General features: G+C 39.4%; 4 protein-coding genes and 1 long non-coding RNA gene across 18 annotated transcripts in view; 4 read left to right on the top strand and 1 right to left on the bottom strand.

Annotated features, from left to right (window-relative positions):
* The window catches only part of CLDN34 (claudin 34), a 9,731-nt gene extending 1,216 nt beyond the window's left edge, over positions 1-8,515 (top strand). The window contains 2 exon segments of the mRNA XM_065073613.1: positions 535-674; positions 2,042-8,515. Coding sequence (XP_064929685.1) covers positions 535-674; positions 2,042-2,740 — 839 coding nt within the window. The 3' untranslated portion in view covers positions 2,741-8,515.
* A 28,107-nt stretch (positions 8,516-36,622) lies between these two features.
* WWC3 (WWC family member 3) lies at positions 36,623-138,174 on the top strand. Of its 7 annotated transcripts, none has more exons than XM_065073481.1 (23): positions 36,623-37,140; positions 74,850-74,959; positions 80,519-80,722; positions 83,959-84,035; positions 86,429-86,508; positions 92,426-92,555; positions 98,207-98,356; positions 99,206-99,279; positions 108,447-108,689; positions 111,919-112,008; positions 113,115-113,689; positions 119,857-119,977; positions 120,746-120,820; positions 121,819-121,905; positions 124,365-124,557; positions 128,492-128,659; positions 129,363-129,514; positions 131,523-131,682; positions 132,840-133,004; positions 134,345-134,437; positions 135,463-135,693; positions 136,426-136,553; positions 137,953-138,174. In XM_065073481.1, the coding sequence occupies exons 1-23, from the start codon at positions 36,932-36,934 to the stop codon at positions 138,017-138,019; spliced, it is 3,582 nt and encodes a 1,193-aa protein (XP_064929553.1). In that variant the 5' UTR covers positions 36,623-36,931; the 3' UTR covers positions 138,020-138,174. The 7 variants fall into 7 exon arrangements, with proteins under 7 accessions (XP_064929553.1, XP_064929586.1, XP_064929577.1 ...); XM_065073514.1 differs by having other exon boundaries at positions 36,778-37,140; positions 119,857-119,905; positions 128,492-128,641; XM_065073505.1 differs by having other exon boundaries at positions 36,778-37,140; positions 119,857-119,905; positions 135,466-135,693.
* Positions 138,175-141,177: 3,003 nt separating this feature from the next.
* On the top strand, positions 141,178-192,021 carry CLCN4 (chloride voltage-gated channel 4). Of its 3 annotated transcripts, none has more exons than XM_065073531.1 (12): positions 141,178-141,197; positions 157,192-157,343; positions 157,678-157,777; positions 163,679-163,866; positions 169,244-169,366; positions 170,970-171,176; positions 171,269-171,349; positions 171,910-172,455; positions 174,743-174,929; positions 177,372-177,770; positions 186,191-186,407; positions 187,702-192,021. In XM_065073531.1, exons 1-12 carry the CDS (start codon positions 141,194-141,196, stop codon positions 187,790-187,792), a joined length of 2,295 nt encoding a protein of 764 aa, XP_064929603.1. In that variant the 5' UTR covers positions 141,178-141,193; the 3' UTR covers positions 187,793-192,021. The 3 variants fall into 3 exon arrangements, with proteins under 3 accessions (XP_064929603.1, XP_064929610.1, XP_021147938.2); XM_065073538.1 differs by lacking the exon at positions 141,178-141,197 and adding an exon at positions 144,517-144,641; XM_021292263.2 differs by lacking the exon at positions 141,178-141,197 and adding an exon at positions 156,731-156,751.
* An 82,582-nt stretch (positions 192,022-274,603) lies between these two features.
* On the bottom strand, positions 274,604-527,992 carry MID1 (midline 1). 6 transcript variants are annotated; one of them, XM_065073473.1, is made up of 11 exons: positions 429,944-430,214; positions 383,392-384,107; positions 352,497-352,580; positions 329,906-330,001; positions 316,989-317,096; positions 313,812-313,960; positions 309,974-310,101; positions 300,572-300,715; positions 291,323-291,484; positions 288,917-289,124; positions 274,604-287,405 (listed from the first exon to the last, which is right to left on the bottom strand). In XM_065073473.1, the coding sequence occupies exons 2-11, from the start codon at positions 384,049-384,051 to the stop codon at positions 287,057-287,059; spliced, it is 2,088 nt and encodes a 695-aa protein (XP_064929545.1). In that variant the 5' UTR covers positions 384,052-384,107; positions 429,944-430,214; the 3' UTR covers positions 274,604-287,056. The 6 variants fall into 6 exon arrangements, with proteins under 6 accessions (XP_064929545.1, XP_064929528.1, XP_021147939.1 ...); XM_065073456.1 differs by lacking the exons at positions 352,497-352,580; positions 429,944-430,214 and adding an exon at positions 527,719-527,992; XM_021292264.2 differs by lacking the exons at positions 352,497-352,580; positions 429,944-430,214 and adding an exon at positions 461,717-461,921.
* LOC110361193 (uncharacterized) lies at positions 384,104-397,147 on the top strand. The gene is made up of 3 exons (XR_010474581.1): positions 384,104-384,257; positions 386,272-386,394; positions 395,737-397,147. It is a non-coding gene; the product is annotated as an uncharacterized LOC110361193 (long non-coding RNA).
* Positions 527,993-545,135: the final 17,143 nt, after the last annotated feature.

Genomic DNA, 545,135 nt, shown 5'->3' with positions numbered 1-545,135 from the left:
CCATGAAGACATCACACTCTGAACAGCTCTCAATGACACAGATCGCCTGCTTGCCTGTCTTTTATGACTTTGATATCAACAAGTTGTTTAAATGAATGTTTATGATGTATGTGAAAAGTGTTACAGAAATACGGGCTCTGCACAAAATGGTATTTTAATATGGTTCATGTCTGGCCTCTGTGTGCTCAACTGATTTGAACAGAAGCAGAAGGGACTCAGCGCAGGAATCCTCACATCTCACTCTTTTCTGTCTTGCTTCTTCCAGTCATCACACACATACAGAAATGACGCTATTTTGATGTGGAACTGGGACAGAAAGAAAACCATTCACAACGTCCTGCAGGGCTGCTATGCTGGCAACAACTGCTAATTAGATAGCTGGTTTATAAATAACATAGCAGCTTGAGATAGCATTTACAAATTGGTTTCGTTTTAAGTAGATAAAAACACAGGAGGCTATTCCAGAGCAATTTCCTCCATTCAAGAAAGAATTAAATGTACATTTGCAATAATGGAGATTAACGTGTCCCACAGGAAATCAGTTCTATCAGAGACACACAGATGAACTGGGAGGTCGAAATGATAAGGTTGCAGATGTTGCCGTGTTTCGCTGGCGTAAAAAAAGACTGTGTCCCATCCTCTTGGCACTGGCATCAGCTTCGGGACTGAAGTAAGTATATAGTGGGCACTGGTATGAGAAAATGGACAGTGGTTGCTTAGGGCCATATTGTTATGAAGATATTTTTAATTTAAGATTTACACAGGTGGATGTTTGCAACTAGATTGTATCACCAATTGAATATGTTAGTTTAAGATAAGTGAATTTAAAAATATTGCTTTAGTAACAAAACATAATTGCAGATCTATCTTATTATCAGAGTGAACTTGGTACAGTATTTCTTCGGTCTTGAATGGAATGGGAGCAGGAGAAAAGATAACTCATAAAATACAAAAATCCCTAGGACCTTTCAGATCTACATAATAAATTCAAGGCCACATCTTCCTCCAATCACAGAATATTCCTATAATTGATCAGAAGATTGTATGAAAGATGTGGGGAATTAACAGATTTTTTTAATTATTATTATTAGAACAACCCCCTAATTTGCACTCAGAATGTACAGTTGGCAAACAAAACCTAAAATCTTTTGCTTGGCTAAATGACTGAAATATTTTCCACAACAGCATTAGGATGATTTGAGCTGGAGAAGTTGGGCAGGTTACGAATGACTATGGTTTGCAAAGGTAAAACACCAAAGAAAACTTGGTTAAAGTTTGAGTCTGGGAAAGTAATGGCAGCACATCCAGGCTCCAGCCCCTGCACAGAGAGTTATATTTCTATTAATTCAAGTATTTCTGCTAATGCATTCATGGTTAAATAGTCTTAAAATGGTAAAAGTTCAGTGCTTGTTGTTAGACTTTGTGGCGTGGATGTGCTCACGTCTGAACTATGACATTTTCTGTCTAACACTGGTCTCAGTAAGGGCAGCACAAAGGCTGAAGTCTCTTCAGGTTGGGCCGCTGTGCCAAAAACGCAGCTGCCAGGAGAGGAATGCAGCTTCTGCGGCTGCTCTGCAGGACCTCTGCAACAGCCAGGATCCTGAGGATTTTGTCAGTTTTAGTTTCTAGGAGCCAGTAGCCCTAAGGCTCTCGGTTATGCATAGTGTGTACAAGGACCTTTGAGCATAAGGGTTAATTGCTAAGGAAGAAAATAACTTGGAAAAAGGTGTGAATTTCCCTTTTGGGAATGTAAAATTGGTATTGTAATGGGAGCTCATTAGAGACCCTTTCTTCTCCTTGTGATACAATGAAATGTACAGAACTAAAACCCAAACATTTTTTGTCTATGGGCATTAAACTTCAACAAATCACTACAGCTGGAGGAAGATGACTACCATCTTCCCACTGTACACATGTTCTCTTTTTCTTCATCCTCCCATCTTCCCACTGTACACGTTCTCTTTTTCTTTTTCACTAATAGGTTCACCTATTCACCCAATTAATAATGGCCTTTGTAATTTTATACTCTATTTCTTTCCAGTGTGTCTCTTCACATGGCAACAGTATCAGCAACAGAGTAGAGCATCTCGAGAGGATGAGCTCCTTGGCCAGTACCTCGCACCTCCAGCTGGCCACCTTTGCTCTGGGTACGGTAGGCTGGATCCTGTGCACCGTGTCGATGGGAATTGTGGAATGGAGAGTGTGGCACGTGGCCAACACCACCATCATCTCCTCTGGCATTGCCTGGGTGGGGATTTGGAAAGTCTGCTTCATCAGTTACCTGCATGTCTCGCCTGGCTATAAAGAACTGTTCTGCCGTAAATTCAGTGGTTACGACTCCTCCATCCCCCAGGAAATTTATGCTGCTCAGGGTCTCCTCTTGATCGCCATGTTCATGGGCTTGCTGGGACTCACTGCCACAATATTTGCTCTGAGGAATGTTTACATGGGAATCACTCACAAAACTCTCATTACCCGTTTCTTCCTGGTGGGTGGCTTCTTCTACATATTCGCTGGTCTCTGTGTCCTGATTCCTGTGAGCTGGAACTTCTATTCTGTAACACATAACCAGAGTATTGCTTTTCCTCCTTCTTACTACATGCCCTCCAGCCCAGCAGCGCAGGAGCCTGGTGCTGCCATTCCTATTGGGATTATAGCTGTCATCCTCCTACTGCTAAGTGGGACTTTTTCTCTCTCGTACAGATTTCTGGTGACCACAAACACTGTCACGAAATTCTGACAGGATAATTCCCCCCCTGTGCTGTTGCAGAACAAGAGCATAGTCAAGAGATAAGGATGGCAGCACACGTGATATTATAGTCAAGGAATTGCATAATTTAGTTCTAGTCTACAGTAGCAACACTATTTTTTATGTGAATGGACAGAACTAACATTTTAATTGTCATGTATGACTAGAGGTTCATCTTAGAGATAATTGCTGTTGAGCAGCAACTGTGATTTAGTTTTACCCATTGTTCTTTTCTGTATATACAAAAGCTATTGATTAATTTATTTTTTGTGTGTGTAAGATATTTACCATGCTCAAAGAGCTGACTCTGAATTAACAGTTCCATAAGAAAAATGTGAAATTACACTTGTTAAATGTGAATTTTTTTCCTTTTAGGTACTGAACTATTTTGTTCATTAATTAACTGCATCTGTAGCAAAGTATGTTTTGTGACAAGTCAAGACTTTTAATACCAATAATATGAGTGTCATCATGGTTGTGTCAAATGAGTCTTCCATGAATTGTCTTACAAAGAGCTTGCCAGTTTCCCCTCTTCCTCCAGGGCACATAAAGAGCTGTGTCTTCAATGCTTCTTATTTTCTTTCAAGCTATTTGCATTTTATGTTGCAACACATTTGCCTGTGGGCAAGGTGTGCTCTTGGTGCCTCACTGAGGCAGAGCCAAAAAGTCTGCTAATGTTTGCTTCCTCATCAGACACCTCACGGAATCCAAAGGTATTGCAAAAGACGGAAACAACTTCTACAAGTTGTTACAAAACTGTTGTCAAAATCAGCACTCTTAGTAACCAAGAATATTCAGTAAATCCTTCAGGGTGTGATTCATCTGACCTGATGTAGACATCTGTACCTAAACCGGTCACTTCAGGCTCCTTTTATAGTCAGTGCAGAGGCAATCTGTATTTGTCTCTTTCTAAAATAGATGCCTGGAATGGCTGGAGGAAGACACGCTGCCTAAAAACCTGTTTCTCTTAAACCACTGTAATAACTACAGTTGCTAATCCTGGCATATAATATACAACCAAACTTAACGTAACCTCAACAAAGCTATGTGAAATTAATTTGTCATTTAAGGAGCACTTCATATGCCAATGCCATTAAAAAAAAAAAAAAAAAAAAGGAAAAAGAAAAAGAAAGAAAAAATAAAAAGGAAAAGAGACAAAAAAAAAGTCCCAAATGCAGCAATAGGGGTAATAAAAAAAATAAGATGTTGGGAGGAATAAGTAAAGAATGCTGACAAACAGATGATCTCTTGAAAACAGGTTCTTCAAAAAGCTGTTACACTTTCAAATAAATGCTTCAGGATTCTAAGTAATTTAGTTTTACTCTTTTAATTGTCCTCCATTTTCTAAAATGCTCATGGATTCAGAGAAAGAAGAAAATGTAATAAAAATGTAATAATTCTTGTACATTACAAGAAAAGGTACAATGCCAGCAAACTAGGTCCTATTGCTTCTGGCTGTTACTACCTGAACTTGTCCTAGCAGTCTAGTTTTTCCTCCACAGCTTCCACACAGTCTTGACTTTGCTATACTGACTGTCTATACAGAATCCCTATAGCACCTTCATTTTCTCTCTGGTCTTCCAGTCTCTTCTGAAACAGCAGCTTATCTCATCATTGCTAATTTTTCATCTGCTGCAAGGGTTTATCTTTTGACTGTTTACAATGCTGTGATGCACTTTCAAGTGGTGTTTCAATGAAAGCAAGTGATTTAATAGCTTGTTTATTCTATATTGTTTCTAATTTGATTTCTACTATACATCCTTTACAATGTTGGTAGGTTTCATTTTTAAATGTGCGAGTCAATAGAACTTATCTCTTCCCACAGCACCTACAATAATATTAGATTTTATCTTATTGTAAGGAAAACAAAAAAAATGTATCCATGTGGTTATGCCAGTATTTTCCTAAACTAATAAACCAACCATATTCCCTGGCAAGGAATTTAAACTTTGCCAGAAAATTATTGACTCTTCAACTTTTTTTTGAGTTCATGTAAGCACAGAAATGTCAATAACTCTAACTGTAATTCTCAACTATATTCACTAAATGATTTGGTTTGGTTTACATTTATTCTTCTGGGCTAAGAGAAAAAGCAACAAACAACGTCAGACACATGCCAAGTTTCTGCATTCCTGCCACAGCTGTTTCCACCATGGATTCTCTTGATCTGTCCTGACATGTGGCTACAAAACACTGGTGGTGTGTCAGATGTAGGCTAGATAGTGAGGACAAAGATAAGAGTGGGGTCCTGCACCTGGGGAGGAATAACCCCATGCACCAGTACATGTTAGGGGTTGACCTGCTGGAAAGCAGCTTTACAGAGAAGGACTTGGGAGTCCTGGTGGACAAAAGGTTGACTATGAGCCAACAGCTTGCCCTTGGGGCGGAAAAGGCCAATGGTATCCTGGGGTCCATAAGGAAAAGCGTGAGCAGTAGGCTGAGGGAGGTTCTCCTCCCCCTCCACTCTGCCCCGGTGAGCCTGCATCTGGAGTCCTGTGTACAGGTCTGCAATCCCCAGTTTAAGAAGGACAAGAAACTACTGGAGAGCATCCAACAGTGGGCTACAAAGATGATAAGGGGTCTGAAGCTTCATTTCTATGAGGACAGACTGAGGAAGCTGGGTCTGTTCAGCCTGGAGAAGAGAAGGCTGAGAGGGGATCTTACCAATGCTTCTAAATATCTCAAGGACGGGTGTCAAGAGGATGGGACCAGACTCTTCTTGGTGGCGTCCACCCATGGGATGAGGGGCAGCGGGCACAGACTGAAGCACAGGAGGTTCCATCTAAACATGATGTCCTTTACTTGGAGGGTGACCAAGCACTGGAACAAGCTGTCCAGAGAAGTTGTGGAGTCTCCTCTGGAGACACTGAAGACCCACTTGGACACATTCCTGTGTGATCTGCTCTGGGTGACCCTGCTTTAGCAGATGGGTTGGACTGGATGATCTCCAGAGGTCCCTTCCAACCCCAACCATCCTGTGATTCTGTGAAACTGCCCAGCTAAACACTGGAATAGATTACCTAAGGAGATGTGTTGGTTTTTTTAAATAATATTTTGTCAAATATAAGTTTAAACAAATAGTGCCATGAAGACTGTCTGTATGAGTGAGCCTGTTTCAGGACAGACGGATGATCTAGATGAAGCTTTTGTAATCCTTTCCCACTGTACTTCTGAATTCTCTAATACAGGAGTCTATCAACAGTCACATGGTCCAGATTGTATGTTGACACATGATAAAACATAGTCTATAGTCAAATACCAGGCTATCTAAAACTCCCAGTCCTACCCTGAAAAAAAAAAAGAGGAAAAAAATACCTTATCTCAGAACAAAGGAGAGCAAAGATTCCATTGATGTCAATGGGACTGAGTCTGTCTAATCTTGATCCTTCAAGGCTGCAGGTCTCATTGAATTTTAGTGAATGTTTGTGTTCATTAATGTTTTGATATTGGAGGGAAGTAAAACTCCTGTGCTTTTACTTCACCAGCCAGGAGGCATAGTTTCTTCATGCATATTTTCGTGACACATTTGTTTCAGAATTTGAGAAGCTAAGTTACCTTTCAGTAGGTCAGTTTGTAACCACATCAGTTGTGTTTGTACAGCTATTTTTAGGGTTGTCTGCAAAATCAGGCAGCTGAAATTATTTCAATTTAAAACTCAAAAATGCAAAACTTTTCTGGAAGGCTATTTTTAACCTAGATTACTTGAGCGAGCTATGCTATAGCCTGGCCCAGCAACCATTTGTAGTAGCAGAGCTGAGGATGGGCAGTGAGCTGTAGTGCAAAGACAAGAGTGAGTTGTTGGGGCCTTGAGCTAGAGAGATAAGGGGTAAGAACCTCTTGAGCAAATTTCACCACTGGAGAGATCATATTGCGCAGCTCCGTCTCCAGCTCCAGTGCAGACTGGGACCTGCTGCCTCCCCAGTGACAGCACCGCTCGCCTGGTGGGCTCCACCCTGTCTAGGAATGTCTCCACACTGGCCTCAGTCTACACATAAACCAGTCTTGCTTTATTTTTTTTTCTGAGTTGACAATAAACAAGTATCTTGTGACTCACTCACATGTCTGAATTCACTGCTGGGGGAATGATCTGAATACCAAGGCTCCCTTTGAGTTCTGGGTATCTAGGCATAATGATAAAGCACCCATCTTTGACCTCTGTAACATACTCTTTGGCATTAATCTACCACATGATGTGTTTTGTTAACCTTATTCACACGTACCATCTGCCCCACCATCCATTCAGAGCTGCAGACCAAACTGTGTATGAATATATTTTCAATATTCCTCTCAAAGATGGATACTCGAAAGTGGATGGAGCTGAAAAGTGCCTAATAATTGTAAAACAAGCCGATGGCACAAAGTCAACCGAGATTTTCCCCCCAGGTGAATACGCAAATCTGACCAACATCATTTGTGTTCAGGTAAAGGAAGAGGGAGGAACTGGAGACATTGTACTGCAGAGTAGATCATCAAATTAGTCAAGGCAAGTCAGTAAGCAAAATTTTTATTCAAGTCAGCAGTTTTACATGAAGACACTCTTACTGGCCAATATATTTGACTAAAAACAATGCTGGAGACAGAAAGAAGGGTCTTTGTTGTCACATGGCTTATGGTATAGTACAATGATGAACGGGAGGGTGTTTTTCAGGAGAGAGCTATTTTTAGACCTTGGACTATTTTTCCCTTAGAATGGAAAAACTGAAATGTCACAGGCAATTTCCTGCTTTTTAGGTCATTAAAATACTTCAGGACAAAGAGTTTTTGCTTAAAAAATGTAAGTCTGACTGTATAATGTTTAACAGCAAATTGTTTTCTTAAAATAGGAAACCAATGTATGTTAAATTAAAGGTTCCCAGAAGAGATACGTTCTCTGTGAAAATATACCTTTTTTGAAACTGAACTGGGATTCATTTCTTTCTTGCCAACACCTCTATTGTCAGATCCAGTATTGGCTCATAAAAACATATTTTTCAACCAACATATTCCTTTTCTGCTACTCAATTTACACTGTTTCCCTTGTTTGAGAGAGGTGAGATTTTTCAATAATTAGCACAATGTTTTGGAGTGTATTGGTTCTCCATTGTTTTGTCAAAACCAACTATATGCCAGTCAAGAAAATGTAAGTGAATTTCAACAACAGGCAGAAGGTCTGAGTAAAAAGTGATGGGTCAAGTGTTGAAAAAAAAGATGAACAAGAAAGTAGGAATCACATTTCAAAGAGAAGTGAAAATGAACTGAAGGAAAGGAGGAGATAGATGATACCAAAGGCAACACTGCAAAAGAGCAGGGACGGAGCCCACCATCCTCCCATCTAATTGCTCTGGCTTTGGCAAAGTCCTCCTTGATGGCAGTCCCTCAGGTGGGAACCATGTCCTTTTGCAGCACTGAGGACAGCAGGGACCCGAACGACCGAGCACAAGCAGCAGCTGCGTGTGCTGAAGCCCTGTGTGCTGCAGCCCTCTGTTGCCAGGCAGCAAGACAAAGTACTGCACCTATTTTTCCCCCCAATGCATCCATCCTGGGCTGTCGCAGTTGGCAGAGGTTTCTGGGCCATGCCTTGTTGGGCATCACGTTCAGCTGGTCAGCATCAGGCATGCTGGGCTGGATGCTGGGCATCAGCTTCTGAGTAGTGCCCAGCATGGCGTACTGTCACCTCCGTCATCTCCACCAGCACTGCTCAGGTGGGAACTGGGAAACTGAGGAAACTGCAGAGTCTCCAGGGACTTCTGAATAAAGTTCTGTCACAGGGTGTGACCATGAGTCAGTGAAGACATTACCCCCTAGAAACTTTGGTTGCTCAGATGCTCATACCAGGTGCTACGATCCAGGGAGCACTAGGAAAAACCCACAAGCTTTGCTCTAAGAAATATTTATAAGGGCTATGTTCAAAATCCATGTATCAGCTTCTTCCTAGCTGGGAGGATGTTCAAAATGTTTGCTAGTGTATGTCTGGTTATGCCTGCAAGCTGCTATTTCTCTTCTGCAGCGTGCAGCCACCGTGCCTCACTTCCCCTTCTCCACACACCAGCCTGTGGCACAGGAAGCTGGAGCTGCTGCTCCAACCGGGATTACAGCCCTTGTCCTGCCGCCCGCGAGCAGGACCCTTTCTCTGTAACATAAACATGCTATTGTGCTGGATGCCAAGGTTCCTTCTGATAACACAGGCTTCAGATGCCTGTGAGAAATGTGAGGCAGGGCTGCAGGATAAACATAGCAACCCAGTGACTTCATCTGCTCAAGGAGCTCCCTGGGTTCAGCCGTGACTCTTCAGTAGCATTCATAATTTGCTGTTTGAATTCAGGGGAACAGAAATAAGCTATGCAACACGGTATTTTAACCTGAAGAATTATTTCTTATTAACCAACTCTGAAACACCGCTATGTCTTGGTCTGGTAGCTGAGTTCACTTCAGTGTTGCTGATGAGTGTCATTTCTATGTCTTCCGCATAGATGGACTTTGTTTTGTTATTTTCAGAAGTATGTGAATTCAGCATATATTTAACTGGATTTTGCCTACTGCAATCAAATGCTGTATCAATGGAATCTTTACCAAGAGGTACATAAAGGATGCTTTTTAAAATAACATCATTTTAGAGCTGACCTGCACTAGTTCACACAGAGATCATGGCCTACGCTATGCAGGAGGACAGACATGATATTTGCCATGCTTAAGGGTAGCTTTAAATATTATAACCTGTGGTAGGAATAAAATGGGATTATTGAAGTGACTGTACTTTTTAATGTAAGAGTTTCAAACTAATGGGTGTAATACCCTTCTGGCAGGAAGGCACTAAGCACGTGCCAGTTCATCCTGTCTTTCTGTGAGCGCAGACCATGAAAGCATACCCCATAAACCTATCAATGTGATTAGTTGCAAGAGCATTAATGCCTTATCTCCTTGATGCTATTTCTTAGAAATGTTTGTGTCTGCCAGAACATCTCTCTATAAATAGCTTCATTTCTAGTGATAACTCAGGAATTCTGAGACTTACATTTTGCAGCTGTCCATAGTAGACATTGCTTGGTTTGTTAATAGTCCAGAATTCCCAAATGGTCCTGGTGGTATTCCAAGCTGATGCAGACAGTCAATGAAGTTGGTGGCAGCTTTCAGTGCCTCCAAAGTCCTTCTAGCTGCCATGCTCAGTCCAGGCCTTCAAAATTGCTGCTGTGTGCTACTCTCTCTTTTGAAAGGCTGGTCATCAACTCAGCTGAAAAAAATTTGACATCACCTCTATGTACCCTATGCCAGGAGGAGTTTTGTCCACAAATTTCACAAGCTGTGACATGGACATTTAAACAGCAGTCATATGAAGATCATTATTATCGGTCAGAAAAACTTGCTTCCAAGAAAAGTATTGCTTGGTTCTCAGGGACCTAGCACTGCTTTAGATAATCTGTTTTGTTAGTGAAACTTTGTATTTGCTTCAGCAAATGCAAAGTACTCTGGACTAGGTATAACCAAAATGAACCTGAGTGTGAAAAGATAGTTCAGGCTTTTAGCCTGAAATGTGCATCTGACAGGAGTGTGATCATGGAAGTCAAAGGGAATTTAGGGCAGTACTCAGACTCTGGCCTGATTGCTCTTTAATTTTAGTCTAAAAAGGCTAACCTCTGATATGCAGTGTAACTGCCTAAAGACATGCTGTCAAAACTTCTTGGTTCAAGCTAAAGAAAAACTAGAGTTTGAAGAAACTATCAGAAGTCCATACCTACTAAATTACCCCACTATTCTGTTTGCAAATCATGTCGTTTCTATAAAATCTGACAAGGAAATCAAATTCTTTTAAAATGACCTAAATTAAACCCACCCTTGTCATAATGGCTACTCCAACACCTTAAGAAATTGAAAAGATCTTCTTCTTGTCTAAACAACCAATGCGAACTGAAGATCAAGATCAAGACAGAAGAATACATGAGCAGTGAAGGACAAACCATGGGGGAGATAGGAAAAGAGCAACACTGAACAGAAGAACTGTAGAAAAAGGTTGTGAGTGGTAAAGGGGAAGAAAACTGAGCGAATCACTGAGGACAAAACTGTGAGTGAGAGAAACAGGAAAATGTGAATGCAGAAGAGACAAGCAGAAAAGGAAAGCGGGAGGAAGGTGATTTAACAAAGATGGGGAAGAGTAGAGGATAAAATCTGGTTGGAGGTTCAGAAAATACAGGTTTTGTCTGCATAATTCAGTCTTCTACTGAGAACGTGAGAATGGATGGCTTTACTTTATTCTTTACACAAAGAATAACTTACACAAAGAGATAACTCAGCTGGCCTGTGATTTCACGGTTGACTGGGGGCCTAGCAGTCAAACCTGGAAAGCTTAGAGTTGTTACATCTGACAGTGGGGAATACAAATGTCTGCAGATTTATATAACAAATATAAAATATTTTGCGGTGTACATGAGTCTTGGCAGTTCCTGTCCTCATACCAGTATTCATCTGCCTAAGCCTTTCTCAGAAATTAATTTTTGGAGTTATAGGCCTTTGTAAATGCATGCCCAACATCTTATTTAGGCTGACCGACATCTTCATCCTGAGAGGACATATCCATGTTAGTTTCAACTAATAGGTTTCTCTGTCCATTTGCTGCAGTCTGATGAATTATGCTGTAATAGGAAGTTTTAAGCCCAAAGGTGGTTTAACCCATTGTTTACACAAAATCTTAGAAACTGTGCTTAAACACTAGACAGCCAGCAGAAGGAAGGCCAAGGTAATACAGCTTTTTATAAATGCTCTCTCTGATTAATTCAGTGCTGGTGAGTAAACAACAAAAGCAAGAAGTCCCAATGAAAAAGACCTGTTTGTCTTTTAAAGCAGAAACAGTCTACAGCAGAGTGGGTAAACTTGGTGAGACTAGCTTGTGCTTTCAAGCTTTTAGAAATGACAAAAATTTTTATCAGTCCACTTCAGCACATTGGTGACCAATGTCTGGATTAGGAACCACAAAAATGCCATTATCCAGCCCCTGTGGCAAATGACCTAATCACTGTGTGATGGCTTAGACACACAACTGTTAGGAGATGCATTCATGTCTGTGAATTACTCAGAAAATTGTTTGCATTGCTCAGACAACACCTGGATGGCTGAACTAAGGATCAGTGATACAATACTATTCAGAGTGAGCAGTAAGCACGTAGCTGCAGATACCAGCTTGGGTTTAGGACAGGCTGCCTTTTTGCCAAATCATCACTGGGAAAAAAATTATCAGCTGGCATCATAAAATGGAACCAGTTAACATTAGCTCAGAAACTGGGACTAGTCCTATAATAGACATACATCAAGATTAAATATGCTTAAAAACTCTACTAACCTTAGTTCAGCCTCTCAGAGTAACCATCTGGCAATGGGATTTTGAAAAGAAAAATCAACCCACATGTAATTATTGATGTCTGTGCTAATTATTTGAATCTGCTTTTCTGATCACTTGTCAAATTATTTTGCATGGATTATTTTTCCTGTTCTTTTGTTATAGGTATTTCTGATGGGTGATAAATCGCCTATAATTTTTTAAATAATCCAATTGGAATTGCTTTCCATTTGTTAGGGAGGGGTTTGTGTATAGCATTAACACTTCCTGCAGAATGGAAACTGTGGTATATAGAGGATTCTACTTTCAGCTCATCTGTGGTTGTTTTATGGTTACAGACCCTGGAAAGTCCCACATTATTTGAAATAACTCTTCTAACAGTTTTTCCCAATTATGTTATAATCCTCCTGCCTCCACAGAAATCACTGCCAACGAAGACTGCCCTATGCCAACTGCTGCCATGGAGATAGCGCTGATATGCTTGGGCCTCTTTGCTCTGTGGAATATCTCCAACAAAGGGCTTAAAAAATATATTGCATTTTGTCTTGTGGGAGGAATCCTAAACAACATTCCCAGCAATGCTGGTTCGATGCCAGTAATCTTGAGTTCAATTAGTATTTAAAAATCACTGCATTACTTTTTTATCCTGAATTCAAATTCTCCTCCAACATAGGAGGAGGGTTCTTCCTCAGGAAGCTGGGGATGCTGTTTCTCTGGGTTTCACTTTTGCCATTACGCCATGCTTAAGTGAGGTCTTAATGATCTTTGGCAGATATTTTTGTATCAGGTACATCCTACCAATAAAACAAAACAGTCCAAATTTGGGCTTTTGCAAACAACAGAAGAAAACTCTTCCTGTTGACTCAGAACAAACCTGTCCTTGTAGATCTAGGTTATCAACTGATTCATGGTGCTCAAATGAAGTATTTGTTACCAATAGCTGCTCTGGGACTGTTTGTGTGAAATACCTTGCATTATTAAAATAACTTTTGCGACAAAAATCTGAGACCAACCTCTCTCACCTTGCTGCTGGATATCCTCCATGGCAAAACTGAACATATCTAAGGGCTAGCATGGTTCATTCAGCAATTTGTGGGAAAATCTTTATGTTTAGTTTGTCTAGCCAGTTGACGTGTCTAGCTAGCATCTTTAAAACAAACATTTCATAAAAATCTCTCAAAACCGAATAAAAAAGAGAAGGGTATCTGTGCTTGGCAGAAGATGGAAAGGCACCTCATGTTATGCTGTTTTCAGGCTTTAATAAGCTTTGGCCTCTTACCTGTCGTTTTCATTAAAGTTATTTACATTACTCACTTAAATATATGATATCTACAGTGTGGGTAGGCAAATTCTGTCACTTGTCACACAGGTGTCGCACCTGTATAATTGGGAAGAGAAACCAGCTCTGGGTGTCCTCTAGTAAGTGCTGTCTCCCACTGCCTCCTGCAGGATTTTATCCCCTACAGAGGCCACATGTTGGCCTGACCTCACCAAATTCCAGTCTGATACCGGCAGGCATATACAAACACCAAAAGACTGAATTCCTTTATGTTGTTTAAGTTAATGGACGGTGATATTTTTCATTTTGGACTCAGCATCTCACTACATTGTCTTTGAAAATAATTATTAATGTTGATTGACAAAGTTATAAGCTATAGCGATGTGAGGAATTGTTTAGCTATACAGCTGGTATCTACTTTCAGCTGCCGCCTTCTCTGTCAAGTTGTGCCTTTATTAAAATTAAAAAGGTCTTAAAAATGAAAGAAAGAGTAGCTGTTTGTTTTCTTTATAAACGTCTTGTTCATGTGCACGCTTTCTACTTCTTAATGTCCTAGGAAGCAAATGTCCTTTGGGAAGCAATACTTGATGCATAAACTTGTTGTGGCCCTACATAAAAGCAAGTAAATCCTACATTTAAAAGCACAAGAAATTTATAGGGAGTGCTCTTTACAAGAAAGGAGTGCAAATGCAGGAAATGTCCTCAAATGGGCAAATTTGACAAGACTGGGTTGGGGACGTATTGTTCACAATGACCATATCAAATATTTGCAGGTTTTTAGGCTAGCTTTACTTTCCATGGCTTAACTCATGCATATGTCCACAGTCATAACTTTGTGTTTATTTTCACTTTTCAGAATGTATGAAAATTAGAAAAATTAGAATAATCTTTGTCTCTCTGGAAAGGGATTGTGGTTTTGTGCATTGTCACTAAGATCATGTGGTTTCTTCAGGGCTGCCCTGAATGCATAGAATCATAGAATGTTAGGGATTGGAAGGGACCTCGAAAGATCATCCAGTTCAGTCCCCCTGCCGGAGCAGGAACACCTGGATGAGGCTACACAGGAATGTGTCAAGGCGGGTTTTGAATGTCTCCAGAGTAGGAGACTCCACAACCTCCCTGGGCAGCCTGTTCCAGTGCTCTGTCACCCTCACTGAGAAGAAGTTTCTTCTCAAGTTTAAGTGGAACCTCTTATGTTCCAGTTTGTACCCATTACCCCTTGTCCTACCATTGTTTGTCACCGAGAAGAGCCTGGCTCCATCCTCGTGACACTCACCCTTTGTATATTTATAAACATTAATAAGGTCACCCCTCAGTCTCCTCCAAACTAAAGAGCCCCAGCTCCCTCAGTCTTTCCTCATAAGGGATATGCTCCACTTCCTTAATCATCTTCGTTGCCCTACGCTGGACTCTCCTCAGCAGTTCCCTGTCCTTCTTGAACTGAGGGGCCCAGAACTGGACACAATATTCCAGGTGTGGTCTCACCAGGGCAGAGTAGAGGGGAAGGAGAACCTCTCTCGACCTACTAACCACTCCCCTTGTAATACACCCCAGGATGCCATTGGCCCTCTTGGCCACAAGGGCACATGGTCATCCTGCTGTCCACCAGGATCCCCAGGTCCCTTTCCCCTACACTGCTCTCTAATAGGTCATTCCCCAACTTATACTGGAACCTGGAGTTGTTTCTGCCCAGATGCAAGACTCTACATTTGCCCTTGTTATATTTCATTAAGTTTTTTCCCGCCCAACTCTCCAGCCTGTCCAGGTCTCACTGGATGGCAGCACAGACTTCTGGTGTGTCAGCCACTCCTCCCAGCTTAGTGTCATCAGCAAACTTGCTGATAGTACACTTTAGTCCCTCATCCAAGTCATTGATGAATATATTGAATAGTACTGGCCCCAGCACCGACCCTTGAGGCACTGCACTAGATACAGGCCTCCAACCAGACTCTGCCCCATTTACCACGACTAATGCATGTGCAAGGGGGCTGCAGAAGAGGGCACAAGGAACCTTAGGCAGCATGGTTGTGAGCCCATTGTACCTGCCTTGCTTGTTTTTGCAGCAAAGTCACAACCCTGGTCTTCATAATAAATGAAAAGGGGGTAGGTTTAGGACTTCCCTTTTCTTTCCTTTAACTGAACTTGCAAGGCGAGGTACACAGCTGCCAACACTTCACTAAGAAAACCAGCTGGGAGTTCAGTAGGTGGGCATGAGGATGCACGTATAATTACCCTGACATACCCAGAACATGGCAAACTTTGTTGTAAATGTGCAGATCAATGAAAAGTAACACACGTTGCATATGACTAGCACCATTGTTTTGTACTGTAGAGAGGTTTCGGTAAGTGTTAACTTGCTGCAGTTTTGAGAAAGCTAAATCAGAAGAGTCACACTAAATATGCACTAGATGAGACACCCAGTGTTTTCAGAGGGTCAGTGGGTATGGCCATTCTGTTGGTGAGGGCTCTTATGCCTTTAAAAGGGATTCATTCTCATGGGCAGCCATGGAAAGTAAGTGTCATGATCTTATCAGGATCTCCCACTCCCCTTATCTGAATGCAGAGCATTTGGAGTTTGGTTTTACAATCACAGCTTTGCCTGCACTGACCCGCTGTGCTGGTAGACATTGGGGCTTGCAGTTCTCCACAGGCCACAACTGCACTTCAGAGCTCCCATGAGGCCCATCAACATCTCACTTCACTGACCAGGATGTTGTGACTCCAGCTGACGGCCAGCAGTCTCAGCCATGCACTTCTGCATCTAAAAGTTTTGCACCTACTCCTGGTTATCCTGACATACCCTGGGGGAAAGCAGTTTCCCAAAAGTCATTATCTGGGCCTTCCTTCTCAGAAAAAAGAAGACCCAGGAGGGTCAGTTCATTTGGGATGTCCCTCCAGGGTTTGCCTGGGAGCTGATGGTGACAGTAAGCCCACAGTTCCTTCCCTGGGGCATTTCTGTTTTGAACAAAAAACAGACTCAGGGTCATGAAAAAGGAGTGGACAGCCTGCAATGCTCACTTGTGAATGAGACAAAGCAGAAGCAAGGCAGGAGTATCTGCAGAGACGGAATTAAAGGTTGCTATCATATGCAAGGCTTTATATTATGGAAGCAATGGTGTCAGGGGCAGTGAGCCAGTAACATTGCTTGTGAAAGGCAGACACAAGGACTACATGGGGCATGCTATGGTGGCCTGCTGAGGGGTCTGCAGTTGAGAAAGCAAAGTTTTCCTCGAAATAGAATCAGGTTAGAATAGTTTTGGCTGGAAGGGGCCTTCAAAGGTCATCTAGTCCAACCCCCCTGCAATGAGCAGGGACATCTTCAACTAGATCAGGTTGCTCAGAGCCCCGTCCAGCCTGGCCTGGAATGTTTCCAGCCATATATACGATTAATAATTGGGATGTTCAGCCCAGGAAAAATAGACAGGTCTGAGAGAAATACCTACGGAAAGGATGTAGTGTAAATCTTAGGGGCCCCTGGCGTCCTCAGCACCCTCAGCTTTGATTGACCGCTCTCCCATCGAGCGCCGTGCCGTGATAGGCTCAGAACTGCAGCACTGCCGAGCTCGCTGGAGGACCGACATGGCTTCTTGCCCCCTCCACTACCCACCCCCCCAAAACAAACCAAACCAAAACTAAACAAGAAAAATATACTGAAAATTGTCAGGCGTCTGCCGGAGAACTGAGGGCAGCACAACCTGCCGGCGTGCCCGGAGCAGCCCGGGGGGGACGAACGGCCCTCCGTGCCGCGCTGCCGGCAGGCGGCAGGGGGCGCCCGGGTGCAGCGGCGGGGCGGGACGGCCGCTGCCGGGGTGGGAAGCGGCTGCCGCAGCCGCCGAACGCCTGTGTTCCGGCTGGGGCACGGCGGTGCTGCCTGTGCCCGCCACTCACAGCCCGGCGCCGAAGCCCGCCTGGAGAAGCTACGGTTCAGAGAAGGGCGACGAAGCTGGTGAGGGGTCTGAAGCACAAGCCTGATGAGGAGCGGCTGAGGGAACTGGGGCTGTTCAGCCTGGAGAAAAGGAGGCTGAGGGGAGACCTGATTGCTGTCTACAACTACATGAAAGGAGGTTGTAGCATGGAGGGGGTTGGTCTCTTCTCCCAAGTAGCAAGTGATAGGACAAGAGGAAATGGCCTCACGTTGCACCAGGGGAGGTTCAGATTTGATATTACGAAAGATTTCTTCATTAAAATGGTTCTCAGGCATTGGAACAGGCTGCCCAGGGTAGAGTCACCATCCCTAGTGATGTTTAAAAGATGTGTAGATGAGGTTCTTAAGGAAATGGTTTAGTGCTGGTGTTGGGTTAACAGTTGGACTCGATGGTCTTGTGAGTTTCTTCCAACCAGAAATGACTCTATGATTCTAAGAAGGGAAGTGGATTTAACCATTGATATCCATGCCTGTGGTGGGCATTGTAACAAAGCACTACACTGGCAGCACGCACCACGAAGAGCAAATAAATTACTTTGTGGTGGTTTTGTTCTCCCTGTTCAGGCCTGGCAGACCAGTACAGTCCACATGGGAAGGAAAGACATGAGGACATTCATGGAGAAGACATGGAAAGACATGAAGACATTCGGGCTAGACATGAAGAAGAAATTTTTCACAATGAGGGTGGTAAAACACTGGCCCAGGTTGCCCAGAGAGTTGGTAGATGCACCATCCCTGGAGACATTCCAGGCCAGGCTGGATGGGACTCTGAGCAACCTGATCTAGTTGACGATGTCCCTGCTCATTGCAGGGAGGTTGGACTAGATGCCCTTTGAAGGTCCCTTCCAACCCAAACTATTCCATAATTCTATGAAAGTAGCTCTTTCTTTGGCCCAGATGGAGAATGATGGAGATGTGCTTCCAACCAGCTTCTACTTCCTGGGCTACCTCTGGGTAACAAGAGGCAGACCTGATTCATTCCTGGAGAGCTTCGGCTGGAAGTCCTGCTCCAAATACTCTCCCTCAGAAGGCTGCCTCTCCCCACTGTCTGCAAACAGAACAGGGGGAGCGCAGAGTGCTCGTCCAGACAGAGGATGTTTTCAAGGTGACTTATTGTAACCCCCCACCACACATCCCTGGAGAAGACAAGGCAGCATGTGAGCGTGCATCAATGGAGGTGTCCAAGAGTGACTGTCAGGAATGTTTCTCAGGAGATGCATGGCCAAGGCGCTGGAGAGCTGGTTTTGATGCAGGACAGATGAGATAATCCCTCTGCATGCGTGTAGCCCTTTTTCTCATAATTCCAGTAGTTTAATTAATACCTTCCATATTTTCTTTTTTCTTTTTTTTTTCCCCCCATTCCTTGTATTGTTTCATTGAATTTTTGTAGCATATAATGCAAGGTGTATTAGTTGTATTCACGCAATAAAGTTTTTTTTCCTATCATACATAGTTTAATAAACTTGAACTGTATATTTTTTTCCTTTGAACACAGTGACATTTTTTACTATTGATGTTCACAAAGTGTCTCTTGAGGCCAACTTTAGAATCTGCAGGAAGGGAATAACGATGCCCCTGCTTCCTTAACTTTTTTTTTTTTCTGACATAGCAATACATTTTGTCCTGCTCCACTGACTTAGAAGTTCTAGCACTTCTAGAAAATCAGTTTCAGAAATTCATCTGACTCCAGTTATACAGGACTGATCCCATGAAGCGTGTTGAACCATGCGATATTGGCATGCTGTATTCAGCTGGAGCCCTCCTAGGGTGCTTGCTCTGTTCCCACACTGCACGATGCTGCTGTGGTATGGTAAAAGGATGTTAGTGTTACTTGAAAAACATATGTTCCCATACTACAAGAGAAGATACTGCTATGTGTATATCACAGGCAGAATTAAATTTACATGTAAGGTTTCCAAAGTTCTACTTAGTTACTTTGAGAATGAAGCTTAGAGGAATGGGTCAAGTTCAGGACCAGCACCATGCCATAGTGGTGTTTTAGTTTTCCTGGAAACTGCAGTTGAGTACAGCAACATGGTAGGACACTCTGTCTGCTGCAGCCTGGGCTGACTGTCACTTTTGTGATAATTCATTGATATAGCTACAAAGGATATGTTTACCTTAGAGCAACTCTTTTTTTTTTTTTAGTGACTAAATTATATTACCGTGGCAATAATGATGATGATTGTGAAAGACTTTTTTTCTTTCTCAGTTTTTAAGGCAGAAACACAATCTTAATCTTCTGAAGAGCTTAGTTTCCTACTGATTAAGAGGTTTTTCTCATTTCTCTGTAGTTTTCCTGGTGCTTGGCATTGTTTGGTAATATCTGCTCCATGGTGCTGCCACATCTCTGACAGTTCAGGGAAGCAGACATTAAAAAAAAAGTGTGCTAAGAAACACACTGTGTATGCCATGCCAAACTCTTACGAATGTTTCAGGTTGTTCGCATTTTAATCTGGCTGATGAAGTCAATCTGGAGGAGGGCCTGGACAGGCAGTGATGAGATGTTTGGATTCAGTTTCAAGGCAAACCAGCAAATTACCCTTCTTATACCAGTAAAAGGAAACCGACCTGAGGAGCCTTCTGGTAAAGGCTTCCTTCCTTTGCAGAATTTATAGAAAGAAGAAAAAATAGCTTTTTATGTAAAAATAACTTGTGGTTCTCTCACAGATGCAACTATAATAGAAAGAGCCTTGACCAGGTAGGAAACACCTGATTTTTAATATTGTCTCTACTTTGAAATCTGTCATTCAAGTATGTGGGTAGCAGAATAGGACATCCACTTTAAAAATGATGATAAACATTCAGAAATATTTATATAATCGGATCTTACAGAACTAAGATAACACAACAGTGCAGAAATCTTAGAACTACCAAAGGCAGCTAATAAGTTGCTCTTTGCTCTACCATTTAATCACAGGCTACTTGAGCTGGTGTAATTCCACACTGATTTAAGGAAGCTGGGAGGAGAGGCCAGCGGTATAGTGAGCTGCACTCATGCTGTGCTGGGATTTTTCAAAAGATTTAAGGGTGATTGGTGCTTTACTGCTTCTGACCAGAAGCTTTTCTTTTTCTTTGACTGAAAGTCAGTATTTGACACCTAAATCTTTACATTCCCTTCCATTTCAGCTTTCCGGTTTTTATTTAAACAAAAAACTGCAAATTCAACTGGGGTGGAAAAAGGAAACTCCTTAGCAGGTAATATTGGTAGGTAACATGAGACAGAACGCAAAAACTAGCTATGCAAGACTTATGCTGCTCCAAAAATGAATGGTGCTACACCTAATTAAACTCGGATGCTGTCATGACAACTCTCATTTGGATAAGCATTACTCATAAATTGACTTTCTAATAAAGATCTACAAAGCTGGAAAGAAATTGCAATGCTGTGCAGCAAGAGGGAGTATTTGCATGTATGTAAGTATGTGTTGTGCCCTGCCTAGTAGCATAAACATTTTTTCTGGCTGAAAATTTTCAGGCTTGGGCTGGGTTCCAAAATAGATTGAGATGGAAAGAAGGAATTTAAAGTAACATTCATTCTGGGAAAAGATTTTAGACCTCTATATAGGCAGCTTTCAGTAAATACAATTTTATGAAAGATGACACAACATGTAATATGAAATACTGAATAAAAACAACAGACAGAATCAGGAAAAAGGTAGAACTTGTATTTTTTGCTCATAATTTTAAAAAATGGGTTGGTCACCAAAATGCAAATGCCCTGTGAGTGAGCAGCTCCATGGATATGAACATGTAAAGTTCCTACTGAACAAGTTGCAGGACTGTGACCAACATTGCAAACACATGCAGATTTTATTCTCTTACAACCAGGAAATAAAACCCCACAATCAGTTTTAGTAATTAAATTGGTTTACTTTGAATTGGGCTGTTTATTATGATAATAATTAATGCATTGGTATTTACTTCAGTGCTGCTGTAAGAATCAGTTTGTCAGTTTAGCTTTTATAACGACTTCTGAATGTTTCCTTGTAATACAAGTTATTTCCTTTGAAAAGATAGCTGGTTTCTCTTCATGGTTACCATGGTGGCTTTTAACCTGCAGTACCATGGGCAAGCAAACTGGAGGCTGTGGTGTGTGAATCAGACTTCTGTCTCTGCCTCTGGCATCGTTTGGGTAGGAATAAGGAAAACCTGTTTCCCTCCCAACTAGAAGTGTCTGTTGAATATTAGGCAGTGTGCTGTCTTGATTTTCATGTCAATGAAATATTCTTCCCTCTAGAAATGTGTCTTGTTCAGATGCTCGTGTTCTGCGCATGTTTCACAGGAAGATTAGGAATGCTTTTCACCTTCTGCTCATAGAAGATATTTATGGAAACATTTCTCAAAGACCAGTTGGAGGTGAACACGTGAGGCAGGAGGAATGTCATTACGTCTTTTCAGGCCTCTGCCTCTCGGTCTCTGCGAGCTGGAATTTCTATTCTGTGGTAAACAATGGAAGTATCTCCTTTCCTCCTCCTTTCCGCCTGCCCTTCATCCCAGCCAGGCAGGAAACCGGGTTTGCTCCACCTCTCGGGACACTGCACGGCTTTGTGCTGCTTGCACAGGGGATCTTTCTTCTCTTTCTCCAATAACCTGCGGAGTCTTCTGTCGAGAGAAATACTGTGATTGCGCCACCTTAGCTGTCAATCAATGGGGCATACTCGGTGCCAGCAAGAAGCTCTTTGGCTTGGAATCACATATGTATGGCTAATATTTGAGTTAGCTGCGAACAAATAAAGCTGATGGTTGGAAGTCACAGAAAGAAAACTGTTGTTTTTGTTAACTGGCTAAAATTTGCAAGGATTTGGCAATGTGATTGCCAGCTGCTCCAGCCTGCAATTGAGGTGACCTTCTCTTTGTATATAAACATTAGTCATTTACTAAAGAATGTAAAAAACAGGTGTTCAGTGTTCACTGGTAATGTGTTCTTTTAACGGGTTGCTGTAAGACAGCACCTGACATAGAACAATTCCTTATATTCCTGTTGTTATTAACATAAACACACTGGTACTGTTACTTATGCAGTGCCATTGGTATGCATCATACTGAAAAGATAAACAAAATGACAGATGCCTAAGCCAGATGAAATTACAATTAACCTAATGACAGATAAAAATAAAGAAAGTGTGGCAGGAGAATGTGAAAGAACACAAAAATCACTGCAAGCTACATTTGCATTTTGTGTGTGTGTGTGTTTGGTTTTGTTTGTTTTGTTTTGTTTTGTTTTAAGAAGGCAGTTCTGCATTTTGTGGTGAATAGGGGAAGTGAAGGTTGAAGCTGCAAACTAATGGAGGGAAATTTGGCTTCAGACATGACTCTTTATAGAAAGAGTTTGATATGCAGGAGTGCTTTATTGCACAGGGTAAGAGAAGATATTGAAAACAAGAAATTTGCATGGAAAAAATCACAGTGATTTGTGGAAGAAGTGCATTAAGCTGTCTTCTGAAGGTGTGCCCTCTGGAGAGATTTAAACTTAAACTTCCTACCAGCTCTAAAACATAGCAGGACTTCTGATACTGTGGCCCTGTCTACACTCAAACCTACCCATTTTGTTTAAACAACCAGGAACAGATTTCATCAGATCATTTCAAATTTATGGCTAGACAAGTCCAAATTAAGAAAGCAGTTAAATAAAACACTGCTTTAAATAAATAAAAAGGAGAATGTATTATATTAATAATAGGTACACTTTTTTCTACAGAAGGTTTTAAATTTTTTTTAGATGGGGAACACAGAGTCATTTGCATGTAGCTGCCTTGGCAGACAAAAGGCTTTCTAAATCAAAATCAGACCTTCCTGCCTTTCAACCCACCAAGTACCCGCCAAGACTGAGATTCACCCAGCTGGCTGCCGCCTGGTGCTGCCCTGCAGCCAGACTGCTGGGTCATGAAATCATAAAACAGCTTGGGTTGGAAGGGACTTTCAAGGGTCGTCTAGTCCACCACCCCTGCAATGAGCAGGGACATCTTCAACTAGATCAGGTTGTTCAGAGGCCGGTCCAGCCTGGCCTGGAATGTCTCCAGGGATGGGGCATCTACCACCTCTCTGGGCAACCTGGGCCAGTGTTTCACCACCATCATCGTAAAAAACTTCTTCCTCATGTCTAGCCCGAATCTCCCCTCTTTTAACTTAAAGCCATTACCCCTGGTCCTATAGCAACAGGCCCTGCTAAAAAGTCTGTCCCCATCTCTCTTATAAGACCCCTTTAGGAACTGAAAGGCCACATTAAGGTCTCCCTGGAGCCAGGTCATGACTTGCAGCTCAGGTCCTGCTCTCACATCCCCGATGGAGCTTTTTTGTTCCCCACCTTGCTCCTGGGGGCACAAGGCAAAGGAATGGGGGATACACAGCAGCGGGGAACATCACCTTTCTGCATGGTGCAGGGAGCAGGCTCTTGCTCACAGGCGCTTCATTCAGTGGGATATCACTGGAGCTGGGCCTATTCGCATTGGTTAGCATGTAACAGCTGCATTGAGGAATGATTTGTTCAAGTCACACCTTCACGTGATGTGAGACATGCACGTTTCATGTATGTTGACTATACCGCGACAACAGACTGTCCTTTCTCATGGCAGTCGCAATGGGATGATGTGATTTCTGTCACACTTGGAAAACACAGCATAGCTCTAAACTGAAGACAGTGGACTTTTTTTTCTCCCAGGTATAAGGAGGATGCTAAAACTGAGAATGAAGAAACTGTGGTTGCTAATTATGCTAATTATGGGCTAGCGTTTAAGAATGGTAGGATCCGGTTCTGCTGAAGAAGGAGCTTGAAAAGTCAGGATAGACACGCATAAGGAAAGTGCGAAACAGTATTAGTCAGTGTAATACACAGTAATGCGCACTGGCAGTCCAACTGCAGTCAGATTGTGTGCAGATATCATCTAATTGTGTTTGGAGGATTAGTGGGGTAGCTTTGAAGATATTACCAAAGCACTCCTCCTCTTCAAGGTAAGTTACATGGGAATGACACACATTCAAAAAAACAATGATCCAAAGAAAAAGTAATTTGCATACATGTATAGTAGTCACAACTACATTTTTAATGGAGGAGACAGACAACGACCTAAAAGTGGCAAATTTTTTAAAAGCTTAAGTTCTTCCAAAAGAGTGTGAACGGCTCAGCTGGGGGTGAGCCATCAAGCAGCATCCTAGCACAGCTAAAACATTATTCTGCCCTTGTGACAGTTTAATTTTCTTTTTGTCACAAATTGTCATAGCATCCCAGCCAAAATAATTGGAATTTTTTCCATTGTGCATGAAGCATTTTTACACAATAATTCCATCTATTCTTAGCAAGATGATCTTTGGTGTGAATTCTGTCTATTGTTAGAAAGTGTTTTTGAGAAAATGTGATTCTAATCTTGTGGCTTTTTGCCTTGATATGAAGAGAGTTACTACCAAATATGCAGTCATATCTTTTGTTAATAAAAAAGTTACAGGATCTATTAATAGAAGAGTAATAAATAATGGTGGGGGGGAGGGGGAGGATTATATGTCATTTTACTTCTAGTAAAAAGATACTCCCAAAGGGTAATGACATTAGGAAAATTAGCTGCTATTAACCTAGTTCATATACAGTCTGTCTCGTAGAAAAAAAAAATGCATTGGAATAACCTCTGTGGAAAGGAAAATGTCATTTACAAGTTTTTTCCAGGCAAAAGAAAAATTCTACTAAGCCCTAAAGCAAACCACTAACGTATGCTTCAAGGGGCATATTTTGTACAATGTGGTCCTAAAACACTGTTGTAATGTTGACAGCCACAGCAAAGAGAAACCACAATCAGAAATCTCGCATTGGAAAAGAGAATGCCACCTGAAGTGGTCATGGCTCATTTTCTAAACTTTCTTTTATTCTCACAGCAGAACACAGGACATCCTATATATGCTGACCAAGACTTAGGCAGAGCTAGTGGTCACAGAAAAGCGCATTCTAATAATGTATGCCAGCTGGATGGCAACAGGAAGGTCCGATGGATTACTATAGCTTTCATGCACACAGTTATCATGTTCTGAATAGCATTGTACATTAATGCTTTCTTTTTCTTTCCTTTTTTCTTTTTTTTCCTCTCTTTTTTTTTTTTTTTTCCTCTGTATGACCTCCCTCTTTTTCTATCAAATCTGATAATGAGATTAAATCAGTATAATCCATAATCTTCAGTTTAGGTATAGACTTAAATTCTGTCTCTCCAGACTTATGGCATATCACACACACCGGTTTTGGGTTGGGTTGGGTTGGTTTGGGTTTTGTGTTGATTCAATTCCATGTAACACTTAATGGCCTGCAGATTTATTTTCTCCCAGTCACATCAGCAAAAGTGGTGTCTGAGATCTACAAACAAAGGAACAGTTCAGTAGGCAGCTCACCTCTTCAGGACAGCCAGGCTTGGAAGCTGTGGGCAGGGCAGCCCCCTTTCCATCTTTCGACTGGATGTCTGCAGGATTCTGGCAACTGCTGAAAGGAAAAAGCAGCAGTCCCTCAACTTTCCCCCATGGAAATTTCCCTCTGGCAATCCCCACATCAGAGCTTGTGAAGGAAACACAGGCCCTTGGACCTGCAGAGCTGAAAGTCAGTGGCACTCGTCAGTGCCATGCTGGTCATCCAGGACTGTCTCCTCAGCTTCATACTCAGTGTCGTTTTAAACCTTTTAGCTTTGGTTTTGACAGAACCTTGCATTTTTCGTTTTTGTGTCCCAAAAGCTGGAAGTGTTTAGTGAAAGAGGCAAGACACTGTGCAAAGAGAAAGTCTGGTGATTAAATCAGCTGCCTCCGGCTCCGGAGAACTGGGTTGTAGCCCTGACATTACCACAAAATTCTTCATTCTTGGTGATGATGGGCAGCTGCTTCAGGCAATTCAAAGTGTGTAACTTGGATGTAAAAATCCAGAGCTTCCAAAGCGAGATGCCCACGTTGCTTGTATACAGAGGAAAATACATTCACTTTTCTAGAGGGGCATAGAAAAGAAGCTCGCTCTGCTTGGAGCCAGATCAAATCTTCAGCGTTACGTTGACATGACACGAGGATTAACTCAGCACAGATCTCACCAGCACCAAACTGGTCTGAGGGTACTCACCTGGACATAAGGATTTTTCTGTGCAGAAGAGGCATTGGATCAAGTAATCAATTAAAAACTAGATTTTTAACTCTGTGCCAGATGGCTCTGTTTAGTGACAGAAGCTCACTGCTGGATGCTGCTCTTAACACAGTGAGCTCAGCAGATACTTTGCCTTAGGTTGTATCATTGCTATACCAAGTATAGCAATATGGTTTTTACAGTACTAGGCGTTACAGAAACTTACAGATTTTCCTGTAGGAAAGGTAAAATAAAGGAAAAGAGCCTTGATTTTACAAGTCAGATTTTAAAAGGCTGAGAGATTTCAGAATTACATTTTAAAAGCCAATTACAGGGTTTTAAACAATGGAAAAAATTCCAATCAGCCAAAAGAATAATTTAAACTTTCCTTAACATTGTATGTGATCCACTGAGAATATTAATCCTTCCACATTTAAAAAATAATCTCTGGGGTCAGTTTAAATGTAAACATTCATGTAAACTTGAAAAGAACTTGAGGATATCTCCATTTTAAAATCTCTCAGAGTACAAGGAAGTCTTTTGTCTAGGTAATTTGCCTAGCTAGCTTTGGTGAGATGACGTTCACTAAGGGATGATGGAGGACAAAACTACAAAGGACAATCATCAAACTAATTTTGCTTATTTTTATTTCGCTGTTTTAAACATTAGAAATTCTTTGCATATATCCTGCATCTAGCAATGATCTGTTACACCACTATAAAATATTGACTTGATTTCTGAGGGCATAATTGCCTTAAAAGAACAATATCCATCCATCTGGGTTGGCAGTGCTGTCCAGAATAAATGAAAAAGAAAACAGAAAAACCCAAAACCCAACAAAAAAGAAAGAAGAAAAAAATCCCTGAATAATATCAGTGATTGCTGTATGAGAGGAACTATTCTGTTTATGAATGTAATACTCCTATAACATTAATGTAATAGTAGTGTTTTTCTGATATGGGTATGCTGGGGAATTCTGTAAAGAATTCTGCTTTGCTGGTATAGCCTCTGGGGGTTCTGAGATTCAGTACTTTCACAGACATCCACCACACATGCAACATGCACTGAAGGCTAAAATAAACCATTGAATTGTATTTTTTCCTTTGTTTCAGAAAGAACAGACTACTGTGGACTATTCTGCGGCCCTGTTTTCTAATTTCTTGGTCCGTCATCATGGTGAGTGAGGGGCAATAATCACTTCAGTCCAAGCTGAAGGAAGAAGAGATTTCTTCCTCCATAAAGCTGGGAATATCACAGAAAACACATCATGGCAAGAATGGAGGGGGGATATGATGCATCTGCATGGAGAAAACAGAAAAACATCAGAGTTTCCTTTAGCACAACAGATTGGAGGCATCAACTGGTGACAGCACAAAGGTTCAAAACAAAAGGTAATACTTCTCAAAGTGCATAGATAAAGATCTTTGCTATATATATTGTGGATGCTAAAACAATCTGATGAATTCAATAAAGAAAAGCTCTTGGGAGCTGATGAGTACAAGGATTACAGCTCTGGGCCAGAACATTCTGAGCTGGAATTCACTGGAGATTGGAAGACGGTTCTTGAAAAATATCACTATATGTCTGATTTGTCCTCATACTATTCTGGGCAGCTGGTAACGGCCACCATTAGAAACACAGTACTGGGCTGGATGGACTCTAGTTTGACCTGATACAATTATTCTCATGTTACAGAGGTTTTACAGCATGTTTCCAGTATCCAAATCACAACAAGTGTTATTCTCATATTACTGAACTGGAATGTATACTTACTAGAACACATGTGAACTGATATGTTTCTTCAGATGGGAAAAAAAAAAACGTTGCGGGGGGTTGTTTTGTGTTATTTCTTTCCCTAAGAGCATGCAATGCCACAGACAATACATCTTTGGATGAAAATGAAAAATGAACTGCAATAATGTGCTTTTGTAAAGCAAAATTGGGCATATTCTGCACAGCAAACATCTTGTGTTGGAATAAATATCTCTCTGATGATGTCAATGTGAGAACAAGCACTACAGTGTTGGAGTAATTGGGAGTCATGGAGCGAACGTGCTGGGGAATCCTGCAGAAAGCCTATAAATGGTAATTTATCTAGGAAGTTCTCTCTCTTTTTTTTTTTTTTAAAAAAAAAAAGCTTTATGCAGGAGAGTGAATATATTTACCATCTTTCAAATGCACACACGAGACATTCAGGCCTCCAGGCCATCCACTCTGTCCCAGGGGTACTCCTTGCTGTGGGGTGGCACAGCACCTGCTGGCTCTGAGGCCAGGAGGCAGAAAACTGTGTCCTCTTGGGGATGAAATATGGTAGGCTGTGGTCACTGGGTAGATAAAACCATGCCAGCATGACAGGTTTATTTGAAAAATCTAACAGGACAAATAACTTTCCTTTAAGTATAAAGTGAAACAAAACTCTGGAAGATAATTTTTTTCCCTCCAAGTTAAATTAACTAGCATTTGAAAACATCAAGCTAACGTCAACTGATTATTTTTTTAGAGAAGTTGCCTTACAGCAACTTGTAACAAGTAACACAAAATTTCCATTGCAGTCACTGAAGTTAGTATAATATGTGGTAAATACAGTACAAAAAGCAAATTATAATCTGGCAGTTGAAATTTATTTTTGTGTGCTGGAGTTCACAGTTCTCTCTGTTCACATCTCCACAGGTTCTCCCACCATCTTGTCCTCCAGCCTTTGGGTCAGTTCCACCCTCTTTTCCACCACACCGTTTCACTTTGGGCACAGGACAAATCTGAGCTGAGACTGAATATGTTTCTTAACAGTCTTTTTAAAATAAAAGTTAACAGCAGTGTGAACAGTGAGGCAAAATGAATAATAACATGCCAGTACACAGTCATACTGCAAATGGTTTGAATCATTAAAGTGTTCTTGGTCCTCTGTGGCCAATTGCTAAGACCTGGATCGAGAAGGAAAAAACAATTGTATTCTGCCAGGAGAAGCTGTTAAATTCCTGTGAGTGGATGTGGTCCTGACTTAATTACCACTTCCAGAAGCCTATTTATAGTTGTCTGGGAAAGCACTTAAGTGAAATAGGCTTAAGTTTGCAAATAGAATAAGTGGGTGAGTATTCACTGTGAAGACAGAGATGAGAGAGAGGTGACTGTCACGTAACCACCCCCTACCCTTTCAAGCCCTGTGGTGGGATGTTAGAGCAGGAGGTTTTTATTGACTGAATTATCTTGATGACTCATTAGATCCCTACAGAGAATTTAAAAAGTCTAAAATTTTAAATGTTGTGCAATTTATACACAGGACTTCACAAAGAGCTTCAGACTTGAAAGCTGACTGGGACAGAACGTACCACAGGAAGGCAAATGAAAAATCTCTTGTGTCTCTGTGAGAATTTATTTAAAAAACTTTTCATAATTATAAACAACCTACATTTTTTGATAGACAAAATGCTGAATCTGGGCATTTGAATGGCTGGCAAGCTGGGGTGTAGCATAAAGAATGGGATTTGTCCAGGGGAACGTGGTCAGTGGGACTTCCTGAGTATGAGCACTTACACTGTTCTAAGCAAATACTGCTGACAGCTGATAAATAAGTAGAGTGAAATGTTATATTAGGAATGATAAAGAGAAATTCACATTGCTTTTTCACAGGCCTTTTAGAGACAAATGAGTAGGTGCCATGCAATGAAGGATTAGAAAGGGATGTGGAAGTTGGATGTAAGCAGGCGTGAGCACTCAGAGGAATTGATCTATATTTAAATCTGTTGCTAGTTATTTAATATGTAACTTCAGTATATTTCGTAACTTTTCTGTTTGTAGCTAGCATAGTCTTATTAAGCTGTGAAGCCTAGACGAGTATCATAGCTTACTGTTTCTACATAATTTGGTTTCTTTAAAATTTTCTGTTCAATAATTCCACCTATATACTGTGTATTAAATTAATGTCATAAATGAAGAATTATTGCATGCGACGGAATGTCAAATGGGCATTATAAAAGCACATTTGGCACATATTTCAGCATTTTATGGGTATAATTATATGAGAAAAATTAATTGTGTATACATTTCACTGCACTGAGTATCTAAGTGATTGATTTGCATTCATTTAAAGGCTAAATACACCCTTAACACTTGAACTAAAAATACTGTAAGGCACTATACTTTTCATGTGCCCAGATGTACTGTCCTCTTTGTGATCTACCTCACGTGTCATCTATGCATACTATGCACTATGGCAATGCAAGTCATTATGGTATTTCCCTACAAGGAAGTGAAGCATCAAACAATAGCTTGTTATTATTTATCTGCTTGGCTGGATGCAGACTGCTGACCCATAAGACTGTAACTACAGACCTTCCATGGTCCATTTAATTGGACTTACTATGAAGAAAAGAAGCAGTGGGAAAAATATCAGTTATTGCAACAGGCTTGTAGGACTACTTCTCTTTTTCTCAGATGGACTTGTTGCTGCAGAAAACATATAAAAGACTCCAGATAAAATGCCCTTATTTGTGAAATCTTTCAGTTACACTTCATGTTAGATTCAGACTTACTCTCTGGGGATTTTCTGTTCATTTGTTTGAGTTTTTAAATGTTTGTTTTGTGTGTGTGTATGTTTTGTTTGTTTCTTTCTTTTTCCCCACTGATATGGGATTTTTAGTCTATTTTCTACGTGGAAATACCCTGCCTCGAGAAAAGTATCTTATCAGACCTTCTCAGTGTGTAGAGGGAAAGACTTTCTTCTTTCATGTGTACACAAACACAACTCCCTGCTCTGTCTCCCATTCTGAAAGCCCTCAGCAATTTTAAATTTCTGCTTTGTTTCCTGGCACCCTTCATACCTCTAGCTGAACCAGAGAATGATCATCAAGAAACCCTTTATTCCTGGAGCCCTGGTCTTGGCTGCTGACAGCAAGTGAGGGTTGAGGGTTTACTGCTTTTCAGTTCCCCTGAAGTGGATGACTGTTGATCACCCTTCCTACTACACACTATATCTCTCTGTGTCATCTAGTATGTCATCGCTGAACCCCTATGTAAGCCACAGGGATTGGTGCTTGTCCAGTTCCCCTTCCATACCATCTCAATTGCTACCCCTACGGAATAGACAACGTCCCACCTTGTTCCACCTACTTAAACCCAAGTGTCAGACCTCTCCTTTGCCCAGCTACCCTCTGCAAGAACCTGACGCCACACCAGCTTGTGGTTGCAAAGGCAGGACAGCCAGTATGGTTTCCACCATGCTGGAGGATGCTTAAATCTCTGTACAGCAGCCCAAGGAGGGCCTTTCTCTGAGACAGATTTCTCAGCAGTAAAGCAATTCAAACAGCTAACAGGCTGTCATATGCACTGTGCACATTTATTTGGTTTGGAGAGATGGGCCTTACGAGATAACCTTCTGGGTGTGTGTGTGTATACATGTGTATGTGTGTACATATCTTCAGGTCCTCTCTACCAACTCTATCTATCGCTATCGCTGTCTCTATCTCTATCTCTATCTCTATCTCTATCTCTATCTCTATCTCTATCTCTATCTCTATCTCTATCTCTATCTATCTCTATCTCTATCTCTATCTCTATCTCTATCTCTACCTCTATCTCTACCTCTATCTCTATCTCATCTCAAATTTATCTTTACATTTATATTTTTGCATACATGTGTATATGTGGTGAACAGAAGAGACCTGAAGGGAGAGAGCTAATGAGAAAAGATGTCCCAATCTCTTACGGTGTTATTCTGTTGGATATGGGAGAAGTAGCAAGCCCTAGCTTGCAGGCTGAATGTGATAGCTGGCCATCAGGACAATGATGATGAAGGAGCCTTTGCTCTGCCATTCCAGAAGACATCTATGATCACAGAGAAGCGACAATTTCTAGTTAGGTGTGAATAAAATATAAAGGTCCCACACGGGCTCAAAGATCTGAGAAATGGGAAATAAATAGCAAATAAGTGCTTGCAACTTGAAGATGAAGATGGAGTTGTTATTATACACAGTAAGATAACAGTTCTGACTGGCTGACATTTTCTAGAAATCGTGACAAAGAAGTGGAGTGCCAAAATGAGGTTGAGATTTTTATGCAGAATTAAGGGCTTTTCCTGTGGAAAGTAGGAAAGTTGGAACTTGTTATCTACAACTTACAGTGGAAATGTTATCTACATTTTCTATGGAAAATGCTGTGATATCAATTATGGCCCTTGGTATAAAAGCATGTGTAACAGTGAAGAGGTGTAGGTGGAATTTGTGTTTATAAACACTGAAGATGACAAGGAAGGGTACGTGAAGACAAGCTGCTTATGTAATTTTGAGTTAATGGGAATAGGTGTGCCTGAGGAATGAGTGAATGTGTGAGCAATGTTTGTGGGTGGAAAAAAATTGAAGGAAAACAGGTGTGGAATGAAGGTGTGTGAAATACATAAGAATTGAGATGTGTGTTATGTATATATGGAGAAGATAAATGTGAGAAAAGGGACTGATGTAAATTCATGCAGATATACCTTTATATAAAATACATCGTCATTCATGAAGATTGATTAAAATATGCACCACAAGCATTTAATTTCCTGTGGCAGACTTCAATCTCTTCTAAGCCAAAATCTTCCACGTTGTTATTTGTTCTATACTATGCAGGTTGTCTTTGTTTGGCAGAGGGGTTTCTTTCTGCAACCCAAAATGGAAATATGCTGTGTTGCACCAGGTTCTCCATCCCTCTCTTTCCATTTGCCCTCTTGAAGCATGACAGACATTGAAGAGGAGGGAAAATAAAAGGGAGAGAGCAGTGACGCAGACTTGGGAGGGTATGGGTGGCACAAAACGCACTCCAAATTAGTGGTTTGGCATGAAAACCACAGTGAATTTTTCAGGTTCTTCTCTTCTTACCTTTTCAGGTTACTCAAAAATAATCCTTCGCTCCCAAATGCTTTGTTCATTTCCTCCCAAGCAACAGGCAGAAGGATGAGGTAACATCCAAGGAAGGGTACCATTCCGGCCTGAAAAATAATTGGGAGTTCCTGTCTGGCATCTTGGCATGAGTGTGCTGCAGACAGAAGGAGCTGCTGTTTTTGTGAGGCAACTGCTAGACTTATCATTTCCTACTGGTTAGTGCAGGCAGCTCTCTGCACAGCTGGCTGGACTCTTTTTCAACACCTTTATTCATGAATGTCAAAGAAGCTTCAGCTCCCAACTGAAGCTAACAATTTTCCTAGATACAGCCAGCCTAAAAGTTAGATCTGAAGTCTAGGACATGTTCTCATGTTTAGCCTGCAAACTTTGACCAGAGAGAATATAAGGATTTTTTTGTCTGTTTGTTCAAGACATAGAGAGCTGTAACCTCTCATTTGCAGAAGCAACTACAGTGCACCTGAAAATCTTGGACTTGTCCTTTACATAGTAGCGTATGCATCCTCAGCTGCATTTACAATGAATCTGTGAGATCCAGGCCGCACTAGAAATACAGCTCATGTTTTACACAGAACATGTGCATCATAATTTTGCCTGAGAAACCACAGCCCAGCCAAGTCATTTTCTGGCTCTAAGCTGGAGCAATTTGCCAAAGTTAAGACAAGAATTTAGTTGAAGGGGTATGAGCTAAATGAAATGTTCCACATTCAGTCCCGTCATTTCTCCTCTTGCCCACTGCTGTGTTGAGCTCCCCACCTCCATTTGAAATCTTTTTGCTTCCTCCATGGTCAGTCCCACACTGCTTCTGCAACCTCTGTCCATAGGTTTCTTTATTTTTCTTCACTCTCTTTTGGGACTCTGGGGACCGATAAGGAAGAACCAGCCCATGTTGGAAGGCAATGCAGCACGTATCCACAGCAGGGCTAATTAGTCTTGATGCATTATTATAGCAACTTGGCTCTTCTGCTTCCAGGTATTATGAACTAGTCCAGTGTCTTGGTGTGGTGCTGTGCTGTACAGACGTGCTAAGGTAATTGCTGCAAGGACATTAAAAGCAATGAAGGGACAGTTGAGCTGTGGTGCGCAGAGGACAGGTGGTTTTGTTTGTTTGTTTGTTTTTTTAAACCAAACCAAACCAAAAAACAAACCAACCAACCAAGAGAATCCAATGTCCCAAAACATTGTTAATGTAGACCTGGGCCATTTGAGAATGTCTACCTCTGCTAAATCAAACCTCTGAAGATCTGGGAGACATACTCAAAATAATAGAAACCGCAACCACTGGAAAACAAAGGGTTCGTACCATGCCTTAGCTCTGCCCTCTTCGAAATATGCCTCAAAACCATCTGTAACACACAAGTGGCACCTTGTGCCTGGAGATACTGCTGAGCTCCTGGGACCACACAAGACAGTCTAACGTCCAGTGTCTGCTGAAGCAAGACCTCTGTTGAGATGAGCTGATCCAAATGTAAGCTGTTGTGCTTTTGAAGATCAGATCTACGACCTCCCATTTGCTAAGTTTTACACCTTTAACACATCTTTAATCTACTTCACCATTGCCTTCAGAGCATCATACACTGCTTTGCTTTCATCACTAAACCCACATGTTAGTCTTCTATGACACCTCACTTCTGACAACAGCCTTGGGAAGAAGACTCCAGTCTGTTATGAAACACAGGTAAAACGCCTGATTTGTCCTATTATCTGTACTGCCTCTCCTCATGCACTGCTCTGTCCTTTGATAACTAATGGTTTGGGGAAAGGGGGGGAATAAAAGAGAGAGAAACACCTAAGAAGTCAGGAGCAAAAGTCCTCTAATTACCTGCATTTATAACCACACTGCAGCAATTAATGTTCATGGAGCTATACCTATAAACCATGGATGCAATTGGAACATAATTGTAATTGCAATATAATCCCTGACAGGGTATTGCCAATTTTAGGGGGCTGAGTTAGGGTTGTTTGAGAATATATTGTTAACTTCATTTCTGGTTTTCAGAAGCTTGGCCTGCATTACCTTAACTATTTACAGATTTTCAAAGGTTTAGCTGAAGTAAGCGTCCTGGGGAGGCATGGCGTACCACAGGCTACCTTTAAGTTTTGGGGAATTTAATTCTAGGTGATGGCTGGAACTCTATATCACAGTGTCCAGCAGACTCAAGTCAAATCAGACACAGCTTCTTCCACCTCTACAGGATGAAGTTAAGGGATCAGGTTGAGTTATCAAGCGAGTTGGGTGTATAATTTTCTACCATCCATTATTCAAGCATCGACAGAGCATGATCGCTCCAACTTGTGTTATCATCAACACCTCTCTTCCACCATCATTCCTGGTTCTCCAGCAGACCTCTGTCCCTTCCCCACACGCCTATGCACATCCAGACCACCCAGCACCCCTGAGGCTTTTCAGATTGGCACCGTGGGACATATGACCCAGAGATGGCCAGGCATGGCTCTCCTTTTCCTCCACAGAATCACAGGATGTTAGGGATTGGGAGGGACCTCGAAAGATCATCTAGTCCAATCCCCCTGACAGAGCAGGAACGCTTAGATGAGGTTACACAGGAACGTGTCCAGGCGGGTTTTGAATGTCTCCAGAGTAGGAGACTCCACAACCTCCCTGGGCAGCCTGTTCCAGTGCTCTGTCACCCTCACTGTGGAGAAGTTTCCTCTCATATTTAAGTGGAACCTTTTGTGTTCCAGTTTGTACGCATTACCCCTTGTCCTACCATTGTTTGTCACTGAGAAGAGCCTGGCTCCATCCTTGTGACACTCACCCTTTATCTATTTATAAACATTAAAGAGGTCGCCCCTCAGTCTCCTCTTCTCCAAGCTAAAGAGACCCAGCTCCCTCAGCCTTTCTTCATAAGGGAGATGCTTCACGCCATCACCTTTGTGGCTCTGCACTGGACTCTTTCAAGCAGTCCCCTGTCCTTCTTGAACTGAGGGGCCTAGAACTGGACACATTATGCTCTCCGGCCCGCAACAGGCCGTGGCAAAGCACAGGCCCCAGGGCGGGACTGGACAGGTCCCGGTGGCGCCTCCGCCACCTTTCCCCGGCCCGGGCCCAGGCCGGGCGGCTGCCGCTCTCTCTGCGCAGCCGACGTGTCTGGGTTTGGGCCCGGCTTCCGCGGCACGGGGTGCGGCCGCCCGGCCGGGCCCCGCCGGTTCCCTCCACCCCCACAGGCCGAGCTGGGCCGGGAGAAGGGGCGGGGGGCTCCTCCTGCCCCAGTCCCTTTCCTCGGCCCGGCGCGGCCCGGCCCAGCCCTCCGCGGCGTGGGAACAGTCGGGCGGGGCGGAGGCGGGGGCCGGGCCCTGGCGGAGGGAGGGAGAGAAGATGGCCGGGGCAGGCGCCGGGCGGGAGCGGTGGGAGGCGACGGCGGGGCGCTGCTGAGCGGCGGGGCGGGGGCGCTCGGGCCGGCGGGCCGAGCTCGGGGGCTGGGAGCCGCGGCGGCGCGGGGCAGGTCCCGGGCGGGGTTAGGAAGCGCGGCGGGGCTGGTCCCGGCGCGGAGCGGGGCTGGCGCGGGGGAGGATGAGCCCGGCGCGGCGCAGCCGGAGCCACCCGAGTCCCGCTCCCTGCGGGGCCGCCTGTTAGTGCTGGAGGAGGAGGAAGAGGAGGAGGCGGCGGGCGGCCGCAGCCCGGGCGGGACGGGAGCTGCCGCGGCGGCGGCAGCGGGCGGGGAGCGGGTTTCGGCCGGAGCTGGGCGGCGGCCCGGCGGCGGAGCGGCCATGCCGTGGTTGAGCGGCGGTCGTCGTCGTCGGCAGCAGCAAGTGGCGGCGGGACAGGGCGGCGGGCCGCCGGCGGGCGGGCAGCGGGGCCGGGAGAGCTCGGAGCTACCGCTGCCCGCCGGCTGGGAGGAAGCGAGGGACTTCGACGGGCGAGTCTTTTACATCGACCATAACACCCGGCAGACCTCGTGGATCGATCCCCGGGACAGGTAAGGGGCGGGAGCCGCCGGCGGACGCGGGAGATCCTCCGGGGAAGGAGGGCCCGAGCACGGTTCCCGGCTGCCGAGGGGGAGAGGGCGCGGGGAGAAGGGGACAGGGAGGCCTCTCCGTCCCCCTCGGCGGCCGGGCCGGGCCCGTCGGCGACATTTTCCCTCCTCCGTCCGTGCCGCGGGCAGGGTGTGGACGGCGGTGCCGCTGTCGGCGGGGCGCTCCGCTCCGTCTCGCCTCGCTTGGCCCCGGGGGCGGGAAGACGGGCCGGGGGGCCTTGTCACACCGGCCCTCCTCGGCTGGTGCGTGTGGAGACCTGGGGAGCAGCCCCTACCCTAGCGGCGGATGAGTTTTCACGCCGGTGTTAATGTTAAATTAGATCAAAAAAACCCAGGGAATTAAGGCGCCTTTTTTTCTTTTCCCCGTGGTGGGTGCTCAAACCAAGCGTTGTCTCGGTGTGGGAGGAAGATGCGGCGCACAGGACCATAGTGCCTCTGTTTGTGCTCCTCGAACGCTGTTCTAGCCCTGCTGCAGCCGGCTGGCTTGGCCATCCTGATTTATTAGCCGGGCTGAACTAATTGGCAGCAGCAGGCTGGAGGCATGCTGGAGTAATTTGGTAGATTACCTCCTCATAAAAGATAACGCTGCGTGGAGGTAAGCAAACCGGTAAATTCCTGCAGTTAATTTGACAAATATGCGGTCTGCTACAAATTACTTGTCTGCTGCGTTGTTTCGGGATCGCGTTTTCACGTCTCGGGCCTGGCGGTGCGTGGTAAGATTGGATTAGGCCTTTTCGTTTTAATTAGAGTAAATAAATAGAGACAGGGTTTACATATTTCAGTGGACTGGCGTTATAAGCAATATTTAAGCATTGTAGCTTAAAACTGGTGGGAACGTGGACTAGTTGCAGCGGGTGCTGCCTGGTAAATGAGCCTCACTTGGAAGCGTTCGCCTAAAAATTTCCATGCGGAGTTAGCGAACACAAGTGTCAGTATTGTAGGTGTCTGCAAAATAAGAAACATATGTCTCGCTGTATACTTTTCTATGTTAAACAATGTTTTTATAGTAAGTGAAAGTTGGACAAGGACAGTTTGAACCTCAGCCAGAGCTACCTTGCCAGAAGTATGCCTGGAATGTTAAGCAGGCCACAGAAACATTTAAGCATAGTCTGGGTTAAAGACTGTAGTAATTTGAGCGATTCCTGCAGTCTTGCACAAAGATACATAACTGTTTAAATAGCCTAAATATTTGCCTACCAGATCAGGATCTTTTTGTCCCATTATTTAGATGTAAGTATGCATGCATGTATTTTTTTGCTGAGGCATCAAATATTTGTTAGTATCCTTTAGCACATTTTTTTACAGCATGTATATGCACTTTAATGTTCGCTTAGGTTTTAAATGTAACCAATAGCATAACGTGTCTGTGGCTTCTCTGCATGTCATCCTTTCCATTAAATTTCAGAGGGTATGTGGCTTTCTCTTCTGAAATATCTTTCATACAAACAATGATGGAAAAGATTTAGCCATTTACTGCAGTGTTTAAATTTGGTTACAACTCATATAGTTTTACTAAAGTTATTATTTCATGTTTTGAAGAAAGAATGGAAGTGCCACGTGATGCTTGAAAATTTGTCTAAATGTTACACACCAGTATTTAAACTTAGTTTTATGTTTTGGATTGGGTAAGAACAGGCTGTAGAGCAGAGACTGAGGCATTTACATTGGGGCAGATAGAAAAGATGTGATGTTTTCATGAGCATGTATCAGTACTTGCTACAGAATTCAAGTAGCAGGAGCTGGTTTTATGATTGCAGAGTTAACCTCTGGTTGAGAAATAACTGCTGCTACTTTAGTGGGATGTCTGTGTTCTTCTGCATAGCAGAAAATGACCAGACTTTTTGTTTCTCCTTGCAGCTATTCACATTCCCGTGGGCAGCAGCGAAGTAGGAAGGGATCAGATTAGTTGTGTTCTGCCAAAGTTTGGGAAAGGAAGGTCAGAGCACGAGGGAAATGCTACTGAAGCTGCATTTTTGCAAACAGAAGTTGAAAAAGTGAAGGGCGGAATATCTTGTATTACTTGTACCACATGTACCTCAGCATTTTGAGTTTGGCATACACCAACAGAGATCAGCCCCCCCTTTTCTGTGTTTGAGTGGTTTTGTTTCTATCCGGGAGGAACTGGACAAAACTACAGGACTTCAGGCCATGTTGCACTTGATCAGGGCTCTGAGAATCAGCACCTCCAAGCTCTCCTATGGGCAGTAGTCTCATAAGCGTCCCCACAAGCTCCTCTTTCCCTGTAGCAGGCACGTAGTAGTTTGTTTTTCTTTTCAGCATTCCCCTTGAGATTTCTGAGCCTTTTGTATAGTTTGGTTAATGAATTTAATTTGAAGCAGTTATTTGATTTTTAAAAAACAAAAACACCCCCTCCTCCCCCCAAATTTCCTGCACTGCCCCCTCCCACCCATTTTTCCCTTTGAAGCCAAGAAGAGACGGGAGTATTAATTGGAGAAGTTGAGAAAGGAGAAATGTGTTCTATGGAGGATTTTGGCGTTTGGGAAAGAGAAGGCGATGAGGGCAAGTGAGGTTAGTCAAAATAATACAGATTGAGAGGGGAAAAAGGATTCAGAATTGGATACCTTGTGATTTCTATGGTAAGAAAAAGTGGAACAAATTAAGAAAAAAGGGAGAAGAGTGACAAAATGAGCAGATTTGAGAAGCATCTTTGGTGTCAAATCAGTGGATAGGCTGGGGAAGATACCGTGTTGATCTATGTGAATTGTGTGTGATGAATAGATTGCGGACACTTGCCTAGCAAATCCTGTAGATCTCAGAATGCAGTCACTCAGTGCACATTTTCATCTTGCAGCAGTAGCTGTCTTTTATCTTAATAGACTAATTTCTTCAAGGCAGTGAACTGCCTTTTTATCTTGTGTTTGCACAGTACCTGTTACATTGAGATTCTGGTCAATACCTGGGGATTGTAAATGATCTTATAAAAGTTTGACTATGTTTGTGGTTGACATTGATGATCCTCATGGCACCAAGGATCTTACTACTGTTGCGATTTGTTACGATACTGTGTTTTCAAGTGATTAGAGCTTAACCTAAACTGTTTGAGTTTGGCAAAAGATTTCCAAGCTGGTGTGTCTTGTTAGAGTTGTTGTATGTGGAAGCTTCAACTAAAATAGAGGGTTGTGTTTTTGAACAACTCTAGAGGACAGGGAATACTTCCTTCAGCTTCTTAATGTGAGTTGTCTTGTTTGTTTGAGGTTTTAAGTCATCTTGTTTTGGAGTGGGAGGATTTTAAACTTTCAAGGTGTAGTGGTTTTGCATGGAGAAATCATCCATTTGGGTCAATTTGAGAGGTTTTGAAAAATCAGTATGGGCTGGGTAAAGACTTAGATTTTAACAGCTGTATTTGCAAAAACTTCCCTGCAAGCTGAACTGCTGGTACATTAATTGAAATCGGGGAGTTTTCCTGTCCTGTGTCCTCATCAGCATCTTATTTCTGAGACCTAAAAGCTGCTTAATTTAAGCATAGGAGAAAAACCTTGGCCTTGTACAGAAGGTGTGTTGGAACAAGTGGGGTTGGTATTGGCAGTTGACAGAGGGGGGCAAATTTCGGTAATTTGTGGAAAGCAAAGCAATTGGAGTTTGGGGGCAGGGAGAAAGAGGATGGCACCTGAAGCCTGGGAAGAAAAAAGTAGGGGAACTGGACTGAAAACCAGTAGGGCAGGGAAAAACAGGTAAGAAGAAACCAGTCTGGTGAGGGTTCAGGTTGTGAGGATGTCAGCTCTTTTCTTGGCTGTACAGGGAACCCTGAGGGAAAAGAAGGAGCGCTGAGTTCGGATGAGGAGTCTTCAGAGTCGGAAAACATGCATGCAAGGCAGCATGGACAGTTTAGGTGAAGAAGGGAAGATAGTTGGAAGGTGAAATATAAGAATGGTGTGTGAAATATGAGGATGGGGGGCAGAAAGTGTAAGATGTGCTGGGAAAGGAGACGGATGAAAAATCAGAATTTTAGCCATTGGAAAGAAGCAGGAAAGGCTAATGGATTTGGAACAAGGAGTCAGTCTGAGAAAGTCATTGAACAAATATCAGTGTTGTTAGGGGTGCAGAGTTGAAATGCTTGAGTGAATAATGGGCAGAAAAGTCCAGAAGTGGTAGGGTATTTTTGCTGAACTGTTTCAGGACTCCTGATTCTCGTAATTTATTTGCTTTTAGCAAATGTCTGTAATTACACAGTTTTCCTCTTCTCTCTGTGGGGCAGGACAAAGACAGTCCATTACTACTATTGTTTCCTCTGTTACAGCAAGTGGCCGAGTGACATGTTCAAATCCACATGCCGGTGTGATACTGCGCAATATGATTTTTCTTTCCCCACTTAGGTTTTATAAAGGAATAGAAGACTGCAAGTAAGAAGCTTAAATCAAAAGAATATTCATGTCAGATATTCAAAGCTAGAAGATTCCAGACTTAAGTTGCTTAACTAGTTCTTGTTTTGTATTAAGAGAGCATTTTTGTGACAAATAACTTTTTCATGTGTTTTTTTGCCTTATTTCGTACATGGAGAGGAGCATCTGTGAGGCTAGATCAGAGGGCTGTGAAGTGGATGAGAATTACTTCTGAAGTTTTTTGCTGAAATTGGAATATGTTCCTCTCTCTAGTGAGGGAAAGGATCTTTTGGCAGACGAGTGCATGAAATGGTTGGAAAGGTAGTAGTCTTCTTCGCCAAGATAAGATAATATCTCCTGGAGTGTTGGAATGTATCTGTCCAGAAGACAATCAGAAGCAGCATTTAAGTTTTTTCACAAATGTAATTTTTCTGGGCCTAGCATAAACCCCTGCCCAGAGAGTCACGGTGTCACTGAGTATTAGAATTCAAAATGCTTGTATTCCAAAGCATCAGAAAGATGAAGGCAACAGAATAGTTAGTACCAGTGTAGTTTTTGAAAGTTTGCTTCAAGCTCCTATGTGTTTTCTGACTCTTCACATCTACTGCCTTTTTGTTGTATTTAGATTATCAACTGTGTTAACACACAATTATGTTTTGAACTAATTATTTTTGTGGAATGGGAAAACAAAGTGATTGCTGATCATTTTTTTTTTTTTAATATTCCCTCTGAAAACATTGCGACAGCTGGACAGATTTAAATCACATACTTTAGTTAACTGTGATGCAGACTATTAATGTAAAACATAAAATGTAACCTATAGGGTACAGAAATGTGTTTTTTGAAGTGATGCTTTGAAAATGTTTAAGGAGGAGCAAAACTGCTGAAGTACTATTTGGTTGTGATTTTCTAAGTTGGCTTTGTAGGCTGTCAGTGCCAAGCTCGCAAGAGAAGGAGAAAAATCAGTGAGTATGAGTCTAGAATATATGCTCGCTTACGCAAGCGAAAGAGCTGAATTTATTCAGTCCAAGAGGTGTTTGAGTACTGCTCATTTAGAGATGATATCAGAGACTATAGAGCTTTTTTGTGTAGTAGATTTCCAGTATCTGATAGTCAGAAGTTGAAACTAGAAATATGTTTTTAATGTGAGTGATATTAAATGTTGGAGTAGTTTTTGCACTCCTTTAGCTCTCAAGATAAATTATCTAATTTTTATTTTCCTGATTTAAATCAGCTAGTGCTTTAAGTCCAATTGTGTATGACCATCTATTTTTACTGGCTCCATTGCTTGATGCATCACTTGACCCACACATAATATATATGTATAGCTGAATATATCTACTAAGAATTGGCAGAGTAGCCATCCTTTCATTAGGAAGTGAACAACTTCTCTGTCTGGTTGTTTCTCTTAACAGAACAAGGAAAAAATCCAATTTATCCCATCACTTGAGGCATCTGGGTCCTTGCAGTTGGATCATTTGTTCACCTGAAGTGAGCAGTAAATACCGTGGACTTGATAGAACTTATATTGAAAACATTGCGTATAAAGTGGGACCTGAGGTCCAGATGTTTTGCATTTTCTGTGCGAATGTCAAGCCTGGATGCAGCCACAGCGTGGATGGGAAAGCTGTGCAGCTGTGTGACTGCTGTCCTGGCATGTGACTGGGAATACATGCTGTAGCACATGGGCTTGAGAAAGGGCTGTGGTGTCCTAAGCCTTCCTGAGCAATCTGCACAGATTTATACTTCAGTTCTTGTTCAGAATAATTCAGTAACAATTATAAAGGCATGCTGTAGGTGACATTTGTTTTTGAAGTTTCACATATCTATATGTGCCATCATAAATCTACTTCTCTGCCTTTCAGAAGGAACGTACATTCTTTTTTTTTTTTGCTTCTCTTTGCTCCATCCTGACTGGTAGGTCTTCAAACAGACAGATATTTAACTTTATATTGTGTCCAAATTCCATTAAAGTGTTTATGATTAAAAATGAATGTAGGCACAGACATCCTGGAATTAATGTTACTTGGTATTAGGTATATTTTGTGAGCTGAGTCTTTTGATTGATAGATTGTGATAACAAGTAAATGTTAAACATCTCATTCATGGTAAATAATTTGAATTTATTGATTTTTTTTTTATTTTTTTTTTTTTTTTTTTTGCGCCTTGATCTCAACTCTCTGATGTAAATGTTTTTTAAAAAGTAGCTTTTAATTTCTTGACAGATTTATGTTGCCTGGAAAAAAGCAATGCCTGTAGGAAGGGAGCATTCACATTTTCATGTAATTCAACATTGTTAAAAATGAGTGCTACATCTACAGTCATTGAGGATTATAAATGCTTTTAGTATTTTTTCCAGTGTCTCAAAAAATAGAGGTGGGAGGTTTTCCTTATAGTACAATGACAGTGAATTATGGTTTATGTAATTGTTTTTTACTGGTTAAAATACATATCCTTTGAAAATCTAACTTAGGTAGCATTAAACTGCAAGACCTAATGCATGTGTGCTAAAGCATCAAAACAAGTATTGAGCCACAGTAACCTCATCAACAAAACCCGTTAAGCTTCTTAACATTTTGTTAAAGTGTTTTTTTTGTGTGTGCGTGTGTAGTTTTCATCTTGAAATGGAAGTATTTTCAGCAATTAGATGAGGAATGCAGACACCTGCCCTGTTGTATTTGTGTGCATGCTAGAAAGGACTAAATCAGCACGTGTGACTTCAGCAGGTTACAGAAATGCGATGGCTGATGTTATGAGGGCTTTTTCTTGAAGGGTTCTGTGAAATGGTATTGGCTGCCTCACATATGAGTTGGATCTTATAAACTGAGAAACTGCGATCTGTTGGGTGTTATCAGTGCTCAAAACGGTTGGAGAAGGTAATTTTCTATTCATTGTTTGTATAAATCAATGTATATCTGAGTCAGTATAGGCCTGATGGTTGTGTTTATTGTCATTAACAGCATCAAGCACTGTTAAAAGAATATTGGGCATTTGCATTAACATATTTTCTAAAGGTTGTTGGGGGAGAAGTGTCTCATCTATTATCTGCATGTGTGAGAATGCAAGATTGGAAATGTCACAAGGCTAGGGCTGGGTGTTAAGTTCTGTTGTGTGGAGAAAAAAAATCCTATTTAAGCTTGAATTCTAGTGATAAGTTTAGTTTGACAGTGACATCACCATGCAAAAAAATGACTTGTAGGCAATAAAGAAGAAAAAAATAGAAACTTATCTATAGCAAAGTCCTGTTAATAAGCTTCCCAGCGGTGCCTGCTGAGTGTAATGTTGGTTTATATTTTTGTGTTGTTTACCAAAAGGTAGAGCTTTGTAAAATTGTATGTGAGGCCAAACAGAAGTATTTAGTTGATATTTTTGTGAAACAAAGTAAGATTAATGCTTTTTCTGCCTACAGTTAAAAATAGAACTTCCTGCATGTCTTATCGGCTGCAGATGTGACAGTTCACATTCACCAGCAAAGCCAGCCAGTATTGCAGCTTTTAACTAATCTTCAACTGGTTTCTGGTTCAAATAAGCTAGCTAAAGATGACATGCTCTAGGTACTTGATAGACTGAGAGAGTTGAGGTTGTTCAGCCTGGGGAAGAGAAGGCTCTGGGGAGACCGTATTGTGGCCTTTCAGCACTTAAAAGGGGCCTATAAGAAAGATGGGGACAGACTTTTTAGCAGGGCCTGTCATAACAGGACAAGGGGTAATGGTTTTGAACTATAGGAAGGGAGATTCAGGCTAGATGTGAGGAAGAAATTTTTTACACTGAGGGTGGTGAAACACTGGCCCAGGTTGCCCAGAGAGGTGGAGGATGCCCCATCCCTGGAGACATTCCAGGCCAGGCTGAATGGGGCTCTGAGCAACCTGATCTAGTTGAAGATGTCCCTGCTCATTGCAGGGGTTGGACTAGATGAGCTTTGAAGGTCCCTTCCAACCCAAATTATTTCATGGTTCTACTTTTCCTACTTCCATGGCTGCCATGGCAGGGCAGTATGCATGCTCAGTGAGGTTTTGCAGTGCAGCATCCTTGAGTTACTGGTGACCTGCTGCCAAAAGCATCAGTGTCCTCCATGCCAGCCACGTGGTTTCACCCCTCTCTTGCACCGGTGCTGGTGCTTATCTGACTTGACAGTAAGATGGACTAGCAAAAAAACTTTGTGCAGTGTTTCATTTGTTTCTTTTTGGGGAGGGTAGTTTTCAACCGGTTTAGTTCCCTAAGCTGATTTAACCTTCAGGGCAGATGTCAATTAAGTGGCTTATGTCAATTAAGTTTAATAGAATAAGGAATTGGCTTAGGCAAAAGTGATGAGTCAGTTTAAAACCTTCTCTGAGTAAAGCCTCTTTGTGGACCGCAGTCCTGACTACTGATTTTTAAAATACCCCCAGAGTAAACCAACATATCTCTAAACAGGCTTCAACATAAGTTTAAAATGAAGGATTCACTTTTCAGATTTAAGATGGATGTGTAAAAGCCAACTGAAGTCAATAATATAGGTGTCAGAGTTAGTCTTTCAGTCAATAGCAGCACTGAAGTGGCTGTTAAGAAGTGAGAGGGCTACAAGCAACAGAACTGATAATGGGGACTGAGTTTGGGGTACCAGCAGCAGCTTGGGAACGCTCATGAAAGGTTTGGGGAAGTCAGTGATGAGCGTTGCCGTTGCTGGCGGGGAGCAAAGCTGGTGCATAAGGGGACTGGATGTAGGAGCAGACCAATTTCTTGAGAGTGTGTCGGCAGCACGGTACCTCAGAGCTGTGTGTGAGAGGGAACTGGGTATAACATCAGCTAGATGTGAGGAAGATCCTGACAGCAGAGCACCTCTGAGGAGGATCTTGGTGAGGTGTAGAAGCTTACTTCTTACTTGGAAAATGGCTTTGTCTCCAGTGTTTGGAGCTATAACTCATCAAAAGATTGTGGTAGTGTGACTGAGGAATTTTTTTAAGGGACCTGAATGGGTTAAGGTTGAAATTGCCATGTCGAAGAGGAGGAGGCTGTAATACTTAAATTAGATGAACAAGATTCTTGTCTGCTTATGGAAGGAGCAAAGAGTTTGGTGTTGCATTTTTGCTTTGCTGCCAATCCTAGCCCTATTTCATGGAGATAAATCTCTCAGTTCTTAACTAGTCATTAATGGCAAGGGAATGGAGGTATAGGCTTTGTTCTGCCATGCTACAAGGGTCTTGATAATTTCTTGATTCTGTTCCAGATAGGGAAATTAATTTGGACTTTGTGCAATTAGGGTGTGCTAAAAGCATGGCGAGACATGATCTGTCACTTTTAATGGCCCGTTGAGTCGTTTGAGTCAGCCATTTAATACAGCTAGCCTCCGAGCCAGGCTTGCTCTAGATATGTTGCATGATCAAACAAGCTGGAGTATTTCTCAGTTTGTTTCTCTGCCTGTCTTTTTGTGGGTGTTTGCTAGAGTAGGAAAGGCTCTTGCATCCAGTGATGAGCTTGGTGGTCTCTCTGTGGTTTGCAGGATGGAGGTGATTCTGTGCTGTGTTGTTAGCTCATTTGCTCTTTTGGCTGAAGGAGCTGATTACCATCAAGAGCTGAATTATTAAATATCAAAAACTGAGGGACTAGGTGTTGGTGTTTTTTTTTTTTTAATTTTTGTCTTCAAAGACTTCTATTTCAGTATGTGTAATTGGCAGTGGGACAAAAATAAAGTACAGTGATATCAACACCCTTGAACCAGCAACAGAGAATCAAAGCCTATCTGTCATAGCTTTCTGAAAGAGTTATTTTCAAGATGAAATATCTATGGAGAATCTTGTTGAAACTGTTTTGATTTGTATTATACTTAGGCTGAAGCTCTTTCACACACACAGTGGTTAGGATTCTTTATGGCAAAATGCAGAGTTTGGTACTAAAGCTGAAAACGCATAATATTTCAAAATTGATTTATTTAATTTTGCATTACAGTTTAAACAGCCAAAAATAAGACTTTTAAGAACTTTAATACACAACACATTATTAGAAAGAGTTGCTTATCTACGTTTGGGAAGGCTGCTGAAGTTCTACATAATTATCTAATACTGTAACATAAACAGTTTGTGACACTCTTGTCAAAGGAGAATACAGTCCAAAGTTACTTGACTTGAACAGCAATTCCATGCATGCTTGAAAGGGAATTTCAGAATAAAAAGTAAACTTTTTTTTTTTTTTTGGCAATGTAGGGTAATTATTAGATGGAGAAAGCATTGCATGTATTTGGAAATTACTGTTTAAACACTTGTGTGTCTTCTGCTTCCCCCAGATTACATCTTTTGGAGGAGAATAAGATTCACAGTATGAAAGATATGATATGGCACATAGGTAAAAATCCCCAAACCCCAAACTTCAGAAGAAGTTAACCACAAAACCTAAGAAAAATGGATGTAATGGCCATCATGGCTGTTGGATCATAGATCAATTTTAATAGCATCTGAATAGTCTCTAGCACTATAATTGTTGACTAACACAAATTATTGATGGTCATCAGGTTATGAGCTAGAGAAAGCATTACTAACCTCGCCTTTATATAATGAAAAAAAAAAAAATTGGAAATGCATGTTAAGACTGGAAATGCAATAGATAATTTGTCAAAATTCAATTAAAGAACATGCATATTTGTATTGCATATTCATATATGTATTTCCAACTGTATGTGTTGCACTGAGTGATGATATTAAAAAAAAAAAGGCATACGCTACCTTGTGTTGGTTTGCATTGTCTTATCTTTGCTTTTCTAGCAGCTCATAGTTTATTCAAGGGAAAACCTAGTGGTGCTCTGGTGGTTGTGGTGTACTGAGATTTGTGATAAATAGGCACCATGTGCTCAAGGCTCTGCACAGGCATTTGAATTTCACTTCTGTGTCTAATGTAGCTGTTTAGTTGGGCCAATTAAATTAAAGAATTATTTGTTTAGAAAAAAGTTAGTAGTACCAGCTTGCAGAACAGATGGTTAAAAATGCTGTCTTTTGAAATGATGGTATAATTTCTCCCGTGTCTCGAGATTCCTTTGAGTAATCAAATACAGTCCTTCCCTAAATACACTTACATGTGTGAGCTTCCAGTTTCTTCCTTTGACAATGCTTCAGTGAATTCTTCTTTTAGGAGTACTGTGATAATTGATTGTAACCTACTTTTTAACTGCAGTTTGATTTTGATGCTTCTGTCTTGTCTGTATGGCAAAAGACATACTTTTGAGTAAATCTCCATGTTTCACAGAGGCTTTAAAAAGTGATTTTCCTGAAAAGGAAAGCAAAAGCATTTTAGTTAAAAATGGTCAATTGTTTTTGGATTGGCTTTATTTTGCATCTGAACTGGTTAGCCATAAATTTGTGTTGGCTTTAGGGGAACTTTGGGAGTAAAACTCGTGTCATCAAGAAGAAGAACTGTTGTGAAATGTTTTTGATTTCACACAGTTCTCAGCCCTTGGAGACTGCAGCTTAATGCACACATGGTACAGTATTTTAATGTACTTGTTTATAGTCAGGACCTCAGAAAGAAGCCACTCTCTTGTTAACGTGTGTTAATAAAAAGTAGCTACAACAAATTTATATAGGAGTCAAAGAAATAATAGATTTCTTAAGCCTTTTGCCTTAGTGGAGGGGAGTGTGGACACAGGCAGAATGAGAGATTTTAGGGCTTGGCCTGATCCTTCCTTTCATGTCGTTTGTATTTAGTTTTCTCTGCACTTTGAGAGTCTTGTGTACTGATTCAGCTGAACTACTACTTGATTTCTTGTAACACCATGTAATGCACTGAATTTAAGAAGCATTTTCTTTGATCTTAATGAATGGGTAGTTTCAGCTAAGTTCCTCTGAATTGATCTCCAGTGTGGAGTACGGTAACTGTTCTTGAAGTGTGTTAGTTAAGTGCCTTCTATTGAGGAAGAAGATGACGTTGAGGGAAAAAATTAACTGGTAAACCCTTCATGCTTAAGTAATATCAGAGTTGTAGGTTGGGATTTTATTGTTTTGTGTTTTTTAATAGGGTATAGCTACATTTTTTCCCCCAAGTAATAGCAAAATAAGCCCTTTATTTTTTGCTTTAAAAAGAAAAACTTTAGCTTATGTGTGGAGTAAAATGTCAAGATGTTAATGACGAGTCTGACTCTTGGATTCTGATTGGTGGGACTACCAAGATACTGTAGTTTCAGTTCCAGGATTTTTTTTTCTTATTGTGAAGTAAGCTGATTTGTGAATTCCTGTTTGTCTTTTTTTAAGTAGTTTCTATATGTGCTTATATGAAGTTTTAGAGAAGTGTTACAAATTTCTTCAGTTAAACATGACATAAGTCTTTCAGGCAAAAAGTCCTTTTAGTCCACGACCAGGTATCCAAACACAAACATATAGGAAGGAATATCTGAATGTTTTGTACAATGTCATTTAATCATCTGGTATTTCAGCCAACTTACCATCTACAAGATTTCTTACACCTATAGCCTCAGTGCTTCTGTTGGTAAACATTATTCTGACTTTACAGTCTGGAAAGCTGGAGTTGAGAAATGCTTGCAGGTAATGATCTGTGGAAGATTTGCTGAACCATGATCAGTTGTGTTGTGTTTTACTGTTGTATTTTTTTATTTTTTTATTAAAAAAAGGAAAAAAAAAAGCACAATAGTGTTTCCTATCCTTTGCTGTGAATGTCAGCCAGAACCTCCTGATTATTTATACTAAATCTGTTCTCAGGCATTCAGGGGCATCCTAGGGAATCATCAGCTACCTTAATTTTTAATACATTTTCAGAAACAACTTGTGGGAATCTTGGCGCAAATTCTGATATCCCAACTTTTTCTCTTCTAGGAGTGTGTCATGTGTTTAGGAAAAAAAAAAAAGTCTTAAGCTTTCCCAGAAAGCCATCTAAAAAAAACTTGAACATTTTGTTGAGCTTAGGTATAAACCTGTTTTTATGCTAAGCCAGGTCACAGGATGTTTTTCTATGACCCAATAAAAGGCAATTCACCAGATGGTTTATATGATACAGATATATATATTTTAAACAAACAGTCATAAATTTTTTCACAGTATTTTGGGAATACGACTGACTAGATAAAGTTCCAGTGATTATGGAAAACAGTCAATTTTTGTAAACTTCTCCATTCCACTCAAGTATCAAGCACCTTGTATGTAGAGCTTGTTATAGGTACAGAGTGAACTCTTTTTCACCAGAGTATGCTGTAATATTGTGTTAGGTAATTGCTGGGAGTAATCTTGTAGATCTGTCCATGCCTGTTCAGAGCTTCTGTTCGGTAATAGGATGATGTAGCTGATCTTGTTCTCTGGACATCTGCCTGCTAGAAGTGAGCTGCGTCCACTCTTAGTTTCACAGTACCTGCTAAACAACTCTTAAGCTGATAATACACTTTCATTACTGTTGACTGGGACTCAGTTTGGATCCTTGAGTTGAAGACTTTCTCCTTTGTTGGTTTCTGACTTGTATGAAGCTTTTTGGCCATTACCCAATTCTTTCAGAAATAGCATCTGAAAGAGAATATTGCTAGTGTTTTTTCTTGTAATGGTTTACATGTAAGGGGTTTAGATTTTTTTTTTTTAAATCAATTATTTATTTATTTAAATACATCTGCATCATTTGATCCTTAAAACTTACTGCAATAAATTTCTGGAATATCTTCTGAATGCAATTATGTATTGCATGTGAACATCTGGGGTTTTTGAAGTCTTGCACATACGACTGTTTGCCTACCCTGTTCTTCAGGTACTTGTTTTAATCTTTCTGAAGTCAGTTGATAAATAATTTTTTTTTTTTTTTTTTTTACCTTAATCACAACCATAAGTTTATTTTCTTTACATTTACAATCTATTGAACATTTATAAAAGGCTTTTCTGTCCTCTTTAAAAAATAAATTACGCTGTGTCTAAAACTTCGGTTCCATTAGGAACACCCCAAAACTGTGGAGAGTTTCCTGGCTGTGGAAATTTTCTCTCTGCCTTTCAGTCCATGAATGGTGTGCTGTAAAAAGCAAGTCTTTTGAGATCATGTGTTAATTTTTCTGTCACTGGCCTTTTATGTATGTGCTCTAAAGCTTGTTTTTCAAAGTGGATGAAGATTTTAATACCTGTATCCAGACATTTTTAGGATGTTTCCTGTAAATTAAAAAAAAAAAAAAAAGTTTTTCTGAGATGTTCTAGAGATTAATATCCTCTTTACTGTGGTGGCTGTCTCAAATTAGGAATACATAGGTTTTTTTTCTCCCCATTACTGAAGATGGTCAGATGTCCAGAATTTTTCAGGAATAAATTCCAAATAGTTGATAGGGCACTTTGGTTAAAGAATTTCTGAGCATTTTAAGATACTATACCTGGTAGGATTTAAAGTACTTGAGTTCTGGTGGGGTTTAGGTTTTGAAGCTTTTTTAGCCTTTTTTTTTTAGGTGAGGGAAATCTGTGTTATGAATAGAAGGAGATTTTCCTTGAGTCCACATTCTACTCATTTTATATAGTGTCTGTTTGCTGGCAGAGGCATGCTTTTTTTTTTTTTTTACGGTAAAAATAGCTTGCAGCTTATTGAAAAACAAGGCAGACCTGTGCCTCAAAATCCGAATGAAACTGCTGCTTAGATGAGGCTCTAAAGAGGGCATTTATATGTTGTGGAATGAATGGCATGCCTGCGCTAACTCCTGCAGGCCGGCTATTTCCAAGGTATCAGCCAGAGCTGTATGTGCCGGTTGCTTCCCCCTTCAGACACGAAGGTTTCTTTCTTGGCGAGCTCCTGGCCCCAGTGGGTAAAACGGGGTGGAGGGGGGCAAGAAAAAAACGAGCGAGATAACTACATGTGTGTGTTTGCTTTTTATTTTCCACCCAAACTGTGATAGTTCATGGGCTCCTTGTGCTTCGTGAGCTGGCGTTGTTTTTCTAATCATTGTTCTTTGAACAGTGTAGTTAGGAATTTCCTGTTCACGTTTTACTACAATGGTTTGTTTAAAATGATAGACCACAGTCTTTTTCCTGACCTAAAACTAGATTAGCCTTGAATGTCGAAGAGAAGCTGGACAAATAAAGAGGAGAGACTGTATTTGCTTATGTCATGGAGAGAGGCCTTTTAACCATGGTCTCAGTTATATCAAATACCACAAGTCACGTTTCTTAAATATTTATTAAGAAAAATAAACATAGTAATTGTATGAACTGGCATGTCTCCAAATTCCTATCTCTTTGATTCTCATGAGTGAGTTGCTTTTAATCAGGAGAAATATTTTTAATCAAGACTCTGGTATCTACTGAACTACTAAATTCAGTGTTACCTCAGTTTTCTCCTCTCCCCTCCACCCCCCTGTTGTTACATTTATAAAATGCAACAAAATTAACCTCAGCAAAGTTCAAGTTATGAAAAACTATGAGGAAATACTCAAATTGGGAATTAAACTGCCTTTTCTCAAGGCATCTGGTGCCTGTGCTAAGGAAAAAGTTCCATGGTCTTCAGATGTATTGCCATGTTTGCTTTCAGATTTTGGGAAAAAAATATCTCCCAAGCCCAGCAGTCTTAGATGCACAAGGAACTGCAGCGTCCCTCTCATACAAGTTATGTTTATTTAGGACATGTTCGTTGTATAACACTGCTAATCTGTGTATGTAATGCATATCTGTATTGATCTGTACAGGTCTATCTGTACAGGTAATAAAGCAATTGATTTTTATCTGGGAAGAGATAAAATTTCAGTATTTAAACACAATATATGACCTCCTCTTTGGGTTTTTATTTTACAGAAAAATTCCTCTAACATGTATTGCTTTATGGTGTGGCGTGAAAGCTTTATCCAATTTTGGAGGGATGGCTTATTGACCTGCCAGAGTTGGCTACTGAGATCGTTACTGACAAGTGTCAAACACTTTATACCATGCTCTTGGGTATTTTTAATGCAAGAATGTATGTGAGAATGTGCATGTGAAATTCTGATAAACCTGCTAAATTGATTTTTCAGCCTGGGAGATGTCAGGTTTGTAAGATTGTGGAGTCTATAGCTGATATGATGCACAGGCATGTCATTACAAGGGTGTTGCCAGTTAAAATACTCAGCTGTTATGGTATTTCCAGCTTAGCATCGAACTTTGTTCCACCCAGCAAATAGTCACATAAATAGGACTAGCTGTGGATTTTTAAAGGAAATATTTAATGTATTTTTAAAGAAAATAACATTTGGAAGAGAAAATATTTGGGTAGCTTGCACGTGAATGTCTAGGGTAGGGCAGGGAGATGCCTTGCAGGGTACTGAGCCTGACGTCCTGAAGAAGCTCGCAGTAGATGTTATGTGGAAAATGTTACCATTTATAGAGATCAGGTATTTCCGTGAGTACCAGAACTAATGAAGACTGGTTTCCTGTGGGTTTGTGTCTTATGGCTGATTGACTTCGGTGTCTGGGAAGGTGAAAGTTCTGGTGGATGCTTTTTACCTTGCATTTGGGGTATTTGCATCTACTTGCCTCCTAAGCAGATTTTCTGATACCTCATTAGGTGTAAACATGGCCTTCTTGGTTTCTACTAGGCTTCCTACTTGTATAAACTTTCATAGGTATTTTAATTATCTAGGGGATTTCCCTAAAATTTGAGACTTAACAGTGGAATGAAAACCAAATAGATTTAGGTCTATTAATGTTGTTATTAATAGAAATCACATATCCACATTTTTATAGGAGATGGGACTAGAAGCCCTCTTTTTTAGGCCCCCGTTGTCTGCTAGCTTTTAGTAGCCAGTTAATTGAAACAGCCCAAAAACAAGTGATGCTTTTACCTAATAAGTAATAGAAATACATTTTGAGATTAATGTGCCAGATGTTATGGTACAGACTTGAACTATAATATATATATATATATATATATGTGTGTGTATATATATATATGTACGAAATATATATATCGTTCTGTGGTGTGTGTGCAATGGATCCACTATTCCCCCACAAATGGAACACAGCATTAGACAGACAGAAGTTTGCAGTGTAGCTGTGGTACCCTGCCAGGCTTTTAGGTTTCATTTTCTCTGTGTGTCAACAGACAGTGCAACTTTCAGTAGAGATCCAGAGTCCTGCAGAAGGTTTATCAGTGAGTTCCCTGCTATTAATGTGCCTCTTAGAGCTGATAGTGGTCATTTTTTATTTGTAAGGATGAGAGATGTGTCTTGTGAAATACCGTCAAGGGTGGTAGATGCCATTGGTTTTGCTGTCAGCAAAGATTGTTCACTTTGGTTTTGACCATCATTAAGCACGTATTTTTTTCTACTTGAAAAAGCTGGAGTTCAGTAAGCTTGGGTGTGAATAAACAGGGCTTTCAGTCTTCCATGTGAGTGCTTTTCATGTAGCAATATGGGTGAGTAGTTTATTCCACTAGATGAAGTAAGTGAGGTGAATAAGGTGAGTAAGCAATTTCATTATGAGACGCTCTCAGTTGTGTCTAAATGCTATGTTGCGAATTTGGCTCATGCTTTGAGCTGGTTGGGAGCCAGGTGGCTGTGGTTAATTCATCACCGAACCTGAGCTAACAAGCCATGTGTAGGTCAGGTTGTATTAGATAGAGCTTCGTGTCACACTGGAGTAGCTGGAAGCTGTAGGATGGGACAGAACTGCTTTGGGTCTGCTTGAAACATCCCATGTAGAAAAACTGTACCAGTGTTTGTGTGGAGAAATTAAACTGACTATACGAATTTACTGTAATGTTGCTTTCTTTGCAGAGATGAGTTAATGTTCTTTTTGTGCAAGTTGTAGGCGATAGTTATTTCTTGTAAGGTTGTATTTATGAAGCATACATAAAATGTGTAGTATCATAGGATGCTTCACCAGTGTTCGTTAAATGGATTCACAACTTTCTTACCTGTTGATTTGCAGTAGCATAGCATTTTGTATGTAATAAAGCTATCTTAACCAAAGATCTTTCAAATAAAGCTATGACTTCAGGAAGATTTCTAATATAATCCAACACAATGGCTACTTGAAAGGATAAGTCAAATCTTCAAAGTAGACAGTTAAATTTCTCTTTTCAAATACTTGATAGAAACAGAGAAGTGCCTTTAAGTTTTTCTTCGCAGTCCTCCAAAATCCTGCTTTAGATTCTTTGCCCTATCTCCCAGCTGTATTACTGCAATGCGTTTTCTGACCTTTTCTACTTGTTGTGAAATATCAGTCCTAAAATGTCGTTTGTCTATTGTAATCATGCCTCTTCAAAGTGAGAGAGAGTAGTTCAGTGGTACTAGTTTGCAATTTGGGATATTAGGGTTCAGTTCACTGCCACATATTTTTTTTTTGTGTACTGTTGGTTTTAAACTCCTAGTATCTGGTGGTCAGCTGAGTACTAATTATGGTATTTCTTAACTTTACAGTGGTGTTCTGATTACAAATGAATAATGTGATTGTACAAATACAAATAAAACAAGAGTGATGTAAAGATTCAGTTATCTTTTTTTTGGCCTTGTTTGCTAACGTTTGTGCTTTTCCATTGTGAAACACTTCCTAAAATCAGTGATACTTGAATACTTTCAGTTACAGCCTTCCAAAGGCAGAAAACCTCAGTTTCCTGCGTATTTTATTACTTATATATTTGAAATAAAGTTTTGCTGATGACATCAGGAAGAAACGTAGCAGTAAGCAAGTTTGATCTGAGGACAGGATGGTGTGGTCTCTCCCTCCCTCTTCTCCCCTCTCCTTTCTACTTTGTTATCAAAGGCAGCAGGTATAATTTTTTTAAAGAAGCATTAAAAATTGTTGGTTTATTGATCTTCGTATTACATTGTGCTTGCCAAGCACAATACGGTAAATGCAGATATGTCCCATTTTCTGCAAGTGTGCTTTCATGTGTTAAGCTGTGTCTTTTAGCTGTGTAACTTGAGTTGAAAATTTTATTTGTATTAGGTTGATGTGGGCAAGTAACAGGTGTCTGCCACAGTACAAAATGGTTGGTGGCTTAACCTGTAGTGGTTTTATTTGGTGAAAGCAGTAGCCATAAGGTCATCAGCATACTTTGGGAATTAATAAGATGTGTGTGACTATTGACAGCTTGCAATAGGAAAAACGGTAGCTGTAAATGAGTGTCAAGTAGCCCTCCAGTTTCTCCTATGTGACACCGCATGGTAAAGCTGGCCGTGTATGTTGCTCCCATGCCAGTCCCTGAGGTGGGACCTATGCCAGGAGCTGGAGCACCATGGTGACCAATGACAAAACCTGAGGGAATGGCAGGAGGATGTGCTGGGGAAGTTTAGGTTGAACGTTAAGAAAAGTTCTTCATGCAGAGGGTGGTGGAGCACTGGAACAGGCTCCCCAGGGAGGTGTCATGGCCCCAAGCCTGACAGTGTTCAAGAAGAAGCTGAAAAATGCCCTCAGACATGGACTTGATGATCCTTGTGGGTCCCTTCCAACTCAGGACATTCTATGATTCTATGATGGGGCTGGGGGGCAGCTGGCAGCATGTAGGAATCGGCTGCCATCAGCTCAGAAGGGTTGGGGTGGTGCCAGAGCTGTGAGAACGCCTTTGTGTGATTCCAGGGAAGAAAGATGGAGACAGGGCTAAGAAAGGAGTGTTTTTGTTTTTCAGATGGCTAAGGATTTTGTGCAGTCAAAACTTACACACATAAAAGTGTGTGCTTAACAGCAATGTAATGGGAACAGAGTAATCTGTGCTGTTAATGGCTATGTGTATGGGAAAGCACATGTCTGACCTAGAAGGTGTGTTTGAGAATGCTTTTGTAGTTCTCTTGGAAATGGGAGATCAAAGACCTGGAGGTTCAAAACAATGGAAGAATGTGCTGGGATTAATTGTACAAAGTACACAAGAATGAGCTATTTGTTGAGGACAAGGTGAGTTCATTTTCATGGCGGCTTTTGAAGGAAGCAAGAAATAAAAATAAAATTAATTTAGGGTCTCTGATGGCAATATTCTTTTTTCTTCTGAACATTAAAGTTTGATGGATGTTAAAAATTGCCAGAAGAACTTGTTCATGATTAGAGTATCTCATGACATCTTTAATACCTCTTAAATTTAACCGCATGTTAGACAAGCTGCTATTGAAAATGGCATTTGTGTGATTTGTTTTACTTTTAAAAGCAATTAGAGTCTATATACAAGAGCTCTTTAAACATTCTTGTTTACTTTTTTGCTGTTCTTGGGTCACATAAAATGTTACATTGTGAAATCATTTTGGCTCAGTTGTCAATAAATTCTGTGTCATCCTTTTAAGTATTCTAGATTTATATTATGGCAACAACGATGCCATCCTGTCCTTTCCTTCTGTCAGCATTCATTTTCTGGGAAGAAGTAAATGCTGAATAGTGTCCCTTTTATGTGTTTGCTGGAATTTTGAGAAGTGCAGATTATTTAATTGGTAGAAATGTGCTTGCGTCCCTGGGTGTCTGCCCTTAGCATTGCTGTAGTGTCACCTCAGAAAGCAGTGTGGTTTAGAGATATCTTGGATCATTGATTTGCTGCTTTGCATGTTGTGCTTTGTTTTAGAGAGTTTAGGTGTTGTGGGTTTTTTTTGTTTCGTGTTTGTTTGTTTGTTTTTTGACGGGGAAGTGACTGATGTTCTTCCCCACATCAGCATTCCACTTGAGACTTGACTGGTGTCTTAAATTAGTGTATTTATTACTGCTTCTTTGTTGAGAGCAGTTAGGGGAAATTAATTGTCTCCATAAAACTATCTTTTTCAGGAATTAGAAGCATTGACTCATTGCGAGTAAGATGCATTGCTCAATATACGGCCAGAGGGAAGGTGGGGGTCCAGACCAGTCATATCTGTAAAACTTAGGCTTCCATTAAAATGTAGCACAGCAACACAGTTTAACCAGGTGTGTAGTTAGGTTCCTTGCATCAGAAGACTGTTCTGAAAAGAGCTTGAAAATGATCAGAGAGGCTGAAAAGCAGTGCTGCTGAATGGTGATTAAAAATACTTTGTTAATTTGGTTGAGGGAGAGTAGATATAATGCAATATGGTAGCAATTTATTCAGCTGGTGGTATCTTTATTGTAGTCTAATTAGAATTTGAGGGCAAAATTGTCAAGGAACTTCTTGAGGATGTTAAAAATTTAGGATCAAACTTTCAACTGTGATGATAAGTAGGAAAGGGATAGACTGGAGACCTTTGTTCTTCTAACAGGTTCAATCCTCAATAATTCCTTGTTGTTGTGCTGTAGCAGAATTAAATCAGAAAATACAAATCCCATGAAAAAGAATCCTGTGGATTTAATACTAGGAAGAATGCAGAGTAGGGATGTATGTAAACATCTGAGTTCACTTGTGGGGAAGTAAGACCTGCAAAAGGAAGCTGGATGAAGGGTGATGGCAGAAGACAGGCTTCCCTGGCAGCAGCAGCAGTAGTCTAGGAAATGGTGAGAAAAAACTCTTCTTCAAATTAGTTGTTCAGTTGTACAGGATGGGGGAGGAAAGAGGGAGTACTCCTGTTTCTTTTTCCATGGCTGTCTTATGAAAGGCTGTGTTCTTGCTTAATGGGTAACCATAAAAAGTTTTTAGAAAGTGATACAACATGAAAATGTGTGGAGCAGAGTAAGTGCGTAAGAGTCATTACCACATTTTTCTGGGAATTTCCTGTCATGCTTGTACGCTCTCCTGCCTTCCCGTGCACCATCATTTCCCTTTCAGTTCACTTGGGTTTCCTAATAGCCTTTGAGGGGTGGTGGTGAGTTTCTGAAGTCCTGGTCTCTTAAAAAGACTTTAGTCACAAAGTTTTCAGTACACATAAGGCATCCGCTGTCTGGAATAGTAATCGTGGCTCAGTCTGCCTCATGCCTTTCTTTTACTGGATCTCCTGAAGCATTGCTCATCAACCCAACTAAGCAGGCAGGCTTACAGCACTTCTGAAATCTGTGGATATTTTTCTCTTTCAAGCTACTCAGAGATTGAATCATTAAATCTGTCAGTAATTGGAAATAGCCGCTTGTTGGGAAGACTTTGCCATCTATCTCAAATTTTTGCTGATCAACTCCTATGTCCAGGAGACAGTTCTACAGTAGCTCCCAGTGTGTGTGGGGCTTTTTAAACCAGTCTTAACAGATAAATGGATTAATTGGTGTTTTCCAAACATGTTATCCGTGACAAGTTCCTATCTCATTAGGTCTTAACCTTTCACGAGTAATGGAAGAAGTGCTCACATTGGGGATTACTGCTCCTGCAGGCAACAGTACCACTGCCCAGCAGTGGATGTTCAAAGGTGTGAGCCTTAATGTACCCTTAGGACACTGCGAGTTGGATTAACAGCTTTTTATGAATAGTAGACCTTGCTCACCTCCTACCTCCTCTACAGTGGCTTTTTTTTCTTGTCTGATACAAAGTAAACTGATTCCATTCAGTAATTGTGGAAAAAAAAACCAACCCAAAACACTACTTTCCCCTTCCCTGCTTTTTTGTTTGTTTGTTTTTTGTGGGTTGTTTTTTTTTTTTTTTTTGTTTGTTTTTTTTTCTCCCTTCTCCAGTTTTAGTGAGTTGAAGCCTACCTACTGCTAGCTTACTGAGTGACCGGATCAGTGTCAGAAGTGGTAGTGCTATGGAATGATGGGATTGTGCCATTTAGGGCAGCAGAGGGGGATGCATTTGAAGACAACAGAAATATCTCTGGTTTGATTGTACCAAGCTGTTAATCTAGCTTCCATACAAAGCCACAGGTTGAGTTTATGGTATAGCTGGTGTGGAGTGCACAGAAGGGGGATAGAGCTCCGTTCCGAGTTTCGGAGCAGAGGGATGTAAAGGACAGCATCATCGGCTGGTCCCATCTTTTCCCATCCTGTTGATTAGACTGTGTCCTGTTCACACTATTACCAGCCAGGCCCTTCTGCTCCAGCTCCACTGTTAGTCCTTCTCCCTGTGCTTCTCCTTCTCTGTCTCTGCCTCCTCGCATCATTTATTGTTTTGTGATTGCCACCTTCTCTTCTTCCAGCACCTGTTTCCCGTGCTCCTCATCCTTCTTTATCAAAGTGTGCCCGCTTCCTTCTTTTCCTCCATGGCATTTGGGTGCTAACAGGGATTGCATTGACACTGGAGGGAGAATCTGGCTTCCTAATCTCTGTTCCCCAAATACGAGGAGCAGGGAGCAGGTTGTATTGGAAAATGTTTTCCTGGGGCTGCTCCATGCAGCTGGAGCAAACCTCCCGGTGCCCTGGCACACTGGGATTAGGTGGGTGTGTAGCCAGGATAGGTCTTGGGAAGCTGGTGCATGTTCAGTTAATTAATTAATCTGCAAAGAACAGGGCTTCCATACTTCAGAGTAACGGTGAGCGCGTGCAACAATATTCCCCCTCTTCAACTCCCATGTGCCTTCACCAAACTTGAATATTTTATCATGGGGATAGTCAGAGACCTAAAAAATTCAGGTCCTGATGTTAGTAGTGCTGAGATTATCTGGCAAGGCTGCTGTAGGAATTCTGGCATAGGGGTGGGGAGGGACAGTGTTTTTTCCTCTGCTTCATTGTTTCAAATGGGTGAGCTGTTTTAAACGAAAGTTCTCATAAGAGATGAGAATGGGGCACACCCTCAGGAGGGAGAATTTCAGCCAGAAGCACTTCAATCAAGCAAAATTAGAAGCAATCAAAAAAATTGCCTAATGAGGCAATGTCTAATGAATCATATTAGACTTCCTAATGAATGGGTGGCACTGCATTATAGTAATGTGTAGATGATACAGCTTTGTACTACAACAGTATTTGGATACCTGCTACTTTTTGTTTGTTGATATGCAATACTTCAAGATAAACAGTTCAGATACTTATTCTGCAATGTACATCTTTTTCAATACAAACAAACACCGTTCTTACCACTATGGAAAATATGCTCTTGGTCAACCACGAGATGTTGGGCAAGGTTGCAAGAATGACCAGCTGAAGTTTTGTGGCCTATATTATGCAGGAGGTCAATTAGATGATGACAGTGATTCCTTCTGACCTTAAAATATGGACCAGGACATCTGGGGCCACTCTGTGCTGCCGTGGTGGAAGTTAGAGGCTTCCTGCAGCTCCGGCTTCCTCGAAGGTTCAGGGCCGGGAGGGAGGGAGCTGAAACTGGCTTTTGTGGCTTTTAAACTCTCCTTCCTAGTACTGGAGCTGTTCTTGGATATGGAGGATTGCAGGCTGTGCACTGAAAATATCTGCGTTTACTAACTGCAAAGGAATGTGTAAATATAGAAAAATATGTAAGTGCAGAAGATTACCCCCCAAATATGTTACTGTGTGGTGCAAGGGTCCTTTGAATGAGCAATATCTGAAGGGAACCTTTGGAAGAGACACCTACAACTTCTAGAGGGACTTGTCATTTACAAATAATAATAGTACAAACCACAGAACTTGGTTTCCTGAGTTGCTGTAAATGGAAGTGTGTTGTTAACACTCCTTTTCTAACACAAATGTAGGAAGCTGGCAAAGTAGTTAATTTCAGTGCCCTAGAAAAGTTTAAAGCGAAATAATCTAAGGAAACGGAAGCCTCTATTTTTAACCTTCTCAGTCATGGGAGATAGGGAGGAAGAAGAGGAGGCCATCTACTGTTGAAGTCTCTTTATTATGTTACTGCATGCATTTAATCAAATTTCCTCTGCTGTTTCAGTGAAGAGGCACTTGTTACTTGTGGATATTCAGTTATGTTCAAATTAAGGTTAGAGTAGGTTTGATGTCATGGTGTATCTTCTAAATTTGTTTTATTTTGGGTTTGAGCAAGTTAAGATTCTTCACCCCCCCCCCTTATTATGCTGTTACTATTCATAAAAAGTACATTATCTGGCTGGACTACTTTGGATTTTTCACAAAATATTTTTTATTGATGTATTTTAACAAAAGCACGACAGTGAAATTATGAGTAATTCATCATATTACTTACTTGGAAGTACCTCATTGGTCTAGCTTGAAGCTTAAATATAGTATCTTGGACAACTACTGGCAACCGTAGAAGTTATAGTATCAAACTCAATAACTGCAACCACTTACAAAAATTTCAGATGAACATAAATCTGTAGAACTGTCTTTTGCTTTAGGATATGTTACTAAATCACTAATATCGGTTGGGGAATACAGTGCATTAGTTTGCAAGGTCAGCATTAAGGAGGACTGTATGAGGCAAGTGTATTTGGGAATGGTAATAATACTGTGATAATGAAACTTTTAGGAAAACTTAGCCCATTTTCCCAAAGTTTGAAAACTACTGGTTGACAAGAGGGTTGACCTGAGTGTGGAAGCAGTTGTAAGATTTTAAGTATGTATTTTAAAGAATCTTCTTGCCAACACCTTCACTAATATTAAATATTTGTAGCTTATGTGGATTTGTATTTGTGACTGTTAGGTTGAGAATCAAAAGCTTAGAAATGATATAAACTAATGCGTCATAAAGAAAATAATTTGGCAACTGTATGTGTGATTTTAAAGCAAAAACAAAGAATGAGCTGTGAAGAAAATGTACAAGGTGGCAAATCGTTGCAGAACCATGGCTTTTTTTCTTTAGGTAATTACTGGGCTCTAAATAAATTATTTTACTTAGTAGGGTAGTTGTTGCTTCAGTGGTATGAAAGAAGCAAAGATTTTAGACATACAATTTCTTCTGTTAGATCTGATAGGTTTGGAAATAAAAGACATATTTCAAGCACAGATTTTTTTAATAGGTTTATTTTTAGACTACTTTTAATACCTTAAAGGTAACCAATAACTGTTTTTTGTAATACCAGTAAAATATGGAGCTTTTAAATAAGTAGGTAGATTGAGGATGTCTGTATGTGTATGCTAATATATACAGTATTCACTAATGACTTGTCCATCACCATTCTGGGCAGCTGAAAAGTGTGCCCGTATGTGCTTGACTAAGGGTCTCTAACTCCTGGAAGGGCAGAAAAAACTTAAATAATGAGGTGACTGCCATAGATCACTGCTTGCAAGAAATGGAGTCTGAAACCAAAAGCATCAAAGATCCTGTCAACATATTTCCACTTCAGTTACTTAGAGCTAAGTCGAGCTTAGTAGCTCCTCAGTCAAGTGATTGAATTGATGCCCTTGGACCACATGTGTGTGTCACATTAGTTGCGCTCTTTCGCTCCCACGTGAAGTATTGCTTTGTTAACATAGTTCAGAAACTTTAAAAGAGAAGCAGTCTGGAAAGTCTGCCTTACAGATCTGCGGCATAGTTTGGGCAGGGGTCTGCTGGAGCACAGTGTAATGCCCTCTCTGGTCACAGGCTTCCCTCTGGGCTCACAGGTGCCCACACCATTGAGGGGGGTTTGAGGCCAGGGCTGTGGCCTTTTAAGAGGCAAAATTTCTCTGCTGTACAGGCAAAGTCAGTGCGTGACAGCCCAGTAGCGCCTTAGAAGACGTTACACAGAAATGGGGCACGAGTCCATCAAAATTCCAGGAATGTGATAATTTAACATGTCTGAGAAGTGCCATACACGGTACTTTTAGGAAAAACACAGAACTAGTAATAACACTGTTTTCAAGTGGGCTGGAGGAGGAGAAGGGGGAGCAAAACTATTCTGAAAGGTTAAATGAGAAACTCTTGTATTGAATTTCTAATATTAGCTGGTAGTGTAGACTTTTCTGGGTGTGAGGCATTTGTTTACTGTTTTACCTCACAATTTGTTTTTAATAGGATGTATGTGAAGTCATGGGTATGTATATTCTTTTGGCACTTACCTACACATTGCTTTGTTCTGAGACTTGAAAAGAATGGTTTATTGAATATATATTTTTCCAACCATTGTTTTGTGCTCAGTCCAGTTGTAGTTACTTTTTCCTCCCATTGTTTGTCATTTTCTGCTTCATTTCTCTAGAAACTGTTTCTGGTAACTTTTAACATGTGTTTTCTCTTTTACTAGTATCATTGAGTAATACTTATTTGTGGAAATAGTTTCATTAAATTATTTCAGTAAAATGTAATTGAATATACTCCAAGTATAGTAAGTTTTTGCAGGATTAGGGGGGCTTAAAATATTTTAAAACGTTGAATTACTGAAATGTTCACCAGTAGTTGTGCAGAGGTTGTTTCTGCACATAGACATGAGGTGTCTGTTCCTAATCTCATTAATCTTCAGTTTACCTCTAGGGGAATGCTAGTAAAATACAGTTTTGTTATAGCTTATTCTAAAACATTGCTTCTCTTAGACCACGGAAGTGTAAAATCCCTGTAGCATGATGTTCATTGGGATGTTTTCTAGCATAAGGAGCCTTCTCTGTATATGAGAAGCATTTTCCTCAGTTAGTAACCAGTTGTAGACCACATCAGGATGTAATTGTGTGTATACCTCAAGATTCTGGGGTTAATCTCTGTGCATCTTCAACTACTTGCCTTCTAGTTGGCCCAAAGATTACCACTTAACCTAGGATTCTCAGTTTTGCTGACTGAGGCTTGTCTGAAGTGATTTAAAGCTATAATGTGTTCACAGAAGTGTTTTACAGTGCTTTCTTTATTGAAGAATGTTTAATTTAAGCCTCTTCCATTTGACACTTGAGTGGTATTTGGACAGATCAATAAATTGACCGTGTGTGTGTGTATAGATATATATATATATATATATCTATACACACACATATACATATGTAGATATATATAATTATTTCCAATCCATCTAGTTGGTCAAGAAGAATGATAAATTTAAGGTGGGGGGGCCTTTAGCAGTGCAGAGCCAACCGTTACAAACGTACAGAAACTTGAATTACCAAAGGCTGTTAGAACCTTTTAGAAAAATCTCTGTCATGATGTTATAATCACAGACTTCAAAATTTTGAATAAAAGTTTAGTCTAACAAGTTCAGACTTAGGGATAACAAGCTATTCAGCAAATGGCGAGGTGAGGTTAGCAACAGAACATAACAAATGGAAATAGAGTTCTGAAGTACTTTACCATTTTGCTTCTGTACCACTCTAGAGATAGCCAAGATACCTTAATAAACTAGAAATGAAATGTAATAGTGAAGAGGCAATGTAATAGTGAAGGTGTGCTAATTTTTTTTTGATACAAAGTTTAAGTGATCCTGCCAAGAGTCTGCAGGAAGCATTCCATTACGTGGTAGTGTCTTGCCGCATTTAAGACCATTTTAGTTACTGGTTATTGAGATGTAAAACTTCTTTGGATGCCTCCTTCCAACGTGGAACTTAACAGACTTGAGTTTGGAGTTTTATGTCCTGTTTTTCTTCCTCCTTGTCTGCTGGGAATGCCCCTTTTCCTGCCTGCTTAATTTTCTTCCTGTTTTGAGCTCCTCCCATTATTCTGGTTCATGTGTGAAGGGCTTATTACTAAGAACTTGCTGGTAAAGGTTCACAGATGCACCTTTTCACCATTACTCAGCTGGCTTCCATTAGGAAAGTACAGGTGTTTCCTCCTGATGTAGCAGTTGCATACAGAAAGTGTGACCAGTGCTTAGAAGAGAACAATTTTGTGTGTATATACAGACCCTTACGCACAAGCGCGTCACAGAATCACAGAATGGCTGGGGTTGGAAGGGACCTCTGGAGATCATCTAGTCCAAGCCACCTGCTAAAGCAGGTTCACCCAGAGCAGATCACACAGGAACGTGTCCAGGTGGGTCTTCAATGGGCAGCCTGTTCCAGTGTTCTGGCACCCTCAAGGTAAAGAAGGTTTTCCTCATATTCAGATGGAACCTCCTGTGCTTCAGCCCGTGCCTGTTGCCCTATCATTGGGCACCACTGAAAAGAGTCTGGTCCCATCCTCTTGACATGCACCCCTGAGATATTTATAAACATTGATGAGATCCCCTCTCAGCCTTTTCTTCTCCAGGCTGAACAGACCCAGCTCTCTCAGTCTCTCCTCACAAGAAAGGTGCTCTCGGCCCCTAATCATCTTGGACACTGCCCTCTGTGTAACAGTGTAGCAACTCATCACCTCTCCTAGTGTCTCTTATAGGATGGTTTAGTTAACTGGTGGGCAGGATTGTGCCATAGTAAGCCAGTCAGAATTTTGAGTACTCAGACCAGAGGAGGAATTGTAAAACTAAGGACACAACTGCCAAGCCGTTTATTAGACAAAACTGAGCCTAGAAATAGACTTTAGTATGTACTGAGGACATAGAAATCTGAGAGCTCTGTGACTTGCTCTTCTCTAGTAGAAGGCTACAGAGTTGTGGTTTGCAGGATGGAAGAAATAGAGAGATAATCTTCAGGGCTGGCCTGTACTAGCAAGGACCTCAGTTACAATAGCATGTCGTTAGAAAACAGTTTTATTCACAGGAACTGATGAAAAAACATTGATTTCTGATTCAGTGACACTAGAAAACTAGAACATTGCTTCATGTGCCTGCTCCAAAGCTGTGCTGTGTCTGAATAGGTGTAGTGTAGTGTTAGGCTTCTGACACAGGGGGAAGAATTAAGTTTGCTTCTCAGATTCGGAAGTTCCCCATTAAATTGTCTTTATCTTTCAATTTGGGCTTTTGATTTTTATCTGGTGTGTGGTTTTGTTTTTTTTTTCTTTCTTTTTTTAGTCTCTCCCAATATGCAAGTCCTTAAGAAGATCATGTAAATATTTAGAGATTTTGAGTAACAAAGACAGCTTTATTAAGATTGGCAAAAGAAAAGTCCTAAATATCTTTCATGTAACTCTTTCTAGCTAAAAGCATTTTCAATAAAAAGGTCCAATTTGACATCAGTTTAGAACTGGAGTCTCCTGATTTCTCCCTCTTAACTGTCTTATCTGATGCATATTCCTGCTCTCCTTCTCTTATGGCTTATTCCAGGCCACCGTATGTTATTTTTGTCTGCTTTCTGGTCTAGATGTCAAGTCACCTGCTGCCCAGACTGCCTTCCCTCAGCCAGCCCCTCCAGCGGCGGCCTCTGCCCTGCCGCTAATCTCAGGTTCTGGCCGGTGGCTTTGTACAGGTGCCTGTAACTTGGGGCTATCTGTGCATACACAAAGAAAACATATTTTCAAGCACTCATGTACAGTCTTACTTAACCCCTCTGCCCTCATTTTTTAAATTGTCCTCTGTAAAAAAATAGTAAGTAGTAGAAGCAAAAGCAGATTTCTTAAAAGCACTAACATTTAACCTAGCTATGATATTTGAAGGAGGAATTTTAGGCATCTTGATGAAATGTGGTTATATTTTCAGCAATAATATTTGTGTCCTGAATTTGGCTATGGATCATAGCTGCTATTAAGAAATGGATAGCTGCTTGGAAGACTTGGCTGCTCATGTGGAACTGTTTCAGCAGTTCCTGAGCAGCCAGACAAGTTATACGAGAGCTACAGTTGGACATAGCATTTTATTTTATGTTTCAACATACTAAGCCAATATTTCGTAGTTGTTTTTTTAAGAGTATGATAAAGGAAAAAACAGAAGTATATTATTTCTCTCTTGCTTGTTAGTAAGTGTTTGTTATTTCTAGAATAGTGAAAGGAGGCTAGAGGGTGTCCTCAGGTACATTTCTTGTAGGTATTTGCAGGCAGCATGAACTTCTCTTACTTGTAAGTCAACAAATGGTGTAGGTTGTCTCTTACCCACGTAGCTTCACATACATTTTGCATCACAAAATCTGATTGTTCAGGATTTTCATGGGCACCTGGCCGGTTAGCATGACATGTAGCAGTGAATATGTTACATATGATGAACGGTTTTCATATAATAGTGTATAATACCCTGTCCCTCAGAAAAGTGTTAGTGAGATTAAGAAAAAAAGTAAAGGAACTGCCTAGCATGAAGGAGTGAATTCTTTTTGTCTGAGAAGTGAATTCATTTTGCCTGAGAGGGGATCTTATCAGTGCTTATAAATATACCAGGGGTGGGAGTCAAGAGGATGGGATCAGACTCTTTTACAGTGGTGCCCAATGACAGACTGAGGGACAGTGGGCACAGACTGAAGCACAGGAGTATGAGGAAAACCTTCTTTACCTTGAGGGTGCCAGAGCCCTGGAACAGGCTGCCCAGAGAGGTTGTGCAGTCTCCTTCTCTGGAGACATTCAGACCCACCTGGACACATTCCTATGCGACCTGCTCTGGTGAACCTGCTTTATCAGGTGGGTTGGACTAGATGATCTCCAGAGGTCCCTTCCAACCCCAGCCGTTCTGTGATTGTGTGGTGCACAACACAGGACATGATGATCTGAAATGCTGTAGGACACATCATTCAGGTTTTGCTTGCCAAAATAGAGTGCCTCTGCATTTTCGTCGATACATTGAGCTTTCATAACACTGTTTCCATTTTTCCTGAATGTTTTTCTTCAGCAGGCGGTCATGAGAGAGGTAGTAGCTGATGACACTTATTTTCTTTATCCACATGAGCTCAGCTGTCTGTGAAACAAGGGCATTTATGGGCTGAGGAATAAGGTGGCCGATAAAGTTGCCATCCACGCTGCCCTGTTGCACAGATGTTAAAGCTGGTTTTTAACCAGCTCCTGAAGCAGCGCAGCTTACAGAATGGGATTAAATGGAGCTGCTGCCAGCTTGTTTGCCACGCTTTGAACAGTGGCAAGCCATGGCTCAGGAGGTCGTGGTTGAGGAGTAACTCAAATATTTGTGGGAATGACATGCTTGTCAGCTGTGTCAGCATAGGTTGTCTAGGTATGTATTACCATGGGGTTAGGGCAGTTAAGACTTGTTTCAAATTAAAATAAAAGTTGTCCAATTAATGAACACACATTTTTGTTGACACAAAGATGTTGATTCATTATTGTAGCTGGATAGTGTCATCCTGTGCCTTCTGTTTTGCACACTGATGTATGCTGTGTTGACTTATGTTACTGTAAAATTAATTGAATCAAATACACTGATTTGATGCTGTTAGCACTCTTTCATGTGCTTATTTGTTGTTGTTTTAATAAAAGACTGAAAATTACTGCAAAATACAATGTGGTCTTAAAAGGCTCAATTTCAAGTGACCTTTAGAAGAGCTGGTGCTGTTATTTCCTTGCTGTAGGGTAGCATTTTAATTCTAAGGGAAATGTACCCCAGTGATGACTTTGAATACAAGTTACCTCCTGTAAGTCAGTGTCCTGAGGACAGAATCTCATTTGTACAAATTTCTGTCCGGCCATCTGTATTGTGGATTTATTTTAATGAAGGATTGAGTAGATGTCCCGTAAGTTACTTTATTTAGAACTCAAAGTTAAATTGTGTAGTGAAATGAAGATATATCGTTTGGGTTAAGAAGAAAGTAATGGGGAATTTTTTTATCTTGAGACTATACACATATAGTTTGGTGAACTTTGTTGTACTTTTGACTGAGCAGTCAGCATATCATTTGCCGAACCTTATTTCAAGATCTGCCTGACATGTCCCTGCCCTCCTTGCTGGGGTGGGAAGCAGAGGCTGCTCAGGAAGGAGGTGGGGGCAACCAGGGCAACCTGCTCGGAAGGGCCAAGGTCGGGGCTGCTTGGGAGGTCATGGCCCAGCTGGGTGGCCACAGCAAAGGTCCTGCCTGCTCAGAGCATGCTGCTGCTCAGGCCTGAGCTACCGTGGTGGAGGATATCCATCAAGTGCCTCCAGGACTGCAGTGTGACTTTAAAAATCAAAATAACAACACCCTCCCCTCCATCTTCCCTCTGTGTGAAGAGCTTTTCCTGCCCATCTTTGCAAAACAACAAAATATCATCTTCCATTCCTGGTCAGTTTCTTAGGTTTTCTTTTTTGCTGTGCGGTTGCAGGGAGTAAGAGCCACACCACAAGATGAGAGGATTAGTTGAATTTTATAACAATGGCTATAATGTAAATTCATATTTGAAAGGAAGTAAGAAAAAAATGTCTGGCCAAAAAGCTTTTAAGTGTGAGCATCTTTTGTCATTTTTGCCTTCTCTCTTTCTTGCCTTGTAGACTTCAGTAATATACTCACCATAATACTTTACTTGGATAAACTGTTGCTAGATTTATCAGAATATTTATGCTTTTCTAGTTATACTATTACTCATTTTTAAATTGCCTGGTATCTTTCTGATCTGTAATATGAATTAATGCAGTTTCTTAGCCTATAATTTTCATTTGTCAGGCAAAACCATCTATCCCATTAGATGTCTATTCAGACTGAGATCAAATTTAAGAGAATATCTCTCCTAATTGTTTGTTGAGGAGTATCAAGTGTTATTAAACAGTTTCTCTTTTTGCTTTTGGACCTGACCAAAATCAGGAACAAGAATAAAAGCACTGTTGGCTGTTGCTGTTCTTGCATCCTTCCTTCTGTGTCCCTTACATATGGTGGCCTTTCTTCAAAACTTGTTGGTTCTTTTTCATAATTAGCCCTTGTGGTTAGTGCTTTCCTCTTAATTCAGGCCAACTTTGGAAGGTAAAGTAACCCTGGATGTAATTTAGGCATCTACATGTTGTCTGAGAGATGGCAGCTAGTTTGCAGCAGCGTTTCTGCTTTGGAAACACGTTTTTGATTTCCTGTTCAAGATCTTCCAAAACCAGGCTCTGTTTGTCTTAATTTAATTCCATGCAGGAGAAGTTTTGCTCAATTAGACCTAGGGATTTCAAGCAGCCAGGGCCCTCTGATGTGGCATCAGGGCCATGGGAGGACTATGGATCTTATCTAATGTTTCCTGATGCCTTGTGTTTTTAGTGATCTAGTTTTGTTTTTGAAAATCCTAGACAATGGAATTGCTGCCACAAGCTAACATTCCAGCTGTGTTTTGGAGAGTTGAAGTATCCTTTTTCTTTGAACACAGAAGTGTTCCTGTACTATTTAAAGGTTGATATTTTCTGTGTTATTTTGGAGGGTTGAATTTAGAGTCTGTTAATGAAGTGTACTAAAGCTGAGAAGTTTTGCAGTAATTTATCTGAAGTGATATTTAGCCATTGACTTTTGCTGTCTTCCTTCCGACTGACTCCCCGCAATGAACTGATGCATTCAAGAAATACCTGTTGCTGCTACATATACATTACTACAGCTTTCTGAGTTCTAGAATCCTCCTGTGTATGGGTAATGAATAAAGATATGAAATAAGGAGGAGGAAAAACACCTCTTAGTCAGAAACAGTCATTTCTTCTTAACGTAAACATTTAATTTGGGCAGAGTTAGAGGTGGCAGATCCAAGGCACATGACAATGCTCAAAGATTTTTCTCTTAGCTTGATTTGCAGAATTTGGGTTATGGAAGATTTCTTACGTGTTTCTGTACTTGCTTTTAGAGGGTTTCAGGGTTGCAAAGATTAGGTGTATAATGACTGAAGAGCATCATTACTTTTGGAAAGGGTAAACATTTCAAGATAATGAAGAATCAGCAAATCAGTTAATCTGAAGTTATGGTTGGCTCTTTGATAAATGCAAAATTAGCCCCTGTGGATGACTGTCACTTGTACCTGGGCTGTAGATCCGGTGTTCACAACCAGTTAATGATGTAAACTGTTCCCAGAGGAATTCTGTCTTCAGCTGGAAGTTCAGAACCTTCTTATTTGTGTCTTTCCATTGTCATGGAAGGGACAGGAGATGATCACTAGTGACAGATAAAATGACTTAGTTTGTTTCTTTGCTACTGTGAATAGTGTAGTTTAGGGCAGCCCTGGTTAGTTTTTTATTTAAAGATGCAGCATTTTTTTTCTGTCTTTGTCTTTATAATACTTCAAAAAGTTTTTGTCTCTATTTTCATACTTTGTGATGTTTTAACAGAGGTACCTTGCACAATTCTTTATATAGAAGCAGAAAAGACCTGTCCTGTTTTCTAGTGCTTAAGCTACATTTAAAAAAAAAAGTAAAGCAGTATTTCCAGAAGATACTTGATTTCAGCGGTCTACTGCTGTAATTTAGGGCTGACCTCCAATATCCATATCTGCATCTATTCCGTTTGTTCTTCTGGAAGCCCTTAATTTTCCTAACTGGAAAGAAAACAAATTATCTTGTCTCAGAGTTGTGCTGGTTAAACCAGAAATGTATTTTTTCACTTGGCTTAGTTAAACCAGTACAGAACACAGGGCCAATCTTCCAATTCTTAGTTTTAGCTTTGCGTATTTTGACCTAGGTGAATTGAATGAAGAAGGTTCAGGCTACGTAGATATATGTGACTGAATCGAGAATCAATGTGATGTTACTCCCTGTCTGAAGGGAATCCAATTTGGAGCAACTCTGAATATAGTTTAAAATGCGCAACATCAGGTTGTAAATGGTCTGAATATCTGGAAGAAAGATTTCTATGTGTTCTTTTTCTGACAAGCTTTCTTTCAAAACTCTTAATTAAAACTGTTCATGCATGCTTTATACTATTGGAATGAAAACCAGTTAGACCAGATGCATCAGCTTTCTTCAGTCTCCCTTTCCCAGAAAGTGAACGTTGTCCTTGTCCTGGAAGTCTAAGCCCTGGTGGGATCATGGAGAGCATTGAATTAAAGTTCTTGTAATGTGAAAGGTTAGGGTATCATGTGTGGGTTTTATTTATGAGTAAAGAGTGAGGGTGTGTTTGTATAACAGGCAAGCATGTCTCATAACTCATTCCAAAGAAAATCTTGTCTATAGTGTGGTAATGTAGGAGCCGATGTCTAGACTACTTCGAGAAATTGTAAACATGATGTCTTCAGAAAAAAAACATGAGAGTTTAAGAAAAAAATGATGCATGTTATATTTTTAATATTTGACTGAATTCCAAGGAGATCAGAAGTATTTTGGCAATATTTGGTCTGCTTGACTGCTAGATGAATTACTGAAAGAATGCATATGCCAGTCCATAGTAACATTTTCTTTCTTGAATATAGCAGCTTTGGATTTGCATGATTACATGATGTAAACTATGCATTTGTCAGGAATGGAAAATTTTTACTTTAAATAGTTCTGCACCAGTTTGTCTTCATCTTATTAAACTGTTTATACATGTTTGAGAATCCATACCATATGATCAAGCTCTTTATTATTTGACCTAAATAACTTGATCTTTCTGATGTTGTACAGAGCTGTTCAAATGTTACATTTAAGCTAGTTAGGACTTTTCTTTGAAATTCTATTGCAGTTAATTTATTTCAAGAATACTAAAATAATTTTAGGAGGCAGGTAAATGCATTTATCTGGTTTGCTGTGCGTAAAGTTATGTGCTTTTTGTTAGCGTTTGAATGGTGTGCCTACTGGGCCATTGGAATAGCTAGAAGGTAGCTGTAGTAGTATTTCCATCATTTGAAGTCTTTCCATAGGATTCTTCTGGTTGGTTTTGTTTTGGGGTGGGGAAGGACTTCTAGTTCAAGGACAGGTGTGTTTTAGGTCAGATGAAGTTATTGTTTTCTGCAGGTATTATCAGATGAAGCATAATTACCCCTCCCAGTGATCTCTCAATTCTGCAGTGTATTTGTAAGCATAGTCCAAATCTGCTGTCAGGAAACCTTGATTGGGCATTATAACATACGAACAGAATTTCCATTTTATGCCAAACACTGTTACGCTACAGGTTATGCTGAATGTAAGTCAGTCCCTAAATTAATGCATGTATTTAATATTTGCAAAACTGTCTTTGTTCTAGTTATTAGAAATGTCTTAATAAATGTTGAAGGTGTTGGATGTATATCCCATGTATAATTGAAATAGCTTTTCTGTAAAGAAATTTTACGGCCGCATTTAGAGGAAAATATTATCTTAGGGGTTAAGTAATGAATAAAATAATGATTTGGGAAATACATGTGATTCAGAAAATGTTAAGGATTTTTTTTTCTTTGCATCTGTTCTTCCTATGTTTTTTGTACCCTGATTTTTCTACAACAGTGTTGGTTTAGAGTCTTTCTGAAGAGTTTGTAACCCAGTATTTTCAACGTTCCTGTCAATATGGAAATTGTTCTTTCGGTTTTCTGTTACCCATTGGTCTATCAAGAGTTTGCTTAGTAAGGGGTGTGATAGTTTAAGCTGCTAGATAGTAATGCTGGTACGTACTGGTTACTGTTTCTGCTCTAAAAGCTTCAGAATTATTTTGAGATGTTAGTCTCTGCTTTTTGAGAGAGAGGAAGTAATTTGGATTAGTCTGGACCAAGAAAAATCTAATTAATAGTTGGAAATGTATAACTGAAAAGGGGAGAAATCTATCATGTAGTGCTTTCTTAATTTTTTTTTCCTCTTTTTTTAAAGAACAAACAATTAAACTGCTTTGACACCTTAAAGTAGTTAAAGCCTATAAAGCTTCTAATAATTTTTAGCAGTTGTGAACTCCCGCTTCATGTTTGTGTTCTTTGCAATATGGGAGAAAAACTGGCAGGACTGCATGCCATTGTAATTGAACTGTTAAACATAGAAACTTGCAAGGAGAAGCTTGTCTTACCTGTTCAGAGAGTATCTGTCAGCATATTTAAATGAAATTTTATTTTGAAACTGTATGTTTGTAATCATTAGCACATTCCTAAGCAGCGTGACTTGTTTGTGATCAAATGTTGGACGCATCTTCAAAACATGTAATAATATTCATTGCACTGTAAACTATGCACCATTTGTATGTATTTGTTTTATTTTTACAGGATTACAAAGCCATTGACATTTGCTGACTGTGTCGGTGATGAGCTTCCTTTAGGATGGGAAACTGTTTACGATCAACAGATTGGAGTTTATTATATGGACCACATAAATCGTGAGTAGATGTATGATTGTTTTGAGAAATCCTAGCAAACTGGTGTTAACTGATGGCACTAACTTTGTTTCTGATACCATTTATGCACCTTATGCTACAGTGAGAAAGTGTATGCAAGTAGGTTCTTGCAGTGTCTGTTTTCTCATCTTTCAAATAGGGGCACAATCGTTCCATTTGTAAAGAATTTAACAACCTATCATTGAGGTATAGTGTATAAAAGTATTTTGGTTTGCTTTATTATACTGTGGAGTATCAATAATTTTGTTGTTGCTTTTTGTCAACTTAATCAACTTGTCATATGTCAACTTAAAAGATTTTCATGCTATACTCGTGTATTTGCTATTGTTCCAGTCATGTGTAGCTCACTCTTCTGTATCGAAAACCAACATAAATTAAGAGAAAAGTGACGATTTTTAATTAGAAGCAGTATGAAACAAAATAATCTCATCCTCTCCTAAGCCGTGTATATTTTATGCTTTAATACAGTATGAAGTGCAGTCAAAAAGACAATAAATGTCCCTTTTGGAAACCAAGAGGGGGAAATTTCCAGTGTTTTCCCTTTTGGAATATTGTTGAGCTTGGTATTGCCAGTGTCTGGCATGTTTGCCAGTTCTATTTAAAAAAATTGTCTTATCTTTACAGCTTTGTACTACTGCTGCTGTTACTGTTGTGTTGCTATCATTAAGCTTCTTATCACCAAGGAGTGAATGCTTTCGATATTGTGTGAACTGGCACTTGGCAGGGAGGGGGAAAAGAAGAAAGTGGCTATATAGGCTATCACAACAATGGTAAATAGTGTCATCTGCAAAAACAACCTCAGTACTATCTACTTGAAATCAAGTCAATTAAAAAATAAAAGTGTAGAAATAGTTTTTGGCTTCCTGCCATTATTGGAATTGTGTATTGTGGTTTCACAATTACTTCTTGAAACAAAACAAACACCCCCCCCCCCTAAACCCCCCCCCCCAAAAAAAAAAAAAAAAGCAACAACCAACCTGGACAGGCTGGAGAGTTGGGCGGGGAATAACCTGATGAAATTTAACAAGGGAAAGTGTAGAGTCCTGCATCTGGGCAGGAACAACCCCAGGTTCCAGTATAGGCTGGGAAATTACATATTAAAGAGTAGTGTAGGGGAAAGGGACCTGGGGGTCCTGGTGGACAACAGGATGACCATGAGCCAGCACTGTGCCCTTGTGGCCAGGAAGGCCAATGGCATCCTGGGGTGTATTAGAAGGGGGGTGGCTAGTAGATCGAGAGAGGTTCTCCTTCCCCTCTACTCTGCCCTGGTGAGACCACACCTGGAATATTGTGTCCAGTTCTGGGCCCCTCAGTTCAAGAAGGACAGGGAACTGCTGGAGAGAGTCCAGCGTAGGGCAACCAAGATGATTAAGGGAGTGGAGCATCTCCCTTATGAAGAAAGGCTGAGGGAGCTGGGGCTCTTTAGTTTGGAGAAGAAGAGACTAAGGGGGGACCTCATTAATGTTTATAAATATATAAAGGGTGAGTGCCATGAGGATGGAGCCAGGCTCTTCTCAGTGGCCAACAATGATAGGACAAGGGGTAATGGGATCAAGCTGGAACACAAGAGGTTCCACTTAAATTTGAGAAAAAACTTCTTCTCAGTGAGGGTGACAGAGCACTGGAACAGGCTGCCCAGGGAGGCTGTGGAGTCTCCTTCTCTGGAGACATTCAAAACCCGCCTGGATATGTTCCTGTGTGACCTCATCTAGGTGTTCCTGCTCCAGCAGGGGAATTGGACTAGATGATCTTTTGAGGTCCCTTCCAATCCCAAACATACTGTGATACTGTGAACCAAAACAAAACGGACCACAAAAAAAAAAACACAAACAAACCCCCAAAACCCCAAACAACAGAGCAACAAATGTTCCCATGATATTGTTTGACCCACACAGGCACTTATTTGTTGTGAAATTAACAAAGGTAATGAATTAAATAATAAACTTTAAAGAGCTGTTAATGCACTGATTGCAAGGATAGATAGGCGAGGCAATTGAAAGGCAATAAATACAGACGGTTAGATAATTCTTACAGTAACTCAGTTTAAAAGAAGTAATAGCTTAGTGATTGCTGTTTAAACTGTCATTAAACTTTAATTAATACCGAAGTTAAATAAAAAGTGCGGTTTACATTGGAGTATGGTAATGGAGTGTACTTGCACCAACTTAGATATGTGTGTGTGAATATACACATTAAAAAAAAAGAAAAAGGCAAGGATATTGGCAGGTTTTGACCTTTGTAAAAGGTTTTAGTAGTCCATATATGTGAGTAGAACCTGAACTCCCAGTGCAATGCTGTGACTAAAAAAAGCTATTGAAGCATCCTACTGATAGGCATCTTTGATAGGAATAACAATCACCATCACATGCAGAAGCAGTCACTCTCTTTTGCTTTTTAGGCCTTGTTATTAGCTGTTTAACCACAGACATCCAGTTTGAACTTACAGAAAGGTTATTAATCACTGTAGTCATGTTAGATCTGGCTTGCAAAAGAGTCTTTGCAGAGAGAAATTGAGTTCCCAAATGCTCAGTGGGAAGGCACAGAAAGAGAAGATTCATATAAATGGGTCTGGGAAAGTAAAGCTAATCAAATTAGGAATTAAATAAAGGTAATATATGAATAGAGGAATAGAAACTTCATAGGGCCAGTGCTGAACTGAGTGGAGGGAGTCATTCTGCAATTAACAAGGTTGCAATATTTGTCTCTTTTATGATAACTAATTACTTGCAGGCCACAGATATTATCCTAAATAGTAATTCAACTGTCACAACAAAATGGGTTTGTCACCCTTAGGCTAATACAGTGCTTGTATATACAAGCAAGATTTATATTAAGAGGGAAGACAGAGCTGATATTACAGCTGGATAGACATTATTGAAAAATCAGTAGGATATTTGGTCCAGTTTTAAACCGTGGACAACAAAGGTACCAATCAGGACTGCGTTAACCTCCTTTGTAGAAGCGAGATCTAAAGAGTAGACAATTGTGTGTCATGAGATGGTGGCAGACAGGTGGCAGAGATGGTGTAGGAACTGAATAATGTTTTTCTGAAAGGAGTCCCTCTACATTGCATTCTGAACTATGTCTAAAATATTCGAAACAGCGACTTCCACACAAAAACATTTAGACTGCCTTTTCTAGCTGACCAGGTTAAATGCTTTATACAGCGTTGCAGTTCTGTGTTAACTGACAAAACAGAAGTGCTTCGGTTTCAAGAAATACTGTGAGAAAATTCAAGGGATAGTTCAAAGAGGGTCTTTCTAAAGTTACGCTGACCAGGGACCTCTTGTGCTTTGTGCACTGTCCCAAGCTTTTCACCTTTAGATCGTTTAAAATAAAAAAGTAATACATCTGATTTTTTCCAAGCCTCTTTTGCTATGTTTGGGTACCCAGAAAGTAATAAAAAAGATTTCTAGGCAATAACTTTCCATACATATTGAAAAACCCCAGGAACAGAGGAATCTTCTGTAAATCTTAATGGTACTTCCAACCTTGATCTCCATCTTGTTCTCTAAATTCAGTACTTTGTTGACACCCTCACTAAGCTGCTCTTGGCTTTTGTCCAACCATTGCTTAAAAACCTTGGCAGCTGCCAGCCGCAGAATTCCTTTCCCTCCTCCTCTGAGTCTTGGGAGCCTTTGAAGTCTCCTTTAGCCAGCTGGGCATTCCCCAGCGAGGGAATAATATATTCTCTGCATTTTTCTGGGGCTGTTCTTGAATTTTTTTAATTGGTTATGAAGAAATGAAGGAAGTTCATTTTATCATACAATGTAGCTTTAGTTTTGTTGTTACATGGCAAACTTGTGTAGAAATCCAGGGCAAAGTGAAGCCTCTGTACTTCATAGAACGGAAGAGAATATCAGTACCGTACTGAAGAAGTTTTCTGCCTTGGATAAATGCTTCTAGCTTTTGAGAATTCTTCTGAAATAATTTGGTAAGAGATGCAATGTCCTGTAGTGTAGGACCTCAGAAACCTAATGTGTGATACACCACAACATTTGGCTGTTGATTGAGATTAGACCTATTAATATCCTATTCAAAAAGAGACACTTACTAGGATCCAGCTTTTCTGTCTCACAAATATTTATTAATTTCTGCATAGTTTTCCAAAGGGGATTACCAGTTTTAAGAATATTAAGTTTGCACAGATTTCAGGAATACTTATAGACAGGTGAGACAGCATTGCAAATTGCCAGGCCCTCAATAAAGGATGGGCTGCAGCATCACCTCTGTTTTCTTCCGTTTGCCCTGCATGCAGAGCAGGAGGGAGAAATTGCAGAAGTGTAGGCACAATCTTTATACTGCTGCAATGTGAGGAGTTGTGGGGAGAGAAAAATCACAGCTGTACAGAGAAAAGATTTTTAGAAACCTAATACAGAAATCCGTTGCAAGTACTGCTCACAGATGAGCTTTGTGTGTGTGTTTATGTCCTTTTCAGATGGCTCTCAAATGGTGGAGCTGCTGGCATGGCCTTCACACCATTAGAATTCTTTAAGTGTTGGGCTCAATCTTTCTTTTATACTTTGTTGTTTCATCACTGACACTGAATATACTGAATTATGTACGGAAGATTAATACAAAACATAACTGGCTTTCGTCTCTTGTGAGAAACAAAGTTTGGGAAGAGTGACTGGGTGCTCACCTCCTGACTGTGCTGCAGGTTCTGTCACTACTTTGAACACTGACATGATTTCTTACCGATAGAGCCTCAGTCATCAGAAATTAACATTCACTTAAACACCAGACTCTACATGGACATCCTCATGTGAAACACGTTTGCTAGCTTGAGAATGACCACAAAAAAAACCCAAACATATGAACCAGTATTTTTTTAGGATTTTAATACATGTGTCCTCATCAAATGTCTTTGCAACTGCAAAGAGGTGCTATGTGGTAATTACATACAGGAAAGATTTTATTTTTTTACTGGAAACCTGATTTTGATTTGTGTTTGAACACAAACTGTTCTAAACTCTGGAAAGGGAAAACATGAGTGTGCTCTTTCTTAAGAAAAAAAAAAAAGAAGCCATTTCAATGCTTATATGGATTTGAGATTAAAATGCTAACTTTTCTGTTGCATGACCTTATTCTTCTTAATTATGTGGGTATAGTCACTGACCTTTTAGGTTATTATACTTGTGCAGTTATATGTAGTATCTTAAGGTTGTTCCAACTGTTTATAGAGTTATGGGTTAAGCATTGGGATACCTTTTGCTCTCCTATGTGGTTCTGAGTTTTTAGGTAGTTTTCAGAATTTTCAAGCTGGCTTCAAGGGGGGGTTAGAGCCAAAAGACTCTTTTTTTTTTTTGGGTTTGCTCTCGTTTGTAAAGAAAAGAATCAAATTTAAATGCCTGTTATATTCAAAAGGGCTTTTCCTGTTCTTCCAGTCTGCATCCTTCCTTCTTCTTGTCCAGGCTGGAATGATTTTGAGCACTGCCCTGTTAGGTGTAATAGTTGAGAACAGACCTTAACAAAATAATTTGTGCTTTGTGGGATAGTGCCTTACAATTGTTCTATTATTTTTTATGCTTTTGTCTTTAGAGCTCACACAAATTGAGGACCCACGGGAGCAATGGAGAAGGGAGCAGGAACGCATGCTGAAGGAATATTTAATAGTTGCCCAGGAGGCACTCAATGCCAAGAAAGAAATTTACCAAATAAAGCAGCAGCGTTTTGAACTAGCCCAAGAAGAATATCAACAATTGCACAAGATGTGTGAGGATGACAGCCGTTCTTACGCCAGCTGTGAGTTTACTAGTCTTTTCGTGATTTATTCAGCTGCCTCTCTCAATGTGTGGTGTAAAAAATTGTGTGAAGTGTTTCCCTCACCCGGTTCTCCTCTGAATGCAGGTCCTGACTATAAATAAAGTGAGGTGCTGTCCTTTGACTCTACTATTCAGGGACTTCTGTTTCCTGTTAGGTCTATTGGAATATGCTTTTTTTACCATTAAACAGGGATATGTCCCAGCTGGCATCTCTAGCTGTAGTGATACTTTGTGCAAGGCAACAAAGACAAGACTGAATGTTGCTAGACCAGCCACCTACTTGCACTCCTAAATTCATAGATTGTTCCACCCTCGACATGTGGGGGAACCATCGGCTTAGGAGAAGCCTTCTGTGGATCCATGGCCAGTTCACTGACTTCACAAAGAGGTGGGGACAAGGTGGTGTGGTCAAGAGTACCTCTGACCACAAAAGTAGGGAGCGGTGTTTCATTAGTACACTTCACTCTTGGATACCACCTCTGATCCTAATGCTGGTGGTGTAGGTCACAGAGCTTTGATTTCCTCTGGTAGCTTGAAGTAGGTGATAACACTTTTCCTGAAATCTTAAGTTGGTGCACTGCTGTCATGGCTGGTGCAACAGGAAAAGGTGTCTTTGCTGAAGAGACAAAACAGTCTTGTCCAAAGAAGTGTATTCAATGGATACACCCACCAGCTGCATGGAAACAGAGTGGAGTTCCACTGTGCTGGTGGCTTTCCAGGGGCCGTGTGTGCAGCCATTGTTTAACTGCAGGGTTTGCTGGTAGATGCCAAGTACTTGATAAGTACAGGAAGCTCTGCTTACCCTTTCTGAAAATGTTCAAGAAACCTAACTGTGGCTTGGGGTTTAAAGCAGGCAACTGGATAGAAGGGTTAAGCTATCGATCCAGTGGTATTTATTAGTCCCAGGCAATTCATATGTATGCCAAAATCCTGAATAAAAGATGTTCTATAGGGCTGAGGTGTCCCAGATGGTCTTGACCCAGTGTTCTTTTACTGTTGAACTGGGATTATCTTTTTGTTTATTTTTAAACATAAGTATTCTGTGATTTAGTTTGTGACATAACTGAACAGTCGTGGCTAGTTGTCCCTGTTATGTTCAAGTTTCTTAAGAATTATTACAAAAGATTAATATTCTTATTAAAAAAGAGATTTTAAAAAAGAAATTATTGTTTAAAGATTGTTTATGGTTTAAAGACTTGGAATAGGGTGATAGTGTCATTAGTATTTCTTTAGATTATGAAATCTAAATATACATTTATTACATTACTTTTCTAGGAACTTGGCCTTTTCTTAAATTCGCAGCAGTTTTGTGGGATATTTTGTTGAATTCAGGGGAATATACAGGAAGAAACTTCTGTTGAAGATGATAATATACCAGAAAACATCACCAGTTTTTCATATTTTTAAACCTCTTGGAAAAACAGTTTATTGAAACAGCAATAAAATATGACTGAAAGTGACAAAATTGTAGCCTGAATGCAGATGCTATGTCAGTTCACTTTTTCTGATAGCTTTTTAGGTGTATCTCTGAAATTGATAATGAAATCCTGTGAAATCATTTAAACCTTTCACTTGTTTTGAGGTGAAAAAAAATCTTAATTTTCTACAGAAGTGTTAATATATTTGATATTAGTTTACGGTCATGTGCATCTGTTTTGAGAAAATGAGATGGGCTGATGAGTTAGATGATACTTTAAAAAAAAAATCCCTTTGGGGATTAATCATGCTCTCTACTCAAGGTTCCCAAAGGTTTCTCCACTTGTTTTTCTTATTTCAACTCCTCCACTCTGGGATGCTCGCTTAGGCTCCCAGTTCAAGTGCAATTTGATGGCCAAAGTTGGGTGCTTGGGCTGTGGATATTCCTGCTTCCGCCACCACTTGTTTCAATCAATTTTGTTAAAAGAGCTAAAACTTCACATGCTGTTTTCCTTCTATCTGCTTGTGGGCGCTGCCATTGACTCGGTGTCCTGTGCAGGTGAGTGGGAGGTGGCGTGGGCTCAGTGGCTGTGGGCTGGCTGGGAGGTGCCCGTGCAGCAGCTTTGTGACTCAGTCCTGATCAGCACTGTTTAAAAAAAAAAAATCCATAGAAAATCCTGGATTTAGAGAATTAGTCCAGGCATGACTACTCACTTTGGCAAGTTCCTGCACGCTTGACATGACCTTCGTGTTGCATGTTTCTTTGCAGAGTCAAAAGGCTCAGTGCAGACGCAGATAGAGGTTTCAAAGCAGCAGCCTTCAGCTCCACAAAAGGGTGGTGGGTCTGATGACACAACCCCATCTGCTGGCATACCAGGCATTTTTCAGTGGGCCAGTGCTGCTGTGAACCACTCACTAAATAAATCATGGTTGATCTTGTCCAGCCTGGCCTCTGGGACATTTACTTCATCTCTCTGGGCTTTAGCTTGTAACTCCACAGCGTGAAATCATTGCCCAACTCTGAATACGCTGTGTGCAGAGCTCCCTTGCCAGAGGTTGATCTGTGTGTTGGTTCCCTGTGCTGTTGCTTTGGGAGGTGACTGGTTTCACAGAAACACAGGATGTTAGGGATTGGAAGGGACATCAAAAGATCATCTAGTCCAATCCCGCCACTGGAGCAGGAACACCTGGATGAAGTTACACAGGAAGGTGTCCAAGTGGGTTTTGAATGTCTCCAGAGAAGGAGACTCCACAATCCCCCTGGGCAGCCTGTTCCAGTGCTCTGTCACCCTCACTGAGAAGAAGTTTCTTCTCAAATTTAGGTGGAACCTCTTGTGTTCCAGTTTGAACCCATTACCTTGTCCTACCATTGGTTGTCATTGAGAAGAGCCTGACTTCTCTCTGTAGCTGATGGAATTTTGTTCTGGCAATAGTATTTTTTTAAATTTTGTTCCCTATCATACTGTTAATCCAACACACCTAGGAAGCAATTAGCAATTGTTGCACAAATTCCATCAGTGAATGTCACCATCCTGTCATGGAAGCTAGTTGCTTCTAGACAACATGCAGTGCTGTTGTGTACAATTTTTATTGTTGTTGAGGACAAAAAAAAACCACAACAACTTCAGGCAGGCTAAAGGTGATTCTTCAGTCATACTTTAGCACAGAGTATTATTTTAACACTTAATGACTTGTGACACGAAGAATGAATGCAATAGTCTATTAAATAATGCCACATCTTAACAAGTGTATTAAAGAAGAAAAAAAATTAATATAAAATGCTGTGTTCCATCTGTTTAGCATTCTCTGGATTTTCAACTAATACCAAGTATGACCCATATCAGATTAAAGCAGAAATAGCCAGCCGTCGTGACAGAGTGAGTAATCTTTTTTTTCATTTTGTGAAAATACAAATTAGGCATGGGGAAGGGAGAGGAACTATGTTTTGTTTTGTTTCTTTTTGTTTGTTTGTTCTTTTTACCTTAGTATTTACATAGGATGTTGCACGCATTTTTAGAAATATAGTATTAAACGCTTTTCTACACTGACCTATTGTTCTGTTAAAAATAGTCTATATTTACTGCATTTCAGTGACTTGCACAGTAATGCTTTTTCCATGTTACAAGCGTAAAGACTTTTGTCATGGATGTCAGAGGCAAACTCAGCCAGGATTTCAGACGTTGCTCTCTCTCTGTGAACTGCCATAAGTAGTAAAAACTCTGTCTCCAAATTCTTCCTTAAGTACATTTTGGACCCACTGTCTTAATATTTTCCCATTTATCCATTTTCAGTGGGGTTCCATGGATGTCATTGAACTCTAGATTTAGCCATTTATTTGGAAATCTGTTCAGAATTCAGTAGACGAGTTTGCCAAATAGACCTTTTTAGCTGATTGGGCCAGAGCTCCTCTGTGAGGGGGAGGGGAGCTTAAGCATTCTAACAGTGATAGGCAGTTCTGTAATTAAAATGATAAATTTTTAGGATTTGATTTATTTTTTTTTCTTTTTTTTTGAAGGGAAATACTGCTTTAGCAAAGAGTTAAAATCTGCATGTTGGTTTCAAGCTAACTGATATAGCAGTTGTAAACAGTTACAAAAAGCAGTTTATAATATTAAGCTCTAGAACCTATTTCTAAATTGTACGTTTCTTTTTATTAAGGGATAAAATGGGACTTAGCATTTCAGGCACTCGCTCACAAAATAAACAAAAAATACTTATCTTTGCAGGCGAGCATTCCATTTTTGTTGTAGTGACCGCTTTTCACATGAGTGCCTCTGAAAATAAATCCCGTCGCCACCCTTCAAAGGCATTTGTTCTATCTGTATATGTTTACTACGTGCTGACTAGTGTTTGCTTGTTTTATGTACTCTAAATGTCAGAGTATTCTAAACAAGAGAATAAGCCTTATTTATTTAAATAATATTTAAACAAAATAAAAAAAGGTCTTCACTTACATGACTAATTATATCTCTTCCTGCATCTTAAAATTACCTATTAAGTGAATAGGATAACCTGTTCAACTGAATGTGTCCATAGGCATTGTTTCAGGTAATAAAATAAAATATACACTATAAAGCATTTGTGTACATTATATTACTAATACATTTTTTCCTTTTGGTGAGTGTTAAAGGAGTTGAAAAGGGCATAGTTTTTTTTGGGGGGTTTAGTGCAGTGAGTTTTGAGGAAAGCGCAGGAATGCCCATAGGAGGGAGGACCATGTAGGATAGTGGGATTCTGGCAGTCCTGGTTTGCATTCCTGGAACTGCTGTGAGGCCCCTTACTCCTGGAGGAGAGCTGATAAAATTAATCTATGCCTGGGTATGTAGGAATTTTCTTTTACTCTCTTCTAGTAATAGTTTTGTCATTTATTGACGTGCGTGTGAGAAATCAAGAGCTCTCTGGGTGAACTTTAGAAAAAGTACCAGGTTTGATAGCTTGAGAAAAGAGGTTTTTTTTCTTCCATCCCTGCCCCTCTTAGGCTCTTGGTTAATCCTTACACCTCACCACCACACACTGAAAAACCTTAGATCCCCCCATTTGTCTGTAGTCCCTTGAACCTTCCTCCCCCAGTTGCCCTCAGGTATCTGTCAGCTTTGGAGGGCAAGAAGCTGTTTCTTTGCAGGCCATTCTTGGAGCTGATAGTGCCCTTCTAAGGTGTGCCTAACCTACTCAGGAGACTGATTTCACAAAACAACAAAAAATGTTTTTGGGACATTGCTGCTTTGTCACTTTTGATTTATGTGTACTAGGTGGATCCAGGTGGTTGGTTGGTGGGGGCATTGGGAGGACAGGACAATATGAAAATAACTGTAGAAAATCATGCTGCCATTTCTAGGAGAGAGGCCAGTTCTGTTGCCAGTGGTATTGTTTTCCCAGATTGAAAAATTAACAGCATTGAATGTTCAGTCTTGTTTTAGGTTGACTAAAGAGCTGGAGGCAGTTAAGAGGTGTCTGTCTGCTCCAAGGGGAGAAAAATGATATGGATTGGAACTTGCTGTCTGTTAGCATAAGCTATTGGAGATAGAAAACCTATAGAGTAGATGAGGAAATGAATATTTTGAAAGCTGAATGTTATGACCACTGTTTGATTGGATTTTGTGATTATTTCAGGGTGTCTTCTGTTATTTTAATGTAATTTTTAAAGCAAAAAAAGAACATAGATTATCACTTTCAATTTTTTAAAAGTAACTTTAGTTTTTCTGTTTGAAAACCTATTGTTTTTATTATGAAAGTTTCTGTTACATACTATACTTTCTTTTGTTATATTCAGCTTTCTAGGCTTAAACGGGAATTGGCACAAATGAAGCAGGAGCTGCAATATAAGGAAAAAGGAGTGGAAACTCTTCAAGAGTAAGTTAAGAGCCTGTGGGAGGGTTATTTTTTTCTTTATTCTCCTTGGAATGACTTTCTTAGAAAACTGTTGCCAAAAAAATAAAGGTTGAAGCCTCATAATTTCTTTGTTTCAGAGTTTCTGCTGTGATAGTGACGTGGGGTGAGAACAGTGTGAAATGGTGGAAGAAAGGTTAGATAGAATTGGTTGGAATGGTGATTTCATAGATTCACATGTAGAAACAGTTTTACAGGCCCTGTTTTTCAGCTCTTCCTGAAAATGTTGAGGTGGAATTACATTTTAAAAACGTTTTCCAAACATTTTCTGGAGCTACCTTCTGTCTGGAGCACAGCCAGAAGGACCATGCAGTGGAGTAGTTTTCCTGTGACCAGGATGGAGGCTTTCTGGCTGGGCACAGTACGCCTGGGGAGAGGGTTGTACCCCACAACACTCCTCCTTCCTTTTACCTGATGGTTGGGCCATTTCATTCTGCGCGGTATAGCTGATTTGTGTGTGTACTGTAAATCTGATGGTCTGTGAGACCTTGGACTTTGTTCTCTGTTTGCGGAATGAGTGCGTGTAAACGTGACTCCTCGTCTCCTCCATGTGAGGAAGGGTAGCTCAGGGCAATTTGCCACTGCTCCATGGGCTGCTAGGCAGCCTGTGCTCTCTTCCCTTTGTGCTCAGTGGTAGCAAAGGTTGTGAACTGTTGTGACCCTCTCCCCGCCACTGTTCCTGCAGCCATCAGATGGGAACTGAGTGACTTCCATCTGTACGTTGCTCGGTCACCTACATATGTAGCACACATGCGGGGTGCCCAGGGGGAGAGGTTGCCAGGCCATGGAGAAGGTGGCAGGTAAATACAGGTTGTTGTGACTTCCAGATCTGTTCAATGAGGCCAGAGGCTCAACCACATGTTTAACAGCTCTTGGATTTGCCTTGGACGTGTGGCCATGTGCTTATAAGCCTTGGCTGTTTTTCCCACATGCATGTGAATGAACTGCCTAACACAGGTGCTTCCAGAAAATGTTGAAACTCTTCCACACCTAATGCGTTTTGCAGCATAAGTACGGTATCTGTGGAAATATTATGAGACTTTGGATTTATTGCGTTGGTGTTACGAAGCATGGGGTGTACTTTATCGCTTGAGGAATCCTGGCAAAGTTTCAGGGATCCAGGAGCAATTAGGTTACTTGTTTTCCAGATTTTCTTTTGATTGGTATTACGTTAACAAAATGATACAAAGGGAGATACTCCGATTTGACTTTTGAAGGAGTGGGAGTAGCCCATGCACTTCATATTGGTTTGTTTGGGGTTTTTTAAAGCTTACAAGGTTCTTTTGTTTTATAATGAGTTTTAAAAGCTTCAGAGAATAAAACTTGTTCAACCAAAATTTGCAGATATAAAGTAAACATTTTCAAGCATAAATATGTTTTTATTGACTACATGAAGCACTTACAGGTAGTTAGGAGAATGGTTATATATGATATTATCTGAAAATTGGTAAAATAAAGCACTCAGTATATTGAAAGAGCAAATATTTTAAGTGATAATTTAAGTTTAGTCAGTGTTTTAGGATGGTGGCCTTGATACGTAAGCAGTAACAGAACAAAAAAAACTTTGTCCTAAGATTCTTAATCATAATTTCTTCAAGTGAGTAAGAATTGCCTTGCCTTTTCTACTTTCTTTATTTGTTTTCCTTCTCCTGATTATTGGGTTTTTTTAAGGGCATGGGTTCAATTGTTTCATAAAAGGACTAACCACTTGACTAGGATGATGAAAGTATTTGAAGGCCATTTGAAACTCAAGATTGTTTTAATTAATATAATTCATTTAAAATAGCCCAGCAAAGTAGTGCAACTTTTCAAAAAGTCAAGTCTGTGGATGGTTAGGAATACAAATGTTAGTCTTGGGTTTTAGCCCAAGTGAAGTTGCCCGTATTCCAGGGTGGGAATGTCAGAGAGACTTTCAGGAGAGCATTTTAAAGCATATCTGATTAGTCAGTGGTCACTCTAACCATCTCATCTAAAAGTTTAGGCATGACAACTCAGTGCCCTAGTGCTGCTCATTGCTGCTGTTGCTACAGTCCCTCTCTGTCCCCTTGGTGTGCTGAGTGGCATTTGCAGTTGCTTGCTGAAGCTGGGGAGAACGTTTTGCCCCCGTGCGTTATCTGGGGTTGCAGTGCAGTTGTCAGTGTTTGTTGCTTGCTGAGCTCTGCTCTCTGCAGTGACTTCTTCAACCATGACCACGAGCCTTATGGGTTTTGTTTTGTGTTTTTTAAATAATTTTTTAATTGCCTTTCTGGTAAGATACGTGCTTTCCTTTAAGTATTTTGCTTTTAGTATGAAGTGAGCCAATGTGGAGAGTACTTGCACTAACAACTGAGGAGATAAGTTTCTCTAGACTCCTCCTATAGTCACTGGAAAAATCAGGGTAAGAGCCTGGTTATGCTCTAGGTTGTCCCTGGGCAGTCTCTCCCCTACTCTGTGTATTTCTCGAGAGAAAAGGGTCATTAGACTCAAGGACCAAGGCTGAAGTACTTCACTTTTTGCATATCCATGAAGTAAGTGTACTGTCTGAAAAGCAACTCAGTGCTTTTTCTTTAAAACAAAAATTCTGGGATTTGCCCCTGCCCATTTCAAAAAAAAAAAAAAAAAAAAAAAAAAAAGAAAAAGAAGTTGCTTATATCTCAGTTGTTTCTCCTTTTTCTTTTTTTTACCTTTTCTAAATTTTTGCTCTACATAATTTTTCTTCCTTGTGCTAGGTCAAATCTTAAGTAACTGCCAAACCGAGAATGGCATGAATCCTGTTCAGCTGTTTTAAAGCCGTGTTCTTCGCTTTGTTTCAAGTATAAGCCAAGAACAATAGTGGGAGCTGTCACACTTTGGGCTTTACATCTGTCTGAATGTTTGCTTTGCAAGTCTGACCAGAATCATATTATGAGCAGGTATCAAAACCTGCTGCTCTGCAACTCCCTTTGCAACTTTTGCTGGGTATAACTCTCAGAGAAGAGATAGATTTTATGGTTATGTTGCTTAGTACTTCCATCATTTTATGGCACTCTCTGATGATGCTTTTCGTAGATGTAAATTTCTTGCATTGACATTTTCCACGTACAATATCAACCTTGGGCTGTTGTTTTTAATTGTAGTAAAATGGCTTAGCCATCTTTGAGGAGAGGAAGAGAAAACAAAACACAAAAAACCCACAACAAAACAAAACAACAAAAAAGCACCCCAAGGCACACACACATGCACGCAACCTTCCCCCAAACAACTAGAGAAAGTGGGGTTTTATGAGGGGAGGGAGGATTGAGGTTTGGTTTTTTGTTGTTGCTTGTTTTAAATAGCTCTACAGATCCAATACAGTCAACATTTCATATTTTGTAGTGCTCCAGCTTTTTGTTAGGGCTGTATTTTCTACAGTTTCATCCAAAGCTGCAGTTGCTGTGACAAGCCTTAGGACATCACGTTCTGCCTCTGCCCACTGGAGACATCCCTGTTCAAAGCCTGCGGAGATCCCACCCTGTCCCAGGTTGTTCCTTGGCCTCCACAGGCACCTTTGCCCCAGGTGTGGCTGATCCTTTCACAGTCCAGAGGTTAAAGATGAACCTTTCCTGGAACAGACTCCTTCCTCTGACCGAGGAAGGAGGAGCAGTTCTTCCTCCCCTGTGTTTTCAGTGACCCTTCTGCTCGCAGGCAGGAATTTTGGAGGAAGAAGGCGTTTAAAGCAGCAAAGGAAATGAAAACTCGGCCAGTTGGCCGGGGGAGCGAAGTGAATGCTGAGAGAAGTTGGGAGAGACAGGGAATTAGGACTGACTAAACAATTTGCAGCTACAGACTAGTTTAGAGGATATGAGATTTGACAAAAGCTTTAAAATGAGGTTTTAACTGGACTACAGACCTGTGCTTTGATGAGGATGGGGGAAGTCTTGTGTATTTGAACACACATGGAGGAAAGAACAGAACACAAAAACTGCCCTGTAGGGCTGAAACTATTGCAAGTATATTAATAGTGTGTGTATTCTAGGAACATCTTCCTCAGACAAATGTATACTTTATTCATAGTTTTCTGTTAGTTGAATGTTATTTCTATTCATACGGAGGCCTAATCTTTTATATTATGCTGGTTTCCATTAATAAAATGGAAGATTCTTGTTAATTTTGTGGCTTTCAAAACTAGTGCTTTATGGAACAAGGGAAAAAAATAACAGGCAATATATAACAAGTGATTTTTTTAAGGTGCGTAAGTCAGTTGGGCTTGAAAGCGATACTGATTTAAGCTCAAATATTTCTGGCAGTAGAAACTTCTATGGTTCTTTCCTTAAACAAATATCAATTCATAAGTTGGGCTCCAAAGTGACGTCCAGGAACATGGATATGTGGGTAACTGGACAAAAATCTGGTTGAAATTAAATAATTTCCTTTTCCTGAAATGCCACCTTGGACCTGGCAAATGGTATAATGAGCAGTTGTGTAGGAGGCATTTTCTGGTCTAATATTTGGGTGGAATCTGTGTTCTTAACATTAATGTAACCTTCAGATAAAACCACGTTATCTTTTCATGAAAGTTTTAGTGAATTGAATTAGTTGTTTTCCCATGGTTTTATCTAATATTTTCAGGATTTTAACTAAAAATTAGGGAAGACCTGAATAAACATCTTAAAAGGAGAACAAAACCAAGCAAACAAAAATCCTCACCTTTAATCCACATGATGTTCAAGTCCTTTCTGGTTCTTGAACCAAAAATCATAAAGGCTTATATATTTTCTTGTACGACACGGGGAAAGTTGTGTTTAAGTAGAAATCTGAGGTTCCGATTTACTTCGTTTTTTCTCCACAGCAGGAACTGTCAGAAAAACCCAAACCAACCAAAACCGTAGATACCCAACCTGCGTGGGGTATTTTTGTAAATATTGTGAGCTGCACAATAAAATGACAGGATTTTGATTCAAGCCTTTTGAATTTTCATTTTAATATTTTAATTTTAAGTCAAGTAATCTGCTGCAAGTGGAATTTTACTGGTGTTTTTTTTGTTTAACTGGCAGAACATGCTGAGTAAGTGTTGTTGACATACTTATAATAGCTTAATGTAATAACTACTTTGAAATTTGTACTTATTCTCAATATTTTAAATAGTTTGAGCACTCTTGTCTTGTTCTTTATCTACAAAAGAAAGCAAATGATCAAGGTGATACACTGGACTAGGCTTCTGCACCCTGATCTGTTATCCATTGCTATTGCGAAGCTCTCGAGAAAAAGTTGAGAGCTCGGGCAGTGGATGTCCCACTTCAGAGAAGATGAGAGATTTTTGTGTCAAGATGGAAATGTTAGGAGTACTTCAGCCTCGTGTAGTGGGTAGTGCTCTTGCTCCTTGCTGAGTTTGCATTTGAAATCTTCTGGGACAGTCTAGTAGGGGATGATGATGTTTTCTAGAAAAGATACTCAAAGATGTCCATAATGGCAGAAAGGCACTTCCAATAAAAACTTAGGAATTAAAAATTTCTTCCCAAGAAAATGTAATGCTTTTGTTAGAAACTTCTAAAACAAGATCACATAGAAAGTCCTGTAAGAGATGTTGCAATGTGTAGTGCTGCCTGGGAATGTGACAGCTAGACCACTAATACCTTTATCTTTTGAGGTTTTACTGTGTAGATTAGTTTTGGATTGATTTTATTTTTGTTGTGGGAAATATTCCACGAATGTTGCCTGTAAGCAAGCTCTGTATTAAGACATTAAAACCAGAAAATGTGTTGATTCTGCAGAACCTGGCTAGATAACTGCATTGCCTTGTGGTTAGAATGTACTAGATGATGAGGGCTCTGTTAATTCCAAGTAGAGTATAATTTTAAGCCTGGAAACAAAGTGGTACATGAATAATCAAGAGGTCTTAAAACATCTGTGCTCTTTCTAATTATGTGAAAATTCTTTTCAACAGGATTGATCGTAAGATGTCAAGTGCTCATACAAATTATAGACTGGATGAAGCACAGGCTATAATGAGTGAGCTTCGAACCATAAAGAAAGCTATATGCACAGGTGAAAAAGAAAGGCAGGACCTTATGCAGGTAAAATATACGCTACTTAACAAAGAGCTGCTGAAAAGTAATAACCTACCTCTATTTTCTTCTTCTGGCACTGGGGTTACCAAGTCTAAGTAAGTAAGTGGGGTGGCCTAAAGTGATTTTTCTGTTTCATAATTGCTCGAAAGATGTAAGTAGTCATTGTCTATGCTGTGAACATGAGACTTGATATGTGTTTCATATTCTTGTCTTAGATAGTGTGCTATCTTTACATTGAGATCAATATCTTTACTGAAGATCGCTTTCCATTGCTGTTGACCGTATTGAAGACTGCTATGGAATAACCGTGTTGCATTTTGAAAAAATATCTTTTAAGTTTTACGGTATTTGTTTTTTCATTTTGTTTGTCTCCTTATAATGAAGTAGGACTGAGAATTCATGTGCTAAAATGTTTATCAGTTTATCTACCTTTTTTTTTTTTTATAAGCAGTTCACAAAACTGGATCTGTTGCAACAGTTTGACAGTTCTCTTCCCCCCCCCCCCGCCCCTCTAAACTCTCCCTTAAATACCCATATCAAGACATGCATTAATTTCAGATGTTCTCACAAAACCCACAAAGACTATGATTAAATACAATATATACCTAAACAAGCAACCTTTAGATTATTTTATGGATTGGAGCATGCAATACATGCACAAGTAATGATCTCACTTTTGAATGGATTCTGCATCCTGCTATGAGCTCTCAGTTGCTGTATTTGTGTTATTAGCAAGATGGGAGCTTGATCAAAGAGCCACAAGCCTCTGCCACCACAGGGATTTCAGTATAGACTTGCCCAAATATGCTGCAGATATAGAGGGGTGGCAAGGACAAGTCTCTTCACCTAGTCTTCAAGCTGCTATTACCTACGTTTTTGGTATGGTACTAAATTAATGTTGCCATTAAAACATTATTTCAGCTTTCTCTGCTATAGTGTTTCACTAGTATTTTTCTTTTATTGTAAAATGATATGGGTAGCTTGTAATCTGCATACAATAAATTTCAATAGTTATACAATTATTCAGTCTCTAAAGCATTACCCAAAGGTCAGCTGATGGACCACAAATCCATGTTCAAGGAGACAAAACACTTAAGTCACTACAAAAAGTTTCTGCCTTGGCTACTTTTAGCATATTTGATATTTTGCGTTGGCCAAGTTTTAATGTGATTTTTCAGTTTTCCACATGCTTGGCTAGTAGGAAATGATTAGAAAGGCAGTTCTTCATGAAGGCAGTGACACATGTTTTAGGAGACTAACTGGTAACTTAAAGACTTGTGTGTGAGAACTTGGAGCAGCTTAGCTACTGGCCTTGTTTTGACTCACCCACTAGATTTTTTTTTTTTTCCCTTTTTCTTACATTTTTCAGTCCTCAGTGGCACTAAATCCAGCTGTAAACAGTGAGATGCCTTGAAAATCGTATCTGTTAAACCAACTTCAAGTGCACTTGCGGTTTCTTTAATTACAGTATTGAGAAGCTAGAAGTCTAGGATGAAGCTTAGCCTCAAGGTTCGGGCAGTGCTGGCAGCACCAAGACGTAGAGGCTGTACAAGACAGAAGTGAAAATGAAAAGTGTTGCTATCCCTCTTCATGGGTGTCTACCTGACATACGTGAAATATCAGTCTAGGAGGTATCATTTTTGTAACTGATGACAATCTGTTGTGGTACCACCTAGTAATAAACATATAGTCCAGGAGAATCTAGAATATAGTTGTTCCATACAAGCCTGGTATGCAAAACAGTTCTGCGTGTTTTGTTGCAATTGTAATAAGGGATTAAATGCCTTAGTTTGCAACATCTGTGGTTGTAAAAATTGTGTATTTCTGCCAACTTATTGTGCTCTGCAAAAATATTCATCTTTCTCCTTGATATTTTTTTAAAATTTTGACCCCCAAAATAAGTTGTTTTTGTTGTCACCAAACATTTCTGTGCTTTGCCTTTTCATAATTAGTTGAAGACTGTTGTGATGAATTTCTTTAGCTTTGTCAAACAAGTGCAAGTCTATTTTAATTGTCTTCCTAATTAATTCAGAATTTGATTTTTAATTTCTTATCAATTTTGAGATTGATTTCTCCTTGAAAATGCTATATTTAAAAGCTATTGTTGGTAAGACAAGCTCTCTTATGAAAACTTTTGTTTTGAAATCTGTTCTTAGAGGAGTTGAAAGTATTGTGTAAACAGCTGGGGATTTGTTTCAGAGAAAGGAAATAGACAATTTCTTACTATTTCTTAGTTTAAATCTGGCCAGTATAAGCAACAGAACTAAACATAGTAGAAGTGACTCAGTCTTGTGTAGGTGCTTGGAAAATTGTAGCTGTCAGAAATATGGTAATTGGATTGAGTAGTGTGGGAGAGGAGGCTGATGAGTGAAGGAGAGGGTGGTCAGATTTAAACAGGGCACTGTGGTTACAAATAAAGCCACAAATGCAGTGTCACTGCTCCAAGAAGGTGGGCAAACTTCTTATATAACGCTGAGTGATCAAGGTGCGTAGTTATATTTCTGAAAGCAGCATCTATATCCATTTCCTCCCTCCCCATCCCTTTCCTACTTTTGTTTCTGTTCCAGTATGTCCATATGCTTTTAAAATGTTGTCCTTTATCCTTAGGAAGTATTGGAGTTTGGTGGTGGTGTGTGTTTGTTTGTTTTGTTTTGTTTTTTGGTGTGTGTGTGTGTGTGTTTTTTTGTTGTTGTTTGTTTGTTTGTTTTTTCTCCTTTTCTGAACAATTAAATAGGCTAAATAGATAGGAACTGCACTGAAATTGGATGTGGTAGAGAGCTCCCAAATAAGATAGTAACAGAGCAATGACGAAATGGCAGTGCTCATGTTTTTGAGTAGCTTTGGGCTGCTGTGCCTAGGACTTCAGATCCATATGGTAGGCTCGTCTGGCAGTTTCTGTGCGTTTGCCATCAACAATCCATGAACCCCAGATTAATGATTGATTCTTTCATGTAGCTGTGCAGGATATTGCTCCCAGCAGTTTATGTAAATTGTTTCTATCTACATGTATGCTAACTCAGGTTGTCTTTTTCTATGTTAGAATTGCTGGAGGCTGTGCTTTCACTCATCCAAATAGGACTCAAAGGATATGTTTAATCTAGAGCATAGTCACCTCTGCATGTAGATATAAGTTAAGGTGATGCTACATGGTGGTTGCTACCAGCCAATTACTATGTAATTTTTAAGTAGTATTGAGGTTTCAGCAGCTGTGCCCAGCTAGGAAGCATGGCCAGCAGCCAGGCAGCCCTTCACTGCCTGCCAGGGAGATGCTGGAGGGTGGTGGGAGCACACTAGGAGTGCATAAAGTAGCTGAAATACGAGCAAAAGTTTAGATATAAGTTCTGGCATCAGGATCTTTGGTGTCGTGTATGTCTGTAACATAATACGTGTTAGCTAAAGGTGCCAGATGGGACAGAGCTTATTTAGGAGGAACCTCAGGCTTTCTGAATCCTCAGTTTTTGTTCATGTTCGTGTGACTGGCTCTGATTTACTGGGAAGAGGACAAGTTAGATGTTTGATGTTTGTTTGGCTGTGATTGGAAATCATTATTGCCTGTTATGAAACCATTAGAGATCCATCTTGATCCTCCATACAGCAGGAGACTGACAGGACTGGATGATTTCCAGTGAGTTTTGAAGAAGAAAGTTAGACAGTCTGCAGTTTTCATAAAGGGGAAAACATTCCAGTTTTCTTTTTTGCCATGTTGTGGAGCAGTTCGTTTTGCAGCAAGTCTTGGAGGATAAAGGAACACTAGCTAGGGGCTTCTCAGCAAAATAACTTGAAATTGAATTCTGCTGTCTCAGAACTGAGAAGAAGCTGTTTTGTTTGTCCTTCATACTAAGATGGCACAGTTCAGTTGGGACATGGCAGAAGAATTGTTGTCTTTTGGGGAGCCAAGACAAATCAAGCTCCTGGAGGCAAGCAGAGATATATGTGATATATGCATAGTGAGGCAAGCAGCGATAGCTTTGTCCCACTGCTGGCATGTTTGGCGTTTCTCTGCACTGTCCTCTGTCCCTGCCAGTGCTGAGCACAAAATCCCAGCCCTACTCAGACCTTGTAGTTGTACCAGCAGACGGAGGCTGAAGAGGGAGCAGCGTGTGCTCTCCAACATGTGGGGTGTACCTGCTTCTCCCCCTGCCTTTTACCTAATAGGATCAACAACGTGTTTGTGGTTGTGGGGGTGACAGGGAGGAGCACAGGGCCCCTGGTCTTGTGGCTTGGGAACCTACTTGTTTGTCCATCCTGCCCCAGGCTGGGTGTTTTCCCTCTTTTAATGTCTAGTGGAGGGGAGCATGAGGGCGGGTTTTGCTGGCTGGTTTCAGGCCTGCTGCAATTCCTACAGGTGCTCCCAGGCTTTGAAACCACAGCTTTTGTCTTCATGGTGGCCTTGCTGTTCCTGTGAGCCGCAGCCAGTGGCTGTTACACAGGTTCATCTTCTTGACTACATTAGCTGAATTTATTGTAAGAAAAGACAGCATTGATGTGTCCTTTTGAAACTGGATGTTGAAGACTTGAGAAATCTGGCAGTTGGATATGGACAGTAACTGGGGCTTATTGCAAATCAGCAGTTGTCAGAGCCACTGAGATTGCTGAGAGGGTCAATCTTTTCTCAGTGCAGTGTTTCTGATTCTGTAGGTTAGACTCTGGAGTAGGCAGTTTTCAGAGTTTTTGTGTGTATTTTTAGAACCAAACGGTTTGATTATGTTATGGTTTTAAAAATTGATATAGCTCTTCAAATTTCTGGGCTTTTTTGTTTGGTGGGTTTTTTCCCCGCATACTTTGATTGCCCCTTATCTTTTAGTGAGGGGAAAGTTTTTAATATCTTGTTTTAAAAAGTTCTTTTGATGCATAATGCTTAAGGTCTCTGTCATAAATGACAGCACTGCATAGTGGTTTTGTTCTTGATAATACATTATCTGTAATTTTTGAAAGAGAGAGAATGCCAGTCAGAAAATAAAAGCAGTGTTAACTTAAAGGATTTTTAAGAGCTGCCAAGCAAGCTTGTGTTGTCAACACAAGTTATTGTTATAATTTTGTATAATATGTTTCTGTTGTACTCCCCATTCCCCTTACAGACTGCTTGAGGTCTCTGCTTTATCCTCCCAGTTTGTGTCATTGTCTAGTCATCTCAGAGATGTCCATTGCTTAACCCAAGGTGCAAAATATCTCTTAACTATGTGAACCTTGGGTAAGGGAGCACAAGGGTGGAATCAACTGTCATAGAAATACAACACAAGGTATTCATCAAGTTGGATGTGATAGCAGTAGTGGCTAAGAAATGTGCCCTGTGCTGAACATGGCAAAAGGGCAGGTGAATCACATTTGTCTTCCATATCACCTAGTCTGAAAGCTGACTGCTGCTAGATATAAAGAACTGTAAGCCATACAAAAGCTAAAAAATTTATAGATCTAAATCAAGTAATTTAAAATCTGTTTATGGTTAGATGCATCTTTTAAAAAGAAGAGTTGGTTTCAAAGCAAAGCTTGTGCATGTTAGTAACACTACAATGAATTTTACTTTTTGTAAATAGCTCTTTATAGGCAAGCTACCTGTCGTATTTTTAAAATATTTTTGTTAGTTTTCCATTAATAAATAATTCTAAAAATCAGGGATTTATTTATTTTTTTTCTTTTTTAAATCTCTTCTCCCGTAGAGCCTGGCCAAGTTAACAGATGGATTCAGGAATAGCTGTTGTATTACAGATTCCCTGCAGGATGCCCAGCACAATTCTAGTTCGCTCAGCGACTCCTGTTTACCTCAACAACACTGCGATGCTTGTTCTCAGACTGACATCACTGGGGAGGTATGTGTTCCTACGTGAGCCGCTTGCTGTAGAAAATAAGCTGCTATTGTACTGTAGTGATGCATCGTTATTCCCTGGTTTAATTTAAGAGGTGTTGGCTGTAGGAGAACAAAAAATCCAAAGCGATATTGGTGGCAAGGGAGTTGTTTGCTTATTGTTTCCAGAGCGTGTGAGTGGCGCTCATGAGTGGTGGTGGGCTTTGTGATTCTGCTACCAGAGCATGGCACAGGGACATGATGATGTGGTTGGGGGTCACTGACAGGTAAAATCAGCTCCTGGACTCAGCCAGCCCAGCTGAGCGCTTCTTGTGTCATCACTTTGGTGATTGCAAGTTCATCTCAGAGTAACAGCCCATGCCGAGGTGTCCACGTACCTCTTCTTCAGATTATGTTTAGAATAGTGTTTAGAATGTACTATGATCTAAGTACTGGGTTGACACATCACAGTACAGGGAATGTAAACTGAATTACTTCTAAATAAACTATACATAAAATAGTATCAAGTAGTAAAATATTTCAATTAAAAATACTTTTGTGTTTTAGGCTTGGATGAAGTTGAAAAGCCTTACTGTTCATCAGTGCTTCTGTTTCCTAACCCTTGATTTCAAGGATCTTAAACTTATTGAAAGGGCTCATTTATCTTCAGTATTTTTAGCAATACACCAGTTTTATATTTCTGAAGCATAGAATTTATTTTGATTATGTTCTTGCTTAAAGCATTGAGTTTTTTTTTTAATTGACTTCCGTAAGGAAGACTAATTTATCCCTTCCTTTATTACAAGAGTGTTTTTAAAATCTCATTTCTCCTTCTTTTCCTCTCCTTTCTCCTTGTTCCCCAACTCTACAAAAGTTTGGGTTCGATGACAAAACAAGACTTGTAGACAGAGTAAGACTGAACTGGCAATATGAAGAGGCCAAGAAAAGGTAATTAAAGACTTTGTTTATTGTTATTTTTTTCAGTTTTTATTCTTGTGATTAAAGTTTTTAAAGCAGAGCTGGAGCCAGCCTCCCAGCTGAACTGTCTTTAGGAAGACTGATTTACTTACTGTTGAGTAGTTCAGAGATAATAAAAACTTAGGTAAACATAAGACTTTATCATAAGATTATTATGTTTGTTTGCAGAGATAAAGCTAAATGTCAGCCCTGTTCTACACTTGTGTAAACTTAATATTGTAGTAGTTTAATTGAACTGTTTTACATTTTCCCCCCTTCTTTTCAAACCTCAATATAAACAGTCTTTGAATTTACACTTGGTTTATATCAGCCTGGCTCTGTCAGTACATTCGGAGCTTTGCATACCTGTGTTCTAAGTTCATTATACTGAAGTAATGAACTCAGTGTGAAGAAAGAATGCAGAAATTCCTGTAACATAAATGAAGATGTTCAGAACAGAACATAAGAGTACATGAAAATAAATGTTGAGATTGAAAAAGAAAATCTGACAAAGCTTTAAAAAAAAAAAAAAAAAAGTTGAAACAGAGAAACCCTTCACCAAGTCCTTCAATCTAATTGCTTATCGTAAGTATTTCTTTTGTGAAGGTCAGTCTTGCAGTGTTTTTCATGGCTTTGTAAAAATAATCTATCCTTATTTTGTACTATTTTAGAAATATTATCTACTATTATAGTTTAGCAGGTCCTCATTTAACCTCATTGTTTTCAAACCATTTGCCACATATTCAGGAAAATAGCATAGATATAGATAATGGCTTGAACACAGTAATTTTATGCACAGACTATTTTAATTTGTGCTGATGTAACATTCTCTTATTAAAATTGACTGACATTTAGAAGGATTCTATACAGTTAACTTTTAAAACCTTAGTGGTGTCTTTTTTAAGTTTGGTTTTTTTTTTAGGATTTTTATTTTTGCTTTTTAATTTTTTATACTATTTTGACAGTATTTGTCTCTCAGAACAGGGGTTAAAAAAAGTTCAATACTTTTTGCCTCTTTTTTTCGTATTATGGTGACTATTTGGGGGAAATTGTAATGCTGTCATGTGTCTTGGCAGGGATTGGAAGCTTTATAGGCAATTCGCCATTTTGTTGTTCTTGGAAAATTTACCCACATTTGGATGCAATTCAGGCTTTAAAAAAAACCATGCAAGCATGTTAGAGATACACAGCTAAATCTTCAGGATTTGTAACTGGAATAAAAGTTTGCATTGTAAAACATGGCATGTGAATATCAGTTACTATTACCTAAAAAGGTTAAATAATTGGGGGGAAAAAAAAGGCAAACCAAAAACCTGTCAGTGTCCTGTTTGGTCAGGTGCTTAACCCTGAGCAATTAATAGTCCAGTGATAGTAATTTAGGTGTTCATCACAGTTGCTGATAGAAAGAGGAGAGAATTTAGTTCTTTGCTGTTTAGTTTAGCAGAGCCACTGGTGCTGTGAGGATCGTATTAAATGTTTTCTGACATACCTTTTCTATGTGCTTTTCCAAAACAGTTCTCTTTTTTTTGGTGTTACTGCAAGGAAGAGATATAGTGGTGAGGTGGTTGGTTGGTTGGTTTGTTTGTTTTTGGTAGCAGAAGCATTTCTCATCTGGAAATGCCGAACATTTGTTTGTACCTGGAATGCAGTATTTCTGAACATCAGACGTGAGCTGGGGTTTGGTGTGCAGAAAATCCGGGTAACTAGCCTTCCAACTAGAGGATAGTAATTGCAGTAAGGGTAGTTTTGCTGTCCCGGGGTAGCATCTCTGACAGTGGTCTGTTATTTAGCGAAAGCATGTTAGTTACTTTAAAATAGTGGCCTTATTCTGCTCGGTATGTTGCACGGAAGTAATCAGCTTTTGGCTTTTGAGTGGAACTGCACAAAGCTCGTTGCCCCTACCGGTTATCTCTGTGGTTGCATTCTTCATTTATCATGCATTCCTTCCCCTTAGCTTGCTGGCATTTCTGTAGGGCTTTTGTCTCTACTAAATATCTTTGTGTTCGTTCTCCCTTGGCTGGTGAAATATCTACTGTTAGTGCCCAGTGTGGGTGATGGAATGTGCTGCAATGGATTAAAATCTACAAAGTAGAAAATTAAAATGCTACAGTATGTCACAACTGTAAAGCAGTATATTATGACTACTTGCTTGTCAAACAGGGTGTGGAAACATATAGCAAATAAGCACAACAGACAGACTGTTTTGTTTCCACGTTTTAATGGGAGACTTTTAAAATGTACTATAGGAGAAAAGTATGTATTTTCCCATAAAGGAAAGCAGGACAGAAAGCCTCAGAAACTGAAGGGGAGTGTGTTGCATTTTAGTCACTCTTGTGAATCTTGCTAGATCATAGAGATCTAGATATAAGCAGAATATTTGCCATATGTTGTAAAGAAGTTTTTAAAAATATGTTCTCTGTATGTGGTGTCTTAGCAAGTAAATGCAGTATTGGGATTTCTGAATGAACTGTCTTGAGGAATTCAGCAGATGAGACCCAGTGATAGTAGAAAATTTGGCTTATATTCCCCAAATATTTCTCCTCCCTCATAAAATATAATGTGATTTTAATTCCTCCTTCAGAAATCTGACTACTGAGTGGTTTGGCCTTCGCCTAAATTAAGGCATTCACAGAGCTTTTTTCTTTTTTCCCCTTTGGTTTCCCACTGGAAGGAAGTTGGATAATTTGCAATTTAATTTTTCCCATGGGTGTATCTTCAGATGTTGTGAGCTGTGGGTTCCAACATCTTCAGCACGCTGGGGGAGAGGCCCCTGTTTCCAGTGTTTGGTCCAGACTCTGGGAGGAGGCATGGAAATTCTACCTTTTAACCCGCCAGTCATGCTTAAGAGACGCTCAGTCACTTTTCTTCTGCTCTTTACTCTTCTCTTCCCCCCATTATTCTTAAATAAACTGTACCTTATTTCCATGAAATTTCTTCTCTCTGATCTATCAGTGTGGCCTTCCAGAGAAGCAGGAGGGAGGGAGGATGGTCTTTTTGAACAAACCAGCCCCAAGCTGCCTGGATAAATACCGTTTTCAGTTTCAGTTGCTATTTTGGTGGGACCACCTCTCATGAAAGCATTTGCACACTGGAAAGCGTACCCCTCAAGCACAAGTTGTGCAGTTCAGTGTAACAAGTACATGAGTTGTATTAGCAAAGGATCAAGAAATGTCATTGCTGTAGTGCCTCGTAAGTGTATTAATCAATAGATGAAAAATTATCCCTCCAATAAAAGGCACTAAAATTGTTAACTGTGATTTTTTTTTTTTATGATGATCCAGTCTTGATGGTAGCTGACTTTAATGAACAAATATATCCAATCATCTTCAACTAGTTTACCTAATTTGAGTGCAGAAGCAGCAATTTGTTTATACCTTCTGTAAATTTGAATTCGGATATGTTATTTTTCTATTCAATTGTTTAAATCACACAGTGGCTGTCAACAGATTTATTTTAGCCTTGAAAAAAGCTGCCTCCTCAACTGTGCTTAATATTTCTACATTCCCTTTAAGAATGTTACTTCTTTCTTTTCAGTATAGTTGCTGAATAGTTACTTTGTTGCAAATTTGTTGTCTCATTACCCACATTAATTTTTAGTTCCGCTTTTAAAAGCACTAGCACAAGCAGAAGTGTGTCAGTGCACTGTGTGCCTGTACTGACAAAATACATGTTGGTTGGATATTGATAGTAACATTCCAGTACTGGTACAATAACGTGGTCAAGTATTTTCCTGGTAAAATTCATCTTGTGTAGGCAGGTTTCAAAGTGAAATTCAGGGGATTTGTATGATTTATTCTCCTAAAGTAATCTGAAAATGTGATGTAGGAATGAAGTAATTTGGCTGATACCACATAAATACCTGGCACAGGCATGTCAGCCTAAATCTCCTACTGTCAGCTTTTAAACATAAAGCTTTTTCTTTGGGTTATAAAGAGAGATGAGCCATGCTCTTGAACGTCATTAAAGGTTTTGTTATATGAGTTTACCTGTGAATTGGGGAAAAAAAAACTAATTTCTCTCCTCCTTTGCTTTTAGCAGGCTTTGCAGTTTTCCTCAAGGTGAATACATAATTTTCTCTGCAAAATGCCAGTGTACTCTAAAGGTTTCACGAGTGTCCTAAGCCAATTTAAGACCTCCTCATTATTGAATGAGGCTGCCAGGAAGGCTGGATATTCTACAGAGCGCACTCGAGTTGTCCGCCCAAGCCACAGTGGCACATACTTGCAGGAGCAGCCAAAGTAGACACAGAGGAGAAATTTTGTGAGCATTTGGCTGAGTTCCCGAGCTTCTTGTACTTTCCATCTCTTTCTTCCCCTTTCTCTAGCCTTCACCCTCTTCGGATATAAATCATAATCCACTCTAAAGAGGGTCCGTAAATACCAGAAATTACGGAGTTCTTGCGCCTTTCATTATGTGTCTTCAGTCCCACAGCCACCTTCTCTGAGGACTGCATGTGGGAGAAGTTCCCTGTTACCTGAAGTGGCAGAGAACAGGGCCCCATTATAAGCCTAAGAAAAAAGAGTAAGGTGGGCTGATTTATGTTGATCATCTCTGTATTTTTGTCTGATCTTAGCCACCATTCTCCTCTAAATCATAACTGGATTTTTTTTTTTTTCGTTATCCCCACTGATCTTCCTATTCTACAGGTAACAAAGGCCTCAGCTGTAGAGTGGTCTGATATGTCACCTAAAAGTCTAGGCATGTAAATGTAAGGAGGCATTGTTTTTTTTCGTTTTGTTTCTTTTTTGGTTTGTTGTTGTTGTTGTTGTTTTGTTTTGTTTTCCTTGGAAAATTCAAATACAGTAAGTTTGAAGAACTTGTTTAAGCTAGGAAGACCAGAACTTGTAGTTTAGAAAGTGCCAGCTGTAGGATACCCATAATTTGTCCCTTTAATGAGCATGAGTTAGGACCTTTCTATTCCTTCAGAGTATTTTTCTGCCCAAGACACGCATCTTGTTCATAATCTGAATAAGAGACTGGACAACGCCCTCAGACACATGGTGTGAACTGTGGGGTTGTCCTGTGCAGGGACAGGAGTTGGACTCAATGACCCTTGTTGGTCCCTTCCAACTCAGGACATTTCTATGATTTTAATGGTCTAAACTTCGGGTTCATTGTAATTGTAAATCAGACATTTTGTGTCACAAAAAAGTGGGTTTTACTTTCATCGCACTTCTCATGCTATGTATTTAATAAATAACATCTTCTAAGCTGAAATGTTCTTGAGCTCAGCAGTGTAATTTCATTAGTGCTGGGTTCAGGTAGCGGTCTTGAAGATGAGGTTTTAGACACTAACAAAACCTTTTGGGTTCCTCAGATGTTTAGAATGACGAAAGGGTTGCCCTGTTTTGTCTAAGGGTGGGGTTGTATAGAGATATAACAATTCAGACACACTATAAATTCTCAAAATACATGCTTTTTTTCCCCCATGAGGTAGTTTGCGTAGTAGTGTCTGTACTGATCTCCACCCTCATGCTGTGCCTACATTATCCTGGGCTGGGCATCATTCTAGTATGTAAGTATGGCTGTTTCAGGGCAAGTTTGCCATTTCAAATTGGTGTTTACTTAAGATCATCAGGTTAAACCTTTGTCATCCCATCTGTGTCCCTCTTGCTTTTCTGCTTGACAGGAGCTATTATATTCATCTATTTGAAATTTTTCAATACTGAAATAAGCAGCGAGTCGGTCTGCCTACCTAGGAAACCAGTCATTTGATACCACCTACTCGAGGGTGGAATGCAAGCTCCTCAGTGCTTGTTATGCAAGGATGGGAATGGGCAAAATGCCTGGAATGTTGATGGCTCAAAATTAACTGTTTTTTTCCCCTGGCATATGTTAAATTGCTATATCAGTAAGGACCTCAGTGTCTGACATCAGGCCAGTTAAAAGTATTCTTTTGTGGTGACTACACTTTAGAAGTTGTATCTTCTAAAATACCCAGTAGAAAGGGAAAATGTGTTTAAGAAACAGAAGCTTTGTAAAAGATGCTAAATATTTTTTTTTTTTTTTCCCCTTTAAATTGCAACCTCTGTCAAGTCATTGATTTATTTAAGTGAGTTTTTAAGCTAGGTGAATATATTCGCTGATTCTCAAAACTCAGAACAGACACTCTTTTGTAACATGAGCAATGAGAATGGCTGGTATAGTACGGGTATAAAATATGGCATGGGCCAGCACAGTGAAATTGCTTCTTTATGCATTTATTGTGTTTGAAGGAAAGCTTGTGTTGGGAGAATCCAAACTGCAATTATGGAACATGGTTAAGAGGATTTTTATTATGTTTTTAGCAGAACGGAGCACAACTCCTCAGATATTTTCTTAGGTTTGAGTGAGTAAGACCATAAAAGCCTTAGGGATGTTTTCTAGCCATGGAGATAAAACTTTTAAAAGTTTATCACTGGCAGCTTTTTGGAACAACTTGCCATACAGAGGAAGTCCTCCAGGGAAAGCGAGCACCAAAATTCCTCCAAAAGTTTGGTTCGTTTGCAGGAAATGCAGGTTGTAGAACACTGGCCTACTGGATTCCTGCATTATGTAGTGTTTTGCAAATGCGTTTTCTTTGCTTAAAGAGAAAACATAGAGACAAGAAGAGCTAGCTGAAATGCTAAGAGTGTCAAAGGAATCAAAGTAAATACCTAATCACATTTTGAAACTCTTCAGTGATACAAACCTTTTCCACAGCTGTACTTTTCCTTTTAATAACAGTATAATCGAGTTACTTAATGAGAACTTCCTACTTTCAAAGCATCATCATAACAAATTGAGGGGAAAAAAACCAAACTTCAAACTGGGGTCTCATACACAAAGGGAGTTATGTGCTCTCAGCAAGCTCAAGAGTCTAAATTAAAACCTCCTGTATTGAGGGTTGTGTTTTACTCTAGGCTGAGCTGATTTGGGTTATCTGGTGCTGAAAGGGGGAATCTGACCTTCCCCTCTTGCCTCCATTAGCACTTATTTGCTCCTATGGTCAGCTTCTTCACCAGCTCACTCTACCTTAGAAAAAAAGTTGGCAAAGCAATTGTGTTAAAATGAAGAAGAGGGTGAGTGCTTCAGCCGTCTTATAAAACAACCTGGAGACTTCACCAGGCACATCTCCTCTCCTTTCATCCGTGAGCTGTATAGGAGCTTGTGAACACCATCTCTCAAACACATCGCCAGGCCTCATCTGATTCACACTCGCTTGCCAAGCTGTGATAACCCAGTTGTACTTGAATTCTGTAAATTTGCTGGAAGGACCTTGAGTCCCATTTGTTTCATTTGGCACTGAACACTTGAAAATCAAGCTGTATATGCCTTCAGGAGTGTTTACTGAATATTTAGCAGCCTGGGTAGGAGAGAGGAGGGATCCTGACTCTGCTCGCTCTTCCTGGCCCTGAGGTTTGGTGGATGGGGAGAGGTGTTCTTCAGGAAGCTGCATCTGGAATTCATACACAATAGTTGAGGCATGAAATATGTCGACTGTACATATCGATTCACAATGGCGCTTTCAGTAGCTACTGGCAGGAAGTTGTTTATTAATGCAAGGAGGAGGAAATGGTATCGAAGGATTTGATAAAGTATTCTGCTTTAGACTAAAATGTAATGTAATATCCAAGGTCTTTACTTGCTGTAAATGTAATCTAAGGGGAAAAAAAATCTATTTGACAAAATTAACAGTAAAATTCCTATTCATATATGAATTCATTCATTGCAAAATGACTTATATTCACATTTTATTTCCCTTCCCCTGATAATAAGATAGCTAAATACTTTCCAGATGTCAGGATGCAATAAACATTGCATGAAGTTTTGTTTTCAGATGGGGAAAACTTGTGTCGTATCTATGCCTTTTCTTTTATTCTTAAACACGTGTTAGCACACTGTGGGTCTTCTGTTTGCTTGTTATGTGCTTTTTACCTTGCGTTGTTTGTTATGATCTTTTTTTTTCCTTAACAGGTATTTTGGAAAAAAGATTACTTAAACTAGCTTGCCAAAAGAATGAATGCCTTTCCCAGTTTTATGGCTGGCTTTAAATGTGATTTTATTTATTTATTTGAAGGTTGATAATCTTTTATGGTGCACCAAACTTTGAATGCTGCTGTTTCAAAGTGAAGATGAAACTGAGGTGTACAACTGCATAACTGTTCTACAGTTCTTTAGTTTGGAGTGTTCAGAAATCAGAAAGCTAGACTTTTTCCTGTATTTGCTTTTCATTTTAACTGTAACTTAAGTGTCTAAATTGCCCATTGTAAGACAAGCATAAATACTTAGCAGTAGCAGTGTTCTCCCTGTTATGCTCATATACCTTTTGATTTTGCCAAAAGAAACATTTATGAAATATATAGCTTTAGCATTCTTTGTAGTATTTATAAGAGTTTGAAATTTGTTTTTAGCAGAACATTTTCTTAAAATGTCAACTGCGGACTTATTCTCACAACTGTTGTTTGTTTTGAGAGATAGGAAAATATTTTTGGCTATAAAGCCTACTACGAATCAAGTTAAGTTATTTAATTGCTTGATTTGATGATGGACCCATCGAAAGCCACCTGTATTTCGTAACCAGTAAATGTTTTCCAGATGTATGTGTTTGTTTTACTGACAGCTTATTTTTTCTTAAAATTCTGTTGTCAGTCAGGACTGCCTTGTATTTTCAGCCCCTTAAACCATTCTTCTACTGAGGTGGGACATGAATATACAGACCTATTATCACTTGATAAGCATCTCCCCTTCATGCCCTTTAACTTCTCACTGTACTTTTGAAATCCCAAGTTAAGATCTGAGAGTGGAAGAATGAGGAATGAAAGGATGTTCAACTTTAATAAGCTGTACAGGCAGCAGACGCAAGAGCTCTAAAATATGAATTGATTTATTACATAATGAGAAAGCTGTGAAGATAGGTTTTGTCCATGTGATAGATAAAGATGCTGTAGTTTTTAAACAACTGCACGCTTAGGAGCACTTGCAGTTCTTTAGTGTTTTAAAAATACACAAACAAAAAAACCCACCCCAAAAACCAGAAAAAAATAATCCTTCCGAGCTTCTCTGAATTTTCTTGTTTTGAAATTTAGAGGAAAAAAGTCAGAGAAGTCAACAGGCTTTCACCTTTTGGTGTGTTTCCTCTTAACTGTCCTCATCTTTGTCACTTCTGAGTTTTGAAATATATTTATCCTCTTTTAAAGAGTTTCGAATATACAACAGCAGCTGGCCTTGCTAGACAATGAATCCTGGCCAGGAATGGCTGAAGCGGACAGGGACCGTCTTCAGCTCATCAAAGAGAAGGAGGCTCTTCTTCAGGAGCTGCAGCTCATCAGCCAGCAGAGACGATCCCCAGAAGACATCGCACGTTTGGAGGAAGAAAAAAGGCGCTTGGAGGATGAAATTCAGCGGGCTCGAGCAACCTCTGCTCATGGGGCCACTGAAAGGTTTGGGAACTCTAATTTTGTTATCTGCTGCAAGATCCATATAGGTAGTTTCAAAAGGAAAAGTAAGGAATTCCACTCTGTTTAAGAAACAACAAAAAAAGTACATCAGTAAATCGCATTCAGAAAAGGAAGAGACTGCTCCTGACTGCCATTATTTAATTATATTTTGAAGTTTTCTGAAGGAGAGTTAAAGTGATGTTGATTTGTTAGTTCTCCTTTCATTTATCTCAAAAGTCTGAATAAGAAGAAGAGATCAAAATAGTGATAAAAACTGGTTGGAAAAAGTCTGAGTTATATTGTCTGATGATAGAGACCTGAGTAACAGTACCTGGAGTGTGAAAGATTTTCCTTTTATTTTGCAGTGGAGTAATAGTTGTCTCCAACAGCAGCAGAACAAAGATCCTTTCCTATATTTGGTTTCTGCCTTATAACAGAAAGGTTAAATTAATAAGTTTTTACTACCTTTTGTATACAATTTTTCCTTTTAATTTGCAATCCAGCAGTGGGAGCACATCCCAACTCTGACATTTGGGGAAACATAGTAAATAGAGTCATTCTTGAAAACTTAAATATCAAGTTATATGTAAAAACAAAAAAAAAACCCCAAAAGATATTAATGGAAACACTGTGTTTATTTCAACGTTGCCCAGTTTTTCCTGTAGCCAAATAAATGGACAAAACCTCTTAACCTCTTCTTGTTACCATAGACTGCTTCCAGTGACAGCAAGAAAGTACTTGCTGTTGTTTCCCAGACCCACTTCTTTTAAATAGTGGTAAAATGCCAGATTTGACACTAGAGGAAAACTACATGAACCGGCTTTAATGTGATCTGTGTAAAGCTTAATATTTACATAATTGAGACACTTTTAAAATATTTGGAAGTGCCTTCCATATAAAAATTTCGAGAACTTAATTTCCTTTGAAAAGGCTTACTTCAGACAGTAAATTCAGGCAATAAAGAGAAAGTTCTCAGGCAATAAATAGAAAATTCACAGCCAACCAACAGTGCTGTGTTATATATTTTGCAATTTTTGCAATATTGTTACATTGGCTTTCCAGCTTAAACTGACAGAAAAGGGAGTTCACTTTACACGGCAGTGTAGTAAGTTTTATTTGTTGGTTTTGGGCTCTAATGTTAGGTAGTTCATACTATATTGGCAAGAAGGCCAAGCTATTTTCCGTGTAGTTCATGCTGTGGAAACCAGCGTTCCAATGTGATACTTGATATTTCAAATGCTAGCAAAAAGTTGAGTAGAAGTTAGAATAATATTGAAGGGCACTCTCTTTTTGTATAACAAATTGGAGGAAAGCTTAACTATTAGTAGCCCTCATTTGTTTTGGGCTCAGGAATAATCAAAATAATTCCTAGTTTTGCTTTTTTCTTCCACTTAATCGTGAAATACAAAGAAGTTTCCTCTTTAAGTAATTGCCAGTTCTGTTCTGTTTCTGAGTTTTAAAGGCAGTGAGTTATGTGCAGATCAGAACTAACTTAAAATCTGTGTGACAAAGGTGGTGTGGTTGTGGTTTTGTGGGGTTTTCTCTGTGTGGGGTTTTTTTTTTTTTTGGTGTAATTTTTTTTTTTAAAGGTTGACTGGCAGCCTTAGTTGAAGGCATCTCTTGCCCTTTAGTGCTGGTACCTACCTTACAGTGTTGATGACTGCAGAGTGTAGGTTCCTAAGTTTGTTTTTTAAAGCAGACTGTGTGGATACCCCTTCTTTCCCCTGCAAGCTTTTGAATCAGTTAAGTTTCTTGCATCTGCTTGTCTTTTTCTTTTGGTTCCTGCGTGCGGTGCCTGTATAAAGTACGTTTTCATAGCTGAGCTGCAGCCTTCCCTGCACCGCTTGGTTGACCTGGTCTGGCATCCACGCAAGCAGGAGAAAAGCTTCAGGGTTGCACCAGCTCAGCTGCGTGGCGTCTGCCCTAAGGGTATGATAAACGGAGCCCCCCCAGAGGGCAGTGGGGTTGCTGGAGCTCAGCACTACACCCCCTTGCCAGCATATGAATTTACGGAGTTGGAAGCCAAGAAGTTGAGAGATTTATGTTTTTACTGCTAACAAAGACATATTTTTTTTCATATCTTAACCATCCAAATTTTATTGAAACAAATGCTGCCATTTTATTTTATAGAGAAAGACTCCCTTTTTGTTGATGTATTTTTTTTTTATCTTCCCCATCAACATGTTGGATTCTAACAGCTGTTGTTGCACTTGAGGAAGGTCTGAAGCACTCAAATAAATTTGATCTCATGTCTCCAAACTGTCTGTCAGAATCCCAGTTTCTAGCCAACTTGTGGAACACGGGGCTAGAATAGTAACTTTCTTGGACATACAAATATACAACACAAAACAGATTACCGCTCAGATTTTATTTTGTAGTTCAGTGGTTAGGCTTGGAAAAACAAACCGCTGAGAATACTTATCGTTCTGGTTTCAGGAAAAGAATAAATGTGATATCAATAGATAAAATATGTTCTTAGAAGTTTTAATAATCTCAAAATACAGAATTTAAGACAGTCTATAGGTGTATGAGACTGACAGCATTACAGGTACATTCCATTTGTGTTCAGGCAGTGGCACTGAGTAATTCAGCTGCTTGTTACTAGAACAGGTAAAAAGTAAGTTGTGCTGAGAGGTTTTTGTCATAACTTAGTATTCAAAATGCTGTATCACCTGCTTCAATATAATATCCAAATGTACTTGAAACACCTAGAATTAGAGCTTGAAGCTGAGTTTTATGGTTACTGCCTGACAGAAGTCCTCCAAAAAATTTATCTTTGAAATTTGACACTAATTAGCTTGGATAATAGGGGTATTTGGAATACTTTTTTCCTGACAAGGCGACAAATGTAGTAGCTCTCTCTATTTTACTGGCACAATCAGGCTGATGCAAGGGAAAAAATATCTTGTAGAGTCTGATGTTTTTACCTAGGACTTTTTATGACTTTGCTAATTGCTGTAATGTATTTTCAACATCACGACTCTTACATTGCACTTCAGTTACTTTTCTTGTCTGGGAATTCTGCTGGAGTCTTGGTTCTTGTGTTCTTGCTGGAATTTCCATTGCTGCAAATGAGCTGTGTGAATTAAAACTTTTCATTTAACAGTGAAACTTCTTTTTATGTTCCAAACTGCAGTGCCATGATATTTTTTCTGTACTTGGAAAGTCCCTAGCACTTCTTGAGCACTGCTGTAATGAAGAAAAATAGTAATATGTATCTGTTTAATTACAGGATACTGTTACAGGAAAAGAGAAATTGTTTGCTTATGCAACTAGAAGAAGCTACACGCTTAACCTCATATTTACACTCCCAGTTAAAAAGGTGAGTTATGTAAAACAAGCAGGTTTTGAAGTTTAACTGCAGCAGAGAATAATATTAATAATCTATAAAGTTCATCTTTAATATTTTTATGTATGTGTGCCAAGTAAATTTATTTTGTACTAAACTTATATAATTTGGTCTGTGGAGTGTGATGATTTGTATGGAGTTTTATAGATCATATTAGTGATGGCTATTTAGAGTAGATTATTATCTATATTCAGGAATTTTATATCTTACTTTCTGGAAATAAGAGACATAAAACCCATTGTAATATTACTACAGTTTTACTAATATGACGATAACATTCTTTTAAGTTCTGATACCTTCTCCAAAGGAGTGGTTTTTGATCCCTGGTGAGATGACAAAATTTTGCCGTTTAAATATGAGAATGTGCTAAGACCCACACAGAAGCCCAGAATGTTTTGCATATTCACACTTGCAGCTGCCTTTTTAGATGCAGCTCTTGGGGATTCCTCAGCTCAACACCACTCCAACATCAAAAGCTCAGTTCCTGCTGTTTCTCACTTCATCTCCCTCTGTCACTTATATTCTTCTCTCCCGAACTGTGTGAGAGTGCTAAAAGGAACTGGAATGGGATTCATCCTAAACTCTTTTTTGTTTTGCACTGGAAAAACCTGTGAGGGTGAGGCTTACACAGCAGACTTTCCAAATCCCGTCTCACTTCCTCTCCCTGATATGTTTATGACCTGTCATTAACGTAAATTCAAGCTGGATCATGGTAATATACCCTTCCTGGCTTTACGTTGAGTGCACTGGTCCAAATCCTGTGCTGGCGTCCTTTCTGCCAAATTATGGCTACATACACATTGGAGGAAAGAGTAGGCTTGTTCTCTTGGACCCTTTGTCTCAGGCACGTGGTCCTCATTCGGTTGTCACTTGCACTGTTCCAGTCATGGTTGTGCTTGAGGCCAGGACAGGAGACAGGAGCTAGACCTTAAAATGCCAAATCATCTCTGTGCATCACTGTACTGAATACACGTAAAATTGCTCGTGTAACCTGGATTGACGTTTTTATGTCTGTGCTGGTGTTCCTGATTATATTTGAAAGGGCCTTTTTTTGTTTTCTCTTTCTTTCCCTGCTGCAGTCTGTCAGCTAGCACCCTCACAATGTCCTCTGGCAGCAGCAGGGGATCCCTGGCCTCCAGTCGAGGATCCTTGGCCTCCAGCAGAGGCTCTCTGAGCTCAGTCAGCTTTACCGACATCTATGGCCTTCCGCAGTACGACAAATCAGACGGCGTTACAGACTACGGGCAGCACTTACGCTTCGACATAATCCCCTTTGAGTCTCTCACGAAGGATGTGCCCTATGCTGATCCCATTGGACACTCGAATTTCAATAAGCAGCGGAGGTCTCTGGATACCCCGCAGTCTCTGGCGTCCCTGTCATCGCGGTCCTCCTTGTCATCATTGTCCCCTCCAAGCTCACCCCTGGACACCCCGTTTCTCTCTGCATCTCGAGATTCTCCTTTGGCTCAGATGTCAGAAGGTTTTGAGGAGATGGCAAGCATAGGAGCCCTGGAAATGCTGAGGGCTCAGACCACAGTGTTGGGTGATGATGATACACAAGGGATGAGCTCATCTCAGACGTCCACTTACCCTGTGGACAACGAAGGGCTGCGAGAAATGGGACCACAGCTGATGGCTGTCCAGACTGGTGGAGGTGAGTTTCTGGATGTTACTGTTTTCTCATATTATCACAGAAAATGTCACACAAACCTAAATATACTAGTTTGTAAAGATGGTTCCTCAATTTTGCTGTTTCTGCTTCCATCAGTTAAAAATTACACCAAACAACCAAACAAAAACCTGCAAAACCTCAGGCTTTAGACTTAGGGCAAAGAGGTGAAATAGTAGAGAAATCCTTGTAAATTGATTTTAAAATAGTGCTGAATTGGGTAGAAGAAAGGGAATGGAATATGGACTTTCTTTGGTGTGTAGCATGTCAAAGTATTTTGGTCTTGAATTGAGAATTAGTAAGAATGTGTGGTTTAGTTAAGCCTGAGGCCGCTGGTTGTGCCCAGGTTGCCATTATTCTGATAACTTAAAGCCACACAAGCCGAGGGGAGACGGAAAAAAAATTTAAAAAACCCCAAACGAAAAACCAGGCGTGAGGTGATGCTGCTGGCTCTGCTTGAAGGCTGGCTGACTCCAGACTGAACTCGGACCTACCCTAGACCAGGTGTTCCTGTCCAAGTTCTGTGATGGAGCAGAAGCCCCAGTGGCATAGCAGTGTTGAGTGTGCATGGTGCACTGTGCTCAGCAGAGAGCTTTGTCAGGCAAGGAACATGTTTTGTTGGGGGCATATGAGAAGTGTCCACTTGAGTTGGTTGTCTCAGAGAACCTGCAATCTGTGATCGCAGAGGAGCGATATGTCCAGTTCTTTCATGATGGTCATAGAATCATAGAAGAGTGTGGGTTGGAAGGGACCTTCAAAGGTCATTTAGTGCACCCCCCACCCTGCAATGAGCAGGGACGTCTTCAAGCCTTCAGATGAGGTTGTTCAGAGCCCCATCCAGCCTGGCCTGGAATATCTCCAGGGATGGGGCATCTACCACCTCTCTGGGCAACCTGAGCCAGTGTTTTACCACCCTCAGTGTAAAAAATTTCTTCCCTGTGACTAAGCTGAATCTCCCCTCCTTTATTTGAAAACCATTTCTCCTGGTCCTATCACAAGAGGCCCTGCTAAAAAGTCTGTCCCCATCTTCTTATTTTTAAGTACCAAAAGGCTGCAACAAGGTCTCCTCAGAGGCTTCTCTTCTCCAGGCTGAGCAACCCAAAGTCTCTCAGCCTCTCGTCCTAGCAGAGATACTGTTTTGTGTTGGCTTGTTTGTATTGCTAATAAAACCATACCAGTAGAGAAGGGCTTTTAGAGAATATTTTTAATATTAAGGATTGTAATTCCCATTCCATTTCTAAATCCAGAATTCTTTGTTAGCAATTGCATAGAATGTGTCATTCAGAACTTAAGACATCAAGTGTACTTTCAAATATAACCAGAAAATGTATCATGTTATCCTACCAAAATCTTATTTGTCAGCTGACAATGAGAAGGGCCATTGACAGTGTGTAAGGAAAAGGTTTCAGCTTTTTATTTTTAAAAGAAAATGTCACCACTGTGCTAAAAAGCCTGTATTGTTCAAACAGCATTTGAGTATAGACTTACCTATTTTCCTTAACACAATGAGCACTGCCAGAAGATACTGATGTAGAATTTACATCTACTAGATGTAAACATTTCCAGTGCCTACATTGTGGCTTTCAGATCAAAATAAACAGAATTCCAGGCACTAGCATGTAAGCTTGTTCTTAAATTTGTGCCATGAAGAGGCTTCCTGAGGCTTTCTTTAAACCTCAGATCAGACCGCAGCATGTCTTCACCCATTGTGTTAAATGAAACTGTGTTAGTAGTTCATTTATAGCTCGTATGTGTTTTCTAAAAGTGAAGGCTTGGTCTGAGGGCCTAGGGAGCAATAGGATGAGGCTCAAGTTCTTGCTTTGGTTTTTCTTTTCTCCCTTCTCTGCCATGTTTCTGCACAGTTCAGGTTTCTCTGAAAACCTCAGGCAGAACATACCTGTGCTACCCGCTGTTGCTGCTACAGTGTCCAGCTCCTAGTCCAGGGGTTCCAGCTTTTCCCTGTGTACAACAAGAGTGCCTTGTGTTGCTTTTTGAGGAAGAAGGTGTGGTGAAAAAGTAGCCAGGCTGTCTTGATATTTTTCTTTTTATGTTTGAGTTTTAAAACAATTGCTCAAGAAAAATTTATCCTTTCTGATTTTTGCTGGAGTAATGACTGCCTTGAGTTCCACACTCAGTAGCTGGTGGATTTGCAATTGTAATGCAGTTGTTTGCAAGTAGCAGTTGGAAGCGTCAATGTAATTGTGGTTTTATACTATCTTCTTGAAGAATTTGATGGAGCATCAAGGTTCTGTATCATGCTTTGGAAACCCCCAGATGTTGTGGGGCTTGGTTTTCGCTAAGGTACTACGCAGTGTGCTTTGCTGCTGCCACCCAATGGTCTGGTAGTGTAATGCGACACTGGAAAAGCCATGAGTATCAACTCAGGCAAATCTTGTGCCTGTTCCTTCACTACACAAAATATGAGGTAATTTTTGCAAATTCCGGGACCGGATGGTTTAACGCTAAATAAACTGCACATACTTTGCACCGAAGCAGCACTTGAGCAAGTTCAAGGAGTTATTCAGGAACTGCAGTTTTCATGTTCAGTTGCTGATCTACTGTTTTTTGGTTGGTTTTTTTTTTTTTTTTTTTTTTTTTTTGTTCTGCATCTGTTTCAGGGACATTCTATGAAGTGTCTTAGCATGTGTGTATGGAGGGGAATATGCATGAGAGGTTATATCTGTCCTATTTATAAAGCTGGGAGTGGGAGGAAACATGTTAATAAAATATTGGGCTTTTGTATCTTTCTTCTTCTCTGTCCTAAAAATAATCTTTTAAGTGCTAAGTTTCCTTTAATGCCTAAATAATACCTTGTTTGCAAAATATTGTCATAGATCTGAAGGATGATTTATTATTGTGTGCTTTTCATTTTGTCTTGTTTCTCATGCGGCACAACAGAGAAATTCAGTGTAAGTGAACCTGAAATTACTTATTCTGCTGGTTTTGCCTGTGATACCCAGTGTGTTGTTCTGTGTGAAGTGTTGGGTTTTTTTGGTTTTGTTTTTCTTTTTTTGAGTTGCATGTGAAGAAACAGGAGATTTTGCTATGTTTGGTTTTGTTTGATATTGTGCTGTATCTGTTTAATCGTTATGGCATACTTAATTCTTTGCTATATCAACTAAACAATATATTCCTGGCTGTAGTTAAATTCCTGGAAAAAGTATTCTGCAAACTTCTGCTTTATTATGTTATAGTAATGCCTGACAGGATCATGGTAGGTAAGGTCTGTTTGTGTGTCTGATTGAGTTTTTATCGGAGTGTCTGACTCTCTTATTAGTGCTTTTTGAGCTGGTGTGTGGTATTTGTAGTCTCCTAAGCTTCTGAAACATGACGTAGATTTATTTATGTATTTTTTAGCTTGTGAAATCTTGGACACCAGAATTGCCTTTGAAGTTCACTTTTTCAACTAGTGACACCTGAGAATATTCTTTTAATCAGGGCTGGTTTATGTTTATCAAGCTTTGGCACCCAGTAGTTCTGGAAATTCATATATATTCACTGATTTTTGTTATTTGAATATGAAAATGGAAGTTAATTGTCTATCTTGGAGACTTTATTTTTAAACAATTCTTTAGCTTCCAGTGTTGGAAGGTCTGCAACTTGTTCTATTTAAGCCAAAATCTGATGAGTCTTTCTTCTTGACCAATTTTTTCCTCTCTCTCTGTCTTTTCTTATGTTTTTCATTTTTTTTTTCTAGCTAAAGGCATGTTTTGGTGTTTGCATTTCTCCCAAATTCTCTGGGATTGTCCACATGTTATCAGTTGCTTCCATGGCCTGCAGGCAGCGGGCAAGTAATTGAGAAGTTTCAGCATTGTTGTAACATGTCAGTTTTTCATGACAATATATTGGTGCTTCGGATCAGTTTTTCCTTGCAGACAAATTGGGAACATGAACCTCCAAAGGAGAGAGCTCATGAGATCTTTCATCTCCCACATCTATGCAAAGTGTTCACTTAGAAGGGTGAGCCAAAGGCTTATTTACAAAAAGAAATCTTCCTAGTGTAACTTGTTGAAATTAGTACAGAAACTATTGAAGCCGTTTTGTTAAGTTCATCCTTTTCCAGTGATGTGAAATTATTGGGATATTTTGATACCAGAAAATGTCCCTACAGGCTGCTAGTTTTGATTCTGTGTAACTGCCTAGTGACAGCACTTACGGAGGTGGGCTCACTAAAGTAAAAGTTCTTAAAAACAGGACAAAATGAAACAAACCCACCACTTTATACAAGCCGTGCAAAAGGGCACGTGATTCAACCACATTTACTTTGCTTTCTGTGAGCTAGCTAGAATTCTGTAATCATTTGCAGGGAGGGTGAAATGAGTTATACTGCACCATGATGTGTGATGGACAGTAAACATGAGAGGATGTAATTTGAGGGCACCTTTCTCCAGGCACAAACAGAAATGCAGATTGGGATGGCCCTCGTCAGTAGATAAATTTGCTGCGTAGCTGAAGGTGCTTAAATCCTTCATTGATTTTTGTAGAGGAGCTCTGTAGGGCTACTTATGGATCCAAAAGGACAGAGAACTTTTTTGCAGTTTGGGACATTCTGGGCCAGAACCAGGGAATTTTATGTCCAAACAGGACCCTGTGATTTATGGAACATCTTTTGGGATTTTGATCTCTTTGTGCCCTGATAAAAGGAATGTACTTTGGGCTACTGGATTCAGCACATCCTGTTTGCCAGTCCTGCAGCAGGTTAAAGCCAACCTTAGCCAGACACTGTGGCCGACAGCAGCAGCGTGGTTGTGGTCATTTGTGGGATTCTTAATCAAGCTTCAACTCCTGATGTCTTGTCCTGGTGGTGCTTGGGCAGGAGGTGAGATGGGTCCACACAGGGGGTGGCTCACGTGTGTCTGTATGTAAGCTGGGCTCTGCAGGTGAAGCTCAGGCTGTGGGCTGGTGCTCTGCTGAAGGAGACGTACTGATTAGGTACCAGCATTTTATTTTTGGTGTCTTAAGATAACATGTAACAGAGATACCTAAGCAAGTTGGCACTTGATTTGGGGTAAGGCATATTTCATCCTTAGGGGCAGTAAGCAGTAAACATCAGCTGGCGCTTGCCTCCCATGTGATGTGCACTGTGCTGCTGTCACTCCAAATGCTGTCTGCTGAAACTGGGAATGCTTTTGTGCTGTCCGAGTTTCTGGGCATGGGCAGGATATTTTCCCCCCTTTTTGGAGTGGCACCGCTTTGCTGTTGGTTTTCTGCTTTGAGGACAGTCATTGAGCCTTAAGCAAAAGAGGGGAAAGTTGGCAAAAGTTCTTCACTGCACAGTGAAGAAACTGCACTCCACAGGTCTGTTCAATGGTTCCCTCTAGGATGCTAAAGAAAACTTCAAGATAAGTGCTGTCATTGAAGTGTCGAAACTTTACCTATACAATTCTTGAGCATGACTATTTGTGCACTTACCTTAAAGGACTGGTAGCTCCTGTACCTTATTGCCTCTGGTATATAAGATATTTTTTGTTGATATAACATGAAAATGATTGCAGAGTTGCTATTTATGGTGTTGCTGGTGATTTGTGGAAGGATGGAAGAGGGGGTTAAATATTGCTTCCTCCTCCCACAGTCAGTTTTCAGAGTCATTCACCAAGAATTTGAAAAAACAGTGGTCTGAATGAGTTGGAAGGTGCTGTTTCTTTTTGATAATGCCTGAAACTGTAAATGAAAGCTACCATTATGCAGTGGTATAAACAGTATGCGTTGAGACTTTATATTAGGAAACAAGTGAGAACAAAACCTCACATTGTGTTATCTGATAACGTCTTAAAGTAATTAGTCCCTGTGTTTGTTTTCAAACTATTGTGTATTCAGTAGGTAAATCTTAAAAGTTTAGGTTATCATGTGTACATATGCGGAATGAATGTAAGTCTTCTTCCAGGAGGGATTATTCTACCAGAAAAGCACTGTAATAACAATGCAATTGGTTTATACTTAGTCTTGTAATAGAGAAATTAGCCACAAACTTCCTTCCTTAGTTCTCCCACAAAAAATCTCCTATTGATTGTATTCTAGGTTTTTAAGTTAGATGAAAGAGCAGTGAACTGCATTGGTGCCAACTGTTCTGCTGCTAGTTTTGATACAATAAATGTTTCTTGTTTAAGAGATTGCCTTCAGCTGATGTTGTCTTTACTTTTTCTCCCTGACAGCTGTGACTCTGCGAGGAGACAGCGGGAGAAGATCGGAGAGGAGAGCCAGGCGAGTTTCAGCATGTCTCTCAGATCATTCACTGGCTAGTGACAGTGGCGTGTTTGAAGCTTTAAGCAAAAGGTCAGGTGTACAAGTGCATAGTAAGCTGGAAATATTCCTGTTCTACCACACAGTCCAAAAGAATTAATTATAATTTTCTAAATACACTTCCAAAATTGCTAATTCTTATGCAACCTAATACTCTTACATTGATGTTTTAAAGAAAAAGCTTTTTACATCCAGTTCCACTGTCGTCTTCAAAAGTGCCAAGTCCCTTTTGCTTTCTTGTCTCTTTAGCATTTTAACACCATATACTTTGTTCGTGAAATATAGTGTTTTCAGCTCATTAGTTTTATATCAGGAATTCTATTTCAACCATCTATAGCAATAAAATTATACAGAGTGTGACTTAGAATTCTAAGAAGCATATAATAAAAGTACAACTGCAAGAAAGAAATATATGAGCTGCTTAAAAATCTACAACTGTGTAGGTTGACCTAGTGATGGAAGGATGGGTAAAGGTGTGTTATTTTATGTGATTGTTTTAACACAAACAGTAACTGGGAAGAAGCTAAGATTTTCAGGATGCTAAAGAGAAATGAAAGACAGACTAAACAGTAAAGTACAATGGATATCTTGAAAGAGGTATTCTAAAAACTAATTTTAAAAAATTGTGAATAATTATTTCTCTGTGTTTTTAAATAAATACCTCAATCTCTTCTGTATTACCAGTCCCTCCTAAATTACCAAACAATTGCTTATATCCATAATCACAAAATAAATGTTTATTTCATTATGTTTTGATAGATTAGGTCAGTATGTAGTTTACAGTACTTTCTGTTTCTGCAGGAATGAAGATCTGGAAGAGCCTGTATATGGTGATGCTGCCAATAGTGAAGAACCACAAATATATGTTGGTTTTCTGTGAGTAGTTTTACTCTTCTTTCTCCCTGTCAACTCAGCAGGAATTGCTCACTAGTTTTCTTGATTTGGGTTTATAACTTTTTAATAAACTTAACTGCAGTGGATAGTTCTTAGAAGTTTCTGAACTGAAAGCCAAAGTTTAGTGGATGTACAGAGTAGTCATCACATGCCACTTTCTGCTGGGGACGTGCCTTAACCACAGTTCATTCAGTCCTTTCAATAACAGCTGATAAAAAGGCCTTTGTTACTTCTTTCAGCAGCATTTTCATTGTCTGGGCCTTTAGTGAGTGCGTGGATATGAGGATACATCTTTGTGTGTGAGAGGAGCAGGATGACCTTAAGAAAGTCACAGGTGAAAAGACACAAAACAAAAACACATCTCCCAAATATGGCTTTGAAATCCTGTGCCTAGGGCATGCTGTTGTTGTTAGTGGAGCAGCAGGGGGAAGGGCAGATTATAGCAGCGCAAGGCAGGATGTCATGTCATAACCCTCCAGAAGTGCCTCTGCCCCTTGGAAAACTAATTCCCAAGGTTGGGAGTTTTCAAATCTCAACCAGGTTTGTTAGTTCCATTTCAAAATTCGTACTGATGTGAAAGAGCGGGATTTTTTCAGACTGATTTGTCTGATGTAACTGATGTGTTACACATGCGTGAATGCACATGCACCTATATTTGCGGTGTAACTGTTTAAACCAAGGAGTGGATTTTATAAAACCTGTTCATTATTAAGAGTCGCAGTAGGGACTATTATTCTTTTCAAGTTGAAAAAATGTTTAATTCTCTTAGTTCTGTTAAATTTGATACTGTAGCTAATATTATCAATAACGTTCTGTTATCTGTGTGATACCTGTAATTGCTTTTGATTTGAACTGGTTTGAGAGTTTTGTTTAACAGCAAAAGGTGCTTTCACATTCTTAAAATCTTTGTAGTCTTTCATCTCTATCTTTTAAGCAAAGTCTTGATGCTTGGTTACTAATACAGAAAATTTATTTTCCAGGCATGACAGTGGAAGTGAGTGTCTGTTAGTCCACGTATTACAGCTGAAGAACTTTACTAGTCTAGTTGTTAAGGAAAACTGCAAAATGTAAGCTTACATGTCACCCAAAGTCTGATAATTGCTTATTGTGTGGCACAATCGAAATATCATTGATGTGTTTGTTTTCATGCAAAATGAAGCCATTTCTGGAGAAGATGGTATGTCTTAGCCTACATGAGTAAAGGGTTAATTCTATGGACATAGAGTCCCTTTTTATAGAACCTCTGTCATAATGGTCAGCTAACAAGCATAGTCTTCTAATGATCCCTGTTATTACATGTCCATTATGCACATGAAAGTTTGTTCAAAAGTATTGAAGTCATGCTTCTGTCACCCCCATGCCTTCTGGCCGTCTACAATATTTGCAGTATTTGAGAAATATTATTTTCTGTACAACTTCTCTACAGCTTATCTGTGATATATCCTAGAAATAAGCTTACTGTAATTTTCTCAAATTCCTACTGTCACGTGTATAGTCATCAGTAAGAGAGATACCTTGCCCTTTATCTTAACCAAAAAAATATGAATAAACCAAAAGCTGGACATTTACAGGCTTTTGTGACCGTGACAGCTCTCCTTGAAAGCCTGTGAAACACCTTTCAAAGATAATTTTAACGCAACTGCTAGCTGAGAATCAATACGAACAAGTGAATTTTTTTAAAGCTCTGGTGGCCTGTGCTGCTTTTTCAAATCCCATATTGCATTATATAGAACATTGAAGAAACATTTATTAGAGTAAACTAAGCAATAATGGCCATGTTAACATAAAACGCAGTCTCATCTAGTGATACGTATCTTAACATATTTTAAAGAAATTTGACCTGTGAAAATTATTGATCTTTATCTCTGAGAGAGGTTGTTTGAAAACTGTGTAAAATGGAGGTGTGATGATGTTGTAATGTAGAATAAGTTGTTCCATGGGAGCTGTTAAATTGACATGCATCTCACTGAGTTGATCCTTGTTGAGAACACTTGATCTTGCTAACCCTGCAAACCTCTAGTGGAAATTCTTCATATCGGTGGGTGCATCAGTGTCAGTCTTTTGCTTTGTTTTCAGTGTTAGTGCAAGGACATGCCGTAGGGGAAAAAAAAATGTGAGTATCAAGTAGTATTCAGCCATATTGCCTTGTGATTAGAAAAAGAAGTAAGTGTTGTCTAGAGAAAGTCAAGTAAACTCAACAAGGTAAAAAAAGTCTCCAGAGGGTTTGTTGGACATTGGCGTCAAGGCAATCAGGTGTCGTAAGCAGCACCCAAAAAAGCACTTTTGTTCCCCGTCCTTCTCTGTTAGCCATTTGTGCTGGAATCAATCAGTTGCATGGCTACAGGGTAAATCAGTTGGTTTGGTCGAAAAAGGAAGTTTATCTTGCTAAAACCAGAAGAAGCTTTTAGCCAGTTTGATGCATACATTCATTGAATCAGAGTTACTGGGGACAGCGGTGGTGAACTTACCTGTGGCAGCTGATGAAGGGAAGGGTGGATCGCTGACTTCACAGCACGTAAAGCTGTTGAGCCATCTGACGCTCCATACGGCAGCGCTGCAGTTCCACTATGATGAGCTCTTCCAGGTGTCCTCTAACCATTTATTTGCCTGTCAGTGTCAGCCCTTCTCTGGTGGTGGCATAAGAGTTCATGCAGCTGTGTAGTCAACTACATTGAGCCTCTGAGATGGATTTTTCTAATCCTTAAGCCTTATTTTTGCTGGGTTAGCTTTTTAACCTAGTTAGTTTTCTAGTCTGGTTCACAGCACGGTTGCATGAAGCTGTTCGCTGGCACAAGGGAAATATTGGCAAGAAATAGGATATTGCAGGGTCTGGGCAAGCAGTCAGGACAGAGAGTACACAGAGACACTTCTCTAAGTAGCTCTGCTGCCTTCCATCAGGTTAAAATGGTCATAGATTTTGATTTTGGTGTGGAGTCTCAAATGAGATGGTACCGAATATTTAAATTTGTGTTTTAAGATGGCAGGTGGATGCAATGACTGTAGGCTTCTTTTTCTGTCCTTTTGTGCCGAGTTTTTAAGGGGGTTGGAGGGAAAGCCGTGCTTAGTGGGTGGAAGGAAGAAATGGCTCAATGACACGGGGCAATTCAATCACCTAAACATAGGCATGTTTCCATTTGAAATATCACAGTATAGCACCTGGCCTTCAGCTGCCGCTGCTCAGGAAGGCTGTAGTTCTCCCATAGATACTATATCATATTTGCTAGCTCCATGGAGATGCCTCAGATACCTCAGGGCATCTCAATTCCAAACTCCATTGGTGACTCTGCTTAAGCACTAAGTTAAAAAAAGAATCAAATCAGTTGTAGTTAGAAAAAGATGAGTTTCCAAATTAGCTTTGCAGTTCTTCAGTGTTAAGAACACAAAGTAAATTCCTGTAACAAAGAGGTACCAAAGCAGCCTCTTCATGTAGAAGTTACACTGATGTTTTTGCTTTGCTTGACTTTGAGAAATGCGAAATAGCTTGCTTTGTCTCAGCTGTGCTATTTGTCTGTTTTGCTGTTCCCAGTCATGTGAGAGTTTATTTGCCACCGCTTGAGTCAGGCACACCAACCACTTACTGCTCTAGAGCTTTGGAATTCCAAACTCCATTAATATTTAATGAAGTTTTCCGAATCCCCGTGCATTCAAGTGTTTTGAAATTAAAATCACTACAGCTGTATATCTGTTCAGTTGATCATCAGCAGCAAGAAGAACTATTGGTAAGTGGTCATTTTTTTAAAAAGCCATGTGATAGAGGAAACTACAGTTACTTGGGGAATGATTTTTAAGATTAAAAAGAGAAAGTGAAGACTTTATTTTTCCATAAGAAGTACTGATAGAGTTACATGTTAATGTCTCTGTCCACATACACAAATATGGTTCTGTTAATAAAAAAGGTGGGGTTTTTAAAAAGTTGAAATATGTGCATTTTAGGTTACATAAAGTCTTGGAAATAATTAGCAAAATTAGCAGAGGTTGAGAATTAGAGCATTTTAGACAGTGTTGAAAGTAATGTTGTTTGTACTACTATTTAAATATTACATTGCAGAGGCATGTTGAAAACTGATATAAGGTTTACATTAATTACTATGGCATTTAGTAGATAAAGAGTTAATTTTTTGTTTATTAAATGCTTTTTGCACAAATGTCTGCTTTGGGGAAAGCTGAAAAACCTGCCATTGCTAATTTTTGGTGTAAGAGGGGAAGCATTGTGTAAAACAGAAGAAAGAAAAGAAAAAAGAAATCCCTGAAGAGTTCATCTGACAGCTTTTAAACTACGGTATCATCAAGACTTCTGTTTCCTCATGGCACTGTAACATGTGCGTGGTGAATCAGTATCATTAAAATATACCAAATACAACCCCCTTATTTCTATATAACAGTGATGGAAGAAAGCTATTGTTATCTCGATCTTAACGTTGTTGCAGGATTATAGTGATCCTGGCTGGTTTCAGTTACATCAGTCTTTTATGTTAAACTGATTGAGAAATCTGATGTAGATGCATTCAAAGAAATGTAGCCATTGTTTAGATAGGTTACATGTGTGAACTTTAGATGTGTTAAACGTTAACTTCATTTAGCTGTTGTCAAATATAAATAAGCTTAAATAAATCTGCCTTGGGGCTGATGCCCTTGCTGTTTTGAAGTGATTGGCCTGGCATTTCAGTGAGGGGGTTGAATGGGTTAGTGACATTTTTCTTTGAGCCTGTCAAAGTATTTAAGAGGTACGGGTATCTCACTGTTGCACTGGACTATGGATAAGAGGTGTTCATGTGAGCAAATCTGGTGAAGAATGCATGTTTGTTAGTCCACATTTAAAACTAGGTAGCGGTCTTAATGTTGACAGGAGTGGACCCAAGGTCTTGTCTGCCACAGTAAGTTTTGTCATTTTTGCACTTGAACATGAAGAAAAAGAAAGCATCTCAAGAGCAGGCTGAGTATATTGGTGTAAAACGCTTTACACTGAAATGACTGTTTAGCTTCCCAGAAGAATAGGCTATTTCAGTGTAAAGCATCTTTATATTCACACAAGTGCATGTAAGTTTAGGGTGCTTTTATTTTAACTGCTACTAATGAATTCGCAACAAAGAGACAGGTCTCCAGGTTATGTTGTTAGGAATTTTTTTCACTTTCATAGTCTTATTGTAGTTTGTCAGAAATATCTTTGTCTACAGTAGCTGGTAACATACTTTAGGGTAAGTTAACAGTACTACTCAAAAAGAGAGAGAAACAATGCCGTAGTTTCTGTCACAGTTTCTTAAGGCAGGTGCATTAAAGTACACATTTAAACATCATGATTGTTGCCATCTTTTTCTGTAAATTGAAAATGACTTCTCAATTTGAGAAAATGCTTATTTGCTACTTTTCTTTGGAGCTACCTGTGATGGCCTCTACTATAGTCTTTCAAAATCTCTTCCACTGAGATTACAGTTTTTTCTGTCTATTTAAGCATCCATATATTTCTGAAGTTCTTGATAACTGCTTTCTTTTCGATTAGGTTGTGTCAGTTTAGTGTTTTCCTAAATGTAGAAGCCAGGCTGGTGTTTATGCTAAGTTACACAAATATTTGTACATAACAGGGAATGAAGAAAAAAAAAAGGGGGGGGGAAGAAAGAAATGTTCTGGCAAATAGTTCTAAACTTCATTTTTAAAGAGAAGTAAATCTACTGAAGTTGTGGGATGGTCTTTCCACTCCCTCAACCTTTTACTCATTTGCCCTGCCTTGCTGAAGGATCTTTTTCTGCTTTCTGAAACTATGCTTCTTTAAATTGATTTATTTCTTCCCTGGTGGCCCCATCAATGTTGAGACAAGGGGGTTGTTATTTTCCATGAGTAGCATATATGGCTCAAATTAAAACATCAAAGAAATGCGATTGCCTTTCTTACAGTCACATGACATTGCTGTTTCACTCCCAGTTCCTGATCTTTTGCAGCCCTGACCAACCAATTATTCCCCGTGTCTTAATTTATTTGCATTATTCTTCTTGAGTATAAACATTTGGTTTTTTGCATTTCATGGTTTTATTTCAGAACATCCATCCCATTTTTTAACATCATTTTAAGCGTTGATCCTTTTCTCATACATTTTAAAATCCCTCTGCTTCACAACACTGGGAGATACATAAATGCTTTCAATGTTCTGCCATCCAAGTTGTTAACAAATGCATCGGAACAGCCCACTAGCAGACCTACCTTGGTCCTGTCAGTACTGAGAATTATTAATTGCATTTGATGGTGATTTTCTAGCCAGTTAGCCAATTCGTGTCTTTGGGCTGCCTTCTTAGCTGCTTCATACATCTTAAGAGTCAACATATGTTTTTTCCAATATTGGTGATTGGAAAACAGCTTTCCTCTCTAACCCTGAAACCAAACCCAGCATGTCTTAAACATTTTCCAACTCTGATGCAAAAGTGTGATTTTTTTTTTTTAACATGTTTCTTCCTTACATTGTGTCAGAACAAGTGTAACAGATAATTAGAAGACATCTCTGTTTCATATATGAAAGAAAAGGCATATCTGTTTGTAGCATTCAGTATACGGACCTAAAATGACTGTCTCAGTAACATGTTGTATCCTGATATGACATTATTTTGTTAGCCTCAAAAACTTTCTCCATCAGCTTTTGTACACCTGTTCAAACAGAGCCCCAGGGAACATTCATCTTGGAAAAACAATAAATTTATTTTTTTCTTTAACTATTATTTTCTAATTAACTCTTTCTTTACCTGCTTAAAGTTGAATACAGTTTCTATGTTTCCTACTGCCTTTCCATGTTTGTGAGAGATGAACGCAATTTTTACATTATTTTTCCAGTGGCCTAATAAAAACATTCTTAGCAGGTCCACGAGCATAAAAATTAACAGGTTGTAGAGATAGCTGGATAAAGCCAAAACCAGTAACAGGCTAGCTGTTATAAAGTCATTGCTAGGTCCAGTATGTGAACTGATTTAAAACGGCTGGTTTTGGTTTAGGTCAACACCACTCAGAAATTTCTTACATGAGCACTGTCTGATGGAGTAGGGCTACTTTAAAGCTGGGAAGACTTTCAGTGGGAAGCCTCCATTAAACCTATTTTCACCTGAATCTGGGAGATGTAAAGATGGCTTGGAAAGTGGAAAAATGGCTTTATGGCCCATTTGACTGACATATATTATAAACAGGCAGAAAAAAATAGAATTGGTTTACGCAACATTTTTTTCCCCCTGTGGAAGATGCCTCTGAGGATCAGAGAACAGAAGGGTATCCCAGAATATAGTTCTCTCAAATGGAAGCAGGTTAAAGCAATATTGTTAAAGTAATAATAATTTAAGCAAATGTAGAAATTGAATATGTCATTGAGAGCATTTATTGAACATAATATTAAAAGCTGACATCTGTAACTATCATATCTACATCAGTCATGGAAATTATTTTTTTCAACTTAAAAAAAATTAATATCAACTATGACTCTTCTGGGTAGTGAGCAAGAGGCAAGAAATTCAGTATCTTAAATGTCATAACGCAACAGAGCAAAACTGTCTCTTCTTAAGTTACGCTATCAGTATTTTATAAAGTAGTGGTGTTTTTTACATTATAAGTAAAATACTCTTTAAATGAGAATATGTCTGTTCTGCAGTGTATTATATTGTGGTCTATGCTTTTTACTGTTTACAGGGCATTGCGCAGATAAACCTGACTGATGCAGAGAGTTCGGGTGAGATGCAGCTTCACTGGTATTCTGTTCAGATCTTCACGGGTTCAGATCCCCAGAGAGCAAAGAACAAAAACCAATGTGAAGAAAGTGTTCCCCGGTCTTCTGGAAATGTAACTACAGTTAAAACAGTATGGCTCTGAAAGAGTGATTTGTTTACTTTCTTTGGCTTGCTGTGCTGGGTGGTTGGTGGTGGTCTTATCACAGGTGCGGTTTGTTTTTGAGGTGCACAGAAGGCAATACCTTAATTTAGCTCTTGTGGCAAAAGCTGGATTTCAAAAGAGTAATTAAAAGCTAAATTGTGTCTGGACAGGGACTTGAAATAGTTCTCTGTCTATATTGTATGCACACTTCCAGTTCAACTAACAAAAACTCATTTAAAATTTCTGCCATTGCACTTCAAGAGATTGTCAAGGAAGGTTGTACAATTTCTATGCTTGGAGATATTTTGGCCCTTGACTGGGCCTTGAGCAACCTGATGTGGCTATGAAGCTGTCCCTGTTTTGGGCAGGACATGGGATTAGGTAACCTCCAGAGGTCTTTTCTCACCTAACTTACTGGATGATGCTCCACAGTAAGGTAAAGCCTGTTTCTGTGAGAAGTTGCGTTAGTGGAACAGTGTGTACTTTTTCATCACTAAGATTCAGGACAGACGTTTTGAGTGGGTTTGTTTTGTTTGTTTATTTGTGTTTTGTTTCTTTTTTTTTTTTTCCTGTTGTTGTTGGTTTTGTTTTGGGTTTTTTTGGGGAACATATTTTGTTTTCTTTGAGTAATATACATTAAATATGATAGCTTGTTTGAATGGTTTTATCTGAGATCTAGTTTACCTTTCAGGATGCGGTGACAGCCCTGTTAGCAAGGACCACTGCCCAGCTGGAGGCTGTTGAGAGAGAGCTGGCAGAAGAGCGGGTGAAACTGGAGTACACAGAGGAGGAAATCCTGGAGTTGGAAAGAAAGGAAGATCAAGCAGAAGCCATATCAGAAAGGTACAAATAGTAGTTTAAATATCTGATCAAACAGCCGAGTGCTATTTAAACTATGGGTATAGTCTGAAATGCAGCAGGAGAAACAGCAGGTTCTTATTCCAAGATCTATTCCCTGTTTGTGTTATGAGTATCAAATTATGTTAGTATATGGTGACGTGCAAACAGGAGCAAACCTTATTTGAATAGCTGGGTGAGTTTAGAGGACTTGGAATTTGGGGAGCGGGAAGACATTCTGTCAGTCGTGCTTGACCAAACTCATAGCCTTTTATGAGGATATAACAAGGTGATTAGATGACGGCAGAACAGTAGATGTGGTCTGCCTTGGCTTCAGTAAAGCATTTGACACAGTCTCCCACAGCATCCTTACAGCTAAACTGAGGGAGTGCGGAGTGGATGATCGGGTAGTGAGGTGGACTGTGAACTGGCTGAAGGGAAGAAGCCAGAGGGTTGTGGTCAATGGGGCAGAGTCCAGTTGGAGGCCTGTATCTAGTGAGTGCCTCAAGGGTTGGTGCTGGCACCAGTACTATTCAATATATTCATCAATGACTTGGACGAGGGAATAGAGTGTACTATCAGCAAGTTTGCTGATGACACCAATCTGGGAGGAGTGGCTGACACGCCAGAAGGCTGTGCTGCCATCCAGCGGGACCTGGACAGGCTGGAGAGTTGGGTGGCGAAAACATTAATGAAATGTAACAAGGGCAAGTGTAGAGTCCTGCATCTGGGTAGGAACAGCCCCAGGTTCCAGTATAGGCTGGGAAACAACATGTTGGAGAGCAGTGTAGGGGAAAGGGACCTGGGGATCCTGGTGGACAGCAGGATGACCATGAGCCAGCACTGTGCCCTTGTGGCCAGGAAAGCCAATGGCATCCTGGGGTGTATTGGAATGGGGGTGGTTAGTAGGTCGAGAGAGGTTCTCCTTCCCCTCTACTCCACCCTGGTGAGACTGCATCTGGAATATTGTGTCCAGTTCTGGGCCCCTCAGTTCCAGAAGGACAGGGAACTGCTGGAGAGGGTCCAGCGTAGGGCAACCAAGATGATTAAGGGAGCGGAGCACCTTCCTTATGAGGAAAGGCTGAGGGAGCTGGGTCTCTTTAGTTTGCAGGAGACTGAGGGGTGACCTTATTAATGTTTATAAATATACGAAGGGTAAGTGTCACGAGGATGGAGCCAGGCTCTTCTCGGTGACAACCAATACAGGACAAGGGGTAATGGGTACAAACTGGAACATAAGAGGTTCCACTTAAATATGAGAAGAAACTTCTTCTCAGTGAGGGTGACAGAGCACTGGAACAGGCTGCCCAGGGAGGTTGTGGAGTGTCCTACTCTGGAGACATTCAAAACCCGCCTGGACACATTCCTGTGTAACCTCATCTAGGTGTTCCTGCTCCGTCAGGGGCGTTGGACTAGATGATCTTTCGAGGTCCCTTCCAATCCCTGACATTCTGTGATTCTGTGATCAGAAACTTTGCCAGGGAGGCAACTGTGATGGGTTTGTAATGGCACTGTACTAAAAAAAACATTGTTGTGACATGAGAAAATGTCAAAGAAAGAAATACATTGCAATGCTTATGGAGTGAACATGCAGCACAGCTCTTATTGTTTCAGGGTTAACTAGATGCTATTTCATAATTAATAATACTCCCAGTTTGTTATGTGAGTTGTGTTTTTCTTTTTGTTTCTGTTTTGGTAGTATTGCTATAAAGACCAGAACATGAGCTTTAAGAAAATTAGGGAAGGTGATTTTTTAAAATTTTATTTTTATTTTATTTTTATTTTATTTTATTATTTTTTTGACATTAAGTGTATTTGCTTGTCTGTGCATTTGCAGAAATGCAAGTGGGATATATTATGCCTTTCAACATTCTGTATTTTTATTGGAGAAGTAGTACTCTAAAATGATAAATTGACCTGGGTAATGAAATACATAAATGTGATGCATAGTTGCATGTGCTTTTTGTTTTGTTTTTTTAATACCTACAAAATTCTTGTGATATTCTGATTTCAGGAGTTGGCAAGCGGAATCTGTTGACAGTGGCTGCAGTAACTGCACCCAGACCAGCCCTCCTTATCCAGAGCCGTTTTGCGGGGATGCGTTAGCAGGACATGTATTCGCAGCTCCAGCCGGCCAGTACAGCTCTGCGAACGTGCAGCCTCCGCCACTAAAGGTAACAAGTGAGAGAAGACGCTGCAGCATGGGAACTGCCGCCCTGCCTGGTACACAGAGTGTGTTACTGAGGCCTGTTGGGTCTGAGTTGGAGTTGATCAGGAGAGAAGATAATCAGAGGTCACAGTAACAACTTTTTATGAGCACCACCTTCATGACAGCATGTGCCTTTGAGTTTTTAAAAATGCCTTCTCTAGGGCTGTGTTTTTTTGTTTGCTTTCTATTTATTTCTGGACAGAATTAGCTTATTTTATCAAAAGGCAAGCTACTTTTATTGTGGCCTTTATCTAATGTGTAAGTATGTACTCGTATCAGTTTTTGTGTTGACCCAAAATTGTAACATGATAAAATTCCAGTGCTCTTAGAAGTAAGAATTTTTGAAGGAATTGCAAAGAAAGAAGCTTAAAGTGTTAAGACTTGCATTGCTGTTTCAGTGTTACAATAAATACAGCTCAAACACTCAGAACAATTGTGCTGAAACTGATGTATTTAAAATCTTCTGTATTCAAGATATGAGACATTGAAAATAATCCTGAACAAACCAAAATCAGCACAGTTCCATTGAAGCAGAGGAGCGCAGACTGCTTGTGTTGTCTTTAGGGAAGGTAACACCTCCTGTTGGGGAGTGAGTGATCTCCAAGTTTGGAAGCTTTGCTAGAGCAGCATATTTTCTGTATTTCCAAATATTTGAGTGTTCTTGTATAATTGTTTCATCAGTGTTTCACTTCCCTTTTGTTGAGTTTCTTCTCTTCATTTGACTCCTTCCAGCTTTAAAGTGGCTGCTTCAGAGTCACCTTGCTTGTTGACAGGTGACAGAGTTTTCTTCTGTTGAGGCTGGAGATCGGGTGGTAGCTTGGTTAATGCCCAATTGCCAATGCTGAATGCAGTCTTTGTGCTCTGCTGCTATGATTCATGTTATAACGTAATTCTTACTGTTCCAGAGAACACTTCTGAAAGGTAATCTTATGATTTCAAATGACCTAGTTTTAAAACTTTAAAAAATGAGATGATTCATCCTCTGTTCTCAGTGCTCATTAAAACTTAAACAATTTGCGCCGCCAGCTAGGTTCACTTCTGATATTGTTTGAATGTCTGATTGTTTCTGGTAAGAGAGAAAATAAGGAAAAAATAAAAATTTTTCCTTCATTGAAATTTTAGGTGGATAAGGAAACTAACACTGAGGATCTATTTCCTGAAGAAGTTGCTATTCTTCCAAAAGAGAGAACTAGCCGCCGGCCACGGGGTTCTGCTTTTGTTCGCAGTAGCACTATTGTTCGTTCCCAGACCTTCTCGCCTGGAGCACGAAGTCAATATGTTTGCAGAGTGAGTAAGGTTTAAAGAGAAGGGAAGGGAGGGGCCCCCACACAAGAATTTTGTACGTTTTTGATCATTTCTTCCGAAGACTTTATTGCATTTTTAAGAAACATATACCACTTTTTAATACTAATGAACAATCTGTCATTGAATTTAATCAGTGCAGTGGGGAAGAGTTCCCCTGATTCTTTTTGTTTTTAGGAGCTTAAACCTGAATTTATTTCATTTAAAATTTAAGAATCTACAATAAATTAGATATTAAGCTCTCTTTCCTGGCAGCCTTAGAATTTAGGCTAGGGTGATTGATTTTGCAGAGGTACAGCACTGTCTAATGAGGCATATAAATAGCTTAGAAGTCAAGTTTAACTTTCAGGTACTTAAAGTTTGGGAAAGGGGACTGAGTGCATAATGTTATGTTTATTGCATAAATATTCTCAGGACTCTGATTGCTGTCAAGCGTGTAAGTTGTAGGATGCCCATTACAGTGGAACCTGGGATTCCTGGGTGCACTGGTGCAAATAACTGAGGATCGGCAAACAGCATTCAAGTGCATGTGAGGCGGCTGCCCTGCTCAGCACCAAAAGGCTTATAAGCAGTTGGCTGACGCTATTGCAGATCTATACATCGGTATTGATTTTGCAATATTGGTAGAACACGCGTAGCTTTAATTGTACTTTTTCATAAGCTTGGCTTTGAAAATGCAGTGACGATTTTTTTAACTTTTATGCTTTTTCCTAAACCAAGGATCTTTTGATTTTTGCTCTTATTTACATTGCACTCAATACGTCTGTGGACCAACTTGAATTCTTCAGTTTGATTTCTGGATTCCATATCTGTTTATGTTGCAGGGAATGCAGTAAAACATGCTCACACGCCAAAACCAAGATAGTGCAAAAAGGAAGAGATGGTTAAACACCCTCACTTAATCTGTGTTTACTTAAAATCAGAGGGGGACAAAAAGGGGGAGAATGTATTGCTTGTGCCCATGACAGTAAATGGTTAAGGAAGAAATATTATTGCCTTTAGCTCCCCGCTCCCCCTTTTTAGGTTTGAATATTTAGGTTTGGATATTTTTTTAGGTTTGGATATTTAGTAGAATGCTTGATGAAATGTAGCTGTAAAACGTTGATAATTTTTAAGCTTTCTTAAGTTATTGTATCTGTACAGTGTGAGTATTATTATATACAAATCTTTATAAATAACTAAAGCTGAAAAAAAGCAGTTGCTTAAGACAGGTTCAGTACAGTTTTAAAACTGAATCTGAAGTGCAAAAGAAAAAAAATAATCCAGATTTCTTAATGTAGAAGACCGTGTAAGCAACCTGTATTTTCAATATCTTTTCTGATCAGCTGTATCGCAGTGACAGTGACAGTTCTACTCTGCCAAGGAAGTCACCTTTTGTCCGGAATACATTGGAGAGGCGTACTCTACGGTATAAACAGGTATTCCTACGAAACCAATTTTTACTTTTCACTAAGTTGCTAGGACACTTGTACTTTTATTCTTAAGCTTTAGATGTCTACACGTACATTCTCATGTTTTTAGGAAATGTATGAGGCTTCGGTAATGTAGGGGGTAGTGGGTGCGGTATGTACGTGTTTTAGGTGTGGTTTGGGTTTTTTTTCAGCTAAAAGGTAGATATAAAGAAGTGAAATATAGTTGTGAAGAATTACTTAGGAGAAAAAATAGTGTAGCAGACAAAAGTTAGTTTAATGGGGACTGAATTTGTGTTGATTTAGATGTAGACTTTGTTAAATCTTTAAAATCTAGTTTATGATTCAGGGTGCAGGGCTGGAGAAGTGTGTGTGAATGTAGCAGTGAAGCGTCCAGCTCCCCTCCTATGCAGCCTAGAGCAAGGTAGTGTTTGAGGCCCAAATACTCGGGAACTAATAGGTTATAAACTCTCCTTTCACTCTTTTGCCACCCCACAGAACGGGTGGGCAGAGAAGGGCAGATAAGTCATTTAATGCCGTGTGTATAAATGGCTTATGGTTTAACCTGGTCAGCAGGAGTTAATCTATTGATAGTGTCGGCAAGTAGAGACGCACACATCCCATTTTGAATCAGAATGTATCTTAAAACCAATATAGAATAAAAACCCTTTCAGGGGAATCTTACTCGGTACAGTATTTTCTGATGTCATGACTCAGGTATGAGTTTTTCATATTGCATCCTTTTATTATCAGTATAATATGAAAGTTTAGTCTGTAAACTTGAATTAGTTTTTATAAGCCAGAAGGAGTCTGTAAAAGGGGACAGTAGAAAGCATTAATTTAAAAAGTTGATATATGGTACAGAAGACCCGTACAGCTAGTTAGCCTTTCACTGTGGGATGATAAGTAATCTCTCCAAAACTTTGTGTGTAAATAAAGTATGGAAAAGATATGCTCTATATAGCTAATATTTGGCCAGTGTACCATGTCGAGAGTAATATATTGTGTGTTTTACTTGAATCCGAATAACTCAGCAGTCCTGCAGATCGCCTTTGGCTGAGCTTATGGCGAGGACATCCTTAGACCTGGAGCTGGATCTCCAGGCATCCAGAACTAGACAGAGACAGCTGAACGAGGAGATATGTGTTTTAAGGGAGCTGAGACAGCGTCTGGAAGATGCCCAACTCCGAGGGCAGACAGATCTACCCCACTGGGTCCTTCGAGATGAGCGATTCCGGAACCTGTTGAAGGAAGCAGAGAGGCAGGTATGGGAACAGGAGACAAGCGATGATCAACTTGTTCAGAAACTTCTGGTTTCAAAATTTCTTGATTGTGACAAGATGTCTAAAGAGCTGTTTTTACAAAACTTCAAACAATTGAATGCTTCTTCAATATTCTTGAAGTTAGTGCAATAGAAATGATTGGATTATTACCAAACTGTGTATTTATTTGAAGACAATTAATGGAGAATGGCACTATTTGCCAGTAGCACTTTTTTGGTTTGGTGTGGTTTTTTAGTAGATATTTATTGCTGGAACTTTAATTCCCTTACTTCTGATCTTTGAAAGAAATTTTGCTGATTGGATATTTCATTTTTTGCAAGTGTTTGTCAGGTTCTGTAAATATATGATTTTTCCTTTTCTTGGAAAAAAGAAGTTCTAGGCAAAAAGTGGGAAAAAATGCGTAACAAACAAAATTGCCATTGGATTATTGGAAATGAAGAGTGAGCCTAAATTTATTTTAAGGTCTTGTTTGACAGATCTGTTTGCAGTGAATTTCATTAATTTAGTACGTATCTGTCTGGAGTTCATTATGAAATGAAACAATACTGTGTTTTGAATTCATAGTTCTTAAATGATCAGCTATTTCAGACAGTGTACTTCTGTGTTTTTACTGCGATGAGTGGGGAAAAAAAAAAAAGTCATTATTTTAACCTAGGTATTCTTGTGTTTTATTTATGCACATGACCATTTAAAGCAGTATATTCTTGTTTTCAGACCAGACAGACCAAATTTGAACATCACCAAGAGCAAGCAGCTGAAAAGATGCTAAAGAAAGCATCAAAAGAAATATACCAGTTGCGTGGGCAAAATCAGAAGGAGCCTATTCAGGTGCAGACTTTTAGGTAAGTGGTGATGTGTACTGCAATAGCATGGCAACAGTTCACTAGAGAAGTTAAAGCACTCTAAAGCACTTAGCTTAAATTCAGTGTGTCTTTTGCATAGCCAATAATTTTTAACTATATCTAGAGATTTGGATACATGAGTTTTCTTTGATTTATTTGTAGTGCAGAGAGCCAAAACTAAGGTAAAATTGCAGTCTTGCAATTCTAAAACATGTGAAATAAAAAAAAAAGAAGTCTTCAAGCACACACATACCTGAGATGATTCTTTCAACTTAGCCTACTTACTATTAAGTTCACATGATGTGTCAGTTCTTCAGTGCAAGCCTGTGGGCATAAATAGTTCGTTTAATGTAATACATACACATTACTAGTAACACTCTCTCACTAAAAATTACTCAGTAACATTCCAGCTTTCCTTCATTAAGCCTTTGCTTTGGACTACTTTTCCAGTTTCAGCTGCATTCACATGGTATGTGTCCTCTCTTAGCTTCAGATTTTTTTCTGACCCTTGATTTTGTGTACAAGTGGCATTGATAAAGAATGTGAGTTTCACAGGCAGGCTTTATTACTTTAGTGTTACATCTTTTTAAAATGTTTATTAAGAGAGTAACATTAGGAGTTAAGTAAGAAAATAAGTAAGAAAATGTTAGTGCAACGTAGCTGTGGAGGACAGCTCAGCTACCATGTTGTGTTATACTCTTTCATCCAGTGTTTAGATTTTTAGAACTTTTTTACAGACAATACTTAAGTGAAATAGAAAATCTGTCCTGGGAAGGAAGTAAGAGGAATAGCAATTTTAGGGTTGCTTTTACATCTTATGTTTCTGGTAGTAAGAGGAGGAGTTTTATGTCTTGTCTACTGAGATGTCAAAAAGATCTGGAGAAGTGGATAAAATGAGATGTAGAAAATGAAACAAAAGCTGTCTTCCTTGTTGAAATTCTTGCCATTTATATTCACGCATTCATTTTTTTATGACACTTAGTTTACTGCATGTACTGTTTGCTCAATAAAGAAGCAAAAAGATGACTCTGAAAGCTGTCTCTTTTCTTTTTCTCTCCCCCTTTTTTTTTGTTGTAGACATTATTGCAGTGTACAAGTGTATTGGGAGTTGCAGAAGTGACTTATGCAGGGCTTGTCCTGTGAAACCTTTTTACAGTGAATTATGATGTTCAATAAGTTGTATAAAGCAAAACAAACAGTAATTATGTCCAAGGAAGCATTGGCAAAAGTATACAGTGAGGTTTAATAACTTTTTTTGTAAGTTTTGTGTACTCCAATAAACCAGTATGTGAGTAACAAATGCTAAGCACTAACCAGAGTAAAGCAACCATGTTCTTGGGGGGAAAAAAATGTAGGCATATATCTGATTGACTTCCTTTTTATCTTGTTTTGACCACAGAGAGAAGATAGCTTTTTTTACAAGACCAAGGATTAACATACCTCCTCTGCCAGCTGATGATGTATGACATGTTGCATTGTAAACATGAAGTATTTATCGCTTTTATTTTAATAAAGTTATTAGATTAGCCAAGTTTCTTTAAAAAGTGCAAAAGCTAATATACACGTTTTGTAAAAAATAAAAAAAGTAAAAAAAGTAAAAGTAAACAAAAACATATATAAATATATATACATATATATTTTATAATAGCGACTGCAACAAGGCTTGGTTTTTCCTTGTTGTGAAACTGACATCTCTGAAGACAACTTATTTTATAAAAGATCGACTATCCTGTTAAGAGCGTGTACAGTTTTTATGCTGTTTTATTTGACTTAAAGGCTGGAAGACAGAAACAAAGTGAGTTCAGGCAAATTCACTGTAGTGTAATTTATTTATAGTGCCTTTTTTCCTTGAAGGAAAATACCTACTTTAAGATGTATTTTAAGACTGAAATTTTGTTCTTCAGTATTTGTCATACAGTAGAATGGAACCATTGAGCTGGTTTTGTTTCTGATACCTGAAATGAAAATACTATGTTCTGAAATTGTCACTTTTTTCAGCTTTATTATCTGTAGCTTATTATGTACATTGTATCCTTTAGCACTGTCCGTGTTATAGCAAAATATTATCACCTGCAATGTGTTTAACACTGATTAGAAGTGATGTTAAACATTGCAGAACCCATTTGCATGTTCTTACTGTGCACTAATAGATTGTTCTCATTTCAGTTGTGTCTAAAGTATCTTTGTATTCTTAACTAGTTTCTCAGTTTTAACGGAGGAAGGAAAAGGGTGACAGGTCTTTGTTTTGCTGTGTAATAAAAGGAGACTTAAAAGAGCAATGTGAGCTAGCTGTGTGAGAACGCTGAAGAATATTATAGTAATTTCTACAGTTCTAAACATTCAGATCTGATGCAGGAAACAGCGTATGTGCTGATTTCGGAAAGCAGCTGCGTTAGATAAGGACGCTCAAACACGTGTTCATCCTGAAGCGTGTGCTTTGAGGTTACTGCATGCAGGTTGTGTTGAACAGCGGCGCTTTCCAGGAGGAAGGTGTATAGTTCTGGAAGGTACAGTTTATTTGGTTGCTAGCTGTACCAGCTCAAACCCAGTAAGAAATAATTTTACTTGTGACCATTCATTTTCATGAAAGACTGTCACCCTGAATTCCCGAGAATGCCAGTTTTGTGTCCTTGCATCCTGCAAGTATGTAAAAATACTTCTTTACTAAGCTACTATAATAGTTTCTCATATTTTTCTAATTATACATTACCTACAAAGAGAGGTGCCCAACACAAGACTGACTTAGCAAATTGCTGGAATCACCTAGAAGGAAGATCATGCTGTCTCTTAATTAAAGGTCAAATTGGCTCCAGACTTTTACATGTCAGGAAATCAAAACAACAGCCAAAACCGAAATAGGCTCATCAGAGCCAATCTGAATATTTTCCAATATCTTGTGAGTGAGTGTTCTTTGTGAATTTCGAGAGCTTGTACTCTTGTTACCTTGTCAAAGATCAGGAAAACCTGAAAGCAAAACTGAATTGCCTTTACTTGTCCAAGCTGAGGCAAAAAGTAATGACAAAAAAAGATTTTAAACCTAAATCGTTAGTCAATGAGGATGATCAACACAGATATTTAACTTTAAGGTAGCATTCCCTATTGCCCAATTACAGTCATCAAGTGTTTGATTGTATAGCATTATATGTGAAATTAAAGTTTATTTAGCATTTTATCCTGAAGTCTGTGTTTGCCAGGAAGCTTTGGTGGGCATATATTGAGTTTCAATATACATAGTCAGAAGCCATGCAGATAAAAAAACCAAATTATGCAAGAAAATTTTAGTGTTTGAGAAAAAGTCTAGGGACAGCAAGCTTTGCAGTGCTCATTGCTTGAAAAGACCAGTTAGTCAGAATTTCGTGTCTCATTTTCAGTGTAGTACACAGGGTAGTGTTCTAACAAAAGTTCCCATGCAGTGACACCAGAAGTACTTGCTGTGCATGCGTAGAACAGACACCACCGTGTTCCCATGAGGGTGGTCACGTACTGGAAGCAGCAGAGAGGTGGAGCTCTTGGTCCATGGAGGGGCTGAGGACTTGACATGGCCCGGAACGGCCTGGTTGCGTTAGTCTTGCTTTGAACAGGAGTTGGGGTAGGGACCTCCCTTCCACCCTGGATTGTTCTGTGACTCTATAGCAAAGGGGCAGTGTCTGGTGGCCTCTGTGTCAGGGAGTTCATTGGCGCTTTTAAACACAGGCTGCTGGGAGACATCCTTGATAAGTCTGGTGGGTCCGTGATTCTGACTGCTGTAATGAGTTCTGTCTTGATGTGGTAATGAGTTACCATATTCAGTATTCATCTCTCTTGTTTTTGTCACAGTTCTGTATGATTGTGTCATTTTTTGTATTATTTTAAAGTATTTCTTCTATAAAATAAAATAATTTGCCATAAACAGAAACAGAGTTTTGTTATGTATCGCAGTATAAGACGTTGTTTGGATGGTTCATGTTTGCCACATTCACAATGCTTTCATAAAGAAATTTTGTATTTTGAATAACAGTGTCATTTAGGCGAATGTAATGGATTTTCAAATAAAGGTAAGAGAGGAAATCTGTGAGATGAGAGATCCTAGAGAGGCTACACTGAAGACCTGAGAGGGATGCGGAGTGTGAGCAATGGCAGGTGTATGCGCCTACATGCTTACTGCTCACAATAAGCTGACAGGTGTATCAGAGGCTCGTAGTTGAATATTCCTCGAATTCATGGGCAGCTCCATTTATGACACATCTAACCGCCTTTTTTTTCTAACAGAAGTTTGTACCTTGTAGCTCTGTTTTGGAAGTAAGTTGACATTATTAGTTCTGTAATATCTTACTTAGGACAAATTCCAAGGTGGAAGTCACTCAGAAGAATACAGGTTAAGCTTTTTTAGGCTGAACTTTACTGCTGCTTTCACGAAGGAAAACTTAAACCTGCATACTTGTAGAAAGGCTGTTTCTCAGTTTCTTTCTCCGATCCTAAGCTTCATGAACGCAGGCAGAACTGTGGTACTGACATATGACTCCTGCCTCTGTCCAGTGTTTGCAAGGCGTTACGGGTATGACGGAGTTTAGGTTATTTTTAAACAGTCTGCCAGAAATAGTCATTTGGAAAACCGACTGTGACTGTCTCCGCTGCCATCAGGAACAACAACAAAAGCTATAATGGGTATGTCGGTATGGATTTTCTGTTATGAGAATGAAGTCTTATATGTATTTCTTGCCACAGTTCTTGTAAGCACTTCGAAAGACTTAAAGGTAAGTGCTGTGTAAAAAAGCAAATTTTGTTTTAGGAATTAGGTGAACTATGGTGTGGTTTTGTTGTTTTTTGTTTGTTTGGGGGGTTTTGTGTTGTGTGGTGTGTTTTTTTTTTTTGTTTGTTTGTTTGTTTGTTTGGGGTCCTTTTTCAGTGGATGTAAAACTGAAGTTTGAATTATGTTTTTTAGGGAAGAAGGTGCTTTACAACTTGCTTTGAATGCATTCTCCTTTTTAACTACAGAGTCATACATCTCTGAGGGGAGGAAATGGTATTTATAGGGAGACTTGAGAAAGTGCAGGCTAGTAAAAGCAAGACCAGTCTTCTAAAACATCACATGAAGAGTATCTGCTTTTTCCTGAAACCACACAATTGACTGATTATCATTGGAAGAAAATACCGTAAAGTTGATTTGGTTTTGGAATCTGTACATATCAATTAAGTGATTTACTTGCGCCTTGGAAAATCTCAGTATTCCTGGAGTTAAAAGCTTCTTAGGAGCTGTTTCTGGTTTCTTATGATTTCTAATAGTCTCTTAAATTCGAACATGCATTATCTAAGTTATAGAATCACTTTTTCTATAGTGTGTTTACAGTTAGACCATCCAATTAAATATAAACATTCAGGAGGAGACTCAGTGAGCTCATCTGTGGCGATAGAGACAAGAAGACTTGAAAGTGAATTTTGGAAAGTGACCAGGAGAAAATGAGGGATGGAGACCCTCGCACTCATTTGGTTAGTGCACAAAATTACTGTTCTGTGTTCAGGACATTGTGTCTGTGTCACAGTGTGTGCCTTGTGGCACAGAAGCTGTCAGGGGGAGATGTTTGTGTCTGAGCAACTGAATGCTGTTTTCCGTATTTCCCTTTCATAAACTGATTAAGGAAAGTTGCAGATACATTATCCAGAAAATAATGAAGTGCTCAGTGCTTGTTTAACTTCCTCCAGAGAATTCAGTTGGCCTTTTAATACTGATTTTAATGGGTATGCAGAGCAGATGCTGGCAGGAAGGCAGGGCTTACATCGCTTCTCCACACCTCACTGACATGTTTGGAAAAGGCCTGGGCCTGTTGCTGATCTATGAGTGGTAGGGAACGGTGACCTGCAGTGCTGTGTGTGAAGGGCAGAAGCAAATCTCTTCTCTAAAGCTGTGTTCCATGCTCCAGAAGGATGTGAGAGCTTCAGGTGAAGTGAGCAAAGTGTTCACGTTTCAGAGTGAAATCCAAAATGTGGCTTCTGTGTGGAGAGTCCCTGTGAGAAATAAGAAGTACAGGGATTTTCTTCAGTTTGTAGACAAGACTTGGAGGAGCCATGCAGCCATTCTGAAAGAAGGTTTTGTACACCCTGTGCTAACTAACTGGCTTGGCTGGACCGGACTGCCCGCTTCACACATCCCTAAACATCTTCCTAGATACATGGGGACAAAAAAAGTCTTCCAGACTTGAGTACCTTGGCCTTTATCATAGAATCGTAGAGTTGTTTTGGATGGTAGAGACCCTCAGGATCATCAGGTCCAAGCATAACCAAACTTTGGCACTAAACCATGTCCCTAAGAACCTCGTCTAAATGCCTTTTAAATCCCTCCAAGGATGGTAACTCCACCACTTCCCTGGTCAGCCCGTTCCAATGCCTGACAACCCTTTCTGTGAATAAATGTTTCCTAATATCCAATCTGAACCTTTCCTGGTGCAACTTGAGGTCATTTCCTCTTGTCCTATCACTTGCTACCTGGGAGAAGAGACCAACACCCTCCATACTACAACCTCCTGTCAGGTAGCTGTAAACAACAATAGTGTCTCCCCTCAGCCTCCTTTTCTCCAGGCTGAACAGCCCCAGTTCCCTCAGCTGCTCCTCATCAGACTTGTGCTCCAGACCCCTCACCAGCTTTGTCACCCTTCTCTGCACTCTCTCCAGCACCTCAGTGTCTTTCCTGTAGTGAGTGGCATAAAACTGAACACAGGATTCAAGGTGTGGCCTCACCAGGGCCAAGTACAGGGGGACAATCACTTCTCTAGTCCTGCTGGCCACACTAGTCCTGATGCACACTATCCTGATGCACACACATGCCTTCAGCCACCCCTGGATGTTTTCATGTATTATGCCTGTGCAAGATCTCCCTCTACCTGGCTTGCATCTCCTTGGTAATACAGAGCACATCCCTCAGTACCCTGAGGGATGAAGTCAATCTTCCCAATATTCAAATATGGGAAAATGAGCAGTAAGGTGAATGTCCTGAAATAAAACACTGTGCATGTGGTCAAGCACGTACACGATCTTCACAAAGAACAGCTACAACTTCTGCCTTGCGGAATGTGATCCCAGTGGCTTGTACGAGGTTTGTACAACCAGAACTTTGGAAGTTATTATTTTGTTGTAGAATTCAAATACATTGTAGAGTATGATAAAATTTTATATATACATATATATACATATATATACAACAAAAAACAAACCAAACAAAACCTGCAAAATTCCCCCAAAATGTGGTTCTGAGATGTAATACTCAGTTAACCAAAATATGAAAGTTTGGATTTTTTTTTTTTTTTAATAAGATGTTTTAGGATGTTCTAGTTTTAAAATATTTGATGGGAAAAATGTATGAAGAAGTTTTGAAAAGGGGACCTGGCTGGCACACAGGAGAAAATCTCTCAAGCAGTGACAGTTTTACAGAAGAAAAGGCAGAAGGCTGCAAGTGAAATGAGGAAGGGATGGATGTATGGTGGGGAGAATGAAGAAGTGAAGGTAGCGTGGTGAAACCCTTGAGGTAGGCTTGCAAAGCTTTAATGTGACGTGGAACGTGGAGGGAAGTCAGTCTGGAAAAGCTTGAAATGGAGCACAGGGAGAAGGAAAAATGCAAGGGATGGTGAAATTGTGGTTTGTCTCATTTCCAAGCTGCTGTGATTACACATTTCATGGAGATGAAAGAAAATACGACACCTGGGTGTTGCTGCAGAGTCGACAGGGATATTTTTTGGTTTGCACACAGCATACTTAGTGCACTTTTTCCATGTGCAAGATGGGATTGTTGCTGCTGTTGCAAAAAAAATCCACAAACCCTTTTAATAATAATTAGCTCAGGTTGGTGGGGGCGTGGGCGGGAGGAGGGGGCAAAGCAGCTCATGTTCTAATGGTGACCTAATAGGCAGGGCAGAGTAAAGAAGCTTGCGGTTTAATCCTGCGGGATTACAGACGGGTCCGTCTCCCTCTGCCTCCTATCAGATATGCTATAGAGGGAGGATGCAGTCACATGGTTGTTACTGCTTCCTCCCCATGACATCACTGCTTTTGCAGCCATACCACCCAAGAAAGGATGCTATTAAAATCTTTGGGACTGGGCTAAATGATGTTGCACTGCAGGTAAGCAACACAATTCCTCGAAAAATCGATTTGCCGGTTGCTGTCGTGCTGCTGTCCTGGAGCTCCAGCTCCCATGGGCAGAGTTGCTGCTGGAAAACGAAGCAGCAGCGTTTCTCTGCGAGCAGCCGCTTCGCAGGTGCAGGGGCTGCCCGCTGGCCCCGAGCTGGAATTCCAGCTGACATCGCCAGCAGAAACGCTGCCAGACGCAGCTTTGAAGCTGAAGAAGGCCCTTTGTCCCTGTGTTTTGCTATGTGGCTCCTGCGGGTGTCCGCTGAATTCTGTATTTATATAAGCAGCCATCACCACCCAGTCACGCAGAGGGAGAGCAGCAATACTGTTTTGCTTGCATTCCCTGCTTGGGTTTTTTGTGTGTGTGTGTGTGTGTTTTTTTCTGGGTGCCTGAAGGAAGTTGCTGTTGTACAGATGGATGTGTTTAAGCTTATAAAGGAATGAGGATTAACTTGCCTAGGGGGTTAGTAAGTGTATTTGGGGAAAGAAGCTTTTCCTTCACTGTTAATTTTTGCTGACGTGGTTTGAAACTACCTAGTCCAGCAGGTTCCCTGCAGAATTTGCTGGAGCGTAAGGTAGGTTTTGCTTGTTGTCCAACATAAGCGTGAAAAATTGTTTTCCAGAATGGACATACGAGATGGCAAGCAGATTGTTATTCCTTACACAAAATGCCAGTCGCCAAAAGGCTGTGAAGAATCCCTGCTAAACTGCTTTTTTCGACTGTTGGTATTTACATAAGCAAAGTCCAGAGACTGTTTTCTTTTCTTGCTGTGGTTGTTTGATTATGCGCTCTTTACAAATATATAAAGATGTATATTTGTGGAGAAAATATGGTGACTCTTCTTTGGTGTTTTTTTTGTTTTTTTCTGGATTGTTTTTAAAATATATTTTCGATTTATATCTTATTACTTTTTATTATTTTAGTAGAAATGCTAGAACGCAAGAAGCTACACTTATTTTTGAGCTTATACTAGTCAGCAAATTAATATTATACTTTTGAGTTTCCTTTCTTAAGAATTCTGATAAATAATTCTGTGCCTTTTGCCAGAGAAGGGAGGATGACTCAGCCGCAGCTTCATCAGGCAGAGAATCGGGTGACTTTTCACTCCTAGTCTGCAGGAAGTTTTCTTATTCCTAAAAAATCCTGTTCTTTGTTCAAATATTTTTTTCCCACTATTGGAAAAAACTGATAATTTGGCATGATTAGGGTCTGTGTGCTCACCCATTCACGTGTGGGAGACATTGTGGATCTCCTGTGCTGAAGTAGGTTGTATGTTCTAGTGAAAGATTCTGGTTTCCAGGGATGAGGTATGCAGTGATGTCAGGATCAGAAAATAAAGGAGGGGAAAGCATATAGTGAATCATTGAAATGAAGTAAGGAAGGTCAACTGTTCTTCAAAACTGAAAAGAAAAATCTGGATTTTATTCTTCTCCAACAGAACCTTTTTATTTTTTGTCTGTTTGTTTGGTTTTTGGTTTGGTTTGGTTTGTCCTCCCCAAGACTGAGCCTCAAAAGCAATAGAAACCTGTCGCTGTGTGGGGTAGCAGGGGGTTGCATCCTGGTGGTGCCTGTGCTGGGTTTGTTCTCCTGACCCCCTCAGAAGCCAAGGCTGGGTCAATTCTCTCCAGCACCAGGTGTGAGTCAAGTCGTGCTCTTGCTCACCAGATGCACGGAGGCTTCAGTCTTTGCCCACGCAAGCGCACAGCAGGGCTGCCACACACAGGTTTTACAATGCAATGCGTTTTTTTCCCCCCAACCCCAGATGGTATTTGAATGCTCTGTGGAAATACACGTCGGGCGGTGGTTCTCCTGGTATCCCCATTTGAATGAGGCCTCTTTTGTGCAACGGAAGACAAGGTGCCAACCTAAATGTATGCTAGGACAGCTCAGAAATGAAGGAAATAAGTCCTTTAACAGTTATTTAGTACAAAAGGGTGACCGTGGGAGCATCCCCAGATGGAGGCCTCTTGGCTCAGCAGCACCAGGGCACTGTGCCCTGGCTCCAAGATGTGGCTGCATGGGGGCTCAGCTCCTGCAGCTGTCAGGGTCTGCCTTGTGAAGGTGGTGCCTTTTCAAACATAGTGGCTTTTAAACAAGGACTGGAGAACATTCAAGGAGACCTTATTGCAGCCTTTCGGTACTTAAAAGGGGCCTACAAGAAAGGTGGGGACAGAATTTTCAACAGGGCCTGTTGCAATAGGACAAAGGGTAATGGTTTTAAACTAGAAGAGGGGAGAGCAACCTGATCTAGTTGAAGATGTCCCTGCTCATTGCAGGGGGGTTGGACTAGACGACCTTTCAAGGTCCCTTCCAACCCAAACTATGGAGGAGGAGAAGGGGATGGTGTTGGAGGGGAATGTTTACCCCAGGATTGGGTCTGCCTAGAGTGAAGGGCATCTCTGGAGTGCTGTAACCTCCCCGGTCTGTGAGCTGCTTCACAATGAAGCTGCTGTTTGTTGGGCTGGAGGGGAAAGTGAGCAGGATCATGGCTGCAGCCCAGTGCTTGTGCAGGAGGAAGGGGGAGGCTCCCACCCCCTTGCTTCACCCATGGTTCAGGGCCATCTCGCTTCTGATGGTGTCAGCGTTGTGTCACTTGAGCTCTGACCTGCTCAGCATGGTGCCCACCCTCAAACAGCGATACAGTGCCCGTAGCTACCAGTCCTTTTCCAGTTTGCTTTTGCCATCAGGCTGAGGATTTCAGGGTGCCCAAGGTGTGTGTGTGTATTGATTCTTCCATTTAGTGGAGTGGAATCAGGTTGTAGAGTAGGAGTCTAATTTTTTTGTGTGTGCATATGCGTACGTATACATCAGGTATCAGGTTTTCTCAGACTTCTTCTTCCCTAGTCCAGCAGAACCAAAAAAATCACACGCAATAGTTAATGCCAAAAGATAAACTCTGGCAGGGTTACAGTAGGCTGCTATTACTAAACCACTTTTAACACATTGCTGTCAAACATGGCCCCAAGGAAAAGGTTTCTCCATCTTGCAGGTGGAGGAGCTTCCTCTCGGCACTAAGAAGTCACTCGTCTGTAACTGTGCAGCCCATTGGCATCTAAGGCAGCAGTAACAATCAGCACCATGCCAACAGGACAGTGTCACCCCCCATCTCTGTGGAAATGACTCGCTGCCTCCACTCACGTCATGAGAAGTGACGCGGCAGAACAGATAAATGGCCTTTCTTGTGCAGGTTTATCAGCTTTATTTCAAGCTGAAGGCTTAAGAAGGTTTTCAGCAAGAGGTGCGCTTAATGCCATTAATCACCCCATTTAAGGGGGGAGCTTTTTAGGAGTAACTATATATCAGGGCATTTCCCTTCTGACAGTGCAACTCTATTCTCTCTGAATGTATTTGCCTATTTTACAGTCCGAGAACCATTCTTCCCACCCCCGTTTTAATCCCATCATTTTCTGAGTGAGGAGATGAGCAGCACTGGAAATTCAAACCTGGGGCTGGAAAGCTGGGCCTTGTGTGTCATGGAGAGGAGAACTCTGCAGCACCCTCAGCCTTTCAGCCCTGGCTGTGAGCTCTGTGGCAGTAAAAGCAGCTGCTCCAGGAGGAAAATTCCCCCTCTCTTTTTGTGAGGAAGGGGACTAGAGGGAAATAAATAGAAACTATACATATTGCTACACAGGTAGCCTGATTTCCAGTCTGTCCTGCCTTCTGAAGTTTAGTTTCTTACCCCAGATGTTGAAGAGTTTCTGAATTTTACCTAATCAAACCTCGTCTCCTTCAAGAAGCAAGGGCATATGGGGTTTATACAGGCCCTTGGGACTCATCTGCCCAAGATAAAGGGCTGTTAGCAGAGGAGCATCCTTTAATAGAGATGTTTTAACTCAGTCTGAAAAATGTAGATGGATGTTGCAGAGGCCACAATGCTTCACTCCCGCCACTTCCACAGCCCCAACATCTGTGCTAACAACTAAATTTATTGGAGGGACCTTTAAGACTTGCTGGAAACAGAAGTGAGTTTAGCATTTTTGACTTATGAGAGTGCAAAAATTCCACTTGGAGCTTGCGGGGAAAGAGCTGGGATTTTTTCCCCTTCCCTTTCTGACAGAACTCAGCAGCTGAACTAACTTTGCTCAGGCTTTCCAAGAAAATTCAAGCAGAGACCAGACACATGATGTTTCATACCAGAATAAGTTGGTTTCTACAGGGAGTATCATCCCGGGAAGGAGTGGGGTGCAGAATGCTGGGGTGAGGTTTGACCTTCATGGGAAAAAAAGCATAGAATGGTTTTGGTTGGAAAAGACCTTTACGGTTGGACTCGATGATGTTTAAGTGTGGTGACCCAGGGCCCACCCAGGAGGAGAAAAAGCAAAGAGGAAGTCAGGCTGTTGCAGAAGGGCTGGGAAGCCCTGATGGTGGGTTACCATCTCTTGGGGTGTGCTGGTACCTCCTGTGCTTCCCCAAACCCCTGGTACCTCCCTTTGCTGTGCTCACGGGCAGCCTTGTTGTCTCCTCTGTGCTTGCCCCGTGGGCACGTGTGGTGGTTGAGCAGGGGCAGTCAGGGGCTGTGGTTCACTCTGGAGGAGCCTTGTTGCGCATCAGTTTTCCACCATTTATCCCAAATGTTCCCTCCTGCCTTTCCCTTCTCTCCCAGGCCCTTTCCCCTGTGATCTGGTGCCCTGTGTTTTTTGAGCGCTGCTGTGGCTTCATAGTTTTTTCCACAGAGGTTACTCAGGGTAAAGCTGCACATCAGGGGTGTGACTGTATTTAGCTTGCCCGCACTATCATAGCAGGAACCTCCTTAATATGTGGTGATTGGGCCATACAGTAAAATGCTGCAATATTTTACAGTGATGTTTCTGACACTGCAGCCTGCCTGCGCTTGTGTAGTGGGAAACTGAGGGTTTGCTGTGCTATTTATTCATATATAGAGGCTGCACAGTTAGTCCTTGAATTGTAAGAAAGGCATTTGCCAGTTTTAATATCCTGTCTTCCCTCTGTGTTTTCCCAATTTAACTGTTCTCTGCTTTTTATGTGCCATATTATTTTTTTTTTAAAAAGGCCTGCAATTGGGTTCAGCATTTTCTTATTTTTCCAGGAGTCTGAACCTTGCTCTGATCCGAGGCCATTTTAACATTTTTTAGCACAGCATCGTTAAGACAGAAGTTCAGTAAATCATTCGGCCCGTTCAGTCTGAGGCTTCTAAGGTGAACAGTCTTAAATTGACCATGGATCTTTTTCAAATTGCAGAAAACTGCACGTTTAACTTGCCAGTGACTCAGCCTGCTTGCTTTTGCTGAAGATATCTTCCTTGTGAAATCGTCACCCAACGGCATCTTCTTGTTTAGAGGAATGTTTCACAACTGTGTACCTGAAGCCTATATCCTGTAGGGTGCAAGGTCACATCGCCTTTTCTAGATCATCCTCTTTTACGAGGTGTGGCAGGTGATGGAACGGGAATTACATCAACCCCCCTTGGCTCCAGGCTAAATAGACCTCCTCCTCTGACCCCTCCCCAGAAGGTGTATTGCTCCCTGTACTTTTCATTCACCTCTTTTCTTGCTGATGTCCTGCACTTCAGACCCATTTTCTCTGGCCAGGTGATACTGAAGGCCTGTGGTGTAAATGTGCTCACCTCTGCGAACTTTCTCCTTCAGCCTGATCCTCTTCTGGCTCTTTCTGAATGCCAGCTTCTTCAGATCTCCATGGGCAGCACTGACCTCCTAATTTACCCGGATTGGAGGACTAGGTGGAGAGTGGTGTACGTCTATCTCTGTGACTAGGTCTAAATCCCCTGGGATGGGGAGTGGATGGATGCTGGCAGAACACCCAGCTCCCAATGCAAGGAGCCTTTGCTCAGCAGATCATGTTGAGCAGTTAATGGCCATAAGGCTGGAGCACCATGCTGGGCTATTTTGAGAATAAGGTGCTAGGAAGACCCAATGTAAGTATTAAGAGTACAGAGAGTGGCAAATCATCCATCAGCATGAAGGAATCTTGTGACAGGTGCCGTTACTAAACCAGTAAGACTGCATTGTTCATTATTGGGTACTATGGAAAACAAATCTCATGGATGTCCACAGGCCGCCTACTCTTTAGTTTGTGTGGTACTTGATGTCGTGTCATACCATATGCGCACAGCTAATCTGACCAGCCATCCAGATCGGTGGCATGATCAGCTCTAATGGAGTCATAATTTAAATGATCATGAATCACTTCAAAAGCACTGAGTCTGGAGTAGGATCTCCCTGTTTTATTGTTGTATGTATATTGGTACCAGACAAGCCCTGAGATGCACTGTATTCTGCTTTTGTGTGTCACCTAACTCACGTCACATTTGGAAGAGATGAAACAGGTGATGCTTTGAATGCCCTAGAAAAGTCACTCCAAACAAATGTGAATTGGGGAACTGGCAACAAGCCTTCAGGATTTTGCTTTCTTCTCCCAGACTCTGGTCAGGTTCACTTCTTCCTTATGCTATAGCAGTGGAGTCACTGAAGAGAGGTATGTTTTGCTGCCTGCACACTGTTATATTTCTCATAGCAGCAGCACCCCCTCTGCTCCATCTTCAAGGAAAACAGCATAAAGATGAAAGTGTGTGGGTGAGCATTCATCTGCTAGAAACATTTGAAGTGTTAAAGTAATTCAGTAACTGTGATCTGTTGAAAGTAACTTGAAACTTGTTGGAAGTGCATTAAAAACATACTGCCTGCCCCAGTGCAATGGGTCCAATTAAAACAGAAAACAGGATGAGGAGAACGTAGCATGGAACTAGCATGTCTAGTAGCAACAGGCCAGGGCCAAGACTTTTCCTTTGATGACTGTTCAGCTAGTTGTTTCCCATCAGTATACTTTTCAGTTTCTTTGAACCATGGGATGTTTTGGTCTGCATTTGCCATGTCAAATACATTTCAGATCCGATCAGTCGGTTAACATAACACCTAGAATGTCAGTTCACCAATAGAGCTCTTCTAGCTGTGGCTTTTACATTTGTACATGCTGTAAAAGTGCTATAAAGCTGAGACGTTGTCAGTATTTGCATTGTAAATGTAATTTATCACTGTTCTATAAAACTTAATTTCAAGCTGCAGTGTATCATACAGCCGGGCTGAATCACATGATGAGTTTACTTACTGTGAGACCTGCAGAAAAAAAATCACCTTGAATATGATGATAATACTACCTTTTGGTTCTTCAAAAAAACCACAAGTGAGTAAATGTAGCAGAAGAGACCTGCAGGCCATGGGATACCTGCTCTGCTTGTTGGTGTGTCCAAGCCCATCAGGCAGCTCCCTGTGTTCTCACACTGGCTTCTGCATTGATCTCTTTGCTTTCTTTACACAGGACGCTTCAGTGATTACTCGCTTAAAATTTATCTGTCTTCTTGCAGGCCTGACACGCTCATTTTTGGAGTGATGCTTTTGATCCTTACCCTTTGCTGTTCTAGAGTTACATGGCAGCCAGGAGAGCCTCTATCAAGAGGCACAATCACCAGTCTGGCACTGTGATCTTTCTCGATTTGCAAGTTGATCCCTGTCAAGAATTTGTACAATCTACAGGACCGTAGTGGTCTGACATGGGTCTAAATCCAGAGAGATCTGCTAATTAGAACCCTCTGAGTTCAAGAAATACATAGTTCAGTCAGATTTATTTGGTTTGGATGTTTGTTTTGGTGTTGTTGTTTTTTTGTTTTTTTTTTTTTTTTTTTATCATTCAGTTTTCAGAACCTGTTTACAATTATTAAAAGCAGAGTGTTGACAAAAATGTTCAGTTGTAGATATACTAAGCTGGTCAGTAAAAATGAGAACTCACTGTGAAGAACTGAAAGTGAGTCCGTACTGAATTGCCAGAAATTAAATGGCAGATATAATTCAAAATCAATAACGGCAAAGCATTCTGGAAAATGATCCGAAGAGGCTATAGAATGATGGACCCCAAACTGGCTGCTACCTCTCGTGGCGGATAGCCTGGAGTCATAGCAGACTGCTCAGTGAAAATGTTTGATGTTCACCCTAGGAAAAGCTGGTGTAATGCCAGGTATTATTAGGAAAATAGCAAGGGACTAAGTAGGAAATATTTTCCCTAACACAAATTATTTTGCATCGGCATTGGGAAAAGTAGCAGAAGGAACAGCAGAGACGTCGAAGACATAGAACAACAAAGGGACAAAATACATGTATCAAACAGTTACTCAGAAAGATTCAACACCTTTCAGGGTGTACAAGCTCTGTCAGAACATGCAGAGCTGCTAGATGCACAGGTGTTACAGATGGCTGTGAGTTGCATTTGTTACCGATTCTGCATGTAATTGTATTGCCATGTTTTCTGTTGAATAGGTAGCGTGAGACTCATTCGATGAGATCTGGATGTCTGACGTCTCTTCGTAGTCAGTAAAGAGAAATTAGCCCTTCTGGGAAACAATTTATCTCATTCTCATGTACATATCTAAAATACATCAGATAAATTGCATCTGAATAGAGTTTACTTCCCATCACCAGCTATCAAAGGAGCCTAGATGTTAGTGTCCAGAGTCTAGCACAGATTTTTTGTGCTAGGTGAGACAACTCGCACCGTGAATGCTCATACTTTTGACGTCATCAGAGTGGGTTGCTACAGTACACCTGGCTAAAATTCACATCTGGATAAGGTTAATTTGCCCTTAACCTATTTATTTTAAATTAAAATATCCATAACTGAGTTGATTGTGTAAGGCTCTCTGAAAGTATCTCTAAGATGGCAAGTTAGCTCATCCTGAAATAAACTTTGGAGATTATTTCAGATGTCCAAGTAAGGTGAGATAAATAAACACAAAATAAAGAGACTGAAAGTGATACTTAGGGTACTTAGTGCAAGAACATAAGATAGGAACTTGGTAGTACTCAGTTCAGAAGTGCTGTAGCCAGGCTTTATATACTAAAATTTGGGTTTGCATAATCTGATATCAAATCTCTGCTTTCAAAAGTGTAGTACCTGAAGTGAACTTTGAGGCTGATAATCAGCCAGCTGGCTGCAATTTCCAGATATTGGTATGCTACCTGGAGTTCAAAGATTGTTTGTTTTCTTAGTCTTCCATGGCCCTCTGGTCTCTAGCACATTTTTCTCTCCCTGGACTTGTTGTGTAGCACGTATTTTGGGGGTAGATTCAAGCTGAGATTGTAATTATCCTGCATAGTTGTGGTCTGGCCTGGTAAAATCCGTCCCAATACTGTCATGTGCTGGGCATTGACTGCATACTTGAAAAGCTACCTTTTGCGTGATATGACTAGCATGTTGGTTAATTTTCTGGTACTATTAAGGAAAACTTGCCAATACTTTTAGCACAAGAATTACCAGAAGTTTCTTTATATAGCAGAGGGGGCTGCTTCGTGCTGACAAGCGGTCTGAACTGCAGGTTCTTTACAGGTCCTTTCCACTGTACATAAAAAAAATAGGTCGAAGTAAATAATCTGCAGAATATCACAGTGTTACAAAATAATGGGATCATCTAATCCTTTTCCCTCATTTCAGCTCCCCATTCCATTCCTTGATCATGGTTTTTAAGCCACTGAACTCAAGGTCCACTTGCAACCTCAGCTCCCTGGTGTCAGCCACGACCTCCCACCTCCAGACTCTCATTTTCTTTAGCAAATCTAGGAGCGTGCTCTCATCTGTTTGGCCAGCTGTTGCTATTCTCCAGTGTAACTCCTCTTAACTGCTGCTTTTTAAATAGCCTCAATCCTGTGGCTGCTTATTTGTGCTCAGCAGCCTTTGGTTTCCTTCTCCTGGATGTAACTCTCTTGCTTGATTCTCTTTCAAACATGCCACGGTGCTTGGAGATTACTTCATTTCTGCATTTAAAAGTGCTTCTATGGAACTATAGAATTATAATGGTGATGTAATTGTTGCCTATAAAAATCATGCTTTTCTCAACTGCTCGTGCTGAGCACATTGTCTGTGTCTGCCAAAAGGTGCTACCTGGTGGAGTGCAAAAAGCAGACACTGACAAAGCTGAGTATTCACTCTTGTTACATCCTTGAAGTCAGCACCAGGGAAAAAGATTAAATGGAGAAGACTCAAGTAAAACAGTTGAAAATGGAGAGAGGGGGAGAAAAAAGGCAGTAAATAAAGGAATCTGAGAAGAGCAGCAGAGTGTATGGACAGTTGGTAGCTTGCCTGCCATGGATTTGCCTGTCTCAATTACAGAATTGGGAAATTTCCTCACAGATTCAAGGGTCCAAATTCTGTACTCATGAAATCCCTGTTTCTGGACCTGAAGGAGGAAAGTGGGTAGCAGTTGTTAGTATCATGCTGGCCTCACCAGTGACCTGCAAAAGTTATCTTGTGTCTGTCAAGGACCTACAGGGTCTGCAGGGCCAGCTCTATAAGACCCCCAAAGTCTGTATCTTTCCCCATTTTTTCTTGTGTTTTTTCATGTGTGGTTTGGTTTTGTTTCTGGTGGGGTTTTTTTGCCTTTTTTTTTGTGTGTGTATGGCTTTTTTGTTTTTGTTCTTGTAACCCTGTTACCTGTTTTGCTGTTGTTGTTTTGGTTTATTTCCTTTGTTGTTTTTGTTGTCTTTGTTTTGGTTTATTTCCTTTGTTGTTTTTGTTGTCTTTGTTTTGGTTTGTTTTCTTTGTTGTTTTTGTTTGGTGTTGTTTGGTTGTTGTTGTATTTTAAGGCTTGCCATTTCAGATTACAAACCCTCTGGACCTTGTTTCCTAGGCACCTATTTCAGGATGGATGGGATTAATCACTCTTCAGAGCAACACTTTGTTAAGTGATGAAGAAGCGTATGGCTGCCTCCTCCAGCTGCCATGGCCCAGGACCCTCCTGCCCATAGATCTGGGGTCTCTGCCCATGCTGGTGGACATGGCTGCCACTTCCCATGTGCAGGTTCAACCAGTAGCAAAGCTGAAGTATCCACACACACAGTTAATAGCTCCTCAATCTGTGTGAGTGGTGGAGTTTTTTTCTTGTCATGATCTCCATGTCTGCTTTGTCAGGTCTGTGTTTCCATGTATTCTGTTTCTGGTTTGCTCTCTTTTTCCCATAGTTTCTCAATTGACAAGGTCCCTGGTCAGGCAACCTTGCTGGAACAGACTTTGCACACTCCTGTGTGCCCTCATCAGTGAGTGTGACTGACCTGGTTTGGTTCTCATCACTGCCTCCCTTATAATTTGTGTCAAGTTTATGTCTCTATATGTTCTTGTTCAGGCTTCCTCCCTTGCTTATTAACGCCTCTTGCAATTAAAAAGGTCCTTGACCTGATAGCTTTAAAGGAGCAGGCACCCTGCCGCACACCCTTACACACATCTTTCACCGTCTCTAGAGCCAGTGTAGGTCATTCTCACAGTCCAGACACCAAACTTTCAGGTGGCTGAAGTTGGATTAATCCAACCCTGTGAGCCTAGACTACTTGATTTAGTAGGTTCTCATGGTACTAAAGGCTCCTCTCACTGGGAATGATGTCAGCCATTTCTGGAGCTTATCGTATTAGTGACTACTTTGGGACCCCGATCTTTAAAGGACATAACAGTCATTTTTACACCTAGCCAGATGTTGCTGAGCTCTCTGTGGGAAAGAGAGTTACAGTGGTTATGAGGTAACTTCTTCCTGCTTTGCTTATGTGGATTGCATGAACAAGGTTTAGTTTCCAGGGCTTCACAGCAATGGGCATGGATGTTTCTTTGCTTTCATATCTGTAGTCTGTAAAACCAAAGAGCATGTCCCCAAAAACTGGGCTGAAAATGTCCACTCAGCCTGTGTGCCACACTCTGGAGTGTGTGTTCTTCCACAGCCTACTTTCATCTCCATTTTAACTACCAAATGCCTCTCATAACTGCTTGTTACAGTTTGGAGATGGGTATTTCCTCTTGTGGGTATTTCCTCTAGCAGGACATGTGGTGACTGTTTCTTCCCCTGCTCTCTTAAAAGCAAACTTGAAAAGTTTGTATATTGGACAGAAGGTAACCACTCGAGTTCTCCCAGGAACAGTTCTGCTCTGAGCCCTTCAGAACCAAACTTGAAGAAATCACTGCATTTCTAGACCTGATGCAGAGTTAACATACTATGATCTCAAGATTTGCCTTCTGACCAGTGAAAGGAAAGTGGATCAATGCAGGGAGCTTTGGGCATGCAAAACTAGACCACAATGCAGCATTATGACTACTAATGGTACGTTATAAAATCTGCAGTTCATGATGAATGGTAAATTCTAGTGTATTATAATTTGGTTTCTGAGCTGGTGACCCTGCCTAAGCAATGATCTCCCTGCCGGCAGGGCACTCCAGCCGATGTGTGATCAGGATGTGTCACTGCAGAAGAAGCCCAGAACCATCCTGAGTTGTGGGTCTCTGTTTTCAGGAAAGCTGCTATTTCTGCACTTGGACACTGTGCTTTTTGTATATGCTTTTTAGGGTTTGCTAAGCTGTTGAAGTAGTCTTCAGCAAAATACTTTTTGTAGTGGCAACACAAAGATTTCAGTGAGTGCCCACAAGGACTGCCGTTTCATGGTCTCTTGACTTTGTGGCTTGTGGAGGTATTTTGGAAAATTCTGAAATGTCTGGCAAAGCTGCACGAATTCATTGACATACTTGTTTTTCCTTTACATACAGACCCTAATATGGTTAATGCAGGGGACATGAATGGTTCTGGCAACCTGATGGATTTTCTGGACGAACCTTTCCCTGATGTTGGAACTTACGAAGATTTCCACACCATCGACTGGCTGCGGGAGAAATCACGCGACACTGACCGTCATAGAAAGGTAAAGCTGTCCGGCTTTGATGCATCACAGTCTCTGTCTTAGAGCCATCCTGGTCGTGAGTTTTCTGAAGTTATTGCTTCATACCTTGTTGTATGACTTGAGGAGGACTTCTGAAAATATGGATGTTGCATGCCTTGAGTTCATGCACATGAAAGGGCTTCTGGCAACTTGATCAGCAGAGCATCTCTAAAAAATGATTGGGACTCGGGGGAACAGAGAGTAGAGAATTTGTATTCACCTTCTAGGAGGGTAAATGTTTTTTGTTTTAAACATTGTATGCTAACATTGTGTCAGACTGAATCAGCAACATGTCTCTATATATGTTTAATTTCAGATAACAAGCAGAAGTAAGGAATCCATATGGGAGTTCATAAAGAGTTTGCTGGATGCCTGGTCAGGATGGGTTGTTATGCTTCTCATAGGACTAATGGCAGGTATGTGTGTCTTAGCGTTACACTTATGCCCCAAAACATCTCACCCAAGTCTGCTGCAGTGCCATCTGCTTATCTTTTTACTTCATTGTCTCTCCACTGATGTTTCAAGCTAATAAGACAGCTATGCATCCATGCAGTTATAATCCATAGTAAAAATATCCACTTGGAAAGTCTCCTGCTGAGTGCTGACCTAGAAAAAAAATTATTCACCAGTAGAGGGATTTTTCTATTGCTTTTGGAAATATGCATCTGAGCGCCTTAGACTCAATGGTCTGCTTTGATTTTCTGAATCTTTGATTCACATAAGTAAATTTTATTGGAAGGATTTTTTTATCTTGTCTTCACTTAATTCTGCAAGAAGATGTGCTGAAAATGTTGATGGTGACCACTCAAAGGGGAGCTTTGTAAATTGCTGTGTCCACTGGCTTATATTCGTTATATATGCATGAAGGGAAAACACAGTTTCAGACTCAGTTTCAGATCTTCTTCCAGGCCAGACAGACATATTTAACAGCCTGCTCAAACTCAGATGGCAAATTCATTGATTTCTCAAATTGCTCCTGTCTTCTGCTCAGTTCAGCACATCTTCCCACTTGGAAAGCTGCACTTCTCTTACCAAATTGAAACAGCTGCCATTTTTTTTGCTCTTTCAGTGATGTCAGGGTGCTCTTGTATCATGCATGCATGACATAAAGTTTCACAACTTCCAAGTGGTGTGAAATTCCTGCTTACCAACTGTAAAGTTAAAATGTTTATTACAGTTTTACAGGAGCCTCAGAAGTACTGGGGAAGTTCTTGAGAAAACATTGCTGAAGTAGACAGTTTTGGCAAATTACGGTATTTTGTAGAGATATGCTTGTTTGCACAAAAGCTTTGGTGGGAAGGTGAGATGGGAAAAGAGTCTGACAGACTGTGTACTACCAGGGCTGACAAACCCTGCCTGAACGCTAGGGTTGGACTCATCTGGAGAATTCTGCTTGCAAATAAAGTTAGAGCAAGACCTGAAGGGCTCTAGTGACCTCCCACAATCTGGTCAGTAATGCCTTCAATCACAGAATGTGGTGTACTCTCACACACTCCCATTTTAACAAAAAGATCCCAGAAGATTCGTTTCAATTCCAGCTTGCAATGAAACCTCGTTCGATGATCCTGAGGATCTCTTCCAACTGGAATGATTCTGTGATTCTGTTCTGTGACTCTATGAAATCCTCAAGGCTGTCAAAAGCCAGAGCTTCTGACCTCTGATAAACTAATTCTGGCATGTCCAGCGTGGGAAGAGAGGTCAAGGGTAAGCTGCAACTGAGATGTGTTAGCTTTTGCAGCCTTTTCGATGACAAGGATGCAGAGCAACGTGTTTTACCTGACAGAATCAAATCAGTCTGTTTTTAAACTGGGACAATGACTTGTGAATTAGCTAGAGAAGAAAAATTACCTGCATGCTCCTGATCTGGGCTGAGCTCTGTAGAGTTATTTTGCCTCCTGTTGAAATGACACATGTGCTCTGTGCCTTCAGCATTTCTCGGACAGGGCAAAGGTGGAGAGTCATCATCTCAACCACAGTGAAGGGTCAACACCCCTTTGATTGAGTAAGGGGCATTACTGATGCATGGATGATGTTTCTTAGCTAGGTTTGGGGAAGGAGGAGGTGAGGTTGGTCATGCAGTCAAGAGATACTTCATGTCGTTTCCCTCTCTACTTGAAATATTGCCTGCTCAGAGAAAGTGGCCTGCTACAAGGGCACCTGTGTGATCACACAGGGTTGTGTGGACCAGCGTGGCTCCTTCGTGGTCCCTCTTCTCCTTCTGAGCTGGGAAAAGCTACCGCTGCTCCAAGGGGAGCAGCCTGGGTCAGCCACAGGTGCTGGGTGAGCTCTTGGGCAGCTGGGTCCCAGCATTTCCAGAGGCAAGAAGAGGAGAGGGAGATGAAGGGCAAAGCAGCAGCAGCAGTACCCAGGGTGTGAGGGTCTTGTGAAGCACCCTGCCCCTGCTGCACCCTTGCTGGGGATGGAGGGCAGCAAGGTGGGACTCCTAGGGAAGGGAATGGCAGGGGCCTTCACGTGTTTCCAAAGGCACTTGGATAATTTAGCCAGGCCCAGGAGTTTAAAGTGAGCTTAACTGATTTAGAAGCCTAAATCCCACTAATCTGGTCAACTGAATCTTTCAGATTTTGCAACACTCCAAAGGCTGCACCTCCACAGTCAACACAAGCTGATGTGGCCAAAAGGAACAATCCTCCCCCTCTGGTGTCCTCTGCTATCAGGCTCTGTTGCCTTCTGCATGTGCAGCTACACAGGGCAGGTGAAACTGGGAACTGACTTTGTGGGAAAGAATGGGTTTTGGCCAGATTAGTTTTCAGTTGACAGTGGGCTCAGCAGGGCTGGCCACCACAGAACCACAAGCAATCAAAATATTGCTGATGGGAAGTAGCTGAAGGAAGGAGGAAGGAAAGGACCATCTCATTTGGCAGCACGACTCAGGCAATTTTTGGAGTGTCATTGAACCTGCATCTTTCAGATGCTGTGTGGAGGGAGGAGATGGTGTATGATACTGTCAAGTGGCTGGAAAGACAGTTAGGAGCTTCTGGAAATGAGGTCTTGGGAGCCAGAGCCTGCTCATTTTGGGAAGGGGGAAGGAGCAGCAACACCAACAAATGCTGTTTGGTGTGGAGATCAGATGCAACATGCTCACATGATGCTCCAGAAAAAGGCACTGAGCACTACCTGGGCCTGTCTCAGTCAGAAAGTTTGCAGACTTTCTGGAGAAATACAAAGCAATGTACAGGGAAATGAGCCTAAAAAATCATCACCCACACCGAAAATTTTTAGGCACTCATTTTTAAGTAATTCTGAGTTTTTACTGTGCCTATCCTGCCTGTAGGTCTGTGGCTATCCCTCAACCTAGCCATTACTACTAGCCGACTGAATGTACATGCTATCAGCAAAAGAGTCTGTGTTTTCTAAAGCTATGTGACAAAAGAGTACAATCATACTAATGCTAAAATGCTCTGGTTCTGGCACTGGATGTGCAAAAAATCACCTCTGTAATTCAGTGCTCTGCTACTTGGGTGATGCTGTTTTCTGGCACAGGTGCATCAGGAAAATGGTGTTTTCAATGCAAATTTTTAGCATTGTCATAAGCGCATTGTAAACGATGAGTATTGGCCATCGTCAAAGAAAGGAAAAGGAGAGAAATAACAGGCTACTATCTTAAATGTAATTCAGCATTTCCTGGCTTTGGAGTGCTTTTTTATTTTTCATTTCGGGCAAGAGGTTACATAGAAGGGGGAACAAGTTCTCTTCCTTTGGTGGGAGAAGTAGGGAGATAAACTTAGCTCTATTACAGCCTAGACGGCCATGGTAAGTACAAGAAATTAAAGGCTTGGCTTTTTGAGATGCTGAACAATCTGCAACTTTCATTTATTTTACTTAAAGTTGCAAAGATTCAGAATTTGGAAAACTTTAAGCTCTGGTCACATGTCTTGTGAAGCATTCTCTATTGCACTACTATCCTGCATGTGCTGGCTCTCTCTTCTCATAATTTTCATCTCTGTAAAGCATGCATAGTAAATTGCATAAACTGTTTTCCTCCTTATGTGGATCCCAAAGCATTTTGAAAAAGGGATTAGATCAGCTGCATAATTAAGCACATTTTCTTAGAGGTACTGGGGTGCATGTGAGCTTGTTATATTAGAGAACTGAGTGCTTGTTCCTCATACTGTTTATTAACTTTATGAGGGAAAAACATGCAAAAGGCTCTCTTCCTTTGCATCTTCTACTAGGTAGCATTAATACTCAATTGCCTGGTTAAGTATGTTGTGAGCTTTGAAGACTGAGGTGGCTACAGAGGATGATAAAGGTACATCAAGAGAAACAAGAGGCACAGTATTCTGTGCTCATGTCCAAGGGATAAGGATTCTTTGTACAGTTCCCTGAAACTTTCAGAAAATTGGAGGAGAATTTAGAATTTACTGCAAAACTGAGCAAGCTATGCTTGCTGATGTTACTAGCAACACAGTGATTTATCATCATTTAAGAATATGGTTCTTTGTTTCCATAGGAACTTGGGAAAGTGGAAAAGAGTAAGCAAGAGAAACGCGAGGGCTTCATGAAAGAAAAGAATTGGTACACACATCATTACATCCTTCTGCAGCCTTTTTTTTTTTTTTTTTTGTTGCTGTTGTGATCTTGTCTAGCATATCTGTATAGCTATTCAGATTATTCCTATACAACAAAAATTATTCACTGCCACTGCAGCCACATCGCTTGTCAGTGTAGGGACAAGAACATTTGTTAAGGGAGTGAGAAGATATGTGTGAGGATCTCTGAACGTTGGTGTTTTTTTTCTGTTCTGTGGAACAAAAAGCAGGTTACATATGCCTGAATTATTTTCTTTTTTTCTTTTTTTCTCCTTTTTCAGATAAATGAAAAGCAGAACACTTTAGTTCCAGGTCAAATAAACTGGATTTTGAACCCAACTATGTGTCCTGGCTGCTAGGGGAAAGGGGAGCAGCCCCTACTCTTGCTTCATGTAATTGCATACTCAGCAAGAGCCACAGAGCTAGAAGCTTTGGAATATAAAACCAAACCATTTTGCATTTTCCAAAATATTTTTTCAGTGTTTTAGTCCTGCTGAAATGTACCGGTAAATTCTGTTCAAATTCATTATGGCTTTTCTGAAATCTCATTAATGATTACTGGTAGAAACGTTGTTGACTTCTACTTTCCACCGTATATGAGACTGGTTTGGAAAACGCTAAATGACTTTTCTGTCATTTGGTGGTTTAATGCTTTCCAGAAACTATGCACTAGGGACTGAAGGCAGGTCTGCAGGTTCTGTCTTCTGGATGCTCCCAGCCTCCCCATTCCTGATGGTGTTGCATTTGTGAGGGCACACCTGCTCCGAGGGTGTTGCTGCTGGGGCAGGCTATTGTCACTGATGAAAAAATGCATAAGAAAAGTAGGCTTTACTTTTTGTGTGTGTCTGGCCACATCAAGTTTGTGGGGTAATCATCAGGATAATAGTTTTAAACTAAAAGAGGGGAGATCCAGGCCAGACATGAGGAAGAAATTTTTTACAATGAGGGTGATGAAACACTGGCCCAGGTTGCCCAGAGAGGTGGTAGATGCCCCATCCCTGGAGACATTCCAGGCCAGGCTGGACGGGGCTCTGAGCAACCTGATCTAGTTGAAGATGTCCCTTCTAACACAAACTATTTTATGATTCAAGGATTCTGTGAGTTTACCCGTGTCTGTGGTCGGTGGCCACAGGGTGTCGCTGTAGGCCTGTGTAATTACTGGGAAAAAACTGAAATAAGGGTTGACTTGGTACAGAGAGGATTCGAAGGATAATTCTATTGTGCGTGTTGGATTGCTAATGAATGTACACACCGAGAGTCTGACTCCGTTAAGTTCATAAGTCAGAATTTGGTATCCGTGTTGTTTCTGTACTGAAATCATCCATCTAAAAGGTTGTCGTGCTGTAGGAAAACATAAGTATCCTCCTCCTCCCCTACCCCGAAATACACAGTGCGGTTTAAGACCTGCAGCCCAGTGTGTGTACAGAGACCCAGCGTGAAGCCCTGCTGACCTCAGGCAAGGGGTGCACCTGGAATGGACTGCAGGATCAGGCTGTACCTTAGCTGTGCCTTCCTTGTTTGGCATTAGTCAGTATGAAAACCACAATATTTAAAATAAAAGCTTTCTGAGGGAACACTGAAGGTCAGGCAACAAGTTGGTTGTTTCTTTGCAAACTCACTGTTACCCCCAGTTTGGTATATACATGCTTACATTACAGCTGCTTCCTCATTCCATGGGCTCTTGCTGTTATTATAATTAGATTTATTTTCCTTGCAATCTGATATTTTTTAACACCACAGTTGCTTTTTCTGCATTTCTTTTCCCAGGCACGTTAGCCGGAGTGATAGATTTAGCTGTGGACTGGATGACAGACCTGAAAGAGGGTGTCTGCCTGTCTGCCTTCTGGTACAGCCATGAGCAGTGCTGCTGGACGTCTAATGAAACTACCTTCGATGACAGGGACAAATGTCCTCAGTGGCAGAAATGGTCTGAACTTCTTGTAGGCCAGTCTGAGGTATGGGAGACCTGATGAGGTTGGGGTCACAGCAGGCCAGGGAATGCCCTTTTTTCATACTTGCTGGTATTCCCCCCAGAGAGTTCCTCTGAAATTCATGAACTGAGGGTGTTGCAAAATATAAAAAAAAAAAAATTAGTAATATCTGCTTAACTTGGGGAAGATCCCACTGTTTCAGTGTCATGTGTGATGGAAATTTGAGAACTGCAGTATTCTAACAGTATTAAACCAAAAGTGTTTCATAACTCTCATAATCACCAGACTAGAGCTGCTATCCTTTTTATTAAAAAAAATAATTTATTTTCTAAAAATTTTTATTTTAAGCACAGTTTTATGGGCCAAAAGAGGTGGTCCCTGACAAACACATTTAGGAGGAAACTGTCGGGATTGCAGACAGATTTTATGTATTCAAATGCCGTGAGTAGTAGTGGGAGCTGCACAAGAACTGCTCATTGTGCCCTTGCAATCAATTTCTCTATCAGATAGCGAAATATTTAGCTAAGTGCCGAAAGCTGGGCAAATAATGAGCTCCCTGAGAGATGACCAAAGTGAAAAATTTGCAGGGAGAAAGGACAGGAAGGGAAAAAGCTGATCTGAATTTACATAAAAATTTTATTTTAAGAACTTTTGAAAAAAATCATGGTAATTTTAAATACAAGGAATGTTGCTTCAAAGCAAAACAGATGAAAGTCTTGTTTTGAAGAAATGAGAAGAAACCTTTCTATACTCCTTTTAGTGGATGATATATTTTTTTTTAAATATGAAAAGGACATTTTATTTTCAAATTAATCTCTTCAATGTATTGAATAATATTGATTCCTTCAGAACTCTAATTTTGGGGCAGAATTATTGTCTTGGATTCCTGCCCCCCTGTTTCTACAGGAGACAAAAATGGAATATGACGTGGAGGTAGGATGAGTGTGGCTTTGAAGAGAACTGGCTGAAGTATGACTTTAAAAAAAAATAACTGGAAATGCAGTTTGGTCTATAATAGGAGAAGAAAAAACATACTTCAATAGAAGAAATCATCTTCAGTCAGGCAATTAAAAAATGGGTGACTTAGAGAGATTGTCTTGGATCTTCCCCCAGTGTGGAGGAGGTCTGGTCCTGCAGAAAGCGTTTGAGGGCACCTTCAGGGCCATATGGGTTTCTCATTCATGTTCCCTTCTGTGCTGCTTCAGCTTTACAGTACAAGGAGTGCTAGATAAGAACATCTGTGAATGTGTATAGCCCAATTTTCCATAATCCTAAGTAACCATAGTGAAAGTAGTGGGATGCTCACTGAATATTCCCACTATTTGATCACAGGCAGAAATCTCTCTGTACAGTTTCCAGTCCACAGTGCCAAGCTCCTCTTTGCCAGAGGTTTGGTAGGTTCACTCTGGTTTTCATCAACAGATGGTTTGGGTGGTTGTGTCTTTGTAACAGTGGAGAAATATTACGCTGGTATAAAGTTGCAGGACTGGGGATGATATTGTAATTTAAGAGAATGAAAAAATGTGGGAAGGGGAAAAAAGAGGAGAATGTTACAATTGTTATGGGATTTGGAAATTCTGTGCATGTGTTTGACAGGCTGTTACTCTGAAAGGCTTGGATAGATGAACAGAGCATATCCTTGAGAAAGTATATTGTTTTCACCTGCTACTCGAAATCAGCAGTCATGACTGTTTTTATGCTGGGGCTGATAAGCAAGTTATCAGCTAGGTGAGCACTGTGAAACTTTACTCACTTTGTCTTCAAATTGGGCTTCTCACGCCCTAGTATACTGTCGCAATGGAAAAAAAAGGTTAATCTTGGCTTAGTTATAGGCTCTTTCTCAAAACAAATGGGCTTCTAGGATCTGTGGGTTTTCTGGCTGCCACAGCCCAATGGATGCTATAAATATTAATAATATAGCTGCCAATTACTGTTACATTGGAGTCCCAGGCAAAGCCCAATAAAAATGTGAATACAGAAAGTTAAAATTCTGTTTTGCTTACAATATAGGCAAGTTTTGCCTGATTCCTGTAGCTGTAGAAGACTCCAAGAGGGATCAAAATACACTGAATTTGACTGCATTTCAGGATAGTATAATACTTTTTAAAATGTTATTTCATTTTGTGTCTGATATTTGGGTAGTTGCCCTATAAAATGCATGGTGCACAAAAGGACTAATTTGGAGCACCTTTTGAACAGAAAGTACTTGGAACAGTTCCCATAAAGGTACTCTGGTCAGATATGTCTTCTTTTTGATGCATGACTGTGACTCTTTCTTATCATGGACAAGTAAATTTGACATTTTGAGGATCAGTTCTTCCTTGTCCTTTTGCCAATTTATGGCTGTGATAAACCTCATACATATGTTCTCACTGTGAACTGTGCCTTTTCCTCTTGAAAAATGTTTTCAGTCTCATCCCCCTATAAAATTAACCCAAAGCAGAATCTTGATATAAATTATTACGGAAAACATGAAAGCGCATCTGTAACATACCAAGCTGTGTTTTCTTCCCTAATCACTGTTTTGTAGGCCAATGATAACCTTCACCCCTCTGGTCCTGAGCTGCTTCCAAATAGCTAGTGAAGAGTTTTTTTGATGCAAGAAACTTTCTAAACCTCAGATTCACCAGAGGAGTGGGTGGGTTAAAGCACATCAGATGCCATCCACTACAGCTACATCTCTAGCCAGTATCTGGTGACCCGGAGCTTCCCTATTCTGCAGATCCTGCTTAGAACTAACCTCAACTTCACTGAGGCTGAGGACCCCGTTTCTGGAGCATCACATCTATACAAAGCAGAGGAAAGGGTCCTGTGTCTTCCATGATTTATGACACTGGATCCAGCAGTGGGCTGGCTTCTAGATGTCCTGTCATGAAGCTGAGACCTGCAAGACAAGGAAACCCCTCTACGCCTGGAACATACTTCCCAATTTGTAATGTCCACTGGAGCGAGGCTGCAAGCTGTGAGATCCCAAGTCAAGTCAGAGTAGAACTCTCAGCCTCTGGAGAGCGCAAGCGTTGGTCAGCCATGGATGGCATCCTGAGAGATGTGTTTTATCTTAGTATGCTGGGTTTGTGAGGGTTGTTTTCAGTTGTGCTCCATTTGTACCTAAATTGGACTGACACCAGATCTGAAATACTGCTAGGTCTTGCAAACTAAAATACAAAGTTTTACTCAGTTACCCTGCAATCTTCATTACCGTTGCTGTCAGGGTGAGTCCTGTTAGGCACTAGTGGGAAAAGTCTTAGCAGAATCATCTCTGCTGATGAGCAGTTTTGGTCTCTGATTCCTGTGTATGTGCTTAAGACTTCTGCTCCATGCCTTAGTAATGGCATGGAATGAATGAGAAATGAACCATACTGAGTTACTACTACTTCACTTCCCAAACGTTATGTTAGTATTAATCATGAGAAACACCTGCAACTGGACCTGCAGAATGCCAGGTATCTGGAAAATGTAACAGTGAGAGCTGTCCCAAGGGGCAAGACTGACCTGGCCATATAGACTCTTCTGGGGTCCTGCCGCAGTGCTGCAGGTGTATATGTGATTGCAGTAATGAGCTGACATGGTTTTCATGTAACTTCTGAGATGTGAAACTAGAGGAAGTAAAAAGAAACAAATCTAATTTTACTCCAGTGGATTTAGAAGCAAAACTGCAGCTTTCGCTTAACACAGTAGGGCCAAATTGCTGTAACGGTATTAGTCTTCTTTGGAGTCACTGCCTGTGCATACTCACATAAGAATTTTGCCCCAGGGCAACACATCCAGAGTTTTCTCTAGAGTGAGAGTAAATATTGCCATAGCTGTTTGTAATTGAAAGCGCCAGGAGAAGACATTTGTTAGGAAATGAGGCCATCTTCAGCTGTAGCAACAAAGGTCCATGGTTACTACAGATGGATGTCAATCACTGTAACTGCATGATCCATGACTGCTTAGTTTCTGGGCATTGGGGGATGGTATCAAATTGCTCTGCTGCTGTTATCAGCAAAGCCATCTCTAACTTCAGCAAACATAAGGACCTTAAGAAGTTCATTAATAAGGACAAGGGCAGTGGTTCCCTTACTGTCTTTTCAATGGGACAGAGACCAACAAAATGAGGCAAGTAAGCATTTGTGCTATTAAAGGTTGATTCCTTGCAGGCTTGCAAAAAAGAATTCTACTCAGCTCTAGGTTTTTTGTGACTGGGAACAGGGCCTGACCAGCTCTGTTAACTGAAGACATGATACAACTGATTAATGCCTGTTTTCCGACTTGATTTATCATAATGTTGGTATCCAGGCTGCTGTCCTGCAGAGCAAAGACAGGGCCCCCGATGTTCTTGAGCAGCCGGGATTGCATCTGGTAGGAAGAGTTCACTTAGAGGTGAAGGATTCTTACCAATTCATGCACTGAGGTTTATCTTGGTTTTTGTTCTGTAGTGTCATGTTGCTAGAGGGGATTGTTTGAAGGCTTAAGCTCCTTGTATCAATTCGATGCCTCTCACGGGATTATCTTTTGTCTGTGCAGGTGGGGTTTTTGAAATTAATCTAAAAAAATATGCTTGTGAAGAGCGAGAGGTATTGTAAGGCAGATTATAACAACAGTTTTGACTTGACCATTGGAGACAGGTAGAAAGCTTGAAGGTCACTACTGACTATGCTTTCACTGTGGCACTGCACAATCAACCATGACTAATGATCATTAGCATTTCCATTTTGTCAGTAAAGTTATTCAGCTTGAAGATAGGTTTTATTATTAACTGGAATGCTTTAGAATATCAGGACAAAAATGATTGAAATGAGTCTGAGTGGGATCTCTCAAGCTATTGTGTTTTCAAATGCCTTTCAACCCTCTAATAGATAGCGTCATATAGAAGGAAAGAATTTATTTATGGTTTTACCCTTCCAGTTTGTGAACTGAAATGGCTGCTGATATGCACAGGGATGCCGTTTGAAAAGATCGGCATCTGCATGGAAAGCTGACCTTTGAATACCAGCCCTCAGGAAAAGATGTATCAGCATCTCATCCCCTGTCACCCACTATGGGATGAAACAGCAGGTTCCTTCATTAGGTGCTTTTTTATCACCAATTACGTTTGCCCTTATGACAGATTTGTTTGACATTTTGGAAATTTTTTTTGGTTGGCTTCATTTTTACTGCTTGAAAGATGCTCTGTTTAAGGTGTGTGGGTCCCTTGCAAATAGACTGTACGGACTGCATTAGGTATATATTAGTATGCTGCTTCCTTCCATGAGTAATAAAATTGTTGTAGTATATAAAACCATTTGTTCTTCCTGAGGAAAAACAGCATCTAGCATGTAAATGAAAAGTTGAGGCTCCATGCCAGCATGTTCCCTAGTAGAAGCATGAGATTTACCAATATGCATTTGTCTAACAATGTTTGTTACTGTTATTTTTCTAGGGTGCAAGTGCTTACATTCTAAACTATTTTCTATACATTATGTGGGCTCTATGTTTTGCTTTCCTGGCAGTCTCCCTGGTCAGAGTGTTTGCTCCCTATGCCTGTGGCTCTGGAATCCCAGAGGTGAGTTTCTCGCTGTGGATGAATAACCAAAAAACAAACAAAAGAAAGAAAATATCATTTGCCACCTCTTCCCATTACAGAACTGTATTGTGAGATAGCATTGGAACAAGAAGATTGTCTTTCCACCTCACCTGCCTTCATTCCTTTACCTAACATGCCTTTATGGTGCTCATCTACATTTTCCATAGTAGAAAATGTTCACATGTTACTGTGACAGGCTAATGTACATGCTTGTTCACTGCCAGAGCTTAAATTCAAAATCAATGTCTCCCAGTCATCACTTGATGTACTCCAACTTATCGTGGCTGGGGCCCATAGCCACTAGAAGATTATATAGAATTTTTCTTGGATGAAATTACTTGGGTCACTTACAAAACCAGTAATTTTCTAGGCTAAGCTTTAAATAAAACCTAAATAAAATAAAGAGGGAGAGCTACAAAGCTAAGGTTTCCTAAGCTGCTGAAGATGCAAGATACTCATCATTTGGGACGCGTAAAGAGTGTCTGGCTGTCCATCTTCTGCAAATTTTGTCCTTGTACATCGTGTCATGTGGGCATGATGTCCTTATGGCACCCAAAATCTCTGCCTGGTTTTCAGTATTTTACATGTTGGGCCTCTGTCCCTATTTAAGCTGTTAAAATGAGGAAGCCTATAATTCAAGCAGCATAGCTACTCAAAATTTTTAAATCAGGGCAGTCTTTTGCTATAAGTGCTATAGGACTACTGAGATTATTACTTAGGAATCTGTCAGACAGAATAAACAGCCCAAATTTTAGAAATCTTGGCATACTTTTTTTTCTTCATCTCCCGAAGCATCCAAATGTTTCATAGCCAATCAGGAAAAAAAACCCACCACAAATAATTTGAAATACTTAAATCACTTCCATGTTTCAAAGTAGTCACATGTGTGTTTGTTACATGTTTATACATCTGTGTTTTAGGATTTTTTCATAGTTAACTGTAAATCTAGTTTCCAAGTGGTAAATCTCTCATCTGAGGTGATGCTCAGCTCCAGTCCATTTCCAGGGCCGGAATCCAAATTGAAGTCCCACCCTACAGCTTATGTGTCACACACGTGTACTTGCTTTATTCTAGCCACTCACATACAAAATTAAGAATAAATGTGTAAAATAAGATCTCTTGGGCTTTCCAATTTCATAATACTTTCATTCTTTTATGGTACGGCCATTCCAAATATTTAGAACTCTTTTTTTCTTGTTTTAGCTGGAAAAAGTATGTGGTTGTTTATTTGCTTTTTTTCCACTTTGTCAAAGTTGGGTTTAGTTTAACTCTGATCCTGTAAGCCAAGGAATTATGTAGCAGTTTCGTATTTCTATTGATCTCTCTAAGACTCCTTACCAACACAGAGGACCACCCATAAGAACAGTAAAAGTGTGGTCTGCTTAACCCCTGCTCAGTTCTCACTGTGGGAAAGTTACCCTACCTGTGGTTTCTTTCCTTTCATCACTGTCTCTTTTCAGTCAGTCTGCAATTTACGTATATATTTATCTATTTTAATATTTGCTGGAGTTTTAACTCCATTTGTAAGTTCAGAGTAGCAAAGGTTTCTTCAGCTCTTCAACATGTTCTTCCTACTTTCCAGATAAAAACCATCTTGAGTGGGTTCATTATTAGGGGCTACCTGGGAAAGTGGACACTTTTAATCAAAACAGTCACCTTGGTTCTGGTGGTATCTTCAGGCCTCAGCCTTGGGAAAGAGGGCCCGCTAGTCCACGTGGCCTGTTGCTGTGGAAACTTCTTCAGCAGCCTTTTCTCAAAGTACAGCAAGAACGAAGGAAAGAGGAGAGAGGTGAGGTTGGCTCAAATTGTCTCAGTTTTCCCTGTCCAGATACTTGGTGTTTCAAAGGACTCATACCTTGTACATAAATATTTGCTTTGTAGGTGCTCTCGGCTGCAGCCGCCGCAGGAGTTTCTGTTGCCTTTGGGGCTCCGATTGGAGGTGTACTTTTCAGTCTGGAAGAGGTGAGACCTGGCAGTTCACTTGCTTCAACAAATATATTTTCACTTGATGCCTTTTTATAATATTCCTTTTTATTTTTCAAATATTTATATGCTTATTTTTCTTCTAAAGCAAAAATAATATTTGATTTCTAGTAATAAGAAATAACCAGGTATTTTAGCATAATTTGAATTAAAGAAGAGCACTGGTTTTCTGAAAACTAAATTATTTAAACTGGAAATGTATCACTGTGCTGAACTTTCTCCAGCTTTCAGCTTGCTGCTGCATGGGTCGAGCTGCTCATCACCCATCTTATCATCTCTAGCCAGCAACTTAGATTTAGATTTATTGAGTTTTCAGTGTTTGCTTCTAATTTTCTGAAATCTGAAAACGCCTTTTCTGATACCTTTGTGAGCAAGTTCTGTTTGTGGTAAGGACTGGTATTCCCAGCAAAGCCAGATGCAGAATCACAGATGAAACACACTGTGATGGCTTACTGTGTGCAGTGCTCCAGTGAACGGTTAAAGCAAACACCCTCTGTCACACTCAGTGTGAAGTGTATATGGTCTCTGCTTGGTTTTAGGTCAGCTACTACTTTCCTCTAAAAACCCTCTGGAGGTCATTTTTTGCTGCTCTTGTGGCTGCCTTCACACTGAGGTCCATCAATCCTTTTGGAAACAGCCGGCTGGTCCTGTTCTATGTGGAGTACCACACACCCTGGTACATGGCCGAGCTCTTTCCCTTCATCCTGCTTGGAGTCTTCGGTGGCCTCTGGGGAACCCTCTTTATCCGATGCAACATCGCCTGGTGCAGGAGGCGCAAAACCACCAGATTGGGGAAATACCCGGTCCTGGAGGTTATAGCGGTGACAGCCATCACTGCCATCATTGCCTACCCCAACCCCTACACCCGCAGGAGCACCAGTGAGCTGATCTCAGAGCTCTTCAATGACTGCGGCGCCCTGGAGTCCTCGCAGCTCTGCGACTACATCAATGACCCAAACATGACCCGGCCGGTGGATGACATTCCCGACAGACCTGCTGGGCCCGGTGTCTACACCGCAATGTGGCAGCTCGCCTTGGCTTTGGTGTTTAAAATTGTCATCACAATATTCACTTTCGGCATGAAGGTAAATTGGGGACAGGAGCAGAAGCTGTTGTGAGCACACGACACAGATGTGTTGCACTCAGCAGCTTGCGGTCTATCTGGCAGGGCTTGTGTGCCTCTGAGCTACACCCAGCCCTGTACCCATGTCCAGCTGTAGTGGACGTGCCCGTTGGTTCACTCGCCCTCTAGCGCCTTCCTCTGTGGGTCCTTGTCACAGCAAAGGGATGAGCCCTGCTTTTTCCACCTTCTAGTCACCTGCAGTTTTATCAAGCAAAAAGGAAATCTGAGTGTGAATTTAAATTCTTGCCAATAAGCAAATCCAAGATGATTTCCACTGCAGCTGTCTTTCAGCTCTCCCAGGGATATGGACTATTTATATTGTTGTCTTGTTGGATTAATGTCCTAATGTGCCTTGAGGTAGCTATGCTTTGAATTTATTGATTTACACATTTAAAACCTCACAAAAATATAAAAGTAACTGAAAAGTTCTATTTTTGAATGATTTCAAGCACTATATCTTGGAAAAAAAGAGGGTAGTGAGTGAGGGAGGACTGACAGATGTATCTTTGTTTATTCTGGATTTGCAACTTTTTCCTTCCTTTCCTCCTCCTCCACATAAATGGGCGATGAAAGGTCCAAGAAGAATTTATCCAAGCTTTCAATATATACAAAGCTGTTTGTGGTGAGTTGTATATATCTGATTGCTAGAGCCCATATAAAACACACATCTGTCTGTCTGCAGCTCCCATTATCTGAGCATTTAGTTCTGGATCTGATTGAGGCAGATGATGGGAAGTTTTTCCGAGTGAAACAGTATATGTTGTGCCATGCTGAAAGCTAAAGCATGGCATCTTTCTCTTAAAAACTGAACTGGAGCTGAGGATCCATCTTTTAGAAGGCTTGTTACCCCCAAAATAGTAGGAAGTTGTTCGAGTTTTGCTTTTTTTTTGTGTTTTCTCCATTTGGGATGCCGCTGATGACAAGAGCTACTTAATGGTAGAAGGTCACTTAGGGCCAGTCACTGAGTTCCACTGATTTCCTGAGCAGGGAGAATGAGAGGGAGTTTAAGAGCACACATGTAACATTTCTGCAGGATGATTTGAAATGAGATGCCCTTCAGTGCAGAAAGTGATTTATGCTGGGGCTGGCAGCCAGTTGTTATTATGCTTATTTATTTGTTTAGAAACTTCTGAGTTTGGTTCTTTGTTTGATATGTGGATCTTTATATACCTAAAATTTGTTAGAAACAATGGGCAGTCTCAACTATTCAACTGTTCTGGAAAAGAGCAGACAAAATATCTTTACCCTTCAGCTCTAGAAGGCCAAATCTGACTGTATTAGCAAAATTAACACTATGATGAGGAAGATAGCTTCTGCAGTTAACAGCCCTAGCACCCCTGGGCTATACCAAAGTTGTTTGTTTACTTGTCTAGGAAGCTCAAGGTATATTTTCAGAATTAAAAAGATGTAACATCTTTTCCTCTCTAAAAGCAACAAAAAAATCCATGCAAGCCCTTGAAACAGATCTGAACTGTCTTCTCCACCAATAAATTTGTCTCCAACTTGCCAATTGCACTTGACATCTCAGAAGAAATGCACTTAGCCAAGGCAAAGTGATTTTTTAAAAAAAGAATTATTACAATACATTTTTTTAAAATGATTTGTGACTTGTCTTTGTAGCAGACAACAAGGTAATGATTCACAGAACTTCCTGGAAAATATATAGTAAGCTGAGATGAAGAAATAGCTGCCTCTGAGCAGTAAACCTCCTTTCTCAAAATTTTTATTTTGTGTTTGACATTTAATTTGAAATCTGCTTGGATTTAGCCTGAAAGAGTAGTAATAAAACTGTAAAGTACCCTGTGAGATAGAAGTTGAAATCAAGATGTTATTTTCAGTTAAGCTTATTTTCAAGCCCATGACAGAACCATCAGCAGCTCCTGACTTCCTGCTGAGAAAGCGATAAAGGCAAGAACAGGAGCATCTTGACTTTAAAAGCAGACTGTTATTGAGAAACACGGTTTATCTATCAATTTCAGTATGAAGCAGCAGATAGGATTCAAAATCACTTAAAAAATGCATTAAAATTTTATAAAGCTATAAATACACATATAGGCACACAAACTCAGTCACTGCAGAAACCTATCTCAGACTGTGCAGAACATCACTGTAGGCTGCCAAAAGGCTATGGCCTTCTGAGCTAGTGTTTAGTGAGGAAACTGGATTCTCCTACCACTAATAATAAGTTATTTGATCAATTAGTTCATTACTAGTCACTTTTGTGCTCATGTGTCTATATTTTGTTCAAGATTCCTTCAGGTCTTTTCATTCCCAGCATGGCTGTTGGAGCCATAGCGGGCAGGATGGTTGGGATCGGAGTAGAGCAGCTGGCCTATCATCATCACGACTGGATCATCTTCAGGAAGTGGTGCAGACCTGGGGCAGACTGTGTCACACCAGGACTTTATGCTATGGTGGGAGCGGCAGCTTGCTTGGGTACAGTACCTGCCAGTCATTGCTTCGTGCATGTTTGGGGACCTACAAATTGTTTATGAGGGCTTTTTGTTTGTGTTAGGTGCTTTGCTGGCATTTCTGGATGTAGTAGATATGATGGGCTAAGGCATGGGCATCTTCCTCAAATGGTCTCTCCAGTGATCTGCTGGGTAGTCAACAAAAGAGAGGCTTGCAGTCACCCATGACTAATCTTTATAATCTGCCCAAAAGCACATAGAAGGAAATAAAATTTAAACTTAGGCTACAAGTTTCCAAGGAGGAGTGGTTCTGCTTGGTTTTTTTTACCCCTGCAATGCAATGAAAGCCACTGTAGCTGGACTAATGTCACTGCATTGTTTAGCCTGTGCTTTCTGTTAGTGCAGGCAACAAAATCCCCAGTTCTGGCCAAATTTTAAGCTACACAGAGCTAACAATTCTGTGTCTTATTTTGGCTGTGTGTCATCTGGGTTGTCTTTTGTTTTTTGTTTTGACCGTAGGCCAGTATCTGATTACATTCAATCAACAGGATTTATTTGATATAACAGGAATTATCTGTTAACTACTAAAGCAAGATCATTGAATAATACATCACAGATCTTTCGAGGTCCCTTCCAAACCCTAACATTCTGTGATTCTGTGATGTTACATTTCTAGTCATAGGAATTTTACAAACATACTATCTGAACATGTTTTTGCCTGATCATATCTTTCCCCTTCTGTGCTTCCATGTTCTACATCCTTTTGTCATTCTTGATACCAACATTAGATGATGAAATAATAGTGAAGAGACATAACACATGATTAATGTAATTGGGTAGAACTGAAACGAAAGATATACTCAGGGAAGATCTGGAAAAGTTTCAGTTCTGGAGTCTTGTGTTAGAAAAGTAGGATAATTTGTGTGAACAGTTATAAAGGAAGGGTGGGATTTGCTTGTTTAAATTTAGTGTCTGTGGTGTAGACATCAATATCTGAGCTAGCTGTGTTGGTACCCTTCACAGTCAAAGCAGAAAAATGAGATACTGGAAAGATCAGTCTCATCTGGAAATAGGCATCTAAAACCAGACAAATGAATGGATGCATTTGGCCTCAAAAGTGCCTGTTTTTCTCCAGAGATTATAAAGGCAATCTGGATCACCCCTTTGGTTGCAAACACCTACAGCAATGTACACACATTAAAACAGCTGGGATGAATATTACTATCAAAAAGAGTGAAGTGCTTCCTCTTTTCCATAAATGAACTTAACGTTCATAAAAGAAATGATACACAAAAATTTTGCTCTGATATTCCAGTTGATCTGCTAGTCAGCAATTACTTCCTCTTTTGAAAGTTCCAAATCAAGGCGCAGTGATTTTAATAGTGGGGTGAGACATGCAGCAGAATGGTCACTGCTTGTTCTTAAGACCAAGACCATCTCGCTTAGAGTAAGACATATAAAGTATTAAATGATCCTTACTGTGGTATCTGCTCTCAGCTTTTCGGAGTCAGAAGTTTAAGGCATTCCTCAAATGAGAGCCATATCCAAATCATCGTGTTAAATAATCACCAATTTAATTTTCCTGTATGCTGCTAGATTAAAAGAATCCTCTAATGACCTGTTTCTGATTTCTCTCATCTAAAATGATGCTGTATTTTGCCGAAAAGTAGCAGATTTATTACATTTACCTTTTGAATGGAGGCAAAGAAATCCTACCTAATAATTCAGTGATACATATACAGTTGTCTGCAGTTACGTGATTATTTTTATCCTTTAATGTAAACTGAAGGAGTAAGGAGCTTGCTTATGAAATTAATATAGAAAGACTAGACTGAAAAATACAGCTACAGCCCTGTCTATGGCTGCATGCCTAGATGGCCTCAAATCAAGTTGTATACAGTTCAAACTGCATGTTATACTGATATCAAAAGCTAGGGTTTAAGCTGTAACATAGCTCTTGCAGTGGCCATAAACTATCCGTACGTAGGATTTTATAACCCTGTTGTGCTCAAAGATAACCCTTAGCTTTCCCTTCAGTATGAATGTACTAGATAAACGGATATGAAGAGCAGCTCCCAATGCTCCTGCCTGCTGATTCTTGGAGTCATTTTACAAGGCCAGTGGCAGGATTCAGTTCGAGTTTCTCAAGTATCCAGTATAGGTGATTTTTTTGCATGTTCTCTGGTTTAATAGCTCGGGTTTTTATCATTCATTATTTGTTTTTCAGTGTTAGCATCTTTGCCTTGAACAAGTCCACTCCATCTTTTTGATGAAAATTGCAGTAGATGAAAAGTCTCTTTCTTCAGTGAAATAGGCCCAAAGATGCTTCACAAAGTATAAGGTCAAAGTATAGGAGTGTAAATAATCTCATGCTTTTTTGAGTGTGAGACTCAAAATACAAATGTGTTGCATGAGATGTATGCTTCAAGAGGGCTGATGGAAACTTGACTGCTTTCCTTGTTGGCAGGTGGTGTTACCCGAATGACGGTCTCTCTGGTGGTGATCATGTTTGAGCTAACTGGAGGCCTGGAGTACATCGTACCTCTTATGGCTGCAGCTGTCACAAGCAAGTGGGTGGCAGATGCTTTTGGGAAAGAAGGGATCTATGAAGCTCACATTCATCTGAACGGCTACCCATTTCTGGATGTGAAGGATGAATTCACCCACCGAACCCTGGCAACTGATGTCATGAGACCAAGGCGTGGTGAAGCTCCTCTCTCAGTGCTGACTCAGGACAGCATGACAGTGGAGGATGTTGAGACACTTATCAAGGAGACTGACTACAATGGTTTTCCAGTAGTGGTTTCGAAAGACTCGGAGAGACTTATTGGATTTGCACAGAGACGAGAGCTGATTCTTGCAATAAGTGAGTATCAGTGTACATAAGTTTGACAGGAATTTTGGTAGAGTAGGGTGTTACCAGTGTTATTCAACTTGAAGAATGGTTATGTAAGAACCAAACCTGATTTCCTTCCCAAGTCTATCTTTTCCTAGTTGCTGTGATCCATAGCTGGAAGCTTTTCTGTTGTAGCATACCTTCTGGTAGACTTCTGTGAGCTTGACTTTTGTGGGCTTAATTAATTAAATTCTGCTAAAGACAACAGAGATGAACTTGACTTACACAGCCAGAAGTTTCTGGAAAAGATGAAAACCCACTGCAGTGCTGAGCTTCTTGTAGTACCCATGGGCCTCCAGTAGCAGCTGGGGCAGGTCATGAACCTTTGCCATCCTGTGACAAAATGCAAGTCCCTGTGCTTCTTTCTGTTGCACTATCTCAATTTTTCTAACATGCAGTCCTTTTGTGCTAGGTGTGGAAAACTTTTCAGTGGAGAATGTTGTTTGGTAAAGGTGGCTGAGTTTTGTCAGGCATCCAGCTGATAGCTGGGCTGCTTGCCTGAGTGCCTGATCCAGATCTTTACAGATTTTGGCCCATCGGGTCCTTTCCTGGTTGTCTTGATGGCTAGGTGGGGATTGAAAAGACAGGTATATCGGATGAAAGCAAGTGTTCCCACCTTGCCCGTACCCAGGGCATTCGAAGCTGCAGAGATCTGTGAGCCTGGCAAGTTACCTCCATGGTTTGCTCCCAGTTCTCTCGGACCTGTGGTGCCGAAGGCCAGCTGGCTGGGCAGGTGGCTGCTGGCTGGGCATGATTGCCTTCTGCTTTGCAGGGGAGTGGAGTATCTGGCATATCCAAATCTTGGCATGGTATTATTCCTTTCTGTGTGAGCCTATTTCATCTGTCCACTTCAGGCACCGTTAAAAAGCTGTTGTCTCAGACAGAAACTCCCATAGTCTTTAGAAAAGAAAATCCAGAAATGGAAAATCAGGGCTGTTTTACAGGGGCACTTTCCTGCTCAGGTCTCACAAAGCTAAAATAAAATTTGAAATACCAGTGCTCTTTAAAGCATGTGGGGTTTTTTAGTGCATATTAATTTTTGTCTCCTGAATGTAAAAAGATGCCATGTAAGTGATTAGACCTAAAATTTATGTTCATTTATTTAAGGACACTCAGATGTTACTTGATTTCCCTTCTTCTCATTCCATAGCAGAAATTAATGAATGCTGCATCAATACTACATGCAGAAGAAGAAAACAAATGGCAGAGCTCAGTTTTCTCCCTTTGTAGTGCAGAATTCTCTTCAGTAAGAAATTATCTTCTCATTTTTTTCCTTCTGTTGTGTAAGTTGTCATTTCAGTTAGAGAAAATAGTTCGTGAACTGCATTCATCTTGCATTTAGTTATATCACAAATTTCTTAAAACGCAGGAAAGCAGAACAAGCCTTACTGCCTGTTCTACAGCTTCTCTAGTTGTACAATTGTAATTTCACTTCCAAGGAGTGTGGGAATGTAACTTTTTCATTAAAAGCCCATCATTACCGTTTGCTCCTTCCTCTCTCCTCTAAAAACAAGCAAAAAAATGTCTCCATGAAGTGATAATACTTTGTAGATCAATCTCAGTATAAGATGATTTTAAAGACACAAAGATGAAGTCCAAGACTGCTAGCTGCAAAACTCCTTTCAAACAACTGATTTTCTCGGAGGGCTAATCTTCCTTTGGTAGTAACAAAAGATGCCTTGTATGGCCAAGCTAGGAAAGAAAATATGTGTTTGAAGTTTCACCAAATTTTTAAATGTCAAGTGCTGATACCAATTATAAAATAGTTTGTATTGTGTCCTGCTTTTGCTAATGATTTTCAAATGTCTTCCGCATAACCCTGTGAGAAACAAAAAAACCTTAATTAGATGTATTTAGCCCACCCTGTGACTGACTTTTATGCTGTCAGTGCCACGTCATGGCTGCAATATTTGCTGCCATGCTAACTTTATAGCCTTCTGTGTCTCCTTTGCAGGGAGGTATGTCAGCGGGAAAATTGCAGGGACTAAAGGTGCAGAGCCCTTACTTTAAAAGCAGGAAGATCAGACGCTGTCTGAAGCGAGTCAGAGAAGTCAGAGGAACTTAGTTTTTTCATTCAGCTCATAAATGTCTACATGACTGTATGGGCTTGCTAGGAGATGTGTGAAAATGTCCAGCTATGTACCGATAACAAAGACATCAGTTAAGAATAAACTCAGTGATTTTAGATCAAAATGCTTTCCTGTTCAAAATCTGTTTCTTTGACACCCACATTTTCCAGAGGAAAAGATACTCTTTCCTGATCAGTTCTGATTAAGAGCATCTTTCATAGGATCTGAGGCAGAACTGAGATTTAAAATCAAAAACTTCTCTGCATAGATGTTTTCATAAAATCTTCAACTGCCAAGGATCTTTGGTGACCCTTTTTCTCTTGGGTTGAGTATGACAGCTCCTGATGTCATCCCATGCTGACTGATTCTGTGCATCCTGAAATGCCTGTACACCAACGCACGCAACAGAAGGAGTTAGAAACCTGTGTTTGGGCAGGAGATTATGACCTGGTGGCAATTACAGAGATATGGTGGGACAGTGCACATGACTGGAATGTGGTCATGGATGGCTATGCCCTTTTCAGGAAAGACAGGCCAGCCAGGCGTGGTGGTGGAGTTGCTCTTTACGAGAGAGAGTGACTTCAATGCATTGAGTATTGTCCAGGGGCACATGAGGAGTGAGTTGAGAGTCTGTGGGTGAGAATTAAGGGGCAGGCTGGCAGGGGTGATACTGTTGTGGGTGTCTATTACAGGGCACCAGATCAGGATGAAGAAGTTGATGAGGCCTTCTACAGGCAGCTGAGAGCAGCCTCACAGTCACAGGCCCTGGTTGTCATGGGAGATTTTCACTTCCCTGATGTTTGCTGGAAGGACTACTCAGCCAGCCAGCCACAGTCCAGGAGGTTCCTCCAGTGCACTGGTGATAACTTCCTCATGCAAATGGTGGAGGAGCCAACTAGGAGAGGTGCACTGCTGGACCTCATCCTCACTAACAAGGAGGGTCTGGTTGAAGCGGTAAAGGTTGAGGGCTGCCTGGGTTGCAGCGACCATGAGACAGTGGAGTTCAGGATCTCATGTGGCAGGATCAGAATAGCGAGCAGAATTGCAACCCTGGACTTCGGTAGGGCAAACTTTGGCCTTTTCAAACAATTGCTAGGGGAAATCCCATGGGCAAGGCTGCTTGAAGGTAAAGGGGCCCAAGATAGTTTGTTAGCATTCAGGGCTTGCTTCTACCAAGCTCAAGATCAGAGCATCCCGACATGTAGAAAGTCAAGGAAGGGAGCCAGGAGACCTGCGTGGTTAAACAGGGAACTGCTAGGCAAGCTCAAGTGGAAGAGGAGAGTTTACAGATCATGGAAGGAGCGGCTGGCCACTTGGGGAGAATATAAGGCTGTTGTCAGAGGATGTAGGGAGGCAACGAGGAAAGCTAAGGCCTCCTTAGAATTAAACCTGGCAAGAGGGGTCAAGGACAACAGAAAGAGCTTTTTCAAATACATGGCAGATAAAGCTAACACCAGAGGCAATGTAGGCCCACTGATGAATGAGGTGGGTGCCCTGGTGACAGAAGATACAGAGAAGGCAGAGCTACTGAATGACTTCTTTGTCTCTGTCTACTCTGCCAGAGGCTGTCCTGAGGAGCCCTGTACCCCTGAGGCCCCAGAGGAAGTCAGAAAAATGGAGGAGTTTGCCTCGGTTAATGAGGACTGGGTTAGGGAGCAATTAAGCAATCTGAACATCCATAAATCCATGGGTCCAGATGGGATGCACCCGCGGGTGCTGAGGGAGCTGGCTGAGGTCATTGCTAGGCCTCTCTCCATCATCTTTGCCAAGTCTTGGGAAATGGGAGAGGTGTCTGAGGACTGGAAGAAAGCAAATGTCACTCCAGACTTCAAAAAGGGCAAGAAGGAGGACCTGGGTAACTATAGACCGGTCAGCCTCACTTCCATCCCTAGGAAGGTGATGGAACAACCAATCCTTGGTGTCATCTCAAGGCATATGAAGGATAAGAGTGTCATTAGGGGCAGCCAACATGGCTTAACCAAGGGGAAGTCATGTTTGACCAACCTCATTGACTTTTATGAGGACATAACCAGGTAGCTAGATGATGGCAGAACGGTGGATGTGGTCTACCTTGATTTCAGTAAAGCATTTGACACAGTCTCCCACAGCATTCTCACTTCTAAACTGAGGAAGTGTGGTCTGGATGATCAGGTAGTGACGTGGACTGCGAACTGTCTAAATGAAAGAAGCCAGAGAGTCGTAGTCAATGGGGCAGAGTCTAGCTGGAGGCCTGTATCTAGTGGAGTGCCTCAGGGGTCGGTACTGGGACCACTATTATTCAGTATATTCATCAATAACTTGGATGAGGGAATAGAGTGTACTATCAGCAAGTTTGCTGATGACACCAATGTGGGAGGAGTGGCTGACGCACCAGAAGGCTGTGCTGCCATCCAGTGAGACCTGGACAGGCTGGAGAGTTGGGCAGGGAAAAATTTAATGAAATATAACAAGAGAAAGGGTGAAGTCTTGCATCTGAGTATGAACAACCCCAGGTTCCAGTATATGTTGGGGAATGACCTATTAGAGAGCAATGTAGGGGAAAGGGACCTGGGGTCCTGGTGGACAGCAGGATGACCATGAGCCAGCACCGTGCCCTTGTGGCCAAGAAGGCCAATGGCATCCTGGGGTGTATTAGAAGGGGGGTGGTTAGTAGGTCGAGAGAGGTTCTCCTTCCCCTCTACTCTGCCCTGGTGAGACCACACCTGGAATATTGTGTCCAGTTCTGGGCCCCTCAGTTCAAGAAGGACAGGGAACTGCTGGAGAGGGTCCAGTGCAGAGCCACAAAGATGATTAAGGGAGTGGAGCATCTCCCTTATGAGGAAAGGCTGAGGGAGCTGGGTTTCTTAAGTTGGGAGAAGAGGAGACTAAGGGGCAACCTCATTAATGTTTATAAATATGTAAAGGGTGAGTGTTATGGCGATGGAGCCAGGCTCTCCTCGGTGACAACCAATGATAAGACAAGCGTCAATGGGTATAAACTGGAACACAGGAGGTCCCATTTAAATTTTAGAAGAAACATCTTCACAGTGAGGCTGGCGGAGCACTGGAACAGGCTGCCCAGGGAGGTTGTGGAGTCTCCTTCTCTGGAGACATTCAAAACGGGCCTGCATGCCTTCCTGTGTAACCTCATCTAGGTGTTCGTGCTCCAGCGGGGGGATTGGACTGGATGATCTTTTGAGGTCCCTTCCAATCCCTGACATTCTGTGATTCTGTGATTTCCAGTATGGTTTGTGTCTGTGTGGCTTGAAATCTAGATTTGGTTTCACAAAAGACACAGTATATGGTTCCAGTACAGGGCAGAGCAAAACATTGTTTTTGTACCATGCTGGCAAATTTTGACAGCTAATCCTCTTTCACTGAAGGACAAAGTTGCTTTGGATTTATTGCAGAAGATGCCATTGCTTATCATTACCACAGAGTAGCTAATGCTTTGCAAATCTTCACCTCAGCTTGCTTCCTAGGTCTGTTCATGGAGACATACACTAAGTCTCCTTAAACTAAAAAAATACTTGCCAAGATGTAGACATCACATGTGGTGAGGCATCTTTTATTCTCCTGTTCAGATTCTTATCTCCTGCTCAGCCTGACAGCATCCAGAGGTACTGGAGTTAAGTCTGGGAACAGTATAAGCCCCATTTGTGCAGCACTGTAGCCAGGGAATGAGGTCTTCTGAAAAGCAGAGTCAGGCCCATACCAGTATCTCTTCTTTCCCTGCACTGTGCCCTGCAGATGACTCCTCAGTTTGAACTGGCTTGGGTGCCTCTATATGACAATGTTGCACTATGTAGACCCATGCTTTCAACCAAGAAGCTTCAGCTTCTTTCTCTGGCCCAATAAATTGTGCATCAGCAGTGTGGTGGCCCAGCGAGTACTCTGGGGAAGTACTCCACCTCCCTCACACAACTGACTTCTTGGATGAAGGCAGTAGCTGTTGAGTCCCACATCAAATATGTGTTCACACACAGCTCTCTGCCTCTTGATTTACCCCTATGTAATTTCTTTCTTAGTAAGTTTAGCACTAGGCATGCTCTAGAAATGCATCCAGTCCCTATAAAGTGAATGGCAATGCCACTTCCAATTGCTCAGAAGCACCTTCATGATGGTTGTGTCCTTCCACCAGTTCTTGTCGGGCAGGTAGGCAGGTCAGGGGGGCAGAGTCACCCTCTGGGAATAAATGTCTACATTTTAGATGACACCTACCTTACAGTCTTATGGAGGAGAGTATTTGACCCTGTAAAGCTCTTCTTAAATTTGGCCAGCTTCAGAGGCTTTGTATAACAGGCAGAGTCTTGAACACAGGCCAGGTGGCCTGTATAATGTACTTTTCCCAGTGTGGAGTTAAGAGAGCAACATAGTTAATATAGGCTGTGAACTCCTGAATATGAGAGGCTGTTTCACATTTGAGAGAACTAATTCACTCTCTAGCTATGACAAGAGCCTTCTGCATCGATTACTCTGTAAAACCAGAATCATCATTCATTTGTTTTGCCCCTTCTTTTAAGCTGTATCTGTTTTTCTTACCCAGCGACTGCAAAAATCATGTGTTCTTCTGTTTTACCTTTAACTCCCCCATCCAGTGAGACTACATATGAAGTCCACCATTTTTCTGACACCACTGAATTTGCTCAATAGTACTACATCATTCAAATTTCTCAAGAGAGATGTTTGACTTTGAAGGGTGAAGTCATGGCTTTGGCTAATCACTGTTGTCCAGGGTCATTGCTGCCTTGGGAACAGCCATGTGGTAACTGAAGTGCTTGGGCCTATTGCTTTGGGTGCAGCTTGGGGAAGGAAATACCTAACTGTCAAGGGTTTTTATCAAAGGGTGGGAGTTACCTTCAGTTTGATTAATGTTACCTCTTACTACAGATCATATATCAAAGTGCCATGCAGGCATGTTCACACTTGAAATTAGATGTATGAATCAAAACAAGATGAGACAAAGTTAGCATCGTTCCTATAAATGGCAATAGGCCTTGAAATATGTGGGGTGAGAAGGCTGAAAATCATATACTGTACTGATATTAGGTTCGAGCCAGCACTGCTCCAGTTCCAGAAATATTACAAGACAATGATCATTAAATGGGAAAAAATGCAGCTGGAACACTTTGGAAACCCTTACTGTCTACACGTTACAAGTCAGAGGAGCAGGTTTCTGCACTTTGATTGATGGCAATGAGCTCTAAGAATATACACATACGCTTTGAGTATGTCTGATTTGCTGTACCTCTCAAGAACAGAAGCAACCTTAATTAATCAAAGATAATAGTTCTGGTCATTTCCAAGAATTTATATTAAAAAAAAGAAAAAACTAAAACTCTCAGGGCTGAACACATGATATGCTTATTCTGTGGAAAGAGAAGTTATCTATCATTTGGAAATCTATCTCATGTATTGATCGTACTGTGTAGTGTTGAGTAGAAATGAGGGAAACACTACAAAGAAAATTAACTCCTTCAATGCTAAGCAATCTTGTTGGAGCATACTTGGAAGTAAAAGGCTTATACTGATCATGTAAAGTCCAGATGCAGTGTAAAGTTCAGGTCATAGTTCGATCAAAGTATGAATGATAGCTTTTGAACTTTCGAGAGTGGTTAGATATGTACTGTTGGAAAAAATGTATCTGACTCATTTACTGCCATATATTGTTCCTCCCTTTACTGTTTTCCTTTAAGTAGGATGCTATTTTTTTTCCCACCATTTGGAAATGTAGATATACAAACTCTATGTAAGGAATTAACTGTAAAACTACAACATTCACCCTGTGTGCCACAAAGGTGTGCCACTCTAGAACGACACCCACACCACCCCCAGATCCCTGGGATGTGAGTTTCTCTTTCCCTACCTTTGTGTTCAGAACTCCATTCATCATGCCCAGATTTCCCCCACTCCACTGAGAAGTCAGTGAACAAACATATTGCTCCAAGCCAGCTGGGACAGTATGCAGGTCGTTGACTCCACTTATCTGGGCTTATAATAGAAGGTTCTGTTGTGGTTCTCACAATGGAGGAAATGACATATAATTATTTGAATTTGAGAAAAACTGGATTAGTGATCTTTGTGAATGCAATGAGTTGCAAATTTTTTCAGGAAAGCATTATCCCAACCAAGCAAAATGTTTGTAAAAATACCACTTCTATTTCCTTCAAGGGAACAATGTCTCAAGAAAATTCAAGATTGCTCAGTAACCTCAACTTCTGGGATCTCAGTATATTAAAGACAGAAAGTTGCTAGTACCCTTTGCTTTCCAAAGGAGGATTTTTTTTATTACTTGCTATCAAGCCTAACTCACTTATCTACCTTGATCTTTCTGTTATACAGAGAATGCAAGACAGCGGCAGGATGGGGTGGTGAGCAACTCCATTGTATACTTCACCGAAGACCCCCCAGAACTGCCTCCCAACAGTCCCCATCCACTGAAACTGCGGCGTATTCTCAACCTGAGCCCTTTCACTGTCACTGACCACACACCAATGGAGACTGTGGTAGATATTTTCCGGAAACTTGGACTCCGGCAGTGTCTTGTTACTCGCAGTGGGTGAGTAGGGGCTGAGTCAAGCACACTCAAAGAATTGCAGATTTTTTTCAGCATTAACAGTGCAGATAGATACAAAATAAACTATTCAGGCTCCCACTATCATTCAGTTTTCAACAGAGGCAGATCTGGCAAGTAGTATTGTTTGCAGAGGATGTGCCTATTTCTAGACCTACAGCTGGATTACATGCTTGTGAAAACTGTGATAAAGATGTCAGTGGAAGAAAATTCACCAGTTCAACTTCATTTAGTGGAAAATGGAAATGTGTATAAACCAAAAGTCCACAAAAAACAGCTGAGGAAGTGTGAGAACATGAAAATAGAAGAGTAAAAAGCTGCAACCATGTGCAATAGAAATAACATCCCATCATTCCAGTGGGATTTCAGCTATTTTGGGGTCATCGTTCATCTAGGATCTAGTAGTAAGAAGAAACTTTACAACAGTATAACAAAACCAGAGCCATCATTTTCAAATGTGGAAGACTAAAATTTAGTCCTCGTCAAAAAGCCTTTTTGTTATTCAACTATATTGCATATCAGCTGTTACTATTGATACAGTGTCCTTAGCATTACGAAAATAAGGGTAATTATTGGGACACAGATTTAGGTTCTGATTTGAGGTGCCTGTATTTGGAAATTTTGAGCTCGAGTTCTAGCATGTACATGAAAGGTGGAAAAACTGTAACAATGATGTGGTTTCAAAATTCAGTGCCTCGTGACCTTCAGGGACAGAACACAAAAGCCCTTGAATACTGAATACAGTTAGGAAATCTTGACTCCAGGGGCCAGATATCCCATAAGCCACATCTTCCCTGACAGATACAATTAATTTAGGATCATATAAATGAGAAATTATCACTCAGCATTGAAGGAATTATGCTGTCAAACAGTGAGCATTTCGGAAAGTCTGTACTTTCACTTAGTCTGTGTATTACTAAAGCCCATGCCATAGCTCAGGGCACTGGTGTCTTTGTTTTGTGCTGTTGGCCCTCTGCAGCCTGAGCCTAAGGAAACTCATTACTTTGTTTTACAGTGTCAGAAGTTGTAGCTCCTCACTCTGACATGTTCCCAACAAAAAGAGTAAACAACCCAAAGTATTTAACTTAATGATTATGTCCAGAGTAGTAAAAATGCATGAGGTGAAAACATTTTTTTATGAAAGATAATCACTGAGGAATGGATGGGATGGACAGTGTTATATGGAAGCACTCACAAAATGTCCCTGCAGCTGAACAGGGGAAAAAGACACATTATATATGAGATGACTGTTGACCTTTCCTTTCCTTTTCTCCTCTAGGAGGCTGCTGGGTATCATAACTAAAAAGGATGTATTAAGACATATGGCTCAAATGGCAAACCAGGACCCTGAATCTATCATGTTTAACTAGACTGGTAAAGGAAGAAGAAAGTAACCCCAAAGGAATACCTTCTAGATTAACACAAAGGCTATGCTCGGTGTTTCATTTCGTTTAAAGAGAAAATGTAATGTCTATGAGGAATGGCCCAATACGCCTCTGACGGAGGGAGTGGATGCAGGATGGCACTTATTTAATGAGGAAGGCAGTTCAGAAGCTCTGAGCAGCTGCAGACATCAAGCTGTGTTTCCTTAATGAGATTCCCAACAGCTCAGTTGGAGTGTTGGTGGGTGTAAGAGATGTGATGCTTAGAGACAAAGAGCCAGGAACACCAGTGGGATGCACCAGCGTTCATGGTAACTCTCGAGGCAGGTGTGAAGACTCACAGACACTGTTTATGCATAAGCTGTTAACAGAGAGAAAGATTCATGTTCCAAACTAGAGAATGTGTATGAGTAACGTCAATTGTTTTGGTTACCGAAATCATGGCTATTTATTTGTTACTGAATTGTACCATTTTCATGAGGAAAAAAAATAATTGTATTTTAAGACAAAAAATTTTTGCCATCTTCATTTATTTTTGTAAAAGTTAAGTGAATCAAGACTGGAGTTAAAGGAGCATGAACACACTTCAACTCACTTTAAAACATAGTGTCCCCTGCTCCCTGCTTTAGTCCTTTGAATTTTGGACAGTTTAGCATTTCTGTCAATCAGCTTCCTTTTATTAATGTTGAAATGTGACTTATTTGTAAGGATTTATGATTTATCTATGCAATTTTGCATACAGGTACTGTAACATTTAGGATTATATTATGTGGTTTTCTGTGGCAAAAGGAAAAGACACAGAAGCCCATGGAGGAACTTTCAAAGGCACTAAAGGGTACCCAGCTTTCATTGATATTGGTGATGAGAGATTGAACCCCTCGCCTATCCCTACTTGTGTACATCACCTTTTTTCAAAAACTAATGAAGTTCTGCATTGATTCCTGATTCTACATTTAGTTCCTTTTCATCGTTGTTATTTCTTGGCATTTGTCTGCACCTGAGAAAAGATTGTTAAAGTTAATTTAACAGTTGCAGACATTTATTCTGTAGCAGATCTATTCTTTATGCATCTGCCAGTCGTAGGACTGTGGAATCCCTCCCCACAACACTGTGGCTGGATGACATCAGAGGGACTGAGAACATAAACAATAGCAAAGCTTTAATTATTGATCTGTTTGCAGCAAGTACACAAGATTTAACAGCCCCTGATGCCAACCTCCAAACCACTTAAGTAAAAATGCTCAGCTTTCCTACACCTTTGTTCTGGACTTCTGTGAGATGCACAGAGTCAAGATTGTGTTAATTTACTAGCACTTTAATAGTACTGCTATCAGTAACAGAAGACCAAATTCTACTCAGTAGCACATAATTCACACTGTCCAGTGTCTGATTTATAACTATAAGTTTAAAGATTTGAGAGAGATTTCATCCTAACTTAGATGTCCCAAATCCCCGTCAGACCCTCCTAGAGTCTGGTCTCTTCATTTAGGCGTCTAAGACCTCTAGTATTTTTATTCAAATTCATGTAGATACCAGTAGCTCAAGGTCATTGTGTCCAGATGGTCTTCATGGACAGAGATGAGGGCAGTCCTTTTGTGCCAGAAGAGCCCATTGCTTATGCCAGACAAAAGCCAGAGTGCTGATCACACTTGTAGGCAATGTGCAAGATGATTGTGTCCCTGAACTGAGACAACTAGCCAGGTGCACCCTAAGTTAGATGCTCAAAGTTACACGTCACAAATTCCCCCTCTTATCTCCAGTGACCCTGCTTCCTTCTGGCATGTATCCCACAACATTCCCACAAAGTATGGTCCAAATTGTTTAAGTAAAAGAAACGGAAGTAAAGGGATAATTTTAATCTAGTAAGTACTTCATTTAACAATAGTGTTTGCAAAAGACTGACATAAATGTATGTAGCTCTGGCCAAAACCTATAAATATTTCAGTGCATAATTTTTGTTAACTGAACATCTGCAGTACAATGTATTATTACAGGATATTGTTAAAACTGTGTAAACTATAGAACTGAGCACCCTTTTCCTTCTGAAAATAGGAAATACAACATAATATTGTTGGGTTTTTATGTGTTTTTCTGTGAAGTTGTCATCAGCCAAACTCATAAAAAAAAAAACCCCAAGTCAACAACTGATCTCATAAACATTGGATTCCCTTATTTGCACAGAAATGCCATAATAAAATAAAGTCAGTTCACTCCCACAACTAAATCCAAGCGGGGCTTAGTACAAATGTCAGTTTCTACTCAAAACTATTAGAATCTGAGGGATTTGAACTAAGATAAATAGGCTGACTTTTGAGGGCAATCTTGTTCTGAAATTAAAATTGAAGGACTGTGTTCTGCTTTTATAGTTCTTAGTGTTAGTGCATACATTTGACGAACATTTTCTCCATCTTTCTTTATGTTTACATAGGAAATGAGTGTATGTTCTCCCCATTGAACACTTCTAAATACCTCTTTTGCTCATAAGCCAAGAGAAATAGCTGGGAAGTGAATTCACCTGCTATTTGAAATCAAACTCAAGGCTTCTTGTATGTCAGGGAAAAGGATAAGTCCAAAGCTGCCTTTGTTAGTGAAGGAAATGCCAGTCCATGTTGCATTATAATGTAGTTAATGGCAAAGCTAACTCTGAAGAGCATCCATATTAATAGTACTGAGGTCAATGTTTGCTAACAGGAACCAAGATGGTATATCAGCACTGTAAAAAATTATAATTTCCTTAGAAAAAGACACAGAGTCACCTAACTGAGGTTAAACTGGCCATGAATACAAACTCACTTGGGTATTGACTTGGGTTATCAGCTTAAACTCCATCTGTGGCTATGCATAGGCATAAACTTGGGTGGCTGATTTCCACTGACATGCAGAGGCCTGACTGACCAAAACCAATAGTCAGTCTTGTGATAGCTTGTAACCTCACCTTATCAGGCTGCACATGAGGAGCCCTCAGGGCTTCAGAACAGGATTCATAAAACCAGCATGGCATTTTGTAAGAAAGAACAACAGGAGGAATGGAGATTTATGCACTTATTGCAGGTGCAGTTTGACCCTGGGACTACCACCCAAGCAGAAAACAGGTAAATGAGTGCACAACTCTTTTCTATCAAACACATTCTGCTATATCTAAGGGGTCAAGGAAAAAAGCTTTGGATGTGTAACTGTACATGGCTGGTTAGACTGCTGCTCCTTGTTCCAGTGTCTGTTCAAAATACATTAAACCCACTTAGAGCAGGGACTGATAGCTAGCTCTCTACAAACAGCATTGCCATAGCTAATGTCAGAAGCTTGGCATTATCAAGGCTGAGGTGATGCTATAATAGAATGACAAGAAGCGTTTTGAAACTGGACGGACTTAGCTAATTGGAAAACTTAGCACTTCAGACACTTCCAGAGATGGTAATTGGCTCTAAGTCCTTCTGTTGAACTTACTCCATGCTACAGTCTTCATTGCTCTTTTAACTTGAGTGGCTGAATGTGGAACACTTAATATAAATTAATAACATGCTTTTCTCAAAAAATGCAATTCTGATGTAATGATTTAATGTATTTCCCCATAACAAGCCCATTATCAGTCACTGTTTTCCATCTGTATTCCCAAATATGTCTCAAAAGTTACCGAACAGACTCCAGAAGGCATAGATGTCAGCCTTAAGTATTTGTTAGAATCTGTAGAGCTCAAGACAGTCACGGAACCCAATCAATCTGAGAGTTACGTAAGTACTTTAGTAAATAGTGCTCACTTTATGCAGCCTCAGTTCAATCCTTGTGTTCAGGCAGTTGGACTTCAAAAATGTCGAGCTAAACAAGAGAACAAAAGTCTTTGAATGATGCAAGTTCAGTATTGTACCTTTGTTTTGCATGAACTGTGTTCAGTTACATTCAGCTTCTGATGTGTACTTGAAGCAATCTGTACCACAAAGTTTATTATTAAAGTGGATGACATTAGCCAGATCCTTTGGCTGTCACCGTGGTAATAACCATTAGTTCTTATGCTTTGATGAAGCAGAAAAAGAATGTTTAAGAGTTACAGAAGACCCATTGATTCCGTGTTGGAATGACACTATAATTATGAATATTGTTTTGCTTTGGTTTTGTTTTTTTGTTTTTTTTTTTTTAAATTGTAGAAAACAGTATATATGTTGCACCTTATAAAAATGTTTGGACTCTATTTTTTAAATAAAACGGACTTAGAGTACTGGAAATATTTCTTGGACATCTTACTAATTGGACAATTATTTCGTTTAATGTGTCTGTATGATTTTGATATTTCTTTTTCCCACCTATAGGGATAGCTCAAGCCTGAATAATGATTTAGGATATCTAATTCAGATACAGGTTAGCTAATGTTAAGTAAGGAGTTAGTAAAGTTTGTGCAGTGGACTTCAAAGAATCAGCATTGACAGCTGTTTTATTTTCAGAGAGAAATGTTTTTTAATTCAGCATCATAAATCCTTTATTAAAGAAACCTAAAAAGATAAGAAAAAAGATTTATCCTGTCAGGTTGTTCTGCCTACAGTAACCATGAAACTTCTTTGAAGCTGGATATTGCAAAGCCCTTATGATTTCAGGTTTTGTATATATTTTTCAGTTGCACTTTAATTCAGAGCTAAGCCCAAAGACTGAAAATGGCAGGTTCAATCATGCCCATTTAATTGGATGAAACATCCTTTAAATCTCTGTCAGAAGCTAACTTTTAGGTAGCAGCAAAGAATATGGGCTTCATTCTGATTAACATACTAACCAAGCAAGTAGAAATGCATTGTGTCTTTGTGCAAATGAGACATTAATCAATGGTTTATCCAAAAGAAGCATTACAGCTTTCAAGACATGCTCCAGAGAATAAGTTGATAAAATGGATATATCAACAATATCCTAGTTTAAGTTAGGTTACTCTTTTCAGAAGCTGATGCTGGAGTCCCAGAGCTTCCAGCTTCTTCTATGTATTGCTGTGGCCTGAGTACAGCACAATGTACACACCCAAAAGCCAGGAGGCATCAGGTATGCAGAAACTTAAATGAGTAGCAATAGTTCCTGTATTTCAGAGGTGGTCACGAGGCTCTGAGCCTTACACCTACCTGTCATCACTTATGATGGCAGAGCCAGGAAGAGAAAATGTTGAGAGGAATTCAGCGCTGCCCTGTTACCGCTGTGCACCATGTATCCTGGCCTAAGTCCTTGTTTCATCTAAACCAAATAGCCTGTTGCCAACCACGTACCTTTTTGCTCCTTTAGGAGGCCCTTCCTCCCCATGTATTTCCTACAACCAACATTATTCCCCTGTGCTGGCCTGCTCCTGTACTCCAAAGGTGACCTTGCTTCCAACTCCTCTCCATGGTGGGGGCCCGGCATGCTCACCAAGCACAGTCTTACAGATACTGTCCCACACAGAAAGGTGCACCTCTGGTGGATGGGTGCTTCTTCTGGCATATGGGATTTTGTATTGCTGCTTGCTGGAGGACACGGCAAACACAGTGTTGCTGGCACTGCTACACTGCACTGAGTTTTTTATTTGGTGTTTGGCTTGCTGTAGTATCTTAATGCAACACCAAAGAGAAGGAATTTTCAGAAAAACAGTTCCTACATTGCGCAGGATCAGTCTATACATGTTCACCATCACAGCCAGTAAGTAGTGACTTCACAGGCAACCAGGGGCTGGGACATAACTGTGAGAACTGTATCCTGAAGCAGTTGTGAGCTCTTAGGCAGAATGAGACAGGAATTGCTGACCTGTAGCTGCAGCATCGGGTCAACTCTGCATCCCTCCTTTAATCTTTCTTGCATTCTGAGCATAATTAATATGCTCAGTTTGAGCACATTATAAGCACAGTGTGAGCACAGATAATGATTTCAGTCCTCGCTGTCCTGAGAATTATCTCATACAGTCAGGGTCAAAACAACCTGATTGCTCCTACAGATACAGTGCTGTCCCCAGCCACAGCAGTTAACTGGTTAGGAAGACATTGCCATATGTAACAGACTGGGGAGAGTTGGTATTTGGCACTTCTTCAGCTGTGTTTCATTTGAGAAATGATTCTGCAGCCTGAACAATCAGTGCATGGCTCTTTGTGGGGATTTGCAAAGCCCACACAGTCTGTTCCTGGCTTGGATGGTGTTTGGAGGGATGTCTATGCAGGCTGGCTGTCATTATAGAGCACATACCCTACAGATTAACCAGCCTTTCTTAATCCACAAAGATTCAGTAAACAGCACAGGAAAAATGTGTAGATTGCTTAAGAAACTAGACAGCCTACTATTTTAGCTAGGGAGAGCTGGTTTATTGTCTCAAAGTTATGTCCATGGAGGCAATGAACTCCCAGTAAGACCATCCCCTGTGAAGGGTTTGCTGGCTAGCTGCATCACTAAGAAGGAGTAATACCCCAAGTAAAGCTAAAATCATGTGTGTGTCTATCAAATAAAACCAATGTAATAATTTTTCTTTTGTAATGTGTTATAAAAGTCAACTTTTCCTCCCCTTTGAAGTAAGCTCTCTCTTTCAATGGTTGCTAGTGAGAACTGGACTGTGACTGTACTGCCCACAATTTGCTGGGGAGCGCTGCAGGCCTGGTGCATCAAATGCTATTTGAATGTTTCTCCTTTGATAAATGTAGTTGAATAGTGGCTGTAATAGTTGTGCCATGGGAAAAAGAATATTCTGTTTTCCAGACTGCTAAACAGTTGGTTCATAGTTTCAGATTCTTTAAGGTATTACACTGGCACTGAATATTCAAATGGTCAAATGGGTGGAAAAAACCCCAAATAACAAAATAACAAAAGCCAAATAACAAAACACCTAACATTCATTTGTCACAGAGCACAATATTAATCTTTGTTTTTGTGATCATTGCAATCATAATTTGGTTTATTGTAGTATTTCATGATTTTTAATGTCTAGCCTATATTTAAGCACCTGTTTATATTATTTATTTATTTATTTAGTATTTAATTCTAGTGGTGCTGTTATTAGAGGTAGAACAAAGGTATAAACACAATCTGGCTGAAGGTTTTCCACATCACAGATATTCCGCATTGAATCTGAGTTATGTTTTGGCCACATTTCAGCTTCTAAGGGATGCTGCCACATGGCACTAGTTGCAGGAGCACAAGGAATAAGTCATAAACCCTGCTCCACCTCTCCTTTCCAAGTCTGGGGGAGTGTACATAAAGCCATTCCCTTTCTCTCTGCCAAGCCAGGTTTGGGCAATAGAAATCCATGCACTTTCAACAGCTACAGCAGCTCCTTTTTAGTAAATCTGACCATGCCAGACTGCTTCTTTCCACATACAAAGGCATTTTTCCAAGTGTACCGGTTTTCCCTCTGTATAAGGATAACCAGATAGGGCGGGTGACTAACACACCCATCCTCTTCCTCCTTTTGTCACTTCCCTGCTTTACTCTGAGTGCTTCTGCCTTTCTCCTTGTTCAGTCTCCAATCCCAGCCCACTCTGACTTCCCACTGCAGCTTTTCTGTAACAACCCCAAATACCCGAAACAAATCAACACATCTGCTCTTTCTGTTGAAGTGGGACTACTCTGAGGACCAAAGTCATTAACTAAGTGACAGTCTAGTTTCCAGCATTATTTCCACTGAATAAACGTTCAGTGCTGATGAATTGTAAAAGATAAGCCATCGAGAGACCAGGACCAGAAGCCAGCTTGCTCATCTGATGACCTGGTACATACAGGCAATAGGACCGGATTCTTTCTAATTTCCTTTCTGGCTTCATGTTATACTGATGACTTCTTGGTGTTCAAGCTTCAACGATACCGAGGGAGAGAGGGAACTGTTTCCTTGCCCAGATCCCTTTTTCTCAGGTGAATGTCCTACTCATGAGGATAGGAAGTATTTTGCCCCTTTTACTGAAGTTGTTTTCATTCTCCACGAAAATATCTGTTAGACCAGGGAATAAAACCATCTTTTTGGTAGTGGTCACATCTGCTGACACAGTTCAGCAAGAACTGAACCCAAGGCTCCTGCCTTCCAAGTGGATGCCAAAACCATCAAGGTGTTACAGAGATAAGTCTGTGGGTGCAGGAAAAAAAGGGAACTGTGAGTGCATGCCAAATGCAGACACTGTGAGATCCAGATGGACATTTAGCCCAGAATAAGACCTATGGAGAGGCAAGGTTGAATGCACATCCATCCTCCACATTTCTAATAGGCAGCACCTCACCAACAAGACCAGTTTCTGTTGTAGGTGCTCAGAGTTACACTAGACGTCATATAGGATGTATGTGTTCTTCACAGCAGCCTGTTAACACTGACCAACCTCTCCAGTGTAAAAACCTGCAACAGTTGTGATTGATTGATTGACAAATAGAGATGGAGGAATGAGTGGCAAGGCTGAAACATTTTGTTACAGCAAAGGGGAATGCCGGAGCACAATGCAGCTGCCTAGTAGCCAACCCCTTACTAACAAGTATGGGACCTGCTCTTCTCTGGATCATGCAATATGGTGCCACAAAAGGGTGAGTCTTCTCTCTCCCTTATGGCAGTTTACTTTTCCTTAAATGTAGAATTGTGACTCACTATTGATGCAAGGTAAGAACAGGAAAAAAGTAGTTGTCCCTTTCCACCCCTGCCCTTATGAGGGTAGTGCCTTCAGCCTGTATGTTCCATCAGCAATATATTTATTTATTCACTCATTTGGTTCCCAGCATGAAGACCCCCCCAGTGAAGCCTAAGCCCAGCCTATATCACTCCCTTCCCTCAAAACACTAACACACCAAGCCTCACATACAGAACCAACAGGCACTCTACTTAGAGTGACATGTGACAGAAGTTAGAGCAGCAGTGTGGACACCTCCTCCCCAGTACAGCCAGAGGCCACCACCACATCCTCCAATCTTCATTGTCCTGGTGCTGTAGACCTCTGGGAACAGAAATGCACAGTGGAAAAGCTAGAGGCCTAGGACATTTGGCTGTTGGGACTGACCATTTAGCTGGTCCTCAGAAGATCTGGCTGGCCCTTTGCTTCCCACAGCTCCTTCCTGCTAAGCCCACAGCCTGTTGGGGAGGAGGATTCAGCAGCTGCATCGCACTACACAGCCATACCAGGAATCCTAGTTATCTTATTTTCTTACAGATGCAGTTGGCCTTTCCCAGATCAATGGAAAACCAAACCCATCATTACATCTACCACAGCTCCATCCGCACTTTATCACAGCAGCCAGACACTGCCTATCTTCATATCTTTCCTGCAGCACCAAAAGGGCCCCACAAGTGTCTCCGCATTTAGATTTTCTTTGAGCTTCAAAGAGAAAAATCTTATCTAAGGGTATTCAAGTGTCAGAGGACACTTGAGAGAGGCCAAGGTCCTTGTGTGTACAAGGAGGACTAGCAGAGGTGCCCAGCTGCTCTGTGCTGCTTCTGAATGAGCAGATCACATTTCAGCGTCTTCCCCCAACCCCCCAACTCCCCAACACACTGGGGCAAGCACTATCCTCCCGCACTGCTGCACCGATAGCTCAGCCTATTTCGTGATCCACTGTCTCTAGATTCAGCCACAATATTTATTAATCAATGTCAGGATAATGAGCAGGGGTTTAGTGTAATGGCTGCGGCGGGCTCAGGCCTGGAGGCCCACTAGGTGGCATTGAAACCCTCGGCATGGCGGCGGCCGTCGGGCTGGGGCCACAGGCCATGCACAGGCTGACAGAGGCCATTGGGGTGTCCCTGCTGTCCGCTGACTTCTGATTCTTTGTAGGACTCGAAACTGGTTAATTGTTTGTTCTAAATGTGTAGTTTTTCTCATGAATTTTCTTAGACATGCCAATTAAAAACTAATACTATTTCTTTTTCTTTGTATACTGATACTGTGGAGGGAAAGGGAAAGCGAGAGGAAAGAAAGAAACCTTTTTCTTTGTTTGAACTCTCTGGCAGGGCCAAAGCATGACTGTCTGCTCTGGCTTCTTAAACCACATATCACATCTGTAAAAACATAGTGGCAAAAGGAGGAATAAATAATTTGCAATGCTTTCCTGGTGGTTTCTGTGAGGCTTTCATGTAACCAATACATTTTCATCAATTATGCATTTAGATCACGGGAAGAGCTGGAAGAAGGAATTCCTTTGGCCTTTCAAAGTTGCTGTCAGGAAGAATATATAGCCAAGCTGATGGAGCTAGAAGAAATGAAGTTTTGTTCTTCTGTCCTGATATTTTTCTTCTCTACTTACTTTACCATCATTCCTATTTGCATAAGCATTTCCCCTGGCATACAAAATCTGTGTTTGGAATGCACACAGGCCCTTAGAGCATGGAAATCTCTCATTTTGCAATGACAAGTCTAAAACATATGTAAACACTATTAGAGAATTGAGTAAAAGGCCTTCCCTGTAAAACATTTGGTCAGATCTAGAAAACAGCGTAGACTCCTTGGTGGGCAGCATTACCATATGTAACCTTTAGGCTTCTGTGCAATTTACAATCCCAAGTTAGGTGCATAAATATCCTTTTAAAAGTGTAATGAGAATTGAGTGGACTGGGTTTCACTGTAGCCAGCACACAGAGCAGGCAAAAGCTGATAGTAACTACTGAAAAATACCAGAGAAGACCTTAAAATCTCACCTCTTGTCTGCACAGCAGATCACAAGTCTCCTGTCCCTCCAGCCAGCATGCCTGAGCAAAGTCTCAGAGCACATTTTACTTGTTCATTCTTTCATTGTGAAAAATAGCTGAGAACTTGTGGAAATACTTCTGCCGCTGCAGCCCGCACCTTATGTGTGCTTAGAGCATTGAGCAGGAAGCAGAAAATGAGAACTTGGGGCTTCCGACCCCCTACACCTCTTTTCAGGAGGCTGACACCCTTCCCATCCCACCACTCCTCCAAGAAAAATTTGATGTGGGAAAGGCAGGAGGGAAAAAAGAGGTATTAGCGCAGTTAGTAGAAGAAGGAAACTCTGCATTCCTACCCCAAAGCTGCAATGTACAATTTATCACCAGGCTTGGGAACAAGGACAGAACTGAAGTCTCCCACCTCTGAAGTAAATGCCACAACAGTCAGGGTAGAGAGTTTCCCTTTGCGTACTGTGACCCAGCATCATGCGTTCCTGTTGTGATGGCTGCACTCAAACCCTTAAACAAACTAGCAGTAGTTTGGTGCAGGATCCAAAGGAGATAAAGGCCTGAGCTGTAGCTTGGCCAAGAACTCCTCCAGTTTCAATCCCACAAAGGAGCAGAGTGAAACAGTCAAATAGATCATCAATGCATTTGAGCTTGGAACACAGATCACGTGATTAACACATGAATAGCAGGTGGCTTTTCCAAGACTCATTTATCAAGGAACAGAGAAAGTTGTAGGTACAAGATGTCTCATGCACACCTTTCCAATTGCATATGATTTGACTACGAGCCAACCACTTGTTTCCATAAACATCACAGCCAAGGCGAGCCTTCTTTGAGCTCTCCCAGCTAGGCAGTGTGACTGCATGGTGGTGACCTCCCCTTGAGCTGGCTGCTCTCAAGGTTGCTCCTCAGGGCAAAGAGACCTTTTACCAACAGCAGATCTCCAGTAAGAGACCAATATCGTGCATGACCTTGTAGTATGATAACTTTCATTTTTGGTAACTTCAATTTGTGCCTTGGTAATTCGATTTTGCACCTTGGTAGCTTTAAATAATTGTTCAAATAATTGTGGTGTACAGTAACAGAGTGAACCTTGCCATCAAACTTCATTAAATAGCACTTTTACAACATCATATTAAAACAACTTTTGCTAATATCATTGACGGTGATTCTTTTAGGTGATCTAATCACTCATTCATGACAAATTGGCATAGTCCTCAGGATCCTAAACCAGGATTTGTGACACCCATGGCCCAGCAAAGACTGCTTTTCTCTCTGCTCTTTCCTAGCCTGAAGGTCATGGCAGTCCCTTGAGAAATGAGGCTGTGGCTGCTCATAGTGCCAGGCTGAGGAGGGTCTTGCAGCCAGGTGCTGCTCTTCTGGCGGATGGCTTCTTCCTTGGGTCATGTACCTGAAAGTAAGTAAGTATTATAGGTTGTGACATTCAGCAATGCCAGAGCACCATCTCAGGCTGGGGAGAGGTTAGATTTGTGAGCCCCAAAAGGCAGGAGGTGGGTTCCAGGAGGCTGGCATGGCTAAAACTGACCAAGTTCTTCCATGTGCTGGAGACTGTGTCCAAAAGCTCAGAAGCTTAGGGGGTCATGGCAAAATACAGCACACTTATTTAGAGATCTTTAGCTGGCTCTGAAAGATATGTATCCAGAACAGAAGGCAACACAACTTACGGCTTGGGCTAGCCAGCATATTCACGACTTGCAGAATCCCTTCTAGAAGGCTGGAGAAAAAATTAGCAGAGAATAAGTGTGGTACATACAGAGCTAGAATAACCTGGGACCAGGGTTAGCATCTTGGCGTAGCACATATTGCCCTGATCCAGCTTGTTTGAATCAATGAGGCTGGAAGTGAGAACATCATTGATTCCTACTGACCCCGAGGGATCTGAGACAGGTGATGGAGACTTTGTGAAGACTCATTTGAAGTTGTTAGGGACCAAAGCTGCATACAGCAAAACAGGTACCTTTACAGCCTTGGGCTGAGGTATCTCTCTGCAAAGAGTGAAATATAGAGTATTCCTCTTTAATTCAGAGCAATTTTTATTCAGCTGATTTCCTTTTAGAAGAGAAAGAGCCAAGAAGTACTTCAAAGTTTAAATTTAACATATTTGCACTATATATACACAATCATTTAGGATATTTAAATTGATTCTTAAAATAGTCTCTTCAGTAAGCAGAAAAATCTCCTAATTGACTTAAAAGAAAAAAATGGTAAATTCTGCTGTAATTAAGGTTACAGATGCAAAAGTTAGCAGTTTGCTTATGTTTATGAAATAAATCTGTCCTGTGAGACAAGGCACTTGGAGACAGGGCTCCCTCTTGGAAGTGTTCTATTTTCCACAAATACTGAATACGCATTTCACAGAATGAGAGTGACTTTCTGGCACAACCTCTAGGACTTTTACCTAAGGCCTGTGGTTCTGCTGCTCCCTCGCTTTCTCCAGTAAATCGTTAGTTATTTAGTCAACATTGACCAGTTAGAATAGAAAAAAAATTAAGTTCTTTCTCATATAATCTGCTACTCCTGGTATTCTCCTGAGGATGACTCTTAAATCACTGGGCTGCCGACTAGCATTAGAAAGCAAAAATGTCATTTCCGAGAGTAAATTTCTTCATTTCCTTTACTTTTCTTGCAAATACAATGAACTGGATCATGCTGAATAAAATAAAATCTTTTTGTGACATTTTTGTGAGGAAAAAGCACTCAAATATATTGCAGTCCTCCCCCCATCCAAGCATTTAGGTTTATTGCTTAGTTAAAAGCATTAATCATTTCTACAGCCCCTCTTAACTCCTTGCGGGCACTTAAACTCAGATCTTACTATTTCTTCCAAGGCTATATCTTACTAAGTTGGGGGGATAAAATCTTGTCATTTGTTAGAGTATGCACTAAACCATCCATTTACTTTGTGGGGCCTAAGATTTACAGCCTGTTTATGTAAGATAAGAAAAATCAGGCTTTGAAATTCCTGCTGACAAATTTTGCAGCAGTGGAAGTATTAGTTTTGCTCTTCTAGTCAATTCCTAGTTTGAATAGTTCTGGCTTACTTTGCTCTAAACCCTGTTTACTTTCTGTTTTCCAGCATTGCTATGAGCTAGAAATTACCTTTCACCTTAGAACTGTATTTTTTCTGTTTCTGTGCAATAGTGTGTATTAAAGTATGCTAAGTGCTTTTAGGCCATAGACTGGCAGGTGCTCTATAAATGTTTACCTTTGCTATGACTGTTTAAAGCAAAAGGCTCAGAGATATATAAAAGAAAAAAAACACAACAAAACTAGCCCCACCTTCTGCCCTTGGTTTTCACATCTTTTTCATAATCAATTCAGTGAGAGAAATCCCTCACAGAAAGAAGACATTCAAACTGCCTTGCAGCACAAAACAAGGATGATTTTAATCCAAATCAAATTTCCAGATTTACAGTCACAGTTGATTCAATTTTGAAATGACCTTTGAAACAGTTTATCCCAGACAAACGTAGCTGAAGGGTTTCATAAAAACAAACCCCAAACTTTTTATATTCTCTTCTTTGCAATCAATTCAGATTCTTTTTTGCTTTTGTACAAGTGGTGTTTATTTAGAATGTTCTGCCTAGTGGAATGGTGTAAATTGGAAGGATGTCTTTCTCTGGGGAAAAAGACCATGTTTGCTGGACTGTTCTCGTGCTATTGCTCCAGGACCACTAAGGTTTACTTAAAAAACCCAAAAGTTTCAGAGAGGCCAGGTGCCTTATGTTATATGCCTGAATGTTCCTTCCTGACTGAGTTGCTTTTCCCATTAGAGTTTTGTCGTATTCTCCATTTGAGGTTTGTTTCCTGTTCCTTCTATTTTCACCTTAGCTTTTCATGCAATGACATCCAAATAGAAAGAGACAGTCATTGCCATGGTTTTTACTCTAAAACTGAAGTTCCTGGCTTTTATGGCTTATAATCAATCCCATAACATCCTGTGATTTCTATGTATGAGTGTCGAGAAGTAAAAGGGAGTTTATTTTGCCTGTATGCAGGCAGGCCAACTTTCACACATTAGGAGTAGCAACTAATCACCCACAACATTTCCTAAAGTTTGTGGTGCTGGCAGACAGCTGTTTTCATTCTGATATGATGGTTTCTTTGCAGGCTCCTGCTGCCAGCAGTGTCTCAACCACTTTATTAGTGCTCCATGCACCACATATCCTGACCTACTGCCTCCAAAGCTCCTTCCTACTTAATGCACACAAAAACAAACTAGCCTGCCAACAAATACTGAGGAGACAGATGTAGTGTTACTATAACCATCTGCTGTACCAAAGGGAAATTTTAGTTGCCAACACCTAGAACTAAGAGAAGAAAATAACATGTAAACATGCATGCTAGCTCCCTTGATATTAGATTTTAACCTTACTTTTTGGTTTCATTTTTTTTATTTCCCCTTTTAAATCCTGGCCTTTGAGGGGTTAAAAAAATGCATAAGCTCTACTGCTTATGGTATAGGAATTTTTAAAAGTTACTTATATTTTCTGAAAGTTAACCAACATTACTGTAAAAACATGTATCCCACATATGCTATAAACGTATAGAAGTTTGGGACTTGCCTAAGTAATCATTGATAACAATGTTCAACAGCTCTTTAATATTTGACTTGATTAATGTGGAGCTTAAGTGACTGAGGAAAGCACATCCATTCATTTCATCTCTGCAATGCTGGTTACACAACTTTGTCTGTAATCTTCTACCCTGCAAACTTGTTCCAAAGATTCTTGTCTTCAAAGACTTAAAAAGTGTGTTCTTGAAGCCAAGAATATAACCCACTACCAGCCCACAGTCCAAGTGTCTGTATTTAAACAGAACTAGTGCTGGAAGATCAGCATTATATGCTATGGATGACACAAAACTGAGTTCACAAAGGCTGGTGTGAAGCTTGTACAAGTGTTCCCTTTAACCACTTCAGCCTGATGATTGGCAGCCTGAAGATAAAATCTTCTAGGAATGACACGTAGGAAAACCTGCAGATCTCTGAACCACCATCAATTGTTAAAAATGAGAGAAGAAACAAGTGGATTGGGGGAAGGAGAAGAGTTCCCTTTAATCCATCTCTAAAATGAATATTTATGATTGCTGAGTAATGAGGTATTAAAATCTGAACATTTTAAGTGTTCACTTTCACTCCCACTGGTACAGATGCATTTGTAATTATGGATATTTGTTGGAGTACGGTCATGCTGTTTTTAACTTTCATCTAATTCTTATTTATATGATTATATTCCCTAGGAGCCCAGTCACAGACCAGAAGTCTACTGTGCTAAATGTAGAAGACATGATAAAAAAGTCTTGCATCCCAAAGATTATAGGAAATCTACCCATTAACTTCAGTTTTGTTTTTCCACTTGGTTTTATTGTGCTTCTAATTAATCTGCTACACACAAAGACAGTAGCGAGCATAATTTACTAAAAATCAACACAAAGAAGAAATCTTAAACATGGCATGATTTGCCAAAGCATCTACATCACTATACTGCTATGGCAGTAAAATGCTAGTTACATTGTAAAATTAATTGAAATCGCTAAGTATTTTTTTAAAAAATCTCACCAAAACAGGTTCAGTAAGTAATGGATGAAGGCATTATTTTTTTTGTCTTCTATGTGAGCGATAGCACTTATATGAAAAAAAAACCCCAAGTCCCTAATGCAGGAATTAGAGTGAAATTCTGCGAGGCCTCCATTATACAAGACTTCAAGCTTGTCAGTTGTAATGGCTCTATCCTGTGTTATGTAGATTTAAAGAAGCTGAACTATTATAAATGAATAAATAATGCTTATTTTTGAAAGTACCTAAAGCACAAAAGAAAGCATTGTCCTAAAAGACACCCAAGAGCAGTTTTCTCAAGCAGTGAAGAGCTGCTTGGTTCTTGCAGAACTGCTGGGATGGATTGTCAGAGCCTACTTCACTAGATGTCAAGAGATATCCTCTCTTCAGTTGACTTCTCCAATGAGTCAAAGGCACTTCCACAGCTCCTGCCATGCTCCTTTCCACAACAACGATGGAGATACTGTGACTGGACGATATCCACTGCCTCAGCTGGAGTACAGCCTTCAGTCTCAACATCTAGTGCAATATGTTATTGCGAGGATTGCTGTGATAATCAGGTAGGTGGGAGGAAAGAAGCTATATTATAGCCATGCTTTAATAGCTAATCACAGGGTACAGTATAACCAAATTTGTAGGCATGAGGCTGGTAAGTACAGACAGGCACTGGAAACCAATTTGACATTAACTAGATTCTTGTTAAATGCATTCAGTGTATTTGTATTGGGAATGGTGCCTGGTGTCCCATTTTAGGACTCAGGCTGCATTAGGCAAAGCATCACTCCAGTCCCCCCTGGTGAGCCCAGCAAGCACAGCCCCAGCAGAGCTCTGCTGAGTGTGATCTGTCTCTGCTTCCCTCCTGTGCTTCACCTCCAACCACTGGACAAATTTCCCCCTGCCTTGAGCAAGATAAAGATATCGAATGGTGCTCCGTCTGAAATCTCTGGATTCTCCTGCTGTTAGCCGTCTGCCTGATGAAGGTCATTGCAGCTGGTGCCCCAGCAGTAGAAACATGGGCTCAGAATTAAAGGCAAGAAGCAGCCACAGCTGAGATCTCCTATGGGGCCATGTAACAGCATAGAATCATAGAATCACAGAATATTTTGGGTGAGAAGGGACCCTCAAAAGTCATCTAGTCCAGCCCCCAGCAATGAGCAGGGACATCTTCAACTAGATCAGGTTGCTCAGAGCCCTGACCAGTCTGACCTTGAATGTCTCCTGGAATGGGCATCTACCACCTCTCTGGGCAACCTGGGCCAGTATTTTACCATACTTGGGAGGCAAGCATTTGCACCTTTCCTGTTAGCCAGCCAACCTACACCTCTGGGAGACTCTCACAGTCAAAAAGACCATAAGCCTCTGAACTAGCTGCTGGATGCATGTGTCATTTCTGCACTGGCTACCGAGGGAACCAGTATCCCTTGTCTGGAAACACAAAGGTCTTAAATGTATTAAGTAAATGCTGTGAGCGACTCCCTCCTCTGCTCCACCTCGTCAGTGGATTGGCAATTGATGGTGAGGCACACAGGTGAGAAGAGAACAAAGCAAATCACCTTTATTTCTAGAAGAAGAAAAAGAATGTTCTATTTTTCTTTTGAAGCATGGAGGATTACTGATTCATTTATTCAAAGCACTTGGTTTTTAATCTGTCAAGGAATAATGACCCATTATTTTATACTTATGGGAAATGACACTTTCTAGTACCTGGTATTTGCAGCTGTCAAATTATATATGTCAGCATCTGTCACTCTGCAGCAGTGCTTAACAAATGAGTTTTGCGTATCCCAGTGAGCTTCTACTAGAATGGAGAAAAATATTAACACCTTTTCTGGCAACCATAGGGCTGACTGCTTTTTTGGCATATTCACTTCTGCTCCATTTAGCCTTAGCATATACAGGCTGGACTGCACAGTCTCAATGGTTGTAACAGGCACAATTAAATACACTAACATAGAGATTTCTGCCCATAAACTGCAGAATGGAATATCTTCCATCCCTAATTAAGATGACTTGATAAAAAATGAAAATAACAGCATTAAAATGAAAGTATGGAATCTATAACACCATGAGCATTCAATAGACATTTAAAACCTTTAGGGCTTTGTCCAGTTAGTTTAGAGTAAAGACAACTCTCTGTGGTCCTCAGGCTCTCCATGAGGCTGTCTTGTCCAACTTGTATACAGAACTTTCTGAAGGAAAAAGCCATGAGTCACTCATCACATCACAAAAATGATGGGAAAAGAAGCAGACAATCACGTATTTACATTTTAAATTTTGCCATCCTAAGAAACTAGGAAGTTACTCAGTTATCACAAAGAAACCACCAAAATCCTACCCCACATAAGTGTGGCAATGCGATGTCTACAGCATCAAAACATCTCTACAGACTTCTTTGTGTCTCTGCCTCCAAACAGCTTCATCTCTTGCAAGGACATCATGTCCAATTTACAGTTCATCTATACACTGAGAAAAGACCCTTCCTTCCTAGATATTCTTTACACAAACTCACAGAAAGAACCTTTCCCTTTTCTGTCACAAATTCTTCATATTTTTCTGATATCTATTTTGTAACAAATTATCTACTTCAAAATACAATACAGTTTTCTTAGTCATTACTCAACAATCTAAGTGGGTAAGCACATCATTAGCACACAGGAACAACTTAGTTTATAGGGCTCATTGTGTCACTGTGATTTATGTAGAGCAAAAAGGACAGAAGCCAGATGACGCAGACTACAAGGAATAGGTGATGCTGGCTCCAGGGAGGAAGTATGTTGTTCTCCCACTCCAAGGCATATTAGTATTTTTTTTTTCATTAATATAAGAAAGGCTCCCATGGTAACTTGTATTCTTCACTAATGAGCTTTCCAGGATTGGCAAGGCTTCTGAGCTCTTCAGGTGATCTATGGGCAGGAACCCGGACCTGTCTTACAGACACAAATCCGTCTTCAGGCTAGAAACTTTGAAAAGGGCAACACATGAGACTTTGGTCTAGGCTCTTTGCCTCAGGATGGGCTGTATGTTAACCCCTTGATTTTAGGGAGAACAACTGTGGTATGTTAAAGCAGCTGTATTTTTGAGTATTGGGTTGTATGTGTTTAACATGGTGTGTTAACTTTCCTCACTGGAAATTCAATGGGAGAGAAGCGTTATTTCCTCACGTGTGTCATGTGGAGGAAAAGTCACGCTGAAATTATATGAGCAGACAGAGCTGCTCTTTGTATCAGATATAAAAACTGAGTATTTCAGAATCAGACTCTTTATATTTTAAAGAAGATCCTGTTTGCTGGGTTTCCCTACCTCTGATGCATGACAGTCACCAAATCCCTGTACACTATAGGTACTTAACAAGTCTGTGAGCCTTTGTGTTTCTTGTGGCTGAACAAGGAGTTAGCAAGAAGTAGGAACGATCTGCCAGGAGCGTATTCCTACCTTGTTTCCTGCTTAGACTTACTTTTCTATGGATCAGATAGGCACCACAAAGGAATGCAAGTTACTGAATCTTTGCTTTCACTAACCAGAAACTGATATCAGCACAGTTGAGTCCTGAAGATTACGTGAAGCTGTCTGCTGATTAAACTGGTGGATGCCACCCACAGATAGGACAAATCCATGCACTGGAGACACTATAGACCCTATATACAGACAGCTGGGAGCTGAAGAATGATTGCAGTGAGACTCATCATCCTGCATTAATTCCTGGAAACTAAAGCTGACTCCTAGGTCCAGCTTACTCATACCCGCAAATATCTGTATTGTTACGCAATATATTTAATCACAGAAATCATTGAAGTTGTCCACTCAGTCATACCGTTTTAATAACTGAGCTGAAAATCAGCCCCAATATCTTTTTGTCCCCATAGTATTACGTATGAAACAATATACGTCAATGAGCTAATAGCCAAAGTGGAAAGCCAAGCTGAAGATATAGCAATACTACAAAGGAAAAGCGATGTCATGAGTTCACCAAGCACTGCTGTTAAAAAAGAAAAATGATCTTCTAAAGTTCTCTTTTCCTAATTCCTCTGGCCAAAATCCATTATCAGATTCAAACTGGGTATGTGAAATGAATTTATTCCCTGAAAGTCAAGTTTTCAGCAAAATTGTTATTCTTAAATAGCACTTCTTGGTCTACATAACACTTCCTAGAATTGTCTGATACACCCTAATAGTAGTGGTTCCTGTTGTTTCTTTTGAAGGTTGATTTACAAATAGTTTTATCCCAAGCCCTTCCTTTATGCTTGTATTAACAATAAAAAAATTTCAGTATTCACTGTGATTGAAACATATCTGACTAATATTTACATATCAGACAAGGGCTTAATGTGACTAAACAGATTTCTGCACTGCAGATGTCTTCTACACCTGAACTAATCACTGGCTTCCTCTATATGGAAAGGAATAGAGGCATTAGAGCACAACCCATCCCATCCTAAAGTCAGCATCAAAAATCCATCTCCAGTGAATCTCACCACATATCTAAATCTCTCTGTCAATGAAAGAAAGTATGGACTAATAAGATCAGCTGTAAGCATCTATGGGACAGAAATCTAAAGCAAAGTGAGAGGAATTCCATCATCTGAAAATAGTAAGATTAATGTGCATCAGGTTGCATTCAGATTTATGGTGATCAGCTCAGTATTTACATGGAATTCAGAGGACTTGCTGCTCCTTTCTATAATATCAAATACTGTGTGCAGTAGGGGGTATTTGAGCTACATGTTGAATGGGGAATAACAGAGTTTGCTAGATCAATAAAAATAAGTAACAAGAAAGCTCAGCAACAAAAATGAGCTGGTGGAAACTAGAGGTCTGTTGGCAAAGGCTCAAATTAAAGCTCTTCACTGAAATCACTGATAGTGACCCATGAAATTAGACCACTGACCTGAAGCAGAGGCTAGACCTAGCATCACAACATTTTTACTCTTCTAAAATGTTTAAAGATAGTTTTTCCTGTTTTAACTATTTGGACATTAATTCACCTTATTTTAGTGCATTCACAAAACCTTATTCAATTGGGCAAATTACCAAAGTAGAATATAAACCAGCAGTGAACTAATGCAGTTTGTGTGGCATTAAAGAACATGCATGATAAATTTTGGGTTTTAAATACAATAAATCAGTCATTTAAATTTAATATAAGCTGTATAATTTCATTCTGCTTCATTAGCCTATATAAACACAATAAAATCTGTCAAATGCAAACAAAGGGCCTCCTAGAGGTGATATTTTAATGATAATAAAACTGTCATCTAGATTAAGAGGCCAGCTGAACAATTCATTTCTTCATAGAAGTTAATGTTATTCTAGAAAATGAGTGTTAGGTTTAATTTCTCCTGATGCACTGGTGCTCACGAAACAAGAACTTTGCTTCTGCTCTCTACTGCAATCTGTTCCATGACTCTAGCATCACATCGGAAGAAAAAGGGAAAAATAAAATAAGGCTGTGTTGCAGTATGAATCTCTGCCTCTGCTGCATCCTTTGGACCATTGCCTTTATCAGTGGGAGTTTAGCTTGTTGATGGGATTCATGGGAAGGCCTTCCAAGCCAGCCAAACATCCTTCAATGTGCCTTAGTTAGGAGAAGGAGGACCAGGGCACCACAGTTGCACATCCACTCTTCCTTAGCATATTGCCTCCCACAGGTCTCCCTAAGTCCTTCTTCCAGCTGGTTTATCCTCTGCAATTGCCACTCAGCAACGCATGCTTGTGGATAAAACTGTACCTGCATTTCTTTCTTGTTGCCAGTAGGAAGAAGTATATTGTTTTTCTTGGTTTTCCCCTTAGAATATTAATACAACTCGTGGCTGAGGAACACAGCACTCAGATCTTCCCCTGATTGGCTTTAATTGCTTGACTACATGTCTGTCAGTTGGTAGCTATGAAATATTCACAAGTGACATAATCTAATTCCAGCTGAGATAGTCAATGATCAGAAGCTAATTTTGCTGGCTTTACCTCCCCCTTCCCCCTTCCCCTCCATACACACTTGGTTGCTTTTCCATATTTTATTAGTTCATCCGAGACCCTGTATAGCCCAGAAGGGAAGAAAAACAGTGAGAACGTCGCTCATCAGCCGGTTGTGAAAGCATTAACCTGCACTGAAGGAAAAAAATCATCTTTTGTGGTAAAGAGTTATGTGCAATTGTTTACCTTGTCCTTTGAATTTTAATCCATAAAACCATCTCCTTCCTAAAAATAGAGCTGCATAGTTTCTAAGACAGCCATTTAGCAGCCAGGCAGTGAAGCCACCAATGTGCCTTTGACTCTGATTTCTTAATATCACATTTTAAAAAGAAACATCTCAACAGCTCCTCTAAGTGACAGATAAAATATAAAGCTTTAACAAGGGAGAAGAGGCATCTTAATTTCTTCAGCAAAGAATAGAATCTGCCAGGGATTTTATGGATGTATTTACATTTCTTTATAACTACTTCTTAAATCTCTGTCAGTCCCTTGGATTTTTTCATCCCTGATCTGAGTATCTCTGCTGTATGCAGGGGCAAATGGCTGCTCTTTTTTTTTGACTCACTGGGCACCTGCTCCTGCTGAAGCCGTTAGCTGAAGCTTTTGTAGTTGAGAAGGAAGAGTTGCAGCTTTAATTTCCAAAGGCAGTGATTTCTAACACTGAAACAATTCCAACATTTCTCAGGAGTCCCTCCTGCATCACCCCCAGAGCCTGTACCCTTGCAGCCTGGCTGTGATGGGGGGTACATTGGTGCAGAAATACCTCCTGTGGGACCCATGGCTGCCCTACAGCCCATGCTGACCCTGTGCTGGGGGTACAGGAGGGGTGTTTGCAGAATTGCCCATGGAACATGTTTGACCCATCCTGATGATTGCTTCTTCCCCCAGTGTTATCCCTCCCTCCCTTCCTCACACATGCAAAGCCCTCCCTGTCAGGTGTCAGTTCTTGGAGCAGAGAGATCATCCATCTTCCTATGACTCAGCTGGACCTTTTTAACAGGAAAAATGTCTCAGATCAAACCCAGTTCCAGAATACAACATGCCGTATTGCCCTTACAAGAAGAACTAGTAAAGACATCTTTCACACATGTAAGATATTTAATGAATTCAAACCAAAACATTTCCACGTTCCTTTGAATTTCACTGTTAGGGTTTTTGTGGCCCCCAGAGGACTCTCTAATCTTCATAAGTGAAAGGCCAGTGTATTAAAATAAATATCTTGAGGAGTTACTGGGTTGCTGGATACCATCCTTGTTTTGTAGATGAAGGGTGGGTAAACATAGTTTATTTGTGCAAAACAAAAAAGAAATAAAGCAAAAAAGCTGTAAGAGATGAGGACAGTTTTAATGAGTTCAAGATGATGTGTATCTGTTCCTGAGGATCACCGCCAGGCAGCCAGCATGTGGTGCGGGGAGAGGAGGGGAGCTCCCCACCGCAGTGAGCTGTCCCGCTGCTCCCAGTCCTCAGGCTCCCCACCCAGTAACTCCTCTGTGCTCGTTTCTCCACTCAGCACCAGCTCAGTGACCGCTGGGCCAGGAGGATAAAACAGGGGACTTGGGCGTCCCTCCCGCCTGCATGGCCCTGCTCCACCGGATCCATTCCTGCACCACTGCTATCATGGCCTTGACCATTCCCAAATGTGTAAGAGTTTACAGAATCCAGGCTAAATCTGCAAGCCATTACAGATAATGTCAGCTTGCAGTGAAAACGTAAAGTTTGTCTCCAAACTGGCCACAGGCCAGGTCCAGCCATGAGCCAGGCAGAGGAGCACACAAATCAGCCCATGTCCTTTCTCCTCCAGCCTGCCTGTCTGCCTGCAGATCCAAGCCTCGTGGCAGAGCTGACAGCTAAGATGCCTCAACACAGCTCTTCATGCAGCCCTGGAGGACACCTGCACAGAAAAGTGCAGTAAAGCCCAAGAACCCCATGTTTTGAGGCAGCTGAGCCCCCGAAACCAGCTTGAATCCAAAAAGCCTATGTAGAGCTTTGCCTGACATGGTCTACCTGGCACCTTTCTCTGCTGACATGATGGTACAGCTTTAGGAAGGGAGTTTTTGTTTTTAGCTAGCCGCTTCAGACAGGAACCTGTATAAACACAGCCCTGTGCAAATATATATAGCCTGTGCAAATGTTAGGATATTATACATTCAAACAACTGTACCATTTAGTTCTTCTCAAAGTCAAAGGTCCCCAGAACAAACACTGATAATTACCTATGTGAGAGCATGATGTCATTTTTCCATTTGAATTTAAAGGCAGTAATGAGTAGTGGTAAAATTTACCTTCCAAAGTTTTGGTTTCACCACAGAGGCTATCAAAATGTGGTCATTTTTTGTGGAACCGGTGGTTGTTTACTACAGTAGAAGAGAGATCAATACAATCAGTTAATGTCTTTGGACTTTACAAGGGCATTATCAGCTTAATTCAGTTGTTATAAGTCATTCATAAAAAGACTGATTGGAAAACATTTTATCCCTTTGTTTGTGGTGCGTTTTGTTATTCTGGAATTTAAAATTACTCTGTTTGTATGGGTCTTTCATCCAGTGAGAGAGATACGAAATAATTTCTGCACCTTTTTATGACAGGAGTTAGTACTAAAAATAAATGCAGTTATAAATCCATCGTAAAGGTTTTAAGTTTGTCACAGCAAGTTCTTCCTAAAATAGCTGTGAGTCATTCATGCTCCCTTTGGCATAATACAATTTTTGCCCATTGGGAATCTTCAAACACTCATTCACCTTCTGATTTAATACTAGAATCCAACCAAAACATCAGGGCAGCATTCAGCCATTTCCAACTGGTTGAAATTCAGCAAGTTTTTGTTCTGATCACTTAATGTGACTGCAAGCCAGTTGAGATACCTGTTAAATTAATAGTATGCTTGGCAATGCTGGATAGAGTACCAACAATGATGCCTCTAAACACTGACACTTGTATTTGTATATTTTTTGCTTTAGAGATCTAACAACATATATTAAATATATAATAAAATTCATTCAGCCATGTACAAACCCATGTAGCTCTGCAGTTTAGCAGCGCTGAAGACAATGAGTTTGTTTTGCAGTTCAGAAGAAACATTCTTGGCCTTAGCACATACATATGTTATTATATAACAGAGATCTTTTTCTCATTGCAGGACTTGCAGATAGAAGTTAAAATAGTAATATCTAGATTAATACTAAATAATAGCTTATCTTTTGGCAGTAGAGAATATTTTCAGATACTCAGCAGATACAAGATATGAAGAGCAGCTCTTGCTAAAATCAGCTGAATTTTTTTGTACAGATATCTTTGAATCGAGATTTCACCAATATATCTAATGTAACTGTTAGTAAAAGTCTTTCCCAATTTTCTGACCATTTCTGAGGTTTTGGGTTGTTTATCATACAAAAACAAGTTAGAGAGTCACATTGCCTAGAATTTCTGTTGTGCAGTATCCTGAAATACTTTTTTGGGGGAGAAAAGGAAGATCAAGAAAAGGGAAACAAAACAGAACCAGGATACTGGCACAAATGTAAAAAGTCAAAGGATGTTTTCATAGAATCATAGAATGGTTTGAGTCAGGAAGAACCATTAAAGATCAACTAATCCAATTGCCCTGCCGTGGAAAAGGACAGCTTTTACTAGACTATGTTTCTCAAAGTCCCATCCAACCTGTCCTTGAACACTGCCAGGGATGGGGCATCCACAGCTTCTCTGGGTAACCTGTTCCAGTGCCTCACCACCCTCATGCTGAAGAATTTCTTCCTTATTTCTTCTTTATATCTAATCTCAATCTACACTCTTTTTAGTTTAAAACCCTTTCCCCTTGTCCTTACACTACAGGTCCCAGTAAAAATTGTCTCTTCATCTTTCTTATAAGCCCCTTTAAGTACTGAAAGGCTGCAATAAGGTCTTCCTGAGTCTTTTCCAGGCTGAACAACCGCAACTCTCTCAGCCTGTCCTCACAGGAGAGCTGTTCCAATCCTCTGATCATTTTTGTGGCCTACTCTGGACCTTCTCCAACAGGTCCATGTCTTACTTCTCCTGGAGGCCCCGGAACTGGATGCAGCTCTGTTTTCTGACAAAACATCTCATTATGAATTAATTGAGTAACAGGGCATCTACATGAGTCTAGGAATGACAGAAGGGAGAGCTAATGTCAAGGCCAACATTTCTTCCCTGGGCTCTCTCTGAGCTGTATTAGGTTCTCTCAGAAAAATTTGTTCTGTCTATCAATGCTTAAAAGACAGATTTTAACTTTGCATACATTCATGGAGATATTCCACTTCCAGCTGACTTTGTTATAGTTCACTGACTGCATGTGAGAATGGGATTTAATGGCGAAACTTTTGAATATACAGTGGGAACTCAAGGAGGAAACATAGATCAAAAGCAACAAAACCTCACTGAGATTTCTTCTGCTTTGTTTCACCCCCACCTTTTCATGGCATAGTGCACAGGAAAACTCCTGGACTCGAACCAATCCTCATCCATCATCTAGGAAATGCAGAAGCAAAAGTGTTGTGGGAAAATGTAAAGGTCTGTTTTTTTCAGTTGTATTTGGATTTAACAACAGCTGGGATTTTCCTCACAGAGAAGCCAATGGGAAAAAATATAGAGGGGAAATTTGGGGCAGATATACTGGAAAAAATAGTTAAAGATCACAGATCTAACAAATATTTGGTATACTTATATTAAGGGGAAATGCACTTTTACAGCTTGAGAGCTGGGTATTTCATGATTTCTGTAGAAGCTAGTTATGCTGACTTAACTTACTTTTTAATTATTTAATCTATTTTACCACAGAAGGGTTAGAAAATCCTTAAAAACATCTAAAAAGGATTTTCCAGTTGTTCCAAAAAATTTCTTCTGACTCTGGAACTGGATACAGCATACTTTATAGAAAATTATTTGAAGGCAGCTTTAGTGTATTATTTTTTTTACAGTAGTCAAATATCTGTCCAAAAAAAAAAAAAAGGACTTAAAGAAAAAATACCTTACTACTGAAGAAAATTAAGGTTCGTGTGTCATTGAAGGTTATTAAAGCTGGGCTTGATGCCATGTTTTTCCTTCATCCTTGGGATTCCAGTAAAAGATTGATTGTTTTTTTCCCAACAATTAAACTCCCCTGCTTTCTTACGATCTTGTGGAATGATACCAGTAGTAATAAATTGTTTACATTTTTCTGAGTATGAGGTCTGTTGATTTTGTAACACTAAGCATTTTCTTTCTTTTCTCTGTCATGTACTTTTGGCTATGATAAGCCATACAGAGCATGTCGTGTATTTGCTATATGACAAATGTGCTATTCTTAAAGAAAACCACGCTGGCTATGTTGGAGGTGGAATATGTGGACAGGGGCCACCATTCTGTGGCTTTACCTTCAACTTTTTCTATTCATTGCTCACAAAGACAAAAAAATTTGCAGATAAAGCTATTTCTCTGAAAAACTAAAGTATTTTGCTTTGGATGGAGGATAGAACAAAGCCCGCAGCAGAAAAAAACAGTGGCACAGTGTAGGAAGCAGGTCTATGTGACTAGATGAATGGATGCACAGTTTATTTTTCTGCCTATGAAGCACTGCATGCCATAAGCCTTTGGCCCTTTAGCTTTATGCCCACTGTTCTTGTGTTCATATTCCACACCTCTTTTTGCCATTTTCTCTGAGTAGTTTATTGGAGTCCTCGGAGAAGATACCTCTTCTGGGCCAGCTCCCTGGGAGCTTCCTGTGGTCAATGCAAGAGGGAGAGAGGGAGAGTGAATGCTGCCACTCAAGGGGCCAGTTCAGCAGATCCTAAAACAGGTGTTCAAGAGAGGTGGCTGAATCATCCTCTAAGACTTCTAGCTCTTGTTTAAGCAGAGCCTGAAAGGCTAAGCCAGTCCATCTTTCAGGCAAGGGAAAGTGGTTCCCGCTTGGAAGAAGCAGTGTGGACATAAATAACCTGTCCTAAACTGGTGAAACCTGCTCCAAGAATTCATCTGGGCTTCAGACAGGTTGAGTTATAGAGAACTGGTTGTCATAGTGCATGAAGTTGAGAAGAGCTTCAAAGCAGCTATTATCCACTTAGATTTTAACACAAATTCACTCAAGGTATGAAGGCTTGCAAATTAATAATTCCCAGATGGCATGAGAGGAGCTGCCAACAAAATTCTTTTTTTATTCGTTCACCTCTGTTGTAAGTTGAACATGGCTAACCAGCTTAGACTGGCCATCTATGTCTATTTTTCATCCATATTCCTAGCCACAAGAAGGCCTATGAGCTTATTTGGTGTGTTCCATATGCAGAGTGACTGTCATATCAGACCTGACCATATCTCTTGCAGACTAAGCCCATAATGATCCAAGAAAAACATGATGTGAGTCAAAGACCAACAGTGTAGAAAACACAATGTTTTTTCAACATTTGTTGTCAGGTCTTAGAGTAGTTGAGTCTGTTTAGCCTCTGTCCCACTTCTGGCCAGTTAAGAAATTTCATGCCTGCCTGACAACAGTAATGGCTGGAGTGGCTCCTCTCCTGCTCTTCTTTGTTATATCGTGTTGAGAAGTGAGGTAGTGGTGCATTGGGAAAGCGGTGCTGTTCACACAGTTTGCTCCTTGGCTGCTTTCCTCCCTTTTAGTGTAGCTGTAAATGTCTTTGTTATCTATATGCACCCATAGAAAACCCATTGAAGAAATTCCTTCACAGACCAAGTAGTTAGGGGCCATGTGTGAAAAAGTGAGCTGCTCTGTCTCACGTTTTTCAGAGGTGGGGGTACTTGAGCCGTGGGAGCTTGAGCTGCAAAAAGCTACCTAGAGATAAACTTCTGATCTTGTGTAGTTTGGGATTGCTGGCTGAGAGACAACAGATGCCTCTGACTGGAAATTTGCTCTCCTGAAGACTATTTCAGCACCTCAGGTTGTTGCAAAATTTCCACTCACATTCCCTGCCTACAAAGTGACCTATATGAAACTTCTAAGCCTCACGTTAGTAAAGAAGACTTGTGTACAGACTGGGTATGGAAATCTGGATCTGCTTTGTCTTGTGTATTTTTAAATACAAAAAAGGTGGTGATATCAGCTGAATTCCTGTTTTTAACTCTTTACTATACAGTTCAGGTAGCTCCAAGAACACTAGAAGAAGATAGAAAGAACATACCAAAAATTAACATTGCTGCAAATGCTAATACAGTCTTCAGTGAGTTGAGCTATGAGCCTCTTTCTAGTGTCATGCATTTTTTTTTCCTAAATGTATGTATGAAAACATATATGTAGTCTTTCCCTCCTTACCCAAGATGTTGGCAGCACTGCTGTTTGCATTAAAACTTCTCTTCCTTTGACCATAGTCCCCATGAAGAAAATAAATGAGAAAAAAAAAAAAAAAGAACGTTGGTAAGGGCTCCTCTCCTGTCATCTGGGGATTATTAGTTTACAAACCCTCAACCTTTGACCTGGTATTTTTGCTAAAGTCTGAGTGAAGAACAAGCTCCCTTTGAAGCTCTCCACATCATGTACTGAGGAATGCAGGATCGCCAGCACTTTGACTCTTTAAAGCCTGGATGAGTTATTGTAGCAGGTTTCACTGGCTCGGGGTGAGGGCAGGGCTCTTTTCTTCTCATGATCAGTCAGGAGGGATCCACCTCATCTAATTTTTTTTCCCTCTGTCAAAGCTGCCTATCTATTCTCAGTATTCATCAAGGCACCCTCCACAGAGACACGTAGGCACTCAGAGAGGGCACTTCATCTGACATGATAGGATGTGCCTGGAGGTGGCTATTTCTCTCCGCTGAATGCAGAGGGAGACCAGAGAGATAAAGTCTGATCAAACAAAATCAGCTGAGCTAAGACTCCGGTTTATAGACACCATTAGAAAGCAAGCCAAACCCTTACTTCTTCAGTGTTGGCAAATCTCTCTGTTAGCTAGCACCACCACAGCACCATCACACTCAGCCATCAACCATTTGGAAAGATAGATTACTGCTCCCAAAGAAATATATTTATCTAAACATTTTTATACAAGCTCAGTATAAGCCATTAAAAACAAAATCTTGGGGGCTTTTGCTTCTCCTTGTTCCAAATAAACAAAAAGGGCTGAGCAAGTTTTATTTATTTTCATTTTCAAAAAATTAGTCAAATCTTGGTACCTAAGACAGCATTGCCAACTTTCACAATTTCTGACAGATCTCATGATAATTCGCACCACTTACAAATGTAATGAAGTAATCCAATATGCAAGACTATTTTTTTTAAAAGGAGAAAATATTTTAGCCATTATGTTTGCTAAAATAGAGAAAAGCTAAAATATGCATAGGATTGAAGTGCACTTTAAAAAGTAATAAATGCTAGAATATCCTGTATTAATCATCTTGACGTGTACATTCTGTTCTATTCTATTTTGTTCTGTTCAGCTTTATTCTATTCTGCATATTTAAATTAAGACTCAGTCAGGTGGTGATGTCTACAGGTTTTCTGAACACGGAATAAATTAATTAGAACACAATCAAATCTACAAGCAGTGCATATAAAAACAGGCATGCATGAAGAGGTAAATGTATTCCAGAGGAGATATATAAAAGTAATGGCAGTTTCCCGGTTGCTTCACTATGTATTCTGAAGACACTATTTCAAGGACCTATGTTTTCCCACAAATACAAATATCAGGAAGCATATTTTTCAGAGATGTGAGCTTAATTTCTGTAAGTTAGTGCAGAGGGGGAAAGAGTATTGGCTGAAAAGAATTAGCGCTGTTGTTTGGAACAGCATTTTATCTACAGCCACTTTACTATACTGGAAAATTAATAATTTATACTTGGATTATTTAATTCCTACTTTGGAAAAGGACAAAATGGTCACTTTCTAACAAGGACCTAGCAAATTAATCATGATCCTAAAAATCTGGGACTGATGGAGTGTGAAAGAAGGGTGCCTTTCTGAAAACAGCCCAGAATACTTCCCACTTCTCCCTGCCTTGTTCGAAAGGGAAACCCAATTTAATGCATTGCAATACATGAAGTTGAAGGGCAGGGGGGCAGTGGGCACAGGAGCCCTGTGTGATGGGACCACCACAGCCCTGGAACAGCCTGGAGTGGTGCGTGGCCACCAGTGCACAACTGGCCCCTGGGTCACCCTCTCCAGCTCGGGCCACCTTGAGACACCAGGCAGCAATTCCCTCCTTCCAGCCATCCTCTTCAACACCTTCCAGGTATAGTAAGACTTCCAATTTGCAGCACACACTGAATGACAAATCATCATCTGTTTTACCCAGGAAACATCTCCAAACCATACAGAAATTCACTGTGTTGCACAAGACAACCTTGCTAATGCACTGAGGCTGAAATGGAGACAGTGCTGTCAAATGTGGTGAAAGAGGGAAAAAGCTTAATGACAGCACATTTGGCAATGTTAGCAGAAAGGATGCAGACGTGCCAATGGGTGCAGCTGAACACCTTTTCACCGACAGGGAGCCAGGAAGTGTAGCTATGTCTCAGAAGGCAAAACAATCCCTTATCTACTAGGATTTATTTGATACTAACATATCTTTAATGTAGAAGACAAACTGAACTAAATGGTAGTCTGTTTTGTTTGAGCTTTTTGGTCAAATGTACAGCTGCATGAGAGTAATATCACTATGTTGTCAGAAAGGTGGAAAATAAGGATCATAGATTCAAAGATGGAAAGTTTGTTAGGAGGTAACTATCATGTATTGATTTTTCTTGCCCTAGGCCCTGTGGCGCAAGAGGTAAGAAAACTTGAGAGGGTAAAGAAGACTTTTCTATTTGCTTTTACTCTCCATCTTGCAAAACTGTGTGTGTTTTGCTTGAAAGATGTTTATTGGGTTGGGATTCAATTGGGATTTATCCTGCCTGATTTGAGATGTCTACCATAAAAACATTCATACCCGAGTTGCTAACTCGTGCTGCTTTTCACAGTCAGAGGAAAGAAAGAGGCACTCCTAGGATTTGATTCTTTTAGCATGTGTAGAAACATACCTTATGAGGCCAGGTTCCAATTTCCAGACAAGTTTCACCTGTTAAGTTCTTGCTAGTTAATACAGCCAGATGCATATACCTCTAACTCGGATGTAAACATCTACATCTGGTCAGATAAATCACAGATCTAAGTGTCCTGTTGACTGAATGCCTAGTGTAGTATGGAAAAAATGCATCAATGTCTACAAAAAGATGAAAGGGTTTAGAAAGTAACCAGAATTTTAAAATGTGGCTACCTCATTTAGGAGTACAAAATCAAGGTACTGCAAACAAGTCTTCCTTCCCGGTATAAGGCACTTCAACATTTTTTCCGAATATCTTATTTTATCCATGATATGTGATTACATGTATAAAGATGTTTCCCTTGGTTGGAAGCTGTTAGAAAGAAATCTTCTGTTGTTGAAATGGAAGTGTCTGTCATGCTCCTGAATTGTTTATGCAATTTTTATCTTCAAAAGTCTACCTATTTTCCTACAGGTTTCGTTGGTTCCTGACTTGTTGCTTGATAATCTTGATTTGTGATTACCATCTCATTTTAAAACTCATAATCCAAATGCAATAGACAAATGGCTGTTGTAACTGATAGGTCAGTGTTGCATATATTCAATATGGTCTCTGAGCATGGAATATTTATTCTGACATTTAGAATGCAGTTTTGCTGCTGTGCCTGCCTGAAACTATTAGAAGCAAATCCTGGCATCCTTGTTCTCTTTTATATTTGCTACTGAACCACTTCTGTCCTACACTGAGACTTCTTGCTACATTAATGCACTGCTTTAGAATGTAACATCTATTACTAAAAGGTACATATACCTTACACATGTCTAAAGCGAGTCCCAAGAGATTTAGGCTACTTTTTCACCTCAAACCAGTGTTTCTTATGTCTTCCCAATAATTTTTTAGATTATTTCTTGCTTTCTATGACTTTGTTAAGAAGCAGAGGAAAATCAATATGGACTGGTTAGAGCATAACCTTTAAAATAGTAATATTAAAGAGTTAAAAGCAATGCAGAGAGGAAAGCATTTAAATGAAGCAGACCAGGTGAAAAAGAAATACAGTGTATCATGTACAGAGAATGTGTTTATTGGAATAGTCCCAGTTCCAGATCAAAGGTATTGCAATAGTGGCTGGAATCCATAAAGTGTTTTCAATGCCAGTAAATGTTTCACGAAACCATGCAGGGAAGTCTAGAATGTTATTTTTTCAGTATCATATTAAAAGTAAAAAAAAAAAAAACAAACCCAAAACAACAAACCCGAACAAACCCAGACTAGAAGTCATTAAACCTCTGATCAGGATTTCCTTTGTCTTACGTTGTCCTAGAGGACAGTTCTTTCAAATATAAATTTGACATGAAAGAAAAAAAGAAAAGATAAAAAAAGTTGCAATAAATGCTGTCTGCTGAACAGGAGCCAAAAACTGTGGCAGGAAAGTTGGTCTCAGCACCATGAGCAATCTCACATGGGCGCATGGCAGATCAAGGGAATGACTTTGAAGCAAGACCTTGTGTATGTTTACTATGACATGGAGTTCTCTTTGGCAGAGAGGAGAGAAGAGTCCAAAGCAAGAAAGTGAGCACTCTGAAAAGGTGCCTAGAACAAGGCACATGTAAGGCCTTATCAGCTGTGTTGACTTCGAGTGTGTGTGTATGTGATCGCTAGAACTTATAAAATCTATCAAAAAAAAGGATGTGGAAAAATGAACTGACAAAGTCTGCTGCTGGAGTTTCCACTGAGCAGCCAAGGTCTGTTTGGGCTGCTGAAATCAAATGTTGGTGAATGGGCATTTATTTCTGAAACAGTCGTTCTTTGGCAATGGGCAAAAATGTGATCGAGCAACCCAGGCGTACAGAAGTGACGTAATCTATCACAGCAAAGGATGAGAAACTGCATATATAGGAGATTGTTCCCCTTCAGCTGTACCTCATCCTGCTCCCTGGTACCTCCTGCATGGTCACAGCTTAGAGTAGTGCTGAGTTTGCAAACTGATAGTATATGGCATTTTAGCTTTTAATTCATCTCACCTAACTTGAGACTTCCAGGGGCAGTTCATCACTTTCAAAAAATAGATATTTAATACAAGTAGGACAGCTTTGGGTTAGGAGGACGGGGTTGGACAGCTCATTAATGGAATACAGAGTAAGCACTGTAAACAAGGTCAAACAGTGATTTTTTATTCAATTGACCTAGGGTGAAATGTGTCATGTTTAAATGCCCAGCTGCATCCCCCATGGAGATTTTTCAGCAGTTGTTTTCAGCTGCTCTCTGGAGCTGAGAATAATTCTGTATGCTGAACTATTTTGAAACATTCCCATTAAAAAGTAGTTTGAAAATGTATTAATAATATTAGTATGTTGAGGTCAAACTCTTTCATCTGAAAATCTTTGGATTAGATGAGTGCTTGAAAACTTGAAACAAGGCATGATTTCTGAGGTAATTAAGTCAGAACTTCTAACTGGTTGACCATCAAAAGTTGCATTGTTCAGACCAGGAGCTGTCTTTGATATTACTGTGACTAGTTATGGCAGGAACTGTTTATTTTGCAGGAAATTTAGGAAAAACAAAATTTTCTCATGAAAGAGCTCTTCAGTTTCTGGCTAGAGCTGGCAGTGTGAGCTATATCAGCGGTTATCATGAAGCTCTTCTGTCTGGTGGTCTCCTGTCTCATTTCAATATTTGACCTCATCTCCATTTTCTGCAAAGGTAGGCCAGTAGTCAGATGTTTGGTATCACCCTTAGCTTACATCTTATTGCTTGCAGCTTTAATTCAGTTACAAGGAGCACGCACATATCTAAACTGTTCTGAGCTGTCACTAGTCAACTTTGCATTTATCATCTTCACAACTCTGTTCACACATAACATTACCTGCACCAGCCTGAGCAAGTGGGAGCTGAGCACAGGCATCTCAGCAGAAACCATAGAGATTTGGCAACTTGTTCAGCCACTTAGAGTCATAGAATGTCCTGAGTTGGAAGGGACCCACAAGGATCATCAAGTCCAACTCCTGTCCCTGCATATGACAACCCTACAGATCACACCATGTGTCTGAGGGCATTGTCCAGTCTCCAACACTGCCAGGCTTGAGGCTGTGACTGCCTTCCTGGGGATCCTCCACCACCCTCTGGGGGAAGAACCTTTTCCTAATGTCCAACCTAAACCTCCCCTGGCACATCTTCCTGACATTCCCTCAAGTTCTGTCATTGGTCACGAAAGAAAAGAGATCAGCGCCTGCCCTTCCTCCTCCCCTTCTGAGAAAGCTGTAGCCATCACGAGGTCTCCCCTCAGTCTCCTCCAGGCTGAACAAACCAAGTGACTTTAGCCACTCCTCATACGGCTGCTTCTCCAAACCCTTCACCAACTTCGTAGCCCTCTTCTGGACATCCTTCAGTAACTTTATATCCTTTTTATCCTGTGGCACCCAGAACTGTACACAGTGCTCCAGGTGAGGCCGCACCAGTGCAGAGCAGAGTGGGACAATCACCTCCCTCGCCCGGCTGGCAATGCTGTGCTTGGTGCACCCAGGACACGGTTGGCCCTCTTGGCTGCCAGGGCACACTGTTGGCTCATGTTCAACTTGCCGTTGATCAGAACCCTCAGATCCTTCTCTGAAGAGCTGCTTTCCAGAAGCTGAGCCTCTGTTTCAGGAATGAAATATTTACATTCATTAAGAAGCCTTTAAATTATTTTTTTTAAGCTCAAAATTCTCCTACTCATCTCTGTTGAATTCAACAGTTAAGAGTGGCCTGAGATCAGAGGTAGTAATACCAAAACTCCACAAGAAAAAACACATTCTACCATGAAATTCAGAGACAACTAATGTCTGGAAATCTTATAGGAAGGTTTGTCCCATGAAGATACATAACAAGACTTTCAAGACAAAGGAGATTAAATTAGTATCATGAAAAACATCCAAGCAAAACTGTACCATGTGCCATTTGGAAGTTCATCTATCACTTCTGCAACTCCTAGACTTAAAAAAAAAAACCAAAAACCAAAAAACCCCCATAGTTTAGTTTTTGTACTAGTTTTGCGATTCTACTAATAATTAGCAATTTCACATTAAAATAAATTGTTATTTGCATTTTGATTTATTGGTTACCCATATAGATCTTGGCTTGCTAAGATTCAGCCTGAAGGTGATCTGCAGGGCTCTGAGAAACAGCCATTTGGGTAGTAATATCAATGAAAGATGCCTTTGTCCTCTGTTTTTGTTATGCTGCTTTTGCTTTTGGGCAGGCAAGCGTGTTGGCCAAAACAAACCTCATAGGCTCATCACCAAAGGTCTCTCCGGATCCAGTGAGCTCTTTCCTATGGAGCTTGTGCAAAAAGTTGGTGTTCAGAAGTGCTGTTTTTTCTCCAGAAGCTTGGTCTATTTCCAATAGAGGCCTGTGACTGGGGAACCACATTAGGACCTGCATTTAGATGTTACCTCATGTAGTGTTTATATAGACCACCAGGTTTGGCTAGAAATTAATGTCTTTAATACAAGAACACATTCCTTGAGTCTGAGCCTTTCCATTAATAAAAGCAGAGCATCTTCACAAGTACAGTACCTTTCAGTGAGATTCATCTCTCCTGACTCTCGATGGTAAGAATGAAGATATCTGCACCTGAGATTATTGAATTGTCTTGATCTTCACTTGCAGACAACAGAGAAAACCTCTTGGGTGTGATTCATCTGGCTTATTTGAGATTTTACAAAATGATGAATTGCACTTACAAGAACAGGTTTCTCTCTGTTGACTGCAAAGTGAGCCTGGGATATTCACCTGAGGTGTAATCTAGTGCTACAGCTTGTGTTATAGAGAGAGAAAGAGGTGTCTCACTGGAATAATGCCTTGTAATACAAACGCCATTACTGGTACTTCAGGCCTCATAACTAATGCTCCTGACTAAGACCTTTATATATAGGACTCAGTATTTCTGCTGCGTCCTTTTAACTTGTTTATTGGGTTACTTGTAACAACTTATTAGTTGCACTCCTGACTCTTCTGACAACTGTTGGCCCAGTTGCCCAAAACTAGGAGGATCTGATTCATGACCTTTCTTGACCTCTCATTAGGATTACAGCTGGGCTACCGTTCATCAGCAACAGTCTGAAACAATTATAATCAGTGTTGACCACCACAGCCAAGCAAGCAACCCTATTAAAATTAACGAGATGACAAACCCGTAAGAGCAGGCAAGACTGACTGATGGGAAGCTACCTGATGGCAGCAGTGTCTCTTGACAAATCAGATGCACTCAGGTTTCTTGTCAACTTTGCACTCACTTTATTTTCCCAAGTGATCCACCAAAAATAGACACGTCTGTTTCATTCCACCTAGCACTCACTTCCTCAGGGTGAACAACCGCCCAGAGCAATCCAGTTCTATTACTCTCAAAGGATCGTATAGGAATTATGCAGCTGTGCTGTGGTCATGTAATTCTGACAGTTTGAAGGAACAACTCAGACGAGAGGCGAAAAGAAAGTGCTACAATAGGAGGTGGAAGTTTCCTTAAAAAGCCATTATTCAACAAGAAATAAAGATGAGCAACATTTTTAATCTGCATATTCTTAAAAACATAATGTTAATTGTTTATGTCTGTTGAAAGCTCATATTAAAAATAGTATATCTGGTACTGAAGGAAGCTTGTAAAAATCTGAGGTGGCAGTGGTCTCCAGAGAATTGGTTTTGAGCACTTCAGGTTCCTCTACTCCCTCAAATTGCTCCAGGGGAGGTTTAGATTGAGTATTAGGAGAAATTTCTTCACTGAGAGAATTCTCAAGCATTGGAACAGGCTGCCCAGGGAAGTGGTTGAATCACCATCCCTGGAGGTATTTAAAAGACATGTAGATGAGGTTCTTAGGAACATGGCTTAGTGTCGGTGTTAGGTTAATGGTTGGACTCAATGATCTTGAGGGTCTTTTTAACCAAAATTATTCTGTAATTCTATGATTCTATGATTCAATTGGTTAAGGTCATCTTTCTTCAAAGCACATCACAGCAAGGGATTTTTTTTCTACTGACAAGTAAGAAAATGAAGGATCACGGAAATTAAGTCTGATAAAGCAGAAAGATTAGAGTGAAAATTGTTCAGATTCTCATAAGTGCTGTTCTGATTAAAAACTTAAAAAAATATATATTTAGTTGAAAGGTGTAGGGTGTAGTTCTGTTTGTTTGTTTGTTTTTGGTTTTGTTTTTTCCATTTGGAAAAATCACAGAATGATCTACCAATCCTGTGCACATACAGCCCTGATTCACCATCCTCTCAAGTCTTCCATGGCTTGATATCCCATCTCATGAGGTGGGACAGACAAAGAGGCCGTCTTCAAAGGAGTGTGCTAAAGATTGAGTCCGTTAACTCTTAGAATAAGATTAACTCCACTGAAACTAGTAGAAAATACATCACGTTACTGGAATCTAATTCTGAGCCCTCAATATGTAAGACCCAGCACACACTGGATATTGGAAGTTCATGTTTCTTGAGTGATAAGTGCCACTGACTAGAGAATTCCTCTGGTTAGCATCAGGTACAAAGCTGGTGGTCTCTGGTTTTCTTCAGCCTTAATCCTTTAGCTGGTCAGGAAAGCTATTTCAGAGAGCACTGGGGAAGAATACGAAAGGGGACAGAGGCCTCAATGTTATGCAGCTTTCAAACCCCAAGAGAACAAATAGTTAGGCTGCAGAGGAGCTGTGAAAGGGTGCAGTCTATAGCAAAACTGTGAAAGCTTTCATGCAGGGGGACTCATGTCATGGTAAACTGGTGGAGAGCTGGAGAAGTAGCTCAGAACAAAACCATCTTACATTTCTTATCAAACACTCCAAGGTTATCACAAACAGCCTCATACATTTGTGCTGCGGGGCTCCATTAAGTGAGATTCCTTCCCCAACAACCCACACTGCCTACAAGTTCCTCTCAATAGCTTTTTGTTTGACCTTCTGGGTAATTGCACATGACCTATAATTGCAGAGTTCTTTTTTCCTCATTTTGATTCAGTGGACAAAAGTGTTTGCCTTAGGTTTTTGAGACACACTATCTTATTTTCAGGGGCAGACATTAATATTTAAATACTCTGTGGATTGGGTTACCTTTATGATTTGTACATAGACAACCTGAAAAAGGAGGGTGAGAAGGCAAAAAGGCAGCAACTGTGGGATTGTTTTCAATTTTTACATAAGCTGGAGCATATTTAGACACCAGTACTTTTTCCAAGTTTTAAAAAGAAACTTAGATATTGTATCAGGTTTTATATTATTTTTTGCAAACTGTAAAGAAAAAGAACTCTGATGGATGCGGTGACCATGCAATTTCCCGTACAGCTATAACACAGGCAGCTCTGCCACCAGAGAAATAACATCCTTCAGCATTTCAGACTGAATATTTATGAAGGCTCAATGGAGTGTCACATTAGAAATTCTGCAGCTCCATTTGTTAATGATACATGGAGTGAGCTGGAGTGATCAAACTCAACCTTGATTACAGAAAGAAGGACAGGGTGGTAGAAGTCACGCCTGAGCATAGCAGCCTGGGAAATTCTGTACAAGCAGCCAGGAAAGAAGCAGAGTCGTGTTTCTGCAATCAGGAAAGATAACAGGACAGCTAAAGATAAACACAGAGGACCCAGCTGATGCTTTGCAGCATCTAAAAATAGTTTGTTCCCTGTACCTGGAGACGACAGGACCATGTTCTGGGGGAACGAAGCATGAGAGGGATGGAAGGCAAAGGATGACTAAAGGAAGTTTGCTTTATTTTTTATGAAATCTTCTTCTTTCTTCTCTTTCTTCCAAATCTGAGGTACTGAAATTTGCTTTCTTCAGACAGTGTGAGACAATCTCCCCATACCTACACATTCTCCTTCTCACAATTAAGTATGGAAACAAAAAGACAGGAACAAATGGCCTGATCATTGGGGAGGGGAAAAGAATTTACCTATAAAGGGTCTTGGCTTTGCGCAGAACTTTTTTCCAGCTATCTCAAGACTAAGGAACTGACATGGCCTAGAAGCACAAGTTCTGTGCTGTTGGAGACTGACCCAAGCTGCTTCAAGAAGGGAAGTCTGCAAACAGCACTGGTGACAGCTTCCATTAAGATGATCATGGAGATGGAGGGTATTATTGCTCTGTGAGTGGGACAAGGGACCATGAGTGGCTAACAAATCACATGGCAGCAGTAAAACCCTCCTATTTCCCTTTTTCTCCTTCATTCAGTAAAACCATCACTTAGGTGTAAGTAAGAGACACCCTCATAAAGAGACATAAAAGCAGGATGGTAAGAGCAAAGAGCATATAGAATATCCTTGTCTATTTTAAACTACTGGTGAGCCAGAAAAATCAGTGAGACAAGTCATGCCTAGTTATGTTTCTTCAGAAAAACCTTACAACATGTCTTTCAACCAACAGGATTCATGACACAGCTGACATTGGGAGAAAATATATGTGGATTTGACAGCATGTGCTCAAAGAGCTGTGGGAGCTGCGGGGCACTTGTGACAACCTCTTTCCTGATAGAACCAAAATTTCGTCACTGCAGCTCCTAGACACTTGGTTTGACAAAGAGAAAGAAGCAGAGTACCACAGTCACCCCATTAGTGCTTTTCAGGGCCAGAGCAAGACAGCTGAGATGCTGTCAGCATCAGTTGCACTGACAGTAAAGGGGAATGTAGTACCTTTCTCTCATAATAATAATTAAAGTTAATAGGTTTTTTTCTAAAATAAAATGAGTTTAATTTCTGTCAGGGTCCAGTGTGAGACTAGGGTCCCTTAGGATATAGGAAAAGGAGAAAGAGAGCACAAACCATTTCAAAATCTTAAACATCAGTTTAGCTACTTGATTCTGAACTAATATGTGGGTTGATGGAGAAATGAGGGAAGGAGAGGATGTTAATCAACACTCTGCTGCTAGTAATTTTTAATAGAGGAAAATCAGACTATTGGCACTGATTTTTATGATCAATTCTTACTCTCTTCTTGGAATCACTAATGTCCTGGGGATTTAATGTTCCTGAAGCCTGGAATAATTCACTCTGACCTTTTAGATTAAGATTAGGAGTGGAAGGAATGCACAAAACCAGTCTCTGTGGATTTGTAATGTCATGAAGTCTTACTGCCTTTCAGTGTCCTTGTTAGAAAAAATATCAGTGTAAAATATTAAAAGTAGTTTGCTTGGGTTTGGGATTGGGAAAGGGTTGACTGGTTGACTTTTATGTTTTCTTCTTCATTTTTTTTTTTTTTTTTTTTGCATTTTGAGGTGCACGAAGTTGAATTGTGCCATCTGTCTCACTGATTTGTAGTACTCCTTTTTGGTGCTAGTGATTTTGAAGGCAATGGAGTTAGCCAGTTTGCATTTTCAGCTATAAACAGAATTTAAATATTTTAGATCAGAACTTGAGCTAAACATTTTACAGTAGGAAATCCTTGCCATGTTTATTTTTATGTCAGCATTTTAGCCTGACCATGGGTGTTGGATATTTATTCAGAATATTTTTCCCTTAGTGCTTCTCTTTACCTCTTCCTATCACTCATACACACATATATACTATGTAGACTTTCCAGGCAGGTTTTAAGCCACCAAAGGTAGCTTCTCATTCAGCTAAGGTAGAGAGCTCTTGATAATGATTTCTTGAAATGGTTAACTATTAACTTGTTAAATGCCTGATGAATTAATGCATTCTGCTGTAGGTGTTTAAACTCAAAGAGCATGTTTTGGTTTTTTTTGTTGTTTTTTTGTTTGTTTTTTTTTAGAAAAAATCAGAAAAGTGATACCAATCTGTTTACCAGGAAAGCCAGGGCTATTCTTTAAGTACTAAAACCTGGCTCCTTATTTAGTCCATTACACTCTATGGCTCTGTCCTACTTCAGGCAACATGTAGATGATCAGCATTTTGGAAAAAAAGGTAACAGAAAAACCCAAGTAACTCATCTGCATGCTTGACCAAAAAACTACTAGCCTGACATTAAGTAGTGTTAGCCAATGCATACATGGTTGTTGTTGCCTTCCATTTTTCACTCTCATCTATGTTTTCTCTCCAGATTGGTTCCCCTTCACCTCCCCTATTTCTTCCCTTTTTTTACTATGCATCCCTTTATCCTTATTCCCTTTATTTTGGGACTATAGCAACTACTTGGTATGTTTCCTCACAAGTACATGCATTTATATCTAGCTGTATTTAATTCTTTTCTCCACTTTCTGACAAAGGAACTCTCCATTAGATTGCAGACACCACATTACAAGAATCTTCCAGCAAGCTGTAAGGGCTCAGAAAGAGAGACCTTCAAAGTGGCTTTCCCTATGATTTACTTCATCTTATCTTCATGGCACTGTCCAACAAATAACTCGCCGACAGCCCATCCCAGTGAGCTGCTGGCACCCTGACCAACCCACACCCACCATGCCTACTGAGACAGATGGGTTCTTGCATATCACGCAGGGTATTTCTCAACTATTCTACATCCATGTTTACTCATTTATTACCTGCACAGATGCTTTCAGCAGACAAGAGACACACTCTAGTATAACTTTCTCTCTCTCCGCCTAAATGGTGACTTAATTGTTAAACGATAATTAGATGCCCACTCCGAGCTGCAGCCAGTTGCTTCTTCACCTGAGATTGCCATCTATTCCCTTGGTGCAAAATATCCTCTCTTACTGCAGCCCTAGTATAAAATCAGATTTCAAAAGCTTCTATTTTACATAGTTAAGCCATTCATTTCTTTTTGCTTCTGTGAAATTTACCTTCTTTAAGCTATTCTGTCTTCCACTCATTTTGTCACCTACTTTCAACCAACAGAGAAAAAAGATTTTATGTGAAACAGTAGGGAGAGGTACCATGTCCTCTTCCTTTCCCAACATACTCTAAAACCCGCCATAAGCCGTGGCCTGCTGCCTCTTGTGTAGGACTCGAGACTGACATGCCCCACAACATGGAAAGGCCCAAAGTTGTACAGGTTTTGGGAAGATAAGGATCTCTAGGGTTGCTTTTACTGTCAGGCAGGCAACAGTATTGGAAGAGGAAGGAGTGTTTATAAAGACTCTTTTTGCTTATTGCCTGGGTAGAGCTCTGTGGAAGGCATTATTTTTGTAAGCAGCACATCCAAAAGTTTGTTTTATTTTGGTTTCTTTGGGTGGAGGGAGACGCAAACGAGATTTCTACCCAGCAGCTCATAAGCAAGTCCCTTCCCTGCGATAGCCATGCATTGCTGTCTGTGATCGTAACAGAGATCCCTCCAGCCAGCCAACGTGGTGGGACAGCTTCCTGAGGGAGTGTTTCATGCCTACACTCACACTGTTTTCAAAACCCTTAATTGAAGCAGAAGTTCTCCTGATTAAAACCAAGTGTTATGAATCATAGACAGTTGCGAATGACTAAAACTCTGTTGTTTGGGACCTAGAGCTAGAATGAACTGGAAAAAAAACAGTGAAAAAAAGGAGGCTAGGGACTGTTGTATTCTTTCTTTAATTGTTCAGCTGCTTAATTTAAAAAAAAATATTTTTTTTTCTTAAACAAAAAGGATTTTAGTGCATGATGGCAGTGTTTACTCTGAGTGCATGGAGTCTTGTGTGAAAAGTTTAGGTGCATTTGTCTGAAGGCTGAAGAAAACATGAAGTTTAAAAACAATTTGAACAGAAGTAACGAACCAAAGTTTATGCAGTCTCTCTCTCTTTTTTTTTTTTTCCTCTACGTCAGGTCATTAGTTAAATTCACTTTTCACATTAAAAGCAAAGTTCCTCATAGTTTGAGACAATTTAGCTCTCTTCAGTCATAATTCAGTGCTATCTGCAGTGAAGTTCAGAGACAGAGAAACACATTTTTAATGTCAATGAACTCACATTTTGAAAAGATATGATCTGAAAAGTGATCTGCTTTGAAACAATGGGTCTTTCATAGTAAGGACTGACAACAACACATTTTATTTTCTGTAGAGAGTCGTACAACATATTACGGAAGTGACTGTATGTCTATGAGTTTGGTAGGGATGTCCCCGGTTTGATGGGTAAGACCACTATAGAACAGAAATGGTAAGTGACTCATTCAATGTGATATACTACACAAACATAAAGTTTGCCAATAGATTTTCTAATGCTCTAAGCTTGAAGGATTGCGTATGCTAAAGGTATCTAAGTATTTAATATTTAAATTCACATAAAAAGAAACTGGGCCCACTTCCTATTTTAAAAATTAAACAATAGTTGTATATAAATTATTAAATCAACCTGCAAAAACCTAAAAAACCAATGGTGTGGACAACAGAACAGTAAGAATGAAGGAGGGGAAGATTCATGTGTCATAAAATACTTGATGTAAAATTCCACCTAGGTCTTTCACAGAAAATGCTCATGAGATTCATAGGAAAGAATCAACCCTGAAATTGCCCTCTGTCAAAGAGGCATCTTGCATCTGCACATGTTTAATGAGTAAAGTATTGCAACTTTCCTGATTCTTGTAGTCAGGCACAAAAAAATTCCAAACATCCAAAATGTTTCTCTACTTTGAGAATTATCCCATATCCATCATCGAAACAGTAGGTGAAATAAACTCCTGGAAAGCAAGTTCTTTAAAATAAGGTTGTACATATGGATATCTAAAATTATAAAATAGAATCATTATCAATCTACAAGCACATTCAATAAATTAATCTTAAAAATGCAACAAAAATAGTTCACAGTAAAAAAACACAAGCAGTGTTACAAGCACAGGAAGAAGTACAAACTTAATGTCCCCAATGTCCTAAACATTTCCAGATGTTGACACTGTGTCTCAGATGACTAGACAAATGCTAATTCCAACACAAGTGGCCAACCAATGAAAGAATACAGAAGCCATCCTATTACACCCAGCCAAACCATAGATGCAGCGCTGACAAGAACATATTTGCTCAGGGAGAATGAAAAAGCCACAGAGGAAGAGTCAGGACTTATGTCTCCCTTGTGGTAGGCACTGTATACCCTTGTAATAAGAAGACTGTCTGCAGCTCAGCGGGCTTATGTTTCATGCCGTTTGGCTGTAGACAGTGAAAAATAGGTTACTTCTGCCTTGTGAACTTCCAATGTTGCACAATTCTTGGAGATTTAAAAAAAAATCAGTGTGCGTTTAACCACTCATTTTAAGGGTTCTGAAGAAGCAACAGAACAATTATGTAATTTAATTTTTAAGTCTTGAAGACCATTTGTGTGGATATCTTCTCAAATTGGATACCTATTTGTAAAGGTAAAAAAGCACTGTAATGCACACTGTTGACGTTACGCAAGGAGGTCTGTAGTCTAGTTTTAGCACACCTCCAGTTTGCCAAGGTGAAAATCTTAGGAGCCAAACAGTTGTTTACGTAACACAATACTTAAAAAGAAAGGTGAGACTTCTTGCCACAGGATGTTGGACATGCCAGAATCAAATATGACTACAAGGGACAGGATAAATGAATGAGGGATAAGACCATTGGTGACCATGAACCCAGGGTAGGTCAAGATGGAAAGAAGGCATTTGTGAAAGGAATATAATGGTTCAGGTTTTAGATGTCTAGCTTATGCACGATTCGTAGTACTTTACATTGGAACATACGTTCCTATTTAATTACTGGAGAGAGTTAGCTGACTTCTGAAGGTTGTTCAAGTGCCTAAAGGTAAGCTGTGCAAAGCCACTGGGATGGGTTTCATTACCAGAGAAGATCACTGTTTTTAATGCTCTGTGCCCATGTGACTGAATGGAGAAGCAATCAAAAGACCTTGATAAGAAAAATGCTTTTAATTATTTGCTTCATCTGGCACGTACCTTTTCTTTAATAAGAAAGTGATATGAAGAGAGCATTTATCTTGCTCCACAAAGTGCATATGCTGGTGCTTTCATTATGCAGGTCAATAAGCAGCACCTCTACCCCTGCAAGAATCCACCTTTCAGAAAACCATGTTCATAGTATACAGATCTACATGCACAGAGACTTTTTTCCCATACAAAGACAATTGCAAATGTAACTTTATCACACCCCTTTGCTAAGAGATGTACTTTCATAACCAGTGTAGGAAAGTGCTATCGTAACAATTTGTTTTCTGTAATAATTACTCCTTTATTCAAAGAGTGATATTGTCACATGTTTCAGTTTAAAATATTTTTGCTTTACCTTTCTTTTCTGTAAAACATTAAGAATGGTTTATTCTTTCTGTGAGAGGCTAAAGTTTACAACTAGTTTTAAGAATGTTCCCACTTTTTTGATAAATGCCTGCTTTTTCTATTAAAGAGCTCAAACTGTAGTCCAAGCTAATCAGCTTGGACTTCCAGATGTAAGACATGTTAAATCACTGCGGCTTTTAAGTATACAGGAAATCCTCTGGCAAATGCTTAGTGCATATGGTACTTTTGAAGTTGTTCAAGTTCATTTTCTGTGTCCTCCCTCCCTTTCCCACAAGTGTTCCTCTATGTTTTTTTAATTTTATGTGCCCCTTGGATGGTAATGCCATGGACCTTTGAAGGCCTGAAGTGAGGTCTGACATTCCAAATCTAGACTGAGGCATTTTTCTATCAAAAGGAAAGGTCACAGTTTTGTTGCCTAAATAAAGACACAAAGTTCTGTGTCAGATAACATAGTTTATCCCAGAAGTGCATGGAAACAGCAGACATGACATAGGCCTGTTGGGAAACCCATGTCTTGCTGGAATAGCAGGAGATAGGTGCAACACCCAACAGTGCCTAAATCCACACTGCAGGCCTATGTTCAGGTACCTGAATCCTGTTCTAAAGGTTGGCAACATACCACAGTGTACTTCTACCTCTGAGCCTGGTGTCAAACCTCACGTGGTCAGAAGAAGGCAGAACTCTTTCCACTCTAAAGCTGACATCTAAAATGTTGTGAGTCACTCCCAGAAGATCTCTTTCTCTCCATTGTCTATGAAAGGTGCAAATACAGAAAATAGGTGACATGAGTTACACCTTAACCTCCACATAAAGTGATGCAATCTGTGAAACTCCTGGCTAAGTCAAGTGTTCCTTTGTATGTACATAGAAAAGTTTAGCCCTGTATTACCTCATTTTTATTTTAAATTTTCTATGATTAATTGCTATAATTAATATTACTTTACTTTCCCTTTCTGAAGAGAAATTAAAGGTTTTCCCCCTTTCCACTTACATTTTCATTTGGTTAAACACATTTTTCAAGAGTGAGCAAGTAGCCCATTCTAATTTGTGAATTATATAAATATTCAGGGTTATTTAACTGCCTAGGCTCTCACAACCAGTATTAAATTAATTCTAGGTGGCTGCTAGTAGAATTTTCTGTTAATTAATATATTTTGTGTGCCATAATGTGAGTAGGATGCTACGTACTCTTTGCTGGTGAGTAGGTACTGTGTTTCATATGGTGCATGTGCTTCTATGAACACTACAGTCATTGCAAATGTTTCACAGATTTATTTTATGTGAGATCATCCAGTAACTCATTACACGAAAGAAACTTTAATACACTGTGGTCTTCAGTGTTGCTATATGAAATATGACACGTGCTTTATGTACTGTATATGGAACATATGTCTGTCCCATATAAGAATTAAGGGTGCAATGCTTTCATGATAAACACCTGTTGCCAGTCTGTCTAAAATATGACATTATCACAAGATCTGAAATCGTTTAGTCTCATGATGACTCTGTGGCATGCTGCTATCCCCATTTTAGTGAATATGGGGAATGCACAGCACAGACTGGCAAAGTGACACCCCAAACCCACAGGGAAAATTTAAGCTAATATGGGCACTGGAAACTTTACCACCCACCTTAACCTGTATTATTCGTGCTCTTCAATTGCCAGAAATATGCATTGTTAACATGTATCTTTTACTTTTGCGAGTCATGGAGTGATTTCTTTATCAAGAGTTCTATTAAACATTCTTCTCAAATCTTATTATAACATTGTTATAATCTTAATCTTTGGTGCATGTATTACATGCAAGATAATGCTTATTACTTAAATGTTATGATCATCATCATGTGTTCACAAAGGAGAAGTCTAAAACTACTATTTTTTTAAAAAAGTTTGCTTTGTATTAGTAACTCACATAGGGTGAATATGAGAGGATATTGAAGTCAATTAATAATGCTGCCAAAAGAATTCATTGATTTGCACTAATCTGGACCAGTTTAAGCAGGAAATGAGCAATGCTGCAGTGGCCTCCCTTTAGGAGTGAAGGGACAAAAAGCTCATCTAGTTAGAGAGTGGTTGCTCAGTTTACCAGAAAGATTGTCTGAAAAGGCAGAGGATCAGACTCAGGGACTCAGGAAGTCTTTTCCAAGACTTTACTCTTCATTTGTACTTCCATATTTCCTGTTTTTTGATTATTTTTTTGAAATGTCTTCCAGGAGGCCTCCAGCTTTTTCCTTTCTAACTTCTTATTTTTGTTTAAAGAGAGAAAAGATTATATTTAAAGGTTGAAGGTGGGCTTCACCAAACCATCTTCTCTTAAATCCTTGTCTTATTGTCTTCTGAGTTCTTTTCTCTGTGTTGATATTTGCCTATTTGCCATTAATTCAGTCAATTCCACTGAGAAGCTTTTCCTTTTAATTCACTACATTACTCATTCTTCCAAAACATGATGTATCTGGAGGATGTGAAATATAATGCAGCTTCAGTGAAGCATTTTCGTTTTTCTTCTACTCATTTTCTTCTACTCATCCGCCTGGTGTACGTTCATGGGGCAGCAGGAGATTTGAAGAGAAGTTTGCAAAACCAGGAGAGTCACATTCGTAAAGAAAACCTAAGAGAAGATAAGTCACCTTTATTAAAACCAAGCCTCTGGGATTTTTTTTTTTTTTAATCCAGGATATATAGGGATTTCTGGTAAAAATCAGAAGTCAAAGGCTATGATTAATTCATCTTTGTAAGGTTAAAAGTAAACAAAACACTCCCGGAGACAATCTGAAGTATTGAAACCTTATTCATCAGTGTAGGTGCTCAGCCCAGAGCGTTATAAAGTGAAGCAGAGGCTCCCGAATAGGAGCCCCTGTGACAATCCCAAACACCCCCATTCTTGTTGAGGGGGTAAAGACAGAGGACAGGGGATCAGAACAGTTTCAATGAGGCTATTCCAGATTCTGCTTCTCATTTACTATAATTCACTACTGAAATGGTGCAAAGAGAGACAGAGCTTTTTAATACAGTGGGGGAGACACCAGTTTGGAAGAGTTTTTTTAGATCATTCTCTAGAATCAATGAACAGCAACCCCTGTTCTAATGAGAACTAAAGGCATGAGGCCAGCAGTGATAAAAATATGGTCCAGGTCAAGTTGGAAAAGCATCAACTGGATCATTGTGCACTACTCAGATCTTGGAAACTGCCTTTCTCACATCAGTTATGAGTTGTGCTGATTCTCTGATTGCAGAACAGATTGGGCCCATAATGTTGCAGAATTTCCACAGAAAATGTGTGAAGATAAGGCCTGATGGAATAAAGTGCTAAGCAAAATCTATTGCTTATGAGACTTATTAATCAAGAGTGCAAATAGGGCGCATTGTGTATCTGGGAACAATTGAAAGGGAAATAATGAGAAACCTATGTACTAGACTGAGGAAGCAAAAATTGAGAGGAATTGAATGGAAAAACCTTAAACTTGGCAGCTTTCATCTGTGTTTGGTTGGTTGGTTGGTTTGGTTTTTTTTTTTTGGTTTGGTTTGGTTTGGTTTAACAGAGGATATTCTAAACAAACAAACAAAAAGAATATTTAAGGTAGATAGTGCATTAAAAATAATCACAAACATGCATAACATGCATAGAAACCCAACCCAACTGGCCTTGTTTAAGAAAAAGCCCATCTACCACTAGAGTGGATGAAAAGCATGCTGGATTGACACCTCTTGTACAAATAAGGCATGATTCAGTTCATGATTATGACACATAAAAAGATGTAGTAACAGGTTTGCAGATGCCTGGTGATAGATGTTTAAACACCATTTTAGATGCTATAGGGCCTTCTGCTTGGACCTGCTTCTCCAGAAGATCTCCCATGGCTTCTGTGTTGTGCCCGCTGCTTTTTTGGGAATATGTTGGATGTCCTGGTGTGCCTTAGTTGACATGGCACACCTACCTTCAAGCTGAATTTAGGAGTCAATATTCTCGTACAGCTCAAACACAGACACTTCAATTCACGTGTCTTAATCACAGGCTGAATCCTGCCTCCATAATTTCCAGTACATCACTGGAGAAGAGCCATGGTGACATTTCGTGTGGAGGTGTAACACAACAATAAATCCAACAAAGAGCAGAAGCATTACTTAGTAAGCACAGTAATGACTGACAATAAATCAGCTGGAGCAATTGCATTGACCTGCAAGAAAATAAGTGATGAGAGGACAGTAAGACAGAAGAGATTTGACGTGGTAAGAGCATTTTGTTGTCATTTTTCCCTAAACCAGACGATTTTACATGGAAAACCTTATCTGAAAGCATAAAATGCATGAAATAAAGACAGGCTTTCTGTCATAATTTGTTGTTTGGTATATCATATTTGCCATGCACATACGTGGACAATTCTGAAGACCAGGTGGCACTTGTGTGATAAAACTTTGCACAGCACAAAATCCCTAGTTATTTATAAAAGAAAGGTCATAGAAACAAAGGTAGGTTGATTGAAGGAAAGTAATAGAGATGTTCACATAAGAAAGTGTGCAGGACAGATGCACGAATATTATTAGAAAAATTCATGATGAGTCCCCATGGTGAAATGAGCAGCAGGTGCTGGGCTGCTGCAGGGAAAATTAAGCAGGCAGTTTGAAAGGGCAGATAGATACCATAGCCCTGGGAGACATTCATTACAGCAGAGGAGATGTGAACGCTCCCTTAGCACATGCAATTACACTCTGCTGATTTGAAAACTACGATTTTATTGTGAAGAATATAATCAGGAGTGGCCAAGAAGCCAAAAGAACGCTTGATATTTTCGGAGAGCATCAACTTTTCTATGAAATGGAAGCACCAGACAAAGTCTGGAGCTATTAAAAAAGGGTTTTAGTGAAAGCATTATTCTCAGATTTCAGGACAGAAGTAGTGGAGAGTTCTGGTCAGACAAAATTCCCCAAACCCAGAGGATGGGTCTTTATTCTTCATAGAAGACGGTCACTGAAAAGGAATAAGATTATTTTAATGACACTGGTACCTCTACAGAAGAAATACTTCGGGTTAGATTTTCCTTAAATGTCCCCAAGATATTGATCTTATAAGGTGGCAAATGAAATCCTATTCTAGTGAAGGCCAAATAGTGCTCCCCAGGAGACAAATTGAGAATAAATCCACTGACCTCAGTGGAGCTAGTGTGGATTATAATATCGTGTCATTAAATGAAAGTACAGTTTGGCTCTTGCTCTGCTAAGCAAGGGAACTGTCAAATTTATAAATGAAACCAGCTACATAGCAATGGCCTGGTTTCCCTCATCCAACACACATTCTGCTTTTCATTTCCATTTGTTAAAGGAAGCTTTATTTAGGTCATTAAACGTTTCTGTATTAGCACATCTGCCTTTGACTATAGAAAGCAGTGATATGGCTTCCAAAAGCAGCAGGCATGCCAGTAGTGAAGGAAGAAAAGGGAAGATCCAGGAAAACAGCTTTAAAACATTGTAAAATATGTTAGTTATACCTAATTATTTTAATCCATATATTAACTGGCTGAAAATACAAGATGAGATGCAAGATTTTATAAATACATCAAAGACTTCTGGTTACATCAAAAGACATTCACATTCTTTATCTATTATGCTTAGGGCTTAAGGTTTCCTATTCAAACCAGTTGTCATTTTTTCCTTTGAAGAACAGATGCTCTTAAAGAGCACTGATACTTCAAAAGAATGTACCTTGTACGTGGGTAACACTTAGTAAAAATTTCATCTTATGCTCCTCTCTCCCATCTAGCAGAAGGGAGACAGGAAACTAGTTAATACTTATTGTCAAAAACTCCAACACCATTATATTAAAAAAGAAAATTCCTCATTTTTCCCCCCCCCTCCAACCTGTTCTGTACTTGTTTGAGAGATAGGAAAGGCCTGGATTCACACCTACTTGAACAGAGCAGTGAAATCATTACCCTTGCACTAGTTTATGTTGCCAAGCCTGATGCTATATATGGGTAGCCGTACTGCTGTGCAGTCTTATCGTGCCTTTATGTCTGGAATGGTCAATACATTGAAGAAGGTCAGAACCACTCACCTGAAGCTGAAATCAAATCAGTGTTTTTGAGATCTTTCCATAAGATTTTAGTGAACTTTGAGCCAGTCCCTCAAATGCTTCATAATTCAAGCAGAACTGAGAATTACATCATAGAAACACTACAAGTTAAGGGGAAATGTGATGCTTTTCCCCATCAGAGAATACTAAAATGATGATAGAATTTGGAATGTAGGTGTGTTGAGAAATGTAACTAATGAGTGGGAGGCAATAAAGAGATAGAGAAAGTTATATGATCATAAATGATGAGCAAACCAACTCAAAACTTGCCAAAGGGGCAACCCTGCTATGGGAAGTTTTCTACAAAGATGATGGACCCAAGCCTTCTCAGTCAAAGGTAAAGCAGAGGGCAATGCCCACAGAGTAGTAATTCAGTTTGGATGTTAGGGAACTCTGTAAGGCAGGATGTATGAAAAATGTAGAAGCACAGTTCTGGAACAGGTGCCCGGAGGCACTGTGGGATCTCCCTCTCCAGAGGATTTCAGGATGCTGCAAGACATTATTGGGGCTGATGACTGGCAGTAACCCAGCTTTTTGAGCTAGATGACTCCAGAGGCTTCCTCCAAACAGCATTTCTACAACTGTATGCTTTGGTGACTGAAGGGCAGCATCTACTTAGTATCACCATGTGTTTTCTTGGAATGAATCTCACTTACAATATGGCAATACTTTGTTCGTGCTGAACGTGAAAGGCAGGTCTGGTGTACGGGGGCATGTTTGTATTCAGTAGAAACCTGTCACATTATTGGAATTTTGTTCAAAATTTGTGTAGTAGAAAGCTTCCAGACAGCTTCTCCCACTGTCCTTGACACCTATGGAGAGTTTTCACAAGGATTTTCAATTCCAGGAATTGCTTCTTTAAGCACAAATGGGAGCTGGCCTTGCAAGTTTTATTGGTTGCCCTAGCCACCCAATGGAAGTGAACACCTTATCTAAAATTGCTAATCTTAACAGGAAGCAGTCATTACAAGGAAGCATAACTATTTCATATTTGTGCATAAGCTTTTTTTTTGCTGTCACTTCAACTTCTTATTAGAGTAGGTAGCTACCAGCTTCACCTCTCTGCAGTAGAGTTACCTAATTTTTGTACAGCTCCATCCAAGAGCAGTTTGAATTATCCTACAATGCACCCAATAATTTTAAACAAGTTGTTTTTATTGACAAACAGGATTACTACGAACAGCTAGTGTAACCTAAACACTTCACTGAGTTAATTTCTTCTCTAAGATAATGCATACATTTTAGAAAAGCATGTGGTCTTGATTTTAAAATTGCTGCTGCTGCTGCTGTAGAAACTCATTATTCTAAATAGCCTGTTCCAGAGTTCACCTGTTCTGGCTATTGTAATTTGTGTATTGTACTTCTAATCTGATTTTATTTCATTTCAGCTTCCATTCACTGTATTTGGTTATATCAAAGGTTGTCTTTATGTAAATAATGTCTAAACAGTCACATTTAGCTTAGTTTTCCAAGAATTTATAAAAGCAGAAATTAACATTGAGATATTTCTCTTATGTGCTTGAAATCATGTAAACACTTTAAACACTGAATTAAAAAAAAACAGTTCAGGTTGCTCTTCCCTCTATTATTATAAGAGAATGAAGATCAAACAAACCAGAATGAGAAAAGAAATCAACGAAAGTACAGTTCATGTATGAAAGCTCATTCCCATGACTTTATAATGACAGTAACATCAGCTGGCTCATTTTTAACTTATATTAAAGGCAATAGTTAGGCATCTAGTGCAACTCAGTCAATTGGAGATCAGAGTTTTGTCTGAACTATTTAACTCTTCTACGAGTTTATAAAGAGAGAATCCCAAAAGTGCTTCTCTTCTGAGTGATGAGCAGAGATTTAACCCTCTGAGGCGTATCAAGTTTAATGCAGATTGTGTCCCCAGATTCCCATCTCTTTCTCCTCCACTCCCACTTCTTAAGGATAGCATGGGTAAACAATAAATACTAAGAAAGCAAGCAACCCAGTTTAGGTTCTCGTTAATGTCTTAATGGGGCTATGGCTGCTCTTGATAAATACATTAACAAAGGAAATCCCACGTGGAGAAAGCATTATTTAGGTTGAGAAGCTAATAACCTGTCCATAAAGAAGCTTATGCTGATAATTAGAAGACTTCTAGATGTTATTACAGTGAAAATCTGGAATCACTTTCTACTTGGAGGCATTAATGAAAAAAAAAAAAATCTAATTAGCTGTAAAATAGAGCTTGATCAATTATAAACCTATGGGATGTGACAGCCAGAAATGACAGGGGATTGAATTCATTGAAGTCCCTCTACTGCTTTGATTCTTACTGGAGTATTTCAACCTCTCTTCATTCTTCTCCTACCTGGCCAGAATTCCTCGCATAGGACACTAGCTGTATTTGTGATATGAGAGAGAAGAAACAGGACTGATAATTTCAGGAGACATTTCAGTTCATTACACCATGTTCCCCTCTGATCCAAGACCTTCAGAGTGGTAGTAGTTTCATCATCCTTTTTCACAACAAAGTGTGTGCTTCTCCAGCACTGGTGTGTCTCTGTAGACCTATGTTCATTAGGAAGTTGGAAAACTGTAGATGCTTTTATACTCTGTCTGGCCTCTTCCCCTGCTAATGACATCACCGGCACAAGACCTGCACAGATTCCTTTCAGTGCTGATTTTCCCCACACTTTCTCACAGAAAAAGGAAAGTTTCCTCTGTTTTATTCCACTGCCATGGGTACAAATACCACATTTTGGCATGCTCAGTGTATGACAGCCCATCACCTGCACCGCTTCCCTGAGACAGCATAGCCAGCTGCCCTTCTGCACCTTTACTGGTTCATGTGTCCTTTTGCAGTGGAGAGCACCTCTGCACCTCAAGGATCCCAAGGGAATCTGTGACCACGTTTTTTTGTTATATTGTCCCCCACAGAGCTTATCAGGCCTGTTAATGGTAACACCAAAGACAGGTCTCCAGTTGCATCTGTGTGTCCAGCTGTAGACAACGCAAGCACCTATTTCACGGGATTACCATTGTGTAGGTATTTTGGGACACCCAGAGGAGTCAAGCTTCCCCAGCTTGACCAAAGTTTTGACAAAGGACAGAGACATAAACCACCTTGTGCCTCTTCTAAGCTCACATGCATAAAAATGACAACCTGTGGAATGTTTATATTTACTTTTTCTCTCCTACCTTATTATATAGAGTCATACCCATTAATCTGCATGAAATAAATCTGTTTTATAAAGGAATAGCTGGCAAGAAATTTTATCTTTCATAGTTCTCTTGATTTAGAGACACTTTGTATTTCAGGAATTTTGAAATAGGACAGAACAAGAATTTTGTCTTATTATATCTTAATGTATTCTAGATTTGGATAGACACAATTACCTTGGAAAGTGTCCTGGACATAGTATTCTTCAAACCTGCTTTAAATATGATTGGATAACTAGGTAGTAAACATTACCTGCATTCTGTAAAGCCCTGGCTGTAAGCACTTATCATATTGTACCCCATGAAATAATTAGGCAGGTGACCACAAAAGGTCAAACAGATGGATAAAATAAAATAATAAAAAATAAATTAAAAAAAAAGAGTGAAATCTCCTTAGCTATTTGTGCCTTCTTTTACTGCACACTCTTTGTTTTTTTTTTTCTGTTAGCCAGCTATGATTTTCTCCTCCCAACTTGCAGAATCCATTCGTTTTAACAGGACATAAGCCACCCTAGAGCCATAAAGTTGAAGAGGTTACAGAATTTAATCAGCTTGTTTACATTATTCATCCTTTTAATTTTTAGCAGCCTACATTTTCTCTGTCATTCTCCCAGGGCATTATGGCAGCTGCAAAACTTTTCCAGACAAAGTTGCCCAGCCAGAGCTTTCAGAAGTTCCCCCTTCACAGCTCAGGATGAACGCTGCTGTGCTCTTACTGGAGGAGACTCCAGATTTAAACAGGAACCATTTCAAACTATAAGGCCTGAAATGGAAAAAAGGTTGAACTTGCTGTGGCATTAGGATATCTCCTTGTTTTCTGATCAATCTGCATGGGACATATCCCAGTGCTTCCCTGCTGGTGCTTATAGCTCCACTTTTGTGGAGCCCCCTGCCTCCCACCAAGTTTCTCCCCAGAGCCCACATGCCTTTCTTATCTGTCCTGCTGCAGCTCTCCTGGACAAGCAGTGATTGTCACTGCCATGCAGGATTTACCATGGAGTCAAGGGGCCTCGGGGATATTCTTATTCTTTACCTTCCACTTGTAATGGAGCCAACTGCCATGGCAGAGGAGTTTTGGGGAGGATAGGCACAGGAGAGAGTGCACTCACAAGGGTGGCAAGTAGGGAGTTCATGGGAAGGGAAAAAGCACCCCTAAAAAGGGGTTCCAGAAAGCATAAAAAGAAACTAAGGAAAACAAAATAAGAAAGTGTTGGAGACAGTCAGAAGAATTTTTCTCTGGAAGAAAAATTCCAGTCTCCAAGGCAGAGATTTGGGATTTTGCACTGCATAGCCCATGGCTGTCAAAAAACCAACTGTTTGTGAAGTAACAACCATCTGAGGAGCAGCCTTCTAGTGATTCAAGCTATAAAAGCTGCAGATGTCGGGAGTATCTTAAAGAGAAATAGCTTTAAAGATGAAGTGTTTGAAGAAATCTTGTTGAGACATACCGCACTGAAGATAAATCAATACAATCATTCCTGGAAAGCCTGGCTGACAAATTTCCCTATCGCATAGTTTGTGGGGATAGCATAAAATGTTTCCTGCCTCACTCATGCAAACATTCCCGGTAATTTCAGTAAGACTCTGACTAGATCTGAGAATAAGGAACATAGGATTCAGCCAAGAGTTTCTTAGAGTTTGTGAAAATTCCCCAGGAGTCAGAAGGAAAATTATAGCTAGTTTAAAGTAGTCTAAAAAGGTAATGCTTGCTATGGACTTTTCAGGAGAATTTCAAACATGTTAGAAAATATGTCATTCTGATTAGATTCACTAGCTGCAGAGTGAAATTTACACAGTAAATTGGTTACGCAGTAATTTTGGTTGGATAGATTTTCCTCTATATTATGAAAACAGTTTTCCAGAAGACAAAAATGACACGTACAAGAATTTGGCATATAATAATTGAAAAATTATGTGTCTCAGTCTTGCATGCATTAAGCTGATATAACTAGACTCTCCTTTACAAACCATTTAAGATCTTCAGTGAGAGGTGATCCAGTTGCATATCACAGACAATAAATAAGTATACTGGGGAAGAGGTTAGGTTCAGCTGCAAAACTACTCAGCAGACAATATGGTTCTTCTCTGAAGTTTCTGTCCCTTCCAACCAGTGGTGAATTACAACAGTGCTTAAGCAAACAACCAGCCACCATTTATTCCATTTAGAGAACATGACTACTGCGCAGATTGAAAGAGTATTTTTACTGCTGAAAGTGGCATACTTTCAGGACAAAGAAAGTTCAGTTCACGAGGAGTTATGTGTTCTGGTGCCTCTAAAATGCAAGTTGCCTGTAGTTCCGGGCAGTGAGCTAGTTGCAAAAGACAGCTGAGGAGAATATTGGGAGAAGCTGGGCTCTGAAGAGGCAGTGTGGAGAGAGAGGATCTGGTGGTGGGGAGCCGTGACCCCAGTCACTGAAAACCAGACGCATGGAGACACTTCTCAGCACTTGCACTCATGTCCTTTCCAAGGAGTTCCACAGTTCTTGTTATGGACCTCCTTTAGTAAGCATCGAGACTTTTATCTGTAGCTGCTGTTGAATCAACTGCAGAAAAAAGACAATGTCTCAAGACCCCTTGGGAATGCTTGTTGGCTATCTAAGCAAAGTATTACATAGCTGTGGGTATTGAATCCTTTTTTGGATCACTTATATTGTCACATGTAAAGTTGTATCATGCTGGTTGTTTGCCCTAAGCCACATAGCAAGACTAAAAGTAGGAAAGAAAAAAAAAAAAAAGTGGTATTCAGGATACAATTTCCAGAGGTAATTATTTTGGTCTAGTCAAAACATTACCTTTTTTTCTAACATATGAGAATGAAAAAAGACAACAGATTTCCCCATGGCATCATTCTGTGCTTCTGCTGCAACAATTAAGTTAACATGTCACATCTGCTATGCATCCTAATGAGGGAAGATAGTCAGGTTCCTAACCCAATTTATCCAAGAGCAAGAGATATGAGATGCTTGTTTCTATATCCCTAGAAGCAAAGTCATTATTATGGCTGAGGTATCTGACTGGTACTTACATCTTAGACCTTTTCTCTGTACCCAGAAACAGTTTATATGATTTAATTTTCTTGTTTTCCTATTCCAACATCTACAATTATATATATATATATATGTATATATATTTAATTTTCATAACAGTGCTAATGTGTACAGTTAATATGTACTACACAGGTGTGTGTATATACATCTAAGGCATCATCAAGTAAGGAAAAGTGGAACCCAAAATTAGTCAATGAAATGAAAAAAAGGTCTCAAGTTGCCAGAACTGTTTCTAATAAGTGATATTAATTTGAATTTTTCGACTTTCAAACTAATAGCTTTGGCTTTTGTAAAAAAGAACCTATCCTCCCAAATAGTTCAAACCTAAGTGGAAAAAGAAACTTTTAGCTCAGTTCTGAGCTTCTAAAAGCCTAATCCAGTTTTCAGAAAGAACTAAAACTGTGACGCCAAATTTCTGTTTCTAGCCCAAATTGTTGTATATAGCATGCCAAAAATGTGTCTAGAAGAACCAACTGCCTGAGGTTAAAATGTTTTCCCTGATTTACAATGTTTGGTTAAAAACGTATTTAGGCTGATGACAAGCAAACAGGGTGTAATTTAATTGAAAAGAAATTACTCTAATGCTGTAAAGCTCACTGAGAAACGTTAACTTCATAAAAGGTAAAGGGGAGCGCTGACAAACCATAACTATCACAGAACTAGAGAGTAAAATGGCATTAAATTTTGTGCATATTTTGTAAGATATTATTTTTATAATTGACAATAGAAACATGTATAATTTGCAAATTCTAATCATGTAGGCACTGCCAGATCAGCGAAGGTTTATATATAACTTCATCTACATAAAACAGCCATAGTGGATTTCATCCCATCTAAAATTAGTGAATTTATAGATTGAGCCCAATATTCAAACACCTGTATTTATGTGTGTACCCTACCCTCTGGATGAGAGTAAGATGTTACAATGAGTTGAACCCAGTATCTAGAATTGCTTTTCATCAGCTGAACAGCTCTTTAGGCCCAGGGAGAAGGGAAGTTCAGTTGCCTGAATAGGCCTTTTGGGATGGCAAATGTTTTCTCTGTTTAGAAATTTTCAATTATTCTATACGGCTGCAGCTGCTGTTGCAAAAAGTCACAGATGGGATCTGCCAGCCCCTAGCAGTGAAGGTCTCGGGTGCTCTTGGGCATCTCATTGGGCACTAGCTGCTAAAATTTGGGTAACTTCTTTATACTGTGGTTGCTAGAGGCTCAATTCAGGTTACCTAAATAAGGGTGGCCTAAAAATAGGCCATGCTAGAAGGCTCAAGATGTCAGGAAAATCTACTCAGATATGGCAAATATGGATCAGGCCTGCCCATCACACTATGATGGGCAGGCAGCCAGCAGGCAGACAAAATATCTGACCTGGAGCATCTTAAAAGGCATTTGGTGTTAAGTTGGGGCAACTGAATGAAGCTGTCAGTTTTCATTAACTGTAACAGAAACACAAAACTCTCAATTTGGAATTGAATTTCTGGCTGAGTCTTGTGTTTAGGCTGCTTATCTCAACTCCCTGCGTAGTCATCAGAGAGAGATGTTTCTAGGGTCCCCTGCCTTAGATGTTTATTTCAGCATGGAATTAACCTTTCTGCAGAAAAATCTCGCCCACTCTGTGTTGATTAGAGGCGGAACCTCTATGAAAAGCTTACAGGAAAAAAACAAAAGGGTTATGAGAAAAATGCAATTAATATTGTGTATTATTGTTCCAGCATGTCAGCCTCTTCCCTTTCTATTCATTTTGTTAAGACCTACTGAGTTCAAAGGAACATCTTTAAGTTTTAATGAGAACAATAGGTCCAAAGAGGCTTCAACTCACTGAACTTAAAAGTAGTTCTGTGTAATAATATGCCAGGCTGTTCTGCTTTTATAGCCCACCTGTTATAAGTGAAATGCTTGGTGGGCTTGTATTGGCAATATATTGAATTTCCGGGCAATTGTAACAGAAACACGTTTCAGTACCAAATCCTTTTGCTTTTATATTCGTATACAGGCTACCTAGAGATTAAATCAGCCAGTTGTGTTCCTCTGCAGTTTCTTACTGTTATTTTCAGAAAATCTCTGCAGGGAGATGTAAATTCTCCTGCATGAGCAGGTCTCACTCCAGAAGATGCCCAGAGGTCCAGAGGCAGAATGCTGCCTATAGTTATTGCTGTTGCCTAGCTATAATAATGTATTTTTAAAGCAGTTCTACCCTTCAAAGCAATTTCAAGACAGGACCTGGTTTTCCTACCTTCTGACAACTGGGGGTGGGAGGGTGTTGTTATTCGGTTTTGGCTTTTTAAAACACAAACACTCAAGCTGATTTTGTGACTTCTTATGGACCACACTTTGATTACACATCTCCCTTGGGAGTAGGAGCTGTAGCAGAAAACTGAAAAGGCTGTCTTTTCACCCATTCCCTCTGCTCCCAAAAACAACAACAAAACCACAAATGAAAAAGATGTTTGCTGTAGAAAAGATCATCTCTGCCTGTCTCTCCTTAAGATATATATATATATATGTAAAAAATATATTATTCCAGCTCTCCAGTATTTGAGCAGCTGGGCAATTTAGACTGAGAAGTGTGTCTTTAATTACCTAAAATATACAGTTCCTAGGTGCTAGAAGGCAAATAACAGAAATCAGTATGTACTGTTGTAGTAAATTAATTGAAATTGCTGTGCTAGTTAATTTTCCTCTGTATTCCAGATGAGATTTCTGTGGATTTTACCATAAAAATGCTGACTGTCATCTGTATTTTAGTACTAGTCCAGACTCATCCTGACTCAGTTGTGAAGTATTTTGCTGTCAGGAAGATCTGACACTGTTTGACTAAAGACGTTCTTGAAACAGCAGTTCTTCGAGTGATTTCTAACTGTGTCGTGGTCATACTAGGTAGGAAGCACACATGGCTCAGATCAGATACATACATTTTTAATGTTGTTTATCAGAAAGGGGAATGACATCAGTGCATATGGTAAAGGCTTTCAGTGGTATTTAATAAGATCAGCACCAGTATTTACAGTGAAATTGAAACAGAGTTTCGTGCCAAGATCATAATCAATATGAGAATAAGTTTGTTATTTGCTGAAATAAGGGCTTGATGGAATAAAATGTAAAGGGTGTTAGCAGTCAGATCTGGTTGAAAATAGGCATCTTAGTTTTAGCTTTTAGGAAAAGGAAAATACCTAATTTTGGTTCAGAACAGATTAATGATTCAGCTAAAACTTCAGACTGTAAATATCCTGTTGACCCATTCAAATATGACAAAAGACTTCACTGGGGTGAGACAGCAGCTGAAATAAAAACTTCATTATCATTTACTTTCCCACAGCTATCAGCCAGTAATGAGAGAAAGTGCTCTTGCAGGCTGTGCCACATGCCAGAAGGACAGCACAAGTCCCTCTGTGACTGTCCTCGGGAGGAGGATTTATGGGAGCAGGACATCTTACCCTGAGGAGAAGCTGGAGAGATACCTTTCAGCTCAGTGGCAGGATTCCTCTCTGAGGACGTTTCACAGCTGAGCAAGGACCTGATAACATTTGGCATCTAACAGACTGATCTGGACAAAGCCATCAGCAGTGCACTGGTACTCAGCCGTATCCCCTCCTCTCTATGTGGTGTTCCTGTATCAGCTCAGCTCTGAAAACTCACAGTTTGATATTCTGGCACAGAAACAGAAACTGAATTGTGTGTGCAATACCGAAAGGAGGAGCCACAGTGTGCCAATTTGTCAGACTGCTGTGTACTACCCCAGCTTTTCCCCCAGAAGGGTTATTTCATTACACTTACCAAAATATCCTCTAAATTGTTTTTAAACCCATACTTTTGAAAAGTAATTGTGTAATTACTTTACATTATGTAATTACATTACCATTATGTAATTATTTACATTTTGCAGAATATCCATAACTGTTAGAGCCCCAAGCGCTATGTTCTTGTCCCTGAAGGTTTGATTTTCCACACTTGAAGCTGTAAAGCCACACCTCCATACTCCATGCATTTCAGTTTTATCCCTCTGTCTTTCACTTGCCAGTGCGTACCATAGACAACCTAGGTAAACTTTTCCAGGGCACTAATGACGATCTCTCCAGTTCTCACAACAGTGCTAGCAGGGTGCAAGGCTACAAGGAGAGAAGGAGGAAATTAGCCTGTCACTTGGGGAAAGCAATGCCTACTGATACAAGGAGCTGTCTAATCTCAGTAGCCTTTCCAAACTGTTTACATAAAAAAACAACAAACAGAGGCAAGGAAGGAAGGAAGGAAGAAAGAAAAGGATTTCTGTTGTAAAATGACAGGAATGGCTGTATTGGATTTCCACTGATGAAATCTCTCCGCCACAAAGAATTAGAAGGAATAAAGGAGGCTTTATGCCTTACTGGAGGGAAAACAAGACATAATGATGAAGCTGAATATGTAGGCAAGCTTCTCAAAACTAATATGGATATTCATGGATTTACATTTTATGTTTCTGGATAACCAACACATTCACCAGTTTATTTTTTTTTGTAATCTTGGTGGAATATTTTCTGTACATGGCTCAGCTATTTATGCATATCCAAAACAGGGATTGTACACCATAGTCAAAGATAACAGTGAATCACTAGGCTGCTTTAAACGTAAATTTAAAATTGTTGAAAGGAGACTGGATTCTGGATAACCATACTATTAGTATGCTAGTAAGAGCAAGTTATTTTAACATAGGTCATACAAATCACATTTATATCAAATGTTTGGTCTTTATTGCATTAGCAGTGTGCAAAACGGAATGCATTTGATAAATCCCTGGAATAAAGGATAATATATTTAGTACCAATAGACTGCACAGAAGAGAGATAAACTTCTACATGACCTTTTGGACATGAGATTAATATTCTGTGGGGAGATGGTGAAGCCCTGAAGTTTTAAAAAATACAGATGTAAAATTCCTTACATCATTCTACAACCATGCATTTCAGAGATACATTAAAATGTTAATATTGGAGTAGTGGCACTTAAGGAAATACTAGGTTAATGAAGAAGTGAATGTGATTTGATGAACTGGATAATTGGTAACATACAAAATCTAAGAGCTTAATTCTTGGATGTTTTTTCCTAGAGCAGCGAGAATGCCAAAGAAAGCATGAGGACATGACTAAAAGTTTTAGTAAAGAGCACAATGACCCAGGGTACGTCAATTAGATGTTCTGCCTTCAGGAACATGTAGGACCTGTGGTTCCACAACACGAAATCTCTGGCAGCAATGCTGGCTAAAGGTATTCCCATTGTTACCTGTTCCTGAGTTCACCTGCATAGTTTCTTGAATGATAGACTGTGAACTCTATCAGGGAGCAAATCTATTTAAAATCAATTCTGGAAGGTTTTTAGGGTTGGGATTTCTTTTTATTTATTGGTCTTTCTTTTTGTTTTGTTTTGGTTATAGTTCAGAATAACTGTGCTGAAGCACAGATCAGGTTTTCCCCCAGTCACTACTGCCAATTCACAATTTCTTTTATGAACTCTATTAGCCTGTATGTATAAGGTTAACATTGCAAAGCTAGTGTATTGCTTGATGAAAACAAAGACATCGCATGAAATAAAAGATAATTACCCAGAAGCATTCTAAAGGTTTGAATGCCATCTTTGTCTCTTACCCTCAGTCAACAACCTCACATCCTTAAATATCTAATTTCAGTCAGTGCCTTCTCATCTTTTACTGATCATAGTTTCAATTGAGCTTAGGCAATCAATCTAATTTTAAAAGGTCAGTTTTAGATTATTTATAGGTCCAAAGATCTGTGTGTGAGCTTAAAAAGCTGATTTTACAATTTCAAGAAGATTTTAATGTTACAGACATCCTCCTTGCATACCAGGCATATTTCACTCATTGGAAATGCTTCCTCTAGGCTGCTACCCTGCATAACCAAACTGTCCCCCAGGATCTGTTGCTGCCCAGTCTTTTTGGGGGTTCTGGACCTGAAATAATGGACTAATAATCTGTTTAGAAATGCTCCTTTGGATAACAAATTTCCTCAGATTTAGCCAGCCATCCTGAAGTCATATTTAACATGTAAAAAGCATAACATAAATAATTTTATAATAATTGCTGAATTAAAAAGTAATGATTATGTTTAAAGAGAGACAGGTAAAATCCATGCCTGTTGACTCCAGATTTTTGTATGCTCTGTAGGGTTTTCCTACAGATCTAAAAAGCTGTCATTTGTCAGTGGGGATGCTTTTCTTCTAAACAGGATAACTCATATAAGCAAAAGTCCTCTCATATATTCGGTTCCATACAGAGTGATCCATTACTCTTCCCAGCTGGTGCTTCTAACGATTAATAAACTTTATCAAGGTGTCAGTTTTACCACATCTTGCTGCTGCTGGCTGACCATTGGTGTCTAACTTCTCTTCTGCACTGAGATATTTTAAAAATTTGCTGGGTCAAAGTCAAGCAGACGTCTTGCCTATAAACACAGCTATTTACTGAAGACAGATAAAATGTCCTGCTAATGACCTAGTACTTCCGAGTGCTATTCATAATTTTCAGAGGACAACTGGCTTTCTCGCAGTAAGTTGAGTACTAACTTGTCTGTATTATTTTGCAATAAACTAATGGAGGGTTTATATTATTTTCAAGACTCTCTGTGTTTGTCATACCTATGTGTTGATGCTACCCTAAGTGTCCATTAATCATCACTTTTCAGGTACCCATTTTCTTTGGAACACTGTTAAGTTCAGGAATAGCTTTTTGCAAGGAGTTTCAAATATGAGTTTAGAGGTACACTGAAGTGCATAGAAAAGTGCCTAACACTTTTTGATTAATTATTATTCATTGCAATAATTGACACAGACAAGTGGAAGAAGCAATCTGCAAATACAGAAATTATGATAAATAGGTGGTACTGCTAATAAGATGTATTAGTTGAAACCCTCCGAATCACAAAGTAAAGCAGAGCCAATGTATAGGAAGGAACAGATGGAATTCTGGCATCACAGAACAAATCGCCACAGGAAACATCTGGAAATTATCAGGAAAAAACAAACAAACAAAGAAGTCCCCTTAAACCCTAGAGCTTGCTAATCACAAGCTGTTGGTTAAAAGAAGCTGGAATACAGAGGTACAGCCAGTATTTAGAAAAGAAATGAGTATAGCTAAAAAAAGAAGGATACAATGATATTTGCTATATTTGAGGTAGGATATAGTGTCCTTAAGGGGAGGCTGAGCAATCTCAAGATGATGTTACATCTCCAAGGCTTTTGTGAACACAGCAAAAGACAGTTGGAAGGGCTAATTAAACATATTCTAACACATGAGAACACATAGAGCAGACAGGGCAATGCAGAGTTCAAGAAGGGCTGAACTGTCCTAGTTGGACACCTGGGCATCAGAAGCATCTGTACACAGCAAATTAAATCTGTGTAGATGCGGCTGTGCCTAATCCACACTCAGTGCAGGAGACACCCCTGCTCCTTTCTGGGTGCTTTGCAGGGGCAGGGTGCTGTGTGGGCTGAGGGATGCCCTCTGCCAGTCCTCTGCCTCAAGGCTCTGCTCCTCAACACGTTCTGTCCTCTATGGTGCTGCTCATATGGACACCTAGTCAAAGTGAGCCACTTCATAAAGACCTGGAACAGGCTGCTCAGAGAGGTCGTGGAGTTTCGTTACCTGGAGACATTCAAAACCGAACTGGAAACATTCCTGTGCGATCTGCTCTGGGTGAACCTGCTTTAGCAGGTGGGTTGGACTAGGTGGTCTCCAGAGGTCCCTTCCAACCCCAGCCATTCTGTGATTCCATGATTCTTTGAAATGAAATCCCTGCTTCCATTAGATTGGAGGAAAATATTCAGCTTTCTTAGTGAGAAATCAGAGCACGCCTTCAGTCTGTGCTTGGCTTTCTCTGGAAAGCTCCTCTGGAGTATGTCTTTTGACTCATGCACTGAGAAGAGATTCTAGGTTCTCACTCTACATTTCAGATCATGGTCTGAAAGCCAAACACCTAACATACACACAACACCTTACACAACTTGTAATGCTCTAAGTATTTACTGGTATTTGCCCTATATCATCCGTGGTTCTCATACAAATATTTTCTGAATGTTCCTGGAATGCACATGCTTTTAATTTCTTTTTTTTTTCCCTTCAGTTATATTCCCTTGGTATTCTGGATATTTTTAGGATCTATCCCTGCCTAGACCAAGGATGCTAAAGGAATATATCCATCACAAGGTATTTTATGTGCACAAATTAAGGTAGCTTTGGGTAACAACTTTTAAAGAAAATGTTATACTAGTCAAGATGGTGAAAATGTAGTTCGCATTTATATGGTTAAGTCAAATAAAACAAATTAGGTTTCAGTTAGTCATTCATTTCTTTACCAAATTTATAGCTCCCATATGTAAGATTTGTCAGTCTTATGAGAATTGCCAAACTAGTCCTAACTACCTCTGTTTTGACTTGAATTTAAGTGCTCTTATGTGCCTCTTTTTATAGAAACAAAATCTCTTCAGGGTTAGCTTACTATTTTTCTAAGTTGACATTTTTTATATGTGTAACATTTTAGATCATATACTTCAGATTTGGTTTTCTAATTTAGCTTTAGCAAAGTGGAATTTAACTTTAGTGAAGTGGCAAGTGTTACTCTATAAAACTTTGCTGAAGGAAATAAAAGTCTAAGGAAAATATTATCAGAAACAAAGAAATGTGAAAAGTTTCAGTAATGAACCGCAGTCTGGGCCATACACTGTTCTCTTCAGCAAAAATTTGTTGTAATAGGAATGGTGGCAATGACATTTTAGATTACATCAACATTCATATGACCCAAATTAATTTCAGTTTGCTTTCTAAGTTTGTTGTGATGCTCCAGGTTAAACATCTGCCAGTGATGCACTGACATATAATGAAGGTAGTAAAAATGCAGTGAAGAATACTTTCCTGTCTTCAGCAGTTCATTACAAGGATCTTGTGCCGATATACCCTTTACAACCCCATAAGAACTGTGTTTACTAGCACTGAGCATTGAGACACACCAAACAGCCAGGGCAAGAGGAATACCTGTTTTTACTTTCTTTACTGTCTTTACTTTCTTTACTGTTTTTACTTTCTTTATCAGATTGTTCAAAACCACCAGCTGTTTGGAGGAGATAACATAGCTGTGCATAGCTAATATAGAAAGTAAAGGATATATAAACTCATGTTTGACAGAGACAGATCTTTCACAGAAGGATGGAATAACATATTTGGGTCTATACTTTTGTATGCTTTTATTATACTTACACACTAGTGTTTTTCTCATCTTCTTAAAAGCTTTGTCGACCATAATGAGAAATATGACTAAGATTAGGAAATTTTTCAACTATATTTTAAGAACTTTCTCAACAAACATCTTCAAACCATTCTGTTTCACGGCGAGTTTGGAGATACACTTATTTCCAGATAGTCCCCAGGGATTGTTTGTTCCTGCTCTTATTGTGTGTTCTCAGTATGGAACGACCTTAGAAAGGAAGAAGTGCAAAAATTTTTTATAGGAGTTCAGTGAAAGAGACTTAAATATTCTGACAAAAGAAACTGAAAATAGAAATTATTTGTAAACAGTGTTTAAACCAGGAAAGTCCTCCAAGGATTCAAGCTAGTAGATGTGTCCAGGCCTGAGGTGCCAGTAGCACCTTCATCAGTGAAATGTGCAGAAGATAAGCAAATAAATGGTAAGAGTTGTTTGTACTTTTTACTTCAAAATCTGTATTCATAGATTCATTCACTGTGACAGTTTAAATTATGTCTTGATGTGATTTTTCTACTTGCCAAACATAAGTAAATTATTTTAAGATTCCTAGGAGGCAAGGGAAACATTGTTCAAAAGGTAGAAAAAGAAGTAAATATACCAGCCATGAAAATGTCTGCAAATAATCTAGCTACATGAGGAAAAGGCACTTAAAGTCAGATACAGTTTTTTCTGTGGTTACTAATTTCACACTCAGAGTTGGAAGTTTTACTCTGTTCTTTTATTTTTCTCCACATTGCAGCGAGTAATGCTTTAAGAAATGCTTTTATATTAGAAAATAAGCCCATTATCATTACCTGTTCCTTCAACTAACTGCCAATCAAACTTCCCACGTAATTCTCCCAAATCTTTCTCCTGCTCCCCCAGAAAGTATTTGGCTTGTTAAAACTTATTTTTCCCTGCAGCATTATACTGTTAAAAATATGTCTGATTCTATTGCTTCAGTTTGTAATGACTTTCATTCCATTTGCAGGTCATGTTGAAACAGTCTTTTTCAGATGAAGATTCATGGTGCCATTTTCCATCCCTGCAGTGGAAAAATCAAATTTATTTCCAACTAAATAACACTGTATTACAATAGAAGTGAAATATGCATAATGTTTTTTCCTCAAATTTTCTCTTCCTTTCTCATCCATGAAGTATTTTGCTGAATAGGCACGCTTTCGATTTCCAGTTGTTTAAGTATAATTATATAAAAAGTGAAACAGTTTTTGGTGTTATGAAGTAGAATACTTATTTTAATGCTTTTTCTTGATTCTAAATGTCAGAAGTATTTCCTCTTCATGGAGCAGAGGAAGGTATAAAAAGTAAGACTTCTCACTGCCTGGTGGGCAAGACACTTTTATTGTACTGCTTCATGGAATGATTACTGCTTATAAGAAATGCCTAGCTGTAATGGGAGACATTTGCCTCTGCATAACATAGCAGCTGGGGCACCCTGGTGACACACTGAAGGGAGACCTGATCGCTTTCTGCAAGTACCTGAAAGGAGGTTGTAGCATGGAGGGGGTTGGTCTCTTCTCCCAAGTAACAAGCGATAGGATGAGAGGACATGGCGTCAAGTTGCAGCAGGGGAGGTTTAGATTGGATAGTAGGAGAAATTTCTTCACCAAAAGGGTTGTCAGGCATTGGAACAGGCTGCCCAGGGAGGTGGTGGAGTCACCATCCCTGGAGATGTTTAAAAGATGTGTAGATGAGGTTCTTAAGGAAATGGTTTAGTGCTAGTGTTGGGTTAACACTTGGACTCGATGATCTTGTGCGTCTCTTCCAACCAAAAATGACTCTATGATTCTAAGAAGGGAGGTGGATTTAACCATTGATATCCATGCCTGTGGTGGACGTTGTAACAAAGCACTACACTGGCAGCACACACCACGAAGAGCAAATAAATTATTTTGTCGTCGTTTCCTTCTCCCTGTTCAGGCCTGGGACAAGAGGAAATGGCCTCAAGTTGTGCAAGGGGAGGTTTAGATTGGATATGGGGAAAAATTTCTTCTTGGAAAGGGTTGTCAGGCATTGGAACAGGCTGCCCAGGGAAGTGGTTGAGTCACCATCCCTGGAGGTGTTTAAAAGACATGTAGATGAGGTTTCTCAGGACATGGTTTAGTGCCAGTGTTAAGGTTAATGGTCGGACTCGATGATCTTGATGGTCTCTTCCAACCAAAATTATTCTATGATTCCATGAAAACCTCATTTTAAATCAAGCAGAGAACTCTTGTTCACAGACTGGCAGGAAGGTATGTGAAGATGAACCACTACAATTACTCCTGAGTTTATTCAAGAAAGCCCCAACCTGCCTTAAGCTTCAGGCGAGGGTGCCTGACAGCAGACCTGATGAGCACACAGAGGTGTTCACTCTTTCAGCAGGAAGGACCTAATCTGCACAACGAAACCTGCCTGGGGGTGATTTCTCCCTGACAGCCTGTATCCTGGAGGGTAGCACTGCTGGGTACCACCCTCTCTACACAAATGAAAGAGGCCGCAGGTCACCTGTATGGAAACTACTGATGCCAGTAGGCAGCAGAGAGCCCAACAGTGCAGTGTGGCAGCCTCCATGCACTCATATCTGACATGAGCTAATCTTTTGGAGAATAGTTCAAGCATTGCTTTTTGCCATGTGTTTCTGACACAATTCCCCAGACACTACTCAGTGACCTGCTCAGCTTGGGGCTAGGATTTGTGCCTCAGTAAGGACACCGGTCTTAGAACATCTCCAGGTTTTGTGTTTTACTTTGCTCACTCTTGGGAAGCTGCTTGGAGAGGGGTGACTCTGAGTTGAGAGCTGAACTCTCTCTTCTGAGAGAGTTGAGTAGGTGCAGGACAGCACAATATTGACTGTAAAGAACTTACTGCATCTGTTACCATGAGAAAAATTTCTGTCCTATGTCTTTCTTGTGTCTCACCATTGAAAAGGACACACAAGTCCTACAATACAAAAAAATTCACACACTGTTTACCTGACATTCACCATTATTACATACATTAAATACAGCAGTACACTCCATCTCCAGACCTTAGAAGTCTTTGTAATTTGTTGATTTTTTTCATTACAGGCTGAAGGTTATATTTGTGTTGTTGCTGGTTTTAAAATTAAAAAAAAGTGCAAGCTGTTTTTTGCCCAGATGAGGACATTTTAACTCTGGCATGCCAACTGGGACCTTTTTAAAACAGAGAAAATGGAGCTGCTGGTCAGACACAATATTCCTCTAATCACTTCAAGGACCATCAGAGAATGACTGTTTTGTTTTATTTAATACCCTACTCGAGAGCAAAAGTCCCTACTGGGAAGCAGGCAGCAGACCATGTGCTCTTCTTTCATGCTCAAAGAATCAATTTAGTTAAATTATAAAAACAATTGTCTCTGAGTGGCTCCTTTGCCCATATACCAAGCTGGCCAAACATGCTCCAGCCCAGAAGACAAGTGCCCTGTGCACTACAGGGGCACTGTGCCCAAGCTCATAAACATTCTGACTAAACACACGCTACCTGCCGGCCTTGGCAGATCCAGTATAGGGAAAGATACTGCCAGTATGGGGAGAGATACTGCCAGTATAAAACATGCTACAAGCAGAAGAATATGCATATGCTGACATGACAAATATTTTCTGAATAAAGATGAACTCTCAACACAAATCCACAAGCATACAGGCAGATGTTTTTATTGATGTAATGACTAACTACAGGCAAATTTATAAGATGTTAAATAATGACATGTTTTTTTGTCGAAAAAAATCAGAGCGGCAAATGACAAATTATTGTTAGGAATAAGACCCAAGTTCCCAGCGAAAGGTACTGAGCAGATTCCATGAAATTCAAACTGAAAGAAGAACAGAAACTGTCAGACCCAATTAACAGAGCCTCCTACTGCCTGTGTTTTATGTCAAAAAATTATGAGACATCCATGGGGAGACAGCTGTTAGATGCTCAGAGATACTGTTACTGACATCAGTAGGAAAGGTTAACATGAACCACAAATCTGAATATCATCAGTGTGCTTATGATAATGAAAGCCATATGATACAATCAATGCTTCAAGGAGATTTAAATTTAATGAAAGATCTGAAAGGCTCACGGCAGAGGCCCGAGGTTCACTGACATTCACAGATCATGCAACTAAGAAAAGCTTGATCAGCATGTGGCATCGAAAGGGTGGTTATAGTGTAAGACCCAAATCTTTTCCCAACCCATGGAGCTTCTCAGAAGACAACTGTTGAAATGATGCCAAACACAGTTGTTCAGCTGAACAAACCTGAAGAAAATCTACAGAATGTCACTCAAGATCCTTGTTTCCCTACAACTGGCCTAAGAACACAAATCCGCCTGGTTATGCACTAAACAAATGGTCAGTTTGGGACAACATTTGCTAAAGGATGTGTGGAAGGAAAGATCAGAAAAATAAGTGCAAGTTTTAATGAACTGTAGGAGATGCTAAAGTCTTAGTTCCAGTTGTAATGGGAGCTTTATATCAGGCTTAGAATGGCAAAAACTGGATTCTGGTGTGAATCCAGAATGACTCACTGAAATAATAAAATGAGAATTTTAAACATGGTTTTCTTCTCTAATGGTTCAAACTCTTAAATTAGGCCCATCACAACATGGATAAACAAGCTTTCCCTTTTCTAACAAATAATTCCCTGGCTGTTGGCTCCCTTACCTGACCAAAGCATACATTATATTATTGGCAGACAATAAATATATCAACATACTAGTTCCTTTTTGAACTCTGATGTAGAGTCCCAATAGGGATACTTAAAGTATGTTTAATTATATGTAAAGATTCATGTAATTTAAATCGTTGTATTGCATTCAGAAGGTCAATAAACTTTTTCTTCTGTTGAGACATATTTCTATGACTGTACTGTTCAGCTCTGTCAGTAAGTTTTTTTAAAGGCTCTGAGGTCATTTGAAAACTAGACTGAGCTATATAATTTAAAAAGGGGTGTATAGGGAACAGTCACTCATGGACAAGGAAATGACTAATTGGACTGGACTTCAACTTCAGCAGTATCTCTCAGAGATACTATTTCTTGTCAATGACTCTTAAGGATGCAGAAGTACTGTAAGAAATTTGCTTCAGGAATACAATTTCAGTCTCTAGGAGAGGATACAGACATCTCTGGAAATCTCAGAATCTCAAAACAGAAAAAAAACCCAGTACAAACAGTCCTTGGATACACTATTCAGTAATTAACACTCATCATGTTTTGGAAAAAATGACAGACAATTGCCAATTCTGTGTTTGACTTGCTGCATAGATTTTTCACAGACAGGTGAGCCTTTTGTAGCATATTGGTGTGGCTACGCCTATTTCCTTTGTCCTCTTAATTATTTTTTTTTCCCCCATAAAACAACAAGGAAAACACATATGAGCTATTTTTTCAATATTTGTAAAGCAGTAAGGATTATTCCAGGAAAAGTCTTAAAACAACAACAACAAAAAGTTCACAGATTTTTATGTAACCTGAAATTCCCAGAATGTTTTCAGGTATATTTCAGTGGTGATTGGATTGATAACACTTACTGTCTCATCATTATGCTACTTGTACAGTATTATAACACATAACAAGAAACAAGCAATTACTGGTCCTGGCAAACTTCTAGCCTTGTGCGCTTATTGGTAGAGCAAGTAATCTCTAGTTGCATTTGTTTTTCTCTAAGCTCTTCTTCTGTTTTGTCTGTGAAAATAGTAGCTTTCGTTGCACAGGAAGTTATTTACCATCATGAAATATTTTGATTGAATTTTTTTTCATCCAAAACCCACAAGCAAGTCCCATAAGTTGGCTTTCCTGTCTGCATGACAGACCAATGTCAGCAAGAAAGGTGGTGCAGGCTCCCCTGCTCCCCAGAATCCAGTGGATCAGGTGTTCTGATGTTCCGAGCTGTCCAGCTGGTCCACCGGGGCACACCTATAATTCCAGAGATCTCAGTTTGCTGTAGAAGTCATCTAACCACTACTCTAGCTGTCCAAATGAAGGAAATTATTTCAGGCACTAAGTCCCATTTTCCCAGAACACCTCCTACCAAGGTAGCTCCCTAAGCAAACACAGACACTGGTGTTAGGACAGCCAGGCATGAAACTCTGGCCTGTCTTTGCCATCACAATGCTGGTAGTGGCAAATCCCAATCTGAAAGCCGAATATGGCCTGATACAAGGCCTAGAGTTCTTCAGGCCCCTAAATAAGCCTGGAAAATTTGGCTTCTGAGCTCTCAGGAATTATGGTGAAACCTTTCACATCCCCATGGCTCCTATGCCAAATGCCTGTCTTAGTGGATGTTTCCTCACGTGCACAGACACATGTGTGTGTATGCATGCATGTGCTTTAATTTATTTAATAATTTATTTATATGAAAAAGTATATTCAATATAACTACATCGTTAACCTGTTCTTTATACATTATGTATAGACAGAAGAGCAAGGAAAATTCAGTTCAGGAAAGACATTGAAGTGCTGGAGCGGGTCCAGAGAAGGGCAACACTACTGGTGAAGGGACTTGAACATAAGACCTATGAGGAGAGACTGAGGGAGCTGGGGTTGTTTAGTCTAGAGAAGAGGAGGTTTAGAGGCTGCCTCATCACTCTCTATAACTACCTGAAGGGAAGTTATAGCCAGGTGGGGATTGGTCTCTTCTCCCAGGCAGTTAGCAATAGGACAAGGGGGCATGGGCTTAAACTCTGCCAGGGGAAATTTAGGCTGGATATTAGAAAGAAATTCTTTACAGAGAGAGTGGTCAGGCATTGGAATGGCCTGCCCAGGGAGGTAGTGGAGTCGCTGTCCCTGGAGGTTTTTAAATTGAGATTGGACATGGCACTTAGTGCCATGATCTAGTAAACGGACTAGAATTGGACCAAGGGTTGGACTCGATGATCTCTGAGGTCTTTTCCAACCCAGTCGATTCTGTGATTCTGTGACTATGAGCAATGCTTCAGCAGGTTAGCTTGAGTCCATTTCTCTATAAGCATGCATAAAATATGTGATGGTGTGCTATAAAAACTTGGAAATTTTTATGAAGATGGAACTGTCAGATGACCTGAATGGAGACTGAGCGAACCATGAAGAACACGTGCAGCCAGCAAAGGCAGCCAACAGGCACAGCACTTGGTGCAGCAGTTGGTGCAGAAGGATGCACAAGACAGGGGCAGAAACCCTGTACACGTGCTTGACAATGGTGGTGACATGCCACTAGGCATGGTTCCCCAGCATCCACTGGCACAGCAGAGGCCTTGACACAGAGTGAGGTCCCCCAGGAAGATGAAGATCCAGGGTACTGAGGGGTGGCCGGTGCCTCCCTCTGTGGATGAGGGTAGTGAGGCTCCTCACTTGCAGCCCATGTGTGTGGGGGAAGCTCTAGGTCAACAGGGGAAGGAAATGGGAGAGGAGGTCAGCAGGCTGCATGGCCTGATGGATGGTGAAATGGAGAGCAACCCAAGTTTCTCTGTGGCTACAAGAGAAGCCTGGGGGACAAGCAGGGTCAGTGCTGATCACGGCAGAGGCTGGAAGCCTAAGATGAGATGATCTCCAGAGGTCCCTCTTAAACTCCACTAATCTGTGGTATACCTATTGAAGGCAAAACATGCTAATTTTTTAGAAAAGCAGTAATTAAAAAATATTTGCAATAAAGCCTTTTGCCATGTGACAGTTTTTCAGTTTTCATACCTGTGTGTGCTGACGTATGTTATTTTTTAATGCACATATGGAAGCACCCATGCATAAAACTCAGACAAAGGGAAAGACTGATATGCTTACAACTAATGCAAGCATGCACACACACACATTTCTTTAGACATTTTATTAGCTTATTTCTTATCCTGAACTTGTACACTCCCAAAGACAACAGAGCTCAAACCTTGGTTGGTGTTTCTGCATCCAATGATAAGTAAAAATATGTGGTAGATATAATGAAGGGTCAGACAACAACAGATACCTACAAATTACCTGTGATTTTCAGACAAAATATGCTTCTTTGATGCACTAATGTAGCAGACTTTTTTTTTTTTTTTCCTGAAATTGAGAGTTATATTAAAAGGTACATTGTTGCATATTAAATGTTTTCATGACACCATTCATGTTTGGTCAGTGGCAATTTGCAGTTAGTACTCCATACAGGAGTGAGGTAAAAATAAAGATCTCATGCAATTTTTAAAGAATACCAAGAAACCCAGTCTCACTTGTCAGGGATTTTTCCACCAGCTAAGAAAGTATCCCTTTTTGGGTCAGCAATGAATGGCTTGTCTGCAGCAGGGGGTTTTTAATATTTCAGTTGAGACCACCAGGCAGTGTGTTACTACAGTCTTTGACAATTAGCAGGAGGAATGCAGGAGCTGTCAAAGCATCTGTTTTCCAGCATTTGAATACTAAAAGTCTTTCTGAAAAGCACAGGTACTTGGAGCCCTGAACATTTAAAGCAGTACCAAGGATAGGGAAGCAGAGACCATGGTTTTCTTTCCTTTCTGTATCCCATTTACCTATTTATTTGCAATTTTCCCTATTTTATAGTGTTTTCAGTTATGGTTCCTGCTCAGATCCCTTTATTTTCTTTTCTTCCTCTCCCCCCCGTCTCCCCCTGCTTCTTCCCATTGTATCAACCAGCTTTTAAATCTAGGAACCTGCTAAACTTCTGATTTTTATCTGGATCCTTTCCATCTCTGGTGCAACATCCGTAGCTTTTTGATCATGATTTTGAAACACTTTCTGTGACCCCTCCCCAGCCTCTTCCTGCTGTGGAAAGTATAATCAAGAAACAAATTGAAAGCTGATGCCTGCCCATCTCTGTGCCCACAGTCTCTGCATGATGTTGAGACAGTGGTTGTAAGTGGGAAGCTCTGGTCTAAAGAGCCCCACAGTAGAAGAAAGTGCTGTAAGACCATTTGGGGAAGAAAAAAAAAGTGGGGACTTCAAAACTTCATGGAAAAGGGAATCATATGAGATTATGGGAAAAAAGACAGCAGAAAAATGAAAAAAAAAAACCAAAAAAGTCTGTGTGGAGCAAAGGTGCCTGTGGGGACACATTTGGAGGAAGAAGAGAGATGTGAGTGGGAACTAACAAAAAGAGTTATTCCCATCTGCCTTTCATCTGGTATTGAAAAAAGGTCCATGGTATACTCTTAGGCATGTTGTCAGATGAAAAGTAACTCAGAATTAGCAAGGAAAATGATGACAGATTTACAACATAGTGATTAGAATTCCCAGCCGGAGCTGTGAAGAGCCATGGGGTAACAATGAGTGGTAGCCATAGCTGATGGTAGCTAGATTTAGATTTGATACCCTGTAGAGAGAAATGCCTCTTGGTCCTAGGCACAAGGTGTATTTTTTTACTTCATTGTGCCCTGTGGCACGTCTCACTGAAAGAATGCACAGTTGTTTCACAGTTGTCTCAGCAAGGTCTCAAATTTGCTGAGAATGGCTTTTCAAAATAGCAAAAAGGTCTAAAAGATCAAGGAAATCTTAACAAAGCACTGGAGCTAAATGAGCAGTTTTAATTCCTCATGATGTCAATAATTTGCTCTGTAATTACAACCGATACAATAATAAAGATAAATGATAGTCAGCTAAAATTATCTAGCAGGATGATTGTCTCATTAAATCACACAAAGACAAAAATTTGCATATGGCAAAATCCTGGCATATCCTTTAGCAGTCCTGCCATTTGTGCTGATTTCCCAACAATGTACCAGTATAGTTTTGTTTTGGTTTGTTTTTAGTTGCGAGCATAAAAGCGATGATACAAACTCTAGTCATTCATTTTGAGGCTGGATTTGTTTTACACTGGTTTCTGTGGGACACCCAGGGAAGCTGAGCTGAGACCAGATCTTTTCAGGCTGATTATTCCTGGTCCAAGCTGCCTGCGTGAACAGGAGCAGGATTTACCCTCCCTCTCAGCAGTGCTTGTTGCACAGTCAGCTTTGTGTAGGCCTGGGAAATAGGGATTTCTAGCCCAACTCCTCAGCTTCTCTCCAGCTCTTTAGCCTCACACTCTGGCTGCAAGACCTCAAGCAGAGACACAGAGATCTTGCCACTCTTGGTATTGCTTTACTATGTAACCCACCACAAAATAGGGAGATTTGATTTCCTCGGGGCTGCTTTCTTTTGAACATGACCAGAGCTTTTGCTGGGAACACTGATGCCTTTCTATGCACATTCAGTGGCTGGCTGCTTAGTTAAGTGGCTAGCTAAATATTTTTTTTCCCTTCAGAAAAGCGGATTTTTGGAAAATTAAGGAACTAAACCATGTCCCTAAGAACCTTAGCAATGCATCTTTTAAACACCTCCAGGGATGGTGACTCCACCACTTCCCTGGGCAGCTTGTTCCAGTGCTTGACAACCCTTTTGGTGAAGAAATTTCTCCTACTATCCAATCTAAACCTCCCCTGGTGCAACTTGAGGCCATTTCCTTTCATCCTATCACTTTTTACTTGGGAGAAGAGACCAAGGCTCTTCACGCTACAACCTCCTTTCAGGTAGTTGTAGAGAGTGATCAGATCTCCGCTCAGCCTCCTTTTCTCCAGGCTGAACAGCCCCAGATCTCTCGGCCACTCCTGACCCCCCTGCAATGAGCAGGTAACTGTGATAAGGAATTGTGGACTGTAGGAAGCACTATGCATGACACCTCTGTGTAAAGGCTGGTTTTGTGTGTCTGAATGTGTCTATTTATCTGCCTGTATATTATCTGTATTTTCATTTCTGCTTAAGAATAGTGTGATCAGTAAGCAGTAAATGTCAGTTACAGCTGACATTTAAGGATTGAATGTCTTTGAATTAAACCTGCCTGTTGCAAAGAGCTCTCATCTTACTTTGCAGAAGAAATTAACTAAATGCGACAGAAACAGGGTCAGAAAACTTTCAGTTGGTCTGGTAGGTATTAACCAGCTCACTACCCCATCATAATGAAACTCCATTAAACACAATGAAACTCTAGAAGCCCCTAGGATTATGTGAGCTGCCTCCTACAAAGCAGATTTGTACTCTCCCTGACTGCTGAAAGCTAGTGGAAAAACTACTGTCTACTGCTAATGGAAATTGTCAACACTGTCTTCCAAAAAGCTGGCTTTTCAAGCTCTCTGAAAACAGCCATAGTTTCAAAAAGAATAAGGAGGTTAGACAAGCCACATCACCCACTTCCCTATCTCCAGTTTGGGAAAATTGCAGAGAGGTGGAGAACAAAAAGTGTGTGCAATCTGCCATCATGCTTTATAATTTGGCTGAACTGGTCCTCGAGGTACTCTAATGTTACTTTGGACAATGAATCCAGTCTTATCCTAAAGCTCCTATTGTTTGGCTCTCTGTAGCTCCAGAACTGAAGAGCATGAGTTATAAACTTACCATACTTGGAGCAACTGGCATTACTGTGGTTTTAATTATTCCTCCTTAACAGAAGTCAGTGACTCATGGTAGACAATAGTCTTTCTAGCCCAAAGGTAGGTTTGTTTGTTTGCTGTTTGTTTGTTTGCTAATTTTCAGAAGATAAATATAATGTTTGGGATTATGACGGGATATTATGTGAAGGCTGATGATGCTCTGGCATAGTCGGCAACATCATAAGATTGCTTTTCTCCTTAGTAGGAATCAGTATCTGGAGGAAAATCTGCTGACTCAGACTATCCACACCAGACTTAAATAATGATACCTGGAAGAAAAGAATGCACTAGCTGATATATCATTGTCCGTTTCCATGTTTTCCTCTGTTTATGAGACTGGATAGAAGTAGATGCATTTAACAATTTTCTGGAAAATTGATACTAGCAGTGAAAAACACATTAGTTTAATCACCAGCAGTGGAATTACTCTCATCTAGTTTAAGCCGACTCAAAATAAAGTTGTGAGTTTAGCTAACCATCTAGACTCCTTCTGTAATCTGTGGAGACTTAAAGACACTTATGAAAGGTGATTCATCCCAGGTTATTCAGCAGAGGGTGGAATAATCACTCTTTAGAGGTGTCTGTCCTTCTCCCTTGGCTATAGCAGGAAGATAAGTGCTAGTTTAGGCTAAATGATTAGCATTTAATTGGAAGGCAAGATTAATCCCAGTTCATTTTAAAATTACCCTGGCTGCAACATGCTTAATGCCTTCCCACGAATTCTGTAACATACTTTACTCTTGCCTAGAGATGGAAATGAGGTGTGTTTCAAGCTCTGGAACACAGGCAAACTTCTACCTCGTTCTAAGCTGCCAGAGCCACATTAACCCTTTATCTCAACTTTCTCCTGTGTTCCAGTTTGTGGTCATGGCTGATTTGAAACCTGGATTTTACTCTTCAGTGGTAACAATGAGCTGGGTCTTACAGAAATGCAAAGATATTCTAGGCAAAGGCCCTAAGAGACATGACACTCATGCAGAATTCTCAGTGTATTTTAATAACATTTTTTGCCTCCCAAATTCTTCTTTCAGTGAAAATTCACATTGATCGTGATAACCAAATGATTTTTTCAATAGTGGCACATTGAATTGCAATTGTGTAGTACTGAGTTTGGTTCACAGTTTGTGTAAATCTAGTGCTTCCTACCATCATTGCGCAGCACTGAGAGAAGTGAATCACCGAGCCTTCCTAGGGGAGACTCATATAACACAGCTTCAGGTTTCTGTTACTGAGTTTTATAACAGTGGTAAGGTAAGAATTTATTGCTGACTTGATACTCAGGAACAAAATCTTGCCACTTAATAAAGCTGTTATACACTCTGGATTTTTCCCACGTAAGAGATCAAAGTTACAACGTTACCCAAATTTCCCTGGCACTACTAGTCAGTGTTTAATACCATTGTACAGAATCATGTGGTTTGTCCATAGATTTTATAATCCTGGAAGATACTGTGTCTGGAAAGTGTTTTTTTTATTGCAATTCAATACATCCTAGATATTACCATCAAAGATTAAACATCACTCTATCAACAGTGCTTGTTAGGGAATGACACCTGGTCTATAGACAGCAAAGGTTATTATATTTCCCTTTCACAGTAGAGGTTTTTAAGTCTTAACAATGGTCTAACTTTTTTATAGCTGAGATTGAAGCTGAGAATATGACAAGCAGGGAGACATGCTCCTCTGTTTATTGAATTATTTGATGATTTAAACAGTAAAGGTAAAAGATCATTTTCCCCAAAACCTTTTTTTTTTTTCCCCAGTCATATGTATAATGTCAAGTTCTAAAAGTGTTATTCTTCTAAGAAACTTTCCATCTCCATTGTTTCAGGTGTATCTAAATCTAAAAAAAAAAATTTTTGATTTGTTGAAATCTTGAATTTTGTGTTTTCATGTGCAGTTGAAACTAGATTAACTAAAACTGGAATTAAGGTAAGATTTTTTTTTTTTTAAACCATAATTCCGTTAATCACGGGTACACTTTCGGTACAAGAACTCTTCATCTACTGAAATCCACCTTGAGGGCACCCATAGGTGACACACTCAAATTGGAAGGTACCGGTGTAAATCACTGAATGAATCTGAGTTTTAATGCTGCGAGTGATAAGACCCTGGGGTCAGCTCTGCAAGGTGCTGCTGTGAGCCTGGCTCAGCACTGCTCCCTCAGGAGTGCTGCTGGGGGTCCCTGAGCCCTCTCTCAGCTAAAGCCACAAGAGCAAAGAAAAGTGAAAACAAAGGCAGGAGTGAGTCTGTAATGGTTAGTTCAGGACTTCAGAGAGAAATACACTTGCGAAGGCTGTAAAGCCGGCTGGTGGTGGAAGCAGAGGCAGAAGATGGCACCTCAAGCAAGATGAAGGTTCAGCCAGGCACTTCCCTGTTGGGAAGTGAGGGTTGGCACTTCCCTGCCTGAAAGGTGGCTGCAGTGCCAGCAGCACCTCGCCAGTGAGTGGTGAAAATATTAGTGCCTATTAGCCAATAAATACATGCTGTGTACTCACAAACTGTGTATAGTGCTTTCTTGAGTCTTTGCACAGGCTGAATGACATCCAGCTAACAGGGCCCCTATACAGAGGGTTATACACCTATGCCAATACCGTCGGAGAGACCCAGATCCATACCTGACACCTGTGGTGTGCCCTCCCTGCCTGTCTTGCAGGCTGCCCTGCAACACTTGCACACAGTGCCTAGTTCCTCCAAAGGACGTGTTTCTGTCCCTCTTATTGCCATGCTCACAGTGGGTTTGTGTACAATTTTACTGTCCCTCTTATTGCCATGCTTACAATGGGCTTGTTTGGAGGGGTGAGCCCCCAGCCCAGAGTTGGCCTCCAAGGCCACCCTCCACAGAAAACAGAGAAGTGGCTAGTCTTCCCCTCTGGGCTTTAAACTAGCATTCCAGCTATCTAGATACCTATCTGCATGAAATTTTCATTTATTTACACAAAATATTAAAGGTGGGTAATATCCAGTGTGAATATATACACATTTATTTACTGAATCTGTGCCCTGATTTACTATTAAACTGGGATAAAAATGTTCCTTAAATGACTAAGGCCCTTATCAAGGTCCTGCAAGCATCTTCTCTTCCTACCAGACATAACTCATCCTACTCCGACAATTCCCCTGCAAGGTGAAGCTGATGCTTGCTCCCAAGCACTTCACAGGGTGTGAAGTGCTGTTCTGGCAGCATCTGGCCTGGAGACACTGAAAAAAGGAAAGGGAACTTTCTGTAATTTAATTAGCTTCACAATGAAAATGACGAGATTCTTAGCAACTGTAACGCATTTAAGATTGCTTGTTGTCCTTCATGTTATAGCTGTCCATTGACCAGGAATCACAGCATTTACTTGCCTTTTCAGTTTTTAATATTAAATTTAAATTGCTCCTGAAAAAAACATTGAATCGTTTTTGAACTTTTGTATGCATTTTTTTCTTTAACTTTATGTATTTTAAAGCATGAAAAAAGCATCTCCAAACCAGTTGGGAATTTGGATTAAATTCACTGATACAACTCTGGAAAAAAAATGCAAGGCTACAAATTTGTGGGGTTTTTTAAATAAGCATATTGGGAAAAAAGTTGCTAAGTCTTGTTGCCAGGACACTTAAAAAATGTTTTCATTTCAAATCCATTTTATGAAGACTTAGTTTGTATTTCACTTACATTGATGGATGAGATATTAATTGGTTGAAGCATGGATACACATACAGGTAGAGAAGACCCATGCTCTGTGAATGTCATCTGTGAGCCTACCTCAGCTGGAAAGTATGTGGCTCTGCTAGAATGGGAGTTACGTTGCAAAAGAGAAATTAATATTATTTTGCCTCGTAACCTTGTATGTTAACTTGGGAAAGACCAATGTTAACAGCTTCCAGACCACGAGTGGCTTGTATATGGCCAGCTTAAAAACTGGGCATTTGCCAAGGTGGATGGACCTAAAAGAGAACATAATGAGGTATATAATGGTGTCCCTGCTAATGCTGAAGACAACATGCTGCCATCATTAATTTTGATCCCCATAGTTGTATGGAATGCAGGAGACAAGCCCTGAACCGTGAGAGCTGTCAGAGTGTGTGGAGGTCAGCAGGAGCCTGGGGCTGGGGCTCAGACCCTGGCAGTGGCACTGCTGCAGAGCCAAGGGGGCTGCTGCAGAAGATGAGTCTCCTCCCTGGGGTTCTCCAGGCTGTAAGCAGACGAGATGGACAGACAGACAGAGACCTGGCAGCTGCATTCTGAATACATACGTGGCCTCTGTTAGAGGCGCGGATCTGACTCTTTGCTTTTCTCAGGCAGAACACCTGGTCCTCCAGTGAATGCCAAATACATCTATCCTTTAGCAATGTGTGTGGAGGAGAGCAGCACAGAAGCAGCCCCAAACCTCTGTGCACCTTTACCTACTGCAGTAAGTGTCATTCTGGGAGCAGAGATCTAGCCTTAAATTAATAAATCACACGACACAAAGGAATTAATGCCTTCTGCTATATACATCTTTAAGTATGATAAAGGGCACCTGTTAGCTTCTTCTGTGGAAGTAAAAATAACTTCAGCTGACTCTTTCTGTTTCCTTATGCATATTCTTTTCTGATTCTAAGATTCCCCATTTGCATCACAGTGCTACCCTGATTCTCAATGGTATGAGATTTTTTTCATATGTTCTCTTTTGTTCTTGGATTAGGCTAGGGATGTATTTTATTCACTAAGGACTTTTCTAAACTCAGACCAGTATGTGAATCCCTTTTCTTCGTTTCTTGACTTTTTTTCATAGCTTGAGAGAGAACACCAGTAATTCAAATGCAAGTGGCAGTGCTGGGAATGGTTTCTGACTCACTGTAATTACTGGTGGAAAAGCAGTCAAATGAGCTGCTGATAAGTCTGCCATAAGGAGGATATAGCAAACGGAAAATATTCTCCTTCTCCTTTCCATTATACATAAAAATAACTGTATTCTAAAAGGCAGGGGAAAAAAAAGTTTTTGTTTTTTCTTTTCTTTTTTTTTTTTTTTCCTTTTAGCCTGTGCCTCAAGATGATATGCCCAAGAGGGCCTACCAAAAACAGGGGAGCGAAGTTCAACAGTAACATAAAACTGAATGATCAGAGATTCCATTAGAGATTAAAACGACAAAATTAAGGTCAATTAATTTAGGTCAACCAAGGGATGACCCAGTTGTTAACTATGGGCCAGTTTATGTGTCTAGAGCACTTTGCCTGCTGCTCTGGAGAAGCTGTGTCTCCTGTAGATCCTGTGGCACATCTGCCAGCTCCTGTAGACATCTCCCATGCCCTGGGATTTCTTGAATGGCACTAGAGGCCTAATGCTTAGAAACTAGTCACATGCTGGCATTTAGGTGCCTTAGTTTGGAATCAAACACCTCATAGAATGTCTATTTCCTCTTTCATCTGCTCTGAAATTATTTGTGTTTGTTTGTTTTATACTGCATATGAAGCTGGAGGAAACAGTAGTTTTCGGAAAAATAATAAAATAATTTATTTTAGAATAACAGTCATCATTGTCAGCTTTTTATGTGCCTGCTCATGTAAAATTAATTGGTAAGCACCTGGAAAATAGCTTCAAAATGAATAGACATTAACATGCATTTGTCAAGAACAAATATATCTGACAAATCTTATTTAATTCTACAGTAGGGTAGCCAGATCTGGGAAGAAACAAGAAGCATTACTTGTCTTGTAGTTAGTACTCAGTGAAGCTTCTAGCACTGTTTCCTGTGACAATCTTAGAAGCAAACAAGGGAAATCTTATCAGCCTGAAACTACAACAAATACGTATGAGAGTAACTAAAAAAAACTCTGCTCAGAGAGCAGCTATCATTAAGTTCATTGTCACAACAGTGGCACTGATGGGTATTCCTCAGAGGAAGAGAAGGTCTGTCTCAGGCTGAATGCTTCTTGGTTAGCTCTCAGACACCTCGAAGAGGTGGAACAGAGGATATATATTTATTGCATTTGCAGCTGACACAAAGCCAGACTGTAAATTCATCGCAGCACAGAACTGAAAATAAACATGATCCTGACAAGGTGGGGTTAAAAGCAGACATGCTCCTCATAAGGTGAAGCCAGACTGGAGGTAAGACTTTTGAAGAGCCTACAGGGATTGCAGTGACTGTGACGGGTAATTTATTCAGAACTGCTGTGGTGCCATGAGAAAGGCAAGCACCATATTGGGGTTTGAAGACCTGAAAGATGATTGTTTCTACCCTTCTGCTCTGAACATCTGCTAAAGTCTTGCACTGGATTTTGTATCCAGTTTTGGGCACCGCCTTTGTAGTAAAAGCAGTGCAGATCAATTGAAAAGAATCCACAAGGAAGAAGTACAAATTATGACAAAACTTGAAAAACATGATTTATGGGAAAAGACTGAATCAACTAGGGACTTTAAACCTAAAATAAGAGAAAAAAAAAAACCAAACACAAAAACCAACAACATAGGGAATGTGGTATCAGTCTGCAAGCATAGTAAACAAAACGTTGCCTAACTGCTGAATCTGGATGTTTATGGCTCTTCGTGTCAGAATTAGCTTCAGTTAAGTTCATTCAGTAGGCCCACATGTGCTCCAGTTAAAACCTCTTTACTGGTGTTGATATGCCCTACAACACATACTCAGAGAAGGGCAAGGATGCTATACTCAGCATTCCCAGCACTTGGGCCTGACCTAGCCCTGCTTGGGAGAGCTGGTGGGACACCAGCACAGGACTGTGGTAGTTGCAGGCATGCTGAATTCACCAACAGTTTCCCTTGAGTGAATTGGTTATGCAGCATGCTAATTCAAGGAATGATTAACTACATAATCATGTCATGACTCCATCAGGGGAAAAGTATAGAATTTATAAATCATGTATGGTAGTTGGCTCGTGTACTTTATATCCTTTTTATTTTTTAGTAATAAAAGGTGACTAAATAGGTGTGATTCTTCTAACATGACCTCGCTGAGCAGTTCTGAGCAAATTTAGATAGGCTATCTCTGAAGCAAAGCTGTGGAGATGTGATGGAAATCTGCCTTTCAGCCAAAAGTGCAATTAAGCATTATTTTATTCTGCTGGCTGGAATTTGTGACTCAGAGATAATCCCAAAACTATTTGATTCAGAGAAAGAGAAAGAGAAAAGAATCCTCTGGACTTCATTTTACTCATTTTGCCCACAGCTCATTAATCCCTGTAAAACCCCTCTTTGTTCTCTCCCTTACCTGTGCACCTCTCAAAATTTAGCTTTGTTGTTATTACCCTTGACTTCAACAGTTCTATACCACAACTCTTTCAATTCCTATGAAATTAGGTGGAGGAGAAAACTTGTGTGAGCAGGGGAGAGTGGCTTCGTTTCAGGGAGTCACCTTCCTCTAGTGCGAGGGTGTGAGACTGGGAGCCTTTCTCTTCTCCTTGCCATGAAGGCTGCTATCTTTGGTCATAAAAAGCCAGGCAGATCTACCCATGTATTGATCTGATGTTTTTCCTCACTGCAGCTTTCACTGGTTTCCTCAAGGCTATCACTGCAGTAAATTTCCAGAAAGCCGCCTGCAGCTGCATTTGGCCTCATTTCCCTTCAATCGGAATTCCTTATCGAGGCAGTGATTCATTAACAAATTATTAGTCTGTTAACTATGATCTTAAATTGGTATTAGATGAGCTTTAACTACCACTCTTACTTTTGTTAAGTTTGATTCTACCCAAACTAAAATCATTACTGAAAGTCACAGGTTTACTTTAACAGAAATTAAGAGGTAGAGTTAACATTCTTTATTACAAAAATCAAGACACATTCATACAATCCAAAACTTGCTAATAAATTGTTGTTATTTCTTTTCATATCCACAATTTCCTTAACCTGGCAAAGGAAAATCACTGACAGACGGCCAAAGCACCATCTTTTATAACCCAAATCATCTAGGTTACACATTCATTTTTATATATCTCACAATACATCTGCAGTATCTTATTCCAATAACTAAACATCAGTTCATCTACATTTACATAAATTCCATATTGCAACACCATTCGGAGCACAATAACCTTACAAAACTTTCATCAAAATCCTTTTGGATTACAGTGACTGTAGTTACATTTAATTTACATCCTTGATAGCAAGACCTCACCAATGTCTTGGCAAAACTTCCTCATCATCCAGCATCAAACGTCCTCACCACCCTTCAGACACATTCCGTTCCAGCAGTTCAGCCTCAAACCATCTTTTGTTGCTTTTAGCCACTTAATCAGTGCCTGCTTCTGTGTAAAAGACAAATCAGCCCTATATCTGCCACATCAACCCACCAAGCACCCAGACCTAGAGGCCTCACAGGGACACTGCCAAGTCAGTTACGTCATTCAACAAAAACCTTGGTAGGGGCCACCAGAGCCAGAATAAAGTGGCTCTGCATTTCCACCATGCTATTGGAAGGGCCCAGGGTTTATAAGGAGATAGGATTAAATACACACTTGCATGGATTGGGAAATACCTAAGGACCTAACGCCCTGCTTGCACATGAATAAGGATCATAGGCTGAGTTTTAGGCAGCAGAAATGAAGGAACATTTTGTTCAAATAGTGAAAATTAACAAAAGTAGTGAAGCGAGTTACTATAACCAGTGAAAATAAGTTACAGTTTAAAAGCTGTCTCCATTTCAATAATCATTGATGCTACAAATCACAAAGGTAAGGAGAAAGACTGTAATTTTACAAAAGATTTTCATGCTGTATTGTTTCTTGCTGTTGGATATTTCACATTTATTTTTCCTTTTAATGAGTAGAAAAAGAAAATAAATTGTTCTTGGTTCCTTCTTTCTTGCCTTGTATTTCAGCTCCTTTAAGTTCTGCTGCTGCTTCCAATGCCATGACCCCTAAGCAGGATGGGCCACTGCATTTCACAAGCTATTCCCACACTTTCTGCAAATATTATTACTATTAATATTAATAGAAGTCCTCAGACTGGTCTCTCCAAAGCACACCAGACTATCTCAGTCCTGTCCATATTCTGCTTTTCACTGCTTCCTGCAGAAGCTCTCACCTTTTATTTGAGCAATTCTTGTTCTATAAGCCTGAAGAGCATCAACAATCTTCACTATAACATTTCTCCAGCCTGAGTCACTTCCTTCCCTCTTACAAAGAACAAGCAATTAACAATACTTCGTATGTGAAGGGGTTTTTTCAACTGTGCACTCTATTAACCTGAAGGCTGAATCATACCTCACCACAGTATCGTTAGATAAATACTCATGCTGTTTAGAAATAGATAAAAAGAAACCTATGAAAGTAATCTATACAGTGTAGAGAGGTGAGTCTAAGATAAAACCCTGGAAAAAGGGATATTTACATCCATCCACAGAATATTTTTCTCTCCCCATTAAGATTTTCTGGATGGTAGCCACCCAAAACAATCTGCCATGAATATCAAAAGCACTCTCAGTTATTCTTCAGAGAATCAGCCCTACTTGCTTTGCAGAAGATGCAAATAAATTACATAATAAAATCTGTACTTTTGACCTCAGCTTAACTTAAAAGTTAAAGAGTCAGCGCTTCTCAGCTATCTCTTATACTTTCCTTTTAACATATAATTGTTGGCTATTTTTCCATTAGAAAATAATTATACTGAGGAGCTCTTGATTCCATAAACAAAACCTGCTTGACACAGGCACTGTATGTTTAATACTTGTACTCTGTCTATCATACTGATATATGCTTACTGTTGTGAGGAATGAATGATGCAGCCATGACAACTGGTATCTAGTTTTCTAGCTTTGATACAGTTTCATAGTTACACAGTCAATTCAGGAAATGCCAGAGGAGATCTGATTGTGACATCTATTAAAACAAACTTTAAGAATAATTCTAGAACAATACAAATTGTCAATGTATAGTATTTTGCAGCATTGGATAAGCAACCCAGTTTGGAGTCTAAAATACTTGTGCACACAATCAATGCACTAGAACACATGCAAATACATATAATCTCCAAGATGGTTTGTTCTGTGGTCAAATAGATGCATTTTCATTCACTGACTTTGCCTGAATGGCCATTTTACTGAATCATTATTATAAATAACTTGCTTTGAAAAAACAAGGGACCAGTGGCTAGAATAGTCTTTGGTTAGGAGAGATGTCTACATTTAATACAACTTTGACTTACAATATTTCACCATGTTCATCTTTAAATGGCAAAATCTGGGTGTCACTGAGGCCAATGAAAAATTGTCTGCTTACTTCAGGACAGCAAGGATTTTAAGTCAGAAGCTGTCCATAAATTTCTTTATTATATCCAAAGAAATGGATTTACTCTATAATCACCACTATAAAAATGTCAATGATCTATTTGCTAAATATATAGAATATTAGTCACTTGGTCAGCTTTTAGCTATCTAAAAAGCAGGCACCAAGTACATGCTGACTCAGCATGGCCAGGGGTGAAAGATCAGTCATGGAGTGGGATTCTTTCTGTTCTGAGTTAGGTTGCTGTAATATCCAGGATGAATATTTGGAGATGTTATTTGCTTCCTATTTATTATAGAAGATGCCTAAAAAATATGCTTAGGCCTATTTTATATTTGGGCATTAAACCTGAAGTGTGATTAATCCCATGCACAAAGCTTCATCTCAGAAACAATAAGGTTCCTTTTTTTCTTATGCTGTCCTGTGAAGTAACCTTTCTGATTTCTGTAGACCAAACTGTCCATAAACAGGTTGACTACACTTATTCTCATGCCAATATTGACTTTTACTTAAAATTGTTATTGTCCTTTCCTGGTGCTACCTCTAATCATATGTTTACAGGGACAACCACCTTATCTCCTTTCAGCCATCAATTGTTAAACTAAATAACCACACTCTCGTCTCCTTCTAACTTTGTCTCTCTCTTGTCTTTCCCTTCGGGTGATCCTTTCTCTGATCCTGTGTTACTGAATATCACCTTTCTTGATTACGGTAGACCACAATTTTGTAGTTTTCCAGATGATCTTCTACCAGACTCACTGCACTCTGGTAGCAACCTTTTCTAGCTTTACCTTCCTAGGTGCACTCTCCAGTTACTTTATTTCTGTCTTCACCTTATTTCTATCTTTCACTATCAGAGTTCTGGTCATGATAAATCTTCCAATTTCTTTCTATTGCTCTTAGAATATCTGATCAAACATACGTCAGCTATGTCAGTTGTAACAAATAACAATTTTGCACATCTAGGTTTCGGTGCCTCTTTTTACATTGTTTTGACAATGAAGACCAGCAGTATGAGCCTTTATGCAGTGGAATTTGAAAATTTTTCCTTCCCATTTGTCAAACTTTTAGCGGAGTGGAGGGAAAAACATGGGATAATAATTTTCCATTCTTCAAAATTAACAGTGAGGCATGCCTACCCACAAGCACTACTGAACTTGAGGCATAAGGAGGCAGCTTTCCATGCCTTCCTGGAAACATGGAAAAAATATATCCCAGCCTTCTCACGCAGACCTTCCTATGAGGATGAATGTCACTTAAAATTTTCACTTTGAGCATTTTTGACATGCCTTTAGAACATGTCTCGTCTTCATAACCCATCCTGCATAAGACTTCCCTTGCATTTCCCGACTCTAGCAGAAGCTGGGGGAAGCTACTGGTGAAACATCTGAACCTTGCTACTGCGGCCAGTTTAACCTCTCTTTCTGCAGGGTCAGGTTCCTTGGCCAGAGGAGCCTGCTCAAAGCTTCATAGCATAATTCTGTTGCCACACAAGATGTGGAACAAGGGCCAGCCTGTGTCCACACTGTTCCTGCCATGAGAAAGATCAGGGAAGGATTAGAGCTGAAGAGCCTGGGAGCTGGCTTGCCTCTCCTTCTGCTTTTGGTGAAGCAGGAAAAATTGGGCCAGTGGGAGCACTTTTAGAGAAAGTTGTACTCACAGACACCAAGCCACCCCTCAGCATGATTTGCAGAGCTTTTGAATTCCACAGACAGATAAAAAGTTGTCAGGACGTAGAGCTACAGCACTTCTGTGTGCATAACAACCAGCACAAGTGCAGGCACTATATAGTAACTCCATAAAAAATATTTTCCTGTCCCTGTACCAAATAGCAGCTTTGTAGCTGGACAGAATGACATCTGTTCCCACATCGACACAGAATTGATTAGTTTTTTCTTAATACTACATGTTTCTTCTCGCACAGTTAAAATACATGAAAGCATTCATAACTCAATGGTAATTCAGCCTTGAAAGTGGTTAATGGCTTATTCAGACTCCAAGCCTGGTGAAAACTCTGTACTTGTTCTGACTAAATTTATTCATCCTGAGAGATTTCCAAGTAACACTAATACCAAGCACTGACTTCATAACAACAGACAGACAAAGTGTTCCAATTTCATCCTCTCCATGGAGGGATGCAGGAGGACAGAATCAGGGTTCTAGCAAGAAAGAATGGCTTGGGTACAGTTGTTTGAATTATGGATTTTGAATAAATATGTTAATTTTCTCAGCCTTGCATTTGTAAGAATGTACAGCATAACTCAGGGCACTTTCTTAATAATACATCTTTATTGCGTAAATATATGCAATGTACGAATGGTATGACCCACCTGTTAGGGGGAAACAATATCAACCAGGTTTTCAATTGTTTCAGTCCCTCTGCTACTTTGTACTGACTATTATTCATGCACATGCCAAGACAGAATTAAGTTGTGTTTCTCTCTCTTCACCTGCATGAGTATTTTTGATTAAGATTGATGAAAACTGTGTTTATGAGAAGTATTCTGCTGTTCTGAACTCAGTCTACATTTGTATTTAATCTCTAGGTCCTATGTTCCTGACCTCTACCTTCTGCCATAAGCTACTGACATTTGTGTTCAAAGTACTTTCACAAAACCCCAACAGTTAGAAAAAAAAACCCCAAAATTTTCAACTCCAACTGTTTCAGATGCTCAACTGTTGAACAAATTGAGAGAAAGGCCACAGTCACCTGAGGAAATTAAAAGGGTATGTAACTGATTGGTTTAAGGAACAGATCTGTATTTGCTAATTTCTAATTCTGGGTTGGGTATACCACTGGTTGTAATCCCTAGCTGTGATCTACCAGAGAGGCCTTCCACCTCTTCCCACACCCACAGATCTGGATGAACCTATTTCACCGTCAGTTTGGCCATCACTGCTACTCACGCAGACAAGATGACAGAAATATAGTATCCTGCCAGTAGATGTTCTCATTGTTCTAGCACCACCTGCACACTTGCCATAGGGAGGACTTCTTCCCAGTTTCATAAGGAACTAGACCCTGTGGTTCCCAAAGGAGACACATACTTCTAGGCTGGGAACTACTGCTAAAGAGGGAACACAATATTTAAAAATGAAAAACACCCCAACCACCCAGCAAACCTGAGCTGACAATAATGAGGTTAAATACGTATATTGCTATTACAGGAGACTTGTTCCAGGGTTATCCTAAAGTAATGTACTATTCCTCTGCTTGTGCTCCTTAATCAGGTCACATAACACTGTTTTAATTAGAGAGCAATGCTATTAAGCCCACAATAATGAAACCAAATAATTCAGTAATTGTAGAAGAGTGACTGGCTTATCTGCACTCCTTATTTAAATTCTACATCAAATAAATTCTCAACTTTCAAGTTGCCATGTTGCATTAGTATTTTGACTTTTCATTTCACTTTCTGTGAGTGTCTTGAAAAAGGTAATTTTCAAGAAAATAAAAAATAAATCCAACTTTTAAAAACACATACTTCTTGCTATTTAAAACCTGAAAATGAGACTGAAAGCAGAAAAGAAAGGTGAAGAAACTGAAGGAGAATAGAAATATTTTAAAGTGGAATAGTTTGTTTTCCATATAAAGTAAAAATGAGGGAGAAATAATAAATTGCTAATGGAAAGTTTCCCATCCTCTGTATGGCACTTGACTGTCATTTTCTAAATGTTTCAGTGATCCAAACACCTATAGCTCTTTTTCCCTGTTAAACAACTAACATTATGCAAAATACAAAACCTCCATTTGCTGTCTTTCAAAGGCTTGATTATAAGCTATTCTATGAATTCATGGGTTTTCAGGAATGCTCCTAATTACTATATGTCTATGTGTATTAAAAAGAAAGGAGGTGATAATTCCTTGAGAGGAAAAATATCCATACATTCAAACAATTATATAAATTAGAACAAAGAGTTAGAGGAAGTAGACTTCTAAAGTTCTTCAGTTATTATCCATTTTTAAATGGAAGTCCAAGAACAATAGTCTTATGTCGCAGCATTGTGTCATAACCTATGTATCTGCCGTTCTCATGATTCTTAATGAAAGTAACACAGCACCTGCTAAAAGAAATGTTCCCACCCTGACTGGAGGAAACAGCAAAGCATTGCCTGAACAATTCACCCAAGAAGAATGTTATTGAACTCTACATTTTAAAAGAAGCATACATTTTAAAACACACCTGTGCTGGCCTTGGGAAACAGCTCATGAGAAACTGCCGTTTTGCTGGCAGCTAACGTGCTTTCTCCAAAGACGTGATTTAATAGGAATGCCGAGCTGTTCACACAGGGGCTCCTGCTGCACTTGGGTTTGACCCTTTGGAAGCTGGAGGTTCACGGGCTTGTACCTACCTCTGTGTAAATCAGGACTGTCTCCTTTGAAGTCAACTGATGTAAAAACCTAGGTGAATAAAGGAGAATCAAGGCCTGGGGCTGTCATCCCTGCCCTGCTGCTTTTATTCAGGTTAGGATTTCAAACGTATAATTGTGATATTTTTTCCTGTCATTTGGGAATGTGAATGGGGTCTGAGCTGTAACAAAAGGAAGAATAGGTGCAGACTTGCTTTGCAGAGCTGCAGCATGGCGCCAGGGCAGGTGGCGGTGGCAGGTTTCCAGCTCTCCTGTCACTCTGGGTGATCTCTCTCCGCACTGCTCCAGAACTCTCTCTTTTGTTACCTCTGTCCCTCAGGCAGCAGTAATAATGACACATTGTAGTAGAAGACTTCATGCCTTCCTAATAAATCGTCATGATTCTAAGCCAGAACTGCCTCAACGCTGATGATATTCAAGCCCATATCTTCCCTAAAACATCTTTGTGAACTATGTGAGCCTCTCACCTTGAACTGGTATTACTATTTGTGCTAGAGTTCCTTACTCAAAGCAAGATGAAGCCCACCTTGGAAAGTTATATACTTGACCAACTGCTTAAACGTCAGTCCAGACATTGGAGGTGATGTCGCAAAGGTTATGGTTGCAGCTGATGTGTTCAGCAGCCTACCAGAGGCACGTGACACGGTAGGGCTTGCTAAAATGAGTAACATGATGAAAGACCATTTTACTTACAGTCTTGCTAACACAGTCGGCACTTGAATCAGAAAACCAATTAAAAAAAATTAAAGAAACAGAATATTCCACTCCAAGAGTGGAGTTAATGCAAAAGTCTACTTCAGAAGAAAACATTTGCACCTGTACTGTTCAACTCCCACATGAATGACAAATCAGTCTGTCTTGGCACAGAGATTTCTCTACACAGATGCCTTAAGCCTCACAGTCCAAACCAAGAGTCTCATCCACATTGCACATCCACTGTTCACATCATTGCTCTTCAGTATCTTAACTTTTTATATGAAAACCAGTGCTAAATCAAAGGTCAAAAGGTAAGGCGAGCTTATTTTGCTTCAAAAAGCACAATAAAAACCAATAGCTCAACATAACCTAGAACACCAACCATCATCACTTTGGAGTGACCAGGACTTTCCTCCATGTGGAAAAGGCAAAAATGAAGTCTGAAGTTCAGAACACTGTGCTAATTTCTAAATGGGCAACTAACCCAACAACATCGGAAAATACTGCATTTTACATTCCTATATCTTAATACACACTTTGACTACTGGAAAGATCAGTATGTGAAAAGACATTAGAGATGGCGTTACAAGAAAATTGCTAGTACATCACTACATAAGCATCCTGTGCATGTTTTTTGTTTATCACTGGCTTCCCAACGCTGCCCCACCAATGGTGTTCAGGCCAGTCATGGGCTGGCTGGTTACTGTGATGGCCCAGTGTGTCCTTTGTGTGGGTCCAACTCTTCTGCACTCCTAAATCAGAAATTAAGACAGTGTTTCCAATTAAAAGAAATAGCCTCAGTTTTGGTGACTCAGATAAAAGCCACTAGAACTTCTCATTTTGTTTTGGTGCTTGGGTTTATCTGAAATTTGTGCTGTCATAACTAAACGCAGAATCTGGGAACTACTAGGATTTGCTTTATCAGAATAATTAAGAAAGAAATACTTACACTGTGTTCAATGTCAATTAATTGTTTAACGAAATCTCCCACTACCGATAGTTCCTCATAATGCTTATAAATGCTGGCCATCTCACAATGAAATTTTTAAATAGCTGACACTTTATGCTGGAAATAGTGTCCTGTTGCATTTTATAAGGAAAGAATAGTCTTTGCAGTTATGTCATAGGATTAAAACAGTTAATGCACACTGTTATTTAGTGATCTACTATTGCTAATATAATGAAGAATGCGCAAGGTTTTTCACCTGTACTTGCAGATTTCCAGCTTTTCACAGTGCACCCACACCTGAGGGATTTTTATGCTTCTTATCCTCAGGACCCACTGCTCAGTGGGGGCCTCTTCACTGAGCATTGAGTTACCCAAAACAATGAGATACCCAAAACAAAGAATAAAATCATGGCAGGAAGTACAGCAACTTCATCTCTCTCATTGCTCTCTGAAAGCCAACAATGGGAAACTATAGTGGGCTGGAGACAGTCTACTAAATAATTTATGACATACAGCCCATTCCTGAATGATTTTTTTCCCCATTAGACATGCATTGATACAGGGAAGGCTAACACAAGGAAAATCTTATCTGGCCTCGGAGGGAAATAGGTCCCCCACCATTCCACCATCACATGCTAGACAAGACCTTTGACTACTCGGAGCCACTGCTACTTTCTTCTAAAGAGGTTGTGCTATAGTTTGCTCTAACTGCTGAATCACAACTTGTTTTAAACACACCCTCAAAACAATCACTATACCAACACAGGCTTTATCTACTACATTCATTGCTTGCATCTCGGCAGACTATTCCTCACAAATCTGCCTTGGTTAAACACAGCATTATTCAATGCTACCTCATTCCTAGTCACAAAACTTTCAGAAATCAGAGAAAAACTTTCATCTAAGACTGTACACTACATTAAAGTACCATGTTTTATTTTTACATGAGGTTTTCTGTTCCCCTGGATTTCAGTTGATTACTATGGGCCATGCAAAATGCCACAGACCACAGAAGCTACATTTTCATACGGAAGTTTTTATTGATTAATCAGGCATTAAATCAAGTATTGTAAAATAAACAGATTTTGTTCATTAAAAAATGTCCAGAAGAATACCATTCATAGCAAACTTGTTTCCTCATAGCCATACAGAATGTGAAATGTTCAAGAAACAAGCAAAAAAGGAACACCTGACTAATTACTGTAAGTCTGTGTGTATATATGTATGTCTGCATATACACAAATTACACACTATATTTGTGCATATACTGGTGTGTGCATACTCATACATACGTATACATGTATGCACAAACATATATGCACAAAGAGTACTGCCTGAATTAATAGTCCGCTAGAGAAAAGTGGCTTAGCTCCAAATGAAGTATATTCTGTTAAAATAAAAATGATAGAGCAAGGTTTGTAGATAACAGACCATTCTTTTTCTATTGGCAAAAACTATGATCTGTGTTTAGACTCATGGTCTGTCTTTACAGTGAAAATATGTGAGAACATTTGGGGTCTTTCCAAATCTATGGTATTAGTTCCATCTAGCTCAATCTCTGCCAATGTGGTATGGCCAAATGCTGAACAGTGTTTTCTGTTTGTCCACTACTGAAATCAGCTTCTAGATTTAATATTTCTGGCAAAAGAGAAGATACACAGCCTTGCTACATGCACTTTGGTAATATACCCTTTCGTTTTAGGTAGAAACTTGACAATAATCCTACATTAAAACTCCTTTGCTCCTACATCTTTTAATCACAGCTTTGGATCAGTGATGTCCTGTAAACTCATTATAACAATTTTCATGCCATTTCAACTACCTTCCAAACATACCAGGACAGATCATCTGGGCAATGTACATCAGACTGTACTGGTAACATTTTGCTCAATTTTAAAATGTAATGTTTGGGAATTTATTTATTTTTCATTTTTGACAGTATACATTTCTGTATTATTAGACACTATGATAAACTCTGCAGCTCACTATACGTACACATTTTGCCTTATTTATATCAACTCTGAAAAGGTCAATGGATCCTACCTGTGAACCATGAGATGCTGCCCAGCTGAAAGACATGGTACCAGCAACATACTGTCAGACTTTTCTCCATTTAATTCAGCAGTTAGTAGGGCATGTAAAGGGAAATCAAAGGAATATGGATAAGCATTTATTTTGTATTGAAAAAAAAAGGGAAAAAAAACCCCAATATGCATGTATGTATTCCTCAACTTGCTCATAAGTTTTTGACATCATCATAAGGCAAACTGAAGTACGGGTTGGTACCTGGGGAATCAGTATTTAAAAAATTAGAAGCTGAGCTTGGGACCATTTTACTTTGGACCCACTAGTGAACAAAGTGCATTAAGGCATCCTTTTCAAAAGACACCTAAAGCATAGTTATAAATTACAGAGCAAAAGTTTTCTTAAAGCTGATATTCAATTTATCCTCTTCTACACAGGCAGATTTTCACCACTTGCATAGCAACAAAAAAATACTGTAGGAAAACCATTCTTTTAAAGTTGTCATATGCCTCAAGCATCTCCCTAAATGATCATTTATAGATAAGCATTGTAGCAATTACAAATGGCTTCTATTCTGTAGAAGGAAAAGAGAAAAAAAGAAGATTCGATTTGAGATATAGTAGGTTGCCTACACTCAAGTTCATCCACCAACATCAGGATGAACATAGGGCCAGATTCCTACTGCTGCTGAAAACTTGCTATTTACTCCTCATTCACAAGGAGAACTGTGCTTTCCCAAACAACAGAAGACAATGAAAACTATAAGCAAATTCCAGCTGTAGTGTTTTTCCATACAGCACATGTAAAACAGATTTCCTTGCTTTGTTATAGAGACTACACAGTGTACAACAATGAAACATTTGTATTTAATTTAAAATCTATGGTAAGGTGGAGCATGTCTCACTTCTGAGTTGTTGGCTGGGCTTGCTATGTTGAACCTTGTAAAATCAGCAATAAGCATTCACATGTCTACCATCAGAACCATGACATCTTCCATTACAATCAACCCTTAAATGATGTCGTGCTTTATCAATTTAGTCTGGAGTCAGACCTTGAATTGGCTGCTCTCCTCCAGTGTTGCTGATTTCAGAGATGGTATCAGTCTTTTACAGCCTTAGTGATACTACAATGTTTCCCAAAGATGAAGGTGAAGCACTGGTAGATGGGAATATTGCCATCAATAAAATAAATCACCAGATGATTTATGCGCTCACATTTCTAGGAGATAATCCACATGTTTTTTATGAACAGAGAGAGCACTGCCCTGTGAAAAGAAGTAAATTGAAATTTCTTCTTTCGCTGTGTTGGCTAGCTCCACTTCCTCGGTTGTTTATTTTTATTCTGTTTGGTCTGCACACTCCCGTGTGCATAGTAGAAATTAGGAGATCTCACACTCAGTAAGACTGGTAATGAGAGTGCTAATATTGGCACAAATAAAACCTGCAGTATACCAACTTGTCCACTGCACAGTTTTCAGTCTTCCAATTTCCTGCTTTTATCCACTGTAAAATAAAATGATGTAGAGGGCTGATGAAATTTTAATTAGTAGGACCATCAATGTGCAAAACAAGTAATTTTCCAGGTGTCCATACCAGGCTTTCCCTTCTCTCTTTTTTTTTTTCTTTCTTTCTTTTTTTTTTTTTTTTTTTTTTATAAATAATTTATAAATCTTCCAGTAAGAGACTAAATACAAAACCAACCAAACAAAACCAACTGCAAAAGCAAGTTCTAAGATATTATTAAAGCCATTTCTTGTCCTTCCATACAAAGTACACAGTAAAGAGATATTGTCCCCATTTCAGTTCTGGCTGTATTCGGCATTCGGCAGCAAAGGCTGGGATGCCATGCAGTCCACCAGCTCCGGGCAAGCTCCTGTGGGCAGCCTCCTGGCCATCCCGGGAAGACATATCATCCTACCTTTTGGCTTTTAGCAGTCATGCGAGCTGCTCAGAGGAGTCTAGATGGTCAGGGATGGGCAAGCCGGTTATAATGGTCAAACACTTATTCCACACAGTGAACGTGGGGCACACCGGCTGCCCAAATGTAATGTCAAAAGTGTAAAGGTGTAGAGAGTTCAAAGCGTCATAAAAAGCAAGGGAACCATTGTCATAGTCCAGCAAAATCCCAACCCGCCGGAGGTGAGGTGCGGGTTCGATGGGGATTTCTTTGCTATTGTGCCGCACCACCCACGTGTTATTGCAGCGGCAAAGCACCCAGGAGGCAGAATTCTTCCCAATCCACTCATGCTTCGGTGCTGACTTGTAAGAAATACCAATGGCATACCTGCAAAATAAAAAACAACTCAAGGAAACAAATGGTTTCTGGCAGGTTTGTCTCTCAGTGCAGTCAAATGTTAGCCCAGGGGACTCACTGGAATGCCCCAGCCTCTTACTTCTGCTGGTTAAGTTCTAATTAAGTGACACTTCACCGCAATATCTGCGCAGGCTTAATTAATGTTTTTCCCTGTCTCTCTTTTGAGTCTGAGATGTCGGGGAAATTTTATTGTCCCTCACATTGTTTGTAGTTTGGCTGCTATGGTTATTTTTTGGAGCACTTGCCTCTGGTATTCAAAAGGAAGATTGTTGAGTCCTCAGTTTCAATCAGTGGGCCTCAGATTTCCACTTCCACACAGACTAATACAGAGAAATTCATTGATTTTAAAATGCATTGCTATCTGTCAGCTAATCTGCTCTCTCCTTGCTCCTTTAATATATGGCCCAGAAGAAGGAATGCAAGAGTAAACATCAAAGGACACATTAAAAAAAAAAAAAAATTTGCCATTCTCAAATATGTTTTGCCAGATGTTGGTGTGGTTTTTAAATTCAATGAGCATTTTTCAAACTGGGTTTTGAGCCAAGTGAAGCAATTTTAGGTGAAGACATTTGCTCTGCAAACCATAATTTATGGCAAGATGTGCAGGGTAAAAGGATTGTGAAAACGTTCTCATTAATGGACACCAAGGGCAAATACCTGATTCCTCATATGTAAAAGAAATGTAAAAGTTCCTCACGTTCTAGAGACACAGCAGTATTTGTTGGGCTTTCAACCAACAGAGATTAATGTGCCATAAGTTACTCTATTTCCATTCCTTAGTGTTGGCAAACAGCATTTTTCTTGTTTGAGACAGTGGGCATACCTCGAGACCTTACTGATTTTTCCACTCCATTAACTTCCATCATGATTGTTGCCTTTGAATCCCAAAGGATGACATAGCTTCCACTAACTAAAGGGTCCCTGAAATCTACCGCAGTGTGATGCAGAGGATCATTCAGGAGCAGAGGAATGCACTCCTCCATTTCCTGCCCCTCGCTTCATACCCTGGGGCACAGACCTACAGCACTGCCGCTTCACTCCCCCTTCCCCAGAAGCTAATCTGGCTTCCACCTCTGTGAAACTGGTTCATCAAATTGTCCTCCTAAATAAATGATCCCACTTACAAAGTTCATTCTGTTGTATAAACAAGATGAAATTTTCTGACCTCTTCAATTTGCTAAAATAATAAAATGTATTGTATGTGGGTTCAAAAATCAGCCATCCTGAATCATGGAGGAAAAGTCCTGTGAGGACCATTAAATATAAAGATGATCTATCTGGTAGACTTAGTTCCGGAGTCTGAAAGTGCTGGAGATTGGGAAAATAGTTTGACAAATTATGTGAAAGTATATGTTTGTCTTGCTCTTGTATTGCTCCCAATGCCTCTGCTACTGGTCTCTGTCAGAGAAACTGTGCTGGGATCTGCACAGACCTTTGGTGTGAACTAGTGATTCTTTTCACATATGTTTTTATATACATACCATGTACTCCCGCTTATAACCACTTCCCAGTAATGCCGCCCGCTGTCAATGAACACATTGCCAGCTACTCCATAGCTCCCTTGGCTCGTGAATCGCTCTGGTGTGTGACTCTTTTTGGAGGATGTTTCATCACGTTCCACTGTCAAGTTATCATGAGACACTTTCAATTTTCTGTGAGCAGATTTAGGGTCCAGTTTAAACGGCTGACCTAGAGAGGCAGAGACAGAGATGGCAGAAGAATGGTTTGGCTTTCATTTTGAAAAGGAGAGTGGATTAGGAAGGCTCTAAGAAGCCCACAAGATCATATAACCATATTAATCTCCTCATCTGAAGCATTCTCAAGATAGACTAACCTATTCTGCTACCTGCACATTGTCACTTTACTGTCAATCTCCTTGTGCACTAACTTCCTCATGTCAATAATCCCTAAAAAGAGCCCTGCATAATCATCATGCCTATTATCTCTGACCTAGAGGTAAGCTGAATACTTTAATTCTTGCATGTAATTAAAATGAATATACATGCTAATAAAGGTCTGAGAGTTGATTTTTTTACAGCATATTAGATTTAGAAAAAGTTGTGTTCTATTAATGCTCTAGGGATAAAGATCCATAATAACATCTTCATCATTACTACAAAAAGTATGATTTCAAATTCCACAAAATGAGTTTGAAAATAAGAAGAAGCATTAGCTTTGTCTGTTCATTTACTCACAGCTTTATTTATAAAAAGCACAGTGAACAATTCAGGACTGCTCTGGAAGGATGCCCATGTGGTGCTGGATAGTGTGCACTAAAAAAAAGGAAGCGAACTGTAACTAGGTCCAGGTAATATGGTGTAAAAACATTACTGAGGCTGTTGCTCTTGGCAAGCATCTTCAGCTGTAGCACAAGGTTTGTAGACAATAACAGGAAGCTTTTTGGTAAACCAAACCCTGTACATGTATAAAGCCCACCACAATTCTGACAGGCTTGCTCATTGTGTCAAAAAGCAGAACAATCATTTACCTCCACCAGGAGACAACTAGGAAAGTATGACTCCATGAGTGGTCCAGCAAAGCCTTTTTCCCTTTTTATTGTCTTTCATATCAAGAGGAAAAAAAAGTAAGTGGAAGATTTGATGACATGCACAGAAAATAGAAATGGCTGCTCTCATGAGGTCTGTGTGAGGAACTGACATGAACTTCAAATAAGATATAAATTGCTCAGAGTTATCTACTTTTGCAACATGCATTTAGTTACATATTTCAACCAAGTATAAAATAAATCCACTGGAAAGTATTTGGAGGCACATTTTACCTGCTTTTTCTCAGTGCTCGGCAGCAGTAAAATACCTACAGTCTGACTCTCTAACTGGCTAGTAGCCTTTGTGTTGCTGAAGCAGTATCTGAGGGACATCTTTCTCTGTACGGAATTGTATCTGGTCACATCATTTCTGAGTCACCCAAGAGATTGCTTTGGTGACATGCTGGGTAACAAAGAGACAAAAGGATGAAAGTTTGCCATTTCCAGATGGGTCCTCTGGTTATGCATTTGCTTGTAGGTTACCAGGTTTAATAATATGCAGATCCTTGGTAGCAGATGTGGGGTTTGTATGAGCAGCTTATACACAGAAGTGCAAGGCAGGCTAATAGCAGAAAGAAGAAAATCAGAAATGAGTACATGCCATTCCCTGCAGCCTCTGTCTTGCAACATTCTGTATCAACCCTCTTCAAGCACCTTCCCCTACCAGGAGGTTTCAGAGAGTGCACAAATCTCAGTGTTCCCTTTCCGGTCGTCAGAACTGACCATGATGACTGCATGACTGAGGGATTGGCTGGCAGACAAGAAGAAAAAGGCTGAAAACCAGTCTTAAAACTGGTATACTACATCTGTTATTAATTTGTGTAACCATTGTTTTTTTGAAGTGGGATCTCTGACTACTCTACCACCTTATTGAACTCCATAAAAAAATGAGGGGGATGAAGCTAAGAACATTTTCCAGCATCCTATGAAAGAGATCATTTCAGAGGATAAAATTATAGTAGCAATTATCTTATGAACGCTATACAAAAATAAAATGTTTTATTGCAAGCATAGGAAAAGGGTTTTTTTGCTTTGTGGAGGAAAAATAGAGAAGACATTAAAACAGAACCACAAAAGAGTATTTTCAATCATTTCACATGTGATGGCTCTGTTCCTAAATGATATTCCAGTGATATTCCAGTAATGAAACTACAGATTTATCTTTAAAAAAAAAAAAAAAAAGAGTAATTTCTGCTCTTGAGTTAAATAAGCAGCTTTAATTGCAGGAAGCACTTTAAGCAAGTTAAGCTTCTATGTGCTCTTGTATCTTCCAAAGATTGAGCCTAAAAGGGAAGGCAAGAAAGGAGAAGGATGCATGTGTGCCGGTTCTCCTGTTACTCACTGTTTGTCTTGAGTTTGCCAGGCTCACTGCTTCTGCTGCCTGCCTGGTTAATGGCCTTGACAATGAAGATGTACTTAGTGCCACTCTGTAAGCCGTGCACTGTGTAGTGGTTTTGTTTGATGTTGGGAACAATCATCCAGCTGTCGGCTGAGTTGCATAAACCTGTAATTTCAAGCAGAGCACATTAGTCATAACATACTAAACGCTTTGTAACAGAGGAACATTGAGAGCACTCCCAAGCGCCCAAGGACTGATAGGAATTTTACTTCTGTACCTTTTAAAGTGTTGTTACATTTACTGAGTCGCTACTTAATTTCACTGACGCATTTCATCAGCCCTCAGCCAAGGTACCTTCTAAGTTCTTGCTATGTGAAGTCAACCATAAAAAAATGGACATTCATTAAATGAGTCAGTCTGAGATTCTTCATGTCCCATCACAAGGAATTCTTTATTGCTTAAGAACTAAAGGATTACGAAGATCCCATCAATCTACTGTTTGGATTAATGAACTCAGTTTAAGTCTCAGAAATCTAATGTAAGCAGTAATGCTAGGAGGGCTGGGGAGGCACCTTTGCTGACAGTCCCCAGGTGTGCATTCTTCAGGACCTGAAGCAAATCATGGGAGGCTGAACAGGGTAGAAAGTGGGTTTCAGAGCAAGCTTTGGCTCTTACACTGCAGACCTTGCCAGGGTGTAATCTAAACCAGCAAATTTAATGGATGCAATTTTTTGATTTATGTCCTCATCATTAGAAGTCAGCTGGAGAATAGCTAGATAATTTTCCAGTTACAAACTTTTCTGGGTACATTTGATGTGTACTGCAGAAGTATAATATGAAGGAAGTAGATAAAGTAAGGATGGAGAAATATATGAAAAATAGGAAAATACTCCATTAAGATGAATTTATTCATCTATGTAATTTTTTCCTACTGCAATATAGCTGCAAGGACAGTCAATCATTCATATTACTTACTGTACATTTTGAAGAGCTCCTGGTCTAGTGGATCCCCATTTGATAGCTCTCTTATTATAAATATTTAGATAAATAAGAAATTTAACATTCATGAAGTCTATATGTACTCACAACCTCTTATATAACTTTAGAGCTAGAAAAAGATACATGCAGATGGAAGTCTATGCAAGCATGTGCATGTGTAGGGCTGGAAAACTTAAAAGAAAAATACTGGACTGAATTAGGAACCTGACAGACTTCTTGTTCTCTGCCTTTATTGGATATAGAACATGTTGTGAAAGCTACTGTGTTACTAAAAACTAGCTTTCAGCTTTAACCTGATGTTTTACCAGCAAATACTAGTAAAGAGAATCTTTTAAAAGTTAGTAGTAATGTCAGCTCTGCATATTAGGCAATACCAAACCTTTATGTAAAGTAAAAATCAAAAGGTTACTAAGTACAAAACTTGAAAGAAAAAAGACCTTTGATACAGGTTTACCAACTCACAGACAATTCATAACCATGCTGACAGATTCCTTCCTCATTTGGGACATGCTTTTAATAATAAAAGATCATTAGAAACAGATCTCATACCCCAAATTTCAATCTAAGAATTATGTAGCTTTTGTCTTAAACTTCTCTTGTATTAGATAGCATCCTTGAGAGGCAGGCAGCTATTTATTCTGCTGTGCAAATGGGTAACTGAGGCACAATTTCAGGTGGGACTCATATCACCTCATCATGCAATGAAGAGCCGCAATATCTAACATATTTTTCTGAACTCTGAGGAGAGACAGAAATCAGTGAGTATTTTCTTTCACTTCTTCAGATGTGAACATCCTACCACAAGTACCTCTATTTTTTTTGTCCAGAGAGGAAGCCTACATGACTAGCATGGGTGAGATCTCTAACTTCAGGTATCTGAAATGAGGTGAAGCCCCCTGTTACCCTGATTTGAAGTTTGAAAGCCTAAGCCTGTGGCTGAACTCACAGATGGGTTGTGGCCTTTGGGACATGATTTATCAGAATAAGAACATTTCTTTGCTGCAGTTTTCTGACATAAAGTGGTAAAAAGGAATTCTAGTATGTTCCTTATGCTCCATCCAGTGAAAGTCCTGACCACATGTACCTTCCCTAAATATCAGTTACATGGGATTCATTTTGCTATATGTGGATAGAACCTGCAAGGAAAACCAGCCTCACAGCACTGTTTTTCTCAAGACTATCACAAAACTAGATCATATAGAACAATCATCCACCTATCTCCTGAAAACAAAAGAACACAGTGTTATATGCCATGAAAACTCCAGCTGTGCCTAGCACCTGTAGCAAACTGCGTATAGCAACATCAGTCCACATCTTGTTTCACTGAATCATACCCACTGGATGATATTTATTTTTTTTAGACTGGGTGTGAACGGGTTTCCTAAGAGAAAGAAAGGAAATAAAATCAGCAGTTACCTGGCATAAAGTATTTCACTAACTGCTCAGAGGAATGCTCATCCTTTCCCAATAAAAATTTGCCACAGGTATTAAAGGCACAGTTGTTCTGTAGTTGAACTACCACACTGATTTTGGACTGAGACCATCACTTACCTGACTCACAGGTGCTGTTGTAAAATAAGTGTTAAGTTAAAGTAAAACAAAATGAAGTACTGGATTTAGAGGGAGTCCAAGGTAACCAAGGAATCCTTAACTCAGATGCCTCTGATGGGGTATTAGACAACATATGACAGTAAGTGGGATGAATACAGACAGTGGTTCTTGAAGTGTTTTCTCTTTCCACAACCGCACTTTGAAAACAAAGGTCTATGATATACATAGACCATATATAAACAAACTCTTATGTAGACCCAGAAGTGCTCAGATTTTTGGTTAATAATCTCAAAACTAGAGATGAAACATCACTACAACTCTCTAAAGGGTACATTTTTCAGGCTATCAGGACAGTTTTAGTGTTACCCTCCAGAGGACGATCACTCCTTGATGAGGCATAGAAACTTGGATCTAAATGGGTATATGAAGGACTGTAAAGGTACAGTTGTGCTGCTATCAGTCTCCTCTCCAGTCTGTCTTCTCCTCCCACGTATATGGATTTATATGCACCCAATACTCAGCTAGTTTGTAAATACTCACACAGGGTAAATTATTATATTATTAAATAATCCAGTTAATGGTTAATTTGGATTTCTGTGTATAGAAGGCAGAGATATGATCATTTTAGGTATTGCTACATCTTGGCTTCTGCGACTGGAGTTAATGACAATACACTAATGGGCAGGTGTACAAAGAGCAGAGTTCCTGCGCTAGGACCTTACCTACCCTAAAATATCTGCATGGTCAATAGAGAGAGTTGGGAACCCTTTGTTTATCCTGACTCATGTTCTAGGAGAAGGGTCTATGCTCCTTGATGACACAACACAACTGGGGTTTCTTTTATTTGTCCTACCATTCTTAGGCATCCTAGACTACTGGAGTACAATAAATGTTGGATGTGCAGTGACTGGCTCTGTCACTTTGCTCAACAAACCTTGCTGTCCCAACAAGTTCAGCTCTTGCCTCTGTACCAAGGGGATTAGTGATGCGTCCATGTGCTCCCTGACTGTGAGCTATACAATAACAAGTCTTAAACAGCGCTTCAATCTAGAAATCTTGGGAATTAAGTTTTGATGGTGTCAATCTACAAGTCCAAAATCCTTGAGAATGGAGAATAGCAACTAGTGGCAACCAAGATAAGCATTTAGGTATGAAAGAAAATTTTGTCACTACATAAAAAGAATTTGTCTGCAATTCTGCCATGTCAGGACAGCTTTTCTTCTCTGAATAAAAAATAAGGTGATTAAGATAAGTTCAGGGAAATGAGCAAGCAGCCTGGCATCGTGAGAATCTGGGGGTAGCATTCATCTCCTCAGCTCCCTGTGGCTGGTTAAGTGGAGAAGCCACATCTTCTGTTCACTGACGCAGCAGCAGGAGCTAAGGATCTTCCATTGTACCCCCTCCTAATCCAGGCTACATTCAGGTTTCTAGTTTCAAAAACCCAGGGCTTTTTACAGGGCTATGCAGGTGGTAAAATGATGTATTTTAAAACTGTAGCCTACAAAAATGTAGAGAATGTAAATTGCATCCTGGAATGGTGCAGTGGGCACAGGGATGTCTGTACAGGATGTGTGAGTTTTCAAAACGAGTTTCTCAGAGTCTGGAGGTAATAATTTGTAAAGCTGTTTCCCTGGTGTTGGCTGTTGATGCACTTTAAAAAACAGATGAGAAAAATCTGAGGGTGTAAATCCTCCTAAAATTTACACTGGTAGATTTTAATAAAATATATCATCTTGAAAACTGGAAGAGAAGCTCTAAAGTCATAGGAAGGTTATTTAATCTCTTGAGTATTTTAATAATTTTTAAATGGTCTACTTAAATAAATTATTACCGATTCAAATGGATAGAACAAATACACTAGGTGAAGGTAATGGCTCTCCACCCCCACTCTGCATTCCCACAAGAAAGAAAATAATATATGCAGGATTTCTGCAAAACACATCACATTTTTTTAAGAAATACACTCTTTTTATATTCTTCAAGAGACAGAAGTTGTCTTGGTTTTCTGAAGATTGCAAGGAATCTGTTTTTAATAAATTAAAACTTCCAGAAACAGATAAAAGCTAGAATATTCAAAAACTAATTGGTGAATCATAAACTTTCTGTTTTTCACAGAAGCTTTGGCTCCTAATTTTCTTAAGTCCTTCAACATAATTTTATCCTGTCTTATAGTAAGAGTAAACGTGTAACACTGGGAAGGTTCTGACAGTACACTCTATCCTTAATACAGTGATTTTTATTATTCAGCTGATGAAACTAACTAACCTATATTCCATTTAACAGGAAAGAGAGAATTATTTACTGCTTTTTGTCTTGAAGAGAGAGAGGTGTTTTCCATGAATACATCTTGTATTGGTGTTTAAATTTTAACCTTCCTGAAGCACACTAAAGCAATTCCATGATGCTAAAAAATGCATACTCAATAAATACTTGAAAATGTATTGAAATGGGATAATGAAATTATAATGCTTGTTAGCTAGCTAGTGACAAAGTCATTTTAAAAACCTTTACAATATTCAGATTGCAGGTGATTAACTGCCTCTCAGAAATGCAAATGTGTGAATGGTATAACTCTGAGAACAACTGCTTTAGTAAAAGCCTGCTTAATTTCAAGTTCAGTATTGCTCTTATGCACAGAACAGGATTGCCAAGCATTTAATAGCCAAGCAGTTTGGCCACATTTGGAAATAATCTTTCCTGTATGAAATAAGATTCAAAACGAAATACTCTATTTGGACCTTTTCCATCCAATGTTAACTCTCCAATTTTTCAGTTAATAAAAAAGAATATAGTTGATTATGTTGGATAGAAAATACACTAGAAAAACATAGGATTGCTTGTTTTTGTTACTGAATTCTTAGCAATCTCTGAATGATATATGCCTCTGGTGGGTGAATGTACTGAGGAGTGGAAAGTGCAGCCAGTCTGGCTGTGTGGTTTTAAGAACTGATTCCAAAATAACAACTTCCATTAGCACAGTAGGTGGGTATGTATGCAAAGTGATTCCTATTGTCTCAGGGGAAAAAAAGCTTGTTGGTTTAACATAGTACTCTACCTACTCCTTTGTGACTAATTCGTAGCTACAAAAACACAGAACTGAAGACAATCTATGAACCTGCTTAGATTATCTGCTACAAGGCACACATAATACCAAGGGAAACCTTTTGGGGTATGACAGAGAAATAAATTTAAAAAAATAAATATGTGCAACAGCATGCAAGTGCCATAAATTGAAAGAAATTTGTGCTAATCCAGAATCTACTCCTTTAAAAAAGGATTTAAAAAGAAATCATGTAGCTTCAGTTCAGCAAAACATGAGGGCTGAAGTGCAGTGCCTGCTAACACCACTTACAGTTAAAATAGTTCTCTGTGTTATACAACGCTATTAAGGCACACTGTGATATTCTAGGGACAATCTTAGAAAGTTGTCTATAAAAGCTGGGATATTAGACCCTGGTGCAGGACAAGGAATGTAATCCAATAAAGTAAAGAAAGGTCCAAGCAGTGTTCTGAGTAAAATCAGCATGTTAGCGGGCAGATTTCCCATACCAATGGAAGCTGGAATGAACTGAGATTCCCATGTGTTAGAAACCTGGGCAGATCTGTAGCAGTTAGATTTGGTGGGAACATCTCCATTGGAGGTGTTCAAGCCTACATTAAATAATGAGAGTGAAAAAAAAGCTTTACAACATTTAGAAAACCTTTCCACATATACCTATATACGCATGTATTTAATTTGGGTTGACATTATAACTTTCAACAAATTGAAACTAACAGCTGGGATATTTGTGTAAGAATTATTGCATTAAAAAAAAAAAAAGAAAAAGAAAAGAAAAAGGGGCCAGTTCTTTAATTTCTTTCTACTGCCTTTCAAGGTCTTCAGAGCATTTTGTGAACAAAGTTTCTTACAGTGTTGATTTGTTTTATCTTCAAACTTTTAATGACATTATTTTTTAGAAGTGGTAAAATGAAAGTTCAGACTGAGCACTTCATACTATACCCCAAAATTATGATATTGCATCTCTGAAAATAAACTAATTGATACATGTTTTGTAGATCAAAGCTTTTGCCTTCACATGGGAAACCTGCAATACAGCCTAAAATTGAAATACCTCATTATTTATTCACCAGTAAGCAAAGAGAAAAACCCCACATCACAAAGATGTGGAAATGGCACTGCTTTCTGCTTCTGTGTTTACACAAAGTGCCAATAGCTGGCTTGCATAAAGCCTTCTAGCATAAAGCAATAGATAAAATTGTGTCAGAAAACAAGCAATGTACTGTGTTATCATTAAGACCTGTCTGCTTTGTAGTAATTAATAACAGAACCTTTTCCTTCTCTACCTATCATTCTCCAATTTATTCCGAATTACTATTATACCTTTTTGATGTCCAGTTCACTCAGATGTAGGAGCATGTATTGAAGGTTACTTGGTCTTTCCAGAAGTCTTAAATTTTACAATGTGATTTTGAAAATTAGGCTGTTTAATGAAATACTAGATGGAGGTTTCAGCAAAGCACTCATAGAATTTTCAATAATCCACTCAATTTTTCAGTCAGTCCTGGAAACCATGATATATTTACACTATAACATTTAAAAATAGTTTTAAAATGCCAGTGCATGAAGCCTCAGATATCCTTTCAGACGGCTTGGAGAACTAACTCCAGTTTAGTGATGGAGAAAAATAGGTGCTTACACCAACAGAGTAGTCAGTTCAAGAGTTTGGATCGGTACTGAGACTTGGCATAGACCATATCATTTTTCCATTGATATGAAGTATGCAAACATGTCCACAGCATGTTCTTTCAACAAATGTTGAAAGAACAAAATCACTTCTGCACTTCATTGTTCTCAGTGGATTTTTCTTGCATGATTTGTCCAGTCATCTCTTGAACTCAACCAGAATATAATCAACAGCCCTCTGTGGCAATGAGTTCCAAATTTAGATACACAATTATGGAAAATACTGCACTTTTTTATTGATTTGGTTCATTTCAGAATCCTTCAGTTTCATAAAGCAAATACTTGTCCGCTAGTGCTATTCCTGTTAAACATATGGGGAACAGGAAGAAGTTAAATGACTTCTCCGAACTCATAGTCAATGATTGCTATGCACTGAACCCAGACTTCCTGACCAAAGGTTAGAAAATATAGTTTTCTCAGAGGAATAGTTATTTAACAACAGCACAATCTGAGGAATAATCAGTAAGCTTATTCGTTCAGGAAAGTCACAAATTCAAAACAGGGAGTATATTCAGTAAAAGATGTGCCATGATACAGAATATAAAGCAATGACAGTTAATATTATAAGATGAAAAAAGTTATCGTATAAACTCTTGTTTCACTGATGTTTGTTGCCCTAGTCTTCAGTATACTGACTGAGACCCATGCTTGTTAGCCTTGAACACTGTCACAGGGAAGGACTTAATCTGTATTTCTGACAAAGGTCCAGTTGCCAAGGGTATCTAAATGACAATAGGGCTGCAGTTCTAACTAAAGTCCAGTTCAACACAGGTTACCAAGTGGTCAACTAGCTGAGCCAATACAAATTAGGTCTTTGTCCCTGTGGCTAGATCTGCAACAAGGGACCTAAGATGCAAGAGGCAAGTAGAGAAATGCACCCATGTGAACTTCATGAGCTTCAATGAGATCAAGTGGAAGGCCCTGCACCTGGGTTGGGGCAATCCCTGGTATCAGTATAGGCTGGAGGGTGAAGGGATTGGTAGCAGCCGTGCTGAGAAGGACTTGCAGGTACTGGAGGATGAAAAGCTGGACATGAGCTGGCAATATGCATTTACAGATTAGAAAGCCAGCCATATCCTGGGCTGCATCAAAAGAAGTGTGGACAGCAAGTCAAGGGAGGTGATTTTGTCACTCTGCTCTGGTGAGACCACACATGGGGCACTGGATTCAGCTCTGGGGCCCCCAGCATAAGAGGGACATGGACTTGTTGGATTGAGTCCAGAGGAGGCCATGAAAATGATCAGAGGGCTGGAGCACCTCTCTTATGAGCACAGGCTGAGAGAGTTGGGGTTGTTCAGCCTGGAGAAGAGAAGGCTCTGGGGAGACGTTATTGAGGCCTTTCAATACTTAAAGGAAGTCTGTTAGAAAGATGGGGACAGACTTTTCAGCAGGGCCTGTTGTGATAGGACAAGAGGCAACTGTTTTAAACTAAAGGAGGGGAGGTTCAGGCTAGACATGAGGAAGAAGCTTTTTACAATGAGGGTGGAGAAACACTGGCCCAGGTTGCCCAGAGAGGTGGTAGGTGCCCCATCACATTCCAGGCCAGGCTAGATGGGGCTCTGAGCAACCTGATCAAGTTGAAGATGTCCCTGGTCCTTGCTGGGGGTTGTACTAGATGACCTTTGAAGGTCCCTTCCAACCCAAACTATTCTGTGATTCTATAAGTCCTGTTAACACGAACAGGACTTGTGCTTTTCAGAATATGTGCTGGTTTTAGTCTTCAAAAGCTCTCACTATATGGCAGTCCCAGAAAACACATAAGAAATTTTAACCTAATTCCTAATTTTAGAACTCTTCAAAATCATTATTGGTTTGGATTTAAAATGTTGGCTTTAAATCTTCCCACAAAATATTTTTTCCTTTTGTTCTTGACATATGAGTACATTTATATTTAAAAGCACTTGGTTTACAGGAAAGCATAAGGAAACAGAACTAGAAAAGAGAAGGCTTATACTTACTAACAACGTTAGCTTGTCCAGTGAAGATGGTGTACTGCAGCTCGTAAGAGACCACACTGAACTCATCATCCGATGTCCAGTGGACAGTAATGGTATCATAAGAAGCTGTACAGAGCTCTTCTCGAATGGTGGGTGGGTTGGGAGCTGTGAGATACAACAGAAGAGGCTTACTGACACAATGATTAAAATATTTTCCTTCTCACCTGGGATTAGGGCATCAGATGTGTGAGTTTGAAGCTATATTGTCCAACAAACTTTTAAACAACTTTTCACTAATTCCAGTAGTAACTTAGATTATAAGTTGTTGCAAAGGAATTCTTTCTATCAATATAATCACCTAGGAACTCCAGACTTTGAAAATATTTTCTATTAAAGTACCTTTAGTTTCAAATGCCCTACTACAAGTGATGTGTTGGTGGTCACATTAAACTGTGATTAATGGGCACAACTGACATTTTTTCTAGACTTATTTCTAACCATCACACTATAATTAACAAAGTTTCCTTGGAATGTATATCAATAGGAAGAGTCAATACTCTTCACTGTTGACTTGAAAGTACTGTTTGCCTACCCTATCTTACCAGAGATTGGCTAAGTGCTATTTGAAAAATATAATTTTGGGAAGCTGTCCAACACTCATGATTTCATGCTCACTCTCTCCAAGCTAATTTTTATTTATTTCCTAGCTATCCTTTTTAACAGAGATGCATATAATTTCTGTTGGTTATACAACTCACTTTTTGTCAGCCTTATGTAAACAGTTCTTATCATAACTTCATGACTGTATGACTATTACAACCTAAACTTCTATGTCATTGCTAATTAAATAATTCTAGAAAGTTACCAAAACACTTAAATAAAAAAGTTGTCTCACTGTTTTTGTTTTGTTTTGTTTTTTTAATTTGTTTTGTTTTTTAACCAACAAACAAGATCTCTATAGGAAGCTTTACATTCTTCTCCCATATTAACACACGTGTTTATTTTAAAGTCTTATTTGAAAAACTGAAACTTGAAATAAAGTTCTTAGGTCTAAATTTTCCTTGTTTGCATCCTCTACAAAGCCAAGCATCTAAATAATAAACAAACGGGTCTTTCTTTGAAAGCCTGGTGGGGCTTCCTGCAAGCTTGTCTCAGTGGGAGCCTCATTCCTAATCATCTTCCCTACATGCCACCATAATGTAAAAAAAATAAAAAGAAAAATCATTGTGCTTAATAGTGTTCATTCCAGCTGTCACAGAGTGAGGAAGGAGGGAACTCAAGCTGAAACAACCACAACATGCTTGAATTAAAGGAAAAGAAAGGCAACTCTGAATGGTATTTTTGCTATCAGCTCTTTAACTTCTGTTAGCCACAAATAATGGCCTCAGAAAATGTCCCTCTGAAGGAATTCTACATTTCCTTTTGCAACAACTAACTTTTATGAAACATCTATTTTACTTTCCATCAAGATTTTTTATAGTTTCTTTCCCCAGTTTACCAATGTGTGTTCCCAAGGATTAAAGTGCAGATGCATTTCCAACGAGGCTCTTTCAACCAAGAGGCATAAGGAAATGTTCAAATGTGTTTCATGATACGACTGTGATTTGTGATACTCTAAATATTGTAACATGGAAGCTTACCAATGGCTTTTTTTTTGTCAGCATAGGTACCCTTGGGACAGAGATAGGGAAATGAACTAAAATAAGAATGGTCATCCAGGGGGAATGTAAACAAAAGGAGGAGAAAAAAACCCGTAATCTGCTGTAAAGATTAGTGCTGCAATTTAGAGATTGTGTACTAACAGAGGCCAACTAACTGTTGTGAAAGCTGTGCAGTACCGTACTGGTCCTATCAGCTACGTTTCAAAAATGTATTCAGCAGAAGAACCTACCGGAGTTGTTGTTTTGTTGTTGTTTTTTTTTTTTTTTTTAATACTATTTTCATATTTTGCCTGTCCTTCAAAGGCAAAAAAAAAAAAATAAAGAAAAAAATTAATTACAAATAGACAAGTGGATCAATTTTTTTGTGTGCTAGTATTTTACTGAAGTCTTTTCAGTTATCTCCTGCACCTAACAGAGCAAATCCTTTTACTTGAGAAATGTACTTGTTGTTACTGCAACAGAGATAATAAATATTAATTTATGGAAAGCATCCATTACTGAAAGTTTAATGAACTGTAAACTGCATTTCAATAGCACCTGTCTCCAACTCCTTTGAAAATGACAGCCAAATTTCTTTTTTTTCACATGCACACATGGCTGGCCTTATGGCTGGAAATTTACAGGCCTTCAGGTAAGGAAAATGACAGAAAAAAGAGATTTGACCTAAGCACGACATCTTTTCTCTTGTTCTTATGATTAACCCACACCCCCTTGAAACTACACTGAATGAAACTCAGCTCTTCAGCAACACTCATTTCATAAACCACTCAAAATAAAGCAAAATTTACCTGCTTCTCTTGCAGACAGATGGGGAAGTCTGCATGCAAATGGTTTGTTACAACTCTCAGAATAATAGAATCATAGAACAGTTTGGGTTGGAAGGGACCTTCAAAGGTCATCTAGTACAACCCCCAGCAAGGACCAGGGACATCTTCAACTAGATCAGGTTGCTCAGAGCCCCGTCCAGCCTGGCCTGGAATGTCTCCAGGGATGGGACATCTACCACCTCTCTGGGCAACCTGGGCCAGTGTTTCTCCACCCTCATTGTAAAAAACTTCTTCCTCATGTCTAGCCTAATTCTCCCCTCCTTTAGTTTAAAACAATTGCCCCTTGTCCTACCACAACAGACCCTGCTAAAAAGTCTGTCCCCATCTTTCTAATAGACTCCCTTTAAGTATTGAAAGGCCTCAATAACGTTTCCCCAGAGCCTTCTCTTCTTCAGGCTGAACAAGCCCACTCTCTCAGCCTGTGTTCATAAGAGAGGTGCTCCAGCCCTCTGATCATTTTCATGGCCTCCTCTGGACTCAATCCAACAAGTCCATGTCCCTCTTATGTTGAGGGCCCCAGAGCCGAATGCAGTGCCCCATGTGTGGTCTCACCAGAGCAGAGTGACAAAATCACCTCCCTTGACCTGCTGGCCACACTTCTTTTGATGCAGCCCAGGATATGGCTGGCTCCTTTAGCTTAAAACCATTATTCCTTGTCCTATTGCAACAGGCTCTGCTAAAATAATGTAGAAGTCTGACTGCCAAATTCATCATTCTACAGGCCATACTCCTTCAGAAAGTATAACTCTGTAATGCAATTAAAGAGATTGGCCTTAATCAGTTATCTTCATTATTACATTTCATCACGTGTGATTTACCTGTCAGATTTACTAGTGCTGCTACAGAGCTCAGGTGCCACAGTGAAAGCTGTACAGAGACTCCAGAGCAACCTCAGGGCTGTGCCAGCACCTTCCCCCATGTGGCCTTGGATCAGGTGTGTTACACTACTGCTCAGAAAGGGGAAGTCCAGCATGCTTCCATGTGGAAGACACAAAGCCTTATACCCACCCTTCAGCCCTGTTTCCCAGTGGAGAAGCAGTGACTGCCTGGAAGTCCTTCCAGTCCATTTCAGGGTGAGGATGGAGCACTGACTTGCAACCATAACAAGACTGAAGTTTGACAGCTGATGCTGTCAATACCCTCAGCTATTGGTAGCTTCTTGCTACAGACCGCTGCCAAGTGTCAGGGAGAGCTGAGAAAAAATTGAAGCAGCTCTCAAAAACCACAAATTTACAGCCTTGAGCAGTGAGGGAACCTTGCATCGGTGCCAGCAGACTTAGTAAGACACAGTGAAAGCTTCAGTAGAGGAATTGCTTCCTAACATATGTAACTCTCCTTGGTCACGGGGTGGCAATCTCCACAGAGGACCAGGGCAAACATCTCAAAGTGTTTACTGTTTCAGTTGCATTGACTTTCATCCATCTGCATTCACAAATTGACACTCTCTGATGAGTGAAAATAATTGCTGAAAGCTGTTTTATTTGTGTGACTTCAACTCAAAGCTGAACAGGCACACTTAAATAGTCAGGAAACACATTTGAAGTGTCTGAAAGACAGTAACTAATATTAGAAAAGCAGTTTCTTAAATTTGGTCCCAGAAGTAACTGACCTTGTGAGGAGACTTACTCCCTTTCAATGAGGTTAGTCTAACTTCCCTTCTGTTCAATGTCATCTGCATGGCTTTTGCTCTGAAGCAGACTGAAAGCACCCACATGGTCCACATACCCAAAAGCAGCTGATGGAAACTTCCACCTCTCAATAGTCAATCCTAGCATGAATGCAGTGGCTCCTGGGCGACTATTGAGACTATTTCTAAATTCTCTTGGCACAAGGTCACAGAGATTGTCTGAAACCACCCCAACTCATAGAACCATACTGTTGGTATGAACATGAGGGAGTTGAGTAAGCTGCTCTGAACATCTCTTAACTGTTCATTACTGGGCTCCATGGTGTATCACAACACTGGACTGAACCAGCACACAGGAAATTGAAAGGCACAGTTACATCAGATGTGAATACAAATTTCACGTCTTAGTACCATGTCATGCATGAGTTGGCAGCAAGAGCTCAGTCTTACAACCATGTAGAAGTAGTCTTTTGGTAGACCAGAACTGTTCAAAACTAACAGAATGAGAGGAGATTACACCCGAAGCACAAGACTGAGCTAGCTGGAGGTGGTCTTTTTGATCTTTTAATACTGAAAGAGTTAGGGGGAGAGACAAATTGTAAAGGGTTTCCAGAATGAAGTTGCTTTCCTATGAAAAAACTGCTGGCATATGTTAGGCAATGCATGTTTCTTAGTAGAGTCATAGGTAAAATGATAGATGAAGAAAATGTATCGTTTCAGGTGGGATTTCTGAGGCAGGGTAAATTGCATGGTCAAAGAATAGATGTTTCTGCAATTCATTTCAAAGTATTAAGACATAGAACAAGTATTTTTGATTCACAATGGATAAAAAGAATCCTTATGTTAGTAATATTGTGCAGACTTTGCAAGTCCTATGCATTGCCTGGATCCAGCTAGATACATGTTTAGAAAAATATGAGTTCCAGATGAAGAGCTTTAGGAACTAGCAAGATAAGAAAGCTTTCAAAAGGCATCAAGGCTATATATGCAGAGGCCAGAACATTCAGAGGAAGATTAAGGATATTGTTTTACAATACTAAGCTTGACATCTCAATGTCTGGCTGGCAACTTTCAGAGAGATATCAGATTTTCATTTGGGTAGCAGAAGCTTTGGACAGACAGCTGTGAAATGATAAGCACAAACTAGTTAAATTTGTATTTGGGAAATAAATAGACTAGGAAGAAAGAAAGATGCAAACTTCCATGTGTCACATAGACAACTAAAGTTAGGAGATGGAGAATGAAGAAGATCTGACAAATAGTACACTGAGAAGAACCAAAGATGAAAATCTTCAGAAGACAACCAATGTCAATTGCTTCAAAGGCATCTGATATCAGAGAGAATGAAGCTGGAATTCAGGCTTTGACATTTTGTTCAGAGCAGAACAGATTATAGAAATCATGTAGACTTCTTCACTTGACTCACAACATAGATGTACCACTAGGACTTACAAATGGTGTTCATTTTACTTAGCTGTGAAACATGATAAAAGTAAAGGCCAATTCACTCTGCCACACATTTTGCAGTTTAAGATCTTACAAAGAAGATTCCATTTATCAATCTGATAGGGGTAAAATAAATCTTCCTCTAGAGTTTCTGAAAACAATAGAGAATAATCAAGTGCATTTGACTCTTGGGACTATATATGTACACATATACATTACATATACACTTATATTTACATAAACAAATTTTCACTGTCCGCATAGGTTGTATTTTATGCTCAGATAATTTGGACATTTGTTTCGGATTTTACCATTGGAGGCATATGCTATTTATTAATGTGAAGAAAAATAGTACAAACACAGAGCCAGCTAAAACTGTTCTTTACAGGACATCAAGGGCAAGGATAAAAATGGTAGATTAGGAAAAAAGGCTGAATTATTTGACACATTTGCAAGTTTCCTTAGACTGCATTGTGAGCAATTTTTCAGGACTGTGGATGAGGTAGGAAGAAGGCAGAGAAGGAGCTGTGTAAATAACACTGCCAGAATGACACACCATGGAAAGGATCTTTGTAGCAAGAGCACCCTTCATTTTGTTACAGATATAACCTTCATTTTCTTCAGTGTACAGCAATTAGGCTGGTAATGTTGACGTATGCTATACAAAGCGGAGAAGGCCTGAGTGATGTGGGAACAGACTGCTAGATGGAATTCACCTCATATAACTTCAAAGATTAAAACCACAATTACTTATATCTGAATGAATCTCTCCAGCCTCTGTTTGGAGCCAATTAGGAGAAATAGGCACCTCCAGAATGGAGTCAACTGACCTGATCTACGTGCCTTAAAATGAGGTGTTTTTTCCTCTTTTGCGACTATAAAGGAAGCTGAGGCTGATTGTTTTACAGGTAGATTCACAGTATCACAGTATGTTTGGGATTGGAAGGGACCTCAAAAGATCATCTAGTCCAATTCCCCTGCTGGAGCAGGAACACTTAGATGAGGTCGCACAGGAACATGTCCAGGCGGGTTTTGAATGTCTCCAGAGAAGGAGACTCCACAACCTCCCTGGGCAGCCTGTTCCAGTGCTCTGTCACCCTCACTGAGAAGAAGTTTCTTCTCAAATTTAAGTGGAACCTCTTGTGTTCCAGCTTGATCCCATTACCCCTTGTCCTATCATTGTTTGCCACCGAGAAGAGCCTGGCTCCATTCTCGTGGCACTCACCCTTTATATATTTATAAACATTAATAAGGTCACCCCTCAGTCTCCTCTTCTCCAAACTAAAGAGACCCAGCTTCCTCAGCCTTTCCTCATAAGGGAGATGCTCCACTCCCTTAATCATCTTTGTTGCCCTACGCTGGACCCTCTCCAGCAGTTCCCTGCCCTTCTTGAACTGAAGGGTCCAGAACTGGATGTTAGGGCAAATGAGTTTGGATTTTTCTTAGTTCTTCCTTTCATTTCCTTAGCTTTTTATAATTTTGGGGTGAGTACTCAACATGGTGGGAAAATTCCAGCAGACTTTGGGGAGAATGGGAGAGAGGGGAAAGGCAGACACCAAAACATTTCATGGGTGCTGTATAAAAAGATCAAATAACTCTCACCACATTATTATTATGTATCGTTTGCTTGAGTATATGTTAAACACTGATTATATTCACAGGTTACACTGTGATAAAGAAACTTCTTTCAGATAAATTCTCTCTTTCAGTTATGGCAAGAACCCCACAGCTCCACGAGGCAAGGGTGGTGCTGCCCTGTGCATGCAGGCCACCTTGCTCTTCCCAGTATTAAACTGTTCACTTATTTCCCTGCAGAAAAGCCAGAAGCCAGCCCTCTGCCTGGAAAAGATCCAGTGGCTGGCAGCAAGGAGACTCCATGCTCTCACACTCTTCTGAAATAACACGGGTATATCTCCTGCAAACCGGGCTAAGAGAATGGCCACAGGAAGCATTTTCAAGTGGTTTTCTAACAGTGCTTTGTAACTTCCATTGCAAATTCTCACTGCTAGCAGCAGATGCTTAAAGACCCTGCAAAATGAAAACCTACCCTGTGTCTCTTCTGTTTTCAATTGAACTGGAATGAATTGTTCTAATTCTGGCATTGAAGTCAAAACATCCTAAATTACAGTAATTTGTTTCTCTTTGTGAGTCAGTATTATACTCTGAGATCGCACATTACTCAGGCCTATAGAAAGGGTCTAATCTGGCAGGCTTCTTAAGGCCAAAGCTCTCAGTTAAGCAAGCTGGAGCTCATGGAGAACCCACCCCACACCCCGGTACACTGCCAGCTCTCTAGTTCCAGACACAGCAAGGTCCTCCTATTCTGTCATGGAGGAAATACACAGTATCACCGGCATGAGAAATTTTATCTTTCACTGATGAGCCCTTGATGCTGATTGCTTGAACAGCTTCTGGTTGCTCAGGGGAAATCTGCCAGGCTGAAATTTGCCACAGGGAGGAGGCAGCCCCAAGGGAGAGCAAAACATGTGGAGCATACACCCCCTGGAAAACCAGATTTGCTCCCTGCTTTCCCTTCTCAAGCCGTTCCAGGCTGAGCTCTGGCTGTTCTTTCATTTCACTTGGCTTTCATTTCATTCACTCCTGCTTGCCCACACCCTGCTGGGGTGGAAGGAAAGGAGGTAGGAAATATATCCCAGTTGTGCTCTGCAGTACCTAATGCTTCCTAGGGCATTCTAGGGCTGCTGATAGTAATATATTTGAGATTAAGATGGAGAGTGTATTCAGTTTATGGCAAGGTTGTGGTAGTTTGAGGGGCTGTAGGGGTGAATTCTGTGAAGAAAGACCAGGAATTGACTACATTGTCAGACACAGCAGGTCTAAGACAGACCCACTGCTGCTCAAAGCTGAGCCCATCAGCAATGCTGGTAGTACCTCTCTGATAACATGTTTAAGAAAAGGTAAAATACACTGCACAGCAGCTAGGAGAGGGAAGCAAGAAAATGTGAGAGAAACAGCCCCGCAGACACCAAGGTCAGTGAAGGAGGGGCAGAAGGTGCTCCAGTTGCTGGAGCAGAGATTCCCCTGCAGCCTGTGGTACAGACCGTGGTTAGGCTGGCTGTTCCCCTGCAGACCATGAAGGACCGCGGTGGAGCAGATCTTCACCTGCAGCCCATGAAGGACCCCCACAGTGGAGCAGATGGATGTGCCCTGAAGGAAACTGCAGCCCATGGAGAGGAGCCCATGCAGGAGCAGGTTTCCTGGCAGGAACCGTGGCCCATGGGGAAGTCACACTGGAGCAGTCCATTACCAAAGGACTGCACCCCAGGGAAAGCATGCATGCTGAAGCAGTTCTTGGAGAACTGCAGCCTGTAGCAATGACCCACACTGGAGCAGTTCATGAAGAACAGCATCCTGTGGGAGGGACTCCATGCTGGAGCAGGGTAGGGGTGTGAGGAGGAAAAAGTGGCAGAGACAATCCGTGATAAACTGACTGTGACCCCCATTCCCTGTTCCTTGCACTGCTCAGGGGGAGGAGGTAGAAGTGTTGGGAGTGAAGCTGAGCCCAGGAAGATGAGAGGTGGGGGGAAACACGTTTTTGTTACATTTTTATTTCTGACTATTCTACTCTTACAATTAATTAGCAATAAATAACATTAATCTTCCCCAAACAGAGTCTGTTTTGCATGTGACAGTAATTGCTGAGTGATCTCCCTGTCCTTATCTCAACACATGCGCTCTTCATCTTATTTTCTCCTCCTGCCTTGCTGAGGAAGTGGGGTGAGAGAGTGACTTTGTGGGCACCAGCCAAGGTTAACTGACCACAGAGGGGAATGAAGAAAGCCCTGTCACTACTATTCTATGAGGACCATACAATAGTAGCACCTTGAGAAAAAAAAATTACCTGTAAGGTAATCAAGGCATTCCAATAATTTCTTCTCCCTGGTAAAATCCAGTGCGAAAGTATCAAAAGTATCGTTGAGATTAATCTCAGGAATTAGAACCTGGGAGGATGCAGTTGCCATGGAAACCCTTTAATGAAAAGAAAAAAGTCTTTTAGCATCCAAGACATTTAGCACCCAAGACACAATAACTTTGACACCAAGGTAGGACTTGGTCATCATGATTGTTACCACTTCTCCAAAAGCGTGACGAAAACTATTGCATGTATAATATTTCTATGTTTTAAGTTACGAGTTTCTCCTACCACTTTTATTTTGGGGAGTAAAGTCTTCAGCAGAAAACCTCTTTTACTTAGCTTTTGCTTAACATGCAACAACAGATAAGTTTTCAACAAAATATTGGTTAAGCAATTATATACTTTGAATTCTTCTTTCCAGCCACCCACCAAACCAAAGTAGCAATAGCATCATTTTTATCTGCGTTTTAAGCAATCCTGACAGATGCTGCATCTCTCCTAACCCTTGTTTTCCCAAGCAGCTTCTTGCTGTAGGCATTCCTTGGCATTGCTGTCCCAAGGGCTTGGTGCAGATCCCCACACCTCCTCAGCTGTTCAGCACAGCACGCTGATGTTAACTTCAAAAAGCACAGCAGGGAGATAAAACAAATAGATGTCAGCACAGTTGATTTTGAAAGGTTTTTCCCTGCAAAGCATGTGTGCATACTTACATTTCCTCCAAAACAGAACAGTTTCCTTGCCTACCTCATTTTAGGAGCTACATCCACTTTTTGTCTGTCTAGCTGTACTAATATAGAGATGAGCTTTTGCAAGAAAACTGCCATCAGATGGAGTTTTCAGATCCTTCAGCCTGCTATATCAAAATACATGTTACTAGTGAGCTGCATACCAGATATGTTTGCAGAAAGTTAGGTCTGTTTAAGCAAAGAGATTTTTCAACATTATGCTATACAACAGAAATTTGTTAATTGTTTCAGTTTGGAGGTAAACACACAACCACGCATACAATGTATGTCAGTTATCTGTCATTCATGTCACATGTCAGATCAAAATATTTTGATTACCTCAATTAACAGTTTTCCAAATTAGAATATGTCCCTATAGACACGACTCAAGTAGCTCCAGGGCAAATGCTTACTATGTTTTCATAAATTTCTTCTGTAGTATTTTAAGGAAAGACAGTTAGGAAAGTCAAAACCTGAGCTGCACATCTCATTGTCTTCAATACAGTTTTCAAAAACTGAGCTGAGGGAGATTCCTACTCTGTAATGCTTATACGGTTTTCAGCACTGTTTTTCTTGCAACTGCAGTAGAACTTAGTTTAAAATAGATCCTAGTACGGATTTTAATTAATTTATTTATTTATTTAGAGAGGATAATTGAAGTGCTTTTGCCCCATTAATTTAGAGGGTAATTTCTCTGAGCTCTTTCACTTCTTTCTTTTTTTTCTGCCTCACACCACCCACCCAGTAGTTCATCTCCAGTTGCACTATGGTATGTTTACATCTAGTAGGAAAAAAATATATATGCATTTCTTGTAAGTGCCTGCGTTAGGGAAAATTCATGGGTGATACATTGCTCTACAAAATTAACGAAAGCCTTGCTAATAAACCAGCAAACAGGTTTCTAAGGTTAAGAGCTTCTTTGAATACCTCCATAAAGCACCATTTCACCAGGACTGTTGTTCGGGGCTATGCAAAGAGTGCACTGTGAGTAAATTTGTTAAAGTCAGTTTTCAGTGAGCTCAACAGTTTGCAGTTTCAGACACCATGTCACCATATTAGGTTCAGAAAACTGAATTTCTGCCTGCTCTATCTGACACTGTACTTGACTGGAAAGGGTTTTTCTAGGATAAATGCGTTTCACCCACTGTAAATAATGCATGACCTACATCACTGGAGTGTGTATAATGTCTTTGCTTTACATAGTTACCTGTTGTGCTTACAACAGAGAATATTATATTGCAATTACTTTGAAATATGGGCATGAAGAAATGCAATGAGCATAATTTCAGGAGACTGTTTTAGCTGCTGGACTTCAGAGCCCTGGTGAGGCTGTTACAAGAGCAGTCTAGAAGCAAATAAAATATTGCTTACCACATGAGAACTAAGAGAGTTACTTGTGGGGAATAATTTATTAATCAGATTTAGTCTCTTTTTCCACTTGCAATTTGTCTGCAAGCACTTGGTGTTCTTTTCCTCTCAGTTTTATTCTCTGCTTGAAATGATTCTCTGGTTTTCAGAACGTTCACAGCTATCCCATTACAGACAGCAATCTCATTACAGATATCAATCTATGATATCCAAGAATTAGATTTGATTGGGCACATATGTCAGCTGGTCTCATTTCTACTCTCCAAATGTCTCTCCCATGACTACATTTATGATGTAACTGTTCATGTTTACAAATTAAAAATGGACGTTCCCTGAACATTGTCTGGTAGTCAGTTAAAAAACTTTATATCTTCACAGGTTTCTGTCCTACTGCTTGTTCCACTGAATACTGAAAACAAGGCCAGATCCTCAACTTCAGATTTTTATTCATGATACTCGTGGCAGCTTTACTATCAACTTCAGCTGGGAAAAACCTGTGCCATGACATAGCTTGGTGATGAAGCCCAAACCACGGTCCAAGTCTGACAGAGAAAATGTAATACATTGCCTTTTCTTGTCTTCCCTTCCTTTGCCTTGCTTTTCTCAAGAGATTTTCAATTCTCTGAACCTGTAATGAGCAAGCTGATGTTGCTGGCTTATTTATAAATCGATTAAATAGCTTTGGTGAAGCCTGATATTTGGAGAATCTGCATGCAGCACTCCAGAATAAGTGATAAAATTAAAGGAAAATAGTAACAGCATAAATAATAATTTCTTGTTTTGGATTAGGTGAAAATTGGCTGGACAATATGAAGATATAATGTGAACCCAGAGATAAAAAAGCAGCTGAATGAATAAGCATAGTTTTTATAGTGTTGTTCTTCATTGTCGAGATACATTCTGCTTTTATTGTTTATTTGACTGATGCCTAAAAAGCTGATAAGTCCAACAGAAATTTTTCTCATATCAGAAAATACTGCTAAAATTCAGTGGTAATATTTCAGCATTCACAGTGTTGCACAGTGTTGCACTGAAAACCAAACCAAATTTTCTGACAGCACAGTTTTCCTGTCTTGCTCCCTTGTCTTTGGGCCCTTGGTATATGTGGCACACTGAAAAGAACGTAGGATCCTAGAAGCAGCAGCAAATCCCTGTGCCCAGGGACCCAACACAGCAGCTGCCACACCTTCCGGACACCCAAGAGTTTGAATCTCCAACTCTTCGAGTGGGCTACCTTAGAGATGCATGTTGCCGGTTCCCAAATTTACACATTTTATTACCTTGTCACTTGCTATCTTGTGAAGAATACGAATCCATTAAGATAATTCCAAATTTCTTCTAAGGAATGTAATCATTGCCTGATTTCTTTCCCAGTCTCAGAATTTTTCATAGAATAGGAATTTCAGCTTCCAGAAACCTGTATTTGGGTGTGTTTAGCACCAGATAGCTGTCTGGCATCTGTGCTGCCTCCTTCATGTGTACATGCTATTACTGTTCTAACTGTTACTTCACATCCTTTTTTCAACTGCTCCTCTTTTCAAAGGGATGTTTTAGTTTAGCATCACAGTGAAGTCCTTCCCACTCTGGTACAACACGAAGTGTTTTGGCATAATGTGTCAATTAATACTCCCCTCCATTTGACCACATCTGTTGCGGGACAAGACAATTTGGCCACTTCAACAACCCATTTGCCTTAAGTTGAGGTTTTGCAAGAGGAACGTCTTCTTTACCTTTCAGTGATATTTTTAGCAGTTTGCAGGAAGCGAGCGTGATCGTTCTCCTTTAGCGACTGTTCGGCCTGAGAGATGAGGGATGTTGAGCGTTCGATGCACTGTTTGCAGTTCGCAATCTGCTGAGCCAGTTTTCTCAACCTCACCACCTTGAGTGGAAACATAAGAAAGCAGTCACATCTCTAAGGTCACAAATCATGATTGCTTTCGCACTTCTGAGGATAAAACTAGAATGAAAAGGGGGATTTAAGATGAATGTATTCACTGACAAGAGCTTTTTTCACACTAGCTTGATGGTAAGCCCCATTGAACCACATAACATTTTTAATAAGGGGACAGACACAGACACTTTCTGCCTCAATATTTTCCACATGGAAAACAACAGGGGAGAGCCAAAACAAGCACAGCTGGCCTATTTTGCAACAGAAGAAACGCCATTTCCTGGTACTTTCTGCTTACATGATAACTAAGGGCTATTTAGATAGCAGTTTCCCTGAAGTCATGAGATCTGTGTCAAAGGCAGCTCACAGATTAACTACTTTTTTCCTATTACTGAGGTGAGTTTCACAAGAAATAATCTGAAAATAAAATCTGACAGAAAAAGGCTGTTCAATTCTACTAGCAATACATGCCTGCCCTCTTTATTACGTGCTTTTAGGCAAACAGGGTGTTTTCTTGTTGAATATTTTTAACAGGACAAAAGCACAGTAATTCTGGAGAGATGATGATTATTACTGCAAATGTATGTGCTGGAGAAAAACACAGTAGATGTGACTGCAATCATTAGCTGAAAGGTTAGGGAGGGGCACAGTCAATCCTCCATTTAAAGACAATGTTGGCTAACAAAACTTCTAGTTCCTGAAAGGTCTGGCAGTCCTTCCCAGTGTTATCACATCAGGATCATAGTTTGAACAGGAGTAAGAAACAGGAAGGAAATGAAATAATTCTGGAGCTCAAAAAGGCATTAAGACCCAGTTACATTCAAAATGAGGAAACTAACAACTAAGTGGACTGGCAGAAATATTAATAATCAAGATAACATTCCTGATCTCAGCAATTAGAGCACAAGCTATGAAGGTGCTGAGTTGAATTTCAGATATAATTGCATCCTAAGTAGATCTAAGGGTATCTTAGTGCACCTACCCAACATTAGAAATCAGTAAGAAAATAAATATTTTGTAAAACTTTCAAAAAGAAAATACTGGCCAAATGACTACAGTCCTGCCATATTGGCGTTTCTTCTAAAGACAGAAAAAATAAAGGGAGAAAAATGCTAGGAAAGCACAAAGATTTTGTTAATGAATGATCTGATCAGCTTCTAGGATGAACTAGTGCCATAATGTTTTCATTTGTAGAGATTACAATTTAGTCTACACCAGACTAACTGGGGAAATATGAATTGTGGTATTATGTAGCTATTCTTTTTATTTACTTATTAATTAACTAAACAAACAATGAACTGAACTATTTGTTACCTTGTGAGCTTTTGACAATCATAAGGCATGTCATTATTTGTTACATCTACATATGAACTAGGTTTTTCAATTGCTTGATTCTTTTTTATATCTTCTTCAAAAAGACAACTGATGATGAACTTTTAAAGGAAAGGTTTCATCTCTCCCACTCCCCACAACGGCAGGAACAACAGCTGCCCTATAATTATCTTATGTATTTGATATTTAAGCACATTGTCAGACTTGTGTCTGTGAATCTGCAGCCTTGCAGTCATAGCTAGAGCTTTATTACTCCGTGTTTCCAGCTCTGTAGCTATAACCACAGTCCTATATACAAATTTGTCATGCTCTACCTTCCAGAAAGACACTTAGCCACAGGCCCTCTTAAAAGAAGGTCCATTGGGCAGAATTTCCTGTAGGTTTCCTCATGGGTCTCTTGAATCCCTAAAATTTTTCAACATATACAACTTTTGGAGCAAAGCATTCCAGATCTTTACTGGACCTCCATTGGTATTACTTTTGGTTAACAAAGTTGAACAAAGAATGGGGATAGATTCAAATATTCAAATAAATTTGGAGTAAATTGTATTATAAATCTTCCACACTTTAATGGACATTAGAATATATGTTTGCAAGCAACAGATTTTTTAAAAACAACTCATGTATATAGCACAAACCCAAATGAATGGAAAGTTTTCTGCTTGATTGGAAGCACAGCTGGTCTCACTGCACAGAGAAACAGAATTGAAACAGTAATACAGAAGGCCATCTTTTCTGTTTTGAAGGGAATCATATTTTGTAAATAGCATGAGGGCATTCAGGTTATGTCACAAAATCTACGGGATCTGTGTTTTCAAACATGTTTAAATCAGCCCTTGCCTACAGGCTTTTTATTTCAAGTTAATTGGAATATCTTGACAGCTGCATGAACCATTTAACCTGCTCTTGACTTTTTTCCTTTCCTGAGCTTTTCCCACACAAGAAGAGTTTATATTTGACTGACTTAGTTGAGATGTTAAAGAGTAAACATCATGTACCTAGAAAATAAGAACGTTAATTCAACTCTAATGTGTTTCTGAGTTAACAGGTACCTAGCAAAATGCATTGAAACTTGAATATCAGAGACTTTTCCTGCTGAATATGTTTGTTGCTAATAATCATTATGCCTCAGTAATTAGAAATGCACACCTCGTTTAATTTCCTGCATGCTTTTGAATATTGTTTTGTAAATAAGTTAGACTTCCTGTTCTCAAGAACAACAATTGAAACAAATTCTTTATGTGGTAGGTAGCACTTTAATAAGTAATTAAAGTATCAAATATTTATGTAGATAATTGCCAGCCATGATACCAAATGTTGTGATATTTTGTGAAAGTGAAAACTTTGGGGCAAATACCCTCAGGCACATAAATGACTGAAGGAATCATTAATTAGTCATAATTTTCTTATCACTAACTGATGGTGACATAATTTCTGTGTTTGTTCTTAAAAATCACAATCACAATTACAAATAGTGAGAGAAATGCCAAAGAAAATGTTGAGGTCTAGCATATTAATACTGATACATTTCATTCCTCTTTACATGAAAATAGCAGTGGCCCAGGGCTACAGGACCACATAAGGACTTTTACAAATTTGTATTAATAGTACCTGAGGTCAAAAAGTCATAAGCAGGAGGAAGCGGTGTTGGCCTACTTGTGATCTAAAGAAGAAAAGCTTTTACCTTTCCTTCTTTGATTTTTGTTCCAATTATTTGTCGTCTTTGCTGGATTATTTCAATGAGCTGGTCACATTCTTCCATCAGCTTGGTTTCTTGGCGGGATGCATTTACCTACAAAGCAAACCATTACGATTAGCAAAACCTTTTTTGATGTTTTCTTTTCTCTAGTTTACAAAGCAGAATTTCTAAAATGTTTAGTCTGGCATTTTTGCTCCCTTCTGTATTTAATCTATGTGTTATTTTGTTTTCCATGTCTTGGATTTTATGAAATACTTTTCTAACTCAAATGAGAAAAGCCTGGTCCTGTGAGTACTGATTGATGTCAGTTAAAGTGGACATCAGTGAGAAGTGAATGCTCTTCAGGAGGTGCTTAACACATCACAGTTTCAAGCTGTATACAGGACTACAGTGAATAGTGATGCACATAAGAGCACAAGTACTGGGTCATACAGTCCATCCACCGTAGTATCTTGTTTCTCACTGCTGCCAGTGCCAGCATTTGCTAGAAAAGCATCTTAGGAAAAAGTCCCAACATCTATGATGGTTCACATTAATATTTTCTTATCCTCCAACCATTTGCAGCTCAGAGTCTTCTTGAACCAGACACAATTTCTACATCACCACTAGTCCTCAAAAGACTTATCTTCTGTGGATTTATTTAGACTTTCTTTCAATCTCTGTGAACTTCAAGTATCCCCACCATCCCACAGCAATGACCACCACAGTTTAACTGACAGGCCAATGAACAGCTACTTCCTTTTAGGGGGATTTGAATCTGCCTCCTTCCAGCTCAATTTAATGATCCTAAGTTCTTTTACTGGAAAGGGCAGTGATCAACTGATACCTACCCACAGTCCTGGTGCTGTTTGTGCTTTTACAGATCACTGTTTTGTCCTCTAGCAGGACTTCTTTTCTACACTGAAGAGTCTCAAGTGATTCAGGTTTTCCTTGCATTAAAGGCATACCATACCTTCAGTCATCCTTGTTTTTTTCTCTGAAACTTTGCAAGGTCTGTCATCTCTGTTTTGATACGGTGAACAGAACTGTACTAAGTACTCAAGGTGCAAACAAACTATGGAGTCATACAGTGGAACAATATGTTCTCTACTTCATTTTGGTTACTTTCATAGTGATTCCTAATGTTTGATTTGCTGAATTTAACAATTGAAAATATTATTATTTTTAGTCTCCATTTAGTGGTTCTTGAAAGATTAGAAATACTGAAGATCCAAGTGACATTGCCAAGTTATGTGTATTGGTTGTCTGTACTATTACCACTTTGGCTCAGCAATGAATCAGGTAGAAAAAATAGCTGTGTTCATATAGTTTTCTACAGTATAAATATATAAGCCAGTGAAACTGTATTTAATGCAAAATAACCTCACAAAGAATATTATCTTTTTATGGAAAACATTGACTTTTGTGAAAAAATAAGAAAACTTGACCTAGAAAAGTTTTGTTTCTCACCTCAAAATGTTTTGTTTCTGGGGGAGACTGATTTTTTCAGTAAGAAGTCAACATTCTGTATGACAATAAAAAGGTACTTCCCCACCAGTAGTAGTATGTATAACTCACATGTATGCAAAAAGAGTCAGAGAAAAAAGTTCTAATCATATATGAAGAAAAATTTTACGGAGTGATTTCAGAGCTGTGTTTCTATATATACTTTGCTAAGAGGGTAAAGCAGCCTTCAGCCCGTCTGAGTGCTTCTAGAGCCACGTCACCCTTTCCATTCTCTAGTAAGAGGTGGTGGTGAACAGCAACAGGGAACAGTTGCAGGTGTCAAGTAAATATATTTCTTGGTTATTTTTCAGTCTGATGAGCCCCTTGATCTGCCTCAACCTTCTTTTTTTTTCTTCCAATAATGTGTTTAAACACGCTTTTACCTGTAAGCACATTGTGGAGCTCATTAAGATTAAGCAAATGTTTATATATCTAAATTTGGACCAAGGTAAATTTTACAAATAACCTTTCTTACGTGAAATACATTGTCTCCTCCAGGCAAAGATAGGACTTGTTTACAAAGGTCTGCTTCTATTAAGGTTTTGGATTATCCTTCTCGAACCTTCATAAAATTAAAGTTTGATTGCATATTTTACAGGCTTAATTATTAATTAAGATATCAGAATAATAAAAAGAAAATATATTTGTTTCTGGAAGGGGTCAGGCGGTACTGAAACTGCTGCGGAGATCTGCATGCAGTAGGTGAAGATGTAGAAAGTACCTCCACCATGCAGTTTTAGGTGTCTATTTATCTCCTCACATTAGCTGTTTGCTCTGCCTGGCTTCCCGCCATGGTGTATGAAGAGAGACAGACCACAGAGCAGCTCACCCAAAGCCACTGGCAATGCCATTGTCTCTCCACTGACCACTCAAGGACCCTAGAAGAATAAGTCAATCAACACTGTCCCTCCTACTCCCCCTCTTCTCATCATCCCACCACCCTGGCTGCATCACACCCGCCCATTGTGCACTTTGGCACAAAACTCTACAGAGCTGTTTTCAATGAACCATCCAGTGCAGAAGTTTCCCCAGCTCCAACCCCGGTTTCACCAGTGGTTGAAATTCCACTAAAGAGAGGAGAATCCCGAATGGGCTCAGTCAGGGGCAATGATCGCATCCACTGCACATGGGTGCAACTCCTTGTGGGTGGATACTGAGGTCTGCTCATGCCAGAGCTGACTTTGGCACTTAATTACCGTAACACTTCACGGGATTTTTGAGTAGCTTCCACTCAAAGTGTTACTTCTTTCACCACTTACATCACAAGTTCATTTTGTTGAGCAGATTTAATTAATCTTTGGGTAACTGTCATGAAACATAGAGTTAAGGAAGGTTAAGTCAACTTTGTTCTATTTAATGCTCTGGTTGGTTTGAATAATAACATATTAATTAAATCTTAAAAAAACTCTAGGCTAAGAAAAACAAAATGCTTGGAAAAAAACCCTTGGATTTCTTACACACTGACTGCAGACTTCTCTTTTACTTTGAAATCTGAAAAGTATACCCTTTTATGAACTTCATTTGAAGACATTTCCTACTTTATAGCTTGCACAAGCTTATTAAAAGTGAAAAGAATATTTCAAAATTATTTGATAAGTCTGAGCTTTGTATGAAAAAGAAAATAATCTGGGGGCTTTTCTCAAGTTGAAATACTCCTTAATCAAATTTTCAGCCTACAAGGCCTCTGATTCAGTAATAACTTTATAATTGAGCACATGCTTAACTTTAAGTGCACCATATTAGCTGTGGCCCTAAAGGGACTATTTGTGAGATTACCTCTGAATATTATTTACTTGTATGTTTCTGAGGAGTCATATATCAGACCAAAGAGCCACAGGCATGGAGCAGGGCTCTGCTGTACAGGTGCTACAGAAGTACCAGAATAAGTCTCTGCCTTCTGCTTGCGTCCTTTGATGAACAGCAACCTTGACAATAACTTCCAGCTGGGGCCGGCCAAGGTATGTGAGTTTGGTCTGGTGAAAATATTTGAGGTTTTGCATTCTACATCTTTCCACATTAAAAACTAGCCTTCTTTCCAAGGAGTTCGTTAAAAGAGACTGAGAGCTGCATTTGAAAAGTCTGGAGACTGCATTGCTCACTTTGGTTGTGGGAGGCTCTGAATTATGTGGAGAACAAACTTAAATCTGGGCTTCCTTCATCCCAGATACATGTTGACTCTTTAATTTGGGATATCTGTTGCCTGAGAGTTTATGCTGGACTTGGGGACAGCTTTCTGTAGAAGATTTTGCTCACATCAATACACTTAGTTTTGGCATCACCAAAGTCCTTAAAAATCCATGTCCAGAACTACTTTGAACCTAAAGCTTTATGTTTTACCAGTATCATTTTTATAAACTTCTCTTCCATGCTACAAAACAGTTTTAAAATTGACTAGGAGGCCTGTTATGATTTAGCAAAAATAATGACATTTTCTAATACAAACAAGCAACCAAGGACTGATTATAGTCCTGCTGCTTTTGTGGGGAATTTATTAAAATTTCTGTAATATCTGAAGATCTTAAACAGACAGATTACTGAAAAATAAATAAATAAATAAATATCAGGGTTCTTTCCAGGTTTTCCAGACAGATGGATGGGGACTCCTGGCTTTTGCCTCAGGGAGTGGGTGTAGGAAAAAAAAAAAAAAAGAAAAGAAAAGAAAAATAAAAATAAAATATGGGGCTTCCTCAGATGTCTGACAAGGAGCTGGAAATGACAAGCCTTCCCAACCCGAAGGGGAGAGCCGGCCAGCTGTTCCCTGCTCCACAAGCTGAGAACTGCTTTGGAAAGTGTTCTGCTCTCTGCCGAGGCTTTCTTGGCTTTCATCTTCAGAGACCCGAGTTAAATTGCAGCTTAGGTCATAAGAAAATAAATGTGGTGGTTTCAAAGTCCCCAGCAGATGTTTGGGAAATCACAGAACTAAACCATGGTGAGAGGTTCAAGGTTGCAGAAGAACTTCTAGGCTTAATTCAAAGGCAAACACAGTTTCAGAGGGCTAGATTCATATTCATGAAAACTTCCTCAACTAATACACTGGAGTCAAAGGATTTTTTACTTCCCTTGCAGAAGCAAAACTGTCCCTCTGAGATTCCTTATGGGTGAGGCAATTTTGTCCAGAAGTGGAAATGCACATATGCCTTTTCAGCAAATAATGTATAAATGATGAGCAGAATAAGACATCCTAAATTAGAGGTGGCCTGCTATTTTAAGACTGCACTATCTGGGATAAATTCATCAAAACTAAAGTAATGTTTATTCACTAGTCCTCCACTGGTTATGCAAAATGGAAAAAAGTAGGTTGTAGAAAGAGTCTGATCTTTGGAAAGTGAAGTATGAATTTGAATTTCAGCTTTACTATTTAAAAATGGTCCTAATGCCTCAGAAATAATTTATTTGCAGTTGTGGTCATACAGGTAAAGAAGAGGTATCAGCTTTTTTTAAATGGGTTTGAGTTGATGGTTATAAAATTACTATATATTCACAAATAAACAAAAACATCAGGAAAGCAAATTGTAATGATTCCACTTAACAATTTTAAAACAATTGCCACATATTTCACTCTAGATTTTGAGCCTGAATTCCTTCTTACACCAAACTCAGAAACAGAGGGAAAAAAAACTACAATGATGACATATAATGGGCAGTACCTGTTTACCCTAGGAAAACTTTCTTCATTGTCATGTAGGTTTGGAACACATTTTCTAGGATTAGAGTCTCCAGAAGAATTGAAGGATTAGAGTAATCTAAAGAGAGAGGCCTATTTATTTTTTAATTACTGTATGTTGTAAAGGGAATAACTTTTCTTCATAGTTACAATACCTTGAAGTCATTTTTTTTAACGTCATCCATGTTTCATTTAATTATCTAATGGAAATACAAAGGATAACGACTAATGTGCGTTTATTAAAATATTTCTTCCCTTTCTTTCTATGGATAGTGAGGCTGAATGAGAGTCATGGATTAAAACTTTTTGATATCACGCGTTATTCAGTTGAGTCTTCTGTAAAGCAAAAGCAACTCTTGGAATAAAGCTTTTTCAGATTTTATCTCATCTAAGCACAAAACTGATTTTATCTATTATGAGAAACTGTGCCCTTAGAAATATGTGATATTAATCAGCTTGCCATCTGAATGGATCATCTACAACTCCTCTATTCTGAATTGGCACAAGAGAAAAAGGAATGGCCATCTCCCATTTCAAGTGTGCCAGAGGCTTTGTTTTTGTTTGCATTCCACATCTATCTCTAAGCAAGAGAACTGTGTTTAGAGGCAGTCTCAGAGCAGGTTAAACAAAGGTCAGTGCAACAACACAGCAACTTACTCTGGCTACCTAGGAATTTTGTGAATGAGGAATCGATTAGGCCAGGATAGCTAAACCACTGATAAGGCTATCTGCCTCAATCTTGACTAAAAGTAAACATTTTTAGCAATTTGAAATACTCATGTTACTTAATAAAATATTATTTTAAAGTTTTTTGTTCCACTGTGCTTTGAAGCACATTGTTGAGAAACTAACCAGCAAGATACCTAGCTGTTCTCTAGTGACATTTTCAACTTAACCACAAAACCAAACCAGAAGTTGAACGGAAAACAAACAAGTTGTTTTCATAAGAATTTCATTAAAAATATAAAAAACTTAAACGCAGATGATCTGGAAAGTTTCCATAAAGAGCTACTCCAGAGGTCCTTGTGCCAACAGCTGTGAAGCCCATCGAAAAGGCTTGCTTCAAGGAACCAAGTATACTCTTTATAAAACACAAATCCAGCATCATGTTGGAACTATAGCTGATCTTTCTCAGGGTAGGAAAGCACACTGGACAAAAGACATTTATTGAGAGATAAACCACAGTTTCACAACTGGGTTAACCTGCTCTGGGATCATATTACCAAGAAGAAAAAAGGTATTGCCCATTTTTCCTGCTATCTGCAGAAGCTGGTGTGGCCACTTGGGGAAAGGGCTGGTCTGAGCCCACCTGTCTGATGTTCAGGTTGCACAAACACATGAGAAGCAGGTAGAGAAACACAATGCGGAGGGTGGAGAGACTTTTGGCAGCAATGAGGCTTAAAATAAGATTAAGCTTAAGATCAGACAAAGCCCTAAGAGTGATTTGTTTTTTTAAGATGCACTAAAAAGGTCATATTAACCGCTTATTTTTGGTAATTTTTGTGCTTTATGTAAGCCCTTGCTTTGAACCTAAATAATGAATTTTTTTAATTGAACAATATTTACATATTTATTGTTTTTATTTTGTTATTCCTGCTGACATTAAGCCTTTGTTTCATGTTGAGCAAAATATTCCACTTGGTTTGCTTCATTTAGTGTAGAAAAACAAGAACAATTAAATAATCACTGAAGTTCAAAGAATTGCCTGTCTTTTGATGAAGGTGAATAGCAGAATCATAGAATAGTTTGGGTTGGAAGGGACCTTCGAAGGTCATCTAGTCCAACCTCCCTGCAATGAGCAGGGACATCTTCAACCAGATGAGGTTGCTCAGAGCCCCATCCAGCCTGGCCTGGGATGTCTCCAGGGATGGGGCATCTACCACCTCCCTGGGCAACCTGGGACAGTGATTCACCACCCTCACTGTAAAAAATGTCCTCCTGATAACTATTCTGAATCTCCCCTTTTTTAGTTTAAAACCCCCTTGAGGCCAGTGCCCTTCTAACCAACTGTTCAGGACCTAAAACTCTCATCCAGGATTCATGGTGTTGAGCCTAGTGTTTAACATCCTCACAAGAAGACCAATGCCTTTGGTCTCCTTGCTGCTCTGACTGTTGTTTTTCTACTTATGTTAGGTAGAAAAAGGAGGAACTTAGGAGTATTTTGTTCCCAGAATGGTAAATGTCTCAAAGACAAAGGGTTTAAAAAAGTAATAACATTTTGCCTGACAAGTTATATTCTCAGGCACAAAATATTACCTGCTGCATTAGTTAGCTAAGGATTAACAGTGAACTAAATTCCATTTTCTAGTCCAAGGACAATGTTTTGCAGGAATATCAGTCTAACAAGAATGTGAACACATAAATGGATGTGAGAGAGATGCGGTGAATGGGAACTCGCCACCTTAACAGCCAATGGCAAGAACTGCTATTAGTTTATAAGCAATCTGTATGATCTGTTATAATAATTATGACTCCAGTCTCCAGAAATTACAAAATAGTTGTAGGTGCAATAGCATATTCCAGCACATGCCAAATCTGTATATAAAATATATGTGTAAGTGCTACAGTTCTATATATACACATGACCAATTATACGTTGGATTAGTAATTTGTGAAAGCAATGAAATAATTATTTAGGCAAATAGTATTTGACTACTAGGCAAGGGCTTACTTGACATGCAACTTAGGACATCCTTGAATGAATATTCTGTGTTGCCATATGCCGTGACAACATTTTTGTCAGTTTTTATTTCTGAAGCATCTCTTTAATGCTATATAATTAAGATTCTGACTAAAGCTTACCTGAGATTTTCATTGAATGAAATCAACTTTTATGCAGTGGAATTAAATGTAGAACTAAATTGATTAGAAATCAAAAGTATATCATGGCATATATTTCATCTAAATAATGTTAATAGAGAAAGTGTTTCTAGTACCCTCTCTCATAAGAAACTGTCTCAGGAAAAATATGCTGTAAAATCTTCCTTAGGGTTTTATGCACATCACAAAGTTTGTTAATTAGTCTCTTATTGAGAGTAAGAATTCCTGATTTCCTTCAAGTAATATTCCTGTCTATTTCACAAACAAAAAAATGTCAGTTACTTCTAGCATTTAAATATAGCAAATAAATTTAGCTGCTGAACAAGCATCTTCACAAAAATGGAAGATATTGGGGCAGAGGAAAAAGCAGTTTTCACTGGAGTTACTTTCTAAGTTATCTGTCCCATATATCTGAAAGTGACAGTAAACACTTATTTAATCCATTGCCCCCTTTCTACTATCCAAAAAAGAAAAACCCAGAAAAGTAGATTCCTTATTCCAAACTACTAGTGGTCACTCTTGTATGACTATGAAGGCCATTTGCTGCAGTTCAGGCAGTAGGATTTACATACAGGCTTGCTTTCCACCTAAATTTTCCTAATGAGTACTTCTTGTTTTACTTGGGCTTTGAATAAAATGCTCCCAAATCACAAGAAGGAGTGAGTACCATGAAACACAGTGAAAACAGAGTATTCACTGGTTTTTATTGTCACAGATAAAGCCTCTTTATTGCCTGAGTGTCCTCAGGGAATAGTGTTGACAGCTGAGTTTTGATTTTGCTGTCTCTCAAGCCAGAGGAATGCTCTATGTATCTTATATTAAAATTGATGTAGATATTTTGTTGCAAAAATTGAAGAAGCTATCTTGTAGTTGAAGGCTTACCAGAAACTGGAATTTTCATTATTTATAATTTTCTCATTTGGTTCATTTCTTTTTAATTGGCTGCACATACAAAAAGGCAACAGCAAGATTTTCCAGGTGCTGCCATCTCCTCCTCAGCACTTTTGCACTACTGTTGTTACACTGATTTAAAATGTGTTCAATACATGTGAGTGTCCAGTATCTCTTTCAATAGACTACTTTTTTTTTTTTTTAATATATATGATTATATAACATGGCTATAAAAAACACCCTTTGACACACACAAAACCAAGTTTGAATGGGAACTTTATACAGAGATTTAGCCTGCAGCAGATCTTTAGAAGTGAGCTAGAAACTGAGCGTTTCCATTACAAACAGAAAGCATAGGATGCAGCAGTTTGAGGGTTACACACAGAAGAAAATGCCTTCCCTTCTTTATACAACCAAAAATGATTTTGCAGCAGTGTCCAGAATTTGCTTCCTATGACATTTGGTGAATTGAAAACAAAACAAAACAAACAGAAAGACTGAGATACAGATGTTATAAAGCTGTCTACAAGCAAAATCCATTTCCTTTCCCTTCCCCCTTAGATAATTGCTCCAATTTTTCCTCCAGCTGAATTCACATTATGTTTCTGCCTAACAGATGAGAGAATCTTCATGGTACTGACTACATAACAGACATTTAATCATATATTTCCTAGGAGAGATGGGAAAAAAGTCCAGAAAGAAAACGCAAATTGCTAAGAAAAAAGTAACTGGTAAAAGAGGCTCATACTCAAATTTGTGCCTTATGCCAATTGATGTTGTGACCTAAAAGGCATTTGCAGAAGCCTCACACATCCATGGAAGCAATCTGCCTTGGAAACTATAACAAAGAAGCAATTTTGCGGTGACACAGCACTTTGTCAACTAGAGAAACCTGTGACACTAAACCCAGAGGAGAACATAAGTGTTTACAGCATTAAATCCTTCCCTGGTTCAGCTGCGAAGTGGCTAAATCCAGAGCTGCATCCAGCTGGAGAAGACAGAGGCTTGGTAGCTCTGCGCTGGACTCTCTCAAGCAGTTCTCTGTCCTTCTTGAACTGAGGGTCCAGGAACTGGGCACAATATTCCTGTGAATCAGTTTATCATTTGATGCAGCCAAGCCTGCTTTCCCTGGGGAGGCAGCCACAAAAAAGAGAGAGGAGCAGAGCTGGTTCAGCAGGGCCAGACAGGTGAAATGCCCCAAGTGAAGGGGTGCTCTACAGAGAGCAGCCTGGCCAGAGACATGAGGCTGTAGACCTGCCATCATCTCCAAGAAAGGAAAACAAAACTTTCCTGACTAACAGTGTATGGGGTTTCTGCAAAACCAAGAAATGACAGGATTACAGAGGAAGGGAGCATGAAAAGATGGACAAATGAATGTGAAACAAAAAATGTGTTAGGGATGTTTCTGAAAGATGAGTAAAATCAGTGTGTCAGGATGGTTCTAATGAAACAGAAAGATTTGGGCCAGAGATGAATATTATAGTCTCAAGTGTTCACTTTTCAGGGTATGGTTCTCTTTGAGAAAATGGGATTTTTAAAATTAAGTGTTACCATAAACTAAGTATTGGCAGAGACTGTACTTTCATATTAGGCGTGAAATCAGACATTCAGATACTGAAATTATTATTATTATAAATAATATCTCTAATAATATCTCTGCTATACTTAAACCAGTAAAGAACACAAGTGTGGCTTGATTTATTTGCAAAGTTTTCCTGGTGCACCACCCATAGGTATGCCAGACTGGAAGTGAACTTCTCGAGTTTCCCAAGATCAGGTTCCTCAGCAGAACAAATCATGTCATAAATTGATAAATTCAATCTAAAAATAGGCAAGATTTATGCCTCCGCTGCTGTGATGAAAGGCAGCCCCAGATCCCCCCTCCCTGGTGGCTGGAAGACTTCCAGCTTTTAGATAAGGTACATCCCCAACCACTCCTTGCCTGCTCATGTGAGCGAAAAGTGAAAATAACACTCTCTCAGAAGGGAATAAACATTAGTTTTAAAACACAGGGAGACTGGGATTTGGCCTGTGCTATTGATGAAGTTACAATTGTCTGATGGGACGGGTGTATGGGTAAATAATTAATCTGCAGTGAAACTGGTTGCTGGGAAGCCATTAACAGCTCACTTAGTTGATGAGAAACAGTGGCTCTGTGACAACATTTGGTTTGGCTGGTGAGGATTCACTTATTCAAAAGACACAGAGCCTGTTTATTGTTCATTTTTGGAAACATCAGCTTCTGCTCCATATCAAAGCCAAAAAAGACATTCCTTTTTCATTTTTCATGTAATATTGAATTTTTTGGTTTTTGACGTGACAAAGACTTTTAAAAAGTCGCTTTTTTTCCTATGAACAAAAGTTAATTAACATAACTAAAAAAAGTTGGTAATGAAAACTTGGTAATGTTAACACAAGTAATAATAATTTCCTTTCCTTCCTTGTTTTTCAAAGTTCAAATTATGTCTGAAACCCAAAGTTTTTGGGTTTTTTTTGGTTTTGTTTTTTTCCCAATGGGTTTTAACCCCCCCCAAATCTAAATCGACATTAAAATAACATTATAAAATTATTTTAAATTAGGTAAAAAAAACCCAAACTACACAACAGAAGTTTTTACAGTGCACCACCCATATTTTTACATGCTTACAAATTGTGTACCATATATTCTACATCATCATCTAATATCTTGTATCAAAAAATGAAAACAAACTATTTCCTATAAAATCAACTGTGTGTTCAGTTTCAGCCTTTGAGTGAGTGCATATGGCAACACTAATACAGCCATTAGAAGCTTCAGCTTTTTCTAATATTTTGCAATTTTAAATTTGTAACATCCATGTTACAATCAATATACTGTTTGCTTCATTTTAGTTCCTGTTTTGGAATGAAAGAGAGCATACTGACTTTCTAAAAATCTATCTAAGCCCCGGCTTCTCTACTGTTATAGAAATTCACATGATATCTGAAATTTTCAGAGAGCTCTGAGAAACAGAGATAGTTTTAAAGTTTACTTCCACATCCCCACTTGCCCAATTTCCAGCGCAGCCGAGGTCCAGGGTTTTGACTGAAGCTCATTTCTTAATATTTAGCTCATTTAAATGCTAATTAGACTAATTTGATGACTAAAACGTGGTAGGAATTCATTAACAACTTTGCTGCTATTGCTTTATGTCTACAGAGAAATTTTCTAAAAGAGGGCTCCAGGGACAGTAGCGCATCTGTTACCAGTTGAACAAGTTGGATTTTTTTGTAATACTAAACCTTAGAATTGGTAATTTATTGCAGAATTGCAGAGGAGGTGGAGGAGCAATTTTAAATCTTCCAGATCTAGTCCATCTTGGACACAGGCCACTAATGAAGAGGAAGCCTTATGCTGTCTTGGGCCCATCTGCTTCATGGGTTTTACTCCGCGTTTTATATATAGGGGAAGAAAATGTGCCTTGTCTCTGTCTCTCATTACCTACTACAGTCGTTCCAGCTGATCCTACAATTGTTCTGCGTGACATTGTTGCTGCCTAGACAAAGAACTCAAGCCAGTCACTTCATGTCTGACACTCTGGGTAGTCTTTAATGGTATTCTTGAGCTCCATGAAGTCAGTGAGGCTCCAGAGAGGTGGAGGAGATAGAAGAACAGATGAGATGATATCTTTGGAAGAACAGTCTTTATTTGTTTGTTTGGGGCTTTTTGTGGTTGGTTGGTTTGTTTGTTTGCTTTAGGTTTGTTTTGATTTTGGTTTTGTTTCCTTTGGGTGAAAATGTTTTGTATCCAATGTGTCACTTTGGACTCATGGCTGAGACTGACAATAAGGAAAGTACTGATGATAAAGTTTTGATGCCATGGGGATATTTGTGTAACATTTACTGTCAGAAAGCATAAACTCCTGTTGTCTTTTGCAAGTTTTTTTATGATATGGAAGCTTTTTGTTCATAGCAGTTTTGGTTTTGTTGACCTGAATGTGCTATAAAGGAAATGAATGTTCCTGAATACTAGAAGTTAACATAATTAAGTTTACAAGCATTTCAAAGAAAGGTCAGTACTCACTTCTACATGTTGACAGGTCTGAATGAGTTTTGCCAAAAGAGTTTCCAGTTCAGTATTCCTCTTAATAAGGTTGGTGAGGTTACTCTCCAAATTTTGCTGTGAAAAAGAAAGAAAATAATACATTAACATTTTGAAGAATTTAATGTTTAGGTGAACAGTTGAAAAAGATATATTTTCAGGATCTGAATTTTGTAATTACACAGGTATGAACATGAGACTTTCATTGTGATAAGTACCCCTAGATGTTTTGTCTATGCATCAAGTATAGCAAGACAAAAGAGCAGAAAAGTTCATGATAAGAGTGAGTTCTAGAAAACAGAGTTCATAAGGACCTTCTAAAAACTAGATTAAGCAATTAGTTTTAGGAGGAAAACAAAGGACTAAGAAGAACAGCAGGGAGGTTAAAAGCATTTCACCAGCAAAAAGAGGTTTATTTTGGTTTAGAACACTTTTTGACTCCTTATTTCCTGCTCTCAGTCCAACATCTGAATTTAAAAGCCTGCTGCTGAGGTCTCTGAGCATGTGCCTCTTTGGGACTGTACTTGTAAGGACCCAGTAGATGGATCAGCACTTTCCTCTTGGGATTTTCAGTGCTGGGAGGGTTGATCTAATTGATTTAATTCCCTGGTTCAGTAAGATTATATTTTAGAATAAATAATTCTAAAGGAAAACATCCTATGCATAAGAATGAAATACCTACTCATAGACTGCACCTTCACTAAGTGTTCTTCAGAGAGAACTTGTGGCTTATGTCTGTATTTATCAACTGATTCTGACTGCAATAAATATCTGCAACCATGGGAGATCTGTATGCTCCTCAGCTTCCAGATCTGAGGCTGCACCCTGGCCACTGTGCAACTGCATGTGAGAATGAGATCTAGCAGAAAAAGCTTCAGCCTCCCTACTCTCCTCTGTATCCACAGGAAGGAAATCCAAGAGCATAAGGAGGTCTGTGATGGCTGTGACCTGCTGCCTGGTCTGGCTGCCTCGGGACCAGGACACTGGCGCATCATGGAACTTGCAACTACCAGCTCCTTGTTTTTTACTACACATCTAATGATAGCTGCTGTTTTACATAAAATTCCATCTTCTGGAAGCACAGGGACATGAAAACCTCCAGGTTTTGCATGAAATGCAACATTTCCACAGATTAAAAAAAAAAAAAAAACCACAAACCACAACACAAACCCTGCAATTACATCTTAAGTATATAAAAAAGAAGCAAAAAAGAAGCAAGTAATGAAAAAGAGTCCTGACTGCAAAACAATCATTTGTTTCAGTAACTTTAGGGACATATATTTAATTTTTAAAATCTGGGGACTGTTGGCGTGACAAGATGTTCCTCATAGTTATTCACCTACTTAAGTGTGTGACACTAGTCCCTTGCTTAGTATTCCTGACAGTCCCCAGTATCTGGGAAGTACAGGACAAGAATACCAGTATCTGGGCCCTGTGCTTCTCTCCCCACAAGGGCTGCAGAGCTCCCATTAACATCATACCTCCTCATCTTTTATTAATGTTTATTTTTTCTTCACATTGCTACTTTTCCACCTTCAGCTATGATTAACTCACGTGATTTCTCTCATTCTCCTCTGGCCCCCACCTCTGTGCACACATTTAACGTGTATGTGGTGCTGTTACTCCCTGCCTATTTCATGCTGTTTTAAAACACTTCGTTCCTTGCCCTCCTGTTCTGCAGCCATGCTGTCTCCTTACTCCTTCTTGCATATGGCTACAAATGAATGAAGCTCACAGTGTTTCATTGCTGAACTGTACATACTTTGTCATTTACCAGGGATGATGCTGTAAACACTGGAGGAGCAGTCAGTTCTGTTCCATTAAAGATAGCACAGGATTTTGATGACTTTACATACATAAACCCTTCCAAGAAGCGTGATGGGTATTTGAAGTACATAATTTTGGCATTTTCTTCCCAGCACAGCCATGCATATCGTGTATCACAAGCTCTGGCTGTAAAAATGCCTTCTACACTGCATTTATTTTATAGCTCATTAAAGCAAAGAGTAACAAGAATGGGCATTCTTTACCGAACAGTTTGAGTTGTATCTTATATGTCTATAAGATGTAACGTGAATGATCATTTAATTGCAAAGGCATGTTTGCTGTGCTGTCCCTTTTTTAGAGCAGAGTCAAAATACCATATATAGTTACAGTATCAGACAACCTTTGTCTTTAAAAAACAGTTTGTTAAGGGGGAGTTCAAATGTGCAAATACACTTGAAGTTATATTTATATACTTTCTTATTGCCCATGTATTAATTTTGTACAAGTTCTAATATTTTATATGAAAATATTTTAAATGAAAAATATAAATTATTTTTTGGGATTGTCTACTTTCAAATGGATTTTTAGACACAATAAATGCTAAGAGTTCCGACTTTCACGTACTATGAAGAAAAAGTGTTCTCAAAGCTGTTATGGAATACTGCACTGATTTTCAATAACCAGAAAGTGTCTTGATCTAAGGCCATTTAAATATGAAGAGTAGGCATTTTTCTCTGAAACATAAATTTATTTACCCATAGATTATATATAGATTATTATAGCCAGGATATTTTCAAATCCTGCATAAAACCCAAAATTTTTGAATAAATTCTTTATCCAGTGAATATAAACATAAACCCATATATATTATTATGGTTTCACAGAGGTCTCTTAATGTCTCCTGCATTTCCTAGTTGTGAAAATGGAGGATAACTACTAAATAAGTGCCTTACTAAATAAGTTGCCTTACAAAAATTAGAGTTAATACATTCCTGTGCTCTAGCTCTCCAAACTGTGTCATTTTCAAATTGGAAAGCCTGGAATTTTTTTCTTGCAGTTTGGCATACAAGAGATTGGAGTCTTTTTAAGTCAAGAAGTATCAGAATTTTTATAAACTTCTGTTGAAGAACATCCGTTTATATTAATGCTTTACTAAATAGCAAGAACCTGGCAGCTGCTTTCTGAAATTAATGTCAGTCTTTTCAGTTTCACTAGGGCAAATAGTGAATGGCAGCTCTTAAAACTGGCATGACTTGGAAGTTTTAAAGGTCATAATACTCGATCAATTCTAGCAGTAATTCACAGTATCTTCTTCTAGTTCTTTCCCCTATTCCATTCCTGTATAGACCGTAGCACCGCTCTGGTTACCGCATGATAGTATGTACTAGAAACAGAGTTCAAGCCCTGCACTTTCTTTACTCTGTATACAGGGAGCTGGAAAGGGCCTGAAAGACTTTAAATTTCAGAAGTACTTTAAATTGCTTAGATTTTCCAAATTGTCACAAATGCATTTCATATCCAGCCTGAAACTTCCCAGGTTGTGTAAAACTTCAACGGCAAACTTGGAGCTCTGGCTGTCTTGAAAAATTGATCCCAGAATTCCTGGGATAGTGAATTTTAGCCAGTTTTTAAGTCTGGAAAAGTGTGCTCTCACATTATGATGAGTACGTGTGAAAATAAGTGGCAGAATAAGCTTATTCAAAGTATCTTACTTCCTCCCACCTAATCTGCTACTGCCATTATCTTAGGTGAATCAAATTAGAACCGTATTTTTGGAAATGTTCTACATAAATAATAATTTCTTAAACAATTCTACCTGCCTTTCTTGTCTTTTTCTTTCTTTTTTTGTCACCTGCTAATTTTCATTGTTAGTTGTCTATTCAAAACTGATCATAGAAATGCAGAGATGGTTTTTAAAAGGACAATGCTGTGCATTTGTTCTGTGAACAGGCTTCAACCAATGTCAACTCAATGGATGTAAAATTCTCTCAACAACCAAAAGCCAGGCTGAATGCTTCCTGACTTACAACGCAGACCTAGCCCAAGATCTTGACATTCCTTGCGTGCTTTGCAACTGCTTTTACAATATCCAGCATAAAGTGAAAAGAATACTTACTGTCCATTTAGCATGGTCTGACAACTACATAACATAAATATTCCTACAAACTTGGGATAAATCCAAGTAGATGAAATCACAGAGATGTAATTGAAAGGGACAGTTGAGGATGATGTTTCCTTTTGACTCTGCATGCCTATAAAATGATACGATCCAGGGACTGGAGTCTGAAGTTGGAAAAACTAATGCTAAAAATTAGAGGAAGGCAACTCGGGACTGGATGCATTCTTTGAGCCGATGTCTAGCTCACAGTGAACTCATGATCTTGCAGCAGTAACGATTGCGTGAGGCTTGTGCCCTGATTGAAGTGGGAGGTCAAACTAGATGATCATAATGGTCCCTTCTGGCCTTTAAATCTATCAGTCTATGAAAACCAAATGTGAACCCATGCCCTTTGCCAAATTAGCAGTCTCACGCAAAGCATCGCTTGTCTAAAATAGGAAGGTAGCACAAACAGATAGTCCTAAGCTACTATATGGGTTGAAAATGCTGTCAAAATAAATTAATGCATGCTTCTTAAGGAGAAAAATGCTGACTTGTGTTCTCCTGCCTTACGTCACAGCAGAGAAAACAACAACATCCCCGAGACCTTCTCAGAGGCATTTTCCCAGTCCATAAAAAATGTCTGTTCAACGGCTCACAAAATAAAACATATAGTTATCAGCTACAATGAGCTTTTAAAGTCCATTTGAAGTAAACCCACTGTCTTTTTCCCATTAAAATTTTTCTTTTTCACAGCACGATTAAATGCAATTATGCATTTGTATCTTCCACTCATTGCTTACTGGAAGGTTTTGAGAACCAATCCACTGAAAATGCAGCACGTGCTAAGACTCACACACTGTTGGACAGTACTTTGTCACAACAGCCTTGCCGTTACTTCAAATGCATCGTGATCAAAGCCTTTTGGCAGAAAACTTTGACAGCAAATTGCATATCCTCTGCTCCTGGTGTAGCACTGACCAGGACAAGATTTATTTTGAGGCTACCTCCTGGTTTAAAGAAGAAAACAACTTTGGAAAGACTTCTGGGCTTATCAGAGACCTACATAGTGGAAATGAGGTTAAGTAGTTATATAGGTTTCATGAGAACCACAGCCACTCTCCTATCATCTCTTTACAAATGATCAAACTGAAACGGAGATTATAAATTCTCAGATTAGGTTGGTTAAAGCATGTAACAAAAAGCCACATAGTTGTACTGCAGTAAAAGAGAGATTGCAGTAAAAGAGAGATGAGAAATAAAATGCCACAAAGCAAAAGTGTGATTGTACCTTCACTTACTCAAGCTAGAAGGGCAACCAGAGCAATGCTTACATGGCATGAGTCTTTAGCACATGCAGGCCAGCTAGAGATCCTGTCGCTAACAAAGTCCGTGCAACCACGTCTTCACTGCAAGTGTTTTTCCTCCTAAACTGAAGGAGCTATGCTTGCATGTGCGCCAGTTAAGTTTCCACCTCATTGTGGTGACATACCCTATGAACTAGGCCTATTGCCTTCAGAACTCGTGTCTAATCTATTTAAAGAGTTGCCAATTAATTCCAGAAGAACTGCCAGAGTACCAAGTGTGGTTTTGAGCAAGGTTTTGGGTCTGCACGAGTTTAATGTTTCCTTTGGTGTTCTTTATTTAAATGGACATACCAGGTGCACATGGAAAAACTTAAGATAATTTTTATTCTACGTCCTTGTCTGAAACAGATGACTACTCTTCCGTAGGATACACATGCTCAACCCTGTATTTCTCCAGCCAGGGAATGGTAACATTTGCGGTTAATAGGAATGATTGACCTCAAGTCTCAAATGTGCAGAGCTTGACAACTGCAGTCCACATTTCTATGGGAAAAGAAACAACAGCTACGATGTTGATACACTTCTGGGGACTAAGACTTTTACCTCAAGTGATTACAGTGTATCACAAGGAAAGACCCATGAGATACTGCACTGTTAATTAATTGTCCAGGACTATTTCTATTAAAAGTGCAATAAAAATAGCTGTATTCGATGCCACTGTGACTTAAATGGTGTTAACTAAGTTGGGCCTCTTTCCATATTTCATAGGAATGTCAATTATTTTTTTATTAACCATTCTTTAAAATAAGACATTGTAAAAATTAAAGGAAATCCAAGTATTTCAGGTTCTTGACCACATAAAATCTTTATTAACTGAGATGACAACATTCTAGGGAAAAACTATAATTGCACTTTCACTTCTCTGCAAAACCATGCCCTCAAATATACCATGGATGCTTGCTACTTGCAGCCACAGCTCTGCCTTTGATTTAACAACACTAATCAGCCTTGTGAGTTGCTTTGCTGCCATGCTCTTTAGTCTTCTTTCACTGCATCTTCTCCATCCCTCAGAGCATAAGAAAAATTTCACAGCTGGGGCTTCTGAGGAAAAAGGACAGGATGAGAGCCATACATAGTACTCTATAGCAAGAGTTTTCCTTTGATGTGCAGTAGTATGTTTGGGAAAGAAACAATATATACACTTAAAAACAGGCCAACGGAACTGACACTGCTTAGTTATAGTCAATATTGCAATGTGAAATGGACATCCCAACAAACTAAAAAAAACCACAACATTTTCTTGCAAACAGAGAAAGCAATTTGTTTTCTCAGGGAATTCAAACATGTTATGAAAACTTTGTCTCAGTTTAAACAATGACTATGGGACAAGTAATTTTTTTAGACATTAGCATTTCAAACTATTCTAAGATATCCGATTCTTGGCTTGGCTGGGATCTGACGGGGTTGGTTCAGCCCTATTTCTAATGAATCATTAATCAAAGAAGGACTAGCATAATAATCAGGAATCAAGGCTCAAGAAAGTCTCGATTAAGTATTTGACTAAATTAAAGAACAAAACCAGTCTTGGATTGGTATGTAAGCTAATAAATCTTTGCAAAACTGTAAATATCTTTGAAGCCCAAATATTTTTGATTTTTTTTTCCTTAATGCAGTAGTCAAACTGGAAGCTGAAGTGTTAAAATAGCACAACAGATACCAGACATCCTGCATTTAAAGCATGTCATTAAAGACTTATTGTGGAGAGCTAGGGGGTTAGTAAGCTCCTGCTTTTCTCCATGGGCTAGTCCAGTGCAATGAAGAGGGTTAAGGAGAACTTGTACTGTTGCACGGCTGTCCTGCAGCATCCTGACTTCATTCACATCCAGTCTCCCAGGACATCAAACATACTTGAAACCAGGAGTTCAAAAAGAGCTCTTGCTCATGAGATAGCCAAGCTAATCTTGCACAAGCAAGATTTGGGAAATACTCATTCCAAAAACTAAAGTTATGACTTCTGCACATAACTAATGACAGACATTTATAGGAAGATAAAGCAAAAAACTCATCTAAAGAACCACAATTTATGCAGTGCTATTAAAGTCCTGGCTTCTACAGATGCCTGCCTAAACATTTCTGAAAGTTTCTATTTTATTTAAGAGGTTATATTATGGAAAAAACTCCGGTTTTAATCAGTCAGTACATATTACTGCATTTTGCGGTTGAAAAATTCCATCTTATCTTACCAGGTATGTATAAAAAGCAATTCAGCATTATGTAAAACTGGCAGGTTAGAAAGGACGGCTAGATAGGCAAGGAGTAGAGAAGGCCAATAACGTGATATAGTCTGTGTTAGGTAGCAGATCGGTGGGGCTGTCACAAACCTATTTCAGCTCCTTTCTGCTGGCCCATAACAAAGCTGCCATTTAAGGCAGCTGCACCCATCCACATTTATGATTCTCAGTATGGCAAATGGCACTTTAAAGCATGTCTATAGATTGCCCTCCTGAGGATATTAATTGTCCATCCAGACAATGAAGCTGGAAGTCCACCTCCCAGCTTGGCTGGAAGAACTGGGATGTCCAGAGCACACAGCAGCTTTGTCAGCTACCAATGCAGCATCTAGCAGTTGGGCTAAACAGACCACCAGCAGGAATTTATTCAAGAAATGGGAGCAACTTTCTATGCAGCTCCTCTATAGTAAGGAAACAGGTGCATCTGTGAACACAGTATAGTCCCAGCTGTTGTTCTGGTGGCATATTAGGAGGCACAGAGGCACCATTAGTAAGTCCAAGCGAAGCCAGAGCACAGCATTGCTTTTGGAAAATGCCAGTCCTACTATCCAACAGCATGGTGCATGAGGCAAGGATCAACCAACCAGTCAACCAGAAAGACTGAACTCTGACTTAGGGTGAATCATACTAAACAAAGTGTCTCTTATAATTATGTTTTACGATATTTTTTTGTGTTCACAAACTTTCCAGGGTTTTGCCAACAAGTACACCATGAGCTAATTCTTCCACTCTGAAGTGCTCAGTTTTTGCAGCACTGAAGTCATTGGTGGTTCTGCCTTTTCCTTCCAGTGAATAGGCTCCAGCTGCAAGAGGTTACTTGCAATAAAAAAATGGGCATCTGTCCAGGTTAATGCTCATTCCGGCACATGCTCATTGCCTTGTTGCCCGTAGTTAGAGCTTAGTCTAGACAGAAGTGTAAATCTCACTCTGTTTTCTTCTATTCATTTGCTCTATTTCCTATTCAGTAAACTAAAACCCTCCTCTATATTGAGTAAATGCCCCAAAAGAAGTCTGGTAGAGTGAACTTGAGTTACTCATAGTCTTAATGTTTAGACATGTAATTAAGTACTTTTTTGAAAAGAATACTTAAACATTAATCTATAACATTTGTCAGTCTGGCCTGATTATATAATTTATCACTATTTTTCTGTTCAAAGCTTTTGACCAAGCACCAGATATTAAATTTGGGAGTAAGGGAAATGGTCATCCTTGATTCAGATTTCAGCTACAGAGTTGTTATTACATTTAAATCTTTGACTTTACAAGTTGACGTGGATAAAATGAGAGAATAATGGTAAATTATCTTAGTTCAATTACGTACGTAGAGGCTTATTCAAACAATGTGATGGTTGTGAGTTAAGTTTAAATTGAATAGGGAGTATAAATTGCAAAATGTAGATCATGATTTGGAATCAGATTCTGTTTCATATTTCTGTCGTACTCAGGTTAGGTTTCTGTTCTGACCTGTCTAAACTTTATTGATGATATTTCATTAGAGAACAACTCCAGATTTCAAATTTATCAACCAGCAAAAACCCCTCAAAATACAAAATAGACAAAAACAAAAACAAAAACAAAGCAATGACAAACAAAAATCTGGAAGCTTTTGGCTGGAAATCTAGGCTTAGATCTGAGTACAATTTAAATGTGGGTGTACAGGAAAAATAACAACAACAAAAATAGCACTTCATTTTTTCCTTGCATTTGAAACTGATAAATGAAAGAAAAGCATAGCAAGGAAATAGTCAGCAGGCCCAAGCATCATCCTCTCATTTAATGTACAACACTAAAAGCTATTCTTCCCCTTACCTCAGCAGTGGATCCAACTCCATTGCCAGACATCCTGATCTCCCTCACCACTCTTACCTCCAAAACAAGTAAATATTTTGCCCCTTTTTCTTTGGTCATGCTGTAAATTGACCAGCTGCTGTCACAATATGCCCCTCACCTCCTGCTAGGTTATGAACCTGAGTTGAACCCCGTCACTGGCTCTTGCTTTGCCTGTAGTGCATGACACCAAGAGTTTCTGGGTGGAAGATCTGAAAATAACATGGATGCTCAAGAAAATGCTCAGGGGGTGAGGAGCACATGCTACAGCCAGGGGAGCACCTGAAGAAGTAATTCCTTTCCTTCCTTTGCTAAGATATTTTCAGTCCCTATTGGATGAAAATGCAATAATCAATTCAGTGTTAATCTAACTATCATTTTAGGGGCCAATAATTGAAGGACAGATGATTATTTAACAGTCTTTGACAATGTGTATGGAGTGCTTTAAAAAAAACAAAAAGCCAAAAGCAAATGTCTCATGTGGAGGCCACAGCAGACTTGCGTATTTCACTTATTTCAGCATTGCAGATAATCACAGATGTGTTTCATTTTACTAATATGAACTAATCAATTAGTATCAACTAACGAATTGTTAAGACTAATACGAACAATTGCATAAGGATACTTCAAAGTAGTGAATTTTAGCTCAAGAACACGTTAGGAAGTACTTTTGTAGTTTATTTTTACTATGTTCCTATGATAATAAATCACTTGCAACATGCCAAACCATAAATGTAACTCAAGCCAGTTCTACTTAATCAGTCCTTCACGTCCCATCATTCTGTTCCAAATGTTATTTCCCATTTTTTGCTTCAACTTACATATAGCTTGAAAGCACATCCAGGTTAAAACCTCTATTGGTAAGAATTAGTAGATTATAACAAGGCATTCCTTTTAGCACCACAGAACTCTAGTCTCTCAAGACATTTAAAACATACAATTAAAAAAAAAAAAAAAAAGTCTGCTGTTGTTTGTCCAGGCAACAGATCACATCATATGAAACCAAATCACACTCTTAGAAAAAAAGAAAAAGTGTAAATAGAAGCCCAAATACATGCACCGGTGTCCTGGTTTTGGCTGAGATAGAGTTAATTTTCTTCCTAGTAGCTGGTATAGTGCTGTGTTTTGGATTTAGGACAAGAAGAATGTTGATAACACACTGACAGTTTGGCTGTTGCTGAGCATTGCTAATACCAAGTCAAGGACTTTTCAGTGAGGAGGGTGGAGATGCACAAGAAGCTGGGAGGGGGAACAGTCAAGACTGCTGAGCCAAAATGGCTGAAGGGATATTCCATGCCATATGAAGTCACGCCCAGTGTATAAGCAGGGGACACAGCTTCTTGAGAACTGGGAACTGGCTGGATGTCGGTTCGACTAGTGGTGAGCAATTGCATTGTGCATCACTTTTTTAATGTATTCCTTTATGGTTATTACCATTATAATTTGTTTGTTTGTGGCTTCCCCCCTCCCAACCTCTATCTTATTAAACTGACTTTATCTTAGCCCATGAGGTTTACCTTTTTTTTTTTTTTTCTAATTCTCTCAGCCATCCCACCAGGGGAGAGGTGATGAGAAAATGGCTGTGTGGTATTTAGCTGCCTGCCAAGTTAAACCACAGCAACCTGTAAGATTTCAAACATTCACTGTGCAAGAACAGGCTTATCTATCACTGCTTCAATTTCTAAAACATTATTTTGTACTTCAGCTTCTGAGTTGGAACTTTCTCTGTTTACTTGACATTTCAGATTCTCAGCTGAAAGGCAGAACACTAAGGAAAGATCGACATGTTGTATTCATAAGAGAACCAGAACAATTAACAAGAGATCTGCAAATTCCCATAGGAAGAGACTTTGAACATTTTTACTAATAAAATAAGGACAGGATGCTTTGTCTTCGGCCTTAATATTAAACATCCAAATTTGCCCTAGTAAACTCGGTAAATCTGGCATCAGAAAAAAGAGTATTTAATACATAGAAAACCAAAGCAATTTTTAGGTACATATATATCCTAGAATTTCACAAATGTCAAATTAAGAACACAATACTCATGAATAACAGAATAAAACATCTGAAACAACAGTCCCTTCTCTATAAGAAGAGCAAGTCATAGGTATAATCTAACCCTTCTTTAAAACCTTAGAAACTTAAGAAAAATCAAGTGCCGTTTTCCTATTACCTCTTTTTTCTCCAGAATGCCAAATGCAGAAATTACAGTCCTCTAGAGGAACTCATGTGTGAGTAATGGAACCTTCTAACTTACCTTTGCATGATTTACAAAGAATCTTAGACCCTTTAATATTATCCAGTCCAGCATATCTAAATTATGGATGCAGAACTGAGCTAGTCTTACATGGCCTGCTGATCATCTTCGCATCAGGTGGGCTAACAGTAGGAAGATGTAGAATCAGCCTGCCTGAACTCTCATATATAGCTTTGGCTATTTTTCTGTAACCATTTATCATGACAGGCATTCAGGCAACAAAAAATATATGTGCCTACATTCTGGTGCAAATCCAATTATTTGCGCAGAAAGTGAGAGATCTTAACATTTCATTTGACACAGTTAGATAACATAACCAATTTATACGGACTTCCTCCAGACAAATTATTCACTCGGTTTATCATAGCCTTTGAAGTTTTCCCTACTATCAAGGCTAGCAAACTTTCTCCACTGAAAATATAAGCCAAAGCTGATTATATAAGTATATGATTTCATGGCACTTTGGGAAAAACTGTAAAGCCTATGGAAGTATTTATTTGGGGCCTTTAATTAAGTAATTTTGATTTTGATCTCAGACAAAGGTTTCTTTAGAGAAAAGGAAGGGACTTAATCCACACAGTATATCACTTTAGGTTTTTATTTTCTACACTCATTGTTTCTAAGAGTCAGGCCTAAAGACTTTGTGAAACATCTTCTCTTTAGCCATATAAAATGTACAGAAGCAAGTATGGATTTATATTCTGTAACATGGAAAAAAAAAAGTTATGCAATGTGTAAAAGGTGTAGAGGTAGAACACAGAGTCTCCTCTGGTATTTCTGTGCATGATCAACCATAGCATTTTAGAGGTCACACAACACTGATTGAGGACTGAACCTGATTTTATACACTGAACAGATTTAAAACACCCAATGAAAGTATGGCTCTTTAATTTCCTTTATTCTTTTTCTTGACTGAAAGAATTAGATTTGACTGGAGAAGTTAGGCCTCTAGTCCCTGGAGGAGTCTGAGGGAAGACCTCATCACAGTATTCCAGTACATAAAAGGGCAGCTACAAAGAGGACGGAGACTCTTTTTTCACAAGAAGCCATATGGATAAGACAAGACGCAATGGGTACAAGTTGCACTGGAAGAGCTTTCATCTTGATGTAAGACATTTTTTACAAATCAGTCACTGTAACAGACTCCCCAGGGATATGGTAGAGTCCTCATCACCGGAGGTTTTTAAGATGCAATTGGACAGGTAGTCTAGATAACCTCACCTAGGCTCCCTTTCCCAAGAAAGGTTGGAAAAGATCATCTTTTGACATCTCTTCCAAACTGTGGTGCTCTATGATTAATGATTTATGAAGTATATTTATTATTTAAAAAGCTACATCTATAATTGATTCATTCTTTTAAGTGTGGTTCTGTGTGCGTGTGCACGTGCAGGCATGCACACGCATATGAGTGTGTTTTAGCAAGTACCATGGTGAAATCAACCTATGGGTTAGCTTGGGCTCTTATTCCAACTCACTGGGCTCAATGCCCATATTTTGAGCTGATTTGCCCAGTTTGAGCTCATTTCAATTACACAACCCTCTTCTGATTCAGAACACTTACAGGGTCACTAACAGCCAAAAATGAGCTATGTGTGGGAAAGGAGAACCGACATCTCTCTAATTACTACTGGCCTGGTCCACTCTTTCCCATATGTCCAGGACTTTGGAAAGCAAAGCCTGGCAACTCTTGTCAACCCTCAGGTCATCAGCCTCTCCCAGGTTGAGGGGCTTTGATTCCTCCTTTCTGCATGCATGCCTGTTTGCCCCATTCATAAACATGCAAGTCTGTGAGATGGGCAAGAAAATAATTGTGCAAATAGCTGAAAGGGTGCCAGGAGGACTATGCAATGTATTGCCCACATAACTGATGTCAAGCATGGCTCTATTTTCCCAATTGCTCTGCTGTTTCTAGAAGTGCACACATTTTGCAGTTACACTGTGACAGAAAAAGCACGTTGATGTCAGTAAGCCTTTCACTTTGTTGTAACTGTTTGTGGTGGATATGGGAAATATATCTGGGAAACTGAATATTCTAGATAATATTATCAAATATTGAAATGACAGCTCCATTAACTTTCATTTTTTTCATTTGTTTCTGCAAGAGTAGTTCCTATTCTGCATACTTTCAGTATAAAACTAGCTTTTACCCAGGATTTGTTAATTAATAAAGATATATTCTATTTTATATTTCAATATCTCAGGGATTATTGTTTTTGTAATAATGTATTTGTTCCCAAAGCTAACAGCAACTCAAATCTTATAATGTCTTTGTTTCCATAGTAACCACCTTGTTTCAACTGAAAGAAACAAATGAAACATGAAATGCATGAGATCTCAAAATGCCTTAAATTAGTAATTTAAGTAATTAAATGAAAACTGATGAAACCAGTTTTCTTAATAGAGATGAAACTGTAACAATGCATACTTTTTACTTGTCCTCTAAGAATTTCAATTACTTCTACAAGAGAGAAACTTAATGATCTTTATTTTACAGATTATTCAATTTGCCTCAGATGCCTTTATAATTCAAAACCCACTGAGGCTATACTAGTTTTTCTACAGAGTCAGTGGGCTTTGAATGAGATTTATCAGAAGCCAGTAAAGTTAAGAAGGTCCTTCCTGTCACAGATACCATGTGCTAGTAACACATGCTTGCACAGGGGAGTCATCTGGGCACTCAAGATATTGATTATTCCTCTGTTGTCAGACTAGTATCACTGTACTTGATATCAAACTATTGCTCAAACAACATATACATGATTACCAATGACAACAAAAGCAATGACACAAAGATGCCTAAGACACATAAGAGAGGTACGTTGCCCCTGCCACAGTCCATTGACACATGACCAAAGTGAAAACTTACTGGGTAAACATTCCCAACTAAGACTTCTAAAAATAGCACCTCAGGAACTTTTTATGAAAAATTAGTCTCTTCCTGCTGGACTTAATTTTGAAATTTCATGTCTGAAAAGGGAGATTTCAGTAGTTCCTGATGGGTTTGTCCAGCCCTTTAATTCTGTACATTCCCACTACTAAACATGCACTGCAGTATGTCTCCAGTGCATGACAGTGGCTGCAGGGTACTTTTCAAAGTACATAGAAGTCTGGTTTGTTCCATTTTGCACAGTTCTCTACAGGTACCTTCAGAGATGTCTTAGGTACAAATGAAGTTTGTACATCAAAAATGCTTTTGGGGTCTAGGGTGGAACGACTAGCACTAAAAGCAAATGTGAATGAAAGAAAATAACTATAAAAGCAATGCACAACATGGTGATTATCTTTAAGGAAAGATATTTTACTGCATGTAAAATAGCTGTTCACCCCGATGCTCGCAGAAAAGGCCCTGCAGACCCCAGCAGACAACAGGATAATCGTGTGCTCCCACAGCGAAGTTGGTTGTTGTCACCCTGAAGGTGGTCAAATGCTGGAAGAGGTTGTCTAGAGAGGCTGTGGGATCCCATCCTTGAAGATACTCAGAATAGTTAGTCCCAAAGCAACCTGCCCTCATTGTGTAGGGGGCTGGGCTAGATAACCTCCAGAGGGCTCTTCCAAGGAAAATTGTTCTGTAATTTCACAATTAATAGGCTTATCCTCACAAATAATAAAATTTACAAAAACTGTGAAAATCTGAAGGTCTTCTAAGATGGAAATTGAGCCTGAAATAGTTTTTATGTAAAGAACTTAATAAAGATGTTTATTTAGAAGCATGCTTATACACTGTCTCACCTTTCACCAGAGCTATGAGGCCCATAATATCCTAATGTGAAGTACACTACCGCACTTTTTGTAAATGCACAAGGAACTAACAAATATCTGTGAATATTTAAATATACAAGGAGAGAGTTGTCAGGAAAATCTGCTTTTAGGATTTTGATGGGCTTACGAGCTTTATTAGATTTGCTTAATATGACCATCTTTGTAGTACACAGATGCCAAGTTTTTGTATGTTTGATTACATTATTCAATGTACATTGAAAAACATGAGTAAATAATGCAGCTACATAGCTTGTTCTATTAACTTCATTGAATCTATCCTTTGAATTCTTATCTTCTGCAGGATATCAAGTTTCAGTATAATATACTTTCTGGGTAGTATACATTTACAGAAATACCATGCCTTTTCTACTTGGCCTGGAATCTGTCAAAAAGAAAGACACTGTAATTTATTAAGGGATGTTTTCAGCTTTCGGGGCAATTGTGAGAGATGTTAAATGAAACAGAATAGGAACTCAAAGGCATCTTCAGCTTTTACTATTTCATATACTCTACTAAAAAGAAAAGTCAGATTTTTTTTAATTTTTTTTTTCATCCATTCAGCATTGGTTGGGCACTTTAGAGCAGAAAAATTGTCACTGCTTTTTCAAGACTTGGCTTGTCATCTTGTGGCACCAGGCAGTTGTGATTTAGTGCTTCTGGGCTGCACTGATGGGCATGAAAGTTTCAAAGAGCTCTAATTTTAAACCCTATCAATAGAGAGAACAGATTCAAGCCCGCTTGTAACTGCTTTTAACATTTGCTTCCTCAATATGAACGCTGTAGGGCAAAAGGAAGAAAAAGCCTTAAAATGTGTGTGGATTGGTTTACATAGAAGTAGAAATTGAATTAAGATAATTTAGTGCTATACAGTGTTAGAAAAGTGCAAAGTAAAGAGGACCACGTAAATAAATTATAAATCCTTATATGAAACTGTTTCTCAGCTTTCCCTGAAAAGCCTGGCTGCCCTGTTTTTCCCTGTCCCATTAAATTGTTTTATTGTTGTGCTCTTCTTTTTTTTTTTTTGATTTTTTTTTTTTTTCCCAGTCAAAAGTGCCATTTAGTTGAAGTGAAATCTTTAATTCTTTTGAGGATATATAGTACGGGTCTCCTAATTAGGACATCCTGTGGAAACTCAATTTAAAAGAAGACTGAAGAAAGAGGAAAGAAATACTATATAATACTTTGTACTGAAATAATGCACCAATTAAATAAAACTGCAAGCTAAAAATTGGATGCTCTTCATTGTTCCCTGGAGGTCTTGCAAAAGGCTGAAAGCATTTTCAGTTTAGTCCCACAGATTTAAAAACCTGAGTGCTATTCTGCATCAGAGCTGTAATTAGTCATTTTAATAGTAACAATGGAGTTTATAATTTCACACCAGGCTGATCATCACTTAAAACCATTTATTTCAGCTCAGTACATCCCCTGTTAATTGGAATGTTTTGCTAGTGGTTTGTTCCCATTAAGATACAGTCATGTCATTATGGCCATTAGGCTCAACCTCTTCTATTGAATACAACCCAGGAAACAGCCCCCCCCCCCCCCGAATACATGCATATTGATAGCTGGATTTAGATACACTAACTGTGAGTTTTAGGTGAAATGAAAGAATCAGTATGCAAAATGTTGCAATCTCTCTTGCACATGAGGTCAGATTCTGCAATTACCATGGTCATGTCTGGCCTTAGAAAGCTGATAATTTATAATGTCTGCCCACAGCAAGTTTTAAAAAGTAGAAGTTTTGCTATACACAAAGGGCTAAATTCAGCCATTAGCCAAATGTAAGAATCAGATGATTTCCAGAGATGTAGCTCAGTTCATAATTTATTCTCAACTATTTAGAACATATTTCAGACTTTTTAAAGCTGTTACTCATATGAGCAGAGATTGTGGTTTCACCTATGGTTATGCACACTTGACATTTCCCATTACTCGATCCTGATTTCACACACACATATTGTTATACCTTAGTTATTCCAGATTAGTTTTTCCAGTTACAGTGTTTCCTTGGCCTGATTTTTTTTTTTTTTTTTTTTTTTTTTTTTTTGAAAATACCAGATAAAACCACCAGCTAATTTCACAAAATAGACTCAGGGAAATATGCTGCCATCAATGATCAAAAGTCTTGCTCTGCTGATTCAGTGCTTTGAAAATTTGAATTAAATTCAGCAGGAAAGGTTTCTGTGCCAGCTATATGCCTTTCTTCTTTGCCTTTTGCTTTCAGTCCTTCCAAATTCAGGCAAGATCTGAAAAAAAAATGTGCATCCCAGTTTTGCATCTAAAGGTCTGAAGATTGTCAACACTAGCTGAGCTCCAAACTGCCAGCTGCCCAGATGGTACGTGCACTGTCACAGTACGGCTCAGGGCTACTAAAACCAAATTACAATATCCTTGTACCGACTTCTCCTACCTTATGACTCAAGGCAGGGTCATATTTCAGATCTAAAAGCAGAATTTGCCACTCCTGTGCCCTCAGTTCCCCTCCCATGAGGACTCACTAGTTAATCCAGAGAAGTTCAGTTGAACATTGCAATTAAGTGCGTGCCATAGTTTCGTTTGAGACAGAGAATGGAGTCCAGCAAAGACATGGGTCTGGTAGACTAGCAATGGATAAAAATTGCTCCACATGAGGTTAAATTGGAAGGAGGTGCTGGAAAGTAGTGGGAATGGACAGATGAAAAAGCAGAGCGAGCAAAGAATGACTTTGGAGAAAGATGCTTAAACTGGGAGTTGGGTGAGCTGGAAGCTCCTCTGGAAGTACAGGCAGACCAGAGAGCCTGGAAGTGAGAGGGTAAAATGGCAGGGTAGATACTGGAATGATAAACCCAGGAATGAAAAAGGTACATAAATGGTTAAAAGGTACGGTGGGGAGAGGAAGAAACACAGCAGAAGGACCAGGGGAAGATCAGCATGAGTTAGATGAGAATCTGTATACAGGAATTACTATGGTGGAGAAACAGCTGGAACTGGGAAAATAAAGCCTTGCAGGGCAGATACACCGGGGGAAGTCATCAGGAAGGGCAGAGTCCTGAGCAGAAAAGCGGTCTGGGGGGGGGGGGGGGGCGGGGCTTACCGAAAATAGATGAGGATCCATGGAGATCCAAGCAGTCTGGGAACCAAAGGAAAAAATTCACAATAAATACAGATGTAGAGCCAGGGAAATGGTACTCTTGGGGCATGGATGCTGAGCAGATGCAACTGGAAAAGGATCCAAGCAGGCAAGGAGACCGAGACTGGGTGTCAGGAAAGGGGAAGAATGATTTTATGGAAAGAAGAGGGGAGTTAGAAATTAGTCTCCCTCAGAGGAAGAGGCCTCTCAGGTGGATAATTTTGCAAGCCTTTGTATGGACTTATGCTGACAGAGAAAAAAGTCAGCTCCAGACAGCATTCTTCTAATTCTCAAATGATCACTATGATATCAGCTATACTTTCCCATTTAGCAAAATATTTCCATCTGCCAGCAGAAATGCAATCATAGATTACAACAGAATCACATAAATGGGACCAATAGAGGCAACCTTCTGCTTTTAATTGTTTCTCGCAATTCTTTTTTTTTTTTTTTTTTTCTCAACCTTGGAAATTCTGCTTATATGCAAAAACTGAGAATTAGAAAGCATAAACAGTACAATGTCTGTCCCTGGAAATGATGCTCTTTTGTAGACACCGAAAATGGAAATATCAAAGGAAATATCCTTTAGTCCTCTAAAGTACCAACCTGTGATTTCTGTTTCTATGAATTTTGTGACTGCTTAGATTTAAGTAGGATTTCACCCCATCTTTCTTTGAAAAGGAAACCAAAATAAAGCACTTGTTCTTCTAATGCAGCTTTTACTTAATAAAAGCCTGTGAAGTTAATATGATGGTTTCATTTCCATTTTTTGTTAAGCATATTTTCAGTGTAAACATCCGTTCTTTACTCTCTGCAAGTTAGCAGAGTATTAGAGGATGATATTATTTCCTTCTACTTGCTAACAAGTATAATGTATAATACAATGCAACTTGTCACCAGCTTTAGCTAGGATGGGATGAGTGTCTAGCATTCTTATTTATAAGCTCTCCAAATAGAAGACTCTGTGGAGTTTGTAGTTTTTGTTTGTTTGCAGTTGTTGGTTGTTTTTTTTTTTTTTTCGGCGTTGTTGTTATTGTTGTTTTTACGTTGCAAATCAAAGAAGAAATTAAAGTTGTTTCTTTTCCCATATTATAATTATTTCACAAAATGTGTTTTCTTTCAAAATTTTGGACAGTTTTGGCCTGCAGCAATTTGTTGCTTTGGAAAGCGTCTCGAATTTTAAGCATCTGTTTTAAGGAGTGGATCCTCGGTTGATGTAAATTGTGACTCTGACAAAGTTGTTTGTGTCAGCCGAGAATGTGCCCCTGCTAACTGTGATGCTGATATTTACTTTGAAAAACAGATAAGGTACCTTGTCATATTTATCATGACAAATCTCCCAGAGAGACCATGTTTTTCAGGCTGCATTCCTTTATCTGACATAGAAGACTAATGCTCTTATGAGTCATTTATAAGCTTACATTAAAAACATGAAAGCACTGAGTTTTCAGGCTAACATAAGAGTGTAGTACAAGTATAACTACAGATATTAAGCGTAGGATTTGGAAGAGTGATGGCATAACTTTGCCATAGGGGTGGGCAGATGAGAAAATGATTGGAGGTGTTTGTTAATTTATGCTACTCAGTGAATACACATCCAACAGGTTTAAGGTGGGCTAGGCTGTAGCCATCTCTTGGGAGCAGATCCCTCTGGCACCTGGGGTCACAGTGTGAGAGACCCTGCTCTGCCCTGATACCAAGACATATGCTACATTGCAGGGACTTGTCCCCAGATTAGCCCTATTTCCCACACTGACCTGACTGGGCCACCCTGCCCTCATACCCCCATATGTCCTGTGGTCCTAAAACTGTCAACATTCAAAACTTGTGTTCAGTCACCTAGCAATATTTTGTCTCAAGCCAAAAAAGAACTGAAAGTCCTGCCTATCAAAGTGCTTCAAAAGCAAACTAAAAAATGTTAATTATGAATGTGTTAAGTTCATTGAGTTCCAGTTCCATCTTTATTATCAGATACAACCCAGTCAAGGATGCCATTAAAGCCCAGCTGTCCCTGCAGCCCATCTATACCAGGGCTGAGACCTTCAGTGTGTACAGCACTGAACTGAACTGATTTCTGGTCTGCATGTACATTCAGTTTTGAGGCCCTGGTTTGGATTGCAACCAGGTAAAGAAGCAGCTGGTGTTACACAGGCTCAATGTGTTGATTTGTGTTTTTCAAAGGTACGTTGGCTTCAATTGCAAATATGTTTTTTTGCGGGATATTTATAAATGTGTAGAGAAGCAGGCATCTAGAACACAGCCCTGAAAAAAAGTTTTTCGTATCTATTAATAACACTTATTAATTTCAAAGGGACTTAAACTCCTAAATACAAGACCCATTCTGCACTTCTGAAAATATCAGTTAAAAACCCATTCTCTCCAGTCATCCATGTTCCTATACCCAAAGCCTGTCTCCCTCTATTTTGCACTGAGGACAAATCTGGTGAAAATATAAAACAATGGGAAAAAACCAACCAAATAACCATTGCTAGGTGCTAATACTGCGATAAACAAACCTGTCTGTATTCCTTACATCCAGAGAAAAGACCACCTAGGAAAGCCACAGTCTGACTTTGCTAACTGTTTTAGAGATATTGTAGTATTCATCCAGCAATTGCCATATACCAAAAGCGAACTGTTCTTCCTCAAAACTTTTATTCAGTGCTAACCATTTCTCTTGCACTGCTATATATTCCTATTTGTTCAAGGAATAAGTCACTGTCTGGAAGAAAAACTACTTTTGAAAATGAAATTCTTATGTCTGATTTAACACACACAACCATAACCCAGCAAATCCCAATGCCTTTGCGAAAAAAATACTTAAGCGAAACAAGATTTACCATTCTTTAAGAGATTCTGGAAATGGCATACAGCTCTACTGCCTAGTAAGCATGCTTTTAAAAGGAACAGATTTACTATATTATTAATACTTTTTTATTTATCTTAAGGAAAAAGCATTCCTGACTGGTAACAGCCAGCAAAGAAAAAAAAGAGTCATTATGAGAGCCACATTATTTTGAGTACAGGCTGGTAGGAAAAAACCCCACAGAACAAGTTTTTCACATACATTTTGTCTTGACTTTTATTCCCAGGAGGGATGTTAATTCTCTGGCCTTTGCCATTTCACTTCACTGGGTATTTCAGTTCCTTCATCTATAAAAGAAAAAAAGTAGTACTGGCCTAACTCTATTTAATGAGGCAATGCAAAACTGGCCTCAGGGCAGTACCCAGAGGCCTTCCACAGCAACCCTCCATCTACCGTCACTTGCTGACTTTTGCAGGGTGGGAGCAACCACTACAAATGTTCTGGCAGCCTGTACAAATTAATTCTCAGCACCCACCCATCAACTGATTTGGGACGTTAGATATCAGTGTTACAAGAGCACTTAAGATGAAGAGTCCTGTAGTCTTTAGCATGATATTATCACTTACTGGCTCTGATGACAAAGCCAGTTTAAGTGCCCTCCCCTCTGCCCTGTCCCTGCTGGCACCACTCTCTGTGGCTGCACTGTAAACCACATCAGGGTTAAAAATAAACCTCTGAAAGAAAGGAGGAGGGAATGGGATTATATTTTAAACCAGAATAAGAGACCCAGTTTGTAATGCAGCTCCACAGACTGTTATAGCAGAAAAACTGAGGAGGTGATGAGCTGTGACAGAGCAGGGAGAGGAAGGGTCTGCAGCTCAGAAGTTGTCAGGCAAGTCTTCAAACCAAAGCCAGCATTTTTGGATTCACTAATAAGTAATCCTGACTCACTAAATCCCTTCAAACATTGTATAATATAGTTATGTAGATCACTGCTTTTCACTGATGTTGTGATATTAAAAGTAGCGAGGAATTTACTAAAGAAAAATGTAAAGTCAGCATGTGATACTACATGTGATGATAGAAGAAAAAGGGAAGGAATAAAATAACTGTATAACTGGCATGACAATCTCTGCTATGAATGAGTCTTACTTCCCTTCTAAGATCTATTTTAAATTTACATATGTGGCCAGAAGGCTTGATCTACTTTAAAGTACAAAAACCACTGCCTTCATTTACTTCCATTATCTGACACAATTTTTTTCACATGACCGTGGAAAATGTGCTCATTACTGGATGTTGATATGCTTGTGTTCAGGAAACTGAATTATCAATGCAGGTTTCCTTACCTTGCCTATCACAGCACTACAGAGAGATACTGTCACAGCTGCTGATTTCTCAGCAAGGTCTAGACTCCAGGGTAGGCTTAGTGCCTTAGTGACAAAGCAATGAATTGACACTGACAGAGTTTATGGCATCTTTGCCCCATTTATTTATGGTATTAGGCTGGTGCAAAATTAGTTGAGGTTTTTGCATTGTTGAAATTTGCTGTTTGGTATTGGAATATAGCCTTAAATGTGGTTCTGTTATACATCATTTTAATATGCTTTTCTTACCTTTTTTTTTTTTTTTTTCTGCTGGCTTATTACTTGCTATTTCTTTAATATTTATTTTAGGTTATGGCAATATGTCTTTAGAAACAAAAAAGCAAATTCAAGCAATTTTTTTTATTCAAAATGGGTTGCAAAACAGCGGAGATAACTCACAACATCAGCAATGCATTTGGCCCAGGAACTGCTAACGAACATACAATGCAGTGCTGGTGCAAGAAGTTGCGCAAAGGAGATGAGAGCCCTCAAGATGAGGAGTGTAGTGGCTGGCCATTGGAAGTTGACAATGAGGAACTGAGAGCAATCATAGAAGATGATCCTCTTACAACTACATGAAAAATTGCCGAAGAACTCAACGTTGACCATTATATGGTCACTTGGCATTTGAAGCAAATTGGAAAGGTGAAAAAGCTCAATAAGTGGGTGCCTCATGAGCTGACTGAAAATCCAAAATATCAGCGACAATGCCCAACTGCACTCGCACAACCAATGCTTTAAAAGTTGGATGAATTGGGCTATGAAGTTTTGCCACATCTGCCATATTCACCTGACCTCTTACCAACCAACTACCACTTCTTCAAGTATCTCAACAACTTTTTGCAGGGAAAACGCTTCCACAACCAGCAGGATGCAGAAAATGTTTTCCAAGAGTTCGTCAAATCCCGAAGCATGGATTTTTATGCTACAGGAATAAACAAACTTATTTCTTATTGGCAAAACTCTGTGGATTGTAATGGTTCTTATTTTGATTAATATAGGTGTGTTTGAGCCTAGTTATAATGATTTAAAATTCATGGTCTGAAACCACAATTACTTTTGCACCAACCTAGATGCAATTTTAAAGAGAGGAATTAGATAGCAAAACCAGTGTGTAATATGTGACTCAGAGACTGTTTCTGAAACTCCAGAAAATACTCCCTCATAAAAAATGTCACACTGTTTCTCTGAGTAGCGGAACGACTCTGTTTAATCTCCTTTCCCCAGCTAGAGAAAACACAGTTTAATTTGCATTTTTTTTTTTTTTTTTTTTTTTGGCAGCTAGTGACTCGAGTTCAAGTTATTAAAATAACTTAAGAACATGCCATTATTGAAAGGGGCATTCCTGCTCTCAGCCTTTCATTAGCACTACACCATGTGGGAGCATATAGTCAAGGGCATCAAAATGTTAATCTTGCTGAAAACAAATCCTTCCAAAGGTGTACGATTATACCAGCCAGTACAAGTGAGGCAGTAGATAACAAGTTATCTCAAAGCAAGTGGTGAAGCAGAACCATCCCTCCTGTTGATGAGGTCTCAGATTAGCTGAAACTGCTCACAAAACTTCTGTAAATGACATTTTCCTCAGAAGTTTCTAGAGCGTACACTATTTTCTTCAGGCTTATGAGTGTTGAAAGTCTTATAGCCCCTCTGAAAATTAAGCTGTTTTTACTAAGGAATGTTAGTGATTTGTTTTTCCAGATGCCTTGGATTTGAAGGACATATTTACGAGGCATGGATTTTAAAAAACACTAGAAAAAATAAGCTCCCATTACATTTTGGGCACCTTAACTCCTGAATAACTTTTGCAAATCTTGCATAAGCTCAACATGGTTGATTTACATCCCCCATTGTAGTATCTATATGCTTTGCCACAAAAAAGAAGGATCTTACTGCTAGCTCTACAAGCAAGGGTCAGTCAGATTTCAGCTAGTCAGAAATATTTTATTTGCATGCTATTATAGTTTGCTTATCTTTCTAGACAAACAAGTTACACCTGTAGAATAGGGACAATCCTCAGAACATGTATCTCTAGAAATACGGAGGTCACTCATAAGTACGGAACAATACAACAGCCACTAGCGCAACGATTTGGTGTAGACCTGTGCTGGGGAAAGAGGAAAGAGCAGGGGTGAAAAAGCTTTTCAACATTCTTGAGAGGGAGAATATATTGAGGATATAAATGGTTTTGTTTCCAACAGGGTTTCATTTAAATTCACCCTTCTCTTTAACTTTGACCTGACTGCCTATTATTACCCACATGTGGCTATCGGCCACATCTACGGTAGATTACAAACTGAATGGCTAGTATCAAAAAAACCCGACACAGAAGTCCTGGATATGTTGAAGTCCCACAAAGTTCATTAAAATTTACTGCTGAGTAGTGGAGTGAAGACTCAGTTAATGACCCACTCCGGTGAGGCCCTACCTTGAGTACTGTGTCTAGCTCTGGAACCCCCAGTACAGGAAAGACATGGACCTGTTGGAAGACGGTCCAGAAGAGGCCATGAAAATAATTAGAGGGCTGGAACACCTCTGCTGTGAAGAAAGGCTGAGAGAGTTGGGGTTGTTCAGCCTGGAGAAGAAAAGGCTTCAGGGAGACCTTATTGTGGCCTTTCAGTACTTAAAAGGGGCCTTTAAGAAGGATGACAACAGACTTTGTAGCAGGGCCTGTTGCAATAGGACAAGGGGTGATGGTTTTAAACTAAAAGAGGGGAGATTCAGGCTAGACATGAGGAAGAAGTTTTTTACAATGAGAATGGTGACACACTGGCCCAGGTTGCCCAGAGATATGGTAGATGCTCCATCCCTGGAGACATTCCAGGCCAAGCTGGATGCGGCTCTGAGAAAACTGATCTAGTTGAAGATGTCCTGCAGAGACACCTCATCCCCCTCATTTCAGGTGGGTTGGACTAGACGACCTTTCAAGATCCCTTCCAACCCAAACTGTTCGATGATTCTGTGATTCTATGACCCTGCTGAGGAGGAAGACTGGTGTGAACTGAGCTGACCCACAGGGTCTACTGGGGCATGCACCTTTCCTGGAAGCACCCCTCACGCTACACTGCTGCTTTCCCAGACAGTAGCCTAAGGAAGGGAAAAGGTACTGGGAACACCCATGGGTTTTTGAGAAAGTACTGCAAGGAAGGAAAACTGAATCCATGGAGCAAGGGAGGAAATTGGTCTTGTTTGGAGGTGTTATTGAGGCACAAGCCACTCTACTTGTAGCTTTGTTAGTCTTGTTGGTCATACAGCCTATTTTCTAATGCCACCTTCCCAGAGTCTCCAATGTGAACTGGGGCTGGGCTATGCACACCAGGAAATGAGCTAATCTCTGGCCACAGGAGAATTAAAATGAAAGAATAAATTCTTTTCTAAATTCTTATGCATCCACCACTCTCAAACAGAAAGTATCGTAATTGCCTTAGCTGGAAAGTGCTACGACAGTACCGTCTGTATCACTAGCAATACAGCAGGCTACTATTACATGTCATTATGTAGTATACTAAAATACATATGATACTATCTACTATCAATTAATACATGGTACAATATGTTGCAATATTGCAATATACTACTGCAGCTTCACTAGCTGTAACAAGACAAGCAAAAGCATAGTCCATGGCCTGGAAAGGATTATAGTCAAGTAATAAAGCTTTGCATTTTTTAGTACATTTGTTATCAGAGCTTCACACTCATGTTTGCAATATTTGTGCCTGTCAAATGTGGGAAAAGTGTCTAAATTAATGAGAAAGATCTAAATAATGCAGTTGTATCTATAGACTGGCACTTTTCCTCTAAGCACTTTTTAAGAAGGTTCCCAAGAACTGGTCTATCCTAAAAAGCTGTTCTTTACCTAATTCCTTTCAAAGAATAACACCAAGCACTCACGTAATCCATCATATCTGCCATTTGCAATGATAGTTCCCCATTTCCACATCTACTGAGCCTTTTTCTCCACCCCTGGAATGGTTGAGAGGACTTAGACTGGAATTCATCAAGCTGCACAAGTACATGCTCACCCTTAAGCTTTTTTGTAATCATGCAGTTACTCAGCACCAGGAATCCATCTGAACTAAGCCACTTCTAAAACATGCAAAGAGCAAAGTAAGCCTTCAAATTATAAAAAAATAAGCACACAAAATAAACCCATATTCAGTGAATCAGATGATATACAAATTAACAACAGAGAGGAAAGGACAAAACATTGAATTTTGAGCCTGCTATAAACCTTTTCCTTCTTTGTTCATGAGACATTTATCTGTAAATAAACCATCACTAGTGAATAATTGTGAAGTTAAAAGAAATTTGTAGTAATTACAGGCAGAACTGAACACTGAAACATTCCCTCCAGGGACACTTACTCAAATACTGCCTTGTTTAAAAGTTAGAGAATTTAGGCTAAAACTTAAATAACGATAATTATCCACAAACCACAGATGACTGATTACTGATGAGTGATAGCTGGACAAAATTAAGCGAATTTATCAACTTTCTATGTAAATATTACAGAGTATGCTTTAAAAACCATAATTTATGATTAGAGAACTACCCCAAGTGTTTATAAGTAAAAATAAAAAAAATAAAAAACAACAACCCTAAAACTAACATGTAAAAATTTTCCCTGCAGTTTTTAATACTTACCACAGGCTGTTTCAAAAAGATGGACCCATTTTTAAAGCTACGGTGGTTTCAAATTGGGTCCATCTTTTTGAAACACCCTTTATTTTGTTATATATTAGATCCAATACTTAAAGTGAATTAGTCAGTAGTTTTGAAATACCTGCAATAAATCCTTCAATTTATAATCTTTTCTTCTGTCTCTTGCTGCAGAGTCCTGTCACATATCAGAACTTTGCTCTGCTAGATACTATATAAATATAAGACGAACATTTAGTCCCTTTCCCAAAGTAGTTAAACATTACAAGCAGAGATCCTAACATTAAAAATAAAAAAAAAAAGAGAAAGAAAAATGAAGATCACATTTTCACCTTTTGTTAACTTTATTTTTTAGTTCCTTGATTTATGACATTCTGAACAAGCAAAAATATAAGACTTCATGGCTTTGGAAGTGCCGTCTTAGAGCCTGAAGTGACCTTGCCTTGAATCACTGAGCTTTGTTGTAGGTAAGGGAACTAAATGTGAGAAATGGATGTGTGTTTGGAAAATGGCAGCACTAAGACAGTGAGAAGAACAGGGAAGACACAGGAAATGCAGCAAAAATACCACTTTGTAGGCTGCTCAAATGAACCACAGGAAGTTGCAATTGAGAACATCAAAACAGGAGGATGCTAAAGTGATGGCAAAGTAATATGGTTGAAGCAATAGCTGGGACATAAATGTTGACAGTAGTACCTTGGACAATGAAGAGGAGTAAAGTGAGGCTGGAATCAACATTCACGAGGAGGCAAGAGTAGGAGCTTATATGGGGAATGATCAGCATATGGACAAGCAAGGGCATGGAGTATGTGACTAGCTGTATCAAAAAGTGAAAGGCTGAAGATATGAGAAACTTCAGCCTGTCTGAAACCATTGTTTTATACAATTGCATACATATACCCTCACTTATACATGTATAAAATATATACCTGCATATGTGTGCATGTATACAGACACACACACTTATGATTGCACGTGTTTGTCAGTGATCAAAAATGTCTTGACAAAATTAAATAACCTCTGTGACTGGGCATTATTCAACCCTGTAATTGCCTGATTTTCTCTAGATCTCAGCGAGTTTTATTTTTCCAGCCATGTTTGTTTTACCCTTTTTCCTTCCCCTTCAGAGTTTGCTCCTGACTGATCTCAACAAACTATGCTGATGCCTGAGTCTATGAGATGTTGAGATATGACTCTCAGAGAAAGACATTGAGACCCACAAATGTCATTAAAGGTCAGAGTGTCAAAAAACTTAAAAATTAATTTCTTAGATGTATACTCTCTCAGGGAAAGTTTCAAAGAGAGCAGTAGGCAGATGGGGACAAGGAAGCAGTTGCAGCTATTGAGAAGGGAAGTCCACATGGTTTAAGGAACAAAAGGTGGGAGCAGAGGGAGGGGAACGTGTATTGGGAAAACCACAGCTGGCTGAAGGTATTGTGGCAAAAAAATGAAGGAAGACTGCAGAGCTTTGTAAAAATGACGGTAGAAAGATAACAGTGTATTAACTGAATGCACTGGTCAGAAACTTCATGAGATAAGCAACAAAAGTAGGTTTTAGCTTCTAAAGTTCCTTTTGGCCCCAGGATGACTCTTTCAACATAGATACACATATAAGGGTCTATATTTTCTCTCCTGAATTGCAGAGCAATTTTCTCATTGTGTATGAATACAGTAGTGTGAGGTCTGTGTTCCTGCCATTATTTCAATGTTTACAGTTACAAATTGAACATATATTGAACATACACTTGAACTTTGGTATCCCATATTATTATCTGAACAAGTTGCATTAAATGTCATTTAGCAGACTACCTGTGACTGGAACATGCAGTTCTTATCATCCTCTTTTACAAAGTCCCCCTTATGTGTATGTTTACTTACAGAATTATAAATTTCTAACAGGGAGTTCTCCCTAATCATTACTGAAGTATACAAAGCTTATTCTGAAATGGTTCTCCTTTTCTCAGTCCTTCAAGCAACTTCTGTCTCTCTTTGCAGAAATTCAATTAAAATTGGATCATTCCTGGAGAAAAAATAATGATTTCTATACCAGAATTTACAATAAACAGCAATAGAAAGTTCATTCCCAAATTCCTAATTGTCCCTGCTCCCAATTTCATACACAGTCCTTTCACTCTGATATCTATAGATACCTGCAATACCTCTGTAAAGACAGGTAGTCTTCATCTTTGGATGAAGTCTTTTCTTTACAAAAGAGATTGGATTGCCTTAATTAAGAAAAACAAAAACACCACCAAAAGAAAACCAAATAAACCCGAGCAAACTCACTCCAAAAAACTACAAGTGTCTCTATTTGAAAGTTTATATTGGAATGGAAATTAAATCTCTGTGACCTAATAATATGCGTAAGTTACAGGAGATTCTGTTGCTTGTTCTGAAATTATCAAAAACTGTTGAAGTGAATTACAGCTTCAAAAGTGGCTCTGTGCCCAGGCATTAGACTATATTTAATTTAAAGCTCCTTTTTTTTTTTTCCTTGCAGACTGAAGAATGGTATAGAATATCAGACAGCAGTTGATAGAAGATAAGATAATTTATTAAATATTAAGAATAAGGATGGAGGGAGAGCACAACATTTTATTTCAGTCAGTCTTAGTTTTGTTTTAAATAAATAAATGTTATTTAATCATGCATTCCCCTGTTAACATAAATAAAAATGCTTATCTCATGTTCTCTGTGACAATAAAAAAACACAAAATGACTATCATTATCTTCCTGACAATTTTGGCTCTTGATCAAAGATTAACCTGATCTGATCTGCCTGTTTCCTATACTGAGATTTTCTATAGGAAGTTACACTGCAGCATTCACTATTTGTGAAGCATCAAGTTTCTCCATTTGTTCCACCATGGCATAATGCTTTTTAAGATACTTCTATCTAAGATAATTAAAAATAAAACATTTTTTTCAGCTTCCTTGTTTGAAATAAACATTGAAGCATTTGGTAAAGTGAGTCTGAAACCTAGACAGCAATTGAGAAACTGTTTTTCAGTTATTTGAGGCAGCATTGTTTACTAGTTACAATATAAGCACAATACTCCTACTTCACTATTGATAAATAAAGAAAGCCCTAGGTTTCATCGCAAGTCTTGGCAATGACTGTGGGTGAAATGAACACAATACTTTCTGTTCTCACTTTAAAAGAAGGATACAGTCGCAGAAATTTTGGTAGTTATGGGTTTGAAGTGCTTCAAGAGGAGAAAACACAATAGAAGCGATGAAAGAACATTTGTGATGTTCTGTAGTGTCATGTTGCTTCCACTTCACACTCTGGTTTCCTTTGAAGTTCCAACAAAGCTTTTCTCACATCCTGCCTAAGATCCACTTGCACCTTAACTGAGAAGTTGAGATGGAGAATCTAGATTTAAAAGTCCAGAAAAAATCAAGAGGCCATAGCTATACCTGTCGTAGTGTCCAAAATTATTTTCTGTCTCCAAAATTCCCCAAGAATGATGCTAATAATGACTGAAAAAGATGATTTTCAGGTGTAATCCACTATACAATACAAAACCTGCACAACCTCTGTGATCTCCACTGCAAACTTTAATGGTGACTCACAGGAATAAAGTCACAGATAGTAGTAACAGTCTGCGCCTCTGATTTTCAGGTTGTTTATACATTTGGAACATGCCACACTCCAGCTTTGCCATGATGACTTACAAGACAGAATGATGCTAGCTGTAATGCTTTAAATGGGTCCTGAACCACACAGTGTTTAAGACTCAGTTATTTTTTATTTAAGCTTAGGATACCAAGAAATTTAGAGGGTTAAGAAAAAAAAGAGACTCTTCTATTTATATATGTATATATATATAATTTTCAAGCGAATCTGCTTTATGCAGCCCTACATTTAAAAACAGAATGTTCTTTTTTTTTTCCTAACGGGTCTATGTAGTTTTGTCATGTGATGGAAAACATGCCAAAGAGAAAGGGATGCTTCCAGTTTGTTGTTTATTGTACTGTTTTAAAAAAATACTGGTTGGAGGCATTCCTGGAAAATACTATTATTTAGCAATTCTGCTCAGTGCTTTGAAAAGGCAGCCCTGGACTTTATCCCATGAACCCTCACATGAGTGACACTTACTCTTGCAAGTAGCACAACTGGAGATATCAACAGATCACCATGTACCATATATTTCCACTCTGTGGGGCTGATACACTGTATTGTTTCTTACTGTTTATGCCTGTCTCTTCTTAAGAGCTTTGAGATTACACATGCCGCCTCTAAATGTTCCATTCCAAATGGTATCACAAAATGCAGGATAATTTTTATTAGCAAGCAACATGCATTGGACTGCTCTGATCTCTTCCAGGCAGAGGTCCCATCACAGTTATTCCATCTCATGGGACCTAGGCACACTGAAGGGGCAGGTTATCCTTTAGGGCAGAATAAACAGCTTCCCATTATCCTTAGCCTAGGGCAACAGATAAACACCATAATTTATGCAGTGCATGTGTTTAGAAAAGTTGACTGTATTTAAAAACATAGCCTTTTTTAAATGATCTCTTGAGTTAGCTATAATCCCGAAGGGTTCTGCATTGTACAAGTGCAGTATAAAATTATATGTGAAATAATTATTAACCCCTGTCACTTATATATGGTAAAAGTACCAATGGATTTTTTTAAACAAACAGAGAAGACACGATCTGTGCCTTGTAAAATTTAAATCAAATAGCCAAGAGCAAATAGAACAAAGAGTAATCTTAAAGAGCGTGTGTATAGGTTTTTTTTCACCAAACCAAACATGAAAAAAATGTATTTTACAAAAACCTAGCATTTTAAAGGTTTCCAGATATATTTTGCATGGAATGAGACAAAAGATATGTGAGAAAAATACAATGACATTATTAGCGTTTGTAGAGGAGTTAATCAATAAATAGGAGTCAGAGAGCTAATTCACAATGCAAAGTTCATAGTACTTGGACATTTAATTGCTCAATTCAGCACTCAGTCAAAGCACATGGGTTTTGCTGCAGTGCATTTAAATGGCTTATACACAGTTTGACTCTACGGACATCACTTGAGACTTTATTATTCAATATGCAGACAAAACACTCAATCCCAGTAAATTTTTCATGGGTGCAGCCATCGATTCCCTGTGGTACTTGTGCAACAGCCTGCAAAGTCATCTAGAACCTTTTCTGCTGATGTCAATGAGCCCTGAATCAGGCCTGCCATCACAGAATGGTGCTAATACCAACTTTAAAAGAGTAGGGTACAGAAAAAGAAGCCCATCCTTAAAAATGGATGTTAAAAACTGGATGGTACTCAGAGTAGAAAGAACTAGGGTAATATTAGTTCTAATTCCCTGAACATAACCCACGGTCTTTACGGTGAGATTTAATTTGGTGATTCGGTATACATTTTTTTTTAGGAAAAAAAAAAGTCTCTCGTTGAGTGTCACATCTATATTCACTGTGTTCATCAGCGTATTTCAGAGCTGTGAATACATTTCACACCAATACCTAAAGGGTGCAGCAGGTACTGAGTTGAGCTAGGTGTCTCCTGCTGTATTCTGACAGCACAAAAAGAAGAAAATGCAGTACCTTAGTGAATTAACTTCAGATTTGACCTACAGAGGCAGGTTTCTATGGGGTAATGTGAACTAATTCACTATAGGCTCATTTAATCCTGAGGTCTCCTGCAAATAAGGCTGCCAAATTGCAAAGATGCCTTGTGAAATCACCTATTGTACATTAGATGCTTAACAGAGATTCCAGTGTTCATCCTCTGCCAAGTCCCTAGACATGAAAAGCTCATGTTTTACCTCACTGAAGACCCTTTTTTTGACAGGAGAATGAGAAATGCAACAGACTGCAGGTTGCCAATAATGATAAGAGGTTTACTAAACTTGTTTTAGACATTAAATGCTAGTTTGGGGGCCTTTAGCTCTTGGGTGTTTTCTGTGACACCAAAAAAATGTAACCAAACCACAAAATAACTTCACATAATGATACTCCCATATCTCATAAGCAGTGATTCTAATAAAGAGCAAGTTCCTGCTCCCATTTAAATCAACAGCAAGATTTGCACATACAGGACTGGTGTCTTTACACAGCTTTCATCTTTTTTTTTTTTTCTCTTAAATGTTTTCTATGCTAATTTTCATTCCTTCCTCTCTTCCTCTCTTACATAATTTTTTACAAAAAACATATCTGTCTTGAAATATTTGTAGTTATTAAATTGCATTAAACCCAGAAATTTCGTCAATTAATTTGTACATCATCAAAATAAGCAGCCCTTCACTTCAGTCAAATAGCAAATTGTAACATTCAGAGATCAATAACTATAATGAGACCATGAACATTCTCCAGAATAAGAAGTCAATAAATAATAGGGCCTCCAAATATCTGCCTCAGAAATATCTTAAAACATATTAGAACCATGAATTTCAGAGACTTAGCAAGTATCCCATTTTTGCGTGCAGTTTGAAAGCAAAAAATGCATTAGGATACTCAAAGGATATGTATGTACTTGAAATATCAAAGTAGTTGAGTAGCATTATATTGACTTAGGAGGAAAGAATACTGTCTCACAAGGGAAAAAACGATCTCCAAGAGAAATAGATTTCTGTTCTTTAAAGTAGACGCTAACTTATTTTGCGTCTCTTATGACTCTGTGATGAGAAATAAAACAAGTAGATACAGTAACAAGTCGTGCCAGAAATTCAAATTTCTACTGAAATAGTGTTGTGTGAATTGGAATCCATAGCAGAAAGACAGGACATTTTCCAACCATTTTCACCATAACTGCATAGGCTACTAGTTCATGAATGAAATAAAACTAAAAGGAAAAAAAGAAGAATCAAACAAAGAAATAAAAAATGAAATAAAACACAATATCCTAGTGATAGATTTCTTTGCACCACACAGTCATTCTTTTACCTTCAAGACTAATATAGCCAATATGCTATGTAAACTTTAAATACTCACTAGAGGTATTTCCCCAGCAGGACCAGTTTTTCTAATGAAGCATCAACACACAGCAAAACACAAGTAAAACAGATCATTCTTATTATGCAAAAAAAAATCTCTGTAGATAGAAAGCTGGTGGTGGATTTGTCTCCATCCATGCCTACCATCATGTGAACCATTCAAGGAGGCAGGTTTGCACAGCTTGGTTTACACAGAAGAGGACGCTGTTATTGCAGATCTCCTGATTGAAAAGCTGTGAACATTTGCTGTATATTCAATAAATCTGAGGTATTAAGAGCATATAGAACGGCTGGGGTTGCAAAGGCTATCTGGGCAGTGTGTGACCTTTCCTAGGGACACATTGAAGGCTTATTATGCAGTTGTAAGTGAATATATAATATAGCGCATGTTCAGGAATGTTGGGGTGTCCTGACAGCATCAGAATTCCTGTGCCTGGGTAAAAAACAGCATGCACATGCCTGGGTGATGATCACTAGAAATCCCAAAGACGATTAGGATCCCAGGTTAAAAGCAGCTGAATTAGAAACGTGCAATCCATTAGAGTTACCATCTGAAATTCTGGGCACTCTTATAGTTTTTAAAATTTGCAGAGTCCAGAAGGATAGGACTCATCCAAGAAAACCTGGGTCTATAGAAGTTTTATTTTACCAACTCACCAGGAATAAGAATGTGGAAAAATATGTAATAATAATGAATGCTGCTGAACTTCAGCTAGCCAGAATCAGGCTATCTCTCTCATGAAGTCAACTTGAGCAGCATGGATAAGGTTAATAGAAAAAATCCTTCTGATCTAATGTAGAATTGACACAGAAAAGCTGTGTTGTTAGTATACAAGCTAAACTGAGCTGACAAGCTGGGTAAAAACAAGTATTATAGCTTGTTCATCATTAAGAAATTCCTCTTAAAGCAGCATGGTGTTATTTTCCAGAAACTGATAAATGCTTTTTGCTGCCATCGGCTGTCTAACAGAATATCAGTATCTGTATTTTGCAAAAAATGTTAACTTGTTAAAACAGAAGTTTCCTCATTGGGAATAGATCTCTTGCTCACACACAATATAACATTTCATTAAAAAAAAATTGCCTATTCTACCTTTATTCTGTGATAGAAACTTTGCAATTGTAAATTTCTGCTGAAATAGGGACTGACCAATAGAAAGTAACACTTTGGATGGGAGTCCTTGTAGAAATAAAGCTCCAGTGTTTCTCAGAAGGAGAGATTCATTGTGAAAGCAGTTAGTTTTAATGAAGAGAGATCAACCAAAAATTTGAACAAATCAGAAACAAAACTTTTTCCATATTGCTTATTATTCGGATAATTTTAATTCCCAGGACTGTGCTCCACAGGCTGTTAAACAAAACTCCAAGCTTCTGGATTTTGGCTGCAACCAACATGAAAGTGCAGAAGAGAGCAGCATATTTTTGGCATTTATTGCTTGACTATGTCCTAAAGCTATTAAAAATCAGTGGCTGGCAATCAGCCCTTTGCTGAGGCATCACAGAACTTACTTCCATTTTTTGATTGTTTTGAAAACCTTGGCATCAGAAATCTCTCTCTCCTCTGGGAAACCTGGTGTTGGGTTCCACAGGACTTGGCAGCATCTCTCCTTGGCCCTTCTGCTGTTTAACCACACGCTGCCCTGGGATTTCTGAATCAGACACACATCAAGCTTTGTGGTGTGTCTCTGATGGAAAAACCTTTGAGCAATTCAGCTCTTCTACACAGTGCGGTTTGCAAACAGCACAAGCCCCTGAGTGCTCAGAGGCTGAATTAATGCTTGTAGGGACAAGTAGCTAATAGAGGGTTTCCTAACACTGGTAGGACAAAATGGGCCATGTGCTTCAGTAAAGAAAACATGGCTGTGGTGCTGGTGCTGTGCAAAAGTGTAAAATTCTTCCTTCTTTCTCCTTCAGTTATTATTCATTTATAATGCAAACCCATGCCATTCAATAATCAGAGTAACAACTCCTGCAAACGCTGAAAAAGCCGATAGCATGGCACAAAGTTTTTTTCTTCAAAGTCTGTGGGAAGCTTCTCAACCTGTGATTTAACCTTGGGATTTGCAAAATTGCAGAAAGCAGATTCAAATATCCCTGTTCAGAGAGCCTGGCCCATTAGTGCTCTCACTAAATTACAGCTGGTCAGTTGATTAAAGATGAAAGTATCCAGCAATGACTGAAGAACCACAAAAATCCAGCTGCAACAACTGGGCCAGAATAACCCAGACTTGGAGCACTGCTCTTCAATAATAAGTATCCTGGTTAATGATCTTTGAATGTAAACAACCAGGATTAGATGCAACGCATGCAAAGGCAAGCTATGGATATGAGGAAGCAAAGATGGGGTGTTCCAAAGATACCACAATGATCAAAACAGGCCTGACAGCAAATCCCAAATGAGGCTGTAAAACAAAAGGGCATTTTTATGGGTGGAAATTATTTGTAATATGTTATTCTCCTCACATAATAAAAAGGAAGTCTCTTTTTTCCCTTTTACTGTCCCCTTATATATTTGATTGAAACACTTCCTTCTGGTCCTCTCTGCCAAATCTCAGTATCAGAGGAAATATCAGCTCACTATTGTTAGTATATAAATTAGCTGAACTTCATCTAAGACCACTCTATAGAACTATTGTGCCAAAAAAAAAAGTCACTATTCTCTTAATGTACTGCATCTCTATTTTAAATAAACCTGCACAGAAAACAGGATTCCTTGGGAGAATTTAAAGGAGTACAAAAGGCAGCACGTGGAAAGCAACCTCTGCAGGTATCTTGGCTCCACATAGACCAGACATAACCACTGTCATACTGAATATTACCTCATTCTGCACTACATAGGTCTGTGACTGTAATTGATTTTCTGGGTCGGCAGCCAAACTGAAATACCGGAACCAGAAAAGTAGCTTTGTCTCTTTGGTCCTGTCCCCACCCTGGACTGGGGGAGAACAAATTTGACCTGGAGTTCCCACTTTTCTAAATGCGACTGAAGCTCCAGGCTCTAGGACAAGCAAACAGGAGAGTAAACATGGCCAGTGACACCTTTGCTGTTAAAGCTGTTTCAGCAGCGGTGTGAGTGTCCAGGCCATGAGCTGCGGGGGACCCTGTGGGACAAAGCTGCCAGGAGAGCAGCCTGTGGACCCCTGGGATGGCAGAGCCTGGCACCTCTGTCTGGCTGGGTACAAGAGACTCCATGCAGGGCATCAGGGACAAACTATGATACTCTGGTTTACTGAGGAAAGAATCAGAAGAAGCAGCTCTTTCTACCCTCACAAATGAAAGATACAAAGCACACTGAAGAGAGAAGAAGAAAAGCCCGCTCCAAATTCCCTCTAATTTTCTCCTTGGTGACAGTGTCCTTTTGCAGAGGGACGTGTGGTTTCCAAGACTCTCATGCTAAGATAAAAATCAAATTCCATAATCCCCAATTCAATGGCTAAAAGAGGGGTGGCATGACTAGCATTTATCTCCAGGATATTTTCTTCCTCACCCCAAACTGATTCTGCAGTTCTACTCAAAAGTGAAAACAGCTTTAGGATCAAAACTCCATTTGTGATGAATTTGTGGTCACTAAAAATGTTACCCAACTCTGTTGAATAAATTGCAGGATATGGCCAGTCTGATCCTTCCAATAAGCTCAAGATTAAGCCAGCATTTTCTCAGTGACTTTGCAGAACTTTACAGCAGCCCCATTAACCCGACCAGACAGGCCAAAACCAAAGCCATCATCCCGTAATGCTAAAAAAGTCACGGTGGAGTTGTTAAGCAACTGCTACAACAGTTTTTTGGGTATGGCATGGGATAGAAGCACCCGATTGCCTTCAGCAGTTCTCAAGGTATTACATATGAAATCCAGGATAACCGTAAAGCTTATTGTGAGCTGAAATAACATGGCAACAAATGATTTCAGCCTCTTTCTAAGACTGCCAGTGCTCTGTCATTTGGCAAACCTCTGAGAAGACATGAATATTTGTTTTTCTAAATCTCAGACAGCTTTGAGTTTGCAAAGCTACATAAACAAATGAATTACATGAAATCCGTGACTGACCTACAAATCCCACCCTGCTTATTCCTCTTTTCACTTCCCCTTCTGGCAGTTCAAATTCAGGAGACATCAGTCTGTTGCTAGACTAGATTTATGCTGCTGGAACATTTACCTTGAGGCCAAATGTTAGCTCTATTTTTTATTCCCATCCAAAAGAATGTTTACTGGGCAATGCTGAGCAACAGTAGGATGCAGCAGGCTCATTTTGTCTTCTTGTTTTAAATCTCAGGGTAGAGAGTATCAAACCTCAAAATATAGTCTTTCTCTATGTATAAATATATATATATATGTATATATATAAAATAGAGATTCCCACCTGCTTCTGAACTCTTTGCTGTTAGTATTTTTGAATGTTCTTTCCATATGAAAGATGATCTGTGAATTTTACTGTTGAACATGTTAGTCTCTAATCTCAACACTGGATCTCTACAATGTCCTTTCTTTAGCAAATTATTTTATTTGTTGTCATCAAAAACCTGAAATATTCCTCTTCTCCCTCCTCACTTTCTGCTGTCACTGCCATCAGCTGCTGCTTCTGCAACTTTGCCAGCAACTGGTTTCCACTAAGGAATAAAAAAAAAAATATTAAAAAGAGAAGATAATGTAAAGGACTTCGAAGATAATGTGAAGGACTTTGTTGGCTTCATTTGATCAGCTGTCCTTAAGTTGCAGAGTTAGGTAGCTCCTTTGAGAACATGTAATGTTAAATATTCATGGATATCCAATTCTGAAGCCATAATACTGAATATTCATACTGGAAACACAATCCTAGGAGCTTTGCTTAGCATATAAAGGAACAGAAACATTGCTGTTAAACTGAAGTATGGTCTGAGCTGCAATATTTAATATATGCTTAATTAGAATGAGCACAGTAAGGCTTATTAAACATAAACATTTAAAGGCTCAGATTTGGCCTCAATACAAATTCTTCTCTCCTGAAATTGAAATTTAATTTGGGGTCACTTTTAACACAAATTAGAAATGAAATCTTCTTCCTGATGAGAGAGGATGACACTGGTTTTAGTTTTACAGTTTTGTAACCAAGAAAATGACTGTAGTAGTCAATTCATCATAACTCTTGGCAATTGAATGGCTGCTTGTTTGATGCTGAACAGCCCAAGCAAAGACAATGCTGGTGTGCTCAGCACACATTCATCACAGAAGTTTTTACAGATGTTTGGGTTGTATGTTGGATCTTTATGTGCCACTCTGAGTCCTGACAGCTCCAGAGGAGTTCATCACACATGAGGCCAACCTGCCCAATGACATTGCTTTGTCCCAAGTGAGGCCGCTTAAGTTGTGATCAAGCATCCACACACCCACTGACAGCGTAGGGAAGGATGCTTTTGTAGGGGAGCAGGCAGGGAGGAGGAGTTTGCTCTTCTGTTTTGGGGTTGTGATTCTTCTGATCCTGACAGTGGCAAAGCTGCGGCTCCTGCAGGCTCCCTTTGGTGGACTCTGTTTCCTTGTTGACCTTGTCACTGCAGAGCATGGTGGAGAATTTTTCTAATGTAACCCATCTGAGATTTCTCCTCCTGTCCTCCCCTCGCCTTCCCAATAGGCTTTCCAGCATGGCTTGGATTAGCCTTAAGCTCTTGCGGTTTCTTGTTTCAGATTTTGGTTTGGCCATTTGTCATCCTGGTTCTGTTTCTCCTCTCTCTTTTCTTAGAATGACAGAACACAGGATCACCTCTCTGGATAAGATTATAAATGGTTCACTGTCAAATTGCCAGTAACGAGTCTCTGCCAAATTTATATTCTAAAATTCCCCGAGCAGCAATTTAATTACATTACTTTGGATACAGCACCATAGCAGCTGCATTCATTTGCTGAGGATTCATTATGGTTTACGGTGAAAACAATGGCAAATTAGCTCTGATGTGTTTTGGAATTTGCTCTTTATTTAGTTTAGAATAGCCCTGTTTTAGTGAGCATGAGTCCCAAGCCCATTTGATCCTCCAGACTGTGAGAAAGTGGAAAGGCTATGACATGAGTTCTTAAAAATCAGATATATCTACACCTGTTGCAGCTCAGCTATTGAAGTTCTGCTAGTTTGTGGTTAAAACGGAGTTGCCAGACAGATCCATTCCACTATATTTCAAGAACTGTTCAAGTCATGTATAAATCAAAATGAATACATAAATAAAAAAATCCTCAGTTTTGTCCATATTTTTAATGGATGAACTCTTCCCAAAGCAGAAAACATTGTATCCCTACTAGAAATCTAGTAAGGCTTCTCAACAAAAGCTAAAACAAATTACTTTTATGACTGCTTTGAAGCTCAAACTTTAAGCCAAATTTGTGAAATATTTGTTCAATTTTTGTAACTGTCTGGAGGACTTACAGTAAGTTCTAAGCACATACTAGAGGTTGACATGAAGCCTAATCACAGGGCAAAATTCACAGCAGGTGGGTAAAAGGCTCCAAAGATCAAATTTGTTCTACCACTATTCCTAACAAGAACCGTAGCTTCCAGTCTAGTTACAAACTAGACTGGAAGCTTTTGCCAGAGCACTAACATCATGTGAGGGGTGTAACTTCTGCAGGGAATTTTTGCATGGAAAAAGGTCTTTATACAGGCATCGTTATGGCACCACTTTTGTACCTCTGTAGTTCATTTTGCTTTGTTTGTCAATGTAGCTGTTTTTATTGGCAAAAATACTTTCTGGCTACTTAACAACATAAGGAAAAAGAAAGCTTTCTTTTTTCGGCTTTCCTCAAATCCTGAAAGGTTGACTCAATGTCAAGAATTCCATCCGTACATCTTAACAGCACTCTGTGGGGATAAAGAGAACAACCCTTAGCAGAGCTAGACACAGAGAAGTTGCTATATCCACTTTTTATGCACAGTTAGGGGCTGTAGATGGAATTGCTCTTCCTTGCTTAGGATAATAATTTTCTTCCCTGTCCTGCTCTGTAAGATCCTCATCTTTACTGTGTGCTAGAACCAGAGTAGGTCTGAACTGTCACTGAGTCATTTCAACTTGATAGACATCCAGAAAATTATTCGCTTACCATGCGTAGTTGTTTTTTCAGTGACCTTGAGAGCTGCTATAGATCAGGGTGAGAATGTACAGGCATGGCTCAGATGCTGAGGATGAAGTAGGGATACACTGCTACAGGAGAGGGAAAATGGTGGACCCACAGAATCCATCCATTAAATTGATTTGGCTGCTGGGAAATTGTATTTTAGGCACCTGACTTGTGCATCTACTATCAGCATCTAGCGCAGCCGTCTTCCTAGACTACATCAGAGAGAACGACGTAACAGGATGCACCAGTTTTTGGCAGCAGCAGACTTGTTAAATTGGTTCAGTGATCCCATAATGTATTCTCAGTGCTAGAAGTATAAACAAGAAAAAACCCAAATAGTCAAAAATAAGTGCCTAATAAATAATTTAAAAATCCAATAATATTTACTGAAGCAATGTGGAGTTATGCTGATATGCCTGAGGCCAGAGTTTGATATATGCTGTAAACATAATATGAAGCAAAAGTAGTAATAAGGCAAACTTTTTAAGACTGAACAGGAGGCCTTTCACTCAAACCACCAAGATATTACTGCTTTACAGCACTAGAAACCAATTACATGAATTCTGAATCTTAAGCAGAAATACTCAAATTATGTACATAGTATGTAAAAGAATAGAACCTCAAAGCTTCAAAACATTTCTCTTCTACCTGGCATGCCTTGTTTAAAGTGTCTTCCCATTACTGAAGCATCTAGCTACACTCCAGAGTTTCTGACAGACTTTCCCTACCAAATTTTTCTGCAGAAATGAGTCAGAGAGAGCAGCGCTGAGACAAGAGCTTCCAAGATCGGATATTTGCCTGACCTTACAGACCTCCTCAGGAAGGAAACATGTTCCTCCAAGGAAAACATGTGACAGCAGATTCAGAGCCCATTCTGCAAGCAGCAGTCATTCAATGAGGCACTCTGCTCTTGAACTTCAGGGTGAAATGAGCTTCCTACCATACTTAGAATATATCAGGAAAAAACAGAACAAAGCAAAGCAAAACAAAACTATTAAAAAACCCAAACCAAACAAATCACCATAAAAAACAAGCATCCTCCCTTTACTTTTCTGTTGTGTTTCTTCTTGCAGTGACAGTTCAATTGTTATACTACAAGCAGAGTCATTCCAAAATAAGCTCTCTCACATCTGAATTTGTAACTTGTGACAATCATTTACCTGTAACCCAACAATTTACCTGTACCCCTACATTGCAAACACTCATTTCTGCACACAATAGAGGCAACAATTAGGCTAAAATAGTTTCCTAATTTATTCAAAATTATTTTGATGTTGTATACAATAAAATCCAAAGCCTTCACTGACTTTAACAGTGCTGAAATTAAGCATTATGAGATTTAAGAGCAGAACTCCAAATCAGGCTTGTTTGCTTGTTTTGTTGTTTGTTTGATTTTTTCTTAATGAGTAGTAGTGATTTATTTGACAGACAAATTACATTGCTTTCAAGTGCGAACATGCAAACTGATTTAGACAGAGCAAGAATCTATTTAAAACTGCTCAAAATTTAGACTTCATTTAAGTGTTTTGCAGGTATTCAGAAAAATATTTTATTAGCTTATCACCATCTTTACCGAGCCTCTTTTAACAAAAGACATGAGAAGAAAATTATTAATTTAAAAGAGGTGGTATTACTTAGAGTAATTCACTGTATGTTCAGACAAAGGCTTTCAATTTGTATAAACATCGACAAAGCTGGAAGTAATCAAGTAAATTAAAGGGGCAAAAAAAGGTTCCCCTGATAATATTCTTAGCCAAAAAGATCTACAGTAATTCATAGCATCCCGCTTCCATAAGAATTTCAGTGCATCGGAATTTTAGGAGAGCTGGAAAACATGTCTACCAAGTCTGAAAAAAAAAAGCTAATTCAGCAGAGAGAAAGACAACGTGAAAAATCACAAAACAATTTCATGGCTGCTGCTCTAATTGGTGGATCTGAATGGAAAGGTCACTTTTTCCTCAAGAGTGATCGTAAGAAATGCTCAAAAGAGGGTGAAAACCTCATCATATGCCTAATATAATGCCCCTTCCCCCCCAAGATGCAGCATATTTTTAAGTTGAAGGTTGTAATCAAATGCAGAAGGGACAATAACACCTGCCCATATTTAAGGTAGGTAAAAAAAAAAAAAGATTGCATCATCATATAAATTTCATACAAAGTTTGCACAACCTCATCAGACACCTTGAGCAGCTCCTCTCCCTAAATGAGCACGAATCACCCTGTGGGATGAACAATGACCTCAATGCAGGGGCTCCCTCACATGGCAGAGTTTTCAATGTACTGATGGATGTTAACCCTCAGTGCTTGCCTTTCAACAGCAAGGACTCACAGAGAAGCAAGCGGCAGTCAGTCCCGCGAAGCTGAATAACACCCTGTGCAGCAGGAGAGCCCCAGCATTGGTAGGACCATCCTGGAGTGACCCACTGCCTCAGCAGCCCCCAGCATCTGTGTACATGGGGGAAACAGGAGCCATAGGAAAGACCATAAAGTGACCAAGAGGTCCATGTCTACTGGAAAAACACAAGGGCTTTCCTTACCAAGCATTCAACTCTACCAGTCTCTTGCATATCTACACATATATTTTTCCCCTTTTATAGGTTACAGAATATAGTTAGGTTTGGTATACTAGCAAAGGCATTTAAAATACCTATTTTTGTACTGACAATTTCTTATTTTTTTTTGAACTGATAATGTCAATCAAATATCTGTAATATTTTAATAGTTCCTTCAATTATTCCTTTGAAGGGTTTTCTTGCACATATGTGTTTAGACTTCAGGCCACAAATAAAATATTTTAGATAACTACTCAGCTGACCCATCATCCATACACTGATCAGTATGTTTTCTTCTCTTTGGTTACTTATTATGAAGACAGATATTGCTCAAGTTCAGTTTGGATGAGTTATATTCCCCATACGCTGCTGGCTTAATCTGGAAATAGAGTTTGTACACACTGTCATTAACTACAGCCTAATGAGTCTCCCTAACGCTTCTACCACGAGACACATGTGCTGTGAACAGCTGCCTGTCTTCAATCTCTTTTAACGTTTGGCTGCATCATAGCAAATAATAAAACTCGGGTGCACAGCCTCACATTTCAAAACAACCAGTACAACTCCAGAAGTGCAGAGATGAGTTTCAGTGGCGAGGCTACTGTAATGCAGGAGCCCACAGCAACTGCCAGCTGGCAAAGCAGAGTGCCCTACCAGGGGACACAACTGTGCCGAAAACCAGAACAACTTTAATCCATATAACTAATACAGCAATGCAGGTTCTCTTCTACTTTGTCAAAGGATGTTTTAGCTTTTCTGATAGTTAATGAAAGATGATGGTGGTTTTTGGTTTTTTTTGTTTTCTTACCTTTAACTAATTTTACCTATCTGCTGGATGTAGATATGGAAAACTTCTCTGACATTCTAATGTGTTACAAGCTTGAAATGACGTTATTCACAGACAGCACGAAATCTCAATGTGAATTGCATGAGGAAAACAGGAGAGTTTGGCAAGTCATAAAAGTATCCATATGTATCCAAACAAAATTAAAATAAAAGACAAAAACTGGATTATTTTTATCAGGGAATAACTGTTTTTGTTTGTTTTCAGCAGCAGCTTCAAATTAGTCATTGCTTCCTCCAGCTCTGATACTCTGAGCATGGTAAGATTTTTTCCAGTGCTATCTACCATCAGAAATGATCCAGCTTATTTGTAGCTGAACAGTTTAGTATTTATCTTCTGAGGCAAAAGTGCAAGCTTAATACCATTAAAGTATGTATTTAAATATGTGTATGCATTATAGGTGGAATTACAGGAAACGATAGAGAAAAAAAATGCTTATAATTTTAGGCATAGCCCCGAAGTAGAGGTATATTAGCGATTCCATCCTTACATTAGTCCTGGGACCCAAAAGCTCCATCCCCAGGACCATCCATCTACAGGACCATACTCCTGACTATGGTCTCATTGCTTGCCCCTTTTTCTCTTCCCTTTCCAGTTTTCAGCTCTCACAACCTCATGGGGCTCTTTCAGAGACAAGGTGTATATGCAAACACACAGGTGCTAGCAGGCGGCACATAATTTTCTAAATTTTGCAGTGCAATTCTAGCTATGACAAAGTCTCACATCTTGGCGACTGGGGACAGCTGAAAGTGGGTTGATCAGCTCTAATTGGGGGTGACATATATGGTAGAGACAACACAGAGCTCCAGTCCCTTGAGCACTTTCGTCCAAGGCATTAAAACAACCCTGCACATGCTCCCCTTCCACAGTTTTAAATTGGGATATTGCATAGAACCAACACTGCACACAAAGGAGAAATTTGTAAACTGTGATTCCATTTTGTCCTACAGAAATTAAAAAAGAAAAGGCTATCATTGAAAGCAATCCTGCTGGTACTGTCAAGACACTCCATCAAGAAAGTCAGTGATATATTACTCATTAGCTTCCCAATAGGTTCTAAACATTTTACTGATGAAGACAATGCACTTTCAATTAAGCGTTTATACTGTAAAAGGGCAGGAATTGGTTAAGTAAGCATTTACAGAAGGTCTAGGAATAACTCAGTATAGTAATAGAACAATAAAATCACCTAATTTTCCATTTTATTTCCCGCTTCTTCATTTTTCACTGACTCTAGATAACTGGAAAATAGAGCAGGCTCTATCTGATTTGCGGGAGTGCATTATGAGACGTGAAAGCTGTGAGGGGCAGCAATCCCTTTACCCGACATCTTTGGTGTAGGTGCTGGCTCTTGAGAGCAACAGTGTCCTTCCCAGCAAAAGAATTCCTGTGTGAAGGGTCAAGGGTTGCAAAGGGACATAAAGGACTGGATGGCTCGTTTTGGGGACAGGTAAATATGGATGGGAGAAAGAGGGAACACACAGTCTTAACACTCATACCAGGCTCTGAGTCCAAAGTGTGCTTTAGCAACTCAACGCGGCTTTCCAATCCATGACCTTCTGGTGGAGATTACCTCTCCATGGACTATTCAGGCTTTCCGGATTAGGCACCATATTGATATGAGACCCTTTGTACGGATTCAGAGGGCTGAGGATACATAAAAGTATTATCATTTTGCTAGGAAGTGTACACTTTGCTGAAAAAAGAAAGCCAAAGAAAATCATAATAGATGTACTCTTGTAAAGCCTGAAATGGAAGGTAGTGTGCTGGGACGATGGCTGTATTTGTGTTTTAAGAACAGACAATACGAAAAAAAGTAAAATAAGTCATGAAAATTGTTCAACATAAAATAAAGAACTAAAATGCTTTAATCATGCTCCTATGATTGTATGTCATTACAGGACAGAGTTAAAGTGTTTTAAATTTCTCTTCACGGAGTAACTTAAGATATTAAATTAAAGCCTGAGAGAAATCTGAATATTGAGTGTTCTGCAGTGCTTGTTTGTGTGATAATTTCATTCAGGTTTTGGGGTGGGTTTTGCTTGTTAAAGCAAATTATTAGCCACCTTCACCTTTGTCTGAAAATCTATTTGCTGTCACATTGTTTTTTAAAATATTTGCGTTAAGGTTATACCTTGAAATCAGTTCAGAATATACCTACCTAACAAATAGAGCAACATATTCATACCCTTCTGCATATGTCTCAGTGCCACTGAAGAGTTTTAGCCTACTGTCCATGGGTTTTTTTAGCCACAACCTCCAACTCGCTTTATCATTCCCCAGTAAAGCACTAAAAGAATTAGATTACTCATTCAATTTATCAGTTATGAGAAGATGTACTGTTATGCTAAAACTCTTAAGTGTTCTGCCTTTGAAAGGTCACTCATTTGTAACTTTTCCTGTCACCTTGTTACTCCGGTAAACAGTCATTACATTTCCTAAACAGAGGGTCAGTCTATGCCCAGTGTTCTAAAACAGCTTGTTATTCGCCCTTACCCTCATCTATTTACTTTGTTTCCATTTTAATTGTTTGTTTGTTTTTTAAATTGCTTTATTATTTATTGTTTAAACAGAAATTCTCCTTCTGAGGAAGTCTATGTCATGCATGACATTCCAACATCAAAGTTCGAGCATCATATTCCTTCACCAACTTTCAAGCATCATTTTATCTAAAAACTCATAAGCAACAAAGGGTCAGTCAAGAGGTCATTACAGTAAGCAAATTTAGAGCTAGAACATGGACTTAAAGTCTGTTATCTGAACATTTTGGACCAACTCCATGGAAAATGATGAAAATACATTTTAATTAATTCCCAGTTTGGCTTCCCTGGAAACCAGAGTCATGAGAACAAAGATAATAGTGCTGTACCATTCACAATCTTATTTAATTCTCGTGTTCTTCCTGAATAGATTATGCCTTCGACACCATCATTTCCACTAAAAATTGAAGGAAATAAGTAGTATGTGAACACCTTTTAAAGACTTGCCAGCTGTTAAATTTGTGAACGTGAGTTTAAAAAAACTATAACTTGTGCTATCTAATAATTTATATATTATTTAATTATTTTATTAGAAACAGTATCATGGTACTTATAAGTACTGTAAAGTCATAGTTCATTATATACAGCTGTAAATACAATGAATTTTGAACTACACTAAAACAGTCTAAAATTTTCAAAAAAGAAAAAAAAAAAAAGCCAAATCAAACAAACCCTCAAAAAAGGACTGATGTTGTTATTAATATTTGTGCATTAACATTTTCTATAATCCTTCTAGACTTCGCCAAAGAAATACAAGATGGAGGAAACTGAGCCACTTGAGATAACACTAGACTAAAGAGAGAATGTTCTAAAGTCTGCCTTAATATTTATATGCTACATAATAAAATAAGTGTAGCTGGAAAACAGATGCAGTAAAATAGTCCATTTCTATATCAATCTTCTTCCATGCAACAACGTAATATTTTTGTATCTTTGCAAATAATGAAGCACAGCCACTTAATTACATTTTCACATGTATTTCTGGGTTAAGTAATATCAGATAATAGTCTACACTAAGAGATGTGACCATTCATCATTTTAATTTCATAAAAAAATAATACACTGAAATATCTGTCAAGAAGTATTTAATCTAATAAAAATCTAATAATAATATCAAGCTGCATCTAATCTAAAAATAATCTAGCAATAATGAAAGCCCAGAAGCTCCACATTTTCAGATTGGATTATCGTGTTTTAACTATATGCTAAACCTGCATAACTGGCACTATAGAAAGTAACTTTCTACACTTTGAATCTATTAAGTACTATGTAAAGGAAAGTGCCAATTATCTAAATGTTTAATAACACGTCACTATAACACTGAAATACTATGTCTTTACCTATCAGTCAGATTTTTTTAGTTAAATAATTTCCCTTAAATAGGAAGTTAGTAAAGTTAGGGGTAAACAAGGAAACTATAAATTTAGATGTGAAATACTCAGCTACTAAAAAACTCTATATGTACAGAATATTAAAAATGGATACCAAGTAAAACTATTAACACGTAGTTCATATGTATAAGTGACCCAATATATTTTAACTGACCTACACATATATATGAAACTGTATATACTTACTTAAAGTATAGGCACATGTGTATTTATTTAAATTCAAGATTCTAGATACTAGTGAGCTTACACATTACTAGAAATTACATGTATTTCTATGCTAGTCAAACAAGTCTACATACACATACATACAAACATATGCAGTATTGCCTTTATATACTAACACAAGCACTATAAATACATCCATAAAATGTGTATAGACACACATTTAGATGTATGCGCATAATATATTTATATGCAAGCCCAGAAACCAGTGTTCCCAGTTTGTCAACCCCACTGTTTGCACAAGTATAAATTTATAAGTGCTGGGTTGTTATGGTATCACTGTGTGTGCAAGTACAAAATAATGTCAAGTAAAAATAGTTGGAAAGCTTCAACACATATTTTGCCAGTATCTCTGCAAAGACTTTTCAGTATGAAAAGTTTTAAAATTCATAATACACATAGCAGGAAAGCAGAAGTTTTTGCACTCTATTTGTAGAAGCTGTGGCCTTGACAGTCTCCTACTTTTAAACAGTCAAAATAGGCTTATAAGGGTTGAATGTAATTTTCCTTACATGGAAACAGTTTGTGGCTGCTTCCCATCAAAAAATTATCTGTGAATAATTGAATTGACACACTGTAGAAAACCAATCCTTGCATCCTGAATCAACAGCATAGGGAAGATAGATGTGTATGAATTCTGCCACTGAAACTAGGTGAAAACCATACAAACAAGAAGCTCCCTTTTGTTCCTGGAATTGCTGAGTGCGGCCCTGCCTTGGTAAACATGCCCAATACACGTCAGCACTAATAAGATTCAAACAAAAACATGGAGAACCACAGCTAACCTACAGCAGTTCCATTCAACAAAAGATCCTTCTTGACTAAGCACCACAAAAATTGTGCCAAAATTTGGCAAGAATATATGTGTCAGTGGTCAGATTCTCAGTAAATGTGAAGGTGAATAAAAACATTGGTTTCAATAGAGTTGTGCTGGCTTTAAATAATTAAAAAATATGGCTTACTGTCTATTTTGTCTTTTGTTACACCCCTTCATGGCTTTTTGTTGATATTTAACGAGTGACATCTTTCCATCCACACCTTGTAACTTCTCCCCAAAATATTCTCTCTTGTTCAATATAAATCTTATATTTTCATTTTTCTTATCACTTTCTAGAGTATAAATACATCTATAGAACAATGGTAATTTTATGAATTTTCTCTGAAAAAAATGAACATACTTTTCAATTGTCTTTTCCTTTCCATTAAAACAAGAAAAAAGCAAAGAATCAATATCAAAAGTATCAAGCCATATATATTTTCTTTGAGGTAATATGGTGGACTAACCATAAGCATTTGTATCATCTATTTCTAAAGGTCTCACTGTTTATGTAGCTTTTTTTTTTTTTTCCTAATTTATACTACAATTTTGACCACGACCTCATAAATTCTGCGCTTCACCAGAATATTTCCTGTTCTCTGTCATGGTCATAGTTTACCATTTTTCCATCTTCAATATGCATCTGTCTATGATCTACTTAAAAAAAGTCCAACACCACATAAATAAACACTAAAACAACTATAAGCATGAAGCTATCTCATGTGGTCATGTAACTAAGCAAGAAATTGCTCCTCTTGGAAGAAAACTAATGCCCTCAACCCTCTCCAACCCAGTACAAGTTGAGAAAGAAAAGCACCAGTACAAGCAGTAGTTGCTAAGGGTAAATACTTTCTCATTTTCCAGTGTCCACAATTGCTGTTACATTGACTGTTAAAGACACTTCAGCATAGAAGCCTCTGTTGGACAAGTGTACAGAACTCCTAATTAAGAGGTTTCATCTTTGCCACAAAAGGAGCTAGATTGTAATGGCATCTTTTGTCCTATGCTTAATGAAGGATGATATATTGTTTAAATAATTAGTAACACCACTGGAAGAGAATGCAAGTAATTAGCATAGCTTGACACCCAGAGCAACACCAGTTGCTGTTGTTAGCACTAACAATGTGTCGATTTAAAAAGAAAACCACAAGAAAGAGTGTCACTTGAAGCGGTTTTGCTCTTCTTTTTTAAAGATACAATTAACCACTCACTTCTGAATGAATCCACTATAATACTGGCTACCGCATACTCATTCTTCCAGAATATTTTTAAAGATGTGGGTAGCCTATCTAGCAAACTCCACATATTTTAAAAACCCACAGCAGCGATACAGCAAGCAACAACCTGTCCTTTCAGGTAGGGATTTTCTAATCCCCTTCATCATTGAATTTGCCAATGGCACATGCACATTATCTGTAAGTTAACAAAGGCTATCTAAAAGTTCATGCCTGAGATTTACATTAGCAGCATGACCAGCGACTCAAGAGGTCATATCATCGTTTATGATGGAGGAGACCTGAACGTTAAAATGGACCTGAAATTCTTGTCTCTCAGCAACTAAATGCTGGTATGAATGGGTATCATTCCTTTACTCCTGAGAGATAGATGCCCATCTATGGTACAGAAAATCTCATTCTCAGAGTTTGATGTATAAACCAGCACAAATTTCTGAGATGGAAGAGGCAACGAGGACATAGTTTTCAGGTTACCTTCTTATAAACAGAGAATGGATACTGCATCTGAATGGAAACCACCTAGCCTACTGTTCCTGGGCTCAGAGTATAAACATGTCAGAATCATTGGCATAATTGGCATGACCGATGTAATCGCTGGCCTTAGAAAATGGAAATAAGTTGTTTTATGACAAAGCGGATAGGAGCTTCATTTCATGTAGGTTAGTAATTATCTGTACAAAGTACTTTTAGATAGTTTGAGTATAAAAAAGTCCATATCTAAAAAAAAAAAATAAATTATACAGATATTACAAACAATGGTAGGAGTTGTCATTATAAGTAAAAAAGAGTTATTTGACACAGACCTCCGCTAATCATTAAATTAGTACTTGAACTACTCCTCGAAGTGGCTGGCAAAAGGTACTTTATTAGGCTTCTGCCAAGCTAGCTAAATTATGCAACATCTAACATCGATATTGCTTGCCTGTCTGAGGTACCCATTCAGAGTTTCCTTAGGCATATTGGCACAGAAATACATCTAGGTATACCAACACTAAGAAATATTTAACATTCATTGACATTCTCAAAAATATACATATCTAGTACTTAATTCCAAGGGTATTTCTTGTTAAGTAGGACATTCCTCCTTGTATAAACTTGGTAAGCAATACAATCATTCAATCACCATTACCTTACTAAATAGTAGCACCTGTTAACGATATAAACCCAGTAGATTATCGAAAAGTGCAGCAAGTCCAGGCACCTTCTATTCACATTTATAGTCCATGCCCCATATTATCAATGGCTAAATTCTAACAAAATAACAAAGCAGTTTAAGAAAACAATCAAACAAAACCAATCAAACAACCAAACAAAAAAAAACACACAAAAAACCCAAACTCCTCCTTAATAAATAAGAAAGTCTTTAGTCGATTAAAGGAAGCTATGAAGCCTAGGTATTGTCTCTCGTTATGCTAAAATAATCACAGAATACGATATGCATGTTTGTACGTACATAGAGGCACAAAATCCACACAGCAAGTGTATGCAGATTTCACCTGTGTTTACATAAAGTTATCATGTGCAACCACATATTTTTGTCTGAAAGTATTTAAGGAAACACTTCCAGTTAGTTAAACCGATTAATTCAGCTTCTTTTTTGGCCTCTGAAATGCTGAGTTAAAAGGCTGACAAATAAGCTTTGCCCTCCGCGCTTGTGGTTTCTCTATTGCAGCCCATCTTTAGAAAATATTTCCTGTCAGCCACACACAGGCACACTCAGACCCTCCGAAGGGAGTGGGTGCAGGAAAGTGTGGATGTCTAATTCCTCTCTTTGCTCTGCAGCAGCACCTAAATCGGCGTGAGAGGAACATGCACCCATGTGGGCGGGAGTTCAGTGGGAACTCCGCCAGCAGCCTGGAGAGCTTCCTTAGCACCCTGAGACCTGGCTGCCCACTGCCACCCCACCCAGGGCATCCTGCATGGCACCAGCAGCCTGCTGGAGCTATCTGGTTACCTGACAGGACATGTACCAGGAGCTCGCCAAACCATGGGAATGCCACAAGAAGCTCAGAAAGAATTTTGATTTTGTCTTCAGGACTGCTGCCTGTGAGCTGAGGAGGGAGGCAGAGTGGGAAGAGCTGAGCTGGCATTTGGTTTCCCTGGCTGGCAGGGCAGATGGCATCCCTGAAGCCGGCACAGATAAATGCATCTTCTGTTAGCGGCGATGCAAAGGGCTTTTCACAATGAAAGCAACCAAATGAAAAATATTCAACAGCAGAGCATACGCAAAGAATGCCCGACATTTGAATCAGCGCCTGTGTCTGTGCAGTCAGCACTAAACCTTGTCAGCTGCCACAAATAAAGCTGTAGGGAGAAAAAAAAATTCAGCTAAATAGCAGTATATGCTGCATATTCCTTATGACAGCTATAGAGAAATCAAAGCACAACTGAGGTATCTTTCTTTAAGCGGCATTCAATGGTGATGAGCAAATGCTCATATAGATCTGCATGTGTATCTCATCCGATTAGAGACTGTGCACCTACCTTTCCCAACCTCCGCCCAAATGAAAAATCTAGCACAGAACCCAAGGGCACTTTCCTTCCCAACCACAGGCTGCTTGGCTAGAAAGGCCAGTAAGTAGCACTAACCTTTAGCTTGTCATAGCGCTCACTTAAAGCTGCCACTTGATGGTCACGGTGTCGCCCAACCAGTTTACACAAGGCACAAATCAACTGGTCGTCAGTCACACAGTACATGTTAACTTTCTCATCCTCATGCTCCAAGCACATTAATCCTCTGATGTGAGAGTCTGGGATGGGCTCAATGAGCCGGTGGCCAGTGAACGGCTTCTTGTTGGGGTGAGTGGCTTTCAGGCAGTCCTCGCAGTAGGACACCTCGCAGGTAACGCAGGTTTTCACCGCCTCCTGAGCAGGGTCCTGATCACAGAACTGGCAGAGCACCTTCTCGCAGGACGACATGCTGTTGCTATCGAATGCCCGCTCCCGGCGGGTCTCGCTGGGGGAATTGGGCCCACTGACTGAAGCTTTCTGGAACCTGTCGATGATGTTCTGCAGGGTGACGTTGCGCTTGAGCCCGTCTAGTCCGCGCTGGCTGAGGGTGATGACATAACGGCAGGTCGGGCACTGGAAGGCGGTGATAGACTCCACCGGCTCGTTGGTGGCGCAGTGGGAGACCAGGATGCGGTGCGCGCAGTTGAAGCAGAGGCTGTGAGCGCAAGGCAGCAGCAGCGGGTCTTCAAACAGCTCCAGACATATAGGGCAGGTCAGTTCCGACTCCAGTGTTTCCATCTTCAGGCAAAGCTTTCCTGTGGCGTCAGTGAAATCCAGGGAAGCTGATCAGCTATCTGGAAACACACGTAAAATTCGATTAGGCGAGAGAGTACATGAGGGGTCAGCCATGGGGGGTTGTCAACTTTCGCCACTGCTCCCGGGGCTATCAATCCACCACGCCAGGCAGGAGGGCAATCTAAAGTTTTGAACCTGCACACATCAAGGTATTTAAAACTGGGCTGCTTTATTTTTTGTCTTGCCTCTCTTCACTTAAGAATGCAAAGCAAATGCTCCTTCTTAATTTCTTTCTCTTTCTTTTTCTCTCTCATGCAACAGAGGAAAACAGCAGATGTTTCTGTGCATTATTAAAACCCCAAATTATAGCCTTCAAATAGTCTGTTACAGGAAAATTAGATTTCTTTTGCAGATCCTGCTTTTGGCTTCACTAATCTACTTGTAAAACTTAAAAAAACCTCTTCAACTTAGTATAACATTGTGCAAAGATTAGTCTAGAGTATTATAACTGATAACCTTAAATCTCTCACTGCTGTTACAAATAACATTTTTTTTAACAGATTGAAAATTTCATTTGATGTTATAGCATAGTATTACTGCTACATGTTACAGCATCACTTCATGTAAAGTATGTCTGTGTAAATATATATTTGAGTATATGCAGGGAATAACGTTTCTAGGAAAGCACGTGACAGTTTTACATATATATAATATACTAAAATACTCCTGTGTATTTCTAGGACATATGTGTCTCTGTTTACATATACCGCTATTTTTGTGCATGTGTACCTGTACACATATGCACAAATATATATCACATGCATATTTGCAGAAAGATAAATATAGACAGAGGATCACACAGTGCTGTAACTGAAATGACTAAAGGAAGACAAATGAAGTAGGTGATTAAGAATAGTTAAGCCCAAATTTCTCATGAACCTAACCTACAGTACAAGAAGAGCCTCTAAAGAGTAAGACAGTGAGATGTGTGATTTGCTAGGGGGTTTGTGTGTGTGTGCGCTTACACTTTTGTGTGAGTACTCTCTATTGCTAATATGGATGAACTACTGCTTGTTTTAGCGGCCTAATTGATCACCTGAAGTGGATTAGGAATCAATGACTTTTAAACGGAGGGCATGGGATTTTCTGGAGGATGCAGCAGTACACCCCCATCAGAGATCAACTGAAACTTCATTTTGTTTCCTTTCCTGTGCTCAGCGTTACAGAGAGTGGTTTTGAAAGAGTCGCCCTACGCAGCTCTCCCTGCCTAAGCTCCTGTCAAGGGCCTGTCGCTGCCACAAACAGACAGGTCAGTGAAGCAGAAGCAAAAGCTATGCTTCACACTCACAGAGCTGTACCTCTTCACAGTACAATCTATTTAAGCTTTGTTGCTCATAACTGGGGATGGCTTCAGATGGCACAGCTGCATCGTCTTTACACTGTAAAGTCATTGTTTGGTTGTGTGAACTCTTGCCTCGTCCCCTGACCAGGGAAAAGTAGGGATGGACAAGAATCCCCCACAAAGGAACCTTGGTTCATTAAGGGTGAGGAGAGCTCAGGGCTCATTAGCAGCCTTGGGAACCAAGTGTGCTTGAATCTTCTGTACTTCATGACAATTAGTGTGGGGAGCATGGTGGCAGTCACAGGAATGCTACCTATAACCCCAACATGAACCACAGTAAAAAGGAAAGTTCAGCAAACAGAGGCAAGGTTCAGACTGTCCATCAGTATTTAGTCCTGCTTGCTCTGTGGGAAGAGCAGCAAGGCGTCTGTTCCAAGGGTTTGCTTAGAAATTAGGATACTTTGTCTCTTTGCACTAATGCATCCTTTTATTCTGTCAAGAAATCTGAGCATTTAAAAAATGCACTGACCCCATCAAAAAATTTCCTTTCCTGCATCTTCTGTGATGCTGATCTTACTTGAAATAAAGTTCAGTTTGCCAAAGACTAATTCATTTATAACTATCCATCAGCTGCCATAATTGTATGGTGCATCTGGTAAAAATTAAAGGCTTGGCTATTTGATATAAGCAAAAAGACAACTCCCTCTCAGTCGTAGCCACATAGCACAGAAAAGATGAAAGCTTTTTCTGCAAATGAAGACCAGTTTGTCTTTCCTTCTCTTTGCTATCTGTATCACAGAAGTCCCAGAAGATCAAAACCCACACTGTTTTAATCCCTTCCACACCACAACTGTGCACCTCATCATCTACTTATTCTGCAGGCTGAACACTGCACTGGAAGTGGGAGAAGAGAATTTGGCATTGACAGGGGACAACATTTTAAAAAGGCAAACCAATCATTGCTCCTCTATTGGCAGTCCAGTGAAGATCCGCGAACCTTTCAGGTTTGTTTCTTAGAATCATGTTTTGGATTTGGAGCTTTCCTCCATCCTCTAATTTCTATACAAAGTCCCTTCAGCTTCTTCACGCATCAAAAGGTTTCTTTCATTCAGTTTCCTTCTTAAAGCCCTATTTTTTTGTTTTTAACCAAAGGTTTGGTTTTTTGTGTTTTTTTGTGTGTGTGGGTTTTTGTTTTTTTTTTTTTTTTTTGTTTTGTTTTTTTTTTTAATGGTACTCATATGAAATGAGGCAGAGCTAAACAGATAAAACCAGCAGAAAAACATTTGCATCATTGCTTCATGAGAAGCCATTTGAATCACTGTCATGCCTCTACATAAATACCACTGTTTCAACTGATGACTAATTCTGATCTATCTGACCTGAATGAGCAGTAGCTTAGGCCTGACTAATGCTATTCAGTATGAGCAAGAGTGCCAAAATCTGATCTTAGACTGTAAACATCTTGGAATAACAGCCTATCTTCCAAGGTAATCAAAGCCGAGAACACTGACAGAAAGCAAAAAATGACATTTCCCAGTTTTCTTTCACAGTTGCCACGCTGCATCTGAGACTAACTAATGAATCCTTTAAGAGGCACTAAAGAGGGGCTGCATTTTCTGCGCATTCCAATGATTACTCTTTAATTGCCTACAATTCTGCTTTTGCTTTTAGTTTAGTGCCTGAAGTACAGACTGTGATGCTGATCCAGCTACAAAATCTTTCAAACCCATTTGCCCTTGCCTTAAAGTTTCATATTCAAGAATTGTTTGTTTGTTTGTTTGTTTTCCTTGAGAGTGGTAGATAATCCATAGCTACAGTAAACTAGAAGATTAGGTAGAAACTCAATACAAAGGGTTATATATGCACATGGTTGTATTCCATATTTGACATGGCCCATAAATTGGTAGCCACATAGACAGTCTCCACACACAGAAAGGAAAGAAGGAATTCTTAGTACAGCATTTTGTATTTGCAAAAATATGGAACTACTGTCAGAAGATTATGCAATTATCAAAATGTCACTGAAATGGGAAGTATTATTTTTCTACCCACAAGAGGTAGTTTTAAGAGCAGACATCAAAGTAAAAGTGATTGTCAAAAGCTAAGTGTTATTTAAAAATCCAAGATACACTTAACTAATTTTGGAACTGACATTTCCCCAGCCCATAACAATTTCTTATGCAATATATGGTAAGCAATGCAGTAAATGAAATCACGATCTCAAGGTAGTTCATGGCAAGACTTCTACTGAGCCTAGTGGAATTAGCATCTTTGCAGCTCTTGTTTTAAGAAAGATATATTTTGCAGGTGTTATTACAGCCTTCAGTTGCACAGAAGTGCACCCAACACATTTCAGAAGTGAAAAGACATGAGAGAAATTAAAGCTAAAGCTGAACTAGATAAATTTCAGTATGTTAAGTACCAGTAAAGCCGAATAGATTAAAAAAAATATGTCAAGGTGTTTCATAACTGGATGCAATGCTGTGCTTCAAAAATGCTGTATTATGCCTTCTGTTTGTTTTACACTTGAAAAATCACGGATCAGAGATACTACCAAACTCCAGAAGACTGTTACCACTGCTGTCAATGAGACCCTAGTAATCAAAGCCTAGAAACACATTTCCTGAGAAGGACACAAAATATGCAGTTCATAATTCTTTGAAACATTACTATTTATAGGAAAATGTGGTGATTTGGTGGCCCTGAAATCAGCCCAGGGCTGACTGAAGGCTGACTCCTGGTTTTTCATTGCTGGGAGTGCCAGTGTTACGGATGACCTCTACGCTTTAAGTACAGAAACAGTATATAGAAGCAGCAGGATAAAAATACCAGAACGTGTTGGTGGGGGAAGTCTTCCATGAGTCAAAACTGTAAGCACTTCCTCACAGGAAAGCAATGTATTTATACTTTCTGAAGAACTCAGATGCCATTAGAAAGATATTGCAAACCACACATTGCTATGTGGAGCTGCCCTCACAGCAAACACCCTTATTTGGCTGCTGTGCACAGGCTTTCACTCTTTCTGCACCCAAAATACAATCAGAAATTGCATTTAACGTCCAAAACAATGGTCCTGTTAAACTCCTTGGGCAAAAGACAAACATCTAACAGTAACACTATAAGACCTGGTGATGCTACAGTAATAAAATATTTCAAGAAGGCTAACAGCATTTTTTAAAGCTGGATCTGGATAGGACACTTCAGCCTAACTAATAACACTCACCAGAGAGGTGATTAGTGACCTTACATGGTCTCCACCTTCATCTGTTTTTCACTGGTGTTATCTAGATGATCAATAATATTGATAAGTATTTACATTTGTTACATTAACAAAGTAATTACAGTGTGACATTGCCAAAGAACACTCTTCACCTTAATTCTGTACTTTCAAGCTATTATAGGACATGAACTTTTCTGCAGTATTAGCATTAATGTTTGAAATGAAATGAGTAAAATATAAAGCTACACTTAAAAAATGAATGTGGCAAAAATTCCAGTATACTGAGGTCATTTTTGGTCAGTAAGACAGTACAGATTTCTCCCTACGCAGAATAAATCACTAGCTATTTGAATAAAGCGAGCAGGCAATGTTTTAGCATGCCACATGTTGCCTCTTGCTCCTTTTCTGTTCCAGCTGCTCCTACATCCTTCAGGGAAGGAGAGAAAAGAGTCTATCAGAAGTGAAAAAGTGGTGGAAAAAGACGTCCTACAACGTTTCGCTTCCCACTCTAGTAAATGTGAACCCCATAGTACAAATAAAAGCTGTTTCAGCAAACTTTTAAGTTGCAGTGACTCAGTGATATTGAAGGAGGAAAGAGACCTGTAGGCCATACTGCAAATTTTAAGAATCTTAGTGAGAAAATATCACTGGGCAAAAGAGCTGGACTTGTTCCAAAATGCCATGGTGTATTATGTCTCTGGCAAAACCACAGTTTGTTGTCTTTCGTCGAATTATGGCCCAAATAGGCCCAAGCAGGTTCAAATAGCATTTTTCCTAATAATATTTTCTAACAATTCATTGTGTTAAGGCTACTACCAAATGCACACTACAGTAAGGCTATTTCAGCCATGATCCTCCAAGCTCATATATAGGATTATTCATAAACAGACACAAGACCACAGATAAAATTCAATATCAAACACTTGAAGATCGAGTATTTTTGTAGAAAACACTTGCCAACTTTTTCAGTTAGAAAATGCAATTTCTTAAACTGCAATTGTATGACTATGAAGTGAAATTTTGCATGAAATACGAATATTTAAGTATGAAAGTTAATAAAATGTGGTGTGCATGTATGCATGAATGTGTGTGTGCATGGATATATGTATCCTAGATCTATAGTATAAGCGGAATGACAGTCAACACACACACTATTCCCGAATTATCTATGGCAAGTGCTTAAGAAGACTACTATCATAATATACATCTGCAGTTTTCAAAGTGACAGTATTTTTCTCTTAAGTGCACTATAAAAGGAAAACTTAAAATTTCTATTCTTGTCATAAAGTCTGCTATGGGCAATAAAAAACCACTTCTGTTAGTTCTGAAAAAGAAAAAAAAAAAAAAAGGAAGAAAAAAGAAAATGCTATTATTTGTTGACATTTTCTTTCCTGTTTTAGGATATACACAGAGTTGTTTCAGGAGGAACTTTTCCTTCCAACAAGTAAATGTGAGCATTTCACTTCACAGTCAATAAACCTTTCAGATGTGATAAAAACAATAGACTGCTTCATAGCCCACTGTGTCCCAAGTCCATTACAGTTTTTACCTTCTGCAGCACAGACATTGAAGTCTATGAGTACTTGTGATGCTAGTAATTGTCAGCAGCACAGCTAGTGAGATATTCAAGTAAGCAGTATAGTTAGTGTAAGTAGAGTAAAGAAACTAATAATAAAAACTCAGATTTTTTTTTTTTCTTTAGAAATACTTAATGGAAACTTCTATAATGCTAAATAAAGCAAGCTGCACACACCCTGAAGGAAGCAAATACTTGTTTTCCCACTGGTTTTTATCAAAGCAGTGCAAATTAATAAATATTCAAAGGATAGTGCTGTTCAAAAGCTCCTAATATGCAAAAATAAATACTCAGCGTAAAAGAAAATGACTAGTTCATCCTATTCACACATTTTCACTGGCAGAAGAAAGATTAGCTGCCTTGTCTAAAAGTTACAGGGAATGTTTACATGATGTTGAGATAGTTGTTTGTAACATTTAAAGGATATTTATATAACAAATGCACATTTGCTATGCTGTTTGTAGTGATATAAAGCCAAGACAACATCCCCCTCTGGTTGAAATGTATGCTAGTAGGAGAACATATTTTCAATAGGCTGGATTCTGTGTGTTATTCAGTGAGACAAGAACATCTCATAGAATTAAGGTCTTTGGCACAACATCACATATTCCTTCTCATGGAAGCTAAAACAATAACTGAGTCTCAAATGCTAACAGGCAAGAAAAAAAAAAATCATGTCCTATAAATCCCAAAGCCATCGATAAATAGCTGATTTAATATTATCTGTAGCATTAGAGATAGTTTCATACATGTGTGCATGAATCTATATACAATACATTTGGAATGCTTTTAGAGCTATAATTTCTATATTCTTGCAACTCTCTTAGCTTTATTCTTTAGATACAATATTTAAGATTTCCTCAAAATGCTTCAGGGGACTGAAAGCAAAGGATTGCTTAATCTTTAGCACATGTGAATCAGCACAGATCTACTGGCAACAGCAGTGACATTCTAAAAAAATTATGGCTGAAGGTCTCTTCCAAAAATGTCTTCAACTAAATTCACACTCTTCATTTGAGGAACTGGTATTTATTCTGGGGTATATAGTAACTATACAATAACAAATATTGAGGAATTTGGTTCACATCTTGGTCTGGATACTGGCAGTATGGGAAACAATGACTGGAGCAACCTCACAAACTTGCCAAAGGGGACAAACTGCTATATACCGCACTTTTTTTTTTTTCCTCTCTGATTTTAAGACAAGAGCTTCCAAGATGATGGATGCTACTCAATAACAAAAGGAAAGTAAAATAATTTTATCCAAATAGTAAATATCAAAACCCACCAGTTTTCATAGGGCTTTGTCTGCACAGTAGACCTGGAAATCTCCCACATCTCCCCAGCTGGGAATTTCATTTGTGTAATGCCTTAGGTGACGTGGTACTCCCTGATCTTTAGTGTAGATGATATAACAACAGAAATAGTTCGGCACATTCCTTCTAGTCATATGTGTTCACACACATGAACACATAATTTAGTACAGCTTGGAAACACTGGGGTCCTTAAGCTACTGCAAGTTTTCAGGGAAGATCTTAGGGTGGCTTAAAGAAATAATTGCATTCTCTTTCCACCAAGTTGTCCTATGAATTCTTTTCCTGCAGCTAAGTAAAAGGAATCTTAAATACTATTTACATTCATAATCATCGCCTCCACCTAGATAATGACATTATAAGTTCTCAATGAAGAACTCCAAGGTCTGCTTTCTTATCACAGACAGCCTTTAAAAATAACAGCAAGAAATGTCCCAGGAACTACAACAGGTATGAAAGTGTGATCTCACCTGCCACACAGGTGAACTACATGCAAGATGCACTTTTGACTAACTAAACTCCTTGTGTATACAGAGCTATCCCTATCACAAGGCACACAATGCTAGCCTCTCCAGTCCTGCTCTCTGCTCCTCAGATGTGATAATTAAAAAAGAATTTTGCAAAATATTTTTTGTTTTTTAAAGAACAAAAACACATTCTCAGAATTATGTTCTGCACATTTGCAAAGACTACAAAGAGATTCTGGTAATTGCAAAAAAACCCACTGTCCAACACTGAGGACTTCCTTCTAATTTATGCCTGCTGTACTGTCAGTATGCTGAACTCCATAAGATCAGTGGTGTATTTAAAAATCAAGATTTTAATCAGGTAATTAGAAAGGGAAACTAGCTGTGAACTGTGGGAAAGTGGAGGATAAGGTACAAATTATATCTGTGCTCAGAAGATAATCTACTTTAGACATGTAAGAGAAACCTCTGTCATTGGTGCAGGGAACACACAACTCTGGCTTCCTGGGTGCAGAAACAACAAAGTGGGAACTGGTAGGTCTGCTTGTCCATTTGGGGAGCAGAATTCTCACATGGTCCCTCACCAAACCCCAAGGCCTGCTCCAAAAGGAGTAGGGACATGTTCCCTCCTACTGATGTCACCAAGGCCACCAGGAGCATGCTTCTGTCACTCTGTCTTGGGGTACTAGATTCCTGTTCTCCATTAACAGAATGGCTTTAGGAATGTTCTTTGGCCCTGTAGTCTAGAAGAGAAATCTGCAAATACCTTGTAACAAATCTCTAGCAGAACTAGCAGTTCTTCTCTGTTGCTGCACTGTGGTTCCTAAGCACAGGTGAGAGCATTCATCTGAACTGTCTCTGTAGGGTCCTTTGGTAGTCAGTAGAATCAGGTATCTCTATTTTACATTTTCTTTAGGATTAAGTGATCTGCACTTTCTAGATGTGCTTGCTTCATTCCGGGTATAAAAGAAACTTAAGAAAATAAGAAATTACAACCATATCAACTAACAAGTAATGGTTTCCAGTGTTCTTGAGCTTTAAAAAAGAAACCAGAGAATCCACATCTATTCTTTGTTATTCTTACGAACACAACAATGACTTGTTTAGTCAAATTTTCTCCCAATGTGCCTCACTTCTATCATCCTCTGATTTATAGATCCAAAAGGATACACAGAAAACTGAATTGAGTCACAGGAAAATGATCCCAAAGCAACCCATTTCCAGCTGACACTATGAGCAGGAATTTTTCTGGATTTGGATGGTTCTGGTCCCTGCTACATGTGAAGGGTACATGGACAGTTCCTGAGAACCAGACACAATGGTGTCTGCACTAAGTCTTAAGACCAACCTGCTTGGCATGACAAATCTAACTTCATCTTCTGTATTTTATTTACAATTTTTTGACAAAATAGTAGCTTGCCTACCTATACCATGAACCAGGTGCAAGACTTTTCTCCTTCCAACTGTTCATCCCTGTCTTTCCTGCCATCCCACTGCAGCTCTCTAACAGGCTTCAAGGGGTTAAGTTTCTCCCACTTATAATACCAAGGAGTGTAGTAGCTACTTTACTAGTCATCTCCTCATGTTGCTTGGTGTTGCCAAATGGCAGTATTAAGCCAAATAACCCAAAATGTTTAGTGCATGAGTAAACATTCTGATGCCAACACAACCAGATACATACAAAAAATAAAATCAAAACAAAACCACCAAACCAAACCAACAAAACTACAAAAAACAAACAACAACAAACCCCAGCAAAATAAACTGAGAAGAGAAAGAAGTACATAGTTGTATGTAGGGGTTCACAAGAATAGGCTGCTCTGCCCCTAAGACACTCAACGGTTTGTCATCCCCACGCAGCCTGTTCAGTGAGGTACCACATCTCACTCAATGAGATGCAAAGACTCTTTATTCCTTGTTAATACAGCTCAAGTCTAAGAAGGTGGCAAGCTTCCATTAACCTCTCTTGAGGACTTTCTAAGTTATGTCAGCTGGTGCTTTTCACAAAGAACCAGTAATGTTTTACTGCTTGCCAGAGGCACACCCACTTGTATTTTATTTCTTGAGAAAGTGTTACTTAGCAGAATCAAACCACAATAAACCCTGGTGATCTCAAATATTTTCTTCCATGCATTTACATCCTTTAAGAATGTTACCTTTAAATGCTATTTAAAGACCTGAGACAAAACCAATCATTAACCACGGCCACATAATCTTGCCTCACAGGTTTTTAGTAGCCGCACTGTGGCAAAACTTCATTGCTTCAAACTAAGAAATTAAGAGCAACAAAGGGTTGCATTGTATGAGCAATGTAATCTGCAGTTTAGAAACAGAAGTGGTAAATAGTACTAGTCTTTAATCCCTGGTGATGGCCAGAGAGATGCTCTGGGAGCTGAAGTAAATCAGGAAATCGGGTAACCAGTTTCTAATCCAGCTAGCGAGGTGATAGGAAAAATGATCCAATTTTACCTCTGTTTCACTTGATATCAGCCAGAGAACTGTACAACAGCCAGAAGCTCCACTATTAAATTTAAGCTCACTCCATCAAGTGAAAGGGTTGTTTCTTTGAGCTGTCACTATACGGTGTCTTTGTCCCAGTCCCAGTCTCCTCCAGCCATGAGATGTGATGGTGTTTGGGTTTGTACAGCTCTTCTCCTGTGCTCAAGGAGATAGGATCCTGGAAAAGGCCTTGCTGAGTAGCCTCATAAAATGAATGGAAGATGCTTTTTCACTACCTGGCTATGGTTGTGTTCTGTCAGACACACATACACACCTGTGCACACAAAAATAATGCATTTGCTATAGGTGATTGGACTACTCACTAGTTTGGTTGGACTACTTACTAGTTTACTTGACAGCCTCAAATTAATTGTTCTGTGGATATTCTTCAGAACATACTACAAGGGAGTAGGAAAAAACACCTAAAATGAGCAATTGCCTCTGAGTAACTGTTTTAATACCCCAGATAAGCCTCTTGAGCAAAAGTTTCTCAATGTCACTCATAAAATGGCTTAGTAGCTTTTAAGATAGTATGGAAAGAGAAAACAATAGCTTAATTACAACCCTTTGAGATGTTCTTCATCAACAACATTAAAGTCTCACTGTTTATCTAAAAAAATTGGAATAAATTGTAGATTTTCTGTCAGCTAGCAAGCAGGTCACCATTACTGTAATAAAGAGAGTAGCACACTTGAAAGAATTACTGGCATGCATCTGCACAACCTCCAGCCTCAAGATTTTTTTTTTTCCAGGAGCTTGTTAAATATCGACTTTAAAACTTGACTGAATGTTGGCTTGTCTTGTTCTCAGACAATTGCTCAGCTTGAAATATTGTACTGGGAAAATCACATTAGAAATTCTGTACCTGTGGACTATACATGCTTCTCATTCACATAAACGTATGGCATGTTTTGTGGGCTTTTGTGGATACAGAACTTGCACATAACATAACCGTAGGGACCAGACCATAACGCAGAGCATACCAGTGCTAAAAACACATGCTTTGAAAAAACGTTATCTCTCAGTCATCATACTTAAACATGTCATCGCTTTAGGTTATGTAACTTCATCAGTTACACATAAATAAATGGAATTTGGAATACTTTGCACACGGAGTGGAGCAGGCTTCAGGGAATTACCATATTTTTTTCATTCTTCTCATGTAAACATGTATCTCAGCCTTCATCTGTTATTTTTAAAACAGAATTGTAATATTCCAGATATTGTTAACAGTATGAGGATGCTAACGACCCCTTTATCTCTCTTACTAGTTTAATGACAACTAACAAGACAACAACAAGCTCTTGTTTGAAAACATAAGATGAAAAATGCTCTTTGCTAAAAAACGTTCCCTTTTTTCCTGAGTTTTCAATGCCGAAAAGATAATTCATCACAGCAACAGAGAAAACCTCAGCCCCTCCCTTACGACTGCTAAACGCATTATAAATATTTCCTAAATTACTTGCAATGGCAAGCCTGCACATACACATTGGCTTCAACCCTCTGGAAGCCACCCAGCCGCATACCCACCTCTGGATCCCACCCTACATCTTCTGGCTGAGACATTGCTGCAAAGACGGGAACCACGCTGACCCTCTAGGAAAGCACCGGCAGCCCAGCTGGGACAGGCAGTAGCAGCCACCACTGTCCCAGTAATCCTGTAGTAGCACTGCCCCACGTCTGCGACTGTGAGACAGTCACAGCTGAAACACAACAGGAAAATCTCCCCTACAATTGCAGGAAAACCCGCTCCACCTAACCGCCTCCGCCAGGATCTGTGTTCCCTTAGCCAGCCCTTCGCCCTTCGCTCGGAGCAAAATACCTCCTCTCCCTCCCAGGAGCCAGCCCCAGTAGGGTGAGAAGGCAAGGACAAATGGATTCTCTTGCTGAGCATCCCAGCAATCAACCCAAGGGTTGGGGTGGGACCCAAGTGAGGACACGCTCAGCCCTGGGGACAATTAACCCATTGCCGAGTGAGTGCCAGCAGTGCCAAGGCCTGTGACAGGAGGCTGACCTGGACTAGCCAAACCTGTCACCAGAAAAATGAATGCTACCAAAATTGCTGTTTACCAGAAAGGCAGAACTCCGCACAAAAGACTCATGCTCAACCAGTTCACTTTTTCTTTTTTTTTTTTTTTCAGTTTTCTTCAAATGTTACTCAAAAACTTAACAACACAAAGTCCAGCAGGAGTTTACCAAAGGTGGGAACAGTCTGAAAGAGTATGGCACCTGAGGGAAAGATTTCTCTTCCTACAAACACCATGGAGATCGCACTTTCTGAAATTCAGCGGGTGAAACACAAGATGATAGCAGTGCTTAATTTTTGTTTGTTTGTCTAAATTTGCATGTAAGCAGCAAATTGCAACAGAAAACTACAAACGCTTCAGCAAAGTGCCCAGGAGGAATCCTGACTGAAGTCACACCAGACATTTGGTCTCCAACAAAGGTGTTAAAAATTCATGCAAAGTAGAAACAGCAGGAAAAAATTGCTTCCTCGTGTTTTCTGTTTTTCATGTTGCAATGCACTCTTTCATACACTGGTAACACAACAAAGTGTAACAAAACATACCTCAGACATTTGAGCATAAGGTTGCGAATCCACACTGTCTTTGGTCTTTCTTCAATGGAAGAGCCTGTGCTTTGTTCTCATTGAAACAATAAACAACTGTTGTGATTATTGAATTTCCTATTCATTTCATTTCCTTGAAACAATAGACCAGAGCCCTCACAAATGCCGAGTCTTTGTAAGGTTTTTAAAGGTTTCTGCTGGCAACATCTGTTAGCATGTGTGTGGAATGACAGCTTGTAACAAGCAAAATGAGCATACAGAAAGCAAGACAGATGTGCAGAGGGATTACTATTATTGGAACTCTTTTCCATGATATTAAACGTCCATGGATAATCTACAGTCAAGTCAAGTGATCAGAAGCCCAGCAGAGGCCATAGGACAAGTCCTAGATGGAAGGATTTTAGATTTCTCAGCTCATATCTTGTCCTTGATATTTTGTTAAACAGCATCATGCAGTTTCTTTGGAGTGTCCCTCCAGCCATGCTGGCTCATTCTCATCCAGATGCTTTTGGGAACAGGTACTCCAAACAGTATTATTAGCAGGTGTTGTCCTGCTGCCCTGCTTGTCCACATTATAGTTAGCCCAAGTTTTTAATGCCCTATGCTTATAGCCAGCCAGCCACAGTCTGAAATAGTTTAGATAAATAAGTAGTTTTCTACATTTAAATCTTCTTCTTAATCAATCACAAAAGTGATGCAAAGCAGTTTCAATAATCTTAATTCTATGGATGCATTTGCCTTGATTCCTGCATGTGTGCTTCTTCATTTTGAGGGTAATATCACATATGTTAAAAAAAAAATAAAAAAAACACAAACCAAAAAACAGTCAACGAACCAACCAACAACAAACACTAGAAAATTATTTCAAAACTTGAGTATATCTATATGATGGTACATCTGTGAAGAATGCAGTGCACTTTTCTCTGTACATACACACATGCATACAAGTAAATAATTATAGATTCAAACCCACAGGCTCAAAAACTTTTACTTCCATCACTGGCTATGCTAGCTTGTTTCAGTTATTCTTCAAGAATCTTAGCTTAAGATAAAGAACGTATCTGACAAATATCCACACCCTCTACCATAGTAATGTCCCTTCTTCCACTTTCTGAGCTCAAGTATAAAGTAGAAGACTTCTAGCCTTCCTCCTCTACAATACATATTGACATTCATGAAAGCCCCACTAGACAAGTCTTTATACATGGAGTTATACTCTCATGTAGCAGAAAGACTAACATATATTTCTGAATATGATCAAAGTACCACAGTTTAACAAAATATCATCTTTAGAGCTCAGAGCCAGCACAGCTGTGCATTTGCATACTTATGGTACCCACTAAGAGCTTTGATGAATCCTACTAAGGAAACACAAGATGTGTCAGCCACCAAAGTCACCACCTTCACCATAGATGTAGTAGATTATGTGCTAAACCACAGCTCAGTTTCTTTGCCAGCTGCAAATTAAAAAGTGATTGCTTAAGGTATATATGGTTGCAGTAAGTTACAATAGGGGGAAGAAGTGGGTAGCTGGTGAAAGTAATTTCTTAAACTATGTCCAGAAGATTTGGTATATTTCAACTGGCGACATTTGATCATGAAGAAATTCAGTCTAAGATTCTGAGCTAATATATTGCTAGAGAAATAAGTTAATGTGTCTAAATTTAATGTAGCTTAAGGCTCAGATACTTAACAAATATCCACCCATTGAGCCACTGTAAAATTATTATTTAATCATGTGTGAGTTCTAATTTTTTTTTTTTTTTCTGATGACAGAATCTCCAGAATGTATCTATTTGCTGTGAAGCTTTCTGTTTCTGCAGAATTCAGGGTCAGCTCTGTGTTAGAAGAGTTTGGCCAGTGTGATCCTGCTGTTTAAAGGAGCATCAAATAGCAACCTTCATATTCTACACACCTCATAGCTGTGCTATATTGTAACGCAGTATTATTCCAGTTACAATGCTCCTTGCAGTCGAGAGACAGAGCACCTTACGAGCTGCACCAGATCAACAACAGGATATAAACAAGTAGATTTCCATTTAGGTTACAAGAAATCCTACTTCTATAAAACATGTAAAGTCCTAGAAATATATAGTACCAAGACTGACTGGAAGAAGCAACTTAGATGGGGCACAAAATGGTACTCTAGTGTTGCTACTGGAATTCACTGACCCACACAGATTTATGCTGGGTTCAGTTGTCTCACTAATAAGTCAGGCAAGAATATCTTTGGAAAAACAGATGGACTTGAAAATGGGTCCAGGTGTTTTTTGAGAAAGCTAGAAAGTAAGATTTTTACTTGCTGGTCTGGAAATCCTAATATGCAGTTTCCAAAACTTCTTTTTTACTGTTTTGTCATCTGCCCACAAAAGAGAATTCTTTATGCTACTCATTCCATGTGCAGAATAAATATGCAATCTTTGTATTAAAGCTCATTACTGGTGGATTTTTATTTTATTTTATCTTCTTTTGATGGACGGGAGACACGCATTCTTAGACTGATAAGTGCCGCTGCCAGGCACATGCTCCAAACCATCAGTCCACTGTCCATGGAAAGCAGATGCCATAATGTAGTATAACAAGTTCATAGTCGAGCTGTAATATTAACAATTAGAACAAATATACTAGTATGTCTGCAGTTTGTAACTTTCTCACAGACAAGCACATCCATAAAAATCATTCTATACAGCTAATCATAGGATTTTATGATGAAGAAAAATAACAACAGTTAAAAATAGTATCTCTCCATTCTTTTTTCTCTTGCCATATTGTCAGTCAGCACAGAGGGACTGACCCAAAACACATTTGCAACTCACTCTTTTATTGAACAGAACCAGAGTTAGAGCAACCTCATGGTTGTTCTGAACAGCATGTCAGACACGTAGGGCTCTCCTCCTCTGGGCAAGTACCTTCTCAGTACTTTACTGATGAGTCACATCCTCTGCCCACCCCAAGTAAAAGAAGTGGAGAAAGTGTAGATGCTCCTGCTTTTCTGTCAGTGTCTGCACCCTGTGATTCTCTTTGCTCATCAAGAACATCCAAGGAAGAAAGAGTCAGTCTGGCCTTTTGGAAAAATTAGGAAATATCATGTCAGTAGGAGCAACTCATGTGATACAATATGAAGAGCTTCTAAATATGAAACTGTTTCATATGAATGCTGAGTACCAACTCTCCTTCAAATGGTTGTTTAATAATAATTGCTCTTTGAGCTATAAAACCCCTCTGTTGTCTCACTGTATGCAGGTAGGCCATTTTCCTCTCTAATGCTTCATCTGCATTTTACAAAGGTCTTTAAATATCATTTGAATTTGGCCCAATAAGCCATACTATAAATGACTCACCATTAATGCTCTCTGGGGAAAGGCAAATCTAATTTCAACAGCAGCATGTAATCCAAAAACAATTTATGCCTTGCTGGAGGAGCAATGTGTAGCACTTGGTTCATGTTAGATGAGTAGATTATGAATTGCACCATCAAGTACCAGATTTCCCTTGTTCAGACAGAATAGTATCTTTCTAAATTCAAAATAAGCCATGAAAAAAAAAATCCCCTTGTTTGCAATGTACAGCAGCTACTTGCAATCTTAGGGGATAGGGGAGGAAAGGAGAGTGAAAAATAAAAGCTTCTCCCATCCCATTTCACTGCTACAAAGGACTTGCTTTTAACAATTCCCTTTGATCAATGAAGCCATTTGCTCAGTGCTGCATTTTGGGTTTTAGATAGAGAAAGAGAAGATTAATTACTCTGTTCCCAATTGTTAGATTAATGATATAGCACTGAATTCTAATCTGTCTCCTTGAAGGACATTGAGGGAATGATCAGGGCAGACATATGAAAATATCAGTATTAAAATAAGATTTGAAGAATATCAGTGTGCAAATGTATGCTTAAAAACAGGGAGGGGAAAGACAAAAACTACTGCAGTCAAATTCACAGGAACTTGTTCCTTTTTATGTCTTCTCCTGCAGCACATCCTAAAGAATTGTTTACCTCTTCAACTTAATCACACAGAAAAGGTTTTGTTCTGAAAAGATAAGAAAATTGTTTTCATTTGTTTGTTATAAATTGCTTTTTTAGCTATGTCATGCCAAAACAAACTTGATCTGAAACTTGCTAAACATGAAACCTGAAGTTTCTAAAGACATAATTCTGAAATCAAAGTTCCTGCTACAGTATTTGGAAAAGCAATTAATCCTAAATGGTGCAGTGGACAATGAGATCTCCAAATCTAGGAAGCCTCAAGACTTCAGGTTTAGAGATCAGACTTGACTTTGAGGCTGCTGGCTGTATCTAAATCCTACAGCGTTTTGCTACTTTTTAAAATATTTTTTAGCATAACAGATGGATTAGTCTCTTCAGTGGACCTGCTTTACAAAGATGACATCTGATTATGCTTTACCTCTATGTGATCTGCTTCAGAAAACTGAGATGCAAATATCACATTAACAGACTTTAGAAACACTGCCTGTATCTATTCATGTTTTTAAACAGTGGCCACAAGGAACTGTATTAGAGAACCAATTTAGATTTATATTCTTAAGCACTGAAACACAAGCCTTAGTCTCACAGGAAGATTATGTGGTATTCATGAGTAGTGTTATGAATACATACTTCCAGTAAGTAAAAGTGTATTTTAGCCTCATATCCAGCTCTCAGTTTTGCTTAAAGCAACAGTGATGCTTCAGTGTTAAAAATCAAAAGATGGTGTCTTTATTCTTTGCTTTTAAGCCAACATCCTTGCTGAAAATGATGCAAGTTTTGAGTAACATAGAGAATGCAGAATCAGGTCAAGTTTCTTTAGAAAATAACATTTTACTCAAAATTCCTGAAAAACTGCAGAAAAGTGATCAAAACTGATAGACATGAAACACTCTCATTAAACTTGATATTAAGACATCATATGTTATCTTTCATGTCCAAGACACTGTGTGTTCACAGGTAAGTCCAACTACATTTCTCTTTGCCATACATACTTCTACAGATTAAACTTTGTCTTACAGAAATTAATGTATTCCTGAGCAACTGCACAATAATTGGAAAGTTCATAGCTTGCTCTATTACCAAACTATCTTTTTCATTATAGGTTTAGGACTACATCCTGGAATCTATTATTTGCATATTAATAAAATGTTGTTTCAAAAGTCTCACAATTAAACGATACATTTCTGTCTTTCTTATTCACATGTACACATGTGAATTGCAACTGAAGCTTCAGTCATTTCCAACTAAAGCCACAGTTCAACCACTTTCTTATAGGAGTGTCTTCATACTGCAAACAGTAGTGGCAATTGCTCTGCAGACACTAAGAGACAGCATCAGGTACATGAATTTCCTGGGAATATTAAATAAAGTTAAGTACATAGACAAATACTTAGAGAACTAGATCTAAAGCAAGTGTATGCTAATGAAATGATCTTTAGTCCTGAGGGTATCTTTTGTCTTCCAGGGATATTCCTGTATTCACTGTACCAGAATATTTCAAAATGAATGAGGATCATTAGCAAGTTGAAATTAATAGCTTTGAAATGTATTAGTAAAAGAAAGCGGTGATGTTTAATAAAGGACATTAATCCATATAAAACAAAACAAAGCATTAAGGAACACAAATTGTTACTTAACAGCATAGAGCTTATGGATTGACTTAAGTGCATTTTACATTCACAAAAGACTGCAGGATCAAGACCCTCGATATATATGGAAACATATACACCCTTATGTTATTTTCCAAAGAGTTTATCAAGTGAAGAGATATAACTATTTACAAATGCAAGTATGTAAAATAAGAGCATTATGGATATTCAGTGTTCTCAATGGAAAGCAAATTGCTTAAAGCATAAAGTTTTTTACTTAGTTTATGGTTAGCTTAAAGGCTGGTTCATGCAATTTCACATAAGATGAAATTAAACACAGACCTCCAGAGACTGCTAAAGAAAAGATCTCCACAAAGGCTGGTCTTGCTGATTATGTTCTTGCTGATTATGTGTGATTTATGTGTTGATTCATGTTTTTCTGATTTTCCAAAGAAATGTGAATCACAGAAATGCATTACATATTATTTTTCCTATGCACTACTGACCTTTTCATCTGATTTTTCCTCCACTCAAAAACAAAAATAAGAGAAAATTCATAAACCAATACGGATTATGAAAAGATTTCTTACGAAGTTCAAGTTTAATTAATGAGGCTATTATAGCTAGGAGCACTTGTTAAACATACAGCTCTAATTAATCCCATCAATCACTCTCCCTCCTTAAGTACTTGTGATTTGCAAGAACTTAAATGAGCAAAAATCTTGGGTAACAGAGCACCCATTTTTTCTATTTATTATTAAATCTCTAGTTATCTAGCAACTTTCCTCTTGCCCTCTTTGCCCCTTTTTCTCTTGCCAGTGTCTTCATCAGGGTGGTGCACCTGCATTTAGACAAAGAAAATACAGCTCATTGCCAAATTACAGATTAAGGACTCACGTAAGTATTCTCTCCCATCAGACTAAGAGACTGTTGCTAATGTAGCAAGCTCTCTAAGAGCCCCTACACTTCTTGGTATCACAATCACTGTAGTCTACATAAAGGAATTTTGCCCCAAAAATAATGCCAACCAAGAGCCAAGGAAAGACATACAATACTGTTAACTATCTGCTTTTCTTCAAAAGATTCTCCTGATGATACAACCTATCATAAATTACAACATAAATTACAACTAAAAGTATACCTCCCAGCTCAAAAACAATGGGAAATGGTGCATTTATTCTCAAGCAAGAGAAAAGGAATAAGCTTAAATAACAACAAAGTCTAGCAGATAAACCTAAGAACAAAGACTCCAGTGGTGACTCAAGAAAAAAAATCAGCTGGCTATTTAAGCAATAACAATATCCTTGGTGAAGAATTGTTATAAAACTTCCAGATCTAGAGCATGAAATTTTCTAGCCTGAAAGGAATGACAAAGTCCTCTAATTGGTAAGGGTGATAAAGTTCCTATCAATGAAGAATCCATCACACATCCAATTATATGTTTCAAAACCTAAAGATCATGCAAGACTGATACTAACACGCCACAGAGAACACCCGTTAACCAGCTGACAATAATACATGTTACAGCTATTAATTTGCATCTATTTGAACCTCAGATTTTTAATGCAGACATATTTTTTCATAGGAAACAGCTATGAATTAACCAAACATCCCTTTTCACCATTGCCACGGACAGGCCGTGTCACATAGAAGATATGTGAGTTAAAGGAAAACTGAGGAACCAACCAGCTACTGACTGAACCTCTCCCAGGTGTACTCACTCTACTATTGGCAACAGGCAGCTAGACAGACATCCATGTGCACATCTCTCAGCAGTTTTTCCTTTGAGAGCGCTTTTATACTTTGGGCCTTCATAACTTCCCATGGCAATGAGATCCAGTTGATTTTAAGCTTTGGACCTGCTGAGCAATAATTACACACACACACACAAAAAGTGGATGCGATGCCTGGTACAATTCAATTTTCGATTCCTGGAAACATTTATTTGCCACAGCTATCGCTAATTTATTTTACTTAGCTCTCTTTAGGTCAAATATTAAAAAGCAGAAAAATAAAGTTACTGGGCTGCAAATAATGGGCTAGATTGGGTTCTTCTTTAGCCTTGTTTGTTAACTTAGCCCAGTTTTCAGTTGCCAGTAGAGACAGCTGCTATGCTCTGCAATTTTCCTCTCCGCTTGTCAGTCCTGTATGTATCATCAGCTCAGGAATGCAATAACTTCTCTTTTCCTCCCTTTTTCTTCCCCACCTTCTCCACCTAATTAATGCCAACCAGAATAAATGTGTCTTTGTGAGCTAGTCAGACATAGTAGCAGCTGCTCCAGGTAGCTGCTCCAGGTGGCAGTTCATGTCCATTCATATTTCACGAAGCAACCAAACAGGTTCAGCAACATCTGACATCCAAGAATGACTTAGAAAAGAAAAAAAAAAGGAAGACAATACAGGCCAAACAACCCACCTTTGGATCGTTCTGCACTAACTTCTCTGAATCTGTGGTAAACTCAAGGTCATGATGATTTTTGTGTAACAGAGAGAATAATTCATTTTATTTTTCCATAAAAATAAAACATAATCTGCTCAAGAGCCTGAATGACAACTAGAGTGCACTTATTAAACAGCAGGTAGCCCACAGGAACTTCTTTTCTGGGAAACCAATCTGGCTGGCAGCTAACTCTCCCTCACCGGTGACTTGCTGTATCAGTGTGAAAACAAGAGACTCTTGCAGGTGCATATAGGGACTCAAATGTCACATTATCTCACTGCCATTGCTTTCTTCTGGATTGACCTAATATTGTCTTCTGCTTGCATTTGTCCTGGCTGAGAAAATCCCCTAGCAGGACATGAACAGTCATCATCTCCATTTCAGCCACAAGAAATGATGAGTATGTATTGTATTACCTGAGGTGCTGGAGAAAAGAAGTAGCTACAGTACACCAGAAAGAACACCTTTGCAGCTGCTGGAAGTTAGGGTAAATATAGTTGTTATACCCTGTGAGACTGATGTGTTGAGGGCTCTGCTACCACACTCTGGTTTGCAGTGTTTTCTATTTCTTCCAAGTTCCTCATCAGCACAGACATCCACACCTACAATAGCAGCTGAAGTGTCACCTGCCATGGAGTCTCACCTGGAACATAAATCCATGCTTTGATCCATTCTTTGCATTATTAGATTTATTTCAGCTTCTTTTATCATCTCCAGCTAGCAAAAGACAACTTCCGTCATCGCTAGTGCTGCAGACAGGATGAGCTGGATAGGGTGGGGCTGATTATATTGTCAAGAAACCAGCCTGAGAAAGGGCAAATGGGTCAAGGGGGCAGGGCAGGAGATGCAGGCTGCTTAAATTAGGTGTCCTGTGTCAAATGACTGATAGATAAGTTCCTCCAGACAGGACTGAGAGTAAAACTTTTATTTTAGCCACTGAAAAGCTAGACAAAATTTTAGCCAGCTCTTTAGGTTCTTTCTAAAAAACAGAGTAAAACAGGCACACTAGGATGGGAAAAATCTGTCCAAATAGATAGTGTGAGTACTCTTTTGTAGGTAACCATCTCTTCCACTGTTAACACAGACAAAAGCTGGTAACAGCCAGGATGTTCTGGGTTCCTGACCTTCAGACAGCTAAACCAGGCCTCTCTCGAAGAGAGGGGAACATATAATTGCAGTGAACACAGAGCTGATATCCAGTTTATCTCAAAATCTTCAAAGGTTATTCAGGTTCCTGGATTGCCATCAGGAATGGATGACCCAGTGTTCCTTCAAGACTTTCACAAAGGCTGGACCTATTTAAGCCAAGGAGAAATGGGCAGACCTTGTTCTACTGCACATTTCCACTTTCCACTAACCTTGCAAATGCACTTGGAAGACTTCCAGTATCAAAATACTGATTAAAGCCAATAGCAGCTCTCATTTCCAGCTCATAAGAACCAAGCTTTGAAACCCCCCCCCCATAGAAGCTGCTTCTATTTTTTTGCTTGTCTTTCAATTCAATCAACAACTTTACATATATGAAAGGGCCACATATGGACACCTTATTTGTTAAAATACTACTTTTGTTATATTTTCTGGAGTGCTTTTCTTCCCTAAACTATGGACACCTCTAAAAAATAAGGACAAGTTTAAATACCTGGCAAGAAGCATGGCAGGTCTCCTGGCCAAAATATATAAGCAAGATACAAAAGATGAGGTGGTAGCAGCAGAGTCTGGCAGAGCTTCCAGCTCATCTTGAGGTGCCTATAATTTAGCAATGAAGAAACAGGTTCCTAAAGTAGGGGAAAGACCAGATTCTGAAGTGTTATTCTGAGAAAGACCCTGTGTAAAACACCAAGTTTTGCAGTCCTAAATACCCTGCAGCTGTTGTGTAGTCAATTTCTCAGGCAGTAACTCCAAATGAAAATTAAAAAAAAAAAAAAAAAAAAAGGTGATCTGTGGGAAATAGAACTGATGGGACCTGTTTTTCCCATCTATATTCCTAAATTTAATTATGTACCATATTCTGAATGATTTTTTTTTGCCAACTTAGGCCTTCTCTGTGACAAGGTATTAATTTTTCTACCTTCCTTCAAAGAAAATGAATCTAAAGGATGGAGGAAAGTAATTTGCGGCAGGCTGCTTTTCTCTATAAAAAAATGTATGGTCCTTAAAGACTCCATGTGTTTCAGCTAATATGGAGTAAATCTATTGGACTAAAACCATCAGCAATACATTACCCTCTCTGTTCAAGGAGGTGAGCGTACCAGCCACTCAATGAGATATTTTCTGGAAAAAATCAGAAACCAACACATTTTCCTCCCATTAGCATGGATGAGATGTGCAAGAAAGCCTGCTAGATTAAATATTCTAGCAGACATGCATGAATTCAAAGGGCAGCAGCACAGCCATCACTTACTTAAATGTTTAATACTGAAAGAAGATTTTATGCTGTCCTCGGTACACCTTCATTTGTTTTAGGTAACCAGAAAACAAATATAAAAGTCAAGGTGATTAAAATAAAGTCATTTGGATACAAAAAACCCCTACAAAATAAAAAAGCAAGCAATACAGAGATATTATTAACGCATCAGAATTACCAGCACAGGAGATGGGGGAAGGTATTTTTTCCTCCATATGCACATTAAAGAGTATGTTATTCTGTCACAATGCTAAGCTCCTTTGACAAAGAACCTGCCTAAAAATGGCAGACACTCTGCATCTGAGAAGACAGATTTAAAAGTCTGCCAAGTGGTTCACCAGGAGCCTTGTTATCACTGCTAATGTTATTATTTCAGCATAAACCCTGCCTCATTTACAATCTACCTTTTTTTTTTTCTCTCCCTCCAGTGCTGACTTTTGATTTCACAATCTTGTTTTCTCTTTAGAGCAGTGATAGTGGGGTAGGTCTCTTGTGAGGAACTCAGAAATTATGATTATATGACTGGCTGAGTTTACTGAAGGAAGCTTTGTTCTCTCTCTTTTTTCCCGCTTGGGGCCAGACAAGATTTTCCTTCTCTTTCCCTCCCACTTTTTGAAATTCTGCTGCTCAAACATCAGCCATACATATATAAATCCTCCTCTTCTCCACCCACTTAACTCCATCCCCACAACCCGCCCCCCAAAGTGCTAAACTCTAAACCTCTTTATTCTGCTATGTGTAGACTGTATCTCACAAAAACCGTTACTGTTGGTTGCGATGCACAACTTTTCCTCCACACTTGGTTACAGAAATGGAATTAACTGGCACTGTGTTTTTCAAAAACTACAATAGAGCTTTATTTTCAGTATTTAATAAAGCAGGATGAGAAACATGCTTTTTATAAATATTTATTTTCCTTTATTACTTATGGCCACATTTTCCTTTATTTCAATATCAAATTATTTTACTTAACTAATGTATTACTGCAGAGTTTTACACTACTCTGTCATGTCTATTACAACTTCAGGATGGCTCAGAAGTAAACAGATGACTGAAGATGTTGATCAGAGTCAGTGCCTTCTTAACCTAGCATACTTTCTGACTTGATGGCCACCTAACAATAAAGCATCTGTCCAAATTCTGCTATCCTGATATCTTTAGTATGCCACTGTAAATCACTTTTACCATAATGGAGTTCTTCCTACTGAGGATTTCTTTTCCAGCAGTACCGAAAGCTTTGCCATTTGTATTGCAGAATAGTCTATCACAGGGGTGTCAAACTCATTTTCATTGAGGGCCACATAAGCCTCGCGGTAGGGGTAGCTACAGTTATACAGGCCTAAAATTATATTTGGCCCTTTGAAGGCAACCACGAGGCCAATGTGGCCCCCAATGAAATTGAGTTTGACACCCTTTGTCTATCATCTGTTAGAATAAAGGCATCTCATCCAGTGAGGATGGTTCAACTTTGCAAATTCTCGGTAAATGTTTGTGCTGTTGAAAAGAAAGTAATTTCTTGGATATTTTAAGTCAAGGTTATGCTCCATAGCTTTTTTACTGCAATTGTGCCAGTGTGTCTCAAAATGGGTCCGTTATGCAATGCTCAGGACTGTATTAAGTGTGTGATGGTGGTTTCATAAACAAGGAACTAAACTGAGACCACTCATCTCTTTCAATTGTCACCTAAATCAGATTACAACCTGAGCTTTTCAAAGGTCAATAGAAGACTGTAGACTAAACATCCAGCATCACTTACATCAAATCCCACAGAGCAAAACGTTTTGAACCCTTAGTAAGAAAAGAAAGTTAATACTTCATTTTGCTGTGCATTCATGCCGATATTTTATCTCACACACAGAGCATAGATTGCCTTTAGTAGACAAACTCTGCTCTCTTTACCACTGATTATATTGTAAATTAACCTGAAATGTTGAAGTGCTACTCCTCAAATAAAAAAAACAAATATTATGAAGACATACAGCTTTGCATTATATTTGCACTTCGGTTATGAAGTTATGAGAATCAGCAAACCAAAGTACTAAAAGGTGATTCTGTAAGACACCGTCCTGGTCTGCCTGAGTGCTTTATTATCAAATCAAACTGAGCTTCATAACTCTGTTTAGGTGGAAGGTGGGCTGGACTGTTGTACACAATCAAGATGTGGTCAAGATGGTTTATAATTACAAACCGTGTAAACAACTACAAGGTATTATTAGCCTTTCTTTAGATGTTAGCTCTTTCATTTGTATGGAAACCCGAATATATTACATGCTTACAAGGAAAAAGCAGTAAAAAAATCAAAATGCTGTGTGATAGATCCTTGAAATTACTCAACTATATGGCAGAAAAATATCAAATTCAAGTGACCGACCACAATGCCTAGAATTGTTTTCACTTCCAGAAGTCAATAAAGTAAATTACATTATTCAGGTTTTATACTCAAGTAAGAGGGAAAAGCATATGACAATATTATGAACAGAATTATTCATGTGTATGCCACTATTAATGATCTGAACAGTGAAAATCACACATGAAATATGAGCCCTCAATGAATGAGTGACATTAATTTTTCAGCAGCATTTGTGCAACATCCATCCCCCAAAATAATCAAAGAAAAAATCCTACGTCACATACCTTCATGTTGCATCGGGAACACGGATATCCTACCATCATATTTCAGATACAACAGAGTTTAAAATAATATGAAGAGAGGGAGGAGAATATAAACCATCAAGGCATAATACTTCACCATCCACTTGAGATTGTTTGATGAATATATTTCATTACTTTGAGTCAGACCAGTACTCAGAGGGCCACAAGGGCTTCAAAAGAAGATTTGTTCTGTCTAGTCTGAAGATAAATATCACCCTGTTGTACCAGATGAAGTATACCAGTTCTCGCAATGAATTGCATGTTTGGAAAAGATCTTCAGTACATTGAGTAGTGCTTGTTCTTAGGACTAAACGTTTTAAAAATACAATCTTATAAAGCATTCTCACACACACATATGCTTATTCTGTTACTTCATATATTAAATAATCAGGGCCACCGTCTTGCTTTCAACTTACATATTTCAGAAGCAGATGTTTGTTTATATTGCAAAATGATGTATTAAAAAGATATAGTTTAGATATAGGAGGAAGGGGTGTCTTTTTATGGTCAATATTACCAAGACTCATTTCAGCTCCCCATCTGTCTTTCTCAGGTGCTTGGGGAGTGGAAAGGAATTGTGGGATGACACATGGCATCTGGAACGGGCAGACTTTTCCAGGAAAACTGGTTTGTGAATTGGTTAGCAAAGTTCCACCAGCGAGAACAGATCTGATACTCACCTCTTCCCATCACAACCCACCAGAAGACAAGCACCATAGGCAAGCAGGAGCCTCATTATTACTCCCCTCACGTGCACACAAGTCAGAAAAAGGATTTAGAAAAATCACTTAAAAGCTGTTATTTTACTATATTTGACATAAAATAAACATAAATCTTTCAATATGCCTCCTGAACTTTGATTATTTTGGGTTTCCGCACTGTCACAAGAGCTCAACTCTTTTTCTGCACAAAAGCTGAGCCTGTGAAGGGCACCCAGTGAGTGGTATGAGTGAGCGTTTGCCTGTCTGAGGGTGGAAGTCACCATGCCTACTTTACATGGTTGAAAACTAAATGTCCACAGATCAAATTCACACTGAGTCTCTCAAATCTACAGCAGGATAGGGCTGCTTGGGGCAACTGCACAGCCAGTGACCACACTGTTGTCCAAGCAGTTGCTCCCTTTGCTAAGAGAAGATGTTGCTGTGGCAGCAGAAGAAACCTCAAAGGAAACAAAGGGGAGAATTCCCGCATATTTTACCAATCTGGCGTTTGACAACACTGTTCTTCCTCCAGCCTCTTTGAAGATACTACTGTGTCTGTCAATCTGGACACATCACTACAGACTGAAATTTGGACCCAAGGTTTATTGGTGGGGTTTACATCATGTATTAGAAGTTAGGTGCATGTCTGGCAGTTAAACTAATAGTAGGGTTGAATTTTCAGTAGGGAAATGGTAGATAAATTGTTTGGCATGTCACAGCCTTCCTTATGGAAGAAAGTATGGATGCAGAGACCTAGTTGAGCTCTCAAATTAGGATCTTTGATTTTTTGACGCAGTAGCCCGGACATACCTTGGAATGGTTTGGGTTAAGATATTGGTTTATAATACAGATGGGAAAACTGAAGGCAGATTTCGTTTTTGCTCCTTTCTTACTACTGTCTTACATTTTCAAAAGGGCATATAAAAATATACTTTATACAAATATCCAGCTTGTGTTCAAATTTTCAGTGGACTAAGTGCTCAGTACACTTTAAAAAAACAGATCTATTTACTTGGCATGTTACTAGTGACTTGAAAATACAGGCTGTTTTGCCTATCATCTTGGGTAAGCAAAAATGAAGTTGTGGTCACACAGCCAAAAAAGTGCTGTTTGCATCTGCCCACATGTGCCTTGACTTTTCCAAGGCTCCATATGCCACCATTTCCTTCCTGAATTCAAGTTTCCCCTCTTTCATCTCCAAAATACCCAGCTAAAGATCAGAATTTGATGGATATAATTCTCCTAAATCATAGACCAACTATTTGAGGTTTGATTTTCTTCCTTACCAAAGTTGTACAATAGGCTCCATATTTTCCTGCAGCATAATTTTGTTTAAATACTAAAATAACAAGACCTTAATACAACATAAAATGACTACATCACTGTAGATAGCTCTTTGCTGCCAGCCATTCCTTTGCCATGCATGGCTCATTACGCAGGAAACAGTTCCAGTTTTCTTGTGCCCTAGCCCCAGTTTATATGTGCTATTCCTTCACGACTCATAACATCAGTCTTTTTATTCCCAGATTTTAAAACACCAGCCTACTAATCACATTTTGGTATTTCTTGGAATTATTGGCACTAAATCACTACATTGAAACAGCCAAACAGACCGGATTATATATGACAGCTTTTCTGAGCAGAGAACACTTATTCATCTTTTTCTCAGCATTATGAATGCAGGAAAAGCATAAGGTGTCATTTTAGATGCTATAAAGAAAATAGCATTCAAGCATAACTTCAGAAAGAGTTTAAGCCATTGAAACTCAACAGCCGAGGGCAACAAAAATTTCCCATGGATTTAAAATTCACAGAATTGGCAGGCCTTTTGTAGAAGCAAGGGGTAAAGTTCACGCGCTTCATAGCTTCACTAACTCCAAGAAACAACAGTGCCTTTATGTACTCCGGAGCTTTTCTATAGAAGAGATTCTTCCATGGTTAGCAGAGATAAGATATAATGCAATACAGATACAATACTCCCATCCTCCTGAGCAGTATAGCTTCCTAAACACTTTTATGCACTTGGTCAGCAGATATTCCATACTTTTGGTTGAATTACAATGTTTTAAAAGTAAAAAGCTGTCTGCCACCTTAAAGAAACACTAGCTGCCTTTTGCCACTCGGCTTCTTGTTAACTATGGAAAGAGGCTCGAAATGGATGCTTGGGAAGACGGAGCAAAGTCTGAATAATCAAGTCCCCATAGGGGTCTGGCAACAAAGCACAGAGAGGAAGTTAAAAGGATTAGCACTTTAACTCCGTTTAGCATTACTACTCCTCTCTGTCAGTCTGACCCAAATCCACCTTTCTTCTAGTAAATCTGTCCTTCATAATTTTTACTGTGCTCAGCATACCTAAGTTCACTCACATATATCTTAAGCTCCTCACGGGAGGGATAGTCACACCGTTGTGCCTTATGAGCAGTTTGAGTGTGGCTTGTTCATTAGCTGTATCTGCATTGTTAACATCATGATCACTCAGGATGAGCCTGCTTTGGAAAGCAGTGTTAGGGAAATGAGCGGTTCAAATGCATATGCTAATTCAAGGATATCAGTGCCTTTGCAAAGCAGAAGTGCCTGTGCTTGCTGTATGCCTTCCCATTAGTGCTTCAGTTCAGGTCATGAGAACATTTTTAAGCAACCTCCCAATCCTCTCCATTAATCAAGATTTGGTTCTCATCACTGACTGATACTGGAGCACGTAAAGTTTCATCCTCTCAGGTTAAATAACCCAGATGATGAGCTCTAGATGAACACTTAATAATGACCTTCAGCCGTTAACAAATATTCAGTCCTTAAGCCCTGACTAGGAGGAGTATGGTATGGGAGTAAAATATGCATAGTCTGAATATTGGGTTCTTTGCATCAGTTATTTCACTCTACAGATTTGTTGTTAGCTGGTCCAGCATGTCCTGTTAATGTGGACACATGCACTGAATATGCCAGAAGCTCAGCAGCTTAAGGAAAATCTGACTGAGGATTCAGGCATAGGCAAGTTTGGGAGAAAGGAAACATGGAGTTTCAGAAATAGAGCATACAGGGAAAGGTGAAGTTATGGGAATGAGTAGGAAAGGGGGACACTAAAAGGCCAGGAGATACTTATGAGTGGAATCCTGGTTTATGAAGATAAAAATGCATGGTATGAAGAAGGTAACATTTGTGTCACAGGCTGAGATTCTCATTAGGGGACCTGCAAAATGTAATACAGTTGTCAGCCATATTACTACTCGGGATGGGACAAATGTTTCTGAAGTCAACATTTTTGAAATTAAGTTGTCAGTTTGTGCCCTTGCTCAGTTCACTGTGACTAAATATCATAGAGTAGCATGTAAAAGAAACTATAGCATGAATTCTGCTGAACAAGTCAGCCCTGACTGCTAGAAGACTGTAGTACCACTCTGCTAACCTCAGTTGGTCACACCCTCCACAAAGACTGAAATTCATCTCACCTGATTTCAGGTCAGAGCAAGACTTCTGTGCATGTCTTGTACAGCCATCTTTGAATGGGATATAACAGATGTCATGGAAAACAAAGCCCACCATAAATTAGACTACATTTCAGCTCATTTGATGGAGTAGAGGTGTCAATACAGAAGCTTACAGATCACTAGATCCTACTAATTATGGGATTCTTTTGCACTCAATAACCATTTCAAGGAAGAAATTTATCTTTTTAGACCGCTTCAGTGGAAAAAAGAATCCCGTCCTAGAAGTGCCTGTATCCGTGGACTGTAAATGAAGCCTGCAGCAAATGGACTAAGACATAGATGTCCTATCATCAGTGCCTATGTTGTCAGATGTCTCCCATCACTAGAGTGCAGTATGTCCAGAACATTTCAAGTTAAATTATTACATTTTTTGGAATGCAGTCACACATGGTTTAATCAAGATGAGAATGACTTATTAAAAGAGGACATCTTATAATATTACCTAAAAAAAAAAAGGACCTAAATAAACAAAAACAAAAATATCACAGAATCATGGAATGGTTTGGGTTGAAAAGGCCATCCAGTCCAATGCCCCTGCTGTGGTCAGGGACATCACTCAATCAGGTTGCCCAGATCCCCATCCAGCCTGACCATGAATAATGATGGAGCATCCACAACTTCCCTGGGAAACCTGTTGCTGTGTCTCACCACCCTCACTGTAAAAAAATTTCTTCCTTATATCCAACCTGAATCTACCCTCTTTCAGTTTAAAACTGTCATCCTTTATTCTGTCAGTACAAGCCCTGGTAAAAAGTCTCTCTCCACCTTTCTTATAAGCCCCCTTTAAGTACTGAAAGGCAACAACTGAAGAGCCACCAGAGTCTTCTGTTCTCCAGGCTGAACAACACCAACTCTCTCAGTCTTTCTTCATGGAACAGGTGTTCCCTCCCTCTGACCATATTCATGGCCCTCCTCTGGACCTTCTCCAACAGGTTCATGTCTTTCCTGTGCTGAGGACCTCAGGGCTGGACACAGAACTCTAGGTAGGACCTCACCAGAGTGGAGAAGAGAGGCAGAATATGTCAACTTGAATGAAATGTTTTAAGGAATAAGTAAAAAAGAATTATTTCAATTAATTTTGCTACTTATTAAATACAAATATTTTGGTTTTACATGCAGTGTGTAGAATAGCATACTTAGTGCTTTAATACAATCAAGTTGAACAAAATAACTGTTCAGTCCAGATACATACCAGAACACACTAACTTTGCCTTCTTTTGGAGTTCTGTCATCAGAAAATTAAACAGTTTTAGTGGGTCGATTGGTTTGGAAAGTGTTGGTTCATTTGGGTTTTTTTTGGGGAACATTGGGAGAGAAGAAAGATTAGCTGTTGTTGGGGAAGAGGGTATCATTTTAAGAGAAGCATATTCCACAAAGACACAGTATACATTTCCACCCTACAGTAAGGAGCCATCTGCTATGCTGTCTTAAATCAGTGTCACCACTCTGTAAGTAAAACTGTAAGTAAACTTCAAAACATCTTTCAAAATCATTATTATAAACTTGATTTTCCAGATAAAACCAAGGCATAACAAAATTTTCCAATGGCTCTCCAGTATGTCATTGTCTAGCTCCTGTTTCTGACTACCGGTTTGTTTCAGCTAGCTGGTGTGGAGTGGCCAACACACGATTTGCTGTACTTGCAACACTTTTAGCGGCAGTACTCCAGAAAGTCGTAGCTGCCCTGGACCACGCATTGGCTAACACTCTACTGACACAAAAAGCATCCTCTCCTTGAACTCCCTATGGAATCAAGTCCAGCCAACAGTGAATGCCATCAACAACAACCAAAGGTATGATGTTAGGTCATCATTTTAATACATATACAGCCTTTAATATCATTAGAGCATCCTCAGAGAGCACCCATCTGTCAGCCAAGGTAGAAGTAGCAATAGCCATAGGAATTTGTTCATTTATTCCCATTCTCCTAACCTCTCTCAAACTTATCCTGCCTGTAAAATGAAGTACTGTGGCACGGTGAGTTTCCTACAAGACGTGGTGTCTGCTCTCTTATAAGCAGACTTTCACCAAGAGCCTTCCTATACTTCCTTTTTTAAAAATTTGAGTCTTTCAACAACAAAATAGAAACAAAAAAATCCCCAACTGCTGCAGTTTACCATTTTGCATCCTGTTTCTGAAATGAGAGCTGACAGGCCAACATATGTGACCAATAAGTGCTATTGGAAGTTAAGCCCTGCAAATGGTGATTGACGTGGAGCCGGGCATTCCATTAGCCAAGGGAATTATCAACTACAGACCAGCCAAAATAAACTTCAACAAACTTCCTCTGGGTGTTAATCACACTGAGCATCACCCTTTCCCACACACTAGACAAAGATTTTTGACCTTCAGATTTGGAGCAAATCCACCCTTATTAATTAAATAATTCATCCATTATCACCTGAAGGCGTACACAACCTTTTCACCCTACACAAGAAAGAGAACAAAGTAAACAAATGTCTTTTATAAATATGATTAAATCCCAAAGCACTGCTAACTTGCTTGATTTGCTACACTGGACATGCCATCCTAATACTGCTTTGTGTATATCTGTATAGAAAAGCACATTAACACATAGTCTTTAAATCCCTAATGGGTAAGTCTTTGCACAGCACTTTCAAACGAAACAGTCCAAAGCTGGGAAAATTCAGTCAGTCACCTTTCAACTCAAAAGGCTGGACTTAGGCTTGGTCTGAAGTACAGCATTGTCCATTACGTGTACATTATCTGTCCATATCAGCTTCTAACTGGTGCCACAAGTTTCACAATACATTTTACTGAGATGACATATGAAAATATCAACTGTTATAAAAATATCTTTTCCCATATAAGTGCAATATCAAATGTCTTTGTCATAAAAAATAACTTTTTCCATATAACTGCAATAGTGAAATTGTGCAGGAAAATTTTAGTTTTGGGGAGTAAAACTCTTGCAAAATAAAGCAACATGGGTTTGTTTCTCTGTCTACTGAAAGTCAGATTATCACTTCTGCAGGGTGAGGTTCACACAGTGGAAGAGCTATAAGATCAGCAGGAGTAAGGGTCTTACAATTGAAACAAAGCCCTATTAATAGTGCCTTACGGGAAAAAAAAAAAATCCCATTTTTTTCATATTCCTTTTTTTTTTTTTTTTTTTTTTAATACCAGCATTTTTTACATTGTTGCTGCCCCGTAGTTCTGGCTTACAAACCTTAGAAATGAAGATACACAGTTTTTGGTACATTTGACTTTTTAACTGATGACTTATACGTCTAGCCCTCACATGCAAGGTTTCAGCACTTGGTAGAACACATTTATTTACACACTACATAATGATCTTGAGATTGAAAAACCCAAAAATCTTGGGAGTTTGATCAGAAAACTCAGCCTTATAATTTAGCTTATTTTAGAGATGTTAAAAACCCGCCAATCCAGAACATTGTCGTGTCTTTTTAATACCCATTAGAAAGAAAAGCTGGCTAATAAAATAGTATCCCAGAGGATTTTTAAACCAAAATTCCATTGATTGTCCTATTGTCCCTTTGCACTGCAAAGCAAAGGGGCCTGTAAAGGACAGGTACCATCAGGAGAGGTCCTTTCAAGAAGAGATAAGTCAAACAGTTTAACAAGACAGAATGGGAAACTACAATCGTTGCTGTGAGTCTTTAACACCTTTTGTATGCCTTCAGAGGTCTTCTTTACCCTCCTTACCTTTCTGTCTGCTGCCTTCCTTCTCTTTGCCTGCAAACTCTTGAAGTTTGTGAACTATTCCTCTTGTTTGCATCTGTGCTTACCAAGACAACTTCTGATTCTGTAGTACCAAAAGTCCTATTTTCATCATCGAGGCTTTCAAAACAAGCTTCATTCACAATTTCTGTGTAAAGGCTCTTTCCTAATGCAATTTTAAAAGGAGAGTCTGGTAATCTTTTCCTTCTCCACAGGCTCCTCCAGGTCTCCTCTCCCACATAATTGTTTTCCTTCTGGGCCTCTGTCTGCCCCTCTCTTCTGCACTTTATTTTCTGAGTAACCTAGCCTAGCCTCAGGAATGCACCCTGGTATTTCAAAATGTACTGCTGTCCAGAAAAACAGAGAGCTGCTTTCTCTTTTGTTACATACAAATAGAACACACACAGCCAGAGACGCCCCTTTCTTTCTCTTTCCCTTCCCCTTACTTTACTTCTTCTCAAGTACCCCAAAGAGGCAAACCCATTTAGTCATGTCCTGATGTAGCACCAACCAGTGGCACAAACATCAACCAAAATATGTTTGGAAAGATTCAAAAATTTTTTCAAGCTTAGGATTTTTCAAGGAAAATTTCCAGTTCGGGAGAGAAGATTAAAAGAATGCTACCAGTTTTCTTCTTTGTCATACTTGGATTTCCAGCTGCACACTGACTGGGACAGGAGTTCCAGGCTGGCAAAGCCTACCTCCCTGATGAGTTAGAAACACATTCAAAGAGGAGAGGGACTGAGATGGCATTTCCTCCTTTTCTTCAAGACCCCTCATTCCTTCTGGGCTTACTGTACAGATCCCATGAGCTCTAGTGTTGCCCAGATGTCTGGGGAAGGAGCAGAAGGTTAAAGATAGAAGCCAAAAAACTGGGGACAGGGCAGTGAGAAAGTAGTAAAAGAAATCTTAGAGCAAGGACAGGGTGAGGGGCAGCAAAGCTTGATTCAACCAGGTAATAAATAAATAAATAGATAAATAAATAAATAAACAGCTAAATAAATAAATAAAGGACTAGGAGAATGTACTAGAATTAATCTGAAAACTCAAGGGAGCCTTAGAGAAAAAATCAGCACCATTGGTTATTAGTCTCTCTTGGGACATATGTACCTCATCAACCCAAGAAAAACAGGGAAATAAAGTACGTTTCTCCATAAACCTGTATTCTCTAGTAACAGTTTCCAGATTTTCTAGAACACAATGACACAATCTGTCTTCCTAAAGCTAACTCCTCTGCAATATTTAAAAGTATAAATTCATAGAACTAGACAATAGAAAAAAAAATCCATGGAAATAGATAAATTAGACAAGATCCATGATCTAATACCCAAGGATTTCTGGTCCAGAAAGACAGATAATGCTTGAGAAACAACAAAAGCCTTTTGTGGGCAATCATGCAATAAGAACAAGCTAAAGGGGGAAAGCTTTGAGCTTTTTTTTATGTTGGCCAGGAAGTCTCTCTTAGAGACTGTAAAGTAACTTTCTCAACACGGCCATAACATGAGCTTTAACGAAGATAAATGTAATGTCCTGCACCTGGAAAGTAATCCCAAGCAGCAGCATATACTGGGGACTGATGGGCTAGAGGAGTAGCTCTGCTGAAAGGGACCTGAGGGTGGTGGCAAGTTGAATGGGAGCCCGTGGTGTGCCCTGGCAGGGAAGGTGGCCAGCAGTCTCCTGGTCTGCACCAGCATGAGTGTAGTCAGTAAACCAAGAATACAGCTATTTCAGTCTGCTTGGCACTTGTTAGGCCACATTGGAATACTGTGACCAGTTCTGGTCTCCTCAGTCGGAGAAGTTGAGAAGGGTCCAGCGGAGGTCACTAGGATTATTAGGGGGTTAGAGAATCTAAAATATGAAGAAAGCCTGGAGGAACCACATTTGCTCAGCCTGCAGAAAAGAAGGCTCAAGGGGGATCTAATCACACTTCTTGAATATCTAAAAAAGTTCATTATAGCACAAATTGATCTACTCTCTTCACAAGGCTGCCTGTGGACAAGAGGTTGCCCAGGGAAGCTGTGGACTCTTGAGTGCTGGAAATGCTCAAGAGTGAATAAATTGCTGTAGTGTCCTATGTTGAAGAGAAGGTTGGACGAGGTAATATCCAGAGTCTAATCTGAACTATATGTGAATCCCTTTCTGTGCATAGTCTTTCTAGCTATACAAATAGTGCCATCAGTCCACAATGGTCTTCTCCTTCAAGCATCTCTCCTCATACTGAGATTCACAGGTTAAAAACAACATGTATTTTCTTTTAAAAATTGGGATTTGCTTTTCCCAGACTTGCTAAACAAGATACAGAACTGCTATATTTTGTTGCATCCTTCATTTCCTTCAGATTGTGAAATTGAAGGAGTGGCAGACAGGCTTTCTTATTTACTGGGAAACCATCATGGTCCTGAATGATGAGTGTACACACAAAACATTCATTATCTGGGCTTCCACTACCCTGGGGATAAGTTATATTTATTTCCACTCATTGGTAATCTTTCATAAGCAGTTTACACTTTAGTCCTCTTTAAAGGGAGGAGGGGTATAGGGGAGCAATAGCAGACTCCTCCCATGACATTCAAGGAGACTTATATTGTGGGAGGATTTTTTATACCTTCAGTAACAAGGCTTAATTAGAGATCAGGAGCAAAAGTTATAGCACAGAAGAGGCAACTCTGAACACTCATTCTTGTATTCCTTGTACTTGTATTCCAATTAAGCTGGTTAACAAGGGGTGTAAGAGCATTACAATTTTAAATTTTACTTGAGCTGAAAAATCTAAATAAGCAGAACCTTTTGAAGATTAGATGTATTTGTGAAGACATGGTGAGTAACCTGCACAGCTCTTACCTCATTAAAATATTTCAACACTTCAAGGAACCCAGCTCATGCTGAAACTCAAATACAAATTTCTTATTATTCAAGAAAATATGGAAGAAAATAAAAATTGTAAAAAAAATATAAGGAAAGAAAGCCTGGTTTTGCTCTCACACTACCACCTGATCTGTTCAGCATTTGTCACAAGGTTGTGAATTTACTCACAGACATACTTCTTGGATAACTACAATAACACAGTATTTTGAAGGAGGATTCCATCCAACCCCCCCAGTCCCACTGACTTCAGCAGAAGCAAAATCAGGCTTCAGAGCTGCCCATTTTTGATCAAGCAAAGCTAAGAAAAAGAAAGTGCAACCTTGCAATACCTTCATAGGTTACACACCAGTAAGGAGCATAGCTGTGGGTAGATAGGTAAAGCTAAGGTAGAGACAGAGTTTTCCATTGCTAACACTTACCAAAATACTATAATTGTCTATAACAGCAAAAGGGTTGGTTTGTTTGTTTTTCCATTAGAGGAAAGAACAGTAGCATTTAACCCTTTAGTTGTTCCCTGATGTACCACAACTTGAGTCCTGGCAAACAAAAAGTCTTGCCTTTCAAGTCCAGATTGTAGGAAAGAAAAACAAAACAACAAACAAACAAAACACCCCCACCACCTCCCCCCCCACAAACCAGCATAAACACAAATATGAAGGGAAATCCTTGTGATTTTGTTGAAGACTAAAAAAAAATAAAAATAAAAAAAAATAAAAAAAAAAATCTCAGTTTTCACAACAGAAATATGGATGAATTCATATGAGAACTTACATTTCACAAAGAAAGTATATAGCACAATTCTTTTAATCCACTGTATTTTGCATAAGAATCCAGGTAAGGTTAAAAATGCTATTTCCTAGTGATGAAAACCTGCACAAGAAAGGTGTATATTGCTACAAGAATTAGTACAGTCATTATTTATTCATTAACTTTAATGAGATTTACATGCAAAAGGGACAAGATACTTTTCAGAATTTATAGCTATAATTTTGCTGTGAATAAATTTACTCCTTTTTGCTGCAGAGAGGACATATATAAAAGGGAAGGCAGTTTCAGGATGTTTTGGTTTTTATCAGTTTTTCCCAGATACCTAAAATTAGCCTGAAGGATCCTTTTAGAGAGTAAGTAAATATATATAAAATATTAGGACAACACCGCAATACAAAAAGGATGCTAAATTGCTCATCCAAGGAGATGACATAACGAGTACTGACATAATTTCCAAGCAGCAAAGCAAAACTAGGTCAAATCATGTTGACCTATCTAACATAATAAGCCTTTTTTTTTCATATTTTTACAATGTAGACTCTGTCTGCAGGCATTAATGTCCCCTGTTATCTATGTATAGTGTTGTCACTCTGCTTTAATGTCTTATCACCATGTTGTGTTAATTAGACCAAAACAATATAGTGCACTTTTGAACCGCTTAACTCCCAGTTTGAATTCTCTGCCCAAACTATAATTCTGAGGTCATCCATTTAGAAATGAAGTCATTAACTCTTTACAGTCACTTGTTTCAAGAAGTACCACTTGGGCTGGTAGAATAGCATAGCTTTGCACACAGGTAAAAATCTAAGCTCCAAAAGTGGCATATTATTTGCCAAAAAAGAGGTCCGCAGAGCTAACATCGGCCAGCTAGCGAAGTGCACACTAATTTTCATGCCACTTGACACAAGGCAGAAGCCAGGCATAGACACTCTCATGAGCATCAATGTGGAGAAATCTCCTCCATGCTTCGCTGTCACATGTCCCTGCCCAAGTGTTTTGTCCCCACACCGTGCTCCAAAAGGGACAGTTCTTTTCCTTGCTCAGGGCAGCCTTCCCTCCCCCTGCCTTTGTTGTTCCTCTGCACATCAGATTTACAGTGTATGCATTTTTCATTGGGACTATAAACAGTTGTGAAGATTTCCGCCTACAGCCTCTTATGACTCCCAGAGAGCAGAAATATGAAAGTGAGAGTGATATCTGCTTGGATCCATCCTTGTCTCCAGAGCTGAGGCGGGACCAGAAACCAGGCTGAGAGCATGAGGTTCCAGCTACCCAGGGAGCCGGGACTCGTCAGGATGGAGATAAAAAGCTGACACAGGAGAGAGAGACAGACCTCGATGATCCACATCAGAACGCCTCAATAGAGTTTACATCTTCCTGTATAATATATAAATAAGGGCATAATATTAGGAGGAAAAACACAATCCATTCCAATGATAAAACCCTCTCCAATAATTTTGAAGCTTGCTTGGTGACTACGAGTACCTTGAAACCAGGGTGCAGGCTATTCTTATGATGGAGTGGCTGGATTTGGTAAATCTCATTCTAAATATATATACATATAGACACATATGTGTAAATGTGTAGTGCTTCCCTTTTTGTTTTCTTCTTCTTTTCTTAAGTCTCAAATGACTCAACTAAAAAAAAAAAAAAAAAAAAAAAAGAAAAGAGGGATTATGTTTCCATATGGGATAACTACTAAAAAAAAAAAAAAAAAAGGAGAGAAATTTTTCAGAATGATTTTGCCATAAGATACTGATTCCTCACTATTTTTTAGAAGAAAGCACCAGCCTCAGCTAGTGCTCAGAATAAATTTTCTAATAAAAAAACAGAAATGGAGATTCCATGAGAGTGGTCTCATTTTAGCAAGCTCTCTCTTGGCCTGACTCAAAGTAGCGCATTGACTCGCTGGTATCACAAATTAGTCTGACCTACTGCTTTGGTGGGGGTTCTCTATGAGCTCCTGCTGCAGCTGTTCAGTAATTAAATACCTGCAGACCTAAAGAGCTGAGTTAATGCCATTAGTCATGGGCACCTGCTCAGGACGCAGGGGTGCCAAAGGGAGGTGGTGGGCCATGTCATGGGCCTGCAGGTGCCAGGCTGCAGTGTGACAAGAAGCTGTCGGTGTCATCAGAAGTACGATACATATGTTGACCTCCTCACCCCAAAATGTAGAGTGACTGTCATAGCATGTCACCAGCTCCTTTCTAGGAGCATGAAATGTCCCTCCATAAATATTTTTGTTATAGTCTATCACACTACAATGAAGAATCCTATCGGCCCCGTGGATCTCATTTACTAACCCACTAAGCCAAGAGTAGAAGCCTAGACTCTCTTTTATTTGTTTTACTAGGGTTCTTTTTTGTTTTAAAATGGTTCTTGCACCCAGCTATCCCAACACTTAGGTGATCAAATAAGTTTTATCATACTTCAGGGCCAAAAAAATAGTGTCTATTTGCCAGCTTTTTTGTCTTCCCACATCCACCTGGGAAGATATAAATAATAATGATAAACAACTATGACACAACAGCAAATTGAAAAAAAAAAAAAAAAAAGCTATTTTTATTGTTTAGAAAAGAGATCAAAATCAGCTTCCTACCCCTTAGTGCCTTTCTCAGTTTTCAGACAGTGTGGATTCTGCACTACAAGCCAAGGATCTCAGGGATATACAGTAATTCCTTACAGCTTGCTAAAGCATTACGAGCTCTAAACTGCACAGCTGCAATGAAAGACTTTCAACCGAAGAACAGGCTAAAGAATGGAGTACCCTTAGAAGTCTGAAATCCAGTTTAAACAAAACGCAGCACACATTCCAGTTCTCATAGTTGTATGCAAATACAAATCTGTTCTTTTCTCTCAGCTCAGTTTTCACCCTCAACCAAATAAAAATGTTTCTCCAAATGCTGAAGCATTTACTGATCTTCAGCGTATCCCCTGAGCATTTACCACCTCCTCATTCCCAGCAGTTACTTTTCCTCGACCCCGGGTTCTAGAAGACCTCTTACCTCTGGTGCTACTCTGCAGAGGGACTCTGAGATCTGACAACTTTTTTCAGAGCTCAAAAGTTGTCGAAACCCTCCATCCCACTGCTTGCCTCCCCGTCCTTCCCCAGCAGGGAAGCCCTAGGACTGGGCAGCTGGCGCAGCAGAGTGCCAGGCAAGGCAGGAGGGAGAGAGCTGGAGACAGACCTCATCAAAGGTAGGAGGCATGGTGGGGATCAGCGAAAGGGAGATACACATCTAAATAATTCAGCCACTAACAAAAGCTTTAGGCTGGGCTCTGTTCAAGATGCGAGACAAGGCTGAATTTCAATGTGTTTCAGCCTGCCATCAATGCAGAATGTGGTGTTACTCAACGACCCAACACTGACAAACCAACATTATTTTAAGAGTATTCCACATAAAATTAATGAGGAAAGTGGCTATTTCTCGGTTTGTATTTTTATAGCTTTTGCTTTAGGTTGAAGTTCTATCACGTGAAGATTTTGAGAATTTCAAGTCTGACCTCTACAGGTAGGCTGCTGAATAGGTACAGTATCTTTTGATCCCAAATTGTACACAGGACCTTTAGCAACTGGAGAAAGGAAGTTGTTCAGATGTCCTAATAACATCAGGTTATCATCATTGCACCTGTAAAGCCATATTTTAAAAACACCACTATCTGTAGCAGTGTCTGTGGTCATTTGGTTCCTATAAACGCTTACTTGCAAAATGAACAGACGATGCAGCAACACCAGAAAAAAGCAAATCCAGCATGAACATTTTTACATGCAAAAGTGTTACAGGGTTTTGCTTCTGCTTTTTATTATCCCTCCCCCTTCCTCTCCAATCTTCCGTGTGATCTGCTCTTTCAGAGCTACAGAAATAAACGTTACTTTGAAAACGATAACATCCAGTTGCATTTTGCAAAACTGATGCTCTTAAATGCCCTGATTGGTGCCACCTTTTTCTAATCAGAACCAACCACTCTAACAAACTACCCTTTGTCTGGGGATTCTGTCCCCTCTGTTCCCACCAACCTACAGCACAAGTTGCTATAGCTACCCTGCATGTCTATTTACCACACAAGTGATCAAAGGAAGCAGACAACACACATATACACACACGCACAAAAAACCTCGCCAGGCTTCCTACTGAGCAATGTCCAGCTGCTAATTAACTGATACACTCCCAGCCTGCGGACTCTGTGCACTTGTTTTCTTTATGCTGCCTGGTACACACAAAAAAGCAGCATTCTCCAGGATGCTCATTCTTCCCTTACAGACCAAACAAACAACAAAATGTCCCAGAAGGAACTTTAAAAGAGAATTTCCCAAAGAAAAGGCGAAGGATTACAGCACTCTGGGATAAGCATACAGCTTTTCTATTGAGGAACACACTAAGAATTTTAAAAGGTATGCAAAAAAAAATAGGAAATAAGAAACATATGCTAAGAACTTGAACAGCTGTAAGGAAAGAGGATGATTTTGAATCTTGCATATGTTTTGCACTGAAATTGTATGCAGCATTTATTCTCTTGATGAATTATATGCATGCTAAAAGCTATATGACTGCAGTCAGGATAAGTAACTGTAATGGCTTTATGTGCCTTAGAAACATAGTTTTTCATTTTTAGGTGGCTTGTCAGTTAACAGTCATTTTGTTCAGTCTCTTTATGTGATGAAGGGTTCAAGTCTGCCTTGATCACAGTCAATGAGACTTCAATAGGAAGAGGCCAAAATAAGGAGTGGCATTTGTTGTAGATGACACTCCCACAAGCTGCACTTCAGGGACATGTTACGGGTGAAAGTGAGTGAAAATGAGGTATTAAAAGTCATCAAACGTTTGGTTTTCTGTGAAGTGGGCTTAGGGAACTTAAAACAAAGCCCACAGTGCCCTCTCTAGTTCCGCAGCAAACTCAGGGAATCCAGCCACGCAACTGTGTCCAGCCACACAAAACCACCACTCTACCACATGAAGACTGAGCACCTTCTCAGGTGTTTCCGTCACTTGCAAGTTTCTGTACTTAGGAATTTCTTTTTAAGTAAGAAACTGAAGAGAGTACTCTGCAAAGCAGAAAATGTGTTACCTGCAAGGCATTTTTCTTGTCAGATTAGTTGGGGTTTTTTATTTTGCAACCATATTAGATACCTTTAAATAACTGCACTTCTGCTTCCTAACGCCAGCTTTGTAGCACCCAATCACATAAAAATGGGTATATTTTCCTGTGGATACTTAAACTTTTACAGGCACGCAGTAACCAGTGTACTTTCCAGATGTCACATGCATAACAATAGGATGGAAATTTTCCCATTTGGGTTACTGGAGCATATATGTGAGGTCATTCTATCAGACAGCAAGAAAACACTTCTTCCTGAGGTTTTCAATAATCTCCTAAAAATGACTGCTTCTTTATACCATCTTACCTACAAATCCCAGCACAACATTTACACCAACCTCTGTTACCTGCTAGAGACTGTTGGCCTGGCACAGTGCTAAAATAGGTTGAACCTTATCAAGTCAACAGTCTGCATGTTACATTTCTGCAGTAATTGCTGCACTACTATTGGGGAAATTAGTGCATTTGGCTTGCTATGCACTACTGTTCAGTACCTGTGGGCTGCCTTTTGCACCAGATCAATCAGCACAATACATCCTTACATTCCAACACCCACAACACACTACCTGCTTGATGGTTAACTCCATCGTGGCTTGAGGAGCGACACACCAGCTGTGAGAGCTTGTGAGCAAGAGCTTGTGAGTTGCATCAGGGAAGGTTTAGATTAGATATGGGGAAAAATTTCTTCTTGGAAAGGGTTGTCAGGCATTGGAAGAGGCTGCCCAGGGAAGTGGTGGAGTCACGATCCCTGACAGTGTTTAAAAGACATATAGATAAGGTTCTTCAGGACGTGGTTTAGTGACAGTGTTGGGTTAACAGTTGGACTATATGATCTGGAGAGTGTCTTCCAACCAAACTGTTTCTGTGATTCTGTAACCCCAAATTAAACTATAGCTTCCACCAAGAGCCTCTCAAGGTGGGAGCAGTTGCTCCCTGAACCTGATAAAAGGAAGGAGTTAACCACTGGCTTACAGCCGGCTGGTGTTAAGGATGGGGAAGGGAGCACCAGAAGGGCAGGGAAGGCAACAGGACAGGTAGAAAGAGAGGATTGCTGGGTAAGGGGAAACAGCAGGTAAAAAAGAGCTCTCTCTTGCTCTGAATAGGAGGGTCATTAAAAAGCCAAGAGAAAAGTCACCTTCTGCATATTCCTTTTTCCCGTAACAATTTCAAACTAGAAACAGGATCACACGCTCCAGCTGCACAGGACTTTCCTGCTCCTAAGTGTCAGCTGTAATGGATTTCCTAAACATTCTGTACGGTTAGTTCATAGCTCATCACAATCTTCAGTTCCCACTGAAACATGAAGTCTGCTATCGGGGGCCGATACGCTCAGCGGCTCTGCCCACCCCCCCACCCTTGCTTCCAATTCCCTGGGTTTTGTCCCTCGGGCAAGCCCACAGCCTTTCCCTGCCAAACCGAAAATATTTGTGCACAACAAACCAACCAAACCCGGAGAAACACTTCTAAATCGTTCGCTTGGCACAGGAGAAAGAAACCGCACTCGCAGACAGGTGTTTAAACAAACTCTGGCAGCGCTTCAGCGGCCGCTCCCCCCATCCCCCCCGGGCGGAGGCAAAGCGGGAGAGGGGAGGAAACCGAGGCGGGGGGAACGGGGAGGGGCCCCTCGTTGCGATCCCGAAAGAAAGGAGGCAAATACCTACGGGGACGAGCCGGGCCCTGCAAGAATAAGCCTGTGCCTGCACCTCTTTTTAGGCTGGAATGTCTCCCTCCCTCTCCTCCTCTTTTGGAGGGAGAGGGAGAGTTCGTGTGTGTGCGTTAACATTACCCTACACCGCCCCCGCTCCCCCCCCCCCCTCCGCCCCATTTTGACTTATTTTCCTTGCTTTTTTAACTCATCATCTATGCATCTTGATCACCCATGAAGCCCTATGCTTCAGGTAGAAATATTTCAGGAAAGTGCAGTGCATGTTTCACAGAGCATTTTACTTTTTATTGTTACCACCCTGTAACATTTCTGCTGCTTTCGCATTCCTCCTTGGCAACCCCCTGTGCCAAAGTACCCCCTTGTGGCGATAATGATTTCTGATGACTACGTGCATCCAACTGACTGTCTTGAGCTATGCAGTATATAAAATGCCCTTCATTTTCCTTCACAAGGACAAGAATTCCTCTCTTTCTCTCTTTAAAGAACTAGAAATGTATTTTTTTCTGCTAATGGGAGAAATATCTTTCCTCCTCCCACCGCCTGTATTCTCTCTTTTTTTACCCTTCCCCACCTCCTGTAACTTATACAAAACTGGTATAAGGAAGCTGAGATTTGCCACCATGGTTTCAGAAAGTGGGTGGAAAACAAATGCTCCATTTGCACTACAGGTGCAAAATCCTCACACTTGCATTCCCTGAACATGTACTATAAAAGTCCCACTGCGAGCTGAATGAGTAACACCCAAACAGAACCTAGAAAACTTCTCTCATTTCCTCATATTTACCCATTGCCTACCTAAGAAGTAACATGTTAAGTGCAAGTTTCGGAAGTGGACTGGCAAGGCTTTTTAAACTGGGACAGATCTCTGATTCAGTCTTAAGATGCAGCCCAGCCAGTTTTCCTTGCTCCCACAAGGCTCTTCTAACTGCACATTGTTGTTGTAAAACTATGAACAGCAAGAATTAAAAACATTTAGCCACAGTGCCTTTTAGCTGTGAGAGCAAAAATAAAAGGTCCTTTTGTTTCTTCAGGTGAATAGAAGCCTCAAAAAAAAAAATCTAATTTGAATAATCTTGGAAAAAAAAGTCCTTAGAAAACCCATCTTTAAGTACTTTTGTGAAGCTGTGAGATAGCTTGAAACTACTACATTTTAAAACAATCAGAAGATTAAAGCACTGGCAGGCAAGGACCTCATGCAGAGCTGTTTAATAAATTATCCCTGGGCTGAATTATTGGCATATTTAGGCTTATAACACAGCAAGTTACTTCCAGTTGCATGACACAAACAGGGCTGTGAGAGAGCCGACACAATGCATTTAAACTATGGCACACTGGAATGGATTTATACCCCTCGCAAACCACTTTCATGCCCATACAAACCTGAAATTTACAACGACCTGCATGGCATCACTGCCTAGTTATTTGCTTTTTTTTTTTTTCTTTTCTTCACCCAGAAATTTACTTTTGACAAGGCTAAGAAACATGAAGAGGTTGGTACCGGTACTACGCGGGGCTCGCCTTGCCCAGCCGGCCCCAACGGGCAGCTGCTTCTTACCTGCCTCATGGTGAGATTCCCATCATCCATCCAGCCGGCAAAGGGCTGCTCACACCACGTTGCTGTCGGCAGGGCAAAAATCCATCAAGTTTCCCCCCACTCCTGCCCCTCTATTATTTCCCCCCACCCCCCTCTTTTTTATCCTTTGCTCGGGGCGGGGGGAGACACTCTTCTTAAGACAATGTCAAGTTTCCCAATCTTCCTTCCCCAGCCTATTAAAAGTCAGGAGCGGGGAGGCAACTGTCCGCCTGGCTCTTATTTCAAACCGCAGCCCAGGGATGTAGTAGTTGGTTGAATTAGGCCATGAAATAGCCTCGCCAATCAGGAGGAAGGGGAGGGAAGGAGAGCACATAAAGGCTGCCTACATGAGGATTAGGAAAGCTTTCAAGGGTTTAAAAGACTGAAAGCAGCTGGAAACAGTGTCTAGGGCTACAAAGAGGGAAGTCAATTTGCGGTGTAAGAGATTATTCCCGTTCTCATCTAACTGCTCCGGGTCTGCTTAAAGCTTAACGAGCTCCCAGGACTTCAGCAAGAAAATGTGAATGTCCTGTGGAAACTACTGAAACATCAGAGTAATGCAGAAACAGTTAACAATCACCCTGTAAAGTGGCAATAACACATACTAGTCGGAACCACATGCACTCCAGAAGCACCGATTTCTTCACATCAGATTTTAAAGTAAATTGCATAATGACATGAGCAGTAAACAGTTAAAATAGAGTCTGCCATCTACATAATGAGCAAGTGTCTGTGTGTGTGTGAATCCACAGACTTTGGAAATGCTTTGTTGCAAAGCTTCGTATGTCCCGGTGGCAAATGTTTAATCGCCCTTAGGATTAGTGTTTTATCTGCTTTCCCTTCTTTAGTGAGAGTGATTTCCTCATTCCTGAAGCATAATTTCTTGTGCAAGGTAACACGGGACCGCAAATGCAACTTTAAAGGAAAAATAATAATAGTTGGGGGATTGGGGATTTTTTTTTTTCCCGATTTTAACAGTGAGATTAGTGTCTATCTGCTGCCCCTCGGTGGCTTTCGTTAAAATAAACAAACAAAAGGCAAAAATAAAAATCCCAATTCTGAAGTGTCATCACTATTTGAGTTACACCTTTCCTGAATTAAAAAAAAAAAATAAAAATGTGGAGAAACACAAACCTGCAAATTCAAACTACCCACTCGTCTCCAAATTCTTTGCCTCTAACTTAGTATCAGTTCAGAAACTTTTTAGTCTCTCTGTTCCACTTTAAATAGGAATCTGTCTTTTGATCTCAGGGAACAATCAGGCAAATCTGATGTCTGAAGAAAAGCCCCAACATCATGGATTTGCTTCTACAAATTATCTACCAATGCGAAAAGTAGACACTATCCAGAAAAATTCCTATCAGTACAAGAAATCTTACTGAATTGAGCTGAAAAAAAAATAAATTCCACAATGATGTGCTGAAAGGGTTTTAATTAAAGACTTCTGAAATATATTTCCTTTTAACTTCTTAGAAGTTCCAACACTGGGTATATTCACAGGGAAAAGAAGAAAAGGTCTAAAAAATGTATTCATTTGCTTTCCCATCTAAAGAAAATAATATTTTTTCTCATAAGTACAACTAAGAAAGGAGTTCGTCTAATTTTGATACTGTCCAGCTCAAAAGTAAGGCATGGATGGAGGAAAAACTTGATTTAAAGCACTATTGCACTTTATCCAGGGCCAACTGTGCTCTCGCCTGGTCCATGTCCTCAGAGGAAAGATGCAGTTATATGCTTTGAAGTACAACAGAAAACAACTATCTCCAGGGATCAACACAGCACATTGCGTAAGGGCGAGACCAGCCAACAAAGAGGCAACTTAGTGATCCTCCAGTGACAGTCCTGTCCTGTGCGCTTGCACAACAGCTCAAAGCAGCTGCAAAGCACAGAACGAGGCACATGTAGAGCACTGAACAGGAATGTTTGTCCTCTGTTCCCCAAACATAGCTCGGTGGACACGTGTCACTTGAAATAAGTTTGTGGCATGCAAAGACCTTTTACAGTGGTTAAGTCTAGGAGAATCCTCTTGAGGATACAGTCAAAGTAATCATAAAAATGCTTTCCTGAAGTAATTAGAGCCTTAGGGATAAACTTCCCTGGTGAGAGTGATTTAGCAAAAGGTGCAAAACTTACAAAATTAGTAAGGCTTATGTAGGATTCACCCCAAAACTTCAGGTCTTTAAGAAGGGGACTCTGAGAACAGATTTAGAGTTTTGTGTTGAAACATAGCAAAAGATTCAGTAATAACTCCAATATAAGAAAGATAAAACTGTTACAGAACTTTTCTGGAAATGCACACCTTTTCACACACACTACTTACAGGATGGGATGGGAATTGCGTTTTCCCGAAAACTCAGCAGAACGTGGGATCAAAAAATGAGTTAGTTCTATAGGATGAAAACTCATTTTAGTGTTATCAACAAGATCATCACTAACAAAAAAAAAAATCATCAGTGATGCACAATCAGGGTGGAGTGTGGACTGTGTTTTTACTGAAATAACCGGGTGTCATAGACAGACACCATTCTAAATCCACCATTCACTCTGCACCTTTGAGGAATGTGTTTTGTGATCAACCCACAGGGCAGCAGTACTACCACATACAGTGCATTCTGAAAAGTAGGTTCTGCATTTCTTAAGGTCTTCTGAATGGCATAAGAATTGATTGTGTGAGCAGCCAGTCTCCAAAGACAAAAAGGTACACCTAGATGTGAGGAACTGTCACTTGGAATGCAAGAAAAGGTAGGTGCTGGGTGTTTTTACACCTTCCTCTGAATATCTGACTATCTAGTTTCGTATCTATAACCAAAGTGTATGTGCATGCATGAGAAAGTCATACTCTCTTTGGGGAAGTGAAAGAAGATTCTGCCTCTGAAGATGGAACCTCTTACGGTCTATCCAGTGGGTACCTGCAGAGAAAAGGGCAGCCAGAGGAGGTGGTGCCAGCTGCAAGTTCAGGCATCACTGTATAAGCGAGACCAAAGTCACTGTTGTGAGTCCAACAGTTTTAGAGGATTGTTATGGGGTTAATTTGAGTTAAAAGACAAATGACCAAAAAGTACACCAAAACATTGGCAGTTTTACATTCTGTGAACTCTGGTTATCGGTAGGAATGCTCAGATCCCCCTTATCAATCCTCAGTTTAAGCTGCTCTCAGAGTTGTGTATGACTCCAGCATAGATGTACCAAAATAGCTGTGACCTGGTTGCTCACTGGAGGTGTCTACCACACTCTTTATCGTGTACTTCCCAAGCAAAATGGGCAGACAGGAGAGCCCTTTCTCTAGCTTCATGCCTCAAGCACCATGTTGCCCCATTGACTAAAGCAGAGGCAAGGCGGGATAATTTTAGCAGGCCTTCAAATAGCAGCAGCATTGACGAGCAAAAACTTCAGCACGGTCTGTGCTGTTCTGCTCCTGACCTGGCAAAAGTAGTCAGCAAGTACCTGGGAGAGGTTCAGGCAATCCTGCCTCCTGCCTACATACAAAATGAAGTGCTACTTAAGATGAAGAGGTAATTTTAACATGTGTCCTGAGCTGGCTTAAGTAGCCAAAAAGCTTCAGGATAAATGCAGCAAAGCCCACCATAATGTATTTTTAGTTACAAGTTGTCCATTATGTACGAATGCTATATATTTATAACAACACATAGTAAACTTGATGTTCTGTGTTCTTTGTCAGAATGTCAAAATTCACTTGGGAAAATTCCAGCTCAGTTTGTTTAGTGGGCTGAGGCTTAGTTGGGTGCTCATCAATGCAGTGGATGAGTTTGAAGGTTTTAAGTTTTGAAAAAGCAAGGACAACAATCTTGATACCAAAAATTGACCGCTGTTTCAAAACCTGGAACTTTTGCTTGTTCTGATTTGTTAATTCAGCCTTCCTTAATTAGTTTCATTCTTTCCAATAAATTACCAAACACAGGAACAGTTTTGGACTGGTGGACCAGATGCAGAACAACCTAATGTGGAATTACTTGGTCACTGGAATTTTTTTGGTGTAACACAATTTTATATATTCCAGAACAGGCAAGGTCTGCAACAGCTGCAGGAGGAGTCCAGAAAGGGAAGTGGTGTAAAGGACATTCTCTCATTAGCTGAATTCCAGCTGCCATGAAAATCCTTCTGGGCCCAGAGAATTCAATATACGTTAAACACAGAAGAAGCACTCTGTCTCCTTACGGAGCTGTGCCAAATAGAGAGAGACCAGACCCCAGGATATGATTATATGGCGGGAATGAAAGAGTTGCAGCAGGGAAAAAGATGAGCTAGCACATTGCTTAGAAAGAAACAAACCTAGCTTGAAAAGCAACATCTTCAGGTATAAGGAAATCACAAATAGGTTGCCTTTAATTTGCAGTATAGACAACTGATAAAAATAAAGATATGCTTTTTAAAATTGAATAAGCAGCTAAACTGTTACACTTTGAGAGGAAAAAGCAATATTCACACCCAAACTGTTGGTGTTGGAATTAATTTCTAATGTTTTTTATAGTCCCTCCCTCGGCAGTTTCAAACTGTCACCTGCAGGAAAGGTAGGATGTCCAGAATACAAAATAGTATTTAATAATCCAGATAACGCTAGAATATATAACTGCAGGCAACAGTGATATGTAAAAATAACCTCCAGAAGAACTGGCACAAAATATGAGGTTGCAAGATAAAGAAAAAATTCTGAGAACATGGCATTTAAAAAAAGAAAAAGCTCCCAAATAGTGTTAATATGGAAAACTCTTACCAAGATGTAAAAGTGTTACACAATAATTTTAAAATATGTAGTTAATATTTGTGAATATAAGAATGTGCAGAGCTGGATCTCACAAAGCAGTGCTTAACTGCTTTTATCTCCATTGCTGCAGTGAATGCAATGAAGATAAACTAATTATCCTGGCAGAGCGACTCACGGGTATTTAAATGCACACAATAAAACTTAAAAAAAAAAAAATACCAGAAATGTCTGACATCCTTAAATTTACAAATATACAGTGAAAAACCACAGTGCACAAAGATGTCCTTCAGGCAGACCTTTGGGAAATTAATTGCCTTTCAAGCAAGATGATTCAGTCTTCTTGCAGGGGATCACTAAAACAGGCAGAGATGAGAAGGACCAGAGTATCCTGCAATCCTCTTCGTGGAGCGGTCTTTAGATGACCATTTGCCCTCACTCAGTTATTTACAGCATCCCTCAAACTGCTCTGATCTCACTGGGGCTGCACCAACCACAGGCAAGAGAGAAGGAAAGATGTCTTCAGGACAACTTCTTCCTCCATCACTTAATGCAATCTAAGTAACCCACAGCTCAGACACACAGAAAGGTGGCAAGAAATGATCCATCTGCACTTGCGTTAACGACAACACTGACTAGACAGTTTGATTAAAGTATTTTAATCAAAACAATAATATCTCCTGGATTTCATTTTACCACATCTGCTACAAGGCAGATACTCGATCTGCTAGGCTGAACAAGTTAGTACATATTCATGTGTAATAAATCAGTGATAAGAAGACTCTGATAGTCTACTCTAAAATTATATGGAAGTACAGTAAGTTAAAAAGACTGACAAAAATAATGCTAAAAGGGTTCAGAGTTTCTAAAATATGTTCTGTAGTATATATGCATTCAGAATTAAATGGAAGTCATAATTAGTTTACCATTGTTTCTCCATTTTTGTCTCCTAGGGTTTTACAATTAGTTGGCACTTCAGTGATAATTATACCTCTATACTCTTTAAGGTAACAGATGATAGTTAAATGACACTTTTTCCCTTAATATTCCAGTCATAATAAGACTTTATGAAAACCAGGTTGATAAAGTAACAATACAAGAATTGCCTTATGTTTCTGTAGCCCCTATTAGCATAGGAAAAAAAGAATAACTTTGTTCCATTGCATTTTGTACCAACTACAAGTTTAGTGACCAATTGCCTAAATCAGTCATGCAATGACTCAAACTAAGCAAATAAAGACCTAGGCAAATAGCAAAAGCCATATGATATATGCCATTTAGAGCCAAACATCAAACAGCAGCTGTCAAACCGATACTGTTCTGCTACTTCGGGAGTTATACCCAAATATATGATTGTACAAACCAACAAAGAGTCATGTTGCCACAATTTCACTGAAACAAATTAAAACCTAAACTGATAAATTCTCACCTGAAGCAAGCAGGTACCTACTCAAACTCCTGTTATCTCTATATGAGCTGAGATCATCAAACCGTGCAAATCCTTCCTTTCCAAACAAAAGCCCCTAACCACACGTTTACCAAAAATGCATAACATTCTCACATTTAAGCTATTCTGCTCCAAATGAGAGCTTTTCTTCAGCCTGCACACAGCTAGTTAGACATATTATATGCCATGCAGAAGTCTGTGCCAGAAGTGAGAAACTCTAAGCACTGTCAGGACTATGCCACATCCAGGAAGAATTATAGAAAGAGCTATTCTGCATTGCATAATTTTCCAAGACACAAGAAATGCTGGCATTTTAATATTTTTTCAACCCCCCAGCTAAGGCGCGGCATTAACATGAAAAATTGGAACATTTCTGCACCATTTTTTCTTCTCCACATTTCTTGTTCTCAGAAAATGTTTGATATTTCAAAGTTTTGCTGTGTTTGCTGTGTAGTTGAATGACACTACATGGCTTGGGTCACACTGAGCTGAAAATGGAGCTCAGACATCTCTTGGCACTTCCCATGAAGTGAAGTGCCACTGGAGGGACAACCAACCAATACTTCACTGACTTGATATCAGGTTTTTCAGCTCAGATCAAGGGAGACAAACTTGTTGAAAAGTTCAAGTCAGACTAAAATATTTTGTTTCATTTTCCTAGGCAGAAAAATTTGTCAACAATCTGCATTTTGTCATGAAACCTAATTTCATGACAAAATCACTTTTTGCAGTTGAGGAGGTTCAACCTCCTAAAAAATATTCCTGTAGGGAATTCTCATTTATTTCTTCTCTTCAGTGCCCTGGCTACCCACGCCAGCTGCCTGCCACACAGAGAAAGGGCTTATGTCCAACAGGCAACCTCTTGGCACAGGAGATGCAAAACTCACCAATGGGGTCAGACGGAAACCTTGTGAAACAGAGTGACTCGGGATTCTATCTTAAGTGATAGGAATACAAACTGCAACCTGTAAACTTCTTGTGTGTCTGTGGGCAAGGCATTTCATCTCTATTTCAATTCTCAAACTGTGTATTGAAGCTGCCTTTATTTTCCAGAGGATAATAAAAGAGAGAATAAATGTATAAATACTAAAACATCTTAATATATTATAGTAATCAGGGCAGCACAGCCTCTTTCATAAGCAGGAATGAAAGACACAAAAAGAAGAACCTTTGTAGATGTGACTACAAGTTTTTGGGCTGAGTATAAGTAGTTAGAGTGGGAAAGACAGTATTAATCAGACCACACAACAAGTAGACTACTGAATTTATTTCCAGAAAATTATGTGTCTGTGTGTGCATGAATGTGTAAAAGAAATATATTCAAATTCTTCAAGTAAAAATAAATGTTTATTCTTGAACTTTCTCTGTTAAAAAGAAAGAAGTCTTAGGGTTTTCTTCCCTACAACTGAGCAAAATATTTCCCTAGCCAGGATACCAAGGGATTGCAGTGTTTGTGGTGAGATGCGGTCTGTGGGAGCTGGGCTGGAGAATGACAACAAAAAGCCTAAACCCAAACCTGAAGCCCTTAGACTCTGCCCAGGAACACCTCTTTATACAACTGAGAATTTGCTAACTTATGTGACTCACGATTTGACTCATAAGCTTCTGGAGTTCACAAGGGTTACTGTCAAGGTCAGATTACCTACGAAATATTGAATTACTATCCCTTCCCACGGCTTCAGTGAGGCCCTTGGTAGTGACTATGTAATATATTTATGTGGGAAGTTTACACAAGAAAATCACATTCTTCTAATTTCAAATGAGAAAAACAGGCAAAGAATTTAGAAGAAAATAAAAAGAACCTTCTTACCAGAGGATTTTAAAATAAGTAATTCAAGAATGTGGGCAAATATCACAAAGCATTAGTCAAAGCAGTAAAATAAGAGACAGTTTCAGAGTCTTCCCTGTCACATTAATGCTTTTTCTCACCGGGAGCATTGCTTAAAATTATTTATGTGTACACCAGCTAAGAAGTTTGAAACAGTATACTTATAAATAGGTCCACTGGGAGGACTGCCCTGGGAGGACGGGTTTGGTCAGGTCTCACCCTTTTATCTGTGCCAAGTAGCCCTCTTTTAACCTTTAAACCGTTTTCAGATGGTAACTTTAAAAGCCACTGTACCTCGTTCCTTTTAATTACAGACATATATAGTGTAGGTTTACCAGTTTCCAAAAGAATTTTTACTTTATTTAGCTCACATTTCCAGATGTGTCCCTTCTTGAGGCCTCCCTTTTTGTTAAATGGCAGTGGCAATAAAAGACAATGACTGCAAAGATAACGTACTTCTCCAGGTTCCAGGCAAACCAGTTTTATCATCTAATCCTTTGATTCTGATTTTATAAGCTACTCTTGTAAAAACACAAAAACAAAACAAAACAAAAAATCAAAAAAACCAGCACCAAAACAGACCAGACTGGTTTTTGAAGACTGTGTTTTCATAGTTGGTGTTAAACTTTTTCATGAAGTTACTCAGCAAATCTGATGAAGTCAGAAAATCTGATTCAGGTAAAATTTATGGATTATGAAGCCCAGCACAGAAATAAAATGCTTACCACTAGACTTCAGTTTTTGCACAATTTATTATTAGCCTGCATTTGTCACTTCAATGCCAAAATCTGCAGATATTGTCCAGTGTGTCCTGTTTCATGAGTATACGTGTTTATTTACAGGGAAACTCAACTATTTTAACTCCTGTCTGCAGCACACTCTCTGACATTATTTTGCACCAACAGCAGGGAAAAAAAGTAGAGAGGTAGCTGCTACTGCACATTACCCCAATAGTGAAGGTTAATGCATGCCTTCTAAACTATTTCATGTAGATTTTGATCCTTAGGGCCACACTTTGTCACATGTGCTCATAACTCTCCTTCTTGTTCTACCGTCTTTCTTAGTTCCTATTTTGCTGTAATACAATGTGAAACTGCCTGAGGATTCAAAATGAAAGAATCTCATGATTTAAATACAGTTGCCATGTATCTTTTATCAAAGGAACTCTGAATTCACTGGGATCTTCAGATAACCAATAACCACCTGCCTCTCTAAGTATTTATAGACTGGGAAAATAAAGTTCATCACAAAAAATAAGGACAAAGCACAGAACCCTTTGGGAAGAGGTGAATACACTCTGGCAGGGGAGGTCTGCAGGCCAACCTGGCATCCTTATCTTTAGGGCTGTAAGACACAGAAATAATCCCACAGAAAAATTCACCTGCCATAGACACATTTGAGACTTCAGAAGTGTAAAGCTCTGACTACTTGCAGCTTGGAAGCTGAAAAGGAAGGGAGAGCACCTGAAATGTGAAATCTAAAATGTCAGAAGCTGTCACTACATCCAGAAATATCATTACTGTTATGGCTTTATGTGATTCAGAATCCTGCAAATAAAGTAAAAGGCACAACTGTCTTTGTAATTGATAACGGCTTCAAGGGAAAGATCAGATCTGCATTTACCTCGTTATTTTGAGTGCCTTCCTGTGAGCTCCTGTGTTCACCCCTTTTGGGAAACCTTTCCTTTTGTTGCCTCTGTTTGGTCACCACAAACCACTAAAGCCTTCAGAGCACTTAATCGTGGATGGTTGTTATGGGCATGTTGTGGGCTGAGGGTGGTGTGTGTCCACCACCGTGCTGCCTCCAGCAGTCGCTTGTATCCATTAATCTTCTGCTTTTGATAAATAAAACTGATTTGTATAAGCAAAGTAGAAACTCCAGGAGAAAGCAGATGGTAGATAGGGGAATCATGAGTCTTAAGCATTTTTACTTACCTACCTTTCAATGTAGCTCTCTCCAAGAGATAATACCATCGGCATTTTACAAATATTACCAGGGATTTGGCACACGTTTCGTTAAGATGTTGCAGTGTCTCAACCAGGTGATAAGGGGTTGCTATGGTTACTGTAGTCTCTTAAGCTGAATACTAAACAGGTTCAAATATATATTCTTACTTGTTATGTAAAATATTAGCTGCCCAACTGGCATTGCCTTATGAACCCCTTTTATTTTGTCAAAGACTTTCCACTCCTTGTTCTTTCAAATAAAGTGGATTTCAGTACTCTTTAGAGAAATGAGAGGTCACTAACTATTCTCCTCCTTCAGAAAAGGGGACAAGTTAGGCAGCTCATTATCTAACCTGCTTATAATTAAATTGAAAAATGACTGCTCCACTGTACTGGAGTTGTGAGAGCTTTTATTCCAAAGGATTTAATGAGTCATGGAAATGTGTTTACGAGGCAACAAGCCCAAACTACACAAAGAACTCAACATTAGCATGGCAATAGACCATATAGCTTTTAATGGCCTGAACCCTTTGTCTCACATTCAGACACAGCCCTGAGATTGTCCCATCACAAACATTTGATTCAAAGTTTCTTTCAGATGACTTACTTTTATGCCAATGAACCTGAAGGTGATATTTAGGAAGTCTATTATCAGGCATGCAAATTGGGAGAAGAATGTGTCATGTCAAATCATGGCAGTTTAATATGGTATTACTCATGGGCGAATGCTTTCATGCACTGCCTACTCAGGAGGGCAGGTTGAACGAAGTTGCTGTTAAGACATCAAATTTGGTTTTTTTATCCTTGTCTGTGCCCTTCATGATGCAACCAAAGTTTTAACATGCAAGCTTCATTTAATTTTATCTTGTTTATTAAGAATGTAAACAAACAAAGTTCCCTAATTTTTATTATTATCAAAACACCACTGCTTGCCTTTCTTTTGACTACTGTGGTCATTACATATCTAGTATCTTATTTTGCAAATTTTCATTTATATCAGCTGCAGTCATGGGGTGGAATCCTGCTACTATGAATATCATTTGCAGTACTAATAGGACAATTTTTACTGAGCTGAATGTGACTAGGATTTCCTTCATATGCCACTGATAACCCGATTACGATTAGGGAAAAAAAAAAGATTCCTCCAAGTGAGGGTAATAAGTTACTTGGATATAATCAAACACCTGTTACTATACTAGTGTCAGTAATCAGTTCAGTTTTGAGTAAGATTATGGAAGAGCAAATGTGCTTGTGATGTCCAGATTCATTTTCACAGCTTGCTTTCAAAGAGATTCCTGCAAAATGAATTAATATTTTGCAGTCTGAGACAGCAAACTTTTATAGCAGGACTGAGCAAAAGAGTAGGAATTTGTGGAAGGTAATATATTGAGCAGATCTAAGTATTAACTAAGCCCTTACCTTATATATTTTGAAGCGTGGAATGTTGTGTATTTCTAGAATCAAAAATGAACATAACATATTGTTCTTGCAAGGTGTTACCATGTTAACAACTAGAGCGCCTTCTGTTAAAACTATTAATATGTGGCTTATCACTTCATAAAAGCTTGAAATCACAACGCAACAACAATAAGCACATGTGGTACATATGAAGTCAATCTGCAAATACAATAATGAGCATTCAGCAAGGAGCATTCTTGTGCTGTAGTTAGCAGAGTTAAAACCGTTATGTTTGTTCTACAATCGCTGCTTTTGTTATCCATGAAACAACCCATCCACACTCAGTCTGCCTTTGGGCTCCTTTCTGAAGTGTAAGAATGTCTTTTGTTGCCTCCTCCTTTCTCAGCACACGCCAACCTTACTTGCAAAGTTTGAAGGTGATGGTGAAGCCAGCCGTCAGAAGCCTTAGCAATTTTAAGGAAATCTGGTCCCAAACCAACACCTAACCCTCTGTTTATCCAGATAGATACCATCTACCACAATGATTCTCCCACTGATTTCATCACTTACGGAGTAAGCGATGACTGCAGGAATAAGCACGAAAAAGTGGATGGGGTGATAAATGCTGAGACAGAAAAGTGGGAAAACAACGAACTATGGGTCTACCATGCAAATATGCACCTCTATGTTAAAATAGAATAACAAACTAGTGTGTACCAAACTCATGAATACACAAAACCTGAAAAAGTTATCAGAAGGTCAGAGACCGCTCAGGAAAACAACCCTCCAAAACTTCCCCTTACGTACAACTAAGGAGGGGTAGCAAAGGCTTGGTTTGGGATTGACTTTTTAATGATTATTTATTGATGTAATCGATTCCATTTGACTGACACCAAACGGAGCTGGGAGGGAGCCCGAGGAGGAGGTACAGCCCGACCCGACTCGCCCTGCGCTGGGCGCACAGCGCCCCCTGCCGGCCGCCGCCTCTGCTCCCCGCGGCTCCGCCCGCCGGACCGAGGACACTTCGCAGCTTGAACGTCAAGTATCGCCGACCGAGACGGGAACACTCGGCGGGCTCCGTTCGTGACAGCGGTTTCTTGTAGGAACTGCAAAGACTTTCTGTTTGCAGGGAAAAGCTCAAGTTCTGTAGTTCCGGCTGCTTCTCAGCTGAGCTTCGGATCCAAATTTAGCGATGTTAAACTATAATTTTAAAAACTATATACGGCAGGCAGTTCTCTGGATTGTTGCTGGTAATGACATCTGTAAGATACCTTCCTCTTGATCTTGGGATGCAACGTGAAGAAAGTTTCTAAACCCCTCTAATGTGTAAATCTGGTTTCTACACGCAAAAAGAAGATAAGATCTATTTAAAATGACAACTATTTTTCTCTTCGTTCTCATGATTGTAAAGTGAGTACACTGTTGGTACCTACCAGGAATAAGTTTTATGCCCCACTACTACTACCACTGTGAAATATCTATGCTGCAATTTCTCTGCAGTTACAGCCTTAAAAGCCCACAAGAGTGTGCATACTTGAAATTTGTGACACATTTTTTTCCCAGCGTATGCCTAGCCCCTTGGGACAAAAAAATAATGTTAATACCAGCTCTCTGCCTGTGAAAATACGATTAAACCACTGAAGTCTGACCGTTAAAGCAGAGTGCATTCCACATTAGCCTATAGCAACGGGATATCCTGATAGTCAGCATAAAGGGGATAAAAAACAACAGCAAGTAAACCTCAGGTTAACTCAAACCATTCCACTTAAAGTGTGTGGTTATCAGTCCATCTTGCTTGTTTTCATGTTTCGTCTTTCCTGATTTAACACATGCTTTTTGTTTGCCTTCAGAAGAAGTACCCAGCAAACCTGAATTTTTTTATCAAACAACACAGTTTTGAATGTCTTGTGCAGACTAGTGAGAAATGAGTTTGATACCAGGGCAGCTATCTTATATATAATGAATCTGTGGAAACAATATTATCCTGTGAATTAGTAGATCCTCCAAGATTCATGCAAAAAACAGGCCTCCTTATAATGATAAGAACTTTTATTCCTGTCTGCACTCACAGATTTCTGTTACTTATTTCTTCCTAGATGCATGAATACTAAATATTAGTTAATTTTGACATAAATCCCGCTATTTCTCCCTTTGTGAATAATCAGTTTCATACTAGTTGTGGGTGTGAACAGGCTGAGTCCTTACCTCTGCGCTCAGAAAACATATAGACCTAGAATTAATACCCAACTTGAACTTCTCTTGGAGACAGATTTTATTCATCTAACAAAAACCAAACAAAAGCAATACAACCTAACCTTCAAACTGAGTTTCCTCTCCAAACTTGCCTATTCATAGTATTTTCTTCCAGGAATTCCTCTATCTTAACTCAGCGAATTCTTCCTCTTACTCATGCTTCCTTAATTTTAACGGTAGTTAATGAATCTGCATTTAACACAATAATTCAGCAGAATATCGGCAGCTTCGTGCAAGATCTCGACATTTGTGAAGAGGGTGGGACAACAAGTGCATCCTGCCACCTCATCAGTGTCTGAGAGCAGTGGTGCTGACAAATGACTAGCTGACATCTTATTGTTCTTCTTTTCAGGCTCATAAAATGACCACTCAAAAGAGAACAAATTTTATTCAGCAGAGTTTTTACTATTTCTCTGTATTTCATCTGCCCTTGCATTAATATGATATTGTGGTGATTTAAGCTAGGAGTGTGGGAATTACTGAAGGATATGCTTATTTGTCTAACAAAAGTTCAGGCATGCTATTATTAGCAATGTATGGCATGTCATCAATGTCAAAGGCCAAACAGTTTCTTGAAACAGTTAGGAATCAAGTATATTCTGAATCTGAGGAGTCTCTGTTCTTGTTCTGTCATTCACATGCACATGTGGAAGAGTGCTACAGAAAGACCCCGTCTTGCCAGGACACTCCTGAGCATTCATTTTGTTAGTGTGCTCAGGTTCTCAGCCAGACAAACTTCTATTTCAAAGAGCAGACTAACCTCACCAGTGAGCGCTTCTCAAAGGCTGCATCTCTGTCTACACAAACACAGGACCTGGGAGCTTGAATTCAATCTATTGTAGAGGCCAGTTTCCACCACATATGGGTCCTTGTGTACATAGGCTTATCTGTCAGTTTAGTACCTTAATAATACTCAGCGAACTGGCTTAGCATGTCACCAAGAATGCATAAAGAAGACACCCAAAGGGTACTGACACAAAATCTTTTAAGCAATCATGTCAACAGGTTTTGTTTAGATCAAGGAGAAGATGGTGTTTCTGACCACTCCCAGGATCTGTCTTGGAGAGCAGTGTGGATCTATCACATTACTCTGATAGCTGGCTTTAACAGCACTACAATTCTTCACAGACTTTTGGATTGAGCTTTCCCTTTAACATTTTATTAGCTGAGAGGGTGACCAAACAAAAAAGCAATACCAAAAGAAGTAGCCATTCTATCATTTAAAGCTGCCAAAAGGTTTTAAACCAAAAACTTTCTTCTTATCTTTGACACTGGAGTCATTAATAGAAAAGAGTAGTGATAAATTCAAGACACTTCACAGAAATAAAGAGGTAAGATAGTGAAAAAAATCAAGCCCAAACCTCTTCCTTCCTGAGGAAAGGGTTAGGAATATAATTAGTTCATTAGAAGCAGTGGCCATCTGTTATTCTTTGTAGAAAGACTGGCAAACAATGTTAAAAACATCCATTACATGCAAGAGAAAAGAGGAAAGATATTTATTTAGCAAATGCTAATGTTTCTGAAAGATGTTTGATTAGAGTCTGGAATTTATCAGCATTTGCTAGAGCTCAGCCTAGAGGACAAGCATCATCAACACACATTGTCAACAGACATTGGCAAACAGCCGCATCTCCATGTAAAAAAAAGTGATTCAGCTCTTCCAACCACAATACTAGGTGCAGCATCCTCCACAAAACATTATATATGCTTTTTTAGACTGCCTTCCAAGAAACGTTTTATAGCACCTACTCAATATGTTAGTAATGGCTTTTTTCCCTGTGTGGTGTGAAGATATATATATATCTACATAAAAGAGGTCTTTAAAAACAGAAAGACAGAAGGCCTTTCTAACAGAAACCTGAAGCTTAAAACTTTAATAGGAAAATTTTATATAAGAAGAAAGAGTAACGTGATTGCACATCAGAAGAAAACAAAGAATTCGTTAATAAGAAAAGACAATGTTAAGGTGCATGTAGTGCTTGTGCAAAACTGAAAGCCACTGTTTCTGTTTAGATTGGGTGGTTGCTTCTCAACAAACTTCTAAACACTTAGGAAAAAAAAAAAAGGTAGTAGAGCTTGCCTGCTGCTGCAGCTGCCAGATGTCATCACAGATACTCTAACAGGAGAGCAGAGAATGATGCTAAATTGTAAACTGAGATTTCCTATGAACTTTGATTTGAAGTCAGCCCAACAACAGAAGAAGGAAATACACTTCTTCTTCAGCCCCTCGTAAGAACAGCTACCTACCAGTACTGTTTTCTTTGCACTGCCCCTTAACGTAGTCTGAATGATTTCGTTTTTGTTATGGATCTGTTCTGCTACAGCATAACTCGATGAAAGCAATAGCTTTTGTATTAGAAAAAGGAGAGGGAGACAGGAAGAGTAGATACAGCCTTGTTAAAAGTGTGTGTGTGTATATACAAAGCTCCATTCAAATCAAACAGTAGCTGATCCACTGTCAATGTGTAGTGCCATATAACCCCCAAACCAGAAATCCCCGTGTTGGGAGAAGCATAAAAGAAGGATAACAGGGGTATATATAAAGGGGAAAACTTTCCCATGAGTGCCTTTTTCTATATTCTCACACGCAAAAAAATCTCTCTGAATAAAATTTTGGTTTGCACGTGATTGGTAAAAGGCCTGAAGGCAAGCTCTTCCCCTTGACTTGATTTGAAATCATGGGGATATAACAATTTTTAGATAAAGCACAGAATTGTCCCAGTAGCAATATAGTTGCTCACAGGTTTGCTTACAACAGCCCAGAAAAGCGGGTGGTACCTCTGGCATGTCACCACACCGCACCTTGTGGCTGCCAGTTATTCCTGCGCAAGTCCTGACCATGAGAGACTCTCACTAAGGAACTGCAAAATCCTACACACATGGTGGAGAAAGCCGCATAAGTTTTATGATCACTCTCTTTGGTACATATTACTGCTTTTTGTCAGCTCCCGAATTTCCCATAAGTGATCGCACATTTGTGATTTATATGTACCTGTCTTGGAACATCTTGAAGTGCCATAAGGTTTTGTTTCCTCCCAGAGTTTTAGTAATAATTAAACTTAACAGACCTTAATATTTGAATCCATTTCAAGGGAACAAGGATACACTGGAGGCTGTGGGGAGGGGTGTGTGTGTGCTCCAAATCAAAAAAGCACATGGAAATGCTTTTATCCCATTAGCACAGAGGCTGCTGTAATGCAGCTGCAGCTGTTGAAGAAGAGTGTGGAGGCTGAGATGAGCTCATGGTTGTGTCTGAAGGTGACAAGGATCCTGTTCTCTTTTTAAGGAAGGATTGTCAAAGGAGAACAAGCTGTTCTCTGTGCAGTCCCTCCACCTCTGCTCTTTCTAGGGGTTTAATGTCAAACAGTTGCTCATAACCACTTCTGGCCCTATCTGTGCCCATGAGTCATTAACTTAGTAACATTTTAACTTATCCCACATCTTGTAACCACTTTGCCACAACCACCCAGTTTAACTCCATGTAACATCTGAGTAAGCAGCTTTAGCAATGTAAGAGTCCAAAGCACAAGTGACAATCACTGACACGCGCAGTAGGGAGACAGTACCAGCTCCTGTCACATGGACTATGTTCTCGGTCATCTTTCTCAGGGAACATTCAAATACTGAAGAGGTCATTTTGGTCCATTTTAATACCATAACTGAGACATTACTGTATGGGATAATGAGGAGTTACCATTTCTTACAGTTCTGTCACAAGGCTCAGGCTATTTGATCTTTTCTGTGAAGTCTCAACTCCAGATACCAAGTCATTATGTGAGAACTGAAGATTTATTTTCTCTTTTAAAAGGGATTTAGCCTTTAGACCATTGAAGAGAGAGAGCTGACAGTCTGACCCGAATATAACCCCAGGATTTGAAAGCCAGAGGCTAGAGAAAAGGAATGCAGAATTGTCTATAACATGTTATGATTCTTAAGCTAAAATATTATGATTGTGAAATAGGTGGAGCCTGGTAGGAGGTTAATCCTTTTTGAAAGCTAGCCATCCTCTGCAGGTGAGAAGAGACGCCCCTTGTGCTTGTGCTAGCCTGGGCAGGGAGCTCCAGGAGGAGAGAATGTGTCCTGCTACAGCTAGAAAGTCTGCTACAAGCTCCCTTCTTCTGAGGAGCAAATGCAGAGGAGGTTGTATAGAGCACACTTTCAGGTTAAATACCGGTTGCATTTTATAGCCTTCTGACTCCATGTCATTCATCAGCTTTAGCTCAGGCTTTGCAGTCTCTTTAAGTGGAAGTGACTACAAGAAATCTTTGTTTCTGAAGACAAGCCACAACCTATGCCATTTCCCACACCTGTTTGCTCTTTGGAAGAGCAGGAATCAGTAATGCACTAACCACATTGCTCACCTATACATTACCTTTTAAAATAAAAGGTAATAAAGGTAATAAAAACAATATGTTAATTGTAAAGTAAACATTACCAGCATTTTAATTAAGACAGTTATTACCTGCCCTCCTGACTTACCCTGCAGCCAAGCACTGAAAAATGCTTCTGTGCAAATGTACGTGTGTATACAGTACTGGGGTGCCTATTTGTCCTTTTTTTTTGCCAGTATTGCACAGGCCATCCAAGCCACACCAGCCAGCTCTAGGCTCAGGTAAGGTACACAGCTGACTGCATGGGGCAGGAAAGAAGTGGCGGCCTTGCTGCCTGCTTTGCCAGTGGGCACTCCACAGGATGCAGAGGGAGACAGCTGTGGTGGGGCAAACTGCTCATTGCCAGCAGCATCTCAGCCCTTCACATCCCTTCCTTCCCTCAGCAGATGGAGCAGCTGCAGGTCCCTTTTGCCACAGGTCTTGCCTCGGATCTCCTTCGCAGCTTTTCCCTTTCTCCCAATGCTTCCCCATGTAGGAGCACCCTGAACCTGCTCCACTTTGTCCATCATGAGATTACTTTCGCCTGTGATTCTGCTGGAATGATCTGAAAAGAAGGACAAATGTTCCATTAACTCTATCTGAAACACTATAGTTTAGGAGCTTTTGGGTTTCTTATATTTATTAATATTATTTCTTCTTCAGACTCCACTTTGATAACAAAACATAAAGCTACAGACACATAAGGAGCCTTGTACGAGTTAAGGAGGCAAAATGAGCCTCAGCCGCTACACAGGTACAAACCCTGGGTCCCGCATCAGCAGTATTGATAGCCCTCACCTCCACATAAAAAGAAAAAGCAGGAAGGATACCTTAACATATATATGTATAAAAAACAAAGGGGTGCAGTTCAACTAAGCAATTACTGTAGACCTATCAAAAAAATCAGATAAAGTTTAAGTGTAGAATATGCATATGTGTATGGATGCTTGTAGATATACAATATCCCATTATTATGATAAATACATAAGGACACCTCCCACAATGCTATTTACTGCAAGGCAGAGAATAATTAACAAGAAAATCTGTGGCTGCATCCAAATTATTCCACCCGAACTACAAAAGCAGCAAGTCCTTGGCACTATCCGAGACCAAATCCTACCACTTCAAACACAGCAGCAGACAGATACACATGTTGCTGCTCACTTTTATGGTGAAAATATTGAGTACATAATTCTGGAAATCTTTTATTAAATATTTTAACAAATTAAACAATTAAGGAAATATCATCAGATAAATCCAAACCTGATGTCAGTTACATGAATTCAGACTGTTCCAAGCAGTGAGAGCTATGCAGCCACCGCAAGAGTGCTTATTCACAGAGGCATTTAGAGGGGAAATTACAGGCACATGCGACTCTCACATTGCATCAGAAACAGATAATGAGAAGATCCAAATCCTAAGAATTGTTCAGTTGTGGTGTCAGGAACACCAAGCTAAATACATTGTATCCAATACCTCTTTCCCTCTCAAAACTTGATTGTGTTTGGGCTTGGGTGGCTTATCAACTTTTGCAGCAACCCAGCTACCCCAAATCTTGCAATGAGCTTTATAGAGAAATTTGCTGGCTCAGCATTTCCTCTATGATTAGGGTTGTGTGGCAGGTCTTCACCACACCGTGGAGCTTGATATACATAGCTTGCTACCTAAGCTACTAGAGACTTGAATTAGGGTAGCACAGTGAAGATTTAGCCAAGTCATGCCAAGGAGCCACATAGGAGCAGTCTAATATTTTGGAAGCACTTACTAGCCCTTGCTTTGCTCAAGCTAAATGTGACAATACTGCTTCTGAATTTAAGCTCCCACATGATTTGTCACAGCTCAAGTGCTGTGCTGTACCCCATACCCCCAAGTCCTGAGTGAGCAGAGCCAGCTCAGATGTCTCTGCTCTAGCAGCACAGGTTGTTCTAAAGCAGCACTGGAAAACTCTGCCAACCTTGCTTGGCTGCTTAGGAGTATTTTCTACAACACAGCTGCACATGTAATGTCAACATGACTAGACTAAAACACTTGATGCTGTAGGACTGAGGTTGAGAAGGTATTTTGTTTTCTAGACTTAACACCCAGGACTTGCTGAATGCTTAGAAGAAATGGCCAAGGGAAAAGAAAAAGTCAATAGTTTTAAGATAGTGGGTTAAAAACTCTGAAGTTAAAAATCCAATAGCATTTTTAGTGGGTGTAAGAGATTGAAGAAGAGGAAGGGAAAAACAATAACAACGGTATTTCTGGACGCTATTGCTTTTCTTCATAAATGAAGCTTTGCTTTTTGAAACAACATATGATCTTCTACTAAGCACCTAATGCCTCCATAACCTTCCTACGTGTTTCCTGTGCTAGTAGTATCTCATTTCCTTTTTAAGATGCTTATAGCCATAACAAGTATGAAAGGGGCTATACAAAACTCAGTTCTATTACCTCATGTCTTAGCTAACTTTCAGAACCAAAGTACTGCCCTTAGATGCACACATGTAGCCTTGGCTGTAGCCATTGGGAGTTTTCTGCATGTATCGACAGGGATAACATGGGCCTTGATGCTTTCAAACTGCTCAAGTATGGGGGGTGGGGAGAAAGTGCTTTAGCCTTGGAGTAATCTTTAAAAAATGCCTGCATCATACTGTATACATTTGAAACCTCTAAATGTTCATATCTGTAGTCATTATGTAGCCAGAGAGGACCTGTAAAGGTCACCTGCCATGGAAAAGAAATTTCCCAGGACAAAAACGTCTTAAAATATTTTATTGCAGAAATTACTTTTCAGGCCTTAAAACAGATTAAATATACGAGAATTCCTAGAAGTCTATATTGTTCCCCTTAGGGGGGGCAGACTTTATTTACAAAGCCTATATATTGCTATAGCAAAGAGTCTTCATGGATGAAATGTACTCAGGGCATTATGATGGATAGGCGGATGGCAGTGAATGGAAAAAAAACACATAGAAGCTCCACCTGGCTGAACGGCATTAAGATTTCCCCACGGGAGTCATATTAGGATGCAAGGTTTCTCTCTACTGTTTGCTCTAACAATGACATACATACATACATACATAAATGAAATCACCCACAGCACTCAATAATTTATGTTCTTCATCCTGTCTGTGAATGTGCTAGAATAATAAACCATGACATGGGTGATGATACAGTTACTATTGGTGATTCTACACTATTGTAGCTTTGAAATAAAATGGCTTAATTTTTGCTTCCTCTGAAAGACCAAAAGCAATGGACACATATACCCCTGCTTTAACTAATAGTTTCCATCGTACATGTTTTCCAGTACTAAATGGGCTATACTGAACCCCATTTTTACAACTCAGGGCTTGAGGGCAGAAGAAAATCTAGCAGAACAAGGACTTCTAATTCTAAAGATACTAATGGCAAACACCCACATGTGTGTAAATAATTAATTGGGTTTTTCTGTTAACAAGTCCAGGTTTTTTATTCTTTGGTTAGTGACCCCAAGGGTCATCTTTTCTATGAGAAATAGAAACATTTAGGATTCTATCTTTCTAGCCCATAACTAATTTATAGGCTTTCAAGGCATCAGGTGCAAAGATTCAAGGTTCAATTTGTAACCCCAGGCAATTCCCACTTTAAAAGACAGTGCAGGTATTCTGCAGAAATAAATGAAGGGAAACACTAATGATGTAAAACCAACAGTAGTAACCCCTACAGAGATCACATCTTTCAAATTCATAGAGACACATCAAGATATAGAACGTCTTTTTTACTGGACTGGAAAGAACATAAAGCCCTCTAATGAACTCCTACAGAGAGAGAAAAACAAAACAAAACAAAAAGAGCTAACTTCACATTTTTCACACTGAACAATATCTACTACAGCTAGTTGTTTTTTTCCTACCTTTTTTTTTTGTATTATTATTATTATTACTTATACCTTTCTCAATTTGATCTAGCATTTTGCAAGCCTACAGCTCTAAAGAAAAATGACAGCACAGAAATAGCCTATCAGGAAGAGTCAGACACTTAACTGAAACAAAATTAAAAGACAGGCATTTTTGTCCAATTTTCCTCTTTTTTCAACCATATCACCAGTCACATAAATATTTACCTTCTGTGTGCATTCAGGTTAATGATTGTATTGTTAATGACTACAATAGTGTTCAAATAGCCATGTCTTCTTTCAATAAATCCCCACCTGCTCCCCCAATATGTCTCTGGGACTGATTCCAGGAGAACATCGTCTCATGGATGAGAGAGGATCATCTGTGAGAGATGTTCGGTGCCCTGATTGTGAACACTGGAGACTTTCTTGGCTCCGAAATACCAGAATAATGACCAAAACAGTGAACTTCTGTCTTTGTTCTCCTTTATGAGAAATGGGAACATTTAATACAGATTTCCTTATACTGTAAAACACTGTGTAAATGCAAGTTAATTGTAGTAGTGTTACTTGAATACTTCTGGGAGGATGACTGATTATGGGGATGCATCAACACAATTGATTTTGTGTATGATACAACATATTTTTAGACCTTTTGCCCTTCGAAAGTACATTGTAAGCACTTAAATGGAAAACAATAGTACTGTATAAAGCCACTGTTTTTTCTTAACTCTTGCAAAATAAACATCTTAAGAAAAAGCTGCTCCTACCACTTCACCATATTTAATTACAATATTTTGCTTTTCTTCTTGATTGCATTCATTTGAATTCAGTATTTATTCTAAGTACTCAAAAAAACCCTTAGAAAAATAATGTCTTAGAACTGTTGACAATAGATGTTGCAATTAGATCTTTTCAGAGGAAAACAGGTTCTAGATTAGTAAACACTTTGTTGTTAACTTTTAATTTCAAACAGTGAGTAAATCTTTTGGAGGTTTCTCCTGTTTAAAAACTTCTGCACTCTATCTGTGTAGGGTTGGTATTTTACTTTCTTTAACTGTCAAGATATTTCTTCAGACTTTAACATTATAATGACACCAAATTTAAGTCATTACAGGAGAGATTTATCTCACTCAGGTATTAAATGTTGCAGGTAGGGGTTAAATCTAGCAGTAATGGAAGAAGAGATGAGCCTTCAGAAGGCGTGGGTGAAAAGGCTTCTCTATTCGAATGTACTATGAAACTACCTAGCATTTTGATTAATTTGATTCCACTTTTAATTTCTTATCCAGGATGGATATAGGAAGGAAAGGTAATGAAGAATAATATAAAGTATACTGATAATATGGATCTATCAAAAGAAGGAATGGGGGCCAGGCAGAAATACCTCCACTGATGTTGCAGAGTATGTAAGGCTGAAGTTATAACCCCCTGTTGGAAGAAGTTCCCTCTGGATTTAGAGGGAAAAGATTTTCCAGAGCTATTGTCCATAGCTAAAACATAAGTAAAATACCAAAACTTCAAATACTGAAACAACCTCAAGAATTAACATTTAAAGGTGTCATTTATAAGCTGCTTTCTGTTATGTTTTTCAGCCATTACAAACTGACTTTGCCAAGGTATGGTCATGTTACTCATCCCAAAACCCATTTTCAGTTACCACATGACATCTGTAGGCTACAATATCTTCAGTGGCACTAGTATATGTACAGGCTAAAAAAAATTACACCTGTCAATTTCTTTGTATTTAGGTTAAGAAATGTTGATAGCATCTGGATTAATGCAATATGGCAACTACACGAAGTTGACTTTTTTTTTTTTTTTTTTTTTTAATGTTTGGCTCCCTCAATATTAAAATTGTTCTTTTTTTAGCCTAAGATATTTCAAGTACTATATGTCAAAACAATTTCCATATCTCAAGGCATGAAATTCTTATTTTATGATTTTAAACATTAGGACTCAAATAACCATAAAGTTCAGCTTTTCACAAAACGGTTCAGCACAAATTCTCACCATTCATCTGAAGCTTACAGTATATTGAAAAATCTAATAAAATATTTTCATAATTACATTACATTATATAGTGACCTTAGTTTAAGGGAGCAGGATGATTTGTACTACAAACGGAAGAATGAAACTCACTGAACATTTAACACCAAAAAAGAAAAATTCTCTAAATAAGAGGCCAGGCTGCCCCTAAAACCTACAAGGATTCACTGAACATAATGAAGCCTTTGAGAGGATGTAAGAAATAACAAGGCACTGGCAGCCAAATAGACCAAAGAAGCTTCCTGGGTCTTTTCCACTAATAAATTATCTCTGTTTTGGCAAGAGATATCTGTAATTTGTAAGTGGTTTTGATCTCACTGAATCTTTCCTTTATTTCTGTAATGAGGAAACACTTCCTATATGGGAGCCTGTGATACCAGTCCCCTGGGTGGAAGACCAGGGTAGCATCCGACACTCATGCAGTGACTGGTACTGATTCCAAACACAGTTCATACCTCTCCTCAGAAACCAAGCATCAAATCACAGTGTTACGCCCGGAGATAATAGAAAATATAAGGTCATAAATCGCTCCCTGTTCTGCTCAGCAGTCAATTCAGAAAAACTCAACAGATGTTTTTCTCCTTGTCACAACCAGCAGCCCTTACACCAGCTATCATGACAGCAAGGACAGAAATTGCACACAGTGTACATGTTACTGGCACTTTTATTCTGCATTCTTTTAACAGAGGGAACATATAATGCCAGAGACATAGAGGTTTTTGGTTTCATCAATAAAAGAACTTCTTCCAACTGAAATAAAACATTTCATAACAGGATTTTCCTTTCAAAAATAAAAATAAATATACACTGAACATTTCCATCTACATATAACTGTGTACATTTTGCAGCAGTGAAAGATGTACAGCAAGGAATCAAATGGGGAAAAATTCTAAACATCTCATTGTCTCACTGGGAGCTAGTCCTCAGACTGGCTTTTGAAAACAATATTTTATAGTATTCAAGGAATTTTAAAACGTATCTGTACGGAGAAAGTCGATTTTTACTTGTAAAATAAATTAGCTGCAGACCAGCAAACCTTTAACAAAATATCAGGAGAGACATTGTTAGGAGAGATGAAGTCCTACTCAGCAGGTTACTCAACTACAAAGGCATACTTAAATTGTGCTTATCCTGAATCCATGTGGGCTCCTGTGGAGAGATTCCTGGGGCTGTGGACATGTGGAACTAATCAATCAGATAAAACCATCCGCAGCTCTTAAAACACATATTCTGTGCTCTATGTGATTCTGGCACAAATCTGTTATTTAATATCCTACCTGATCCAGGTTACAAATTGGACAGGCTCTGCCCTTTAGTGAAGATACTATGCTACCTCTGGTGTTCTACACAAGGCTGAACAGTTTTTAACTTCCCTCATTAAAACTACTATTAAGGTCTGACATTTAACAATGCTATGGAAAACACCTACTGAGGAACCTGTACTTGCTTGGAAAAAAAATCTCAGGGGTGGGAAGGCAGGCACCAATGCCTCACAATGTACTTCCACCTAATTAAGATGTTGACAGAGTCTACATTAATAGTCGTCCATCAGACTATGTTTGATTAACATGTAAATTGGTAAACTCTCTTCTGCAATTGCCCTAGCATCTGATCTCTAACTATGGGCCTCAAAACAGACAATAACTGGATTTGCAATTCAGATTATTCAGTTGGGGAAATTATTTTCTGGCAGGCATGAAAGAATTGTGGAGTGCGTATTGATATTGTTTCAAAATACACAAGGATAAATTAGAAAAACACTATAGATGTGCATAAAGGTATCTCAGCAAAAGGACTTAATGTAAGTGGTCCATGACAAAAGGAAAGAGTTTCTTCCCTCAGATTATTTTCTCAGAGGCAATAGTCCTATGCAAGTGATGAAGAGAGGTAGGTGCATTTGGAAGTCAACTCAAATCATATAAGATAGCAGTTATGCTAAATAAGATGAATAGAATAGAATAATATCTTGAAAAGAAGTGTTGGGTACAATCTCTTTTAGTCTAAACACATATAACAGAACTTAACCTTAGGAAAGTATGTTATATTCAGATGACCTAAGCTATAACGAGCATGCCTGATGTTTGCTGTCAACTAGTCCTAGGTGTTCCCAGCTCAGCATTTTACCAAGGCCACCTGAATCAGTCCAAGGAGACTTTGTCTCCTCTTGGCTAGGTATTTATCCAGAATTTGAATAATTCCAATGTTTATCACTCTCTTTCTTGATTACAAAGCAGCCCAGTGTCCTAACTTCAGCATTCAAAGCAGATGCCATCAGAAGATCAGACAAATACACTTTCCTCCTTCCCTCCTCTTTTCTTTCTTCCTCCTTGTTACCATAATGAACAGGAACAATTTAATTTTGGTTCATAAATAACTTGTCTCTTTTTCTTCAAGAGTAATAAAGATGTAAAAAGAGTAGCAAAAAGATTTTTTAGAAAATCAGTAGTTGTTAAAACTCTGGGCAGCTGCCTCCAGACAAACTAACTGTGCAAGGTGGCTCTGTAGCCAGGGATGATCCAGTCAACATGAGCAGTGGAACCTAAAGAGCTGTTGAGCTGGCCAGCTACCATGGCCTCCCTATTCAGGGACCTATATGTAGGTGCCTAGCATTATTTCAGATTCCCTGGAAGAGCCACTTCTCCAGAAAGACTATTTGTCCACATGTCCTGTGTCATCTCTCAGTCCCATGTGGATGTTTAAGGTATCTTAATGCATCTGTAATGGCATTAAATGTGGGTAACTGATCTGAATCATAGGTGTCAGCTGTCACTTGAGCTGAATCACCATAGACATTTGCACACAGATGCCCAAGTTCTAGCATCTGTCTGGAACTGAATCCCACCCAGGTTGTATTTCACATATTCCCAGCTTTCATTTTTTTCATTCTTTCAGCATCTTCTGACATTTCAAAACCATCTCTTTAGGCAATTTGTTAGCTGGAAAAAAGAATGGAGTACAGAAACAGTCTTATAAAATGGAACAGTACCCAGTGCAAAGTCTAATATATGGCCTTCAAACCGCAAAAAAAAAAAAAAAAAAAAATCATTGACAGAACTTCCAAAAGACAAGTGATGTCTCTTTGTAGGACACTATGCTAGTATCAACAGGGTGCATTCATTTCTGCCACAACCTGGAAGAAAACAGGTCACAAAGGGCAAACAGTAACTGCCTAAATCTGACTCAGCTAAACTCAACGGAAAAAAAAAACAAACAAAAAAACCCAACCTAGAAGTTAAAACTGATCTAAGCCCTAACGTAAGCTCCATGCCCACCAACATGCCTACTGGGACTACTTTGGGAGAGGTGCAGAGGCAGTTAAAATACATTGCCTCTTCATTTGCCACCTGAGAATACTCTGAAAGCCCTTGGAGTCCTGAAGTCTTATTTCACACCACTTCTGCAGTCGATTTCACTGGACAATAGGACCAGCACAGAAGAAAAAGCTTCACACATTTTTCTAATGTAGATGAGTTTTGACTGACAGATTGACCCTTAGCTTCCTTTATTCAGCACTGAAGTATGATACTCCAGTTCATGGATGTAAAAATAATCCATCTCTTTTCTGTCTGCACATAATCCAGAAAGCTTCAAAAGCTCTTACAAATCTACATAGATGTCAGCTAGTAATGTACTGAGCTTGGACAGACTCAGGTATGGTTGGAAGCTAATAGTTCTTTCCCCTTAGGAAATCACTGGTGGTCTTTCCCAAAGTGTCAGCCAAAAGACCATTAACATTTCAGTCAAAGTTTCAATTGCCTAAGACCACACGTCTCAATAATTTCATCCTGCATCAATTATGAGACTTTGACAGACAGCATCCTGCCCAGTCTGCCACACCATGTGGGCTGAATTTTGACTTATACTGGACCACAAGTCAGTCTCTTAAACCCTGGAAGTTTATCACAGAAATGGATACTATTTTTGTGAAAGACTGGGATACTTACTACATCCAACCAAAGGAGACAAACAGGATTGTAAATGTTACAGCTTTTCAAAGATGAAGGGATATGGATGTACACCATTGAAACACATTCTGGGAAGACAGTGGGATGCTTGTGAATTTTGCAAACCTCAGCCGTATACTGTTTCAACATCCCACCGTTCTTGTGCTCAAATTGTCCTGCAGATGATCTCTTACTCAGCAGTTCAATTTTTCTCTGTTTATATTGGATTTAAAAAAGAGGCAAATTCCAAACTATGGAACATGCTGCTCTTCTAAGGTGCTGGAGGATGTGTAGAACAGAAAGATACATTAGCAATCATGCAGAATTTCATCAAAAGGTTTTCAAAATTGCATAGCAGTATTTAGAAACTATCATTTAAATATATATGACAAAAATACTCAGTGTGTTCTATATTCTGTTACTTCATGAGTAAGAATGACTGAATTAGCATCCAACTACTTTCAGAGCAATTTAAATAAAATGAAAATGATGCGGAAGTAACTCTCAATATCTCTTGTTTTGTATCAAGTAGGAACTATATTCTCTAATTCTTATCCTATTCCACCAGACTGGACCTCCTGCTGCTTACTGTTTGTAAAATGGCAGCTTCCCATGAAAGCCCAGATGTGCTTTCTGCCAGTTAAGGATACAAAAAGTAGAACTCTTTCACACTGTGTTTAGCATGACTTATGGTGACATTCATTTCAGCTAGTTATTTCTAGGAAGACGGGGAGCCATGAGCTCTAAGCAGAGGCTTGGGGATTCTTCTGTGTGACAATGAACATTGAATGTATTTAGTTAACATAGGAAATACATGATGTTAGCATGTATCTTTACAGGTCTGTTCAAACAATAACTCTTACAGTGATGTAAGTAAGAGTACAAGTAAAATAAAACTAATAAAACCAGCTTTAAAATAATTTACAGTTTGCCAATTGCATTTCAATAAATTGCTGCTAATGTTTATACCTGTGTATATAGGTATGTATATATTTAGTATAGAAAACACACTGTGCGGTGGGTGTTGTGTTGTTGTTTTGTTGTTGCTTTTTGGTTGGTTGGTTGTTTTTTCCGCTGTATGGTCTTTATGTGACATCTGGGCTAGGAAATGTGAAAAAGCTCACAAAAAGTTCACAAAATTGCAGCACAGTACGAGACTGTCAGCTCCAACCTTACTATTTCTTTTACAGAATTGTGTATGTGTTTCGAGAAGCAGTATTACAGTTTTCATCTGCCTAAACCTTCCAGTTTGTAACAAAGAGCTGGTAGCTAATGCATTTGGGAATATCTTTAGATTGTACTAATTTTATGAATAAATGGATGTTAAGTTTTTAGATTGCTCTAATTTTATGAATAAATGAATGTTAAGTTTATTTATGTGTGTTCACTTTTGTAATTAATTTTGTTCTGTTTTAACTAAATAAAAGACATTTATAGCCAAGATTTACTTCTTTATGTGTAAATGTGATATTGGTGTTGATCTTTCATTTAAAATCAGAGGCTCTTTTTTCAACAATGGTCATGTAAAAATATATGTATTTCTGCTTTATCAAAATGATAGGATAGCCACTTTTCTGGTTCAGGCTGTTAAATTTAGGTCTCTTTTTCACACCTTTAATGTAGTTCCTTTATCATCCACAGTATAGATATAACATCAGTTATGGGTTCTATTAAGTTGGATGTCCATTTATTATTAAAAACCACATTTGGAAATTTAGAATTCATGAAAACTAGGAATTAAGTAGCAGTAAATATATCTATCTCCGTAAAAAAGGATGCTGTTGAACAGTTTAGAAACACTGAACCAAAGCAATTTCTCTACTAGAGAACTAAGGAGCCTTAAGTGGTGTATCAGTAATCAGGGAACACCTCCTGCCTTGTTTGCTTGCAACGAAACCAAGGATGCAAAAGTAATAAACATGGCATGCTGGGGATAGTGTACCTTTGTCTACAGAAAACCAGGAGAAGCCTAACCTGAAAGATCAGTTTGTTGTCATTTGCCAGAACTGGCAGTTATTGCTAGGAGAAGGGGGAGTATGCAATAAAGACCACACTAAATTAACTTTGATTCTCAAAGGGAAGAGTAACTCATAGTTGTGGTGCTATTTCAAGGGTCATGGCCGTATCTAGTGGTGCAGCATGAAGAGATGAATTATGTTTCCCATGTTGCTAAAACTGTTAATAAGCTGAAGAGAGAGAACGTTTTATTCATTCTTCTTGAAATACTGCTGTCAAGAGTCTACCACACTCTTATATTAAATCAATGATTTGTCTATCCTTGGGCCCCTCTGAGAAATCTCATTAGTTGTTGTTTTAATGGAGATTTTTGTTTTTAAGCCAAAAGAGAACCATGGTAACTGTGCACTTCCTAAACCATTTCATTCATGAATGGAAAATGAGTCTCTAAATCTTTACTCAGATGAGTAACCACATTGATATCCATGGGCCTTCCATTATTAAGAGCTAGAACTGTGAGTATAAATTTGCAGGATTTGGATGTGGCACTTCGTTACTTCATAAGAGTGAAATCTGTAGCTGAAATCAATAGGTAAGCATGTGAGGCATATTAAAAGATACACATTCTTTCATGGCAGTCTGATTGCAATGCATCTCTCAATTTTGTTGTGGCATCAACAAATAAGCATAGTATTGTAAAGAGGCGTACATACTATAGGCAGTAATTACAAAGACACATTATAGATAGACATTCTAGCATCAATAGGGGAGTTTGGAATAGTCCACCAGAAAGAATGGAATAATAGCGAAAAAGGTCAGCGCTTCCTGAAAAACTAACATACTAAGTCACAGACCAAGTTTATGGTTCTCTGTCAATCAGAAGTGTAACTGTTGTCAATCATTCCCCCTTACCCTGTTTGTGATTTTTGAATGGCCACAAAAGAAACTTTTGTTGGTAATTATGGTCTTTACAATTAAACTGAGTCACAGGCAGGATTTTCATAGCCTGCCTGTGGAATAGACATGGTATGCCCCAAGCGCTCACGTATGTCCAACTAATTCAAGCCAAAGTTTCCCACGATAATATGAAAGGAAATTAAAGACTCCAACAAGCACAAGTCACTATTCTAAAAATAACAAGAAGAGGGGAAAGGGACAGGATAGCCAGGATCTTCTGGTTTTCTTTCTCTCTTTCTCTTTTTTTTTTTTTTTTCTTTGACCCTCTCAGAGAGGATGAACCCAATAACTCTCTCTTTGGAAGGATGCAGTTACACAGAATATGGACCTGTGCATCTTGAATCTTCTGAAAAAATATATTCGTATTCTCTGTCTAACCATATGTTTCCTATTACACTGATCAGGAGCATTCTGCTAAAAAAAAACCAAACAGTGCCAAGAATTAGTGCTCCTTCATTTATTTTTTAATTCCAGAATTCCCCTAGGATTTTTCCTTTCCTCAATTCCACCTTCCACAGATACATTTTTGTTGTGTTTTCTTTGGCTATCAGTTCAAGTGACCTATCTTGTCCCTGCTGAAAATGTGACAAAAAGACTTGTGAGACAAGGTTCTCACATAAAATCCAGTTCTGGAGTTGATCCAGCAGGGTGACAAATCCGACAACATCAAAGGCAGAACATCTGAAACTGGGAAATCGTCAAAACAGCTTTTTCAACAAATTGCAGCCGCTATAAATTTACTCATTTCTAAACAGCCAAGTCTGTTTATTTGCTTGTTTTCCTAACTTCACGGAAAGAAAGGGTGTAACAACTTTGGAAAAATAACAGCCAAGTTGTTCAACAGAAAACAGCCACTCAACTGTAAACAGTGCCTCTCCCCAAACTCTGCAGCTGTAGAAAGCAGAGACAATGCAGGGGACCCTCAGCATCGTTAACCAACTTCCTCACCAAACAGTCACTTCAATAAAGCAATTACAATAGCATTGTGGAACAGTAGAACAAGGAGAAAAAAAAAATAATAATCTTACCAGCTTCTCCTACAGTATACAGCTGAAAGGAAAACAAAACCCCCAGCTGCCGTATCACATGCAATTGGTCTCCCAGAATGAATGGACTGAAAGAACTATGAAAGGCTAAAGTCTTTCGTCCCCTCTGTTCAGCCTCTCTTCGGTTCCCTCTCTCCGAGCCTCCTCACAAAGCCATTCTCCTATTCCCTAATCCTCACACAGGAAAAAGCAGCACGCACCAAATGACTTCAGCAGGAGCGGTTCTCCCAGGGGGTGGCTGCTGCCACTCATTCCGACCCCCCCTCTGCCCCCCGCTGCCTCACATCCATCCTCGGGGAGGGGATTCAAACAAGCTCACCGGGCACTTGGGCATCACACCCCGAATGCAGACAGTGTGTCAGGACAAGGCACAGAAAAGTGCACATCTCCATTCATCACCCCCTCAGCTGCTAATTTCCAAAATAAGCACGCCCCTGGGTACTTGCAAGAGTTTCCCCCCACATCTCAGTCAGCACGCACCGAAGTAGTTAGCCTTTCGTAGCTGTTCTTTTTAAATTAGCTATGTGAATTTCTAAAGCTGTTGTTGGGCCTAAGATGTTTCTTTTTAACAAAGAACATATGAATAAACCTTAAATATTTCAAACAGCAAAAGAGCAAAAGTGTTCCCCCAGAAAATCAATAAGAAGTATAAGAAAAAAGACTTCAACTGACAAGAAATCAGTAACGTTAGGAATCATGAAATGAAAAGCAATATAAAAAACTAAAACACTGGTGCCTCCCCAAAATGCTTTTGATAGCTAAAATCAGAACAAACAACTGCATTTTTCACAGTGAAAAAAAGAATTTCTATCTACATTCCCAGTTTATGTAAAAAGACAGCATTTTTTCTGTACAATTTGTCTTGAAAGCATGCCATAGATATTGAGATAATATCCCCTGCATATCCTCTGGTTTTCAAGAAGGCATTAAATCTTTGTTAAAGAAAGGCTCTTGTCATATTAGTTTTTAATGCAAGTTTTACCTCTCTGTGAGATGCGGAAACTCAGAAACAGACAGCTGCTACAAAGTAAATCAAAGACCTGGAAAAGCAGATGGCATAATTTCACATCTTAAATGATGGCTGTGAGCCTTCCAGTAATAATTTATAAGACTTCCTCCTGCTTGTTCCTCTGCTCGGCAGCATGCTGTTTGAGCCTTTCAAACAAAATAAATGGACTTCAAACCACCAGCTTCACATACACTAACACTTACCAATGCTATTTCAACCTGACACAAGCTGACTTTGTTCCTCTGTGACCCTGGACAGAAAACTGAGGTGACAGATTGATGGATGAGATCTTTTTTCACAATATGGGTTGTGACTTCACAGCTCTACCTCCCCATTATTGCTTGGCTGAAGGAGGAGACAGGAGCAGAGGAGGATCTTCCACCATACGGAGCCATTTTAACAGTGAAAATGAACCAAGCATATGCAATAAATGCCTGAAACATCTTTTTCCTACCTCCAAATTGGGAAGTTGGAGGAATCCCTTTCCATTTTGTTGGGGTCATTGTGTAAGGGGATAAGGAACAGGCTCCAAGGAGAGGAATAAATCCCAATGGTTTACTCTGAATCATATTTTAATTTAAGAAAATGGCAAAATCAACAGGGAACAAAGGAAGGAAGGAAGGAAGAAAAAAAAAAGAATTCTGTTTGTTTATGTCCAAAGAACACTTGGACTATGAATTTTGTGCACTGTCTCTGAATTATGCTGATTTAACTACTTAACCAGGAATCTTGGACAATACTTCACTGGACAAAGGCCTCACTGCAGTACCCTGAAGTAAACAATTGCAATGTGAAGTCTTTATTTATTACCTATAAAATATAATATCAGAGGATTCACATGGCATGTGCAAATTCAGTATTTAAATGCAGGTTCTATGCTAAAATGAGTTCAGAAAACTTTTTACAAGATTAACAGATTTAATATAAAACCTACTAAATTTCACAGAACTTTCTGTGAATGAGCTGTCTTTCCATGAAAAATCTGAAAAATGAAGATGGCAGATGAACTCTCTGAAATGTAAGACTCTGCCTCTGTGGGCTTGAGCTCATTAACAGACATTCTACCATGTAAAGTCAGCCTCTTATTTCCTTAGAGAGGAACACAGGTTGCTAATATCTCTATGTCTTTGTTTCTGCTTGTTCATCCAGTCAAATGGGTTCATTATGGTAATACTGGAAGGTGTCAAATCTCTGATTTTATGGGTGGATACTGAGGCCAAATGACCTGGCCCAAGGAAGTCTCGGGCAGGAAGCCAAGTCTCTGCTGTTCCACACTACTGCACCCCATCTCCAGTGATCCCCATGCTATAAAAGAGGATTAATTAAAAGAAGGTCTAGTCTACCCTATATTTGAGATCAAGTTTTCATATGTTTTGTATTTGTTATTGTTTCTATAGTTTCAGATTTGATATTCACAATTCTGTCTAAAAAAATACACAGTGCCTCTCCAGTAGCAAAGATGTATAATAAATATATGTGAATTCTATTAATTCTTTTTAAACATACTATTGTCTGGCCAAAAAGATTCACTTTGTTTCAGATGACAGTATTTATGTGCTTTCAGATTTATTAATGTCTTTGTTTCTGTAGAATTGCTGTGAGGAAAGATGATGATGGTAATACTGAAAGATAATCAAACAGAAGCCAGGGACTAATTGATAACTGAAAAAGCAAAATTGGACTGATTTATACAAAGCAGCTATCTTATTTCCTTAATTCAACTCCATTTCTTTAATTATTTTCCTTTCTGTGGACCACTTTCGAATTACACACTTGCTTCAGGTGACCCCAGTCAGGGAATTAGGTGGGACTCTATCATGGTGAAAGTCATGTGGTGTGAATTTCACCCCTTAAAAGGGAGTTTTAAGAGATGTGCTTGTGAGCCATTTATATCCCAGTTACAGCTTCTAAACTGCTGTCATTGTTTCTTTGTCTCTTCCTAACAATCTGAGAACATTCCCATTGTAAAGAAGGAAGTGCATTAAATGTTTTAAAAGGATAAGACCTCTTCACAAACCACTTTATATAAATAACTTTTAAGTAACAAAAGTTCATACCATCCAGTATGTACTTAATTACGATACACGCAAATGAGAAGAGCTTTACCTGTCAAAGAAAGAGTGAAAAAAAAGAAGCTTGAAAAGCGTAACCATTTTTGTACTTGGAAGCCAGTTAAAATGAGTTTGCATAGGGGAAAAAAAAAATATCTCAAAATAGGACATAATACTGAAAACAAGACACTAAAAAATTGGAAAAGCTCATTTTTCTCATTTTGTTGCAGAACGTAAATTTCAGTCTAACTCATGACAAATGCCTGAAGTAAGTCTGAGGAAATATCAGCAGGTTTATACACTCTGCTACATAGCTTTTTCTCTAATGCTCACAATTAGGTCCTCTTTGATCTGTATCATCTGTCAAGAACACCTCCTTTTTTTTTTTTTTTGCATAGCATTTGCTTCTTTCTGTGTTTCTTGGATTAACAAAAAGCACAAGGCAAGGTCGTTTGGATAATAGCCCCGCATTTTTAATAGTAATCGTAAGTGCATTTCAAATAATCTCTTCTGCAAAGCGGAGTGGTGCAGGCAACTGCCCCGGAAAAGACTCCAGCAAAACTAAACTTTAAAGGCTACTAAGCTCTTTGAGAATCACTGCTGTGACTGATTAGTGCAATCCACTGCAGTTCTTTGATTTCTTTTTGCTTACCTTCTAGAAAAAAACTCTCAGTAATTCTTAAAGGCAGTATAGAAAATGGAGACACCATATCTTTATAAACAGAAAGAAATGCACACCTTAAGGATACACACATTGTCTGACATTTAAGCACTCGATCAAGAAGGAGAACTTCTATAAATAGTCAGTTGGTGTTCTAGAGAGTACACCTTTTAACCAACTCTAACACAGTCAATTAATATTAAAGCTTTACCATTCAAATATAAGGCCGTTTAATGATCTATTCTCAGCCAGTTTGTAACATATGTGTGTTGAATTCAGGGATATTCTTTAGCTATCTCACAGGACCTGTCTTCAGAGAAAGCAATGCAGTGGCAATTCTGCCAACCAGAAGAGGAAAGACCTGGTGTGATGTCATGATTTAACCCCTACTGACAACTAGAACCATGCAGCCACTCGCTCGCCCCCCACCACCATGTGGCTTGGTGGAGAGAATTGAGAGTCAGAAAAAACAAAACAAAACAAACTTGTGGGTTGAGATAAGTGCAGTTTAATAGGACAACAAAGGAAGAGAAAATAATAATAATAATAGAATATACCCAAAAAGTGATGCACAATGCAATTGCTCACGAGCCATGACACCAATAGCCCATTGGTTCCTGAGCAGTAGTATTTGCCTCCCAGATTGCTCCATTTTATATACTGCACTTGGCATCATGTGGCAAGGAATATCCCTTTCACTAGCTGGAGTAAGCTGTCCTGGCTTTGCACCCTCCCAATTTCTTGTTCACTGGGCAGATTATGGGAAGTTGAAAAGTCCTTGATTACACAGCAACAACCAAAACAGTGTGTTATCAACATTCTTCTCATACTAAATCCAAAACACAACACTATACCAGCTACTAGAAAGAAAACTAACTCTATTCCAGCAGAAACCAGGACATGTGAGAATGAAGGGTGACAAGTAGTAATGAGGGGAGGACAGAGCAAAAAAGGATAGCCAAGTAAAAGGAAAAGAAATAAGGAATTCAGATTATTAGAGAGAGTCACTCCAGCAAGAATATTACTCAAGTCAGTGTTTTACTTTGGCAAGGGTTTTCCTTTAGTCTTGATCTCCATGGCCTCACTCTAAACTCACTCTCTCTTTGTTTTTCATTTCTGAGTTGGATGAAAGCAAGGCTTCAGTAGTGCAGTTGGGTTTACATTAGGAGTGTATGTGTGAAACTGAGGATGTCGGGCTTGAAAATTTGAAACACATCAGCCAACACTGGTGCATCAAGCCTGCGAACTTCAAGAAATGCGTCAGTCTTCCTAAAGTTTGACAGAATGATAAAATAAGAACAGAAAATGAAAAGAACAGCCCATGGCTTGTAAATCTCTGCCATCCATAAGGTGTATAGAGCAAGGAGGATGTTGCTCTCTATAAACTGGGCAGAAATATTTCAAGTACCTTTTCAGTCCTTTTGGCACACATGGCATGCTGCTCACAGAAAGACTGGTCAGATATGAGCCAAAACTGGCAATTTGGACAGTGGGGTACTGCTTCTGGGCAGCCAGGAAAAATACCCATAATCTAGCCCATCCTCTGCAGCCCTCTGCACCAGCCTGGGGATGAGCAGGCAGCCTGGCATGAGGAGACATCCATACTATAAGCTTTCCCTGAGATTTTTAAAATTGGTCAGATATTGTAATCATAATTGTGCTACAGACAGACTGACAGCAGCAGACACACAGAGGTAGGCACTGAGAAGACTGAAAGGCCTTTGAAAGACCAACCATCAAGATTTTTTGTAAACCCTTTGGTATTTAAAGACAAACATCTGCATAAAAAATTCCTAGGCTTGAAGCCTCAGGCTGTTGAGTTCTTTGGAGGAGACACATATATTTTCCCCATAGTTCAGAGGTTTGCAGCACAGTTTGAATTCCAGATTTTGAATATTACTACAGTGAAAACATATACATAATGATTTATATAGTGGTAATATTGCCCATTTTTCCAAAACAAAGAAAAATTAATATAGTTAACTTGGGTGTTTTTGGGAAGAAGGAGGAGAAGTAAGGAATAAGTGGCATACTGACATATGGTATAAATAGCTTAAGGGAAACCGCCCTGCAAACTACTGCAAGCACAGGCATCAATGTCTTACAGTTAATCAGACTCCATACAAGAAACCTACTTATATGAACAAGAATTTCTAGTACTGAGCAGTAACATAAGCACTGTTGCAGATTTACCCCCTCGTTAAAGATTCCTCTTAGGAGTTATCATCACATCCATGTGACAAGAAAAGAATAACATATGACTTTATCCAGACATTATCCAATAACGTATGCAAGGAAAGTAGTAGAATATTAGGTGTGATAAATGCCTGACTTAATACCAGGCACTGCTCTTACTGTGAGAAAATGTGGGATTTTTTTTTTTTTATTTCTTCAGAATAATGTAAGATAAACCTGTTGCTGTCCAGGACAGATTTCAAAGTACACATTGAGTGGGCTGAGGATTCAGAAAGCAATAACACGGCCAGGAACTGGAGTAATGAGGGGAGAAACTTGGAAAAACAGCTTTTCAAGGCTGCAGAAACAGGTCAGTGAGACTCCACTTTCCTGTTTGAACCTATTATGAGCTTTCACTCCAGGCACCACAATCACTATGCATCTCTATGGTATCTCAGCAACAATCCTCATCCCTCAGTCAGAGGCTGCTCCAGCTCCAACGCCCCAGCTCAGACATGAAGGTGAAGAAGAGGAGGGAAGGCTCTGTGGTCAAAGCATCAGAGAAACCTCTGCTCACAAAAAAGGGCAGACCCAAGCTGAAACACCAAGTACAAGTAACCTGATAAATAATTTCCGACCACATAAAAACTTTAAGGGTAGCTTTTTAAAAATCTCATCTACCTACATTTAAAAAAACCCAAACCAAACCAAACAAAAAACCCCAAAAAAACACACACAAAACACCACCACAAAGAGAAATTACCTAAAATTTAATGTTAATTGTGTATCAAGTTTACTAATCAGTCATTTAAAAGTCATTATTTGGTTCAAGCTTCTCCAACCATTCTTTTTTTACCCCCTCTCCAATGATATATTTCCCTTCCACATTTATTCTGTGGTTTTTAATTCAACAGATAATTTCTCTCTCATATTAGCTTATTGATCCAATTCAGTGTAATCAACCTAGTCACAAATGTATTTAAAAATACTCACACACAAATTTCCTTCAGCTTAATCAAGCCCAGTAAAACACAAATTTTACTTTGAGCTGTGTAGACTTTGTGCTAAGGCTAAATCTAATCTGAATATAATAAATGGACAACAACTGAAATTTTTCTTGTCCAATAACAACTGTTTGTGAGAAGGCAGAGATGCCATGGAAAAGGCTAGAATAAAACCTACACAGCATCAGCTAAACAAGCACTCTTTCCTGCAGCAGCTGTAGTGATGCTGGGAGATGTTTACACAACCCAGCTATTTTTTAAGACTGAATCCCATTTGTGTTCCAAGTATGATCACACGCTTACAATCCGTTGGGAGAAGGGTTTAGTTGTTTCTGCACAGCTGTTTCTGGAAACAGTAGGCTTGAGTCCCAAGTAAACGTACATGCCTGTGAAACTGCAGTGGATCAGCCTTACAGGAAAAAAGATGAATTTACACTTCCAAATGCAAGCTGGTAGGAGGAGACCTCCAAGGGCACATGATTGCATCTTCCCATGTAACTTCGAAAGAGAGGAGGCTCCCTCCTATGGTTAAACCCTGTAAAACTATGAGCACCATCATCAGCATGGGTTCTTTAGACATTGAGTCACTCAGTAGATATACTAGCCAGCATAACACCCTAAGAAATAAAACTATAAAGAAACCTGGTATTACTTATGCAAGACATCTAGAAGCTAGACTGGAAATCCATATTTTGCTTACATCAAAAATGATATTGTAATTATAATATAATACAATAATAAAGGCATTAATCTTCATCTTCAAATGAAAGCTTAATGCCAGCCACAAACATTCACTGCTCTCCCCAGAAATTATTTTTAAAATATTTTCTAATGCTTTGTAATATTGTAATAACTGAAATGACATGCCAGTCAGAGAAGGGATGCCTTTCTGGAATAAATATTAGATAGAGAAAAATTATGAAGACATGTTGCATAAAATAACCAAATGCATTTTACATTGTATCAAACCCACTAGGCATGCAAAGCTTACTCAATGAAGTGTAACACCAGAAACAAATAAATGATATTATTTGATAGCTACTTATGACTTATTCCAGCTTTTATGTTTCATTTTCTTACACTGTAAAACAAGGACTCAAACTATGAGCTTAGAATTAAAGGCCTGAAGGATTCAGAAACAACGCAGTTTTACTTATCTAAAAGCAACAGCATTTGTATCCTGAGTCTCATAGTGTGACTTGGCTAAAGAGCATAGGCATGCCAAAAACAGAGGAAAAAAACGTTTAAGACAATATTCAGTTGTTTGGTTTTGACTTGAAATAGATTGTGGTTTTTAAATTTCCTTTATTACAATTACAGCAAGTAAACTCTTCCACCATCTCTCTCTGGGCAGCTCAGTTTACATTCATCCTACCAGACCTAAAATGAGTTGTCAAGAGGTCTTGGTTTCCATTGTTTTTATGGCAACAGTATTTATTATGTAAAAAACACCAAATATCATAGAGAGTCTGCCTGCAGAAATAATATTATTTCCTCTAAATTAATCATCCATTGTTTTACAACTGAAAAAAAAATAGAGTGGCTAAAAATGTTTTCCTTTAGCTTATGTTCCATTTTAAGATGCTCTAATCCTGGGTTTTCATTGTTTCCTTTCAGTCTCAATACCTGGGAGTACAGCAGAACATGTGACTGAGTTCAATAAACAACCTCTAGATTGCTCAAATTTTACTGTGGTACACTCAACACCCACACCAGCACACTTTTCATTGATGGACTACAGTAAATGTTTATATAACTACCAAGAGAGTTTATTAATTGGAACAAAAACTCTAGCAGAAAGATCATCCTTTGCAGCAATTAAGCCCTACAATAAAATGTAACCTGACATGTACACAGTTCTCTGAGGCATCTTAGATTAGTGAAAAGAGGGATATAAATTCAACCCCGATCATGTGGTAAGAAATCCTGTTTTTCCTACATACCAGCTTTTCACAGAGAGTTTAAACAATTGCAGCTTTTATGAAAAACAAAAAGGACAACTTTAATTTTCATAGAAATATTAAATTTCTCTGCAACTAAACTTCATATTTGTGTTTTGACACACCAACACCAAAAATTGGTTTTCTGAGGGCATTAAGGGCCTGTTCTAACCCTCCCAAAGTCAGGAGGACCATAGTACTGACTTCCCTGCCAACTACATTAAATCATGATTGAGCGGCTTAAGGGTTGGTCCTGTGTCATCCCTGGGTTGCCAGCACATTTTTTCAATTAGTCAGCTGGTACTGGATCAGGACCGGCCCTGGGCTGGCATGTGAAGGCAAATCTTACTGAAAGCACGTAATGTGCATTTAATATCAGCTGACTTTTAACCAGTTTTTATTATCTCAGCCAGTCACCATCTCAAAAGTTAGCCTCTTTGAGAACTGCGGCTGATCACTTCAAAACCAGCTGGGACATCTTGGACAAACCCCCAGTCAGGACCACAGCAAGTTTTCAGACAAACTTGAACAAACCCTGGTTATAACAGAATGAGTGTTCAACTTTAGACACCACTGGTGATGCCACAGCTGGAGTACTGGGTCCAGTTCTGGGCTCCCTTCTGGGCTTCCCAGTACAAGAGACATGGACTTACTGGAGAGCGTCCACTGAATGGCCATGAAGATGATTAAGGGACAAGAGCATCTCTCCTATGAGAAAGGGCTGAGATAGCTGAGACTGTTCAACCTGGAGTAGGCTCAGAGTATCTTATTAATACATACAAATACCTGGAAGGAGAGTGAAAAGAGGATAGAGCCAGGCTCTTCTGGGTGGTGTGCAATGACAAGACCAGATATAATGGGCACAAACTGAAACACAAGAGGTTCCCTCTGAACATAAAGAAATGCTTTTTCACTGTGAGTGTGACTGGGCACTGGTGCAGGTTGCCTAGAGATGTTGTGGAGTCTCCATCCTTGGAGATATTCAAACCCTGTGTGAACACAGTCCTGGGCAACCAGCTCTAGATTGCCCTGCTTGAGCAGGGGGGGAAATCAGATGATCTCCAGAGGTCCCCTTCCAACCTCAAGCATTCTGTGATTCTATGAGTAAGAAGTAAGAAAGTAATTGGAACTGGAACACATAAGAAGCCTTCATTATTTCATAGTTTTGTGTACATTTATTTACACGAGTGAATATGTTATGAGAATCATTACCACAAGAGTGTAGCCTTAAAGAATATAAAAAATAAATCACAAAATCCCTGAGAGTAATGGGCTTTAAAAAGTAATTGCCAGTAGCAGCCAGGGAACCTCATATTTCATATGTAGCTTGTAAAACAATTTTGTATACCATCTCCATCCATTTACTTTGCCATTGCTCTGTTAAATTATTTAAAAACACATTCTTCAAGGCTGGGTATAAGCTCCACTTTTTTTAAAATAAAGAATAAGATAAATATATAAATTTAGGCAATTACACTATTCTTTGATATGAAAACATTCACTTATTGACCTCTTCCTCATCTCCTCGACCATTTCCATACCTCTCTTTTAAAGTGCTACATCACTTTTTTCATCTTGATGAACAAAGAGATTCTCCCTGACTGATGCACGTGAGTGGAGGTTGAAGAGATGGGAAAAGTTACATGGAGCTGTTACACAAGCCAGGGTCACAATAACTCCAAGAAGTAACGTGCTGGATAGAAGCCTTCACATCCAGGAGTACACTGCAACAGATTTCAAGGCCTCCCAGTCCTTCTTCCATGACCTCTCATATTCAAGGATGTGCAAAACAAACTTTTAAAATCGTCAGACTGTAAAACTGCGGCAAGTGAAATTCAGTTTGAACCAGAAGTATCATGCATATCGTAACTGTAAGAAGTAACATTAAGTATTGTACCCTGGAAATGTCCAATTATCTATAATGTAGCTAACTGACTTGTTTTGCACATGATGAGGTAATGGAAACAATACTGGAAAGACTTGAAGCAAGTTATGTATAAAAGTTGCAAAATGTCTTTGTTTTCGTCACTTCAACCCACACAATAAGTACTTGGTGGGACTAACTCAAGTGCAAGATGCAGCATCTCCCATTTATACAAATAGTTTCACTGAATTCAACAAGGTTACTTTAGTGAGTCTAGATTAATCACACGAGAAACTTTCTAAGTCCGCATATTACCTTTATCAAATAATTCAGACATCCAGTTTTATCGCTAATGATTTTTTTTTTCTCTGCACAAGTAGACTTGTTATGCACACATAACATATACATATGTATATAGGTGCATGCACATCACTGAAATTACATTCCCTAAATCACAGCAGAATAAGCATCTCCTTATTTTTCTTTTAATTGTCAGAAAAGCTTGAGAACATGCTGTTACTTTTCGCTCCTTGGAGATTTCACAGAGCTTTTAAGACAAGTGAAGTTTTGAATATGTACCCTATTTAAATGATAATGGAGCTACACATACTGTTCAGCAGTTTCTGTGCTTCCACAAAGACAAATGTTTTCTCCTATTGCCATTTCTGCTGTGGAAAGCCGTGCTCTGAGCCTCACACTCCGGCTGGGAGTCTGCTGAGCCCATTTCAGCTGGGCTGGCAGGGGTCACACTCCCCAAAGGAGGAGGTCAGCCCCATGGCCTGGGAGCAGGGGCTGGGGGAGCCGGAGGGTGACCCCACACCCTATGCATTGTGCTCAGGGGCTGGAAGTCAGCCCTGCTTATGCTGGATCACGCTGCGAACCAGCCCGACGAGTCTGACAGCCTGAGGTCACTTTCCATCGTAGGGATCCTTTCATATGAGAGAACATTTTTTTCTGTGTGTTTCTATCATTTGAATAGCGACTGTGACAACAAGAACAGCTCGCAGGAGACATTTTGGGGTGTGGATGAAGACATTTTCAAAGAACATTGGAAGAAAATAAATAATCACGTGCGCCTTGCCATTAACACAAAACTGAATCGCACAATATGCAATGATGCTCCTTCTAAATAAGCAGTATGTGGCTGTGGCAAGGATATTGTAGAGAGAAAGATTAGGTATTAATACACCATTTTGAAGTTTACACTTCATGTCTATTGCTATTGTGTGCTTCCACCGTGACCTTGGGTAATCCTGAGCTCACTGTTCTTTCCTTACCTGTCCTTATAATGGAGACATTGTTGCCTCAAAAGATAAGCATTGTTAGGAGAAAGCCGTTACAACTTTATGAGATACCCAGCTATGTTGTGGAGGAGTATAATAAAAAATCCTTTGAGTCTATAAATAAAAGATAAATGTAAGATTACTCTACAAGGTCTGTAACTCACAGTTCTACCTTGATTTTTTGTTGTTGTTGTTTTTAAATTATTTAAAGAAAATAATCAGGAAGCTATCAGCCCTATTATTGGTATTGTAAGCAACAAATTGGTGGGTATAGCTATTTCTAGTCTTTAGAATTATTTAGCATTTTTATTGTCCCACCAGAGAACTTAATAGCATCTTTCAGAAATTATTTATACACTACTAGTCAAGGAAAGCATCAAAAAAGCTGTTCATTGGTGTTTTCCTTTTACTGCTGATCTTTTCACAGAATGAATAGAAATAACCATAAATAAGAAGAGAGATTTATAGCATGTAGAAATCATCCAGTCATTTTGCCTACACAGAATTTCATTTTTAAAGGATTCACTTACAGTTTAATAAGACATTCAAATCACATTCCACAAATCATACTGTCTTCAGTAACAGAGAAAGGTGATGTGTTGAACGTCCAAGAGCTGTACTGACAGTGCAAACCACTGTTTTGCAGCCCTTTGTAATATGCCAGATGCTGAAGAGCCAGATGTGTCAGTACAATTTATCCGTATAGACTGGTCCAGTACTGCCAACTTCTTAACAAACATCACGCACCCTTTGTAGCATGACAAAGAAAAGTTTAGGAGGAATAAACAGACACACACTCTTAGCGCATGCCTGAAAGCCAAAAAATCTCAGCTATGGGAAAAACAGCTAGAAGCCTTATAATTGCATACAGTGGGGAGAGCATCATGTTCTGTGCCAAAGTAGGGCATGTGCTGCATTCACCAAAGCTGCTCCTGGACACATGGACATCCTAAAGCAGCACTGGGCAGTTAGTTGCAGTAGTCCTAGTGTTCAACCAGTTGCTGATCCACACTGGGAAAATCTGCAGTGCTCATACTTACCCGGTATACCAATATGTTGCTGTTTCTCATTCTTATGCCAGTTAGCTCTAGACCTTCTTAGCCTTCAACCCCAAAGGTATATCCAACTTTGATTAGAAAAAAAAATAGACTACTCTACTACTCTTTGCCTTTCTTACCCTTTCCCATTCTACTTTAAGGGCCAACACCTCCATGGCCACAGAGTATGTGTTAGGTCAAAATTTCCAGTGAGCAGACCTTTTAAGTTAAACACTGCTGCAGCGATTTGGGTTACATACAGTAGGAGACTCTAAATCCTTAGATCCTCAGTTTTAGGCTGTGGAAGATAATTATCTACTGTGCTGGTACAGTGCCTAGAGTAATGCACTTTTCAAGTACAATATAATATAAAAATAATAGTGTATAATAAAGTATAATACCATGAATAATCAAATGAAGCACTAAAATTAGAGGAAAAATTTACATTTAGGTGGGTAATAGAAAGAGGTAGATAGTGGTGTACAGCCTTCCCTTTTGCAAAAAGGCACTGTAAGTACAGACTTATGCCTACTACTCCTATTAGATTTGTGTCACTGACAGTGCATACAAAGAAAAAAATCTGCAGTAAATTCCATCCATCCTCTCAGCAGATATAGTAAATGATACTATATGAAGCATGGATGATGTGGGGTGGTGACAGGTAAAAATCAGTTGCAATGTCCATTTTTCCCAAAGCCTTGGCAGTTACTCAAATGGAAAAAAATTACCCTATGCAACTAGGACAGAACATCTATGTGTGAATAGTGGCTCTGGTGCACAGAAATATTCAGGAATTTGGGACATTAAATGCTTTTCATCAGGAAATTATCACTCCAAAATATGTATTCAAAAAGATAATCATTTCATGAAGATATCCAGCTTGCAATTTTGAATCTGAATCTCCTCATCTGAAGTGACTGACATAAGGACAGCTATTTTTGGGGTGAATCTTGGGGTTTTTCTCCTTCTGGGGAACAGACTTAAAATACCCTTTTTGTTGTTTCCTGCCCAGCTCTCATGGTGAGTGGCTGGCAAATGACAGCAAAGCACAGAATGCAAACAGCTGGATTCAATCACTGCACTTAGCAAATCCATGACATGTGGTTGTGGATATACCAGATACTTTAAGCACCAGTAAAGAGAGCTCTTCCAGACTCCAGGACAGACATCTGGCACTAATGGAGTTATGAGACTGTTAGGGAATATGGCATATCACACACCCAATTAACAGACAGATTAATTAATCACACTAATTAACATAGATGTGTAATGATTTGTGCTACACTGTCTTTAGAGATAGATATTCAGATACAAGAAGACACAGAAGGTCCCTGAAGAGTCCTAATGAGATGCTGGTACTTGACAAAAAATAAAACCAAAGGTGCTGTCACACCTTCCTGAAAATGCAAATACATATTTCTACAGTAAAGCTATTTTTAGCGGGGGCATTACCTAACACTTTTCACTAGCAGCACAATTCAGTGGAAAAATTATTACATGTAAAAGAAAACATATCTTCAAAAGTCAGACAGATTGAATCTGAAAAGAGATGTATTTCTACCCTGCAGTTATCTTGCCTTCTAAAATCTGTTAAGTATAATTTATATATGTCCCACCACATTACCGAAGTTAATGGCTAGGATAAGTGTTTTCACATCTTCACATAATAGAACAATATTTTCAAAGTAATATTTTATAATTTTTTCCCTGATTGTGTTCTCAGACACAAAATATTCTAGTTTGGATGAAAGATCAAGAAGTGCATGAAGCTTAAAAAATAAACACATAACAAATCTCCAATTGTCAGCTTTGCTAAGTCACACACACACATAAATTGAATTTTTATGGACATGGGAAAAGTTATGTTAGCTGAAGGGGTTTTGTAAGCTTACTTAAATAAAGTGCTTTATATCACCAGCTGAGATCCAACGAAAATATGTACTTTAAAATAAAAAAAAAAAAACCTTAAAGAACTGCTTTTTCATGTAGGTTTGTATCTTATAAATAAGCAGGGAGTTGGTCTAGATCAGGGGCATCAAACTCATTTTCACTGGGGGCCACATCAGCCTCAGAGCTGCCTTAAAAGGACTGAACATAATTTCAGGACTGTATAACTCCACTTATACCGTCCTGAAATCACTTTGATGTGGCCCCCCGGCGAAAATGAGTCTGACGCCCCTGATCTAGATTACCTTCAGAAGTTCCTTCCAACCTCAACTGTCCTGTGAGCATACGAAATAACTAAATTTAAAACCTCTGAAAAGAGTGAACTAGTAATTTGACCACTAGGGTTATATGTAATTAAAAACCAAAGTGAAACAACCCTACAACAACCACCAAACAAACAAAAAACAGAAAACAAAGCAAAAAGTCTTCAGTGCTACAGGTCCAACTGTGCCACTCAGCCATGCAGCAGGAGCTTGGTGTGTTGGTGATGACCTCCACAGGGATTACTACAGCAGCCTCTTCACAGCCACCCCCTTCTCCCACAGTGAAGGACCACATAGTGAGTCTGAGGGTTGGCTGGGTTTTGTTGTTGTTGTTGGGGTTTTTTTGTTTGTTTGTTTTGTTTTGTTTTAATAAATGGTGTAACAGTAACAGAAGTAGAAATCCATTTATAAACTGGGGAATGTGGGATCAGGATGTGGTACTGCAGGTCTGGTGGACCTAAAGCAACTTGCAGAAGAGATTTCTTAATGCAGGCAGGATTCTAATTTGACTGAATTAGACAGGTCTGTTTTCACTTAAAGGTGGAAAATGAATGTCTAAGAAAAGGAATTAATAAACTAATTTAACAATAACCATGAAACTTTTCAATTGAATGAGCAAAGTCTTTATGATATGAAATAATAGAGTTTTTTGTTTGAATAATTCAAGTCTATGTACAGGAGTTTAATGAAGACAGAAGCTAAGATGCAGTAGCTTTTTGTCTGCAAGTGTTATACTAGAAAGCTTTTTGAAGAGGCTTTCCTGTACATGCCACTGAAAAAGCAGGAAAGTGATGTTTCAATTAGGGAGGCTTCTTCCAGCTTCTTTATGTGAACTTATCTTCTCAGAGTTTCTTTCTCTCCTGCACTCCGTTAAAATGTAAGGTATGATGAAAATCAAAGAATTAAAAATTGTTAATGGAATCATATCAGCCTTTGTTTAATCCCCATGAGTGTGCAGTGAAACAATGTGAAGCTATAATTACAGCAGATTTTGTTAAATTAAAATTAAAGATAAACAGGACAAGCAGGCACAGAGACTTGATTGAACCGCTGTCCTACACAATTTCTTCTCTAATCCCCATCAGGGGTCCTGTACTTTGCTTCTATACTTTATTTTTCTTCTTGCTCCTTTGTCCCTCCTTTTGCTAAATAAAGACAATGAGAAAAACAAGCAAGAAATAGGATATATCAGGGATATGCTGGAGATTTGGGAATACAGAATGATTTCTCTGACAAATTGGTTCATAACGAAAGGTGCAGTTCAAATGAATTACGGAAGTCATTTCCTCACAAGCACATTTAGTGTGTTTTCCACATCTCACACGAATCTACTATGTATTATCTACAGGGAATTACTTCAATCATATTTATTTGTGCTTGGAAACAAATTACATCTGATGTTTTGCATTCAATTCCTTATGTTAAACAGCATTTTCTTGTGAATTTAGAGGATGCACATACATCACAGAAAATAATTAACCAATTCACTGCTCTCCAGAGGGTGAGTGGCTAAAAGTACATGCATGCTACACTGTCCTGTGTATGAAGCGTGCATATCCTCCCGCTCTCCTAATTACTAGAAAGTACCTGCCTAAAGCAGCAAGCTTACCACAGAAAGAACTCTGATTATATACTCAATACTAATGACTCAAAAATATGCTGGACTCACATCTCAAAGTTCCAGTCAGAACAGAAGCACCATTTTGCTGAATTTTTAGAAATACATGCAGATAGCAAAGTCCCTGCCCCACTTTGTAATCTCACAGTTAAAAAATATGATAAACAAGACAGGAAAAATGAAGAGAAGTATAATTTCTCTCAGCAGATTAAGGGACTAAGATGTCTTTATTAGTACAAGTCAATTATCTCTCTTTAGCCAAACACACAAGTGATGTTTCATTTACTTTCTGGAAGCTGAGAGAACAGTGATTCTGTACTTAATATTTATAACACATAATTTCAGATATACTGTTTAGTGGCTGCATTATAAATGTTAAGCAATTGTACCTCCACCCCACTTACAAATGCAGACAGGTACTCAAACATGCTCATGTACAATACAGTGCAGCCCTTCAAAGTTCACATTTCAAGGCAAGCTTTTTGGCATATGAATGTAAATGACCCACTAGAAATGAAAGGAAAAATATGTTTTACATAATAGCAGCTCAGAAAAATGGGACCATATCTGCAATCATGAAATTCAAAGTAGATATCAGGCAGTCTTGACCTGGGATCCTACCTATAACATTCCGTAGTTTGCTGACGCTATATTTGCTACTGTACTGTAGTGGTAGTCAATGGTGCAGAGTCTAGTTGGAGGCCAGTATCTAGTGGAGTGCCTCAGGGGTCAGTACTGGGGCCAATATTATTTAGACGAGGGAATAGAGTGTACTATCAGCAAGTTTGCTGATGACACTAAGCTGGGAGGAGTGGCTGACACACCAGAAGGCTGTGCTGCCATCCAGCGGGACCTGGACAGGCTGGAGAGTTGGGCGGGGAATAACCTAATGAAATTTAACAAGGGAAAGTGTAGAGTCCTGCATCTGGGCAGGAACAACCCCAGGTTCCAGTATAGGTTGGGAAATTACATATTAGAGAGCAGCGTAGGGGAAAGGGACCTGGGGGTCCTGGTGGACAGCAGGATGACCATGAGCCAGCACTGTGCCCTTGTGGCCAGGAAGGCCAATGGCATCCTGGGGTGTATTACAAGGGGGGTGGTTAGTAGATCGAGAGATGTCCTCCTTCCCCTCTACTCCACCCTGGTGAGACCCCATCTGGAATATCGTGTCCAGTTCTGGGCCCCTCAGTTCAAGAAGGACAGGGAACTGCTGGAGAGAGTCCAGCGTAGGGCAACAAAGATGATTAAGGGAGTGGAGCATCTCCCTTATGAAGAAAGGCTGAGGGAGCTGGATCCCTTTAGTTTGGAGAAGAGGAGACTAACGGGGGACCTTATTAATGTTTATAAATATATAAAGGGTGAGTGCCATGAGGATGGAGCCAGGCTCTTCTCGGTGGCAAACAATGATAGGACAAGGGGTAATGGGATCAAGCTGGAACACAAGAGGTTCCACTTAAATTTGAGAAAAAACTTCTTCTCAGTGAGGGTGACAGAGCACTGGAACAGGCTGCCCAGGGAGGTTGTGGAGTCTCCTTCCCTGGAGACATTCAAAACCCGCCTGGACATGTTCCTGTGCGACCTCACTTAGGCGTTCCTGCTCCAGCAGGGGGATTGGACTAGATGATCTTTTGAGGTCCCTTCCAATCCCAAACATACTGTGATACTTGTCAGAACAGCATTCAGTAAGCATTGAGAAGAGAGAAAACTGCAGAACAGCAAAGCATCACGATTATTTCTTCAGTTTTACAGCAAATTCCCAGTATTTATGGAGTACAACACTCAAAAAAAAAAAAAAAGACCTGAAAACCATGCTGAAATGCAAAACTAGGGGATAACTGCATATTTCTTTAAGCCCCTCCTGAGTATTTAAATGCTTAACTGCAACGGAAGACTATCAGACTATCAACTCCTTTAAGTTCCCAATTACCCTTTCACAGTTAACTATACACGGAGAGCAGACTCTGAAAAAGTATCTGAAGATTTGGACAGTATTTATGTATTAAAAATATTTCATGTAGTGTAGGACTTTAAGAACTTCAACAGAAAAGCAGCTGCTAGTCTCTAGAAAGATGTTAGTATTGAAGCACTTCCCTCCTAGTATTTTAGAGAGCTGGAAGACACACTTTTAATAAGATAATTATAATAACCCAGACATAGTTCCTCTTAAAAAAAAAAAATAATTTGAAATTAAAAAAAAAAGTCTGCTTGGCCTATTGAGCACTCTTTCACAGTTTTCATTGTTTACACAAGCAATGACTCATTAGAAATCTAAATGGCAGCTAGTATCTGAAGGACCTCTTGTCATACTCAAATACCTTCATGCCTTCTAAAAATGTGCATACTTATGAGTGTTAAAATGAAACAGCAATTATGAGATCAGACACATCTTGAACAGACAATGGTGAAATATAACTGTAGTCATGGCTAAAAAATAACAAACCAAACCAAAACAAACAAAAAACAAACAAAAAGTTGAAATAGTGTCTCTTAATATTCCAAAATTGTTCATCAAAGACACTATTCTGAAGTATCATATGATACCACACAAACCAAATTCCGAAGATTCTTAAACAGATAAAAAAAAAAGGCAATAATAATCAAGGATGCAAGCCAGGACAAAATGACAAAATTGGATTTTCTGAGAAGTAAAAATTAGTGGTTGAGGCACATGATTTGGAGACAGCAGTACTGGCTCCCAGAACTGCCACAGACTCCTTGCCTCTCCCAAAAATGAGTTTCCAAAGTTGTAAATGCAGCAAAAAATTGAGGGGGGAGGGGAAGATGAAGAAGAGGGAAAAAAAGTTATGTTGATTTAAATGCTTTGGTACTCCAAATACCATTGTGGATACTTGGTTAAGGTAGCTAGTTCCCTGGCAGTCACGGCTTCCTGTGTTACTGTCATTTAATGCACAGCATCTGAACTTGCTGGTTTTGTTCCACAAGACCCTATACCTCTAATAGGTATTCCCAAAACACAGACAGAAGTAGTGTATAAATATGCAGACATAGAGAAACAGCTAGCAACAGCAGTAGGTACTTGAAATTCTGAGTAAATTTGTTCATTTCTCATAATCAGTAAGATTTGATTTAATCTGACTTTGCACATCTGTGCAGAAAATCAGGCATAGCAATGATTCCAGACTATCTGCCACAAACCAGGTGTGAGACCAGCTACTATGGGAAACGCTGCTCTCCAGTTTTATCCAGAAATCCTATTTCAGCCTTGGTTTTCCCACATTAAAACTTTTGTTAAACTAATACATTTTAGCAAGTTATAGTTTCACCAGTAGGCATTTCCCACCGAAAATACTTATCTTTGAAAAAGCCGCAGCTGCCAACAAGTATGAGGTGGGAGCTGAACACCTGGAGAGTCAAGGCTATCTACAAATGAAATTTGTTATACATTTTTAAGTACTAAATGGGTTAGCACATGCTTGTATGAAAGTGCATCTTGTGGAGAAAATACAAAATGTTTAGTTCCAAATGTGATGTCAAGCCCCCAGTGCGGAAGTAAATCTTCTAAAGCTTTGACTCATCTGCTAGATGACCTCTTATTTACTTAATCTTAGAAATTGTTCTAAGTTTCAAAGTAGTGCTGGAAGTTCTTAACTTTCATTTCTTCAGCCTTTAAAAACTATGCTAAAATTCTAATGGAATCATTTGCAATTATGATAAATAGTCTCTTCCTTTAATCTACTAAATTTCCTTTCTCTCTTCTTTTTTTTTTTTTTTTGGCTGAGTTGAGGGTGTTTGGAAGAGGTATTCTTTTCCATGTTTCCACCATGCACCAATAACAGTTGCCAAAAAGAGGAACAAAAGAAAGAGAACTCTGCTTCCCTCTGGCTCCTCAGCTGTCATGACAATAATTTTAGGATTACAGGGTTAAGTACAGTATCTTATTCAAGAACCAAAGTAACTTTTGTAATCACTTCAGAAAACACTGTAAAGGAATGTATTCAGCAGCATTTCTGAGCTTGGGTTTCAGTACAATTAATTAATAAATATTTTCCATTTTAGAGATCAAACAGTTGCAGCAAAAAGGTCAGTCCTGTCTGTACTAAAATGAAATGTGCACAAGTAATCCTTGATTTTCACAACTGTATTTCAATGTGTTGTTCAGCTTCACTGTAAGGCCAGCTCAGAAATGTGAAACACGACTTGTCTGAAGATAAACAGGAAGGGTCTGTGGTGTTATAGTTTATTAGACCTTGAAAATCAGGTAGAATAAACATCTTTTGTGGTGGGTTAAGGAGGTGCCAGCTGGGTAAGATTCCTTTGGGCAAGAGAAAACAATCATAAGTAAAAATTATGGAAAGTGGTACATTTTCCTCCAAAAAAAAAAAAAAAAAAAAAAAAGCACTAATATCTGCAGATATAACACTGCCTTGATGAGGAAAAAAAAAAAAAAAAGTTGCTGTAACGCCAAAATTTCCAGTGTTGTCTTCTGCTGCATGGAGTTTTCTATTCAGAGTATGTACTGCTCTGAAATGATCTAATTAAAGAACTATAACAATCTCATAAAACTCTCAAGGAAAGGGTTAGGAAAAAAAAAAAAGGAAAATATCTTATTCTTTATAAAAGTTTTTAATAAGTACAAATTAAATATATGTGTCACTGAAAGAGCCGTGAGTGACCATGTTGGTCGAAGCCTAGGTTTCTTATACTTCAAAGAACCAAGCTTACCAAAACATGAAAAATTTGAGTTCACCATCAGATCATCATTTCCCTTTAAATCAAGCGACAGGGAATATATATCCAGCACAAATGAACCTGACTTACGAGCACTATAGTGTCTGTGCACATTTTATCTGAAAAGTAGGAAAACTGGAAGCCACGTGACACTTTGCATTGGACAAGGAGTTCCTAAAATTTTACCTCTTGTTCAAAAGTACTGAGGAAAAAAAACCCAGTGCAACCATGTGCAATTTCCATATTCGTCAAAACTTTTCTGCTGATCTCTTTTGATTATTAGCAGCAAGCTGATAACTGATACTAATGAATTTAAATGACATTCCTGTATTGTTGTGACCAACAACTTTGCTCTTGACTGTTGTTCAGGCAATATGTTTGATGCCTGTATTTCTGGAAACCTTTTCCAGCCTAAAAAATTCCTTTTCAGAATGAAACCAACTGCAGCTCCCAGAGCTACTAAAAGATCTACGGGCACTTAATATTCACAATTTCAAAGGTTTAAACACAGTTTAAAAAGAAGCTTGTCCTCTCTACTCCCTAGATCATTCTCCAGAAATGTTTTCTTTATACTGTCAGTTAATAAACAGGTCTTAAGAGCATTTGGAGAAAATATTCACAACAAAGCATGCATAAAGATAGAAGCAGTTTCATTTTAACAACATTTCTGAGATCATTAAGATTGACTCCAGAAAGCTGGATTTCAACTCTTGCAAATCTACAAAAACTGGGCTGAGCATTTTAAAGCAGACAACACAGAGAAGCAGTTTGACCAGTCATGCAAGGTGGTCATGTTTTTCATAAGCTGGTCACTATAGTAACATAAAAGCAAGTCACTGCCAAAAAAAAGTTTGGGGGTTTTGTTGTTATTGGGGTTTCTTTGTTTGTTTGTGTGGGTTTTTGGATCTTTGTTGGGTTTTGTTTGTTTGTTTTCTTAACATTTCTTACTATCTTCTAGGAGAAACAAATGAAAAAAAAAAGGGGAGAGAGCAATAAAATATTTTATAAGATTGAGGTGCCTGATGCCTTCCCAGCAGTAATCACATGGCAATACATTACTCAGTTTTTCAGTACACCAACTGTGCCAAACAGAAACGTCATGGTTTTCAGCCACTGCCTCAAATCAGTCGGATGGACGGTTTTGATGCTTCAGAATGCAGATGCAAAGAAACATCATTATGTTCAATTTTATCTTAAACTCTTTCACTACAAGAAGCGTTGCCATCTGAAATTCTAACAGGAATATATGGGCAATTTCACAGCACAGCCCAGCTATCTCTCAGTGATAGGAAAAAGAGGTTTATCATTAATTTTCCAGAATTAGAAATAAGACCAGGAATTGTGCAAAAGTAGACAGGGTTGTAAGACATCTTAGCTGTTAAGTTTTGATGTCTGGACTCCAGGATTCAGCTTAACTGAAATCCTAGTGACTTGAGAGATGTGTGAAATAAACGTTTCTTGTTTAATACTGCTTTCTATTCCAAAGCACACAAACTGCCACAGATGTTAACAATTTCTGAAATTTCATGTACTTCATGCTCATCTGAATTCTTTCTTGTGGAAGATCCTAGACACATTTTTTAATATTTTTGGGTTTGCTCTGCAGAAAATAGAGATTTAAAGCTGAAAGATTTTTTTTAAACATCTGTGCCTCTCCTGAGGCTTTATGTGTAATTTATTGATGCCCTGGGCCAATAGCTTTGTTCCATCATTGTGAATTAAACACCAGTGGATATTTAGTAAAAGAACTGCCTCTTGTAAACAATTTTGACTTTTTTTTTTCTTCCATTGTTTAAAATCTGTACATCTAGCTGCTTTAGTTAAACTCGAATGCTACTCTAAATGGACAGGATACACTTTTAGTCCTGACGCCTGCTCCAGGTCGTAATGAAGTAAATGGAAATCTTAACAGAAACTTCAGTGGCAGCTGGATGGAGCCTGTGATATGCACATTAATGGCTTTCTTTAAGCAGTGCCAAGGACAATTAATCATGTTTCAAATTTAGTTATTTTTAGATTATTCATAACACTGCATTATTCGGAAAGCATATACATGCTAAGATATAGTAAGAAACCAGAGAAATTATAGTTCAATAGTAAAAGGCATGTGTTTTGGATTAGTTCCTCCCTCTACCACAGACTGTCAGTGTGGCATTAGGCAACTTGTTTTAGTTCAGTGTTACAGTCTATACCTTGTGCAAATAAAATGTGGAGTGGGGAGATCACTTCAACAGTGACACAGCAGTGAAAACACTTGAGGATCTGTCCAGCAAATACCCTACAGATACTATTGCAGTATTCACGTGTTCTTTTGTGCACTAAAAAGCAAAAGCCTTAAGATAAACAGATCTGCAGAAAAGAAAAATACAGAACTTAATTGTCAGCAACATGCTATGCTGTAGTAACCTCCAAGCATCCACTGGAATGATGGTAATTATAAAAAAACCCATTAAATTCCATTAACTTTTACATATTAATGTATACTTAATAGTTGGAATCTACTACTGTCAGCTATATAAGTTGCTAGTAAGAATACAAGCAGAAGTTGAAATAAAGGGAAACAGAAGACAAATGTACTGAAAGAGAAAGATGTGGTACAACAGTAACTGTCATTGGCACCATCTGTGAAATATCAGCCTTTTAGTAATGTAGGAAGAGTAAGAGCATCAGGAGCAGCAAATTAAAATCAGTTTGGTTGAATACTGCATTATTCCATTTGAAGAAAAAGATGCAGACTTTCAAGTGAGGACCTTTGCCATTGGGCAAAGTCTACTTTTTCAGTTTCCTTGCTCTTCCAGGAGGAAAGAAAGAAGGGAAGAATGAGAGAAATATATGAATAGTCACGTGTAAGTGCAGCTGATCCTCCAGAAAAGTAGGTGAAAAATGCAGCAAGAAGTCCTTAGCCAAGCAACTCTTCACAATCTCCAAGAAAAAAGAGGCTGAACTGCAAAAGCTGTTCAATACTCAGATCTAAGGAGAAACAGGGCAAAGCAGAATGTCTGTTATCCTGTAGTCAATAAGCAGTATAAGCAGTTTTCTTTGAGACTTAAGTGAAATTTAAAGTAGCATAAGCCTTCCCTTGTGAGTCCAGCCCTTCAATCCACTAAAACATCACAGTTTAGCCCTACTGGTGGTTTCAGTTGAGGAGCCAACTATTGAAGTACTTACCGAGTTGAGGTTTTTCTCAAAGGAAAGAATTTCAAACTGAAAGATGTTTCAAGTTTGAACTAAAATGCGAAGCACTTAATTTGTCTGTTTAGAAATTCTTTTGGAACTACACAAATAGGGATTCCCCAGAGAACCAGGCTGTAACCGTTTGGATGTCCTGAGGATATCTGGGGCCTCTGTCTCTCTAAGAACAGCACAGATAATACCAAACCTATGCATATCCTTCCTGTTACCATTTGTGAAATCAGAACTGAGATTTGGAGCTGGTCTGAGTCTTTTTTTTTTATGCATTTTTATAGCCCTGTTGCATTATCCTAGCTGACAACTGTTACTGTCAAATGCATTTTTTTCCTACAGGAGGTGAATACGAAAATCTGTAGGCTTTCTACATTTTGGATGTGTGCAAGAAGCTGAAATACCATCCTGCTCTATTACACTTTTTAAATAGGGTAAAGACCAGAAATTATAATGTATATAAACCATTTTATTTAAAATTACTCCAAGTGGATGATAGTTTTTCAACTAGAAATACACATACATTATTTAAATAAGTATTTTAATTCTGGAGTGGTTTTGCATATTTACAAGCCTCATTAGCACACTGCTTTCTCTACTTCTAGCCACAGTTTTCAACCCATCTGCAGATTTTTCTTTTTGATGACTTGTCAGTGCCTGCCCAGTTGTTGAAAAATTGACAGAAGAGGCTCCTAGGTCAGCAACTAACAATGGTATCTTCTGTTTTATACAATTCCTAACCCTATCTTGCATTCCTAAAATACAATGGGGATTTTTAGATACTCAAATCTTCTTACTTGCACAAAGAAGAAGAAAAAAGCAACATGCTGTCAGCATGCCTCTCTCTCTGCTTGAACTTAGTGATTCAATTAGGAAATTCTCCAAAGTGATAATCTTAAAAATGAGAGTTTGACATTCTTGTTTCTCCCTTACAGATTATTTTAATGGAGCAGAAACATTATTCATATTAATATATTAGTTTTCAGGTTAAGAGGATGGAAGAACATTGTGTTTTGACAGCTATTAAAAAGCTGGTTACTGAAGATGATTTTTCAGTGATTTCATTTTGCCCCCTCCACACAGGCAGGCCCACACATTAACCCCAACACTACCGTACCTCTGTGCTGCTGCCCCAGGCAGGGAAGGGATCCTCAGATCATAGAATATCCTGAGTTGGAAGGGACCCACAAGGATCGTTGAGCTCAACTCCTGTCCCTGCACATGACAACCCCACAGTTCACACCACATGTCTGAGGGCGTTGTCCAGTCTCTTCATGAACACTGTCAGGCTGGGGGCTGTGACACCTCCCTGGGGAGCCTGTTCCAGTGCTCCACCACCCTCTGGGGGAAGAACCTTTTCCTAATGTCCAATCTAAACCTCCCCTGGCACATCTTCCTGCCATTCCCTTGGCTCCTGTTATTGGTTGCCAGAAAGAAAAGATCAGTGCCTTCCCCTCCTCCTCCCGTTGTGAAGAAGCTGCAGACCACAATGAGGGCTCCCCTTGGTCTCCTCCAAGCTGAAAAAACCAATTGACTTTAGCTGCTCCTCTTATGACTTCCCCTCCAAACCCTTCACCAACTAGCCCACCAAGAGCTGCATGGCCAGGGGCACACAGCAGCAGCCTCTTGGCCCTTCCCCAGAGCAAAGATGTGGATCCATCTCCTCCACCAAGGGCATGCTTCTCACAGATCCCATAGAAATTAATCTCCTCAAAGAGCTGCAGCATTCTGCCAAGCCTGGCTGAAGCAGGCTGTCAGGTTTTGAAGATATCAAAGGGAAAATGAGAAGGAGCACGATCAGGCACACCATGTTTAATGAGGAAACTGGGCTAAAAACATGTTCTGATCCTCACAAGAATTAAAGGGAAGACACAGAAAAATTATGGAAGGCCAAGCCCTTGCCCTGGCTTTTGCAAGCACAAAGCCCCGAGTCCTGATTTTCATGGGTAACTGGTGAAGCACATGGGTCAAATGGGTCAGGAGCAAATCCCAGGAAAGGTGACAGCTCTCTGGTACTTCACAGCCTTTTCAGAAACTTCAGCTACTGCAGTGTTACCAATAAGGCTTTCTGCAAAACTCTTCTTCCCATTCTTCTGCTTCTTTTCAGATAATGAAAAAAGTGTAAGAAGCATAAGAAGTGTAAGTTCTACCAGCTGAAAGGAGAACACTGACACTGTAACAGAGCAAGCAGGTACTGCACACTACGTTTTAGTTTCTGAGCATCTCTCAATTTTGGTGCTAAATGAGATGCATTCAGTAGGAATCTTTCTCCTTTGAAAACAGCACCATGACTGATGACAAATCTGGAGAAGATAAACATCACAAAATGCTGTCAGGGGAGATGTAGTGGATACATATTAACTTTGATGTAAGCCTTTTATGACACACATAAAAATAAATGAGCTTAAAAGTTAATACCAATCACCAAACACATATATGTGAAATCACAAGAGCCATCTTTGAGTTATAGATCAGCATCTGAGTAACAGGATCCATGCGCTACAGCTTTGGATAAATCAAATTTACATAATCCAGCTGTGCTTCTCTGCACATATCTCCGCAAAGCATCGTTTCATTATCAAGACTGTTTTTCCCTATGAAATGTAAATCTTGCAGTAGGGGCCTGCTGAGATGCAGGGCCGAGTGCAATATGACTCCACCATGCTAATTAACAAGCAGGCAGGCTCAATCTCAAAGCAGACATCGATCCTTGTGATTAGAGAAATTGCTGTGTTACCATTTTCTTACTACTTAAAGAAAGCAACTTCAGAGTCATTCTTTAAATGCTAAAGTAGAGCATACTCTTGGCCTAGGCTACTGTTTAAGTTCGTTCCCCTTCTTAGTCCCTCTATCATTACCCCAATTTCCACATTTTCTCCTTTTTAACAGAAAAATATTATGGGGTAACCTTATACCAGGTGTACATCTATAGAGGTATAATAGGTATGTAACATTATCAATGTGTATAATTTAACACAACTTTTCTTAAAAATAATAAAATTAAGCACAAGGCAAATGAAGACAATAAGACATAACAGACTAGAAAACAATCATATTGCAACAAAAGCAGGCTTGGGAAGGGGAAAGAGAATAGAATAAGCAAGAGCTCTTTGTAGCTCATGTCAGGGAAAAGATATGGCCTAGCACATAAAGTAAACCACTACTATTACCCCTCCCATGAGTGTTTTAGAATGATGATTACCTTGAAGTTCAAAGAATGGAAGCACGTAGTTTTCAAACCACCAGCTTGCTTTTTTTCCCTACTGTCTGAAAGCATTTTCCACAAAAATTTTGTTACCAAGCCCTTCAAAGAAAGCAGCTGTAACCTGGGATACTTGCTCTTTCTCAGGTCAGAGAGCCAAGGGCAGTGCAATAGGTTTCATCACTGCAGGTAGATATGTCAGGACCCACTACCTCCAATTCCCCTCCCAGGTGATTTCCACATCAGCGTCACCACTAGATTTGTGGCAGGATCCCCATTTCTGTCAGGTTCCTATCGGCACAGTGGTTCAGGCACAGGACCCATCATTTAACATTGGTGCAAATTACTGTTGATAAATGGAGAAGTGGCATTTGTTTTTTGCCTGTAGCTCTTAGGACTAAAGGCACTAGTTCTCTTCCTCACCCAATTAGACATTTTCAGTGGAAAGCAAGCCAGGCACATAGGCATGGAGGGAGGTGCTGTGCGCTCCCTTGGCCTGGATGCCCAGGGTCTTAGAACCAAAAGTCAGACCTTAGAGTACAACCTTGGGGTCTGATCACTGTAGTGACAGAAAGGGCCTACAGTCACACAGAACTTCTTCAAATGCTTTCTTTTAATCAGGAATGGAATAACATCTTACGGGACATGCCTTCATTCAATGCCTTATATAATGACACTTATGTAAAGACTGATATAGATATTCATTCCAAGTATAGTACCAAACTGTGAGTTAGTTCCCTCTGAACAAACATTCCTCCTGTTCTTGCTTTAAAGTCAAACTATATGTGAAGAATAATTTGAATATTAGTCTCCCTCAGCTATGAAACATTCATTCATTCCAATGACCCCTTGAGTTGTGTTTCCCCTGACAGAGTTTTCAGGGATAGATCCTTGAATCTCTCTCTTAAAAGGCTGACATTTGGGTTACACTGCATTCACTGGGTAAGGTTCTATATCTTCTCACCTTTTTGCCTCTGAAGAATGGAAAGATCTCACCAGGCAAGCTCCTATTTCATATTCAGTGATAAAATCAGTTACACATACAGAAAAAAAACATTGGCCATAACACACTAGTTAAAGTAGCGGCAGCTCTAAGTAGAGGAGTGATGATGCACTCAAAATCTACTTGAGAAATAGCCACCAGACAGAGAAACTTTCTAAATCTGATTATGTGCATGACTATGTCAGGACAGTTTCTATCTCAGTTCTTGCTTGGTTTCAGTTAGCCAGAAATAAGTTTGTTCATGAAGTAAACATACGTCACGATTCTGTGATACTTCCTTTCCCTCTGCGCCCAAAATATTAAGATGATATCCAGTTCACAGGCAGAAAAAATAAGCACTTTCCTTCCATTCTAATTAACTGGTGTAGCCATCTATTGAAGAGTTCTCCTGTCAAAAGATGTGTAACTTGTAGCACTTTGCTATTAGTAATGATATTAACAATGACTTGTCAAATTAATTAAAAACAAGTGGATCAGGATTGCTTGTGATACAAACAGAAAGCCTGATGGGGATGTCAAAACTAACAGGATAGTTTCAACTCTGGTGGTCTTCTTGAATTGTACACAACATACTTTGAAAGGTCAGAAACAGCTAATCAGCTTAACATAGAAGAGCCAACCAGGACTGTCACTTTAGAAAGATTTCTAAACAGTATACAGGCCTTGGTTTGTAAGGAAAAAAAAAAAAAAAAAAAAAAAAAAAGAGGGGAGCCTGTATTAAGAGCTTATTGTGAAAAATCTCTTTGGTGTGTTCTGACATATTTTGTTTTAATGATATATTCCTCACTGCAGACCTGTCCAGACAAAAAAAAACCAACCCTATGTCTTGAGTTTAGAAAGACCATGATTCATTACACCATAGTAATTCTTTTATACTCTTTTATTCAATTAATAGAAGATTTTGATTAATAAAATATTTCTTGATCTTATGGTTTTCTTTAGGAATGAAAGGGTTTTCCAGTACACATTACCACTGAAAGGCAAATCAAATTTCCAATAAGTAAAACGTGCTATTTGCAGCTTTAGAAGCATACACACAAAGATCTGAATTTAAACTTCTAATTGTTGTGAAAGCACAACCCCTAAGCTGCCTAGAAAGAATGCTCCTCTTTGTCCATCCTCGTTTTAAATGTAACAAAAAGAAAGTCAAACCAACACCAAAAATGTATATACATTAAAGCTGACATCAGTAAAAGGGATTACACATTATCTACATCAATGTAATACTGCCGAATCTGCAGATCTAAAGTATGTATTTTCTTAAAGCCAAATTTAATATTAAAATATATTGTCATGTCATTACCAACAATACTATATGTTGGGAGGATTATAATAATACATTTATTATTAAATTAAGAAATAGAAATTTATCTCAATTTTCAGTTCATTCAAGAGATTTAGGACATATTCTTGTACTATATGTACCCCTTATAAGCACCCCAAAACATTGCAGTTTTCACTGTCTTGGAAATAGAAAAGTGGGCTGAGGTTTATGTCTAAGACCTGCCTCTGGGTCACAAAAGGAGAATTCAAAAGAAAGAGACAGGGTTAGTTGCTAAGAAACCACAGCTACTGAGCATGTACTGATATCTAATGGCATGCAACGAAGGCTTTCCAGTGAGAGAATGCCTAATATATCTCTACATACCAGTAATGCTTGTCATTTACTGAGGGTAAAATACCGTAATAATAGTAGAGGAGGCCCGTCATTGTAAGTTAAAGGGTACAAAAGCCTAAGAAGAACAAAGTCCTGAGGACTAAAATCCCTTGTATGTATTTGTTTTTAATTCTCCTTAAGCTTTTAAGTTAGGTAAGCAAACTCATCATTTGGTAAGTCTCATCTCTGTTAATAATTTGCTGATATTAGTTCTTTTGTTATGATCAGCAATACAAACTTCCATAGTAGTGAAGGATGAGGAAGAAAACAGTACTAGCTTGTTAATTCCAGAACTAAAAGGATTGTGTATGATACTTGGCTGATATAGCTCAACTCTTGTCTTCAACAGCCTTTAACCGGCAGGGTCCTTGTTACAAAAAGCCAGCTTTAGGCTTCACCCTGAGCACAAGGCAACACTAATGTTGGAACCACCAAAAAGGCAAACTATTTCAACAGAGAGCTACAATAGATATTTGCTTCTTAGCAAAAATTATTGAGCTAATAAAGTGTAATTGTTCCTTCGCAGCTATTGTGGTCAGTCACATATCCAGCTGTCATGAATGTACACTCTATTCTCATGCCAAAATTCTCAATGAAATTTTCAAAGAAACAAAACATTGTAACATTTTTCTCTTGATGCATGTGTTTAATTACTGATAGAAAGAATGGAAGTTGTAGATGTGAACTAAAGAATAATTATGTGTATTCACTCAAATTAGATGAGATTTCCTACCCTCCTCCATGAATTCCTGAAGGCATTAATTTAATAGCAAAACTGCCTTTGAATGTTCAGAAATAGAAAAAGCAATATTTTCAGCTTCTTCAATTTTAATATTTTTTGCTGACACAAGAACACTAACTAAATCTTCAGAAAAATAAGTAAATAACTTTCTTTGTAAAACATACACCTGTAGTTCAGATCAGTGTTCACAATCAAGATAGAAAAGAGGTGCGGAAAGGCAGACACCTTTTTCATTGTAACAAACTCATAATGAAAAAGGCAATGAACCACGCATTTCATTTTCAGGAATATTAAATCAAAATATGAAACTATATTATGATTATAAGTCTGTGCTAGAAATTCACATCTGCCTTATATCCATAGTCTTCAAGTGATTTAATACATCAATAGGATTTCTACATTAAACTTACAAATATTTTCATATAGACAACAAAATCAGTACATGCATGTGTGTTTATATGTTTGTGCATTTTAAACAGAACTGGTTTTGCCTGTGAATTCATTATGAATTATGGTCCTCCAAAAATAAGTAAGAGTAATAGTACAATAAGGTCCATCTCTCTTCCAAAGGTACTAAATAAAAGTGCCTTTATAAGTATATGTATAATTATATTCTTAGATAAAAGAATAAACCCAGCGTAAGTACTGAAATGAGACCCTTGACCAAAGGTTCCATTTCTGTGACGAAACTGTTACTACTTCTTAAAAGACCAGATCATCACATGCATCAAATAAATTCTGTAAAGTTACATTGCACTATTTTAGACCTGTACAGTATTGCCATAAACCATATGTTGACCTAAAGAAAATGGGAAGAGCAACAGTAACTCTAAAGTGTCAGGAAATATTTAACATTCAAACTTGTTTTCACGTGGATCAAAAGACGTGCCATATTCAACTACAAAGCCTCTTGTTGTCAACAACTGTAACCACCTTAGAATGAACCAGTTCATTGCATGCTGAAGCAACATTTTTGGTCCAGAAACCAGTTTCTGGCATAGAGCTAGTTACTTTTGCTTTCTCTGAGAGACTGCAAATAATAAGATGTAGACATTAACACCTCGTGAATACATTTAACTTTCCATTTAGTTATAGCTTTATTCAGCCTGACTGTAGATAAGTGTAGCAGCAAACAATCATTGGAGTTTGAAGAACATGTAAAAAATAAGTGCCAAGGCCTCAAGGCCTCATATTTGTTCTGAAACTGTTTTATTTTCAGGGAATACTGTTTAATTTAATTGTCTTACTTTTTTTTTTATTTTTTTTTCTTTTTTGTTAGGTACTATTCCCAGATTATTTGTCTTCAGATAATGTTTTCCATAGTGCTAAAAAGATATGCTACAGAAAGAATCTGTTACTATGCATTTCTGTAATAATGTAAATTAAACTTCAATGTTTGTTCTAACAGAAGCAAATGCCTGAACTAAGGCTTGGGGTTTGTTTGGGTTTTTTGAGTGGAGAAGGATCTTCTTAACCTTGCTGTTGAGGTTGAGATTACAAGGGAAACTTATTGCTTAAGTGATGTAGAGCAAGCAAAACACACCTTTGAGGATTCAGCACATTACACACAACCACATTACATACATAACATGCATTCTTTGTAATAAAGATCTGTATTCTAAATAAGCAGTTAAAATCTTTCCTGAGCAGGTTACAAATCCCTAAAAACTTTGCACAAACTGAAGGCACTTTGAACTTTCAGTGATGGATTGCACATGGAAGGCTTTGCAAGGAAGCTGGGGGCCAGCACCTATTCCAATGAAAAAGTTGAAGTTGCTCAAAGTTTCTGGCTCTGGAAAATCAATTTCACAGAGGTTCTTTGACTTGTGGCTTTAAATTTTCATTTTCTACAATTTGACACCAAAGAATTCTTCTAATGCAATAATCCAGGAATCTGAAAAAAACGAATAGAATCTGCACAAGACGATATTGAGCTACAGGCTTCCTACCAAAAGATTTGACCTGTATTCCTATGACATAGAACGAAAGCATTTTTTCCTCTTTCCATTGATTTGTATAAGATTTCTTTATAAACAACTGGAAAAGATGTATTGACAACATATTACTAATGGAACTTTATGTTCTGGAATTCTTACAACAATTACTAAACTGAAAATAGATTTTAATTTCTTTCAATCTGTTCTCATCTACCTCTTCCTTTTGCCTAGGATATATAGTACAGAACACTATATGGGATTAGTTCTGACCTCTGAGGGCAACGAATTGTTTTCTACTAACATATCTAATCTCTGTAATCAGTCTATACTCCAAAATATTTCTGTCACTTACTTCAATGTCATGTCATTTTAAGGAGACTTATTATAAATACAGGCAATTAATTTAATTCATAATTTATAAAATATCTGATAAGTATTTTTTCTTTTAAAAATGGTTGCTTTCAGCAAGAAGTGTTCATAGATATATCATCTGGCAGGGCTTCATAGTTAAAAAATTGCTAGCAACAGGCAACCATGTTTTCCAGCCATCCTACTTAATGTAACAACTACATCATTTAAAGCACAAGCAGACTCATAGTTTTATCATTCTCCTTGCTCACAAGAAAAGAGGATACAAAAACCCAGGAAATCCTGCTTGTGGAAAGAGAAGCACTGGAGGTCCTGAAGCAGTGCTCAACCAGGCCTATGAAAGTCTCTCTGTGGACTTCCCAACATTTCTTCCACAGCTCTTGAGATACTTCCCAAAGGAGGGCCTTCCCATCGACCTTCACATTTTACAGGCACAGACAAAGACATAAAGAGCTGACCTCTCTTGGCCCAGGCACCTCAGAGCCCCAGGTTGGCATGTTCTGCACAGAGAACACCTCCAGCAGATGATGGGCTTCATGTGCATGCAGGGGTGATGAGCAGCATGGGTGCAGCAACTCAGCTTGCAGGGCAAAGCGGTTGCACAGGCCTCTGATTTTACTTGTGACTCATCATTTGAGTGAAACAAAGTTAGAAAATATGACCAGTACCGAAAAGCTAGCAAGTAAATGTTAATGCTTTGAAACCTGTGTTCTTGCAGATATCTGTGAGCTACAACATCTGAGATTAAATATCAGACAGGACAGAGAACCGAGAAGTTCTTTCCAGCTCTTGCTGATGGCCATGTATTTATTTCAGAATCTAGAGCAAAGTCAGATGCTGCTTAATCTTAACATTTTAGTTTACTAATCTCAAATTTCAATATTAAAACTGAAACTAACATTAATTCAGGGAGGCATTCCAAGGATTATCCAAGAATACACTCTGATGGGAGGTAATAACTGGAACTGGGTCTAAAAGCTTAAAGTACTGACATGAGAAAGAAACAGTAAGAGACTGAAAACAGCAGCCTTTAACCAATCTCAGTGAGAGAAGGCACTAATCTTTAATGAACAAATAGCCAGCAGAAAAAGCATGGGTGCACACTAGTCAAAACAATTACATTTAGGGTTTCTCTGCTGCTAGCTGTCACAATGACCAAAGAGAAATAGAACAAATTTATTACTATGCTCTTGCAGAGGATAGTTGCTAATTGTAGGTGATAGCTTGAAGTGTTTTGGGTGGTTAATTTTGTGCTATTACCAGACACAAAGTCATCAACCACTACAGAGAATACAAACACTCGGTGGCAGATACAATATTCCAGATCAGTTACCAGGCAGCAAGCAAACCTAACTCAGCTGCTCATAATTTCAGCTGTTCACCAGCAGATGGGACCTAGAGCATTTTAGGATTTCAGCTAATCATCTTCCTTACATGTAATGTATTTTAAAGTTCATTTAAAAACAACAACAACACTAAAAAGGTTCAAAAAAACTCACAATGAAAAAAAAAAAATTGACAAATATACTTCTGTTTTGAGTGTCAGGTAGAATCTCACTTCATATAGAACAGAAACTGATTGAGAGACCAAGCCATGGGCCTAAGCAAAAGTCATCTGAAATTCATGCAGTGAAGAGCTATTGAATCAGTTTGCCATTCTCTTAGATGCCTGTACAATTAACTGATGTTCAACACTCAAATTAGAATAAAGCCCTTTATTTTATTTTATTTTGTTTGTGTTCTAAAAATGTGTTCAGGAGCCTACCTAGAAGCACTCAGGAAAGAGGCCAGTGACCTGGCACAGTGAAATTCATTTTCCATTCAAGCCTCTTTGTCTGACCCAGCAGCATCACAGGCTCCCTACCTCACTGCAGTCTGAGAACACAGCTGAGGATGAGTACCTCAGCTCATTGCTTTTTCATTTCCACAACAGCCTTGGCCTTCTCGAGAGCTTGCCAGAGGCAACAATGGTACAAAATATTCATAACTACATATTACACATGAGCCACCAAATGGGAATAATTTTATTAGAGTTGTCAATCTACTTTGATAGAAACTGGAAAACCTACAATGAAAGGCTTTGTTTCTTGACTTCATACAAGGCACCTGGTTGTCAGGGTTATTTTTTTCCTCTCAGTGTCTTCCAGTTTGATGTTGAAGACAATCAAATTCCCAGACTCCATAAGCCTATGTGCGTGCGTATGATCCCATACCCCCACTATGCATATCTGACTGTTTAGGTTCAGATTACTGCCAATTAAATAGAAGAATGGGTCCAGAAAGATCACACTGCCCCAACACAGGATACATTTTATGTTATTTCAAATGACTTCAGATATACTTAAATTGAGAAAAGGAAGGCTGTGAGGTTTAGATTTTAAAAGAATGACTCAATCACCTTGCTGCTCAAGGGAAAGTAGGATTTAAGAAAACTGAAGTGGCACAGCTGAAAATATCTTTCACTGCAGCCAGCACAGGATTATGAATAAAGAAAAAAGAAAACAAGCAGGAGAAAGTGACTGAAATGAGGAATTAGAAAGCATTTTAACCCTAGAACACAAAAATTTATTTATTACTAGTGACCATAAACCAACAGAAAGGGTAAAAAAAAGTCTTCGCTTGTTTGCGCAGATACTGTTCTCGTTTACCAAAATCTGTAATTTTGATGCAAATTATTTCTTAATTAAGCATGGCAAACCTGTTTCATACATGCTCTTTAGTACCACAAGGTCTTTATTTTCATAGAACAGTTTGGGTTGGAAGTGGCCTTCAAAGGTCACCTAGTCCAATCCCCTTGCAATGACTGGGTCCCTTTTCAACTAGATCAGGTTGCTCAGAGTGCCATCCAGCCTGGTCTTGAATGTCTCCAGGGCTGGGGCATCTACCACCTCTCTGGGCAACCTGGGACAGTGCTTTACCACCCTCATTGTAAAAAAAAAAAAAAAGTCTATCTCCCCTCTTCCAGTTTAAAACCATTACCCCTTGTCCTGTCATAACAGGCCCTTCTAAAAGGTCTGTCCTGACACAGTTTAATTTGACCTCAAATCCTAGAGCAAATTTATATTTTGTAGTAAAAATGGGTGTTCTGCTTTTCTGGCCCGACTACGTACTTCTACGCACAGTTTTGTTCCCCATGTGGGGGAAATGAAGGATGCTTTTCTACTAATTTTCTTCTGCATTTTTAAAACATTACCTAAAAGCCATACAGTTAGGTCTTAACTTATACTGATACCCATTTTTGCTTTTCACAAGAGACTTTTTTTTTTTTAAAAAAAAGCAGGCAGATACTAGCTGTGTTAATAGCTGTGTTATTGAGTCTCACACATAATTTAGATGGATTTCAGGCTTTGTTTCTACAAACTTTAGGAAAACTATAAAGGTTTCAAGAATGCAAAACATGCAGTACATTTGAACATAAGAGAAAAGGAATCAACTGCTTAAAATCCATACACACAGCTAATTAACTTACATGACACACAAATGATTACAGATGTTTCAAAAATGTAACCTTTTTCCCAGTTCATGTTTAGAATTCGCACTGACAAAATTCCCCCTTCAAGAACCATCAGCTTTGAAAATGCCTCCCCAAATGGTGAACACAGATATGGCATGTGTATGTTTACATTATTTAATTAAGCAACGTGGTGCGGCTGAAGTTGTGAGAATAATCAAATCAGCAGTGTCTCAGGAGTAATGTGTGACATGCTGGGAATGCTTCCCACCACCGCCTTCACCCAGAAGGACTACGTTTTCATTCCCCAGGAAAGTATGGCAACAATAATCCTGCCTCATCAAGCTAATATTTAACAGATGCGAATTGTGTATCATTATACTTTATGTATCATCATCTTGTTGTTTCCTGGGTTTTTTGATTGTTGTGGTTTATTTCTTTGTTTTTGTTTGTTTGTTTTCTTTCCCCTTTCTAAACAGCTGCTATGGAGTTATAGACCATAGATGAATTTAGGGTGGAAAGTCATCTGGGCCAACTTCCTGCTCAAAGCAGGGATAATCAAACCCTTTCAAAGATTCTCATGTCAGAGAGCATGTATTCCAGAACATGGAATCACTGGGGGACACAGAAGGCTCCCCACTTCTCTGAAAATGGTATCTCAGTTTCTAACACGTTTTCTCCACCCACTGAAAATAACTGTGGGATGGGATAAAGTGATGCTAATGGGAAGTTCCACATCTAACGTGGTGGTGCAGCAGGGCGCATGGAGGAGAAATAAAGCAGAATCCCCTTTTGTTTCATCCCCATCCAGTGAGAAGAGGAAGGCAGCAGCCACATGAAGGAGCAAGAAGGAGCACAGACACCAAAAGCCTGTGTGAGGAAACAGATTCCAGCTCCTCAAACCCCATGTCATCCAGAGTGCATACATCCTTCCACAAAGCGCTGCTCAGCCTCCACTTTTCTCTGCCACATCTCAGAGCTGTTCTACATACGATGCCAGTGATTGGGCAGGATGTGTACCCACATATGTCCCAAAAGTGTACAGACTCTGCAGGAGTATCATACTATACAGTCAGGACAGAATATATTTCTACCGAGAAATGAGCTGTTGAAGGCAAGACAACTGTTGAGTAATACCAACTGGAGACACATTGACCCCATGGGCCTCTCTCCTCACCTGCTGTTTTGTTCTCTTTGAGCAGCTTTTCTCTCTTTTGTGCTGCACAGAGAATAACAACATTTGGCCCAATAACCCATAACTATTATTCACAGTCCTTGCAAAGACAGAAAATATATTTTCCATATGTATCATGCTAGTCTTGGTGCCAACCCATTTTTATTTTAATTTAAAAAACTAAGCATTGTCTGGTATAACAGAAATGAGACTCAATGCTACTTGTAATGAAGAGTTTGAGCAGAGAAAAACCTCCTACTTTGGCAATTAATTATCTGCTAGAGTCATTTTCTCACCTCATACCACAACACCACCATTTAAGAGGTATCACTGAAAGAATATTTCTGTAAGATCAGTTCTTCCTGCTTTGAAAAGCAGAAGTCTGTTCTTCCCAGTGACATTTGGCTTTTTATGAATGTCTCGGTATTTCTACTGATCACATGAGTAGTGCTCAGTTATTTTACACAAAAGATGTACTGAGCTGGCAACGCCTTTTGCATGTTACACCTAACCGTCAATAAAAGGTTCTTCAATGTTTCATCTTTCTTCTAAAAATCAACTTTTTGAGCAGTGTGCATTCAATACAAGCATTTGATCATGATACCCTCCCAAACACTGAATTCCTAAAATGCAGTCAGCTTTGTCTCCCTCTCATCCTCCACAAAATCTGAACAATAAATGATTTTCATTATCAGTTGTCAAGACTTCATATAGAAGTCATAATAATAATTAAAAAAAAAAAAAATAAAAGAGAAAACACTGGAAAGAAACCCTGCGAATGAGAAAGATCATGATTTATTTCTGATAACAGAATGATTCTGACTCTAAGATGCAGCTGCCATCAGCCCCATGCTTGTCTCAAGGGTGCTATTTGAGTTCTCAATTAAGCTACTTTAATAAAAAAAGGCAGAGAAATATCCTTGCCATAATAAAAAGAAAATGACAGCCCAAGCCAACAGTAAGTCTAGTTACCCTTTAAAAAACATAATATTTCCAGAAATGTAAAACTAAGTGTTTTATGATAAATATGGAGAGGATTGAAAAACAAAGCAAACAAAAAAAAACACACCCAAAAAAAAAAATAAAAAGGAAAAAAAAAAATAAAAAAAGGAAAAAGAAAGAAGGAAAAAAAAAAAAAAAAGAAAAATAGATCAGAATTCTTGAATATCCTTTCCTGGTTTCCTTCAAATCATTCTGTTAGGGTTTACCCGGCAGTAATTTGTGATGTACTCTCTAATGTACTTTTGCTGAAGGAAAGCTGTGCAAATCCCAGGGCAGTCTCACTGGCTTGAACATTCAGAGCCAGCCCACTGTCAATCAGTTACTTCCAGTTAGGCTTACATGGGAGTGCAGCAAGAGAACCCCAAACAGCTGTCACAGCACTGGGGTGGAAAAGGCAGTTTTGAGAGATTCATAGCTCTCCCACCTGGTTATGCCCTTTTTCAATCTATAATCTTAGAGAAAAACTCCTCTCCTGGAAGCAGAGGTGAGAAGCAGGGCGGGGTGGAGGGAAACATTGCGCTTGTTTTAGGAGCTTGTGCAGATCTTATTTGTGTTTGCAGAAAGATGTACATGTAGGACTTCCCTGTGTGAACCTACCAGCAAAAGGGTGCCTGCAGACACACTGCTCAAGAGCACAGATTTGGTGCCTGCCCTCTGATCTTGTGTAATACTAATGTCATGACATTTTGCTTTTTGAAGAAAGAAAAATCTCTTCCCCAGGTGACTGAACCATGAACAGCATGATTCAAATTACTTCAGGAAAACCTTTTAATACTTTCTGTTTACACGCCGGAAGACTGCAACCTCTAGCCCATGCTTCTTTTTACTTGTAGAGAGATGTACAACTATGTCACTCCTAATTCCAGTTCATGGTGTCAGGGTTACACATGCATCCACTCAAAGGAGATTATTTTCTGCAAATATTATGTCTTTGGGCACATTTGTTTTGCTGTCAGGAGTGCTAATAGATCAGATTCCTTCTGAACTCACTGGTAATTTCAAGGATTCTGGACATGAAGATTCAGTTTAAGGACATACCTTTCAATCATGTTTTTTCCTCTCTTTTTTCTTCCTTATGGAAATCTTTACATTTGTCTTTGCTTCTGTGATTTCTTTCTCCAATTCTTTTAAACAAATAATGTTTCTATAGTACTGCTTTCTAAAGATTTTAGCAGCCACTGGCAGCTGTCTGTATATGTGAATTGTACAGTGCATTTCAGACTAAGTTTGCATGAGAAAAGCTATAGAAACTACGTACATAGAGAAGACTTGTGATGATTTTATGCTGTGCTGACCTTCTTCCCCACCACAGATCAAGAAAAGGGAGGCAAATCCAGACAGAAGTTCATTAAATGATGCCAGGCTACTTTTTAGTCTGTGTCTTACATTGTATGTACATAACCTCCTTGGCTTTCCCTGCTTTGCTATATTTCCTGATCTTGATTTTCTGCTGTGAACAGGAGTTCCTATTCCACATACGGATTTAGGAAGGACACTTAGAGTGATAATGAGGCCAGCAAGTCTATGGTAAATTAGCTTGAGAAAATGGATGTTATTCTACAGATACTCTGTTTTCCAACTAAATGTAATTAAGCATGTAACTGCTACCTTACAGATTAAGTCTTACATCAGAATCTCTCAGAGTTCATTTTTCCATGAACAGAGAAACATCTTATGTAAAAAAGAACACAGAATGATTTTTTTTGCTATTAGGGAACCACTGCTCTCAAAAGGTTCATTTTTCTATTCCTTGCATAGTTAAGTTTTTCAGTGAATTTAAATTTAAGACAGGGTAGACAAGGAATGCAAGATGAGTCTCCAAACACAGATGTGTGAGAAACTAGATTTGTCAAGATCATTTTAATTAGATCCGCTGGCATTGCATCCAGACCCATAATAGGCAATACAGTTTCATCACCAAGAGAGACATAAGACTAGACCAATTCTCCAGCTGACCTACCTTTCCACCTAAGCAAATCAATGCAACAAGTCATTATGCTTTTAAATACCTGCAAAAATAATAAACATCACACTAGGGTAAAACAAAAACAGACACTCTGTTTTGAAGCTTCACAAAAACAGGCTTTTGGCATTGCAAGTAACCATCTAGCATTTCCAAGCTACTGAGGAACTTGCCTCCCATGCTCTGGGTACACCACAATGTTGTCACACACGTGATGTCTGGCAGTGCCTACAGGTAGCAGAAGTGCACAGCCACACTTGAATTCTAGTCAAAATCATAGAAAAATCCCTTTTACTAACAAGAAAACTCAACAAAAATTTTAATCCTTAAGCTGTTTAGCGGTTATCTCAGTCATTGTTTTACAGAGGATTTTACTGGCTAAAAGTTTCTCATTTAAAATTTAAAATCATATCTACATATAGCTCACTTGCTAACTTATAGCCTGAAATTATTTAGTGAGATCTTAAAAAATTGCTTGTAATGGAAATGTAAATTGAGCCTTAACTCAAGTTTTGGAGATTCAGTAGAAATTAAACAAAAAGGAGTTTGTATTTTTATAGGTTAATTTTTTTTCTTTCAACCTATAATTTACCACACCTGCTTGAATTCCTTTCTAATCCCATATAAAAGCTGAGTTGTTAACAGTTTATTGTTGTGTAAAGCATATTATTAATATATACATTTGGTTTTTTTCTTTGCCTATGAAGTCTGTTTTACGGATTAAAACTTTTTTCCACTGTTTGTATGTTGGTTTATATGCATAGATTATAATGATATATTACAGAGTTAATATAAATAAAATGAATACTATTTTATGGATCAGTACTATGTCAGCCAAAATGTGGTGCAAGTGTGACTGGGATATCATGTTTCAGACCATTACTGTCTACCAGATACACAGAGTGAGAAGCAGTTCTGGATACAAGAAGCTTACAGTACATTAGAACAGACAGAAAAAAAAGATGGGGAAAAGTGCCATTATTTTTTTTCCCATGTTATATACTCAAATTTTTTTAAAAATGCAGCCTTAGGTGTACAGAAGGCCACCATTTTCAGGAATGAATTATCACACTGTAAAGAAGTGTGTCCAGCTAGCAAGAAAACTCATTAGTCACTTCCAAAAACTGAAGATGAAGTATTTGGCTCAAAGTCACCCTGAGAGTCAGTAACACAGCCAGGTAGTGATCCATGTTTCCCTCACCACAGTCCAGCCTGCAGGGTCATATTATCTTCTCAGTTAAATACAGTATTGAGCCCCAATCCCATTTGCTGGTATTTTTCTTTACTAAGCTGGCTTTTACAGCTTCTTATAACACAAGCACTGTAGGTGCAGCCAAGAGCAGTGGTGCTTTCAAAAACCTGTATAGTTAAATATTCACCAGGTACATATACCACCGCTATTCATTGCCTCTCTAGGGCTGAAAAATTCAGAAAGGGTAAATTCCTCTGTTTGCTTAGTACTTTGTTGGGACATGGTGCTACAATTATATGAGTCAATTAAACAAGCCTGGGACTGTTCTCCAGCACTGAGGTAAACAGGCATGGAATAACTCACATTCACACTGTTAAATTCTCCTGCTCTCCCAAACGGTGTGGCCACAGGCACAACCCCTCACAGGGGTTGTCCCTGGCCCGTCCTAGCGCTCACACCATGCCTGAGAACATGGAAGACACTTCCGGTTTGCCATGCCAACATCATGCTCAGGACCTTCCTAGTCACACCACAGCACCCAGGGAGACTTCCCAGTAGCAGAAACCTGCCCTGGCCTCCTGCTGGCCCCTTGTTCCAAGGCAAACTTCAGTCCAAGCTAAAGAAAGATTATTTCCATTCATCTCTCTCTTTTAATGGCATGGATTGAATGGCAGCTGTGTCGATGTAAGAGCTTGGCTTCAACTCTGTCACAAAGAAACCAGATATTTATCCTCATGTCTTTCATAGGTCTGGGAGCCACAGTCAGCTCTACAACTTTGTGTGTTTCCAAATCTAAGGAAATAAGCTTTTTTGTGCATTTTTTTTTTTGTTTTTGCTTGTTGGTTGGTGGTTTTGGTGGTGTGTTTTTTTTTTTTTTTTTTTTTTTTTTTTTTTTTTTTTTTTTTGGGGGGGGTGGGGGGTGGATTTTTTGTTGTTGTTGTTGGTTTGGTTTTGTTTGTTTTCCCCTGTGTAACATGGCCATTAATAATGGCCCAGGTGTTTGGATTTTCAGGTCACAGGGACCCAAACTGAATTAGCTATATGAAGGTAAAACTCCTTTTGATTTCACAGTGTGAGGAGAGAGGTGTACACAGTTTTTGTTCTCACCTGTACCCTCCATGGACTTGCTACTGTTCTGCATTTCCAGTACTGTTATTCGAATCATAAGAAAAAAAAAACAAGAGCAAGAAAGACAATTTTCCTCACTCTGTTAAGAACAAAGAACTAACACCCACATGGAGAGACTGCTTTTTATAACAAACACACCTCCTAAAAGTTAATTACTTGCAATTTAGCACAGTGGGACTGACTGAAAGCACCACTGAAACAAGCAGTGCCATCTAACGGAGGAAAAACCTTGTGTAATTTGAGTATCCAAACAGTGAGAAAATGAAAAGTCCACATAGTATCTATGTCAAGCCACAAGCACACGAGGAATTTTTCAACAAATAGAAGACAATTCCTGCCAAAAAGAGCCTATCCTCTAAGTGTAGTCATTTTGGAAATACTCAGGCTGCGTGGGTTATTGCAGCAAAACCAGGCAGCAAAGGTTGCGTTCTCCTCTTCCAAGGTGCGTGATGGTTGTGTACCATGTGAAAGCACACCACCAGCAGCTGGTGACTCAGTCCCAAAAGGACATGTGCTATGATCTACAGAAAGATAGGGGAAGAAAATTAAGCTTGAAGGTTGCTCTCCCCCACCCCAAAATCAACCCTCCTGTGTGGCAGTAGTAGCATGTGGTGCCCCACCAGAAGCTGCCTCCACTTGGGGATCTCACAGGCTCCACCATACTCTGTAACACTACATCAGGAAAAAAGTGTTTTCTTGTATAAGTTCTAGGGATGAAATTATAATGAAAAGTCTTTCTATTATGACTTTTTGAGCCTGAACTGGATAATGTAATATTTTCAGGGGGATGGCTGGAGGGAAATGGAGTTTTAACAACTGTGGTTGTTTAAAAAAAACAATATAGGGAGAAAGGTGAGGGGACTGGGTGGGAGGGGGCGGGCATGTGGAAGGAAGAAAAGAAAAATTAAAAAAAAAAAGGTGCCTACATTTTTAATAGATTAAAGAAGTTAAAATAGTATTTGTATTCTGCAATCCTCAAGGCTTAGAAAAATATCTTGAGAAGGCAATACAAATCTAAGTTAATTATGCAAATTAAAAGAATGCTGAACTGTTGCATGACAGACACTCTGAAAAAAGCATGAGTAATAAACTTTTCTCAATGGAAGATTCATTAAAATTTCCTCTTTAATTTAATTAAAATCATGCTAGGAAATGAATTTTCAGACCATTTCAATCTTAGCTTTAATTCCCTAATTGTTTTAGTGTTTGAGGACTTAAAGTACATCTGCATGGGGAAAATAATTTGGCACTTTGGAAAGCAAAATAATTAATGCTTGAATTTTAAAAGTGAATAATATCCTCATGGCAGCTAGTGGAGTATTTTGTAAATTCATATGGCAAGATATATATAGCTATATTAGCATATATGGCTAATTTGTAATCCACATCTAGACTGGCACATCCTTCTAGAAATTTCAAGTAATCCCTTTTTATTTCAAAAAGAACCTTAGTGTGCAGTAGTAGTATATTTATGCCCTATATTTTATTCAAGGGCTAATTAAATCCATAGTTACATTCAAAAGCAAACTCAAAGCAACTACCAATATAAATAAAACATTGTCTTGCTTGTGTGGTTTCACATCGCTTGTTTATAATACAGTGGAAACACAAACCTAAATGTTTCACTCTCATTTCTCTCTTCCTTCTATATATACAGGAAAAGTGATTTGTTGTTACAGGGTTCCTCATTAGCAGGATTTAGCAGAGAATGTGTTTGGAGTTATTTTATGTAAAAAATTCTGTGTGTTTTATAAAAATATACTTGATAAGCATCACTGAATCATTTGGTTAGCTAAAAAAAAAAATAAAGAAAAGAAAAAGGAGTTCTATAGATTTTATAAATATTTAAGGCCTAAAAATGGCAAGGCAGTTTGAGATCAACTAAAAACAAATGTCAAGGCAGTTTGAGATAAACTAAAACCAAATGTACAAATAATGTTCAGTTTAACTGTGAATATAACAGCAAACTCCATTATGCTTGACTGAAATAGAACTCTGTCTTTTTTACATTAATAAAGGCATATGTTCAACCATGGTAAAGAACTCTATGTTCCCATGTATCTCTATGCATGTGTGTTTGTGTTACAGATAAGGTGATGTTTAAGTCATTTAACCAGTCCACGAGGCTTCAGTTTCTGTTTACCCTCATCCTCACATCATCCTTCCCACTTGGTCAACACAGGGGCTCTCAGGTAACATTGCTGCCTCTACAAACGATTTATTTTCTTCCCATTGAGACATCGGATGAAATCACTGGGAACATTTGCTTCATTGCTGGCATCAGCAGGTGATTTTTTTTATTTTTAAATCTCTCCCAGTATTGAAAAGTCTTCCTTCTCTAGTAATTCTGACTAGAGATAGCATCTGTTGGAATTTTCCAGATATATCATCAATGGAGGGATGAGAAATAAAAAGCACAGCAACCTCAAGCTTCTCAGTTTTAGCATCCGTGTCTCACCTCTACCTCCCCTCTCCCATAGGGAATGACACCATCTTTTATTCAGAGGTTACATCTGAATACGAGGAAAAACTTCTTTACTCTGAGGGTGCCAGAGCACTGGAACAGGCTGCCCAGAGAGGTTGTGGATTCTCTTCCTATGGAGACATTGAAGACCCACCTGGACACATTCTTGTGCGATCTGCTCTGGTGAACCTGCTTTAGCAGGTGGGTTGGACTAGATGATCTCCAGAGGTCCCTGCCAACCACAGCCATTCTGTGATTCTAATCACTTTGGGCAGATTGGCTCGACTTTCAATGAGGGAACTTCCACAAGACAAGAGACGTATGAAATAGGATGTACCATACAACATCCCCATCAGACCTCTCCCCAGTACAGACCAGCCATCATGGCAAGTTGCACAGGACAGGTGCTGCAAGGTGCTCCTGCGCCAGCGTTACCTTGCACCACAGTGCCCTGACACCCCCATGCTGTCTGCTGCCTCAAAGGCACAACTATTCCTCCACTTTGCACCTCCCCGGGGTGCAGATCACTCCCTGATATCAGTGTCTTCCTCATGTCACACAGGTATGTTCTGCATGCCACGGCAGCCCACAAGCTCATTGCTCATACAGTTGCTTCACCTCTGTTAGTAGTAGTTAGTTTTAACACAGTAATATATTTACCAAGGGGATGGTTGGCTTGGATGGAGGACCTAGTGGTCAGTGAAGACATGTATCTATCTACCGTTTTAATGACTAAGCTGGCTAAAAGGACCAAGTGCTTTTCCCTAGGCTATTCAGCAAACCAGAGTGCACTTCTGATTAACACGCAAAGTGTTTGCTCTACCACCTTTAGCCCTGAATACTAAAAAGCTGTCTTGCCAGTACAGAAAACCAAAGAAGCTAAGAAATCAATTATAAGATGCTTCAAATTTCAGTGAGAGAACAAAGTGTAGAGAGCTTTAAAGTGCAGAATACTAACAGTTAAGTCTTGGAAGAACAAAGGGCAAGAGTTGTTAAAAACAAATAAGAAGATAAATTCGTACTGCTACCTATTTTAGGAAGGGACATGTAAGACTTTGCCAAGACTAGAGATGAAAAAGCTACATTGATCCACATTTATCCTCAATTACTACTGGGAGATGGGAGTTCAGCTTCCTGTTTCATCTGCAGAATTCTTTTATGAAAAGCCAATTAAATTTTCTGTTGGTAGAAGCAGTGTGCCTCTTTGTAAAACCTATGTCCCTTGCTCCTCTGTTTCTCAGATTCTCCTCTGTAAAGTGAAGATAATGAATGTTTCCTTTTCTAACCCTTTGTCTGAAATGGCTTTTCAAGTTCCCAGGAACCACATCCATACAAAGTGACTAACATGAGAAAGCCCCATTCTCAGCAATGCCTCTGGACACCACTAGGGAGTTAAGTCTATGAAAGGCTGCATAATTATACTTTAATCAGTCAGAGGTTAAGTCCATAAACTTCTATCCAGAAGTTCAAATGTTCTTTTAATATTACTGTAGTCATAAATAAAACATCCTCCAACATTCAATTCCTATCATTTAGACCTTCCTGCTTGATGTTTGCAGTGTGTTTATTAAAGTGAAAACTGTTCATAAATGAATCACAGGCTCCAGCTATCAACTGAATATTTTTTCCCTCTAAACACTACATCAAAAAGCCAAACTGTTTTAAATGTACAAGACTATAAAGTTCTCTTTTCATTCATTATCTCTTCTGCACCTGCTCTTAATACTTCTTAGCTTAATTGATAGTGTCTAAACAATCAGTGCTTATATTCACTTAGGAGATGCTTCAGCAGGAAGATAAAAGTTACTGTTTGTTTTCTTTCTGTGTCCTGGTTGTCACTCGGAGACACACTGGATGGAAACTTATTTCTATTGCAAGGGCTGGCAGGAAACTCCTGCACCCACCGTAGCCATTTGTTGCCTGACTCTGGTTAACACTTCACCCATTAACTGTGCTTTTTCACCTACATTTTATGTTCAAGCACTAGCATTTTTATTGCATTCCAGGGAAGCAAACCACTTTCAGGCAACAGGAATATACAGGGCAGTAAACCTTGGCCAGAGGTCAACCACTCCTACAGCCAGGTCTCTGGCAAAGCAAACTGCTCGTCCCTGGTGTCTCACTCTTCTGAACTCCCCTACAAGATAGACTGTGAGCTTGGACCCACATGCCACAGATCCTGGGGGAGAATAACCCAGGAGCACTGTATTTAGGGAGACCTGGACCCACACCACCACTTCCCTGCATCCTCTGTGGATCTGCATCATTTTGTCCTCCATGGCCTAGCCTCCCTGGGTGGGCCACAGGGAAGAGAAAACACAAACACAGGCTTTGAATGTACTTCAACCCTGAATCCACAGAGCACTCAACAGGATAAGAAAAATTAGTGCTGTGTAGGTGGATGACTCACACAATTCCACAAGGAGAAAAAGAAAAAGAAAGAGGCCCTGTCTGGTGTTTTGATAAGGAGAATTTCCATAGCAGTCTAATTGTTCCCTGTTCAATGAAAACCAAGTTAAAACAAGGAGAAACAAAGAAAAAAGAGTGATCTTTTTAACCTACGTATGACATCGGTTAAACATTAGAGATACATAGGTTAATGTCATAGGTTAAAGAGCATTAATGCTACAAAACCTAAAATATTACTGTTACTAATCAGTGTGCATTGTCTGTCCTTATGGACTCTCCTGTTATTCCAGAGATCATGTTCAGCTGACATCCTACTGAATAAATACTGCACAGAAAGCTGGGGAGAAAGTTTTCAACCATCCCAGAAAAGATGCAGAGCAGATGGACTCCTACACACTCTGTGCTTGCACCATTCAGACTTTGATCCTATATCTACCCAAAGCGAGGACAGGTACACTTCAGCCCCACAGCTGAGGGCTTGTGTCACAGCTGGCACTGTCACCATGACCACAGGAATGGTCTCTCAGAGCCAGGTGACAGGTGAAGCTGCCTTGTCACAGCTCAGATGCAGCTCTCCTCTGCCACTTCTTTGGTGCTTCTAGTGTACCTCCTTAGGGCCAGACCTCAGTTCTCCAGGGAAGGTGGATAAGGTCTTTCATGCCACATTTCAGTACATGCATAATTTGGTAATTTTACTTCCATATTTGGAAACAAACAACACCTCTCCAGCAAAAAATCCCAACTGCAATATGCACAAAGAAAATGTGATTCCTAGGAAAGCCATGATTTCCAATATTAGGTCATGGATAAGGCAGCTTTTCTATCACTTTGAAATTACAGTTTCTCAGTTACCTGTTTTTCAACAACACATTTCCTAACATTATCAAAGGAAATTCAGTGATACCTAGCCAGTATGGTGCAGTTAATGCCAGCATCCTCTTTTAGAGGAAGGAATACTTCTCACTGATCAAGCGTGATGGCTGTGCAGAATTCTCCTCAAGAGCTCCCTTAATTATCTATCAACTCTACCCCTCTAGTATCAGGGGATAAATGACAGACAGCACCATCCCCCATGACAAATCGACAGTTTTTAGAAAGCACAAAGATAAAGGTCTGGATATTGCCAAAGATATGCCTACGTAACAAACACTTTCTAATGAATGCAAAAAGAAACCAAAACGCTTCCTTCTAGGAACTGTGTTTTAATATTTCTCTTGTGAACTGAGTGAAAACATGAGGAAATGGTGATTTCAACTGTGAGATTCTTGTATTTTAGATAAACATTCATGCTGTTAGGGAATTGATACCCGACAAATTCCATCCCTTGATTTATCACATTTCAGACAAAAAAATCTTCAAATTGCAAATTGTTATTTTTGCATTTACAGTACTATCACTGTAGCCCAGCATGATTACAGCACCTGTGAAACTCTGCGCCTGGGGGAAAACTACTGTACCACCACCTCCTTTCTATTAATGGAGTAATTCAATACATTCACCTTCCTGAGCACCATCGCTTTATAAAATCAAAGCTACATATTTCCTGCTGAAACACTGAAAGAAATGTTCCTACATTTTGCTTGCTTACTATTGTGGGTAATTCTTAGGAAAAATAAATAAATACTGGTTTTACTTTTTGCCAGAAATTCCTTTTTACCACTTATTGTGTTTCTATTTTTAAAATTTAAATTTAAACCTGCACTTTCTACAGCTTGATAGGAGTTACTTTAACAACAGTTTGCAATCAGATTTGTCAAGTTGATTAATAGAAGATTTTCATGTTGATTCAGTCACACTTTATTTTTTATGGTAATCTTCTCAGCCTACAGAAACTTAAAGCATCTCCTGTAATGATTGTTATACAGAGCTTAGAAAAGAACAACCAAAAAAAAAAGGTAGAAATTTAATTTGTTTCCTTCATTAAGAAGAATCTGTGAAGAGTCAAATTCTGTATTTCATTGCACATGCATGGCTTCTCTTTATATTTACAGTAACTGAGGGCCAAGTCACATCCCGATTCAATTATTCTAAGATCTTATTCAAATATAATTCAAAGCATATTTTTCCTCTACAAGTCTATAAACCATGAAAATAATTGTCAAGTTTTGTTTTCAGGCTTTAAAAGATACCATTGACTGAACAGTGCTCAGAAAGAGTGCTCACAAGACAACCAATATCACAGCTCCAAAGAAAACACTTTCATACTCTCCTTGTCTTTCTCATGGGGCCACTGCAAAAAGGTTAAAACCAAATATACGTGCCCAGCAACAAATATTTCTCCTGAATCTTCTTGTCTAATTCTCATCCATAGAAAATGCCACATTTAGCCTTCTTAAACTGATTGATCTCTCAAAGATTCTAGACAGAACTAAGATCTATCTACTTTTCAGAAATAATAGATAAAAATTAGAAAGGGAGGAAGAAGAAAAACACATAAATGAATATATTGAAAATGACCCACTTGTGACCCTTCCCTATGAACCCTCTCCCTTCTCACCAACAGCTAAGGGAGACCTGCCTGTTCACCTTGGAGAAAGAAACACATCCAGCCCTCTTCTGCCCATCCTGCCACCAGGACTGATACTTTTCTCATTTGACAAAGTACCACCTCACTAAATCCAAGAGTGGAGACAGATAAAACATTTCCCCTGTGACCACTGCAGCTGTGGTGAGGAACAGTACTTAAGAGAAGGAGTTAGAGGTGATACCACCAGGTAAAAGGGACAGAGAATAAAGACGACACAGAAATTCCAGGCTTAAAAATATAGGGCAGGGAAAATATAGGAACAGGGAAACAGTGCAACTAATAAATCCTTTCAAAGAGATGGAGTAGAGTTTTCCCCAGATGGGCTCACAGGAGTTACTACCCAACAACAGAATCTTTCTGGAGGAGGCTTGAATGGAAGTACTTCGCAGCATGTCAAGTAACAAATTTCTGCTGAGAATGACATTGTGGATTTGGGAAGTTAGTCTATCACTAAAGAGAAAAAAAAAAAAATCCTTTTATAAATCACGCTATATTTATTCCCCGAGATTACAGATATGTTGATCCAGAACTGTTAAGAACCTGTACCCATCTTGCTTAAATGGCTAAATTGCAAAGAAATTCTCAGAGTGTCAGAGGAAAGAAAGGTTACCTTCAAATTTGTTACTTTGTTGGCACTCATACTTCCTGTCACAGCAAATGTATTCCTAGGCAGCAGTGGGGGAGACTTAACAGACTCCCATAAGAGGCAGCGAGCCAACTTGCAGTTGTTTTAAAGAATGCATCAGTTGTCTAAAATTTTGCACCCTAGCACAGATCCTGTTTGTCTAAAAAGGATCCAGGCCATGTAAAAATGGTCTGCTGGAGAGAGTCCAGAGTTTTACAGACTAAAAGCATATAAATTTACAACATTCCACTTCAAATCTTGCATGAAAATGCCGGTTAGCAAACTGTGATAGGTAAAGGGAGGGGAATAGCTTTTAACACTGTTGGAACATATTGGGGCCAATCTCAGTACTGTGGGAAGAGCAAAAGGAAAAGGTAGCGTCTGTAAAATATTTCATACTCCACTCTGTCTGCATCCTTGCAGTGAGCCTCCACTTGCTGCTACACTTCCCAGGAGGTACTACTGATATTTTCAGTTTAAAAGGTATAGGCTCCTTGCCATCTCTTCAAAACTGTGGTGGAGAAGTCATCTAGCTACCAGTATGGTCTGTTAAGCCACTCTACAAAGCCCTTCACTGGTTTTCTAGTGCATTAAGAGTCAAATATCAGGCTTCAGTCCTAAGAATACTTTCCTATATGTTTAGTTTTATTGCCATGATCAGACCTACTAACTTAGATGGGACTACACTATATAATAAAGCTAAGCAAGTGTATAAGTGTTTGAAGGTTCAGGTCCTTAGATCGCTGTTCTGGTCCATATGATCTAACACAGCAAATAATATCAACAATAAATTCTATTCCTTCTACTTCCATTCCCATTGGAATGATGCTTCAGTGCTTTTTCAAAGTGTATGCAAATCTGCTACACTTCCTTTAACCCCTTTTAAATGTTTAAACATTGAAACTTTGTATGAGAGATGTGCAATTTCTTTGCACCAATTAATTAATTCTGAGATAGAGTAAGTCCTTTATTGCTGTAGAACTACCCAGTGAGATTAATTCAGCACAGATAGCTTTCATAGCTGGTACACATACCTTTACTGTAGGTTACAGCACACCATTGCGGTGGGAGTGACATACTAGTTTTCTCAGTGTGGCCATACAGGCACACAGCTGAAAAACAACAGGTAAAACTGTTAGATGCAAGGATCCTCATCCTTACAGGCTGCGAGCCTTGCTTAGCCAGAGGTCAGGTTTACCAAATGAATGGGCTTTCAGCAAAGAGTGATCAAGTTTCTGGGAAAACACCCTGAGCAAGAAGCACATCTGTAACAGTGCAGACAAATGGTCAGGGCCCTGGAGAAGGAAACAGGCTGATAGAAGCTGCTGGTAAATCATGACAGCCATCATCTTCAAAAGAGCAGTCTCATGAGAAGCTCCGGTGCCCTGTTATTAACCCAGTCCTATTTGAGTGGTGCATGGTAAAAGTGAAACTGGTACCTCACATCATTAAGTGCCCCCGCACTAAAAGCCTTTTGAACTTGTTCCAGGAGCACATGGCATTGTATAAGAAGCTGCCAGTTGCATCAGTCTGACATAAAACAAGGTGCCTTCAACTTTCCTTATAGAGTAGTTGTTGGATAAGCAGAACCATTTTCCTTACAGGATCACATTTGCCTGCCTCATCATGCAGTAATTCCAATAGACTGCATTTTTTTTTAAAGTTACTGCAAAGAAAACAGGCACAGGAAGAAATACTATGGCAATAAATTACTTTAGATTGGCAAAATGAGAACTATGCAAACCCCAGTTTTACTTTCAGAAGTATCTCATTCCATACCTAAGTAAATTTATGGTAGTCTGAAACAGAAAAGACAACAGCAAGGAATACTCACTCATTTCAGGCTCTCATAAAATGCTTATGACAGTCACCTGAACTGTTTTCTCTGAGCCCTTCTGAAAGAAGTAGTAAAATTCTTGTTACACAAATGGAACATCAGGAGCTACCGGGAGCAGCCCAAAGCAACCAGGATCTGGATCACCCATCCAGGACATAACAGATTCAGGGTTAAGGTCCCATTCTACTAATACTGGCTACTCTTAAGACTGAAGGGCATTTTATAATGGAAATGTAGCCAAAAATCAGTCTTGCAAAAAAGTATCTTTTGACCAACTTATATTTTTGTCCAAAACAATTAATGAAAAATAAATAAACCACCACAAACCAGAAGTATCTAAATAACTCTCTTCCCTTTGCTACTGAAGTAGAATCAAACTACTTTTGGAATACAACATTAAGTGTCACACTCACAGGTGTTAGCCAAGATTTGTCTGTACCACATGCAGAGCTATGCTGCACATCTTACAGGAGCTTCAGCAAATGTGAAATGTGGCTATTTGCATTTCTAAGTAGATGGATAAGGTGTTCTTTATAGATCAGCTACAAAGCCCACAGTGGCTTCTCATGCCAGTCCATGAAATAGAGAGAAAAGGCAGTAGACCTGTGTGTCTCCTTCTCATAACCCAGACTGGTGATCTAAATGACGGGACATTTGCTATTTCAGAGTTTGTTACTTCTTGCACTTTGTACAGAGGCTCCATCTTTATTTAAACTGCCACACACCTCCCCTGAATCACCAATGCACACATATTTCCAAATAAAATACTATTTAATCAGAAAATTCTCTCATAAAAGGGACAGAGAAAGGAGTTCTTATGCTCTGAGCACTGTAAATTGGGCACATCCTGATGCTTCCAAGAAGACAGCATTTTCTGGCTTGTACAACTGTCAAAATGCACGTCAGATTCAAGACATGGGAACTCCACTATGTCATCATGTCCACACTACTGCTCTTCTCAGATCTGCTTTCTGAAGAGCCTTCAAACACTTTGTACAGTTCATTTGCCAATGGCTTAGTACACAGCACTTCACCACTTCCCTTGGAAGACTATTCCACATAACTGTTATTCATAAACCAAAGAGGAATTTATAATTGGTTACAGATCTCTTCCAAAAACTGTCACACATCATATATTCATTTCTGTATGTTCATCAGTGCAGTTTGAGTGCTTCTGTAATACTTATTCCAACATCCTTTATTATACATGCTGGGATGAAACACTGTAAACAATTCCTCTTCTTTATGCCTTTGAAATATTTTCAGAAAGTTACAGTCTTTATAGCCACCATTTTGAATATGAGGCAGATAAACATTGCACTGAAAAAGCTACACCACACTGAAAAATGAAGTCTTGATCCTATTGTTTCAGCTTTTCATTTACAACTCAATTTTAGAGCAACATATATGGTGAAGAATGTCTTGAAGCAGAAAGAGACATTTCATCCCTTTTTTTTTTTGTGGGAAGGCAGAAGAATGAATAATTTTATGTTCTGCAACATGCATGAACCGCAGGGTTCAGCACAGCAGTATTTGTCACCTGAAGAATCACAAGGAAAATGTATTTACAATTGCAATTTTTTATTAGATTGTGATTCTACCTATCTCAGGTTGGGGGAGAAAAAGGGAACATGATTTAGAAAAAAAATTACAGTTTTAACATTAAACATCCTGTTATTTAAGTGTTCTGCACTTAAGGTCTTTCCCTTTAAGAGTAAAGCCATAAGTCACATTGGAAAGAGGCCAACTGTCTGCAGTCCTTTGTCCAAAACCAAGTGTGGGTTTCTAACAAGGTATGACATAAAAAGTCAAGACCATTTCTCTTTTTTTCAGTATCTTAAAAGCCCCTTTCTCCCTATGGTGCCACAGAAACTTAAAAGACAAACTAAACCAGTGCAATTGACAACAGAGAAGTCATGCTTCAGGCATAAATGCTCAACATAGCCTATAGTGGAAAGAGTACATGAGAAAGCAACTTCTGCCCATCTGAGAGCATGAGAAAGCAGTGGCAGGGATTAAAAACTGAACATAGGAAACAATACAAAAACTGCCCTCAGGTCTTAAATGTATTTATTACTGTTGATGAGTTCTGATAACACAGAGAGATTTCATTACATACCTGCAGTTCTTAAAAATGAGGGCTATTTCACTTTCCATGGACTAACCTATTAATCCATGTGTTCAGAGCCCTGAAATCTTGTGGGCCCATGAACACAGAGCTGTCTGCTCCTAGTAGTTCATAAATTATCCATCTCTTCCATAGGAACTGTAGGCAGACTAATATTACTGCTTTGAAAATGCCGATCATTCAAAGAAAGGAAGCCACAGCTGTGCCTGTATCACCAGGCAGAATCCTCCAAGGGAATTAGACCATATGATCCATGGGCACAGAAGAAACACCCTTGAGAACAGTCTCTCCTGGTTGCGGAAGTGGAATGTTGTCACCTTTCTAGCACTGGGTTCAAAAGATAAGACCCAGTTCACCCTACGCTAAAAAAAAAAAAAAAAAAAAAAAAACAAACAAAAAAAACCAAAAAAAACCAAAAAAACCCCCAAACAAACGAACAGTGGCTTGAACACAAAACCTAGGAATCATCTGTAAATGACAAATGGATTTCTTCAGAGTGGCACCATACCAAACAATTACAGTAAAATACTGTGATTAATTTGGACAATTTTTATTCTTAAAAAAATCTGATCCAGCGCTTGTAGCAAAATCTCAGTATCTAGCTCCACCCATTTGTAACAAATCTTGCTCAGAAGAATGTACTCTTTCAAAGAAGTTTTAGCTTTATATTCCTCTAGGTAAAATGTCAAAAGCTGATTTTGAATAGACATATGGCTATACAGTTGCCTACAATTACCAAATATTTTAGGAACCTGGTTCAATTTAATTTTTACAAAATATTTTTAGATGCAGAACTTCTAAACCTCAGAAATGAGAGTCAGATAGTGATGCTGTCTATGAATATAAAACGTAATACACTTTTGTCCCAAAAGGCAGCAACCAAAAGTCATAGTAATTATTACCATCTCAAAACAAGTATTTTCCAACAGTTACACTTTGGTTGGCTAAGATAGCATTCCCTTCCTGTGTGCTAAGAATCAGGATTAAGTCAGAGACCATTGTGGAAGGCAATAACTTTCCATCAAGAATGAGCAGAATGTGTTATGGCACCCTTTGTGAGTTGGAGTCCTCAGTCATCAACCACGTGGTCTTACCCAGGAAGCTGTGAAATTCACCATGGCCATCTCACCATCTAGGCTAAATATTGGCCTGAAAAGCAGTTCTGAAGAATAGCCCTCTTCCTACAGTAAAAAGGAGAGGAGCATAGGGTGAGTGCCATGAGGATGGAGCCAGGCTCTTCTCGGTGGCAAACAATGATAGGACAAGGGGTAATGGGATCAAGCTGGAACACAAGAGGTTCCACTTCAATTTGAGAAAAAACTTCTTCTCAGTGAGGGTGACAGAGCACTGGAACAGGCTGCCCAGGGAGGTTGTGGAGTCTCTCACTCTGGAAACATTCAAAACCTGCCTGGACACCTTCCTGTGTAGCCTCATCTAAGTGTTCCTGCTCCGGCAGGGGGATTGGACTAGATGATCTCTTGAGGTCCCTTCCAAAGTCTAATATTCTATGATTCTGTAATTCAGTTTACCTGATCTTATGAAACAACTGACCTCAGAAATGCTGAGTCATTAGAATGAGGTTATCAAAAGTATCAAGTAGAAAATATTCATCTCGCTTCCATTTCCCTGTTGTTCTTTTTCCATTTTTACATTCTCCTTCTCTTGGATCATTGAGTTTGATTTGGGACATAACTGACTAAATGCTATACTTTGTATTCTCAGAGTGAACTTAATGGATGTAGCACTATGCTGTACAGCATTGATCAACAGAAATCAATGACTCAGCACTGCTACATAAACGTGGGAGATGTACTGATTTGTTGCTCATAGCACATCAATAACACATTTTATAAAACAAATCAAACACTACACTTTGCTCTCCAAGGAGAACCTTGTTACGTAACTCTCCACTCTACCTTCCACTTAGATATAGTGCTTGGAAGAACAGTCTGCTCTCCTGCACTAACAGAAGGGAGTTTCTAACTTCCCCATATTTATTTGCAGTAGTTGCATTCCTGCTTGCTTTACATCCACAGAAGTGGTGCTGTTCTGTTTTTTGTGACTACAGCACATAATCTATACTGTAAGAGAAAAAAAGTATATATTTAGTAGAGTACATGTCAGTGGCTTCACACTTGTAACTATTCACACTTACTTTTAGCATTATTTTATTAGGTTTTGCATTCATTTATGTAAGCTATGTATTTATTGCTACTAAATGCTAAAGTTAAAACGAGAGCTTTGGTGATAACTCTGGGGACTAATAACTGTGTAGATGCTAAAACAGCCATTAAAAATTACCAAATTGCAGAACAATGAGTCTATAGTATTGGAACAAGTGAAGAGGACAGCAGTGGGCATCCACTGTCTTGTACACCGTCGACATGATACCAGTCTGAGGCTGAGCTTGTTCTTCCCCACAGATAAGGGCCACCTGTGAGACACCTGAGAGTCTCACTCTGCTGATCTAGTAGCACCTGGTTCGAGTATGGGAACTGGGGGCATCAGGTGGAGATAAAGGGTGGAGGCAGGCCGAGTTTAGGCACTGCTATGGCACTGGGACATGGCCATGAGACATGCTTGGGCATGAAATTGGGAAACATTTCCAGATTCCATGGCTATGGACACAGCCAAATTCTTAGGAAGAGATCACAGAAATGTAGGTCCAAGAAGGTCTATGTGAGGTCATTTTCCTGCTCAAAGAGAGGTTCAATTATACCTAGATCATCCACAACAGGTATTTGCTCAGTCTTTGAAAAAACATAAAAGACATACCAAACCTCCAAATCCATTCCGGTGCCTAAACACCATTATAGCTGTAGAACTCTTCCTAAAATCTGAGAAAAATCACCATTGCTTCAAATTGTTCTTTGTTCCATCCTCCACAGAGATGAAGAGCAATTAATTGCTGACATATTTAAAGCAGTGTCTGTGTATTAGAGCACTGATTATTCTTTCTTCTATACAGTAACTCACTAAGCTGAGTTTGTGAAAGTAGCACTTTTATAGTAAAATGAATTAATTGCCCAGTTGTAGCAGCCATCCCCAGCTCTGGCATATTCACCTTTTGCTCTCATATGAAGGCAGCAGTGGGCAGCAGGGATAGCTCAGCTCCTCCTTGGTCCTCTGGGTGAAGGCAGCTGGGCAGAATATTAGTTCATAGGAGTCCTTGTACAGGGCACTCTGGGAATCCAGCTTTTCAATGAAACATACTCAGTTCCTGCAATCTGTGTCATGTTTTCTTGTTACAATTTCTTGTTTGCTTTCCATTAGTCTTTCTCCAGTTTGTTTGTATATTTCTTAAAGTATCATCTATAAAACCAGATGAAAAATTCAGCCTAGGGGCTTGTCATGGTAGAACAGGGCAAAATAATTACTACTTATCCTCTTGTATACAATACCTTCAGTAATGACTCCCAGAATGGCTTTCACATTTCAATGTTTTGTCACATCTGTGACTCGTGTTCATTTTCTGACTTGTGGTAGCCCACAGATACTCCTGCTGACTGAATTATTCCCCATTTTCTATAGATAGATTACACTTTCTTCTCTGACTGTAGCAGCTCATGCTTCTTTTGGTCCCTTTATATCTTCTTGATTTCAGACCAGCTTGCTAACTAGTCAAACTACTTTCAAATTTAGTTCTAGCTCCCTCAGCCTGGGTGATATACTGGAAACCTGGCAGATGATACTGACTCCATCAACTAAACTTTTCAGTTTCGTAAGTTCTTTCTAGAGGGAGCTTTTTATTTTCTATTATATTATAGCAATTCTACGTACCCCAAAACTTTGAAGTGTCTGTTGGTGAGTAAAGATCTATTCAGCTGATGGTTCTGCTCTACTGCAATCTTCCATTTTCTCTTTGTGTTTTGTTTCTTTAGTTCTCATGTGACATAGACAAAATGCTCAAATTGAACTCTTCATGGAATAGAAACATAAGAACTAAAACCTTCAAGGCATGTTAAGTTAACCTCCAAAATTAAAATTCTAGCTAACAACTGTAAGTAATTTCACTTTCATTTTCATTAATCTAAACCAAAGCAATCCTGTTGTGCATTCCAGCAATGTGAAATGGTACACATTAGAATGAAGACATTTGGTCTCTGAACCATCAGCATACCTACAGGGTATTGCTGAAAAGTTGCTGAGGACAAAAGCTAAACTTATTTTGAAATCCAGGTAAGGTTTCCATCCGAGAGAGCACTGTAGACTATATACCACCATATCAAAATCTGTTTTGTCTTATAATGGTTTACTCTGTTTCATGCCATGTGGATGGTGAGATTCTAGAATGAAGGATATTGAGATTCAATCATTTTGTTTTCTAAAATCAGGTGTATTTCTCTGTTCCCATCATCCTTGTCTGATATCCAGCTGCATGTTGGTTTCAATGCAATCTTTTCTTCTGTACTCACATTTACACGACTCTTTTCAAGCAGTTAAAAAACTTCACTAATATACAAAATTTTGGTGACTCCAATCATGAGCTTGTCAGTTTTCTCTTCTGTATATGCCATACATGTCATCCCATAAGATATACATTTTACTGACACAATTTAAGGCTTATTTGGTAAACGAATCATACATGCTAGTTGAGTCCAGTGATTCACATCGTGTAAAAGCAGAACATCTCAAGCAACACATGTGCACTAAAAGCAAACAGATGTTTGCAGTCTAAGCTCTGTGCTAATGGTGGTGGTATGGCAAGGTATCAAAGGCAAAACACAACATGGCCAGAATTGCCCACTGGAGTGTTAAGCGCAGCTGCATAACTCTGATCCCACAACCAAGAGGATATCCCAAACCACCCTGGGGTATGTTGCTATACTTAAGGTAAGAATTAGTAATTAACTGCTAATGCCTAAACTCCTCAGCTAAAATGGAGTGGAATTTCTTGTCAAGGAGACAAAAAAGATACAGAAGGTGTACTAAAACAACTGCTCATTTTACAGAACTAATGTAGCAGAAGCACTACCGTTGTTTCCTATGTAGTGAAATTAAATGTGCCCCCCCAAAAAAAATCCATCTCAGGAGGCCTGATGTGAGTTTTTATATGGAATTTTCCAGGCTAGGCAGCTACAAAACAGAAGTGTTAGAAACTCAGCAGCAGGAACACACACATCACTGAAGGACCACGGCAGACAAGTCGTGACACTTCCAAATTGATACGCTGAGCCCTCTGTAATCCAGTGCATTACCAACAAGAGTGTTCTCAGCCCATTGGAATGACTGAAACTATGCACGAGGTGTCAAAAATGGCATTTCATTCATACCACTGAATGTGAATGTCACCAAATCCTATATGAAGCTGAACTTAGTATAATGAAATATAACAAATGCAACTTTATATTTTTTATGCCATCTGTCTAAATCAGACATCCAGAGGACCAATATCAAAACCACCATTGACTGAAACTACCAAAGAAAAAAAAAAATGCAACTTAACGTCCACCCCTCAAAGGAGTTTTATAAAAACCTGTTAGAGGAAGATGTCAATTTGTTGAAGGAAAATCTGATCTACTTAAAAGCAAATATCTTTTGTTCTCACCTCTGTGCAAAGAATTACATGAGAATAATAACTTTTTACCAAAAAATTCAGCAAAGAATTTAGGTGCATATGAAGAAGAACATGTGTTACAATCCCAGATATAGATACATTGGAAAACATGTATCTGCTTCTCTCCAGACTTTTGGCCTCAAGTATGTTCTTAAAAATCTTGCTGAACATATAATGCATTGAGCATGAAAAAAATGAACCATGCAAAATTTGCCAAGAAGTGTTTATGGTTTCCCTTAATTATTGGCTACACCATCAAAAACTAGATTTAATACTAAAATTTTTTTAATGAAGAAAAAAAAAACCAAACAACAAAAACCACACACACACACAAAAAAACCCCAAACACAATACCAAAAGAGCAGGGAAATATATTCTAAGCAGCTGCTAAACTCGGATCTTAATGTTACACATCTTCAATACCTTCCTGTCCGAGTCTCAAAAGTAGTGTGTATTCCAAACCTCTAACTCTGATAAATATTTTTGAAATATAACTTAGAACTAATGCAGAAATAAATCCAAAGGGTAAGTTTCATAAAGAAGAGTACTTGTAAGATAACACAGGACAAGAGAATTTTGGGAGCTTAATTTTCAGCCCAGTAGTTTTCTGAACTTTTCAGACTGAATAAACATATAAAAAAAGCATGATAAAAATGCAGTTTCACATCATCATGGGGTTCTTACGCTCTACCTTTCTCAACCCTTTTTAATCAAAATAGTTGCATTTTTCCTGTTCTAAACAATTATACTACACATTAGTCAGAAAATACACAGATGTTGCAGATTTCTTTTTCCAATCCAGGGCACACTTTAATGTCGTCTCATCTGAGACAGTACCTTCTTAAGCCATTCCTCAAGCTTTCCACTGTCCAGCTTTTTGCCTCCTTCATTTGCATGACCCTTAAGCACATATGCTCATAGGAGCTGTAAAGCAATGCTGAGCTAGAGGCTTCTAGCAGGGAGCACAGTGCCTCATTTTTAGGTTGTGGTTGCAGACTGTGATCAACATAACTGTATCCTCAAACCCAGGGGTGCAGCAGAGCCAAGCGAGGCACTGTGGAATGGGGACAGTAGCTGGACTAGAAAGCACAGCTCAGATTTGGAAGGATATTTTTGACTTTGAACTCCAGATACATTTACCCAAGGGTGGAACAAGAACGACACACAAGTTTAAAAAAAAAAAAATGAAGCAACACACACTTTTTGTGGATCATGTGATCTCTGGACAGCAGCATTAGGAAAATGAACTGGGCAGAAAAATTAAGATGCCCCTCCTATAATTCCTTATCATTCATCTTCAAAACAAATATTTAACCTCACACAATACAGTGAATGCTACAGAAGTGCTCTTGCCCTACTCTCTGGACACCCGTCTCCCTCTTGTGTTATTCTTAGTGATCTTGCTTAGAGCTCTCCAACTGCAGATGGCAATTTTCAATTAGGCATGTGCTTCAGGGGAAATAAGGAATTTACCAAGGTCACTTAAGGGCAATGAAATCACACATGCCATATAAAATGCTTACACTACAAAATGATAGCATAATGGAATGGTAAAGCCTTTAACAAAACCCTAAAGGGAGCACGCAACTAGTACAACATGTTCTTTTATTATTTCAAGCTCTCCAGTTACACCTTTGAAAGCCTGGTCTTTTTTTTTTTATTATTGAATAAGTGAAAAAACACCAGAAAAAAGCCATGATGTGCCCAACTGCCTCTTGCCAATGTGTAAGAGCACTCAGCTTCAAATTTTATGCAAATCAGAAAATAGAAGTAACTATGAGGTGATGGTTGTAAGACAAGCAAACATACAAAAAAAACCAACACCCTTTGTTTGTAGGTTGAGCTGGTTACTAAATGTGAAAAAGTCTTGAAGACACTATGGTATTTCATTTCTAAACAAAAAATTTATTATACCATATGCTAAATACACCAAGCACTCTCTGATGTAAAAGTGACAAATGAGCAGTAGTTCTAATGAATTAATCCATCAGTAATATGACAGGGAGGAAAAAGGTAATTTTGGTTCAAGTAATCAAGACTTTTGTCATACCTATAAATACTTTGGTGCTTCTCATCTCTGACATACAAATTCCAATTCAATAATGCATTAAATTTCAGACTGTCAAATTCAAGTATTTCTGTTTCACATCATTCTTGTCTCAATTACACAACCAAAGCTGGTACCATAGGTGTATCCACAAACTTGCTGTGCTCAGTACCTTTGCTTGGGTTCAACATATTCATTTCCAAAATGAGCAAACTGACACAATACCATTACTGCACCCTGAACACAGCTCTGTCATTAAAACTGGTATAAAAGAATCCCTAAATGAACGGAAAATTAATCTTTAAACAGCATCAGAATGAATGTTAGCTATGTTTTTCTTTAATTAGTGGATGAAACATCACCTATTAACACAGATTGGAGACCAGTGTCTAGGGTAGGAGGCTGGTTTGCAAGAGCTCAGGCAGGAGAAGTGTAATTGTATAACCCAGCCATAGCTACTGGATTTTCTTGTTATTTGAGACACAAGGTCTACCCCATACTTTCATTCATCTACTTTGCAATTATTTTCTCTCTGTAAAGAAGGATAAAATTTCCCTGGGATGTATCTTTCAGCCATATATCCTGGTCTGAAAAGAATTTATATTTTGTGCATGCAGGCCAACGGAAACTCATGTAACACCACAGACACAGCACCAAACAGAGGTTAAAAAACAAAACAAAAAACAACAATAACCAAACAAAAAGACAGACACTTCTTTTACACAGGTCCCATTGTGATGCTGCAGACTGCACAACCACACCATTATATATACTGTGGGTGGCAGAGGAGGGTGCAAGGCATATACTGTGGCTGAAAGGGGTGAGGCCCCATACCACCCCTTGTCTGCCTGGAAAAGTCACAGCCACAAAGCTCTCCTAGGGTCAGGCTGCAGCCAGGACCAGCCCCATACTAACATGGCCAGATAGGTGGCTGCTCGCGTCCTGGGGCAGAGTAAACTCACATCAACCCAGAAAATCCTGCGTAGGCTTTGAACTGGCTTTCTATCTCACTTTGCGCTGGCAAGTCAAAAGACCATTAATGACCGCAGCATAGCTAGACACTAAACTGATGGAGAGACTTGAGAAAAGGTGTTTTAAAAGCATGTTTCCCTGGAGTGTTCTCCCGCCCTTTAAATTCACACTTCGAGTACTAACATGCCTGCTAAAATCCTTTCCTCTGTGTTCCCACTCCATTCACAAGAATAAAGGTTATCTGCAAAACCATGAGAATGAGAAGCAAGACAAGTGAAATTTATGGTTCTGGTCCACCAGCCCTATTTTCTTTTCTGTGATGACTTTCACCAAGACCAAAGGTGTTTTATGACAATTAACCCATTGGCTTAATTGCTGGAGCAGTGTTTAGGAACCTGTTATGTACTCTCTTCGCAATGTTGATGATGCTATAAAATTCTCTCTTGAAGCTCTTGTGGCTACTCTGTGCCATTCCCATTAATACCTCTCTAAACATTCAAAGTCAGGAGTTTAGAAGTGTCTTGCATATAAATGAATGAGAATCTGTCTCAATACAAGTAAAATTTTAGTTCTGACAGTCCCTTACTCTGAATGAATTTTAGTCAAGTAATATCATATTACTAATTTCAGTTAGACATTCATTCATAAAAACTAGAAATATTTAGAAGGAAGAGGGTTTTTAAAAAGTAATCTTCTTCATTGTAAGCATCTACAACCTTAGACATAGGAATGTATTTTACAGATGTAACTACAATTCCCATTGCTAATGCATTCACATGCATGTGCACACAGAAGTATGACTAACAACGAAAATTAGTGAAAAGTAATCATTTAGCAGTTGCTAAGCTCAGAAAAGTCAATTCTGAAAGTGAACTCCACCTGTTTCTGACTAGTTCTTCACTCCTCATTTTTTTTTTCCTAAGAAGGTACCTCTCAGAGAAATCAACTGAAAGTATTCTTCCATTCCTAACTTTTACATCATAACTACATAAATCTGGAATGAACTTCCAAAATCAACATGCTGATACTTAACAGTAACTGTCCTGAAGGACTGCATAGAACTACTCTTCCAATTTGAAAGCTATTTGAAAAAAGTTTTCAACTTGATATTTGACTATGTCCTGACCAAAATCTTCAAGGAACAATCTCTCTCTCTCTGCAAGGATTTTACCTAGAGCATGTCGTAAAGGTTATCAGAATATACAAATACTTCCTAAGAAACACATATCCTTGTTTTGAACGCAGGTAATCCCTCTTGTAGAAGAACAAGTTTTGTTTACATTTCCCAGAACAGTACCTTCAGCTTGCTTTCTAACTCATTGAAAAATCTTTATTACTGCAGGAACTCCATGTATTCCAGCAAATGCAATTCCAACTATGCTGACTGAGGTGTGTTCATACACATCAAAATAAAGTACCTTGAAACCCTGGGAATGCTAAAGGACTGCATGGTTTACAGAATGTACATTTTAAGGTTGTTTTTTTTTTTTTTTTTTTTTTTAAATGAAGGACTTATTTTCCCAGATACATGTGGATCATAACATTGTGCATTTCCAGAGCTTCAGTGAGCTAGCCAAAGCATCTCAGCCTTACTTCCAGTCTCAGCTCACATCTGTGTTCCATCAGAGATAAGAAAGTTTGAGAATCTCTCCAGGAAAAAGAAGGTGCATCTGAATTAGAAGCACATGGAGTGTCAGACAAGTTAAAGTAAGTGTTCACACAGACGCTGTTGTACACAAGCAGCATGCTTTGCAGCCCTTACAAACCACGCAAGCCATTTTAGGAGGGAACAATTGTAAAACCAAGTTCTCACCCGACCCTCTCCGCTCTCTTAACACCGCCACCCTCCAGCTGTTAGGATCCGCCTGACATACCTGCTTCTCCATTTTGTCCTCTGACAGTTTGTCTTTTCCTCCCGAAGCTGAAGAAGAGGAAGGGGACACGGTCCTTCCCGGGCTGGCGCTGCTCTGCCGGAGCCGGGGGGCTGCGCTCTGTCCAGCCCCCGCCCGTCCTCCTTCCTTCCCTCCCTCTCTCTTTCTCTCTCTCCCGGCTGTCGGCTCGCCCCTCGCCCCCTCGCAGCCAGCCCGCAGTCCTGCCGAGCTCGTTTAAGTCTAACAGGTTTCCTTATATAGGTAAACACCAATTGCACTCCTAGTGAAACAGGCTAACTGGCGGTAAGCTTAACTTAGTTAACTCCACAGATACCAAATGGGGCTGAGTGCCTGGAGTTTGCTAGAATAACACTGCGGGGTGTCTTTAGAGGGGAGAGCACTTTCCTTACAGCAGTTTAGCACCTATGAAACTATTCCATTACTTAAAGCTATAATAATACTGAGTGTCACATTAGCTTTACATTAAACACTTGCCATTTTTACAGAACATCCTCCTTATTCTACATTTTACTCCAAGAAAACTCACAAGATGACAAAGGTATGTGCACGCACGTCTGATAGCATTAAAATAATTTCAATCCTATCAGAGTTTTCATATAAAGATTACTATGTATCAGATATTAGGAAATTAAGATTGCAATACTGATACCAACAGGAAAAGCAGTGAAAGAAAACCTTGTTTTACTTTTTTCCATTTCCTTTTCTATGCAATGTAATAGGTAAGCTTCTGGTGAAAGAGATGTCTCTGTCAGAGAGGTGTGATTGCAACATATTACTGACACACCCCTATCTAAACAGGGAAATATGGAGTCAGAGGGAGTACCTAGAACAAGCGTATACTGTACGCTGCAGAGCAGTGACACATGTATTTTGTATATTTTTTTAATCCTCTTGCCTGCTCAATACTCAACCCATTTTAAAAATGCAACTTACATGTCTTGAAGAAATTCAACAGGCAATTAATTAATTAATTACAGAAAAAATAATGTAATATGTTACCCTTTATTCCATTCAGACAAGATTCACCTGTTTACTATGGACTTTCTACAAGCTAAAACACTGTCAATGTGCAGGGGGGGATAGACAGTGAAGAAAGGAAAAAAATGAGGAATAAAACAAATGATTGGGGAAAGTGAAATAAAAAATGAGTGGAGATGAGAAAAGTTAAATATTAGATCAAGTGATGAAAGGCTGACTTTTTAAAAAAAGTACACTGAACTCCATAAACATATTATTTTTTTTCCATTCTTTCCTCTAGTTATATTGCCTGTAACTCAAAACAGAAAAGAGGCATACAGTTGGCTTCCTGGTGACCTATGGAGGGTTAGAAATGACAGAGTACCACCCAAAATCTGGGAATTATCATTATCCAGTGGAATATATCTTTTCTTATCCCCATGTAATATATGACTTGAAGATCATCAAATAATACACTGTGCAGAAAACCTATTTCTAATGACCATTCCTAATGGTTTCAATAATGCTTTAATTATAATTTTCTTCTTCCCCTGAGGCATCAGCATTCAACCTCATGATACTGCAGGAGCTTGGCTCAGAAGTTGAGAAAAATGAAAAACAATACCAATAAAAGTTATAAGACACTCAATAAATATATCTAAAATAGTCTCTCTGTAAAATATATAGGGAATCAGGAATATGTGGCCAGGGGCTTGGTGTAATGGTCTTCATGGGACTCTTTCAGGACACATAACTCGCTTGTGGCTTCACTGTTTAAGAAGAGTATGTTGGTCTTGCCAAGTTCACGCTCCTGTGACAAAGCACTTGCACTGGACTGCACAGCCATGTATTCCCTTGCTACCCCTGAGCTTGTGACTGGTTCCTGAACAAGTATCATTTTTTTTCACATGAAGCAAGCCAATTAAAATCCATCAGATTCCCAAAACTGCAACAACAAAGGAAGTTTAAAAGAGTTTTTAGGCTAAAATCAGTGTTACTTCAAGTATGGTTGTCTTTCTGTCCTTAGGCTAGCACTTTTTCTGTTAGTCAACCCATAGCCCACAATAAACATCACATTCATTTATGCAAAACCACTCCCCCAATTAAGGACTTTCCTACTACATTTTCAGCATCTGTATGTGTGCTTTATTTACCCTAATTTAATGCTGAAAACTCAACTAGCTGTCATATTCTTTACCTGATATACCCCCTTTACGTCCATTCCTTTACCCAAATATTGTATCCTGAATTAGTCAAGGGATATAGGTTCATAAAGCCAGGCATGAAATCTCATGCTTCAGTTGTTGAACCCCAAACTGTGATTTCATTAGATTGCTGGCACAAGCATGAAAATTCTCCCCAGCTCCTGCATATGCTGTCGATATTAGAGTTAATCCCTTTACTTTAAAAATTCTTGTAGTGAAATAATATTTTTTTCCTCAAACATAAACCAGAAATTTATCTATACTTTTCGTACATGCCTTTGCTAAAGTGTTAACAGCAGCTAATTATGGTAATAGACATTATAGTCAAATTTTTTATTTGTGAAGTTTGTTGCTTTGTTGTTCTTTTTTTTTTTAAAGTATATAATTCTAAAGCAATCCAGTTAATTCTTGAACCTGAGAGTAATCTAGACTTACTTTCATTTTCTTTGTTGTCACACATGCATTATATGCAAGTAATGCCAAGATAATATTAATGACCCTGTAACCATTTTCTCTTGTTCTCCAGGAACAGGTCTAGTAGGTTTGAGCCAGCATTCAGAAGCAGAGTACATAGGAAAAGCTCTGAGCAGACCTTTAAAATATGTTATTTTTAGTGTTCAGAATTAAAAGATTCTTTAGAAATGAATACAAGTTAAGGGAGTGCGTTACTTGCTACAGTTCTTCAAGTTGTTTCCAGCAAAAGCTCTGCATAAAATTGACACTCTCTTCCAGAGTGTCATTAGCTTGCTTCCCATGCACGACTCACACAAACGGTTTATGGAGGTTAGTTTAGTTCCTGTCATTTAGATAGTAACTATTTGTAAGCCCAATGACCTTTGTCCAGCAGAGCTGAGAACCACACTCCCAGGCAGAACCTCGGTGATTGATCAGAATACTACTCTGTTTCTTTTTATGTCCAGTTGCATGCCTCACTAGCCATATTTTCCTCATCTCAAAAAATGGTTTATAAGAAATATCTCCTCTCCTTAAAAGACTGATGGATTTCCCTTTTCCCATTTCTGCCCATTTTTTAAATACACAATCCTGTCACTGTTTATGTTGCTGTACCAGAAATGGAAACTTAGTGTAAGTTTCCATGGTGAATTTTGATTGAATGGAATAGATAAGTGCAGTACATGAAGAAATATATTTCCTATACATACATTTCCATAATATATATTTCTTATATATTAAACAAATAACAGTAGTCCCTAATCCTGCCATGCATGTCTAAATATCTGCCTTGAATTTTTTTTCTCTATTAAAAGCTCAGGGTGGAACGTAACAGATTCAATCTCCTTTTACTCCAATTCTTACTCAATAATAAGGTTTGGTTCTGAAGTTCTTTGTAAGTTAAAATTGTCCACACTTGAGTGACTCAATAAACCGGCTAAATTTAGCCAGGTATGTTTAAAGCAACAGAGGTCTCTCAAGTTTCATTGCATAGCACTGTTGCCCCACAGTTTCCAGAATTAAGCTGTTAATGGATTCCTGAAGTTCTAATTCCTTCCACGCAATGGCAACACTTCCTTTCAGTTTGATTTGGACAAGATTTCATACCTCATCTTGGTATCTGCATCTTTACATCTTCAGTTTCCCTAAGAGATGTGCATGGCCAAGCATCCCACAATGCATGCTCTGTTCTTGTGGAGTGCAACAAGATCATTCATTCAATCGTTCATTGTTTGTTCTCAGCTACATTACTCAGTCCTCAAATCGAGTAATGTGCTCAGCTAGAAAGGCAGCAATGAGTACCTTAGAAACAAGGTAGGTTCAGTTCTAACAGCCTTTGTTTAACTTACAAGGCTCCTCAAAGGTGTGCCAATGGCATATTGCATCTCTCTTTCCATAGCAAAGGATCTTTCGGCTTAAAAACCTAAACCCCTGAATATATTACTATTTCCAAGTCCGCGAGTGTATTACTGCACTGACATTAAAATTATTTGTACACACAGAATGCTAACTTTGCATTGTAAGATACTGCTGCAGCCTGCACAGATACAGATACAGCCTGCACAGATACAGACTTTTGGTTTAACACCTGGAAAAACTGCAGACTAAATGCCCTGGAGTTAGAGTACAACTTTCTCCAAGCAAGCTAAACGTTGGAGAAACCCAGCTGACTAGGTCTGGCTGGAATGGAGATGATAACTTTCTTCAGAGCAGCCAGTATGGTGTGGTGTTTTGGCTTTGTGGCTAAAACTGTTGATAACGTATTAATGTTTGGCTGTTACTGAACAGTGCTTGCACCACCTCAATGTACAAAGCTGCCTTTTTTCTCACTCTTGCCCTACTCCAGTGAGTAGGTTGGAAGTGGCCAAGAAACTGGGATGGCACACTGTCAGGACAGCTGACCCAAACTGGCCAAAGGGCTATTCTATATCACGTAATGTCACACATAAAAACCAAGGCAGAGTAAGAAGAAGGGCATTGGCTTCCAAGGTGACCGTTGTATGGAGACTGGCTGGGCGTTGGTCTGCCTTGGAGAGTGGTGACTGTGTTAATTTGCTGTGCTTCCCCCCACCCTCACATGTTAAACTGTCTTGTTGTTGACCCATGAGTTTTCTCACTTTTGTTCTTCCTTTTTATTTCCCCCGTCTCTGTGGGGTGGGGATGAAAAATTGAGTCAGCAACTGTGTGGGTACTTAGCTACTGGCTGGGGTCAACCCATCACAAGAAAATATAGCAGGTCTGAAACGCTAGGAGTCATCCTGTCATTCCTGACATATAAGCACATGTGGAGTGACATAACTGTCTAGTCCAGAGGACCACAGCAGAGAAGCAGTTTTGGCAAGGGTTCTTCACTACTCCTCAGCTATCAGCTTTTGCCTTCCAGAAAATACCTTATAGTGGCCTGTCTAAACGCTTCCATCTCATTTCATGGAAAAATCAAAAACTGTCACGCTAAATTGCCTTCTGCAATGGCCCACTGCTCATTTAACTTCACCTTGAAATGCACTAGAAGTACCTAAATGGCAATTACAGATCTGAGAAGTAGTTGAAGTTGTCTCTCAAACACCCATTCCCTGACTACAACTACATTAACACAGGCACATCAGGCAAAAACACAAGATTTCCATGTTAGCAGGTATACTAGCAAGAAACTTGGGAATGCAAGCTACATAGAAACGGCATGTAATTTATATGCAGAGGATTTTGATATGCTGTTCTTTTCTTCCAACAAATGCAAAAAAAACCTAATGTATGAACCAACATTCATTCAATATTCAGGCCATAAATGAAATTATTCAAGAAAGAAGAAATTAAAAGGTTAAGGTATTCAGAAGCAGTATCTCACAATTGCACATACGATAGGCAGCTAACCATGTACCTTATCTGGGGAACACTAGCTGTACGGATCAGTTAACTTTATGGTACAACATTTACTTTTTATTATTTCCTGATCTGGTGTTCAATTTTACAACCATAATGCAAGTTACTTCGTTAATAAAGCATTACTTATAAAATTTGACCATATTACTCAACATTTACACAGGAACAAAGATGTCAAAATACGTTAAAGGCTAATTTCTAGGGGTATTATTTTTACTCTTGGGAAATGAATTGAGATTTTTTTCTCATCAGTGTTTCAAAATGCATCATTAAAAGCTACGTAATACAACAAGTTACTATCTTTACCCTTGCACCACGTGTTCTTCAGGTTTCAGTAACATGCTTACAATAAACAAGAGCTTTATGTTTTCATTAAATACATTTAAAACTCAAGGTTGTGGTATTAGACAAAGCAATTAGTACAAGATCCAGCAAAAAAGCTATTTGCTCCTGAAGAGTTTAAATGCTTTATCTGGAAAAGTTAATGAAGGAATTATAATGTTGTTATTAATGAAGATTAAAGGTGGATTAAAATGGCATTCAGAAAATAAACCAAACAATTAAATAGGCTTTCAGAACTGTGGAAACTCCTTAGGGTCCAGGAAAAAACTATTCAGAACAGCTATACTAAGAAGGACGTTCGGAAAACACTTAATACCACAGGACTCCAGACAGCAGAAACTGTCTTTGTGTCAGCATCAACGCTGGGTATTGTAAGCACTGTGATGCTTAATGCTGACCAGCTGTGCCTGAAGCTTTGTTTTTAAGTCCTTTCAAGATATCTTTAACTGTGCATCTTCCATATTAAGCATACTGTGCTGACAATGGGGCTATTAGAAATGTTCATTGGTATTCAAACTGACATAGCTATCAGATCAGTTAAATTGATAACATGATTGTGAGCTACACGGAAGAGAAGGATGATGCCATGAATGAAAAAGTTATCGTTAGCTGAATTTTTATACTTCATCCCATGCAATACAGCAGAAGATGGAAGGAGGTCTTTGAACTGTAAAATCCTAAATGAGTCCAGAGAGGTGGTGCTGAGCAGCTGTGGGTAGGAAAGGTGGTGCAGGACTATGTGTTCCCCTGTCTGCCATGAAGGCAGCATAAAACTCATGGTTTGTTGACACACTTTTCCTAGCAGTTCTGGAGGCCTCACAGCTTGGCAACTGCATTTCTTCCTGATGAATTCACTTTACCTAACTACAAAAGCAGGGAAGTGCTGGACATTCGAGCCCAGCCACAGTAAGCTCTTCTGCAGCTAATGGAAGAGAAATGCTGCAGTTTCTCAGACCCTGGAAAAGTGGATCCCCTGAGAGAGATGCATCTCTCCCAACTGGTCACAGAAGGGTGACTACACATCTGGCTTAAACCCTTCGGTTAGGTTCCTTAAACTAGGAGATACAACTGCTGGCCAAGGAGCATGTGAAAACAAGTTACATGACTAAGAAAATGTTGATTGAAATGGATAGTAAGTAGATTACTTTGACCAAAACAACATTATTTGTTAGTAGAACATATGGACTACTTTGACCCTTAGTTTTACATAGCCCATATTCAGGCAGAAATACTCTTTGAACCTGGGTGAATAAAGACATCAAAACTTAGGGAAAGACAGGAAAGGCCAGATAAAATATAATGTTCTGGGAGTTCTGAGTATTTAAAGAAAATTGCAGGAGTCTTTCTTTACACATCTTTACTATTCAGAAAAGCTGAAGGACTGGTCAACAGCAACTTTCGTCATGGGGTCCCTAGATCAGGGAAGGGAAGGAAATGATATTGCAGCAAGTAAGGAGGAATATGTATATATTGCAAAACCAAATGTTTTTAATAAAAAGCAATCTGTCCCTGTCCCTACTTAAAATATACAGTGAATTATTTTTGTTCCAAAACTTATGGAAAACAACTAGTTATAATGCATTTTCAGACTTTCTGTCTATACAAATTGAAATAATAAATATTACTGCTATTCAAAGAACATATATTCAAAGAACTGTACCTAAGAGTAAGGATGTAATATATCACGTATTTGCATGACAGCTGAGGCCTCACTTAGGATATCCTTTGACCTTCACACTGTGAAGATGAGAAAACAGCAAAGATGAAGAACATTAAGAGAGCTGCAAGATATAAGTAACCAGATGGAAAGGACATCTAGTTTAAACAAAATATGGAATTTTTAAGGAGTTTTTGAGAGAAGCAAGATGAAAGAGACTTGCTCATGGTTGACCATGGAAAATGTTCACCTAAAACATAACAAATTTAGATTAGATGTGAGGACAAACCTCTAAATAAGAGTTATTCATCAATGGAGCAGTCTGCCAAGTGAAACGTCTGAGATAGCAGAATAGGAAATACTTAAAGGGAGATTAGATAACGTACTCAAAATAGTGCAGCAGATAAACCTGTAAAATATGTAAGAGCCTGGAGTGGATAACTTCTTCCAGTTTATACTTCTGAGTCTTTGTTTAAGACTTTACATATAAAAATCTCCTTAAATTATTTGGCATGTGACAGTAGGAAGGGTCCAGTCCTGCGAAGTCTTAGACATCATAAGATTCCCCAGCTAAGCAAATAGCCTTACTGAATTCAATTCAACTTACTTCACATCATACAGAGTGAAATATTCAAATGATTCCACTCTCTAGCTGTCTGAGAATTATTTTAACAGTATTTGAAGGATTCTAGCTTTAAGACCAGCAGACAGCAGGCAACACAGGTAAATTTTCATTTGCTCTAAAGGAAATATGTCTCTCTTCCATTGTCCCCTGTTACCCAAGGCTCGCTGTTGAGTGGTATTTGAACCTTCTGAAATTGGAGCCTTCTTCACAAGGATTTTGTCACATTTACCCATAAACACTCTTCTGGTGTAGCTTTCAAATGTTATCAAATGGCAGCTTCAGAGGATATCCACAGGACAGAAAAGGGGAAGAATTTCTCATGCCAGGCTACTCCACCATTATTCTGCTCTCCCTTGCTCAAGCTGCTGCTATTATGACTGTCCCACATGGGTTCTCCACAGCCAGTTGCAAACCCAAGGCAAACACCATCCATTGTCCTGCCAAGCTCCTCGCTCTCTCAAGCAACATTTAACATCTGCTATAATATGCTGGGATGGGGAGGAATGAAGCTTTAACTCACTTGTCGTGACAACTCTCCGATACTTGTGTTGTGATTAGCCGAAGAATAATCATCTCTGTATACATGGAGGCCACCTTACCTTGTAGCAGTGCCTTCTGTAAGTTAGTCACTTGAGATAGGAGACATCTTATGGATTCTAGACATCCATGATACAGCTGCCTCCACTTCTGCAAGGCACTACAGACTTCTGCTGTATGCAATGGGGAGAAATCAGCATTTCCAGGGCTCAGTTCAGCTGAGCTATTTCAGGCATCTTCTTTTGGAATTATGCCCTGTAAGTGCCTATTTTTCTCTAGGGACTGGAAAGTGAACATTGATCACTGGCTCAGAGAGTTTACCAGCTGATTCTCACCTTTAGATATTTATTTTTCTGTAAAATTCGGCATCATTTAGAAAACACTGCAAGAAATTCATTTTTTTATCATTAAGATATGCTGACGTCATTCAGTGGAGAACAAACTCCTCCATGCCCTTGTCCGTATCATGGTTCAAGAGTGAAGTGGTCAGACAGTAGGAAAACAGCACCAAACAAAACCAAATCATCAAATAACTCATATTCTGTAAACAGTGATCTTCACTACCAGGATCCCTGGAGCCAGTTGAAGATGCCATTATGGCCGCTGAAGAAAATTTGGCTATTTGCTTATTTTCTCAAAATATATTCGTATTTGTAAATATTTGTTGGAGAGAAGTTAGCTGTTTATGTCCTTTCTAACTCATTTGCAAAGAGAAAAGCAAGAAAACTAGAAGTCTCCTTTTTCTTTTTTTTTTCTGGCTTTTTCTTTTCCAACCGCACTGCTCTCTTCTCTAAGAAATGGAAAACCGACAGGTCTGGCATTGAAATTCAGCTCCAGACTTTGATTAATTCTGAAAAGAATTACAACTTCTTGAATGATAAAAACAAAAAGAAGTTATCAGATAAAAACAAAAAGAAGTTACCAGATAAAAACTCAACACAATACAACACAAACATATTGGTATAATCCATGTTAATCACGGAGGCAGAAATTATTATTCAATTAATGGCAAATACAGAAAAAAAAAGTTTAATTAAATCTAACCATTAAGAAAACTCTTCTGACTGTATGCTGATCTGTAGGTAGGAAAATGCAGTCACTGTCCTTGGGGTTCCATTATTCTTGCAGCAACATCAACTTTTACTTCTTCCCTTTTTCCTCTTTTGCTTAAACACCTCTCATTACTCTCTCTCCCAGTATTACTGAGGGTGTAATTGAAGGAAGAAGTGGACAAAATTGTTCAGACCCTTATGGAAAATGCTGCAGCACATATTTTCATGAATTTGGAAATACAACCAGCTGACTCTAAAAACCAAAGGTAGTTCAACTTTCTTTTCAACACAGGAGTTTTGAGTTTAAAACAGTGTTAGAATTACAGCATTTACAGAAGAAAAAAGAATTGTTTACTTTGGGAGCTCATAGGTAGAGGAAAACAGGAGATTTTAAAAGGTGTATGTGGTTTTTTGTAGCCTGAAGGTGCAAGAATAACTTTAAATGCTTAGAAATCTGTGTGAAAAAGGCAAGTTAGTGGAGGGGACTTTCACTCCTCCTCCCTCAAAAAAAAAAAAAAAAGCAGCCCTATTTCTTTGAGGTTTCTATGGCAAAATATAAGCTTTCTGCATGCTTTGGCACCAAAATTAATTAGAAATTGGTAAGAAGAAATTGTGTTACTTGAAGCATGTACTCCAAATGAAGAATCAGAATTTACATAAAAGCTTTAAAATATTGATTTCATTTTGCATATGACAATTACTTCTGCGGCTGAAGTAGTTAAACATACTTCAGTTAACACACTACAAAATGAAAATGATTAAAACTTGCACTTCTTTAATACTAAGAGACATGCAAATAAAACAAGCCACGTTTCAAAGGCCTGACTTCTCCCATTTGGAAAGCAGGTGCTTGAAGGTGACTTGTGCTTTAAAAAGGGGAAAAAAAGATGCTATTTTTCTTTGTTTACACTCTGCTGAAAGCCAGAAAAAGGAAGGACAGCAATAGAGGATACTCTGATCTCAGGCAAAGGAGAAGCATACTAGATCAGTACCTATAACAGTAGTTTTATAGATTGAACACTACTATTTGAAGTCATTCAATAATGAAGAAATTATGCACACACCTAGACAATCAACAGCCCTAGTGTGTCACGAGTACAATATTGGAAACACAGTATTTTAGAGCAGTTTAGCTCTTTTTAAAGAGCTTAGCTCTTTACGTTTATCAAGTGCTACTACTTATAATTATTTCATAAGGTTTGCAATATTACCCAGTTACCTGAAATAAACTTCCAGTTCAGAAAAATCCACTCTGTGCATGACATTTCCCTTAAATCTTCAATCACATCCTCCACCTTCCACTTCTTTACTTGAGTGATTATAATGGCTACATCCAACAAAATTCACAACAGGCTTCTCGACAGTAAAAATCAGCAGAAGAGTCACTCAGCAACATTTGAAAATGTGATCTTGCATCAGGCTTATTCAAAATAATAACGCTTTTGCCCACATCCTGACCATAAGAAAATTTAGCACAGGATCTCCCAGGTCTGTAACATCTCCCATGTCCCCTCTAAGAGGGAATTCCCAATGTCCTTCTCCTCTTCAGGCATTTTCCCAGTATATCCCCCAATTTACCAGCTCCAAAAGAGATATGCAGTGTCTAGCTGACCCAGCGCACTGCTTTCTCCTGAGCAACCTCAGTACAACAGCCTAAATGGTGTCAATAACTAAGTGGTCTTGTGCTGCACCATCACCTGGAGCTGCTGTTCATCTGCACAGTTGGGTGGGGATATTTATGTAGGTTTAAGCTGCTTATTGATACAAGATCAAAATGCAGCTACCCACCCTCATCTTTTTAGAAATCTGCAATATATTTATGGTTTGCCAGCAAGAGGAACAATCGATCACCCATTAACTCCGGGCTGGAGTGCTGGTAGCTGGGGTGACCCCAGGTGTTTATTTGTTTACAGGTTACTGAACTGTTTGGAAAAGAGGTGATACTGCTGACATTCACTTCACCACTGCAGGGCTCTGGTGACACATATACCATACATTATGCCTTCCTGCACAGTCTGAAGAAAACATCTCTATGAATGAAAAAATTGTGCGGGAACACTTTTTTGCTGTCTACAGCATAGGAATAGCAGCAGCAATGGGGAAAGTCTGCACTAGAGCAACAGACTGTATAACGGCTTCTTTTCAAAGTTATTTGGAATACACTAATACTCTTTCCAATATTAATCCTATTTGCATATTAAATGGTTGGTTAACTTGACCCATCGTGTCCCATTTGCTCCCAAAGTGTGGAAGCAACAAACAGTTTTTAGGACTGTTTAGCCTCAAGGTTTATCCCTGGGCAGTGCCTTCAGGAAGGCTGGGAGAAGGCAGAACTTCCCTTGCCTTTAGAGAATGGTGGTGCTAACATGCAGGAATAGGAAGAGTTCTATATGCTGTTCCGTAGTTACTCATGTAATGTTGACAGCTAGTGAGATGTACTTCCCCTGTTAAAACCCAATGGAGACTGTTCAGGTGGTAGCCTGTGACCTCTCTATAATCATCCGCAGATCACAATTCCCTGAGGCCCATGTGTTCCTGCAGAAGGTTTTACATATATTTACAAACTTGGTTTCTAATTTTTTTCCTTCTTGGGCCCCTGAAGATATGACAGGCCAGCTCATTAGCATGACAGTGGGGTACACTAGCATGTACGATACTGAGGTTTGGAGACATGGGTGACAGTAAGACTCTAATAAATAGATAACAAATCTGCTCATGTTCTGTTCCCCTTTGGTTTTGGCCAGTGAAAGCTTCGGGGACAGTTAAGAATTACTCTCTTTTTCTCTTCTTCTTTCTGGTTTCTGTGGTATGAAGTATGCATCCCTTGGGATTTTTCTTCAGAAACATGTCAGCTTGAGGTTTCTTTTTATTTCCAGCAAACAAGAAGATAATTGAAACCCTGCCTGAGTTACAGTTATGTTTCCTGCTGGAGAGACGGACAGATCTGGCAAAGCACGCAGAACACTGAAAAAGCGAAAGAGCATTTTGCTGAGTTTGCCTGTTATTCCCTTCGTTCTTTTAACATCTACAACTGTTCCCTGGACTGCACTACAGGTCCTAAAAGACAAATAGTAAGAGATACTTGAAAAACAGACAGAAGCAGATTCTTTTTTGTTTTTCTGTAAGCAGTGAAAGCGTCAAACCCATCAGTCTACAACACAACACACTAACCTGGCTGCTGAGAGACACAGAGGGGCGCAGACCCCATGGTCATTCACCACCTGGTTTCTCTGCCAAAAGCCATTGCAGCCGCCTGCCAGCTGTAGCAGCGGGATGTTTGTGCCAGGAACACCTGCCCATGATGAGCGGGCGGATATCCCCATGGTAAGGACCGACTGGCTTTCCAGCTGCCTCTCTGAGAAGCTGGGGTCTTCTCTGCTTAGTCCCTTTACAGTGGGACATTCATTTCCTAGAGTATCTGCAATAAGCCTTGCCTCATGGACCAGGTGGACATAATGTATAACCCATCTGTGAGACATGGCGGTTACAGAAATCTGATATGGTTGTAGGGTATAACGGATTTTTGTCTGACATGATGGGATCAGAACGGATGCTCAGGCTTGGTGCTGGGAGCAACCAGAGCTAGCTGGGGACATTTTTCTCTGCTTCTTTGGAAGTGGGAATGTGTCTGTTTCTCAAAACCCAAAAAATTCCACTGAAATAAAAATTTTATTGGAAGGTGTTTACCAGGCTCCAGACAGGCTCCTCTGTCAAATGAAAAAGCCAGCTGCTGGGTAGGGGATACAGACCTGTCAAGTTTGTGTCCGTGTTATGCCCATCTCACAGTCCTCTGAAGAGGAGTCTGTTGGCAAGCAGCAGCACAAATTTGACACCCCCTGGGGTGTCCAGCACAGAGCAGAGCAGCCAGAGCAGAAGTGTAGGGCTGGACCAGCCGTGGAACTCTGTAGGATCTGTCACTATATGGCTAAATTCAGCAAGGAGCTTCCACAGCATGGCCTCGCATGTGAGTGTGCATCACTTACGTGATCAGACAAATACATTTCTTTAAGGGTTTGATGTGGGAACCTCAGACCGAGCCTTGGGTTCTATCAGATTTGAGAATCCTGCAGAAAAACTGGTACTGTGCTGGATGAGATGTAAATTATGGAAATTCTAGATTTGAGCTCTCTACTAAATTAATAACCAGGCTACCCTAACTACAAGTAAAAAATTTTCCAAAGATTACAACAGACAAAATACCATTCACTATATTTTTACATGATGATAAAAGTGCACTGAAGTGCTGTTTCCCATTTTCATATTGAAATGGGAAGGTCATCCGAGCATCAGATTATTTCAGTTTTACACTGGTGTTATATTCAAACATACATGCACAAATAAAGCATCATTATTCAATTATTTAGCTGCATTAAGTTCTTTGAAAAAAACTCAAGATTTTGTAATACCTCTTCTAAGCTTATAATACAGAAATTTGCATCAAAAAAATAAGGAAAATTAATATTGTGAAATTTCTTGGATTTTTTTTACAAAAATAAAGATTGCACTCTACTGTGAACCATGAAGAAAAGAGATGTAATTTTCACAGTCTCAGACTAAACTCTGGGTCCATGTGTGTCTTTTTGGCTTCTGTTTAAAAAGGCTAATTGATTGGAAGAGAAAAATGGAAAGAAAAGATTTCATGATTTAACAACATCAGACCAGTGAAAAAACAGCTACTGCCTTTTGATTACAAACATAGGAGGTGCATTTTCTATATGTATGTTATTTTCAGTATAAATTGTGCTATTAAATGCACAGCCTAACATGTAAGGATGTGAGTGGATAAGGCACTAGAAGAAAAATTGAAAAAATAACATAAAAAGTAAAAGAGGAAGAAGGTCAGGTCCTTGAAAGCCTATTCCAAAGTCTTTTTTCCATGAAATAGAGGGGGCAAGAGAGGGTCAAATTTTCTTTATGTTCTCGCCCTAAAATAAGAAAATAGCTGGAGCTGCAATGTCACAGTAATGAAACAACTTATTGGGTGGTGGAGGAAAAGAAAGGAAGCCTCAGCTTTTTCTAACAAACATTTTGCTCTCAGAAAGTGTGTGTACACTTATGAAGCTGTTTCCTGACAGGACATATTCAATCAGGAAAATATCTCTGTGAACTACTGACATTCAAGTGAAACCTGTCCACAGCAGAAAAAAGTGTTTTGAGTGACATACAAGTGCAGAAGCGTCATTTCTGTATTTTAGAATTACAGACCAGTAGTCACAGATCTCATTAGAATGGGTGGAGTGCTGAGCTAGTCCTTGGCACCAGCTACTGCAGTCTCTAGATTAGGATTGAATTCTCATGGTTGATGTTTGAGGTACTCTGGTTTTAGTCCCGTGAGATGACACATCAAAGTACACACAAAGCAGATGTGCTCTCTTGGGGACATTGGCCTTTAACCAAGCCAGCTCAGGTGTGCAAGGTGTGCATCAAACAGCAGCAAGCTGAGTTGCCCAGTTATCACCTTTTTGGTGGATTTATCAATCCATGTTGAGTTTGATAATGTCATAATGCCCTTGAATCTGCACCCAAGCTAGCTAGTTATTCTTGCTGAGACAGCTCAAAATGATGAGATGTCATCTTTTTGACTTCAATACACACTGTCACCAGCCTATACTTTGAAATATCATATTTTTTATTGCCCTGATACTTCACAGGTCACAGCTTCAAACGTGTGTCAGGTTTATAACACATCATCCTACATGTCCCTTCCAACAGGCAAGAACATTCCCATAGAATGCAACATCAGAATCCTGGTCTCCCACAAGTACAATAGCTTGGGATGCAATACTAGAGCTTAATTTGTTTTACATATGGAAGACTTTATAGAGTTTAAAATTTACTACACACATCTCCATGCTGTGGTTGGATTTTATGGAAAGACTGCAGGGCTACACGATAAAAAATATAATTCAATTCCTGAGTGGTTCACTGTACAGTAAATGCTGGAAAAATCTCTTTGTGTAAACAAGAACACCAATAATGCTTGTAGAGTGACAAGAAGAGTGTGGAACTCATATACAAGCAATAAAAAAACCTACCTATCTCAAGACACAGGAGGAGAAAAGCTGCATTTTACCATGAAATAGGAGAGTCATTTCAGCATGCTATGCAAAAGGCAGAGCAATCACTATCATTCAGATGCCACTGGAAGAAGTTGTTTCTATCATCAAAGTGCTGATCCACCTCCTTCACTGCAGCCCCTTGCCCATTGCCCCACCACCTTCAAGTCCAGTAAAGAAATCTTGTAAAACAGAGCAGACATCTTTTCAGACCACAGTGCATAAACCGGTCACATGCTACGTGTGAACACAGCCACTGGTGTCTATCGGATACAGATACAGAACCAGTTAGCTCACTATAGAAATAAAGAACAACTTGGTCAAAGCCACTGAAGCTCTAACAAGACAGCTGAGACAACCTGGGTCGGCAGCTTAGCACCAGCCATCGCAGCTCCCTGTGCCCATCATCTATGGGGCAGACGAGCAGCTCTGACAGTGGGAGCTGTGGGTCTGAAAGCTCCCTAGTGTGCTGAGAGCTAAATCCTGCTGTTGGCTCATCCAGCACCCCAGCAGCTCTCCCAATTGCCCATCGGGTAGTACTAGTTACAGGTCTTTAAACTTGTTAATAGTAGTACTTCCTAATTGTCCATTTGTGAGTACTTTAATTTCTCCCCCAAATTACTTCACAGGCTACACATCTGTTACTGTGATTTACACCACGGTGGAAAGTACGTCTGGGGAGGCTGGGAGAAGCCACATATTTATGCTCCCTCCACACTGCAATCAACCTGCTTTTTTCCTGATTTTTCTCAGCCTTCTCTTTTTCTCTTAGTTTCTTTTTCCACTTAAATCACCTCTTTGCACCCGGAAGGAGAAATGCTACAACCAGATTATTAGATCTAAATTTGCCTCACCCCATTCAATATTGCAAGTGGCTGAAGAAAAGACCTTTCTCTGGGGCGCAACTATGTTTATTTTCCACCACTTGCAGCAGCAGCAACCATGTCTCTTGAACCTGTCTGTCTTCCAGCCCCTTGGCAGACTGGGAAAGCTGTGCCCTGTCAGTCACAGCCTGTGTGATGTTCAGCTTCTTGGGGAGGATGTCAGTACTGTTACAGGTAGGAGAAAATAACAGGGCAGCAGAAAACAACCAAGCCTTCCAAGGCCACAGGTGAGGCCCCAGGTAGTAGTTAGAGTAGGGACCAGCTGATACAAAATCCTGCTCCTCTTCCACAGCTACTGTCCTTCCTCTTTTTGGTTCTCATGAGGGAGGAGACAGGTTCTCCAAGCTGCCCCACACATTGAATATAAGCTATATGTCCGATATTTGCCTTCCTCATGTCTCTGTGGGGCAATTACTCAAATTTTTCTGAAGTGTTTCAGGAGGATCAACATTTTATTCCAAAAACAGAAAAAGAAATGTGCCATGCAACAGGTTGGCAAACAAAACAACTATATTGCTGTAAAATATTTTGATTTGTTTTCCAGGAGGACTCACTTCTAATGAACCTTAGAGATGCTAACAGGAATGTCTCTGGCCTTGCAATATCATCTCCCTGCAGACCACGTGCTTCTTTTCACTTGGAGTGTATGGTTCTCACTGGCATTTTCAGAGCTTCATTTCTGACAACTTTTGTGCTTCTAAACATCACTCTGGTTATGCTTTTATCAATACTTTCTTGGTCGTTTTTTCAG

This window comes from Columba livia, chromosome 1 (assembly GCF_036013475.1).
Source record: "Columba livia isolate bColLiv1 breed racing homer chromosome 1, bColLiv1.pat.W.v2, whole genome shotgun sequence".
In the NCBI taxonomy this organism is placed as follows: Eukaryota; Metazoa; Chordata; class Aves; order Columbiformes; family Columbidae; genus Columba; species Columba livia.
Note: the sequence above shows the minus strand (reverse complement) of the source record. Positions and strands in the feature narration are given on the sequence as shown.

Bases quoted from the DNA above. Each gene is read 5' to 3' on its own strand.
- WWC3 (XM_065073481.1), top strand. From the start codon at position 36,932: ATGCCGTGGTTGAGCGGCGGTCGTCGTCGTCGGCAGCAGCAAGTGGCG. The intron at 124,558-128,491 runs GTAAGTGGTCAT...TACTGTTTACAG, and splicing joins AGCAGCAAGAAGAACTATTG to GGCATTGCGCAGATAAACCT. The intron at 129,515-131,522 runs GTACAAATAGTA...TTCTGATTTCAG, and splicing joins GCAGAAGCCATATCAGAAAG to GAGTTGGCAAGCGGAATCTG.
- CLCN4 (XM_021292263.2), top strand. The intron at 157,778-163,678 runs GTATGTGTGTCT...TTCTTTTCCCAG, and splicing joins TCTCATAGGACTAATGGCAG to GCACGTTAGCCGGAGTGATA. The intron at 172,456-174,742 runs GTAAATTGGGGA...ATTTTGTTCAAG, and splicing joins TATTCACTTTCGGCATGAAG to ATTCCTTCAGGTCTTTTCAT.
- MID1 (XM_065073473.1), bottom strand. From the start codon at position 384,051: ATGGAAACACTGGAGTCGGAACTGACCTGCCCTATATGTCTGGAGCTG. The intron at 291,485-300,571 runs GTAAGTATAAGC...TTGAAATTACAG, and splicing joins TGGACAAGCTAACGTTGTTA to GTTTATGCAACTCAGCCGAC. The intron at 289,125-291,322 runs GTGAGTAACAGG...CTGCCTCTCTAG, and splicing joins TGGCAAACTCAAGACAAACA to GTCAGCCGTTTAAACTGGAC.